This window comes from Canis aureus, chromosome 2, assembly GCF_053574225.1.
Source record: "Canis aureus isolate CA01 chromosome 2, VMU_Caureus_v.1.0, whole genome shotgun sequence".
Lineage (NCBI taxonomy): Eukaryota > Metazoa > Chordata > Mammalia > Carnivora > Canidae > Canis > Canis aureus.
The window spans coordinates 91,777,793-92,265,379 of record NC_135612.1 but is presented as its reverse complement, the minus strand read 5'-3'; the positions used below and the strand labels follow the sequence as shown (position 1 = coordinate 92,265,379).

Genomic DNA, 487,587 nt, shown 5'->3' with positions numbered 1-487,587 from the left:
GTAAGTAAAGGTAAATAATTGGGATATAAATTGAAGTGAAAAAAAAAATCTCACTAAAATGTAAGCTCCATGAAAGTAGGAAGTTTTGCCTGTTTTGCTAAACGTTGACGTCCCAGTGCTTAGGCTAGCACTTGGCACTCCATGGGTGCTAAGTATTTGCCGAAGGACCAACTGAATGAATACGCCGTATGTGCTGGAATTACTGATAAGCCAAAATATTTATGGGAATGGATTTAAAAAGAGCTATAAATAATTAAATGTGAAAACTATTAATTTTACGTATAGAAGCAGGTCATGCCTGGGCAGCTCAGTTGGTTGAACGTCCGTCCAGCTCTTGGTTTCGGCCTAGGTTATGACCTAACCCTGAGGTCCTGGGGTTGAGCCCCGTGCTGGACTCCTCGCTCAGCATGAAGTCAGCTCGTCCCTCTCCCTCTGATCCCCTGCCTAGTCTCTACCTCTCTTGAAAATAAATAAGATCTTAAAAAAAAAAAAAAGACATTGAGAAATTTCTTAGAGTTGAATAATAGGAAAATCAATGGATAGTGGGAATATTAATTAGGCTAGATAATATCTAGGAGAATACCTTACATGCATAAAAACATTTAAAATAACAGTACACGGCAGAGTAACAAATACAATTTTTGTAACTCCAATGGTTATAGAATTGGTATATTAATATCCAAAATTTTAAACAAGTAACTGCATTAAATTTGTAGTTATTTTATGCCACTTAGATAATTGATTTTCAAGAAAAATTTTAATTTCGGAATTTTTCAGTCTTTTGAGGACAACTTACTTAAAAACCGAATGTCAACTTTCCTACCTCAAAGTTCATGAAAAGGACCAACTCCAAAGATGTATAAACCACATCTAGATAAATCACCTTTGACCCGGATAAAACTGAATAAAAGGAGAAAGTATTAGAGGAAACAGAGGTGCCTCTAATATTCTGTTCTCAGGGATCACATTTTAAAAATAGCTGCAGTAAGAATACTTTAATAAAGATAATTCCCCTTCTACCTTATATAGAGAATTAATCTGAGATGGATCATCGACTTAAAAGCTAAAACTATAAAGCTTCTAAAAAAAGAGAACCCCTTGGTAACATTCAGGATGGCAAAGATCTGTCAAAGCACTAACCGTACTGAAAAAAAAAGATAAACTGGATTTCATCAAAATGAAAAACTTCCACTCATTGGAATATACCATTAAAAGGCAAGGCCGGGGATCCCTGGGTGGCGCAGCGGTTTGGCGCCTGCCTTTGGCCCAGGGCGCGATCCTGGAGACCGGGGATCGAATCCCACGTCGGGCTCCCGGTGCATGGAGCCTGCTTCTCCCTCTGCTTGTGTCTCTGCCTCTTTCTCTCTCTCTGTGTGACTATCATAAATAAATAAAAATTAAAAAAAAAATCATTTAAAAGGCAAGGCCTAGGGATGTCTGGGTGGCTTAGCGGTTGAGCGTCTGCCTTTGGCTCAGGGTGTGAACCCGGGGTCCCGGGATCGAGTCCCACGTCGGGCTCCCTGCATGGAGCCTGCTTCTCCCTCTGCCTGGGTCTCTGCCTCTTTCTCTGTGTCTCTCATGAATAATAAAAAATAAAAAATAAAAATAAAAGGCAAGGCCTAGCCTGGCAGAGATATTCAAAACACACACGTGCAATTGACCTTCGAACTGCACGGCTCCACTTACACACGGATGTTTCCCGATAGAGGACAGTACTGTAAATGCATTTCTCTCTCCCTTATGATTTTCTTAATGACACTTTCTTTTCTCTGGCATACTTGATGGTAAGAATACTGTACATAAAACATGTAACATAAAATATATGTTAACCGACAACTTATGTTATCAGTAAGGCTTCTGGTCAACAGGAGGCTATTAGTACTGAAGACTTTGGGGGGTCAGGGGTCACATGTGGATTGTTGCCTACACAGGGACCGGGGACTCCGACACCCCTTCTCCTTCCATTTCTCAAGGGTCAACAGGATCTTTGGCAACTTGTATAAAAAGTGTATAAAGAACTTGTAGAAATCAATAATAAGACGATAATATCATTTACAAGTGGGCAAAAGACTTGAACAAATACTTTAATAAGTATATGAATAGGGGATCGCTGGGTGGCTCAGCGGTTTAGTGCCTGCCTTTGGCCCAGGGCGCGATTCTGGAGTCCTGGATCGAGTCCCACATTGGGCTCCCAGCATGGAGCCTGCTTCTCCCTCCTCCTGTGTCTCTGCCTCTCTCTCTCTATCATAAATAAATAAATAAATCTTAAAAAAAAAAAAGTATATGAATAGCTACGGGCATACCAAGAGGTACTGTTGCCGATCAATGTAAATTAAAGCCGCCAACAAGACACAATTACAGATCAGAATGGGTAAAATTAAAGAATGACAATAATGAGTGTTAGTAAGGATGTGTAGCAATGGAAACTTTTGTAGTTCGCCGGTGACAGTGTAAAATGATAAAATCGCTTCGGAAAGCGTTTGGAAACTGCCAGTTTTGCTAAAACAAACATACACCTATCTTATGACACAGCAGTTCGACTCTTGGGTATAAACCCAAGAAGAATGAGTGCACATACCCACCGGAAACAGCTGTATACTGCAGCTTTATTTGTAACAGCCTCCAACGGGAAAGAACTCGAAGGCCATGAATGGATCAATGAGTTACGGTATGTCCATACAGGGAATAGTCCACAGCAAGAGAAAACCCAACCGGTGATATGTGCACGCGTCTGTGAACCACAGCCGTTACTCCGACAAAGGAAGCCACGCATAAAACCGTACACACTGCACGATCCCATTCACAAGGGGCTGAGAACGGGCCTAAGTAACCGAATTTAGAAGAGAAGAGTGGTTCTTCCTCCAGGAGGTGTAGCTGGGAAAGGAAACTAGGGCTCAGAATTTTTTTTTTACTTTAAGCGTATACATCCCGATACAAGTGTAACATGTGGAAAGTTACACTTAACGATCAGTGTCCTTTTTGTATTTTACCGTAGGTATGTTATCCCTTACTTTAAAAAAAAAAAAAAGTCAGCTAGACGAATTGAGTTCACTCCATAGATTTGATGAAAGAGAAAACACACATCACCACACATAATCTTTGTGATTAAATAAGATTTTATTTGATTATATAGTGATAATACAAACAAATTATGGGAAAAATCCTCAATCACGACTCAGAAAAAACCCTAAAGCATTACATGGGCATATACCATGGAGCTGTCACTGGATTTAACTATATCTTGATAGCAAAAACACTACAGAAGGTGAAAAATAGTGTGAAATTTCAAAATATTATTTTTTCAAAATATTATTTTTAAAGGAGGTAATTCCTTGTGCTTTTAAATGAACAGAGGCTAAAATTTAAATGAAAATGCTGTTGACTCTACTGCTATAAACTATGCATCATTTCTGTAAATAAGAAAACTTAGAGATTTGCCTAAGAAAGGGACAAAATTCCTTTTACTAAAAAAAAGTTATATATATTTTTTTCTAAAAAAGCCTTCTGCAGTGCACATCTTACTGAGCATCCACTGCAGTTGTGGAGAATGACACCTGAAGAAGCAACCTAATCGCTGACATGACTACAATTTTACTATATTTTTAATGTCAAACTTCTAAAATCTGACTACTCTGGTTGTAGCAAAATAATAAAATTGAAGTAAAATTTGAGGTTTATATTCGTGACACTCCAGAATGTGTCCATAACCCCGAATCCAAAAATGTCTATTTGTTGTACTTCTAACTGCCTCGTTTTAACATTAACCCACTGTCCCCTGTACATCCCCCTCCCCCCGCCGGCCCCCTAGTGTTCGGGCATCTGTCTCCCGCCTTCCTGGTTTCCCAGGTACACACACTGTTCCCAGTTTCCAGAGACCCGCTTCCCCAGGCCCGCATCCTGCTTACTTGACATAGTAGCCATCCCAGGACTTATCCTCTTTGCATTCCTCTGTGAGATCTTATGTTTTCAGGACCCCAAGCCTTCTTGGGGACTCCCAAGAAGATGGACTCCTTTGTTTTGGTGAAGCACATTCTCCAGCGGCCTCCTAAAAAAAGGAACACGGTAAGATGCAATGTTGAGACCACAAAAGCCCAAATGTCATGTTAGCCCCGTACGTGGACGTTGGGGAGTGGAATTCTACGTTGGAATTTTTCCTCTTCTATTTGAAGGCCTTGTTTTCATAGTCTTCCTTTGACCAGTGTTGCTTCCAAGAAATCTAAACCAGATTGGAAAGATTTCTGTTTCTTTTGAGATTTATTGGGGGGGGGGGGGGACAAGAGCAAGCAGGGGGAGGGGCAGAGAGAGAGAATCTCAAGCAGACTCCCCACTGAGCACCGAGCCTGATGTGGGGCTTGATCCCAAGACCCTGAGATCATGGCCTGAGCCAAAATCCAGAGCTGGAGCTTAACTGCCTGGGCCACCCAGGCGCCTCATGAAAAATACCTTTCATGTGACTCTTGTTTCATCCCCTTCGGAAGCGATTAGGGTCTTTATTCTCGGCGTCCTGAAGTCTCAGGATATGCTTCTGTGTGTTTGATTCATTGTGCCGGGCACTTGGTGGATCCTCTTAATTTACGTGACCCGTATCCTACATTTTGGAGAAATGTTCTTTAATTTTGTTCTCTTTTCACCCCCCTTCTCTCGTCTCATTTTGGAGCTCTTACTAATCAGATGTTGTGTGCCGTTCTGATCTTCTGATTTTTTTTTTCCTTCTCTATTTTCCACCTCCATCTTTTTGTTCTACTTTCTGAAATTTCTTCACCTTATCTTCCAATACACCTACTGAATGCTTAATTCAAGCCGTATTTTTCCAATATTTGTATTTTCTGATTGTTCATTTTTTCCCCAGCATCCTGTTCTTACTTCACGGATGCAGTATATTCTCCTGTGTCTGAGAGTATTATAGCTTCTCTGGGGAGTTCTATGGCCCTTGCGTTATTTCCAGGTTTTGGGTTTGTTTGTTTTAGGTTATTTTAGTTGTTTTAGTCTCCATATCTCATTCTTGAAGTTACCCTCAAATATGTATTGACCCTTGGCTATCAGTTTATCATGATCACGAGAGACTCAGAGCCACATAGGAGTGGGCAGGCCTTGTAACTCCGGGTTTCATTGTAACAGATCATCAGGTGGCACGTTGTTCGTAGAATTGCTCCTCTCTCTGGGTGAGGTGGGCAGGGCTGGGCCTGAGCCCAGCTGCCAGATTCTGAGGCGGCCTGGAGGAGGCCGGAGGGCGCGTGATCACAATGCCGACATTCTCTCAATCCCCGGTTTTCAGCGGAGCACCTCACACCACCACTGCTCTCCCCGAGGCCGGGTTCTAATCTGCTCGGTTTGATCTGTCCAGAGGATAAGCCTCCCAGCTTCGGCTGCAAAGTGGGATGAGTGACCTGGTTACAAAAGGAGACAAAAATAAACGTTCAGATTCGTGTTTTCAACTTTGCTCCTCACCCCCCATCTCCCCGGGTGTCCTGTGCCTTCTGGGGGTTCTGGAAGGAAAAGATGAGGGTTCCAAGTGTGTGGACCGTTTCTGCAAATGCAGAACGGCTGCCACAACCGTGCTACCTACCAGGTGTTGTTTTGAGTAATACTGAAGCTTTTCTTCATAGTAAAGCGAAGTGAGAAGTTAACTGCTTAAAACACGGCTTAAGATTTAGCAGTTAACCCACACAGGACACAGACAGCAACAAACCCAAACTACCTATTATCGTGACAGCATTTTAAAAATGCGTCTGGAAAGGTTTTAATGGTTTTTTAACCTATAAAATGTGTCTCCTACAAAATTCTCATACCAGCAGTTGGGCTTCCCCTCCCACCTCACGCCTCTAATCCTGGCTCAAGTATGTGTTTGCCTCCCGCTCCCCTGCACCCCATCACGTATTTGGAGGCAGGTAAGCCACACATAATGGGAAGAGCCGGACTGCCTCCAGGAACAACTCCATGATTACAACCCAATTAATCAATGCTGCTAACATATTTATAGGGCTGCCAGATTAAAAAAAATTTAATGTGGATTTCAGATAAGTATTTTTTTCCTGATATAAGTATGTCCCATATTTCATTGTTTACCAGAAATTCATTTGGGCATCCTGTATTTTATATTTGCTAAATCAGTAACCCAACAGATTTAAGGAAACAGTGCATAGAAAAGTGACCAACATTAAAGAGGGAAGGTGGCATCTGGACCAAGGCATTCAGGGCCCTTGGAGTCCACATTACTCCCGGGCAGGTAGCTGGGGGCCGACACGACACAGCCCACTTCGTGATGAATTCCCGTGGCACACACTGGTTGTGGCCAGCATTAATGCTTTCAATTAATAAAGAATTTAGTTCTCTAGGTGTTGGCCCCGTGTCACCAGAGCTCTGCCACTGGTGCCGAATCAAGTCTTTCTGGTAGTTCGGGGTGCAATCATAAAGCCAGTCTATAGGGTTTTCTTTCACGAGGACTGGCCATACCCTTGGACTGTTCCAAAAGCTGGGGAGCCTCCCCAAGGAAGTTGTCCCTTCCAGACGCCTAACTAGAACACTGTAAAACACCAGGTGACACACGGGAGCCTCGGGTCCCCCACTGACACTATGGGCGGCACGTCAGTGTTCAGGGTTCGGCAGTTCACCCAAATGTGACTTTCCCTGAAGAAGGAGCTGCTGAGTTTACAAACTGCAACACTGACTCTGACACCGTTTCATCTGGTTTCTGCTGAAATCTAATCGGATACCACATCGGCTGGGTTTCTATGTATACTCGGAACCTAGTTTTAATCTTGTTGGGCCGACTGGGATCCCAGGTCTCCTGGGTGACCACAGATCATGTCCTACTCCTGGGACATCAATTCCTAATGGATCCAGGAATTTTCATATTATGTGTCAGGGTCACCCATGTCTTCCCAAATAAATCGCCCAAACTCCAGCCAACCTTTTCTTTTTTCTTTTTTTAAAAGGATCCAACCCTAACCCGTCACTAGCAATTTAAGCTAAGTCCATGCTGTTTGGAAGCAGTAACTCTGGGATTTTAGACTCAGGCCTTCCTTTCCCACATCTCCCTGAGAAGAGCCGGTCATAGTTCTCACAGCTAACAGCAGTTGGGTAGCCAGCAAGTGTCAGGTCATGGCGTTACCTTTATCCTTTCCATTTTCTTGGTCTCATGCCGAAACTGTTATTTAATCCCACTGTTGTCACCAATTGAAAAGAATTCAGAGGGTTGTATACAGTGATAGACTCAAACATGTAACTGTTAACTGAACTTTGTTTAAAATTGGCAAAGATATGCTAGAGATTTTCTTTTCGACAAGAGCAAGTTGACACCGGTGGGTGGTGTTGGCTGGTATGGCCCTCTCAATGTCCCAGTCCAGTGGGTACTGCTCACTGGGGACTCAGGCCAGGAGCTCTGCACAGGCTTGTATCATGCAGTCTGACAACTTATCCAGACTTTCTGGGCTTTTCCATATGCCCCAGCCATACAAGCAAAACACTCCTGGCCCTGATCTTTGGGTGCCATTGCCTCTTGAATTTATCAAATACAACTTTTATCTGTGTATAAAAGACCTCTTTATCTATTCCCTTAGCTGACTACCCCTTTTGGGGTTTAATTGTGCCCTCCATGTGAATTTCCACTACACTTGCACATTTACAAATATCTACGGGTCTGTATAAGGATCAGGCAGGCTTATTTAACGTGACCCCAGAGAGCAAGAATATCAATGGCCAAAAGCTTCAGGGCAATTCTATTGGTTCAATATATTTTATTTTTAAAATTATCTTTAAAAAAGATTTATTTGAGACAGAGAGCACAAGCAGGGGGAGGTGCAGATGGAGAGGAACAAGCAGACTCCCCACTGAGCAAGGAGCCAGATGCAGGGCTCAGCTGCATCCCAGGACCCTGAGATCATGACCTGAGCTGAAATCAGATGCTTAACCTGAGTCAATCACCCAGGTGCCCTGGTTCGATGTATTTTAAAATTAATTTCTGGGACGCCTGGGTGGCTCAGCGGTTGAGTGTCCACCTTCGGTTCAGGGCGTGGTCCCTGGATCCAGGATCGAGTCCCGCACTGGGCTCCTTGAGGGGGGCCTGCTTCTCCCTCTGCCTGTGTCTCCGTCCCTGTCTCTCATGAATAAATAAATAAATCTTAAAAAACAACAACAACTAATTTATGTGTAGTATCTAATTTTGCACTCCCAGTGTCTGGATTATAGTAGACAGACACACCATATGTTATTAGATGAATGGCTAAATTTCTAACAAGAGACATTTAAAAGTAATGGGATACTCCAAAAGGCATGAAGTTCTCTAATACTGAAGCCAAAAGTAGAAAATTATTTATTAGAGACAGGAGAGAGAATTTATGTATTGGTAAAAAAATAACCCAAGCGATCTCTAAATTCCCTAACAGCAGACATGTATCAATTTTCTTCCTTCTCTTGGGAACGCTGATGGGTTTAAAAGACATGATTACGGTCTTCTGTGCTCAAAGTATCTGGACTGCTTCAACAAAAAGAGGCTGCCGATCTGCACGGCAAGAGAGTAATACCTTTAATAACATTAATGTCTGTTGGTTTAGAAGTCCTGTTTCCTTTGATAAATATTCCTGTGAATACATAATAAATTTGTCATTTCTCCCAATCTCTTGTAGGGGAGAGTGGGAAAGTGGTAAATCCTCCCCTACAGCCCCGTGTCTGTGGCACACACAAAGAAGTAAAGGCTTAAGTCTTTTCCAGGAACCTATCACTCTGTGTAACCTGTAATTACTTAACACATACTAACAAATGGGTTCAAATACAGGTCTTGACTGAATAGCTGACATTTTCTTCTATGAGTATGTTTCATTTTCTAGAGCTGCCAAGTCACCTCCTATCAGACACTCTGTATAGATACTATTTATCTGTATCCGTATCAGTCAGTTGACTCTATTCAGCACTTAGTGAATGTTGGATAGGCCTTAAGCAAAGCAGGATCTATTTCATTTGTTGAGAACAAATGACCATACTCTGTTCAGCATGTATAAAGCTGTTGGTTTATTTAGCTGCGGAGCTGGGGAAAGGCTTCCTTTTGGAGTGAATAGCAAAAATGCTTCATGAGCAAGGCACTTTTATACACACATACAGAAAAAGGAACAAATTATGGTTACATAAACATCAATATATTTTAATTTTCAGATCTCCCTACCTCTTCCCACCTCCCGCTTAAAAAAAAAAAAAAAAAAAAAGGAAAACAGGTTCTTACAACATTTTAAAAACCCAGTTTCACAGAACATCTACATAGGAACAGTTTCTGATACATTCAGTTATACTAACAGTATGATATGGTTTCAGTTCAGCAATTTTCCACTAACAAATATTTTTTCCTATTACAGGTCCCTCTTTTTTCCTTAAGATACGACAACTAAGGCTTAGCGGAAAAACTCATCAGATTATAAACATTTCCCTCTCTCCTTAAAGTTGCTATACATGTATAGAATTTGTGATTCCACTGATGCTTCCCTTTCTTTGATGCCACATCATATGCAGTACTTAATTATGGAGAACAGGAAAAAGACTAAAATGAAAGGGTATGTGACATATTTTTTCACAATCCATTTTCTGATGGCTTTTTGATGCCCGGTCAGCCAGGATCACACACACAGGTTTCACTCTATTGTAGGTGTGTGAAAAGATTTAATGGTCGCATGCATCTTCTTTTATGTAGTACTTCTATGTTTTGACTTATTTAAATAAATACAGCAAGATTAATTCACAAGGGTACTCTTCCTTGTTGAGCTAGAAAAAAATCTAAAGCTAATCTATATCTAGAAAAACAATGATGCTACAAACCCCAACTTCAAATTGTACTAGGCTGAGATTTTTCTGTAGTAGTAATAAGGTCTTAAAAGTTAGAAGAGTTCCTGAAAAGTTTGCAATAGATGTAAACAGTGCATAAAGTACTGCTGAGATTATACAGATGAAATATTTTAATTCACTAGTAGTTAATACTGAAAGCATAAATGCTCTTAATCCTTTCCTACTGGTCTTTTATTATTTATTTTTTATTATTTATTTTTTTTAAAGATTTTATTTATTTATTCATAGAGACAGAGAGAGAGACAGGCAGAGGGAGAAGCAGGCTCCATGCAGAGAGCCTGACGTGGGACTCGATCCAGGGTCTCCAGGATCATGCCCGGGGCTGCAGGCGGCGCTAAACCGCGGCGCCACCGGGGCTGCCCTCCTTTCCTACTGGTCTTTTAAAATACAATCTGCTCTTGACTAACCTCTGAATGCCAAGATGCATGAAACACATTCCCTGCAGAACAGGTGTCTGTTTAACCCCCGGTTTCAATTTTTTTAGGCCAACGTAGCTAGAGACGGCCTGCTGGGAGCCTATGATATAAAGGTTTATACTGTAACTGCAGGTACTGTAACAGGTCTGAAGCAGTACAGTCTATGTTTGAAACTGCACTCCCTCCCCCCAAAATAAGAACCCTAAAGGGTGCCATCTATAGGCCTATCTGTATAAAAGGTGGGAGATAAATCCTCAGCCCCATCATTTTCTTTTGTCTAGGTAATTCAAATTAATTTAACTAGCATGTAGAAATTAACGTTAGAAAAGCATATGCTCAGAAAGGTGTTATTGGGAGTAGCTAAGTTCCCACTTTCCCCACTGGCTATTTTGAAGGTAAGGTAACAAAAGGGGTAGGGGCCCGTTACTTCTTCCTCTCCATTCAGAGAGGCACAATAAATTGGGGGGCGGGGGCTGAGTGTGAACAATAGTCAACTTCTGTAATATGGTCCGTTTTGTCTAATTTTCTACTGAAGTTTTCATTTTATCCACAGGGTCTGTCAAAGGGCAAGCTCATCATGCATTTTCTGTAGCGGAGTTACGGTGCTACTGTAGTGGCAGTACTTAAGGGCTTGTCAGGACAGGGCATCGTTCATTGAGAAGGCATGTGTTTCTTAACTGCGGTGTGTGTGTGACTTCCTTCTCAATCAGCAATAGGACAGGTACCAGAACAAATGGTAGCTCTTTATAGTGATGCAGTTAGGAGTCTATTAACTGCCTTTTGGAAGTCAGTGTATGAGTAAGTCGTGTTGATGGGTTCAGTGCGGGTTGTTTCCTTAACTGTTTTAGTTAACCAGCCACAGCAACAACCAGAAACACATGAATTAGGGATCTGTTTTAGGTATTCAGGTATGGGAGTGGCTCTACTCAACGTTCTGCTTAACTGTTTGGTGGCAAGCTGTAGTGCTCCATTTAGAGTGGCATGATCTCTAGACAGCCGGCTGGCAGTTTTAAGGGGCTTCTGAAAAGGGGGTACTCCACAAGAAGCCAGAGGAGGCCACTCAGGAATTGGTTCCAGTTTGGGTACACAATGGGAGCAATGGGAGAGTCTTAGGCCTATCTCTCGAAGTATATGGACTGGTGTGCTTGGATCCAAGAGTTTAGCGTGATATAACCAGGAATTAGGATTTAAAGGTTTCCAAGTTGTAGAATATTTTAAAAGGCACTTAACCTGCCAAGCAAGACTCTCAAGAGGTGTTAGGTTGGGCACCACAGGGTCTTCTTCTTCAGAGGAATCCCACTCTTGCCCAGAACTCTCATTTAGGTAGTTAGCATTTTCTTCTTCCTCACTTTCTGATTCTGATAAGGGGTCAGGAGAGGGATTTCTGGGACCCATTAGAACAGAAGAAGAAACCAGAAAAGGGTAACAATCTAAGCCAGCAAAAGACTGACTAAAACTAGCAAACAGAAACAAAAGATGAAAAATCCTTCAGCAAGCTTAATCTGTATGACAGTCCGTTATGCACACATGGTATGTCTCTGGCTCATACCACTGTGCAGTTCTTCGAGATTATGTTGTATATTCTTCACTTACAAAGAAGACATCTCAGTTCTCAGGACCAGTTCAGTGTGTAAAAGTGTTAAGTCACTTACCAGTTGTACAGGTCAGAGTCTCTCCTTCAAATCCTGGCTACCCAAGAAGAGAAGGGGTCCTCATCTAGGAAAGCTGATTTTCTTAGTGGTCTCAACTGGTCTTGATACTGGGAAGAGACACTTTGTGTATTGTTTTGTTGGTGGAGATATTATATCTACTTGGTAAAGAAAAGAAACAATGGTTGCCTTTGTTGTCCACTGGTGGTGCAAATTTTGTGCAGGGAGACGGCGGGATGAGTTGTCAAGGACATCTGGTGTACACAGATCCGATGCTTTCCATGGATGGTGCAAATGCCCTTGGAAACTGGTGACTTAGTTGTTGAACTATCTGGAAAGGTAGCTTTAACCTGTGAATGAGAAGACTAGAGAAATGATATTAAAGTCTGAAAGCAATGAGTAACATTACTGTCCATCTAACTTTATTGAGTATCTAAGAACACGGATGCTAAATAAGAACCCTTACTGGGCTTTCCCATCTCTATTTCATAGACTCAGGCAGAATTTTCTATTGGGAATGACTCCTGGGAAGCAGAGCCTGAGGTCATTTTCATCTCTTCTTGGTACATAGCTGGGTCAGTTTATTCTTTAGTATACTGTTCTAGCCCAGAAAATTACTTCTTCAAAAGCAGTTCCTTGATGACCCAAACTCCAGATAGAGAGCTATAAGAGGTAGTTCTTTCCCTTTAGATGTGCTTGTTGGGATTAGTTTAGGGGACCTGTCCTGGCTGTAGAGCTGCTAGACGTTAGGGCTCTTGCTGGGACCCAAAGGCTGTGGTCATTATAACCATAATCTATAGATACGAGAGAAAATGGCAGGTATAAATCTTTTTTTTTTCCAGGTGTAATTCTTAATATAGTAGAAACTACAATGAATGTCAACAGGTTAAACTCACAGTTAAAAAACAGACAGACTGGATTAAAAAAAACAAGATTCAATAATAATGCAACAGAAGATACTTCAAAAAAAAAAGAAAAAGGTAAAAAAAAATAAAAGAATGAAAAAAGATGTAATAGGCAACTGTGGACCAAGATAAAGCTGAGATAGCAATCTTAATACCCAACAAAAAAGATTTCAAGCCATAAAATATAAGGGACAAAGATGGACAATTACACCAGTGAAAGGAACAGAATAAAATTATAGTACTCATCATATACATGTATGACCCTGAAAGCACAATCTCAAAAATTTTCAGGTAACAACTGACAGAACTATATAAGCAGGGGATATAAGAAGCCTGAAAAACAGTCAAAATATTAATGTACTTTATGTATTACATCAGTTGTCAGGATTCTATGCCAAACAGGTTAGACATCTGAGAGTACACATACACGCACAAGAAATAGATCACGTATTAGGTTATAGATTCCAAAGGGTCTATTTCATTCAGACGAAATTCTCTGACCAAAATGCAATAAAAGTAGGTATTAAAGGTTATTTAAAAGCAACTCTATGTTGGGAAGCTAATTAACTCATGGGTTAAAATGGAAATTGAAAAGGATATTAAATACTAAAACCGAATAATATAAACTATACAAGGCAAAATTTGTGGGAGGCGGCCAAACTAGTACTTAAAGGAAGTTACAGCTCTGAATACACCGATGAGGAAATTTAAGTATCTACAAGTTAAGCATTCAATTCAAAATAACGGAAAAGAGGACGCCTGGGTGGCTCAGTGGTTGAGCATCTGCCTTTGGCTCAGGTCGTGACCCCGGAGTCCCGGGATCGAGTCCCTCATTGGGATCCCTGCAGGGAGCCTGCTTCTCCCTCTGTCTGTGTCTCTGCCTCTCTCTCTGTGTATCTCTCGTGAACAAATGAATAAAATCTTAAAAAAAATAATGGAAAAGAGCAATAGCAAAATAAGCAGAAAGGAAATAAAAGCAGAAATGAAATAGCATACATATGAGAATAACAGAAGACTGAAAATTTTTTTGAAGATATAAGAAAAAGTGACTAGTGAAACTCATCAAGTGACTTAAAAACACAAAAAGTGTTTAAAAATAAAAAATATGACAAATATATACTAAATGTGAAAACCTAAATGAAATGGCTGAATTCTGGAATAAAATACCAAAACTCACACAGGAGGAAATAGATAACTTGACTAGAACAAGCCAGTATGTGTTAAAGAAAATGAAAAGGCACCAACCTCCTTTTAAAAGCACCAGGCCCATATAATTTTATAAATGAGTTCCACTAAACTTCCAAGAAAATTAATACCTATTTAAGTTGTTCCAGAAAAAAAAAAAAATCATATAAGCTGACAAGCTCCTTTTATGATGATAATAAAATATTAATTACAAACCTAGAGAGGAACCAAATAAAAAAGTACAGGCTCATTTCACTTGCAAAATTTCCAATATTACGTAATAAAATCCAATAGCAGATCAAATAAAAGGTAAAGAATATGCTTATAGAGCTTATCCCCAGGATAAGGGAAGGGAAGAACACCTCAACCTCAAAGAAATTTATAGGGACGCCTGGGGGGGCTCAGCGGTTGGGCGCCCGCTGGGTGCCCGCCTTCGGCCCAGGTTGTGACCCCGGGATCTGGGATCGAGTCCTGCATCAGGTCCCCATTATTATTTACAAATAATACGGTAATCTAATTTAAGAAACCTGACATTGAAACAGTTAGGGGACCCCCGGGTGGCTCAGTGGTTTAGCGCCTGCCTTCGGCTCAGGGTGTGATCCTCGAGTCTTGGGATCGAGTCTCACATCAGGCTCCCCACATGGAGCCTGCCTCCCTCTCTCTCTGTCTCTCAGGAATAAATAAAATTAAAAAAAAAATAAAAGAAACAATTAGAGTTACTAAAAGAGCTCAACAAAGTTCTTGATTTGAGATTAATCTATGGATATTCATTAATTATCATTATAGTATATAGGAACTGCCAATGTTAATTTATTTAAAATTCTCCTAATAACCCTACAAGAGAGGTACTTTAACTGCCCTCATTTTACACATGAAATTTAAGCTACGTGCCCAAGGCCATATTTCTACTAAGTGACAGAGTGTGGATTTGAACACAGGTACTTTTAAGTTAAAAACTTCTATACAAACAATACTAACTAAAAAAAGCATGACATATAAATCTTTCACAATGAGGAAAAAAAATCCAACAACATCAAACCTATCAAGTATCTAGAAACTATTTAATAATATATAAGACCTCTATGAAGAATAAAAAATTCTAATAAAGGACATAGAAAATGATTTAAACATCTTGGATGGAACAAATGAATATTATAAAAAGTTTTTCCAAATTGATTTATACAATCTCAATATGGAGAGAATAAAATTCCCCATGCAGCGACCCCCATTATTTAAACTGAAGATTGAAGGGGATTCTTGGCCTACAAGATATTAACACATATTACAAAAGTCACAGAAATTAAAATATGGTAGAGTTAGTATATTGGACAAATAGTCCAATTGTACAGAACAAAACTCAGAAACGCAGCCACACAAAGTTGTGGAATGTAGTACAAAATAAAGTTAGCATGTAAATCAAGGGGGATCGAACGCAGTTAGTACAAAATATTGGCAAAGCTGGCTCCTCACAAGAAAAACCAAACTGTATACCTACATACTGCCACATACAAAGGAGGACTCATGTTCAATGAAAGATCTACGTGAGAATGTAAAACTATGCCGTTAATAGAATATAATACACGAGGGATCCCTGGGTGGCGCAGTGGTTTGGTGCCTGCCTTTGGCCCAGGGCGCGATCCTGGAGACTCGGGATCGAATCCCACGTCGGGCTCCCAGTGCATGGAGCCTGCTTCTCCCTCTGCCTGTGTCTCTGCCTCTCTCTCTCTCTGTGACTATCATAAATAAATAAAAAAAAAGAAGAAAGAAAGAATATAATACACGAATATAGAGTATCATTGTGACTTGGGGTCAGGGAGACTGTTATTATTATCATTATCTAAGATTTTTTTATTTAAGAGCGGGGAGCAGAGGTAGAGGGACAAGCACACCCCACACTGAGCACAGAGCCTGACAGGGGGCTTAATTCCATGATCCCAAGATCATGACTTGAGTTAAAAATCAAGAGTTGGATGCCCAACCGACTAGGCCACCCAAGGACCCCCCAGAGACTCTTAAATAAAAAAACATAAAGCATGAGACCAAAAAATGAATTCAATTACATCAAAATTCATTATTTCTGAACTGAACTAAAGATATCAAGAACTAAGTTAACTACAAATCCACAACAAAAAGACAGCAACCTCAATAAAGAAATGGCTAAGGACAAAAATATTCAACTTACAGGAGAGAAAATCAACAGGACATTAGCCATATGATGAGGAAAGAGTTATTTATTTATTTTTTTTAAATTTTCTTTATTTATGATAGTCACACACAGAGAGAGAGAGAGAGGCAGAGACATAGGCAGAGGGAGACGCAGGCTCCATTCCCCGGGAGCCCGACATGGGATTTGATCCCGGGTCTCCAGGATCGCGCCCTGGGCCAAAGGCAGGCACTAAACCACTGCGCCACCCAGGGATCCCGAGGAAAGAGTTATTATTCAAACTATTTGCACATCTCATGATCCAGCAATTCTACTCTTGTGTATATAAAGAAATTCTCCATAAGACCTGCACGTACTCTGACGCTTCCTCTTTGATGGTAAGGAATTAGAAGTGTTCTAGGTTTCCATCACGGGAGGAGTGGACAAGCAAAATGTGGGGAAAGCACACTAGAGGTATACATAGCAACACGGGTGTACTAAAGGCACAACTCTAAATGAAAAAGGCAAAAAACCAAAATAACATTTCATCTATGCTACTCTGTAGGAGTGATTTCCAAAATTAGTAAACATTTCTAGTTTCAAATATACACTGAGTTGTGCTAATAACGTCATATGCTATGGCTTCAGGTCAATATTCCTGTGAAAAGCATTTCTCTGGCTTCCACACATTCTGTTCCCCCAAAACGTCTGGCATACATTACGGCTTGTTAGGTTTTTTTGAAAGAAAATGAGAGAATTACAAAGGTCAGCTGTAAGTAACTCTACAAGCATGTTCTGTTTTTATTCTATGAAGACAAAAATTCTCAAATTATTTTCAAGTGATCTGGGACTATAGGGCACAAGAACAAATGAAAAGTTTTTAAAGCAGGACCAACATTGCTCCTAAAGCATTATGAAGAAACTATGTATAACTTCATCTTTAAGAAACATGAATGCAAATACTTTCAAGTTTATATTATTACCTAGTTCATCATGAAAACAAAAACAAAATTGTAAACATACCGTAAGTCTTCAGTTTATTGAGACAGGAGAAGCTGTTGGCTTTTAATTCTCCTGTCCTGTTGCATTTTTACTAGATTTTTATCTGCAAGATTATTATTGGGCTATACTTGTTATTGTGTTAAAGTATTCTTTAAAACGCCCACTCTTTTTTTTTTTTTTTTTTTTTGAAGATTGTATCTGGGGGATCCCTGGGTGGCTCAGTGGTTTAGTGCCTGCCTTTGGCCCAGGGCGTGATCCTGGAGTCCTGGGATCGAGTCCCGCATCAGGCTTCCTGCATGGAGCCTGCTTCTCCCTCTGCCTGTGTCTCTGTCTCTCTCTCTATTACGAATAAATAAATAAATAGAATCTTAAAAAAAAAATAAAGATTCTATCTATTTATTTGAGAGTGAGCAAAACAAGGAGCAGGGGGAGGGGCAGAGGGAGAGGGACCCTGACCTGGGGCTGGATCCTGATCCCGGAGTTCTGGGATCATGACCAGAGCTGAAGGCAGATGCCCAACCCACTGAGGTACCCTTCTACTTTTTTAGCAGAAATAAGACAAAGTCTCGTTGGGGGCATATGTAAATTCTAGAGTGAACTCATCACTGTTACTCCTTTACATTCCATGTGTACAATTTTCCCACATCAAAACTGAACTAACTGGATCTATTATTCCATTTACTTGTGTCTAATTTACCTTTAAAGAATGATTTTACCATAATTTCAGAACTAAATAGGCTTACCTTCCAAAATCTTTAGTTTTGTTATTTCTTCAACTAAACTAAGTTTACCAAGGACAGGAAGAAATTTATTCCCACAGTTGCTAACACTTGTTCTTTTTTCCCATAAAACTAAAAGCAAACTCAAGAAAAAGGTAAGTTTTAAGGCAGTGAGACTAGGATTTTTTACTACCATTTATTATTATTTTTTACCATTATCAACTTTATTGAGGTATGACTGACAATTTGTGTATATTTAACACGTACAATGTGATGTTTTGATACATGTATATACTGTGAAATGATTACAGCAAACAAGCTAATAATTAATACATTCATCACCCCAGTTACCATTTTCCTGTGTGTGGTGAGAACACTTGAGATTAACCCTCAGCATTCCAGGTATACATAATTACTAACTCTCACCAGGCTGTACGTTAGGTCTCCAGAATTTATCTAACGCAGTTTGTACTTGTCCAGCATCTCCCAATTTCCCCCAAGCCAGTGATAACTTCCATCCTACTCTGTTAATACGAGTTTGACTGTTTTAGATTCCACATAGAAGTAGGATTATACAGCAATTGCCTTTCTGTGCCTGGCTTATTTCCCTTCGCAAAATGTCTCCCGGGCTGACCGTGTTGTAGCAAATTGCAGGACCTCTTTCCTTTTTAAGACTGAAGAGTATTCAATTATATAAAAATCACATCTTTATCATTTATCCATGGATGGGAACTTACATGGGTTCCCTGTCTCGGCTCCTGGGACCACCACTGCAATCAACACGGGACTGCAGATGCATCTTGGAGGCTGTGCTTTCATTTCCCGTGGATATACGCCTAGAAATAGGATTGCTGGATCACACTGGTATTTTTTAATTTTTTGAGAAAACTCCAGATTGTTTTCTATATAATTGCTGTATCAATTTACATTCCCACCAACATGTCTAAGGGTTCTCTCTTCTCCACATCCTCACTAACACTGGTTATCTTTTAATTTTTTGATTATAGTCATCCTATCAGGTGTGAAGTGATATCTTACTGAGGTTTTTTTTTTTTTTTTTGAAGATTTTATTTATTCATGAGAGACAGAGAGAGAGGCAGAGACAAAGGCAGAGGGAGAAGCAGGCTCCATGCAGGGAGCCCAATGTGGGACTTGATTCCAGGACCCCGAGACCACACCCTGGGCTGAAGGCAGCGCTAAACCACTGAGCCACCTGGGCTTGCCCTCTTACTGAGGTTTTGATTGCATTTCTCTGATGATCAGTGATGTTGAACACATCTTCAAATATGTGCTGGCTGTATGTCTTCTGTGGAAAAATGTCTATTTAGCTCTTTTGCTCATTTTTAAAATTGGGTTATTTGCTTTTTTGCTATTGTAGGAGTTTCTTATATAGTTTGGGTATTAACCCCTTATGTGAAACATAGTTTGCAAATATTTTCTCCCATTCTAAAGGCTGTCTTTTCGTTTTGTAATCCATCTCTTTTTATCTTTCGGATTATAATGTTCAAAAAATACTAAATAAAAACATGTTATTAAATCCTTAAAAAAGCTAATCAAAATAGTTAGGCTGACCTCTGGTGGCCAGATGCCTCATCCTTCAGTAACTGACAAAATGATAGGAAGTCCTCTCTCATTTGCAGAGACCCCCAATTAAAATACAGTAAAGGGGGGATCCCTGGGTGGCTCAGCGCCACCTTCAGCCCAGGGCATGACCCTGGGGTCCTGGGATCGAGTTCTCCCATCGGGGTCCCTGCATGGAGCCTGCTTCTCCCTCTGCCTGTGTCTCTGCCTCTCTCTGTCTCTCTCATGAATAAATAAAATCTTTTTTTTTTTAAGATTTATTTATTCATGAGAGAGAGAGAGAGAGAGAGAGGCAGAGACACAGGAGGAGGGAGAAGCAGGCTCCATGCCGGGAGCCTGACACGGGACTCGATCCTGGGACTCCAGGATCGCGCCCTGAGCCAAAGGCAGGCGTCAAACCGCTGAGCCACCCAGGGATCCCCCTGAATAAATAAAACCTTAAAAAAAAATACAGTAAAGGAAATAATATTGTTAAAAACTTCATAGTAAAAGGAACCAAAGGTAGCATGCACTGAAAGCATAAAAAGAGCTCAGCAATTAAAGGCCACAAAATAAGAAAAATGTCTCCAAATATTAGTCTGTCCTAGTTTACCAATTTTACATGAAAAACACATGGGATATACAGTGGTTCTCACACTAAGAACAGTTTCACACTGTCCAATACTGTAGACACCAGCCCCAAGTGTCTACGGAGCACCCAAAATGCGGTTACTGTAAAATAACATCAAATTTCAAAAACGTGGTAGGGGAAAAAAAAAAAAAAAAAAGAGAGGGAATGCAGACCATTAGTAATTTGCTGGTTACACGCTGAAATAACATTTTGGATATACTTGGTTAAAACACTAATGCCCTTTCTGGGTTTCTTTCCCCACAGCCCTCCAGCCATCTACATTTCAGCCATAGTGAGACTATACTGGTTGTATATTCTAGGAATTCCTGGGCCTCTAGGCTCTTGCTCCAGCCGGTTGACCTAAAACACTCACCCCTTCTCCGCCTTCTCAGAACTAGACCTCTTGACGATTTTGCGATTCCAGGCAACCCAAAAGCTACCGCTGCCATTACTTTAACCGGCACTGGAATACTTCGTGTTGCGTGTGTAATAGGAAACAAGAGAACCGGATGAATAAACCATCGAACGTTCACACGACAGAATGCCGGGACAGCCTGTCTGTGCCTCAGTTTCCTCGTCTGGAGGTTACCTGGCCCGGGTGGTCTGCAAGGGCCAGATGAAGTCAAGCGCTCAGAACAGTGTCCGGCACACGCGGGTCCGAAGGGTGTAAGTCAGTACTATTAAAGGACCCACATGAATGAACCTCAAAGACCACACTGATTAAAAAAAAAAAAAAAAAAAAGAAAAGGAAAAAGCAAATTGCAAAGGATTATTATTGTCATTTCTGCAAACGATGACTTGTAGGTTGGAACGCGAGGGCAGCTCGGTGCATTTACTCGGAGGCTTCCCCCCAGCCGTTGACACGGAACCACAGCGGGGGCAGAGAAGCCGTCAGCCGTGGAGGGCAGGTGAGTCGGCGGGAGAGGTGCAGGGGCGGCCTCGGCGGCCCCGCCCGTGTTCGCAGCCCGGGCCGTGACCCCGCCCGCGGCAGGCCGGGCGCCCGCGTCTCGGGGAGGGGGGCGCGCAGCCTCCAGCGCCCGGCCTTTCCCTTCTCGCACCCCCCCTTGAGCCCGAGCGGCCGCGGCGCCCTCGGCAGACCCCCGCGCTCACCCTGCGGGATGCTTTCCTCCTCCTCGCCCCGCCGGGCCGCACCGAACCAGCGACTCCCGCACAGCGGCTCCGCCGTCCGCCTAGTCGCGCGGCTTACATCACTTCCGGGCGGCCCTACGCCACTTCCGGGCGGCCCGGCGCCCCGCCCCTCGCAACGCCACTTCCCGCTCGGAGCGCCGCAGCCCGTGCCCCAGGCGCATGCGCCCGCCCCTCCGTAAGCGGGGACGGGCCCGCCCCTCTGTTCCCGCCCTCGCGGTAGTCTCGCGGTACCTCCTCCTCCCGCGGGAGTTATTTGAACGCGGTGGCGGGAACGGCGCCCCGGACCGTCGGAGGCCGGCGCGCCCCTGCGTCCCCGAGCGGCGGGCTCGTCCCCCGGGTCGCGGCGCCATGGGGGCGGAGAAGAAGCTGCTGCCGGTGAAGGAGGCCTTCCAGCTGGCGCAGCAGCCGCACCAGAACCAGGCGAAGCTGGTGATGGCGCTGAGCCGCACCTACCGCGCGGTAAGCGGGCGCCAGCCTCCCGGGGCCGCGGCCTCCTCCTCCACCGGTCGGCGAGGTTCCCCCCGGCCCCCGCGGCGGCCTCGGGGGTACAGGGAGCCCCCGGGGATCCCATGGCTCCTCCCCCTCGCACGGTGTCGCGGCGGAGGCGGCGGGGGCGGCGGGGCCGCCTCCTCGCACCCTGCGCCTCCGCGTCCCTTTTCCTCCCCGAAGTCCTGGTCTCCGCAGAGACATTTGTGCAACAACAATAACAAAAACATTTATTTTCCCTCCCTTGGCCGGCTTGGCCCCCCCGCCCCGCCTCCCCGAGGGTCCGTCTGGGCTGCGCTAGGGGCCCGGCAGCCGTCGGGGGGCGCGGGGGTCGCGACGTGCCGCTCTGCCCTCCAGGTGGGCGACAAGGCCGGCTTCCACGAGGAGTTCGCTCGCCGCCTCCGGTACGCCATGGTGGTGTACAAGCGGGAGCCCGCCGTCGAGAGGGTCCTGGAATTCGCAGCCAAGTTTGTCACCTCGTTTCACCAGTCGGATGCGGACGAGGAGGCGGAGGAGGAGGAGGACGACGGGGGCATCTTGAATTACTTGTTTACCTTTCTTCTAAAGGTACGAAGCTGAGACTTTGGGGGGAGTGGGGGGAGTATCGTAGAAAGTCTTGCCGTATTAAAAGGGCCATGGGAGTTTGCCATCCAAATCCTAGAGGAGGACACAGGCAACACCCCTCTTTGAACTCGGCCGCAGTAACTTCTTGCAAGATACATCCACGAAGGCAAGAGAAACAAAAGCAAAAATGAACTATTGGGACTTCATCAAGGTAAGAAGCTTCTGCACAGCCAAAAGAGTTTGCATGCTTTAGAGGAGGAGATACTAGGGGATCCCTGGGTGGTGCAGCGGTTTGGCGCCTGCCTTTGGCCCAGGGCGCGATCCTGGAGACCCGGGATCAAATCCCACGTCGGGCTCCCGGTGCATGGAGCCTGCTTCTACCTCTGCCTGTGTCTCTGCGCCTCTCTCTCTCTCTGTGACTATCATAAATAAATAAATAAAAATTAAAAAAAAAAATTTATAGAGGAGGAGATACTTAGCAACGGAGGAGATGTCTGTGAATGAGCCTGCCTTTTGTAGGAAGTGTTAGGACTGTCCTTGAGATGAGAAAAACGGGCTTTAACTCCAGCGTTAAGCTTTGATGGTCTTAGCCAGTTCTCACCTGGCTTCAAACGAGTTGCCTGTTTTGTTTTATTATTTTATTTTATTATTTTATTACTTTTTTTTTTTAAAGATTTTATTTATTCATGAGAGAGAGAGAGAGAGAGGCAGAGACACAGGCAGAGGGAGAAGCAGGCTCCATGCAGGGAGTCCCACATGGTACTCGATCCCGGGTCTCCAGGATCACACCCTGGGCTGAAGGCAGGTGCTAACCTGCTGAGCCACCCGGGCTGCCCCAAGTTGCCTATTTTAGAAATAAAGTGAGGGGGATCCCTGGGTGGTGCAGTGGTTTAGCACCTGCCTTTGGCCCCAGGATCGAATCCCATGTCGGGCTCCCGGTGCATGGAGCCTGCTTCTCCCTCTGCCTGTGTCTCTGCCTCTCTCTCTCTCTCTCTCTCTGTGTGACTATCATAAAAAAAAAAAAAAGAAAGAAAGTGAGGATTTCTACAGAGGGGAGTGTGCCCTGGTAATTTGGTTCAGACTTCCTTTGGACTGTGTGTACGGGGAGCCTCACCGTGTGCAGGCGGATCAAGGCAGCAAGGCGCTTTCTCTGCAAGTAGCAAATGACTCTTGTAACTTCCCGAATTCCGAACAGGATTCCTGTGATTGTAAATAGATTTTAATTTGTTCCCATTACAGTCTCACGAAGCCAACAGCAATGCAGTGAGATTTAGAGCGTGCCAGCTCATAAGCAAGTTCTTGGGAAGCATGCCAGAAAATGCCCAGATTGATGATGATTTGTTTGATAAAATTAATGAAGCCATGCTTATTAGGTTGAAAGATAAAATTCCAAATGTGAGGATACAGGCAGTTCTGGCTCTTTCACGACTTCAGGATCCCAAAGATGATGACTGTCCCGTGGTTAATGGTATGTATAGCTTCCTAAACTCTTTTTCAGTTTCCTTGACTTTGTTAAACTCTTGGTAGACAGGGTTTCTAAAAGATTCTCTCTTTCTCTGTGTGGAAAGGTATAGGGTACATATATGACTTTAAAAAAAATACCCAAGTAGTCCCTACCCAACTTAAAAAGTAGGCCAAAGAGCATCATTCACCAGTGCCTTTGAAGTCTGCCCTACCTCCCATCCTACTCTCCGTCAGAGTTCACGATTATTCTGAATTTTAATTATTCTCTTGTCTTTAGACACATGTATGTATCTCCTGTCATTTATGCATTCTATGAGTTGTATTTGTTTGCACTTTCGGATCATTATTTCTAATTGTAACATTCATCCATGTTGATGATATTTACTGTCTTACAGCATTCTGTTGTATGAATATAGCACAGTTAATTATTTCTAATATTGACCGTCTGGTTTCTAGTTATTTTACTCTGAAAAAAATGGTGTTACTGCGAATTTCCTTATCATGACTTCTGGTACACAGGTTAAAGAGCTTTTCTAGGGTATATACCTAAGGGGGACTTGTTAGGATCATGTTAGGATATGTGTACATTTCAGCTTTATTAGGTAAGGTACAAGTGTTCTGCAAAACAGTTTACCAATTAATATTCCCAGGAACAGTGCAGAAAAGCATTCATCGGTCATATTCTTTCCAATGTTTGATATTGTCAGATTTTAAAATTGTTTATCTGGTTGTGCGTGTGATACATTTCCTTTTTATGCATCTTTTCATATATTTAACAGTCAATATTGTATTTCTTCTATATAATGCCTATTAATGTGTTCTCATTTTTCTGTTGGTTTGTCTTATTGATTTACTGAAGTTCTTTGTTCTGGAAAGAAATTTTGGATCTTGTGAATTGTAGGTATCTTTCAACTTTAGATAGATAGCTCTTTGTTTTACTTTTTTTTAGGATGTCTTCTGCTGGACAGAAATTCCTGATGTCAAAATTAATCTCTGCCTTTATGACCTCCTCCTCCTCCTCCTCCTCCTCCTCTTCTTCTTCTTCATGATCTGTGCTTTCTATCTTTAAGAAATTTTTCTCTATCTCTGGCCTCATAAAGATAGTTATATTCCACTTGTCCATATATGCCTAGCTATGTTTTGGCCACATTTTCATTTTTCTCTTTGTCCCTGCTACTAGCTTTATTATCAGTTTTGGTAACCGATGATAGTTAAAATATTTGGTGTTAAATGGTACACATAATACTGTATAAAACAGGGACGCCTGGGTGGCTCAGCAGTTGAGTGTCTCCCTTTGGCTCAGGGCATGATCCTGTAGTCCTGGGATCGAGTCCCGCATCGGGTTCCCTGCAGGGAGCCTGCTTCTCCCTCTGCCTGTGTCTCTGCCTCTCTCTCTCTCTCTCGTGAATAAATAAATTAAATCTTTATAAAATATATTGTATAAAACAAGTATTTAGTAGTCAACGTGTACTTAATTATAAAGCTGGGGAAAATTTGAGAAGCAGAGGTGAATAAATATTTAAATACAGGAAATGGATTTTGTTTCAGGGAGTAAAATGAGAAGTTACTTCCTTTTTCAGGACTCGTTAAAAGTCAAAATAATAAGCCCTTTACATTAAAATCATCTGCCTGCTTTACTAGATTTTCTTCTAGATCTTGAAGAGTAGCAAAGACATAATCTTAATGATGGATTTTCCACGATCTTTAGGGCTTTTTGTTTTTTAGGTTTAGCCTTTGTGCCTAGTCCATTGACAAATTTCTACTTATTAAGAGAACTTGATAGGAAAAAAATTTTTTCACTAAAATCAAATGTGTAAGACTAAATAACTTTATTGTTTAAAAATATTGTTAAATATCAAAATGTGAGTTATCTTATGACTGTGGTTAAGTAAATAATAGTTCCTTAATGTACTAAAACGTATTGCTTTATTTTTAGCATATGCTACTTTGATTGAAAACGATTCAAATTCAGAAGTTAGGCGGGCAGTGTTATCATGTATTGCGCCATCAGCAAAGACTTTGCCAAAAATCGTAGGGCGCACTAAGGATGTGAAAGAGGCTGTCAGAAAGCTGGCTTATCAGGTAAATAAGTCTAATAATTTGTGTAGACATATTCTTAAAATACTTTTGAAAAATATTTGGCATATAATAATGATTTCTTCAATTTTTGTGGATTTTTATGAGATTTTTATGGACAGGGAGTATAGATAATTGAGGTAGACTCTTGCTGCATTAAATGTGTTACCAGATATTAATTTGTTTTGGAAATTCTGGGTTATTTTCTTAGATGAAGGAGTTATTACTAGTTATGAAATATATAGACTATGTGGAGTTTAATGACCACCTTATTATTTTTACTTTCTCCTTAAGGTTTTAGCTGAGAAGGTTCATATGAGAGCTATGACCATTGCTCAGAGAGTAATGCTCCTTCAACAAGGTCTTAATGACAGATCAGGTAAGATAGACTTCTATATACAAAACATCAGTAGGGGACACCTGGGGGGCTCAGTGGTTGAGCCTCTGCCTTCAGCTCAGGGCATGACTCCAGGGTCCCGGGATCGAGTCCTGTATCGGGCTCCTTGCAGGGACCCTGCTTCTCCCTCTGTCCGTGTCTCTGCCTCTCTCTCTGTGTCTCTCAAGAATAAAATCTTTTTAAAAAATCAGTAGGTTTTGATTTAGTAGGCTTAGAAGATTTAGAAAACATGTGTCCTTAATTATGTCCAGGAAGTCTGTCACTGTCACAGCCTGTCAAAATTTAGCTTGGTACATCATGTAGAAACATTTCAAAGGGTTAAAAGTCCTGGTAGTTAAAGGAACAGTGTTTGTTTTAATTTTCCTGTGTTTTACAGTTGAAGGAACTGTGTGAAGGCTATCTAGCTAATTTATATCAGAGGTAGGGCAGGATCTTTTTCAACTCTCTCTCTTCCAAAGAAGTGCCATCTGTCCCCTTTGTGTATGTCTTGGTGGTGATGTGTGCTGTGCTACAGAAACAAATTAAGAATAATCAGGCTAGTATAGTTTTCCTACCTTTTTTTTTTTCTCTGTTAAAACTAGAGATTGCTTACAGGCATCATGAGGAATGATATATTTTATTTTTTTATTTTTTATTTTATTTTTAATTTTTTAAAATTTATTTATGATAGTCAGAGAGAGAGAGAGAGAGAGAGAGAGAGAGAGGCAGAGACATAGGCAGAGGGAGAAGCAGGCTCCATGCACTGGGAGCCTGACATGGGATTCGATCCCGGGTCTCCAGGATCGCGGCCTGGGCAAAAGGCAGGCGCTAAACTGCTGCGCCACCCAGGGATCCCAGGAATGATATATTTTAAATTTCCAGTCCCCATGAAAAGGCTAAGACAGCTTAGTTTTGCTGTAGCAACAAAACTTGAGATTCAAAACATTGTCAGAGGACTAATGACTAGGAGGATGAATTTAACAGCTAAAGTTTGTTCAGTTATACATGCTGGTATGATTCACTACTGCGAATATAGCAATCATGTAATAGATGAAGTCAGGCATCAGGTGAAATAATCGTTATAATGTCAGGACTAATGCTGAAGCCCAGTGAACCCAGGGGAAAAGGAGTGCAGATATTTTTGTAGGCTGCGAGAGTGGGTGGGTATTTGGTTTGGGCCTTTTCCATTTTTATTGGAAGTGAGCAGCATAGTGCCTCTTGCAATATTATTGTAGTTTTATTTTTTCTTCCATATTTTTCTTTGTTCTTCTTAGTCTCTTCTCATTGTTATTGTAAATGTCCGTTTCATGTTAGCATTGATCTGATGATATTTAATTAATACAGACAAAATATAGAAAATGGAAGCTAGAGGGAGCCCCTGTTCACTTAAATTTCAAATGACTTAACAGATGCAGTGAAACAGGCGGTGCAAAAGCATCTTCTCCAAAGCTGGTTACGTTTCACTGAAGGAAATATATTAGAGTTGCTCCATCGGTTAGATGTGGAAAATTCTTCTGAAGTGGCAGTCTCTGCTCTCAACGCCTTATTTTCAGCAACTCCTCTTAACGAACTGGCAGAAATCTGTAAAAGTGACGATGGCAGGTACATGTTCCTTACTTGAAATGTGATTCTCGTGAACTTCTACAATTAGAATCAGTCCCCTTCTGGTCCTTTTCTGATGACTTCAGATGGTTTTAATAGCTTTTATCTAACTCACCTGTGTTTTCTTTACTGTGGCATGGTGAGTGTCTTTTCTTTTTTATCCCCTTTGGGGAAGAACTCGCTACCTTATCACGGACTACTTTAGCTGCATTCTTTTTTTCCCCCCCATTTTGTTACTTTGATGTGTGCATTAGCTTACCATGGAAAGTCCTGCAACATGCTTCCCTATTGTATGACTCTTTTTTTCTCTTTTGCTCTAAATATTTTCGTTTGTGCACGTGTGTGGATAAATTAATGACTTTGCAATTAAAAGGATGCTGGTTATAAATCAGGCTTGCTTTTTATTCCTATTTTTTATACTTAGTTCAAATTTTTAACTTTAAGATTATGCTTTCTCTTATTCTCTCCCTTTTAATTGAAGGCAACTGATTCCATTGGAAACATTAACTCCTGAAAATGCTTTGTATTGGCGTGTCCTTTGTGAATATGTGAAATCAAAAGGAGATGAAGGTGAAGCAGTTTTGGAGCAGATTTTGCCGGAGCCTGTAGTATATGCAGAGTATTTACTAAGGTAAAATTTTTTCTTATTATTCGGATTGTACTTTTGTTGCTGTGTTAAGCCTCTAGCCCCTTCCCTCAAAGTCATGTTTGATGACTTTGTGAAAAACCATTTTTTTTGACTAGGCAGAGATAAATAGCAATGTATATTGAGTCTTTCTGAAGAATGTTCTGTGCTGGATGGATAAAGTGCAAAAAGTCAGTGTGTTTAGGGAGATTTCCTTAAAACTGTTAGGATGTGCTTATGAACATTTCTCCATAAAGTTGATAATGATGATGATGTGTTACTCTTTGAAATTGGTTGGCAAACCTTTTCTAAGGGTCAGAGCATAAATATTTTAGTTTGTAGACCTGTGTCACAGTGACAGTTCTGCTGTGTTGGTGCAAAAGCAGCCAAAGAAATATGGGATGAATGATTGTAACTATTTTCCAAGATTGTAACTTCTTTCAACTTTTATGGACTAAAATTTGAATTTCATATGATTTTCATCTGTATATGTTTTCAAATTATGTTTATATCCATGTATAAACAAACTTCCATTTAAAAGTGTATAACTCTCATCCTGCAAACTATGAAAACAAGCAGCAGGCTGTATCTGGTGCACGGGCCATACTTTTCCAACTGACAAGGTGAACCTTTGTGGCTACTTTAGTATTAATTAAACCTGCACTATTTGGCTTTTTGTTTTCTAAAAGGATTTTTCAATATACACTTTTATATTAGTTATTCTAATTTCACTTTAAAATTGTACAAGTAAAACATGAAAGCAATTCTGATCAAAATTCAAATACAGAAATATGTAGAAGAAAAACGTAGAATTTTTCTTTCATCTCCTAATTCTTTAATCCCATTTATCTTACAGTTAACAATTTGTGGAATGTACACTTTTGGCCCTCTTTCTCTACATATATATATTAAAATACACAAAAATTTTAAACATAGCACAATACATGTTTTTGTTTTTCTTTTTCCCCCCAACTACTTATATCTATCTGTGGTCATTATATGTTGGTGCGTATAAACTTATCACACTCTTAACATATTATTCCATGGTATGATGGCAATACTTAATTTACTTCTCTGTTAATGGACATTTAGCGTGATTCTGGTTTTTTACTGATAAGGTTGTATTAAACCATACATTTTTATATGTGTGTGGGATTTTGTGGGGTTGATTCCTAGAAGTGGAATTGCTGGGTCAAAGGTTATATGTATTTTCATAGATTTTGGTGGGTAGATTTTTAACTTTATGCTTTTTAAAAAAAATATTTTATTTATTTATTCATGAGAGAGACAGAGAGGGAGGGAGGAAGGGAGAGAGAGAGAGAGAGAGAGAGAGAGACAGAGACGCAGGCAGAGGGAGAAGCAGGCTCTATGCAGGGAGCCCGACGTGGGACTCGATCCCGGGTCTCCAGGATCATGACCTGGGCCGAAGGCAGGTGCTAAACCGCTGAGCCACACAGGGATCCCCTAGCTTTATACTTTTAATGCAGTTTTTAAAAAGCTTCTTCCATATAATATGAATTATAGGCCTGAGTTCTTTTTGTATAGAATGTAACATTTTGCTTTTGATGAATGATTCCATGTAAGTTAGGAAGCAAAACTATAAATGCATTTTAATTTGCATGCAAAATATTGAACCAAGGATAAATATCTAAAATTTGAGCCAAAATGGAAACTTACAGCCTGAATTCATAGTAACATCATAAAAAATATGAGTGAATCTACTGTTTCAATAGTAATTGTTTCAAGCTTCAATATAATTAGAGTATTCATTATATTGCTGTTTGGGCCATGTTGCAGTATTTCCAAAACCAATGAGTTTGATGTAGTGCTTAATAATATGAATTAATATAAGAGTAATAAATACTTATAGAAAATAAGGGAATGTTTCACAGATTAATTCTTAGTTACTGAAATCAACAGGTAAGGAGCTTGGTTCCCCTGGCTCTGAGAAGTTAGGGATTCTTATATTTCCATTGTCACTTAATCTGTGAGTTTTGAAATAGGTAACTTTAATCAACTTTTTATTTAAAAAGAAAACTTTAAAAATTGTATTTTTATTATTATTGAAAGAACAGTTTAGAAATAGAATAGTTTTCTTTTTGGAGCGACATCACTAGATAGGATTAGCTTATTCTGGTACTGAAACAAAATTAAGTGGAAAAATTGCTTCCTGAAAAATCTCAGAAATATATTTTCAGGCATTTGGTAGCAGAAAGAGGTAGTGACCCAGAATTCTGATATGAAACAAGGTTTCCTGTTAACCGAAGTATTCACATAAAGGAAGAAATCAGGGATATTAAATTTGGCTTGTCAAATTTGAGGAAGAAAAAGAGATGTGAACACAATTTTAGGAAACAACCTTAAATATAAATTCTTGGAGAGAGCTTTAGGAAAAGGCTTTCTTTCTTGAGTGTTCTCCTCATTGTAATGAATGTGTTTAAAAATGGTTAAAAAGAGATGATTTCATGGTAATTAAAATTGGTGGGTCCATTTTAGGTTGTATTTATGCAGTTTGAGATTCTTAATCTATGAATGAAGTTATTATTCTGAATTTATTTAAAAAAATACCCTCAGTCTTGATGCTATGCATTGTGCTAAAGCTGGAGTGGAAGAGTAGGGAAGGATTCAAAGAAGAGGGGATCCCTGGGTGGCTCAGTGGTTTAGTGCCTGCCTTCCACTCAGGGTGTGATCCTGGAGACCCGGGATCGAGTCCCACATCCGCCTCCCTGCATGGAGCCTGCTCCTCCCTCTGCCTGTGTCGCTGCCTCTCTCTGTCTCTCGTGAATAAATAAATTAAAAAAAAAAAAATCTTCAAAGATGAGTGAAGGTTTTTTTTAGCCTGTCAGAAACCAGCAACTCTACTAAGCTAATGATTTTGATAATTACTAGTTTCTTTCCTTTAGTTTTCTACTAGAACCCAAAGAGCGCTGATGCCCTTTGAAAGTCCTATCTCATGGCCAGAGATTTGTGAGCTTTTATTTACTCTTGGTTGTTATTTTAAAGACGAGTCAGTTTATTCATCATACATAATTCTGCAGTTCTTATAACTTGATTTTTGTTGACAATTTAAAAATGACATTTTCATCAGGATTGTTACTTTCAACCTAAAGGCACTTAGTTGTCTAAGCTTTAACTCTTAATTCTGCCTTTACCTAGGTTTTTTTTGTTCACACAAAAAAGAGAACTTTTGGTAGGCTGTTGAATTTTATCTAGATGAGGGTTGTAAAAGGCTTTAATTTGGGCGGAGGTAATAAGCATAAAAGGGTAGTTGATGATGCTTATTTAGGAATACCTACAATGAAATAAGAACAATACAGATATTAGTAGAGCCCCCAAGCAAGGATAATACAAATTCATGAAGCTCTATTTTTCTGATTTTTTAAAAGGTCATTGTATTCATGGCTTACTTGCATAATTAAAAATAATTATTCCTACTTTTCTTCTAAACAAAAGAATAATGATCAGTTAGGGATGATGAATGAAGACTAGCTCTTTTTGAAAAATTGGGTTTTTGTTAAGGGGGTCAGATACTGATGATACTGAAGTAATGTTACCAATTTGAGAGATATAATATTTGCCTTTTGAAAATTTCCCATAAGAAATTTGAATCCTTAGTCGAGTATATTTTCCAAATTCTTTTTGATTCAAGCCCATAAATTTGTTTGCAAAAGTTCCTAATAGCATAGAGTTTATTCTTTAGGCCAAATTAGTATAATGTGGTATAAACATCCATATATTTGAAGTGATAGAACTGAAAAAGACCCTTTTCTGACCACATGGGGAACTGTTTAATGTTTTTTAACAGATTGTACATTTTATTTATTCTGCTTGTTTTAGTTATATTCAGAGTATCCCAGTTGTCAGCGATGAAAATAAAAGTGATTTTTCCTATATTGGAAATTTGATGTCAAAAGAGTTTATAGGTCAACAGCTGATTCTAATTATCAAGTCTTTGGATACAAGCGAAGAAGGAGGAAGGTATGTCTAAATTTTGGCGCTTGTCCTAATTTGCTTTTCTAATATCCTGTATTCAAACACAGTCTTATTACAGTATGATTAAATATATTTAACCTAGCTCTCTTAAGTGCAATAAAGTTTTCTTTTTCCTCTTATGCATATAATATCTAGTAGGAGATATACTTGGTGTGGGTATGTGGGTGTATACATACATATATGTTTATATATGTACTATATGTACACACGTGTGCGTGTATATGTATATATACACATATATATATATAGTTGACTCTTGAGCAACACAGGGGTAGGGAGTAAGGGTGCTGATCCTCTGTCCCCCCTTCTTGGAGTCAGAAATCCATATATAACTTTTGACTCCTCAAAAAACAAATTATTAATAGCCTATTGACTAAGAGCCTTACCAATAAGCATAAACATAAAAATCGACATAAATAGTTAACATATTTTTTTATATTGTATGTGTTATATACTATATTCTTAAAGTAAGCTAGACAAAACCTGTTATTAAGAAAATCATAAGAAAATAAAGTACAATACTGTATTTATGGTATTGTATTGTACTGTATGGGCAAAAAGATGCATATAGGTGGACCTGTGCAGTCCATGTTGTTCATATATATGGAAACACAAGTTCCTTATTCAGTTTTTTCAGAATAAATCAATAAAATTACAGATTTTGCTTAAACACCTCTATTACAGAGAGTTAGTAAATACTGTTAAAGATTTGATTCACTTCTAATATTTTGTCATTTCATCATGTTGATTTATGAAAGATTGTAAGGTCATTCATAAAGTTTTTTTTTTTTTTTTCAGATAGGAAATTTTTACGTAGTCTGTACGTGTTTTTTTGTACCTATAGTGTTAAAAAAAAAGTGAGACTAATGTAATTAAATCTTCAGAATAAATGAAATGTTAGAGATAAGATAGGTTTCTACTGTCATGTTTAAATGAAAATAGTTCTTTTTGAATGCAGGAAACGACTACTGGCAATTTTACAGGAGATTCTTACTCTACCCACAACCCCAATATCCCTACTTTCTTTTCTTGTTGAGAGATTGCTTTGCATCATTGTAGATGATAATAAGAGAATACAAATTGTAAGTAATTTTCTTCATTGTTGATAAAGGTTAAAAGATTGTGGTCAGTGATATTGAGGATTGTCTTATTTTCTTTTCAGTATTTTTTTATTTATCTTTAATTGTTTTTTGTTTTAGTCATGTTTATTTTTTAAACTTCTTAAAACTAAATCTCTCCCACACACACATTTAAAAAGTTATCTCCTTCCTTCCTATCATTTTGTTGAATCAGGTTGAAATAAAAGAGGTTAGGGAAGAGGGGACACATTTGTCTTTGTCACTAAAGTGTTTGAGAGGTTACTCAAGTTATACATATTTAGGTTCAAATCCCTTCTGCTGCTTTGTGACTTTGAGCCAAGTTATTTAACTTATTAACCTTTTTACTTGTCTGCAAAATGAGAATACCAATAAAGCCTGCCTTGTTCAATGGTATAGTGTGCATCATGTGCTTGGTAAATACAGAAATAAATGCTATCTATTGCAATACTATTGCCAATATTATTTTTTCTGGGGTAGCCAAAAAAGACAGGCCTGTATCAGTGCTTTTCATAAATTGATACAATCTCTGAGTTACAGGTTAATTCAGGGGTTGTCTTTCCCAATGCCTCCTTATACATACTTACACATAAATCATTTCTACAGTGTACAAGTATTCCCAGTTAGTAGTTATCCCACGTCTGCTTAAGTACCTTCATTTAGGCTGTAGCCTTTTCCTAAATCAGCCAACTCCTGTGTCCCAGCGGCTCTGAAAGGAAGGTCTTTAGTTATGTATTGTATACGCAAAGGAAGAATAAAAGCGTATTCTGTTTTTCTATATTTTTTTTTTTAAATATTTTTTTTCAATTTTTATTTATTTATGATAGTCACAGAGAGAGAGAGAGAGAGGCAGAGACACAGGCAGAGGGAGAAGCAGGCTCCATGCACCGGGAGCCCGATGTGGGATTCGATCCCGGGTCTCCAGGATCGCGCCCTGGGCCAAAGGCAGGCGCCAAACCGCTGCGCCACCCAGGGATCCCTGTTTTTCTATATTTAACTCCCTCAGAGCTGAACAAGAGAGGGAGTTGATTGTAGACAGAGAATTTTAGTTTTTGGTGCTTAATATTAGATACTATATTTGTTTTAGAATACATGCCTGTTTACCATCTCATGATCTTAGAGTTTTTAGTCATATATTGTTTGGTCATTCCCCCCCCCCCCCAAAGTTGTCTGGCAAGCAGAATGTGTGCTGTTTTTACTTGTGTATTTTGCTCCATTTTTAAAGAGATTGTGGATACTATTTGAAGTTATGTGTAGCAATTTGATTTCATTTTATGACATAGAACATATATTAAAGCATGTACTCTGAATTATAACTTACCAGGTTACAGAAATCATCTCAGAGATTCGGGCACCCATTGTTACTGTTGGTGCTGCTGATCCAGCTGATGTAAGAAAGAAGGAACTCAAGGTAAATTTCCTCTAAATTGAATAAATGCTTGACTATAATGTAGCTGTGCAAGTCTTTTAATTCCTCTTCCTGTACTATTTCAAAATTGTTCTCACAGAGTCTTATTATTGGTTAACTGTTGAAGTGTAAGAGTATCTCAAATATTACCAGATGATGCAGTTTGAAAGGTTTGCCCTCTTTGGATCAGGAAGGCTGTGCCTTTTTTTTGTACATGCCTGACTCTGCTTAACTTCTGGTTGTCAAGATGTTAAATATTACTTTTTTTTTTTTTAAATATTACTCTTAAGTTTGCTACAGATGTTCATAGTATATATATATTTTTAAGATTTTATTTATTCATGAGAGACACAGAGAGAGAGAGAGAGAGAGAGAGAGAGAGAGAGAGGGACAGGCAGAGGGAGAAGCAGGCTCCATGCAGGGAGCCCGATGTGGGACTCCATCCAGGACCCCGGGGTCACACCTTGAGCTGAAGGGAGGGCCACCCTGGTGTCCCCATGATAGTTTTTGTTAAAGCAATTTATATCTTTCCTTAGATGGCTGAAATAAAAGTTAAACTTATTGAGACAAAAGAAGCTTTGGAAAATTGCATTAACTTACAGGATTTTAATCAAGCATCAGAATTAAAAGAAGAAATAAAAACATTAGAAGATGCCAAAATAAATCTATTGAAAGAGATAGAGCAACTTGAAATCAAAGAAGTCCACATAGAGAAGGTATAAATAACTTTTTCATACTAATTTTCAGCTGTTATTAATCATCTCAACTATATTTTCTTTCTTAACTCAATGCTGACAGATATTTTTACTTTGGAGTTGGAGTGCTTTTTAGCAGTATCATGAATTAACATGAAAATATTTTTTTTGTCTTGTTCCTTTTTATTTTAGACTTTGAAAGACCTAAATTAGCTTTATAAAATAATCTCTGTAATCTCTGTACTCTATCATCTTCCTTGCTAAGGAAACTTAACCCTCTAGTATTTTCCTTCTGTGTGTGTGTGTTAAAGCTTTATCCATCTTTCTCTTTTGTGGAAGACTCCAGACTTTTCTGAGCTAGAAAAAGAATTTCTGTGGTAACTATACCATTATACATGTAATTTTTAAAGCTTAACCACACTTTTGTTTTTAGAAAGAGCTAAGGAATTTTGTTATTTTAAATGAAACACTAAGCACTTTATTTAGTAACATTTAAAGCTGAGTTTCAGCAGTCGTATTTTTTTAAAACTTCATTGTGTTTGATAAAAAAAAATTTGTCATTTTTTAACATAAGATAGAATAATATCAATTACTGTGTTTGATATTAACTTTCAGGAGGTCTTTTAGAATTTTGCCTTTTGTAGTGAACATGATTATTTTACTTCAAGTTTAGGAAGTGCTGGTTGGAGTATGCTCATAAGAAGAATGCTGGGTGGGGAAGAATTTACTCTGTAGGAACATTTTGTAAGTTATGCTATGTCCTTGAGCTCTCTAGCTGTAGACATCTCTGCTCCAACACTCCATTTTTGAATTTTATTTTTCTAGCTAGTATCTTATTTTGTTTGATAAAGTATGGATCATTATAAGTTCTTAACTTTGAGGAGCATATTTAAAGTGACAAATGAAAATATAAACTTCAAGTCTGAATTGGGGAAATATGAATAAAAATGGTCTATCGTGATTTATATCATCTGTTTAACTGGACTTTCTTTGATCTTTTATGTGTTCATTTGTCCTATTTAAGAGTTATAAATCTATTATAAATAGTGCGGTTACAGGATAACATAATAAATTGTATAGGCAGGGAAGTTATAGGGGTTTTATGGAGAGGCATCTAACCCAGGTAGGGTGTTGTTGGATTCCCCAGGGGAAGAAATGTTTTCACTTGACATTTGAGTAAAAATAATACTGTAAGCCAACATTTATAGGATGCTTTTTCTCTGGTGGTTACTACTTCATGCACTTTGCAAGTGTTTGATTCTCACTACATAACTTTATGGGGTTGGTCCTATTTTCATCTTATAGAGGAAAAGTAACTTGCCCAAAGACACACAGATAGTAAGTTGTAGAGGCAGGATTAAAATCCAGGCAAGTCAGGCAAGTGGCTTTAGATTTGTACTTTTAATGTACTCTATTGTCTCTCCTTGATGAATTGTTAAAGGAATGCAGACAGAAGGAAGGCATGTGTGAAGACCCAGAGTAATGTGAAAACTTTAGGTCCACATAACTAGAGAATTGAGTAGGGAGAGGTAAATCAAGTGGAAAAATTAAGGGCCAGGTCTTATAAGTCGTTGTATAAGCAATATTTGAAACTTTCTGCCTTAGCCAAGGATCATGGTGAACCACTAAAAGTGTTAAGTGGTAGGATGAGATTTATTTAGGAATCAGTTAACAGGGAGAAGAGTCAAGAATATATCATAGGTCTTTTGGTTTGGACATTTGGGTAGATGGCAGTGTTAATTTATGGAGATAGCACAAGAAGAGGAGGAGGGCCTGGGGTAATAACGAGTTAGTTCTCTTTTGGACATTTTGAGTTTGAGAAGCCTGTGGAACATACAAGAGGAAACGTAGTAATTGTATATATGAATCTGAAACTTAAGAAATAGCTGGGTTAGCTCATCGATGGTAAATAGAGTTGGATGATTGGATAAGATTGCCCAGAGAGTGTACATACAGACGATATGCTTAGACAAAGCCCTGAAAAAGCCAACATTTAAGGGATGGGCAGAAGATATTCTTACTAATGGGGAATATTTTGTGTTTCATTTTAGAATGATGTTGAAACCCTACAGAAGTGTCTTATTTTGTGCTATGAATTGTTGAAGCAGGTGAATATTTCAGCAGGTATAGGTGCAACCATGAATGGCATCATTGAATCTTTGGTATGTTGGCGGCCTTTGAGGCTTTATTTTAGCCCACTCCTTCCTCATTTCATAAATTATATGTTCCTTGGAGTTCCAAAGAAGAAAAAGATAACCATCTTAAACACCTGATAAATAGAAGTGGTAAAAAAAAAAAATTATATAGTGGCTACTTCATGTTGTGAAGGTTAAATTAAGATAATGTATAATGTATATAAAATTAAGATGATATATATAAGTTAAGATAATGATACATAAGTTATACTTATTCCTTTAAAAAGTTTGAAAAAATTATGTTACAAAGAGATGTAGAATATCTTCATTCTTTGAATAGTAAGAGGAGGTATTGAAACACGTAAGGAAATATTTAAGTATTAGAATCTTGCTGTATAGAGGGACTATGAGACTGTTACATTGTGAGTCCCATGAAAGGAATTTGTTTTTTCCTATGAATTTAAAGGAATTTGTAATTAAGTAGCTCTTCAAAGGTAATTTCCACATTAGTGAGCATAGGGACATAAATACTACAAGACTCTAGTAAAATAACATTGTCTGATAGCAATAAAATGCAAACCACTTGTAACTTTACATTTTCTGTAGCCACATTTAAAAATTAAAAAGAAACAAGTGAAATTAATTTTAATATCTTTAACCCAGTATACCCAAAATGTTTTGATGGCATCATTTATTCAGTATTAAACTATTGAGATATTTTACATTCAGTTCTTCATACTGTCTTTTTTTATTTTTTTATTTTTTTAAGTAGGCTCCATGCTTATGGGGCTTACTTGAATTCTTGGCCTTGAGATCAAGACCTGAGCTGAAATCAGGAGTTGGATGCTTAACTGAGCCATCCAGGCATATCCATATTAAGTCCTTAACAGAAGCACATCTCAGTCTGGCATAGTCACATTTCAAGTGTTGAATGTGTCCGGGCTCTTCCAGGATTCCCCCCCAATTGTTTTTACTTAGGATTAATGAAAAATAGCCAATGGATATAATCTAAAATCAAGTTCCTTGGATTGTCATGAGTTTCTAAAGGCAGTAAAGAAGACCAATTAGCTTTTATGACCATGTAGAGCTTCTGATTAAAAGTAGGTTTTACTAAACCATTAGAATTTAGCTTCATTCTTAGTGAAGCAAATGTCTTTAGTGAAAAGTAGTTACTTTTAAAGTTTTATTTGCATACTTTATGCCTGGTCCTATTGCAAGAGAATGGTAAACTGGTACAATTACACAATGGAAGTAGTAAATATGAAGACTACACATACTGGAAAAGATATACAAGTTTGAGTGAAGAAAACACAAAATTGAATAGTCATAATTTAAGTATACAAAAACAATTTATGTCTAAAGATTGAAAGATATTAGACGTAAATGAGTATAGGGTATTTTTTTTTTAAATTTTTATTTATTTATTTATTTATGATAGTTACAGAGAGAGAGAGAGAGGCAGAGACACAGGCAGAGGGAGAAGCAGGCTCCATGCACCGGGAGCCCGACGTGGGATTCGATCCCGGGTCTCCAGGATCGCGCCCTGGGCCAAAGGCAGGCGCCAAACCGCTGCGCCACCCAGGGATCCCGAGTATAGGGTATTTTGATGGAAGAGTTACAGTATTTTAATGGAATTACCATTTTAAAATAAAAATCAGGGGATCCCTGGGTGGCGCAGCGGTTTGGCGCCTGCCTTTGGCCCAGGGCGCGATCCTGGAGACCCGGGATCGAATCCCACGTCGGGCTCCCGGTGCATGGAGCCTGCTTCTCCCTCTGCCTGTGTCTCTGCCTCTCTCTCTCTCTGTAGGACTATCATAAATAAATAAATAAATAAATAAATAAATAAATAAATAAATAAATAAATAAATATTAAAAAAAATAAAATGAAAATCATAAGTTACTGGGATCCCTGGGTGGCGCAGCGGTTTAGTGCCTGCCTTTGGCCCAGGGCGCGATCCTGGAGACCCGGGATCGAATCCCACGTCGGGCTCCCTGCATGGAGCCTGCTTCTCCCTCTGCCTATGTCTCTGCCTCTCTCTCTCTCTCTCTCTGTGACTATCATAAATAAATAAAAAAATTTAAAAAAAATCATAAGTTACTAATTGGACAAATACTTCTTGAACATCTACTGTATACTAAATGCCAGTGATAGAGTGTACATGGTATACAAAACATATAGACTATCCTTGTGGATCTTCTGGTCAGATGAGAGGGACACCAATCAAATAAACAAGTAGAAGAATATGCCATTTATAACTGTTATGAAGAAGAGTTATATGGTCATATGTGAACTTATAATAGTGGGAGTTGCTCTGTGCAGGGAAGATGACCTTGATCTGGTTTTTGACATTAGCTGTGTGAAAAAGGGAAGGAAGAATGTTCTGTATTTGCTCTCTCCGGTACTGTTGCCACATCCACATGTGGCTATTAAAAACTTGTGCCTATTAACAAGTAGAGCAGACTGAGATATACTTGAAGTGTCCAAATACATTGGGTTTTGAAGGCTTAGTACAAACAACACAGTGTAGATTATCTTAATTTTTTAATATTGATTACATGTTGTGATGTTAATATTTTGGTTATATTGGGTACAATAAAATGTATTAAAATTAGCTTTACATGTTTCTTTGAATGTGCCTACTAGAAAATTTAAAATGACCTATGACTTACATTATATTTCTGTTGAACAGTACTGAATGGAAGGGGTCAAAATCAGACGATTTTATGAGCAAAGAGAGCAGGGGATAGCATGGTATAAGATGATACGAGAAAGCCTACACAAATGAGAGATATGCCGTGTAAAGGTGTTTTATCTTTGTCCTGTGAGCATTGGGAGCCATTGAGTCACTTTAGCAGGTAGAAAGGGATGTCTCATGATCAGACTGTATTTCACTCTGCCTTTATTCCTCTGTTTTAGCAATTTAATACATACCTTTTTTTTTTTTTTTTTTGTAACTAAAAATTGAGTTAGACAATATGGATAAGAAGTAGATCTATAATATACAGAAGTTTTATTTTTAGCCATGTTTTTAATATGCTGTTATACATTTATTATCCTGATAAAAATTATTTTATTTAATTTAGATTCTTCCTGGAATAGTAAGTGTTCATCCCGTACTAAGAAACCTGGCTGTTTTATGCTTGGGATGCTGTGGACTACAGAATCTGGATTTTGCAAGTAAACACTTCGTATTATTGTTGCAGGTAGGATTTATCTTATGACAAAAATCTTGATTGTATTTTCTGAAATAAGTACATAGAATCTGTGATGATACAATGAGTGCTCTAAATTTAATTTATTCCAGGGTTTATTAATGATGGTGACTCTTATGGATGACTTTTAGGGACTCAATGATTTTTATCTTTTGATTTCTTTATTAAAGTAGAAAAAAAGATGAAATGTCAATTATTTAAGGTATTTTTAAAAATTAACCATATAGCATATTCTATGCCTAGCATTATTTTAGGCTTGGGGATAAAAATGATAAGTAATGAAAAAGAAAAGCAAGATAAAAGATGCTGTCCTAATGGAGCTTATATTTTAGAAGGGGAAACACAATGAAAAATAAACTATAGCATGTCCAATTGAATAGATAAAGCAAAGAAGAGGAGTAAGAAGTGGAAATATGGAGAAAGATCTGTTTTGTCAAAGGTCTCACTAATAAGTTGGTTTTGGTATTTGGGCCAATACCAGAGGAAAGTGGGGGAATGAACTATGTAGATATCTGGGTTAGATGTTTCTGAGGAGAGGGAAGAACATGGGAAGGGGCCCTGAAGTAGAACTTTGTCTCAAATGTTCAAGGAGCAGGGCAGCTATGGCTAGGGCAGACTGAGCACGAGGGAGAATAGTAGGAGAAAGGAATTGTAGGCAACAGGATGTCCATATCTTTAGGGACTTACAGACTTCACAGTGAAGGAAATGGGAAAAAATTGGAAGATTTTGAGTAGAGGATTATTATGATCTGACTGGGTATAGAGTTGATGTAGACCAGGGACTGGCAAACCTTTTCTGTAAGGTGCTAGAGAGGGGGCGGTGCCTGGGTGGCTAGTCTGTTGGGCGTCTGCCTTTGGCTGGGATTATGATCCCAGAGTCCCCGGGATTGAGCCCCATGTCAAGCCCCACGTTGTGCTCCCTGCTCAGCAGGGAGTCTGCTCCTCCCTTTCTCTCTGTCCCTCCCCTTCCCCCTGCCTATGCTCTCTCTCTCGCTCTCACTTTCTCTCAAATAAACAAATAAGTTTTTTTTTTTCAATTAAGGGCTAGAGAGTAAATATTTTTGACTTTGCAGACTGTATCATGTGTCTCAAGTACTACTCTTAGGTGCAAGTGTGAAAAGACCCACGACAATATATAAGTGAATTAGTGTGGTTGTAGTTTAATATTTATGGACACTAAAATTTGAATTTCATATAATTTTCACATGTAATGAAATTATTTTTCTTAACTATATAAAGATAATTCTTCTTAACTTGAAAGTTGTGCAAATAGGCAGCAGATTGGATTTGGCCCCTTAGCCATAGTTTACAGTCCCTAATGTTAACTGTAGGGGTATAAGAATGGAAGCAGATTTACTCATGAAGAAGGTATGCAGTAATCCAGGAAAGAGATGATGATGACTTGGACCAGTATTCAAGTGACTAATGGGGTTGCAAGAAGGGGCAGTAATCTAAGTTTGAAGATGACATCTATAGAATTTGATAGTCTGATGTGGCATCTGAGAGAAAGAAATTGAAGGTAATGAAGAATTATAGCCAAAGTAACTGGAAAGAGACTTGCCCTTTCCTGTGATGGGGAAAATAGAGGAACAGGTTTCATGGCGGGTGGATGAGATAAGGAGTTCAGTTTTGGGCATGGTAAGTTTGAAGTTTGTGTTCCAAGTAGATACATCGAGTAGGCATTTGTGAGTTTGGAGATAGGAGGGAAGTGCAAATTGGAGAGATGAACCTGTCTTTATGATAGTATCCAGTGCTTCGAGACTGGATGTTACCTGAGGGATGAGTGTAGACTGAGATCTCAACTTTGTAGTTCCCTAGGGCTTAGGCAACACTTAAAAAGAAGGGGAGAGGGCAGCTCCGATGGCGCAGCGGTTTAGCGCCGCCTGCAGCCCAGGGCGTGATCCTGGAGACCTGGGATCAAGTCCCATGTCAGGCTCTTTGCATGGTGCCTGCTTCTCTCTCTCTGCCTGTGTCTCTGCCTCTCTCTCTCTCTCTCTCTCTCTCTCTCTCTCTGTGTCTCTATGAATAAATAAAGTCTTTAAAAAAAAACATTAAAAAAATAAAAAGAAGGGGAGATGAAGAACTAGTAAAGACTAAGGTGGAGTAGACAGTAAGGGGAGTGTGATGTCCTAGAAGGCAATTGAAGATGATATTTTATAAGGGCTAGCATCATCTGACTGTCCAATGCTGGTGACAGGTTGATAAGGATTTATAATTGACCATTTGGGGCAAATAAGGAAGTGTTGTGGCTTTCATGAGAATGGGCTGGAGAGAGAATTATGAGAGAGGAATTGGAGACAGCCAGTACAGACTACTCTTAAGATTTTATTTTTGTTAGGAATAATAGAAATTGGGAGGTAGCAAGAGAAGGGCTTGGGATAAAGAGAAGAGCCTTTTGATTTTACTTTTTTTTTTTAATGATAGAGAATATTATACCATGTTTGTGATAAATACTAAAGACAGTGACTCATTGGCCCTGTTGAAAGGAAAAAAATTGATAATATAGGAAGAGAAGACACTTGGCTAGAGTGCTACTGAATAAAGAAGGATGAAATCTGGTGTAGCCAGTGGAATGTATTTGACCTTTTAACTCCTTTGGATATCTGTCTTTAACTTTTGGGCCTGGCTTAACTTCAAAAAAAAAAAAAAAAAAAAACAACTTCCCTCCAGTTCTCCGTATAAAAAGACAATGTGATTCATGTAGCATCTGGTGGTTGCCAAATGTAGTGGTATAAAAAAAGCTGCAAGGGATTTTTAGTGCAAATTGTTTGCCAGCAGGTAAATGGGAGTGCTTTGTGTGCTCAATTTGAAAATAACATATGACAACACAGACATCATTTTCATGAAAAAATTAAAAGACAACTCTGGGGTGCTGGGTGGCTTAGTCAGTTAAGCATCCAACTCTTGATTCAGGCTCAGGTCATGATCTTAGTCAGGGTCCTGAGATCTGTCAGTATCGGGCTCCATGGAAGTCTGTTGGAGATTCTCTCTCTCCCACTGGCCCACCCCACTTGCACATGCTCTTTCTCTCAAATTAATAAGTCTTAAAAGAAAAAGTTGAACTCAACCAATAATAAATAATAGAATATTCCCTCAGCATGAAACTTTTATCTTGGAGCACCCTTTAATGTTGCAAACACATTACCAAGAAAAAGAAAGCATATAATTAGAGGAAACCTTGGGGAAGTCACATGTTCTAGAAGTGGTCAAATTGCTTGTGGCTTATATCAGAGGAAGAAAATTAAACTCATACTTACATCAAAAGAATTTCATAAGGAATAAGGAATTTCAGGGTTTTGTTTTAGTTTCCTCTTTTGGAGCATTTGGCATCTAATCAACTCACTTTAATGTGTAGTGATGGAGTTCCTGTTGATGCTTTGTTCATATTTATCCTATGCTGCTGATGTCACAGAAAAATTTCTGTTACAATTATATTCTTTTGGAAACTTGAAATGTCAGAATTATCTTTAAAATAATGTGAAGTTCCTCTCTCAGAGAAACTGAAAGAAAAAATTTGGTACTTTGTCCAGGTGAATCATGTAGAGTGCTCGGCCATACATCGGTTTTGCTCCAAGATGTAGAGTGAATCTGCATGTGTTATAGAGAGTCCTTTTTAAGCCAGCACAGGTATTGGGACAAATGATTCTGTTAGTAATTCTAAAGAAAGTCTTGTTCACTATTATACAATTTTTTGGCTTAATATAGGTGTCCAGAGAATAAAATTCTGTATTTTCAAACAGGTTTTGCTAAGGAATTAGTGTACAGCAAGCTTTCTACTTCTATTTCCTGTCTTCCAAGAAGATGGGTCTTGAAGTGCTAGATTGATCTCTGGTCATTACTTTTTTTTTAAGTGGAAGAAGAATCTTATTAGAACATTCGATAGTGAAGGATTCATTTATGTCTAGCTTCAGTAGTATTTTTTTTTTCTCTAAAAATGGGATAAAACATTCATTAAGATGTTCTATATACCATTAAGAATGCTGCTGAAAAATTGTGAGTTACAGTCAGGTTGGAACTCTAATAGGAAGATTAAAGGTAGACAGTTACATAATATTTCTAGTATTGCAACGAAGGAAATACCATAGAATTTTCCCAAAAGATAATTAAGTTCACTTAACCTTTAAAGATGAAATATGGATTTTGATCCTTTTAATTCTTGGTGGCCATAACATCAATAATAAGTGCCGTGGGGACGCCCTGGTGGCTTAGTGGTTGAGCATCCGCTTTTGGCTCAGGGCGTGATCCCGGGGTCCTCCCTATGAGGAGCCTGCTTCTCTCTCTGCCTGTGTCTGGATCTCTGTCTGTCTTTTCATGCATAAATAAAATATTTTTAAAAAATGCTGTGGTCATTTTAGCCAAAAGAAAGGCAGAATGACTGTAGTGCTTAAAAGTGTCCTGAAGCATTTAGTGCTAACTCATGCTCCACTTGACAGAGCTTATAGGAGCCTTGATGTTGTTTGTTTATATTTTTATTTTTTCTATTTTTTTTGGTCTTGTTTGTTTTTATATATGTACTTTTCTGTTGTGGAAAGGAATTGTCAAATTCAAGCAGATGTGAAAGATAAATGATGTTTCTTATCACAACTATTCCACAATTTTACTCTCTTCCAAATCAAATGAATCAATGGAAAAGCAGCCTTGTCATGGAATTCAAGGTTTTTTTTATTTTTTTATTTTTTTAAAAATTTATTAATGATAGTCACACACAGAGAGAGAGAGAGGCAGAGACACAGGCAGAGGGAGAAGCAGGCTCCATGCACCGGGAGCCCGACGTGGGATTCGATCCCGGGTCTCCAGGATCGCGCCCTGGGCCAAAGGCAGGCGCTAAACCACTGCGCCACCCCAGGGGTCCCTGGAATTCAAGTTTTAAAGAATTGAAGTTTGTCCTCCCCCCTCCCTTTTTTGTAGTATAAACAACTGAGATCATTAAACTTTTTTCAGGGACTAGCTATTAATATTTGCCTGAAAAAAACAGCTAGATTTTTTTTTTTTTTTAAAGTAGGCTCCATGCTGAGCATGGAGCCCAGTGTGGGGCTCAAACTCCTGACCTGAGCTGAGATCAAGAGTCAGATGCTTAACTGAGCCACCCAGGTGCCCCTTGATAAAAATTGTTTTGTAAATTAAAAATGTTTGTGAATGATATCAGGTTCAAATGTGAAATATATGTAAAATTTGCTTGTGTTTTTTTTTTTTTTTTGTATGTTATTCTGCAGTGGGGTTTTAAGGTCTTTTCAGATCCTTGAAAGGTTCACGATCAAAAAAGTTAAGCACTGAACAACTTAAGTTGTTTATAAAGTTATTTTTAGGGCTATCAGAAGATTTTAGATTAAGGGAAAATAGCTATCTTTTGGGGGAAGTAAGATATTAGTTCTTTTGTAAATCAAGTTTTAGTAATAAAAATTGGTTCAAGACATGTATTCACAATAACTTGTTAGAAAGTCAAGAGAGGGAAATTCTTTTTTTTTTTTTTTAAGATTTTATTTATTCATAGACACAGAGAGAGAGAGAGAGGCAGAGACACAGGCTGAGGGAGAGGGAGAAGCAGGCTCTACACAGGGAGCCCGACGTGGGACTCGATCCCGGGTCTCCAGGATCACACCCCAGGCTGCAGGCGGTGCCAAACCGCTGCGCCACCAGGGCTGCCCTAATTGGTTAGAATGTAATGTTTTTGTCTTGATAAGATGGTGAGAAACAATTTGCATATAATTGAACAGTTTTTCTAGATCTTAAAAAGAATCATAGCCAATATATTCATTCTTTTTCAAATAAAAGGAACAAATAATATAATTCAGCCTGACTCTAGTTCTAGGAATTTTTTTGTACTAAAGGTGAACTTTTTCTGAATGAAATATAAGTGTGAATATAATGGTACAAATAAATAAAAATAATAACTTTAAAACAAATTTTAATTTCTGAAAAATGATGTTTCATGTGGACTTGACTGTTGGAAATGGAATAAGAAAATAAGATGTGTGTTGATTTTATGCCGCATACACAGAATGAAAAGTTTACTGAATTTACTTTTTTTTGGTGGGGGATGTTTGAATTTAGGTCTTACAAATTGATGATGTGACAATAAAAATAAGTGCTTTAAAGGCAGTCTTTGACCAACTAATGGCATTTGGGGTTGAGCCATTTAAAACTAAAAAAATCAAAGCCCTTCAAAGTGAAGATGCAGAAGTAAACAATGATGGAGACCAAGAGTTCAAAGAAGCTGAAGAAGAGACTGCCACAGTCAAGAATGTTCTGAAACTTCTTTCTGATTTCCTAGATAGTGAGGTAAGAAATAATCACAGCTCTGTTGTTACGAAATTTCTTTTTATTGTTTATTTTTATGCTCTATTCTTTTTTAGGCTGAAGTTTAAGTTTGACCAACATTTGAAGATTGTCTTTTAAATATAATTAAATTCCTCTTTCATCCTTAATATACTTTGTTTCTCACTGCCATATTGCATGTGCAGAAAATTGAAGTGTAAACAAAAATGACTATTGGAGGCTGTTCATTTTTTTTTTTAAAGATTTTATTTATTTATTCATGAGAGACACACAGAGAGAGAGAGAGGCAGAGACACAGGCAGAGGGAGAAGCAGGCTCCATGCAGGGAGCCCGACGTGGGACTCGATTCCAGGACTCCAGGATCATGCCCTGGGCCAAAGGCAGATGCCCAACCACTGAGCCACCCAGGGATCCCTGTTCATTTTTTTTTTTTTTAATTTTTATTTATTATTTATGATAGTCACAGAGAGAGAGAGAGGCAGAGACACAGGCAGAGGGAGAAGCAGGCTCCATGCACCGGGAGCCCAACGCGGGATTCGATCCCGGGTCTCCAGGATCACGCCCTGGGCCAAAGGCAGGCGCCAAACCGCTGCGCCACCCAGGGATCCCTCATTTTTTTTTTTTTTTCCATCTTTTCCCATGTCTTTGTGATTTATGATTTAAAAATTATCAACTTTTTTTTTTTTAAGATTTATTTATTCATGAGAGACCCAGAGAGAGAGGCAGAGACACAGGCAGAAGGAGAAGCAGGCTCCAGGCTCCGTGTGAGGAGTCTGATCTGGGACTCCATCTCAGGACCCTGGGGTCATGACCTGGGCCGAAGGCAGATGCTCAACCTCTGAGCCCCCCCATGCATTCCCTTCAGGAGTCTGAAGAAACAATTTAAAATAATTTTACATTGGGTTGGTGGAAGGTCTGAGATAGGATATGGGATTAGATTTTTTTTTCTTCAAGTACTCTTGAGCTACATTTTTATAGCATATGTAAACAATTAAAAAATCTTTATCTTGACTTTTTTTTTCTTGAGGTGAAATATTGATACAAACATTTTTGAAGTGGACAATTGGCATTTAGTACCCTCACCATGTAATGTAACTGCCACCTCTAATTTGAAAACATTTCCCTTATCCCCAAAGGAAGAACTGTGTCCATTGAGCAGTTGCTCCCTACTTCCCCTGCTGCCTGCTTCTGACAGTGACCAGTATGCCTTTTGTTTCTGTGGATTTAACTATTCTGGATGTTTCACACAAATACAGTCATATAGTATGTGACGTTGTGTCTGCTTTGTTTCACTTAGCGTATTTTCGAGGCTCATTCATGTTGTAGCTTTTATCAGTACTTTTTCCTTCTTATGGCAGCAGGATCTCTCATTTTGTGTATAGATCACAACTTGTTTAGCCATTGATCCATTGAGAGATATTTGGGCTGTTTCCGTCTTTTGTCTGTTGGGTATAGTGCTGTTAGGAACATGCATGGACGTGTAGTTGTCTGTTTTTTTGGGGGTATATACCTAGGAAGGGGTTACTGGGCCATATGGAAGTTTTTTTTTTTTTAATGATTCACCCCCAATCCAGTTAATTAACATATCCCAAAAATTCACCTATTTACTTATTTTAGTGAGAACATTTAGTTCTACTCTCCTAGCAAAGTTCAGTTATACAGTATACTGTTAACTAAATATAGTGTTAATTAAAATCACCGTGTTTTACATTATTAGGTCTCCAGAATTTATTTTTAAAGAATTTGTAACTGAAAGTTTGTATCCTTTTACCAATGTCTCTGTATTTCTCCCCACTCCCCAATCCTGGCAGCTACTTTTCTACTCCATTTCTATGAGTTTTGACTTTTTTTTTTTTTTTTTTTAAGATTCTACATGTAAAGTGATACCACGCAGTATTTGTTTTTGTCTGGTGATTTCACTTAGCACAGTGTCCATAAGGTTGCATTGTCCTACCATGTTGCAGATGATAGGATTTCTTTTTCTTACTTCCAAATATAGTGTGTGTGTGTGTGTGTGTGTGTGTGTGTGTGTGTACAAAGCATTTTCTTTATCCACTCATCAGTTGATGGACACTCGGACTGTTTCTAGAATTTGGCTACTATAGATAATGCTGCTCTAAGCATTGGGGAGCATGTATGCCTTTGAATTAGTAATTTTGTATTCTTTGGATAAATACCTAGTAGTGCAATTGCTGGATTGTAGGATAGTTCTATTTTTAACTTTTTGAGGAACCCCCTTACTGTTTTCCAGCATGGCTTGTACCAGTTTGCATTCCCACCAACAGTGCAAGAGGGTTTCCCTTTCTCCACATTCTTGCTGCCAACACCTATTATTTATTGGGTTATTTGGGGTTTTTTGCTATTGAGTTATTTGAGTTCCTTACATATTTGGAATATTAATTTGTTATTAAATACATAATTTGCAAATATTTTTTGCATATGTATGTTGCCTTTTCATTTTGTTGATGGTTTCCCTTGCTGTGCAGAGCTGTTCACTTTGATATAGTCCCGCTTATTTCTTTTTCCTAATGTTGACTTTGTTTTTGGTGTCAAATCCAAAAAATCAGTGAGACCTGTTTTCTTTAGGAGTTTTATGGTTTCATGTGATAATTCCTTTAACTTCTTTGAGTACCTGCCAAACTGTTTTTCACAGCAGTCAAACCATTTTACTTTTCTTGTTTTTTTAAAGATTTTATTTATTTATTCATGAGAATACGCAGAGAGGAGAGAGAGAGGCAGAGACACAGGCAGAGGGAGAAGCAGGCTCCATGCTGGGAGCTTTCCTTTGTCTTCTATTTTTTTGGACTAGTTTGAGATAAATAGGTAATAACTTTTCTTTAAATGTTTGGTAAAACTCACCTGTGGTAAATGGCCCTGAACTTGTTTGTTGGGAACTTTTTTTTTAATTGACTCAATTTCATTGCTGGTAATTGAGCCTTTCAAATTTTCTATTTATACCTGATTCAGTTTTGGGAGGTTACATATTTCTAGGAATTTATCTATTTTTTCTTAGTTGTCCAATTTTTTGGCATATAGTGTTTCATAATATTTTCTTACAGTCTTTCATATTTCTGTGATGTCAGTTATTATTCTTTCATTTCTGATTTTGAGTCCTCTTTTTTTGATGAGTCTGGCTAAACAATTTGTCAATTTGGTTGATTTTTTTCAGGAATCAGCTCCTGGCTTCATTGTTCTATTAGTTTTTTAGTTTTTATTTCACTTATTTTTACTCTAATCTTTATTTTCTACCTTCTACTGGTTTTGGATTATGTTTATTCTTCTTTTTCTAGCTCCTTTATGTGTAAGTTCAAGTTGTTTGAGATTTTTCTGCCTTCTTGAGATGAGCCTGTATCGTGATAAACTTCCCTCTTAGAATAGCTTTTGCTGCATCCTAAAGATTTTTCTCATTTTCATGTCTATCCATTTTACTTTTTGATTTTTTGATTTCTTGGTTGCCTCCTTAATCGTTTACTAGCATGTTATTTGACCTCCATGCATTTGTGTTCTTTCCAGATTTTTTCTTGTGGTTGATTTCTAGTTTCACAGTGTTGTGGTTGGAAAAGATGCATGGTATGATTTTAGTCCTTTTGTTGAGATTTGTTTTGTTGGCTAAGGTGGCCTATTCTTGAGAACGGTCCATGTGCATTTGATAATTATTTTTTTTTAAAAGATTTTATTTATTTATTCATGAGACACACAGAGGGGCAGAGACACAGGCAGAGGGAGAAGCAGGCACCATGCAGGGAGCCCAACGGTGGGAATCGATCCTGGGACCTCAGATCAGGCCCTGGGCCGGAGGCAGCGCTAACCAGCTGAGCCCCCGGGGCTAACAATGTATATTCTGCTGTTTTTTATTTTTTATTTTTTATTTATTTATGATAGTCACAGAGAGAGAGAGAGAGAGAGAGAGAGAGAGGCAGAGACATAGGCAGAGGGAGAAGCAGGCTCCATGCACCGGGAGCCCGATGTGGGATTCGATTCCGGGTCTCCGGGATCGCGCCCTGGGCCAAAGGCAGGCGCCAAACCGCTGCGCCACCCAGGGATCCCATATTCTGCTGTTTTACGACAGAATGTTCTGAATATATGTTAGATCCATTTCATTTAATGCGTCATTGAAATATTTACAGTTGTTATATCTTCTTGTTGGATTGTTCCCTTATGATTATGTATTGTTTTTGTCTCCACTTAATTCTTTGTTTTAAAGTCTGTTTTGTCTGATACCTGTTTCTACCTCAGCCTTCTTCCCACTTCCATTTACAGATGAACGTTTTTCTGTCCCTCACTGTCACTCTTCATGTTCTTTAGGTCTGAAGTGAGTCTCCTGTAGCCAGCAGTTTTTTTTTTTTTTTTTTAGAATTTATTTATGTATTTATTCATGAGAGAGAAGCAGAGACACAGGCAGAGGGAGAAGCAGGCTCCCTGCGGACTCTGGGGTCACGCCCTGAGCCTAAGGTAGACAGATGCTCCACTGCTGAGCCACCCAGGCTTCCCACCAGCATTTTTTTTTTCTTTTTAAATCCATTCTGTCACTATGTCTTTTGATTGGAGCATTTAGTCCACTTACATTCAAAGTAATTATTGATAGGTATGTACTTACTGCTCTTCTGTTACTTGTTTTGTGGTTGTTTCTGTAGTTCTCTGTTCCTTTCTTGGTCTTTTCATTCACAGTTTGCTGGCTTTCTTTAGTGATACACCTGGATTCCTTCCTCTTTACTTACTGCGTATCTGTTACCGATTTTTGTCTTGTAACCATCAGATTTACATATAACATGGACAAAGCAATTTATATTAAGTTGATTGTCACTTAAGTTTGAATAATTTTATTTTATTTTTTAGATTTATTTATTTATTTATTCATGATAGACACAGAGAGAGAGAGAGAGGCAGAGACACAGGCAGAGGGAGAAGCAGGCTCCATGCGGGGAGCGCGATGCGGGACTCGATCCCGGGCCTCCAGGATCACGCCCTGGGCCGAAGGCAGGCGCTAAACCGCTGAGCCACCCAGGGATCCCCCAATAATTTTAAAAGTACTAAATTTCCCCTCCTCTCCCTGTATATTTTAGGTATATGATGTTATACTTTTTATCTTTTACTTCTGTGAATTCCTTGACTGAGTTTTATAGGTATGCTTCATTTTACTTCTTTGTGTTCCCTAGTTTTCTTACTCCTGCTTACAGTGTTTCTTTTCCACTAAAAGAATCCCCTGTAACATTTCTCATATTTATTTATTTATTTATTTATTTCAGAAAGAGAGCACGAGAGGGAGGGGAAGGGCGTAGGGAAAGGCAGAGGATCTCAGGCAGACACCCATGCTAAGCGTGGAGCCAGATGCAGGGCTTGATTCCACAGCCCTGAGATCCTGACCTGAGCTGAAAACCAAGAGTCAGGCACTCAACTGACTGAGCCCCCCAGGTGCCCCACTACTTCTTGCCGATTTAATTACTCCGCGTCTTGGTGTGGACTTCCCTGGGTTGATTCTGCTAGGGGCTTTCTGTGACTCCTATCCAGATTTCTATTTCCTTTTCCAGTTTTGGGAAGTTTTCAGCTGCTATTTCTTCAAATGAGATTTCTTTCCTCTTTTCTCTCTCTTCTTTTGAGGTCCCTATAATGCAAATGGTATCATGTTGATGGCATCTCCTATGCGTGTTATGCACTTTCCTTTCGTGGCTGAGCTGTGTTTGCCTTTAGTCCAGTCATCTGCAGTGGCTCACTTTGCCTGTTGTTGGCAAGCTTTAGTCCCTATATTTTAGTGGGCCAGTCTAGGGAGGGCCACTTTAAGCTTGATTGGGTCAGACTGAGTGTCGGAGATGTGGTCACAACAAACTGAAAGGGCTCTTTTGGTGTTGCCCCCTGGGAAGCTTTCATTGGTAGGCAGGACTGGCTGTCAGATTAGGTGTCTTGCCTTCACCCCACTGCTTTGGCTGCTTTGGGGAATTCCTGCTGTGTCTGGGTTGGAGGGGGCAGCTCTGGAGAATTCAGGAGTGGGCTGTGCGGTTGGCAAGGTAGGTGGAAAGTGTTCATCCTGGGCTGATTCCCTGAAGTGTTGGGTATATAAGTTGGGGAGCCGGGGAGGGCAAGGGCACCTGCCAGGTCTTTTGTTCTTGGAGAAGTCTCCTAAAGATCCCCGTCCTTCTAGCACACATTCTCAGATTAGTAAATAAATCTTCCCGTATACCCCTGGCCTTTTTCAAAGGACCACCTCTGTGCTGTATCTTTGCAGGATTGTTTGTTAAGCTGTCTCCTTAAGGGCAGAGACCGAGAGTTTCCTATCTCCATGTGTCTTTCCCAGAGCCTCATTGGCTGATTTTCTTAAAGCTCTGGGTGTCAAGCCCCACTGATGATAAGAATTCACAGTGTTAAGCCTTCTGGTTTTCAAAACCGTATGTTCCAGGGATTCATCTTCGCAGTGCAGGTCTCTCCTGTGCCTGGCGGGGGGGGGGGTCTGCCCCCTCTCCTCTGTCCAGTGGCTGCAGTGCCCCTTCTTCCTGTGGACAGTCTCGTGTGTCTGTGGAGAGTCTGTCCTGGCTTATTTACACTGATGTGGGTGTTACCCTAGATACATCCACGGGAGGAGATGAGCTCAGGGTACTCCTCCTCCATCTTCCTGGAAGTCCCAAGTTTTTTTGTTTTGTTTTAATGTGGGCATTTACTGCTATAAATTTCCCTGTGAATGCCGCTTTTGTTGCACTTCGTAAGTTTTGGGGTTTTGTATTTTTCATTTTAGTTCATTTTCTAAGTGTTTTCTATATTTCCTTTTGTTTGATATTGTCTTTGGTTTGTTGGTGTATAACAAGTATATTGTTTACACATATTTATGAATTTTACAGTCTTGTATTGCTGTCTAGGTATAATCTCTTGTGGTTAGAGAAGATACTTTGATGTTTTCATTTTCAAAAAATTTATTTTGAGTTGTTTTTGGCCTAACATGAGTGTCAATCCATGAGGATATTCCACGTGCCCTGTAGAAGAAAGTGTATTCTATAGTGAGGTGGAGTGGACGGCATGTTTGGTGGGTCTGGTTGGTCTGCAGTGTTGGTCAAGTCCTCTCTTTCCTTACTGATCTGCCTGGGTGTTCTGTCCATTACACAGAGCTCTTCAGTTATTATTATTATTGAGCTATTTCTTCCTGCATTTCTGCCAAAGCTTGTTTTATGTATTTTGAGGCTCTGTTGTTTGTCTATACTTTTGTCTTTTTGATGAATTAACCTTTTTAATATAAGTATTTATTGTTCTTTGTCTCTTTTAACAGTTTTTTACTTAATCACATTTTGATTGCAAAATTATGGTGATCGGTCCTTATCAGTGATTTAGGAGTAAATAAATTAAACTCACCAGTCAAGGGACGCCTGGGTCGCTCAGTGGTTAAAGCGTCTGCCCTTGGCTCAGGGCGTGATCCTGGAGACCCTGGATGAGTCCCATATCAGGCTCCCTGCAGGGAGCCTGCTTTTCCCTCTTCCTGTGTCTCTGCTGCTCTCTCTCTCTCTGTGTCTCTCATGAATAAATAAATCTTAAAAAAAACAAAACAAAACAAAAACCTCACCAGTCAAAAGGCAGATGTTGACTTTTTAAATTTTAATATTCAAGCGATATACTAATCTCCTGTTGGGAATTACCCAGTGCTATGGGCTTGCTAACATGCCATTGGTAGAAAATGAGTGAATAGTAAAACTGTGTGACAAAGGAATGAAGGTTTCCAATAGTGCTGGTACCTTAATCTCTTTCTGGCTAAACTGGATTCTGTGATTTTGACTTCATTTTTGTTATCACTACTAAACAAAATCTGACTTACTTTACTGCCCTTTGGGCCATAATAAGAATTTTTTTTTATATGCTTTAAAGACTTGCAGTTCTCACTTCATATTCCTCACATTTAACTTCAGATGGATCACTATTGCTATCAGGAAAGTATGTCGTAAACATTTTAAAAAGATGGGGAGCATGCAACCTTGGGAGTTACTGACTTGTACATTTGTGTTCTGGTTGCATTTGTGTGAATTTTCAATAAGGTGTTTATGGTCTCTGGCTTTTTCCTCATCTGCCAAATGGGGATGTTGATGCCTATTCATTGGATGGTTCTTCAGTTAAGTGAACAAATACTTGAGGGCAAATTATGTGCCAGTCACTTTACGTTGAGGGTACAGCACTGAGTGGAACAAAGTTTCTGCCCTCATGGTTGTTGTGAGCTACAAATAGTTAGTGCCAGTGCCCAGCGCTTATTAATCTTGTTGACCTCTAAATCTTTGTTTTGAAAAAATTTTTGAAATAGTTCTTGTATTTTCTCATCCGTTGTTTTTACTTCTATTTAGACTTTTATTTTACATTCGTAGATTATAATCTGCAAAGATAATTTTCCTTAAATCTCATTTAAGTATTAATTTCTCTACCATTTCTAAAACCTTAAGTGGTTCCACATCCTGCTTCACTACAGTTGAATTTCTTTGCCGGATTTTCAGGATCTCTGTCATGTGATCATTGAACAAATTTACTGTTTATCAGTAATAATATAAATAATAACTGATATTTGCTTTGTTTTTTTTTTTTTTAAAGATTTATTTATTTATGATAGAGAGAGAGAGAGAGAGGCAGAGACACAGGAGGAGGGAGAAGCAGGCTCCATGCCGGGAGCAGGATGCGGGACTCGATCCCGGGACTCCAGGATCGCACCCTGGGCCAAAGGCAGGCGCTAAACCGTTGAGCCACCCAGGGATCCCCAATAACTGATATTTGTTGAGGATTTACTAAATGGATAGCACTTTAGAAAAAAAGATTTTATTTATTCAAGAGAGAGCAAGAGAGCAGGAGGAGAGAGAGGGATAAGCAGACTCCTGGTGAGCACCAAGGTGGATATGGGGCTTGATTTCAGGACCCTAAGATCATGACCTGAGCTGAAACCCAAGAGTCAGGTGCTTAACCGACTGAGCCACCCATGCGCCTCTACGTGGGTAGAACTTGTAAGAGTTTTATTTGTAGTTTTTCTTTATCCTTGTAACTGTAATTTTATCACCCCCTTTTTTTTTTTTTTAATAAAAAAGTGAGATACATGGGGCACCTGGGTGGCTCAGTCAGTTGAGCATCTGAGTTTTGATTTCGGCTCAGGTCATGGTCTCAGGATCATGGGATCGAGCCCCACGTTGGGACGCCAGTCAGCAGGGAGTCTGCTTGAGATTCCCTCCCTCTGCCCCTTACACCATTCACGCGTGCACTCTCTCTAAAATATGTAAATCTTCAAGAAAAAAATGGGGTACAAAGTTAATATGCACAGGATCATGCAGCCAGGAAGTGTTAGAGGCTTGACTTTAAAAATTCATTCGGTCACAATGACTAGTACTTTCAGTTACCTGCCTTTAGGCCTGTGCCTCCATTTGAATGTCACTGTATCTTCTCTCCATTTTCTTCTCTAAGGTTTGCTTTGATTAGTCTTTCTGGGAATAACCGTGCACGGGAACACCTATTCACAGTTCCCCTTTATTCACATACATTGTCCCTACCCCCTCCGGAGCTTCCCTTTACAGGCCACCTCCCTCTGACGGCAGGGGTTATTACTAGTGTTTTCTGGATCTTACATCATGAGAAGCATGTAATACAGGCTCTTTGACTTTTGTTTTCACGGTACTTAAAAGGTCGTTTGGTTCTTTTTTTTTTTTTTTTTTCCCGTTTTTCTTGTTTGTTTGTTTCTGTTTGGTTCTTCTAAAGAATTTTAAGGGAGTTATAGTTTTCTTAGCTAGACTAATAATTTATCACATAGCCTTAACCTAAAATCTTTTTATGTGTCTTTAACGAATTCACAGTATGAGTGATTTTTTGATAGTTCATAGAAAAATATTATACGACAGGCTGCCTTGTAAGGCTTAAAAAGGAAATACAAATTAAAATTTCTTTTAATGAAAGTCATTTTTAATAGGTGCCTGAACTCAGGACAGGAGCTGCAGAAGGACTAGCCAAGCTGATGTTCTCGGGGCTTTTGGTCAGCAGCAGGATTCTTTCTCGTCTTATCTTGTTATGGTACAATCCTGTGACTGAAGAGGACGTTCGGCTTCGACATTGCCTGGGCGTGTTCTTCCCCATGTTTGCTTATGCGAGCAGGTATTTGGTTATAGTGATCAATCAGAATCTGAGTTGAAGTTCAATTCAGGCTCCCCATGAGTCCTATCTATAAATACAAGTTTCTTTTTTTCAGTGGTTAGTGATAAAAATGAGAACTTAATTAGATTTTATTTACCTGAATTATTTGTCTCTTTCCTCGATGAAAATATACTGTTATCTTGATGGGGTGAATTTTATACTTTTTTGTTGTTTGTTCTTTTTTTGTTTGTTTTGTTTTTTTGAGAATCATATGCCTTTTCTTTGCTCACAAATTTTTCAAATTGTTTTTCAATAGGACTAATCAGGAATGTTTTGAAGAAGCCTTTCTTCCAACTCTGCAAACACTGGCCAGTGCTCCTGCATCTTCTCCTTTAGCTGAAGTAGATATCACTAATGTTGCTGAGTTATTTGTAGATTTGACAAGACCAAGTGGATTAAATCCTCAGGCCAAGAATTCACAAGATTACCAGGTGGGTGAGGAAGTTAGTCTATGGATAGTAAGGATAATGCCTGTCATGGAGGTAACTGTTTTTGATGAAATAATCCTTTTCATAGGTTCTTTGACACAGAGAGAAGCCACATTTTGATCTTGAGAGTTCTGGTGTATATGGTGGCATATAAACACAAAGTAAGAAAAAGACCTTTTGGGAAATGTGATAATCATATAAAGATAGAAGTAGTCAATGCTAGCGTTTTTGCTACTGAAATTCAGAACTTGCCAAAAATCACTTTTACTACCCCTTCCCGACCTAGCGCTGGCTGTTAAACAGTCTGAAAAATGTCCTGTATTTATTTAGGACTCATTGAGTCTTCCTTCAAATGTTGGGTTATACCTGCTATATTTCTGATACAAGGAAGGAGAATCGAAAGAATGAAGCTCACCTCAAGCTTATTTTTGTTTTTAATTCAAAGAAGATAAATTAGCTGCAAACTTTCCCATAAATTAAATTTAAGCTAGGTTTTTAATCCTTTAATATAATTAAATCAGATTTGTTACCATATTGAAAGTTAATGTGTTGTTAATGATTTCAGATGCTAGCTAATTAAGTTGAAAGTATTGCTTTTTAATTTTAATTGATATTTAGTGACTTCATATTCCTTTCACATCATTATGTTTTATGTTCTTGGAAAGAAGATTACAAAGGTTATTAAGGCAAAGTATAGTAAGGGTAGGTGATAGGGCGACTAAGTGCTTTAGGACTTTAGAAGAAGGCAGGTATCATGGGGTGGGTGGGGGTGAAGAGTACAGCATCAGTAGTAAAATTCAGTTCGGTCTTGTTGGGATTTGGACAGTGGTTTGGGTAGAGCGAGAAAGACTAGATAAAAGTGATTAAATGTAGCTGGTTGCCCAAGTCATGCTGGGAGTTGTGGAGGAATCATTCTGGCTGAGGAGCCAGGATGGCCCTGTTGAGGGACAGAGCATTAAGGTTAGTAGGGAACGGGGAGTTGGCCATATTTGCCATAACGATGTTGGGAATATATATTGAAAGGCTTAATGGGATGAAAGTTACCTATTAGGAAGATCAATTTGATCAGTATTGCTAGATGAGGTGAACTGGTGAGAGGAATAGAGAATATTAATAAAGAGAGGAATTGGAAATCTTTAAGATTTTTAAGAGATAAAAGCTTGTAGAAAAAGAATAATAGCAGCAATAGAAAGTAGAAAGAAAAGAATAGTAGGTATTGACATGGAAAAAAATCACGAGTATAAAAGACATGCAGAAAGAGCCTAGAGAGGCAAGAAGGATAGAGTACAACCAGGATAACCCTAAGGTCCTGAGTATGGGTCAGAGAAGACTCCGAAGAAGCTGTTGACATCGTTCAATTGCAGAGTTTTCTCACGATCGGCATCCTGCAGGAGCGAGGGAAGTAGGCTGAGGCAGGGGAGGAACCTGGGCCCCAGGTCATCCCCCAGGAAGTTCTTGAACCGGGATAGTGCTTTGAGTCGTCCAGAACCAAGAGAAGGCTGGGCTGTTAAACCTGCATCTTTTCCAGCCATTGAACATGGACTAGGAATATGACGGGGCCCCGCTGTCTTCAGCCTGGATCAGTTCTGCACCTGAGAACTTTTAGCCTCCAGAACTCTGTCATGAAGGGGGCGGGTCTGGACCTTGTACCACAGGAGCCTCTGTAAGAAGAGGGAGAGTTCAGTTTGGGAGGAATATGTTAAATTTGGTCCTAGACATCTTGCGTTTGAGATGATGGCAAGAAAGTTGGAAATGTTTGTTAGATGTGTAGGAACTATATTGTAATGGTGGATATTCCAATATTCCAATTTACAAAGACTTTTCTCTTGACTTTTCTAGGCCTTATCTGTTCATGACAATTTGGCTATAAAAATTTGCAATGAGATCTTAACATGTCCATGTTCACCAGAAATTCGAGTCTATACGAAAGCCTTGAGTTCTTTAGAACTCAGTAGCAATCTTGGTCAAGATCTTTTGGTTCTGTTGAATGAAATTCTGGAGGTAAAGTAGTTTCTAAATACTCTATAAATGCTGCATGAATTTTTTATCAAAGTAGAATTTATGTGGTTGTATTAAATTATTGTATTAAATACATTACATGGTTGTATTAAATTATACATATGTTGGCAAATTGCTTATTTGAAGTAAATAGGGACCCCCGGGTGCCTCAGCAGTTGAGCATCTGCCTTGGACTCAGGTTGTGACCCCGGGGTCCTGGGATCGAGTCCCACATCGGGCTCCCTGCATGGAGCCTGCTTCTACTTCTTCCTGTGTCTCTGCTTCTCTCAGAAATAAAATCATTGAAAAAAAAAAAAAAGTAAATATTTTACAAATTAAATAGAATTTTTTAAGAGTTTTAAAATAATGTGATATCCATATATATCATTTTTGAAAGAAGATTGGAAAATGCTACATTAAAAATGTTAATGATATTTTCTTTTATAGCAAGTAAAAGATAGGACATGTCTGAGAGCTCTGGAGAAAATCAAGATTCAGTTTGAAAAAGGAAATAAAGAGTTTGATGACCAGGCAGAAGCAGCACAGGATGACAACGTGACTATGACTCCTTTCCAAGTTGAAGATGGTAATTGCATACTAACCTGAGGATTTTAAGATTCTGTCCTTTTCATCTTAATGAGGCACATTATTTTCTCCTCTCACATGTGGTGGTTGGATTTCAGAAATGAAAGAAAAATGTTTCTAATTTAATTGCCTTGGAAAACATACTGCTGATAAGTGTTTATTCTACTTTCATAGGTCTTTTTTATGTGTACATTTTTCATCATATAACCACGCATACATACTGTCTTAGTTTCGTTTGCTTTCCAATATTCACATTTCTTGGAACACTGATCTGATAATTTTCAATAGCTGCTAATGATACTGGTTGTCCTTTCTGTTTTATGAAAAATCAACTTGGAAAGACCATTTAAAATATTTAATGCAGTTTTAAAAAATTTACATTGTTGCATTATTTCCTTTAATAGAAAAAAGTAAAGAAGCATGTAAAACTTCTCTCAGGGATGTAAAAGCAACCGGAGCATCAAAATCCACTCAGCAAAAGACTAACAGAGGTAGTGTATGGATCTTTATAATAAAACTTTTCAATTTTGTTTTCCAATGAAATACTGACTTTGCAAGTGTCCTTGTAGATAAAGAGTTTTAAATGTCTCAGTATCTTTAACTTTATTTTCAGTTCTTTAAGCTGATACTGCGTTTTGCTTTGTGTCTGAAAGATTCTAGTACCAGTGTTGCTCCAAGTGCTTTTGATTGAAAGTGATAACGACGCAGTGTATCATATTGCCAAGGACTGTTTGAGTTGAATTAAGATTTTCTTTTTTTAATCAGATGATCAGTGATGATTTTATATTATCGTTTGTATTCTGTCCTTTATATGATTAAGCATTTTTGAAAAACCTTTTATCCCTGTAATACTTGTCTGGGCTTCTGTTTTCCCTTTTCCCCATTTTCTTTCATAATTTCTCAACATCATCTATTTCCCAAGGGATATCCAACAATAGGGGATTTGTTGGAATAAAGTAAATGTTGACTATTAGGGGATCACTTGGAAAAAAATCTGAAATTCAACATCTTTTTATTGTTTTATTATTATTACAAAAGCAGTTCATGCTTATTACAGAAGAATCAGAAAATACATGCAAGCAAACTAATATAAAGAACGTTAATAATCCCACCCACAAGCCACTCATTATTTTAATTCTTAGAAAACAATTTTGAGGCCCTTTCCTGTGCAGATTTAATTTTTTTCTAAATGGAATCTGGCCATAATATTTTTGTAGCCAATCACTTATTTAAATGCTTATTGTCGGGTGTTGTTACAGATTAGTCCCATATTGTTGGATGTTTTCCTGGGGCTAGCTGCATTATAAGCAATTATGTAAGGTTTTGGAGAAAAACAGTAAGTTTCACATGAATCCATAGGTTATGTAAATTTCAACCAAATGTTCCTTCTGAGAAATTTGATCAGGTTCTTAACATAAATGAGGAGCATCACAGGCTAAATTTGTCTTAATTTTGGAAGTTTCTAGCAAGTAGAATTTTTATAACCTTCAGCATATTGTTAAAAGGTGTAGCTTTTATACAAATGATGTTTTACGACACATATTTGAATTGGCCACGTATATGTTTGAATATTTTACAAGAAGCCATTACCTTACTGATTACAGTTCTTTCTTCCGGGCCTATTGATGGGCTTTCCCCGCCTTTCTCACCTTAATTTTCATTAGTTTCTCCATACACCATGTGCTATAGCTGTAATAGAAGTACTTCTCTTTCCATACCATGTTTTTCACATTCTTCTTTCTCCCAAATATATTTAACTAAAATCTGCCTCCTTATAATTTTTTTCCATATTTTCCCTTGCCTGTTATCCAAGCTTACGAACGAAATGAATAGTTGGTTAGAAACTAGGAAAAAAAGAAAAGAAAAGAAAAGAAACTAGGGAGAAATGCGTTGCAGAGGGAAAAGAAAGGATTTGGGTAGCCCGGAACATAGATTAGAAACACTAAGCAATTGCGGATAAATTTTGATCATGAATTATACACTGTCTTGAAGGGCAGAGAAAAAGGACAGCCTCGACTAGGAACAGGAGACGCCGGGCTGCGGAGGTTGACTCTGAGAGGTATGCCGTGCACATCTAGAAAATGTAGAGGCTTTTTGTTGTTGTTGTTCTAGTAAATAGAGAAGAAATTGTAGTTTGCTTCCACTGTGAAAGAGCGAAACTCCTATGTAGTAAGATACTCAGTGAAAACTGTAAATAGCAAGGTCGTGGGTATACAGAGTCTAAAATTCCATTATCAAGAGCCTTTGACCTCCCATGTCTTGTGTGCTTTTCCAGGTGGGCAGCCCTTAGTCCTGGGTGGTCGTCTTGAATATGTCCTTTCAGTTTATATTTCCTGATCTAATCACGTGATTGTATGTGTATGGCTCCTCCCTTCTTGAATTAGCAAGCTCTTAGGATTTAGATCTGGGTTCTTGACCTTTATAAGCAGGATTATTCTATCATTGTAACTTGATTATATTTGTGGCATAGTGTTAGTTTTAGGTTCTGCCAAGTAAGCCACTGTTGTGAGCTGTAAGTTTATAGCTCTCTCATTCGTCTATTGGAAAAATCGTACTGTGTGTATTTTCCGTTATGTAACTTTAGGTTAAGTTTTGACTAAATTTAAAATGTTTGGGAAACTTGCTGTTTATAAACAGTGTTTTAAGAATATGTTGCTTAATAAGAGAACTTAAAATGTTTTTTCACTTGGAGTTGTCCTCCAAAATTCTTTTGGGCAGTTGTTCCTGTTTAAGCACACACCTCATTACAAAATTTTGTTGTTTTGCCTTATAACACCAGGTTCCATATAGAGAGACAAAGCAGTTAGCTAGGTTTTCCGTGATTTACTTGGCAGGATAGCAGGATAGTTAGTCTTTTTTTTTTTTGGTTTTCGTTTTAAACTTAGTAGAATCAGGATTCAATTACACGCTGATAAATGACAGAAACAAAAAGTTTTATTGATAAACTTGTTTTAAAGCTTGTATTTAAATTGGTGTATTTTCAACATCTATTTAGTGATCCTGAAATTCCAGAGCCAGAATCAGAAATGAAGATGAGATTGCCAAGACGAGCCAAAACAGCAGCACTAGAAAAAAGTAAACTGAACCTTGAACAGTTTCTCAATGAAGAAATAAGTTAGAGGAGATGATGGAGGTGAAGTCCTTTTAACCGTGTCCTTTCAAAGTACGTTCAGGTCTCTACTTAAGTTACCCTTGTATCAAAATTAGAAAATGTATTTCTGATGTCTTGTAAGATTTTGTGCGGTGTGAGTCCACATTACAGTGGCCTGTACTGAAGCAGGACAGCGCCTGGCCCTGAGCTCCCAGAAGCCTGCGTCAGTGCCGTGGGAGCAGCCACATGTGGGGTGGGCCTAGGAACCTGCTCCGGACCCGGCTGCTCAGGCCGTGCGTGCGCCCTCACGTTCTGGACCGCCTCTCGGTGTCGCTAGCTCTAGTAGCTGCATCTGAGAAGCTCGCGACTTCGATGGGGCGTGTGTACCCAGCATAGATGGACACGCTTCAGGGCACGTTTAGAAAGGGACATCTATCTCCAGGGCAAACGAAGTAGCACACACTGGCTCGAAGGGGCTGACTGTCAGGGAGGGGGGCTAGGACAGTGAACCCAGAGTCGCCAGCCATCTAGGTTGAATGGTTCTTTTGATGATTTTTGTGGTTAAGAACTAAGAACATTTTGGCTGTGCTACCTGAATGGGTAATTTCTCTTCTCACCATATCTGCATACAGGAGCCCTCGTTTGCTTAAGTTTCTGATGGTGTTTCTTGGGTTAGGGAGATGTTCACATATACATATACAATTACATATATATATATATATATATTAATTTTAGTAATCTCTACACCAGTGTGGGGCCTGAACTCATGACCCCAAGATCAAGAGTCTCAGGCGCTCCTGACTGAGCCAGCCGGGCGCCCCCACATAAATACATATTCATTAGGGGTTGCTTGCTTTGTTTCTGGCGTGACAATACTTGCTGTGGATAACAGGACAGTTCTAGCGGGACCGTGTGACAGGAAGTCCTTTATGAACTGGCTTAGGAGCGCGGTCTTCACTGTCAGTTTCATGTTTCTCCCCAAATTGGCACTCCCCTGACTTGTGGAAGTCCACCTACGAACTCCATCCTCTGTCCTTCTGCAACACTCAGCAAAACATGTTTTCTTACCCCTTTCATTACCTTTTCTCTTGGATTATCCAGAATAGAAATGTCCTAACATTGGATCTGTTTTCGTAGTAATTGTGCTTTTTACGATTTAGGCCATTTATTTGAGGTGATGTTCTAAGATAGAGCTAAATTAAGATCGTTTGTGCTTTTTAGAACCCAATTGCCGTATTATATACATATATGTGCTTTGTAAAACTCGGAAATACAAAAGGAGTCTGAACGATACCAAGTAAGAATGCTTGTTAAGCAAAGGAAAAGGCAGATGTGGTGGTGGCGTAAAACAATAAAACACAGGTGCCTGTCTTTCATTCTGTTGGCTCTGTGTCTTCCTGTGCTTCAGATTCCTCGCGTAAGTCTCCTTTTGTTAAATCCCTGTCACTTTAAAAATAGCTTGGGGGTGGGGGTGGGAGAACCAGGACCCAGAGTGTCCACAGAATGTGCTGTGACAACGGGTTTGGAAACCCCACCAACTACGTCCCTGACCCCGCAGCCGGCGGCGCCGAGGGACGGAGCCGCGCTCGTGCGCCCCGCGGGCCAACGTACCAAAGCTTTTGTTCTCGGCCTGGGAAGAATGAAGCTAAGCACCGAACCTTTAGTCTTCTCACTGCCCACGTTAGACACAGTCGCGTAGCCGTTGCTGAAGCTGTGCTTTTGCACTATTGTAGTTTAAGGTAAGGAGTAGTGTCCTGATGTAGAAGGACATTTTACACTTAAATGGCTAAAGTACAATAAAATCAACAGATGTAAATCCATTTACCATTTTTCATTCAAAACTGGTAACTTACACGGCCCAGTAACGTGTGTGGGGGCCCAGCCTTGCCGGGGAGCCAACCTGCAGCCGCGCCGCTGACCTCGCAGCCCGTGGGTCCCCTGGGTTGAAGGGCGCAGACGGCTGGTCAGCTCAGGCCCGCCTGCCAGTGGAAACCTGCTGCTGGACGGTAAGCTGTGGTGCGTTTCTCTGCACGTGTGGGACTTGCAAAGAGACTTCTGGGCGGTACCTTTGCCTTTTACCAGTTTGCTTCGAGGTAGTTGGTATCCACCTGTATACACTGTTCATGGGTCAGGTCATCATCACAAATCTTTACAATACTAGCTTTCTAAATCACATAATGCAGTATATATTAAAACTTTGTGCACAGAAATAAAACCAGGGACAATTATGTATTTAAACTGAGGGCATAAAAAATTCACAAAATACCATTAAAAAGAGAAACATCAAAATCCATTTGTACTGCAAAATTCCACAACGGTCTGATGTAAACGGTAAAAAAAAAAAAAGAAAAGAAATACAAGGAATATAATCAAAATGATTAATGCTAATGATTTAATATAAAGACATCACAGGACTAGAAATAGTTCAAGATCAATTGATAAATGCAGGGTATCGATGTACAAAATAAGGACAGTGCAAGAGGAGCTGAATCTACTTCTCTTCACTTTTGAGATTTTGGTTATGGGCCGTGCAGCTCGCTAGGGACGCTGCTGTCAGACTCAGATTCCATTCAATGGGACGAGTAAGGCACATCTTAATGGGGCTCAGGGGGCCACTTGCTGTATTCCCATCGGACAAATTCAATTGCTCATCAGTTTTCATTTGTAGCACGCTGGAAGAAAAAGTGTACAGCGTTTTAGTTTTACGACTTCAAAGGAATGATCAACCTTGTAAAAGAAAGTTCAGGTTACGGCCCGGCCTGCGGCGGCGTCCAACACCCGCGCTCCGCCCGCGCCGCGTCCCCTGGGGGCGCCCCTCCCCCCTCCCCCTCCCCCTCCCCGGGCCCCCTTCCCCGGGACGCTCGCAGCCCCTCGTCCCTCCGAGAGCCGGAGCTGGGAGCACGGGGAGCGCGTCGGCCTGAGCAGCGGCCCTGTTCGGAGCCGGACCCCCCGCGGGTTTGGCGCAGGTTCCCGCCGCTCAGTGCGCGCAGGCCGAGGCCCGACGGCCTCACGACGGCCCCTAGGTCCGCGGCGCCGGGGCCAGCGGGCGCCTCCTCCCGGCTGCGGGGCCTGCGCCTGCTCCCGCACCCACGGCCCGCGGGGCTCGCACCTCGACCCGCCCCCCTGGCGGCGGCCCGCGGCAGCCGGGCGGGCGTCCTTGCCCCGTGGACAGTCCCTGTCCCGCGGCTCTTCTCTTTGGGCTGCGCCGTGCGCGGCTCCCGGGCGCCATCTAGGGCGACGAGGCACGTGCCCGGCAGCCGGGCGCCCCTGAAATGTTGTGGATGCGCTTCGCGAACTTTTTATTTTGCAGGTTTTAAAGATGAAAGTCCGAGACTCCGGGATGTGCCTGTGTCGCCGACCGGCCGTGTAGGGCTGCCGTCTAGGAGCAGGGTAAACTGAGTCACGGGGCGCGCGGGGCACAAGGGCGCTCGCACCGCCACGCACCGACCCCCGCGCACTTCCGCGAACCCAGCAGCAGGTTCCAGCGCTGCCCCCTGGAGGCCGTGGCGACTCGCGGCCGCAGCAGCCGCAGCCCCGGCGGGACCCCGCCGCGACCAGTGGCCGCCTGCCCCTCCCCCTCCCGCCCTCCCCTCCCCTCCCCTCCCCTCCCCCCGTAAACGCACCCCGCCTGTGGGCGAGTAACGGCTCTCGCAGCGGACTCCCCGCCGCTCCCCTGACCCCGGCAAGGCCCCCCCACCCCCCACCCCCACCCACACCCAGGGCCCCCCGCGTCGGAGGCCGAGGCAGGCGGCGGGCGGGACGGCGCAGCCCTTCCCAGGGGCGCGGGGCTCTGCCCCTTGGGGCTCCCGAGCAGGGCGGCCGCCCCCGGCCCCGCCCCCGCCCGTCCCGCGTCCGGGTGACCCCGCGTCCAGGTGACGTCCACGAGCCCGGCAGGTGGAGGCAGGACCCTGGCGCTCCCGCTGCCCGCAGGTGGAGGTGCTGGGGCGCACCTGGCCCCGGGAGCCCCCGACCCCGGGACCGCCCTCGGCCCGTCCGGGTCCGCGCCCTCCTCCAAACGCCCTGGCTGTGCTCGGGAGACCGAAGGCCCCACCGCTTCCCTCCCCGCTCCTTGCCTGCCCGCCGGGTCCCCACGCTCCCGCACCCCCGACGGCAGGCCCCGCGCGCGCCTCGCCCCCTTCCTCGGGCAGGACGCCGTGGCGGGGCCGCCCCAGGTCCCGGACTGCATCACCCGGAGCCAGGTCGCCCCGCTTGCCCTCCTCCCGCTAAAGCACGAGCTGCCGGGGGCTCCTCCTGCACAGCTGCCAGGAGGCCAAATAGACCTCCTGCCCCCGGCCCTGAAGCAACGGGGACCAGACGCGGACCAGACGCGCCTCTCACTTTGAACGACTTAGAAAGTAGACAAAAATCCATGGGATGCACAGATGGATCCATAAACACTATACTGTGGAGCCCAATGCCGGGCTTGAACTCATGACCCTGAGCATCAAGACCTGAGCTGAAATGGAGTCAGATGCTTAACTGACCAAGCCCCCATGGGCCCCTGGAATATTAAGGCCACGGACAAAAGACCGTGCAGGATGATAAGGATCCCCGAAAGGAGGGAAGCCCTGAGAGTTGCTCTGCTTACTGCCGAAGAGTTTCTAGGCTGCAGTAGAGAGAGGGGCCCAAAGGGGCTTGCAAACCTTCCTGAGCTGACAGGACAGTTTGTGGGTGAGGGAGCCCAAGGCAACCAGAAGCCGTGGCTCGAGGCACAGGAGACAGAGCTGCGCAGAGAAGGCTCCACGGATCTGCACTGGTTTCCCCGAATCTGTAGATAAATCCTGATCAGTGCGTGAACGTTTCCAAGGCCGTGAAAACCCCCCCTGAACAGGATCAGGCGGACACTCGCTAGAAGCCGCGTGGGACGGGATAGGGTCTGTGTTCCCACCAGCAAGAATGGGAACACCCCGACACACCGCAGGAAGTAATTATCGGGAGGGCCTCACCTTGGGGCAAAATCAGCCCTACAGCAAGACCTCTCCTCCTCAGCACCACTGACGTCGGGGCCTAGTGATTATCATGGGGAGCCACAGACCGTAGAAGGTTTAGTGGGGTCCCCGACCTCTACCCGCCAAGTGTGACGGTCCAAGGTGTCTCTGCATCACCAAAAATTCTCCACTGGACATCACCAGTTGAGAACCACTGTCCTATGCTGAAGGCTGTTCCAACTCTGCCTACCAATGCCCGAAACAAGATTTGAAAGAATAAAATGTTTTCTTAATAAGCTAATGGTGTCTCAGAACAGAGCCACAAAACGCTGAAGGCCTTGCAAAAACAAACAAGCAACCACCCACCCCCAGCACAGAATGTAAAATCTACAATGTCTAGCATCCAATCTAAAATTACTGGGTCTGCAAAAAACAGGAAAACAAAAAATGAGAAAAACCAATCAATAGGAACTGGTAAATAACACAGATTGTAAAACTAGCACACCAGGATGTTTACCCAGGTGCTTTCAAAGAGCTGAGGAAAGCATGAGCATGAGGAGGAGAAAGACAATAGTTTCCAAGAGATTAAACTTAAATCTCAAGATGAAAATCTAATTTCTGAAATTAGATGCTAATGCTAAATATCATGGGTTTATTAACAGCATACTGGACAATCCAAAGAAAAGGTTATCAAGCTTAAAAGCAGAAATAGCATAATCCAAAATGAAACAGCAAAGTAAACAAAAATGAATAGGTACCAGTGATCCACGTGACAAAATACACGTGGTTGGAATCCCCTCGGGAGGGGAAAGAGGGACAGAAACATTTTAAGAAAATAGGGCTGAAAGATTTCCATATGTGATAAAAACAATCCCCTCATACCCAAGTAGTTAAAAAAAAAAAAAAAAAACTCCAAAGAGAAAAAAGATGAAGGCAACAATGCCAAACCCATTTATAATCAAAGTGCTGATAACCAGTGATAAAATCTTATAAGCAACTGGAGGAGGAAGCAAAACCCAGAACATACAGAGTAGCAAGTATAATAGTGCCCGCGGACTTCTCTGCACGACAGTGGAGCAACGGCTGCAAAGTCCTAGAAGAAACCTATGGTCAAATCTGAGTTTCATATCCAGCTAAAATAGCTTTCAAACACAAAAGTTGGGGGGAAAGTGAAATAAAGACTTTCACAAAAAAATGGCAGGGCTGGGTGGATTAAACAGCAAGCCCGCACCACAAGAGGTGCTAAAGGAAGTTACTCAGGCAGAAGTAGAACGGCATCGATAGAAACCTGGATTTGTACAAAACAGTGAAATGTGCCAGAAATGAAAAATTCATGCGGAAAATACTTTTCCTAGTTTATTTTTTTAAAGATTTATTTATTTATGATAGACATAGAGAGAGAGGCAGAGACAGGAGGAGGGAGGAGCAGGCTCCATGCAGGGAGCCCGACGGGGGACTTGATCCCGGGACCCCAGGATCGTGTTCTGGGCCAAAGGCAGGCGCTGAACTGCTGAGCCACCCAGGGATCCCCACTTTTCCTATTTTAAGAATCTCTTTGAACAACTATGAAAAGGAGAAACAGCAACAACATATTGGGAAGATTATACCATTTATAGAAGCAAAATATATGTCAATAAGAACAGCGCAGAGGCCTGCGGGGAGGCCGTGCAAATGTCCTGAAAGTTCTTGGACTGAAGGTGAGGTGGTGTAGCCACCGGAGCTCAGACGTGCAGGGCAAGCCCACGGCGAGAACTTCTTAAGAAACCGATTAAGGGATGAAATAGAATAAAAAAGTAGGAAGTAAATAATAGATGGGACGAATAGAAAGTAGAGAGTGGGGTGGCTGTCATCAAAAAGACAAGAAATAACAAGTGTCGGTGAAGATGTGGGGAAAGGGCAGCCTTGCTACTCTCGGTGGGTGGGTGTGCCCCCTGCGGAAAACAGTGCGACGTGGGGGGGCGGGGGTGTGACGTGGGGGGCGGGGGGTAGGGGGCCTGCAAGGCTGTGACACCTGAAGAGCCTGGGCCTGGCCGCGGTGGGCAAACCCCAGTCGTGCGGAGACCGGACTCGGGAAACGCCTTACAGATGTGCCCTCCCCCACATCGGAACAGCACCCACGGCGCCCACTGCGCCCCCAGCACCCCTGGTGCCCCCAGAGCCCCATGGTCCCCCCCACCCCCTGCTCCCCTGCACCCCCAGCTCCTCCAGCGCCCCAAGCCCCATGCTCCCCCCATACCCCCTGCTCCCCTGCACCCCCAGCTCCCCCAGCACCCCCGGCGCCCCCCGTGCCCCAGCATCCCCCTGCTCCCCCAGCACCCCGCCCCCCCGCACCCTCCACACCCCCACGCCCCCAGCATCCTGGCTCCCCCCACGCTGCCCCCCCTCCGCAGGTCCGGGTCCAGGGAGCTGGAACACCAGGAGCCAGGAGGACCCTGCACTGCGGCTGGGGGCTCCCGGGGCTCCCCCCCATTCTACCGACGGGGTCACGAACTTTCTTCACAAAGGCCACGGGGTACGCCCGCTCTGCCCAGGGAAGTGAGGGACGGGCGGCCGGGCCAGACGGCCCAGTTTAGAGAACTGGTTCTGTGTGCGAAACCAGCTCTGCAGCAGGCCCTTCCTCTAGGAGGGAGACGCGACCACTCTGCCGAGTGAGAGCGTGTTGCCAAAGCAAAACAAGAAGCCGCAGTAGTTTTACAGGTTCCCCGAGTTCCCGGCGACTCTAACGTGCAACACAAAGCCTCGGGGATCAAAACCAAGAGCGTCCCGCTTATTCGACCACAGTTTGTGGACTACATTGGATGCTTTTCCATGAAAGACGAGGGACAACTGGTGAAGTAGAAAATTGTGAAAAACGCGGTAACGGCTGACAAAGCAAGAGCACATCCACGAAAATTTCAAGAAAAAAGCACCGAACTTGGGATCGTGCAAGTAGCTGCTGCGTATTTTAATAAAGCACCGCAGGAAGGCGAGGACTGCTGCAGGGCCCAAGCCCTTCCCCTAACTCCGCTCCTGTGAAGGTCACGCTGGTGGGGATGGATTTTTATCAAAAATTCCTGATTTCATCAGAATGCTTCAAGTGACCCGAGGTTTCACAGGCCCACCGGGCACTGGCGGTCAGCGAGGCGGCGCCGCGAGGTCCGAGTGGAAAGGGCACCGAGGAGCCGAGTCCTTGCCCCGCGAGCGCCCGTGCGCAGCGGCGCGGGAACCCCGGGGGCGGGGGCTGCAGGAGCCCGGGCTCCGGGGGGTCGGCGTGCGCCGGGGCCTGCTCGGCTCCCCCGGTCCTGAGCCGCCCCCGCCCCCCCGACCCAAGGAGGAGCCGCGCAACCGCCGGGCGCCGTCACGGGCTGCAGGTGCGCGGCGCGGTCCTCCACGGCGACACCTGCCCGTCGGCCTCGGCCGCGGCGACCGGGTCCCAGGGCGCATCGGGTGCGCACACGAGCCTGTGCTTGGGGTCGCGGCCTTGTCTGCGGGGCTCGGGGCGTCGCGGGGGCTGCAGGGCAGGAAGCCGGCTGCGCGGGGCGGGGGTGCCGGGGCCTCGGCGGCCACGACGCGTCGTCCGGAGGGTTTCTGTCGCCGCGAAGCCTGGAGAATCGGCTGCTCTCCCCGCGGTCCGTCACCCGCTCACCCCGCGCCGGAGCCACGCGGCCTGCCCCGCCCGAGCGTCCCCTCCGGGGGGCGGCGGGGGCGGGGGCAGCCCCGCGCGTGGGCCCGAGTCCGGGGTGGAACCGGGTGTCTTCGGGCCTTCGGGGGGCAGGAGACAGCGGGCCCGACCCGCCGCCCGAACCCGGCTCGGAGCCGCAATCCGGGCCCTGCGCTGCCCCGGCGGCGCCCCCGTGGCGGCCGGACACGCGGGGACACGAGCCCCGGCCCGCTCTCGGCGCAGGCCGCCCTCCGGCCCCGACCCAGCCCGGCCTCGCGGGGAACCTCCCCGCGGCTGCCCCGGACTCGCGGCGCCGATGCCCCGAGGTCCCGCCGCTGCGTTTCCAACAGTCACCGGCCACCTCCCGAGCGCCCCTCCCCGAACCTGCGCCCGGCGCCGCCGCCACGGACGGGTCTCCCGCCCCTTGGCCCCCTCCCCCCCCCCCCCCGCCCGCGGTCCGGAAACGCCGCGACGCCCCTTTCGCTCCCGCCGCGGTGGTCCTCCTCCCCCCGCTCCTCCCCCTCCCCCCTCCTGCCGCCTCCCTCTTCCTCCCCTCCCCCCTCCTGCCCCCTCCCCCCTCTCCTTTCCCCCACCTCCTCCCTCTCCTTCCCCCTCCCTCCCTCTCCCCCCTCCCCCTTCCTGCCGCCTCCCTCTTCCTCCCCTCCCCCTCCCCCCTCCTGCCCCCTCCCCCCTCTCCTTTCCCCCACCTCCTCCCCCTCCTTCCCCCTCCCTCCCTCTCCCCCCTCCCCCTCCCCCCTCCCCCCTCCTGCCGCCTCCCTCTTCCTCCCCTCCCCCTCCCCTCTCCTTTCCCCCACCTCCTCCCCCTCCTTCCCCCTCCCTCCCTCTCCCTCCTCCCCCCTCCCCTCCCCCTCCCTCCTCTCCTCGCCCTCCCCCTCCCTCCTCCTCTCCCCTCCTCCTCCCCTCCCTCCTCCCCTCCCCCCTTCCTCCTCCCCTCCCTCCTCCCCTCCCCCTTCCTCCTCCCCTCCCTCCTCCCCTCCCCCCTTCCTCCTCCCCTCCCTCCTCTCCTCCCCCCTTCCTCCTCCCCTCCCTCCCCCCTCTCCTTTCCCCCTCTCCTCTCCCCTCCCCCACCTCCTCCCCCTCCACCCCCCTCCCCTCCCCCTCCACCCCCCTCCCCTCCCCCTCCCTCCTCCTCCCCTCCCTCCTCCCCTCCCCCTTCCTCCTCCCCTCCCTCCCCCCTCTCCTTTCCCCCCTCTCCTCTCCCCCCCCCACCTCCTCCCCCTCCTCCTCCGGCCCGCCCGCCCGCCCGCCCTCGGTTTCCGGCCCCACAGCCACCCTCCACATCACGACGATCACCTCTTAACCGTCTCCAGGCTTATCCGACCTGTCATCAACCGCCTTCACCGCTGTTCCATCCCTTCTTGGAACCGCTTCCTTGTCTCCACCCTCCCGCCTTCCTCCATCTGCCTCACTGCGCTTCTGTGCACATCCCCCGCCCCCCGTCTTTTTTTTTTTTTTTGAAGATTTCATCCATTTATTTTAGAGACGGCGCCCCTGAGCGCAGAGGCACAGACCTCAGGCCCCCGGGGCTTGAGCTCACGACGCGGAGACCAGGGCCTGAGCCCAGACCAACCAAGAGCTGCTGCTCAACCAACTAGACGACCCAGGCGCCCCTGTGCACCTCCCCCCGCCCCATATCCTCGGGGCCCTGCGATCCCAGGCTCTTCCCATTTTACACTAAGCCATCTACTCCACTCTCATGGGTTCAATTTGTGGACCCCAAAATCTCAGCCTCTTTCCCGAGCAACAAACCCGTATTACCTAAAGCTGATCTCTAACAAGACACGTTTAAAATGCATGCGTCCACTTACACGCAGATTTCCCCCCATAAACATTCGCACGATATTGTAAATGTATTTTTTCTTCCTCATGATTTTCTTATTAAAATTTTCTTTTCTCCAGCTTTATTGTAAGAATACTGCACAGGGTACAGACGACAGAAAATACCTGCTAACTGTCCACACTCTCAGCAAGGCTTCCCGTCAACAGGCTATTGGCACTGAAGTTTTTAGGGAGTCAGAGTCGTTTGCAGATTTTCTACTACACGGGGGTCGGCACCCCTAGACTGCACTGTCCAAGGGTCCACGGTGATTGCGTCATGAGCATCTGTTCTCGGACATCCCAAATTCCCTATGCCTGAATGTTCTCTCGTATCTCAGTGAACCTAGATGTTCAAGCCCAAACCTGGACATCACCCTTTATTGCTCCTCCTCTAACATATCGGATCCCACTTCCTGGGCCTCTGTCAAACGTGCCTGTTCTTCCCCCTCATTGCCACTGTCGGGTCCAGACTTTGTTTCACGACCGATGCCGGCCCCACCGCTGGGCTGGCCTTCCCCCAGCGGCCCTAACTCCGGCTGTGCCCCGCCCGCGGCCGCTCCTCAGGCCTCAGCCCCGCGATGACAGCTCCTGTCCTGCAGGCCTTCTCGGCCGCACCTCCCCCCCGATGCTGGCCTCACTGCCGGGCTCGGCCGGGGGTGGCCGGTGGGCATCCCTGCCCAATTCTCTAAACCCGGGTTCAGGTTCCGTCCTCCGTGCTCCCACAAGCCGCCCCCCGCCCCGGGCACAGCAGGCTGCTTTCTACGGGAATGGCCTATTCGCGGTCTCCGTGAAACACAAACTAGGACTTTGACCATCCGTCCCCTTAACTGATGTGATTAGTAATAGAATATCCCACTTAAAACATAAAATATACTCTATTTATTGAATAAATACGGGATACAGGCCTTGTTTTCTTAAGCTGGAAAGGGAACTTTCTCAACTTTCTACAGTGTCTAGGAGCATGCTGTAGGCATTAAGAGGATATTCGGAATAGAATTGCATTTCATCTTTCATGTCCACATTTGATATACAGCAGTACACATGTAGCGAAGAGTAAGTTTTAAGACTCCCATGGATTAAACTATACCTGGACAGTTAATCTTGAAATGTACAAAAATGAGACGTTTATGGTAGAAGCAAGACTTTTCAGCAAGAGAAATATTCCATGATTCACTATATACATTGCCCTATGAATTCTTCTATAAAAGCCCTTGTTAAAAATCTCTCAAATCTCCAGTCACTAATTATACTATGATGAAGAAAAACACATATAAAACTAATAATGAATTTTACTGTCATTTCCAAAGAGGCATTAAGAAGTATGGAATACCAGGAATAATGAGAAAAAATAACACTTTAAGAAACATTTTAAAATCAGATAAATATAACAAATACTGTTATAAATACAAATTTGTAAAAAATAATGTCCTTGATTAAAAAAAAAAGAATGTTAAATAAAGAAGGAAAGTTATCAGTAAAAGGTAAATAAAACTTCAAGCAGAACAGGAAATAGTACTAGTAATTTTAAAAATGAGAAAAGGTGAAAAACAACTCTTACTATGATACTAGATCTTTAAAAAATACCACAAAAGGATTTTGAGATTAACTTGAAAAAATAATACTAAGGCATCTTCCATTTTATTTTTCCAGGATATCTAGCGAGATAGAGAATCATACTAAAATAAATTTATATTTATACCTGAGGAAGATACAATGGCTAAGAAGCTAGAAGAACAAACAACGGTTCTGTTGTAAAGTGAGTTAATGCAAACTATGTTTGGTAAACTAACAGCACGAAATGAGAATGGCATAAAGAATTAAAAATGAAACGCTGCACTTTATACTCCATTCATGACAGTCTTTTAAAAATATGTGTGTATATTTTTACGTGAATTATACATTTTTTAAAAAATCAGGCTTCATCACTCTTTTTTCCTGACATATCTGTTACGCTATTTTTAGTTATCCTGAGGACAAGAAACAAAGGACATTACTTTTAGATTTGATTCATCTTTCATAATGGAGACTCTAATTTGATCAACATTAAAGCTTTAATCATCACATGTTACGAAGTTAAAGTTTTTAATGAATGCATGTTAAATATTACTTAAATAGGTATTTTTAAAGTCAATTAACTGAATTTTGGGGGCCATTGTAATCATCTAACCTATTCAAACTTGAGTTTAATTATTACTTTTAATAATTTAATAGAGGATTTAATCGTTTTTTAGCTTTTAAAGAAGTTTTACAAAAGGTAACACAAATAAATCCATCAGGACCGGTATAAGCCCCTAAAATACACAATGCAACAACGCAACCACACGATACAATACCCTTAAATTCACAAATGTAACCTGGCACTCTTTCGTGTCTGGGAAGTAATGAGACAAACACCCGGCACTTGTCACACGTCCTCAACTGTCTACGCTTCCAACAAGCAGAGGCGGAGCTGGCTTCGGCGGCAACAGCGCGTTCACACCCTGTCTTGCTAGTTCTCAGGCTAAGGGTCTCCCCGGGGTGGCTGTCAGGCCTGCACAACCCAGTCAGCGCACCGTTGCCAATTCCAGTTCGCATCCTAAATTTAGCGCTACCTGCCACTGACCTGTGCGTGACTTGGCCCCTCGCTCGGCTGTACAGATGGTCCCTGGAAAGAGCCTCCTCTTTGTATCTGTGCAATCTAGTTCAAGTCTCCCCTGAAAAAGCCTATTCAACAAGTTTGCTTATTTATTGAAGAAAATATCTTGTTCCTGGACGCTCTGTAAAGAGCAGAGTCTTAACGTGGTTCCCGAAGCAGCAGGGGTCGCAGCAATTCGACGGTGCTCGGGAGGCGGTAAGGCCGCAATTATTACGTGTGTGAACGGACCCCAGCAATTTAGCAACGAGACAGTCTTTACTTCTGCCCACGTGGTCTCAGAGCTATTAATTTATCAAGACAAGGAAAATGCATTATCCTGTAGCGCAGCAGTGGATTCTTAGATAGCTCCTTGGGCGTATTTACCAAACTATTTTCTATATCTTTTATTAGATAAAATGCAAACGCAGATAATATAACTTGTACACTAAGGATATATGTTTAGAAGCCTTCTATGTCTCTACTAAATGTATTTTAATTTGCTTAAAATCCTGGATACATTAAGGTGTAGGGACGCGCACTGCTACACTGAGCAGAACCTAATTTCAGGAGTTTCATACTAGGTGCCAAGAAATTAGGTTGTCCAAGTATTTTGGAAATAAACTGAAACTAAATCAGCTGTTCCTCTTCTCCCCATGATCTCATACTTTACTCAAGGCACCTACAATGAAACTTTAAAATTAAGCAGAGAAAAACTTACCTAGTTGGGATTTTGAATAATAGTTTGCCATTTGTCCACTGTTGCAAGACTGTCGTTTATGTCTTTTTGTTGACATTTCTGTGGTCTTCCAAGGTGGTCTTTTTCTTTTGTTCAATTTGCTAAGAACGTCAGAACTATCAGGATTCTTGTCATAGTTAACACATTTATTTAATTTACTATTGTCAAGTTGGCCAGGAAATTTATCGGTTGAAGGACTATTTGTTTTAGCATTTTCCATTTCTTTAGATTGCTTTTTAAAAGAGTTTTGCCTAGCAGAATGGGATCTTAGGGTAAAGCGCTTTGCTTCTTCTATGCGAGTCTGATGATTACTTCCACTGTCAACAGATTCGGGAGAGTAAATGATTGTATTTAGCTTAAAAGTATTTCTGTGTTCAAGATAGTTGATCTTCCTCAAAAATATTCTACAATCTTTTAGGGTTTTTGACTTCCAATTATTTGGACATACATTTCCTAGTCTTGGTCCCTTTTCAAAATCTTTTTGGCTGCAATTTGTTCCATTCTCCTTTGCCTCTGACTTAAAATTATTCTCTAGACTAGCATGTGTTTTCAAGTCAGACATTGCCACCTTCTGCTGCAAAGAGTCATCCCTGATCTCAGGTGGCAAAATAAACTGATTTTCTACGGTGTTTTTTCCTTGGAGTGGGGTGTCAGCATTTGTTCCCCCCTCAGTCTTATTTAAAAATTGGTTCTGGCAGAAAAATCTCAAGTTCCTCCTTTTAGAGATCCAATCAACTGTTCCATGGTTGTGCAACTTCCCCTTTCTTTTCCACCTTTCATGTTGTAACCTCTTAAACTCAGTTCTTTTTAATCTAGCTAATGTTAAATTACTTTTCACATTTAACAGTGGAGAGCTAACCATTTTATGCAGTATATGCAACTTCCCTGCTGATTTTGAAGGAGAAGATAGTGCAAATTTTTTAAAGTGCTTTCTGAAGGGGCTGGTATTAAAATTAGAATATTTGGTTCCTAGTTTAATTCCTCTGGTATTTATTACTTCCAAAGGGTTTCGAGCATTTGCCTTTCTAACTAGTGAAAGAGACTGTGTTTCTGTTGTTTGCATAAACCAGATACAGAGTTCGTTCAAATCATACTTTTTCCGAAAAAGCATTTTTACAGGTGAAACTTCAAGTTCTAAAAGACAGGTTTCCAAAGGGTTGGCTATTTTGAAATTATCATTTTCAACGCGTTCTCTTTTTTTATGAACACAGTTTTCGGCTTCATCTCCACTCACTTGCACCCAAGCATTTGTTATTTGCTCAAATCTATTGTTTAATTCTTCTAATAAGGAATCGTTTGAAGTAGAAGCAGCCCACCACCTGAGCAAGGGGTTTGATGAGATTATAGGGTCCAAAGATACTTCAGAAATGGGAATTAATTTGTTATCTTCCAAACGCATTTTTGCATTCCTCGAGTTCCTAGTTCCCGGGGCACCTTTCGAAGCTATTTTCATCCTTGACTGCCTATGTTTTTCCTTCTGACTTTTACCTTTCTGCAAACGGAGTTTATATGACTTACGGAGCAGAGCGTTTCTATAAATAAGTGAGCTGGAAGATGCGAATGGATGTAAGAAATGGAGAGATGGTTTTCTGTCCCTAACAGAATGTCTCAAAGGTATCGTGGCAACCATACTTTTTGGTCCATTCTCAAATACGCCAGCGCCAGCGTGCCTTGCACCCACCTTACCGCACCGGTGTTCACGCTTCTCTTCAGCTACGTGTTTTTCTAACATATTTTCTTGTTCTAAAGGAGGCAAGCAGCTGCTAATGCTTACTTCTCTCTCCTGAGGTGAAACTCTATGAATAGTCACAGATATGCCAGAGATCTTCACCTTCGCGGGCCGACCAGGCTTCCTAGTTACTGCAAAAGGCTTCTGATTCGGCCGAGCAACGTTCTTGGAAGGTTGAGGTATCACAGACTTGTTCTTGATGGGCCTAACGTGTTCAAAGCCAGACCCCAAGATCTCGCCTTCAGTAGTCGGACTTGAAGCAGCACTTCTTCTTTCACCTGGGTCAGTCTTGTGTTCTCTAGTATTTCGGAGGCCACCACACTCAGCTGGAAAATCCGCAACCTTACTGCTGCCAGACCTAACGTTGCTTATGTCTCCAGCTCCTTCAGAAACATGTCTTTTAGCTCTTCTTGACCTTCCATAAATAACAGTTACGGTAATACTCTTTTTATAAATACCTTCTTTTACTTCTGATAGGAGAGATTCGGGACTTTTCTTTCCAGCACTAGAGGACTCATTCTGGCAAACGGCGACATCTGTTTGCTCAGCCTTAGGTTTCGGGGGTCTTCCAATTGGCCGCTTAGTTTGCTTCACAACCTGGGGACCTATTTTTTTAGGTCTGCCTGGCTTTCGTTTGAAAGATGAATCAATACTACTGCTTGGATTTTCCTTCGGTTCGTCCTGTGGCTTATCACTATTAATATCATCTATAAACATTGCAGACGATTCTGTAGTTTCACTTGCACAATTCAACTTATTTAGTCCTCCCTGAAGAGTGTCACTGTCATTAAGATTAGAACTATGATTTTCCAAGTTAGCGTTTGGGACGTCCTCATTTGTTTCTGGTTTTTTTTCAGTTACGTGAGGAGTCGGACATTTTTCAGAAGGAAGATCAGTATTTGACTTGGAAGTACCAACTGAAGTTAAAGTATATTTGACTCCTTCACTGCTTTTAACCTCAGATAGAAACATGAGTTTGATGGGACTAGAATAGCTGGAAAAAGAAGAGCTTCCAAAGCCCTCATACTTTGTTGGCACACTTGTAACACTGGAAATCAAGCTACTTGTATCTAAAATTGATGACTTTTCCAGATTAACACGTTTTTTGCTATTCCAATCTATTGTAGGCATATGACTGTTTTTGATATTGCCGGCCGCTACCACAGATTTTGATAAACTCTGCTCTTTGCAGGTCATTCTGCTTACAGTAAGGGTCATATTTCTACCTGCATTTTGATCTTTACCATCAATTTCTATCAATTTCTTGGATGCCCTGCATCCTTCAGATGAGTGGTTATTCCAAGACTTTTTGGCCATATTTATCGTGTCTTCCAAACGCTCCACAACAACTTGTAAGTTAGAATTCATTGCAATTTTGTTTAGATCTATATTGTGTGAGCTTTCAATTTGAATATTTTTTACTGGATCTTTTCTTTTTGTAGATTCAGAAACTTTTTTGGCCTTAGGGGACTTTTTGAAAACATAATTATTTGTGACATATATAGAGTACCACCCTGGGGGCACAATATTTCGCTTAGTTCTGCTCAGAAGTCCAGGAACATCACTCTTCAGAGGCGTTTCAGTATTCTCCAGTTTTGGATTCTCCTTGTGATTTTGCAAAAGTTTTTTTCCAGCTGCAGATTTCTCCTGTGATTTTCTTATGCTCATTTTCCCAGGGGAAGTTGTTTTAAAGCTTTCTGAAAATGCATCAAAAGCCAAGTTAGTCTCTAAACTATGAAGAGGTAGTTGCAATGATTGTAATGCACAATCTGGTGAAAATGATGTTTCTACATGATTATTATCTTGCAAGCTTTTAGAATTTTGTAAAGACCCTTGGCAATGATAGAATTGTTTGTCTGTTGAAAATATCTCATCATTGCGTGTCAACTTCCTTGAATTTTTTTCAGTATATTTTTTTCTTACAAAATTTTCATCAAGACTAGCAAGTTCTCTTTTTATTTGTAAAGAGTGCCTTCTAAACATGGGTGAATCAGGAGAGTTGTGCATTGAAAATAAGGTTTCTTGACGCTTTCGAAATCTTGTCTGAATAATTTTATTTTCTACCTTTTTATCATGTTGGCTCAGCAATTCCATAAAACTGTAATCACTGGCCTTAGCGTTATGCAAGAGTGAGGCTATTAAATCTCTCAATTTTAAATCATTATCTGTAGTACAATCACTGCTAGATAATTTTGTAAGGTTTGTCATATCTGTAGTTTCTATTGATTTTAATTTTTCATTAATACGATCCATTAAATCTTGAAAAATTATAGTAGTTTCACCTTTTTCATGATTCGTAGTACAATTATCGCTGTCTTCCAGGAGCAAATAATCAGAGTTACCGCATTTCTTAGCTTTTTGTATTTTACCTTCGTGATCACCCTTGTCACTGTTTATTTCTGCTGGTATGAGAGATGGAGGCTGGTTAATGTTTATTTCAAGTCTGTTATTTTCTAAGGCTGAAAGCTCCGAGACGACATCTTTCAGTTTTTCAAATCCTTCAGTCTGTACAGGTGATAATGGTGGGGGTGACGGACTTCGTGATCTACAAACACCCTCGAGTCGGACTGAAACATCGCATACTTCCCTTGATGAAAGAGGAGCTTGAAAGGTCGATTTTGTAGAGTGAAGGTTTGCTAACGGTCCAGAACAGCACCTGTGAGAACTATAACTGTTGGCAATTCCTCTATTCACCACTGTCTTAATGTGCTCAATAGTTACAGTTTGGCAAGTTAAACAACGTAAATCTTTAATACAGACTGGCAGAGGCACAAAACCAGGGCTTTGCCTTTCACTTTGTAGACCCCCTCTTTCTGCCAGCCTATATTCACAACTACAGAATAGACCATGTAAATTATCTTCAGTTAGGGGCTTTTGAGATTCTGAAGACACAGTATATGATGTATTACAATAGCAAAGAGAAGCAGCATTCTGCTCTTGGACTAGAAATTTCAACATGGCCAAAACTTGTTGCTGGTGATGTGTGCACAAAGATTCCAAAACTTTGCTTAATGCTGATTTTCCTTTTTCCATTTTAGTAGCTTCCTCTGATTTTGCATCAACAGTTGAACTAAAAATAAAAATCAAACAAAAAATGAATTACAGCAAAAATACCAGTATTATACGGAGTTATAATTTTAACAGAGTTTGAGCAAAAGAAATTTTGGTATTGCTGGACTCCTAACTCCTATAGAGCCGCAACAGTGACATCTTGATTATTGTTCAGCCACAATATAATGAAGCACTGATGATAATTAATTTCCTATGGCAAGGATAATAGTCAAAGGAAAGCCCTAGTTTTGTAGAAAACCTGACTATAGATATGATTATATTTATAGATCGCTAATGTTTAGTGCTTTGGATGTATTAAGAATATTTAATGGAAAGTGCTTCATGAGTTACATTTTTGAAAGTATACATTTTATAAGTTATTTTGATAATTATCAACCCATATTAGTGCAAATAAGAAAAATAAGATGTAGGAGAAATTCTTTATTTAAAATAGATATTTTTTCAAGGTAGTGAAAATAAAAATTAATAAAAGACAGCTTTGCATACTCACAAGGAAAATTAAGGAATTTAGATTTCATGTAAATTACAGTATTTTTTTTTTCTAAGATTAAGCTGCAGGCATTTTAACCTAATAATAAAAAATTTAAGCTATTTAAAAATAAAATCTATTTTTAATTGATTTTAAATACTAAAGTAATTACATGAAGACTAAAGGCATTACTTACCTAATTATTTAATTTCAAATGCTGGAAAATGTCCCACTGAAGAAGCTAATATACATCTAAATTTAACTAATACCCAAGATTACTTAGCAACCAAGGCACAAGTGTACAAAATTTTTTTTTTAATCCAATACCAGCAGCAAGAATAAAATATATTAAAAGAATTCTGTTTCAGAAAAGTATCTATTTAAATTAAACATATCACCAAACTCTGTACATGAAAATAACCTCCCATTCATGATTTCTTATATTTGCTATTATTAGTAGTAGCTCTGCTTTATAGAAATTTTATTTAGGGTTGGAATTGGGATATATTGATTATGAATTGCTATAAAAGACTGTTATCTTGTTTAAAGGGTTATTATATTCATGTGTATTAAAAAATAAAGGATTTTTATTTTAAAATGAAAAGTGAAATTAATTTTATTTTGCTCTCTAAAATGGCTTAACCTGTTTCACAGATAAGTATGCAATATTTAACTACATTTTATAAATATTATGTTATTTGAGTAGCAAAAACACTGAAGCAAATTCTGAACATTAGATAAAAATTTTCTAGAAAAATGGTAACTTTACTAGATTCAACCAATATTTCACCAAGACTAACATGTGATTTGACAAAAGCAGTCATCAAAGTGATAAGATATGAAATTAACAATAAAACATTTCAAGTCCACAGACATGACCCCAATATCCCTTCCTTTCTGAAAAAAATTTTTTTTCTTTGGGTAAATTTTATCACAAGTAGAAGTCAATGATGGAATGGATTTCCAAGATTCACTATTAAATAATTCAAAAAATATATGGAGAACAAAGACATAAGGAAATGTTAATTATCAAATATGAAGATTTAAGTAATTTTTATACTCTTTTCCAGCAAATTAAAAATTATAGTTTTCACATAAGCACTAGAAAACCCAAAAGAGTTCTGAAAGATGCATTTCTTTAAAGTCATGTTACGGCCTAGTAAATATATCTGTGAATAAACAGAGATTTTGTTTCTTATAAAAATTCACTGCATCATATTTTAAAGATTATTTTCCTTTCATAAGTTTCAAGAATGCTTACATGTTTTTTGTTAGTAATGTCAAGTATAAAGTAGAAATAATTAAAACGAATGATTAGTGTTAACTATTCTGAGAACCACCCCAAGTTTTTTACAACTGTCTTCTGAGATTTCAAGGGAGTCTATACTTCTAAGAAGTTTCTTATTCAGTTTATTACTTTTTTTTTTTTTCAGTTTATTACTTTTAATAATGGAACTTCCATAATACCATAGTGGTAATTTCCATGAAATGGTATATGAAGAATAGCTTCATAAAGTGACTAGCTGGATATTCAGGTATTAGATTATATCTAATACACACATATCAAGATATTAGATAACGAAATTCTCAAATTACAAAATTCCATAATGTTTATTTGGCTCCAAAAATTTTCTTTTCTATATTTCTTGCATGTTAGAATCTCAAAGAAAAACCTAATATGAGTAAATAATAGTTGAATACATACAAGTCTCCAACCTAGAATTTATTCTCAAGTGATTATGTAAAGTTTCTAAATCTTTCATAGCTCCCTTGTTTTTAATGTTAAATTTTTTTCTAAGTTTTTCCAGGCTGATTTATAAATGAAAACATCCTATGTTTTTTTGTATGTCGCTATGGGGTTTGCTCATTACAGGTTTTGTTGTTGAAATAGTTCTTTGGAGAAGTCAGTTTTTCATATTAATATAAATAATTCCTATAGTGAATCAAAAAAGTCAGTGTAGTCAGTTTTTTTTTTTCTTTTCTTTTGTTTTTTTTTTTTTTACTGAATGAGTAAATCAATCACACACCAACAGTGTTGTAAATTTAAGTGCAAAAGCATTGAAGTGCTTTACTACAAATTACAACCTAGAAACACGTTAACTGAACAATTAAAATTCATACAATCAGATTTAGATATATAACAACACAAAGTAGGAACAGAATTACAGTACATTTACAACACAAGACAGATACATGAATTCATTAGAAAATATTGTAATAAATAATTCATGAATTATAGTGCAATTGATTTATGCATAAATATAACTAATTGCCTAACAATCAGTTTATATTAACAAAATCTGTCAAAATCAAGGCAGCCACAGAGTTTTACTAAATTACTGCGACAATGGAAATACTGCAATTAAAAAACAAATACAAGTATTTGTACTGTAAACAACTAAAAAAATCAGTCTCACTAAAGTTAGTATACAATTTAATATAAAATTGTCATTAGCTACCAGAAATGGTTTAAACAACTTTACTGAGCAGTAGTTTTCTAAAAACAGAGGCACTGTTTTTTCTTTTCCTTCTTTTTTTTTTTTTTTTTTAAATATAAAATACTTGAGGAACATTCAAATAAGTAGAAAGCATATAAGGGTTGCTTTCACCTTCATTAAAAGTCTGCTGAAACTGGATTTTTCAGAAAACTGTCAATTAATAAGTAGTAACTGGTAACTAAATTTATAAAGTACTTTGAAAGTTTAACATAAAGAACATCTTTATAGAATCACTGGGGAGAAGGGGAACCCATAAATTTCCCTGCCTTTCCTAGTTTGTATAATCAAAAGTTAACTCAATAATTAGAAACATTTTGTTTCTTTTAAAAGTTATGGGTTGATCATTACCTATAAACTATCAAAAAATATTTAATTTACTATTTCTGACCAAAAATAAATAATACAAATACTAAATGCTGCAAATTAACTATAATATTACCTATAAAACTACTGATCACTGTGAAGTCAATAGCAAAATGATCCCTGATTTTATGAATCCTGTAAAGTTTTTGGTCAGGTCATCTTCTAAATGATATAAAAGTGTTCTGTAAGTATCCCTTTACTATAAACTTCTCAATCAATTTACTAATGTAAATATAGTGTGAGGAATAAAAAAGCTCAATATAAATATTATGTAATGCATTCAGGCCCCCAAATTTTTGCAAGTAAAATTCTGTATAAAGAGGTCAATAAAATCGTGGTGAAACATTTACTTTGTTTTTTAAATTTGTTTTTCAATGGGGGAGGAGGGGAAATATATTAAATAATCCAAGTTCTGGCCCTCACAAAATATGGCTTAATTCTTTAAAAAGAAAGATGACCCTGACATCTGCTGTTTTGCAATCTATTATGTATATTTACTTGGGAAAAAAAAAAAAAAAAAGAGCAAGAGGATTCATACCCTAGTATGCAGGTAACGTTAAGCTGAAGAGGGTTCAGTATAGATCTAAGAGACCAAGTAACTACCTGGTTGTGTAGTTTCCCACTCTTCAGTTTCTTTAAACGTAATGTAAGCAGTTTTTAAATGTAATAGCTGAAAATCTCTTTAGTATTACATATATATGTGATTATTAGATACACACAAACACAAGTGTAAAAACACAAGTATTTGACAAGGTGCACTTATTTTTTAAATTCAGCTTTAAGTATTCCTTTTGGACTTAGGAAAATTGGCTTAGAAAAATGACCGGAACCTGAATTTTAACAGAGAAAAGGGGCACTCGGAGAATTCTGAATATATGAAGCAAATCCCCATTCTTTATATGGAGGCACATGCTTTATAACATTTTACCACTAAAACTGCATACTCCATAAATCCAACATGGATACTCTGAACCACATTTTAAAACTGCTATATAAAAATTATTGGTCTCTCTTATGAGTCTAGTAAAAGTTAAAATGCACTGCCCAGCTTCTAACTACCCAATTAGTAGAGAGTTTACATTACTGAAAGTTCAAAACAGCTTCAGTGTTAAACATCTGTAAATCTATTCAAGACCCTGAACAAACTGCAAATTTGGTTATTAGCAAAATGATAATGTATCGCCCACCAAAATGAAATCTGTAATTCATTTTGATAAACTGAAAATGTTTTGAAATGTCACAGCAGCAAATATATTAAAGTTACACTGAGGTTTTTCAATAGTAGGAGTGTGTCACAATCCTTAAAATTTAAAGTAGTCATAACATCAACTAACCAGCACATTTAAACCAAAATTATCATTCTCAAGCTTTTTCTGTGCACATTATAAACATGCTCTAAGTTGCATTCCAACTTTCTTTTCTAACCTTACACATTAGCTTATTTTTCAAATGAAAAACAAAATTAAATTATTTTAATAATTAAATTTAAATTACTTTTTGTTCTTAGTATTCCATCTTATATTAAAGGATTCTATGGCTGCTGGGGTTAACTATGTGTCAGTTTTTTTTTTTTTTAAAGTATATACCTTATAAACCCCAACTTCCTGTAAATCAACTATTAAATGATAAATATTAAATTTCATTATACATATCATTTAAGGTTTTCTTTTCTATTCCTGGTGGATGCACTTGAGTGCATTTCATATTTCATAGAATACACTGTAGTGTACTAATACTGTATATATTAATTTTTCTTAGTATGGAGATAGTGGTCTATTTAAACTTTGATTGGTTGTTTGATGTACTTACAATAGCTGTAAGTGTATTAGGTAAAAATGTTTACAAACTATTAATATCATATTTCCATTATAAGATGGTTCAACTGAATGGCTGGAGTGGTCTTTCACCAATAAAAATGTTTCACTTGACAATTACTTGTTTTTCCACAACGCTTTATGCTATTGACTACTAAAGAAAACCTGAATCTTTTTCACCTATTTATACAAGGATTAAATACAAACTATCAGAATTAAGTAAGCAACTATATAATTCTGTCCACAGTGAAAACCCTGAATAAAACTTTTTTCAAAAGGCATGTAAGTGGTTTTTGAACTGTAAAATTTCATGTCTCCTGTCAGAGTGAGCATCTGTAATTCCCACGTGTGTATATAGACACACAAACACACACCTGTGCACATACACACACACACACACGCCAACACACATACACACACGCACATACACACACACAAACATTTTCCTAACAAGTAATCTACACAGGCTTGCTGTTTTTGCAGCTGCCAGTCCCTGAATCTGTCATATTATATAACCCAGTGTCTGGTAATCGGAGTTTCTTCTTCGGAGGAGTCTTCAGTGTTCCAGATCTTTCTTTTACCTTGTATTCTAAAGTGCTGTGAGGTACCCCATAAATTCCTTGTGCTTTGGAAACACTCATTTTTCCGCTCATTACCATTGCAATAGCCTCTTCCATTATTTCATGATCGTATTGGCGATAACGGCCACGTTTTTTCCTGGGCTGCTTATTATCTTTTCGATCCAATCCATCTTCAGTATTTTCAGAGGTTCCATCAACTGTTCCATTTTTAGAATTAAGACACAAAGGAGAGAGGTCCCCATGTAGAAAATAAGAGTCAACACTTGAGTGAGTTACAGGCCCAGAACATTCTATTTTGTTCTGTTTAGGGAGTATATTTTTCAGTTTTTGGAGAGCTGATCCTTCTAGGACTGGAGAGGTTTTGGAAACTTGATACATAACATCCAGCAGACCAGGACCATCAGGTTGTGGTTTTGAAACAGAACTTACTCGGAGCTGAGGAATTTTTAACTGTACAGTAGGATGTGAAGTTTCATATTGTAGGCTTTCATTTTTTTCTTTAAATTGAGTAACCATTTTCTGTAGAGTTAACTGATGGAGGTAACTGGAAGCTGTTGGGAATTTTAATTCTGAGGTTTCAAGTAGATTGAGTTTACTTTTTTCTGTGCGCTCTGCTTGAGCTCTTGCCCACAAGGCTACTTTTTGCAGTACTGCACAAGTTTCTTTACTGTCTTTATATGAGTAACTATCATTGAAATCTCGAGTTTTGTTTTTAAAAGACGCAGGCTTCCCTGCTGGTAAGGCTTCTAAGTGGAGAAGTAAAGTTTTTTGAGGTATGCCATAAAGTATGCCTGCTTTATTTATGTCCAGTGCTCCAGACTGAATGTCTTTCAAAGCTTTTGAGAGCAAACCATCTGCAAACTCAGCACTTCTTTCCACATAGTCCTCTCTGTTTCTGTGTAGTCTCCTGGATGGATGGAATGAAACGATGGTAAACTGATGCATGAGAGACTCTCACACAGCTATGGAAGGGGAGGGTCCACTCCTTTATTATACTCCTTGCTTAGGTAACATCACTGCTTATGACTCTTTTTAAGTCTGTGAGATGTAGTAGTTACTCCTTATCAAAGCAAACGCTACAGTCCTGGTAGGACAATGTGTCAATCATACGGTGGCCTCAACGGGCAGACCTTCCAAGAACATAAAATCCTAACTCAGTATTTGTAAAAATATTCTCATGATGTTGCTATTCCTCTGACAGATGCTTGCAGAGCAACACTTATAATTTTTATTTGTACAATTAGAGTTCCATTATAAAAAATACCCAAATCCTAAAGGAGTTTTTGTTAGTAGAAACGTGACGTTACCGCTAAACAAGTAATAAAAGAGTCAACCCCTTTAAAGGAAAATTGTAGCAGCAAGAATATTTCCAAACACAAACACCCCATATTTCCACAGACTAATTTTTCTCTAGACAAAAACTTAAAATTTGAAACAAGTAGATAAGTTATATTTGGGTAAAATAATTTGATACTACTATGTTATTTCTGTTTCAAATATATCACTGTAATTTTCTCAAAGAGAAGCTAACTGTACCTTATGACTCAGAAGCTAGTACAGCCTTAGTTGAAACAAATCACACTCTCCAGCTAAGATTTAAATGTGACAAAAAAGCTTCCTATGCAGTTTGTTAATGGGAAGATGCAAAAGTCACTAAATAAAAATCCAAAAATCCAGCAGAATAGCATCTCACTGCTGATTTTTTAATTAATTTAAAGAGAGCCTTCAAAGTATGAAAGGACTTTTTGTGGTGTTTGCTAGATATATATCACTGTATATATTATATAAAGTTTGCCACCACACCTAAAGCACAGTGAAAAAAAATGTAAATACTCTAAGCTGTAAGAATTAGTAAGTATGGTACTTTTAGAATTTGCTGATTGTTTATAAAATTAAATAGTGAAATCACATATTTTCCTTAAAATTGCCTCCTGAATACTGAATTTTAAATTTTCTCGACTCGTCCTGCTTCTTAAGAGTTTGCAGCCTATGATTAAGTTGGTAGTTCATTTTAGTAACATGAACTAAAGTTTGGTGATTGTTCTGATAACTTTTCTTTAACAGAAAGAATAAAAAAGAAAGAGAAAGGACAAATGAAAGGTATGAGAGACACACATATGAGTGACAAAAATTCTGGAGGAAAGCTATATATGTCAATCTACTCAAAGTAGTATTAAGAGTTCTCTGTAGAGATAATTGTATATTAATATTAAATTATGTTTCCTAGATATTGCTTACCCAGCCATTGAATTTTCAGAAGAAGGATCACATATGGATGACTCTTCAGATTTTATGCTGGTTTTCTTTGTAGAGAGATCTAACACTCCATCCCCTATAATTTTTGCAAGAGAAAAAACTTTATATTTGTGACAGGTAGGTTTACATTTTAACATTTCATATTTTGCTGATCTACTAATTCATGACCTAAAAATTAACATTTGTATTTGACATGTGGCCGTTACCAACTCATCTTGTGGTTTTAGCAACAGGACATGACTGGGAAGGCACTACATAGGAAAAAAGAATCGAGAAGGAGCTGGCACTGCCAAATGATATGAAGAAACAAACAGGCTGTGATATAAAATCTGTTTAAAATCAACCTTTGGTCACTTTTCCCATTGTTCTGCTGTGAACAGCCATTAACTGCTTATTCATGACTTTTTTCTACTCAAGGCTGCTCAGAGGATGCTTCGAGAAAATAGGAATGATGTAAGTTGTACAAAACAGAGATCACAGAAAAAATGATGATGAATAAGAGAACAATTATTAGCATTTACTAGGACTAGCAATATGTGGAACATAGATTTAGGTAAACTGTGACTCCACATATGACCAATCTATTTTTTTTTAGAACTCACTGTAAAATTTTACTATTTTACATAGCTGAAATGCGTAACAATTGCATCATTGCCTTTGTAATATACTGTGTTTATATCTGTGATTGGATGAAGACATTACCTATAACAATATAACATTTTAGGAAAAATAGCTTGTTAGGAAACAACTGCCTAAGTATTTATTAAAATGTAGTTATTTTTATTACTATTATAACATTGAATTTACATAAATAAAACATGTTAATCTGACAAACTTAAGGATGGAAAAGAATAAAAATATACTATGAATTTAAAAGAGCACTAAATAATACTATTTCTTTACTGATAGCTAAAAATTTGGAAATTTAAGTTATAAAGAATCATTATAAGAAAACAGGTTTAAAAAATATAAAAATTCAAGTTGGCTTAAAAAAACTCAACTGGGTTTTATTGTTACCGTGCAAATTTACCCAACACTTAGGTGGCCTGGCAAGATACAAAGACAAAAATAAAACGCCTCACTCGTATCTTGCTATGTGTAATTCAATGATTTTGTTGAGTGCCTACTATGTGGAAAGCACTATTTTAGGAATTTGGAAGCAGCAGTAATGAAGGCATAAAAAGTACCTTTTGTCATGGTGCCAACCATGACCAATCAAGCATGTTATCTGGGGGAAAGCTTCTATCAGGAACAGTTTGTGCAAAGACTGTGATATGGAATCATTTTTGAAATGTCTGAGGAATAGCAACGAGGCCCAGGTGGCTGGAAGCCAGGCTGAGTGAAAAAGATCAGAAATGTAGGAAGGCAGATCACATTAGGCCTTGAAGGTCATGGTGAGAAATTTTAAATTTATTTATTTTAGTTTTTAAAAGATTTTATTTATTCATGACAGACAGACAGACAGACACACACACACACACACAAACACACACAGAGGCAGAGACACAGGCAGAGGGAGAAGCAGGCTCCACGCAGGGAGCCTGATGCAGGACTCAATCCAGGACCCCGGAGTCACGCCCTGAGCTGAAGGCAGATGCTCAACCGCTGAGCCACCCAGGCGTCCCTGAATTTTATTTTAAGAGACACAGGAAACCCTTGGAGGATTCTAAGCATTAGACTGACACAATTTTAATTTATGCTTTTAAAGGATCAATCTGTTTTCTGGCAAGGGGGTAAAGGTGGAGTGGAGAAACCTGTTGGGAAAGGACTAGGGTATTCTTAAACTCTGGGCTTTCATACTTTAAGTTTCCCCTGTTAGAAGACTCTTAATTCTTTCCTTCTATCCTCACACTCATCCTAATTCTCACCAAATCTTACTGGTCATTACTTACTTATTCAGTCATTCAGGCCACAACTTGGATTTGGGTGACTGTCACTATTCTAGGTTCTACAGTTGCAACACTTACTTATAATATTTGGCATTAAGCATGCTATATTCTAGTAGCTTATATATTTACCAGTGTTAGCCATGCAGACTATAAACTATGAGAAGGCAAAGACCGTGTCCATTTTATTCACCCGTGTATCCCCACCGCCTAGAAGAGTGCCTGGCATACAGTAAGTGTAGAGTAAATTTTGAAGAATTAAAAAAGGAGACTGGATAAGCATAAGGTACATAGTACCTTGAAAAATTGTTAAATGAAGCATCTTGCTCCAGGTTATCTGTTCAGCTCAATTTTTTATGTTTTGTCTCCAACTCAGCTCAGCCCCTCAGGTTTCCCATGGATCCAATCACTTGCAGTCCCTCAAACATGCCATGTGGTGTCAGGTCTCTCAAACTGCAGTACGTGGTTCCCTCTGCCTAGAATGCTCTACCTTTTCAACTTGTCAAACTCCTACTCATCCTTAAAGATCCATATGCCCCCAAGCAAAGCTGATTATTGTTTCCCTTGTGTTGACATTTATAACACTTAATGACACTTGTGACACTGTCTTGCAATTACTGATTTTTATATATACACAAATATATATATATATACATCTTTTTATCCCACAAGACTGAAGGATCTTATTTATTTGTATTTCATACGTAGTAGAGTGCTGTAACCTACTAAAAGAAATGAATGTTGTCTTCTCCTTTACTATCTCATTTCTCTCCTTCAACAATTAAAAACTTTATTATTTCAAGACTTTATAAGATCACCATTAAAAACCATTACTACCTAATCCATATTCAGATTTACCAGTTTTTTTTTTAAGATTTTATTTATTTATTCATGAGTCACAGAGAGAGGGGCAGAGACACAGGCAGAGGGAGAAGCAGGCTCCCTGTGGGGAGCCCGATGCGGGACTTGATCCCGGGACCCCGGGGATCACAACCCTGAGCCAAAGGCAGATGCTCAACTACTGAGCCACCGAGGCGCCCCAGATTTACCAGTTTTGATCCTGCTCATATTTTACATAGTATATAGGACATAAAACACACTGTTCATAAATCTTTTATTCCTAGTCAATGTTACAAAATGAATTAATGAAATTTCTCCAATTCTATACTCTTTTAGACTTTTGATATAATTTAAAGTTAATTAGTCCACAGACCAGAAATAAGAAAAGGAGGTACAGGGAACAACTCCTCTCTCTCCTTTACATTAACTATGCCTACTTGTCTATTGCTCTCTAGTTAGGGCAGTAAAGGCATTCTTGTCCTTTTGGGGCCATTCTTAGACACATGGCCCTGGTTAGGGATAATTTTAATCTTAAGGATGAACTAAACCTAAGTCTTATTCCATCCTTAAGAGAGCTACCCAAATCAGGTTTATACTCCTGATTTCTTTTCTTTCAGAACGCTAAACAGTGACCGAGGTGACAGATGCTTTCATTTTTTCCCCACAGCCTTGTCTCCATATCTAGGCTACCTATGTTAAAAGCTTTGCTCTAGAAGTATTTGCTAACTTAAATAACACACTATCGTTGCTATCTAGTGAAGACAGAAAATATACTCCTTCAACATATTTCTACCACACAGTAAAATTATGTAATCAATGAACATTTGTGTAGTGAATACAAGATACATAAATATATAAATAAAGAACTTTAAAAGAAATTTTAGTTGTCACAGAAAATCTCACTTTTCGTTAGCAGTGCTTTGGCCTATAGTAAAGTATTTTGCTGATATCCTTACTTCTTTATACACCATAAAAGCCTAAGCTCAAGAGTTATCTCTAGGACTGTCCAAATTAGAAAAGCAAAACCAGTAAGAGAAGGGGAGAGACAGCCTGGGAAGGCTTGAGAAAAAGAAAGACACTTGACATTAAAAGACATTTGGGCTTAATGGGCATTTTCTTGCTCCTGCTGATTTAGATCTAGCTGAAGTGATTACCTCTACGAGCATCACTCCTTCACATGGGAGACAGCACATCATAACTGGATTGTTTTGCGTGCATATATTTCCAAAGTACTAATGATTAACCTAATGGATAACTAAGCACATTTTTAAAAGATTTTATTCATTCATCTGAGAAAGAGAGGGAGAGAGAGCGAGTGAGTGAGCATGAGCTGGGGCCAGGGAGGGAGAGGGAGAGGGAGACGCAGGCTCCTGACCAAGCCGGGAAACCAACACAGGGCTCAGTCCCAGGACTGTGGAATCACGACCTGAGCCAAAGGCAATACTTAACCACTCTGGTGCCCCCTTTTTAAGGATTTTATTTACGAGAGAGAGAGAGAGAGAGAGAGAGAGAGAGAGAGAGATAATATATGTGAGCGGGGGTGGGGGGCAGAGAAAGAGAGACAAGCAGACTCCCCGACGAGGAGGGAGCCTAACTCAAGGCTTGATCCTAGGACTCTGAGATCATGACCTGAACCAAAGTCAGACGCTTAACCAACTGAGCCACCAAGGCGCCCCCAAAACTGAACACTTATTATGTTCCAGGGCAATATAAATTAAGTAGAAGAAAAAAAAAATTAAGTAGAAGACAAAGAGACTGAAATTTATTTACTATTCAACTACTGGTAGGTAACTTAGGTTATCTGTGTTTTACACTATTACAAACAATCCTGAAATGAAAGTCTATTTAAATGTCGTCTTGTGCTCATGTATAAGAATTTTTTTTTTTTTTAATATACACCTAGTAGTGTAAATGCTGGATTTACATTTTGGAATTTAGTAGATACTACCAAACTTCTTTATCATATCCTTGATGACATTTGGTATTGTTGAGATTTTAAATTTTTGCTAATCTGGTAAGAAAAGCAAATTATAGGAATAAATTAACAAGAGTGCACTTAGTATGCATTAATGCAAATTTTTAAAGCACACAAAATTATTTTACTTATAAATGCAAAATAGGTTTTATCAAAGGTTGCTTCTAAGATGTAAACAAAAGGATGTGATAGTTCCTTAAGAGAAAGCATATCAGAGGCAAACATGATCAAATAGTGACAGGAACATTACTATTTCTACATACTTGGAAATTACCTAATAATAAATACAAATTATTCCCATTTACTTGTTAATAGACTTGGTCTTAACACTACAATTTACTTATTTTTGATCAAACACTAATGCAAAATGTATACAATTATTATTATTATTTTTAATGATTTTATTTATTTATTCATGAGAGACACAAAGAGAGGGGCAGAGACACAGGCAGAGGGAGAAGCAGGCTCCATGCCAGGAGCCCGACGCGGAACTCGATCCCGGGACTCCAGGATCACGCCCTGGGCCGAAGGCAGGCGCTAAACCACTGAGCCACCCAGGGATCCCCCTAAAATGTATAGAATCAAAGAGAGGCCTTTCAACGAGGTCAGGCAATTGTATATATTACACTACCAGACAGAACTTAAAATGGACTGATCTTTGAAAAACCAAAACCATGCCTAATAAGCTGGGCAATTTCTTGATACCAAAGCTTTATTGGGTTAGTTTTATATTTAGAATTCACCTTCTGTTAAAATCAAGATTTGAATTTTCATTTACAGATTGTTTTCAGTTCCGTATTTTCATGTAAATTCCCGACCAAGTATCTATTCAAAGCAGACGAGTGCAATTGTCACAACATAGAGTTGTTTTTTCACCCCTCCAAGGACACCCTTCTTTCTCATCTCTCATCTTATGGCCTTTGTCCATTCTTTAAAGTACGCTCTCTGTTCTCTTGGCCTGACAAGTTAATTTCTACACATCTTTCAGGACCATGCATCCCATCAAATGTTTTCCTAATTTTCCCCACAATACCCTTTATATTCTTCTATACTGTATATTAAGATGTGTTATTAGTTTAGTACCTAAAGTCTAATGGGAGAGTTAGTAACTATTTTTAAAATCTATTTAAGATTTATATGTAATTAAGCATAACTACCTGGTCGATCTTCTCACCAGACTCCCTCCCTAAGCCAGGGCCTGGAAGGAACAGTACCTCAACACAGATTTATTCAGTGGCTCATCAATGACTTGCTCTGTTTGTCGCAACAGTCAGCATTGCATACAACAGACTCAAACAGTCATGCAATCAATGAACTTTGTTCCGCTAGTCAGAAATAACAACACAGTCAAAATGCTGATATCTATATGGGAGAGAGGGTTAGTTTCACACAGAAAAATTCTGCTCAAGAATGGTTTCTATATTTTTTAGGTTTTAATAATCATATAGATTTTTCTTCAGAAATTGTCAAGACTGATGATCACTAATCAATTATGAATATTAACTATATTACAAACATATTAACTCCTCACAATACTATTGGCCTTCAGTTGCTGTTCGAGATAAATAATGAAGCTCAGTCCATACAGCAGCATGAGTCTGAGATAAAAGGTCTTTGAAACTACATGATCTCTCATCAATATTAAATATGTAAATATTAGTAAGAGTCACTACATGAAAGCAAGTAAATTTTAATGAGGAGAAAATATCACATACATTTTGTTATCTAGAAGGGAAGAATATTCCAAATTAAATTTCATAGAAATGGCAATTACTAGCGATAAAGCTTTCATCAAAATCAACGGTGCTTAAAAGTTAGTAATTTTTGATGCAAACTGCAAACTTATGTTAACAGCCTTAATAAATACCTTAAAGCTATTTCTACCTTCTTAAATGGGTCTTGTCTTAAAAAAAAAAAGATTTATGAAAGAGAGAGTGCACACGTGTGTGAGTGTGCACAGGTGGGGAGGGGCAGAGGAAGAGGAAGAGTGAGAATCACAAGCAGACTCTGCTGAGTGTGGAGCCAGCCTCATGCGGGGCTTGATCCCATGACTAGAGACCACGACCCAAGGAAACCACAGGTCGGACGCTCGACAGACTGAGCCCCCCAGGCGCCGCAGGTCTTGTCTTTCTTTTATGCCCTCAATGTCCTAGTCAGCCTCTGTGGAGTCCGACTCTTTCTGGTCTTAACTGTACCCTTTAGGAGATTCCTATGCTGTAAATTTTAATTCATTTATATTTGGCTGATTTCTAGAAAATATTAGTAACTCACAAATAATCTAAATACATAAAAATAGTATTTTTCTATAGTACATAAAGTGTGAAGCACTACCTGAGAGTATTAGGTATCTTAACCCATTTAGTGCTTATACAACCCAATACATAAATAGGTTTCCCTAATTTGCAAACTTTAATGACACAATTGAAAGTGAAAGAGAGGTTAACTATCCTGCCCAGGGTCACACAGTTGTAAGTAGTAAAAATGCCATTCAAACTCAGACAGCCCTGTACCAGAAACTACATTTTAACTACAATTCTAATCTGCGATGTTTTGAAAAGAAAAATTACAACGTTGGTAATGGTGCGATAAACATAGCGTGGTCAAACATTACTAGTTCAGGAATACAACCCTTTTGGAAACATTACAGCAGTATGTCATCACAAATCTTAAGAATGTTCATAGTTTTCTTAAATGTTCACACTTTTTTTTTTTTTTTTTAAGATTTTATTTATTAAAGACACAGCGAATGAGAGAGAGAGAGAGAGAAGCAGAGACACAGGCAGAGGGAGAAGCAGGCTCCATGCAGGGAGCCCGATGCGGGACTCGATCCTGGGTCTCCAGGATCACACCCCGGGCTGAAGGCGGCGCTAAACCGCTGAGCCACCCGGGATGCCCAAATGTTCACACTTTTAAGAAAATATTTAACATGAAAATGTTGTCATGTACAAAGATATACCAAAGATTTTAATGTTACTGATCAATACAATTTTTACAACCCCATATAATTAAAAAATGGTTATATAAATCATAGTAGTTTCACTTGAGAATTAAGTCTAGGTATCAGTTAAGGTAATTAATAAAACACTGAACATTGTGCAACTGCTATTACAAAGTTTTTAAAAAGGAGGATATAAACTTGAATAAAAATATAGACAATGAACCATAAAAAAAGCCAAAAAATCAAATATAGAATAACACTTGGAAGTAAATATACCACATGACAACAATGCTGATCTTTGATGAGGATCTGATTAGTAAAATATGTGTGTGGGCACATACCTGCATACATATAACTTATTAACTCAAATTTACTATCAAAACTTATTAACACAGTAATACCAAAGTATAAAATTCCCTAGGATTACCCAAATTTTATTTTTAAATTGTTTTTGATGTTACTGATTTAACCACTGAGTTGAAGTTCCAGAGTCCTGGGGGAAATAACCAATAAAATATCAGAGTAGCATATCAATTAAGTTTTAACACTGGTTTTTCCTTCCCTTCTTTGCCTCCCTCTACAAGCAAGCATGTTTTTAAAAGGGAAAGTTATAGCCTTCCCAAAATGGTTTACTTAGTGCATATATAGCTGAAACCCATAGAATTCATTCATTTACTATTTATTAGTAATAAAAGGCAATATAAATTAAAGTGCTTATCGTGAATTTAGGATGCAAAAATTAACTAAGGTCTCAGTACTTCCACCAAATACTGAATTGAAACAAAATTTCACAAGGCTTCAAGTCCATACTTAAAAAACATTTTCAAAAACAAGTTCTCTTTTTTACCCCATGTATTGCACTACCTTATTCTATAAGTTTAAATTTTAACCAAACATTTTACTAAAATGTGCGATATTTACTTATTACAACAATATCACACTGGAAGACTTTACATTTGTTAACCATACATTTGATAGTCTCTATCATGTATATTCAAAAATGATTTATATTTTTAAAAACTTTTTATTGAAATATGACATTCGTAATAAAAGCACACACAAGTATACAGTTTAATGAATTTTCACAAACTATACAGTCCTATGTAAATAGCATCTAATTATGACCATCAACCAAGAGACACCCCCCCCACCCTATCTGCCTCTGATCACTGACTCACTATCCCCCCCCACTATCTTAACTTCTAACAGCTTTATGCATGCGCACCTTGTTGCAGCAACTTTACTTCTAGGAATACATGTGAAGTAAAAATTGAGTACAAGGTCTTAGCTCAAGCAGGCTTACTTACATATGTAAAGACAGAATGAAATATGTGATCGTTCCACAAAATATAATACTATTCAACTAAGTGATTCTGTATTAAAGTTATTTAGTAACAAGGATGTTTAAAAATATTATTTTGAAAAACACAAGTTGCAGAGGATTGTGAAGCGTATGATTTGTGGGAGTGAGCTCTGGGAAGACAAAGAGAGAGTGAGTGTATGTATTTCTTCCCAGAAGAAACTGGATTGAAAATTTAACAGGAGCAGTTACTGCTGGGTAGGTAAGAAAGGATAATTTTTATTTTCTTCATTTGCTTATTTATTTTCTAGTTTTCCTATAACACTTGGCTTTTATAATTCATTTATTCAATTAATACTTATTGAATGGATACAATATGCCAGTCATTTTTTAAGGCACACAGGAAACAGTAAGGGAATATGATAGAAAATGTTCTGCTTTCATGGAACTTACATTCTAGAGGGGAAGACAAAGAAAAGATAAACAAATCAATAAAAAAAATGTCACAAGGTAATAAGACTTATAACGAAAATAAAACACAGTAATAGGACACAGTAATAACAATGGCAAGTGGAAGTTACTATGCTGGAACAAATGATGGGGCAAAGCCTCTGAGAAGGTGATCCACTCTTTTTAAAAAGATAAATTCAAACATGTAAGAATATAGAATGATTCCCCCTTATATCCTCTCTTCAATTTGATCAATTACCTAGATTTTTGCTATACTTGCTCCATTTATCCCTATTAAGTATTTTATAGCTAATTCCAGATGTTACATCATTTCTGTGGCATGAAACTTTAAAACATAAACATTTCCATATATAACTATACCAATTCTTTGCTATGGTCTAAAACTTGGTTTGTACTGAAATTCGCTCCAGTGAGTCTTCAGGACACTGACTTTGTTTTTTAAGTTTATTACTTATTATTTACTTATTATTACTTAAGTAATCTCTACACCCAACGTGAGGCTCAAACTCAAAACCCTGACATTAGAAGTCACGTGGTCTTGCAACTGAGCCACCCAGGTGCCCCAACACTGACTTTTTGAAGAAGCTAGGTCATGGGTACTAATAGATAATATTTTACATTACGGTTTGTTCTGTTTCCTGTGGTGTCCTTTCCTTTGTTCTATGTCCCAATAACTCTGATAAACTTGGAATTAACTGTAAAGCAAATGGTTCTCAAACTTTTGGATTTCATTTCTTTTTACTCTTAAGAAATACTACGGACCACAAAAAGCTTTTGTTTAGATGAGTTACATCCATTGATATTACCATATTATATAGAAATTAAATGGATAAATTTAAAAAATATTCTTAATTGATAACAATAACTTTAATTGTTAATGTTTTTAAAAACATTTTATAGAATAACATTTTCAAAGTAAAATAGATTTTTAAATAATTTTGCATATCTCTATAATGTCTAGCTTAATATAAGATAGCCATATTGTCATATATGCTTCTCTATTCAATATATTTAGATATACTAGTAGTCTCTGGTGGACTTCATTATATACTTGTGAGAGAATGAGAGTGAAAAGGACAAATAATATTAGTATTAGTGTGACCCAGGGTATCTGAAAAAGTTTCAGGGGCTCCAAGAGCTTTCTGAACCATATTAGAGAACCACTGGCCTAAAGAACTGCTTGGATTCCTTTTCAATGTTTTTGGCAAGAGTACTTCAAAAGTGATACGACATATGATGTGGCACATAAAATCTAATCTCAATAATGTTCAAGTGATCAGTGTGTTCTGATGGTGATAATTTGACCCTGCCTCCATTGTACAGTTCCCGAAATAACCTCTCGTCTAATAGTTTTATTTTCTAATGATGATGTTTGATGCAATTCTCTTATTAGGAGCTGCAAGATATTAGTATTTTTAGTCTATCATGTCTTCCATATTTATTAGCTGGAATTCTTCTTTAAGAATCTTCCTTAAATGATGGCTATTTGGTCCTGAAATACGATTTGTTTAAAAAGAAAGAAAGAAAGATGAATGCTTAACTTTTTCCTTTAATTGCTCATTTGCACAGTAAGCAGTTGGTACACTGTGTACCTTCAGTGTGGACTAAAGACTTTGATTATTATAAACTAATGGATTTTAAAACATTCAGCTTGCTTCAGTTACAATTGTTCTTCGTTTTGATGCTCAAATGTTCTCTTATTGGCCAATGGGGAACCCTTAACATTGGCTTCTGTATTCTGTTGACAAATTAGTCTTTGGAGCTTCCTTGCTTGCTGGCACAAGATGTTCTAGGCTCATTTTGTACATTTTCTGATCCAGACTAGGATTGCAAGGAGGCCAGATTCCTTTTAAAGGAAAATAATGTTTAGAGATCATGATCCAGGTATAGGTTCAATTGAAATGTCACTGCTTTTAGGGTACTTCAGCAGACTAGGAAATACATATTTTTGAAGAGAAAAAAAATTTGTGAATTTGCATGGACATTTCCAAACCACATGTAATATTACAGGGTTTTTACTACTTTGATTTTATTCGTTTTTCTTTTCTTACCCTAGAAATCTTGTTTCCCTAACAATGTTATATGATTATATATTTATCATTTATTTTTTTTTATATTTATCATTTAAAGAACAAACTGGCAATATTATTACTAATATTACCAAAAGGATTTCTTTAAAGCACTCTGTCCTTAAAATATCCTCTACTAAGAATGCACAGTCAAAATACTGGCTTATAGACATATAAGAATTATAGACATAAATTCTTTCCTCAGTGCCAATATGTTACTAATATAATGCAGCCAGGATTTGTTTGCTACATTCTTTCTCAAATTTTAAGGATTGCTTTATTTTAAAAAATGTATATCCTTTGGAATATATAGAATATTTACATAAACTATATAATAAGGTCCATTCACAGTATTTTCATCCCGTCCCCTCTGCCTCATCCTACTTCATCCCTTTATAGGTAACCATGCTTTTAATTTTTATCCCTTACTGCTTTTTTTGCAAATGAGAATATATTTCCAACCCTTTGCTATTATAAAGAATGTGCTCAAGTGTATAATCTTGAATATAATACGTAAAACAGAGAGACAGAGAGGGGGGCAGGGACAAGATCTTAGAGAAGCCATACAAGTCATGGAAATAAATTTAAATTTTGTTTTTCATATATTAGAAAACTAAGAGGAAGATTTTAAATACAGAAGTAATGTAAGTTTTACTTTTATTTAATCTGAGAATGAGAACACAATTTTGTCAAACTGGTAACTTCAAAAGTTGTATTAAGGTATACATTATGAAAGATATCTCTTTAGAGGGAAAATAGAAGAAAATTACAGAGAAAACTAAAGTCCACTGTATTGCACTTAGAAACCATGTGGTGCTACAGTGGCCAATTTTATATCAAACTCTAACAAATATTCAGAAAAAATGTAACGGTTAAAAAGAAGTTAATCTTTTCTTTCTCTTGCTCCCCACTTTCTTCCTTTCCTTCTTTTTTAGGCTTCATACAGCTAATTACGTTAGTTAAGTGACGGTTTGTTTACATGGGAACATTAAGGAACATCTGACTGTAAAGTGCATGGCTATTTGTTTGTGATATTCCTTATAAGACAGAAAACCAAAAAAATCCAGTTCACACATTCTGTGACAATTATATTTCTTGACACTCTATAATCTGACTTTATAGAAAAAGCTTTGAATAGTCTCCTGATTTTTAAGTAACTGAGGCAATCTTCATACAATTCCTCAAACATAACTGATTTGTTCCTGCCTCTTTTGATTTCTGGTACTTTTGTCTTTGATATTTTTTCTGCCTGGAATGCCTTGCCCTCAGGTCTTCATATGCTCAAATTCATTTCCTCAGGGAGACCTTCCTGACCATCTTACCTAAAATAATCCTCCCAGTCACTCTTGATATCTTGCTTATCGATTCTTTTGTAAAATTAGGGGCAAACAGACAGGCATATTTCAAAAATGTTACAACTAATTCTGGAAATGCAAAATGTAATAACAAATTAGAAACTCAAGATACTTAAGCAGTAATTAGAATAGCTCAGGAGAGAATTAGTGAATTTGGAAATTGTTCTAAATACACTAATCAAGATGCAAGAAAAGGAGACAAAGAGGTGGAAAATATAAGAGAATATAGGTGATACAGAGGATAGAATGAGAGGATTCAAAATATGTCTTAGTAGATTCTGACAGGTGATAAAGTGGGAGGTATAGTAATTTGAAAAGATAATGGCTAAGAAAATCACAACTGATGAAAGGCATTTGTCCTAAGTCATAGAAATCATGATTACCCATCAGAATAAATAAATCTATACCCAAACATATTCAAGACAACCTGCAGAACACCATAAACAAAACACACAGAGAAAGAGAAAGAGAGCTGCTGAAAGTACACAGTATGCAGATCACCTATAAAGGAAAGCCTATTACTTGCAGTTATAGCAACAATGGAAGCCAAGACATTCTTGAGAGTAGTTCTGACAAAACAATAATTGTCAGCCTAAACTTGTGTACCCAGAAAAATGATCTTTTAAGAACATATGTTAAAAAAAAAGAACGAGAAACTGAAGAAAACCTGGGAATTTATTATCAATAAAATTAAGAGAATTCTGTTTATTAAAAGAATTTCTGTTCCCAGAGGAAAATCTGAGCTATAGGAAGGAATAGTGGGCAAAGGAAAAGGTCATCATATATGTAAATCTGAACAAAAATTGATGATATGAAATAAATAGTTACAATGCTTAAACTGTGGTGTCATAAAAAGAGAACTAAAGCACTGATAAAACAGTTCTATGTGTTGGGATAGATGGCAACTTAAAATGCTCTAAATTCTGTATATTAACTGTTCAGCTAATTACACACTTAAAAATTTCTAATGTAACCAACTAACAGAACAGCAGTAAAGTACATAACTTCAAAATCAGCAAAGAAAAAAATGAAGTAAAGGGAAAAACACAACCTAAAATAAAATAATGCAGGGGGAAAAGTTTTAACAAACAAGATGCACAAAATAAGATGATGGAAACAAATGATGCTATGAGAAAATATAAGAAGAGACCCAAACTAAATTTTGGTGGGAATTAATAGGAACGTGCTCACATGTGTACATGTACATGTATGTACATGCAATTTAGGAGGTATGGGGAGGTTTTCTTAGAGAAGTGATGTTTAAACCACCTGGAAAAAAAAGAGTTAAGTTTTATGTAGAATAAATTGGTGGAGGTAGAATGTGGCTTCTACAGAGAGGCACCTGCACGTGTGAATGTTCTAAGGCCAGGCTGTACAACATATTGAAGAAAATGAGGGATAGCGAGCATGAGGACCAAAACCAGAGCCACAGGATGTGGCTGGTAGACAGCAGCTGGATCTTGGCAAGTTCAGGATTTTAGATTTTGTCCTAAGGACAATGAGAAGCCATTAAAAGGTCTTATTTATTTATTAAATTTTAAAAAAAGATTTTACTTATTTATTCATGAGAGACAGAGAGAGGCAGAGACACAGGCAGAGGGAGAAGCAGGCTCCCAGCAGGGAGCCCGATGTGGGACTTGATCCCGGGACTCCAGGATCACAACCTGGGCTGAAGGCAGGTGCTAAACTGCTGAGCCACCCAGGGATCCCCCCATTAAAAGGTTTCAAAGCGGATGAGTGGTATGCCTTGATTTGGGATTTTTAAGTATCACCTGTTTCTTCTATCCCTATAGTCGGAGAATATTAGATTGAAAGGCACATGGAGTAATCTAGATATATTATGTTTTATTCTTCAGGTTTAATAAAATATGGTATTATATTAAGCATAGAACATAACATTTCTTCCATGTCTTTAGCTTTCAAAAACGAAAGCTTAGCACTAAAAAACAAGATAGATAATTTTATTGACTTCATTAGTGGATGCATAAAATACCTTCTGAACTGAACTATAGAAACTGTTCACTATTTTCCTAACAGAGTAACAACAGGCTCCATTTATAAATGGCATAAACATAACATCATAAAACTATAATTGGCTCTCTTAATTACAGTTTAACATCTCAGCTGACAACTTCACCTACTGTAATCTCAGCCAAGAAACCAGACTAGTAGTGACAGTAGCAGAGGCAAAGGATACTTAATAATACTAAACATATCACTGAAAGTCATAGAAGTTATTCAATGCATTCTCCCAAATGCTCACTTGAAGCCTATCCGATATTAGTTTCACACATAATTTTGATTTTTTAAAAATCTTACTCAAATTAGGAGATGTGATTTCCAAAAGTTAGCCTGCTGGTAGCAGTTGTAGTAGTAATTTCTGATTTTTTTTTTTTTTTTTTACTTATCTGTTGCCAATTAGCTTGAGGGGAAATGTGAAGATATTACAAGGCAGTGCAATAACTAATGTTCATCATGACACTTAATGTTTCATATGTTGTTTAAGAAAGTATTAACGTATTTTCCATTTAAAATGTTTAAAATAAAAAATTTCACTGCTAAAAAAATCATAAATCCAATGATCAAGTCTCAATTCTCATTTTAGTTATCAGTAATATTTGAAAACAATGAAGATTTTTAAGCCAATAAAACCAACATGTCAAAGGTATAGTATAGGGGAAAGAAAGATAAACATGGAAACAACTACAATGCAGTGAGAAATTTACTATAAAGAAAGCTCTAGGAGAATATTCACTGAACCTCATTACAGAAATCTACACCAACTGGGCCGATGACATGCTGTTTCATCTCTGCCCACATTTGATCTTTTGTATAGGACTGGTAAGATCTTCATGAGTATCACAATAATGATAAAGTCTATAGGTTGCGTATTTCTTCCTGTACTTTAGAATTTAGGAGAAGTTTTTAGTTTGGCCCCAGATTAAAACTGAAAAATTTTTAAAAAAGACACGTGAATGACATTTTTAACTCAGTGTGCCAGGGCAAAAAAGAATCCTTAGGACAAGCAATGCATGACTTACTTCCTCCCAGATTCTGAGGCTCAGAGTATTTATACAAATCTTTATAAATGAAAGTGCACCAAGAAATATTTCTACTCTTTGAAACACGTGGTTAGAAAGTACAATGGAGAGGTAAATGGGAATGTTCCCCCCTCTGGGTAACTACATTTTAAGCTTGTCTAGAGTTTGTAGAAGAGAAGGAAAGGAAAATGAGGAATATGGAAACTGACTTTGAAAAACAATTAAAGATGAAAAGATTTGCATGGAAAACAGAAGTTTAGAAAGACATAATAGTTTCAATAAATATTTACAGCACTAGTAGAAGGAGTAAATTTTCTCATATTGCTGCAGAGAGGAAAAATCCCCTAAAGATTAGATGGAAAAGAGAGGTCTTAGGGTTAATAATTTCTACACATTTTTATAGTACTGTTAAGTAAAATATTGTTGCAGACAGAAAAAATATAAAACAAAAGGCAGATGTTTCAGAGATATGAGCTTAATTATCAGAGCTCTCAAAGATTTTTGGCAAGTACTTATTATCAATCAGCGACTGACTTACCATCTCCTATATGATAGACCAAAAGAACTCTATATTGGGGCAGAGACTGGGTAGGATATTCTTTTGAGTATCTTTTTCTTGGTTTATATAGCTAATTCTGTTCTGACAAGTGTTTTTGCCTATTTTTCTACATGGTTGTATTTTTCTCATTCACTTTAGTTTTGTTCTGTTAGTTGAATGGTTGCCAGGTGTTATCAAATCATAAATACTGTCTTCATCTTAGCCTTGAATTTTCACTCTGTTCATAGTGATTTTCATAATACTTAAGCTTATCTCAATAGGGTCAAATTTACAAAATTGTTGTACAGATTGTTATTCTTGCATCTTAAGAAAGTCTTCCTTATTTTGAGTTTGTTAGGATTTAATCCTAGATCTTTTCTTTAAAAGTTTTTCCTTTCACATTTAGCTGCTCTTTAACCCACTGGAATTACTTTTGTGAGTGGTGTGACGTAGGAATCTTTTTTTTTTTTTTCCTTTGGTCCCACATGATTAACCAGTTGCCCCGGAACCATTTATTCAAGAGGCCATCCTTCCCAGTGATAGAGAATGACATCTCTTTCGTATACTAGATTCCACTAATGTCTGGAGAGCTTCCAGCTTGCTCATATGTTCTACTGATATGTATATGGCCAATAGCACCGTATTTTAATTGTACTGCATTAAGTCTTGATATGTCTAGAGTGACTCCCTCAAACACCTTGACTTAGTTATGCTTAGCTCTTTAAGTATTGCTCATAAATTTTAGGATTGGCAGGTCATTTTTCACAATAAACCCACTGAGAATTTGACTGGAGTGACACTGACTCTATAAGCATATTAAGGATGAAATGCTATCTTTTAGAGCCTGCCCGTTCATTTAAAATATAATTGCTTATTTTGAGAGTCTCATTTTGTAGCCTTCAAAAGTATCATGTTTTCCATAAGGTTTGAAATAGTTTATTAGTTTCATTTTTGGTGTTTTGGTGCATTTACTGCTTTTGTTGCTACTGTCGATGAGATTTTTAAAAAAACTGGATGGTCTAGCTGGGTGGTTGCTGATTTGCAGTGATATATACTGATCTTGTGAGCAGTACCTTTTCTGAACTTTTTACCAGTTCTAAAAGTTTACCTATTCTTTCATACTTTCTACATACACAACCACATTGTTTGTGAGCAACCACAATTTTATTCATTCTTTCCTTGTAAGATATTATTGCTTAATTGCATACTTCTATTTTTTTTCTCATCATGCTACTTAAGTCAGGCCCTCTTATGGTCTGGTGATATATAAATTGGTGATAGTGTGCACTGCTGTCTTGTTCATTACTTTAAATCATCAGGATGTGATATTTTTGGTAGTGGCAGTGCTCATTTACATTTGATAAACATTTTTTATTATAAATTTGTCAGCTTTTGTAGAATTTTTCTCTATCAAGATGATATGTTTCTTTTCTTTTTTGGCAATGTGGAAAATCATAGAGGTTTTTCAACTGTGGAATCATCCATGCCTCACTGTCATTATTTACTATGTTTTTATACTCACTATATTCAACTTGCTAATACATATTTAGGATTTTTTGCACCTATGTCTGTAAGTAAAACTGGTTTGTGACTTTTTTCTTTTGCTTTTTTGGTCTGGTTTTAATATAAAGATTATACCAATATTTCTCTTTTCAAAGACAGAAATTGTTGCTTTACGGTTATATGAAGCTTACCTATAAAACCATTTGTGATTAAGAATTTAAAGATTTATAAGTTAGACTACCCATAAGTTATTCACATTATTAATGGTTAGATTAACTATTAGATTTATGGATTACATCATCTAATTTGAATAAAGAAACTCACAAAATGAACAATGGTCTTAAGTGAGTACTGTTAAGATATTATAAGTGAGTATACTATGGAAGATATCAGCACTAACAAATAAACAAAGGCAGAACATTGCCACAGCTAGTATAAGCACTTTAATGATTATAGGTAAGAACAGTATAATCAGGGCAAAAATTTTAAATCTTTTTTTTAAAAAAGATTTTTATTTATTTGAGAGTGAGAGAGAGCATGTGCGCATAGATGAGGGAGGAGCAGACTCCTGACTTGGGAGCTCGATCCCAGGACCCCAAGATGACGACCTGAGGTGAAGGCAGATGTTTAACTGACTGAGCCCCCATGTGCCCCCCCCACTAAATTTTGATTCTTAAAAAAAAAACATTTGAGGGGCTCCTGGGTGGCTCAGTCAGTTAAGCATCTGCCTTCAGCTCAGATCATGATCCTAGGATCCTGGGATCCAACCCCACATCTGGCTCCCTGTTCAGTTGGGGAGCCTGCTTCTTCCTCTCGCTCTGCCCCTCCCTCCTGCTCATGCTGTCTCTCGCTTTATCTCAATAAAATCTTTAAAAAGAAAAAAAAAGAAATCTGAATCCATCTGAAATGTGGATTTATACCTTCTATCATTATTAATAAAATTCTCTCAAAGTTTATAGTGTGTAATAAGATACTAGCAGTGAAGTTGTGATTAGCAAGACACTTAAAAGTTGTTTATAACATCTTTATTTTAACCTTAAAAATTTTAATTTATGGAAACATTAGTACAGATATTGGCATGTATACATACACACACACATGCATCAAAGGATACATGCTCTATTTTTTTTTTTTTTTAAGATTTGGTGTACAAGTGTGCAAACTTAAAACCTACCAATTTATACCAGAGCAGTAGGCTTTATAGAAAAAAAACAAAAACAACCTAATTTTATTACTCTCTGCTTGAAGCAATCTAGGAGTTTTCTGTGGCCATAAGAAAGTCAAAATCTTCAATATTTCCTGTATAGTTTTCTCATAATCTGGTCTCTATTTTTTTTGGCTTACTCTATTAACATTCTCTCCCTTGCTCTCTACACTATAAGCCACACTAGACTAAATGATTCCTATAATCGTGTAAGATAAGAAGTAATCCCCCAAAATCAAGATTTAAGGTATAGATTTATATCTACTATTGTTACTCTTTTAATCTTCAGATGAAAAGTTTGTTCACAAAAAAAAAAACAACAAAAAGTTTGTTCACATACATATCTGTGCACTTTGCAGAGAATATCACAGTAATTTAAATAATTTACATTACTTGTTTTCCACATATACGTGGGGGTCTGCTGTATCACTTACATTCATAGAATCACAGAATTTAAGGACTGGAAATTTACTTCTAAAATGTCATTTATTCCAACCACTCGTCTGATGCTTTTGAATACCTCTAATGACAAGGCAACCATTTTCCACTTGGAGAAATGTGTGATGCTTAAAAAACATTCTTTTTCATATGACCTGAAATCTGTTTTCCTCTAATTTCTAGATCCTAATTCTAGTCACTGGGCTATTCAAAGAAAGTTCTGCCACATTTAGTGTAATGACCACACAGATACTTGATGGTCACTCTAATGTTACCGTAAGACTTTCTTCTGTGATAGTAAGGAAAAGGAGAAACACAGTATGGAGACTAGTGTTTGACTATCTTTTATGAGTTGGTTACTTCATATTTAATCTTCACATTGCTTTAATGAATTTGCTATTATTATTAATGCCAAATAATAAATGAGGAAACTTAAAGCTCCCACAGGTAAAGTTACTTGTTCGAGTAACTAAGTAGCAGAGCTGGTCAACCACAAGTCTGTCAGGTACTAAAGAAAGCCTATGTTTTAGTCTCATTAGGACACTGACCTGCCTTCGACAAAGAGCTCTAAGAGGGTATGAAACATGGAAAACAAAACAAAACAGCAACCAAGCAAAATTCTAAAAATTCTATGCTAACTTCCAAAATTCTAGGTGTTGATATATTTTTTCCTCAAGCCTTATATTGTAGTCATCTTTGACATTTCTGTCTTATAAACTGTCTAATTATTATCTTAATATTTCTCAGATCTTTCTACATAAGTAAACTCCCACAACCTAAAATTAGGGAAGCAAAAAGAGAAAATCACTTCCCTATTTCATCCCCTCTCAATTTTTATGTTATACAATGAAAAGACCATCTTCTTTAAACATTAACTAGGTACTCTTCTTTAGAGCCCAAACACACACTTCCTTCTATAATCAAACCTAATGCTGGTATTTTCCTGGCTTCAAGGACTGACAACACTATTCCGAACTTGTGTTAACAAAAGATACCTATTCTCTCTTCTCCAGGCAAACACTTACTTGGCATCCTCCACAAGCACTTAAAAGGCCCTTCCTTCCTTTCCCTGTGAATCATGGCTCTTCTTCAATTAACTATTAGATCAGTCCAACACAGACTTCATCATTTAGGCTTCTTATGAAAAATGTATCTCTATATTCTTAGTTGCATGATTATATTTATCACATATATTAACTTTTCTTTTTCTCCATTATTTCCCCATAAATAATTGAAGAAAAATCACCTATTTTTTTTTTATTTTTCATCTAAGTATAAAAAACTGAACAGCAAGTGCTTAATGTTCTCAGCTGTATGTTTTAAAAACAATTTCTCATTAAATACATCTCTTTATTTGTATTCTTTGTTTTTAAGTTGCTTGTTAGGATTTTCTCACCATATATTTAATTGTGAAAAGAGACCAAGAGCAACGCAAATTCTCTTTCAAAAACAAAGTAAAACACAATACAAAATTCAGCCCTTCTCTAGTTCATCCCATAGGCTAGCTAATTGCAAGTAATATTACTTCTAAAATAAATTTCTTTATGAATGTAAGGTTTTATGTATATTAAATACTAAAACATAAAATTATGAATGACACACACATGTACACAAAATCTTACCTTGCTGAGTATTTTGTTCTTGCGTTCGATTCACAGTGAGGTCTAAGGGGCCTTCCTGCTCTTCCTGAAGCGAGTTTTCTGCTTGATTCATTTGGATACTTTTACATATTAGACTTGGTCCAATTGAACCATTTCTATTTTCTTGAATTTTACCACTTTTTGAAATATACTCAATTGCAAACTGACGTATCATCTTTTTCATTAATTCCTGAGCAACTAAGGGAATGTTAGGATCACAGTTCTGAGGAAGATCTAGGGAAGAAATAAATATGACAGGCATTAAAAAAGAGAAATGCAAAATACCAATACTTACACTTATTTTTGTTAAAAATTAATGGATTCAGAAGTCTTCAGTTCAGTCCACATTGCTAATGGCTTCTAGGACTTAGCAGTAGAAACCTTGTAGATTTAATTAGTATTACATCAATCCAAACTTGGCATATTTAATCATTCCTTATAAACATTTTCCAGGGTGCTCGGGTGCTCAGTTGGTTGAGCGTCCGTCCCACTCTTGGTTTTGGCTCAGGTCATGATCTCAGGGTTGTGAGATGGACCCCCAAGAATTGCTCTGTGCTAAATGCATAGTCTGCTTGAAATTCTCCCTCTCCCTCCCACCACATGCACCTGTGTTCTCTTAAATAAATAAATAAATAAATAAATAAATAAATAAATAAAATCTCCAAATAACAACAAAAACCCAAACATCTTCAGTCCCAAACTAAAATACAAAGAATTAGACACAGAAGTGGAACAGCTTATTTTCAGAGTTTTAATTCAAATGCATTCTACTAGATATTGAAACACTTAGAATGCAAACAAATTATAACTAAGCAATTTCTAATATACAAGTAAATGTATACATTAACTATTTAACAAAACATCTAAACCATTAAATTTTATTATTTTATTACCATTTTATTACCATTAAATTCTTCAATTCTGTCAAATGTGTATTCCATAAATAACCTGAATGTCATCAAAAATTTTCCTTTCCTCAACTTATATGGAAAAATTTCAATCATAAAGAAAAAATAAAGAAATATACAGTGATATAGGCAGCCTCTACCAAGATTCAAGAATTGTTAGTATCCTTCCACATTCACTTTTTTTTTTTAATTTTATTTACTTATGATAGTCACACAGAGAGAGAGAGAGAGGCAAAGATATAGGCAGAGGGAGAAGCAGGCTCCATGCACCAGGAGCCCGACGTGGGATTCGATCCCGAGTCTCCAGGATCGCGCCCTGGGCCAAAGGAAGGCGCCAAACTGCCGCGCCACCCAGGGATCCCCCGCATTCACTTTTAAAACTTTTTTTGTTTGCAGAACCACTGAAAGTATATTGTAGAATTATGACATTTCACTACTAAATATTTCAGTATGCATCTACTAAGACCCTCCTATAAAAATGGCAATACAATTATTGAGGGTCTTAATCCTTGACCCCAAAACATGTAGATCAGCTACAACTACAATAAAGATCAGAAGTGATACACAATTTTGTTTGAAACTTGTACAGGAGATAAAATAACTGAATTATTTTATATAAGTATGGAATGAGGACAGACAACTTGTAAACACAGTATATAATAGTGATAAGAAGTTTTGGTATTAGGGAGGGTGGGTGGTGGTAATTTTTTCACCCATACTTCTGGCCTCACTCCAATCCTTTTATTTTGTTCCGTCAGAGGCAGAACTATTGATAACTTGGGAAAGATGACTATGCAAACATGACGAGGCTCCACAGTTTTTCCTCACAGAAGTTAACCTAGAGATACTACTTCTTTGCTCCTTAAAAACCTCAACTCTTACCAAGGCCGATCAGTGTTATATATATAGGCCTGCTGTGATCCAGGGCTGTCTGAGACTGGAGGATTGAGTCTCTTTTGTTTTGGGTTTAAATATTAGCTGGAGCACATGTCTTAGAAATCTGAGGGCAAGTTCCCCAACTAACATCTACAGTTATAGATACAAGACTCTAAAATGCAAGATAGTTTGAGAATATATGATATTTGGAAGTGAGGAGAGGCAACAAACTACTTCCACCTTGACCACTACCAAATTCGGTAACAAAACGTGATCTAGGCTGAGATGAATCTATTTATTTATGGTCTTGCAGAAGTATCAATATATTTGATTACAGGGTGTTGTTTTGGAGATGTCACATAGCAAACATAACATCTGAGGGAAGGAACTGTGGGCCAATATAAAAGTAACACTTTAGCCTTTACATTTACTCTTCATTTAGAGCCCAGTAGGGAAGAGAGGCACTACTGTCTTTAGGTACTGGAAAAAAAGGACTTAACTACAGGTTGGAATCTTAGCCATCTTTAAGAGCTTAGGGTAGTTACATATCCCCTCTAGGTTTTAGTTTTTCCGTTCAAAAAAATGGAAATGATAACCAAACTTCTGAAATCATAATAGGGCTTGATCACAGGATATTTTAAGGTTATGTAAGATTGTAGGTAAAATACTGCAATTCCTATACTTGGCATTTTAACAGTCTAGTAAACATTAGCCATTAAGATACAGACTGAATGAACACTTTTATTTAAGTCACAAAACGGCAAATAAGTAAAAATATTAACTAGGTTAATATTAAATTATTAGCTAACTGGGAAAATACAAAAGACCTAACCTCTAAGTACATGCGATACTTTTTGGTCCAGAATAGACAGTATTAGCACATGTACCCTAAATGACATAGCTTACCAAAACAAGAAATTTCCAAGTTGTACATAAACTCTCAATTTATATCATTTTTAAATTATTACCTCCAAGCATCTTTGAAGGCTTCTTTTGAATATTCTGCTCCAGCTTTCTCCAAGCCTGATTTTCCTTTGTATTATGTGTTAATAGGAGATATTAAATTTACTTCTTGGTATTTTGTTTAACTGTCTGAAAATTTATTGACAAATGTCACCTTATATATTAAAAAAATTAAATTTACCAAAAAAAGACTAGAAACATTTGGATTTATATCAACTGACTGGGGTTATAATTTTAGGGTTAGAGTTTAAAGCTAAGTTTAAAGCTGAATACATTGTGCTACTCTATTTTTTTTCATGTACTCAGTTTTTGGTCTTTTATACTGGGTAATACATGTGTATTTAAGAAAAGAGAAAGACAGTGACAAAGGAAATGCTGATTAGCTAGGGAGCCTTCTAGGTTATGTGTACAAGCTGTTATAACTATAAAAAAGCAAATGAGTTAACTAGAGATACGGACCAGGAATTGTAATGTTTCCAAAGGTCAGGGAAGCAATAAATATTTGGCTGGAAGAGAGAATGCTGCCACATAGAAATAGTGTCCATTGTCCCCAAGAAGACAAAAATAACTTGTTTTTTTGCCCTCTTAATCCTTTAAATTTAACTAATTCAAATGTTTAACAAGCTTTTGTAACAGCCAGTTTCAAGATAGTTCTCAATGACTCCAACCTCCTGGCTTCAGTCTGTTGTGTAGCCCCTTCCATGTTGCACTGGTTGGTGGTATGGGTGATTTAGAGCATTCTAAAGAAGCATGTCACTTCCAAGATAAGTTATAGAATTCAGTTTCTATCTTGGATACTCCTGAATGTTAGTGTTTGCTGTCATCCCCTCCCCCATCCTCTATCACTCACTCTGGAGGTCATACTGTTAAAAGCTCTTTGGGGAGGCTCACATGGAGAAGAACTGAAGTCCCCTGCAAACAACCAGTGAGTGAACTTGAAAGAAGATATTCCAGATCAATGAAATCCCAGATGATCATAATCCCAGCTGATCCCTTGACTGCAGCCAAACATCCAAGTGTGCTAGTATAAGATTCATAGCTCAGAGAAAAAGTGAGACAATAAATGTTTATTTTAAACTGCTAAATTTTGGGGATAATTTGCTAAATAATAATGATAATAAATTAAAAATTTTGGTACATGTTAGTGGGATGTTGCTGTAATAAAAATCTGAAATTGTGATTTGGCTTTAGAACCAGGCAGAGATGAGCACTGGGTATTATACATATTGGCAAACTGAATTTAAATAAATGAATAAATAAATATTCTAGGTCTAAAATAATTTTTTTGCTAATTAAAAATAAAGAGTTGTTATATTGAAAAAAACCCCAAAATAACCAAGCAGTGGGCTCTGGGGGTGAATTAACATTGTAAGACAAAAAGAACTTTGAAGAAGTTGTTAATAGGAACCTTGTGGTCTTTGATAAGATGTGTAGGGCGAAGATTTGTAGGACAGTAAGATAAATGTTATTGGAAAGTAGAGGAAAGAATATACTTATTTTATAGTGGTAGAAAGTTTTATAATAACCACTGTTTGCAATAATATGGAAAAAGTAGAAAATGTGCCTAATAAATTGGGTGATTTATCTAGAGAAATTTCTAAGCAAAGTATTGAGATGCCCTCCAGTTTCTTCTTGTAATTATAGTAAAATGTAGGAAGGGAGATATACTAAAGGAAGAGCTGTTAAATAAAAAGAAACCAGATCTTGATTATTTTGAAAAATTTCAGATATACAGATAGCAAATGAGGCTAAAATTAAGAAAGGCTGAGCTAAGACCAAATCAGGGGAACAACCAGGAAAACAGCTTCAAAATGGTGATGGTTTTTTCTCCAGAGTTATGGAGAATATGTTGTGGGACCTATGTGAATTTTAAATTTTAATTTTTTGTGTGTGGGGTGTCATTCCTTTAAACAAAAGAACACTGGAGTTAACCAAATCTTTACAGGGAGTATCCATTCAAGAACATTGGCTAAATTTCCTTAAGAATAGTAAGCTGTATAGTGTTTTAAATTGCTTTATTCCCATCCTCCCTCACTACTTTTGAGGAAGCCTTCCCAAGGCAAACCCCAACAATGTTAGGGTTCTAGATATTTAAGGAAATCTCTGTCCATTCAGTAGTTTACCACTAAGCTAACTAAGCAGAGATGTTAATAGCTACACAATACAAAGAATACTGACTTCATGGAATTACATCAGAAAAGTCATTAAACAAACAAACAAACATAGCAACAACAAATAGTAACACCAAAACCTGAGGTGGGGGGTAATTTGATTTCTACCAGTGTCACACTGTATTATTTAAAATATCCAGTCTTTTAAAACATCACAAGAAATGCAAAAAAATAAGAATGTATGGCACATATACAGGAAGAAAAAAGTCAACAGATAATGTCTCTGAAGAGGCTCAGATATTGAATTTCCCAGATAAAAACTTTAATCAGACATTTTAAATATGTTCAAAGAGCTAAAGGAAATCATGTATAAAGAACTAAAGGGAAGTATCAGGAGAATATTTCAGCAAATAAAAAATAAAGTTTTTTAAAAGAACCAACTAGAAATTCTAGAGTTGAAAAGTACACTAATTAAAATCCAAAATTCACCATGATGGATACAGCAAAAGATTTGTACTGGCAAAAATCAATCGATCAATCAGTGAATTTGAAGATGGGCCCATTGAGATTATCCATTCTGAGGAGAGAGAGAAAAGAAGGAAGGGAGAGTAGGAAGGAGGGAAGGAGGGACAGAAGGCAGGCAGGCAGGCAGGCAGGCAAGCAGGCACACATGTAGGTAAGGGGAGGGGACAAGAGGGGAGAAAGAAGGAAAAAAAGAAAAATAAGAGTCTCAGAGATCTATGGAATATCATCAAATGCACCAACATTCACAATGGTTGTCCTTGAAGAGAGGAGAGAAAGAGGCACAAAGGAAAGCTGAAGAAATGACAATGTCTCAAATTTGATGAAAAACCTTTACGTACATATCCAAGAAGGATAAAGTCAAAGAAAGCCACATTTAGATGCATCCTAATCAAATGATCAGAAGCCAAAGACAAAGAGCAAGTCCTGAAAGCAGCAAGGAAAACCCCTCAATTCACATACAAGATCCTCAATGAGATTAATAGCCAATATCACACGAGAACCTGTGAAGGCCAGAAGGCAGTGAGATGACATACATATTCAAGGAACTGAAAGAAAAAAGATTGTCACTTAAGAATTTTACATTCAGCAAAAGTATCCTTTAAAAACACACAAGAAATTTAGACATTCTCAAATAAATAAAAACAGAAAAGTTGCTGCAAGCAGACCTTACCTAATAAAAGGACACTGGAGAGTAACTCAAATCCACACAAAGAAATAATAAGCATCAGTACAGTAACTACATAGGTAAAATACAGTATAAATGTATTTTTTTAATAAATTACCAAATGTATTTTTTGTTTGTAACTTTTTTCCTATTTAATTTAGAAGACAGCTGATAAAGCAATAATTACAAATCTCTCAGTGGATAATGTAGTAGTATGGAGGACAAAACACAGCGAGGAGGGAAAGGAAATGGAGATATACAGGTTCAAAGTTTTTCTAAACTACTGAAATTAAATTGGTATTAATTTGAACTAGACTGTTGTCTATTAGGATGTTAATTGTAATCCCCAGGACAACCACTAGGAAAACATCTGAAGAATATAATAAAAGACAGAACAAAGGACTTAAAATGGTATACCAGAAAATATCTCCTTAACACAAAATAAATAATAGAAACGCAGAGAAAACAAAAAGAAATAAGACATATTGAAAATAGCAAAATGACAGATGTAAATCTTACCTTATCAGTAATTACATTAAATGTAAATGGAAAGGCAGAGATTGGCAAAATGTATTAAAAAGAACAAGCCAACTACACACTGTCAAAAGAGACATTTGAATTTTTTTTGAAAGATCTTATTTATTTGAGAGAGAGAGAGAGAGAGAGAGAGAGAGCGCAAGTATGAGTGGGGGAGGGGCACAGGGAGAGGGACAAGTAGACTCCCTACTGAGCAGGGAGCCCAACATGAGGCTCGATCCCAGGACCCCGAGATCATGACTTGAGCAGAACGTAGATACTTAACCAACCAAGTCACCCAGGTGTTCCAAAAGAGACATTTTAAATTTAAATATCCAAATATGTTGAAAGAAAGAGGATAGGGAAATAAAAGACATTATGTAAACAGTAACCAAAAGGAAGCTGGGGTGATTCTACTAATATCAGGCAAAATTGATTCTAAGATAAAAATTGTCAATAAAAACAGATAAGGTCACTTTATAACAATAAAGGTTCAATCTATTAAGAAGACATACTAATTATAAACATACATATACCTCACAACACAGCCCCAAAATACATGAAGAAATAACAGAATTAAAGAGAGAAATAAAACATTCAATACTAACAGTTGGAAATTACTCAATAAACCACTTTAAAAAATACGTTTATTTATTTATTCTTTCTTTCTTTCTTTCTTTCTTTCTTTCTTTCGCAAACATGTGAGTGGGGGGAGGGGCATTGGGAGAGGGAGAGAAAACCTCAGGGCTCAATCTCATAACCTGAGCCAAATCAAGAGTTGGGCACTAACTGACTGAGGCACCCGGGTGCCCCTAAACCATTTTCAATAATGTATAGAAAAACCAGAAAGAATATAAACTAATAGAAGACTTTAACAACACTAAATTAATTATATCTAACAAACATATGCAGCACTCCATCCCAAAACAGCACAATGCATATTTTTGTCAAATGTATATAGGGATTCTCTAAGACAGACCATACGTTAGGACACAAAACAAAAAGATTAAAAACATAAAAGGTATGTTCTCCAAAGTCAAAAGAATAAAAAAAGTAGAAAAAGGAAATATGGGAAATTTACAAATGTAAAAAAAAAAAAAAATTCCTAAAAATGTAAGGAGTAAAAGATTGAGTCACAAAGGACATCAGAGGGGATCCCTGGGTGGCTCAGCGGTTTAGAGCCTGCCTTTAGCCCAGGGCGTGGTCCTGGAGTCCTGGGATCGAGTCCAGGGTCAGGCTCCCGACATGGAGCCTGCTTCTCCCTCTGCCTTTCTCTATGTCTATCATGAATCAATCAATCAATCAATCAATCTTAACCCCCCCCCCAAAAAAAAACCAAAAAAACAAAGGACATAGAATATACCACAAGTCTACTGAAAAGGAAAATACAACACACCAAATGGTATGAGATGCTGCTAAAGCAGTACTTAGAGGACAATTTGTAGCTGTAAAAACATATTTTTTAAAAGCAATTCCAACCAACAACCCAAGGTTAGAGCAGAAAAATTAAAGAAAAGAAAAACAACAGAGAAGATCAATGAAATCAAAACTTGGTTCTCTGAAAAGATCAACAAAGTTACAAACCTTTAGCTAGACTAACCAAGAAAAGAAACTAGAGAAGATTTAAGTTGCTAAAATCAGGAACAAAAGAAGAGATGTTACTTCTAATCTTAAAGAAACACAAAAGAGAATCAGAAAATACTATAAAAAATTATACATCAAGTTAAATATTCTAACATATAATACTGTATGTTAACTACAATGTAATTAAAATAAAAATAATAAAATTTCAAAAAAAATTAGATATCCTATATGAAATGGCTAAATTCTAGAAAGATATAAATTATCAAACTGACTCGACGATGTAATAGAAAACATAAATAGACCTATAGTAAGTAAAAACATTGAATAACTAAAAAACTTGCCATGAAGAAGGCCCAGGGACTGATTTACCAGTGAATTCTATTAGACATTAAAAAAATTAACACCAAATCCTTCACAAATTCTAAGAAAGAGGAAGGAATATTTCCCAATTCATTTTATGTCAGCAATAGACAAAAGAAATCACATGAAAAGAAAACTATCATGCCAAGTGAAAACTATCAATTATGAAGAGATGCAAAAATCCTAAATGAAATACTATCAAACAGAATCCAGCAACACCTAAAAAGAACTATGCACCAAGAATTTATCGGGTGGACAATATAGTGATTCATAACGTATTATATTAAAAATGGTGAAACTTAAAGACAACCTAAATAAATAGAAATATATTTTGTGTTCATGAACTGGAAGATGTAATATTTTAAGATGGTAATACTCCCCAAAGAGATTCAACACAATCCCCATCAAAATCCCAGCTGGCATTTTCATAGAAATTGGCAGCTTGATCTAAAACTCATATGGAAATGCAAGGAATCCAAGATAGAAAAAAAAAAAAATCTTGAAAAGAAAACAACTAAATTGAAGGATCAGCACGTCCTGATTTTGAAAATTACTATCAAGTGCAATAATCAAGACAAAGATTAGACATATAGATTAATGGGGTAGAACTGAGCCTCAAAATAAACCCTTACATTTATAGTTAATTGATTTTTGGTAAGAGTACCTAGACAATTCTTTTTTTTTTTTTTTTTAACCTAGACAATTCAATGAGAGAAAGAACAGTCTTTTCAACGATGCTGGGACAACTAGATACTTACACAGAAAATGAAGCTGGATCTCTACCTCATACAATATATAATAATTAACTGAAAATGGATCAAAGGCCTCAACAGAGGCACTCAAACCTGAAAAATCTTAAAAGAAAACACATGCATAAATCTTTATAACCTTGGATTAAGGCAACAATTCCTTATATATGACACCAAAAACACAAGCAACAAAAGAAAAAAACAGATTAGACGACGAAAATTAAAAAGTACTTCAAAGGACACAAGAAGTGAAAGACAGTCCACACAATGGGTGTTAATATTTATAAATGTTTGATAAAAGTTCAGTGTACAAGAATTCTTTATAAGAACTTTTACAAATCAACAAAAAAACAAATGCCCCCCCCAAAATGGAAAATGATTTGAATAGATATTTCTCCAAAGAATATATTACTAATGGCCAATATGCACATGAAAAAGATTCTTAACATCATTGCTCATTAGGGAAATGCAAATCAAAACGACAATGAGATATTTCACACCCAAAAGGAGCATTATAATAAAAAAAAAATGCAGATAAAGTACTCATGAGGATGTGAAGAAATCTGAACCCTCAAACACTGCAGGTGAGAATGTGAAAATAGTGTAGCCACTTTGGAAAACACATTGGCAGTTCTTAAAAAAATGTAAACACGTGATCCAGGAAATTCCACTCCCAGGTATATACCCAAGAAAACTGAAAACACGTATCAATGAGTTTGAATATCCATGGTAGCATTATTGAGTAATGAGTGCATGAAAATTCATGGAGCATTATTCATAACAGCCAAAAAGTAGAAACAACCCAAATGAACATCAACTGGTGAATGTATAGATAAGAAGTCATATATCCATACAACAGAGTATTATTCAATCATAAAAAGGAATGAAGAACTGGTACACACTGTAAGGATGAACCTCGAAAACATTAGGCTCAATGAGGGCTGCACATTATACGATTCCATTACATGAAATGTCTAAAACAGGCAAATCTTTCTCCTTTTCCCTCTCCACACCCCCTCTTAGTGGTTGCCAGAGGCTGGGGGAGGATAGGTAAAGGAGGAGTGAGTGCTAATCTGCTAATGGGTTTCTTTTTTAGGATGATGAAAATGTTCCGGAATCAGATAGCAGTGAGGGTTGTAAAACTTGGTCAACGAGCATACTGAAACCCACTAAAAATCGTATACCTTTAAAAAAGGTAATTTCATAGTAAAAAAGGAAAGGAAGGATATAACTCCAAGGAGTGGAATATGACAGATCCAAGAGCCATAAAGAATTGTTCTTAGACCTTAAGATCTAATCAAAGAACTCCCAACTCTTGCCCAGCTGGATTTCAGATTTGCTATGAATGGTGACCTCTGTGTGCTCCCCTTTTCTCCAATGCGGAACAGAGTGTTTACAGTGGTTATTCACCACTCTGTTGGGTGTGTATGGGCAGGCAGCTTGTTTTTCTTACTTTTAAAGGTCAATAAATCAAGAGGAATTGTACCTGAAGTGCTGTAAAGAGCTGCACACAAAGAACCCAGTTTGCACCTGGACCTAAATTAGTATTGTGAGATAACAGTGTAATAACAATAAGACTTTTGAAAGTCTTGGGCAAAGATGAGTATATTTTGCAAATAAAGAGAGATGTGAATCACTGGGGACAGACCGATCCCAACTTCCTTGTATGCACACCTTTGTTTCGTATTCTCCCAACTGATGGCTGGCATATCATGCCACTGTTTACCTGAGAGGAACAGCTGCTCTTGAAATCATTCTAAAAATACTGATGGGTTATCTCAATTATGAGATCATCAATGAGGAATATTGAGTCCAATAAAATGTCTTAAAGGCCAGGATCATTTTTGTCATCACCTTCCCCCCATCCCCATTTCCCTTCTCTCCATATTTGATAGCTGTATTAATAATTAACACTGGTTTACACTTTACAGAACAAGGACTCTGATATCATTTAATGTCAAGGATCATATTAGCACAGATAGTAATGTAACGAAAAGTAAAAAGGGAAGCAAAGTCTTATGGAACCATTTACAGTACACAGTTTTTGCCCTTGCCTTTTATTTTTTCCCAAGTATTTTACTTCTAAACATTTCAATCTATGAAAAAGTTGAAAGAATAATACAATGTACTTCCACAAAATTTTGCCTCTATAGATTCAACAACTGTTGACATTCTGTATCATTTTCTGTACATACACACAAGTTATTTGGGGGGGAAGCATTCGCAGATGTCATGAATCCTTAACCTGAAATACTGGGTAATAAAGAACATCACCATATATAGCTATAATACCATTATTCCTTCCAAGAAATTTAGCACAAACAATAATGCCTTCAATTTTCCCAATTATGTCCTTTACAGTCTTTTTTCTCCCCAATCTCAGGATGCAATCAAGAATCACATGTTGTATTTGACTGTCATGTGTCTCCAGTCTTTTTTTCTTTCATGCCATTCATTTGATAGCATGTTCCACAATCTGGGTTACATTCCTCATCATTTGGGTTCAGACTGATTGATCATTTTTTTGCAGGAATAGCACCATAGATGATATGCCTCCTTGGAGTGTAACAGTTGGTCTGCTATCAGTGATGCCATATATCACTTGCTTTAAGGTGATTTTCAACAAATCTCTCCATTGTGAAGTTACATTTTCTCCTTTATAATTAGTAATCCGCGGAGTCATACTTGAATGGGATTATCCTGTTCCCTAGCATTCTTTACTCAATTGTTTTAGCATTGATTGATGATTCCTGCCTGAATCAATTATTACACTAGCGATTGCAAAATGGTAATTTTGTAATTCCATTATTCATTCTCTATTTTTATGTAGCGTTCCTAAAAAAAAGTGCCTTCTCTTCTGTGAAGAGAAGACCCTTATCTTTTGTTTTTACCACTATGGACTCATGGATTGTTTCTTGTTATCCAATGTTATCATCCATGCCATCATTATTCATTTTAATGCACAAGTTGTTTCAAATTTAGCCAGTGGAAACCTTCAAGTTGGTTCTTGTATTCTTTTGATATACCTCCTGTTTATGGGGATGTCTTTATTTTTTGGCAAATAAGGAGATACTACACGTCCCCTTTCTACTTTTCTTGTCCCTGACTTAGAATCAATCAATATTATAAATATCCTATTTTTCCTTTTTTTGTGGTAGAGAGTGCTACTGAGGCATCAAGATCTGGATGCTAAGTGTGGTTATTGCTACTGTGGTGTCACTGCTTCTAGAATCTTACAGTAGGCCAAACTAATAAATACTATATACATTAGATATATATATATACATACACATTTTATTATATATTGTTATTTTACATAAAATTTATATATGTTAAATTATATTTATAAAATATAAATATATTTAGATCTTGAATTCATACACCTCTAATAACATAGCTCTGTTTTTCTTCCCCCATTCTGTAATTTACTCCTTTCTCCAAATGAAAAAACTCTTAGAACTACTACACCCATACCACTGCTGAAAGATGTTAATCCTTAAAATATGTCCTAGGTTAATTATTTAATTTCTTCCTGTGTTCTGTATTATCAATATGACACAGATTTGTTTCTTTGTTGTTGTTTGTACTCAATCACAGGGTTCACTCCCCCATCCCTTCCGATTTAATTTTATTTTTTAAAAATGCTTAAGATACTTTCTCCCTTTCCCTCTCCACACCCCCACTTAAAAAAATGTAAAAAATTAATGTTTCAAAAGTCAAAACTATACAAGACTCAAATAAGTTTCACTTATTTTTCTTTCACTCCCAAAGTAACCAATTTCATTAGTTTCTAGTTTATACTTCTGTGTTTTTGTTTAAAAATAGACTCATATATTTTTCCCTCTTCTCTCTTAAAAGTGAACATACCACATATAACATGCAGTATACTTTTTTCCTTGCTTTTTCCACTTAAAAAATATACACCCAGGGGCACCTGAGTGGCTCAGTTGGTTAAGTGTCCAACTCTTGATATCAGCTCAGGTCATGGCCTCAGGGTGTTGAGATTAAGATCCACATCCTGCTCCCCTCAGTGATGTGTCTGCTTGAGATACTCTCCCTTTCCCTCTGCCCCTCGTCCTGCTGTGTCACTCTCTCAAAAAATAAATCTTAAAAAAAAAAAAATACACACACTCCCAGGGAATTAATCATTCTTATCAGTTCACAGAAAAGAGATGTTCTTTATTCTCTAGTTTCGTGTCTGTCTATTCTATGTTTTTTTTTTTTTTTAAGATTTTATTTATTCATGAGAGACAGACAGAGAGAGAGAGAGAGAGAGAGAGAGGGAGAGAGAGAGAGGCAGAGTCACAAGCAGAAGGAGAAGCAGGCTCCATGCAGGGAGCCCAACGCGGGACTTGATCCCAGGTCTCCAGGATCACAACCTGGGCTGAAAGCAGCGCTAAACCGGAGCCACCCAGGCTGCCCTATTCTACGTTTCTATCACAGAACAGTCACCATGTTAGGATCCTAAGGATAGGCATGTAAGTGATTTCTAATATTTTGCTATTAGAAATAACACTGAAATGAATAATTCTGTGCATGTTGTTAAACAAGTATTAGGTAAATTCTAAAAAGTGAGATTACTGGATCAAAGGGTAAATACATATGTAGTTTTTTTTTTTAAAGATTATTTATTTATTTATTTGTGAGAGACAGAGAGAGAGAGAGAGAGAGGCAGAGACACAGGCAGAGGGAGAAGCAGGCTCCATGCAGGGAGCCCGACGTGGGACTCGATCCCAGGACCCCAGGATCACGCTCTGGGCCGAAGGCGGCACTAAACCGCTGAGCCACCCAGGGGTCCCCCATATGTAGTTTTAATAGATACTGCCTTATACTCCTTGTAGGAAGTGTATCACTTTGTACTTTCCACAACGATGGATGAAAGTGTTTCATAGGCACCCTAATAGGGTTCTATAAGGCTTTTGAATTTTGGCCAAACTAATATATGAGAAATGGAAACTCACTATTGTTTTAATTTGCAGTTCAAGGGCCATTTGAATGTCTTATTTTTCTGTGTTTAATACTCTGTTCATGCTTTTTGTCAATTTTTCTATGAGTGTCTCACCTTTTTTCTCCCCTTAATTTAAAAAAACTTACATAACTTACATAATAGAGATTAACTTACATAATAGAGATCAACTCTTTCTGATGATATAAAGATTTCCTCCCAGTTTGTCTTTGTCTCTCAATTCTATGAAGTTTTATTCCTGGGAAAATTATTTTCTTTTTTTGATATAAATGACTCTTAAATGTCAATATTTCATTTTATTTCACCTTAAATAACAGAGAAAGCCTCTGCCCTATATCTGGGTTACTAGAGAATTCTACTGATACTTTCTTCCAGTTTATACATGGTTACATCATTTTGCATTTAAATCTCTTATTCAATTTGAAACTTATTCAAGTACACATGAGGTATGGATCTAATTTTATCTTTTTTCAATTAATTTTCTAGTTGTCCTAAGACCATTTATTAAATAGTCCATCATTTTCCTTACTATTTGTAATACCACCTGCATCATATGAGAATATCCCTGAGTATCTGGATCTATTTCTTAATGAGTTGTTTGTCCATTTGGGTGACAGTACTATAATTTTAATTATAGATGTTTTAATACCTGGAAGACCCAGTGTCAGCACTTTAAAAAAATCTATTCTAGGGACGTCTGGGTGGCTCAGTGGTTGAGCATCTGCCTTCAGCTCAGGGTGTGATCCCGGGGTTCCGGGATTGAGTCCCACATTGGGCTCTTTGCATGGAGCCTGCTTCTCCCTCTGCCTGTGTCTCTGCCTCTCTCTCTGGGTCTCTCATGAATAAATAAAAATCTTTAAAACAAACAAAAAAAATCTGTTCTATGTACTTGTATTCCATATATTAGCTCCAAGGAAAAGTGGGGGGTGGGGGAAAGGAGAACTTTAAGGGATCATATGAAATTTATGATTTCCTATTACTTTAGGAAAAACAAATTATTTGTATGTTTATTCCAAAAGTCTTTTTTGCTTTTGTAAATGGTATTGTGTTATCTGGTTATGTGTATATGAAAGTCATTGACTGTTCATTTTATGTATCTTGACACTGCACTGAATTCTTTTACTACTTGAGTTGATATTAGCATCAATGCTCTTGGTTTTCTATTTTCATATGCAAAGAGAACTAGTTGTATTTCTTCTTTTCCAATTTGTATGAATCTAAGGCAGTTCTCTCTTGTCTAATTGTCCAAACCTCTAACACAATGTTAAATAGTAGGGACTGAGAACAATCTTGCCTTGTTCCAACTTTAATGGGAATGTTGCCAGTGTTTCCACATTATGCTGTATTTAAAAATAGGGTATATGTGTTTTATTAAAGAAATATGCACCAATTCCTTTTTTATTGATTATTTTTATCATGAACACAGGTTGAATTCTGCCAAAGGTCTTTTCAGCAACAGTGGAGATGAACTTTATTTTTGTTTCTCCTTAGATTAACAGGTGAATTATATTAATGGGTATTCTAAAACACAACCATTCTTACATTATTGGAACAAATCTCATTTGACCATGGTGTATTATTTTCTTACTGTAGCACAGAATTCTGTTTGACATTTTTGCATTGAGAGGAGACTGTTCTGTAGTTGTATATATATGTTAATTATCTTTATGAGATTTTTATCTACATCAGTTTCATACTCAGGTTAAAATAATTAGGATACTTTCTTTTTTATGTTCTGGAAAAATTTATGGAGCATTAAAATTGGCTAATCTTAGTTTTGGTAAAATAGAACTTTAAAATCTTCTGAGCTGATGTTTTGTTGAGCTTTTTGATACTTTTTCCTACTAAAAAAAAGAAAGGCTTGCTTAACCTTTCTATTTCCTCTGATAGACAGAAATCTATCTTTTCTGAGATACGAATTCTGCTAAATGGGATTTTCCTAAGTAATGATCTATTTCATCTAAGTTGTGGAAAACAGATAAACAATTTTGTTTTCTTCCCTTTCACCTTAAGGTTGTTTCAAAGAACGTTTTACATTGCAGGTGAACAGGCCTTTAAATTTTGTTATTCATTTCTATCTTTATCGTATTATGGTTGAAATGTTTTTATGTCTTATTTCTACTTTACAGAACTTTTTAAGGATTCTTTTTGACTTAGTAATCAATTTTTTGGTGAATGTTCCCTGTATACTTGAAAGTGTATTTTACATTATCTGAGTAGAGACTTCAATATATACTCTTTAACTATCCCTTACTATTCTTTTAAGTCCTCTATATCTTCACTTAAATTCATTTCACCTATGTTGGACTCAAAGTGACATGTTAATAACCCTATTTGTTCGTTCTTTCCTCTAAATTTTCTGTAAGTCTTAATTTATGAAAGTAGTTGCTATGTTATTTGGTACACAGATATTAATAAATGTCCTGTTTACATTATGACTTAGGACCTTTAACAAAGTCTTTTGTCCTCAAGTCCGCAAGAGAACCAATGTAATTTGGTATGTAACAAATATTTTGAGTACTTCATATTTAATTGTACAGGATATTTTTTAAAAATGTCTAGCCCAAAGTTTAAAATTTCATAAATTAAAAAAAATACCCTTCGTCAAGGGTATTAAGTGTCACGGTCCTTTTTTACTACAATGTGAGTGGTGCTGAAGAACACAAGGACTACTAGGTATAATTTATTGCCACTGACTTGATTCATGCTAAGGTGCCAGCAATTTTAACCCATGTTGCTTTTGTGCCATCAGTGCAAATGTCAACATGGCACAAGTGGAAAATAACATTTTAGATTATTAAAAAAAATACTTTTGACCTTGCGGATTCCTTGAATGAGTCTCAGGGACCCCAGGGTTGCATGTATCATGCTTGGAGAACCACAATCCTATGAAAACCTGATATATTTTTATCCCATAATAAATAGTATACTGGGAAGGTAACATAGAAGAATGGTTGGAAATACATCTTTTATTTTTTTTTAAGATCTTATTTATTTATTCCTGAGAGACAGAGAGAGGCACAGACACAGGCAGAGGGAGAAGCAGGCTCCCTGCGGGGCGCCCAGTGCGGGACTGGATCCCAATCCCGGGATCATGACCTGAGCCAAAGGCAGACACTCAACCACTGAGCCACGCAGGGGTCCAGGAAATATATCCTTGTGGTCAGATACACCTGGAATCAAATTTCAGCTGTGTTGATTACAGGCTTTGTAACTTCAGGCAAGTAACTTTATAAGCCATAATTTGTTTATCTGTAAAGTGATTCTACTAATAGCATCTAAAGGAGTTACTGCAAGGACAAAATGAACTAATACATACAGAGCGTGTAGCCAGTGCCTACTACATTGCCCTCAGAAAGCACTAGCCTATAATTATTTAATTTTTATACAATACAGCTATTTTCTAACAATCCCTGTATCAAGAGAAGAAAAATCAAAGACAGTAATTTGGGTAGTTTCTCTAAATCAAAAGCTTAAAAAATGAGCAAAACCTTTGAAATACTAGATTACTAAAATTTTAGAATATAAAATTTCAATAATGGCATTTTTTAACATTTGAAAGCCTTTTTTTTAAAACACTGAACTTTTAACCTTGTCTATCTATTTTTTTTCTTTTAAAGATTTATTTATCTTAGAAAGAGAGAGAGAGTGCACAAGAGAGAGTGCAGAGGGGAAGAGAGAATCTGAAGCAGACTGCGCTGCATGAGGAGCCTGACACAGGGCTGGATCTCATGTCCCTGAGATCAGGACCTGAGCAGAAACCCAAGAATCAGATGCTCAATGAAATGTGCCACCCACGTTCCCCTATCTTCTCTATTTTATCTTCGCATTCTCTTTCACTAATTTTGTTCATATCTTCATTTGCTTTACTCCAACTTATTTAGGGTTACTTTTTTTTAACTCCTTCAGTTAGATGTATGGTTCACTCATTACATTTCTTTTTCTTTCTAAGAATTTAAGTTTATAAATTTCCTTTTACCAAATCAGCTTGTCCAATAATTTTTAAAATGTCTTTTTAATATCATCCAATGCTAGTATTCTAATAGCTATTAGTTCTTCTTTATTCCCTGAATTACTTAGAAATGTCTTAAAATTTCCATGTTTATTTATTTAAACTTATCTTATTACTGATCACCATCTTAACTGAACGGTATCAAGGCATATGGTCCATATGATATCACTTTTTACTTATAATGCACAGAATACAGTCAATTTTTATAAAATTTCAAGTACACTTGAAAAAATGTTTATATTGTTTACCAACTTGATGATGGTTGGGTTCAGGGCTCTATATATGTCCATTTGTTCAAACTTGATAATTGTGTTTTTCAAATATTCTTTCTTTTCATTAATTTTAAGTTTATTGACTTAATTAAGACAAACTCTCCTTCCGTGATGTTCTCCTAATACCTTTACTGACTTCTGCTTTGTATTTTTGAGCCATGTTATTCTGGTATGTGTAGTCAGAAATGTCATGGTTTCTTGGTGACCACCTTTTATCATGATATAAAAATCCCATTAATTTCTAATACTTCTCTTTGACTTTATAAAATATAATGATTTTATATGTTATATGTATCTGGTCAGGCTTTCACTAGCATATATTTTTTCTCAGGCTTTTACCTTTTCAAGGACTCTTAGGACAAACACGTAGGTGGATTTGAATTTTCATTCTATCTGGTCATCTGTTTTAATTGGAGAGCTCACACTCTAAGACTGATACTTCCATTTATTCTTATTTTTTGCTTTTATAAGTCCCACTTCATCTTTTGAAATTATTATTTTTTTCCATAAAATTTCCCCTTTTCTACTGGTTTGAAACTAGTATCTCTAGATCTATTACTTAGCTGAGAAATTTTCACATACATACGTTTCCTTGTAAAACCTAAAGTCAATTAATATATATGCCCTATTTAAAAGCACTGCTTACATGTTCTTATTGTCAAGTATTACAGGATCTTTAATCACACAAGTAAATATTATTTTTATTACTTTATGCAATCAGTTTTTCTTTAGATTTACCCCAATGATTGTCAATTTTTATTTTCACTCCTTGCATCTCAGACTTTCTTTCCAGGATTGTTTTGTTTCTTCCTCAAGTATAAACCTCAAAGTTTTTTTTGTTTCGTTTTGTTTTTTTTTTAAAGTAAATCTGTTGGAGTAAAGCCTCTATTTTTTTTTTTTACCTGCAAATAAATCTAATCCTTGAAAGATCTTTTACTATAATATAAAATCCTAAGTTGATAGTCATTTTCTCTTGTAGGGGTCCATTTTCGCTTAGAAGCCAGCGGTTAGTCTATTGTTTGACTGTAAGTAATCAGTCCTTTAGTTCTGGCTGTTTTCAACATTTTCTCTTTCCCTCGGTCTTTTTGTTTGTTTTGTTTCAGTTTTCAATAACTAAGTCTGATGTGAATTCATTTTCTTTCATCCTGTTAAGTAACACTAGCATCCCATAATATGATTCTTATCTTTCATGAATTCTAAGAAATTCATATATATATTCTAAGATGTATATATATGTGTGTGTGTATTATTACACACACACACACACACACACACACACACACCCCACTTCTTTATCCTTTCATCTGTTGATGGACATGGGCTCTTTCCATAGTTTGGCTATTGTGGTCACTGCTGCTATAAACATTAGGGTGCAGGTGCCCCTTAGGATCACTACATTTGTATCTTTGAGGTAAATACCCAGTAGTGCAATTGCTGGGTTGTAGGGTAGCTCTATTTTCAACTTTTTGAGCAACCTCCACAGTTTTCCAGTGGCTGCATCAGCTTGTGTTCCCACCAACACTGTAAGAGGGTTCTCCTTTCTCAGCATCCTCGCCAATATCTGTTGTTTCCTGACCTGTTAATTTAATTTTTTAAAAATATTTTACTTATATACTTGACAGAGAGTGAGTGAGTGAGAGCGAGAGAGCGAGAGCATGAGAAGGGTGAGGGGCAGAGGGAGAAGCAGACTCCGCAATGAGCAGGGAGCCTGATGTGGGACTCAATGCAGGACTCCAGGATCATGACCTGAAGCCAAAGGCAGATGCCTGCCTAACGGACTGAGACACTCAGGCACCCCATTACTTGTTAATTTTAGCCATTTTCACTGGTGTGTGGTGGTATCTCACTGTGGGTTTTTTTTTTTCTCAATGTGGTTTTGATTTGTATTACCCTGATGCTAAGTGATGCTGAACATTTTTTCATGGATCTGTTGGCCCTAAAATATACTCTTTATATTCTTATCTTTTAATTACAAAATCCAGTCTTTGAAGGCAGGGTCTTATTTTTATAATTTTTGCCAATAATTGTAAACAGTTCCTTGTTTGCTTGTGTATTTTATAATTTGTTTATTTTGGGGGGAGGGAAATGAGTTCATTTTTAAAGGATCTTTATATTTGAGACTGTTTTGAGATTTAAATTTTGGATATGTTTTCAGAAAGTCTGTGCCTTTGGTTCTTCTAGGTGCCTGGAGGAGCTACCAAACCAAGATGATTTAAAAAAAAAAAAATTTAGGGCAGCCCGCGTGGCTCAGTGGTTTAGTTTTAGTGCTGCCTTCAGCCAGGACGTGATCCTGGAGTCCTGGGATCGAGTCCCATGTTGGGCTCCCTGCATGGAGCCTGCTTCTCCCTCTGCCTCTCTCTCTCTCTCTCCTCTCTGTGTTTCTCATGAATGAATAAATATAATCTTAAAAAAAAATTTTTATCACAGTAAAATACGCCTAACATAAAATTTACCACTTTAAGTGTGATTCAGTGGTATTATATATATTCATAATGTTGTGATTATAATCCATCCCCAGACCTCTTTTCATCTTGTAAAATTGAAACTCCATACCCATTAAATAACCCCTCACTGTACCCCTTTCACCACTGGCAACCATAATTCTACTTTCTGTCTCTATGATTTTGACTACTCCAAGTACCTCATATAAGCAGAAGCATACAGTATACGTCTTTTTGTGACTGGCTTATTTTACTTAGGGTAATGTCCTTAAGCTTCCTCCATACTGTACCATATGTTAGAATTTCCTTCCTTTTGGGGCTGAATAAAATTCTATTCTATGGATACATCACATTCTACTTATCCATTCATCTGTCCAGGGACATTTGAGTTGTTTCCAACCCAAGATGATTTTTTTTTATTTATTTTTATTTTTTTTTTTATTGGTGTTCAATTTACTAACATACAGAATAACACCCAGTGCCCGTCACCCATTCACTCCCACCCCCCCGCCCTCCTCCCCTTCTACCACCAAGATGATTTTAAAATTATGAATTAGTATGATTTCAGATTCCTAACTTCTGTGTCAAATAGCTAAAAATTACTAGAGGAGATTTCTTCTTTTTGCATATAGATATAGGTTCTTATTTTCTATTTATATTAAATTTTGTTTTTCATTCTAGCATTTTTCATTGCTTAATGAGAGTTTTGAGTCTTTTCAATTTCTAGAAACAAGAGATCAGAGCTTCCATGCTTATAAATTTCCATTTATATCAATGGTCATTTGTAACTAATCACACAAATTTTCAAAATAAATACTTTTTTCAAAATAAATACTTTTTAAACTATTTATTTAAAAACCAAGTTATTCATATGCCTTATTTTTAAAAGACATAACTCATTTAAAGATTCAGAATTATCTCTTTAGACAATGTAAATATACTAAAGTGACTTATGAAATCTATCTTAAATAATTAAAGTTTAATAGTATAGTGAGACATTTAAACTTCCCTATGGGACCACTATGAGCAGTCCTAACCCTGTGGGAAAGTTTTAAAAGTCTAAATGTAGAATAATAAGTAAAAGAGCTAATAATTTTTAATGTTGTCATGATCTCATGACAATTCTTGCAGATTCAGTGTTGAATCTCATAGGAAAGGGTAAAAATGGCTAAATCCTTACAAGAAAGCTTTCCTTGGGGCAGTTACTCACCCTGATAAAAAGCAACTCTGCTACATTTCTGGCATGTCTCTATGTTCCAATGTTAAACACGGTCTAAGCAATTTATGGCAATAATTAAATGAAAAATCAGATTAAGGAAAAGATCCATGATATGCTTTCAGAATTTTTCCTTCCTTAAAAAAAGCCATTCAGTAGATGATACTAGAGATATTTCAGAATAAAAGAGTTCAGCTTGTATTCTATGCCTTTTTAAAAGTTCAAATCCACTGGTTCTTTGAAAAGATCAATAAAACTGATAACCCCTAGACAGGATACCAAGATAGAAAGGGAAGACACAAATTAAAAATGCAGAAATAAAAGATTTTTATCCCCTAGACATTAAAAGGGTAATGGAGGAATATCATGAACAACTTTGTACCTAAAAAGTTGATAACTTACCTGAAACAGAACAATTTCCTAAAAGACACAATATACCAAAACACTCACAACAAATGCTGGTGAGGATACGGTGAAACAGGAATTCTTATTCTTTGCTGCTGGTAGTGTAAAAATGATGCAGCCACACTGGAAGCCAGTCTGGCAGTTTCTTGCAAAGCTAAACAGTTTTACCATAAGCTCTCGGAAATGCAGCCCTGGGATTTACACAAATGAGTTGAAGACTTATATTCACATATAAACCTGTGAATGTTTAATAACACCTTTATTTATAATTGCTAAAAACTGGAAACAACCAAGATGTCCTTCAACAGGTGAAGAGATAAACAAACTGGTACATCACTAGCATGGAAATTACTCAATAATAAAAAGAAATGAGCTATCAAGCTACGAAAAGACACAGAGTAACCTTATACACATATTCCTAAGTAAAAAAAATGAATCTAAAGTGTGTATCTAAAAAGACTACATACTCTATGATTCCAACTAATGGCATTCTAGAAAAGGCAAAGCTATGGAGACAGTAAAAAGATCAGTGTTTTGACACAGGAGGGCATTTCTCGGGGTGGTGAAACTACGGAGTATGACACTGTAACGGTGGATACATAAAATTGTACACTTTGCAAGACCCACACAACTTTACAACATACACAGAGTAAACCTAATATAAACCAGGGGCTCTTTCTAAAAAAATATTTTATTTATTTATTCATGAGAGACACACAGAGAGAGGCAGAGACACAGGCAGAGGGAGAAGCAGGCTCCCTGCGGGGAGTCCGATGTGGGACTCCATCCCGAGTCTCCAGGATCAGGCCCTGGATTGAAGGCAGCGCTAAACCGCTGAGCCACCTGGGCTGCCCTAAACTAGGGGCTCTGTTTAATTATAATGTATCAATCAATATTGGTTATCAGTTATAATAAATGTACCACAACAAAAAAAGATAACAGGGGAAACTGCAGGGGAGTATGGGAACACCATTATTTCTGTTCAATTTTTCTGTAAAACCTAAAACTGCTCTAAAAAATAAAGTCTATTAATTAAAAAAACCCCAAAAAATCAGATTAACAGAAATATCCGCCTGATATCACACACTTTTCTTCCACTAACAAACTATGCAGTAGATGGCACCAGAGATCCTTTAGAATAAGGAATTGCAAGATGCACTATTCATAAGGCTTAGATTTGATGTTGTTGATACATGCTTTGCGATTGTATTTATTCATTGAATAATACAATTGACTTTTAAACAACAAAAAAAAAAGTATTACAGACAGCTACATTTAGATGTAAATTATATCATCCCATAAGTAAATAATCATGAAAATCTAGGAATGCGGATCTGAAAAATTATGGAGCAATAGTAATTCTACATTATGGGTAAATAAAAAAGGTGCTACATTAAGCTATTTAAAAACCAAATTCCAGTTCACATTTGACAACTATATAGCACATCCATTTGACACTTCTTGACTACTAGTGAGCAAGTATCTCATTAGTAAATTGTCTTTCTCCATAGACTAAAAGCATTCACTAATTGTAGCATCAAGGCATTTTAAAATTCATTTTCTCCTCAAACTGAGACAGAAAACAAGTATTATGTCTTTCTAAAAAGCAGAGGGTGAAAACATGTTAATTACCTACCAGGCAACTATCGTCTATCCACCCCCTGGCATTCAAGCTGAAATAATATGCAGTTTTGTAGAGAACAAATGAAGTAGCCATGAGTTGCAAAAAACAATCTCTTCTCCTATCTTAATTTATATCACTTTAAAGTGATATTATATAGGCATCTAGCTATTAAGTACATTACCTATTAATGGAGCCAAATATTATATACTTCTGCTTTGATGGAGGTAGGAGAGAAGAGATATAAGGTAAGAAGGAACCAAAGAATCATCCTGGAGAGAAGAGTAAAATGTATTCTCTTATTTCCAAATTTAGAATCCAATTTTCAGAACACAAATGATCAACAATGGCAGCATGTGACTACAATAGTAACATAAAGTAGTATATTATACCTCAATTACCATAATGGTAATATCATTCTTTGTACTTGAGAATTACTATTTAACATTTATTTCTAAGAAAAAAAATATTAGAGTTCCAACCAAACTGATCAATACATTTTTAGAAAATGGTTTAACTGCAGTGGTGGAACAACATGAGAGTAAGTCTAAGAACACAGTAATTGAAAACCAGTCTTGGAAGTAAATCCCCTGAAAGTGTACTATACATTACTAGTTAATACAAAATTATAGACACTGATGGATCTCTGATTTGTCCACAATAAATGTATTAATCTTAATCTGTAAGAGAAAACTGTAGTCACCTACACCTTGGGAAATATACCTTGGACAATATATAGCATGGTGATTCCCAATCTTTTATAACTCAATTCCCTATTGAGTTTAATTCAAAGCAATGCTAATAAGTTGTTCTGTCTGGCAAATTTTATGAAGAAACAGTAGTATGAATTTGAACCAAATATAAAGGAAACTTTTGTTTGGCTTACAGTCTTATTACAAGTAATTATATGACTTTTTACAAACTCTCAGGACCATTAGACTTTAGGCTCCACCAGGATGAGAGACAAAATCTAATCTAATCTCATAATTGTACAGAAAGGAAACAAAAATCCAGAAAGAGCAAGTGGTAGAGTTTAGAACATCAGTTTTCTAATCTCCAAACTGTACTCTTTACTTAACTATATGGTCTTCTTACAGTAATACAAGTATCACTCAAATTTATTTGGTTCTTGAATTCACAGTTTAAAGAGCAAGGTCAGGTAGCAAGGGATGTTTGCAGTCATTAGAACCTATTTGATTCCAAATTTTCAACAGAGAGAAATTTATTTGAAAATTTATCTAAATTTATTCAGTTTCTGAGTTCAGGTAATGAGAGTTCAAATAAAGAAGGAGACCTATTTTGTAAGAAGATGGGGAAGAAAGACTTGATCCATGTCTTTTCTCTTTGTGCATGTGTTTCTAACTCTACCCCACCACGTCTCAGGAGTCATTGCTACTGAAATGTCTCTATTTTTCTTAGGGTAATATTTGGTTTAATTAGAGAAGAGGACTGTAGTTTCTCCTCAACCCCAAAGTTCCTTTCACATACAGTAATTATAGAAGTTTCCCTATTACTACCAGCAGAAATGTAGACAGATTAAATAGATTAAACTGAACAAATATGGTACAGATCAACATGCTCGGTACGCATGGGTCAGTTTACATTATTTTGTAATAATCTCATAATTTATTATATACATTTTATAATCATACAATTTACATACAGGGTTAAAGAATTTCTAAATATGTGATGCCTTTTTAGTCCCCATAAACAATTCAGAGGTATTTATCCTCATTTTAAGTTGGGCCTCTATTCCTCCCATATTCCTTAATGTCAAACTAACATTGCTATAGGATAATATTCTAATCATTTTAAAGTTTTTCAGACACATTTTCCCAACACTATGTCACCATCATTTTCCTAGCATACCATAACACACTTCTATATATGGTTCAACAAATTCTAGCATCCATACGGTACCAAACTAGAAAAAAATATTTGAAAAGAAACATTTATAAATGTATAAATGTTAACATCTGGAATCACTGCACTATATTATGAGGAAACGATAATTCCACAATATAAAGAGTAGTTATTAATATATCTAATTTTTTTAAGGTGCCATCAAGGCTCCTTTTTATTTTTTTTAAAGATTTATTTATTTATTTATGAGAGACAGAGTGTGGGGAGGTGTGTAGAGACACAGGCAGAAGGAGAGGCAGGCTCCATGCAGGGAGCCCGACGTGGGACTTGAACCCAGGTCTGCAGGATCAGGCCCTGAGCTGAAGAGGACGCTAAACCGCTTAGCCACAGGGGCTGCCTTATATCTAACTTTTTAAAGCATTTGTAAGAAAATTTAAGAAGAACATGGCTAACTGAATCTCTCAATTAAAAAAAAAAAAAAACCACCTGATTTTCATTAATGATTTCATCCTTACTTTACCCAAAATCTCTTGTGACAGAAGCCATAAACGGGAAAATCTTACAGACTTAGATTTCCTCTCCCTTTCCTAGTTATTCTCCAGGAAAAGATGTTAACAAAACACCAGAGGACAAACAGCAGCACACACTCTTGCTCACACAATTAAAAGGCATAGCTAAGACATATATAAAAAATTTCTAAGTCGTTATATTATCAATTTACCCACTGATAAGCCTACCTACATATTTCTCAAATGAGAAAAAGAACTAGAGTGATAAAGTGAAACAAAGTCTGGTCTAGTCTTATATAAATCAAGGAAGTAGCCAGGAGAGTCATCTGACCTGGTTCTTACATTTACAAATTTGCTACACATGTAGAATTTTAATATCATCTTCGAATGAGGTTATGTATTTATATTTATATATGACAGGACTTAAAAAAAAAGCTTTAACCTTACAACTTCAAATTTCCATTCCTGGAAATTACGAATTAATACTGGATATTACAAATTAATGCATTTTATAACCCTAATAATGACCTTGTAAATACGATTTTATTTCATTTTATGTGTTTAAAGGCTTAATCTGTTACACAAAACATTTTAGATACACAATAATTTGCCCACCTCAAAAAGGTAAAGTCACTAAGCCTCTCTCAACTTTTCAGAGATCCCCTTTTTATTTTCTTAGTTTTCTTAGTCTCAGCTTAGTTTCATTTGTCTAGTTTCTTCAGCTCCCACAAGGAGTATATTGAAACTATGCCTTTAATCTCACAAGGTTGAACGAATTAGGAGATAAAAATGCACTTCAACAAGGTTTAAGCACTATTCAAACATCATGAATGACCTGTAAATTGACCGGTCTCTAGAATTTATAAAAAGTATGTACAAATCAACAAGAGAAAAAGGGGCAAATGACTTGGAAGAGATCCTTTAAAAGAGAAGATATGCAAACTGCCTGTAAGAACTTGGAAAGGCATTCAACATTACTAGTTATCAGGAAAATGCAATTTAAAGCAAAATGAGACACCATTTCACACCTACTAGATTAGCTAGTAACAAAGACTGATTAATAGTAGTTGTGTTCTAACCGGGACCTGGAGTAACTAGAATTCTCATGCATTTCTAATGAGCCTGTAAAATGATTAATTTTGGAGAATGGTATAACAGTTTCTAGTATATTTAGAAATATACGGGATCCCTGGGTGGCGCAGCGGTTTGGCGCCTGCCTTTGGCCCGGGGCGCGATCCTGGAGACCCGGGATCGAATCCCACATCGGGCTCCCGGTGCATGGAGCCTGCTTCTCCCTCTGCCTGTGTCTCTGCCTCTCTCTCTCTCTGTAACTATCATAAATAAATAAAAATTTAAAAAAAAAAAAAAAAAGAAATATACAACGACATTATGACCCAGCAATTCTACTCTTATAGATTCTCCCAAGAGAAATAAAACAGATGTCCAAAAATTATGAAAATGTTCATAGCAGCCTTATCAATAATCCCTAGCTACTTATTAATAACCCTTTTCAGAGGACAGTAAGAAAGAACAAAGAATACAAAATGATTCTTACATGTTAATCCTGAGTGAGAAGATGTCAATAGCACTAACTAATGGAGAGCACAGAAAGAAAAAGAGAAGGTTTAAAAAGGAAAATTAGTTTAGATTCGCTAACTTAAAATTCCTCCCATAATACATATGTGAAGAAGTCTAGAAAAGAGCATGGAACGTGGTGAGGTGCTGTGGCTCATCTAAATAGAAGTTAAATGTTGACGCTGGGAAAGGGGAGGAGATCTGGAAAGGGGAAAAATGAATACATATATTTTCATAAACATATATGTGTACATATAAATTATAATTATAAGGACATAATTATTATAAGGATGAGTTATTATCGTTAAGGTATAACATTCTGGGGGCAGCATGAAGATCAAACAGTAAAGGAGGAAGACAATTCTTACGCCTTTCTGTATGAGACATCTTCAGTAGTATGGTCAAAACTATGGAATCCTACTCAGTCATGTTTTAAAAGTACAAATATATAGGATTCGAAAAGAAACCAACTATACTGAAATACAACTGTCAAAAAAATTTTAAAGTGAGATACTGTTATATGTGTTTTCTTAATGCATTAAAATATAAGATTAAGTAGTAAGTCTAATATCTACAATTTTGAAATAGTGAAAATTATAAACAATAATTTAAGATATGTCAAGGAAACAGCTAGGACTTTTATTGCTGGAACGGGTATTACTACTACTGTTGTTTATTGTCAATATTTATATTTGAAGGAAAAATTAAATTTCAGTTAGAGGTCAGTGAAAATAAAGATGTCATTTTCTTTTTCTCCCATGAAATCCTATCCATGAATTTTTGGAGGAGTATCCCAGGTTAAGAACCACGGAGTTAGGACGTAAAATTAAACAGATATAAAACCTCAATGAAACAGTATCATGGAAATTACAGCAGCAAAATAGCAAATGCTGGTTTTAATCTGTAATGATAAAATCCTGTACCCACAGTTTCTGCTTCATTTCTTACAATTGTGAAGCAGAATGAGAAAGATCAGGGAACAGTATTGTTAAGCACAGTAATGTAGAAAAGGTGCAGAGGTTTTTGAGTTATTTACAGTAAAATAAATCACAACAGTATTTAAACTGATTTTAAAATATGTACCCTATTAGGAATCACCTGATAAACCACCATAACCACAGAGTGCCAATACAATAATCATTCTATGTACCAGACATTCCACTCCCATCCTCCTTCACCCAGCTTCCAAATCTTACCAAAATCTACTGATATGCTCTGCTCTGCAACCAGGGTCAAAACAGAGGAATAGTAACGGCCTGAGTCTTTTCAGCTGGCCCAACTGCTACCCTAGGCACAGGAAACCATTCATCATGGCACTGAACAGGAGGGGTAGACCATTTCCTTCTTTTAGGGATGCAGTCAGACACATTACTCCAGGTACTTTATCTTACCGCTCATATTTCTCTGCGTAGCAGTCTGTATTATAGAAAAATATGACTAGAATTATTTGGAATGCCAAGTCATTTCTCAGGATAGGCTCTTTTGTTCTGCCTCTCAGCAGCCATGGCACTTGCTATTAAGTCGTATCCATCTCTGACCCAACAAAGTCGTTGTTTACAGAATACCTCATTCCTCCCACAGGCACCTTCAACAGAGCTTCGGGGCGAAGTGTCCAGAGGCTAGGCTACCGTGGGGGAATTATGGCTGGGAATGGCACACGTGCTGCAGAAGACACCTGCTGGAGAACTCTCTGCTGTGGCACCCAGACAGATACCAGTATCTCCAGACAAGCTTTTATTGATTTGTTTTTTATTTTATTATTTTTAAAAAAGATTTTATTTACTTATTCATGAGAGACACAGAGACAGGGGCAGAGACACAGGCAGAGGGAGAAGCAGGCTCCCTGCAGGGAGCCCGACGCGGGACTCGATCCCGGGACACCAGGATCACGCCCTGGGCCGAAGGCAGGGGCTAAACCGCTGAGCCACCCAGGTGTCCCTGTTGTTTTTATTTTAATCTCTGTTCCTAACGTGAGGCTCCAACTCACAATCCCAAGGTCAAGAGTCGCCTGCTCTACTGGCTGAGTCTGCTGGGTGCCCCTCCAGATAAGCTTTTAGATCTGCTAAAGCTGGGGCGTGGGGCAATTCTCAGGAACAAACAAAACAAATAGAAACAACTAGAAAGGTAAAAGTACTATAAAGCACACTCCCTATCAAAGAAAACCTAATACTTTACAATAGAGTGAAGTCAAAACAAGGTTTTTAGTAGTTTCAAAAACTATTCTAAAACAGTAAAGTTGATAAGTACTACTGTATGTACTACATAGTACACGTGTCATCCTGTCTTTTAATCCTACAGTAGGATTTAAATGTATTGTACTCGACGTGACAAGAGCAGGTAAAGTATCTAATTTTCAGTAACAAGCAGAAACTTAAACTGAGGCGTGGGGTTTAATACTCAATTGGCAGAACTACTATTATTGCTCTTTTCTGTCTATTGAATATTAGTCATAAAAGACCTTCCCAAATGTTGTTTTACATTTTATTTTAAATGGAATGAGACTCTAAACAAAATGCAAATACGTTACTATTAAAAAGTATTTTAAAAACATTATCTAGAAAATAATGGGATAGCTACAGAGGCACAGAGGTGTATTTTAGCTGAAGATCATTTTACTTTGTTAGAAGCACAGTAATAAAAGAGACACTGAGAAAGAATACATATTTTCTGTTCTCTAGGTGTGAGCAATCTAGTATGGAAAGATACAACGTGGGATCCCTGGGTGGCTCAGCGGTTTAGTGCCGCCTTCCGCCCAGGGCATGATCCTGGAGACCCGGGATCGAGTCCCACGTCGGGCTCCCTGCATGGAGCCTGCTTCTCCCTCCACCTATGTCTCTGCCTCTCTCTTTCTGTGTCTCTCATGAATAAATAGATAATTTTTTTTTTTTAAAGATACAACATAAAGATCTTATATAGATCTTGGAGGGGCATCAAGGCTCATTTGGTCAATTTCCACATTGGTGAGTAGAGTACAGGAGGTTAAAGATGACATGCAAATCAAGAGCATGTGAACTCTTCTGTTTTACCTCCACTTACCCTACTATAACCTGCCAGTGTCCTCCTTGAGACTAAGCACTGAATCTTACTCACTTACCTATTCACAGTAATCTGCCATGGTACCACACACGTGGTAATTCAATAAATTTCATAAATGAATGACTCTTAACTCTTTAATAATTTTTTAAAGGATTTTATTTACTTACTTGAGAGACACAAAGATAGGGAAAGAGCACGAGTGGGAAGGAGAGGGAGAAGCAGGCTCCCCACTGAGCAGGGAGCCTGACTCGGGACTCGACCTCAGGACCCTGGGACCATGACCTGAGCCGAAGGCAGACACTTAGCCAATTGAGCCACCCAGGTGCCCCCAGACTCTTTATTCTTTAAAGGGAGTAAGGACTGCATAAACAATTCAGCAATAAGCTAACCTGTTCTGTTAATTTACAGGACATAGAAAAATAAGAATGTGGAATTTAAGAAACAGAACAGATAAACATAGGCAAGGGAAGGAAAAATAAAAGAAGACAAAACTGAGAGGGAGACAAACCACAAGAGACTCTTAACTCCTGGAGACAAACTGATGGTTGCTGGAGGGGACGTGGGTATGTCACTGTCAGCTTGTTTCCTGTGTCCCTACTAAACATGTACTACAAAAGATAAATACAAAGTCAAAGTCAAATGAATAGACATGGGCTTCCTGAAGCTTCTCTTCATTCCACAGATTTAATCGTCTTAACTGCCCATGTAGAACGAGGAATCCACCAGGTCAGAGGAACATAGAGAACACAGAACTATAAAATCTCTACATTTTTTAGGGGGATGTGGGGGGAGAAAGGAGAATAGAAAAATGTGATCATAAGAATTCACACCATTATTGTAAAAGGATATCCCTGCAGTCCTACTTCCAAGTACAACCACTTGAGGTCTTAGTAAAAGCCATGGCCCACCACAGCTTAATGTGGTTACTTACCTATACAGCTTTCCTTAAAAAAGGATATGGACATGGTATTATCTTTTAGTCCTAAATTATTTTGCTCCTTCTTATCCATCCTGCTCCCTGTGTTTTTGCCTCATTAATGCCATGAAGTAACAACTATATCTGTGAATCTCCTAACCTTGTTAAAGCAAAAGTCCAACTCTGCTATGACTACAAGTTTCCCTCTTAGATCTTTTAGTCATTAAGTCAGCTCACCAATTCCGGACTTAGAAATAATCCATCAATCTCTAAAATATACTTCAGAGCAAAGTTTTCAAATTTTGTTGACTATTTAACCTCACCAATTAACAAACTTGAGAATGTGCCTTTAAAATATGTGTATTATTTATAAATTACACAGTCACATTCTTATCATGAGCCAAACATCTCAAAGCACAGCATGTGCTTGGAGAAAGGTTCATCAATGATACAATCTTTTAAGGCCACTTACATATTTTTTGGATGTAATTCAGATAAAACTACATAGCAGTATATGTATGTCCATTTAACTAGACCATCTAAACTGCAATATATCATAATACTCAGAATGCAAACCAAAGAATAAGGCTCCATTATCAATCCCTTCTTATATGAGGAACCTTCTCAGGACCTTCAGATATAAGCCCCAAGTAAGGGTTCCATTGCTGGTCCATTTATCAAAGATAAGATATGTTACCTTATTTTTATCATGGTTTTAAAAAATACTTTAAATTTTGAAGTCATTTTAGACTACAGAACAGTTTCAAAAGCAGGGAAGAATTGATATATATTTTTCTCTCAACTTTTTCCTAATGTTAATCAACATCCTATATAACCAATGATCAATACTCAGAAGTTAACACTGGTATAATACTATTAACTAAACCACAGACTTTAGTTGAATTTATTAGTTTTCCCACTAACATTCTTTTTTTGTTCCAAAATCCAATCCAGGATCCCATAATGCACTTAGTTGTCATGTTTCCCTAGTCTCCTCTAATTAGTGAAAGCTCCTCAGTCTTTCCTTGTCTTTTATTATCCTGACATTTTGGAGGAGTTCTGTTCAGTTACTTGGAAGAATGTTCCTTAATATGTGTGAAACCTTTTCATGATTAACTTCAAGTAATGCATTTTGGCAATCTACTGCAGAAGCAATGTGCCTTTTCGAGTGCATCATATCAGTGTACCAATAAGATTTAATATGTTTTGTTAATGGTTATGTTAACCCTTCATCACTTGGTCAAGTTGCTGTTGATTTTATATGAATTATATTGTTACTTATTTTGTTCAAATAGTGGAACTATTTGGGCCATTGGGAGCTCTTTCACACTGGCTCCCATGTCTCACCCAACATATTCCTATCCTTGTCTGAGTACTTCCTTACTGCTGGCACCACAAAATGCTCTGAACTCTTTTTCTATTTTCCCAATCCCAGCAATAGAAGCAACCATTTCTCCAAGAATCTTGGTTCCCTTCACTGCAGAAGTTTTATTTTATTAAGGATGCATATTGATGTAAATAGAATTCCTGTACGCCAGTGGATCATCTTATTTAATCCCTGTCTTCATGCACAAATGATTTTGGAAAGCTCTGTTCTATAGCATTGCTCCATGATGATAAATAATTTTTTGCTCTAACAAAACACTCAGCATTAATGAAGGAACACTCTCTATTAACAGTCTAAAACATTTCCAGGGTTAGTAAGAATTAAGTCAAAGAAATGGATGCAATAGGAAGAACCCCAGACTTGTCAATGAGATCTACAGTTTTTTCTCTATATCTTATATACGTGTAAAGCCTATAACTCTGAGCTCCAATAACTACAAGAAATGATGATTTCAAGAGGTCCATAAACATACTTTAGTCTGGGTAGGCACTGAACATTATTCTACCAAAGACAGAGTGTTTCTTTTTACAAACACCTTCAATCAGTATTGTCAGAACAGTAAGTGTGCCTTTTAGAAAAACAAGTATGGATAAAGACTCACATGAAAAAAAAAAGCTAGCATTTAATATGGGCTCACAGATGGTTTTGTAGAACTCTAGAGTATTTTAAGTTGAAGGAATGAGGTATGTGCAAAGTAAATCAAGAGCCAGTATGGCATACCACACCCAAAAGCTTTGGAGCTCAAACAATATCAGATAATTAGAACATATGATCACACTCACTAGCATGTTTGGCTAGCACCACGGTTCCAGTTGCTCATCAGAAACACTGGCAGCCCAATTTAGTGTTTTCACAACAGAAGTAACTTTAGAGCAAATCACTTTAACATCTTGATGGCTTAAATAAAAAATAAATTTTTAAAAATATATACAAAAGCATTTAAACATTTCTTTTTTTAAAAGATTTTATTTATTGATTTGAGAGAGAGAGAGAGAGTATAAGCAGAAGGAGGGGCAGAGGGAGAGGGAGAACAGGCTCTCCACTGAGCATGTGGGGCTGGATCTGGGGACTCTGGGATCATGACCTGAACCAAAGGCAGATGCTTAGCCTACTGAGCCACCCAGGCACCCTGCATTTTAACATTTCTAGTTAAAGCAGACTCTCCATTACCCGTGCCTACAGTAAAAAGCAATCTGACATAATAAACAGCCCTCCAAAATTTTTGTTTTGGTTTAGAAAATGTGTCCTTTTGTTACAGAAACATATTCATATGAGATTTTTACTTTGTTATTAATATTTTAAAATTACTTTTGGTTCTCTGAGCATTCAGAATATGGAAAGAATTAGAAAAATAGCTACCAGAATTGGCCAGCTTTGCAAATTATTTATGCTGAAATTTTCCCTCAGAGTGCCTCACTCTTCAATGATTATTGAAGGCTAACTATATCAACACACTTTAGCAAAAAGTTTTCCATTTATCAACTAAGAAATTGAAGCACAAAAGTGACTTTTTATTTGTACAAAATACACACAAAGAACACTGTAATTTGTATCCTATTTTGCTGACAATTCTACTTCCTCAGAGCATCCAAAGAATATGACATTTACTGCTGACAGTTTTGAAGCATTATTTTGAGACTCTATGGTCTTGATGTTAGCTATTAATTCATGGAATCCTAAGGACGATATTCTAAACAATTAGAAGATTTAATGTGGCAGCTAAGCTCCAATGATCTCCCTTTGTTGATTTAGTGTCATTCTAAGTAATGACGATAATGACTAATAAATAACAGTAACAGCAGTTTTAGATTATTGTGTCCTTACATATATTATCTCTGCTTCTCCATCTTATTGAAGTATAACTGGTATACAAAAACTGCACATAATTAGGGATCCCTGGGTGGCGCAGCGGTTTGGCGCCTGCCTTTGGCCCAGGGCGCGATCCTGGAGACCCGGGATCAAATCCCACGTCGGGCTCCCGGTGCATGGAGCCTGCTTCTCCCTCTGCCTATGTCTCTGCCTCTCTCTCTCTCTCTGTGTGACTATCATGAATAAAAAAAAAAAAAAAAAAAAAAAAACTGCACATAATTAATATATACAATTTGGTGAGTTTGCATCAAGCTCTCTTAATCATCACAATAATCATTTTGAAAAAGCTAGAATTATTCCTGTTCTATAAAAAATGGAAACAAGTCTGAAGAATGTTAGAAAGTTTGTCTGAGGTCACACAAGGCTGAATAAGCAGTTCAGCCAGGACTAGACTCTAGGTCTAATCTAAAATCTGACCTTTTAACTACTATGCCCACAAATGATTAGAGCAGGTCATTTAGATGCCAGTGCTTAGTTGCTCACACAACAAAAGCAACAAAAATTAGTGCAATCCACCATGGAGTTATTCTCACTGGATGCCCATTACAATAAGGCATTAAGCTGAATGTTTCATTTACCTTGTATTAATCTTCACAATGATAGAGTATTATATAACTTGTCCAATATCACAGCTAATTTTTTTTTTATCACAGCTAATTTAATGGGGAAAAAAAACTATAAGCAACACATCTAGATTTGCCTCCATAGCCCACAGTCTTTCTACCAGAAGCTACTAATGAACACATAGTATACATATCAATGACTAAAACATTAAAATCTAAACTAATATCTTCTATTTTAGCAAAACTATATTTTTGGTAGGTGAGGACAGACAATAGAGTATAAACAGCTGTAATTATTGTGCCTTTTCTGCAGATGAGAAAGATAAATCACAAAAAGGGTATGACATTTGTCAGAATCACATAACACACGGTGGGGAAGATTTGAATCCATAGCTGTTCATTGTAAAGCTTATGCTTTGCTCCTTCTATCAAGGATAGAAACATTTTAGAAGACTTCACTCAAAACATCTGAAGGAGGAAAACTCACACATGCCCATAAAAATATGGATTTATATGGAAAAAAGGCAGGGGTAACTGCTAATTGTTACTAAAAAATCAATATTACTAACTAATAAGCCTTATAAAACAGTGTGAGCATGCTGTGGATATAATGCACAACTAGCCAAGAGCAAGTAGGAAACTGTAACGGACAGTTCAAATTATATATAAGCTAAAAATGGCAAGATGGCAATTTATAAACTAACATCACATTTCACAAGTATGGTATCTGATTCTCTGCTAGAATCCTATACTCCCTGTATGTTGATAAGAGAAATTCAGAAAAAATGAGGTTCCAAAGTACCACAGGGAATAGGTGATTCGTTAAAACAGAATTACATATCATATTAAATGAGACAGAAATGAAAGCTCATGTGTTAGAGCATGTTTAATAAATGCTATAAAATTACATTTAAAAATGATCTTTATGTGAGATTAAGAAGAATCTGAAAATATCAGACTCAAAATTATGAGAAGACAAAACTTCAACATTTTATAAAACAGCAAGAGATAGTAGATTGATTCAGTATCTGGCCTATAATTCAGGTAGTTTTTACACTAGATTTTCTCATTCATAAAGCTACAGTTTATGGAGAAAATTATCTGGAAAAAATTAGCTGAAAAGCAGCATACTCTTTCACCTTTTTATGCCAGTTCAGGACATATGAAATACTTCAGTCCTTGGCTAATTTCTCTGGCCATTAAAAGTTTACTTTTTCCCTTAGAAGGCTCTAATCCTGAGATTCTAATATCACGCAATTTAGTATGTTGGGCTGTCTTAAATTTCCAGGGAGACTGCAATCATGTTTAACCTTTAAGATATCAAGAGGAAATAGATAATTTAAGTATTATTGATTAAAGTTTCAGACATGTTACTTACAAGTGTAATGACATTTTTCTATATTTACACTTTAAAAATGACATCTCTTAAAAAAAATGGACAAAAAATTTGTCAGTAGTTTTTACTCTAAACTCACCTAACAACCTGCTATCTTTAGGTACGTAACACAGAGATAATCACTGTTTTAAAATTATACAAACTAGGGGTGCTTGGGTGGCTCAGTTGGTTAACTGTCTATCTTCGGCTCAGGTTATGATCCCAGGATCCTGGGATTGAGTCCCAGGTCAGGCTCCCTGCTCAGTGGGGAATCTGCTTCTTCTTTTTTTTTTTTTTTAAAGACTTTATTTATTCATGAGAGATGAGACAGACGAGAGAGACAGAGAGACAGAGAGAGAGAGAGGCGGAGACACAGGCAGAGGGAGAAGCAGGCTCCATGCAGGGAGCCCGATGTGGAACTCGATCCCGGGACTCCAGGATCAAGCCCTGGGCTGAAGGCGGCGCTAAACCGCTGAGCCACCCAGAGATCCCCATAGGGAGTCTGCTTCTCTGCTCCTTCCCCCTGCTGGTGCTTGCTTGCTCTCACTCAAATACATAAACGCTTTAAATAAATAAATCTTACTTATTTTATAAATGTTGTAGCTTAAAATACCATGAAGAACTTGAAAACTTAGAGACAAAATTTAAAAAGAAAAAAACCAGAGAAAAGCAGACCTCTAAGATACATAGATTCTTCCAAAAAGTTTTTAAAAACCAAACCTTTATTTTCACAGCATCTAACACAGACATAAAATTTGTGGCAGGAGAATTTATAAATAAATTTATACATATCAATTCTTATAAAAAATCTTAGAGACATATTATTTCATAGACTAAAATCTTAAGACACCTGAAATATAGCAACTGAGAAGGTGAAAGCTGACTAGGAAACCACTTTTGCATCATCTTTTGTGTAGGCTCCTCCTGTATTTGCCTAGACATGTGGCAATATGCCTGAACCAAACTGCCTTATGGTATCTTTTTTTTTTCCCTCTATGTAAATTTTATTTACTTATTTTTTACATATTTTTTTTAAATTGGAGTTCAATTTGCCAACATATAGCATAACAGCCAGTGCTCATCCCATCAAGTGCCCTGCTTTATGGTATCTTAAAAACTTAAAAACTCATAGACAGCTGAGCCATGTTATTCCATCATAACATAAAGGCAGTGTGCATGAACATGCATTCTTTAATAGATGCGTTTTAAAAGATACATTTTCATCATTTTTTAAAATGTATTTATTTATTTATTTATGATAGACATAGAGAGAGAGAGAGAGAGGCAGAGACACAGGAGGAGGGAGAATCAGGCTCCATGCCAGGAGCCCAACGTGGGACTCGATCCCGGGACTCCAGGATCACACCCTGGACCAAAGGCAGGTGCTAAACCACTGAGCCAGCCAGGGATCCCCTATTTTCATCATTTTCTAAATGTATAATCAGCTGTTCATAAATTGAATGGTACCACATGTTAAAGAGTGTCTTCTGTGTTTTTTATATCTTTAGCCAAAACAATTCAAAAAACAGTAAGTATTTATAAGGAATTGAAAAGGAAAAAAATAAAATCAAGATACTCCTTGCCTCCAGAGTTCAAATATATGAAAATCAAGTTTTAAGAGTACGTAGGGAATATGGTAGAGTTTTCAAAAATTGACAAAAAATCATTTTGCAGAATCAAAATTATCCTTTAAAATCTCTTAAATAGCCAATGGGTAAGGTCTACAGTCTCATACACTATGATGTATTATGAATCACACATCATCTTAAATACGAGAATAATGCTCTCACTGCAGAGATGTTTTTGAAGTACAGGAGGTATGTAGAAACTAGACGCTATTAAAACAATAGTAAATTCATTTATGTCCCATCTCATGGTTGTCCCCTATGGCGGGCTATATTCTGACAAAGTAGATCAGTGTAGCTATGCCCACATGATACAGATTTTTATTTTTCACATTTGAGTATGAGTATCTGCTGCGGGGTGCTAATACATTTGACATTTCTAGATACAGGATTTATAAAAGTTTTGGTAAAAAGATAGTCTTAGGTGAATGAGAATTCAGAAGAAGTATCACAACAAACAATATAAGATGCACGAAAGAAACCAGCATTTTTTTTTGTTAACTCTAGAAGTTAAAGGAAATGCTGAATATAAAACAAAAAGTCCTCCATCTTGTCAAGGAGGCTAGATTTAATGATCTAGACAGTGAAAATGTTAAAGAACTGCTAACACCACACAGTGAGGAGTTCATGATTGAGAAAATCTTTCAACTTGATGCTCATCATCAGTTTGAATCATAACAGATAAAATGTTTATGGCTACAAGTGAATTTGATTATGATAGAAGACTCCACATGTGAAAAAATGAAACTGCAAGGAAAATCTTAGGTGACCAGGAGATGAAACACTGGTAGTGAAAGGAACTTAAATAGTTCATCCATTGATAGTTTTTAATTTCTGTTTTTGTTTTTTTTTTTTTTAAATACTGTTGCTTTTTCCAGGGATTCAGACATTGATGAACTTCAGGCATTTGAATTTACCTGTTTACTACTTCACCGGCTCACTCTGGCTTACATTACTCACCACCCAAGCAGCAACAGGGACTAAAGCTTCTATCTCTTTCCATAAAACCTCACTCAGGCAACTCTATAATACATTAGTTGAACATTTTTTAAAATGCCTTTTTAGGGGCACCTGGGTGGCTCAGAGGTTGAGCATCTGCCTTTGACTCAGGTTGTGATACCGGGGTCCTGGGATCAATCAAGTCCCGTATCAAGCTCCATGGAGGGAGCCTGCTTCTCCCTCTGCCTTTGCCTCTGCCTCGCTCTCTCTCTCTGTGTCTTTCATGAAAAACAAACAAACAAACAAACAAACAATTGCCTTTTAAAAAATTTTACTAAGTGCTACTGGTAATAACTAATTATCTTACATTATTTCATTATTTACTTAGCACATGTTCCTTGGTCAACTTATATAACTGTGATTTCTTTGTATGTAAAGGAACAGAAACAATCTCTAAATCTTCTGCCTGCTTTAAAATGCTCTCATTTTAGATTGGTCTTTAAAAGCAAAATAATCGGGCAGCCCCAGTGGCTCAGCGGTTTAGTGCCACCTGCAGCCCAGGGCATGATCCTAGAGACCCTGGATGGAGTCCCACTCGAGCTCCCTGCATGGAGCCTGCTTTTCCCTCTGCCTGTGTCTCTGCCTCTCTCTCTCTCTGCATCTCTATGAATAAATAAAAAATCTTAAAAAAAGTTTAATAAAAAAAATAAATAAAAGCAAAATAATCTTTAAAACTGAGGAATGGGAGTGGCAATCACCACCACATGATTCATCTATAATTTTTCAAAACTGATATTATCTTTAACTTTTGAAATGCATTTCCCCTAGGATTTCAGTAGTTCGCTACCCTGTTCTGTTTTTACATCTTTGCTCAAATGTCATCTGACTGCCCTTTGTAAAACTGTGATCATCACTTCTCTCCTGGCATTTCCTAAGCTGCTCTACCTGCTTTGTCTCCAGAGCACTTATACACATATATATGTGTATATATATTCATATGTGTCCATGTATAGTAGAGATATGTGTGTATGTGTACACACACATGCACATTCAACCACAAATACAACTCACCTGTTTATTATCTGCTTTCCCTCACTAGAATATAAGAGCCCATGAGGACTGGGATAGTTTTTGGTCTTCTGTTAATTGGTATGGTACCCGCATGTAGAAAGAAGCTTACCAGATCTTTGCTGAATAGATGAATTTCTCTAAACATGCACAGAAATGTGTTTTATAAAGCCCAACATGCCAGTCTTGCTTTGGGAAAAGCCATACTCAAGGGAAAACAAGAACTAAAATGGTAGTATTCTATAAAAGAACACACAGGTGATATACAGTTGGTGAGTTTATGAGTCACTCAAGAAAACCATAAAAATATTACACAAAGATTTAAAAAATAATGTGTTAATCCTCAATAGTTAAAACAGCACATATTGGTTCTTCTGTTACTTCCACATAAAAGCGCTTTTTCTTGTTATACTCTGGTTAGTAGGACTCTGGTTATAAAGTGTTTTGAATAGCACACATAGATTACTACACATATTTGATATAAGCTGGTTTAATTATCTGACATATTAGAGACAGAGCATTGGGAAGAAATAATACCCAAGGACAGATGGTAATTAATAAAATTGGGCGCCAACTAGAATTATACCTCTGCTGAGAATTAGGTCTTCCTTTTCACCTAGTGAACTATATTTTCTCAATTGAAGGAGAATATGCAAAGAAATAATTTAGATAAATTCGCAAAGAATTATATAAAGATAAATGGAAGAACCGTTGCTTCTCCAAAATTTAAATAATTTCCTCAAAATGTTATTAGGATTGTGCAAACCACTTAAAGAATAATTCATTGACTAAATATTGCTGAGAGAAATTTAGAATCACTTATATTTTTAGTTTTTTAGGCTGATTCCTAGCACATCTTAGGATATTGGTACTTGCTTGTTACCTTCAAGGTCTCACTACAAATTTTGTAAAGGTCTACCTACTATTGCTGTGAATCACATTTTAAAACACTGTGGATAGAGAATCATGATTTTAAAGCATTGCTTTTGATCTTTAAAACATTCCTTTTCTAAATGACTTACATGCACTCCATTAAGTTACTGAGCATTAACTGTATTAGATACTATTTTAGGTGCTGGGGATATACCAAAACAGACAAAATCCCTGTCTTATTGGTCCTTACATTCTAGAAGTAGCAGGTAACAGACTTTAAAAGAAAGTCTTGGGAAACAAACAAACAAAAAAGCAGAATAATTGAAAAGAGAATGACTGAGATGAGTTATCATAAATAAATGAGTGGAGCATGGATGGTCAAAGCTAGGAGTCTGGTGATATGAAGGAGTGAGCAATGCTCACTGTGGAAACAGGATTCTAGATGGCAAGTATGAGACAAGTATGAAGACCCTGACATAGGAATAAGGTTAGCACATTTGAGGAAAAGCAAAAAGCCATCAGTCTGCAAAAGAATGAGCAATAAGAAATGTGATCAAAAAGGGCAGCCCCAGTGGTGCAGCAGTTTAGTGCTGCCTTTGGCCTGGGGTGTGGTCTTGGAGACCCGGGATTGAGTCCCACGTCAAGCTTCCTGCATGGAGAGCCTGCTTCTCTCTCTGCCTGTGTCTCTCCCTCTCCCTCTTTCTCTCTCTGTCATGAATAAATAAAATCTTAAAAGAAAAAAAAAAAAAAAAAAGGAGGCACAACTAGAGTCCTTGACATATTTTATCCTAAGTGACATTCAAAGTCACTGGAAGTTTTTGGGCAGAGAAATTAATGATCTGGTTTAGGCTTCTTTGTTCTTTTTAAGATTTACTTGAGAGAGAGAGAGAGAGAGAGAGAGAGAGAGAATCTTCAGCAGACTCTCCACTGAGCGCAGAGCCCTATGTGAGGCTCGATTTCACAACCCTGAGATGATGACCTGAGCTGAAATCAAGAGCTGGACACTTGGATGACTGACCACCCATGTGCCCCATGGTTTAGGCTTTAGATATATTAGCCTTCTCTGTATAAAAATGAATTGTTGGGAAGGGAAAAGTAGAAGCAGAGACATGAGTTATGAGGCTCTTTAATAGTATATACCAGAGAAGATGTATCTTGAATTAGGGTGGTAGCAACAGAAGTGGCAAAACATGGCCAGATTTAGGGTAAATTTTAAAGACAGAGCCAATGAGACTTGATGTTAGGTTATATGTGGGTATGAAAGACACTGAGGAATCAGGAAGGCTTGTAGCTTTTGAAGCTGACCAACTAGGCTAAGAATGATATAGTTTACTAAGATGGGAAAGTCTGGGGCGGAGGAAGATTTTAGGGGCATAAAACCAAGTGTTCTGTTTTAGATAGGTCATTCTGAGATGCCTTTATTTTTTTATTTTTTGAGATGCCTTTAGATAATCTTATGAAGAGTATATCAGTTAGGCAGCTACATATAAAAGGGTAAAACTAGAGAAAAGGTTAGTTTAAATATTTAGGTGTCATCAACACACACATAATGCTGTAAGATGAAATGAGGCCATGATGTAGTTAAGGTATATCCAGAACAGAATACAACTAAGGATTAACTTCTGGGACTATTCAACATTTAGAGGTCAAGAAGTTAAGAACCAGCAAGGAGCATGTGAAAGCAGCAATTTGTGGGAAAAATAGGAAAGAATAAAAAAAATAATTCTTTTAATTCTAATAATATTAAAAGAATAGAAATCAGAATAAGGAAGTGATCAACTCTGTCAAATGATGCTGAAAGGTTAAGTAAAATGAAAACTGGTAACTTCCCTTTAAACAGTACAAGATGGAACTGCCAATGAAATTGATAAAACAATTAGAGATGTGTTAAGAAAGAAACTCTAATTGGGACAGGTTGAAAAGAGTAGGAGAATTGAGAAGTAAAGACAGTAAAAGTATAGATGATAAGTATTTACTAAGCATCTGCTATGTGTCAGATGCTTGAGACACTGGTCAACAAAAATACAAAATCTAATTCCTCATGGTGCTTATATTCTAGCAGCAGAAGAAAGACAATGAACAATAAATAAAATAAGTAAATTATATATGTTAGAAGGTAATGATGCTATAAAAAGCAAGTGTGATTATTGGTTGTTGGAGAGATTAAAAAAAAGACATAAAATAACTACCTGAAAGAGAGGAAATGGACTAAATGAGACTGAGAAGGTCAGTATAATTGGGTTCTTTATTCCAGTCATGTTCAGCTGGTCCAGGGCAAGTGTGTAATAAATGAGGAATTGGACACAGAGAAAGTTCTAACAAGCAAATATGACAAAGGAAGGGAGAGGCAATAGAGTTAAGATTTTATATGAAAGATGATCACAGTGATCAAGCACAGTACCTAAGCTGAGTAAGGACAGAAGTGAAGTCTTACGTCATGTCCAGGAGACAATGAAGAGTGAAAATCCGTGTGGTCAATAGACTGGAAATTATAATGAGGTTAAGAAAAGGAGGAAGGAGTATTGGAATAAAATTGTAGACAGAGAAAGAGATGGTTGAAATAAGATTTGAGAGGTGGCAAGTCTAGGAATAAAAATGGGTAAAGATGGCTTGAGGGGAATGGAGGAAAAGATCATTGGAAATTAAGAGATCAAATAACTGAGAGGCCAGAGTTTTTAATGTAGCATCTAAATAAAATTTGAAGTCATTAAGAATTGTGATGGGAATAATATTTGGGAGGAAGAAAGTGAAAATGCTGGTGGAGGTCCACAACATGATAATGTAGATGAAATAGTTTTGGTGTTCTGTGCTTCCAAGGAGCTCAGGGTTTTAAGAAGAGCCAATAAACGATGGGAAAGCAGCTATAAAGATATTAGAGGTTGCCTGCCAATGGTATCACCCTATATTACATAAAGCAAAGAATTAAAAACAGCCAGAAAGGGAGAGGGCTACAAAAACATCTTTTATGAATATGTAGATGAGTTACAGAAATAAAATAAAGGGAACATTAAAAGACTGAGGACACAGGAGATTTTGTGGATGAAAGACAAGTTCCAGAAGACAAAACAGAAATTCAGGTGCTTGTAATAGATAGCTGACTCAAATTCAAGAATAAAAAAGATAAAAGGAGATAAAAATCTAGATAATAATGAGTGACCTAATAGTTGGCCTCTAATTCCTGTTATGGATGGTACTGCAGTAGAAAGGTGATTTTACTGGAATTGCAAAAAACCCAGTTATAATTTTAAATGTATTTTCTTAGGATTCCATTCATATCTTCCAGGTATATGACAAAACAAGAAAAATCTTTTCATAAACACCTTTGAATGTGGTAACAATATGTGAATTATTTTATGGCACTAATATACAATTTCCTGAGAGTTCCAAAAGGCAGCCCATATATGAGAAATTAATTCAATGTATGACCCACATGACCCCATAAAGGCACATGTCTATAAGAAACATTCAGGGCTTGAATGAATCAGGTCAAATCTACATAGTCACTCAAGGATGCCTGCATTTAAAGAAAAGCAATCTAAAAGATCAACACCCCTGTTTCTAAGAAATCAAATGCCTTATTATCAGTCATAACCAACTGATTAGTGAGCTATATTAATATTTATTTGATATAGTATAAAACTAGAAAATTAAGAGTTTAAAAGGAAAAGGATCTGTATTGAGAAAAGGTTGAAAGAGTTTAAATAAAACCTGGCTACCAATTAATTTAAGGGGAAAGGGTTGGTTAATAGCAGCTTTCAACTAACTGGATCAAATCCATCAGGAAAGCTCTCTGAAAACAAAAAAAACCCATAATAGCAGTTACATGAATGCTAAACGTGTGTGAGGATAAAAGATAAAGCAGGAGAAACATATATATTTTGATGAAGAAAGATTTCATTTCATCATATATTTAGCAATATGATTCATTCAACCACTATGTGTATACTATCTTTTCAACTTAGTCAAGTAGCTTTCTTTAATTTAAAAATAAAAGATGAGACATCTTCCTGAATCATAAGCCAGGAACTTACACTGTTTCAGGTAATCAGACAATGTGAAGCTATAAGTCAGGATAATTTAGCTTACATATCATGGGGATACTTTGAAAAAGGCATTTTATATCTCTGTGCCTATGTTTCTACACACTTCAAAACAAACTGACTGATATACACAGTAATAAACTTAAGTACAAAATTGGGAAAGGTAAATTATACGTGCATGCTAATTTAACTTCTTTCTCCAAATAAAACAAGTACTAATACCAGAGTATGTAGAGAAGCTGGAAGATACTGGGCAGTTTATTAGTATTCATATCTGTGTTCAAGAAATATTTACTGAGGATATGAAAAGTACTGTTCTAAATACTGAGGATACTGGAATTAATAAAACAAAGTGCCTAGTATCATGGAGCCTTCATTCTAATTTATTCTCTAGAGAATTTTAAGGTTACCCCCTAGAAGGAATTCAATTTTGAAAAATTTCTCAAAAATATTCAAAACTAGTTGAAGTTTGGCTCTGGACTAAATGCTAACCCCCACCTACCTCCCCATTCTATTTATTCCTGAAAACGTATTTTTGACTACCTTCTAATTACAAGGGATTGACCAAACTGTATTTAGTATTTCAGTTTCCTCAATCTATTATTAAACTTTATTAGGAAACTAATCATAAAAACTGTTTATAGTTCATTTAAAGGAAAAATGGAAATGTATGAGAAATATAGCATTTCTCATAGGTCTTCTGTAGTCTGCCTAATGCAATTAAGATAATTCTAATCCTAGGTGGCCAAGTAGTAGATAACAGAAAAGTTTTCCTATTTAGTACATAAAAAAATCTTGGTACTTCTCACACAGAACACTTTTTAACTCTTTTTAAACTTCTTGAGGACTCAAATGTTTATAACAGAACTAAAAGACATTAGTTAACTTCTCTGTGTTTCATTGTCTCTACCTGTTAAAATGATTACAGTACCTACCTCAACATTGTTTTTGGATTAAATGAGATCAAGGCATAAAAAGGTTTTAGTGCTCAATCAGAACTGATGACATCAATTATCATTATCCTGTGTAGTGGGTTCTTAATAACAGATTACATTATCATTATAATTGTCTCAAAACCATAGTTAGGAAAAATAATAAACAAGCTACAATAAAGCTATTAAAAGATTTCTTTGTGTTTTGGCAGGATAATTAACATACATGTTTCTCAAACTGAGCAAAAGATCAGTATATGTAAAGTATTAGTGACACTAATGTTAAGAGTATCCAGAATTCCTGAAAGTGGCTGTAATTTGGGAACTTTTCAGGAATCAAAACTTCACAAACAATATGCTTTATCAACAATATATTTGTTACACCAAAGACTCAGAAATGTTTCTTATCTTTAAAAACATGTTTATACCTTTTATTTCCATGTAAAGTTAACAGAAGGATTAACAAATGAAGGAGTTTGTTATCACTTAAAGATACTGCTATTATTATCTTCTGGCCTTTATCCTAATTGGACCATACTGGAAACCTCTAAAATTTTCAAAGAAAATTTAAAAATAAAGAACAAAATCAAAACCAAGTAAATGAGTAGAAAAATCCTTGTTTAATTAAATCTGGATAGTCATGCTGGACTACAAATAAAGGAATTAACAAAGGTAAGACCTGAAGTAAAGCAAAAAAAAAACTAGTAAGAATCTTCCACTTAAAAACTCTGCAATCCTTCAAAGACCTCAGACATCACCAAGATTATCCCCAAATGGAGAGGTCACTAAATATCCATGAACACTCACCCAACCTTTGGTAGGAGACCTCTTGAAGACCCAGATGCTTGAATCAGCTGAAATAGTACCAAGTGTTTTCTGATTACTCTTAATAGGGCAACGGAGCACAGGTTACTCCACACTATCAAAAATTATAGGTCATTATTATTACTGATAATTCTAGCTACTACCATTATAAATTACTCAAGAAAAAGGAGATTGTGTAATGAGTTCTAAGGTGAATGAAACTTACTGTGTGCATGTATGTTAATGTGTACATTTCTTCCCATTCTTAGTGATAGAAGTCTATTACATAACTCTTCTCGTGAGTATAAATACATTGGCAGAATAAAATCCTCTAAATTAATATGCTATAAAGTTCTTAAAGTATGTAAAAAAATATTTTTAAAGATTTATTTATTTATTTATTTATTTATTCATTTATGAGAGACACAGAGAGAGAGAGAGAGAGAGAGAGAGAGGCAGAGACATAGGCAGAGGGAGAAGCAGGCTCCATGCTGGGAGCCCGATGTGGGGCTCGATCCCGGGTCTCCAGGATCACACCCTGGGCCGAAGGCAGCGCTAAAACGCTGAGCCACCCAGGGATCCCTGTAAAAATATTTTTAATATTGGTTCAGATAAAAAATTTCTAGGGGTGTCTGGGTAGCTCAGTTGTTTAACCATCTGACTCTTGATTTTGGCTCAGGTCATGATGTCAGGGTTGTGAGATCAAGTTCCCCTACCAGGCTCTCTGCTGAGTGTGGAGCCCACGTAAGATTCTCCTTCTTCCTCTCCCTCTGCCCCTCCCCTGGCTTGCGTGCACACACTCTCTCTCTTTCAAATAAGTTAATATCTTTGAAAATTCTGAAAGAACTTTTTTTTTTTAAAGAGATTTATTTATTTGAGAGGGAGAAGGAGAGAGAGCAAGAGAGCATAAGAGGGAAAGATGAAGAAGCAGGCTCCCCACCGAGCAGGGAGCCTAATGTGGGGCTCCATCCGAGGACCCTAGGATCATGACCTAAACCGAAGGCAGACATTTAACCAACTGAGCCATCCAGGTGCCCCAGAAGAACGTGGTTTATTTTTATTTATTTATTTATTTTGTTTTTTAAATTTTATTTATTTATTCATGAGAGACAGGGAGAGAGAGAGATAGAGAGGCAGAGACACAGGCAGAGGGAGAAGCAGGCTCCATGCAGGGAGCCTGATGTGGGACTCGATCCCGGGACTCCAGGATTACGCCCTGGTCTGAAGGCAGCACTAAATCCCTGAGCCACCCAGGCTGCCCAAGAACATGTTTTTTAAAGACAAATGCCAATTTCTGAACATTTAGCACTTCAGTAACACACAGGAAAAGATTTTAAGTCCTCTGCACTTAAAAAAAAAGTTCTTAACTTTAGGTTTTTGTTGTTTTTGTTTTTTGATTCTTTGGTTTTAAGTTTTTTTATTAAGAGAGAGAAAGATAGAAGGAGAACACGTGTGTACGTGGAGAGGGGAAGAGAGAGAGGGTAGGAAAAAAATCTCAGACTCCCCACTCTGCACGGAGCCTGACAAGGGGTGCCGTCTCATAACCCTGAGATCATGACCTTAGTTGAAATCAAGAGTCAGATGCTTAACTGAGCCATCCAGGTGCCCCTTAGCTTTAAGCTTTTTAATGTACTAATGATTCTTCTAATCAGAGGAGTCTTATATTTCAACACACAAAAGAACTCGTAACACTGACGACTAAACAAAAGCCTCCTTGCTCAAAAGCGAAGACTATTTTCAACATTACTGATTAAAATCTAAAGGTTATCCATTTAATAGAAAAATATCCAATATTAACCTAATTTCAAAGAAGAATACAGCAGCAGGTTCAACACCTAGATGAAATAATGTTTTTCTTGATCTCTGGAAAGTGGGAGGTGGAATGATAACCCCTCCCACCCTGCATTCCCCCTACACCATGACTCATTCCAAGGATCTACATGGTAAAAATTAAGACACTCTATTACTGCAGAAATTACCAAGAACAAAAAATGGAAGGTTCTATATTTTTCTCAAGTAACTAAGATAAAAAAAAAAAAAAAAACTGCTTCTCTCTGATACATATGTATCAAGTGAACAAGTGAAACAAGCCTCATTTGGTTTAAATAGTTTAGACAGGAAGCAAAAAAGAACATTTGACATTTAATGTCAAGTAAGAATATTCAAGCTACCAAAGAAACAGTGAAGCCCCAAGCCAGCAAATAAACTCCAACCTGGCTGATAAATGATTTAACTGTTACGTTTCTAAAGACAGCTTTGTAGTAATCTACCACTTATTGAACATGAAAGAACTTTTGAAGTTTTGAGAACAGCAACAAAATAAGGAAGACCAGAAGCATAAAAAAAATTTCAGTAGGTGAGGAAAATGTCTGATAAAGTCAAGGAGAGAACTGAGAAAAGGGTGGTGAAAGGAAGACTAGCGCTACAGTAATTGAGAATCCTAATGTCCCCAAAAATATGAAGAAAAACTAAGGATAATAAAAAATGGAGTAAAGACTGGCACATAAAAAAATAATTTGTGTAAGAAAAATACAAACATTCTATATTTCTACTGCTAATTTTAGATGACAAGGTATACCAATATTACCTTTCTTTCGAAAGAGTGCATTTAGGTAATTTTCTGCTTGGCATTCAATCTTTTCAGTGTTGGACTGGCCCTGAGATGATAGTTCCTCCGTTGGTGTTGACTGTGAAGAATCAAGAGATGGTATACAATCCTAAAATTATAAGAAAGAAACATTAAAAAAATCATTTTTATTACACATGTGATTCCATTAAAAATAGCAAGAAAAAATTTTTCTAAATGCTCATTTATTCTATATATCAAATTACATAGGGAGAACATAAAATTTGGGACAGGAGTCAGGAGAAAAGAAATTTAGTTCTGATACCAAATTAATTTTATTTCTTTGCAAAACTAGTCAAAAGGGAGGTGGCGACTGTAGATAAAATACATTGCTGAATAAATTTACTATAATAAAGCATTCCAGTAATGAGAGTTTAACAACAAAGCAGGTATGTTTACCCACTAATCTGACCCAAATGGGTACAAGTTCTCAAGTTCTCATTTCTTCTTAGCCTTTCTCACAATAGTAAAGAATTAGGACTTCCCAACATACAAGAAGATGCTGCTTGCCTAGTTTATGCCCTGTTTATAGTAGACACTAAATATTTAATCATTTACACAGGAAATAACTCTGATATCCAAACGACTTCAAGAGAATAAAAGGCTAAATAGTAGTATCACATTATCCTCCAACTACAGATTCCTAAGAAATCAGATTATAGGGTGGTCTCAAACCAAACCAAGCCTCCAAGCTCACTGTCCTTTACCAAATACAAATCAGATCTAAACTGAACTTCATGAGTCAGGGAGCTATAAGGAAGAAATGTGAAATAAGCAAAAAAGATGAGTGTTTCGGTGATTTCACTTGCAAGTTAAGCTAAATGTTAGACTTCTAACAAAAGACTTTAAAAAAATTCTTCTCATTACCAAAATCAAATATTTAAATTTCCACTGTAAGTCACCACTTTTCAGAACAAATTAAGTTAAAAAAAATTGTGTTACAATTGTGCAATTAGTTTAGAAATAATTTCATAGCACTAAAACTTACACTGACTGCTTCTCTCTGTAGGTTACAAAATGAACATTTTTCATCCATAGACCAGTCAGTCAGCTCTTCTGGTTCACAGTCTTTAAAAGAGGGAAAAATATTCATTAAGTACACTAACTTTATTGATACAAATAAAATTACCACTCTCCACAGCAATGTCTCATATAAAAAGCTAACTACTGATAGTAAGGGGAAAAGGCGTAACTTTAAAATTAAAGTGATGACATCTAGAAAGAAATAAACAAAGAAGGCTGTAAGGAGAGTAATTTTGCACTATTATGGGACAAAGTAGCAAGAACAATGTACTGGTTATAAATTCATTTTCTAACAATAGGGTTTTAAGTATCATCTAACCTTCTAAAAGATTCAATTTATCATTACCTATTAATTTTTAATTTTCACTGTGAAAGAAATCAAAACAGGAAGGTGTGGGGAAAAATAAATTTTACACATCATGAAAGCAACATAAAACAGAGAAAGGGAGTAAAGCATCAGAAAAGTCCACAGATTTGAGAAAATGGAATGTTGTCCAAAAAAAAGTAGAAATCCATCGCTAAAAAGTCAGATCAGATTTTTATTACATTGTGTAATGGTGTTGTTGCAAGAGCTCAAGTAAAAGGCAGGTAAACAAGCTATATTATTCAATACAAAACATGAATTTTTTTCACAAGAATGTTTCATATAATCCAACTATTGTAATATATTAGAAAGTTTGTGCAAAACAAACATTTTATGATGAAGAAATTTTATGAAGATATAACAACACTGCCATCCTAACTATTTGGTACAGTGATTTTTCAAACTTATTTCTTACAGTAAAACTCCTTTCAATTTCCTTTCCCAAATAAATTCCTATATAGAACCTCCAATATATGAAACAATTATCATCTGAGGCAATTATACTGGTACTAATTTGAAAAGCACTGGGGTAACAGTAATTCTAGCTCATACTTTTGAAATACATAATGAAGTCGAATATAGGTTTCTGTTAAACTACATAGAAAATAAGCTTACCTTTTGGGAATGGTAATAAATAAATACCAGTTAGGATCAGCCCCCAAGAAATTCTTGTATCAATCGAGATATACAAGTCAGAATAGAAGATAATGTAATCTGTTGGAGTATCAAGAGTGTAGTGATAGTTCCCTTTGGCTTTAGCAGTGGTCCAGAAATATTCCTAATATTTATCTACACTTAGAAGTGGTAGGAAATGGGAGCATGAGACCCAGTATAGGGTAATGGAAAGATAATTAGATTTTAGGTTTCCTTCTGGAATGAACTTACTTGTAACCTTGTCAAGTTATAGAGTTTTTGTTTTAATTTCCATATCTATAAAATAAAGATCCCATCACCTAACTTACTTGTGGATCAAATGAAAAAATGTGAAAATATTTTATAAACTGCAAAACACGATGCAAAGGCTAGTTACTAACAAAGCAGGATTATCAGTCATTATTTTTTTAAATCCTGCACAATCACGAACATACTTAATAAGGCTAGTTCGTAAAACAGATAATTTTAATACATCAGTTTAAGAAAATGGATCACTTTCTGCAAACAACCCGATAAATCAAAAAGTTTAAACAATCTATACAATTAAAAACCTAGAATTGTAGTTATATAGGTTTATTATTTTCTTCAACCCTTTGAAGAAAGACCTGTCACTATAACAGAGGAATACATTCATACTCTTGAATGTGGAACTGTGCCATGTCTCTCACTAGGGAGGCAGAGCTTTCTGATCAGTGGGAACCAATGTGGGAAAAGTGATAGTATATATTCCAAGCTGAGGCTTTAAAAGGTATGGAAAGTTTCCCCAGTTCTCTTGAGTTTCCACCATCCAACATGAGAAGAACTTGCCCACACACACTCACTACTCCTTCGGATTGGGACTTGCAGTCACCAGAAGTGATCCCTGAAGGCCAGTGGTGAATCACATCATCCATAAGGATGCAACAGATTTAAGAGCTATTTGTTATGCAGTATTACTGTGTGAAAACTTGACTCATATGCTAAGCATAACAATTCTGATAGATTAAGGAAATTTTACTGTTTTTTATTATGGCTTCATGAATAAAAAATATGAAAGATATCTAGCATTAGAATTTTTTTTAAATAGCAGTATTCCTGGAGAAGAGGTATTTTTGAAAAATCACTGTAAGGTTTCATGAAGTTTTAGTGATAAATATGTTGAATTGAGGAACAACTTTGGAATAATTAAAACAATTATCAGTTATAAAATAAAATTGGGCATGGTGATCTTATCTCATTTATTTCAGTTATTTTAGAAGTTCTTCAAAGAAATGTTAATTAAAATAAATGTCTATGTAGTTAAGTAAATGGTATCAAATAATCAACAATTATATAAATGCCATTAAATTTTGCTGGGTAAAAAAAAAACAAACTACTGTACTTACAAATATTGAATAACTACTCTTTCTACAAAAACTTTTGGTTTTGAGTCCAAATAAATGATGAGATATATTTTTTTTATTTATTGGAAAACAAAATTTGAAAAATCAACTCTAGGCCAGATTTCTCCAAATTAATCTTTTCATGTCATAAGAGTTAACAAAGATTTCTCAAACAAAATATGACAATAAATCAGATATTCCTGAAATAAGATGTCTCTCATTTTGAATACATGAAGTTGTATAAACTCAAAAGGGTGAAATTATATATCTTGCAGAAATAGCCTTATTAATAAAAGGCAATGTCATAACAAAAACTAATAGTAAATGACTAACAAAAGAGCAACCTTTTCACCATGGATATATATTCACAAAGTCTGGTTCCAATCATTTTACCTTATCTACCTTAGAAAGTTAACAGACTTTGAAATTAAAGAGCCTTGGTACTGAGATAGCTTTCCAAATACTATATGTGGCCTTTGGCAAGTTACTTTCTTTGGGGTTCAATTTCCTTATCTGTTAAAATGAGGATAATGATTGCATCTTACGGCTGTAGTAAAAATTAAATAAGAACATATGCAGAACACCTAACAAGTTCAGTTGGTGTTACTTTCATTTTCTTTTAGATATTCACAAATCTTTTGAATGTTTTTATTCTCTTCAGTACCCTTTAACCGTAAGAAGTAAATTTTAAGTTTCCGAAGACAAAGCTCAATGAAAAGTAAAAAGGAGGCTATGAACTAGATTTCTCATGAAGGTCATGAAAAAGTGGTTATAACTATGTTGATCTTGAGGAAAGACAATGAACAATGTTATTAAAGAATAATTTTTCATTATGAAACTATATACTAACTATACTAAAAACTATGAAGAAGAAAATAAAAACTATCCATAATCCCAATTATTCCGAAGTAATGATTAACATATTCTATGCCTTTTTGAAAATTAGCATTATCCTAACTCTGGGAAACGAACTAGGGGTGGTGGAAGGGGAGGAGGGCGGGGGGTGGGAGTGAATGGGTGACGGGCACTGGGGGTTATTCTGTATGTTAGTAAATTGAACACCAATAAAAAATTTTTTAAAAAATTAGCATTATCCAATTCTTTGAAAATATCAATAAAATCAACAAACCTCTACCCATACTACCCAAGTAAAAAAAAAAAAATCATTCATTCAGAAATGAAAAATGGGCCATCATTACTGATTCTATGATTAATAAAAAGATAATAAAATTATGAATCATATTAGTTGCCCATGAATATGGTAACTTCAGATGAAATGGACAAACTCCTTGAAAGACACATCTACCAAATCTCACACAATAATAGATAATCTCAATAAGACTCTAGCTATTAAAGAAATTAAATCAATAATTAATAACCTTCCAAAACAGAATGCTCCAACTCAGATGGTTTCTCTACAATCTGTTCCAGAAAATAAACACAGATCAAGTATTTTCTGATTCTATCATTATCTACCATCATTACCCAAGTACCATAAACAGTCTGAAGAGACACCTCACCCAAGAAGATATACAGATAGCAAATAAGCTTATGATATCAGTATCATATCCCATTAGAGAATTAAGATGAGCTACCCCTCCACACCTACTAGAATGATTTAAGTCTGAAACATGGATGACATCAGATGCTGGTGTGGATGCAGAGCAAATACAATTAATCTTTCCATACTATCTAGCAACAGTGCTCCTAGGTATTTAGGCAAATGAGTTGAGAAGTTAGGTCTATACAAAACCTTGCACACAAATGCTTATAGCAGCTTTATTAATAATTACCAAAACTCGAAGGAACCAGATGTCTTTCAAGTAGGTCAATGGATAAGAAAACTATGGTACATCCACCCAAGGCAGTATTATTCAGTAATAAAAAGAAATGATCCATGATGAAAAGACATAGAGGAATCTTACATGCATATTATTCAGTGAAAAAAGTGAGTCTGAAAAAACAAAATACAGTATGATTTCAAATATATGGCATTATGAAGAAGAAAAAAGATAGCAAAAAAGAGTAGTGTTTGACATGGGTTGGAGACGAGGGAAGAACTTTAAAGGTGGAATACAGGTGATTTTTGGGGCAGTGAATTATCGTGTAGGATACTGTAACATGGACACATGACTGTGAATTTGCCAAAATGCACTACTGTACAACACACAAAGACTTAGTTAATGTAAACTATGGGGGCTTTAATTAATAAAATATATCAATATTGGCTCAACAATTTTAACAAATGTACAACACTAATGAAAGAGAAACCTTGGGGGTGAGAGGGTCTATGGGAAATCTTTGTATTTTCTATTTTTGCTGTAAATTTAATCTGTTCTGAAAAATGCTTTTTATTTGAAAAATTAGGATATTACACACATGCTTAATTGTCACAAATATTTTCTATGCTCAAATACCTCTAAATCATTTTTAATAAATAAGCATGGTCCATCAAACCGATGTTTCAGAACTTATTTAATCACTATCCTATTATTGGATATTTAGCCTGTTTCTCTAATCTTGGTATGCTAAATAGCATGATGAATACGATCAGATAAGTTTTTGTGTGCACACTGATAAGAGCTAATATAATTTATAAAACTATAAAATAGAGCAGTATTAGATTCTCTGGTTTCAAGATAAATAATCAATCGATATTGGAAAACTCCTGACAATACTAGGCCATGAATTTCTAGAAGAGATCCTACTTATTCAGTTTTCCTTCCTCACTGCTCATTATAGTTCCTGACACAAAATAAGCATTCAAAATATTTCATCTAACAAAAGAGGCAAGAATACACAATAGGGAAAAGACAGTCTCTTCAATAAATGCTGGGAAAACTGGGCAGCTACACGTAAAGGATGAAACTGGACCACTTTCTCACATCATACAAATGAATAAACTTAAAATGGGTTATAGACCTCAATGTAAGACCTTAAATGACAAAAATCCTAAAAGAGAATATAGGCAGCAATTTCTCTGATATTAGTGGTAGCAGTATTTTTCTAGATATGTCCCCTAGGGCAAAGGAAACAAAAGCAAAAATAAACGACTGGGACTACATCAAAATAAAAAGCTTCTGCAGAGCAAAGGAAACCTTCAACAAAGCAAAAACGCAACCTACTGAATGGGAAAAGATATTTGTAAATAATATATCTGATAGGAGGTTAACAATCAAAATATATAAAGAACTTATTCAACGCAATACAAAAAAACAAAACAAAAAACCCGCGCACACACACACACAAAAACCAACTAAAAAATGAGCAGAGGACCGAAATAGATATTTTTCCAAAGAAGAAATACAGATGGCCAACAGGCACATGAAAAGATGCTCAATATCACTCATCATCAGAGAAATGCAAATGAAAACCACAATTAGATATCACTTTATATCTATCAGCATGGCTAACATCAAAAAGACAAGTAAGTGATGGGTATTAAGGAGAGCACTTGTGATGAGCACTGGTTATTGTATGTAAGTGATAAATCACTAAATTCTATACCTGAAACTAATATTACACTCTATGTTAACTAACTAGAATCTAAATAAAAATTTGGAAAAAAAAAAGTTGGAGAGCATGTAGAGAAAAAGAAACCCTTGTATGCTTGCTGTTAGTGGGAAGACAAATTGGTACACCAGTGTGAAAAGTAGTATGGAGGTTCCTCAAAAAATTAAAAATAGAAATATCACATGATCCAACAAATCCACTACTGGGCATTTAACCAAAGAAAACAAAAACACTAATTCAAAAAGATACATGCACCTCTATGTGTGTTGCAGCTTTATTTACAATAACCAAGATACAGGAAGTGCCTCAGTATTCATCAACAGATGAATTAAGAAGATGCAAGATGATATACACACATGCACACACAATGGCATATCACAAAGCCTAAAAAAAAAAGAGAGCCTGTGACATTTGTGACAGTATAGATGGACAGTATAGTTTAATGTAGTGAAATAAGTCAGACTGAGAAAGACAAATATCAAATGATTTCATTTATGTGGAATCTAAAAAAAAAATCAAATGAGTAAACTAAAAGCTGACTTGGACCTATAAATACACAGAATAAACTGATGGTTGCCAGAGGGAAGGGGGAATGGGTGAGAGGATGGGCAAAATGGACAAAGAGAAATGGAAGATAATAGGCTTCCAGTTATGGAATGAGTAAGTCACAGGAATAAAAAAGGCACAGCACAGGGCATATAGTTAATGACATTGTAGTAGCATTGTATGGTGACAGATGACAGCTACACTTGTGGTGAGCACAGCATAATATGTACTGAAGTTGAATCACTATGCTGCACACCAGAAACCAATGGAACATTGTGTGTCAACCATACTCATAAAAAATTGTTTATAATGTTTTACCTAATAAATCTTATGTAAAAAGTAGTTTTGTTGTCTCCATCCATAGTGTTTACAGTTGAAAAAAGATACTAAGTTAAAAAATAGTAAATTTCAGTCAGTGGTACACTCAGGGGTCAGCAAATCTTTCTATTAACAGCCGGACAGTAGGTATTTTAGGTTTTGCTGGCCATACTATCTGCTACACCACTCAACTCTACTGCTGCAGTATGAAAGCAGCCATTGACAATGTCTCAACAAATGAGAGGGGCTGTCTTCAATAAAACCTTCTTAACTGGACAATTAAATTTGAACTTCACATAATTTTCATATGTCACAAAATATTAATCTTCTTTTCATTTTTTTCAACTATTTAAAAATGTAAAAATTATTTTTAGCTCACAGGCCATTCAGAAACAGTAAACAAGCTGGATCTGGCCCACATGCTAAAGCTTGCAGACTCTGATACAATCTTCCTTTGGATCTAACAGTTTACACAGGCCTACTGCACTCTTTTCCAATTTTTTTTTTGTTTTGTTTTTTGTTTTTTTTTTCTTTTCCAATTTTTATAAAAATCTACAGTCATGGCAAGTATCAGATGATCCTACAGGTGAAAGAAACCAGTCACAAATAAGATATGAAAAAGGACTGGCTAAAGCAGGGAAAAAAAAGAGGGAATATTTGCTTAAAAGTTCTGTAGCAGGAGGAAAAATAAATTTTGGAAAGACAGAGGAAGAGACGCAAAGAGTATGAGGAACTTTTCTGGGCATACATAAAAGTTTGAAATTTATGACATTCAAACCTTCTTTGGAGACCTCCCCCCTCCCAAAAATAATAGTTATATTTTTCCCAAAAGGAGAGAAAGTCATGAAACATATCAAAGAAGATAAAAAACTAGGGCTCTGTTTAGTTTCCAACAAAATAAAAATTAGCACCACTCAAAAGCTTCCTTCAAACTATTCAACCTGGAGGTGGTTCTGAATCAAATTCAGGAATTAAAATACCTCTCAAGACACTAATGTATATGATATAAAAGTCTTAAAAACATGCTCTGTGCCACACTTGATTTTTTAAGGTAGCAGTACGAAATTTAGAATATTAATTTCCACAAAAACAGTAATAGGTATGCAATGTAGTCTATTTAATGTATTATAAAATTAAAATACTATGCAAAATTAAGTATTATAAAATTAAAATACTATGCATTTAATTTTATAACAAAAAATAATTTAGAGTATTATACGGGGATCCTTTGCTATGCAATATACTAGTTTCTGAGTTTTGGAAAGTCAGTTAATGAGAGTTCAGACTTCCAATGATTTATCTAAAAATATACGGTAATCTATTTGATTCTTGCATACAGTCTTGTATAGTGAGAAACACCTATACTTAGAGTCCCAAGCATCTAAACATTAAACCATTTTTAACAATGACAACAACAAAGAAAGCACACTTATTTATAAGAGGATAAGAGAGAAGCTGGAGATAATGGGTAGTTTCTACATGCCTTTTCAAGAGGTTCTACACTTTGATAGCACTGATTTAATTTTCCTTCAAAATGTAGAGCTGTCTTCTTCCTTGCATAGCTATAGATTTATTGCTATAATTAATATCCTCATACTTAAGTCTACAATTTAATTAGAAGCTTTTCTTAAATTCAAAAAAAGGAACTAAAAGGAGGAAGAATTTACCTAAGAAATCTGGAGAAACAATTTACCTGAGAAACCTGGAGAAAGAATATTCGGGGTGAAAAAAGGGAACAGATATGTGTCTATATGCAAGTTTCAAAGCTTAGCTAATTTTGTTAGCTCTCTCCACCAAAAAAAAAAAAAAAAAGCACTTTTTCAAAAGGACATAAAGTACAAGACCTATCTGAACTTAAATAAATGGAATGACATATATGGCAATGGGTTGTTAAATTAGGTAAATTAATTATAAATAGATCTACAATGAAATACTGTGCAGCCATTAAGAAAGATGATCTAGACTTTATAAACCCAAATGATATACCAGTGAACAAGGCAAAGAAATTGTACATAGTGTGCATATACTATATACTACTATAATAAAAGAATACACACAAACATATACCTTACATCATAGAAAATTGTTTGAAAATTATTTATGGATCGTGTGAATAGGGATAATTTTTTCTTTCTGGTTTATCTCTATTTTTGAATTTCCTAAAATAAACATGTACAACTTGTATACTAAAGAAATGCTAGTCTAAAAACAAAATACAAAGCATTTATTTCCTTTGAACATTCTGCTGTTTGTATAATAAACAATTTTTGAAGGAACATAGGTATATACATATATATGCAACTATATAAATAAACAAAAGTGAGGGAACAACAGGCTGAGTCACAAGCTATAATTTGGGTTGTCAGAAGGCAAATATAATGCTGACTTCTGACATGAATGAGGGCAGCAGGTTAAGCAAGGGAAGTCTGAAGAAATGTCAGGCTTAGATTAAATTCTTGTTTTTTAAAAATATTTTTCCTCTGTTCATTTTTAAGCTCAGAAAAATAGGTGGAACTACAATTGATCAGTATTGCTAAAAATGTATCAGGTAAAAATACTTAATTCAGTGCTGAATTATGATAAGATGAGAAATGAATAAAGTTAAGAGAAATAAAAAAATGATCTTAGCTATACGAATGATAAAACCCTAGAACAAGCACATTTTGGAGTCTCCATTCTTAAAGTCATGTTCTACATGGATATCAATTCATCTCAGTGAAGAGAGGTGGTTGGGACAAATGATCTTGCATAGATACTTTCAGATCTGATTCATAACTCAATTATCCTGCTCAATATTAATAAAGAATGGCCAGAAAACTTTTGTCTACTCCACCATCACTCCCTTAACTCCCATCATCTTTCCCTCAACTCAAAGATGTATTTATGCAGAAGAATAAGGACCTTTAGAGACCTGGGGTCTTGGTAGAATGGAAGGTACACAGTCGAATAGAAGGTACTAGAGTTAGGACATAAAACTGACCAGATACAAGATTCAGAAATAATTCAATCAAAATCAAAGTAAAAATTTATACTACCATTACTTACTCTGTAAATAAACTGGAGTATAAAATTTTAGATGTCTACAAAAACGTTCTCCTACTATTGTATATTTCCAAGCAAGCAATAAAACAACTAAACTATGATATCATAGAAATTATATGACAAATCAAAATCTTCCACTAGGATTTATGCTATAGCATTTGAAAGAAGTGGCTAATAAGTAACAAATAGTATTATATATAAATATAAGACTCTGAGCACACATGGTAGGATTTCTCAGAGTGACAATCTGAGGTTTCCAGGCTGCCTGTCTCATGAACAACAGGAAATATTTACTTAATTGAACCCTTTTAAAACTTCTTTAAGAATAAATGAGGGTACGTTATAACAAAAATTAAATTTCACCATTAAGTCAAAAAGAAGTTTCACATTCCTTTTTGATCAATGTATTAAGTATTTTAAAAGGTTACGATAACATTATGTAATAACAAAAACAATATTTGGATCACTTTATTTAGTTAAAAAGTTACTAATTAAACAAGACCACAAATTCATGTTTAATATAAAGTTAGCACAGAACCACCACCTTTCATTTATTAAATGGGATGGGAAGTCAGAATTTTAAAATACAATTTAAAAAGCATTACCTTCAAATAAACTGAGGTCTCTTCGTAGCCGTGGTCCATAAAGCCCTTCTAAAATACTCTCAAAACCTGTGTTGTAAAAGAGAGAAAAGTATATAACCTACTGGAAAAGTTTAATTTTATAATAATCAAATTAAAACCATATATCCAAATGAATTAGAGAATTATAAATTTAACTATGAGGGGTCATTTTTCTTTTAGGTCATTTAAGCTGAACTAGGCAATACACAAAACAGTAAACAATCACACAATGACTATCAGAAATAATGTGATTGTGAAGAATTTAAAATATTCAAACATAAATATTCACTACTAAACAAGTAAATAGCTTTGTTATTTAGAATATTCCGAGGTTGAAATGTTATAGACTGATTTTTTGGGTAATAACTTTGTAGAGGAGAAGAATGAAAAAAGACACGTATTACATTCCAGTTTACATTTGTAACAAAAAACGTTAAAAGAAAGTAGCATCTTTAACTCTAATTATAAGAATGAGTAAATGAATATCAATGGGGAGAAAATCTTGCTGTGACCAGTATGACGTACAAATTTAAACCTACGTACTTATAAAAATTAAAACACAATTTGTTCATGGCTATGGACTACTTTGTGTTAAGGAAAAAAATACTGAAAATCTTGTCAAGTTAACAAGAATCATGAATTTGCAAAAGTGTTCTACCTTCTGGATATACAGATTTGAATATTTTACTGTCTTCTTTTTGAAGCCTGTATCTTACTCAGTTTTAAGCAGCTTACAGATAAAGTGAAAGGCATTCCAAGAAAAATGACCAGGATGGCAAAATAACTAGGAGACCAAAAAGAGGAACTAATTTAAGAATGCTTAAATGAGGGAAGAAAAAAAAGGTAGCACAACAGGTATGAAAAATTAAAGGTTAAGTAGTTTGTTTTTTAGTGGTGTTCCTAAATTGTAAAACTGTAGAAATACTTCTATAGAAATGTTTAATAAATCATAAAATGCTTTAAAAAAACATTTTAACATCTTTGAAATCAAGATGCATATTAAAATCAATGGTGGGGATCCCTGGGTGGCTCAGCGGTTTATCACCACCTTCGGCCCAGGGTGTGACCCCGGGGTCCCGGGATCGAGTCCCGCATCGGGCTCCCTGCATGGAGCCTGCTTCTCCCTCTGCCTGGGTCTCTGCCCCTCTCTCTTTGTGTCTCTCAGGAATAAATAAATAAAATCTTAAAAAATATGTATATAAAATAAAAAAAATAAAATCAATGGTGTGTTATAGCCGAAGAGTGGCAATATTTTTTCAGTTAGCAGAACATGAAATGATGCAACTTAAAATTAATGATGTCTTAGCTTTGGCAAAATAAGGTACTTACTATCATGGTACTTGGTAAATATGTATTTAATAAAAATCTTTGTGAAGTGAATCAGTACTAGTTCCTAGAGTGGAAATTTCAGGCAGAAAAGTGAATGAACCATCATCAGAGAGAGCTTTCAAGAACGCTATATTTTTTTACATAAGACTCATATTAGGTAAAGACAGACTGAAAGAGTCCCAAATCTCTATTACTAAGATATTCTATTTATCAATGTGCTCCAAAAATACTGTAAAAACTATTTTAAGATGTTATTCTGTTTTAGATTGGACAAAACATAAAGCCCCTCCCTATATAAGCCTACTGAATTTAAATGCTGCACATTTCCTAGATTTAAGTGTGAAAAGAGGCAGCAAACAAGGACTTACATGTTTGTTCTATTGGGCTTCTCAGCTCCTCCCTAGATATGATCAAGGTCTTAACATATATCCTGCTAAGATTTATTCATAGTATATAGTATTGGTGCTACTGTAAATGGTATCTTTAATTGTTTCTTGTAGGTTAACAGAAACATAACTAATTTGTATATTGACTCTGTATCTAGCAACATTGCTAAATTCTCTAATAATTTATCTTGATATTCTTTACATACACAAATATATCATCTATAGATATGGTGGTTCTGTTTTTCCCTTTCCAATCCTTACTGCTTTCTTTCTTTTTTTTCTGTTCTTGCCTTACTGCCTTGGCTAGGATCTCCATATTATGCTGAAAATTAGTGAGGACAGCAGATATCCTTGACTTTGTGAAAATAAAAGGAAATCTCTTTTTTGGAGTCGGGAGGCCGGCAGGGGGAGCTCTCACATCCTACCAAGAGTCGTCAGTTGTAGACCCAAAGGAAGACAGGGACCTTGCATGAGGATACTACCTGACTATCCCAGGAGGAGGAAAAAAGGCTTTCCTCCTAAGGGGCAGCAGTTCAGCCAATGAGAGGCTGTCACTCTGCCAATGAAAGACCACTATACTTTGAACTTCTAGTTTGTTCCAATGGACTTTTTTTTTCCATTTGTTTTTATTGAAGTTCGATTTGCCAACATATAGCATAACCAATGGACTTTTTGTTTACAAGAGCCCACCCAACTTCCCTCCTTTTATAAAGAAACTTGCTTAGGGGACTTGCCTATGGTTTTCCATAGCCTGCTTGTCCAGGATGGCAGTTTTCTACTACTCCTGAATAAATCTATCTTTTGCTGGTAAAATAACTGGCAGTTTTATTTTTAAGCTTTAACTATATATGCCCAAACTAAATGGGAAGGCATTCAAAATTTCATCATTAAATACAATGTTTGCTATATTCTTTTTAAAATAAACAGCACTTGGGTCGTCTGGATGGCTCAGTTGGTTAAGCTAGACTCTTGATTTCAGTTCAGGCAATAATCTCATCATGGTCATGGGATCCAGCCCCATGTTGGGCTCCATGATCAGTGGTGAGTCAGCTGGAGATTCTCTCTCTCTGCCCCTCCCCTACTTGCACATGCACACAAGTATATATGCATGCTCTCAAATAAATGAATAAGTCTTAAAAAATATAAACACCACTTATCACCTTACGGAAGTTCCTTCAACATCTAGCTTGCAAAAGATTTTTTATTACTATCAACAAATGATGAATTTTATCAAATTTATTTTGCATCTATTCCAATAATTGCATCATTTTTTCCTTTATCTAATATATGTTAAACCAAACTTTTCCCGTCTTTAGGAAAAGCCAACATTATCATGAGGTATTTTTGAGGTATCTTGTCCTGACAGTTTCTTTAAAATTACTGCATCTATGTAGTCACCAATGAAACTGGTCTATAAATTTCTTTTGTACTTATCAGGTTCTTATATTAATGTTGTGCTACCCTCATAAAATGAATGATAATGTTCTTTCTCTTTAACACCTGGGAAAAATGAAAAATATAGGATGTCTTGCTTGAATATTTGGTAGAAAATGCCAGGGATGCCACCTGGAAATAAAGTCTTTCTAAACAGGCTTACTGCCAATCAAATTTATTTAGCTGTCAAAGGATTTGTCTTTTCTAGAGCTGTGTCTAAATGGAATCACAAAACATATACTCTCTTGTATCTCGCTTCTTTTACCAGCAAACAGTCTGAGATTCATTCATGTTGTTACACGTATCGGTTAGTATTTTCATTTTAATTGTGGAGATGTATTCCCTTATATGGATACATGACAAACTGTTTATCAATTCTCATGTTGATGGACATGTGGGTTGTTTAGGATGTGTGGCTATTATAAGTAAAGCTGATATATACATGCATGTATAAGTTTTATTTTATAAATACGCTATCACTTCTCCTTAATAAGTATGTAAGAGTGTAATCGCTGGGTTTAGTGGTAGAGTTGTTTTGGCTTGTCGTTAAAATTTTAAGAAATGAAAGAGTTGTTTTGCAAAATGGCTGTAGTCTTTTACATTTTTTTTTTTAGATTTTTACATTTCCACTCGTAATATACAAGAAGTCCAGTTGCACCAGAGCCTTATCAACGCATGACGCTATCTTTTTTTTTTTAGCTTTAGCACTCTAATAAATGGGTATCTCATAGTTGTTGTAATTTTCAATTCTTTGATGATTAATGACTGTTAGCATCCTTTCTATTGAAATGTCTCTATTTTGTTTTTTTATGGTAACAGTAATGGTGGCCTCAAAAAGCAAAGTGAGAAGTGAGCTATTCTCTATTTTCTGAGTTTGCATATTTTACTATTTATTTATTAACTATAAACCAGGCCTGGAGTCTTCTTGATGGCAAGGTTTTAAATTATGAATTGGGTTTTTAAATCAATATAAAACATTCAGGTTATCTAATTCTTAACTAAGTCACTTTTGGCCATTCATATCTTTTAAATTATACTATTTGCATAAAGCTGTTCAAAAAATTTTCATATTTGCCTTTAATGTCTGTAGAATCTGTAGTGATATCCCCCTTTCATTCCCAATACTGGTTTAAGTATCTCCTCTCCTTTTTCATCAATCAGTCCAGCTAAAATGTTAGCAATTAGCAATTTTATTGATCTAATCAAGATACCACTTATGGTTTCAATGATTTTCTTAATTGTCCATCCATTTCTGTGATTTTGATTTCTGTCCTACCTTTATTATATTCCTCCTTCTAATTACTTTTTTTTTTCATTTGCACTTATTTTTCTCTAAGCTTTCCAGATGGAAGCTTATAGCATTGATTTTGCTCATTGCCTCTTTCTAATAAAAACATTAAACTGTAAGTTTCTCTATATTCACTACATTAGCTCCATCTCATAAATTGTGCTGTCTTTCCATTTTCATTCAGTTCAAAATGTTTGCAATTTCCCTTATGATGTCTTCACTTACACATAGGCCATAAATACATTGTTAAGTTTCCAAATGGTCACTTTCCAGAAATCTGTTACTAAATCTGACTGAATCCCTGTGATCATAAAACATATTCTGTAAGATTATAATCATTTTAAATTTACTGGGATTTTATTTACAAGTAACATATGATGTATGCTGGTGAACATTCCATGTACACTTGAAAATAATGTATCTGCATTTATTGAGTAGATTGTACCATAAATGTCAGTTAGGCCTAGTTAATTGATAGTGTTAAGTCTTGTATAATTTTTTTTATGTGTTCTACATTTCTATAGATCCTTCTTTTTTTAAGTTCAGTTTTTTCTTCATGTATTTTGAAGCTATGTTATTAGATGCATATATTTTTTATTAGGTCTCCTTTGTGAATTGATCTCATCATTAAAAAATGTTCCCCTTTGCCGTGTACTAAAGCCCTATTCCTTGAATAGGAATCTCATGTTGTATCAGCCACACCAACATTCTTATGATTAGCATTTTTTGTCCTATATCTCTTTCTTTTTCTTTTTTTTTTTTTTTTTTACATTTTGTATCTGTATATTTTTCAAAAATATGTACAGGAAAAAGGAGCCAGGTGTTACTTTCCTATAGGGGGAATATTCTCATGGAGATACTGTAAGGCCAAGTCAGTCCACTTCATTTCTTGTTCTTTAACAGATTCTGTGGTGCCACCGTTGTCCTGTTCAGGTTCAGGAAGCTCATTCAGTGGTATTGCAACATCCTCATATGGCAGCTTGTCTTCTCGCCAAGCATCGTCAATCAAATCCAAGATCCTTCCATCTCTCTGTACCTCACTGTCCATTCTCCTGCAGCTTTGATCTTGTCAGATCCGCACCGGACTCAGCGCCGCTCCCGCTTCCACTGGAACTTCCCCTATATCTCTTTCTAACCTCTTTTAATCTATGTCTTTATGCTTACATTGAGTTTCTTCTGGACAACACACAGTTAAATCTTCCATTTTTATCCAGACTCTAAGTCTCTACTTTTTAATTAAAGTGTTAGGACCATTAACATTTAATGTAATTATTGGGATAGCTGGATTTATATCTACCATCTTGTTACCTGTTTTCTGTCATATCTATTATATGTTCCTTCTTCCCATTCTCATCTCCCATACTATTCTTATGGGAGATAAACAAGAATTTTTAGTATTCTATTTTATTGCCACCATTATTAGTTTATCAGCTATCTCCCTTTAGATTTTTAGTGATGCTATAGGGCTGCAAACGTTTTTCTCTTAAAAGTTTTAGAGATTGAGTTTTACATTTAAGCCTACAGTCCATTTTGATTTGTGAATGAGGTGATAGGGTTAATGTTCTTTTGTTCTATATTGACATCTATTTGATCCAGCACCATTTGTTGAATGATTTGTTTCCTTTTAACATTCTCCATTTATCTCTTCATTATGTTTATGTTATCCCTTGGTCCTTGACTACACTGAGCAAATTTTAATGGCATTTTTAACATCCTTATCTGCTAATTTCATTATTATTAATCCACTAACTGATATTTCTCTTGATAATGAAATACATTTTCCTGCTTTTTTTGCACATTTAGTAATTTTTATGTGGATGTCAGACACTATGAGTGCTGGATTTGTTTTAAGAGTATCATACTTTATTCAAAAAGTTAAAAACACTTGAAGATCATTTTGAGGCTTTTTAAAAAAGGTTTTTAGAACAAAAGCACTAAAGTCTTCCCACCACTATGTTTAGGTTTCATGGATCTCCAATGAATAACTCTTGTATTCCATGACTGCTCTTACTCTGGCTGGTGGGAACCTGAATGACTCTCAGACCTGTGGGAGTTCTAGCCATTGTTCAGATTACAGCTCACTGGTATTCTTTCCTAAAAGTGTTATTTATCAGCCCTTATGGGATGTTCATCCTACATATGCATTAACTTTTTTTCAAAGATTCAAGGGTAACATGTGCTGGTTTCTTGAGCTCTTTTTCTGTGTAGCTACCTCTTTTCTGCCTCCACAAATTTTAGCCACTTAAAATACTCTGAATGCTGATTTCTGTCTTCTCAAGTCAGTGAGACCCCTGGGCTCTTTTTGGCTCATCCTGCCTGTGCTATAGTCTGGAAGTGACCTCCAAGCAAAATGGTGGAGTGATCGTAAGGCCTATATCATTAATTTCATTTTTCTCAGGGACTACAGTCCTATTTTCCAATGCTGAAACAAATTTCTTTTAAATATAGACTCCAGTTTCCTAGCTGTCTACACTTGAAGATAAATCCAAACCTTCTTACTTCTTCATGGTTAGAGATGGAAGTTTATCTGCTGGCTTGTTAGTTTAATAATTTTATTTGTACATGTTTTACTATGTTATTTTTCAAATATTTAACATCATTTTTTCCCTCCTCATTCCTTGTAGATATTGAAGTCTGTCCTTTTTAAAAATATGGTAAGCACAACCATTTATTTTTTTAAAGATTTTATTTGAGAGAGACAGAAAGCATGAGCAGGGGGAGATGCAGTGGGAGATGCAGTGGGAGAAGCAGGCTCCTCCTCACTGAGCAGGGAGTTCAATGTGGAGCTGGATCCCAGCACCCTGGGATCATGACCTGATCAGAAGGCAGACACTTAATGATGAGCCACCCAGGCGCCCTCAGCACAACCATTTTAAAAATCAGTATCTGATCATTCCAATATCTTCTAGTGTACGAGTAGTTTCTGCTGTCTCATGGTTCTTGCTCAGCTTGCCTATTTCTTTGTGCACTTAATTCAGTACTTACTGGCTTCTGCCCTCAAAAGATTAAAAATTCCAAGGCCTAGGATGGATGTAGCCTCCTCCGGAGATGCTTCCTGTCTGCTTCCAGAAGGCACCTAAAGGCACTATCAGTTGGAAACCATCTTGTGGTGGGTAGAATGAATGGCCTCACAGAAATGCTCATGTTCCAATACCCGCTAACCACAAATACATTATGTTACATGGTAAGAAGGCATTAAGGTTACAAATGGAATTAAGGTTGCTAATCAGCTGACCTTAAAGTAAGATCATACTGGTTGGCCCATTATAATCACAAAAATGTTTAAAATGGGAAAAGGGGCAGAAGAGTCAGAATGAGATGGTGTCATTAGAAAGACTCAACTGGTCATTGCTGGCTTTGAAGACAGAAAGGAGCCACATGCCATAGAATGCTGGCAACCTCTAAAAGTTGGAAAATGCAAAAAATGTACCCTGTCATGAAGCTTTCATAAAGGAATACAGTACTGCCAACAACTTGATTTTAGCCCACTGAGGCTCACTTCAGACTTCTGACCCTCAGAACTATAAGATAATAAATTGGTGTTATCTTAAGCCACTAAATCTGGGTTAATTTGTTACAGCAACAGTAGGAAACTAATATACATTTCTTAATCCATGCAGGTGGTTAAAACAAAAAAACAGAAACTCAAGTAGCTTATAAACAGCAAACATTTATTTCTCACAGTTCTGGAGAACACATATTCAAGATCAGAGTGCCAGCATGGTCTGACTCTGGTGAAGGCTCTCATCTGGGTTACAGAATGCCATCTTCACTATGTGTCCTTTACACAGTGGACGGAGTGAGTTAGCTCTTTTGGGTCACATTTAAAAGGGTACTAATCCCACTAATCCTAATCCCATGAGAGCTCCACCCTCATGACCTAATCACCCCCTGAAGGCCCCAACTCCTAATACCATTACTTTGGGCATTAAGTTTTCACCATACGAATTTTGGGGGAACACAAAAACTCAGACCATAGCAACACTTCAAATCAATATTACAGTCTGAGGTTCCTTGATTGTCAAGATACAGATCTGCTATAAGGCCAATCTGTGACAAATTCAATCTCAGATATTTTTCTCCTTTTACATTCCTTTTCCTGCTCTGCTTATCAGGCAATATTTTGGAACTACAGAGAGGAAGGATGATTTTAGATCTGGTTGCTTTTACCCTGAAGGCATGGCCTTTTGAGGTCTAGCTTAATTTGCAGAAGATCTCCTATAAGAATGTGTATCTTGAACAAACCCTGAGGCCATAATTTTGATCCTTTTGCCTAGTTAGTCAGGAAAATAAAATAAACAATATTAACAAAGGACTTCAAGCTAAAGCAGCTTTTGCCTCAAATCTTCTACTTACCTCTAACATTAGCCTGGGTATTCCCAACTGTCTTTCCAGCTCTCTTTAATCTTTTTAAAAAAATCTCACATTTTTTTTCATTGCTTTCAGCATAAAGATTTATCTACATAACTGAGATCAACCTTACCAAAAGACCAAAATTCCTTGTGCATTCAGTTTGACTATAATATAGAGTTAATTTATATAAATACATGCAGTTTATCCATTTCTCTACTGAGAGCTATGTGACTTTTCACTTTTTGTTATTATGTACAATGCTGCATTAAAAATCTTGATAAACGTGTCATCCTGTCCAAGTGCTATTTAGTTTCTTCTCGATAGAAATCTGTAAGTGGAATTATGTGGCCTTACCGTATGCACATTTTCAACTTTGCCAGATATTTATTGTATTATACAGTTACATTATTTTATAAAGTCTATCAGCAATGTTTAAGAGTTCCTGTTTTCCCCCAAATAACCAAAACTTGGTATTATCAGGCTTTATATTTGTCAAATACATTAAAATAAAATCATTTATCATTTTAATTTGCAGTTATTTAGTTATTACTGAGATTTGACATATTTTGAAATATCCTATGTTCCAATTGCCCTTTTGCCACTTTTCAATTGATTGTTGGCCTTTTAAAATTCAGTCATAGTTTTATGCATCCTGGATGCTAATTGTTAATTTCATGAACTGCATTCATCCCCCAACAATGGCTTTTCATTTTGTTCTTTCACACAGAAGTTTGTTTTGTTTTAATACAACACAGACATTTTTTTGTTGTATTTTGTTTACAGCTTGTACATTTTCTCTTGGGTAAAAAAAATTTTTGACAAAGACAACTATCTTACATGCATATGTGTATGTATAAAATTCTTAAGCTTTGCTTTATATATGTAGTTCTTAAATCCACCAGAATTCATTTTTTAGCAACATCTAATATAGAACCCCAACTGTATCCCAACTATTAAACTATCTCAAAATGAGGGTACCGGAGTGGCTCAATTGGTTGTCAGACTCAGGTCATGACCTAAGGGGTCCTGGGATCAGACCCCACCATCAAGCTCCACGCTCAGCCTAGAATCTGCTTAAGATTCTCTCTCTCTCTCTCTCTCTCTCTCTCTCTCTTCACTCAGGCTCTCTAAAGAAAATTTTTAAATTAAATTTAAGAACAAATAAAGATTTAAAAATACCATCTCTAATGATTAGTAAGGCTACCCTTATGCTCCTGAAGTTCCAAAACATGTCTATATTTTTTTAATTAATAGCTATATTGAAATATAATTTACCACCATAAAATTTATTCATTGTAAATACACAATCTGGTGATTTTCATATAGAGTTATATAATCATCACAGCAATCTAATTTTAGCACATTCTATCACTTCCAAAAGAAATATTGTGCCCGTTTAAGAGTCTCCTTTTGTGTCTATAGATTTGCCTTTTCTGGATATTTCACATAAATAAAGTCATGTGATGATGTGCTTTTTTTGTGTCTGCCTTCTTTTACTGAGCATAATGTCTTTCAGACCCATCCATATTGTAGCATATATTACTACTTCAATACAATTGTATAACCATTTATCAGTTGATAGAACTTTGGGTTGTTTCCACTTTTAGGCCACTGTCAGTAATGCTGCTATGAACATTTGTATCCAAAGTGTAGACATATATTTTCATTTCTATTGGGTTGGTACAGAGAAATAGAATTGGAATTGCTAGGTCAAATGATAATGTTGTTTTAACATTTTAAGAAATTACCAAAATGAAAAAAAAAAAAAAAAGAAAGAAATTACCAAACTCTTCCAAAGTAGCTGGGCCATTTTATATTCCTACCGTGATTTCTCTACATTCTTAACAACACTTGTCTTTTTGATTACAGCCACGCTGCTAAGTATGAACTGGTATCTCATTTACCTAGTAACTAATAATGTTGGACATCTTTTTATGTGCTTACTAATAATCTGTAGTGCTTCAGTAAAAAATATCTAGTCAAATCCTTTGCTTAAACTGCAACTGGGTTATTTGTCTTTTCATTATTGAGTTGTAAAAGTTCTTATGGATATAGGTCACTTATCAGGTACATTATCTGCAAATATTTTCTCCCCTCTATGGGCTCTTTTCACTTTCTTAATGATGTCTTTTGAAGCACAAAAATTGGTAACTTTGATTAAGTTCAGTTTATCAACTTTTCTTCGTGGATCTGTTTTTAGGCTCTCCATTAATCTGTTTGTCTACTAATAAGCAAATACCACAATGTGTTAGGCATTACCAGAGTTTTAAAAAAATATTCCTGATAACATTTAATTATTTTCTTAAAAAAGTGTAACATACAATTTGTTGAGGTTATGCTTGCTTACCTTTATGGACACCAAAAATTTTAACTTGAAATATTCTTTTGGTGTACCCAATGGATATGGCCAACTTATATCCAGTAAACTTGCTAAACTTTTACTACCCATTTTAATAATCTATTAACTCTCTTACAGTTTTCTATATAAATACCTGTAGAAAGCCACAAATGTATTTCCTCTTTCAAATCATTGTGCTTTTCTTCACCCCTAATTCTATTGCTTTGACTAAGGCTCCAGTTAACGTTCAACAAGATTGGTAATACCTTAATTACATACACAAGAACAAAGGTAAGAATTAAAAGCACATTTCCCATCTAAAATTGTGCAAGCCAGAAGACAATGGAGTGACCTTTTTAAGTACTAAAACAAACTATCAACCCAGAATTCTATACTCAGTAAAAATATCTTTCAAAAATAAAGGTGAAATAAAGACATTTCAGACTCCCCCCACCAAAAAACAACTCTGAGAAAATTATCAGGAGACCCACAATACAAGAAATATTAAAGGAAATTATTCAGCCAGAAGAATTATTTCTGGCAGAAGAAATATAAACCCTTGGATCTATACAAAAAAAGGAAGAAGATTCCTCAAAAATTGTTAAGATAAAGGTAAATATAAAAGACAATTGCCCATTTTCAGTAACTCTAAAAGATAATTAACTAAAGTAAAAATAGTAGTGATGCTGGTTAATAGCATATATAAAATTTTTGCAAATCATGTAACTGATAACAGACTTGTCTAGACTAAATACCCTCAAAACACAATAAGAAAACATTCAAATTTAAAGAAAATGGATAAAAGATTTAAATACAATCACCAAAAAGACAGATGGTTACAAATAAGCACATGAAAAGGTGTCTAACATCATTTATCATTGATATGCAAACCAAAATGCCAATAAAAGATCACCACACACCTATCAGAATGGCTGGTAAGTATGTGCAACTAGATTTCCCATTAATTGCTGATAGGAATGAAAATAATACAGTAACTTTAGAAAACAGTTTGACAATTTCTAGTAAGCTAAAAATACACTGCCACATGATCAACAATCCCCTAGACATTTACTCAAGAAAAACGAAAACTACATTCACACAAACTTGTAAGCAAAGTGTTCACAGGGTTTCGTTCACAATTACCCAACACTGGAAACAACCCAATGTTCTTCAGGTGTTAAATGGATAAACCATGCTACAAAAGAATACTACTCAGGAAAAAGAACAAACTACTGATACATGTGACAATATGGCTAGATCTCAAATGTATACTGTTAGGTAAAGGAAAAGGAAGCCAGACTCAAAAGTACATACTGTATGATTCCATTTATATAACACTCTGAAAAAAAGCAAAACTGTAAGGTCAAAAAGCAGATCAATGGTTGCCAGTGCCAGAGTATAGGTTAAGGAGAGGACTGCCAAGGAGCACAAAAGAAAAGGATGGGGTGCATGGGTGGCATAGTCAGTTGTGCCTCTGGCTCAGGTCATGATCTCAGGTTGGGGGGATGGAGCCCCACGTCCAGCTCTGCGCTCAGCCCAGGGCAGAGTCCACTTGAGATTTTCTCTCCCTTTTCCTCTGTCCCTCCTGTTCATGCATTCTCTCAAGTAAACAAATAAATCTTTTTTTTTTTTTTTGTAAACAAATAAATCTTGAAGGAAAAAAAAACCAACTTCTGGGGATGACAGAACTGCTCTATTATCTTGACTGTTGAAGAGTTGGTTATCCAACTGCTTGTGTGTTAGAATTCATAAAATGTTCTCTGTAAATTATATTTTAATCAACCTTGTTAAATTTTCTAAATATAACATGAGAAATTTAAAGCAGAGAAAGCTGAAGGTCATTACTGAGAATTAAAAGAATTGTGAGGCTAGATGGTTTAATGGGTTATCCTTAAGAACAATAAGGCCACCCACAAATGATGTTTAAAGTAAAGATGGAAGACTGAAAATAAGATGTCAAAGTCATTATGATGTGGAAAGGTAACTTAGCTTCCCACATGTACGCAGCATACCAAAAATCCCATGATCCTCAAAAATAAAGAGCCTTCTGTATGGAGTAGAATGATGATTTGAAAGCAAAAGCATGATACAGAGTATACAGAGAAAAACTACTTTAAAAAACCACCAACAACCTAAAATTACTGAAGTGAAATATACCAAGTGATGGTGGGATACAGGAAGTAGTGGGTAACTACAATAGAGCAGAAGTAAAACTTGCTGATAATAAGTAACCATATTATAAACTTGAGGGTAGGTACTATGCTGATGCTTTCTTCATTCCCCATTCTGCTTATCATAATGCTTATTAAAGTTGACCTAAGATTACAAATCTAATACTGTATTTTTGTAATGAAAACACACCTGATTACAATGCTTTCTATCTGTAAAGTTACCTTCAGACAGATTCTTGAGTTGCTAGATTCAATTCTATGTTTTAAAGTCTTATTAAATGTAGCAAGTCTAGTAACTTTGACCTCTATAACATAAACCATGATTATTTAATGAAAAGCTTCTTTAGTCAGTACTCAGATGCTAAATCCATTTAAGCGTATCTTTACTTCATGGTGGTAAATCCATGCACTACACTCAACATAAAACTATACTAAGTAAAACTATAGTTTACACAAAATTTCTTTTTTTTCCACAAAATTTCAATCTTATTTATCTTCTAAAATCTCGCTACTTACTAAACACTGACTCCTGGATTTAAATATAATAGACATTAACGCAAAAGGCAAGAATTTGGACTTCAGGGTTGGAGGAGACAGAAAAAGATGGTGTTGGGTAAGATCTTCCAGAAATGGATGACACTCAAACTGAGCATTTTTTAAAGATTTTTATTTATTTGAGAGAGTGTGCGACTGAGAGAGAGAGAGAGAGAGAGAGAGCACACACACATGAACAGAGGGAGGGGCAGAGGGAGGAGCAGACTCCCTACTGAGCAGGGAACCCAATGTGGGGCTTGATCCCAGGACTCCAGGATCATAACCTGAGCCGAAGGCAGATGCTTAACCGACTGAGCCACCCAGGGGCCCCCCAAACTGAGTCTCAATGGGAGAAGGGTATTAGGCAAAACAAGGAAGGGCACATTACACATACAGAAAAGGACAGTAGTATACATAAAGACATAGGGAAAGGAGAACTTAATATACTCAAGAATAGCATAATCCAACAGAGTTGTTATTTGATGATAGATATGTTCTATATCTCTGCTGTCCAATTCAGGAACAGATTTTAGTATTTTTATTTAGTTTTAATTGATTTAAATTAAAAAATAAATTCCTAGAATTGAAAAAGTATGGCAAAAAATAAAGAATGTGATGAAAGGGCAAATATAAAAGGCTGGTGAGATGAGCACAACGCAGATTCTGAAAGGCCTAGTGCATTTTGCCTAGTTAATTTTTATCTTGAAAGTCATAATGAGCCATGCTAGGCCTGTAGGTAGTCAAGAGGCAGGATTAGCTTTACATTCAGAAAAGATCACTCAAGCGGCAAGGGGCATATAGACTAAATGGGAAAAGAACAAAGACAGATGGCTAGAAAACTTGCAGAAATACAGCGAAGAAAAAACAAGAACCTAAGTTTAGGCAGCAGTTTACCTAAGAGAAAGAGGAAAGTTTTGAGTGATATAATACAATTAAGTAGAAATAATAATAATTAAATGGTGACACAGCTTCATTATCTTAAGGTGGAAATTAAGAGGAATAAAGGTTTCTAGCTTGAGAAATTGAGTGAATAAAACATTCACTGGGACAGAAAAGCCACGAAACGGTTCTGTTTTGTTTTTGTTTTACATAATTGGTAGATATGGAAAGAATTCACTTTTGGATATGTTTACTTGGATACGTGAGCATAAATCAAACAAAAACATCCAGAGGTAGAAACATAGATTTAGAGGTCATGAGTACATAGATGTAAGATAGGAGTCCCATTTTCTAATCAATTAAAATAGACTTTTCTCAAGTATCAGAATTTTTAAAAATTTAATTACCACTTAAAAGCTTTTCCCTATGTAATTGCTAATACAGTAATGTTATTATTGTTTTTTTACTACAAATGTTCGGTATTTCAGTACACAATAGACAAAAAATCAATATACCATCTGGTACCACGCTATCCCCCTGACCTCCCCCCATCCCTGCCAACTCTCAAGCTCTAAAAATGCCACATTATATCCCACCTGAGACATGCACACAAAGCTGTTCCTTCAACCTACAATACACTCCAACCCCCAGTCTTACTCCTAAAACAGGTCTCGGTACCTCCTACTAATTCTTAAAATCTTGGTATTAAGAATCACTAAAACCATAAAGCTCCTAGAAGAAAACATACAGAAAATATTCCTTGACATTAGTCTTGGCAATGATTTTTTTTCTTTTATATGATACCAAAAGCACTGGCCACAAAAGTATAAGTAGCCATTTGGAACTATATCAAACTAAAAAGCTTTTGCACAGGAAAGGAAATAACCAACAAAATAAAAAAGCAACCTACAAAAAAGTATTTACAAATCAAGTGGTCCAGTTTCATATGATAAGGAGTTAACATATAAAATATATAAAGAATTCACACAATTGAGCAGCAAAAAACAATCTAATTAAAAAGAGGCAGGGGAACTGAACAGACATTTTTCCAAAGACATACAAATGGCCAATAGGTACATGAAAAGGTACTGACCATCACAAACCGGGGAGATGCATATCAAAACTGCAATGAGCTATCATCTTACACCTGTTAGGATTGCTGTAATCAAAAAGATAAGAAATAAAAGATAAGAGATAACAAGTGCTGGTGAGGATGTGGAGAAAAGGAAACCCTTGTGCACTAGTGCTGGAAATGTAAAGTGGTGCAGCCACTATAGAAAACAGTATAGAAAAAAAAAAAAAGAAAACATTAAAAATGGAATGCCCATATACCCAGCAATTTCACTTATGAGTATACATCTGAAGGTAACAAAATCACCGTCTTGAAGAGGTATCTGCCCCTCCCTACTTCACTGCAGTATTATTTATAATAGCTAAGACATAGAAACAACTTAAATGTCCAACAACGAATGAATGGATAAAGAAGATATGGTATATACAGAAAACAGAATTATCATTCAGCCATGAGAAAGAAACCTTGCCATTTATAACAATATGGATGAAGCTAGAAGACCTCCTGCTAAATGAAATTAGCCAGACAGAGAAAGACAAATCTGTATGATCTGATCTCACTTTTATGTGGAATCTTAAAAAAAAAAAAAAAAAAAAAAAGAAAAAGAAAAGAAAAGAAAAAAAAAAAGAAAAGTCAAACTCCTAGAAACAGCAGAATGGTGGTTACCAGGGGCCGGGGGTGGGGAGATGGAGAGACGCTGGTCAAGGAGAACAAGCCTTCAGTTATAAGATGAATAAGCTCTGGGGATCTAATTAAGAGCACAGTAATACTGTGTTGTGTACTTGAAATTCGCTAAGAGCAGGTTTTAAGCTTTTACATCATATATACACGAAAAAGGTAACTATGTGAGGTAATGGTGTGTTAACTCTATTATGGTAATTACTGCACAAAGGGTACATATGTCAAATCATCACATTGTATGGTTTAAAATATACAATTTTATTTGCCAATTATACCTCAGTAAAGCTGGGAAAAACACTGCCTCAATTTAAAGCTTTGTCTAATCTAATCTAGCTTTAGACTACAGTAGACCCATTGTTTCATGTTTCATATTATATAATACCTGTATTATTCTCTTTGGAGCACTTATCACAATTCTAATTAATTGTGTGTAATTTTTAAAACGTCTCTTCCCAAGTAATCAATTATTCATTTGGCAAATATTTACACACCTACCAGGCGTTCTAGAAGCTGGGGTACATCAGTAAGAAGAGACAAGTATTCTCCCCTCAACTCAAACTGGGAGAAGGGGAGTAAGAGGAAGAAAAATTCACATAAATAAATATTTAATATTTTTATTTGATAGGGACACCCAGGTGGCTCAGTGGTTGAGCACCACCTTTGGCCCAGGGCCTGATTCTGGAGACCTGGGATTGAGTCCCACGTTGGGCTCCCTGCAAGGAGCCTGCTTCTCCCTCTCCCTTTGTCTCTGCCTCTCTCTCTCTCTGTGAGCGTGTCTCTCATGAATAAATAAATAAAATCTTAAAAAAAAATTTATTTGATAAATACCATGAAAATTTTATAAGCTCCAAGAAGTAAAGTATCATGTCATCTTGCTTGTTATGCTAGCCCTAGTGTCTAGCCCACACAGGGCACTCAAATATTGTTGAACAAATGTTTGAGGAAAAAATTTAACTCTGAGACCAAAGACATTAATCCTCAAAAGAACTTTTAGAACACAGCCCAATTATAAGTTAAAAACTACCTGTCCTTATTATCTTTACATTAAGTCTCTTTCTGAAATACACAGCCATTTATTTATTTATTTATATCCTATCTTGTTCTAAGAAGAAAGACCCATATTTAGTGCTTTTTCTACTTCTTAGAACCTAAGATACGAGTTTCAATGTAACCACTGCCTCTTTCTTAAGCTGTCTTATGATTCTGGTCTTTCTGTAAGCATATAACTTAAGAGTTGTGATCCCTCTATTAATAAACATGTCTCTATTACAAGGTCTTGAAGTCTCCCTAATTCCCAAACATGAGCATATGATTGGAACTACTGGTATCTACTAATATCAAGGATGCTGCCAAATATCCTACAATGCATAGGACAAAACTCCACACAAGGAATTTTCCAGCCCAAAATGTCAATAGTGCCAAGGTTGTTTCAAAACTCAGGGTTAGGCAAATTTGGTAAATATGTCTGAATACACACTAAAAGAGAAAACCTCAAAAAAAAAAAAAAAAAGAGAGAGAGAAAAACTCAAAGAATATCTTAACTATCCACTTCTTTCTGATTTACATTCATGCAGCAAGTGTAAATCAAAGTAGTCACGAAGAACTACAGAGGAATAAACATATATATACAAAATAAATGGTTACACTGTACAAGACTTAAACACAGTTGATTTGATACTACAATAAAAATTATTTCTCTGAATTTAAATGCTTGTTAGTTATTGCTGTAAAAACTGATCTCATCCTCTCATTAAAACTATTAGCATTCCCTGACTTTTTTATATCAGAGTCTGTTTTGCTCTCTCATAAGTATAGGATGATAATGGATATGGAGTTAAAATCCAGGCTGGAGCCCCATATTTCCCATCTTATCAGCTATATGGTCTTGGACAAACGACCTAACTTACCTAAATCATGAATCTTTCTTCTGTAAGACTGGAATGTTATCAATATTTCATATGTTGATTTACTTATTATAATCACTTAATAACTCATATATCCCAGATACAGAGTCCATTTCTATAGAATTTTTAGTGAAACGTAAAGCAATAAACAAAAGGTAAACACTATTCACAAACCAGAAATACACACAGGTATCTGAACTAGACTTTATTCCTACCAGAGTATATATGGACAAACTCAGGAAATACATTCTGATCACCCTGTGTCCATAGTTTTTCCTTTTATCTTTTACTGTTTGTAAATTATTTTTATAGAGGTATAATACTAGAATATTCATGATCTATAGCAGTGATGATGTCTGACTGTAAACAAGACTAATAAGGAAACTAGATTTATGCACAAATGAAAAGATAAAATATGGGGCAATAATATGCTCTAGGAAGAAATTTATATTAATTTAAATAAGGTTGGGGAGTATTTAAAATAATCCAGCACAGAAAAATTCAATGTGCAACTTTTACAAAAGACACCTTAGTACATAAAATACATCTGACTCTTACTTTGAAATCATTTGTAGAAAGTAGATTATCTTTAAAGAAGAGAAAAATATATACATCCAGGATGAAGGAAATGGAATGGAACACAGGCAAACAATAGATGGGAATTTCAATTTCATCTGTCACATTTTATTCCTTTAAGATGGAAGGCACGTGGATATACATAATATTATACTCTATAAATTTTCTGGAGGCCTGATACAGTTCATAACTGAAAAAAATTTTATAATTCCAAACAGTGAAACTTTGTTAAAGATTCACCTCTATTGAGCATTATTCAGCAATACAGAAAATGTGAAGTTTACTGGAGTATCTCTCTGATTACTAATGCTCTTATAATAGGTATCAGAATCGTTATCCTAATCAACTTTCATCATTTAAAAGAGCATAAGACTTTATTAATTCTACTTAAAACTCTCTAATTGATCCCTACTCCTTACAGGATGAATTACAGATGTCCTAAAAGAGCATATAGGGCCTCTCTGGTCTACTCTCTGCCTATGGTCCCACCTCATTTTATATAACTTCATCATAATTAAATTACAAATTTACACATCTGAGCTTTTTGCACATGTTGTATATCTGAAATCCTTTCCCCCTATCATCTTTGTTCATCTATCAAGTATCCTGTCTTCCAAACTAACCTAAAACATTTCCTTTCAGCTTTACAACTAGCTGAGTAACCATATTAAGCAGCAGTTTATGTGTAGAACAGAGCTGTATCCAAGGACTGTCTAAATGGTACCACACAGTCTTTTCCAATCTTATTTGTCAGAATTTATTTTCGTCAGCACCACATTCTCCAAGTATGTTCATAGCCTAATTTGAGACATTTCTGTCTTTTTCTTCTCGTCGTTGTTGTTGAGGAAGGGAGCTAGAATATTTATTAGTCCCTTGACAATAGGGACAACTTTACCGCCTTTGTTGTATTATCCCCAGGATCTGTCATAGTGATTCATCTAATAAAATGTAGTTGAGGGGAACCTGAGTGGCTCAGTTGGTTAAGTGTCCAGCTCTTGATCTCAGCTCAGGTCTTGATCTCAGGGTTGTGAGTTCAAGGCCCATTTAAAAAATAATAATAATATTCTAGTTTTAAATTTCATGGACTCTAGGATTTGGCTAGAGGGAGAGAGGGACCATCTATACTTAACACTTTTTCAGTAAAGAGGTAGAAGAGATTTAAAATAGTAAGGTGGGGATCCCTGGGTGGCACAGCAGTTTGGCGCCTGCCTTTGGCCCAGGGCGCGATCCTGGAGACCCAGGATCGAATCCCACATCGGGCTCCCGGTGCTTGGGGCCTGCTTCTCCCTCTGCCTGTGTCTCTGCCTCTCTCTCTCTCTCTGTGTGACTATCATAAATAAATAAAAATTAAAAAAAATAAAATAGTAAGGTTATTAATATAAAAACAAGCATTTGTAGCAAATGACAGCACTTTAGGGAAGATGAAAACAGGTGACAAAGTCTTCAATTTTTCAAAAAACATTTTTGTTAAACTCCTAATAAACACTTGCCTTAAGGTCACAGTTTACTGGGGAAGAAGGCAAAGCAGCAGACACAATCTATAAATATTACATAAAATGTGTGAGATGAGCAAGACTAGAGAGCTGAACTCTAAGAGAAAGTGGGAGAAATAAAATAGTGGAAGGTATACTATCATTGTTATTCAATTAGAGGAGGGGAGAAATGAGTGTAAGAACATGATGGTTAAAGTGAAGATGATAATTTTAATATCAGAGAAGATAAATTCAAGATGAAAAGCAAATACTCTTACAAATGAAAGAAATGATATTCAGGTATAACATAAGTAACTTACAAAGGAAACCAGTTTTTAAGGGCCAAGAAACTCAAAAGCAAAATATACTATTAACTCTGGCTTATCTCAGCGGCTTGACTCTATTCGAATATAGTGACTTAATTCTGTAAAAATAAATAGGTTTTTAAGCCCAGAAGGGGAAGGCGGCAGGAAAGGAGAGTCTATATTTCTTGAAATCTCAGCTTACTTTTAATATAGTTTATCATTCATAAAATTGTCTTGGCTCCAAATGTCTTTCGGCTATTTCCAAAATTCAATACCACCCTCAAAGGACAAATATTACTTGCCACAAATGGGGTTATTAGATATGCCACAAGTGATAAAAGCATTTTCCAAAAATATTTTACGTAAATAGCTGTATGGCAGAACAAAAGTACAAAAGGGACAACACAGATGCCTGATGAGTTACAAATTTTTACATAACTTTTTAAAGGAACTGTATATCTAAAGAGAATAAAACAAAGGTAGAGAGTATTAATTATATTGTTCAATTTCCATTAGATTTATGTTTATTTTCTTAGCAATGGAAGAGCAAGTGTACTGAAAAAACTCATTTACTCAACAATTACTTAAGTACTCAGTGAGTGCTAAGAAGACAGGGAAAGAGAAAACATGTTTTTTTCTTTGCATGCAACACACACACATACTTTGAATGTGATGGAATATATAAACATAAATGTTTATGGTAGAGGAAGGTGAGCATGGTTATCAGTGCACAGAAAAGGGCACCAAATCCAAACCTGGAGAGGCTAAGAAGGCTTCTTGGGAAAAGTGAAGTCTAGTCAGCTAAGACGAGGTAAAAAATAACCTAGGAGTTGAACCAAAATTAAAAATGTATAATGTGGTGCACCTGGGTTGGCTCAGTCGGTTAAGCATCTGCCTTCAGCAAGGTCGTGATCCTGGGGTTGCAGGATCAAGCCCCCATGTTGCTTCTGGTTCCCTGCTCAGCAGGGTCTGCTTCTCCCTCTCTGCCACCCCCCCACTTGTGTTCTATTGCGTGCATGTGTGCGCATATACTTACTCTCCTTCTCTTTCAAATAAATTATTTTAAAAATGTATAATGTATAAGAATGTTAACTATTGTTTGCAATAATGTAGACTGGAAACAACACAATTATCCTTCAAAGTGAGAAGAGATGTTATACATATTTATGTACCAGAATATTATAAAGCAGTGAAAATGAATAAACTGTATCTGAAGGCAACCGCATGAATGAATCTCACAGATACAAAGTTGAGTTTCAGAAGCTAGACACAAAAGAATAATGCTATATAATTCCATTGAAACAGAGTTTCCCAAAACAGGCAAAAATAATCCATGGTATTAAATTGTGTCAGAATACTATCTACTATTTGGAGAGGAGGGTGAGATTAGTGATTGGGAGAGGATACGAGGGGACTTTTTGGGAAGGGGTTCTATTTCTTGATCTGGTGGTAGTTGTATGAATACATTCATTTTGTTCACTGAAATTTATAGTTTATATGCTTTTTTTCTATGTAGTTATACTTTTTAAAAAAGTTTATAAGAAGAAGCACTGAATAGCAGCTATTGGTAATCCAAAGAAGAAAACAAATATGCAAAAGCCCAGAGGTACAGTGTCTAGGAAACCCAAAATTGTTCAATGTGATTCCTCTGTAAAATGCTAACTATAATATCTATACTCAAAGTTATTCTCAAGGTTAAGGGATAGAATATACATAAAGCACCCACAGTATTAATTGGGGTTCAATAAATATTAGCTGGTATTATTTCTATACTACTATTACTGAGCTACTGATACAGCTGATTGATGATAGTGCCCAAGGTAGAATGACAAAAAGGGTAAGGTAGTGTAGAGGCAGCAGATTACGCTGGGCTTTCCAAGCCATGTTATGAATTTAGACTTTATCCTAAGGTTGGTAGGAAACCAGTTAAGCTTTTTACACAGAAAATCATATAATTTGAGTTTAGGAAAATTATGCATAGAAAGATATAAACCTTTAAAAGAAAAAAAGACATCAAGAAGAGACTGTCAACAAATATTGCAGAGAGGTCCACTATAGAGAAAGGAACAATGAAAAAAAAATAACTGATTTGAAAACCAATATGCGGGGCAGCCTGGGTGGCTCAGCAGTTTAGCGCTGCCTTCAGCCCAGGGTGTGATCCTGGAGTTCTGAGATTGAGTCCCACGTTGGGCTCCCTGCATGGAGCCTGCTTCTCTGCCTGTGTCTCTGCCTCTCTCTGTGTCTCTCATGAATAAATAAAATCTTAAAAAAAATAAAAAAAAAAGAAATCAATATGCAACAATCTGTACCACATACAGTTGACACCTTGAATAAAAGGTACCCTAAACTTACAATTTACTACAAAAATCTTAGTTTAATATTTTTTTATAATTGTATAATTGTATAATTTTTATATAATTGTAACTTTAAGCACACATATGACAACAGGATCTCCTGTTCAATTGTTCATTAAAATTAAACTAAAAATACTTATTTTTTTAAGTCTCCTGGAATTATCACCATTATTATCACTAAAGACAAATTATACACATAGATGAATATCTATATATACCTAGTTATCTATATCTATATACATCTGTGTGTGTATATATATATCCCTATCCATCTATATCTAATAAAGTTCATATTTTCTGAGCTATAATTTGCTATGGTTCTTTTAATAAACATCCAAGACATAAGTAACAAATTAGCATGAGGGCTGACATAACACTAATGTGAAAAACTTTAATGTTATTATTATTTCAACAACAATCAAGTAAGATGAGTGCTCTGAGGGATTTTGACACATCAGCTATACCACTGTTAATTCAGTGGCTCTATAAGATTAAAAAAGATGAAATGCTCTTCAGCACATGTAATGAACCTATTAATAAGCAGTATTCTCTTTGGTTTGCTTGATGTATAGAAAATGTCAGACAGATCTAAGACATAAGCAGCAATGGTTTCTTACTGGTTTTAGAGGTATTCAAAAAACAGAGGACAAAGATGGAAGAGAAGGAGAAAGAAGATAGAGTATGTGAGAAAGAAAAAATAGAGAAAGAGTAAACTTCTGGGGTCTAAACCCATTTTTTTGGGGGGGCTCATAACCAAAGCATATACAACCAAAAACAAGCAGTAAGAGGTCATAAATGTCCTATTTTCCACAACTCTTACATAAATCCACAATTACTTGCAACAAAATGTGTGAGCTGGGTTTTTCACATTGGAAGAAATGGGTTACAGCCATTCAGACAACCAATATATAAAATGTTTTGTTCTGAATAAAATTTTAATATTAGGGATGCCTGGGGTGGCACGGTTGGTTAAGCATCTGACTCTTGATTTCAGCTTGGGTTATGATCTCATGGTAGTGAGAGGCTCCGCACTCAGCGTGGAGTCGGCTTGGGATTCTCTCGCCTTCTCCTTCTGCCCCTCCTGCTTGTTCTCTCTCTCAGGTAGATAAATAAATTTTTAAAGAAATTTTTCTTTAATATTAAAAATCAGGCCAGAATTTGTAATACCGCTAAAGCTGGGTCGCAGAAATATGGAAATTCATTATGCTTTCTTCTACTTTTGTACATAGTTAAAACTTCCCATAATGATTTTTATAAATTATGCCCAAGTTTTCAAATATTCTCTTAGGAAGGCTCCTTTTGATTTCCCCCAAAGAATGAGTAATCATGGTTTGCATAGGGTTAGTCTAAAACAAAGAATTTTAACAGTGAATTCATTGAATGGAATGTGGAAAGTGGCATTCCTGTAACCCTCCAAACTTAAAAGAAAGTTAACAATAATGTCAGTTAAATTTTAATTAAATATCAAGATAAGGGCTAATTTCTTAGGACAATATTTTAAAAACCAATATAACTATTCACATTCTGGCCTCAAACCAATTTTTATACTCTATGGTTTCTGCCACATTGCAAGCCTCAGGGATGCTATAATAATTTTTGGGAAAACAAAAACAAAACAGAGGGAAATCAAGAATTCAGTTTTAAGGGCACCCAGGTGGCTCAACTGGTTGAGCATCTGACTCTTGATTTCAGCTCAGGTCATAATCTCAGAGTTGAGGGATCAAGCCCTGCATTGGATTCTAAGCTAGGCTGGGAGTCTGCTTGAGAGTCTCTCTCCCTCTTCCTCTGCCCCTCCCCCCCGTTGGCACATGTTGGCTCTCATTCTCTCTCTCTAGAATAAATCTTAAAAAAAAAAGTTCAGGGGTGCCTGGGTGGCTCAGTCAGTTAAACGTCTGCCTTCAGCTGAGGTCATGATCTCAGGGTCCTAGGATCAAGCCCTCCCTGAGCAGGGAGTCTGTTTCTCCCTCTCCCTCTCCTGCTGCCCCTGCTGTTTGTTCTTCCTCCGTTAAATAAATAAATAGTTTTTAAAAGTTCAGTTTTAGATATGTTACATTTAGGTTATCTGAAAGATACACAAGTAAGTGAAGAAAGATCAAGTAAATCAAATATTAAGATAGATCAGTAACTGGGAGGACACAGAGAAGATGAAGGTAAAAGAAGTGTTTGGGATTTTGTTTAAAGATGGAATCATTAGGGACACCTGGGTGGCTCAGTGGTTGAGCCTTTGCCTCAGGGAGTGATCCTGGAGTCTGGGGATCGCATCCCGCCTCAGGCTCTTTGCATGGAGCCTGCTTCTCCCTCTGCCTGTGTCTCCGTCCCCATGGCTCCCTCTCTCCTGTCATGAATAAATCAATAAAATCTTTTAAAAAAAGACGGAATCATTATATATCACAGCTATGCGGTCTAAAACCTACAGTGAACCACATTACACTCTAGCAACTTTGACACAATTAGGGAAAACTGATTTGAGACAGTCTTTCCAAATTACTTCTTGTTGATTATAAAATTATTCACAAACAACATACAATTACAAAATAAAGTTAGTCTATCTAGGCTAAATTTTCCTGACAGATAATAAGGAATCAAATTTGGGAGGGAAAAAAGCAAAATACTACACACACAATAGTCAAGGTCTAAAGCCACCCCTGGACCTTCAAATGTTAAGAAAACAAGAATGCAGGGGGGCACCACACCATCCCTGCAGCCGATGCAGGAGCCTTTGAACTGTGAAATATGAAAAATATGCTGTTCTATATCCTCTCTTGTATAACTGTTTCACAATCCAAGTAGGCCTCCTAAAAGAAGCTCAAAAATGATTTTTTCTATTCTTCCTTTTTCTGTATGCTCATAGCTCATCAATATGTAAAATCTGTTGATTGCAATGCATTATATTTTTGAGTTTTTCCTTCTCTTCCATTGACTACTACTACTCTTATTTCAGATCCTTATAATTTCTTGGTTGGGCTATCTTGACATCCTCCTGGTTGATCTGCCTGTCCTGTTCCTGTATTACTCTACTGGTAATCTTATAAAACCACAAAGGAAACTATGTCACTTCCATGCTTAAAACCCATCAATGGTTTTCCACTACCTGTCAGTTATTTAATGGGGATGATAAAAATATTTCCTACTTATATAACTCATGAAAATCAAATGAGCTTGAGTGTAAACATTCAATGCCTAACCCAAAGTAAATAATTAAAAATAACAATAATTACTATTATATTCCACTTACAAGTTTCTTCATGGTTCATCTTCTCTTTCTCTTTTCTCATGTCCCACAATCATCCTGTGGCCATTCTTGGACCCATATAAGGAAACCTGATCACTCTCTTGCTTTGTATCACAATGTTAATATTGTATATGCTTTAATTACAGCATTTACCATAGTAAAACCTCGTGTAACCTACAGGACTGTGCTTCATGAAAACAATCTAATGCATGAGTCCCCTAACACAATGCCTGACCCCATAAACACTTACTTAAAAAAAAATTATGAGATGCACAAAAGAACATAGCAGATGACCATGCTTCCTTCAATATTGAAAATCCTATTATATTTTATATAAAATAAAGGGGCAATTTTTGAATGGGTCTAAAGAATGAAAGGGTCAGCAAAAACTCATTCTGTGACAGAAGATAAAAGGATCTGTGGGGTCAGACTGATGAGAAGAGTGAAGATAAATAAGATGACTTAGTAAGATAAGTTACATAAGTAAGCTAATACATACTCATAGGGATATTCTATCCCATTTATAAGTTGTACCAATGCCAGAATGGAAATATTAAAAGGTCAAATAATAAAGCAAAGGAGAAAAAAAAATAGGTAATGATTAGACTGATGCCATAATGTTAGTGTGTTTAAAAAAAAAAATTTTGCCAGGGTACTACTTTCCTATACTCTAAATGGGTATAGGGAAGAAACAAAGGGGAATTAAAATGATATATTGTCATTAGCTCTTCCTTCTACTTGATAATTTGCCATTCTTTGGAAAAGTTAAAAAGAGATGGAAAGGAAATGGCCATCATTCTTGGAATTGGGGTAGACAGAAATTTTATATCCAGACTAAAAACACTGACAATCTTTGGGAAATAATATCCTTGCCCATAATTCCATGTTCTTACCACCCGCCATTCCCAACAGATGACCAAGAAAGAAATCTAGATGTATTACTTCTGGTTAATCCGCCTTAACAGAACCCTTAACTCAGATATGTGTGTTTAAATAATAGAAGACCCTATTTTCTTTAATTTCTCACCAAGAACAAAGGGCTGAAGTAGTTTAAATCCAGAATAATTTTCCCTACCATTGAAACACAGGGTTCTGAAATGCAACAGAGAACAGCACCATTTTACTAAAGCTTTAGACACAACTATCTGATTAAGGGGGATCAGACTTGTTAATTTCTTCACCAGGATTGACTAAGAGAGTCATATAGACCGGGATGTGAATGCCACCCGCGGATTTCCTCCACGGAAAGTCTTAGGCAGCCTCTCTCAGACTCGGTTTTCTACCCTGTAAAATGAAGATAAAAATTGTACTGTCTGTCACATGTGAAAATTAAATGTGATTAATACACATAGTGTATGAAACATGGGAGGCACTCAATTGATATTAGCTACCATGATTTCAAAGGGCAATTCTTGGGATCCCTGGGTGGCGCAGCGGTTTGGCGCCTGCCTTTGGCCCAGGGCGCGATCCCGGAGACCCGGGATCGAATCCCACATCGGGCTCCCGGTGCATGGAGCCTGCTTCTCCCTCTGCCTGTGTCTCTGCCTCTCTCTCTCTCTCACTGTGTGCCTATCATAAATAAATTTAAAAAAATTATTTAAAAAACAAAAAAAAACAAAAAAAAACAAAGGGCAATTCTTAGTGCTGAAAGACCTGTAAGACAATCTATACATTACTAACTACGTGGTTTTAAGAGCTGAGGGTGATTAATCCAAGAGAATGTAATATTTCAGTTCATAACACTGCTTTTAAATACTTTTACTTTGTAATAATTTTATGTATTTATTTATTTTGAATATTTATTTGTATGAGAGAGAAACAGCATGAGCAGGGGGAAGCACAGAGGAATAAGCAGGGAACCTGACACAGGGCTGGATCCCAGGACCCTGAGATCATGATCTGAGCCAAAGTCAGATGTTTAACCAACTGAGCCACCCAGGGGCTCCTGTAACAATTTTGGATTTATAGACAATGTTTTAAGTACAGTAAAAACTTTTATTTTCCCTATTTGAGAGTAAATGACCTATATCATGTCCCATCACCCTTAAATTCTTTAACAGGTAATTCCTACAAAAGCATTCTCTTAGGATACAACCATTAAAATCAGTAAATTAAAAATAATATATTACGTATTATATTTCTAATCTATATATAATGAAAGCCATGAGTTCACACCCGTATTTCATTTCCAGTCCAACACTACAAAGAGCATTCTAGTTTTCTCCTACTCCATTCCTGTAACTCTCCTTTCAGACCATGAGAGGCCTGGCTCCCATTATCTTTAATATTTATTTTTTTGACCAGTCTCCCTCTATGTAACCAATCTCCCATTGTGGCTCTCTCCCCCTCCCTACAGAGACACTTCCCTCACCTTTCTCTGCCCCAATGCCTCCTCCATGTATATAATTTCCTCATTTTATTCAAGTCCCTATTCCTCATGCCTGGCACGCCTCCTACAAGAATATCTTCCTCCACCTGCTCAGGCGCAAACATCCTACCTATACTGAGATGACCCTCTATTGGGATGCCTTCCTCTCCCCACCCTCGGGCTCTGACGTCTTATACTGGGATGCCTCTGCGCATCAACTCCCTCCTCACTCAGCCTGACTCAATACACCCACACCAGACTACCTTCCTACACGGATGTCTTTCTTTCCCATCCCACCTCCAAGTAGATGCCCTCTTTATCCTCTTACCCTGTTAAAGCCTGGACACCTCTTACTAGGAACAACCAACCTCCCTCACTAGGTCTACTATCCTTCACAGACCGCCTGCTCAGGCGCTGACAATTCGCACCAGTGTGCCCTTCTAGGCAGATTACTCCTCACCTCTTGAAAACCTATCAACCCACATGGAAACCCTCCTCACATATACCATCCACATATACCATCCAGTGTAGATATGTACCCTTGCTTGGTCCCACCTGATGGTTTTAGTACTGAACTGTTCAGAAAGGGGAAGACAGAGAGAATAAGGAAGAATTGATAACATTTTAAGGAAAGAGATACCAGTGAATAAACTGCCTAAGCACCCATAATCAGAGCTGATTAAAAGCATAATTTATCAAAGTATCTGCTTTTTCCACTTAAATAGTGCTCTATTCTTTCTAAATTTAAAAAGTTACTAGATGAAGAAGTTAGTGTTGTCCTTCTTTTCTCACCAAACATGAATTTTGTTTAAGTATCTTACACAGGTCTATAGAAAAACTAGTTCATTAAAAAAGAGAAAGTTTGGGACGCCCGGGTGGCCCAGCGGTTTGGCGCCTGCCTTTGGCTCAGGGGGTGACCCCGGGATCAAGTCCTGCGTCGGGTTCCCCGCAGGGAGCCTGCTTCTCCCCCTGCCTGTGTCTCTGCCTCTCTCTCTCTCTGTGTCTCTCATGAGTAAATAAATAAAATCTTAAAAAAAAAAAAAGTTTAAGAAATATGGTTGTTTCAAACACAAGAATTAAATATTTTAAAAAATATCCAGAATATGTAAATTTGACTTGTTTTCAGTACAATAACAGTTGAACTGTTTCCAGTACACTTATCTCCAGGTGTAACTTGGCAAAAAAAGTAACCTGGATTGTCGGAGGAATAACACCTTTTCCTTGCCCCTTGTTTGTTTCTATGAGCAAGGATGCTTTGCAAGCACAATACGAGCCTCTCTTCACCCCTAGGGAAGTGAACTAACTGCCTGATCTGATTGGTGATTTTGTAAAGAAGAAATGAGTAGACAGGGCTCAGTTCTGCTTCTATTCCCCCTGGGAATGAGCTACTGGGAAAACATACCTGCAGAGACCTCCTGTTTTGCTCTGCTTCCCTAGTATGCCTAGGCCTGGGTGGATAAGTTGGCCTATGCCAGGCCATGTGACTCCCACCACCCTACTCTTCTAACCTGGCCTCAACAGCAGTAGAGGTGGTATTTTGGCTTCCATCTCTCTCCTTATTTTTTGAAGTTGTTCAAGGCCCAGGCAGAAAAGAAGGATGCCATTTCCGAGTACTTCAGCAATCCAACATCTTAATTAATATATTGAAGTGGAGATTGCTCATTTTCCCAGTTTGGACTTAAAAGGGCTGCTTCAATTTGAGTTTCTCAAAACTATTACAAACAAAAACCCTCAAACCTGAAACCAGCAGATGTTCAAAATGAACACAAGCCAATTTATCTGATCATGCTTATTACCCGTTTAAAAAAAAAAAAACAACAAACTTCAAGACTTCAAGACTCTGTTTCTTCCTTATAGAGGCCATAATTTATACTTCCCATCCTACTCCCTACTCCCACCCTATATTCCAATTGACACAAGAGTGCTGAATATTTTCAGAATATATCATTATTTAGGCTTCTATGCTTTTGCTTACATGATCCCTCTGCCTCTTCCCTCCACCCTACTCTCCCACTGGATCATTTAACTTAGGAATAAGTGAACTATGGTCTGTAGGCCACATCTGGCTATTTTTGTAAATAATTTTTTATTGGAATACAGCCATGCTCATTCATTTATATATTGTTTTTGCACTGTAACAGTAAAGTTAAGTAGCTGCAACAGAGACCATATAATCCACAAAGCCTAGGATATTTATTACCCAGCCCTTTACAAAAAAGCTTCTGTACAGCACAAGGAAACTCATCAACAAAACAAAAATGCAACCTACTGAATGCGAGAAGATATTTTCAAATGATTTATCTGATAAGAGGTTAATATCCAAAATATATAAAGAACATATATAACTCAACACCAAATAAAATCCAATTAAAAATAGGCAGATTACCTGAATAAAGATTTTTCCAAAGTAGATCTACAGATGGCCAACAGACACATGAAAAGATGTTCAACATCATTAATCATCAAGGGAATGCAAATCAAACCACAATGAGATATTACTTCACACCAGTCAGAATGGCTAGTATCAAAAAGACAAGAAATAAGTATTGGAGAGGATGTAAAGTAAAAGGAATGCTTGTGCACGACTGGTGGGAACGTAAAGTAGTACAGCCACTGTGGAAAACAGTATGGAGGTTTCTCAAAAAACCAAAAACAGAAACATCATATGATCCAGTAATTCCACTACTGGGTATTTAGCCAAAGGAAACAAAAAAACTAATTCAAAAAGTTATATGCACCCCTATGTTTACCGCAGCATTATTTACAACACCCAGCCCAAGGATCCATTTATAGATGAATGAATAAAGATGTGAGATACACACACACACACAAGTATTACTCAGCCATAAAACAAAAATGAGATCTTGCCATTTGCAACAACACCGATAGGCATAGCGGGTATTACGCTATGTGAAATAAGTCAAGCAAAGAAAGACAAGTACCACATTATTTCACTTATGTGAGGAATGCAAAAAACAAAACAAATAAATAAAATAACAAAAACCTTCAAACTCTTAAATACAGAGAACAAATTGGTTATTGCCAGAGAAGAGGTGGTGTAAGGATGGGCAAGACAGGTAAAGGGGATTCAGAAGTATAAACTTCCAATTACAAAATGAATAAAATGGGGGCGGGGGGGAGGGAGGGAGGTTTGCACCTGGATGGCTCAGTTGGTTAAGTGTCTGCCTTTGACTCGGCTCTGGTCAGGATCCCAGGGTCCTGGGATTAAGCCCCATGAAGGGTTCTCTCCTCAGTGAGGGGCTTGCTTCTCCCTCTCCTTCCCGCTCCCCCTGCTTGTGTGCATGCAGCTCTCTTTCTCTGTCAAATAAATAAATAAAATCTTCTAAAAAAATTAAAAAATAAGTCAGGGGATGAAAAGTACAGCATAAGGAATAATAATAATAATAAAAAGCTTGCCAACTCCTGTTTTCAGTCAATCTTTTGAAGCCTCATCATTTCAGGTCCTTCAAATCAAAATTAATTGCTCCCTCTTCTGTCTTTCCATTATACCAACTCTAATACTCAACATCCCTGATAACTGTGAGTACTTTAAAAAAAGCAAAGTCTAAGCCCTATTCCTAGTGTATACAATAAGCTTTTCACCTACCTACAGTCCCCACCTCTCCCAACAATTTTCATTCTTAGGGGAAGTATTTTGAAAGAAGCTTCTGCCCTGTTCTCTACCCCTTATTCAGTTCTCCCAAGGGAAAGTGGAATGACTAATACTGGCAACATCCTGATAGCTGCTCCTAGTGGGATGAATTAATGTTTTAAAGGTCATTTTTCATGCATGGCCAAGCCTCCTCTCCCTCTGCCTAAATGGTCATACCTACCAATAAGCAAATCGCATGGTAAACTTAGAAGAGGTCTGCAGTGCCAGCTGCTCTATCTTTGACAGGTTGCTAAACTCAATTCAGGGGCACAGGGAGTAAAGAAGTCTGATTTGGTCTCAATTCCATGCCAAGTTCTCCCATGCAACCTTACCATTTTAAAAGGTAATATTTTAATCTCTGATTCTGAAGTCTACTTCCAATTCAGAACCCAGTAAGGAAAAAACAGAATTATACCCCATCAACTAGCACACAGTAGGACTCACGATATTTCATGATTAACTGACAACAGTAAAATAACTGGAAAAAAAAAAGCATTCCTTTAAATTGTGTAACACACTAATTCTGCACATATCTTAGTGAGGAACTTAATTAGGAAAATATTTTTTAAAGAAAAAGGGATGCTTTTAGAGTACACAGTGAGTGGAAACCAAGCCCTTTCTATGTATCTGCCTCAATATCTTGTTGTATTCAACAATTAATTAACATACAAAGTATGTTTAAATATGATTAAATATGATTTAAATAACAAAGTATGATTAAATAACATACAAAGTAATCATTAATTTCCCTGTCTTAATGGTATCTCCCACCTAAGTAACAAACATCCCTAGACCCCAGGTTCTTCCAATTGCTATTCCATTTATCCGTTTTTCCTCAAAATGTAGCTTCTCAAATGAGTAGTCTACTAAAAGACTAAAAGTCTACTAAATGTTACCTTCTCTTATTTACATCTTATTTTCTAGCCTATGTTAATACAACCTGCCCTACCACACTGCTGAAATTTACCAGTTAATGTCACCTAGAACCCCCATGTTGCCAAAAAACAATGTATACTTTCCTGTTTGAAGGTATTTAACATCTCAACAATGTAACAATCCTTTCTTCTTGTAACACTCCTCTCCCTCCATTAAGTAGTACTACTGTCTCCTGGTTTTCCTACTTAGAGCCAATTGCCTTACTTTTCAATGTAAAAGTTCAGAGGCTGTATTTGGGAGCTCCCCTTCATCTGTCCAAAGACTGTTAAGATTTCTTAAGGCATGGTATAGAGTACTCTCTACTCTTCTCTACTTTGATTATCCCCTACCCCTAGGTGATCTCATCTATTTCCATGGATTTAAATATCATCTTTATGCTGATAACACCTTAACTTATATCTTTAGCCTACAAACTACTACTACATAAATAATACAGAACCTTTCCCCCAAACAAAAAACAGTGAACATATGAGGACAGAAATTATCCTAGCTTACAGATAAATAATTTGTGCCAAAGGCTATAATGATTAAAGCTAAGAAAGAAATACTATTCTCTCAATTCTTAATCCTTTCTACTATTTGTTAAGACAGTCCATTGTCCCGAAATGGTCGACTACTTAAATACGAAGACTACTGGACAAGTTACTTCCTACATGCACACACCACACATGTCCATCAGAAAAGAACCGGCCAATCTGAATTAATTAAAAAAGGTCTCAAACTTGTTACTCAATAAATACTTTAGAAAATATTCTAGGTTGCAACTGACTTTTAAAAGTGACTGAGGATGCAGGGTAGAAGATATAACTAAAAAGACAGTCAAGGATTCGGGGCAATGTGTACAAAAGAGAAGCAAAAGCAGATGAAAATGTATGGGCTGTAAAGAAGTGGCTAGACAAATGAATGGGGGAAGAAGCAGTCTGGTAAACCATGATCAACTAATTGAGTAAGATTATGAGTTTTTACTTGATGAAGAAAGACAAATGGGAGATACTACTGCTTTGTAAACTACAAAACCAAAGCAGGTATTTCAAATAATGATTTATTATAGATTATAAACTAGACTGAAACACAATAAACAGCAATGCAGATAGTGACATAAACCAAAATATTATCTGAATCTGCTCAACATGTTTACTTTACTATAAAAACCGAATCCACGAGACAGTGTAAAGAAGGTAATAATAGCTTGGCAACAAATAAAGAAAAAAGAAAAACGAGAAGTGAATGAAGTAAACAGGATAGGTTTGCTGTCAACCATGAGAAAACTGCATAAAATGAGATGAGATACAGAATAGTGATTCTTCATGAAGTTTTACATTATCTTACTTTTTGTGGTGAATAAAAACTATTGAAAGAATTGCTTAATGATAGAGTCAGCATGGACTCTAAGCATGGACTCTAATAAAGTTAAACGGGTCCCTCAAATTTAGAATTTATGAATTTGGTGCTCTAACCAACTGTTATCTATCACCCATGAAAGCTGGCCATATTCATACACCAAAAAGAAGGAATACTACCGAAAAAGAAAAAGATAGTAAATCCACATACAAAAAATGTAGATTATACTTGAAAGACTGAATTTATTAATAAGGAAGAAAAAATTGCATATCCAAAAATCTACCTGCCTTTATTGCTCCTCCCAAGAGGTAGAATTAGAGACCAGGATTGAAAGTCTGACAAGTCAGGGGAATATGGAGGATACACAGTAACAACGTTGTATTAAGGTGCACAGCCAAGCTGAGAGGGGTGCACACATACAGCCAGCTGAGGGAAACAGCATGGGCATGAAGGGACAGCATGATGCAGGAAGGACGTTATGATATACACAGACCAGCAGGAAGGACGTTATGATATACACAGACCAGCTTGTAGCCTATATCTAACATCTACAAAAATACAAAATTCACACATTGCTTGGTTCTAAGGATGGCAGGATTTTACTCTTCCAATTATAAAATAATCCAGGAGTACAAAGAATTTCAAATTTTACAAGTAAAATCCATTGATATGCCTATTATAAACACAAATTTGGATACATGTCTTAACCACTCAACTATACATTATCATAGAGTACATCTGCCTGGTGTATGTTATTAGTGCCATAATTTACACCTTTTTAAATGGGTAAAAAAAATTGCTAGTTTGAAAAAATAGTTGTACAGCCTAGTGCCAAGGTTTCTGGATGGCTGATCCGTCCATACCAGTCCTCATCAAATTCAGATTTTTAATTAAATCTACTCTTCTGGAATTTATTTGACAATAATGACAAGATGAAGCAGAAGTTAGTGCAAAGACAAGAGTAGAGGGCAAGAAGCAGCCAGAAAGAAATGTCAAGTTGATTATCTAGAATTTTATTTATCTGGACTGTCCTATCTTTAAGACTCATAGTTCTATGAACTGGCCTATAACTTCTTCATAGGTTAAAAATAGAAGAAGAAACTATCCTCTGACACTGATACTATTATAAATGGCGCAGGTAGTTTGAAAGAAAGTCTACTCTACAAGCAGTTGCTGAGTGCAAAGCTCTAAGGCAGTGATGTGTTTAATAGAAAGAGTCAAATACAGAGTAGACAAAAGGTAGTTTCAAGATGATCTAGCACGATATAGATTTTTAAAATGAATTTAAACTAATTTCTTATATTCAGGTACTCTAAAGCCAAAAAATTGCTAAGAATGTAGGAAGCATCATTTCTTTTGATCTCCCCATATATGAAAAGACAGGATTATGCTAAGTGATATACTGTGATTCTAAAACCCTGACTCTGGAATATAGATCATGCAAGCCCTCACTATCTTTTCCTCTAATATGCCTCATGATCCTTTTACTGCTTATCAGCATTCCCACCAGAAAGAATCTATTGGCAAAAGCGTAAAGCTCAAAGCTGCTAAAAACCTGTGTAAATCACTAATAACAATACTTTATATTTATGGAATGCTTTCTATATGGCAGACACATATTAACATATATCAACATAATTAATTCTCAGAACCACTTCATTATCTCCAATTTACAGATAAGAAACTGAAGTATAGAAAGGTTAAGTAACTTGTCCACATTGGTAAGTGGTAACCCTAGGCTTCAAACACAGGTAATCTAGCTTCAGAGCCTATTTATTTGCTGTATTTTCTCCGAATAAAAGATCTGGAGAAAGATAAACTAAGCTGTGGATCTGGTTATTATCAACACATTTGAAATAAGGGGTGCCATGGTGTCAAGAGTTGTCCGGAGCTACTATACTACAGAACTGTGTTGTCCAAGAAGGTAGCTACTTGGACACGTGGGCTATTCTGTGTTGTCCAAGAAGGTAGCTACTTGGACACGTGGGCTATTAAATATTAATAAATATTAATAAATTAATAAATATATATATAAATATAAATATATAAATATTTCAGGTATTTACCTGAAATGTGTCTAGTTTAAATTAAGGTGTGCCAGATGTATAAAATACCTAACTTCAAAAATTTAGTATTAAGAATGTAAACTAAAAAAAAAAAAAAAATAGAATGTAAACTAACTCTAATAATTTTTGTATGAATTCTTAAAATATTTTGAACATATTGGCCTAAAAAAAGTGCCTTTCCAATGTGGAGATTAAAAAACTTTAAATATTTGGCTACCATTATATTTCTACTGGACAACACTGGTATGTAGGAAGGAAATTGGAGTTTACAGAATGATTCTAATCAAATCTTTCCATTTTGTTGTGTTGTTGCCCCCTTAGACATATCAGTTACACTAAGTATTAGCTTCTGTATCAGAAAAATGTTTTTTTGTTTTTGTTTTTTTTAAAGGTTCATTTATTCATGAGAGACACAGAGAGGAGAGAGACAGACATTCAGGCAGGCAGAGGGAGAAGCAGACTCCATGCAGGGAGCCCGACGCGGGACTCGATCCCGGGTCTCCAGGATCAGGCCTTGGGCTGAAGGCAGGCGCCAAACCGCTGAGCCACCTGGGCTGCCCAGAAAAATGGGGTTTAAAAACAGTCCTAAAAAACAAAACAAAACAAAAAAACAGTCCTAAAACCTAGTGTTCAGATTTTGGTATCTAAACCTATCCTCCACTAAAAAGAATGGAGGGCTCCTTGGAGAAATGTCTTATATGGGGGCTGGGATAGGGTAAACACAAGATGAACCTGGAATATCTTGGCAGGAAGTGTGTGCTCAAAAAGTCATTTGAGAGATGAGGGTGAAAGGGGTTGTGGAGAGGTGGACTTGTCAAAAAACACTGGAAGCAGCTTCATGAGGCTCCCAGAGACCAAACCTGAGGCAATCTGGGAATCAAAGTAATGACAGTAATGGATTGAACCATTAAATAAAAGTAGAACCCATGAGTTCATACTGATAAAAGTAACTGGATAAATAAACAGTGGAGGAGATGGGAAAGACTGCTTTATGACGGAATACCAAGTACTAATTACAGAAGGAACGATGAAGTTAGAGAATCACAAGTGGATGTTAAAACTTGTGGGTGAAATATTGGTGAGACTATGTAAATATTCTGTTCCTCAAAATATTTTCCCACAAATTACACATTAATTACAAAAGGATAAATAATAACTTCCAGGGAGAAATACAGAGAATACCACCGTAGCCAAATTTTCAAAGCTAACATCACCAACATTGGGACAAACCAACATCACGAACCTCAAGATATAATGTACTGATAAAGAACCTCTCTTTAGAGGTGTTCCTGCCAAATATGTGTAACCAATCTAGTCACGAGAAAACTCAAATTAGGGACATTCTACAAAATAACCATCCTGTACTTTTAAAAATGTCAAGGCCAAGAAATACAAGAAAGGCTGAGGAAGTGTTCCAGATTAAGAGAAACTACGGAGATAGTACTACTGAATGCAATACATGATCCAGGACTGGGAGGTAGGAGGGAGCTTGGAGATAAAAGAGATTAAAAATTGAGCATAGATTATGAAATAGATAACTGTATTATGTCATTTTTAAGTCTCCTGGTTTTAATAATTACACTGTAGTTAGGCAAGATAATGTCCTTGGTTTTAGGAAATATACACTGAAGAATTTAAGGGCAGAGAGGTATGATGTCACCAAATTATGCTCATACAGTTCAGAAGAAAAAATAGACATAAGACAAGAATGATAAATGCAGCAAAATATAATACAATTGGTGAATATGGTTAAGTGTATGCAGGAATTCCTTGTACTATTCTTCCAACTTTTCATGTAAATTTGAAATTTCATCAAAATTAAAAGTTAGCAAAAAGTAGAAAAACAAAAAACGTGGCCTATCTCCCAGACTGAATACCCTAATAGACTATACAATACGTGGTAACATTTAAAAATATGCTAATGCATTACTTTTATGCCTGACTTTACTTTGTTTTAAATTTAATGTATTGTCAGATACTAACTGTATTATAAATTCCATAAGACCCAAGACTGTTATCACTCAATGTCATATTGAGTACCAGGATACTATTTACTATACCCAATAAGCACTCAAACATTTGTTAGCTGAGTATACTCAACATTATAGCATTGCATAGGACGATTATAGAAAAACAATTAAATTATAAAAAGCACATTATAAATAGAGCTATTAACTAGGACATAGAGTCTGTAGAACTTTTCAATTATTTTTTTTTCTTTTTTTTTTTTTAGAACTTTTCAATTAAATTGTAAAAAAGAAAAACGAGGAATCAGAGTAGTCACAAATCTAACCTAAAGACATGAGTTCCACAAATAGAGGAAAGCAGACATAACCTTCCATATTGAGTTAAACATCTTAGCTCACTACCAGCAGTCATGACAACCAAAATGAACTTTTTCCCCTTTGAAATTAGAATTTATATAGGAGTCATTAAAAAAAAAAAATCAGATTACTTTAAAAACTTAGGCTAAGGGAATCCCTGGGTGGCTCAGCGGTTTAGCGCCTGCCTTTGGCCCAGGGCGTGATCCTGGAGTCCCCGGATCGAGTCCCATGTCGGGCTCCCGGCATGGAAGCCTGCTTCTCCCTCTGCCTGTCTCTGCCTCTCTATCATGAATAAATAAATAAAATCTTAAAAAAAAAAAAAAAACTTAGATTAAGAACTGAGACTTAAAATTTCACTACTGGCTCAATACTAATTTGCTGTATAAGCCTAGGGACCACTGCTTACAATTTCAGTCTCATATAAAAATAAGACTTTTGGAAGATTTTCTTTTCCAAAGGTAGAAAGTATAATTCATAAAAATGATTTCAAGCAATAAGAGCACTAAATATATTAAATATAGAAATATACACATATAAATATTCACACACACCCAAAAGGAAAGAGAATATGGCTTTTTTGTAAATATGCTTACCAACTTAATTATTAAATATAACCACGCCTATAGCAAAAGATAATTTAAAATAGTCACACAAAATACATTTAATCCTAACTCACACTATAAGTAAGGTCTTCACATATACGATACTGAAAAAACCCAATCAACAAGTGTATATCCCGTTTAAAAGAGTTTTATTGTTTATTTAAAAACAACAGTGACAAAAACAAAGTATGAGATGGGTTTTACTAGGTCTCCTGACTGGCACTATGGGAAATAATTCTCAAATATAGTTAGAGACCAGGAAAACATTTCCTTTCAAATACAGTACAGTTCTGCATTACATTAAAAATATAATATAGAGCTTGCATGTTAGACACAGCACGTAGCTCAGTTTTCAAGGTCTTTCAATCCGACTTGTATGTCTGAATAGACAGGGCAGAAAGATATTCAAAATCCCTTTTTCCATCAAATCCAACGTCCTGTTTAAAATTTGCCTATTTTTCAAAACTACTTTTTTTTTTTTTTTTTTTGATATAGAGCCATGCTTAATGTGTCTAAACAAGGAGATAAGGGAAAAATCCCGAAGTATTCCCAAACAGAAGCCCTGAGGAAGACGGTGCTCGTCCCCGCCTCGGTTAGACCCGCAGGGCCACGTCCTGAGCCCGGGTCCCCATGCGGTCATCCCGCCGGATCTCGGGGAGCGAGCGCCACGATTTCTAAACAGGTTGTCAGCCGTAGGGGTCTTGAAGCAATCCTAAAAATGGGTCCGTTTTGTATTCAGGAAGCACTGGCAACACTTAGCATTTTTATAAAAGAATACCGTGAGGATTTAAAATCTTTTCTTTCTTTTTTTTTTTTTTACTTTCCCTAAGGAACTACAACCGCTTAGAGATACTTGACTACACCTATTTCCCAGAATATTTCCTTAAATGAGACCAAACTGTGTCTTATAAGGGCTGCACAGTTCGTTGGGTAAAGTGAACCCCACGGCCCCCGCGGGGCGCCCTTCCTTCCCGTGCGAATCCCCGCAGCCCTGCACCCGCCGAGCTCCCAGCGCGGGGCCCCAGGCCGGCGCCGGACCAGTGGATCCCAGCGCGGTCCCCCTGCCCCGGGGGGCGAGGCAGATCCTCGGGCGCTGAGCTGGTCCAGTGGATCCCAGGATCCCAGCACGGTCCTCCCTGCGCCGGAGGGGGGGGGGGCGAGGAAGATACTCAGGCGCGGAGCTGGACCAATCGATCCCAGCATGGTCCCTCCGGGCGGGACCAGTGGATCCCAGCGCGATCCCCCGAGAGGGACCAGTGGATCCCAGGATCCCAGCGCGATCCCCCGAGCGGGACCAGTCGATCCCAGAGCGATCCCCCTGCACCGAGGGGCGAGGCAGATCCTCGGGCGCTGAGCGGGGCCAGTGGATCCCAGGATCCCAGCACGGCCCCCCCTGCGCCGGGGGACGAGGCAGATCTCCGGGCAGAGCACACAAGTCCGGGGGGCCGGGCGGCGCGCGAGCCGAGGGCAGCGGGCGCAGGGGCCCGAGCGCGGGGTGCTGCCCACCTGCAGGCGCCCGGGTCTCGGCCCCCGCCCCCCGGGCCCGCACGCCGACCCGCCGGGCCGCAGCTCCTCGCACTCGGCTCACCCCGACCGACGGGCGGCCTCCGCAGCGGGGGAACCCAGCGCCGCGTGCCCCCGGGGCGGCCCCGAGCCCCGAAGTTTCTGGCCGGGGGACCCGGGCCGCTCCGAGGGAGGCGGGCGCAGGGGGGCGGCGGCGGCGGGGACGGGGACGGGGACGGGGACGGGGACGGCCCATCGCCCGCAGCAGCCCAGGGCCGGTCGCCCCGGCGTCCGCGAGCGCAGAGGGAGGGGGCGCGGCGGGGGGGCGCGGCGGGGGGGCGCGGGCGCCGTCGCCATGGCGACGCCCCCCGTCCGTCCGGACTTCCAAACTGGGAGGCAGAACTTCAAATCCCAACCGTCAGCGCCCGAGCGGCTCCGTCTTAAAGGGGCACACACCGCGCCGCGCCGCCCCCGCCCCGCCGCCGCCCCCGCCGCCGCCCCCGCCCCCGCCCCTCGGGCGACGCCCCCGCCGGCCCGCCCGCGCCCCCCGCCCCGCGCCCCGCGAGCGCCCCGGAGGCCCCCGGTGCCGGCCCCGGGGACGGGGACGGGGACGGGGACGGGGACGCGGCCGCGGCGGGGCGGGGGGCGTGAGCGCCCGGCGGGGGCGCGGACCGGCCGGCCTGCCTCCCGCCCGCCCCGGGCCGCCCGCCGCCGACAGCGCGCGCCGCGGAGTTCCGGCCAACAGCTCCGGGCCGCCGGCGGCCGAGCTCCCGGGGCCGCAGACAAAAGGCGAGCGCCGGGGCCGCCGCCGCCGCGCTCCCGCCGCGCTCCCGGACGGCCCCGAGCGGGACCCCGGCGAGCCCGAGCCGCGGGCCGGGGCCGGGGCCGGGGCCGGGGCCGGGGCCGGGGCCGCGGCGGGCAGGGCGGGGGCGCGGGCGGGCCGCGGGTGTCTTACCTACACAGTGCATGAGGCGGTGGCGCCACGAGTCGAGCTCCCGCCGGAAGCCTCTCCTCTCCGCCGCGCACCGCGGGCTCCGGCACTGAGCGGCGGCGGCGGCAGCAGCGGCGGCAGCGGCCATTCTCTCTCTCCCCTTGTCCATCTGCGTCCCGCGTCACGCGCCCTCATTTACATACGAGCGGCGCAGGCACGAGGCAGGGGCGCGAGCCCTCGGCGCGAGCCCCGGAGCGCGCGCCCCCCGCGGGGGGGTTGATTGACACGTGTCACTAGCCTCCCTCGGCCCTGCCCGCCCCCTCCCTGCGCTCCCGGCGGGGCGGGCGCGAGGCGGCGCGGGGGGAGGGAGCAACCTGCCGCTTCCGCCGGCCCCGCCCCCGCCCCCGCCCCCGCCCGCGCCCCGCCCCGCCCCGCCCCGCCCCCGCCCGCGGGCTGTGCTCCGGCTCGCCATCCTGCTCCCGCCGCCGCCGCCGCCCGCGAAAATCCTGAGCGCGGAGCCCGGCCAGGGACCCGCGCGCCGATGGAGCGCACGAGCAACGCCTCCCCCGCCGACTCGGCGACGCGACTCGGGGCCGCCCGGGGACTTCACTTCCCAGGCTCCCTTGCGCCGCGGTCCCGGAGCGGAGCCGGCCGCCGCGCCGCGGTGCATGCCGGTCCTTGTAGTCCCGCGCGGGGAGGGGGCGGGCACTCCCTGGCTCTCACGGGGGGCTCGCCGCGGCGCGGCGCGCGGGCTCGCGGGGCAGCCGCCTTCGCGCCCCGGGGCTCCCCGTGGGAGGGCGCCCCCTCCCCGCCGAGGGCTCGGGCTCTGGCTCGGGCTGCGCTGCGCGCTCCCAGCGCCGGGAACTTCGGGGGCGTGGGGGTCCCCGGGGGCCCCGCCGCGCGGGGAAGCTCGAGCCGGTCCTGGGGCCGCATCACAGGTGCCCCCGCGGCTTCAGCGGCCCGGCCGCAGGGCTCTCGGGAACAGCATTTGCGAGCACCGCGGGAAAAGGTGGGGGGCCCTCCATGCAAAATTGCCTGCGACGGGATTGGGCGTGTCCGGGTGAACCCCCCACCCCCAGACCGCAGACTGCGCCCCGCAAGATGCAGACGCCTGCAGGGCGCGCCCCGTTAGCGCGTGGGCCCGCAGTTACAAACCTGGGATCAGCCTCACGCTCTGCTGCAGAGACTGCTCCTCCTCGACAGAGAAGGAAAACTTTTGCACTTTCTTTTTTTCTTTTGCTTCCCTCCCTCCCCCCTTTTTGGGGAAACTTTTGATTGGACGTAAACTCCTATGGCATTTCTTGCTCTTGCAACAGCGCGGTTGTGCAGGGCTTTCCGGCCCTGCGCAGGGGTGCACCCAAAGCTAAGACACCCAAGGTCTGCTGAGAGGTGCCGTGCATGCCTGGGAATCCATGCACATGTTTTTGGGGAAATAGGCTTTATTCTTCTTGGAAACTCGTATGCGTTCAGCTCTACCCTTCCTGGTTTGTGGCTTGTCCCTTTGGCCTGCTCGCTTGTTTATTTGCTTTTTTTTTTTTTTTTTCCTACCAGAAAGCACTTCCTTGCTCATCACTACCTCGCAATAGTGAAGATACATTTTCACAAAGAAAGAAGGATGACATTTGAATTTCACGGTCACCTCTTCCAGAATGGTCACAATCGGAGAAGCAAGTGAAATCGCTAGCGAAGGTGCTTTCTGGAATCGTGAGTGGATGGTTTCCCGAGACAGGTTCCACTCATAGTTGCCAGGGTGACCAGCCTTTGGAGTTCCCCTGATGACTTTTACCGCGGCCTACGTTAGTTAGGATGGGCTGGGTTATAGCGCAGTAACAAAAAAAATCTAAAAATTGTAGGGGCTTAAAAGAACAACAACAACAACAACAAAAAGGTATTTCCTGCTTCCCTGCCTGGACATGGGGAGCTGTGGGGGAGTGGCAGGGGAGTTTCACTACAGATGGTTCTCACCAAGCAACCAGAAGGCTCCAGTCTCTAGAACTTCCCCACTTGAGTGATGTGCAAAGGACCCGTGGATGGCAAACTGGTTCTTCCTGAAAGTTATACGAGTCAATTCCACTCGCATTTCTTTGACGAAAGCAAATCACATGGGCATGCTACCTTCAAAGGAGCAGGGAAGCGTCATTCTATTTGCCCAGAAGGAAGCTAACCCAAATTTACCGGTGAGCTGCACCAAAGAGCATTGCAATCCATTCTTCTAGTCACCAATTTACAGTTCACTCAACTAACACTATAAAATCCCTTCATCCCTTTCACAAATGAGGCAATCTAAACATTTTATTCAGTAATTATGGCATTAATTGCAAAGTTCAGCATCTCTGGGCGATGCTTGGTAGTCCCTGTATTAGACCACGATAAAGCTTCTCTTATTGAAGAGAAAGTACCTATCCTCCCTGTTTAAACCCACACCCACACTCAACATAGGGCGCTGCCGCAGGGACAGAGCAACGTGGTAAACATTCCTATTTAGAAAGGGGAAGAATGGGAGATACACATGAATAGTTTTAGCAAATATTTTACCACAGCCAGCATGGATTGCCAACTTTCCAGCCTCTAACAATAGTTTCCTTGCTACCACCCACGGAGTTTCTAAGTCACAGCTACATATTTTAGGTTTTCTGTCATAACTGTACTCCTGGGTACCAGTTTCTACATTAGTCAGAATGGACTGGGCTATGCTTGAGTAATAGTAACCCCAAGTCTCGGAGGTTTATTTTCTTTATTTTTATTTTTTTAAGATTTTATTTATTTATTCATAGAGACACAGAGAGAGAGGCAGAGACCCAGGCAGAGGGAGAAGCAGGCTCCATGCAGGGAGCCCGACGTGGGACTCGATCCCGGGTCTCCAGGATCACACCCTGGGCTGAAGGCGGCGCTAAACCGCTGAGCCACCCGGGCTGCCCGTCTCAGAGGTTTAATACAAAGATTTCTTTTTTTTTTTTTTAATTTCAAGTTTTTATTTAAGTTCTAGTTAGTTAACATACATGGTAAATTTGGTTTCAGGTGTAGAATTTAGTGATTCATCACTAAACAGGGCTCAACAGCCAGGGCTCATCTTAACAAAGAGTATTTCTTACTTACACTACATGTTCTCCAAAAGTCAGTATCGGGGAGATGGAGAGAACTCCCCCGAGTCCACCAGGGACCCAGGTTTATGAAGCCCCACCATCTGGAAGCACCCGAGTCACCATGACAAGAAAAATAAGATGCTGAATCACAGTCCAGCTCTAAAGGCTTCCATCAGGAGTGACAAGGTGCAGTGGGTGAAGCGCATCACGCGGCCATGCCTACCTTCAAGGGAGTGAAGGAGCAGCTTTCAGGGCGTCACAAACCACTCAGAACTTCCTAGCTTAGACACCAGCTATTCCTTCAGCTCATAATTCTATGGGATGGCAGTTTGTATCAGGCTCAGCCTTGCATCAGGCTCTGCCAGGACACTTCTGCTGGCCTGGGCTGGCTCACCCAGGTGCCTGTGATCAGCCGGAGCCACGGAGCCATCAGGCCAGGTGTCCCTCGTCGTCACAGGCTAGCCCGGGCTTGTCCAATGGTTGCATCCGCAGAGTTCGAAGAGCAGCGACAGCCCCACTGTGTACAGGAGCACTTTTTAAGTTTCAGCGAGAGTCACGTTTGCTACAGTTCCAATGGCTGAGGCATTGTTGGGCTTGACCATTGGATGGTAAAATAGATTCTATCTCCTAACTAAAAGAGCTGAAAGACACATTGCCAGGGGGAAAGAAATAGTCTGTGGCCACTTTTGCACATGGGAAAGTGCAATGCCACCCCGTTCCCCCAAGGAATGAGAAATAGAGATATCAATGAACAGAAGTAATGAATATAACTGGGGAAGAATTTCTGGGAGAGGGGAAAGAGCATGGCCATATGGGATGAAATACATAAATGGAGCCAACTTCGGAACTCAGCTTGACTTAGAAGAGCAAAGAATTTTCCATGGCAAGTACCCCAAGGTGTGTTATAATAATCCAATAACTTGATCTTAGCGTACGCTCAATAAACATAGAGATGGAGTCTAGCTGATTCACTCGTGTATTGTCAGCACCTAGTGCTGTTTGAGGCACTTAATTGGCACTTAATGTTTCTTTTATTGATTTGACAAATATATGGGATATCTATAAAGCCAAGGGTAGGAAAAGGGTCATATCCAAGACGTTCCTCTACACCGAAAATCTAGTTAGCAACAAAGGAATTTCCCTCTAACAACAGATCCATGACAAGGAAATGTTAATGTTCTTTGGAAAGATGTTTTTGTTCTGTCATTTCCTACATGTATTATATCATTTATTTATTGCTTTGTAACAACCAGTCCATAACTCAGTGGCATAAAAGAGCTGTCACGTGTTACTGTTCAAAAGTCTACGAGTCAGACGGCTGGTTCTGCTGATCTGGATCGGATCTGCTGATCTTGGCTGGGATTGCTGATCCTGGAAGCTGCATGATCTGGGTGGCCTCACTCTGGTCTAGAATTTGGCTCCTTATTTGTTGGGGTGATGGGAATGCGGAGCCAAGTGTCCCATCTTTCAGAGGCCAGCTAGAGCTTATTTACATAGTGGCAGCCAGTGAAGCAGCAGACGGTGAGGACTAATGTGCAGCTGCTTTTCAAGACTCTGCTTGCATTGCTTGCTTGCCACTGTTCTGTTGGCCAAGGCACATCTCATGCTCAAGGACCAAATCTGAATAAGTGGACACTAACAAATAGCATGGGTATAGAAAGGTGTGAATAAATTGGGGTCATTACTAATAATTAACCACCATGAATATCCAAGTTCACTTTTTATCTACCTAAAACTGATATAGTTTGTTTGTTGTTGTTGTTTTTACAGAGAGAAGCACATAGAGGGAAGGCACAGAGGGGGAGAGAGGATCTTTTTTTTTTTTTTTTTTAAAGCATCTTTCTTTTGTTTTTTAATTTAAATTCAACTTGCCAACCTGTGGTATAACACCCAGTGCTCATCACATCACGTGCCCTCCTTAATGTCGGTCACCCAGTTACTCCATCCCCCAAGCCACCTCTCCTCCAGCAATCCTCAGTTTGTTTTCCAGAGTTAATTGTCTCTCATAGTTTGTCTTCCTCTCTAATTTTTCCCCATTTGAGAGAGAGAGAGAATCTTTTTTTTTAAAGATTTATTTATTTATTCATGATAGACACACACACACAGAGAGAGAGAGAGAGAGAGAGAGAGAGGCAGAGACACAGGCAGACTCCAGGCCAGGAGCCCGACGTGGGACTCGATCCCGGGTCTCCAGATCACGCCCTGGGCCAAAGGCAAGTGCCAAACTGCTGAGCCACCCAGGGATCCCGAGAGAGAGAGAGAGAGAGAGAGAGAGAGAGAGAATCTTAAGCAGTCTTCACACTCAGCAGAGCTGAGCCAGATGTGGACCTCAATCTCCTGACCCCATGATCATGACCTGAACCGAAATCAAAAGTTGGTGGCCTACCTAACCGAGCCACCCAGGCCTCCCAGCACGTCAACAGTTTTTATATAGTACCAAGTATTGATATAAACTGCCGGAGGGGCACCTGGGTGCCTCAGCGGTTGATCGTCTACCTTCGGCTCAGGCCATGACCCCGGGGTCCTGGGATCGAGTCCCGCATCGGGCTCCCTGCACGGAGCCTGCTTCTCCCTCTGCCTGTGTCTCTTATGAATAGATAAATAAAATCTGAAAAAAAAGTATAATCTGCTGGCAAAATTAATAGTTTCTTGACTTATGTGACCATTGGGCAGGCGATTCTTAATCAGGGTACATTTTCATAGAATATGATGTAAACATACAAATAAATTGGAGTAGTTAGAAATATTCATGTTTCCATAGCAGAGAAATATAAGATTTACAGAGGGGTATGACTAGAGTCATGTTGAGATACTAACCAAAAATGAAAGCTGTTCTTTTACTTAGCAGCAAAAAACCCCTGATATACTAGTAGGATTGTAAAATACCTACTCAATTATGGATTATCAACCTGTAAATACAAACATAATATACACTTTCTAATTTAATAAACTCTAAACACTTTTGTATGAATTCAATATCTATAATTATAAAGCATGAATATTCAATGCCTTAATTATAAAATGTTTCATAATTCTGAAAAGTCATTTTTTTAGTGAACTTTATTAGCTGCTTTAAAAATATCACAATTTACTATATTTCCTTTAGTTCTGAACTATAATGCAGTGCACTCATCAGAGATCTAAAAATCAAAGACAAATTTGATCAACCAGTTATTTAAGGCATGGAACATAGCCCCTTTCCAGAAAATTTCTAATCAGCCACATAATCATATTATGCTAAATTTTATGCAAGCATCTTAGACTCATCCGAGTTTATGAGCCAAACATTTCTCAGCATTCTTTTTCATATGAGAGTATGGACTCCAAGGACACCATCATCTCAGATATACATGTTGTGCATTTAATTTTAATATTTCAGGTAAATAATTAGAGATATCTAAAAATAGATGAATGATTTTGTCTTCTTGATGCATTTCCAGATGTGATCAACATCTCTTTTGCACATTTATAACTGTCAGGATAACCAATATGAAATTAGAATAGGCACATTTTCTAATTTTTTCAAACAAAGTCATACACCTTTGAGCTTGGCATCTCAATTTAATAGTATTTACCATCTACTTTCTCCTGTATCCAGGCAGATGATAATAGGAGCTATTTATCACTACTCTTTTTGTGTCTACTTGAAACCACTCCCCTAGCCTAACTCATTATTATCACTTTCATTTTCAGCCTTTTAATAATTTCAACGTATTATATGCTTAATATAATGGCAATTTGATCCAATTTAATCCAATTGCATAGTTTAGTATCAAAATCAAATGAAAAATGTCATCCATATCACCTAGACTATTATAGTTTTGAAAAAGTACAGGTCATATAGGTCAATTCCCTATTTTTGCAGATAGGGAAATTGAGGACCAGAAGCAATTTGTGTAGGTCACGCAGTTTATAAGTAGCAATACTCTACCTAAGGATCAGATTTCCTGCTTCCTAATCTTGACTCTTTTTACTATAATGATAGCCACCATTTTTTGAGCATTTATCTGCATTATTAATTCATTTAACCTTTACAATAACCCTGTGAAATAAGTACTGTTATTATTATTCCCATATCTCAGAGAAGGAATTATAAACAGGCTCAGTGAAGTTAACTTGTCCAATGTCACTTAGTTGGTTAGTGGTGGAACTGCAATTTCCAGCTCTGTCTTTCCAAATTTAACCACTGCTTTACATTGGCAAAGCAGAAAAGAAGGTTAATAAAGCTGCCTTGTAAGGAATCAGAAATTGAGAAACATAGGCTTTATCTGATTTTCATGAGGGACTACTATTGATTTGGAGGAAGGTAGTAACACAAACACAAAAGTATGGTCCCTCCGTATTTAATAGATCATTCAGGCAAACTAGGCTTTCTACGGGCCCCCATCTCACACTTCCATGCTGATCTGCTCTCATGAAGCTTGTTCAATACCTCCAAGCAAAATCATGATAACTCCTTTTTATGTTCTTGAAATATTTTATTTATACTTTTTCCCGTTGGTGTTAGTTCTTTCTTCCATGTATTATAATTACTTGTGCATGCATCTTATTGTTCTACTCTATCACCTTGTAGATTATGATGTCAAGGCCTAGTATTCATCATTTCTGTAAACCTGTTTTCTACACTTAGTTGGTACCAAAGAGACTTCTGTTGACTTGAAATGAAATGGTAACAAATTGGGATTTTTAGAAGAAAAAATGAGAGATATAAGACTTCTTTCACCCCCACACCACCACCATTCTCAAGCCCTACTCATAAATCCAAATTTATTTTTCATCCTTAATGTCAAGGCAGTAACAAAAGGAGATGGCATGATTGCATTTTACAGGGGTTATATTTGAAACCAAGAAGTTAACATTGTTTGGCATTTCTGCATGTTGGAAACTCCTGGTACAGAATAAACCATAATGTTTTATATGAATAAATCTCATTACTTTACTTACTGGAATGACATAATGAACAGAAATATGAACAATTTATGAATTTGGAATTGTTTTTCCATGCTGTTGACAATAGATGAGATTTAGTTCTCAGTTTCAACATATGGAATATATTTATTTTGATATGAAAATAGTATAGAATACCAATATTTCATGAAGAGGCTAGGGCAGCCCAGGTGACTCGGCAGTTTAGTGCTGCCTTCAGCCCAGGGCCTGCCTGATCCTGGAGACCCCGGATCGAGTCCCACATTGGGCTCCCTGCATGGAGCCTGCTTCTCCCTCTGCCTGTGTCTCTGCCTCTCTCTTTCTCTCTCATGAATAAGTAAAAATCTTAAAAAAAAAAAAAAAAAGAGGCCAGCAGTACACCTCCAAAGTGATTCTAGTAGATTGAGGAAGTTTATTTTTAAATATTATCAGAAAAATATATTTAAACAGTGAATATGATAGTGGCCCATATTAATATCCACCTAGAGAATAGATGTGAAATAAGGGTAGAAAAGAAAGAAGCAGTTAAATTATACTATGATTTACCTTCATAAGGAAGAGATGGAATTAAAAATGTGTAGTTGGTATAGCTTTAGCACCTTTTAGCTTAGTACGTATGTCAAAATTATATCATATTTGAAAATTTAAATTATAATATAAAATTTAAATTATAATTAATGATTACTTATGCAACTATGGAAGGTAAAGAATAGTCTAATATTATCCTGTTATAAGCTTTCAAATTGAATAGGCCAAATTGCCTGATCTTATTCTTATACACTAAAGTCATTAAGCCTTACATCAGAAACGTGAAAGAAAAAGAAATCTAAATACAAAACTCAGCAACTATTTTGAGTATCATTAGTTTCCATGATTTCCTTCTCCATTGTTCCCAGGAAATAGACTAACAAGGCAGAAGGTTGAGGTGGGAAATAGGGCTGAAAGCCCGGTATTAGTTGAAAGGTTGTGTGAAGAGCTGTGAGAACTACCTCCTCCTCTAGATTCCCTCGCCTCCAGGTGCAGTCAGGCTTTATTCCAACGCCTGCAAGAAATAGGAAATTTGTTCTTTGGAGAAATTGGACTGGAGAGATTATGGATTTGAGGAGACCAAGTATAGTAGAAGAGGGGTTAAAATTGCAAACTGAGCACAGATTACTAAGTAAAAGTTTGCTAAATTGCCCCCAACTTGCTCCTACAATACCCATAACCAGACTTGTACTTTTTCACAGGAAACTAAAGATCCTTCTCAAGAGAAATTCAAAAGTATAGGAAAGACTTACAGATGGAACATTTGAAAAATCTCCCCAATGAAAAACTGGCCTCCTGCCTTATCACATTTCAGTAAAGTCCACCAGTCATACAGCCCACCCATGTACACAGAGCATCCAATGAATGATTAAGGGTTTCGTTCATAAATATGCATTGGCTGCCAAGAGCCCTTAGACGTTTGAGGAAAATATCCAACTTGAAAGAGACCAAAACAAGCAGATAAAAGTAATTCAGGAAAAACAGAAAATTCAGGGAGTAGAAAAAAACTTTTTTTAAAAAAGATTTATTTATTTATTCATTCAGAGAGCTTTTTTTAAAGATTTATTTATTAGAAAAAAGCTTCAGATTACCAAACACCTCTTGTTAATTATAATTAACATCCTCAAAGAGATAAAAGAAGATATCGCATCAGTAAAACAAGAATTACTTTGAAACAAGATGCTATGGAAACAGAGAAATCAAGAAAAATCTCTTGGAAATTAAAAATATGTCAGAGGAAATTAGATGAAATTCAATGGAAGTGTTGAGATAGAATATTTCTTCAATGTTGCATTAAAACAGACAATAAGGGATGCCTGGGTGGCTCGGCCGGTTAGCGTCTGCCTTCGGCCCAGGGCATGATCCTGGGGTCCCTGCGTGGAGCCTGCTTCTCCCTCTGCCTGTGTCTCTGCCTCTCTCTGTGTCTATCATGAATAAATAAGTAAAATCTTAAAAAAAAATAAAACAGACAATAAGAGATAAGAAAATTTCAAGATCAATCCAGGAAGTTCAAGATCTGACCAACATGAGTTCCAGGAAGAGAGAATAGAGCAAACTGAGGGAAGGGTGTTATTAGAGAAATAATAAAAGAGAAGTTGAGCCTGTATATTGAGAGGTTTTACTCCAAGGCATATAATCATGAAATTTTAGGATCCCAGGAATAATGAGGAAATTAAGAAAACTTCTAGAGAGCAAAAGTAGACCATGTACAATGGATAAGAAACAGAATACTGTTGGACTTCTCAATAGAAGACAATGAAACCATATCTTTAAAATTAAAAATAACCTCCAACTTAGAATCCTAAAATCATCAGACTATCAGTCAATTATGGGATAGATTGGAGATTTTTCAGGTTTGCAAGGTCTCATAGCATTTATCTCTCATATGCTTCTGTTCAGGATGCTACTTGCATATGCTTCTTCATGACAAGGAAACAGGGACTCCAACAGAAGAGAGCAGTCAAGGGAATTCCTAAGATGAAGAAGGGCAGTCACAGAGGACAGCTGGCAGCCGAGCCTGAAAGCAAGTCCAGATGGAGGAATCTAAGGAAGAATTTCCTGGGAAAAAAATGGAGCAGAAATCATATAACAGGTTTGATTTATGAAAAATTGGAAATTGGAGTGCTGTTGGAGAGAGCAAAAAGAGCTAGTAGTAGGCCCATAGATGACTTGGGAAATAGAAAAGATGCTCAATGTCTGTCACTTTGCATTTTTATTTCTGTTTCTCCAATGTCTAAAATAGTGGCTGGCATGGAAGAGGATCTCAGTGAGTGCTTCCTCGGTAGATGGATAGGTGGATGGATGGGTGCTAAGAGTAAACAACTTTGTGCCTTCCTCTATCAGCACCCAACACAGTTGCTTGGACATAGACAAACCTCTGTGAGTGTTCACTGAATTTATGAATGCAGTTTGTTTACTCATTTGATAATCCCTTCACAATAGATTACTTTGTTTTGAATTCAGAAATTAAATTTAAATAGGTTTGATCAAGGAAGGGAATTTATTAAAATTCTAGAAAAATTCAAGATGGTAGCTTTAGTCAGTGGATCCAGGTACTCAAAAATAATCTGGGGCAGCCTGGGTGGCTCAGCAGTTTAGTGCCGCCTTCAGCCCAGAGCCTGATTCTGGAGACCCGGGATCGAGTCCCACGTCAGGCTCCCTGCATGGAGCCTGCTTCTCCCTCTGCCTGTGTCTCTGCCCCACTCTCTCTCTCTCATCTTTCATGAATAATTAAATAAAATCTTAAAAAATTAAAAAAATAAAAAATAATCTGCTTCTGCCCCTTCCCACTGCTTTCCTCGTGGTTGTCTTCATATTTAGATCAGCTCTCCCCAGATGCTGGCTAAGATGGCCATGAGTAGTTGTAGACTTAATCCACCAGATTACCAAACACCTCTTTTTTAGTAGTTCCCCCAAAATCTAGAGGTGATTCACAGTTGACCAACTGTTATCAATTTCCTGAGCCGATTATTATGGCCAAAGTAGTAAGATGTTCTGATTGGTTAGGCCTGGGTTACATGATGAATTCCAGCATTATGAGTCAACTTCACCCAAACCACATCCACTCAAAATCAGGGAGAGATGGTTCCTCGAAGGGATACCAGGGCCCTATTACCAGAAAAAGGGAATATAGATATCCAGACAGGCAACAACAAGTAGCTCCTTTACTGAAAAGAGATTTACCTGCTTTTACCCTGACCTCTATTAGACAAATATTCCTCAAATAAGCCTTTTGGAACAGAAATAGCATTTGAGAATGCTTGTTAAATGTGACTTTATTTTTCCTTCTATCTCATCTGACCATTCTCATTTCTTGGCATGTAAATTGGGGACCAGCTCTGTTCAATAGAGATAGGATGTGAGACATAGTGCAAGCCACACGCACACTTTTAAATTTTCTGGTAGCCACATTTAATAAGTATAGGTGAAATGAATTTTAAGAGTATATTTTATTTAGTTCATTACATCTAAACAACATTGTTTCAACAGATAATCAACATACAGGGCATTAATGAGGTGTTTTATGTTCTTTTTCTGTCCTAAATTTTTGAAAAATCTATATGTATTTCACACTTGCAGCATGTTGCCATTCAGATTAGCCACAGTTCATAGTTACATGTGGATAGATGCTACCATACTGGGCAGGACATTTCTGGCCTGTGAAAGCTTTTATATTCTATTAAGTAGAGTCTTTATTCTCTCCCTCCCCCAGCGAATTTCCTCCCTCCTCTTTCCATTCTAGACATCTTTTTTTTTTTTTTTTTGAATCTAATCAAATAGTACAATGCCTCAAATAGGACAATGTTAATTTATTCACAGTCTTATGATTTGGAAAAGGGAATACAAAGAAGTGTTCACATATTTTCTACTTTTCAAGAAAAAGAGCTGAAATGACACAGCAAATCATACTGGTGCTTTCATTCAGCATGAGTCAAAGCAATATGAAACAGATGATCACGTCTTGATGACAATTATGGTTCTATTTGGCAGGAAGAAGTGCAGAAGGAATTTGGCCTGGTAGCTTTAAACAGCCGCCCCGATAGGTTCTACAAGGAATGGGGAGGGAGAGGAATCAAGCTGCCCACATGCAGCTAATGAAGCAGTTGCGTCACGCTGTTGGGGGAAACTCAGTTGCTAAGACAGGATGCCCCTTAGCACACCTCTGTTCCTCCAAGGGGTCTGTTTGCATTTACTCACTTTCAAGAATAAATCTTCAGATGTGCTCTTTATCCATTTAAAAAGCAGACTCTTCTATTACGAATCTCTTTTTATTTTATTTTATTTTATTTTATTTTATTTTATTTTATTTTATTTTATTTTTTATTATTACGAATCTCTTGATCTGTCTGAGGGGTTTCTTCAGGGGCATGTTAAAGCTTATGTAAAACTTAATGCCGAGAAAAAATAAATTTATATATAAAAAAAACCCAACTTAATGCTAAAGCAGCATTTTCTTCTAAAGCATTGTCGTAAAGTGCTCGAAGTTAAGATAGATTTAAAAAAATGAAATAAAATTAAAAGCCCTCCAAAATGTCAGCTACTTTGAAATGGGTTTCTCATGATTTTGTCCAAACAAAACTGCAAGATAGTTGACTCTTGAACAAGGCAGGTGTCCGGGGTGCTGATCCCTTTGCACAGTTGAAGATCTAAGCGTAACTTCTGGCTACCCAAAAACTTAATGAATAGCCTACTATTGACCTTACAAGTAGTAAGTTAAGTTTTGATGAACACGTAGTTTGTATATCTCATATACTGTATTTTTACAATAAAGAAAGCTAGAGAAAAGAATGTGTTAGAAAAGCCATAAGGAAGAGAACCTGGATCTATAATACTGTAGTGCATTTTTTTTGTACTGTATTTTAAAAATTCATGTTTAAGGAGACCCATGCATTCAGACCCATGTTGTTCAAGGGTCAACTGTGTATATAAAAATGTGACAGGGGCACGTGGGGGGCTCAGTCAGTTAAGCATCTGACTCTTGATTTTGGCTCAGGTCATGACCTTAGGGTCATGAGACCGGCCCTACTTTGGGTCGGAGCTGGGAATAGAGCCTGCTTGGGATTCTCTCCTTCTCCTTCTGTCCATCATCCCCAGCCCTCCTCTGGGGGATTCCACTTTGCTCATTCAGTAGGATCGGAACTTATATACAGCTACAGAAATACTGCTTATTATTTACAGAAATGTCTTCAACAACTTGCATTTGGATAAACTGGGTGATTTGATTTTAAAATGTCAATATTTGAGATATGCACCTAATCATAAAATATCTTTTAGTCAGAAAGCAATAGCTCACACATAAGAATTCTATAAGCATTTTGGGCACCTAACATTTGTCAAGTGGTACTACACTAGGTGCTGGGTCTTCAGTGTGATAAGTCCAGGAATCTGCCCCTGTGATTAGGGCATATGCGTATAGTATGTATGTGCCGTATTTGTATACTTCCTTGTTCAAGATTTTATTTTTATAGAAAGAGAGAGAGAGAAATAACAAGAGAGAGAGGGAGCACAAGCAGAGAAGGAGGGAGGAACAAGCTCCCCACTGAGCCAGGAGCCCTATGCGGGGCTCAATCCCAGGACCCTGGGATCACGACTGAGCTAAAGGCAGACAGACGCTCAACTGACTGGGCCACCCAGGTGTCCACATACACTTCCCTTTTAGAGGTTACACCTTGATTTCCCCATGAAGACCGTTCTCCCTCCTATTTTCAGTTTATGTGCTTCCTATGGCGTTGAGTTCATCTCCTGTGAACAGGGACCCAGAACTGGCCACTCAGAACAGGGTGTTCCCCTGGCACAGTGATTGGCTCAGATACAGGCGACTACCTGCCCAAGGCCAATGGGACACAATGAGGTTTGGGAAGGCCCTTGCTCTCTGCACTGACTGTACTACAAGCACCGTGCAGTTCACTATTTTGGATTCAAGAGTGAAGCCAACACCAAGAAACAGAGCTCACCAAAGGAGAGAGGGAAGCCAAGCCCTGTAGTGAGCTCCATCTAAAGCCAATCGCCTGGGACCATAGGATGAGAAGAGAGTAAACCAAATGGAGGCAATGAGTTGGAGAAGGGTGGGGGGCGTGTTGGAATTGAGAAAAGGAAAGAGGATTTCAGCCAGATAACGTAAGACTAAAAGCAGATAGAGCATGATGAATGGGGAAAATCTCAAACAATTAGTCTGGGGAAAAAAAATAAAGTGACGATAAGAGAGTTTATCCGAGAAGACACTGGAGAGAGTCAGCCTAGCTCCCCTGTCAAGGAACATCGCACCGGGGTTCAAGGATCATTGACATGGTCGTATTTTTATTTGAGACAGAACACTCTAGAGGCATTGCAGGCTGTGTTGGAGGGTACGAGAGGCAAGGAAAACATTTCGAAGACTTTACCACAATCTATTCAGGAGCTAATAAGATTTGGAAATAGACGGTGGGGAGAAGGAAAAGGGGAAATGAAATTCTTATTTTTTTATTTTATTCAGTTGGAGTTTAATTTTTTTTGTCCAAGTAACATATATATATATGTGTGTGTGTGTGATTTCAGGGTAAACTAGTACTGAGTGGTTTTTGCTCTTCCTCAATCCTATTCCTATTCCCCAGAGCAAACTACTTTTAATTTTTAATTGTTAATATTAATATTTATTTTTGTGGTCAGTCAGGGCTGCCATGTTCAGTCGTACCCTGTAGAATTTGCTCGACTCTACGTGGCAGCCCTCAATCACCTCTACGTCTCTAAGTAATATGTATCCACCACTATTTCTTGATTTCAGTTTTAGATACTATCAAACTACCCATTTCCCCCTCCTCCTACCTTTCATTACAGTTACACCACTATTTTAATTTATGTTTTTAAATACATTTGAGGGACGCCTGGGTGGCTCAGCGGTTGAGCATCTCCATTTGGCCCAGGGCATGACGCTGGGGTCCTGGGATCGAGTCCCACATCGGGCTCCCCGCAGGGAGCCTGCTTCTCCCTCTGCCTGTGTCTCTGCCTCATTCTGTGTCTCTTGTGAATAAATAAATAAAATCTTAAAAAAACATTTTGATTATTATGGGCTGAAATATATTCTCTCCAAATTCATATGTTGAAGTCCTAACCCCCCTGTACACAATGTGACTGTATTTGGAGACAGGGTCCTTCAAGAGGTGATTAAGTCAAAATGACCAGCCCTGGTGTGCTTATAAGAGGAGGAAATTTAGGGGCGTCTGGGTGACTCAGTTGGTTAGGCATCTGCCTTTGGCTCAGGACATGATCTCCGGGTTCTGGGATCCAGCCCAGCATCCAGCCCTGGTTCTCCCTCTCCTGCTCCCCCTGCTTGTGCTCTCTCTCTCTCTCTCTCTCTCTCTCTTTCTCTCCATCAAATAAATAAAATATTAAAAAAAAAGAAGAGGAAATTTGGACACAAAGAGCCGTTGGTAATATGCGCAAAGAGAAAAGACCGTGTGAGGACAGAGTGAGAAGGTGGCCGTGTGCAAGCCGCGGAGACAGGAGTCAGAGTGCCATCAGCTCTGCCCGCCTCTTGATCTGGGGCTGCCAGCGCTGGAGCTAGGAGAAGGTATCTGTCGTTTAGACTACTCAGGCTGTGCTATTTGGCTATGGTAGCCCTAGCAGATTAATACAATGATTAAACTTTAAAATATATAACGTATAATGTCTGTCCTTCTCCGATTGACTTACTTCACTCAGCATCATACCCTCCAGTTCCATCCACGTTGAAGCAAATGGTGGGTATTTGTCATTTCTAATAGCTGAGGAATATTCCATTGTATACATAGACCACATCTTCTTTATCCATTCATCTTTCGATGGACACCGAGGCTCCTTCCACAGTTTGGCTATTGTGGACATTGCTGCTATAAACATCGGGGTGCAGGTGTCCCAGCATTTCATTGCATCTGTATCTTTGGGGTAAATCCCCAGCAGTGCAATTGCTGGGTCGTAGGGCAGATCTATTTTTAACTCTTTGAGGAACCTCCACTCAGTTTTCCAGAGTGGCTGCACCAGTTCCCATTCCCACCAACAGCATAAGAGGGTTCCCTTTTCTCCGCATCCTCTCCAACATTTGTGGTTTCCTGCCTTGTTAATTTTCCCCATTCTCACTGGTGTGAGATGGTATCTCATTGTGGTTTTGATTTGTATTTCCCTGATGGCAAGTGATGCAGAGCATTTTCTCATGTGCATGTTGGCCATGTCTATGTCTTCCTCTGTGAGATTTCTCTTCATGTCTTTTGCCCATTTCATGACTGGATTGTTTGTTTCTTTACTGTTGAGTTTAATAAGCTCTATAGATCTTGGAAACTAGCCCTTTATCTGATCTGTCATTTGCACATATCTTCTCCCATCTGTAGGTTGTCTTGTAGTTTTGTTGACTGTTTCTTTGGCTGTGCAGAAGCTTCTTATCTTGATGAAGTCCCAGTAATTCATTTTTGCTTTGTTTCTCTTGCCTTCATGGATGTATCTTGCAATAAGTTGCTGTGGATATAAAAATTAGTGAAATGGAATAAAGGGAAAGGAGAGAAAATGAGTGAAATATCAGTGAGGGTGACAAAACATGAGAGACCCCTAACTCTGGGAAATGAACAAGGGGTAGTGGAAGGGGAGGTGGGAGGGGGGTTGGGATGACTGGGTGACGGGCACTGAGGGGGACACTTGGCGGGATGAGCACTGGGTGTTATGCTATATGTTGGCAAATTGAACTCCAATAAAAAAATTAAAAAAATAAACTATATAACGTACAGCTATTGCTTGTTTCATCATCATAGACAGTGGGCTTGATTCTCTATTTCTCAATATGGAGCCTCTTTGCTCCCTTCCCTTTGTATTTGCTCTTTCTGTCCCTTTCAGTTTCTACTTTCTTTCATTTGTATTTTTACATCAAGTTTGATGACATTTATAATCTATGTTGTGACCATATTGAAATCTTCTGTGCTTTACAGGTTGATCCTAAAAATCGATAATCAAAGTAAGTTGTCTACATGTTGTGACGATGTTCACTTAATAGCTTAGAAGTTTATTTTTTGTTTTCCCTAAGTTTACTTCTCTCTTCCTCTCCTTCCCTCCCTGCTTCCACCTGTCTGTCTCTTGAACTGGACAGGTGTGTGGGTTTTCTGGGATGGAGTAGGCTTGGCTAGAGTTGTGGGTCAGGTTTACATGCACCCGCCTGTCTCACTCTGGGTCTGGGGCTGCTTGGGGGCCAGCTCATCACGAAGGTGGCAGAAGGGCGTGAGAGTGAGCAGGAAAGCACGTGACTCCTCTCCTATGTCACACTGGCTAACATGCCATCAGTCAAATCAAGTCACACAGTCAAGTCCGAAGTCAACGGGATGGGACATACAGTCCACCCCTTATGACCCTCGACAAAATTGCAGGAGGGAAAGAAGCCTTTGGAGCCCATCGTACAATCTACCACAGGAGTCATGGCTGTGGCCAACTGCCAGAGCTTCCCCTGAATCATTGGCTTAATTCCTTCAGAGAGGAACACTACTGTTTTTGTTTTTCCGTGCAAATACCTGGTTTTGTTAAAGATCATATACATTAAAAAAAAGCTCACATATGTTGAATTATAAAACATCTAATGGTGCCTTACATACAGCAGGCCCTCAGTGAATCTTTGAATGAATAAATGAATGAATGAGTGAATAAGAAGTAACTAGTTGTTTTTTTCTTAAAGGAACACTTGGAAGGATAGGGAAGTTTAAAAACTATCTTTTTCTCTCACACATAATTGAGACAGTTTCAGAGTTATACATGAAAATGTACCTTCAGTGTAGTCACTCTTCTAATAACTGAAGCTGTTCAGTGAATATGTTTCATTTTCATCTTTAAAATACATGGAAAACTGGGATCCCTGGGTGGCGCAGCGGTTTGGCGCCTGCCTTTGGCCCAGGGCGCGATCCTGGAGACCCGGAATCGAATCCCACGTCGGGCTCCGGGTGCATGGAGCCTGCCTCTCTCTCTGCCTGTGTCTCTGCCTCTCTCTCTCTCACTGCGTGCCTATCATAAATAAATAAAAAAAAATTAAAAAATAAAATAAAATAAAATAAAATACATGGAAAACTAGCTTAAATTTGTCTGCTTCTCTAAAAGAAACTACGACGATGTGGTATACTTTGCTTGAAAAATTTAGGATTTCCTGGGATAGCTACATTCAAATTCAAATGGAAAATATTTCATATTGTCAAAGTCCCAGAAAATAAATTTTTATCAACCATCTCACTTTAATAGAAAAAGGACAGGCCTGAAATATATATATATATATATATATATATATATATATATACCCAGACTTTTCTTAATCTTCCTTTTAAAGGTTTATTTATTTGAGAGAGAGACAGAGAGAGGGAGAGCAAGTGTGCACGTTCAAGCAGGGGGAGGGGTGGGAGGAGAGGGAGAGAATCTTCAGCAGACCTTGCTGAGCTTGGAGCCCCACCACGGGGTTCGATCACATGACCCTCAGATCATGACCTGAGCCCAGAGTTAATCGCTTAACCGACTGAGCCACCCAGGTGCTCTCCTCATTTTTGTAGGATCACATCTACAGCTTCAATCTAATCTAATCTTCAAGCCTGGATTTGAAAACATTCTAGAATTAGAATGTACTCACATATGGTTTTCTTTTCAAAAAAGTTAAGAACCAATTACCAACTAGTAAATTTTATTAAAAGTAACTTAACTTGATTCAGCTTTTTAGCAAAGATGGAAAACAGAAGAGTCATTTGGGCCAGCACCATGGATTCCATTCACAGAACGAATGAGGTCAACTGAATGGCTGCTTTAATAACCTTGGTGTGATTTCTTTCTGAATGTGTTCTTAGGATAAAATGATGAATTTGGTATTTCAGTAATCTCCGTAATAATGTTAATGGAATGGAAGTTTATACGGCAGTGGTTGAGTACCCACTCTAAGGTGTGGGGTTTGACTTCATCGTCTTGCTCTATCTAAATATTCTGTTTATCTGCAGATGGGAGACTAGTGTTATAGGACCCATAATTTCTATATTCATATCTTGTTCTGAATATCTCATTGCTCCTTTGGCCATTAATATCTTTGAATTTCAACCAATTATTATTTTTTCTCCCAGAGTGCCTATGACAGAGAAGGGGAAAGATCACACAGTTGGGTAAAGGAAATTCTAATTTTTTAGTTTGCAGAATTTTGGGGGGTGAATTTTTGTTTTGTTTTGTTCTGTTTTTGTCGTGGAATGTTTTGGGTGAAGAAGCATCTACTCTTGAGAGTTGAGATCGCAGGGTCAAGCTTGCTAAGGCTGTCTGGCAAAACACACGAGTCACAGTCGCACCTGACGGCTGTGTTTATTCTGCGCAGGGAGTTCTACGCGGTAGGGAGCAGGGACACTGCATAAAGTCCAACTTTTTTTTTTTTTCTTAAAGATTTATTTATTTTTTCATGAGAGAGAGAGAGAGAGAGAGAGAGGCAGGGACCCAGGCAGAGGGAGGAGCAGGCTCCACGCAGAGAGCCCGACGCGGGACTCGACCCCGGGTCTCCAGGATCAGGCCCTGGGCTGCAGGCGGCGCTTAAACCGCTGGGCCCCCCGGGCCGCCCTAAAGTCCAATTTCTAAGCGTAAAGACACGGTTCCTCGGTAGCTTTCGTGCGACCCGGTCAGCTCCACGACTGCGGTGTCCGCAGGGCTCCCTGAAGCCCCTGCAGCGCCCGCCCCAGAGCCGCGTCCCCCGACGGGCCCTGGGGAAACCGAGGCATCGCGTCCGCCCGGCCCACCACGGCGGCGGGGCCCGCTTCCTCGCTCCGTCGGGGTCTGGGTCTCGGCGTCGGCGGCACCTGCCAGGCCGGGAGCTGCGGGCTGGACGGCGCCGCCACCTGCAGGCCCCCCCGCGCCCAGCGACCCTTCCTGGAGGTGCGGCGTCCGGGGGGGCTCAGAGCCCGGGGGGGCGCGGGGGCGACTGGGGCGCGGGGGACTCTGTTGGCGAGGGTGGGGGGGGCGGGCACAGGTGGGCGCAGAGGACGGGCTGGGGCGCGGGGGGCATCGGGGGCCTCGTCGGTGGGGGGCGCTGGGGATGGACTGGGGCGCTGGGGGGCCCGTCGGGGGCCTCTGTCCGCGGGGGGCGCCGGGCGGGCGGGCACAGGTGGGCGCAGACGCCCCCGGCGGGGCCTCCTGCAGCGCCCGGGCCCCGACCCCCCGGCTGCAGGTGAAGAGGGCCGCGGCCGGCAGGCACAGGCGGGCACGGGGTGCGGGGCGCTGAGGTCGCGAGGTGGGCTCCTGGGCCCCCGCCCGCCACCGAGGGCCCCGCGGCGAGGCTCTGAGGACGGACGGACCGACGGCCGTCCTGGAGAGCCCTGGTGATGGCTCAGCCGCATGCAAACGGGGACCTGAAGGCGAGGACTTGGCGGTGACGCTGGTTAAGGTGGAATCCGGGGGATCCCTGGGGGGCGCAGCGGTTTTGCACCTGCCTTTGGCCCAGGGCGCGATCCTGGAGACCCGGGATCGAACCCCACATCGGGCTCCCGGTGCATGGAGGCTGCTTCTCCCTCTGCCTGTGTCTCTGCCTCTCTCTCTCTCTATCATAAATAAATAAAATAATAATAATAATAATGTGGAATCCGCTGCGGGGGACGCCAAAGATCCCCAACCTAAAAGTTCCTGGGCTCACTGATTTTCTATTTCGTTGTGTCTTTTTCAGTGTAGCCTTTTCATATTGCTTCTAATTTCCTAGGACTTCTAGAATTCATTATTTTGCTGAGGTTCTCGTAGACTTACTGGGAATAAGCTCATAACTACGGCTCAACTTAGCATTATCGGCCGCTGAAAATTTACAGCAATTGTCACGTAGACACCTCATCACATAAGGACTTCATTTCCTCAGAAACCCGGTGTCCTAGGAGGCCCGATGATTCTCCCAGGACTGGAACCAGTCGCCAAAGTCTCTGATGCAAACCTGAAGGTGTATACACTGCGGTATTACCCAGCCATGAAAAAAGAAGGAAGCTTCTCATTCGGGCAACATGGATGGGCCTTGAGGGCATCATGCAAAGTGAGATGAATCAGCTGGGGAAAGACTAAGGCTGCCCCATCTCATATGTGGAATCTAAAAACAAATAAAAGTCCCATGCTCAGACATACAGAAAACAGACTGGTGGTCGCTAGAGGTGGGGATAAGGGGGGGTGAAGGGAGTCTAAAGGTAGAAACTCCCAGTTATAAAATAAGTCATTGGGGTGTAAGGTACAGCACGGTGGCTATAGTTAATAATACTGGACTGCATACTTAACAGTTGCCAAGAAAGTAGATCTTAAAAGTTCTCGTCATGAGAAATAATTCTCCAGCCACATGTGGTGATGGATGTTAACCAGGCTCACTGTGGGGATCAGTCCACAGCGCATGCCCGTGTGCGACCATTATGTTGTACACCTGAAACTAATACAATATGTCAATTATTAGTTTAATTTTTTTTTTATTTATGATAGTCACAGAGAGAGAGAGAGAGAGAGAGAGAGAGAGGCAGAGGGAGAAGTAGGCCCCATGCACCGGGAGCCCAACATGGGATTCGATCCTGGGTCTCCAGGATTGCGCCCTGGGCCAAAGGCAGGCACCAAACCACTGCGCCACCCAGGGATCCCTAAAATTTTTTGAATTAAAAAAACTTTTTTTAAAAGTTTAAAACACTTCAATTTTAAAAAACGAGGATGGATTTGTGCTTGATATGTTCACACAAAGTTCCCCATCCCTCAGACTCCAGGGCTGGTTCAGTCATTCCAGGCAGGATATTGGGTACCAATGGAATTTGTGTTTACTGCACCCCCTTCTAGTTTTGTATCATCACACTCAGTCTAAGATGCAGCAAGAAAAATGGACTTTAAAAAAGATAGTATAAACTGCCTATAAGCTTTAAATTCAGATTTTTTTCTGTGCTCTGATACTAGTAGGAAAAAAATGGATTTGAAGCATTAGCAATTAAATAATAAGGATAAGGGGAGCCTAAGTGGTGCAGTTGATTAAGTGTCCAGCTTTTGGTTTTGGCTCAGGTCATGATCTCAGTGTCCTGTGATCAAGCCCCAGGTGGGGCTCTATGGTCAGCAGGGGGTCCCTTGAGTTTTTCTCTCCTCCCTCTGCCCCTCCCACCTGGGCGCTCTCTCTCTAAGATAAATAGATCTTAAAAAAAAAAATAAAAAGGAGGGGATCCCTGGGGGGCTCAGCAGTTTGGTGCCTGCCTTTGGCCCAAGGAGCGATCCTGGAGTCCTGGGGTAGGGTCCCACATCGGGCTCCCTGCAGGGAGCCTGCTTCTCCCTCTGCCTGTGTCTCTGCCTCTCTCTCTCTCCCTCTCTATGTCTATCATAAATAAATAAATAAATAAATAAATAAATAAATAAATAAATAAATCTTAAAAAAAAGGAATTAAACATAAACTTTGGTCAAGTTTATGGCCACAACAGATTTTACAGTGAGACACACATACAGGACTCGAGGCTGGTCCCTATCACCATTTAGACCTCACTCAGTTTCACTTTCTCCAGAGACCTGGGAATCACTGAGTCATCCTGCCATCTCCATCATTCTCCTGTTGCTCTGTTTGCTTTTCTTCATAGCACTTCTCAGTGTTCGAAATTATTACATTATTTATTTGCTTATTGCTTGATTCCATATAGTAAAACTCAAGCTACATGCAGACAGGACCTTGTTTGTCTTCATAGCTGTATTCGCAGCACTTAGAACGTGGCATACAGTAACTGCTCAATAAATGCTAGAGAATGACCAGAATTCATGAATAAAACACTTCTACTGGCAGGAGCACTAAAAGGGTATTTACTCAAAGGTGGCCAAATGTTTTCTACATTACATGATGCTTCTGAGAAAATTATTGTGTTATATAAGCCACTTACATTTAATCCATTTAAAACATTACTATGTATAATTTCACATAATTATACCGTGAAGGAGAGCATGATTTTCTATTCCTTTCAAGTCCCAGCGATCATTTGTAGATTGTGCATCCATGAAGGCAGAAATTCCTTGTGATATACAGTAGGTATTGCTTGTAGCGTATCACATTTGCACATTGCACATAGTAAAGAACAGTAATTGTGTTATTAGTAGTAATTGTGATAATAGTTAATATTTATTAAGCACTTACTACATGAAAGACACTGTTTTAAGTCTTTTTATAGATTATCTTATGTATATCTCACAAGGACTTTATAAGTTGTTCACAGTTACTCTATTTAGAGCCAGGATTGGAACCTAGAAAATCTAACTCCTGAATTTATCTTCATAACTTCATTTATACTCTACTCCAGGAATTTATGCTCAAGAAACAAGTCATTACTATGAAACAATTAAGCCAATTATTTGACATACAATGAATATTCAGTGACTGTTCTTCAAATCTCAAGTGCGTAAGTTATGCATCTCTGAAAGATTTTCGTTGTTAGAATTTTTTGAGGATTAAGATATGCCATTACATGTAAGATGATGACCAAGTCTTGGAAGACAATTCTAGAGTAATTTTCTCAAAAATGTCTTGCACAATGGAAAAAAATGACTAGAATGGGATATAGTTTCTTTTCTTAGAGTTTCTTTATTTGCAAGTAGCAGAAACCCACACAAAAATAGCTTAACATAAGGGGCAATTTATTTGAAATAAGCAAAAATATCTTGAAGAAATCCACATACACAAAGCAGAACCATGTTTTATATACCTAAAAGAGGGATTTGACAAATGATTAAAATTCACTCTTTCTTTTTCCTCCTCTGGAGCCACAAAGTCGATTGTAATTTGCATACCTGCATCATTAATTCTCATTCCTGCTCCCTTTTTATTTTTTCTACTCTTCTGTGCACACGGTGATAGGGAGGAGGGGAAAAGATGGCTGATCAAAACCCAGAGAACTGCCGTCAGTACAGAAGCTCAGTACCTGCAGATAACTGAGGTGTGCTTCTTACTTATCTCAGGTCGTCAGTCACAAATTCTAAACAGGGAGAGCTCAGTAGTCCCCTCGTCTCAGTGCCAACCCTGGTCTAATTGACTGTGATTGGGTAACCGAGTTGACCCAGTGCAAAGGCCCAATACTTTAGCTGAAGTTGTATGGACTTGGAAGAGGTCCTCAGGGAACAGGAGCAGGAACTGAGCATATGTTTTAGAATTACACAACTTTCAAGGTGACAACTCTGGGGGAGATAGCCACTATGTAAAAGTATAAGGTCTTGAATGAAGAGTCATTATTTTGTAATATTAAAAACGGGAGAATTGTTATGATGGCATTCCAAATAAGAAAGTTCAACAAGGTAAACAATTAAAAAATTACAAATTAATCAATGCATTTTCCATATTACCAGGAATAATTATTGAGAAAAAGAAAAGAACTACAATTCACAAAGTTTATGAAAATAAACATAACAGTTATGTTAACAAGAAAGTGTAAGGAGCATCTGTGTGGCTTGGTGGGTTAAGCATCTGCCTTCAGCTCAGATCATGATGTCAGGGTCCTGAGTTTGAGCCCTGCATCCACCTGTCTGCTCAGCAGCAAGCCTGCTCTTCCCTCTCCCTCTGTGATCTCTCTCTCTCTCTCTCAATCTTTTGCAAAAAAAAATAATAAAAATAATAAAATCTTTTAAAAGGTATAACATCTAGAGAACTACAAAACTCTGTTGAGAGATGATAAAAGAAATACATAGAGAGATATACCATATTCATAGATGAGATGGCTGTAGTAGACACGATTTGGTGAGGCACGCAGGTGAGCGATTAATTAAGCCTGGGCCAAATGTAGTATTTCATTTCCCATGTTAGGGTAGCTGATCCAACAGTTGAGTGCTTACGCCAAACTGGGATGGTCAGAAATCATCTCAGCATTAAAGAAGTTGAGCCTGGGAGAGTTACTCCACTGGTTTTCATGTCTTGAAGCTGAAAGAATAAATTTCAGACTGCTGACGGCCGTGTTTTCCACCACTTGGAGAAAACTCATGTGTAGTAGCAGAAAATGAAGTCCTGAGAGACAAGCAGTGACAACCCTTAAGGTCAGCGATGTCCTGAAGGTGTCAAGTTCCCAGTTCTAGTGGCTGAGCTCTACAGAGCTATTTTACTCCTTATTTTATTGCCTTTTTTTTTCATACTGTGTTACTTCAGTATCCTTGCAGTAAATCCACATCTTTGTTTTTATTTTTTTGTAACATTTATTGAATATCTAGCACATACAGAACAAGTCTCCTTATGCTCATAGACTTACATTCATTCTAATGGGTGGGAACAAGACGATAAATAAATAAATAAGAAAATACTAGGTAGAGATAAGGCTGTGATTAATATTAAAGGAGGTGGTGGAATTGGAAGTGTGGAATGTCAGCAGAGGCCTCTCTGATGAGAAAATATTTAAGCCAAGGCCAAAAATGTTAGTTTATATATGTATTAGACACTTTGACCATATATCAGATACTGTTTAATATGATCTACAAATATGAACAACTACTTTGCACTGGATTTCTTTCACCAGCAATGGAGAGAGTTCAGATTAATACAAATGTCAATTTTTCCCAATTCGGTTCCAACCAAATTTCCAGTTTTGTCAAATTTAATTTTCAAGTTCTGAAAAAATATCTAACTGTAATAAAAATTCCAAAGAGGTTAGTTTTTAAAAATTTTGTGGGAACATAAAATATAAAAACAGCCAAAGTATGGAAAAAATAAAGTACAGGGACACCTGTCAATCACATACTAAATATAAATATAGTTAAAAATTATGGCATGGAGATGCTACAAGAATACATAAGCTGATCGGTATTAAAGTATAAGTAGACTAGAAACAAAATCTAATTATACAAAGAAATAGATGCAATATGATGAGGCATGAAGAAACTACGTATCAGTGAGAGGAATTATTAAATAAATTAAGCTTGATGATTAGGAATAGCGGGAAGTAGAATTTGAAGATGACCCTCAAGATTCGTAGCTCCTGGTATGGACACACCTTCTCCCAGGTATTCAATCAAGTATGAATCTAGGTGCTGCTGTGAAGGGATTTGGCAGATGTAAATAAGTTCGCATATCAACTGGCTTTAAAAATAGGGAAATGATACGGGCGGGCCTGAACTAATTAGACAAGCTCTTTCTGGATAAGGGGTAAGGTCTTTCTGGAAAGAGGTTTGAAGTGTGAGAGGGATTACACATGAGGGAGGTTCTCCTTTGCTGACTCCACATATGGGAAGGCTTCTGGAGCTAAGAGTGGCCCCCAGCAGACAGTAATTGGGGATTTCAGTCCTACAACCACAAAGACCAGAATTTGGCCAACAATGTGAAAAAATTTGGAAGCGGGTTGCAGCCAACACCTTGATTTTAGGTCTTTGGGACCCCGAACGAAGAGCTTTGTTAGGTTGTGATTAGACTTTGGACCTACAGACCTGTGAGCTAATAGGTGGATGTCGTTTCCGGCGGCTACGCTGTGGTAATGTGTCACGCAGCAATAGAAAACAGATATATTCTTGGAAAAATGAACATAGAGACTCAGCTCTTCGTAATCCCTGAAGATAAGCGCCACAGGTGTTCCTGCTTTCAAAGCAAAGAATGTAACCATAGAACTAACCTATCTCATCTCAGAATTTGAAGACATTTTACTTAATTTTTTAAATTATGTACTATTAGGTACAAAAAAAGGATTCATGCATTACTGGTGTAAGATTTGATACGTAGCCGTAGAATGAACGCTACTGCGCCCACCGCTAAATTTAAGAAATAGGATGTTACCAATACTGCTGAAACTATCCTTCTTTTAGGATGATTTCCTCCTTATTCTGGGCCTTTCCTTCTCTATCCCAACCAGGTAAATTCTACCGTCAGGCTTATGTCTATCCTTCTTTTGGTATATTAGTGATAAAGTCCATACATGTATATTTGCTAGATGACATCCTGTTCACTTTTGCTTGTTTATGAGCTTTATAAAATATCATACTCAATGTAGCCTTCTGTGGTCTGCCTTTTTCCCACTCAAGGTTGTTTTTAACATTTTATTCCTATTGTACATAGCTGTGATTCATTCTATTTTATGGGTACATAATAATCCAATGTGTCAACATATTATAATTTATCCAGCCTTCTGTTATTGGACATTTTTGTTAGATCCACTCTTTTTGCTCTCAGAAACAACACTTCCATGAATATTTTTAAACATGTTTCCTGGTTTCTCTAGGATATATACCTCGGAGTTAAATTGTTGGATTGTGGAGATGCGAATGATCAATTTTACAAGAGAATACCAAATTCTTTTCTAAAGTAATTGCACCAAATCGTAACCTCACTTAGCAGCATTCTTGTCAATGTTTATTATTATCTTTCCTAATTTGTGTTAATCTAGCAGGCATATCATACGCTTCATCGTGGCCTCAGTTCATATTTCTCTGTTATTAGTGCAGTTGAGGGCATTTTCGTGTTTATTGGACTATTAGCTTTCCTTTGTAGGGCAATGATTGTCCCATATGTTTTGGAAATTTTTATATTGAGTTGTTTTGGCTTTTTTCTTATTGATTCAGAGAAGTTCTTGATGTATCCTGGTAACTAATCCTTTTGTCAGTTATTTATGTTGCAGTTGTCCTCAATAGTTTGTGGGATTTTTTTGTCACTTTTTTTTATGGTGTCTTTTGATGAAAAGAAGTTCTTCATCTTATAGTAGAATTTATAAGTCTTTTCCTTAATAGTTTGCATCCCATTTAAGAAATCATTTGCTATCCCAAGGTCATAAGGCATTCTCCTATATTTTCCTTTAAAAGTTTTTAAATTTTTACCATCACATACGTGTTTTTAACCCATTAGAATTTGTTTTTTATATATGGCATAAGGTATGGATTTGATTTTACATTTATTTTTTTCCATGTGGACTACCAGCTGTCCCAGCATCATTTTTTGAAGATGTATTTATTTTCGAGAAAAAGCAGGGGGAGGAGCAGAAAGGGAGGCAGAGAATCTCCAGCAGACCCCAGTGAGCAAGGAGCCAACGTGGGGCTTGATCTCCCCACCCTGAGATCCTGAGCTGAGCCAAAACCAAGAGTTGGAGGCTTAACTGACCAAACTACCCAGGTGCCCCCGTATCATTTTTTGAAAAGCTGTTCTTCTAGTTACCTGTAGAGTTGTCTCTGCCAGATATTGAGATTCTATACGTGTGTGGCTCTGGTTTTGGGGCTCTAATTCTGTTCCACTGATCACTTTGTTAATCTTTGTGTTCATAAGACACTGTCTTAATTAAAATAACTTCATCATAAATCTTGATATTTGATAGGGCCATTCCCCACACGTTGTTTTTCTTCTCCAGATTGCTTGGGCCTTTGGCCATACAAAATTTAGAATCCAGGTGACGGGCACTGTGGAGGGCACTTGATGGGATGAGCCCTGGGTGTTCTACTGTATGTTGGCAAATCAAACTTCAATAGAAAAAATTAAAACCCCACAAAATTTAGAATCTGCTTTTTAAGTTCCTAGATTTAAGAAATCTGTTGGGATTGAGAAAAATTTCTTATTATAAAAATTTCAAGTGTGCATAAAGATAATGTATAATTAATCATTTCTATTGGAGAAGATTATTTTTGTAAGGGAGTGTGGAGTTTAAATCTAGGAAGATAGTTTGCTAGGGCTGCAGAAACAAAGTACCACAAACCTGAGTGGCTTAAACTAATTGTCCAGCGTGGAGTCCAGGTGTCTAAGATCAAGGCGCTGGCAAGGCTGGTTTCTTCCAAAGGCTGTTCTATGCTTCTCTCCTAGCTGCAGGTGCTTTGCCGTCGATCTTGGGCATCCCTTGCGAACGGCGTCCTCCCCAGGTCTTCACAGGGTCTTCCTTCTGAATGTGTGTCTCTTTATGTAAGGTTCTTTCATGAGGACAATAGTCAAATTAGATCGTGGGCTGACCCCACTCTAGTATTATCTCATCTTAACTCATTATGTCACAGTGACCCTATTGCCAAGTAAGGTCACGTTATGAGGGATTGAGAATTTAACAGATGAGTTTGGGGGGATGTTTTTCAACCCGTAACAGGTAGTTTGAGACCTTGATGTAAAAGGCCTTGGAAAACATTGGAAAAGATTTTGCGTTATTCTGTGGGAAGCTGTTGAAAGCTTTTTTTTTTTTTTTTTTTTTAACGCAGAAGTCATATGATTAAAGAGATACTTCAGGGAAAGAAAAGGATTTTATAGCAGTGTTTTATCAGAGAGTTGTGGTTGAAAGCTAACTTAAACTCAAAGGTCATTTGTTTTTTTGGTGGTGGTGGGGGGGAGCGCACAGGTGGGAAGTCTGGAGAATCCGACTTGGAAAACAGGGGCCAAGTATACTGCAGGAGTCTAGACAGAAGGAATTCCCACCCAGAACTGCTACAATGTCTCACCTGGAATAATTAGATATGACCCTATTAGCGTCTTACGTGGCTACTATCTACAGCCCGAGAGGACGCATGTGCGGCTCTGTGTTGGGTCTTGGCGCTGCTCCTGGGTTGAAGGTCAGGTCGCCTTGAGTAAGAGTCTCATGATGAAGGAGAAGTAATTACCTAAAGAAACCCGGGGCGCTGCTGCCCAGGGAGCACGGGCCAGCAGAGATGCCGGAGCCTAGAGGCCGGGCTCAGAGAGACCTTGGAGATGCACCGCTCGGGGCGGCGGGAATCGGGCGCGGGCAGACTCCACGAGGAGGGTTTTCCAGCACCCAGACAGGTCCGGGCTGGGCTGGGCGTACCGGGCCGGGAGGAGAACAGCAGCCACGTGCTCAGGTAGGACAGCTGGTTTGTAGGAAGTTGATGAGATCTATGTGATCCTTGGCTGCGCGGTGCCGAACACTCCTGATACTTTGGGAGGATCATGAGACAGGAAGGCAGGGCCCCAGCGGCACCGTGGGCGCGCGAGGGAGTGTTGGGGAGCAGGGCCGTCTGTGGGTGCGCGTCTACAGGGACCGGCTGCGGGGTAACTTGTCATCTGGGGTGGGCGCCTCGGCCGCTCCGGGGAGCTCCGGTTCTTGAGGCCGCGGGTTCGGCCGGTGGATCATTCTGGGGGCAGCGGCGGCCCAGTGGCAGGTGGCTGCTGGGTGGTCCCGCGGGAGGCCGGCCTCCTGGGCGCCTTGTCTCGGGGGACCGGGCTGTCGCCGCCCCTAGTCCGAGGCCGGTCTCCAGGCGCCGTGGTCCTGGGCGCCCGCTCCGGAGCCTCCCGGTCCAGCCGTTCTCCACCTGTCGGGCTTTGTTCCCTTTCTGGGGAGACACGCATGATGCCACGCAGAGGCCACCGGAGCCCGCCGTGACCCGCCTTTCAGTCACGACCAGAGGAAGCGAGGAGCCAGATGGTCGCACGGATGCCCCGGGTCAGCCGGGTGCTGGGGCTGGGTGCTGGGGCTGGGTGCTGGGTGCTGGGTGCTGGGGCTGGGTGCTGGGGGCTGGGTGCTAAGTGCTGGGGCTGGGTTCTGGGTGCTGGGGCAGGGTGCTGGGTTCTGGGTGCGAGCAAGGGGTCTGCTGAGGCAGAGCTGCTGCTCTAAGGGACCAGGCGAAGGCAGGAGTGAAAGGGCAGCCGCGGGGGCAGAGGCCCATGTCGTTGCGGAGCATGAAGAGGGTGAGGAGGTCGAGGGGTCAGGCCGGGTCAGGGGAGGGTAAGGCGGGGGCAGGGCTGCGCGGCCTCGCGGCACCTGCACCCTTGGTGCTGCTGATGGCGACCCGGGGACCCGAATGCACCGGGCGGCCCCTGGGACAGGCGCCCCCCGTGTCACCCGGGACAGGCGCCCTGGCCTGAGCCCCCACACGTGCTCCGTGGTCGTGGACGATGGTCCTGGCCCACACGAGGAGGCAGCCTGACCGCTCCCGCTGCTCCAGGGTTGCGGCCCATGGGCCACCGAGGCCACACCTGGGCCATGCACTGGCCCCCCAATGGCCGCACCTGGGCCACGTGCTGACCCCTCCCAGGGCTGCACCTGGGCCGTGCTGCCCCCGGCGGCCGGGGCGCGCTCCCTCGTGCCGCCCCCTGCCCTTGCCCACCGCCCGCTCCTCGCCGCCGCCCGCGGCCCCACTGCCGGGTGTTGGAGACCAGCTGTGATTATTTGCGATCTTCGGATCCACATGACTCCTTGTACCAGGAAGTTGATTGAGCTTTTGTAAAACGCGGAAACCTCTCGTCTCGCACATGATTTGGTTGTTTTGACAAAAAAAAAAAGATGTTATGCGCTACTTTCAACACTTTCCCTAAAATATACCAGAAAATTGATAAAAATTGTTTATGCAATGATTTACATGGGTGTATATTTTTACATCTCTGAAAAATCTCTCTCATCTTTAATAACACATTTAAATTTTAAGCCTCCAAAGGGGGAAAGAAACCGTGGAGCGATCCCCCCACTCCCTGCATTGCGGCCTAGCGGGGCCTGGGCCGCGAACCGCCACAGTCTCAGCTCTACCTCTGCTCTCTCGCCTGCGAGTGGGAGTCACACCAGTCCCTGTGTCCTCAGGGCCTGCATGTGGGGTGGCGGTGACAGCGGCCCCTGGTCGGAGTCCAGTCCCTGCCCCGCAGGTGGCCCTGGCCTCGGTGTAGACGGGGAACCATGCCTGCTGGTCCTGGAGCATCGCTGGTTCTCGGCCTTCAAAGCCTGGTGGCTTTGTCCCCCTTGCACCAGCTGCTCCATCTTTGCATGGTGCCCACTTTCATCTTGGAAGGTTTTTTATTTACTTGAGAGAGAGAGAGAGAGAGAGAGAAGAAGGAAAACAGCTGCAGGCCGCGATCCCAGGACCCCAGGTCATGACCTGGGCTGAAGGCAGGTGCTCCACCGCCGAGCCCCCCAGGCGACCCCAGGGCTAATACTCTTGATACAACGACTCCAAAACTAAAAGCACCCAGGTCTCCTTTGAGGAATTGGAGCTAACCAAACTTTGGGTAAATTAAAAAAAACCCTCCTCTGTATGCATAAGATCACTGTGGACATTTTTGAAAGGACGCAATTCATGTCTTTTAACATTTGGTTTCAAAAAGCTTTTAAAAATAGAAAACTCAGATTTTTTAAAAGAGATTTTATTTATTTATTCATGAGAGACACAGAGAGAGAGAGCGAGGCAGAGACACAGGCAGAGGGAGAAGCAGGGTCCATGCAGGGAGCCTGATGTGGGACTTGATCAGGGGACTCCTAGGTCACGCCCTGGACCAGAGGCAGGTGCTAAACCACTGAGCCACCCAGGGATCCCGAAAACTCAGATTTTTGAATTCTAAAATTCTTTGGGGATTCTTAGTTCCTCCTATGCTTGCAGAACTAGGTCACTGAGTAATGTTCAAGACTTTTGTTGTTGTGGTTCTTAAACTTTAAGAAATTATGTTGGCCTTGGGATGAGACTTGTATTTTTATGTAAAGAATCTGATAAAGATGGTAAATCGGTATTCACACAGTCTGAGGCAAGCAGGCCGTTGGAGAGCTTGGAGCTGGACTATCTCCTACAACTGAGCTGGTTAATTTTCCCAGAATGTCAGGAACCTGAGCAAATTTTAAAAGATTTTAAAGTTTCTACTTCCTTCTTGAACATCCCTCTCTAGTGGGAATTACTCAGACCATTGAATACAAGTAGGAGCGCCTGCAGGGCTAGTCAAGATTCTAGAGAATTGAAACCAAATATTTCCTAACCTTTACAGCAAAATAGGTTTTCTTTTGTTTCATTTACCGTGCCTATCAACATTTCTCAGAATGTGATCCACAAGACACGATTTCCTCGAAAAAAGGATTCTGTGTTCCGATATATTTGGGTGACTCTTGAGTGAAGCAAAACTGAAAAAATAATGTTTCAAACTGTAGCTCTTCTCTGAGTATTTAGGATAAAAAATGTATGTATGTATGTATGTATGTATTTATTTATTTATTTATTTTCAACAAAGAAATATTTGTTAAGAACTCTCCGTGGGCCAGACACAGCACTAGCCTTTGGGGCATAACAGGGCCTCATTCCTGCCCTTTGGGGAGTAAGGGCTGTGAAAATCTCCTGTCAATCTGCAGGCAAATGTCAGGTATGTGGTTTCTCTTATTTTTTTTGACTCTAAGAATCTTTTCTTCTTTCGTTCTTTTTTCCTCCCTCCCTCTCTCTTTTCTGCTCTCCCTCCTTTCTTCTTCCTCTCCTTCCTTCCACCCCCGCCCGGCGCATCTCTGGGGACCATTTTTCTGATGAACTTGCTCTGGAAAACATATGACAATTTTTATTAATAGATTCTCTGGATATTACTTTTTTCCGTGTTTACCCTAAGAAGTCCAGATGCTAGAAACAAGGCCAGGATGACCCGATCGATGACCTCGCACGCACGTGTTCTCTGAGTGCACCTGGCCGTGGGGAGGTCAGCACCAGGACGACAGGGACGAGATGCCACACGAGTACTTTGAAGTAGTGAAGCCTTTCAATGGTGTCCTATCACCAGGGATACTGATGGAAAACATTTGTATTTCGAGCTTTTAAAATATTGATCATCAATTTGAGTTCTAATCCGAGAGATCCTGTGGGTGCCGTGTCTCTCTTCCGGGAGGTGGGGAGGTACCACCGGGAGACTACTTGGCACTCACACGATTAAAGGGCGCCGCGTACTTTTTCTTTGCGGAGAAGAAAGAACCGAGAAGGCAAAGGTTTGAGATGGTGAAGGTGAGGGATGGCGGAGGGGGGGGGGGCTGAGTCAGGAACACGACTGGGGCAGCTGAGCTATTTCCCACCTGAAGCCCAGTGTGCAGACTGACTTCAATCTGACACGTGTGAGACCTGCTGCCCATGGGGCCCCCAACACTGTCAAGTGGGGGACGAGTTTAGGGGACTCCGATGCCATCAGAAGAGGACGCAGCCTTTGGTATTGTCGATCTAGAGCTGGTTTGAAACAAAGCCGCTTCATTTCCGCTGGGGGCCCATGACTTACGGCTACCGTCCTCTCAACTATGTACAAAGGCTCTGAAAGTTATGAAGGTGAATCGAACGGGATTTTGTCCTCAAAGAGCTAATGATTTGAATGGGATACAAGCGATGTACTTCTACCCAAGATAGGAAGTGGAAAATGGGGGGTGCCTGGCTGGCTTAGTGCAAAGAGCATGCGACTCTGATCACAGGGTCATGCGTTCGAGTCTCACATGGGGTGTGGCAATCACTTAAATGAATAGAACTTAAAGAAAAAAAAAGTAGAAAATGAATAAGGATCATGAGAGTGTTATGGAGTGCTATTTAACCCTATACTTTCAGTTTACAATTTCATTTGTTTGAAATAATGACGGCTCCTCATGAGCATCTGAAGACCATAGTGCAGCGAATCTAATTTCTTAGGAAAAACTATTTTATTGCCAAACACATCAAAGGTATATACATCTCCACTCTGGATGTATTTCTAGCAAGTTTTACATTTATTTGTTAAAATTAGGCATTAAACAGTTAATGCTATTTCTACTGATAACAACTTGAATAATTTGTATAGCACTTTTTAACTTTCAATCTGATTTTACACCGATTTTCTCATTTGTTTCTTGTAACAATTAGATGTGGCAAGATAGGCAGTAGCATTTCTATTTGGCATTTCTATTTGAGAAAACTAAGGCTCAGGGTCATTGGGTGATTTACCCAAGTTCAGCCAATGAGGTGGATTTGAAAATAAAGTCACAGTTTATTGGTTCCTACTTCTGTGCTGTTTTTTTTTATAGAGTGCGGTTTCCCAGCTCTTGGGCTTCACTGTCTTAGAAGCTACCTACCCATTGATTGCAAGAGATTAGTGAATCCAAATAGAACACAAATATTAGCTGCATACTAAAGAAATATATTCTCACACATATATTCGCTATTATTTCTCCAGCAGTTAAGATATTATGGTGACAAATATAATGTAATCTCATTTAAGAATGTAATTCATGGGACGCCCGGGTGGCCCAGTGGTTGAGCATCTGCCTTTGGCTCAGGGCGTGATCCTAGGGTCCTGGGATCGAGTCCCTGTGGGGAGCCTGCTTCTCCCTCTGCCTGTGGCTCTGCCTCTCTCTGGGTCTCTCATGAATGATTAATTACAATCTTAAAAAAGAAAAAGAAAAAGAAGAAAAAGAACGTGATTCACATCTCTCTGTTTTATGAATTTTCTTCAACTATCATACGGAGTATCTTATTATTAATATTATTATTAACATGGAAAAGGAATACTTGCTGCCCTTTCCTCTAAAAGGAAAATAACCAACTATTTAAATAAAATGCAAATAGCCTGAAAACAACACTGCAGAGAAACCTTTTTTTTTTTTTTTTCTTCAAACTTCCTGCTGGTCAATGCTTTGGAAGCCTGTGGTTTCTTTGTAGCCCAAAGTGCTTGTTTTTTAGTTTGCACCCAAAGGCCTGGAATTCTCATATCAACACAGATGACCAAATTTTCCTTTTGATCAAGTAGTTGATGAGATAGGATACAGAAGTCTGTTTCTACCTTTATCTTTGCAATTGTTCTCATGAGGTATTACGATATTTGTGACTGGGTGATCCAGAAAACAAAAAAATGTATCTTATAATTTTACATCAGATTAAACAAAAAAGTGGTTCTGTTACTGTTATACGAAATGATAAAAATCTTTCCATTTAACTCCCCAGTAAAAAGAAGCAGCTTCTGAATTGGGTTTTTAAAAATCTGTGTTATCTCCAAAACAATGGTAGACCGCTGGGAAGGAAACCAAGCCGGAGAACGGTGAAATAGAAAAGGGGGCACATGGGGGGCTCAGCTGGTTAAGCGTCTGCCTCTTGATTTCAGGTCAGGTCATGACCTCAGGGGCGTGAGACGGGGCCTCGTGGTGGGCTCCGCACAGCAGGGAGTCTGCTTCAGATTCTCTCTCGCTCTCCTGCTGCCCCTTCTCCTCCCCCCGGGAAAGAGAGAGAGTCACATCCACCCCGTTGGTTCCATCTTCTGCTCCACGTGTCTCTCGTTGCCTGGAAAGGAAGGGGCAGTAAGAGCCCTGGTGTACCCTGGACAGGCGCCCCCAGCAAACTGGCAACCGCGGCCTCTTATTCTCGCAGCCGTCAGGTACATCTAGAGACAGGTGAAGTGGGTCAGGGGTCCTTTTCCACCGCCTCACACTTGACTTTGACTCCCTGTATCAGCAATGGCACACAGCGTGGTAGTCTGTCCAAAGACTGGAGAGATAGCAGTATCTTCAAAATGTGTTAGATCGTATTCTCATTAATCTCTGTGTTTAGCCCTCTTATAAATCTTAGTGTTACAGGTAAGTGGTTGAAGCGAGTCTCGTCAAATATGCAAATGAGGGAGAATAATGATAAGAAAAAGTTATTTCTTGATGAATGTGTTCTATTTCTTAAGGGAGTAAAAAACAAATTTAATTAAAATGTTTTTTTTTGTAAAAATTAACATGAGATAAATTTTCCCAGTTTGTGTTCATTAGATCCATTTCTTTCACTCCATTTTTTGTTCTATCAATTTTATTTGTTTGTATGTTGCCATTTCATACCTGTTAATCATTGGCTAATTTATTTAAAAAGATGAAAACGGTTGACTATATTAAATATTAAAAATTAGAGACGTCTCTCCTCATAAAATGGATGATGTACCGAGACTTCCACAGAAATTCTAAAAACATGCAAAACAATAGTTTATAATGATATTTATTTATTTCATTATTTTTAAATAAAGAAGAAATACAATGGGCTTTAAAAGATGATTAATGCGATCACATACATATACCCTAGCATCTTTTTAGGAATTTAAGAAGGCCAGAACTGGTTGATTATGTTTAGAACATTTTTGATATTGAAAGAAGAGATAAAGCAGCTGGGATAGTTTCAAGAATATAGTTGGAGTTTTTTTTTCAGGCTTTTAGATGACTTAAGTTGTTTTATATTTATGCAAAACTATGTACATTTTTAAATGTTTGTGCTGTGGTTGAGGGCAAACAACATTCAGTGTACTCTCGTAGTTCATGGCGGTTACTTCTACGAGGTCATGTGAATGCCGAAGCTTTGCTCCTAAGGGAAATACAGGATCCTGTGCCTGCGAGCCTCTGGTCACAATATTTTCATCAACTGATCAATACATAACCTTGCTTTTACTGTGTGTTTCCGCTTAAATTCACTTTATTTAATGTGTATTCATGATTTATTAGCCAACTCATAGCCAACAGCCCTGTCCGTCATGCCTGAAGCTCGTCTAACGTCCATATTTTCTCCATAAGGGACATCGCAGCCTTCCTGCGCTCTGGAACACTACATGGCACTGCAGCAAGCACTGCCCCCTAAGATGGCACAAAAATGAAAAAAATATGGTACTAAATAAACCATGAAACAGATGCTTGTTTAGGGCATGAAAGATGAAATAAGAAGGCAGTGTCTCGGGGACATGGGGTAGCTGAGTCGGATTAGTGTCCGACTTTGGCTCAGGTCTTGATCCCAGTGTCCTGGGATCCAGCCCCACGTCAGGCACCCTTTTTAGTGGGGAGTCTGCTTCTCGCTCTCCCTCTGACCCTCCCCCCTGCTTGTGCTCTTGCTCATGCTCTTGCTCATGCTGTCTCTCTCAAATGAATAAATAAAAAATTCTTAAAAAAAAAAAGGGGGGAGTGTTCTCTCATTTGCCCTCACTGGAAATATGCATATCAGACGACTCAAAATTTTCAAATCTGTGCCTGCCTGCAAATAACCATGAGCATCGATTTTAGGGTTACAAACAAATTTTAGCAGGGTGTCAAATTCGCAAATACAGAACCCAAGAATGATAAGAATGAACTATATCTAGCTCACTTTTGCTTCGCTGGTAGCTACGATGCTGCCTCTGCCATATGGTAGGAACTCAAGGTGTACGTGTCGAATAAATGGAAGAGTGGCCTTTGGGTTTCCAATGACTCCCAATTGTATTGTCTTATACTGTGTATGCCCTAAGAAGTCTGTGTTATATTAAGTTCTTACGAGTGAACATTTTAGAATAATCAGAGTACTTGTTCGTTTAATCTCTTCCTCTTAGAATTTTGAAGATACTGTTCTCTAGAATCTAAAATTAGTGACAATTCTGATGCCAATCTAATTCTCAGCCCTGTGTGGCGAGTCTTTTAATATGATCTGAGCCAAAGGCAGATGCTTGACTGACTGAGCCACCCGGACGCCCTCTTTTGTGAATTTTAGAATTGACTTGTCAATTTCTGCAAAGATGGCTGCTGAGGTTTTTATAGGGATTGCGCCGAACGTGTGGATCAATGTGAGGAACATTACAATGGTAATAATATCAAGACTTCCAAATCCATAGAAATGTGTCTTTCTACTTGGTTAGACTCTTGTTTATTTGCTTTGAACAATGTTTTGCAGTTTTCAGTGTGTAAGTCTTGCACTTCTTTTGTTAAACATTTTTTTCCAGGTATTTTATTTATTCAGATGCTACTATACATGGAGTTATTTCTTTAACTTCATATTTGTATTGTTCAGGGCTAGTATATAGAAATAGAAGTGATTTTCGTAAACTGAGCTTGTGTTCTGCAACCTTGTTGAATGCATTTGTTAGATCTAGTAATGTGTGTGTGAGTGTGTGTGTGTGTGTGTGAGAGAGAGAGGACTTTCTGTATTCATGGCCATGTCATCTGTGAGTCAGATAATTTTACTTCTTTCTTTCCAATATGATACCTTTTATTTGTTTTTCTCGCCTAATGTCCTTGACTCAAACCTCCAGTACAATGTTGAATCTAAATGATGAGAATGCACATCTTTATCTTATTTCTGATCATAAGGGGAAAGACATTCAGTCTTTTACTATTAAGTATGATATTATTTCTCTTTGGGTTTTTTTTTTTTTTCAGAGTTCCACGGTCAGATTGCGGAGTTCCTCTCTATTCCTAGTTTGTTGAGTGTTTTATCCTAACTGGAGATCCAATTCTGTCAAATGCTTCTTCTACATCTGTCTAGATGACATGACTGACTCCCAATAAAAGCCTTGGATTCCAAAATCTGGATAAGCTTCTCTGATGGGCAATACTCAGTACACTTGTTGGGAAAGTTAAGCATGGTTCATGCGATCCCACTGGGGAAGACAACTGGAAGCTTGTCTCTCCTGGACTCTGCCCCATGTTTTTTTTTTTTTTTTCATTCCAGATTTTAACCTGCATTTCTTTCCATAATAAGATGTAATCATGAGTATATAACAGCTTTTCTGCGTTCTCCGGAGTCCCTCTAGTGAATCATGACTCAGAGAGTGGTCTTGAGGACCCTCCATGTAGCTGCTTTAAAATCTAAGTCTAATGTTCAGATTTGCTCAGAAACAGTTTCTACTAACTCGAGTGTGTGTGGGTGTGTGTGTGGCCGTACTTTCCTGTTTCTTTTAATGTCACAATTTCTTGCTGACAATTAGACATTTGAAATCATCAATGTGGTAATTCCGGAAACCAGATTTCCCCTTCCCCATGGCTTGCGTTGTTTATGTTTGTTGCAGAATTTTGTTGTTGTAGTGATTTTTCTGAACCAATTCTGTAAAGTCACTGTTTTGTTGCCGTGTGTGGCCACTGAAGTCTCCGCTCGGTTAGCTCACCAGCCCACTGAAGATTAGACAGGCATTTCCTCGATCGCTTTGAACCAATAATTCTCCCTGCCTTTGCCAAGGCGTTCTGTGTGCACACTTGGCACCGTTTCCACATTCGGGTGGTTGCAGCTCTGCCTCAACCTTCACTTCCTACTTCGCAGAGTCTCAAGCTTAGTCAAAGGTCAGAGATGAGGGCGTGCTCAGGTCTTTCCCGGCCATGCACGCAGCACTGCGTGTGCACTTTGCCTCTAGGTTTCCAGGAAACTCTGGGAGCTTTCAAAGCCTTCTATGGATGGCTCATCACTTAGTTTCAAAAAATTGTTTTTTTGAAGTTTTTTAGTTAGCTCCTTTTTTGCTGCAGCTGTTGGTCCTAACTCAGGAAGCTATAATATTAAATAATTGCCACAGATTTTTTTTCCAATAAGTTCCCCTTAGAAAAGGCTGTTTGCATTGATTGAACTTGAGTTAGGTCAAGTAAAGATAAGTCCTATGAGTGGGGGTTTCTAGGTGTTTTAAAATTATACCTGGGATTTAATTCATACAATTAACTGAACGATGACAGGTAGAGGCCAATGCCACCGAAACAAGTTTTTACTTACATTTCTTTTTTTTTTTTACATTTGTTTTTATTTAAGTTCAGTTTGCCAACACATAACACCCAGTGCTCATCCCGTCACATGCCCTCCTCAGTGCCCATCCCCCGCTTACATTTCTTGGTAGAAGGGGACCCACCGCAGGGCGCAGAGCCACAGAGGAAACACCGGGTTTGGTCAGGTGGGAGCAGGGATTGGCCCAAGTACTGCAGTTGCAGGTCTGTTGGTTTTCAAGCCTGCTATGGGGCTCGGGAGGTTGGGCGGGCGTAGGGGAAGTTAGAGCCCCATGAAGCTAGCTGTTCCCACTGAACACCACGCAATTTTCTTTATTTTTATTTTTTTAAAAAAGATTTTATTTATTTATTCATGAGAGACAAAGAGAGGCACAGACACAGGCAGAGGGAGAAGCAGCTCCCTGCGGGGAGCCTGACGTGGGACTCGATCCTGGGACCCCGGGGTCATGCCCTGAGCCAAAGGCAGATGCTCAACCCCTGAGTCACCCAGGCATCCCAAATGTAGATTTTTAAACTCAGTTTTTCTTTCTTTCTTTCTTTCTTTCTTTCTTTCTTTCTTTCTTTCTTTCTTTCTTTCTTTCTTTTCTTTTCTTTTCTTTTCTTTCTTTTCTTTTCTTCTTTTAGAGAGAAAGGGGAAAGTCAGAAGGAAAGGGAGAGAGAGAATCTCAAGCAGACCATGCCCAGCACGGTGCCTGATATGGGGCTCGCTCTCACAACCTTGAGATCATGACCTGAGCCAAAGTCAAGAGTCAGACACTTAACTGACTGACCACCCAGGTGCCCCTAAACTCAGTTTTTACAAAACATACTTTTTCTAAGAACTGCTAACAATGGGTGAAGCTCTATTTTATGACAGGTTTGGCTTTTTGATTTGTTGGAAAAAATAAATTAAGTGAGTATATAATCATTTGTTGAGTGCCTACTATATTGTTTTTATATATAATATTAATATTTGCTACATACACATGAAACAGAGATGAGGAACTCGAGGCCAAGAGGATAAATCATTTGACAAAAGTAGAAAAAATAAGTCAGAGAGTCTAGATTCAAACCTATGTCTTCAAGCTCTAAATCCATTGCTTTCTCCCTAGACTGATTCACTGATGTAGAAACTATCTATTAACGTCCTCTGTGCCAGGCTCGGTTTTATACAGCAGGGACACAGCAGTGAACAAAGCCAAAAAAAATCTTTATGTGCTGTTACATTCTAGTGTTGGCAGCACAAGAGACAAAAAAGAACAATAAATTAATAAGAGAAAGTGTATGAGATGCCCAATTACATGGTGACTAGTGCCTGGAGAAAATGAAGCAGAGGAGATGGGGGTGCCGGAAGGGGTGTTGATGGTGGTGGAGTTAGCATTTTATTTTATCTATTTATATTTTAATCTATTTTTATACTTTATCTATTTATATTTATATTTTTTAGAGAGGGGGGAGAGAGAGAATCCCAAGTAGGCTCCACGCCCAGCACGGAGTCTGATGCGAGGCTCGGTCTCACGGCCTTGAGATCATGACCTGAGCTGAAATCAAGAGTTGGATGCGTAGCTGAGGCCCTCAGGGGCTCTGAGTTATTGTAAATAATGTGGTTAGGAAAGACTTCACTGAGAAAATGACACCTGATCTTCGATCATCTGGGGAGTATCTTGAGCAGAGGGGGCGCAAGTGTAAAGGCTCTGAGGCTACCGTAGATTTAATGTATTTGAGAAAAAGTGAGGATGCCAGTGTCATTGGAGTGGAAGAATCAAGGTGCAGGGTCGTGGATCGACATCAGGCAGGTAAAGGAGAGGGAATTCAATAGTCCAGGCTTTGCAGGAGAAGTTAAGGACTTCGGCATTTACGAATGAACAGAGGAGCTTTTGGACCAGTTTGAGCAGAAGAATGAGGTGCTAAGATTTATATGTTAAGAGGATTCATGTGATTTATGTTTACTGAACCGATGTAGCTTGGAAGACCAAAAATTTAGTTTTTATCCGTCTTACGTTTGAGACGCCTGACATCTCCAGCAGAAATATTGAGCTGGCCCTTAAACAATCCAAGGGAGAGGTCGGAGCTGGAGATATAAATTTGGGAATTGTCAGCATATTGATGGTTTTTAAAGTAATATGTTTGCAGGAGAGGACCTCGGGGTGAGTGAAGATGGGAAAGAGGTCCAAGGATGGAAACCTGGGGCACCAAGAACCAGCAACGGAGACTGAGAAGGAGCATCCCACGAGGCAGGAAGACAACCAGGAGAATGAGGTGTCCTAGAAGCTGAGAGAAGCCAGTGCTGAGCAGAGGAGCAAAATGGTCCAGAACTGGTGTATGTGGAAGGGAGAGGAGAGACAGAAATATCCGCACATGTGTCCCTTTGTTTCAGCTAAAGAGAGTTTTCTTCCTCCCCAAACCTCTGTAAGTCCAGCCATGTGGTGACGTAAGGTGGTGGGCTGGGTTGGGTGCCATGGTTGACTTGTTTTTGGAATGTGCAATCCCCCTGTCCCTGCTCTGCCCCGATGACTGAAGATCCTGGCGAGGAAGATATCCGTGGGGATCTGTGCATTTGCTATGTCTGGCTTGTAGACGAGTAAACACAAATGCTGCTTTATCAATTTACAGTACAGTCGCTCTGTGGCCAAGAGCAGAGTTGGAGGTCTGCCTCTAATTGCCTTCAGGATAGAGGCCAGACTCTTCCGCTCACTGTATCAGTCTCCATCAGATGGCTTCCTTTGTTGCCATCCTCCCGCTTCTCTACCTGCCCCTATTTCTCCCCCCCCCACCCCCCCAATGCCCCAGTCATCCTGGACTTCTTGCTCTTTTCTAGGCACATTCTGCTTTCCCATCGCTCTGCCATCACACGCGTGCTGTTCCTTATTCTTGCAATGCCCTTCCCTGCTTTTCTGCTCAGGAAGACAAGACTGGTCCTTGGAAGCTCAGCACATTTGGAATTTCTACTGTGAAGTCTTTCTGATCCCCAGGCTGGGATATTTCTTTCTTTCTCTGCTTACTCATCTATGGAGTTTTCAAAATACATTGAATTATTTATATGCCTGACATTTCTCATGGGATTTTATGGTCTCCATAGTCAGGGATCTTACTAAGCTCAGTATTCCCTACTCTGTCTGGCACATAGTAGGCGTTTAATGATGAGAATAGGCAACCTAAACACTTTACGTTTGTCTTCGTGCTTAGTGCTTTTGTATTTTTTTTTTCCATTTTATCCTCAGAACAACTCTCTGAGGTAAGATCTATTATTTTTCCATGCTTTAGGTGAAGAGGCTGAGACTCACAGTGGTTATGAGATTGCCAAAGGTTACACAGCCTAGATTTCAAATCTACTTGACTGTAGGAACTGAGCACTTAATTTCTGTTCTATACATGTTAACAATGGAGAAAGGAAGGAAGGGTTAGGAATGGAAGTTCTTTTTTTGGGGGGGAGTCCAAGGCTCCCGTATTTTCATCTTTCTTTAATTTCTAACCTAATGTACCTTGTATCTGCCATCTTTCTAGATGATTTTGTGACATCATTTCCCCTTTCACATGTAATATAATAGTTTGTTCATCCAGGAAATGTTCAGTAGGAGTCTGTGCACTAGGCATGCCTAGACAGGCAACCGCGGCCAGACCTGTGTCCAGGCAAAGCCTCCATGTCGTGAGGGCTGGTGCGGCAGCAGAGACGGGGAACCGTTGCAGAGGCGGGCCTGCCGTGCTGTGGAGGTCCCGGGGAATCCACCTCATTGTGCTCTCCTGTGAGTGATGCCCTCAGGGCGGATGGTAGGAAGAGCTAGGTCAGTAGATGGTCAGTTGTACGTATGTCAACTTGGCTGGGCTATGATCCCCACTTAGACGATCAGATACTCACCTGGGTGTTGCTGTGAAGATATTTCGTAGATGGTTAACATCTATAACCATTTGACTCTAAGTAAGACATTATCTTGAAAAATCTGGGTGGGCCTGACCCAACTCCTGAAAGTCCCCACAAGCAGAACTGGGGTTTACCGGAGGAAGAAGAGATTCCGTCTGTGGGCTGCAGTGTCAGCTCCCGGAGTGTCCAGCGAGCCCTTGCTCACAGCCCATCCGAAGGGCTTTGGACTTGCCTAGCCAGCCCCACCACGGTGTAAGCCAATTCCCCACAAGAAATCTCTTTCTCTCTGTATCTCTATATATTCTTTTCTCGTTATATATCCTATTGGTTCTTTTTTCTGGCGGAACCCTGACTAATATAGTGAGCAGAGCAGAAGAGTGTCGATAAGAAAAGTTAAACAGGAAAAAGAACCGAGTAAAGGGAAGAGAAGAATATGATAATATTCAAATAGATAATATGAAGAAAGGAGAAGGACTGGAATTAGAGGATTAGTTGTCATCCCTTAAGGCTCTGCTTAGGTTCCTCCCTATCCACACTGCCTTCCTTTGCCTCCGAGCCTGGGCAATTATTCTTCTTTTGTCTTGTCTGTCATCATCTATCAGGGCGAAGGTACTGTAATTACATCCTGGTATGTTGTGATCGCCCACCCTGCCTTCCCATGCCCTGGTGTGTAAGTGTTGGAACCTCAGAGTGTAGTTCATGGCTGTGTCCCTGGTACCTAGCTCAGTGCTTGACTCATATTAGGAGCTGAGTAAACATTTGTGGATAAGGGAATGAGAGTACACAGCCTTAGGTGCTTAGAGAGGCCCAGCCCAGGGCAGCCCAGGGCAGCCCAGGGACCAAAGAGAGTTTCTGGAAGAGGCAGCCTCTGAGAACCATCAGAGGGGAAACTCCAGCCAGTTGTCTTGGTTCTCTTTCCTTTATCCATTTACTGATGCCTTCAGGAGCACACAATTGGCTGGGTCCCCTTCTCTGCAGGACAGGCCCACCAACATACTGTTAGCTCCTCCAGGAAAGGCAGTCAGTGCTTCCTACTGGATGCTTCTTCACTGAAAGACCCATTAGCCACTTTGCCTCACAACTGGCACCTGCAGACGTTCTGACTTTGGCGCTGATTGCACAGACTTGGGTCATGTGAACAACCCTGAACCAATCAGTGACCAGGAGGGTAGACTATGCTGATGGAGCAGGGCTGGGCCATAAGTTCATGCTTTAGTAACCAGGGGATGTTTTAGGTCAACCCCATTGGTTTCACGTAGGGTGGGGTGCATACTCCCAAAGGAATATGAGAAGGAGAGGAAATATTTGCTGAGCAGACAAAATAAAAACCTGATACTTGCATCAATAGGATATAAAGGCTTTCATCTGGAAACTTCTGAAGGCCACGCCTGTCCCTAAAGGTGGCTTTATCTCTTAAAGAACAAAACCTGCCTATTCCTGCCAGTATATGGAGTATTAATACTTGGTGTTTATTAAATATTTCTTTTCTTCACCTAAAAAAAGGGTATCTAGATATCTTGAGGGGCTTGTGGATATTTCCATCCTTACCAGACATTTTTCCCTGGGCTCCTTTCATCCTTCTCTTTTTTGGCACCAGAGTTTGAACCATCTCTGGGGCACACAGATGTGCTCCATGGTGTTCTCTCTTTGCAAGGCGAGAGGCAAAGTCTTCTCCCTGCAGGAAGCAGAGCAGAGTTTCTTTTAGAGGGAAAGCGTCCACTCTAGGGATGCTCTGAGAGGGTCCAGGCAGTGACTGCCTCCCGCAGACGGACTTTCCCCTCTGACAGGCTGAAATTATGACTCACTTCCCGGGAACTACATGGAATGGAGGATGCGAAACCCCTTCTTCCTTCTATTCCTTGGTGATCTGCGTCTTTTGAACTTACTTTATTGTGTCTGCTTCTTATCTCTTTGTTGGAAGCAAGAGGAAACAGGCACCTCATGCTTCTTTATTGAACAAAGAATACCTGCCCTTTGGCCCAGGACATTTCCAGCTCTTTTCATATAGCAATGCCACCACATATCCCATTTCTGATGGGCCTGTACATTTATATGGCACTCAGATATTCATTCCTACCACAAATACTCAGCTTCAGCTGGGAGGCTGGGAGCCTGTAAGACCACTCCGTGTCCTGTGCCAGGCTCTGGCCATATGGGAGCCCCTGACGGGTCAGCTTCCCGGCCAGGCTGCTTGTGGGCTGAAGGCTATTTCTTCACTGCTAGTCCTGAAGCAGTTGTCCAGGGCTCTGCTCTATGGCAAGGGATGAGGATGGGGACAGGATTGCTTCTCATCGTTCCTTCCACTGCCCGTGCTGCTTTGGGCTTGCCTGCCAGGGCTGCTGATTGTTGTTAGAAACCATTTCTCTCAATTGCGTGTATGTGTGTTTAAAGATTTTATTTATTTATTTGGGGGGGAGAGAGAGAGAGAGAGAGAGAGAGAGAGAGCGAACAAGCAGGGAGAGCAGCAGAGGAAGAGGATGAGGCTCCCGCTGAGCAGGGAGCCCGATGCGGGGCTCAATCCCAGGACGCCGAGATCACGACCTGAGCTGAAGGCAGATGCTTAACCGGCTGAGCCACCCAGGTGCCCCTCTCTCAGTTGTTGAAAGAACTAAAGTTGGTAGTAAAACATGAAAATATAATGGGAGAAATCTCTGATTCTAGGGCTGGGGCAAGAAATAATACAAGATGAGCCTGGTGCATCCTATTATAGCACCCAAAAGTAAGCAAGAGCCAACCCACACCCCCAAATACCCACATTGAAAGGTGCATGTCAAGAGGGACAAAGGAGGCCATGGATGGAGATGCCAGTGACCAAAGCTGGGCCACTTTATATCAAACTCATTTAGCTTTAATAATTTTAAGTAGTTTAATTAAAAAATAAAAAGTAGTATTTGATTATAACCCTAGGCATACAATAATGTCCACGAGTCTACACTGACATAGCTAAATGTCAAATAAATCAACAAGTGAGGAAGAAGAGACAAATCACCAACGCAGAAGACATCCAACTACGTCGTGCAGGTCCTCCACCCGAAAGAAGGGAAACATGACTCCTCAGTCTTTAGGTGTGGGCTGCAGACACTGGCTTCCTTGCAAAATACAGATAGCACAGAAAGGTGGAAGAGGAGTAACTTTATGGTGGGTAAAGCTGGCAAACTCTATTTCAGGCACTGATCAAGGTTGACATCCACAATAATTAGTCGCGTCGATGGTGTGCACCCTTGATAGGAGGTTGTGAAATCTCTGTAATCTTCCTCCCTCACACCCACAAGCCCAGCCTACACATGAGAAAAACATCAAACAAATGTTTGGGGCATCCTGTCCCCATCCTGGCCAGTACTACTCAAAACTGTCCAGGTCATCAAAAACGAGGAAAGTCTGAGAAGCTGTCACAGCCAAGACGAGGCTCAAGGGACATGACAGGTACGTGTATTGAGTGCGGTATCCTGGATGGGCTCCTGTAACAGCAGGAGTCCACTAGGTAAAAACTAGGGAAATCTTAATGAACTATTATTTAATAATAATTTACCAATATTGTCTTCGCAATTGTAACACACGAGTGGAAGATGTTAGTCATAGGGTACCCTGTGGGGTAGGGATGGTCTGTGGGAATACGGGAGTGTCGTACCATTTGCTCCATTTCTCTCTACATCTGAAATTGTTCCAAAAAATCTATTAAAAAAACGGAGGAGAAAAAGAAGAAGAAAGCGTAAGGGCCAGCTGTGGTGGGATAGGCGTGTAGTATTAAGTGTGTGTACACACGCACGCACACACACACACAGAGATCGGCGCCTTAGGACAATCTGGTAAAATGAAGGGTAAGATATTGTAAAATAATTATCATGTGTCACCTGCCTTTTACCTCCCACATCTTCCTAGTGGGTCTTTGGCCACACTGATTCTCGTGGCCATGATCTCGTGGGGAGAGAGGCAGAGGGAGAGAAACAGGAGAGGAGGTGCCGGGTGCTGTGCCTGCTTGGAATACTTTCCATCTTCTTGAAACCCACCTATTGTTTGGGATTCTGTTTATCATGGTTAAGGTAGTATGGAGAGAAGTGAGGGAGGGAGGAAGGAGCTCAGAGGCCAACCTCTTAGGATCTCCTAATCCTCACTCTTCAAATCCATAATTGCCTTAAATGGGGAAGAGAGCCTATACTTTGTTGAAGAAAAGCATCGTTCCATATGATACGTGTACCATGCCCTCTCGATGTATCAGTATGGTCCCGCAATGGTCCCCGGCCCTCAAGAATGTTAAACTGAATTACTGAAAAGAACAAAAGCTTGGCAAAATGGTAAAAAAATAAAATAAAATAAAATAAAATAAATAAATAAATAAATAAATAAATAAATAAATAAATAAATAAATAAAAAAGAAAGACAGACTTTCTGGAGTTTCAGTTCAGGGTCATCTGTGCCTAAAATGAGAGATAAGAGGAACTGAAGGGTTGTTAAAGAATGTGCCAACATCGCTCTGCATCAAGGAATCGCAAATCCGAACCACAGTGAGAGGCCACCTCTATCCATCAGAAGGGCCCAGACTAACGACTCATGAAGCAACAAGTGTTGGCCAGGATGCGAGAAAGGGGAGCCCTCTCCCACTGTGGGTGGGCCCGTGGGCTGGTGCAGCCGCCCTGGAAAACCGTGCGGAGGCTCCTCAGGAAGCTACCGATAGAGCTGCCCTGCGACCGGCAGGTGCACTGCGGTGTATTTATCCAAAGGACACAAAAATACTGATTTTTAAAAAATACTGTATTTATTCATTCATGAGGGACACACAGAGAGAGGCAGAGACACAGGCAGAGGGAGAAGCAGGCTCCCTGTGGGGAGCCCGATGTGGGACGCGATCCTGAGACCCCGGGGTCAGCCCTGAGCTGAAGGCTGACGCTCCACCCCTGAGCCACCCAGGGATCCCCACGGATCCTGATTTGAAGGGGCATCTGCACCCCAATGGCCACAGCAGCAGTGTCCACAGTAACTGGTGCAACTGGAGGGTGCTAGGCTCAAGGAGGCAGGCAGGGAAAGGGCGTAGGGTCTCACTCCTGTGTGTAATTTAAGAAATAAAAGAGATGAGCATGGGGGGAGGGAAGGAAAAATAAACAAAAGCAGGGAGGCAAAGCAGCAGGGGCTCTTCACTCTGGGGACCAAACTGAGGGCGGCTGGCGGGGAGGTGGGCTGGGGCTGGGTGCCTGGGGGGCGGCGCGAGCACAGCTGGGTGTCCCACGCAGCGGATGAACCGCTAGGTTCCACCCCCGAGACCAGGAATACACTACAGGTTAACTGAGTTGAACAAAAAAAAGAAAAAAGAAAGAAAGAAGGAAAAAATACATAACAGAAAAGAGTGAGTCGTTTGTAGTGACACATTTTCCGACCCAGGTCAGGACCCAGGGCTGGCGGGAGGGGCTCCACGGGGCGCAGGGAGCAGCGCGGGGTCAGGCTGCCTTGGGAGATCCGGCCGCGCGGTCCGCGGAGAGGCGGAGGCCGCCCCAGGTACACAGAGGCCACCTCAGGTACGTGAGACCCGGCCCAGGTACGCGGGGACACGGCCCAGGTACGCGGAGACCCGCCTAGGTATGCGGGTACCCGCCCAGGTACGCGGAGACCCGCCCAAGTACGCGGAGACCCGCCCAGGTACGCAGGGACCCGGCCCAGGTACGCGGAGACCCGCCCAGGTACGCGGAGGCCGCCCCAGGTACGCGGGGACCCGGCCCAGGTACGCGGGGACCCGCCCAGGTGCGCAGAGACCCGCCCAGGTACACGGAGACCCGCCCAGGTACGCGGAGACCCGGCCCAGGTACGCGGGGACCCGGCCCAGGTACGCGGGGACCCGCCCAGGTACGCGGAGACCCGGCCCAGGTACGCGGGGACCCGCCCAGGTGCGCAGAGACCCGCCCAGGTACACGGAGACCCGCCCAGGTACGCGGAGACCCGGCCCAGGTACGCGGGGACCCGGCCCAGGTACGCGGGGACCCGCCCAGGTACGCGGAGACCCGGCCCAGGTACGCGGAGACCCGCCCAGGTACGCGGGGACCCGCCCAGGTACGCGGAGACCCGCCCAGGTACGCAGAGACCCGGCCCAGGTACGCGGAGACCCGCCCAGGTACGCGGAGACCCGCCCAGGTACGCAGGGACCTGGCCCAGGTACGCGGAGACCCGCCCAGGTACGCAGGGACCCGGCCCAGGTACGCGGAGACCCGCCCAGGTACGCAGGGACCCGGCCCAGGTACGCGGAGACCCGCCCAGGTACGCGGAGACCCGCCCAGGTACACGGAGACCCGCCCAGGTACGCGGAGACCCGCCCAGGTACGCGGAGGCCGCCCCAGGTACGCGGAGGCCGCCCCAGGTACATGGAGGCCGCCCCAGGTACGCGGGGACCCGGCCCAGGTACGCGGGGACCCGCCCAGGTACGCGGAGACCCGCCCAGGTACGCAGGGACCCGGCCCAGGTACGCGGAGACCCGCCCAGGTACGCGGAGGCCGCCCCAGGTACGCGGAGGCCGCCCCAGGTACGCGGGGACCCGGCCCAGGTACGCGGGCACCCGGCCCAGGTACGCGGAGACCCGGCCCAGGTACGCGGAGACCCGCCCAGGTACGCGGAGACCCGGCCCAGGTACGCGGGGACCCGGCCCAGGTACGCGGAGACCCGCCCAGGTACGCGGAGACCCGCCCAGGTACACGGAGGCCGCCTCCTGTGCGGGGCCTGGGGGTGTCCCGGGGGCCGGGCTGGTTCGGGGCGCGGCCGCACGTCGGGGACAGGCTGGGGGGCGGCCCGCAGGTGCCCCCGGGGCTCCCCTGGGTGACCTTCCTCCTCTTTTTCTTTCTCCTGAGGTTTTATTTGTTTACTCGTGAGACGCGCAGAGAAGCGCAGCCGCGGCAGGGGCCTGGGTGGGACGGGGACGGGGACGGGGACGGGGACGGGGACGGGGCGCGGCCTGGGCCCGGGGTCGCTGCACCTGCCGGGCCCCTGCGCAGCGCAGCCCACGGGGCCGGTGGGTCCCGAGTGTCCTGCGTCCGGCCGCCGCCCGAGGCCCCGCGCCCCGCGGCCGCCTGGAGCCGGGCGCACCCCCGGCGCCCACTGCTCTTGCGCCTCGACTTACCCGGGAGGGGCCTGACCCGCCGCGAGGGTGCCGGGTGCTCTCCGCGTCCCGGGTGGGCCGGGCGGGAACCTCGAGCCCCGCGCCCCCCGGGCTGTTGTTCCGACAAGTCTGTTTGGTGGGAAGCGCCTGGCCCTGTCGGGGCGCGGGGGCCGCGGCTCGGGGCGCCGTCCTGCGTGTCTGCGGGGACACTGGCGGCTGGAAGAAACCCCAGAAGGATCCCAGAGGGGTCAGATGCTGTCCCAGCCCCGGCGGGTTCCTGGGTCGCAGGCCCCGACACACTCCCCCGTGGAGGAAGCCCCGGGGGCGCCGGCGCCAGCGCTGCTGAGGCTTCTCTCCGCAGGTGGGCCTTGTCCCCGCTGGCGCACCCGGCACCCGCCGCCCTCCTGCGCGCCCCCTCCATGGCCGTGTGCCCCCTCCAGGCTCCAGGCCCCCCCATGGGTCCCCCTCATGGGCGCCCCCCCTCCAAGCTCCCCCCATGGGTGCCCCCTCTCCAGGCTCCAGGTCCCCCTCCTGGGTGCCCCCTCCAGGCTCCAAGCTCCCCCCATGGGTGCCCCCTCCAGTCTCCAGGCCCTCTCCATGGCTATGTACTCCCCTTCCAGGCTCCAGGCCCGCCTCCTGGGCACCCCCTCCAGGTTCCAGGCCCCTCTCCATGGCCATGTGCCCCCCTCCAGGCTCCAGGCCCCCACAATGGGTGCCCCCCTCCATGGCTGGGTGCCCCCCTACAGGCTCCAGGCCCCCCTCCATGGCTGTGTGCCCCCTTCCAGGCTCCAGGCCCCCCCAATGGGCACCCCCCTCCATGGCCATGTGTCCCCCTCCAGGCTCCAGGCCCCCACAAGGGCAGCCCCTTCAGGCTCCAGGCCCCCTTCCTGGGTGCCCCCTCCAGGCTCCAGGCCCCCTCATGGGTCCCCCTCATGGGCGCCACCCCTCCAGGCACCCCCATGGCTGCCCCCTCTCCAGGCCCCCCTCCATGGCCGTGTGCCCCCCTCCAGGCCCCCCCATGGGCGCTCCCCCTCCTGGCCGCCCCCTCCAGGCTCCAGGCCCCGGTGCCAGGGGCATGAGCTGGCGCCTGGCGGGGAACCTGCTGCTCTCCGCAGCTGATCCTGCTCATCGGGTCTGCGAGGCGCCGCGGGGTTCTGCTCCGCAAAGGGACTCCGCTATCTAACGCGATCATCAAAATAACTTGTAAGAACAAGCGGACTTTTCACTCGGATCCTGTGTGTCAAGAGGCCGCCCGTCCAGTGCCGCTCCTCACGGGCCATCTGTTTGCCTTGACGATCATCTGCACCCCCAATAGGCGGGTTGCCTGGAGCAGTGGTTTTGCAGCCACTTCTAAATTTAGTGCTTTTCAAAGAAGTCAGCAAGGCTGGCCTCCAGGAAGTCCTGGCTTTGATGTGACATCTGGTTTTCAGGGAGTCTCTGTGTCGTGCCCAACTGGGGGGGGGGGACCAGAGGGTGAGGGGCGTCTAGCGACTGGCCCAGGGTCGTGTCATTGGTTGATGACCTAACCTGCGTCACCTGCGGTTTCTGTCGGGGCTGAAAGTTCTAGCCCGTTTATTTCTATTCTGTGTGTCGTAGAGATACTGTAGGTGGGGACGGAGCCCCCCCCCCCCCCAGAGGCCACAGACAGATAAACGTGAGCCTCCGTAAGACTAATTATTAATTTACTGATTTGCATCTATCTCTTTTTGCTGTTTCCGCTCTCTATTTTGAGAGGAAAAGACATTTCCCTGCATTATCTTCCCCTTAACTAGAAATCACTGAGCTGTGATTGTCTGCAAAAACCTCTCTACGAGTAAACGGATTTTTTTTTTTTTCCTTTCAAGGGAAATGGCGGGTTAAATTGAATGGCTAACTCCCTGGATTTGAGGGTGACTGGAAGGCATCATTAACAGCCAACCTTTTTCCCTTCTCAATTGTTTTCTCCATTTTTCCCTCCTTTCTCCTCCCCTGGGCTGGAGATAACAGAGCTGTCAACACCTAATAGGCACGATTATATGGAAAGTTCAAGGTTATGATGCTTTTATTATAAAGGAAATTCTTTTTTGTTACTTTACCGGGTCAATAATCAATATGTGATTTTCATACCCTAATACTAATTATAACATAATATATTCAGTCTAATTGGTGCTTTTAGCTTTAAAGCTATTTTCACATTTATGGTTTAATTTAATCTCCTCAGGCTTTTATTATAAAATAATTTGCATATTATGTATGCTCAGGATTGTTTTCCCGTCACCTAAAAGACCACTCGAATTTTTTTGTACAGCCGAGCAGATCTTAATATCTTATAAATTAAGGAAATTAAAATTCTGATCTGGCAAACCGGGGTTTAAGTGTCAGTGCTGCTGGCTGCGCGACGCTGGCCCCACGGTCGCACCTTGGAGCTTCGCGTCCCCCCGGGCGATGCCCCGGCCCTGACCGCGAGGGGACTGAGGCTCCTGTGGAGCTGTTCGCAGGTGCACCTGCTGCGTGGGAAAGGTCAGGAATCAGGCCTCAGTTTCTTTCTTATTGGTTGTGTTTCTTCCACGAAGGAGACCAGCGTCCTGAGCTCGTTTGTCCTGTGCCCATTCCTGCCTGACTCTCGGAGGTTTTGTGAAAATCAGCCCCATGGGGGTGGGGGGCGGTGACGGGGTCTTGGAAATCTTAGAAGCCCGAATTACAGAATTCAATGAAATGCTGTGCGAGAGGCTTTTGCATCTGGCTGCACGAGGTCCACTCCTGCAGGTGGTGGCCCCCGAGTTCCCTTAAAGACGGTCCCTCTCTCCTCTCTTCTGCCTTGTCAGGAGTAGATCGTGGAACCCACGCGCCCCTTAGCCAAGGGCGGGGGGGGGGGACCCAAGCCGTTTCAGTCCTGCTCCCGCCCCTGGGATTTGCATCCCCGTGAAATAGCACAAGGGCAGGAAAATAGGTGAAGTGACCCGAGGCCCAGAGGTGACGCCTTCAGCGGGGTCGTGGACCAAGCCGAGGAGCCCAGAGCAGGCTCCGGAGCCTGGGGGCCTGGGTGCAAATGAAAAATTAAATGGGTTAGACCATGAAGCCGGTGTAAGATGTGAATGTTCCGAGCTGCTCACGGGGCAGTGCCCCCCCCACCCCGTCCCCCTGGAGACCCGGCGCCGCCTTAGCTGCTGCCCTTCCCCGGCGCCGGGCCTCGGACACCCGCCCTCGAAGGCTCGGGTCCTGCTGCCGCCACGTGGCCTCCAGCACGAACAGGGCTCGGAGGAACCTACCATGGCCCCCCCCACCCCTTTCTTTCTTTAATAGATTTTTTTAGACCTAGATTAGCAAGCTCGGAGAAATCCCCTGGCTGAGCTCCCTCAGCACGCAAGTGGCGGTGCTTGGATCAGTGCCGGGCTGTCCCGACCACGCTCGTGGACCCTCTTCACTAGATCAGGGTCACGCTTAATTTGTCCTTATTCTTTTCTCTCTTTAAAACAACTCTGGGGCACGTCTGCCTTGGGCTCAGGCTGTGACCCCGGGGTCCGGGATCGAGTCCCGCGTCGGGTCCCCGCACGGAGCCTGCTTCTCCCTCTGCCTGGGTCTCGGCCTCTCTCTGCGTCTCTCACGGATAAATAAAATCTTCAGAAAAAAAAAAAAAATAAAACAACTCTACTTCCAGCTCCTTGTAACTGAAACTTGCCTATTCTCTTCAGCACATTATTTTTGCATTCAGTCTTCACTTCTGTCATTTGTTTTTCCTCCCACTGGGGAGACCAAGGCGGCTATAACTTGGGTCCCACTGCCATTCGGGGACTCCATCAGGACCCTGCTTGTCCTTGCCCCATCCTCCTTTCTGCTAGTCATACTTGTGTATTTTTATTTTGAGAAATCTTATTAGTTGGTTCATTCATCGGTTGCTTCCTTCCTTCATAAATTCGATGAACCGTCACTCAGCGAGCACGTGCAATGCTCTAGGAGATCCTCTAGATGCTGGGGATGTGGCAGTGAGCAAGGCAAGGGCCTTTGCTGCAAGGGGCTACATCCCCAGCGGATTTATAGGCAGATAAATACAGTTTTAGCAGAATGTTGCTCAGTGTTAAAACTATCCAGGGGGGAGGGTTGGGAGGAGGAAGGGCCCTAATTCATTGAGTGTGTGGGGGAAACGACATTTCAGCAGAGACTTGAAGGATGCGAGTCGGCGGCGCTGTGGTTATCTGTGGGAGGGACAGTCACTGAGACGGGCATATGCTTGGAATGTTTGAGGAATAACAAAGAGGCCAGCAGGGCTGCAGGACAGTGAACAAGAACAGTGGGATCTGAGGGGCGGCAGGGACAGACCCCGTAGGGCTTTGACGTCATAGTAAGGATTCTGGACGGGGTGGCGGGAAGCACGAAATGCAGGAGCCCGTTTAGAACTGCTGCAGCTCAGACTGTTAATGTCTCCTCCCCACCTGGTGCTCGGTGACTTCACACAGGTCCTTGAACCTTGACCAGCTACCGCTGGGTGAGAGGCAACTCTCGGGGGTCGGGAGGAGGAGGGGGGCACGGTCCCATTTATCTTTGGGAAGAGTCACTGGCTGTTCTGTGGGGAGCATTTGCAGGAGATCAAGACTGGAAGCAGGGAGACCGGCGCGGAGGACCTGCCGCTTTGGTCCTGGGAGCGAGGGCGCTGAAGGGGGGGAGGCTCCGGGTGAAAAGCGAGGCGTGGAACGCATTTTGGAGATGGAGCGACCGCACACGCCGAAGAGCTCCCTGAAGAATGTGAGCAAAAGAAAGAGGTCAAGGGTGTCTCCAGATTCGGGCTCCGAGCAACTGGCTTACTGGAGGCACCGATCGCCATCACGGGGAAGACCCGGGAGTCGCAGATCGGGGTCGATCCCACGGTCAGTAGTTCGGATCTCTGTGTCCCGGGTAGAAAAGCAGACACAAAGAGGAGTTAATGACTGGGGAAAGGAACCATTGCTGGAAGGTCCTCCGAAGGGGAGGGCTGAACCGAGAAGTTGTCAGCTGCGGCTTTTGTTGGGCGTGAAGAGCTGGAGTTGGAACCCGAGGGTAGGTGTCAGCCTGGTAGACAGGACCCCGTCGCGTCTTTCTTCAAGTGTATACGGGGTTCGACCTAACAGCGAAACACACCCCTTCGTATAAGGAGCGGAAACAAACCTACAGACGACAAATAAGAACACTTGTCAGTACCTTTCTAAGCCTCGGCCCCACGGGGTAAGGCCTGGACCTCATCTTTAGCATCTAATGACGTATGACCTTAAAGCTCTGGTTCCGTATTTATTATTACGGACAGTATCACGATTCTCTCCAAAAATGAAGAATTCTCATTAACACCCAGAAGGAACAGATCCGACGATTACAGTCCTGGCAGCTCATTAGAAGCGAGCCCCTTTCCAACCTTAGGACTGTAGAGCGGGCCTCGCAGTGAACTTCTTCCGGGAGCCCCAGCTTCTGCGCGCAGTGTCTGGGTTTTCGAGTTACCAGCGTCTCTTGAATTTCTTCCCGGGCTGCCCCGCAGGCGCGGCGCAGAGACTCTGCCACACATTCCATCCCCGGGGTCTCATCATTTTTCTGTGAAACGAGGTAGACCAGTTGCCAGCCGCTTGACTCACAGTCCTGTTGTGAGGATTAATGAGTTAAAGTTCGTAAAATGTCTCCAGCTACTGAAAGGTGATAAACAGAAGGCATAATTATTGGTATTCTCCCATCTTTATTTAGACTTGAAAGGCTTTTCTAGTCACCTTTGAGATTTTGACATAAGCCGGCTCCTGTGGTGCATTTCATTGGTTTTACCTCCCTTCTGTTTGACATTTCTCTACCCTCATCCTATCACTGTGACTTTAAAGAGGGAATGTCAGCCTTAACCTTTCATGTCTCCGTCTGTTGAGATTTTGGGCTTGTCTCATTGTTATTTAGGACACTTTATTCTCTCATTTACAAGATTGTGCTCGCAGACCTATGCTATTAGCTACGTAACAGGGGAGCATAAAGGACAGCCTGTAGTCACATGTTTATTCTATATGGTGCCCGGTGAGTTCATAGGGCGGTTCAGTGATTAATCAACATTATTCATAAACGCAGGCTTCCCGTGAGCTCTCCGTCTAAAAGTCTCATTACTAATTTAAAATAGAGTTCAAAACAAGCGTTTATTATTAATCTATTCAGCGCATTAACATATAGGTACTCTCCACCCCGGCTTTGACCGGAGAGCATCTAAAGAGAAGAGGGTTGAGAGGGGAAAAGTCTACCTAGCACTAGTGTGTCCACTATGATTTTGCCTTTGGGGTGCCGAAGTAGACGGTAACGCCTCTCCAGCCAGGCAAGTGCGGTTGCTCTCAGGAACATGCAAACAGACGGCTCTCACGTTTACCTTTTCACTTACTGCCGCTGTAAGGCAGATCTTTCCGCAGATTCGTGTTTCTCTTTTAAAACTTGCCTCTGCTGTAAAAGTGACTCACATTAGACCCGCCTGACTCTAACCATAAGTTATCTGGCTTCCCTTGAGCACTCATGGAGGCGGTGGAAAAATACCGTTAAAGAGCTAGTTTATGGGCCGCCCAGGTGGCTCGGTGGCTCCTTCAGCCCAGGGCGTGACCCCGGGGTCCCGGGATCGAGTCCCACGTCGGGCTCCCTGCAGGGAGCCTACTTCTCCCTCTGCCTGTGTCTCTGCCTCTCTCTCTCTCCTCTCTATGTATTTAAATAAATAATAAAAAATCTTAAAAAAAAGAGCTAGTTTATGTAAAGCTTTCTCTATAGTGAGGCTCAAGAGTTACATGTAAAATATGAAGCAGACAATTAGGGGCTCAAGTTGGCTCATTCCTGCATCTAATCAACAAACACAGTGTTTATTAGGATGCTTGGTGCTTAGGTGCATCTGACCCCTCAACTGAGATTCTTAGAGCAAATCACTTGAGCTTTCAAGCCCCCATTTCCTATCTGTAAAATGGGAATAATACACCTTATCTTGTTATGAGGACCTATCCTCGTTTTCTTTTGGTTGTAGGTTCCGGGGTCCCCTTATTCCTGTGCCTTTAACCCAGTCATTCGCTAATTCAGGACTAATAGGAATGGAGTCTCGAAGTTAAATTCTTAGAATCTTTTGCTTTTTACCCACTTTGATTCTCGACTTAATCTGTTTTCCTTCACTTACTGAGTTCCTGATCTTACTGTATCATCTACTGTTGTGGCTATAAGTAAAATCCTCAGCCTACGTTTAAGTTGTGGCTTCTATGATTTGACACTTGGCTTTTCTCTCTGTTGCCTCTGATGACATTGGTGTCGACAGAGCCTTGGTCAAGCCTTGTCTGGCCCTGACATCAATTTCTGCAGTTGACCTACTGGATTGGTGACTTGATTGGGCCTACTCTGCTCTGACGTGGGGGAAATTTCACAGATATGGTCTCAGCCTCATTGGCAATGGAGCAGCAAGTGTTAGTGTGATCATCAAGGCTTTATTTAGATGGGGTTCAGGGCAAGACCTCGGGTCTAGGGAAAGAACTGGAATCCTATTGAGGACTTGTGGAGGAACCAGTCATATGGATTTCTTCCAAAGTGTTAAGAGAATATCATGGTTTGGGGGGTTTCTGAGAGACCAGGGCTTATTACAGCGCACTGAATACTAAACTCATAGACTAATTTACTGTCTCTGTGTTGGTTGTTGGGTCTTAGAGGGCTTGGAACGATGGCAAGTGGCTGTTAGACCACAGGTGGTAGTGTTAGAGCTCACTGCTGAGAGGGACCAGGAAAGGTAAGTATTAAGGTTTTGTAAACCCTAGATAATTACACAGATGAGGCTGTCATTATTCTTGACACAATGTGGCACATAGCAGGTACTCAGTTGTATTGGTTGAATAATATCCATTGCTTTTCTTGCTTAGATTTACTGGTTTGTCAGTTGTTTTATTAGAAAAGGTGCTTGTGTCTGTTGTACATTCAAACCTTATTTCCAAAAGTGTTGCCTTTTCTCTCCAGAGAGTTCTGACAATGTGCCTGGTACTGATGGTGTAGTACCCCCCGCCTTTTTATTTTTCTTTAAAAAAAATTTTTTTTTTAAGAAAGCATATGTGGTTTTAAGAAACAAATCATAGAGGAAGGGAGGGAAAAATAAAATAAGATGAAATCAGAGAGGAGGTAAACCGTAAGAGACTCTTCACTATAGGTACTGTCGTACCATTAAGGGCCAGTTCACATAAAGCCCCAGATACAGGGAGGCTCAAGAAATTATATGAATGTTTTTTTCTTGATTGAGGTATAAGTTACATGTAAAATTTGAATTAGAAAGTTGGGGGTTCAAGCTTTGGCTCACTCCTATGTCCAATCCAACACTTACAAAGTGCTTATTAATAGGTGTGGAACGGTCTACCACGCTGCCCAGTACTACCTAGCACCCAGTGAGTCCTTGGTTCATAGCAGTTTATTTAGTGTGTGGTGATTGAGTATAGAAGTGGGAGAAGCTGTGAATTCCTTTTGTCAGTAATCTTCATATGGTGTGTGCAAATAATAGCCTGGCCGTGGGTTAGGCCTTCCTGGGGAGGGGGGGGGGCAGTGATTTAATATATGTTAATTTCTAACTCACAAGCATTTTTTTTTTTTTTTGAGAGTTAGAAATTAGAAACATAGCTGTAACTCTGTTTCCTAAGGCTGACTAGCTCCTTTGTTCCTTGACTGGGACATTTGTTTAAAAGTTGAACAATATCAATGAAAATGAGTATCATTAATCATTACTCAGATTTGATTAAGCAAGTATTGTGAATTGCTCAATGCCTTACTCTATTTATGCTTCTAAAATCCTTCGTGATTGTTGTTGGGCAAGTTACCTACCTTCTCTGAATCCCAGTGTCTTTTCCAACACAGGGCAAATGGTCCTGGTTACCCTTCAGGGTTCCAGGGAGAACTGCATGAAACCACGCAGTCTTTGGGTAAGTATTTCCTGGGTGCCTCCTGTGTGTCAGGCATCAAGCCATCTCCTGAGGGTACAGCCATGAAGCAGGTCTCACATGGTCCCTGCCTTCATGGAGATTACAGGCTAGGGAGGGGAACAGACATTAAATAATACAGATCGCTATTGACTTACAGTCGTGATGACTGCTACAGAGTAAAAAAAAAAAAAAAAACGGGGTGGGGGCTATAAGGGAGTATGTAGTTCAGGGAACCCGACCAGCAATGTGGAGTCAGGAAGGAAGTTTTCCTTGGGAAGGAGACATAGAAGCTAAGGCCTGAGAAGCTAAGACGAGAGAGGCAGGGAAGACCATTGTAGGGAGAGGAAATAACCTTCCGTGAGGGGAGTTATTGTCCTAACTCGGTGGTGGAATTTCAGTGAGCGAGACTCAGAGGGATGCATGTGAGCCTGGGGGATCACTAGGGACCCGATGATGCGGGGCTTTGTGGGCTAGGGTAAAGGATTTTTACTGACTTCATTTGGCATACTGCCCTCAAGGTTCATCTATGTGATGGCAAATGGCAGGATTTCCTTCCTTTTTGGGGGGCTGAAAAATATTCCATCTTATTATATACCACATTTTCTTTATTCATCAGTGGACACTTAGGTTGGACTTCAATAAAACTGGAAAACCAAAAGAACTTTGAGTCTGCCTTAAGGGATATAGAGACTGTTGAGACATCTTACATAGATTTGAAGGATAGGAAATTATTTATTTATTTATTTATTTATTTATTTATTTAATAGGAGATTTTTAATTGGCTGTGAAGGCAGTGTGGGAGAAAAGTGTAGAAAATGTGCAGAGTGGATGCAGGGAAATAATCAGGAGGCTACAGTAGTTGTTTGTCCAGGTGGGAAATGTTGGTGTTTGGGGCTGGGTAGGTGTGGAGTTGGAGGGCAGAGATGCGCTGGATGTGGTAGGCTAGGGAGGGGTTAAGAATAATGCCTAGAGGGGATCCCTAGATGGCGCAGCGGTTTGGCGCCTGCCTTTGGCCCAGGGCGCGATCCTGGAGACCCGGGATCGAATCCCACGTCGGGCTCCCGGTGCATGGAGCCTGCTTCTCCCTCTGCCTATGTCTCTGCCTCTCTCTCTCTCTCTCTCTGTGACTATCATAAATAAATAAAATTAAAAAAAAAACTTTAAAAAAAAAAAAAAGAAAGAATAATGCCTAGATTTTCTGGTATGAGCCACTAAGTGAAAAGTGTTTAGTGGCATCTTCATTGAGAGGTGAGACCCTGGAGGAGGAAAAGGTTCGGGGTAGACTGAGAATACTAAATTCATGTTCAGGGATGTTCGGTTGGAGATGCCCATGAGACACCCCCATGGGAGCAGCAGGTGCTCAGGTGAGCACACAAAGGCTGAGAGCTCAGGAAAGAAGTCTGGATGGAGAAGAGATTTTGAGGTAGAAGGGATGCGGTTAAAGTCATGGAAAGGATGGGTGGCCTAGGGGAACGGTGCAGGGCAGGAAGAGGAGAGGACCTAGGACGAGGCTATGAGGAATACCAATATTTAAAGGTTAAATAGAGTAGGAGGGACAGGCCAAGCAACATAGCAAAGAACGGGTAGGGGGAAAAACCAAGATGGAAATTAAGCATGTGCTGTCACGAGACCAGGCAAAGGCGATTTTTAAAGACAAGAAGGCCTGAATGGGCGTGAGGGATATTTTCGGAGTGATGGAAATGTTCTAAAATTGGACTACAGTAGTGATTGCCTGATTCTGTAAAGTCACTAAAAAGAATTGAATTTTACACTTAAAATGGATGAATTTTGTGGGAAGGAAGTCGTACCTCACTAAGCCGCGGGGGAACCAACGAAGGCACAGTAACCATCGTGACAGTTGTAGAGGGATTGAGGCGACGAAGACTGAGGAGTATCTGTTTTGTTTTGTTTTGTTGGTGTTTTTTCATCAAAAGGAAGCCTTTGTTAGAAGGGCGAGGGGTGTTCGGAAGGTGTCCCCGCCGTGGCTGGGGGACCAGGCGAGGGCTGACAGCTCTGCGGGCTCTGAGGACTACAGGTCACACGTACCGCATCGTGATTCCATCTTCCTAAAGCACGACACGCTCTCTCTTAGGACAGTGACTTCCGAAGCGGGTACGAGGAGGCCAATGAGCACTTAGAGACGCTAATTCTGTCTGGTAACAAGAAAAATGACCTTTGCCAGTTTTTAATATGTGCATCGACAGAGGTGCTGTCCCGCGTCCCCGGGGGCTCCTCCTAAGCGCTCTGCGTCCGGGGAGGCGCAGTGGTTCCCGGGGCAGGGGCAGCCGTGTTGCCCTCGGCCTCGCTGACTTTCCAGTTCCTGCTGGTAAGCACTGCCCCGCTTATGGCATCAGGCTTCCAGGAAATGCACTTAGGAAGAGCAGACGCGTTTCTTTCAAATGTTCCTGTGGGGATCCCCGGGTGGCTCAGGGGTTCAGCGCCTGCCTTCCCCCAGGGCGCGATCCTGGAGACCCGGGATCGAGTCCCGTGTCGGGCTCCCGGCACAGAGCCTGCTTCTCCCTCCTCCTGTGTCTCTGCCTCTCTCTCTCTTTCTCCCTATGTCTATCATAAATAAATACATCTTTAAAAGATAAAAAAAATAAAATCTTCCTGTGCTTAAACTGCATTATCAAAGAGAATATTAATAATTTAACTACAAAGAAGAAGAAAATATCCTGTCCCTTTCCAGGACAAGTCCTTTGTCAGTCCCATAACGGTATCACACAGGGATTCAACGTGACCCGAAGTTGGCCAAAGCGTTTGAAACAATTACAGTGACTTGGAATATGAGCCTCATCCAGTGTTGTTACTAAATTTTGTCTCATTTTTCTTTCCTTTCCTTTTTTTTTTTTAAGATTTTATTTATTTATTCCTGAGAGACACAGAGAGAGGCAGAGACACAGGCAGAGGGAGAAGCAGGCTCCATGCGGGGAGCCTGATATTTGAGACTTGATCCCGGGACCCTGGGGTCACGCCCTGGGCTGAAGGCGGCGCTAAACCGCGGAGCCCCCCGGGGATCCCCTTGTCCCATTTTTCTACTGTGAACGTGGTGCCTTTTGCAAACTGTATTTTCCAATTATAAAAATAGCTGCAAATCCATTAAAACCATGTAATGAAACACATCGAACTCCAATGCAACCTTTGAATGGCCACAGTGTCACAGAGTGTTGAGCCAAGGTTTTTAGGAAAACTAAGCATAATCAATACACTGTTTACATCAAAATTCATATCATTATTTTGTTGAGGGCACAGCAATGTAGTGAAGGATGCCGTCGCTTCCCGCCCGAGCTCCTGCCCTGGCCCGGGAGACACAGGTGCACCGTGAAGCCTGCTGTGCTGCCCTGTCCCTGGGTCCCACCCTCGCCTTGCCCTGCTGATCCCCCCGCTCCTGCCCCCCCCCCCCCCATCCAGCCGGGGACCGAATCCTGAGGTCACTCCTGCTTAGGACACAGCAACGGTGGCCGTTGTAGCGACAGTTATCAGGCGCCCAGCCCTGACCGGAGGACTCGGAACTCACGGTGCGTAGAGAAATCTTGAAGATTGTGCGGAGGCACCAGCCCCAGAATCCCACTTTTAGGAATTAACCAAAAGGACATTTTAAGAGGAGCCCGCAAGATTTAGATTTAAAGATGCCGCGTTGCTGGGGTGCCGGGTGCTGCAGTCGGTTAAGCGTCGGACTCTTGTTTTCAGCTCAGGTGCTGATGTCAGTCGTGAGGTCGAGCCCCGCGTCAGGCTGCACACTCGGTGTGGACTCTGCTGGAGACTCTCTCTCCCTTGCCCTCTACCCCCCCAATACATAAATAAGTCTTAAAAAAAAAGATGCCACATTGCTGATAATCTACAGAAAATGGGAAACTATTTAATGCCCGGTAAACAGGGTTAAATCATGGTGCTTCTCACAATAGATGCTACCCAGCCATCGGGAGTAGTTGTCAGAGAACATTTCACCAGCAAGCTGTTTTTGATACATCACATTTAGTGAAAAAGACAAGATAAAAACATATGCTTGGATTCCATTATTAGGAAAAATGAATATGAATAGAAAAAAAAGACTGGAAGGATATGCATGGAAGCATTAGGAGTCTTTTGGTTGGCACATTGTGGATTTTTAATTTCTTTTCTGTGTTTACTTAGATTCCCTACATTTTCTAGAAGGAACATAGCACATGTGGCTTTTGTAATGAGGACAAATAAGTTATTGAAAAAAAAAAATTGACCCTCCCCCTTGACTTCCCCATCACTCCCATAGAAAAAGAGTTGAGGTGACTAGGAAGATAGGAGTTTCCAGTGAGACCATTACCGGCTGCAGATGGCCCGTCGCCCTGATGCTCAGGACCCTTCAGCTTCACCCAGGACCTCTTCCCGGAGCGGGAGGAAGGGCAGTGAGCACCTGTCTGTGCCGAGTATCCATCTAGGCTCTTTCTTGGGACACAGCAATAAACAATATGATGCCTGTGGCATTTGGGAATTTTATATTCTAGTGAGCGAAGACAGTCAATTAATAAATAAACCAAGAAATAAATGATGTGTCAGATGATAGAAGGTCTATGGAAAAAAGATAGCAGGATAAGTAGATAGAGAATGATTAGGGCACGTGTGTGTGTGGACGCGTACGTGTGTGTAGTCCGGGGCTACATTAGCGGAGACAGAAGGCAGCTCTGGTAAAGTTTGATCTGGGCCGAGACCTTGAAGTCTGGGCTGAGGAAGTCGTCCATGCAAAGGTCCTGAGGCACAAGTGTGCCTGCCAGGTTTGAGCACAGGAGGGAGGTTGGTGGACTGGGGGCCGAGCAAAGGTGAAGAGCAACAGGACTAGGCCAGAGAGGGACGCGGAGGGCAGATCCCCGAGGGTCCTGCAGGTCATAGGCTGGCGGTGTCCGCAGAAGCTGGCGGGGGAGCACTTGGAGCAGAGCAGGGACACGATGCTTTACGTCGTAAAAGGATCACCCTAGCGACTGTGGGGATAATGGGCTATGGGGTCACCAGGTGGATAGAGAGAGCCCGGTGTGGACCGTAGGGTCCCATCAAGAGATGGCAGTGAACCACCGTATGGCTCAGCGGTCCCACTTGTGGATGGACACGCGAGGGAAGCAAAGGCAGATCCCAGGTGCTTGTCCACCAGGGTTCACGGCGGCCTCGGCCACGGGAGCCCCAAGGTGGAAACAACCCAAACGTCTGTCAGCAGATGAATGGGAGACTCGACTCTAGGAGACACACCGAGGGTCGTGGGGGGGACGGGGTGACCGGGCGACGGGCACGAAGGAGGCCACGCGACGGGGTGATGGGGGGTGCTGGGTGCTCTACGCAGCCGATGAATCCTTGAAAACTCCACCTGGAACTAATGACGTGCTACGTGCTGACCAATTGAATGTAAATAATAAAACCAGATGAATAGATAACGTGCAGCACCTAGGAGAATCGGATTCCCGGGGAAAGTGGAGCAGAGGTTGCCGGGGCCTGGGTGGGGATGAGGCGCCGCAAGCCACAGTGTAATGGGTGCAGAATTTCCGTTTGCGACAACGAAAAGGTTCTGGAAAAGGATAATAGTGATAGTTGCCCAGCACTGAGAAGGCCCCTTCGTCTGCAGAAATACCCACTTAAAAATCGTGACCATGGCAAATTTTATGAATATTTTACTTCAATTGGACCAAAAAAAAAAAAAAAAGATGCTAGTGGCTTGAACCAAGAGGCAGAGGAGGAGGTGGTGGAAGTGTTGGGTTTTGCACGTACTACGACTGTGGGCCAGGGGGATTTTCTGCTGGTTTGGGTTTACAGGTGGGGGCAGGAAGGGAGTCGGTGGTGCCGCCGCGGCCGTGGGCGGACGAGGTGAGGGGCTCGAGCTGCCCCGAGCCTGTCGGTGGCCGGTCCGGCAGGTCTTCCCTTTGGAGATCTGTAGGGTCTCGGCACAAAATGACAGGGTGGAGCGCGTTGTTTCAAATGCTTCGGTTACCTGGGCTGTGCGTCACGTGGTATTTGACCATATAGGACACAGGGACATAAACAAATACATGAATGAAATAGAGCGAGCCAGCTTCCAGGCGATGGAGCAGGAGACGTGGTGTGGGTGACGAGCCTCGAGGGGGACCTGCGGCCGTGTCGTCCGGGGCTGATCGCACCTGGAAATCAGGGCATTTTGTCCATTTGCTTTGATCGTGAGCTGGCCCTCGTTCATTTGCTGCTTCAGAGAAGGTTTAATGGGAGAGTCTCAGTCACCCTGATCCTCTTTACCTGACAAATTAGGGTAATACAGAACTCCAATCTGACCCAAGCTCCAAGTTGTTAAATACTTTAATTTTCATCTGTGTTTTGTGTCAGAAAATAATTTTAATATTAAAGGACAGCTGTAGACTGCTAATGACTTGAATACAGTTTGACTGTTTTCATGAAGTGCTCTGTGGGATGTCAGAATATTTAATTCAGGATGTTAAAAACATCCCAAAATGTCACAATAATTATATCACAGCAGGCAATTAAAACACTGGAAAATGCCAACTGACTAAGAGTGTTCCTTGTTATTTAGGAAACTATTAAGAACCTGACATATAAAGTAAAAAATGCTGGTTCTAACTTTCGATTTAAAGAGAGAATCTCGTCACCAGACACGAAACTGACACTTGATGGAGTCGGGGGTCATGTTCAAAATGCAGCTCAAGGAGGGGCTAAGGAAGAGATCGCCACTTGATCTTCAACTTCATAATATCTATATTCACACATTATAAAAAACATTGTTTGGTTTTTCATATCATACCATATGTGCTGCAATATCCTCCATACAATGGCTGTGTTAATTATATCATATGTTGGCAGCCTTCGCGGATCTGGTTTTGCCATCCTAAATTATGGGCAGTGGAATTATTCCCTGGTTCTTTGCAAATTGTACTTCTGTTAATCCTAATGGATTAACAATGTAATGCCCAAGACCAGGGGCGGTGTTTGCTTAATCCCTGAGGATTAGAGCCTCATTCTCAGTGGGGACGTTTGGGCCTGACTACGATTAGCCAGAGGGGAATATATTTAGGCAGAGGAAGGTACAGAAAACAGCGTGTCCCAACGCACCTACAGACACGCGGTCATCTTGGGCGCGGGGGACGCGGAAGCCCTCGGAAGGACTGTGGGAGGGACGGAGAACCCACGGTTCACCTGAGGCTGCATTTTGGGAAACTGTGTCCAAGTGTGAAACGGGTGACCCCAAGGGTCGACATGCTGAGGGAAGACCAGTCAACATACATCATTAACGTAATAGCTTTCGGAGAGAGCAGGAATTATTACCACCAGCATTTGTTTTTTATTTTGGGAAATATGAAAAACAATTACCTCGCCTTCGAGAAGCCTCTGTGATTAAGTGAGGTAACGTCATAAAACCCCTGCCATGATTTGCCCAGAAGAGCAGTTGCTTGAGACGTTTTGATTTCTTCTTTCCTTTGTGAAAACAGGCATCAGCACAAAGAGCTGTGGTGTAGAGATGGCATTTGGGCTGAGGATTAAAGGATAAATTGGACAAGACAGAAGAAGGAGAAAATGCCTTGGAGTAATGTCCAAAGTCAGCGGTGGAGTTTAGTGTTTATGCCACTTTGGGGCCCTTTTTAAGGAAAATCATTGCAACATTATCAATACAGAAGAACAAAAGTAAATAAGAATGAAAAAAACCCACAACAAATTACACATTAAAAAAAAAATCTGAGAAACACCACAAATATTCTAAAATTGTGAAAAATAAAGTGTTATTTTTTATTAACTGTCCACCTGGCATACTGCTAGAGTGCCCTTTCTTCACTTGTTAGCTGCAGAGGTTTTGATCGTTTTTTTTTTTTTTTTTTCACGACAGTGATTTTATAATCTCTTTTTCAGAGAGAATAGGTTAATATTCAGCTGTTTCTTTTTGCATAGCAATCGAAATTTGAATTTTTAACATTGGAAATATTTTTTAGAAAAGTTTCCTTTTTAGAAAAGCTTCATGGCTCATTATTTATATGCTCTGTAACTGTTTAAGACTCTTGCCAAATTCAGGGAGACTTCGATTAAATTCCTTCCAAATATGAGCTGTAAGATTTCAGGGAATTTCACATTTTCTTGTTCAGGACTAATCGTCAGCAGCAGTAGAGTCAATGACACAGGTTAAACAGTTTGCCCTTGATGCCTGCTCTGCAGTGGAGTATTAAGAGTTAATAGGTAAGTATTACCTTGACTTAAGTATTTCATGTCGACTTAGCAAGAAATTTTCGTCTTTTCCCAGTTCGTGAATCAGTCCTCTTCACGAGTTGGATTATCATAATATTCAAGAGCTTATTCATTACTTCTCTTCACAATTTATTTCTTCCTCTTGATTAATCATTTCATTTGGTATGATCTGAAAGCTTTTTGTTACAATTTGTTCTTCAAGTTCAGAATCATTTCTATTGATTTCATTCCTTTACTGCTTCTGTTTCATATTTCATTATTTTAATATGAAATTTATCAGTTATTTAAAACATTGTTTAAAATTGATAAATCAAGATACCTGTTATATGCGTCTGAGTTAGGAGTCTGTCATTCCTTACGTGGTTTTTTTTTTTTTTTTTTTTTGGAAATGTCTTTCCAAATGGCAATAAAATTTGTGCATTTAAGCTTAATCAAATATTCCCATTCTCATAAAAAAGAAAAAGAAAGAAAAAAGCCTTTCGTATGCTGAGATGGTTTGCAATAGGTTTCCCATATTTGGGAATAAAGGTCCACACCAAACCCAAACTAAATATCTAGTCAACTTGCTAGATCCCCAAATACTCTAGTCATTCCAGTCGTGAGGTTTGATGGCAGGAAAGAGTAGAATAGAGAGCTGTCTTTAAAAATGAGAGTGCAAGTATCTTTTGCAAAATTTTTGAAAATACATGACTGTAGGAATCCCTTGCTAGTGCCCCTCCCAGGGCCCTGGAAGGGTTTTGTGGAAGTGGGGACCTTGAAGCTGAAGCTTCATTAGCTTGAGTGTTGTGGTGCCTTCACCCAAACGTCTTAATTTAGCTGTTTATGGTTGGGCTCTGCTCACCCCTCCAGCTGGGTCGCTCATCCCTTCCTCTCCTTCGCTGTCTCGGCCTGAGCCTCATTCAGGGTCTTCAGTTCCTTGGTTCCGCCATCCTCTCTCCTCCTGCAGGGCATCCACTCGTGATGTCCTTCATCTGGCTGGATATTCATCCTCCACATGACCCTTAGAGTCTCTTAGATTTCTGACTCCCCACGTCTAAGGTAAAGATCTTCCATATTTCCTCTCGCAGGATAATAGATTAAAAACAGTAACAAAAACCCAGTCGTTGCTAATTCCATGGTATAGCGTAAGAAGAACGGTAATTAAAAATCTACATTATAACCAATTAATCTGTCATGTGCTTCCTCACCTGTATCTGCCACCAGAGAGGTGAGCGCCGTGAGGGGAGGGACTCTTGTCTTTCTTCTCCACTCTAACTCCGTTTCTAGGCACAGTTCCGGGGATAGTCAGTAAATACTGGTTTAAATGTAGAAATGAGGGAGGTTGAGTATTCCGGGTTGAGGGAATAGTAGCAACAGAAAAGGGAGCTTAAAAGTCAGTATAAAATAGTATTTGGGAGTGTGAGCTCTGGACCCCCATGTCTGGCACTTGGATCCCAGTCCCATCAGCTGCTTGACCAGGGACAAGTTACCTCATGCCTCTGTGCCTCCATCCTATGAAACGAGGATGACCGTAGTACCGACCTCGTACAGACTCTGAAAACTAAGTAGATAAAGACACATGAAGTATTTAGAAAAGTGCCTAATACCTAATAGGCACCCAATAAATATTAGTTATTATGAACATTCATAGCTTAATCCAAGTCAGAAAGTTCATTTTATTTATTTATTTTATTTTATTTTATTTTAATTTATTTATTTTATTTATTTATTTAATTTATTTATTTAGGAAAGTTCATTTTAAACTCCTCACCATTCAATGTTCACATCAGCCTGACGTTTAGGAGACATGAGGTCACTTTAGGCTGGTAATCCTCAGAGATCATCGGTTCATCCCCTCATTTTACAGAGGAGGTGCTTTAGTGCCCAGAACCTGGGACTAGAATCCAGAATCTTCCAGATCAAATGACAGCAGGGAGTTAAAAGCCAGAGGCTTTTAACCAGGCTCGGTGGTCCGTGGCTTACAGTGCTGTGGGACGTGGAGGCGGTAGTTGTGGTTTGCGGGGGCGGGGATGGTGTGCCCAGGCCTTTACCAGCCTGGCCCCCAAGGCCCTCCGAGAGCAGCAGAAAGGGTTACCGCAGATTCCTGATTTGGAGCTCAGTCCGCATTGGCTTTATTTGAACGTCTGCGTGGCTGATACAGTGAATGGAAAGCCAGCAATAGGCTTCGGGATTCTGGCTCTTACCCTCCAAGTCAAAGGGCTGCATTAACGAGCCCCCCTGAAGTGCCGAGAGCCACCAACCAGAGGAGGAAGTCTCTCTGGAGTTTGGCACAGGGGCCTATGGGGTCCTAGGAGACTGCGTATCTTGGATTTTAGAGCTCATGTGCTTGGAAGGATACCACACATACATAGTTAGAAAGAAGCATCCCTCCCTCCCCCCCCCCCAGAATATTTGACTCCCGTGTCTGGCTTTAAAATTTATCCTAATTTACTGTAACTGTTTTGAATAGGGTTTGTCCAGTTTGATGTTGCTCAACCAAATAACAAGAGTCACTATTCATATGTCATTCTGTTAGGAAGACTACTTACCATTTCTGCTCAGAGCAATAGGACCTGATTTAAAAATACGGATTTGGTCCACTGGCTTCTGCGATTCTAACAATAATTGCGAAGGGCCCCATTTAACTCAGGGCTTTGAAAGATAAACAACTGGTTGAGAAACAGAATGGACAGTCAAGAATGAACTATGCCGTTTTGCTAAGCCCGTGTTAATATGCCGAGAACACTGCAAATACTATAAAGATAAATAGATTGGATCAGGACGGATCTGGGTCTGGATTTAACCTATCAAAGTGCTTGTTGGCAGGCGATGCTTTTTGTCAGAACGGGTAGCAGACTGTCTCTTATTTCATTTCAGCTCTGTGCATTTAAGTAAAATATACTCAAAAATATATACCGGGGCACCTGGGTGGCTCAGTAGGTTAAGCATCTGACTCTTGATTTTTGGCTCAGGTCATGATCTCAGGGTCTTGAGATCGAGCCCCAAGTCCAGCTCCATGCTCAGTGGGGAGTCGGCTGGAGATTCTCTCTCCCCGTCCCCTTCCCCCTTCTCTGGCCCATGCACATGCTCTTTCTCTCTCTAAAATAAATAAATCTTTAAAAAGTATATGTATTAAATACCTACTAGGCGATGGAAGCTGTGGTGTGCTCATTGGAGTGGATGTAAGGGTCACTAGGGTGTGGTTCTTATCTTCAAGCATCTTGCTTCTGAAGGGGGCTGGTGGAGGTCGCAGGATCTCAGCCACATAGGGATTATTTCTTTGGAGTTTTGGTTTTGTTTTGTTTTCAAATTTCCCTTTTATTTCCACATTGATTCATCCACGGATATCCTCCACTGGAGTAATTGCTTCTTGGTATTGGAATGTTTTTTCTCAGTATAGAGCAACCGTAATTGGTTAGAGTTCAGTCTTTGACCATCCAGTGGAATCGAGCTACTTTTTATCTATCGCATTAGCTATTTCCATTCTGACTTGCTATTGCACAAACCTCAGCAATGCAGGAAATGACAAGTGCCAAAGAGAAAAGACCTTTTGACTAATTTTTTTTGTGTGTGTGTGTGTGTGTATGGGGGCGGGGAGGGTGCATCTTACGATTGCTGAAGTGGGAAGAGGTGTATAGTCCACCCTGGTTTGGAGCAGTAAAGAAAACACACACTCTCAAGGCTGGGTATTACCTCTGCGCATGTGTACCGTAGGGCTACGTGTGCATACCATGTGCACATTTAAATCTTGTGTTTTTCTTTTATGTCAGTTTTTTTTTTTTTTTTTTTTTTTTTTTACCATGTAGACAGAGCTTTTATATCATTCTTTTCTGGTCTACCTGAAATAAGCAGCAGAAATAGGGCTGATTAGGTGTGTGTCTCCTTAGAATCTCTTGCCCTTTCTTTCAGCAATAACTTCTAAGTTTTGCGTGGGGCACCATGCCTTTCCCCGGATGGGACTGTGTGGACCGGATGGGACTCCACCCATCACTTTATGGCTGTGTCTTGTCAAAAGCCTAAGACAATCCCATCTCCAGTGATTGTTCAGAGTAGGCAAGGGACTGACATGGACCCATTGGAAGGAATCCTAGATTTTGAGGGAGAGACATGGGAAACAGATCCTCTTTTCTTGTAGACTGGGTGTTTGGGGGAGGTGGGGCTGGAGCTGCTTATCGCCTCCTGGAGTTTCAAACGAAAGCCAAGAGAGCAGAAGGCAATGCCAGATAAGGATTAAAAAAAAGAAACTCTGTGCTGGCAACGCCACTCAGGTAGGTGAGCACCTCCACGAAGCCACACCCCAAAGTCAGCCTTACCTTTGGACTTAGTCAAGTAAAAACATTTCTCTGCTCAAGCCTGTTTGGTTTGGGTTTTCAGTCCTGCCTGGTAAAACTCTGTAGGTGAATAAGCTATGGTTTCGGTTTTCAAGGCCCACGATTTCCTAATCTAGAAAATGAAGGGACTTTTCAAGTCTGTTATGGCTCTAGTCGTGATTCCTTCTTGAAATTCTTAAGGGTCTTCTCAAAGCACGCTGAGGGGTGATGCATGTTCTGTGGTGTCAATTTGAGTTTACTCTTGGGTGTGGTGTTTCTTTCCGTTTGGCAAATGGTTGATATTCCCAAGGCTAATAAAATCTAGGAAAGATTTATTGAAACCCAAGATTTTGATTTAGAAATAGCTATGATGTCATCCTTTGAAACATTAATAAAAACGTAGAAGAACTCAGAAGTCCGCATGAGCAAGGTTCTATCCGTCTGATGGGCATCTGTGCACTAAGTCCATGTGTTACGTTGGTACGAAATAATTTGTACTTTAGCATTTAAACGTAGCTCCGTCCACGATGACCAAGGTGGCTTCAAAAATTCAGCCGTGAAGATTATGGTGCTTTATTGTAGTGTTAAGCAGAAATAATATATATTTTTGAAAGTATTATTCTAGACATTGTGCAGAGAAAAACATGTTCTTCCCTGGTTGGATGTATAGGAAATAGACCGGTTGTTACAAGTGTGACATTAGATGCTGAACTGAAAAAGGGCTGAATGATGGGGCAAGGGACACTGTAACACCATACCTCTCCTCACAGAAGAGAGCTGACCCTTCACGATTGCCAGGTGGGGATGCTGAACGGAGAGGGGCAAACTGCCATTTGCTTTATGGCCATCCTTGGTGAGTGTGAGATTTTATTATATTTGATAAAATGGCCTGAATATCCTATTTAAACTCTCATGACAAACATTTGGGAGTGGTTTCGAGAAAGCAGGTTTTTTTTACAGTGCCCTGAACACACCAGGGTGTTCCCTATTTCCACGCTTTTGCAGACGTGGCTCTGAAATGTCCAAATGTCATTTTCAGACCTGTTCTGAAATGTCATTCTTTGCATTCTTTGCCCAGTGGGTCCCTCATAACTTGCAAGAAACAGTGCGTGCGTTTGTTTCTCCTGGCTCCTCCTGCAGGCCTTGGGCTGCCGTGTCCGTGGCCCGGCCACTGCTGGCCCGTCCGTGTGTTTATGGTGGAGGCCGTCAGGGCTCCCCGGCACCCTCCGGCACCCTCCGGCACCCTCCGCCGTCTCTGCCGCGGGCCTGGAGGAGCGCACACCCTGGGGCCCCTGAGCGGGCCTCCCCTGTGCCCACGGCGGCTCCCATTCCCAACGCCTGCTGATGACCGGGCGGTGCATAGGGTTGTCACCCAACCCTTGGCTCTGCTGGTGCGTGTCACCCTCTCGACCCGTGGGTGCGGAAACCGAGGCCCCGCGCGGCCACCGAGCTGCCCAGGGTGGGATGCCCCAGTGAGCGGCAGCGCGGGGGTTCAGTGGGTGCGCGTCCCTCTAAATAATCCCCCAACTTTCCTTTAAGAGTCATTTAAAATTTTTCTAAAATGCTTCCTTTTAAACATTCCCTGACCATTCCCTTGAGGGCTCTGTTTCCTGCTAGATTTGTGCTACCTGCTTCCGTCTGCAAAATCAAATAAGCCACTTTGTGCAGCTCCTTCCTCAGGAAATCTGGAAAACGGAGCTGTTCTTTCTAGGAACGCTGGCCATTCATCTCTGGCCGCGGCGCTCCACTTCCCGTTTAACCCCTGCGGCCCCCCTTGGGCTGCGGACCCCGGCACACGCAGCCCCAAAGCACGGCGGCCTTGCAAGGGGGGGCTCGACAAAGAAGCTTTTTTCAGTAATTGAAGCCAAACGTTTTGAGGAAAACGGTCTAATTCTCGCTCGGCTCTGCCAGCGGAGGTCCGGCCCACACCTGCTCGCTCGCCCCGCGCGCCCCAGCCCGCCGGCTGCCTGCACCTGCGAATTCGGGGGGCTGCACCGGGCCTCGGCAGCAGAGGAGCGAGCCAATCCGGGGGGTGCGCCTGGGGGTACACGGACCTGTGCCCCAACCCCCCCCCCGTAACCGTTGGTTCCCTTTTTGGTGAGAATTGTTATTTATTTATTTATTTATTTTTGGTTTTCTGATTTTTTTTTTCAGGGGAGAGAGCATGTCAAGCAGTCTCCCTGCCGAGCGCAGATCCCAGCACAGGGCTCGACCTCACAACCCCGGGATCACGACCTGAGCGGAAATCAAGGGTCGGGTGCTTACCTGATGGAGCCACCCAGGCCCTGCCTTTTATTCTGCCAAAAAATATATTTCTTAAAAGTGATTGTAGCATGGGTACAGGGCAGATCATTTTCTTAATGCCTCAGCTTGGCAAAAGGAAAATGTCTTAGAAATCCCGATTTCATTCACCTTGATTTTTTTTTTAAGATTTTATTTATTTATTACTGAGAGACCCACAGAGACACAGAGAGAGGCAGAGACCCAGGCCGAGGGAGAAGCAGGCTCCCTGCGGGGAGCCCGACGTGGGACTCGATCCTGGGACCCCGGGGTCACGGCCTGGGCCGAAGGCAGGTGCTAACCCTCTGGGCCCCCTGGGTTGCCCCCACCTTGATTTTTAAACAGATCGTAGGAGGCCGTGAAATTCCAGGGCCCCGGCACAGTCCCCCGCCCCTTTGCCCGGGCTCTGGGCCATCCATAAGGAACCCGCCAGGAGGAGGAGGAGGGAAGGCTGCTGCGCTCACGGCGCTCTCCTGGGCGCAGCCTGTGTCACCTGTGGGCTTTTCCCTCCCTCGGGGTCAGGACAGGGGAGGGCGTCGCTAGCGGCTCTGAAGTCCGGGCCAGGGCCTGGGTCACCGGGGGCCGAGGACGGTGGGGACACCCTTGTCCTTCAGCAGGACGGACGGGGCCAGCCTGGGGGCTCAGCTGCCTGAAAGCAGACTCAGGGCGTGGAGCCCGGGCAGGCGCTGGAGGCTAAGAAGCGCGTCGGGAGATCGAACCTCATACTTCCTGAGAGCTTTGCATGCCCTGGGCGCAGTTTTAAGTGTCCTGCACGTGTGACCCGACGGCCCGTCCAGTTCCAGAGGCGCTCAAGGTCTGTCAGCACCGCCTTCACTCCCGGCGGAGGATGGGCCGCGGCGTCGGGGCTCGGAGCATCTGGGGGGCTCCCTGCCCTCCTCGGCCTTGCCTGTCCCGCAACAGGTGCCTGGGGGAGGCTCCCCGCCCTCCTCGGCCTTGCCTGTCCCGCAGCAGGTGCCTGGGGGGTGGACTCACCGCCCTCCTCGGCCTTACCTGTCCCGCAGCAGGTGCCTGGGGGGGGCTCCCCGCCCTCCTCGGCCTTGCCTGTCCCGCAGCAGGTGCCTGGGGGGGCGCGGCGCCCGGTGACCCCAGGACACGCACTGCGAGTGGCCCATCACCTGTGGCCGGAGGGACATCAAGGCCGACGAGCAGGGTGCTCAGGCAGCAGGCGCTCAGTTTTCTCCGACCACAGAGATATTAGGAAAAGATATTTATAGCTGACCTTTCAAGATTAATAACACTTGTGGAAGAGAAACCGTGGTAGTCAACATGATTAAAAAAAATCCTGAGCACTGAAGGAAAGAATTATTTTACTGTTTGTAGTACAGTTTGTTACATTTATTAAAAATTTAATAAAATGCATGTGCCCATCTATCACACTTAAAGGACTGCTAATAATGCAAATCATTCCACTTTGCTTCTTTAAAATTGAATGACTCCCAGTTATTTTGATGTTTTCTTAAAAATATGTGGATTTATCCCATAATTTGAGAAAGTAAAATTCTGTAACAATCAGTTAATTGGAAACTCAAAAACGAATCTTTTAGGCACATTAAAATGAACTGCTAAGGCATTCATGATTTTAAATGTTAGGAAATAAAAATAGAAAAAACATAAGAAATTTACATGTTCCTTTTTCTTAACTTTTGATCTTCCCCGTCCTTCCTTTTGACTCTGTGTTCGATTGACAGTCTCATGTTTACATATCACATGTCTCGTGAAGATCTTCCTGGCTTATCTTTTTGTACGAAAAAGGCAAGGATTGGGAGGATCCATTTTGTCATCAAATAAATGCATTCTCGTGGAGGCGGCTTCAGTTCAAAATCTTTACACTGTAAGTAATGAAATGTTCTGTGCTTTTGCTGTACAGTGAACCCCGCCGCCCCCCCCCCCCGCCTTTCTAAATGGGGGTAACGTGAGTTTTGGAGACAGGTGAGGGTGAGGGCAGAGGCGGACAGGACACAGTGTGAGTTAACACTGTGGGAATATTTGTTCAAGTATGTGATGCTCCTGGTGGAAATAAAAAGGTCATTATAAATTAAGCTGGAAAACAATTTAAAATAGTTTTGTGAATATAAAAGCATTTACTTAATAGAAACACCCCAACCTTTTTATTTTATTTTATTTTATTTTTAACCTTTTGATTTTTAATTTAATTTTAATATTTAAAATTTTATCTGAATTCAATTGATTAGCATATAATGTAATATTGGTTTCAGAGGTAGAGGTCAGTGATTCATCAGTCTTATATAATACCTGGTGCTCGTCCCATCACCCGGGAGCCCCATCCTCCCACCCCTGCCCCTCCAGTGACCCTCAGAGGGAGGGTATGATTCTTAGTGCAATAAGTCAGTCGGAGAAGGACAATAATCATATGGTCTCAGCCACATGGGGAATATAAGAAATCGTGAAAGGGACCATAAGGGAAGGAGGGGAAGTGAGCGGGAAAAATCAGAGACGGAGATAAACCACGAGAGACTCCTAACTCTGGGAAACAAAGAAAGGGCTGCAGAAGGGAAGGTGGGTGGGGGTACGGGGTGACTGGGTGACGGGCACTGAGGAGGGAGCTTGATGGGACGAGAACTGGCTGTTACACTGTATGCTGGCAAATTGAATTTAAATTATATATACATACACACATAAAAGAGTCTCTCATGGTTTGTCTCCCTCAACCTTTCTTTTTAAAACTGTAAATTATTATAAAAGGATTTTTTAAATTTTTTTTATTTTTTAAATTTATGATAGTCACACACACACACAGAGAGAGAGAGAGAGAGGGGCAGAGACACAGGCAGAGGGAGAAGCAGGCTCCATGCAGGGAGCCCGACGTGGGACTCGATTCCGGGACCCTGGGGTCACGCCCTGAGCCGGAGGCGGACGCTCAACTGCTGAGCCACCTGGGTGCCCCTTATAAAAGGATTTCAAAAAGATTTATATAAAATAATCACCATTAACACACCAAATAGCCATCTTATTTATGCATATTCCTTTAAAGTCTGTTCATGTAGTATAATAAAAGTTTTCAATTTTATATTATTTTAAAACTTTGAAATGACATTACATTTACTCCATTATTATCATTACTAAAGTCTGCATAGCTCCTTAATTTGGTTAGTCACTACTTATTTAACCATTTCCTTGTTCTTTTGATAATTAGGTTTTTGTTCATTTGTTTTGCTTTTCTAGAAATGGCAACTACACATTCTTAGTTTCTTATTTTGTTCAACTGTCCTCATAGTTTTCTTCGTATTTGTGTATCCTACTCTTACCTTAGAAAGTATGGTCTCAATAATCATAATTAATAATATAAGTCTAATATGCCTACATAAGTTTTTGCTGTGGGGAGATTGTTTTCTGTTTTTTTTTTTTTTTTTTTTTTTTGACAAATTTTCTTTCCTCCCTATTCTCATGACACAGTTCTATGAATTATTAATGCCCAACTTAAATATCTTTTTGCTGAGGTTTTCATTGATATTTTCTAGCCTGGGTTGTTACTCCGTCCTTTATACATTAATTCTTTGTAGCAGAGAGTACATTGTAATGCAGTTATGTTTAATTTCAAAAATATACTGTTCTTATGACCCTGTGTTGTAAGGTGTGTTGAGGACAAGCCCCGAGTGTATTTTGTACATATATCCTAACTTCACAGAACAATTTTGGGCAAATTCAGTGTTGATTAAATAATTGAATGAATTAAATAAAAAAGTTTACCAGGACGTAGATGGGTGGAAGAAGAAATAAAGCATTGTTTTAGAGGAGCTCAGGGCAAGGAGAGCCCCATTAGGGGCTAGCAGAGAAGGGGAAGGGCAGGAAACCTGTTTCTATTGAGCTTTGTTATGTACCCGGCGCTGTGCCAGGTACTTTACATACCTGGTATCATTTAACCCAGAGAACAACCCTTGAAGCAGGTTGTCACTCTCATCCTGCATACTGCAGATAAAAAAAAAATATAATGTTCAGAGAGACTGAGTAATTACAAAAGTTAAGAAGTGCCCGAGCTGGAGGAGAAAGCGGAGAAGGGGCTTTTCACCAGAATTCAGAAGAGGGCTGGATGGGTCGATACCACCAGGCACATGCACAAACAGATAGGAATGATCAGCTTGTGTTTACAGGTGACTGAGGCCAACCTGGCCATCCGGGAGAGTTTGAAAGGGGGTGGGAGGATGATAATCTGTGTTCACAGTGTCATATACTTTGAGAATCATTAAGTCATTAAGGCCTCTGACAGAGTAGAAGGGATTAAGGTTCTGCTGAGGGGTGTGCCTCGATCAGTAATGGTTACAACTCGGTTGGCCTGGGCGACCCCTGATACCCGAGGCAGGTCATGTTTTCACTACGGTTCTGCTACCAGATGGTTATGCTTGAGCCTATAGGAATTACCTTACATTGCCAAGAGCCTTTGGGAATGCCCAGGTGAGAGTTGTCTTAGGAAACAAAAGTGGGAGTTCATCTAAGGAGAATAGTTCAGGATAGAAAGAAGGTTCTGCTACTTGAAGGGTTACATTAGAAATAAAAATGCAACTTATCTAACTCGACACCCAAGAAACTAACAATCCAATCATGAAATGGGCAGAAGACATGAACAGACATTTCTCCACAGAAGACCTAGACACGGCCACCGAGCACACGAGAAAAGGCTCCGCATCACCTGCCACCAGGGAAAAACAGATCAAACCCACACTGAGATCCCACCTCACTCCAGGGAGAATGGGGAAAATTAACAGGGCAGGAAACCACAAATGTTGGCGAGGATGTGGACAAAGGGGAGCCCTCCTGCACTGTTGGTGGGAATGTGACTTGGTGCAGCCACTCTGGGAAAGTGTGTGGAGGTTCCTCAAAGAGTTAAAACTAGACCTGCCCTACGACCCAGCAATTGCACTGCTGGGGATTTACCCCAAAGATACAGATGCAGTGAAACGCCGGGACACCTGCACCCCGATGTTTCTAGCAGCAATGGCCACGATAGTCAAACTGTGGAAGGAGCCTCGGTGTCCATCGAAAGATGAATGGATAGAGAAGATGTGGTTTATGTACACAATGGAATATTCCTCAGCCATTAGAAACGACAAATACCCACCATTTGCTTCGATGTGGATGGAACTGGAGGGTATGATGCTGAGTGAAGTAAGTCAATTAGAGAAGGACAAACATCATATGGTCTCACTCATACATGGAATATAAGAAATAGTGAAAGGGATTAAAGGGGAAAGGAGAGAAAATGAGGAAAAATTAGAGAGGGAGACAAAACACGAGAGACTCCTGATTGGGAAACGAACAAGGGGTGGTGGAAGGGGAGGTGGGCGGGGGTGGGGGTGACTGGGTGACGGGCACTGAGGGGGGCACTTGACGGGATGAGCACTGGGAGTTACACTATATGTTGGCAAATTGAATTTAAATAAAAAATATAAAAAATAAAAATGCATTATTTAAAAGGGACAAGGGAATTAACAAAAGTTAATGCAGTTCCGATTTTCTTCTCCCTAGGAACACTTGTAAAATGAAATACAACTTTTAGGGACGGAGATAACTTTGTCCATTTAGCTATTTATAACAAAAATACCATAGATCAAGTGACTTAACAACAACAGAGGTCTATTTCTCACAGTTCTTGAGGCCGGAAGTCCCTGACCATTGTGCCGTGAGACGTGGTGTCTGGTAGGACCTGCGTCCTGGTTCATAGACAACCATCGTCCTGCTGTGTCCTCCCGGACAGGAGGGGCAGGGGAATTCTGTGGGGCATCTTTTATAAATGCCCTGTCCTCGCGACGACTCGCCTCCCAAGGGCCCTACCTCGTTATTCCATCACAGTGAACGTTGTGGGGAACACAAACAGCCTATAGTAGGTGGTTATGGGCGCCCTTTACCTTTGTGCTTTTGGATCCTCACCAGCACTACCAACAACACGGCCCTGCTCATACACAGCAGTGCTCACCGGTGGTTACGTGGAGCAGCATAAGGCCCAGTTCCTGTTCTTGAAGAGGTAATAGGATGTATAGGGGAAGCAGTAAGGAGACTAACATTTGCTCAGCGCTTCCTGAGTGCCGTCCACTTAGAGCAAGTATATCACCCGAGTAAGGACTTAAAAATACTGTCTTGAGCCCTTACAATGGCACAGGAGTTGTTTTAGGAAAAGGAGAGTCTTTGTCTAGAAAGTGGGGCTTGGGGGACTGGTCTGGAAGAAGGCTGTGTTTACGGAGATGGCAAAAGTGAAAGTTAAAAATATGGGGATGTGAGAGTCAGTAGTGCCTCACACAGATCCCCCGAAATGACATATACAGGTGAACCCCAGATCCCTTGCTCATATGTGCTTACACGCAAATATCTAGGCAGGTAGGGCCAGGGAATGGGGTTCTGCTCTAACTCGGAGAGGTGAAAGTCATAGTTTAGGGCATCCCTTAAATATATAAAAGCTGTTCAGAAAGTGCTGGGAGAGCCAGAACATCATAGGCCTACTACACATAGAAATCTTTTTTGAATCTATTTCTATCTTTTTTTTTTTTTTCATTATGAAGACTCATGAAAAATAGTGCCCGGAGGCCGCTTTGCACAGAAGTATTGGCTGTGCACTGCACAACTTGTCAGCCTGTGCCATTCATATAGACTCTGAGATGAATGGTTCCCCTGGAGTTGTGCAAATTGGGAGCCCTCAGGGCACTCCTTGCATTTAAATATTAATAAGAAAAAGCATTATTGAGTGCCTGGCACGATTCAGGCACTGTCCTACTGAGGGATGTGGGACAGTCCAGAGCATGGAGTTTGAAGTCTGATCATCCTGGGTTTGAATTCCATGTCTGCTACGTATGTCGTGTGGCACGAACAGGTTATTTGAACTCTTAGAATCTTACTTTCTTCGTCTGTACAATGGAGGTGCCTATATTTAACTCATGAAGTTGTTCTACGTGCCCAGCCCAGGGTGTGCATGTGTGAAATGACAGCTGTAATTATGATTCACCAACATTATCTGATTTAATCCTCATTACAATCTTCTACTTTAGCTCTTACTCATGGAGAAACTGGTTCAGAGAACACAGCACTGATCCAAGACAGCTGTGGGGTGGCCGAGCGGGGATTTACCCTCATGCTTGGGAGCATGGACTCATTCTACACAGACATGTTGATTTTTTACCTTTTTCCAAGGATGAATCTTCAATCTAAAGTCCTTTTCCTGAGCCTCTCTTGCCATGTCCAACATAAATATTAATGCAGTTACCATCTGCCGCTGTGTAAAAACACTTGGTCAAATCTATTTTAGCAAATGAAGCAAAATTGCCTTTTGTTTGGTTCAGTGTGTGTGTGTGTGTGTGTATTGCTTTCTTTTGATTATCCAGTCCATTTTTGAAGTGGAGTCTTGGTTACCTAGGGAACTGGCATACAGCACCAGCAAATCTTTTCTTTTTTTTTTTTTTTTAATGAGAGTTCAGAGTTGTTAAAATTGTTGGCTGAATTTCAACTGGTGACCTCTTTATTGACTGGCAAGTAATATAGTTTTGCTTTTTTTTATATAAAAATGAAAGCAAGGGTGGGAGAAAATTAAAGGGGTTGATGGGAGTTAGTGAACAATAAGAATTTTTAAGTTGCAGACATTCTGCTTGTAGTTGGAAGCTTCCTAATCAATAGCTTTATTTCAGGTTGTATAATTGACACATAATTCTTACCACTTTGGGACATGTTTTATATATTTTTAAATGAGAATAAATTTCACATGCCATGTTCTGGAAGATATGTAGCCATTAATGGTTTTAAGTTCCTCTCTGGAATGGTGCTATAATAAAGTCTGAAATTACTTTTTTTTTTCAGAAAAGGGTGGAGAAGGGATGGGGTGGGGAGGGAAGGGGCAGAGAGAGAGAGAGAGAGAGAGAGAGAGAGACTTAAGCAGGCTCCATGCCCAGGGTGGAGCCCAAGGGGGTTCCATCTCACAGCCCTGAGATCATGACCTGAGCCAAAATCAAGAGTCAGATGCCACCCAGGTGCCCCTCTCTTTCTTTTTAAAGAAGCCTGGGCTTAGTTCAAGGATTCAAAATTCTTACAATGTACGAACTATAATTACTAAAGTACTTGAAATTAAAAATGAGATAATTGCCCAGACACCCCTCTTCCGCCTCCAGGACTGCTTTTAAAGACAAGGCCAGAGCAGAGATACCCAACCTGAAGTGACGCAGGGTTTGAGGAACTAACGGCATGAGTCAAAGCAACGTGTGTGAAGAATCTGAGGCTCTTTGGCCAAGGAGTGTACCGTGAGTGCCGGTCTGGACTGTAGGGTTTGGAAATATAGGAATGAAGAATGAAAAGTCTGGAGCCAGGTGGAGATTCAAAGTTTATGAACCCGAATTGCAAATGAATGAGGGGAAGTTGGATAATGTTTGTGTTTTACTTTCATGGTGGCGGGTTGGTGAGTCTGCGTTGGGAGGCCAGTGTTGGGGCAAACGTCCTCGCAGAGCATGTGTTTTTATTTTTCTTTGTTTTCTTATCTTGTATATCAATCGGAATTAAGCTTGGCCACGAGGGAATTATTAGTCTGGTTTCCTAAAAGAGCCTGAGAATGTGGGGTCAACACCAGGTGTGTTAAATAGTCTAGGGTTGAGGTTGGAATTGAGAGCCAAGCGGATAATTACCAAAGTGTTGCCCTGGCAGAGAATCAGTTATGTATTGGGAATCAGAGACCCCGAAACAGAGGAAGCAAATGGGAATAAAAGGCAGGCGGTGCCCTGAAGTGTTGGATGTAGCCACAGGGGCATTTCCTAAAGTGCCTGTGGCTTGGTCTATTAGAGCCAGACAGGAAGTCCTTAGGGGCACTCAACCAGGTCAGACTACTTTGGATCTTGAAGGGTGGCTAGGACCTAAGGGGGTAACATAAGGGAGAGAGCTTCCTCTGGAAATGTGCCCAGGGTGGGCCAACGTGGGAAGAGTAGTTGACATGTTTCATAGATCTTTTGAACCTATTCCCCTCAGCTGTGTGACACCAACGTTATGCCACGTAAGATTCACTTTTGGAGTTCATCAGGCCCCATTACCTTAGCAAATATTGGGAAAATAAAGCCAGCAGTTGGCTAGCTCATGAGTTAGGGGGTTAGCCATGAACGTTGTCCTGACGAGTCTCCCTCACGCTCACAATTCTGTTACACTCTGATTGGTGGTAAAGGATCAGAACCATGTGGCCTTGGCCTGTCCCGTATAGACATTCAGGCTGAAAGATGAAGGGCCTTCCAGCAACTTCACTGGAGGACAGAATATTTTCAACCCGAAAGAGGCAGTGGCAGTCAGGTATGGCGTCTAGACCGAGCAATGCAGAAGAGAGAAGGAGTGCAAGGACCAGTGGTTAGAAGAGAAGGGCAGGATGAGCTTCTGGGAACCAGGTACCAGAACAGGGAGGCCTGGGGGGCGCGTAGAGAAGCGCGGGATGAGCACGTTGGGAGCGTGTGAGTGGGCGGCAGTCCACACACGGGAAGGAAGAGAACCGTCTCAGAGGTGCCAGGTGGACCCTGGCCAGTTGGGCCCAGGGCAGGTGGGTGGACCGGCTTTTGGTGGGAGAGGGGCTGGCGGGCAAAACTAAAGACCCGGGTGGTTCATGTTGATATAATACCTACCCTGTTTCGTGTTGAGCAGAACCTCTTTTTTTTTTTTTAATTTTATTTTATTTATGATAGGCACACAGTGAGAGAGAGAGAGAGAGAGGCAGAGACACAGGCAGAGGGAGAAGCAGGCTCCATGCACCAGGAACCCGATGTGGGATTCGATCCCGGGTCTCCAGGATCGCGCCCTGGGCCAAAGGCAGACGCTAAACCGCTGCGCCACCCAGGGATCCCAGCAGAACCTCTTATAAGTAGAACATGTTATTCTCAAGCATGTGCCTTTTAAAAATTCCCGGCTCCGGCTGAGAATTCCAGTAGGCTAGTGAAAGACTTCAGTGTCGTCGGGCTCTGCCACGCTCCTGTCCCCCGGCTTAATGCCCAGAGGGCGCAGTCTCCTAAGTTGGGCCTACCTCTATCCTTCTTTTCCTGATACCAGTGAAAGGGCTTTGGGTGCTAACTTGTGTTTAGAAATGAAGGATCTTTGATGTAATGGAGTTGCGTGTGTAAGTGTAGACAAGCTGCTTACTCTTCAGAACACTTCACTTTCCAAGTGGAGAAAGGTATACATTTATTTTTTATTTTTTTTAAGGTATATGTTTAATGACAAATTTATACAAATAAGTCACTCCATATACACTTGCTGGTATGTGAATATACAATGCTTTTAGAAACAAATAACAATGGACTAAAATGTTTATATGGACGTGTAAATTTTTCACACTTGAAAAATAGGACCAAGGACATTAAATTATTCTTAGAGGCCCCTTTTCAAAAGAATTGACTTTAGACTATTTTTTTTTTCCCTTCAACAGACTGTAATTCATTGTTATGGAAAAGACTAGGAAAATCTACATCTTTGTCCCCATAACACCATAACAGGTGCGAAGGCTAATGGTCTGTGTTGGAGGACAGTTTTAAAGCTGTTCAGAGTGAATTGTTGGTGCATTATAAAACTTTTGGGACCACTGAGTATTAGATTTAAAAGAGCAGGCATGTACAGTCTTCAAGTAAATGGTTTATAATCTAGTCATAATTGCGTATGGTATTATTTGATAATCTAAGAAGTAATGGCACGGGGGGGGGGGCATAAAAATGCATCTTTGAATAAGATGCCAAGGAGAGAAAGCCTTGGCATTATTGGCTCTAATTTTTGTGTTTTTTACTGTTTCTGAGTGACACTGGAAATCCCTGAAACGTAATCCTTTGCCATTTTGCTGAGGCACATATAGCATATTTTAGTCATAGAATTTATGTTAATAACTTTGTAAATAATTTCATTTATGTCCCTATGGAATCCTTATACATTGGAAAACAGTTGAAATTTTCCAATTACACTTCATTTTTATGGGAGAAATTATATGTTGTCACATTTTAAAACATTTCTCATGAATGTTAAGGGTCTATCATATGAATAAAGGTAATGTGAAACATGTTTCCGTGTGTAATGGGAATTCGAAGAGGAAATGGAACCTGAAAATTACGAATTGTTGGAGTACATGCCTAAGTGGCCAGGGAGTGGGGATAAAGAAGTTATATGACTTCTCAGCTATTGCTTTTGTGTTTAATTCCTAAGGAACAAAAACTATTCCAGGGAGATAGGAAGGCCAAAACCACAGGTCAGGTTCAAAGACCAAGACATAGATTAAGGGCAGTTGGCAGCCAAGAGCGTGGAGGACACAGTGTGGAGGACAGGGGTCAAAGAATGGGCAGAGGTTCATAGTAGCAAATGGAAGCAATGTAAAAAAAAGTGGGGGGGGGGGGAGAAGATTGCATGTTGGCCAAATTGCTTGGAACAGAGATATCCAGCTTTTGTAGGAGGTTGTTGTCTAACTCTTTCTGAATACTGCCTTAGAAATGCGACCTTCTGTTTTGGAGTAGTTCTTGTTTTTGAAAAGTTCCCTTACGTATTGAACACCAATCTGTATTTTAATTTTATCTGTTGGTATTAGGTAATTTCCAGATACCTCACAATTCCTCTTTTTAATAAATATTTAGTTGAGGACCTGCCACGTTCTAGGCACTTCTGCTGTTGCCGGGCATACAGTGTTAACACGGCAGACAAGATCTAAAGACTTGGAACTTCTATTTTAGTCAGGACAACACAAAGTATGCAAGTAAAGAGTGAACACAAACAAAAAATAAGAGAGAGTAACAAGCAGCACGGAGAGAATGAAATAAGGTGACTTGAGGTGGAGCGACGGGGGGCGGGGGGGGTGGTCAAGGGAAGATTTCCCTGCGATGGTAATTTGCAAACTGCAGACTGGAGGGAGCAGGAGGGAGAGGTGATCTAACTTTAGGGAACAGCTGTGCAAAGACTGAAGGTTCTCCAGAGCGTCTGTGTAGTAGAAGAGCGTACGCAAGGCTTTCACGGCTAGAGTGTAGTATATGAGGGAGACAGTCGCCCAAGATGGGGATGGAACGAAAAGCAAGGGGAAGGTTATCTAGGGCTTTGTGAGCGAGGAAAGAAGTTGGTTTTGATTTTAATTGTGTGTCAAGTCATTAGAAGTTTTAAACAGGGTCAAGAGGCTGTGTTATGGGCATTAGAAAAGGGCCACGGTGGTTGTGGTGTAGCAATGGATGGTGGGGAGGCAAGAATGGGAGTGAGGTGACATCCAGGGCGGCTATAGCAATACTTCTGGTGGAGGATGATGGTAGGTTTAATTGGGAGGGTGGTGATGGAGAGGAAGAGAAGTAAACCTATTAAAGATAGTGTTGGAGGACTTGGTGGATAGATTAGGTATTAAATACAAGGAAAGCGGCGCCTGGGTGGCTTAGTTAAGCACCTGACTCGATCTCAGCTCAGGTCTTGATCCTCAGGGTTGTGAGTTCAGGCCTCCAGTTGGGCTCCATGCTGAGTGTGGAACCTACTTCAAAAAAACAAAACAAAACAAAACAACATTAAATACAGAGAAAGAGAGGAATCAAGTACAGCACTTTGATCTTTGCCTTGCACAGCAGACGCACGGTGCTTTTGTTCCTGAGAAAGGAATCCATGTTGTTATTTTCCCTCTGTGTTAAAATATTAAAAGTAATAAGGGTTACAAATGTATTTGATCTATGAGATAAAGGGCAATTAGAAAGGAATAATTTTGCCATTATAGAGTTTATTCTATTTTTGTTAGAGTCTAAAACATACATCTATCCTCAATTTAATCATCTAAAAATTTAGATTCGTTTTAGAATTCTAAAGTGATTGTTTGAGACAAGACGTTTATAGAATGCATTGGTATTTTTTTTTTCATAGTTAAGCTCTCATAGGTGGTATTTCACCAGGAAAAATTTACATATTTTAGAATGTTTTAAAATACAGTAAAAATTTATGAAAAAATAAGGTAACAAAAGAAAAATATCCTGGGCAAATATTTCAATAGATAATACCGATGAAGGGCTAAAATCCTTAATTTCTAAGGATTCTTACAAATAGGAAAAATGTAAAAACCCTGACAAGCGCCCTATTAGGAAAATGAGCATAGAACCCGAACAGGCAATTCACAAGAGATCAGTAGCTTCAGAGAAAGCTCAGCCAGTCTAACAGACAAGTCCTATAATATTTACAATAACAACGAGAAATAATATTGTAGTGGAGAAGAACATCAACTCTGGAGCTAGAATGCTTGAGCTTGAAGACGTAATTCTGAAACTTAACTGAGTAATTCTCCTGAATTTTCTTCTTGGGAAAGTAACTTAATCTTTCTTTGCTTCAGTTCCGACCCCTAAAATGGGGGACACAGTAATACCTGTGTCATTGGTTGATATATGTACCGTGTGTTTCAGTGGTTGATAACATGGGGAAATTGCTTAGAACAGTTCCTGGGATATAATAATTACTCTGTGAGTTTTATAAATTCCTCCTTCCTTCTTTCTTACTGTTTAGTGTCTCATTATTGTTAAATGTTTATAAAATGATGATACCTCCTATTGGCTAGTGGAGGAAATGGATATTTTCATATATCGTAGATGAGAGTATAAGCTGGTCCATTATTTATGGAAAGAAGTTTTTCAATATGTCTCAAAACTTTTAAATAAATTTATTAAGGCAATTTTGCTTCTGAGACTTCAGCTAATGATTTATGTTCACAGCAGAGTGACTTGCATTGGTCAAGAGTTAGCAACAACTTAATTTCTGCGGACAGAGGTGGTTTGAAATATACATTTAATTTCACTTGGTCTCATTAAAACTGCAGTAAAAATATTATTTTTTTATTAAGGTAAAATTTGTATACATAGAAATACACAGATGTTACGTGTCCAGTTTGATGAGTTTTGAGAACGGTATATACGTGTGTTACCAAGCTCCCAATTGGGAACATTGCCATCCCCTGAGAATTCTCCTGTTCCGTTCTACAGTATTTCAGACTTTTCTATTACCAGAGATTAGTTTTGCTGGTTCTTGGACTTCATATAAATAGAATCATACAGCATGCATTCTTCTGTGTCTGGCTTCTTTCATTCACTGTAATTCCGAAAAGCCTTCCATGCTGTCATTATATTAACACTTACTCTTCTCTATTCCTATATTTTCTACCCCTTTATTGCTGAGTAGTGTTTCGTTTTTTGAATGTACTACACTTATTTTCCTTATGATGTATTTTGGTTGTTTTTGACTACCGTGAATAAAGCTGTTATGAACATTTTTGTGCGAGACTTGTCATATGTTTCCATTTCTCTCGGGTAAATATGCAGTGAAATTGCTGGGTCATAGGGTAAGCGTATGTTTAATGTTGTAATGCTCTGCTAAATACTTTTATAAAGTGATAACACCATTTTATACTTTCACCAGCCTGTATGTTGTCTACTGTATGTTGCTCCATTTCTCTTCTAACATTTGGTTGTCAGAATTTAAAATTTAAGCTATTCTCCTAGGTGTGAGGTGATATCTAACTGTAGTTTTAATCTATATCTCTTTGCTGTCTGGCGATGTTGAGCACCTTTTAATGTGCTTATTGGCCATTTGCACATCTCCATTAGTGAAACATCTATTCAGAACTTTTGCCTAAGGTTGTAAAGATACTCTGAATTTTCTTCTGGATGCCTTATGGTTTAGTGCGTACACGTAGGCCCGTGATCCATCTCAAATTAATTTTTGTGTATGATGTGAGGTAAAGGTACAGGTTCATATTTTCCAAAATTCTTTCTAGTTGTTCCAGCTCAACTTACTGAAAAGGCTTTTTCTCCATTGATATCTTGGTGTCTTTCTTGAAAATCAGTCAACTGTACACATGCAGGTTTTTTTTTTCTGAATTCTCTAGTATGATACAATGATGTATTTACCCTTTCCCATGCTAGAGCTACCCCGTTTCAATGACTATAACTTTACACTACGTCCTGAAATCAGATAATTTGATTGGTTCACTCTTGCTTTTTAAAATTGTCTTGACTTTTCTAGATCCTTTGAATTTCATGTAAATTTTAGAATCAGCTTTTCATTTGCTCCCTAAAAACCCAGAGATATACTTGCACAAACACATACATCCAAAGGCGTTCATTGTTGTTCAGTTCGATGCAGAAATTGTAAACAATCTATATGTTGACCAAAAAGAAACTGGCACTGTATAGCACGTTACATCCACACAGTGGGATTTTATGCAGCTATTAAGGAATAAGTGCTAATGTGGGCATTCTACAAAATGAGTTATTAAGTGAAAAATCAAAATGCAGAACAGGGAATAGTGCATGTTCCTATTTATTTTAAAAATAAGGATATAGGCATAATATATGCTTTCTATATATATGTATGAAATTTATTGGTTCATGGAACTGAAAAGTTAGAGTTGAGTTGATCTCAAACAATACTAGGTCCAGGGGCTCACAGGATGTATTAGATGTTGCCCCTCGCTCTGTAGCTGGGCGCCACTTTTTTCTTTTTGGCTTTATTGTCAGATGTCTTCTATGCCATTGGAGCTCCAGGCTCCCATGGTTATCATAGTGCATAGAAGACGTTGTCTATCTCAGTGTTCCTTCATCAAGTCTGGTTTGAGGTGCCTGTCCATCCTCTGGATCCGTCACTGTGAATGGGGGGATGAAGTGCCTTACCTGGCCGAGTGGGTCACACACTCAGTCCTGTAACTAAAGGAGGGAAGGGCACCATGGGGAAGGAGCTGTTTGATGAAAGACATGATATGCAAATTAAAGCCCACGTGCCCATGTAGGGAGTGACCTTAATGGCACCTTTCCTGTTCATGCGTAAGAATGATGCTTTTTCTATAAAAATTCCCTAAAATTGTGTCCCTGCATCTCAAGAAATTCTTTTATGTTTTACCTCTCACTTCCTAGTTGGGCACTGTCAGCCGTTTTCAGTTTCCTTGGTTTCCAGCTTTGAGCCCTTTTCTGTTTCTCCCATTTAGCCTCTTCCATTTGGACTGATGACCTGCTTGTGCTGTCTGCCAGGGACTGCTTTTGGTGTCCGTCTTTGACCTTGACCATCAGATTATATGGTTTGGTTTAATGCACTACAGCCTTTGGGAAAATACGTTCTGTTCCCCATGATTAATGTTGAGTTCAGCCTCTGGGCTTCCCTGTGCCTAGAGGGGGATCAGACAAAATTATCTGAAATTTTGTTCCGGTCACTTTTATTAGTCCTTAATGGATTGGCTGGAAGGACTGCTTTCATGCCTGTATTCTCCTGCCAGGTACTATCGATTCATAAAAAGTTGCAAGGGTGGACACTAAACTGGATACAGCACCTGATTTTCTCCTTGTTTCCAGTTAAGAATTAGGTGATATTGCTGTGCGATCATAGATTATAAAGAATTATTCTGTAAGTTCTAACTGTTTTATATTTAAAATCAATCTGGTCGTTAGCACTCTGTTTCTGAATAGACAGTTTCTTTGTTGTTGAATAATATATACATTTGGAATAGGTTTGGATTAAAACTGTTCTAATGTGCTTATCACTATCTATCTAGAGGGAAGGGCAAGATGGTGAGATAAGGATGTATTAAGATGAAAATTAGTTGAGAGGTGATAATAATAATAGTGAAATAAAAGGATAAAATTGTATATTTGAACGAGTTTTAAAAACATGTTAAATAAGATGAGCCACTATCCAGATTACGACAGCCAGGTAGGTATAAGCGGCTCAGAGAGCAAAAGCTTCTAATTATAGAAATATATCTACTCAAATAATGCATTGCTAATTTTGAAATAAATTAGGATGCAGAGAAAGAGACTGCTTTGGTTTTGACTTCACAGATAAATTACCAGATATAATAACTGAATTGTTTGGCACTTACTCATTGTTAATCAGTCAGGGCAATATATTCTTTAGTTATATTTATGTTTAGCTTTTTTTTTTTTTTAATTTTTATTTATTCATGATAGGCACACAGTGAGAGAGAGAGAGGCAGAGACACAGGCAGAGGGAGAAGCAGGCTCCATGCACCGGGAGCCTGACGTGGGATTCGATCCCGGATCTCCAGGATCGCGCCCTGGGCCAAAGGCAGGCGCCAAACCGCTGCGCCACCCAGGGATCCCTATGTTTAGCTTTTATATGAAGACAATCCATTCATCATACAACTGAGACCAGCCCCTGCAGGTATCCCCCAATCCCATCTTTAGGACTCAGGCAGGCCACACTCAAATATGCAAGCCTGGCCCACTAATAATTGGACTGATCATGTACTCAGGCCATCCTTTTTTCAGTTTGTGATTTAGGCTTCCTAGCACACTGGGATATCCCACTGGCCTACTTAAAATTTATATTATTTGTCTGATTTTGTTTATTGCAAAAAAAAAAAAAAACAAAATAGGTAGAAATGTAAAGAATGATATAAAGACCAATTGTAATCCTATCTATGCAAAAAAATGTCAAATAATTCCTAACATTTTACTGTATTTAATCAAATCTAAGACAGCATTGACTTAAACTGTTTTTTTTAATCACTTATTTAATCACCAAGAAAGAAGAAATGCTGTCAACTTACCTATGACATATAATAGTCCCCCATTATCTTGAGAGATACATTTCAAGACTCCCAGTGGATGCCTAAAACCATGGCTAATACCAAACCCTCTATATACTATGTTTTTTTTCTTATACATTCAAACATGTGACAAAGTTAAATTTATACATTGGGCACAGTAAGGGATCAACAACAGTAACTGCTAATAAAATAGAACAATTATAAAAATATAGTGTATACTGTAAGAAAACTTAGGTGAATGTGGTCTTTCTGTCTCTCCAAAAATGTTATTGTCCGGATCCCACCCTTATTCTTATGATGATGTGATGATAGAATGCCTGTGTGATGAGATGAAGGGAGGTGCATGAAGTGGGCAGGCTCTGTAACGTAGAGTCAGGCTACTGTTGACCCGATGACACGTCAGATGGAGGATCTTCCGCTTTCTGACTGCGTTTGACTGTGGCTAACTCAAACTACAGAAAGCAAAGCCACAATAAGGAGGGACTACTATGCTCCTATTTATTTTGTATGAAAAATCCTATGCTCATTGGGAAAGTTCTTTTTAGACTTGTTATGATATAGACTATTCATCATGGATGGATTTAGAACATATCAAAAAAGGAAGATACGGGAAAAACAAAATGGTTAAAGTATTTCCAAAACCTCTTTATATTCAGAGTCCAACCTGCCGTGTTACTTTTTTTTTTTTAAAAGATTTTATTTATTTATTCATAGAGACACAGAGAGAGAATGAGAGGCAGAGACACAGGCAGAGGGAGAAGCAGGCTCCATGCAGCGAGCCCGACGCGGGACTCAATCCAGGGTCCCCAGGATCACGCCCTGGGCTGCAGGCAGCGCTAAACCGCTGCACCACCGGGGCTGCCCCTGTGTTACTTTTTGATTTCAGAGTTGTCAGTATCTGTGTTTTTCCTAGTGCTTTCAACCTCTGTGCTGTCAAAAACATTGATGATGCAGCATCGCTTAAATGAGTGCTCTCGTATTGTCTCCCAGATTTTCATCCAAGCTCATCCAGAAGTCCTCCCTTCTTTCTTCCTTAGTGTTGGAAGTGTCCTCTCTCCAGTGTTAGGTGGGCACATAGTCAGCGGCCCAGTTAGAGGTGTTTCTGAGCCTCTCTGGTAGTAGCGTGGGGCTGTGGTCTAAGTGTCTCCGTCCTCGCAAAATTCATGTTGCAGTTCTAACCCCCCCAACTGATGCCAGTTGTTGTCAGTAGGTAGGGCCTTTGGGAGGAAAAATGAGGTCTTGAGGGTGGAGCTCTCATGAATGTGATTAGTGCCCTTCTCGAAGAGATCCCGCATTGTTCCTTAACCCTCTGCCACATGAGGATCCAAGGAGAATTCTGCAGCCCGGGAGAGGGCTCTCGCTCAGCCATGCAGGCACCATGATCCCGTACTGCCAGCCTCCAGCACGGTGAGAAATGATCTCCTCCTCCTCCTCCTCCTCCTCCTCCTCCTCCTCCTCCTCCTCCTCCTCCTTCTTCTTCTTCTCTTTTTTTTTGCTGTTTTTAAGCCACCCAGCCTGTAGTATTTCGTTATACAGCCCAGAGCTGATTAAGACCCCTGGTATGACTGTGTTCTGACCGGTGGGACAGGAGAAGCAGTGTGTGCAGCTTACAGGTCACATCCTTAAAAGGAAGCTGCATTCCTTTCAGGTTCTCTTTCCACCCCTTCTGTGGGATGGGATGCAGACATGGGCTAGTGAGCCACCTTTAACGACGTAGAGGTGATAGTCCAGGCTTGGCGGGACAACTGGATAGTAAGATCTGGATCTTTGGATTACTTTGTAGAGCTGAAGTGCTGCTGTTTTCAGAAGGAAAAATAAGCCTATCTGGTTTAAACCACTGCTACTGTCAGAGCAGCCAAATTAATATCCATATCATATATACTGTTTATTGAAATTCCTTTTCAAATTTAATATCTTATTGAAACATGCTTTTATATATCATTAAATATTTCATTTGCCATTAAATATCTTACTGGCTACAGAATGTGCAGGGTAGAGCATCATTATTTATTTAACTAAGCTATCATTGGGCATTTAGGTTCCAATTTTTCTAAGTTATAAATAATACTGGAATAAAAAAATCTATTGCTTTATATATATGTATATACACATTTTAAAATTTATCTGTATTATATATATTTATGTACATACAAGTATGCATGCACACTGAAAACACATCTATGTATGTGTACGTATATAAGTCTTTGCCTTGTTTCCCTAAATAAATTCCCGTAAGTGGAATTACTTGGTCTAAGGCCTTTCACATTTTTAAGCTTTTAAGATTAATTATCAAGTTGATTGCCAATATGTCTGCACTAATTTACCATACCACTAGGAATACGTGTAGGTCTTAAGAGTTCAGTTGTGTAAGTTTTACCGATTGTGTACACACACACAGAGTATAAAATATTTCCTTTATGCAGAAAGGTATATTTGATCCCTTCCCTTAATCTCTGCCTTACAGAAGCAACTATTGTTTTGATTTCGGATCGTGCCTATTGTTGGACTTCATATAGATGGAATCGTACCATAGATATTCTTTTGTTTCTAGCTTCTTTGCTTTCATTTTTGAGACGCACCCATGTTGCAAATATCAGTAGTGGTCAGTTGTGTGAAGTTACTTCATTTAAAATAAATGCTCTTCAGTTGATAAATAATTGTGTTATTTCCAGTTTGGAGCTACTATGAATATGACTTTTTTGTGGACATACATTTTTCATTTAGTTCTTCTTGGGTAAATACCTAAGAGGGGAGTTGCTGGGTCATAGGGAAGAGCCTATTTAACTTTTAAAGAAACTGACAAGTAATTCTCAAAAATGGCTGTATAGCTTTGTGTTCCCATCAGCAACACATGAGAGTTCTGGATGCTTCTCATTGTGGCAAATATTTGGTATTGTCAGCCTTGGAGATTTTAGTTATTCTATCATTCTGGAATGGAAATGTTCATTTGTGGAAATGTTCATTTGTTTTTCTTTTGACTAATGATGTTGAACTTTGTATATGTTTATTGGTGACTCGTGGATCTTCTGTAAAGGATTTAAGTCTTTTGTCCATTTTTAAAAATTGAGTTTTCTTTTTATTGTTGATTTTTAGAAATCTTTATATATTCTTTATACAAGTCCATCAGATGCGTGTGTTGTGGATTTTTCTTCCAAGTTTGGCTTTCTAATCTGAAACTTTCACTAGGATGAAGTACAATATATCAGTTTTTTTTGTTTTATGCGTAGTTTTTTTTTTTGTGTGTGTGTGTGTGTATTGTAAGAAATTTTTGCCTACCACAAGGTTACAAAGACATTTTCCTATGTTTACTTTTAGAAACTTTATAGTTCTAGTTTTTCTAATACAGTTTATGATTCATCTCAAAATAACTCCATTATTGAAGTGAGGTAGGGTTCAAATTCATTTATTTTACATTTTTTATATCAAGTTTTCCAACACATTGGTTAAAATAACTCTTTTAGTTTTTTTTTTTTGCCAATATGATAAGAACAAATGGTATTTTATATTGTTTTATACCCTGATGAAATCTTGACAGTGAATTTTTTCCTGAGTTTGCATGTTTCCTACAACTTTGAGTCAGAGCTTTTCTAATAGCCAACCCCAAAGGACTAACTTTTTGAATTCAGAAAAGAATCTCATTTTCTCTCTTTCTTGTTAAGAGAAGTGAAATTACCATAGCAGGAGTAATAGAGTGACATCCATGTCAATCATGATTTGAAAATACCTAGGAGAATTATTGGCAACTATCAATCTGTTTTAAATTAGTAAGGATTTAGACTGACTCATGAAACATTAAGATGGCCATATTTGTTTGATGTTCCTCAATTGGAAGAGATTGAATTGTTCAGCATAGGTTGACACATAGGAAAAGATTAATTATACCAAATATTTAGAATAGTATCTGTAAAGCATGAGCTGTGCTTCCCAGGGAAATAAATGATACCTGTTTTAAATATATTTCATATAAAGAACAGAGGATACATTTCAAGGAAGAAGGTTATGCTGACAAGTTAAAACCAAGTTACTTTGGTGATTTTGCCCTTAGATTTCTGTGACCTGCAAAAAAGAGGAGCCATATACCTGATGTCAAAATCTGAGTTTCTAAGAAAAGGGTCTTATCTCCACTGAACTTTCGGGGATTATGCTGTACATAGATGGGCTAGAGCTCAAGCCCATTCACATTCACATTCATTTTGGAGGGCTAATGTCTGAGAAAAGTGACTAGCTAGGCAGCGATAATAATTCCGAGAGAGAGTGCATTTACATTTTTCTAATAATACAATTCATGTAATTCTTTATGCCACATAAATCTTTTCTGCACACTTTTGGATATATGGCTTCCATATGCTCTAAAAAAGCTATAAAATGAGCTCAATATTCTTTTCTTTGGTATTTTTCTTTTTTTTTTTTTTTTTTCCTTTGGTATTTTTCTATCAGTGAACTTCTTCTCGTGACCTCTGGTAATGATGTTGTGTTGTTTAGAGTTAGAACTCTCAACGATTTTTCCTCCATTCGCCTCTTCTTTGCTGACAAATGATAAGGATTTCTATTTAACTGTCTAAAAATATTTCTCACGTATATTTTATTGTAAATTTACATTTTCTAACTCACCACATCTTAATTTCTCATTTTCTGTTTGGTAACTAAAAAATAAGGCAAGGCTTCAACACAAAGGCCCGTAATTGATGCTAGACAAGCATTGTCATAATTTCCCCCAAGGAGCTCCGTTTTCTTAACTCTTTAAAATTGCTGAGCACGTTTTTCCTCAGGGATTTAGCATTTAATTTTTCCCCAGTACTTTTATGCTGCTAAAAACTATTTTATGTATTGAATAGAGTCCTAGTAATATCTGTGACAGCAGTCCTGTCAAAACACTTTTAAAGAAGTATGCTCACTCATTATGGAAAATATGAAAGCCTCTGTCCCTTCAAAAATACATGTTTTGCTTTGGAAGCTAAGCAAAACAACTTAAATTTTGGAACACTACTGGGAGCAATCTTCAGAGAAACCATGTTAGTTTTCTAATTAGAGAATCCAAGGCAGTGTTACAGGAACCAGTCTAGACAACACCGCTTTATCTAAGACAGTTCTAATAACACCTTCTAAAAGGTTCTTTGTAAGAGTGAAATTTTTATTTTTCAGCATTGCCCTAACCTTGTATCGGCAGCTTAAAGAATTGCAGTGCCTTAAATGGAAGCCATTGAAGATCCAAATGCTCTGAGTTGATCCTTTCTGACAGAGGAGAAAGGCCAATAAGCCAACCCCAAATGGTGTAATCAGGAGCAGTGCATAATTAAAAGCCATCTGCATGTCTTGTGTGTCCCTCTCTGTATATAAAATAGGGCCAGCACTATGTGAGTACTTAAAAGCTCCTTTGAAAAATTTCAAATCCTTATTGAGACATTTACCCTACAGTGTGGAGGATAAGACAGACCAAAGTATTCATGACCAGTCCCCTCCTTCTTATTTTCTCATGTGTGAGTGATTTATAACCGAGTCAACATAATGCCATACTACCACACTAGAAATGTTTATTGTAGGTTTAAAAATATTCTATAGTTCATGAGAAGTTAAGTGGTAAGGCTAAGAAAATAACGTTGTTGTGTGTCTTCATCAAGATTATAGCCCAGAATTTTTTCTGAATTCTAATGGAGGTTGTGCTCTCCTCCCACAAACAAATGCTCGTTGCTAAGTCCTCAGATTCAGAACCTTTATTTTTTCTTTTTTAGGATGAACTTGACTTCTAAGCAGATACTTAATATGTTTTCTTTAGTGGAAGTAAGTAACTGGTAACTGGTATGTTTTCTTTAGTGGAGCCTATTCATGAGTCCTTGCAGTAGGTTTGTCATAAGTAAGTGAGGCTCCATGTAGTCCCATAGTGATATCCTGGTTTAAGAGAACATATGTGTTTAGCCAGTAATTTTAGAAGACTGGTTCATCCTACACAGATTGTCAGTACCATCCAAGAACATATTTTCTTGTTTCGTTCCTCTGGTATGGGGTGTTATAGAAGGGAATCTGAATTGTTAGAGGGAAAATTGGTCCTGATGCCTTCAGAAGTCACTTCCAACTCTTAGAGTCTATGATTTTATGAGTTTTAGTTTCAGAATATTGTATTTCAATGGTCAGTGAAAGTGTGTAGAGTTATTATATAGATTGATATGAGTGTTCAAAGATCTGGAATTTTATTTTTTTCAAGATTTTATTTATTTATTCATGAGAGACACAGGCAGAGGGAGAAGCAGGCTCCCTGCAGGGACCCCAATGTGGGATTCAATCCCAGAATCCCAGGATCATGATCTGAGCCGAAAGCAGATGCTCAAGCACTGATCCACCCAGGCGCCCAAAGATCTGGAATTTTAAAAAAAAGTTTGCATTTAAATTTTAAGAAAAAATGATTTTGTTTCCTACATGTCATATCTGTAGGATTTATACCACTATTCTGTACTATTTCCCATGACACATATTCCTTTGTTTTGAGATTTCAAGCCTACCTTCTCAAAGATTCAATTTAAAACTTTCTAAATGTAATTAGTATGTTCAGGTTGGGATTCAATGGTTGATATTTCCAAAAACAACAATTCCAAATTCGTACAAGTCCTTATATTAGTCAAGTGTCTGTCCAATCTTTCCTTAGAGCCTCTCTATTGATAAACCCCATAATCCAGAGGGATTAATTGGTGTCTAACTTGTCATATCTGTTCTTACCACCTGCAGCCAGAACTTAGTCCTCCCCACTCTTTTGAGGTCAGAGGACTTGTGTGGCTCTTCCTGTTGTTGCAATAAAAACCCAAGACTTCACAGAGCCGCCTGGTCTCTGTGTGGTTTTCTGTGGCCAAGAGACTGTACCCAAAGTGTTCAGGCCTCTCTGGACCTCAGAGTCTTTGGCCAGTTGCTTTTATCTCTAAAGAAAGGAAGAAGTTTTTCTGTCTTCTTGTCTTTAGATTCTGTTTTCTGGCTCAGGATTAATCCTGATGCATCCTTGGCAAGGAATTCCTCATCTCCCACCTTGGGAGTATGGTCTAGCTTCAACAGACCTGACAAAATAATTAGTAACTAACCTGATACGAATATCAGGATTATGTGGTCATTTTTATTGTCAACTTCTTGTGCATGGACAGGTAATGAAGGGACTTACTGAATTGGTATTTACATGGAACTTATGAGGAAGAAAATGCAAATGTATTAATTTCTCTTTTATCTTTTTATTTAAGATTATATTTTCTAAATATTTAAAGTTCTAATTTCCCCAATTTTTATGATGGCCAGTAATAACTACCAATCCTAGAGCACTCTCTATTTAACACGGATTATCTTAAATTGCACTCAGGAGAGAACAAGCACAGGCTTGGAGCTTATTCAGCAATAGTTTTGTGATTCTGTTTATTGAAATGATATAAATGTGGTATCACATTTTATTAATTCCACAAATGTTTATTTCATGTCTACAATGTGTCATCACAGTTTTAGATTCTCTGGAGACCATGAAGCGTATGAGACAAATCTGAGTTAAATTGTTTACATTTGAAAACCAGGGAATAAAGTAGTCATAAAATTTAATCACCATCAAGAATCAAGAAATTAATAATAATTAATAACATAATTGGTTTATTAACAACATTATTTTCAAGGATAAAATCCTATGAAAACATGAATGAAATTCACAGTTGTTTCAAAACTATAAAATTAATATGACAAGGAACACTTACTGCTTTTCAGAAGAAAAAAAAGTAAATTTTTCAGAGAATTTCCACTTTTTGCTTTTCTCCTTGCTATGGAAAAAGGTTGCTGCCTTGCATTATTATTATTATTATTATTATTATTATTATTATTATTATTTTAATTTTTACCAAGCTGTAGTCTGAAAACAAGCCTCTCATCAAAAGAGCTAAAATGTCTAATTGCAGTAGTTGAAACCAAGTAGGCAAAGTCTATGGATTTATTTAAGTGGTGTTGTACATACTTGGAAGGTGTGGTTTCAAGGATGTTGATATTGAAATAAAATTTAATTGCTGATTTCACTTACATCCACGACTGCTGATTCTGAGGGATTAACTCTCATTTCAAAAGTGGATGTCTGTTGCTTTTTAAATCATGTCTTAAAATGTGTTAGAGATTTCATTTGACTTGTCATTACCACTAGAAATGACAGAGAACTAACTTTTTATTTTTTTTTTAAGTCACATGGTACTTTGTGCTAGACAGTTGCCTTGCAATCTTTCATCTGATTTTCAAACTCTAGGGGAAGTTTGAAACTTCTACCCATTCGTCCACATACCCAACAATCGTTTATGAGATGCTTACTATGTTACTAAACATAATGATGGTGATAATAGCAGTGAGGCATACTTTGTGAATACAGAGAGAAGTCTTTGCCAATGATTCAAGTGATTGGAAAGGGAAGGCTGTTCTGGATTTAACATATCACCGATTCTAGAATCCTTCTTGATCCTAACCTCTAGGGAAATGTTGGAAAAGGCAGGGGTAGAGGCAATTATTGGGAGTTTGGTTGCCATTTCCCAGGATGCTTGGGGTAAGTGTCTATGCCAGGTGGTAATCAGCATCAGGGAACAGGTCCCTTTGCATGGGCTGATGATATTGTTTGGTAGTGGTAAATGGGATTGTTGCTGGGGACAGAGAAAGCAGCACTTGTCACCAAGGGACTACTTAGAAGGAATACTGAGATTCACAGGGTAGGACTCGAAATGTGCTAATTTGGATATTAAAAGATTGACATCACTGTGTACCTCAGGGTAATAAGGCTGGACAAATGGTTTACATAAATATGAAGAAAGTGAGGCCTTGAAAAATCATACAGGTGATAAGCAAAGACACTGGAATTCAAACTCAGGTTTGTACTACTTCCTTGCAAAACTTTTAATCATTTGTAGACACTTACCTAAAATGCTTTCCTGGAATTTGCCTTTACTACTGCATGAAAAAAAATCTATATAAAGTAGAGCATTTTTTATAACAGCAAAATGCTTTGGTAAATAATGAGAAAGCCATTTGAAGTTGTACTCTGACTCTATGTCCTTTGTTCAAATTGTATTATTCACATATTCGGAGACAGAGTGTCTCTGTGACTTAATTATGATGAGTATAATAATTGTAAGTAGGTGGTTATATTATGCCAGAGGAGATAATTAAATGGGGAATTGCATGATTAGCTGAGCTTTTAGTACATGCATTATCCTTATGAAATATGATATTATGATTCTACTATACAGGGCTCAGATAAAAAATATTTACAGAGTCAACACTTCAGATGTGCAGAGGGCATTAGAAATACATTAGATATAGATGGGATCCCCGAGATATCATTAAAATACTTTGGAAATTTTACAAGCATAAATCCAGGGCATTGACTTCCTTTTTGACCAGTAGTTTTATTGTCAGGAGGATTGGCAATTCTTCCTGCACCTATAATTTCAGCAGAAATAAATTAATCATTGAAGTGGGTGTGACGGGAGCATGGTGGCAGCTTAGTTGTAAATCTTTGCACTTTTCTTGGAAATCACATATAAGGAGAATAGAAAAAACCCTCAATTAGATTCTCAGCAAAGCTAGAAATCAGAAAGTGCTCGCAAGCTCTCAGTTACATGAAACTGTGGCCCAAGCAAATGAAGTCAGCATTAACTGCATAGCAATGATGGGGCTTTGGGGGCTGAAGATGGGATGAAGAATGAGGGAAAGTGGAAAGGGCCAAGTAGTCACACATCTTGGAAATAAGAAGCAGATGTTCACTCCCAGGAGGAGCAGATCCCTCTCTGAATGGGAAGTGCTGTACGCCGGACTGAGGTACAACAGGTGCAATTGCCAAGGAAGGTGGAAAAAGACGTTGCAGAAAGTATCTGGGGAAATCAAGAGGTGATTGAATTGTCTTAGAAAATTCCATGTCCCAAAAGGGAGCGAACAATTGGGAAGGCAGGAGGTATGACTCTTGGTATCAGAGACAAGTAGAGGAACTGAGGGAAATCGCAGTTAGGAGTGGGAGTGCTTCGGAACCAGGGTGGGACCAAGAGACAAAGCGTGTGTGGCTTACACTGTAAGTGTCCACTACGGTAGCAGTACCAGAGGGAGCTCTGACCGAGAAATATGGAAAACTGCCCCCTGACTCTCTTGCTAATAACTGGTCTGGGGAAATCCAACTTATTTAAATATGAATGACAAAAATGAGTTGAAGACAGCATTCAGACAAAAATGTTATAAGAAAAACGTGCAACAGAACACCCAAACTCCCCTATATAGAGAGTTCGTAAGGAAATGCTGCATGAAGCGAATGAAAATTATAATCCGACATTGCAATCTGGATAAAAAACATCACTCTAGCAATTGCAGCTGCGGATTAACACCATGAAGCAGAAACACAAGAGATCAGGGAAGAAGTGAGCAGTCAACAGAAGGCGTCGGCAAGACTGTTGGAGCATTTGAAGTGGGAAGGGGTAGAAACCGGGAAAGAGAAGAAAAAGAAAAATGGTAATTTAGAAGTGAAGACTAAATTACAAGGAATACAACAGGGAACAGACATCTTGGGAAGGGACATAGAATAAAGAAATGAGAAAAACAAGCAGATGAGACTTAAAGAGATACAATGATGAGAGAAAAGACGGAGACAGAAGAGACAAAGGAAACACGATGTGTGCGTAATTGCAGCTTATGAAGGGAAAGCCCCCAAATGGTATAATCGAACAATTATATAAGAATATATTTTATGAACACTCTCCTGAAAAAAAATAAGGAAGTTTGAAAAGCCATCTTAGTTTGGGCTTCTGTAAGAAATTATCACAGACTGAGTGGCTTAAACAACAAACCTTTATTTCCCATAGTTGCAGCGGCTGGGAAGTCCGGGCCCGGGTGCTGGCAGATGTGGTGTCTGGTGAGGGCTCCCTTCCTCCTCCGCAGGTGGCCGTCTCCTCCTTGTACCCTTACGTGGTGGACAGCAGATAGGCCTCGCTGGGGCCCCTTTCACAAAGGCGCTAAACCCAACCACCAGGGCGCTACTCTGTTGACCCTAATTACGTCCCGAAGGCCCGACTTCCTTAAATTACCACACTAAAGCTCAAGAATTCAACTTACTAATTTTGTGGGGACACAAACATGTAGTCCATGAAGGGGTGCATCATGTTCCATGGAAAAATGACCTGGAGTGGCCAGTGCCAAGATAGCGGGGTGGCCTGTCAATACGAGAGAAGGACTATTGGATAGACGGTTTAAAAGATTGTCATTGACCAGAAGAAAGCCAGGCAGGTATCAGCTTCTCCAGGGTAGCACCGAATTTCAGATGACAGTGGAACAGCACCTGCAAGTTACTCAGGGAAAAATGTGCAATCAAGACTGTCTCTCGGGGACACCTTGGAGGCTCATTCACTTAGTCATCTGCCTTCGGCTCAGGTCATGATCCTGGGGTCCCGGGATGGAGCCCTGCATTGGGCTCCCTGCTCAGTGGGGAACCTGCTTCCCCCTCTCCCCCTGCTAGTGCTATCTCTATTGCTATCTTTGTGTGTCTCTCTCATAAATAAATAAATAAATAAATAAATAAATAAATAAACAAATAAATAAAAACTTTAAAAAAGGCTGTCTTCCAAGTATATAGTTCTGAGTATGCCAAAGTTTAGGGTATATTGTTCATACAGCTCTTCTTAAGAGAACTTACTATAGAGCAAACTCTACTAAGAGGTGATAGAGCAAGCTTCAGCAAAAATAAATAGTGAACATTGGATATATTTAATTACAGTTTTGAGATAAAATCATGGGTAGGATAAGGGTGTCAGTGTAGCATGTTCATATTATATGCTCTGGCTATATAAAAATGTAGTCCCAGAAATGTTTGAGAAGAGACTTGAAACTACTATCTTTTTTTTTTCTTTTCCTCTTGAGAGAGACAGAATGAGATGACAGGGAGGGGCAGAGGCAGAGGGAGAGGGAGAATCTGAAGCAGGCTCCACACCCAGCTCAGAGTCTGATGTGGGGTTTGATCTCAGGACCCTGAGGTCCTGACCTGAGACAAAATGAAAAGTTGGATGCTCAACCAACTAAGCTACGTGGGTGCCCCCTGAGACTACTATCTTTCAAAAGGCTCACTTGGAAGGTTGATTAATGGCTGGCATTTAGGATTTTCACGAGTGTTTCCACCATTCAGAAGTGATAAAGAGTGGCTTTTGGTGTCTAAATTGTTCATGCAAACATGGTTTATGCTAAACATCTGCTTTCCTTCTGGAATTTTGGTAGGTGCTGGCCAGAGGCACCTGTATGACTAGCTCCGCGTAAAAATCTCGGGCACTGAGTCCGTAGTGAGCTCTCCTGGTGGACAGTATTTTACATGTGACGTTGCAACTTGTGGCTGAAGAAATTCTGCACCTCCTGTGTGACTCCTCTGGGAGAGGACTCGTGTAAGCTTGTGCCTGGTGTTCTCCACGCCTCACTCCCTGTGCCGTTTCCCTTTGCTGATTTTGTTTGTATCTTTCACTGTAATAAATCATAGTTTAAGGACAATTGTATGCTGTGTCCTAGGAGTTTGCCTAGTGAATCATTGAACCTGGGGTGGCACTGAAGATTTCCAACATTGACTAAGGGTAACCATTGTAACAAAATACAAATCTTCCAAAAGTATCTGAAGTATTTAAAGAAAAGAGACCACTTAGTGAGAACTTCTTTTTATCCATCCTTCTACCCTATAACATGACAGTACTAAAACCAAAATTATTGTAAATAAAGTAATTGTTATAGAGCTTAACTTACCTATTAAAAGAAAAAAAGGTCTTGGATCATTAAACAAAACACTTAAAGAAATTCAGAGATGTTAAAAGTATGAACAAACTTATACAGACAAATGAAAACAACAACAAAAAAAGAAGCAAGTGAGGTTTGGAGCCTAAAATATAGGACCTCAAAATATCTAGTCCCAAAGTCATTACATGAAATTAGAAAAATCAGTTAGCGATGAAACTAGAACAGTTACATCATGTTGAAGGATAAAATTCACAATGAAGATGCAGTTGTCATTATTTTTGCAGGAAATTATACAACTTTGTGAAGGAGAAAATAGAGGCAGTTAATAAAAAGTAGACAAAGACACAGCAGTAGTAGAAAGCTTTCAGTCATCTCTCTAGTGTAGGATCAAGAGGACAAAAATAAGTAGGCAGATGACTATACAATATGATCGTAAAGTAGTATAGTATGGTAGATATCAAACTCTGATACAGTGAAAATAGAGAACATATTCTTTTGAAATGTTTTTGAAACTGTCATAAAATTGCCTCCGTATATATTAGGCCATGATTCCAAAAAGAAGGAAAAAATGAAACAGCATTATTACAACATTGTAAAACTAGAAATTAATGGCAAAAGCACAAATGCACCTTGAAAAAGGTGAAATGTTTTTTTACAGTTGTAATAAAGGACTTGAAGAAAAAGGCAAGGTGAGCAGAGCATGCAGACTATCTTGACAAAGTATGAAAATACTGTATACGTGGATCCTAGGGATTAACCATGCTTGAAGGAAAATGTGGAGCCTTAAATATTTATAACAGTAAGAAGAAACAATAAAAATATGACATTAGAGATAGAAAAAGAAGAACAAGGTAAACCAAAGGAAAGCCCAAGGAAAGGATTAATGAAGATAAAAACAGAGTGGAAGGAGTTAGGAATAGAACTAAAAAATAAAATAAAAATTTGGTGATTTGAAAAAAAAAATTGATTAAGAATAAAAGGGAAGGGGACGCCTGGGTGGCTCAGCGGTTGAGCGCCTGCCTTCAGCCCAGGGCCTGATCCTGGGGTCTCGGGATCGAGTCCCACATCGGGCTCCCTGCATGGAGCCTGCTTCTCCCCCTGCCTGTGTCTCTGCCTCTCTCTCTCTCTGTGACTCTCATGAATAAATAAATAAAATTTCTAAAAGAAAAAAAAAGAAAAGGGAAGAAAGTACATATATACAAGAGAAATGACAAGAAGGAAAAAACAAAGCAAAAAAGAGGAAACTAAAACATTATAGAAAGTTATTTTGTGCAACATTGCCTATGGAAATAAACTTTAAAGCTTGAATGAAATAATTTTCTAAGAAAATATGATGTAGACACATAACATACGTCAAATATGACAAAACTGACCTGGAAGAGAAAGAAAATCCCACAGACCAATTTCCATAGGGAAAGAAGGAGAGAAATAGAGAAGGCCCGGCTCCCCGAGTCCGCGCTCCTGGCCCTTCTCAAGTGTTCTCTGCTCCGGGGGTGGGGTGGGGGTGGAGGGCCCCGTGGCCTCGTTTGCCTGCTGTCCTCTGCTGCTGGGAGCACTGGGGGGGGGCAGGGCAGTAGACGCCCCGCTTGCTTCTGGGTGCTGCTGTGCCTGTGTGTACCCCAGGAGGGGCGGGGAGCCCCACCCGTCTGCTTCCAGTGGGATCATCTCCTGGGGTCGAGGAGTTCCCTCGACCTCATTATTGTTATTGTTCCCTCGAGGCCTGAGCCTCCATGGCCAAGCCCTGCTCCCAGCTCCCATCCTAAGTCCCCGTCCTCCCCTTTGTTGCTCTGTCCCTAAGAGTAGGATCTGTGCCTCTGTGTGCTCTTCTAGCTCCTTCAGCTTTTTGAAACCTGTGCGATCCATTCCTTACAGTAAATTCCATCTGTTGAAATACACTGTGTGTTTCCTGCCTCCTGGCTTAACCTCTCGGTGCCTCAGTTTCCTTAGATGTAAAACGGAGATGACAATGATATAATCATGATGATAACGATAAAAGCACTTAACCTCATTAGGTTGTTGTGAAGAGTAAGCGAGTTTAATATATGTAACAACGGGTCTGCTGAAGAGTGAACCCTATGAAGACCCTCACTGCTCTCAGAAAGGTTCACTCGCCCGCCCTCCGCAAAAATAAAGCACTTGGTTCAGACAGAGTTATTGGAAACTTTTACGAAAACCTTCAAGTTCTTCGTTACTTTATCTATTCTAGAGCACAGAGAAGAAGGAAGCTTCCAAATCAGTTCTTGTGATTCAAGTGTAACGCTGGTAACAAAGAGTCATCTAAAAAAATTTATAAAAAAGAATAAAACGGTCTCACTTTACAAAGAAAAGCAGAAAAATCCTAAGTGAGGCATCAGCAAAGAAAACTTGGTAGAACATTGAAGAATGGTACATCATGAATATATGTACTTATCAGACATGAAAAAGCCTTCCTAGGAAATCCAGTGACATGAATCTTCATATTAATAGCTTGAGTAGGTGTTTACTGTCGGAGGCCCCAGGGCTCAGTGTGTGGCCTCTCCCCTCGGGTTGGTCACTCCCTTGGTCGGCCCACCTTCTCTTGACTTTGTGTGCTACCCATCAGCGATTTTTGTGTGGCCCTCAAGGTAAGAATGATTTTTTCACTTTTAAAAGTTTGTACAAAACCACCCAACCATACAAAGAACCCCCCAAAAGAGAGAAATAGTGACTCACAACGCCTACACTGTGTACTTACAGGGTATTTTTCTTTAAAAGAAAAGATCGTACTGTCCCTTAGATACAATATATCGGCATTTGTTACGGTCTGACTTTTAGAAACATTCTCATTTACGTACAAAGAACACAAGCCCTAAGTGTACTACCCCACGAATGCCATACACCAACCGCACCCGTTTAACCAGCACCAGCTCAAGAGACAGCGTGTCCCTCGGGTCCCGGGCACCACCTGGCAAGGAATGGCCTGGCCTTGATATTTCGAATGCTCCCCTCCTGGTCACCCCACGGCCGTCTTGAGAGAACAGGTTTTAAACTTGCCTCTCAGTCTTTGCTGCTCCTTCCACTCTAATTAATCCCCAGCCCGCCAGACGAGAAAATAGTTTAACCTTATCATTAGCTTGTCCTATTTCTTCTTAACAACCTGAAGATGGTAACAGAGCAGAGAATCGAAAACTCTCAAGCCGAGCGACGTGAACCTCGCCCAACAGCATCGTGTAGGACGCAGTGTAGTTTTTCCCTAAACGGGCAGGACATGACGCCGAGCGATGACAGGGTACTTCACTCTAAATAGATCAGAGGGAGGATGCTGTGGGTCTTCAAGGTAGCGGATACACAGCCTGATGCCAAAGTTGCTATGGAAACTATTGGATGGTAGAAGAAAACAGTCGCATAAAATTTGTATAATTCATGGATTTCTGAGAATTTTCAGCCTTAAGTTCATAATACACGTAACTTCTTACCCAGCGGGGCAGGTATCTGTTTGGTAAACATCTTTTTCATCTCCACGTGCTAAAATTCTTCTATTGATTGAATTAGTCTGAAAAGCCTACCAGAATTATCACAACTCTATTTCGAAGGCCTAAAATTGTCGACTGTACCTGTTTTTTGACAAAGTGGACTCATGTACATATTCTTATTTAAAGAATCAGTAAAATCACATGAATAATTTAATCATATGAAGATGTTGTTTAGCCCTTTAGAATTTTTTTTTTTATATTTACTTATTCATGAGAGACACACAGAGAGAGGCAGAGACCCAGGCAGAGGGAGAAGCAGGCTCCATGCAGGGAGCCCGACATGGGACTTGATCCCAGGACCCCAGGATCAGGCCCTGGGCTGAAGGCACTCAAATGCTGAGCCTCCCAGGTGTCCCAGCCCTTTAGAAATTTAACAGGGGTAAGTGATCTGTGGGAAAACAAGAAGACCAATCACTTAGAAATCAATACATTATTACAATATGAAGTTTGGATTCCAGGGTGGATCTGAACCCAATTTGGAAGAGATGCTGGGAGTCGTCGTCATAGGCCACAGATATTTTCACCATCCTCTTCAAAAGGAAAAGAAACGCTGACTTCATTAATGAAGCAATCATGCCTTCGAAGCCTTGTTTCCAGCGTGCTCTCAGGTACTGAGGAGTCAGAGCATAGGAGCAGAATCGCCGCTCTGGTGAGGCTTACATTGCAGCGGCGGTGGACGGATGCTGCCGGCGGAATGAGCTGGAGTGACCAACGCTGCCATCAGAACCAGTAGAGGGGCCGCTTGTTTCACTAGGGGGTGGTCAGGGAACTAGGGTCTCTTCAGGATGTTAGGTTTGATCTGAATCGTAGGTGGCAAGAAGGAGGCAGGTGGGTGAAGAATTGGGAAACAGCACCCAAGCAGAGGAAAAGCTGAAGGGAAGTCTCTAGAACGTGGATGGGTTTATTTCTCTCCCCCAAGAACTGGAAGCTGCTTTTAGGACCTAGTACCCACCCCATATCTGAGTGAAGTGCAGAGATCGCTGTGTGGTTTGGCATTTGGAGTGTGGCACGAAGAGGAGAGAATTTTGCCTCTTTGTCGACTCCCTTGTCTATAGCCCAGGCCTCGATGCTTCCCGGTGGCCTCCCCCGCCATCAGGCGACTCAGGAGCTCGGAGCCCTGCTCAGCAGGTGCTGGGCTTTTCCTTACCTGTTGTTTCTTTTCTGTTCCCTCCTCCTTCTTGCCTGCTTGCCTTCCCTTCTTTCTGTCCTCCCTTCCTCCCCAAACCCTCCCCCTCTCCCTCCCTCCCTCCCTCCCTCCCTCCCTCCCTCCCTCCCTTCCTTCCTTCCTTCCTTCCTTCCTTCCTTCCTTCCTTCCTTCCTTCCTTCCACGAACATCTATGAAACACCCAGGGTGTGTGTACACGACAAAGGCACAATAAAAGAAGTTTCACGGGAACAGATTCATCAGTTGGAGTTCACCAAGAACAGGTGGTCCCTGTCCAAGAAATTCAGACGCACAGCTTGCTTCAGCCTTGGCTGATTTTCTGAGGCAGAATTTAAAAGTTCCAGATTCCCAAATTTCAAAACACAATAACCTCTTCTGTTTGTTGCACTTATTATAGCAAATGTCTCTCATTTGTGAGATCAACATTTTTGGCATGTGCGTTTTGAGGTGGGAGTGTGGGGGAAAGTGTTATGCCAACAGTCAGGGGGAAAGGAAACTTTGTTCTCTATGCTTGAAAATAATGACTAATTCCTTTGCATCAGGGTTGGCCTTTGGGATATTGATTTTGAAAACCTAACTCGTTTGTGGGGGGGGGGAAGCAGACAGACATGCAAATGAAGCCATAAAAAAGTGCAAAGTAGACAATGTGCTAAGGATGAACATTAAGACCTGTCATCGCGTGCAGCTCATCTACAGAGGACAGTATTTTGGAGCATCTTAATGAGTGGGCTGGGAAGAATTACTTTTCCATTTTTGCCTCCTCCGGACTTCAGAATCTTACAGTTGTTCATGGAGTCAACATCATTTGGATATTATTATTGTTGCTCCTATTGTTTGAGCAGGGTCTGAGGACGTCCTTTACCGAGAACCCTTATGAAGGTAATTAAAAGGTTACGAGTGAATCCACACTAGCAAGTGAGAACCATGTGCAGCTTATTTTCTATGTATGAGACTTAACCGTAATTACATTTCAGTTCATTATAGGTAATGACTAGAAATGATGCTCCTGTCTCTTCTGCAACCCTTGGCCCTCTGCATTGTCAAAGGAAAGGTCCCTGTTCTGGGCTGACTAGGATTCTCTCTTCCTTTAGATTCTGTGGATCCACATCCTGCACCAGTTGGTCATGGAAAGGCTGTTTCATGGTATGGGTTGGGTACGGGTGTGGGTGTGGGTATGGGTATGGGTGTGAGTATGGGAATGGGTGATGTTACGTGTCCGCTGGACGGGGCTACGTGGTGCTGAGGTAGCTGGCAAAACATTATTCCTGAGTGTGTCTGGGCGATTAGCATTTGGTTCAGAAGACAGTAAAGAAGATTCACCTTCATGAATGTTGGTAGGTATTACCCAACCTGTTGCGGGTCCAAATAGAACAGACGGGTGGGGGGAGGGTAAACTGGAGCGGGGGGCCCATGTTCTCCCCTCAGACGCGAGAACTCCCAGTTCCTGGTCGTTGGGACTCGGGGATCTACCCGGATTCTCTTTGGACTTGGACTGAATCATGCCGCTGGCTTTGCTAGTTGCCCGGCTTGCCGACAGCAGCCTGCGTCAGCCGTGGGAGCCGGTTCCCGTAATAAATCCGCACACCTCACGCCCCCCTGGTTCCGTCCGTCTGAAGAACCCTGACCGAGGGCAGCGGCTGGGTTAGGACCAACCTGGGGACTTCTCAGTCTTCGCTTTCTCAGCCGTTGGCTGTGAAGCTCTGCTGCGGTCTGAGCCTGCGTGTCCCCCAAATCTGTATTTTGAAATTCTAAGGTCCGAGGTGATTGTTCGGAGGCCTGGTGGCCTTTGGGAGGCAATTAGGTCGGGGGGGCCCTCAGGAGGGGGATCAGTGCCTTCGCACGAGGGACCTCAGCCCTTCACCGTCCGCCTGCCACGGGGGGATGTGAGGAGAGGGCTGCAGGCGGGGAAGAGGGGTCTCCCCGGGACCGGCCGAGCGGGCACCTTGGTTCTGGACTCGCAGCCCCCCTTACTGTGGGAAGGGCGCAGCTGCTGTTGCTCCTGAGCACCCGGGGCGTGGCGCTTTGCTCCCGCGGCCTGGCCTGATGGGCTAAGACGTCTGTCTGTAGTGTCCCCCGTCCAGGTTATTGTTCCCAGCCCAGCTCCCCCGCCCCGAAGTCCGGGTACCAGCTCCCCCAGACATCTACCAGGTCTGCAGGGTTTCGAGTCCGAAGCGGAGTGGTGGCCGTGCCCCCTGCCTTGTGTATCTGGGGCCTGTCCCTCCAGCTGCGCGGGCGGCAGCACCGGCGTCCTGCTCGGCTCGTCCCCTCCTCGGAACTCGGGGTGCCGGCTGCGGGCTGACCTTCAGGCCCTCGGCGTGGAGGAGGCGCCCAGGGACCCCGGCCTTCTGCGGGGCGACGGGCCAGGGCGCCATGGACGAGGGACTGGCCTTGTGTCCTGGGCTCCCTGGCCTCCCGGCCTTCGGGAAGTGGCCTGACCCTCGTTAGGTGGCCAGCCGCCTGCCTGGGCCGCGACAGTGGCCACCGCGCTCTTGCTCTTCCTCGGGGTTCTCAGAGCTGCCGCGTGGGGCTGTGTCCTTGCCCCCAGCTCCCCCACACTCGGCACCGGGGGAGGATTAATCATCCCGACCCTGTGTGTGTGTGTGCGTGTGTGCATGTGTGCACGCATGTTGGCGCATGTGTGCGTGCGTTCATGTGTGTGCTGTGCATGTGTCATATGAGTACGCACATGTGCATATGTGTGTACGCATGCGCATGTGTGTGCGTGTATGTGCGTGCACGTGTGTGTGAACCGAGAAGCAAGTCCCCCTGGTAATCTTCCTGGACCCTGCTGTCCTTCCCAGTCCTACTGCCTCTGGCCATGGGAGCCTACAGGCTCTGGCCTGCGCGTGCCCCCTGCCCCCCCTCCGTCCCTGCTGTTCCCCATGCTCGGGCCGCAGCAGACTTTTCTTAGTTCCTGGATCCGACGTACCCCTCCTGTCCCAGGCCGTCGTCCGCGCTGTCCCTGAGAAGCTCCTCTGCTGCGATGGACCCTCTCCCCTGCCAGAGCAGCCCCCCTCGTGCTAGCGGATTCCGACTGTTTCTAAGGTCCCTGTCAACGCCTCCACCGCGGACCTGATGGCCTTGACCCGCCGTCCACACCGGACCTGCTTACACAGATTCTCTGCACTTGGTAGGATGTTTACTAATTCAACTCCCAGATTTCAGTGGTTTGACTCAACGTTTTCCTATGTGGTTTCCTAGGGCTGATGTGGCGAAGTACCAAAGCTGGGTGGCTTAAAACAACAGACATTTATAGTCTCAAAGCTCTGGAGGCTCAAAACCTTAAATCGAGGTGTCAGGTACTCTCCCTGGAGGAGGAATCCTTCTTTGTGCTTTCCAGTCTCCGGCATTTGCCCGTAATCCGTGGTGTTCCTTGACTCGTGCATGCATCACTCCATTCCGGATCCGCTTACCTCCCAAGTGTGTCTTCACATTGTCTTTTCTGGGTGTGTCTCTGTGTCCAAACTCCTCCTTCTTTAGAAGGACACCAGTCATCCTGGATTGGGGCTCGGTCTACTGACCTCGTTTTAAAACTGATTACTTTTCTAAAGACCTATTTCCAAATGAGGCCACAGTCCTGGGAGTTGTGACCTCAACGTGATTCAACCCATGATACTTACACAGTGTAGATGTTTTTGGCCATTGGGCACCCTCCCTACCCATGGTGATTAGGCACCAGACTCCTCCCACTTTATGGCTTCACTGTCCCTCACAATTTGGTATCATCCGCATCCAGCTGATGGTGAAAGAAGGAAGAGATGATGCTTGGGTGGCTCAGTTGGTTAAGCCTCTGCCTTCAGCTCCAGTTGTGATCCCAGGGTCCTGCAATCGAGCCCCACATCAGGCTCTCTGCTCAGTGGGGAGCCTGCTTCTCCCTCTGCCTCCTTCTCTCTGTCTTTCATAAATAAATAATTTTTTTTTTTTTTTTAAGGAAGGAAGAGAGAGTGTGGAGAAGGACAGTACCTCACTCCCACCTTGGCCCAGCGGTGGCACATGTTCCTTCTCCTCACACACGAATGGGGAAGACTTGTTCGAAGGCCCCACCTTGATGCAAGGGGAGATGGAAAATGTAGTCCGCTGGGTATGGCTGCTTAAGCCACCTGTGATGAAGAGCTGGAATTTCTATTTACAACCCATCACAGACCAACGACTTTTTTAAAAAAATAATTAAAATGTATTTAAAAATGAATTTGAAAACATACAAAACACGGGATCTATTTTCTATTCTTAAAACAAAGCAGACATAAAAGTATTTTACCAAAAGTTCGAAGTTGATGATTTGTAGGTGGTCACTAACGGGGTTTGCAGGCGAGTAGCCACAGTCTGCGTGGCGGTGCCTTACGCTGTGGGAGGGAGCCGTGCGGTTGGCTGGGGCTGCCACGACCAGAGCAACCGCGACTGGGTGGCTTAAACAACTTTTATTTCTTAAAATTCTGGAGGCTAAGAAGTCCAAGACCAAGGTGCTGGCAGGTTTGACTTGGTGAGGGCCCTCTTCCTGGCCTGCAGACAGCCGCTCCTCCCTGTGTCCTCATATAGGGAAGACAAAGTGAGTTCTGGTCTCTACCTCTTCTTGAGGATGCTAAGCCCATCGTGGGGCTCTACGCTCATGGCCTCATCGGAACCTCATTGCCTCCCAAAGGCCCAGACTCCTGATACCATAACACTGGGGGTTAGAGCCTCAATGTGAATTTTGTTTTGAGGAGGGACACAGGACTGTAACATGTGTTACGTAGTTAACCGTCTCTGGCCTCACGGTGACAGCCTCACCTTCGCCTTCATACTTCAAGTCTTCGCTTAGCGTTTGTCTTTCCAGTGTGTTCCCCGAGTCTAAGCTCGGTGAGGGCAGAGACCACGCTTGTCTTGTTTGCGGCTGTGCCCTCGGCAGTCGACTGAGTGCTTGGCATAAAGTTGGAGATTAACAAATACTTGTCAAAATTCTATTTCTGGTCCGCACCTGGAATAATCTCGAAGAAAATATGTTCACAACCGAAAATTTGTGACATTAATTCATTTAACAGAAGCTCTGTTATTTTCTTCTGCCTTTTTAATATTTTGCTTACGTCTTGTTTATCAAACACTTATGTTCTAAATTTGTATGGTGCAGAAAAGAATGATTTCCTTGGAACAGTGGGCAGAACGAAACGACGAGCAGCGGTCAGGCTGGGTCGCTGGCTTGGGTTGGGCAGGAAGGGTGGCGGCGTCATCGGAACGCTGCACGTGAGAGGAGTAATTTTATAAGCAACATAAGAATATTTTGCTCAAGAAATAAATGTTGAGAAATAAAGAGAAGGCCCAGCTAGTGGCCATAGCCAGTAAGAAGTCTTGTAGAAAGAGAAAGAAAAATTATAGGTAATAGATGCTGGAAACATGTAGCCGTGGAGAACGGAATGTCGCTGAATCCTGTAAGGGATGTATTTAGGGAGGATTCTGAATGCCAAATTCAGAAGTGGCCCCATTAGTCAAGCAAGAATCTAATAAAAGACTTGAGCAGGATTATTTGCAACATATTTCTCCAGCGGCTGGAAATATTATTGTTCTTTGGCAGGGAGCTTGGGAGGGCTTTCTCCTAATTTTGTATCTCAGAGTCTTCAGGAGTCCGGGTGCTCCAGGCAGAAAGGCGTGTGTGCTTAACACGCGCGTGTCGCACGAGCAGCGAGCGCTTATTGGGAGGGTACTTCTCTCAGGTGCTGAGCCATGTGCTCCCTACACCTTGCCCACTTTCCCCCTACAACAGCTCTGCCAGGTAGATTCCGTGGTTTTCTCCATTCCACAGGTGAGAGAACTGACTTGGTAATAGGTAAAGTGATTTACCCAAACCCCCGAGCTTGTAAGTGAGGGATATATACCCAATTATTAATAACTTCTTATATTAATACCAAATTCAGTCATCCAAAAGTCAGTCTTTTCCCCAAGGACGAATCACCATAAATCTCTTTTAGTTTTAGGAAAAAAAAAAAGTCATTTTCTGCGAGCCTATCTTTTTCTTACTGAAATTCTATGTTACGCTACGTGATGTGATGCTGTGTTGTCTTATACCATATTGTGTTATCAATTTGGGGCGACAAAGATTTTTTCTTAACCGAGAGCTGTACGGATGCGGCATCACACCGAATCTTCAAAGCTGATATAATTCAGAGTCAGAGGAACAAGAGAACGTGTGGGGATTTAGATTAACATTACCCAGGATTTCGCAGGCAACCCACTGCTTTCATATATTTCCCTCAGGAGAAGCTCTTGAGCTACAGAGAAAAATGTTAAACTCCAGTGACAATAAGCCAGCAAAATAGTGTGTTAAAAGCATGTTTATTGAGGGTGCCATTCTGATGAAGCAGAAGTTATTGCTGCAAGAAAGGACTTGCCAGCATCTGCCAGTGACTCAATTTCTTCTAGGAGTTAATGTGTTTTAAGCTGGTGTGTTTCTGTTGTGTATTATTTGAGTTTCCTGTTTAGCCGTCTCAGTGATTTAGAATGGTGTGGCCTTCCTTTCCTCCTTTAAAGTGACAATCAACTGAGGCTGTGTGTTCCTTCCCTTCCTTTCTTCTGTATCCTCTGATTTGTGACAGATGCGTGCCCCATTAGCTTGGCAGGCGTCCTAGGAAGGGAGCCTGGAAGGTACCTTGTGTGGCCCATTGTCTGGGATACAGTAAACCACGATACAATGCTGTGTGCCCTCCAAGTACTAAGTATAACATGCTCTGGACTCACAGATGAGGAAATTAGCTTTATTCACACGGGTGAGGAGGAGGAAAACGTTACCCTGGGTTTTCTTGAACGCACCATCCTAGTGGCTCTACGAAGGCAAAGCTTACATGTACTTGTTTACTGTATTGCCCAGAGCTTATGACCACTATTGAAATACAACAAGCGCCAAATAATATGTTTGTTGAATGAATGAATAAAAGGACGAGTGGTTGAGAAACCATTGTGGCAGAGTGGAAAAACGAAAGACTTTGGAGTTGAAAATTCTAGGTTTGTTTCCTTCCCGCCTGTGAGCACCAGCTGTGTAGTCTTGGTGAAGTCCCTTAACCTGAAAAAATGGAGAAAGTAAAACAAATGCTCAAATACCATTGCGAATATTAAATGAAGTAAAATACGTCCAAATACAAAAAAACGTTAGGCCATTAGTACATTTTAGGGATTTCTTTTGACACGGAATTTATAAAATAAATAATTTATTTTATTTAATAACGTGCCTTTAAACATCCTCCATTTTTACAATGGTTCTTTGAAATATGTCTTAGGGTTAATTTCTAATTACCATTAGAAGAAATCTTTGAAGCAGAAATAAACCTAGTTGCCACCCATTGTTATATAGTAATATATAGATATATATAGAATATATATATGTATGAATAGAATACAATATATATGTAGAATATAAAAAATATAAAATATTTTATAAATATAAAAATATATAAAAATATTTCCTCTCCTAAGGACAAGATAGTCTTCCTTTTTTGCTTTACATAGGCAATTTAAATTCATCTAGAAATCTGTAGTTCTTTTTTCTCTTTTCTTATTTTTTAAGTAGGCTCCACACCCAGCATGGAGCTCAGTGTGGGGCCCAAACTGACAGTGCTGAGGTCATGACCTGGACTGACATCAAGAGTTGGACACCCAACCAACTGAGCCACCCAGGTGCCCCTGAAAATGTTTAGTATTTTCTAAATCCAGATATTGATACTTTCCCCTGTAGTTTACTGTGTTTATTTGAAAGCACATGTTCAGTGAATCTAACGTTATAATATCTGAAATTAGACTTTCAGAGACCCAGGGAGCTGTCACAAGTTATTTGGTCTTTTCCATGGTTCAAGACCTAGTGTTCATGAACACTTTCTCTTTTATAAACCCTAAGACCAAGCATTGGGTTTTCTGGCAGTTAACAAAACGCAATTTGACAAGCAAATTTAAGGAAAAAGAATTCCATTTTTTACTGTCATTCCTAAAACACATTAAGACGTTTCAGACATACAGTGCGGTAGGCATTAAGGTGGCCTCGAGGTTTCCACTCTTGTTTTATGTGATCTCTTTTCCCTTTGAGTGTGAAGGAGACCTGTGAATATGATGGGATATCATTCCCATGAGTAGGAGACTAATCAGTTGACTTTGAATTAATCAAAGAGGAGTTGTCCTGGCTGGGCCTGGCGTAATCAGATGAACCTTTAGAAGAATAGAAGTGGTGGCCTGGAAGAAAGCAAATTTACCCATGTTGTGAACTGACTATAGGATACGAGGCAAGGGACTGTGACCCCCAGCCACTGACGGCTAGCAAGAAAGGGAGGACTTTTTCAGCCCTACAACCACAAGCCGTTGGATTCAGTCAACACTGAATGAGTGAGGGAGCTTGGGAAAGGCACGCATGCTCCATGAGAACTGTAGCACAGCTAACAACTCTTTTGTAGCTTTGTGAGATACTGAACCACAGGATCCAGGTTACTTGTGACTCTTGATGCAAGAAAACTGTGAGATAACAAATTTGTGTTGTTTCCAAGTTTGTCGTAGTAGAAAAACTAATAATACACTTGTGTTTTTTTTATACTGATTAGAATTCCTTCCCTCCTCTCTGCTCTTCTCTCATCTCTACAAGCTCACTCAACTCATTCTTCAATTCTCTAAAAATGTATTCCTATGAGTCAGGTCCAGCCCGATCAGCTTAATTAGGCTTTCTCTCCTTCCAACACCCATTCAGCATTTTATCAGGAAGATCAACTTAGCTTTCCTTTCAGTAGGAAAGACTCTTCTCTCAAGAAGTGAGGAGGAGGGCTAGGCAGGCACTCTCTGGAAACTCTCGCACCTGAAGAGAGAGTGGGGCAGTCTGTGAATCTGCCTTTGTTACAGTTTTTGTGCTGACACATGCACACTTAATCAGAAATACGCATGCGTGATGAGGCTTAACCATTTCCCTTAGACTCGGGAGAGAAAACAGAACCTATTTAGCCCATCAGATTTTTCCTTCCACACTTAAGATTAGCTTGAGTGGGTAGAGAGAGAGAGAGAGAGAGAGAGAGAGAGACAGTGGACCTAGGGTTCTGCCTTTATTGGGGTTGAGGGTGAAGGGCCTATGGTTTCATGGGTTTGCTCCTTATTGGTGAATTTAAAACATAAGAGTGGGAATTAAGGCCCAGGAAGGGAAACACAGGATCATTTAAGGCGCTAGTTGTCTAAGTCACTCAGGGCTCCCTAAAGCGGGAACTTCATGGGTGGGGTGGCCTGGCTCTGTATCTAGTTGTGTAGCTGGCAACTTATTATTAGAGATGGTTGCCTTTGAAATGGATGCCTCGACAGTGAAAAACTTAACATCAGGCACTTGCGTCACAACTTATCATTGGTTTAGTTGTCTGTTTTATCTACTGGATTGTGGTTCCTGCAACGTGAGGATTTGGCTTGATATTTCTCTGAATCCCTAGTTTCTGGAAAGAGCCTAATACATAACAGGCACCCAGTTGAACTTTGCTGAACAAATAAATGTGGGTAATGTCTGATGGTTGTGGGAGGATGGAAGGGAATGGTGGGAAGGTAAAACTAAACAGAACTGGGAATTAGGACTTGGAAAGAAACTTGAGATGGTTTCCACAGCTCTCATTGGTTACATAGTTGGTTAGTGACATTTCCAGAATATGAATATGTTGGCTGACTCAGTCTCTGCTTTTACCGTACCAATGTAGCTACAACTATATTTGAATCAGGACGTATTTAGGAGGGACAGCTCAAGGGGAGGTGACAAATAGGAGCAGGAGACAAGGCAGAATGTGTGTATATATGTAAGAGCCTGTGTGTGTGTGTACCTGGGATACTGTGATTTATAATACTATACATTTGGTTTTCCTCTTGGTTCCTGGCACAGAGCTTCTAGAACCCTTGGAATTTCCTAAATGCTAAGAGCAAGGAAAGTGTCTATTTAAATCCATAACAAGCCCCTTACAGCTACACCTGTTTATGTTAATGAGGTGATTTTTGGAAAGCCCTTAAGGATGGCGGCTCATTGTTAGGGGAACCAACCACATAATATTAGAGGGTTGGAACTTCCAAACCCAACCCTTGACCTCTGGGGAGTGGTGTGGGGCTGGAGGTTGAATTAATCACCAATAGCCAATGGTTTAATCAGCCATGACTATAAAACTGAAGCCTCCATAAAATCCCTGAAGAATGGGGCTCAGAGAGATTTCATGTGGGTGCTGGGAGGTTGGTGCTCTTGGACAGGACATGGAAACTCTGTCATGTCCCCCATATTTGGTCCTATATATCTTTTTTCCTATCTGGCTGTTTCTGAATTGTATCCTTTTATAATAAATTGGTGATCTAATGAGTAAGCTGTTTCCCTGAGTTCTGTGAGCTGCTCTTGCAAATTACTGAACCTAAGGAGGGGGATAGGTCATGAGAACCTCTGATTTATAGTCCATGAGTGGTAACCCCAGGTAGCAACCTGGATTCTCAACCAGCCTGAAGAGAGGGGGCAGCCTTGTAGGAATGAGCCCTTGTGGGATCTGACACTATTTCCAGGTTGTGTCAGGATTGAAATGACAGGACATTCAGCTGGTATTGGAGAAATGGTTGGGATGGGGGGACCCCCCACCCCCCGCCTCAGGGTGATGTCAGAAGTATTGGGAGGAGAGCATGGAAAAAGAGTTTTCCCTTTCAGTGTCCATACAGTGGGTTTTGGTAGGATACTTTAATGAACCTAATTCTTCACTGGTTGCATATACCCATGCCCACTGTCATATGGCCTCACAGTTTATCCCATTAAAGAAACAGAGTGTATTTCCTTACTCTTTATTTTGGGCTCAAACACGTGTTTTTGCCAGCAGAATAGCAGGCATGATGTGACCAAAAAGCCTGCATGATTGAGCTTGCTCCTTATTACCAGGAACGGGATGATAGATCAGTGGAGCAGAGACTAGTTGCTATGGTTGAGCCCAGTCTCGGATCTGCTGACCCCTTGACCCTTCAGATGGGTGAGTGAGCCGAGGTGGGAGCAGTAAAATGGCTCACCTGAGCTAAATCCTTATTATTTCTACATTGCTGATAGGGGATTATTGCTAGAAATAGGTAGTATAGATGATAGGGAGTGATGTCAGCAGTATTTTCTTGAAAAGGAGTTGTGGGAGTTCAGGGTTACATTTCAGTGGTAGAGCAAAGCCAGCGAAATGCCACATTTGCATGTTAGACTTGAGTGGTGTCCTCATGACACACATTTTAGCTTCAGATGGCAATATTTTATTCCAAAAGTGATTATTTTTATTTTAAAAAGACCAGGAGTCTTGAAATGGCACATTTCTTACCTATGTTATGAAGGCTAGATACGGATAAGTGGGAAATAAGAGAAATAGGCGGCTAATTATTAATTACTGCTGTGTAGTTGAAAAGTTAGAGGAAAATCTACTTTCTCAAAAGATGAACTCAATGTTATTTTTAATATTTGTACAATACAGGGCATTTGCTTTTTGGGGAGAGATACCACTTCACTTCACGAACACATTTGCCTGTATAATTAGAGAGAGAACTCACCACCGCCAACAATACATTGACTTTCAATCATGGCAGGAAAGTGAAATGCTCTTGGCTGGAAGTTTTTCAAATTCATTTTGATTTAAATCCAGAGGCTCAGTGCTACGCCGCCGACTCTCCTCTCACCCTTCTTTCCATCAGCCAGGTCCTCTGCCTCTATCATCCTTAGAGCTCTTCTTTTTCTGTGATTTCTTTGCCTCTGGCTAGGAATTTCCTTCTATCACCTTCAGTCCTTCAGTATCGTCACTTTTTTTTTAGGGAGAGAGAGGCAGGGGAGAAGGAGAGGGAGAATCTTGAGCAGGCTTCTTGCCCAGTGCTAAACCTGATGTGGGGCTTGAGCTCACGACCCTGAGATCATGACCTGAGCCAAAATCAAAAGTCAGACGCCAACCAGGAGCCCCAGTATTATCACATTCTTATGTCTCTTACTCATGACTCTTCCCGCATCTTTTTTATTCTATGAAATATACCAAGTCTGGGGAGCAAGGGCAAGGATCCCCAACCATCGGGGGAGATATCATACTCTTTAGCAAGGAGACCCCAAACCACAGAGGCCCAAGCAAGAGTAAGTTTTTTTCTCTGTCACTTAATGTTCCAGAGGGAGGGATTAGTCCAAGACAGGAAGATGACTCTGCCTCACAAGGTCGGTCAGTTTAGTCACGCTGCCCCACTGTTGAGGGGGGTGTTGGCCACATCTGCAGTTTTAAAGCTGGTATTTTATGGCCACGTTTATGTTCCAGTTTCTGGGAAGAGGAAAAGAGAGACGCAAAGGGCAGATGATTCCCATTTAACGAAGTGATATAAAAGCTGCACACATCACTCCTGTTTATATTCCATTGGTGGGAACTTTGCCATTTTTAGCTGCAAAGGAATCTGGGAAATATAATCGCTGGTTAGTTGGTTACACACCATGCCAAACCTTGTTGTGAGGATGGAATATTACAGGGAAGAAAGAGAGGCTGGATATTAGGGTCACCTAGCAGGTTCCGTCACAAGCAGTCACTCTTGATTTCCCTAGACGTACACGTGTTTATTGCACGCATGTTTTTTTGTAACAGTAAGACTCCTTGGGGGATCCGAGGAGTAAGCCCTACACAGGTGCTACTGGTATCCTACAAGGGACTACGGGGGAGGGATAGGAAATGCCGTAGAGATCTTCCCGTGTGGGCTGTAAGGTCTGGTGCTGGACCCATGAGCTATGCAGTGAACTGTCCTGCCGACTTCTTCAACTGAACCTGCCAACCAACTACTTACAATGAAAAAAATGAACACATTGTCAAGCTAATATATAGGAAAAATTAGAGAATGTATTTTTCTTCCTTCAGATATTTGTCAAATATTGCTTTGACAAAAAAAGTTTACAGATTTATCAGAGCATATTAATACATGTATTCTTATCTCTAATCCTGTGCCACTAAATACTAAAGCATCCTTAATGTGTTTTCTCCTTAAATAGTTGCAATGATAAGGTCCCGAATAATTTTCTAATTTATATGGAAATGGTTTTTTGGGCAGAAGGATTTTAAAGGGGTGGACTCTTCCTATTTCATTCCATTTCATCTGTTTCTTTCCTTTTCCATTCCATTTAATTCCATGCTACAGTTTCTTCTCCTTCCTTCCTTCCTTCCTTCCTTCCTTCCTTCCTTCCTTCCTTCCTTCCTTCCTTCCTATTATAATAATCAAGGTTCAGTTAGGAAGCAGAAAACATTCCATTATTTATTATTAAAAGATTTATTGAAGTATAATTGATTTACGGTAAACTGTGCATATTTAATGTGTAAAATGTGATGTTTTGACATATGCATCCACCTGCAAAACCATCCCTCTAATCAAGATAATGAACACCTTCGTCACCTCCAACAGCGTCGTTGCGTACCTTCCTAAAGCTCCCTCTCTCCTCACACCTACTCAGTGCCTCCTTCTCAGGCAACTGCGGATCTGGTTCTTGTCGTTGTGGATCAGTTTGCATTTCCTAAAATTTTGTATAAATGAAATAGTGCAATATGAGTTACTTTTTTCCATCTTATTCTTTTTGAAATTTGTTTATGAAAAAAAAAAGAAATTTGTTTATGAGAGAGAGTGGGAATCCACGAGCAGGGGAGGGGCACAAGGAGAGGGGAAGGGAGAGGGAGAGGAGGAGAACCTCAGGCAGACACCCCTCTGATCGCGGAGCCCAGCACGGGGCTCAACTTCACAACGGAAGGTCACGCCCTGAGCCAAAACGAGGAGTTGGGCCCTCACCCGATGGAGCCCCCCGGGCACCCCTTCTCTGTCTTCTCATACGTCATATGTATTTCGAGAGTCAGCTGTGCTGGGGCGTGTATCAGCAGGTAATTCCTTTCTGCTGAATACTAGTTCTTGTGTAGATGTACCACAGTTTATTCCATCACTGGTTCAGGGACATTTGGGTTGTTTCCTGTTTCGGGCTGTTATAAAGAGAGCTTCTGGGCGCCTTCATGCGTAAGGTCCTTGAATGGATATACGCTTTCGTGTCTTTTGAGTAAATACCCAGGCCGGAGTGACTGGGTTATATGGCAGGCACCCATTCCGATTTTTAAGAAACTGCAAAACCTGTTTCCAAAGTGATTGTGCCATTTTCCATTTCCAGCAGCCGCGAGTGAGAGCTCTGGCTCCTTTACCCTCTCACCAGTGCTTGCCACTGCCAGTCGTTCTTACCTTACACTTTTCTAACAGGCATCGAGTGGTATCTCATCGTGGATACGGGGACTAATGTGGTTAGACTCGCACTGGCTTCTTGGTCACTCGTATATGTTCTTTGGTAAAGGGTCTGTTGTTTTGGTCCATTTTTTAAACTGGGTTTTTGTTTTCTTATTATTGGGCTTTTAGATTTCTTTATATATTCTAGATAACTTCCTTTATCAGATACATGACTTGCAAACATTTCCTCTCATTTTGTTATTTGTCTTACCATTCTTTTAACAGGGCCTTTCAAGGAGCAGAAGTTTTAAGTTCTGTCGGGGTCCAACTTAACGGTTCTTTCTTTTATCAACTGTGATTCTGATACTATATCTGAGAAACCTTTGCCCAACCAAAGTTTCCAAAGATTTTCTCCTGGAAGTTTTATAGTTTTAGGTTTACAAATGTGATCCATTTTTTTTTCATTTTGAATTAATGTTTAGATACGGATATTTAATTATTCCAGCAGCGTTTGTTGAACAGAATATCCTTTCTCTACTGACTTGAATTTGTATCTGTGTTGCAATGGGTCTATTTCTTTATTCTTTCCATTGTTCTCTTTGTCTTTATGTCAATAGCCTACTCTCTTGATTACTGTGGCTTTATAATATGTTATGGAATCAAACAATGTTGGCTTTCCAACTTTGTGCTTCTTTTTCAAAGTTGTTTTGACTGTTTTGAGTCATTTGCATTTTTACTTGAATTTTAGAATCAGCTTGTTAAATTTCTACAAAAAAAGTCTGTTTGGATTTTGATTGTGATTGCATTGAATCTATAGACTAGCTTAGGGAGAATTAAAATGTTAACAAAATCTGTTTGTCTCCATGTTTTCTTATTTCATTGATTTCTACTCTGATCTTTGATATTTTTTCTTTTCTGCAAATTACTTCGGATTTGATTTGTTCTTTTCTGGTTTCTTAATGTGCAAAGTTTATTTATTTGAGTACCTTCCTTTTTTTTTTTTAAGATAGGCATTTAGTACTATAAATGTCTCCTTAATTACTACTTTCGTGGCATTCCCTAAACTTTGATATATTATGTTATCATTTTCATTCAGTTCAGTTCAAAATACTTTCTAATTTCCCTTTTGAGGTCTTTGATCCATGGGTTATTAGAAGTGTGTTATTTATATTTTAAATATTTAGACATTCTTGAGAAATGTTTTTGTTCTTGAGTTTTAATGAAATTCCACTGTAGTCAGAGAAGAGATTCTTATATTTGTTGAAAAATTTTAATGAACCCAAAATAAGACATATCTATATGCATTTGAAAAAAAAGTTGTGTGGAGTGCTCTACAAATGTCAATTAATGTCGCATTAGTTGAAAGTGCTGCCTAAATCTGCATCCGTACTGATTTTCTGTTCAGTCATTCTATCCATTATTGCTATGGACTGAATTTTGTTCCCCACAAATTCGTATGTTGAAGCCCTAAACTTCTTGTGTATTTGGAAATGGGCCTTTGGAGGTAATTAGGTTTGGATGACATGAGGGTGGGGCTCACATGATGAGATTAGTGACCTTATAACAAGAGACAATAGAGAGCTCTCTGTCTCTCTACCATGTGAGGACACAGCTAGAAGGTCGTATCTGCAAATAGGAAGGGAGCTCTCACCAGGATCCAACTACACTGATGCGTGGATCTTGTGCTTCCAGCCTCCAGAACTATGAAAAAATAATTTCTGTTGTTTAAACTACCTAGTCTATGGTATTTTGTTATAGCAGCCCACGCTGACAAAGACAGTTACTGAGAGAGGGATACTGAAATGTCTGATCAAAGTTAGCCTTTTTTTCTTTCTTTCTTTCTTTTTCTCTTTCTTTCTTTCTTTCTTTCTTTCTTTCTTTCTTTCTTTCTTTCTTTCTTTCTTTCTTTTTCTTTCTTCTTTCTTTCTCAGTTTCTTATGTTTTGGTGTTCTATTGGTGGGTGAATATAGCTAAATTTAAAAGCTAGCTTGTAGAGCAAAACAGAAACAATTCTTTGTGACTTTGGGCAGGCAGAGTAACAATTACTTAGGATACAAAAATCATGAATCAGAAAAGGAAAAAAAAGCTGATAATTTGGAATTTATCAATATTAAAATCTATTCTTTGAAAGACACAGAAAAATGAAAGGGGAAGCCATATACTGGGAGAAAATATTCCAATACATAAATTTGATAAAGAACTTGCATCCAGAATATATAAAGAACCCTATAACTCAACAATAGAGGATATATCACACAAGTAATAGGAGGACAAAACAGGCACTTTACAAAAGAAGATAAACGACCAGCCAATTAACATAACAAGGTACTAAAAATTGTTAGTCATTAGGAAGTACAAATGAAACCATAATGAAATACCCCTACACACCAAGTGGAATAACTAAAATTGAAAGACTGATCACACCAGTACCGGCAAGGATGTGGAGGATCTAGAAATCAAAAACATTGCTGATGAGCATATAAAATGGTACGACCCCTTTCAAAAACAGTTTGACTTTTTTTTTTTATATAAATCTAAACATTACATCTGCTTTATGACTCACCAAGCGCACTATGAGGTATTTACCCACGAGAAAGGAAAACATATGTGCATTCAATTACTTGTACATAAATGTCAAAGCAATGTCACTCATAATATCCCCAAACCAGCAGCAACTCTATAGGTGAGTAGATAGAAACTATGTTACATCTATACAAAAAAAAGTTTACCAGCAATACAAAAAATTACTGATTCTTACAATCACATGAATGAATCCTAAAGATACTATGTTGAAAAAATGAAGCCAGACACAAAAAAGTATATCCTGCATGGTTTCAACTTAAAATCCTTGTAAAGGCAAAACTAGAGAACACATCATTTCTTTTGTGGGACCTTGCACGTGGAGAGGTATTGATGGCAGAGGAGCACTACGGTGCATTTTGGGATGATGAAGATTATTTGTATTTTAATTAGAATGATGATTACATTAGTACATGTTAAAACTATACAATTAAAATAGCAACTTTTTTTGTGTAAATTAAACCTCAATGAAGTTGATTAGAAAGAAAAATTAGAGTAGGCTTTTAAAATTAATTTGAAACTCTGACCTCAGTACGGGGGTGCGAGTTGCCTGGTCCTGGTGTCCCTGGGGCGGCAGGACGAGGCTGCTTCTCCCGGTGGGGGAGACACCCGCTGCTCTTCCCGGAGGGCCCGGCCAGAGGCGAGGAGGCCTGGCTACAGTGCAGTTCCCCTAGGGCTCGGGAACAGGCCGGCGGCTACAGGAAGCACTCAAGGACCAACAGTTGCTCTCGCCCTCCTCTAGCCTCCCGTTCTCCTCCCGCTCGCGGACTCCAAAGCAGAAGTTTGGTTTCTCGGTTCCAGCCTCACACAGTAAGTGAGCAGAGTGGGTTTGGAGCTGAGAAACGATGGCTTCATAACTGGCACGCTGGTCGGCGAAATAATTTCTATGATCCTAAAGAATTCACTATATATGGCACCTACTATATTTAAAACATTACATTTTTGTTCATCATTAACTGATACTCGAATAATAAGTATTTACTGAATAGCTAGCAAAAACCACCGATCAGGACAAGGCAGATTTATGCCCGTTATAAGTTACTTCACTGAGTATAAATAAGGACTCTTTCACTGAGGTTTATGATTTGCAGTGGGTTACTGAGATATATTGTAAAATCGATGTCAGTGAATATCATTATAAATAGTGTTCTCAAGAGATACATCACGTGTATCAAGATACATCAAGATACGTGATGTATCTCTTGAGAAGGGGGCACGCGTGTTATTTTCCAAGTTCATGTCTTCTATGAATGGCAGGCACGTTTGTGATATACTAATGACCCTAAAAATGCCGCATCAAGGTTTTACCAGGTCACAATCTCGTCGCCCAAAGATAATGGCTTCTTCTAAAGATTTGCAACTACAGCAGAGACATTGGAATTTGTTAGAAACGAAACAAAACGTAATTATAGAGGACACACTGATGGTTACCAGAGGGGAGATGGGTAGAGGATGGGTTAAGTAGGTGATGGGGGTGAAGAAGTCCACTTGTCACGATGAGCGCTGGGTGATGTGTGGACTTATTGAATCCCTGTATGGAACACCTGAAACTGGTATAACTAGTATAACTAACATAACTCTCTGTGTTAATTAACTGGAATCAAAATAAAAATCCAAAAACCAAACCAAACCAAACCTGGTACACCTACTTATATGCCAAGCAGCGTGATAAGCTTTCCAGGATGGATAAGGGGTAAGGACAGCATTTGTCTTCAAGGAGCTTACGGTTTTGTAGGGAAGATAGAAGCTGCTGTAACAAAAAATTAAGATGAGATTTTGCTGTTCTAGGGGTATGGAAACAACATGCTGAGGGTGGTCAGAAGGAGGATAAGTCATTTTCAGACGGTGTTTGGAGAAAGTTCTTTGGGGAAGTGGTATTTCAATTGGTGACCTCTAACTCTTATTTCAAGGGTCCTCTGAAGGGCCTCATTTTGGGAAGGCATCTTTGATCCCCAAAGCAAATGGGTGTTTCTTCTATTGTGTTTCCATAAAAGTCATGCCTAATGCGTGTTGAACACTTAGCATGGGCCAGAGGGGCACTGCCTAAAGCTCCAGTGTAGGTATGGTTGGAATCCTATGAAGTTGATCCAATTACCCCCCATTGTACCCAGGAGGCCAGGAGGATAAATAACTTGCTTTATTGGTAGTCAAAGTGCCCCAGAATCCTATCCAGATGATCTGACTCTAGAGCCTGCGAACCGACCTCGCACATCTGACTGCATTTTCAATAAAGTCTACTTATATCTTCATTAAAGAACTTCACTATGTGGTTATTATTGGTGTGTAGACCTGTCTCCTTTGGGTCAACTTTGTAAGATATTATTCAACTTTGTAGCTACAGTCTCGAGCTCAGGGTTTAGGCCTAATAGTCCCTCAAGGAGTGTTTTCTGAGTGGATGAATATGGTTGCTTCCATTGTGCCTAGTGCTGTAGAAGTGAATACAAAGTGATTCCACCCAGGACGCTCAAGAGACCCGGGGAGCATACACTGCGCTCAGTGTTCAACCAGACAACGGAAATCATTAAATATTTAGAACAGAGGAAATTTAATGCAGAGAATTGGTTTCACGGGTTTTGGAGGGGCTAGGAAATCAAAGGATGATGTGGGAACCTTGAGATTAGTGATGGCAGGAAGCCATGACTGCCCCTGGGCGGAAGAGACACTGGAAGAGGTGGAGACTGAAACCTGCCAGACCTGTGCAGAGGGGCCTGTGCTGCTAGAGATGCAGCCTGAGGCAGAGAGGGGGTGAGGTCTACCCTGCTTCTGTCTTCTAATCTCTTTCCATCCCTTTGCACCGGCTTTCACAGGTGCCTGCAAACTCAGCCCACAGGAGTCAGTGTCCATGTGATGCAGAGCAGGTGGGAGCAGGGTGGTGGTAAGGAGATCCGGGGCCTAACAAGTCCAGGAATGGCACGAGGCAGTGCATTTTGGCATCACCATGTGTGTTGAAACTTGTGATATGCTAAAAAAATGGTCTCTCAAGAGGTGGAGTCCTTCTCTGGACTTGAATCTGGGCTACTTAGGGCCTGGATTTGGCCAATGGGAGAGAAAAAAATACAACCCAAGCAGAGGAACAAAAAGTGTATATGCATTGGGAATTGTCCTCTCTCTGTGCACGGAAGCCCGAGGCTACCATGCGAAGGAGCCTGAGCTAACCTGGATAATGGGAAGCCACCGTAGGTAAGAACGCTGGCACTCCAGCCTGCCCCCACGGAGCCGGTAGCTGACTGCGGTCACATCCGGGAGGCCTAGCGGAGATCTGTTGAGCTCCGCCCAAATCTCTGACCTGCGGTTTGATCAACTCCATACATGGTTCTTATTTGAAGCCATCAAGTTTTGGGGTAGTTTTTTTTTTAAGTTTATTTATTTATTTGAGAGAGAGAGTGTGAGAGCAAGAGAGATCACAGAGGGAGACAAAGAAGCAGACGTGACGCTGAGCTGGGAACCCGAAGTGGGGCTCGATCCCAGGACCCCGAGATCATGACCTGAGCGGAAGGCAGACACTTAACCAACTGAGCCCCCCCAGCGCCCCTTGGGGTAGCTTGTTATGCAGCCATGATAACTGATAATCTACCTCCGCTGCTTAAAAGCTGTGTGACTTTGTGCAAATCTTTTAATTTCTAAGCATTTTCTTTCTTTGTGACACGGGGATGATGATAACACATCATAGAACAGTTGAGAAGATTTAATGAAGTGATGCTTGTAAACGGAGCCGCAGTGCCAGGCCCAGGTAAGAGCTCAGCAAACTGTAGCCATTAGGATGACATTTTCAGGTCTTTCTTTTTCTTTTTCTTTTTTTTTTTTTTTTTTTTTTTTTTGCCTGTCTGCTTTGTCCCATTGTTGACTCTCTCTGTGTGGAAAAATGATGAGGAGGTTATTGCTTAGCAGGGCAGATTGACACAAATGTTTTATTAAGAAGCTGCCTTAATTTTCTTGCTGGCATGAGGCAAATGAAGAAGGCAGATAATTTGTTAATTAGGATTTAAAAGGTGCATACTGCTCTCTTTGGCACTGGTCTCCGTGTAACCCGCCAAGCTGAAGCTCTGGAGTAGAGGACGGTCACCGGGGGCGGCTCGACACAGTGGTCACCCGGCGTGCGCGTTCGGGGCAGAGGCGTTGTGGGGGGGACTGGGTCCAAAAGCACAGGATGATAAATTGCTGAAACCCGCCCTTTCACACAAACTCCACGTGCGCTGCCGTGTTCCAGCTGCTCGATGGCTGTTCTGTGACTTCACGAGTTGCCAGTTTCTCTCTAGAGGAGGGTTGACGGACTGTGATGCAACCCGTTGGTGTGACCTGACGGGGGGTCTCGGTTGTTGCCACCACTGCTGAGGCGCCTTTGCTGGGGATGTGGGGGGGCGGCCGCTGCTCTTAGGGCAGGTGAACTGTCAGCTCAGAGCGAGACTCAGGGAGCTTCACAAAAGAAGCAGGAACTGGCCCAGAATGTCACACGGAGGAGCCAACAATTAAACTGCAGCGTGTGTTTGACAGGACAAGGTGTCTTCGCCGGAGACAAAGGGAAGCGGATGGAAGCGAATTGCAGGGAGATGACCCGACCTTAAAGCCTCCCGTTGGTTGAAGCTCGTGTCTTTGAATCTCTGGGCGAGAGGAGGCTGGGAGAGGAGCTCGGGAGGCCGGGAAGGTGGGAGAGCCCGGAAACGCGGAGGTCGGGTCCCAAGTCATCGCGCCGCTGACCTGGGGCTAGTGGGTACAGGTGCTCCCGGTCGATATTCAGGCCTTATTTACTCAAATGGCACAAGCGGTCGGTACGTGTTCTCAGGCAGCGTGGTGTGGCTCGGCCCGGTCAGCTCCCCGGCTGGCTGTGGGGCTGGCTGTGGGGCTGGCTGTGGGGCTGGCTGTGGGGCTGGCTGTGGGGCTCCAGGAAAGCGCTGCGCCTCTCCCCCCGCCTGTGCGCCGCAGGGCAACTGCTCGTGCTTCTCAGGCTCGGTTTCTGGATAAAAGGAGATAAAGCATGGAAAGCGCTTAGAACAGGGCGTGGGAAGTACTAAGCACCCCGCAAATGGTAACCATTTGAGAAAATTTGGAAAAGACAGCGCTAATGATAAGAGAAAAATGCCACCTGTCACTCAGAAAGCGATCACCTCTAATCCTTTTTTTTTTTTTTAATTTTTTTTTATTTACTTATGATAGTCACAGAGAGAGAGAGAGAGAGAGAGAGAGAGAGAGAGGCAGAGACATAGGCAGAGGGAGAAGCAGGCTCCATGCACTGGGAGCCCGACGTGGGATTCGATCCCAGGTCTCCAGGATCCCGCCCTGGGCCAAAGGCAGGCGCTAAACCGCTGCACCACCCAGGGATCCCACCTCTAATCTTTTGATGTATCTCCGTTTGGAGTTCATGTGTCTGATTTACTTATTTTTTAAGTTTTAAAGATTAAGTTCAGAATTTTAATTCCGGCATAGTCACCCTACAGTGCTGGATTTGTCCCAGTTGGACAATACCGGGGTTCAGCGATTCCGTGCCCATCCTGGGAAGTGGCCCTCTGATCCCCATCCCCTGTCACCCCCCCCCCCCCCACCTCCCCTCAGTGAGCAGCAGCACTGTGTTCTCTGTGGCTAAGAGTCTGTCCTTCGGCTCGGCTCTCCCTCTCTTTTCCTTTGTGCATTTGTTTCGAGTCTTGAATTCCGCCCGTGAGTGAGGTCCCGCGGTATTCGTGTTCCTGTGGCTTATGTCACTCAGCGTCCGTCCTACCTGTACCTCCAGTCCCATCATTGCAAAGGGCACGATTTCATTCTTCTTTGTGGCTGAGTGACACTCCGCTGTGCACACGCGCCACACCTCCCTTGTCCCTTCACCTCTCGTGGCCGCTTGGGCCGCTTCCCGGCTTGGCTCTTGCGCATACTGCTGCGGTAAACAGGGGCGCACTGTCCCTTGGAATTGCATTTTTTGGGGGGTGGTAAATACTGTGATTTTTTGGGGGGTAAATACCCAGTAATGTGATTACTGGATCTTAGTAGGGTATTTTTGTGGGGCTCATGTCTTTTAAAAAGGACGCTGGTGAACTCAGGGAAGCCCAGAGAAGGCTGGTGTCTCTATTGCTTAGGAAATTTCTTTAGGGAGAAGATGGAAAATAAGATCAGTTAATTAAAATGACAACTATATATAGAGAGAGGGAAGGAGGGAGGAGGGAGGGAGGGAGAGCGAGCAAGCGAGGGAGCAGGTAGGGTTTTAAAAGAAGAGTAAAAATTCCAAAGATGCACTGGTTTTGGAGAATACTGTCCACGAGCTCCCAGGAAAGCTGCTCTCGAGCATCTGGCGTATCGCAGAATTTGGAGAGTTCGATACTGTCCAGCGCGGGTGAGAGCGTGGGAAAGGATGTGTCGGGACACTCAGGAGAGTGTGGCCTGGTGTGGCCTCTCGGGAGGCTGTTGCGCAGTGTGTGTCACACGCGGCCGTGCACAGGTCCTTACGCGCGGCGGCCTCACGCTTGAGGCTTTGCAACAGGCCTGCCCCCGAGTGCCCGCGGCCGCTCCGCCACGGAAGGCGCCCCAGCAGCCCGACCCTGCTCAAGACCGGGCCGCAGCGCCGGGCAATGGTGCTGCCCTGCCCTCTGGTCCTACAGGGAAGGGAGAGCAGCGGGAACACCAGAAGCCATTAAAGGACAAAAGCCAGTAGCAGGAAAATATGCATTTTGTCATAATGTGTGTGTTAGAAATAAAAAACGAAATTGTAAATTTCTGTCAATAGCCTGTGAAATTGTGTAGGAAAACAATGACTGAAGAGGTGCACCCCACGTTGCCCCCCTTCCTTCCCAGCCGGGCGGGGCGGAGTTGGACATGCCTTCCCAGGGAGGGTTCCCTGGGTCTCTATGGTTTGAATTATTTATGAGGAGAAGGCAGTCATGTATTTTTTTGTATCATTATTAATAAATTGAAAAGATAAACAGCTTACACAAACTTTGGTGTAAATTCGTAGGATTTTTAAAGAGGAGAATGGCACTTTTGACTGCTAGGACATGTTTCCAGGCACGTGCCTAATTATTAAAGCATCGTAAAACATCAGTACAATTTGGCAAGTTCGCTTATGAATGCAAAGAAAAACACCCAAATGTAAAATCGATTTTTCAGTTCTGATTCAGACATTCTACTCTATTTTCATTAAAAAGTCAAAAAAAATTTTTTTTTTGGTTTAAAGGATTAGAATCCCTGGCTTGCTTAAGTTTTCTCAGGGGGAATGTTTTCCAGACTTTAATGACGGTTCTTTAGAGGTGAGCAGGTGGTGAGTTCTTCCCTGAGGAGTGAGCAGTAGGGTCGTGGGTCCTTTCTGGTCGGGCTCTTGCCTTTGCTCATCTGGTTTGTCAGTTTCTCCCAGGAATTCCTAGGAATCCACTCTCCCAGTGATTCTTCCCCCCCATCTTTATTGAGATATGATTGGCACCTGACAGTGTGTAAGCTTAAGGTGTACAACATGTTGATCCGATACACTTACACACTGCAAAACGATTACCGCCACAGCATTCACTAACATCTGGGCACGTAATTACCATTTCTTCTTTGTGGTGAGGATCTTAAGATCTGCCCTTAGCCGATTATAACACGGCTTTATTATACCATTAGATAGCAGGGAATAACAATACGGTGTTATTAGCCATAATGACGATGGTAAACCCTAGATTCCTTTAATTTATTCATCTTAGAACTTTTACTTTTACATCGACATCTCCCCCTTTCCCTTACCCAACAGCCCTCAGTAACCACCATTCTGATCTATGTTTCTATGAGTTTGCCTTTTTTTAGATTCCACATATGATTGAGATCACATAGTATTTGTTTTTCTCTCCCTGGCTTACTTCACTTGGCATGATGCCCTCAAGTTCCATCCATGTTGTAGCAAATGATAGGATATCGTTTTTGCTTGTGGCTGAGTCGTATTCCATTACACACACACACACACACACACACACACACAGACACCATGTCTTTATCCACTCATCCACCAATGGACCCTTCGATGGTTTCCATATCTTGGCTACTGTTAATAATGCTACAAAGCACATGGGGGTGCAGGTATCTCTTTGCAATATGTACCAAAAGTGGGATTTCTGGATCATATAGCACTTCTATCTTTTAATTTTTTGAGGAAACTTAGACCAGAGGTTCTCAAAGTGTGGCCGCATAGTACAGGATCTGCTTCACCTGGGCCTGTATGAGAAATGCAAATTCTCTGTCTTTTCCTCAGAAGGGACTTAAATGCACGGTGAAATGTGGGAGCCACTGTCCTACATAGTAAGTCCTTTGAAAGCAGGAGCCTCTGCATTGCCAGGACCCTTGCCCAGGCCTTAGGATATGATAAGTGCTGTGTTTCTCCAGTGAATGAGCAAATCTGGGAGATATGGATGTAGCAAGAGAGGTGTTTGTAAGCTACACAGGTCAATATGATGAATAATCAACCAGAGGGTACTGATGAGTACCTACTATATTGGGAGATAAAAATCGGGCAGTAAGATCTCTGCTTTCATGAACTGTACCATCTACCTGGAAGAGAGAAATGAATAGGGGTAGATATTTAGAGGCCAGTGCAAGTGCTAATTTTCTTGTCTCTGATACTAAGTTTAGAAAAGTAGGATTTTTTTTTTTTTGATGGGCTGAATCTGAATAGTTAATTCTTTGGCCAACTTAATGATTTATAGATTTTTAGAGTGTTACATATTGCCTTTAGGAAGCCAATGAAGGTTAGATAAAAGCAATACATTTTTATTTATTTAAAGTCAATTTGCCAACATGTACTATAACACCCAGTGGTCATCCCATCAAGTGCCTCCCTCAGTACCCATCCCCCAGTTACCCCATCCCTCCTCCTACCTCCCCTTCTACTACTGCTTGTTTGTTTCCCAGAATTAGGAATCCCTCATATTTTGTCTCCCTCTATTTTTTCCCCACTCAGTTTCCCTCCTTCCTTTATAGTCTCTTTCACTATTTCTTATATTCTCCATAGGAATGAGACCATATAATGTTTGTCCTTCTCCGACTGACTTACTTCACTCAGCATCATACCCTCCAGTTCCATCCACGCCGAAGCAAATGGTGGGGATCTGTCGTTTCTAATGGCTGAGGAATATTCCATTGTATACATAAACCACATCTTCTTTATCCATCATCTGTCGATGGACACCAAGGCTCCTTCCACAGTTTGGCTATTGTGGCCATGGCTGCTCTAAACATCGGGGTGCAGGTGTCCCGGCATTTCATTGCATCTGTATCTTTGGGGTAAATCCCCAACAGTGCAATTGCTGGGTCGTAGGGCAGGTCTAGTTTTAACTCTTTGAGGAACCTCCACACAGTTTTCCAGAGTGGCTGCACCAGTTCACATTCCCACCAACAGTGCAGGAGGGCTCCCCTTTGTCCACATCCTCTCCAACATTTGTGGTTTCCTGCCCTGTTAATTTTCCCCATTCTCCCTGGTGTGAGGTGGGATCTCATTGTGGTTTTGATTTGTATTTCCCTGATGATGAGTGCAACATTTTTTCATGTGCTTAAAGAAACACATTTTAAACACTAATTTGACCATGTCATTCTCCTGCTTCAAGCGTTTTGGAAGTTACAGACCTACTTAAATAGCAATTCAGAGCATTAGAATTTAAAGATATAAACTTCCCCTCAATTATTCATTTCTTTATATAATATATATGCATATATATATACACACATATATAAATTTACCTTGTATGAGGCAAATCATAATTTTCCAAATGTGAATAATAGTTCTCAAAGTGCTGAACTTAAAAAATGTAAATGCTTTGTAATAAAATCCTTCTTTGCCTCAAGTGAAATTGCTCACCCATATAATCAGCCCCATTATGTACTGAAGATTTGGTGGTTAATTAATAGATTTCAATCATAAGGTCAAATGGGATAGCTGATGCTGCAGAGTTGGTTTCCTGGATCAAAGGATCTAGTTTTGCTATCTGTCGAGATCAAAGAAATGGAAAATTGCCAGATATCTAGTTCATTTTGTGTTGGGTGGACAGGGCTAGGGATGGGCAAAAGAGCTGAGCTTTAAAGGGCAGGATGATTTCAAAGACCGAAATAACACGGGGGGATGAACTCCATGTCCCGAGGAAGAGCCCTGATTAATCAAGGCCAGATGGAGCTGGAGTGGCAGACGAAGAGGACCAATTCTCTGAGGCCGTGGGACAGCCCAGGGTCCTGCTGGGAGGTGGCCTGGAGGACATTTACCAAATCATTATACTTTGGAAAGCAGTTCTTTATCAGAAAAAGTCTTTAGTGTGCTGCTGAAACATACAGACCCAGTGTAAGATGGGGTGAGTGGATCAGGGGAATCTTCCTAATCTCAGATTGGGCCCTTTTAACTGTCATTTAGTGTTAGTGTCTAGAAAACCTAGGTTTAGATGTGACTAGAGATGGAGAATCCAGGACTATCTTTAGGTGGAGCAGTGGGTCAGAAATCCCAGACTGTTCAGGATTCCAGGCTGTGATCTCCTCTAGTGCAGGGTCTGTGTCCACCTTATATTTCCATCCAGGGGTCTACCCTGCACCCAACTAGTGAGGGTCCCTGAAAGCTGTTGAGTGGCTGCATCTCTTGTTTTTCTCTTGCTCATCAGATGAGGCCCCTCCTGAGTGAACTCTCCCCACAGCTGGAAGGAGCAACAAGACGGACTGAGAAAAGGCACTTGTTTCTGTGGAGATACTTACATCCTGGAGTCACATCTTTAAAATTTAATAACAAACACCTGACCATCAGGGCAACAGGTTGTAAAGACCTTTAAAGGGTTCTTTTGTTTTTTTACAAATATGGCTTCTTGTGATGTGCACATTGATTTCTTTAACATCTATTAAGGTTATTAGAAACTATTTGTAAAAAATGTTAAGAAAAGTTGGGAAAAAATCCTGACCAGATCATGTAAGTTTTCCCCCTACCCCCCCAAAATATTCAGATAGTAACTTGGAGTGTGGGAGTGGGGGCGAATGGGAGGAGTGTGGGGGAGAAAGAATCATCCACGAAGACACTAAGATATTCAAAGAAAATGTCAAACACAAAGTTGTCTCTGTCTCTCATTCACGCGCACACACCATCCTTGAATGATATAGGGTGGGGGGAATCTGAACAGGCTTGAATCGGGTAGGACATTTGCCCTTGCCTCTTCTAGCCTTAACTCCTCATTTTTCTCTCTGTCCTTCTCTCCATCAGAAAGACCAGACTGATGAGGCCTGAGGCTACAGAAAAAGCTTAAACTTCCTATAATAGACTATATTTCTTGTGCCATCTCAGTACAGGTCAGCTTAAAGAACTGCCTTCTCCTCCAATCTGTCCTCTACGTGTCCTTCTTCAGGACCCAACTCATATGTCACCTCCCCTGGAAGCCTTCACTTTTTTTTTTGGCAGGGTCTCCCTTCTGGGCACATTGTATTGAAATGATATGTCTTCATGTTTATCTCCAGGATTAGGCTGTGAGTCTGTAAAGACAGCACTCTCTGATTTACTGTCTCCTCTCCAGTGACAAGTAAGGATCTGACCTATAGAAAGTGCTCAGTAAACAGAATGACTAAACTACTCATACCTTGAAGTATCTGCATTGGGAACCATGAATTTTCAAACTTTGGCTTTGGAAGGGGCTCCCCAAGGACAGAATGAAAGATCCATGAAATTTTAAGATCTTGTCATTATTTCTGAGCTATGTTTTGAGCCTAACAATTGAGTGGAGATCAGACTAGTTTAAAGAGCTCTGTGAAAGGGTTGAACAACTCCAAAAGAATACTAAAGAAGCGATTCTAATACTGCATGCAGAGAAGGCTTCACCACTGGCTGGTGCCCCATTATCTTGGGTTAGTTCAGTAAGTAAGAAATTGAATGACTTAGATTCATACCATCCTTTATTGCTTATGAGCCCTTTCCCTAGGTGATTTCACCTGATACTCCTAAAACACTGCAGTAGGTATGGATTTGTATTCCTATTTTAGAGTAAAAAGTGAGAGTTAGAGACGGTAAATGACTTCCCATAGTCCGGTGCTTTTTTCATTCCTTTCTGGCTCTGAAGAGATGCCATCTTGTTATCCACCTGAGCAGGGCCACCGAATAGCTTCTATGTTGAATAAGAATTGACATTTATCAGGTTGCCATAGTTGTGCCAGATGCTGGGTTAAGCACTGTGCATTGATTCATTTAATGCTCATGAAATGCACTATTATATCTATTTCATAGGTATGGAAACCAAGGGATAGAGAAGTTAATTAACTCCACAATCACATAGCTCCTAAATGGCAGTGCTTGATTTAGAATTCAGGTGGTCCGACTTTAGAGAACAGATTCTTAACCACTCTAATACATCGCTCTGCAAGAATACAGATCCTGAAATTAGACCACCGAGGCTAGAATACTGGCTGCTACTCTTGCTAACCGGGTAAACTTGGCCAAGAAATGTAATCTCTCAAAGCCTCAATTTTCTGATTTATAAAATGAGATTAAAAATAAAGCTAGGAATAAAAGAATGAAGTATGCCACAGTGCCTGGCACATAGTAAATGTTCCACACATGTTAGCTGTTATTTTGGCAATAGATATTCTGTTATCCATCCCTAGATGACTTGATTGTAGGCAGTGATAGGAAGTCAGTCCTGGAACTTTGAGAGTTTGACTAATGAAATCACAGTATAACAGATGAAAACAGAGCCGTGTAATGCACTCTAAAGAAACAGTGATTCCCAGCCCACCAAAACCTGGACATAATTTAATTGGTAGGATGCCAACGAGTATGAAGATGGTAGAGCAAAGATGAGCATGGAAAAAACAGACAAACAAACAAAAAACCCAACCAAAACCCCCAACAGTTTAGAGATGCAGCATTTGTGTGGAGGCATTCAAGCACTGTCCAGAGGAGAAGAGGACTTAACCTGGCTATCTGCTCCTGTCTGAGTGCTTGGGGTTTATCAATTCAAGAGTAAGTATGACTGCATAAAACAGGAATCTGACTCCCGTAATTAACCTGATAGAATATTTAATTTTCTCTTGGATTAAGTCTGATGATAGATCATCTGGACTGCTACCACCGGATATCCTGTCTCCTTCCACGTTTCCACTCTGCTGTCCTTGGCTGTCATCCTCATGCCTTCCTCTTAGTAATAGGATGGCTGCTCATCTTCTTCTATCCCCTGTCTGTATTCAGGTAAGAAGGCGGCAGAGGGCATAAGAAAGAAGGAGTGGCATCTATATTTAGAAAGGAAAAATTTTCCAAAACTTCCAAACAGACTTTGGCTTATATGTCATTGACCAAAATGGCGCCATGGGGAGCTGTTAAAAAGGAAGAAGCCTGGGAAGTAGATATCGAGTATGCGGTTGTGCAGCGGTATTCTCTCCCTAGATCCACTCTCCAACCTTTGCCATCCTTTCTGCCCTGGAAGCTGATCTGTATGGATTGCATCATTGAGTTCCTGGGGCTTTGGCTTCCAGTTTGGTTTGGCCCATGGGAGCACAGACAGGAGGCTGGAGGGAATGAAGAAGGGAGGTCATGGTGTATGGTGTATTTCCTCAGCTCTCTCCTTGAAGGATAAACTAGAGGTAGCTATGTTCTTGACCGAACATCACAACTCTTCAAAGATGGTCCTCTATATAAACTTTTTTTCTGGGTCCCAGTCGTTGTTCCTTTCCCAATCTCTTAGGCTTATGGAGTTGTAACAGCCTCAGGATCGTGCACTTTCTCTAGGCCATACCCACAATTTTGTAAATAGTTCTTTTATTAAATCCTCTTTAAATCATCCTAATTTGTATGTATGCCATGAACTTCCTGATAGAGACTGACTGAGAATAACCATCAGTGTCTGCTACCCAAGCCATATTTCTATGGTAGAAATGCATTAAAGTCTTATGGTGAGGCCCATCATTTATGTCGGCAGTAGTTGCTGAGCTTCAATCTACCAGAGCACAGTGCTGATAAAAACCCAATTCCTTTTCCTCAAGGAGCTCACAGTTATTTAAACATTTACTTCCCCCAACTCACTTCCCTTGCTCAGTTTTCAAGCCTATCAAGTCAATTCTGAATTAGTTTGGCTTTCTGTGTAGCTTTCTTACACGGATCAAATTCACTATCCTTGTTATCCCAAGATCCAATCGATTACTAATTATATTCTTATTGAAAATGAAGACACATAGAATGGAGACATATAGACTGGAATAGTGGCTGAGAGATGGATTTCAGAGTCCGATGGATGAGCATTCAAAACTTACCAGATGTATAACCTTGGGAAAGTTATCTTGTGTAAACTTGGGCAAGGTCCCTGTGGACCCGAGGAGCCTTCCCTGTTGATGGGGCTAAATTGCATTTCCTTTCTCTGCTGTGAAGACTGAAGGTGTTCATGTCCACACAGCTCTTAGCTCACTGACTGGTTCAATAAATAAATGGCAGGTATTCTAGTTTATCTATTGCTTTCTTCTAGTACGGTACAAGCTGTCCTAAAATGACTGGTCATCTCTTGAGAGATGAACCGTTGAGTTTCTTGATCTATAAAACTTATGAACAGACCCCGGTGTATGATGACTTCGCCTAGTAAATGTTACAGAGGAAGACTCTCCCTGCACAGCCTGCAAGTTAGTTTCAATGCCCTGCTTTGCTTGAGAGAATATATAGTGAGACTCTGGTCAAGGCAGGGAGAGGATTTAGGAGTTGCAGAGTCTGTCCTGCTAAGACCTTGATTAGTTACGGCTGTTTTGAAAGAATCTAGAAAGATCCTAGATTCTTAATCACATAATTAAAAAGCAGGAAATAATTCCCCAAATCTCTTATCATTCAATAAAGGGTTAGAGTCCAAAATATATAAAGAACTTATAAAACTCAGCACTCCCCAAACAAATAATCCAATTAAAAAGTAGGCAGAAGAGGGGCTCCTGGATGACTCAGGCAGTTAAGCATTGCTTTTGGCTCAGGTTATGATCTCGAGTTGGGGTCCTGGGATGGAGCCCCAGGCTGGCTCTCTACCTAGTGGGGAGTCTGCTTCTCACTCTCCCTCTGCCCTTCCCCTGCTTATTCTTTCTCTCTCTCTCAAATAAATAAAATCTTTTAAAAAATGGGTAGAAGACATGAATAGAAGCTTTTCCAAAGATGACAAATAGATGGCCAACACACACGTGAAAAGATGCTCAATATCACTGTTCATCAGGGAAATACAAATCAAAACTACAATGAGATATTACTTCACATCTGTCATAATGGCTAAAATCAGCAATGCAAGAAACAGGTGTTGGAGAGGATGTGGAGAAAGGGGGACCCTCTTGCACTGCTGGTGGGAATGCACACTGATGCAGCCACTCTGGGAAACAGTGTGGAGGTTCTTCATACCCTAGGACCCAGCAATTGCACTACTAGGTATTTATCCAAAGAATATAAGATTACTAATTCAAAGCTTTGTTTTCAAAGCTCAATGCTTATAGAAGCATTCTCTACAGAAGCTGAATTATGGAACCAGCCCAAGTGTTCATCAACTGATGAACAGAGAAAGAAGAGGTGGTATGCATATACCAGCAATGGAATATTACTCAGCCATCAAAAAAGAATGAAATCCTGCCATTTGCAATGATATGGATGGAGCTGGAGGGTATCATGCTAAGCAGAATAAGTCAGAGAAAGACAAATACCATATGATTTTGCTCATATGTGGAATTTAAGAAATAAAACAAATGAGCAAAGGGGAAAAAATGAGGGAGGCTAACCAAGGAACTGACTCTTAACTATAGAGAACAAACTGTTGGTTACCAGAGGGGAGGTGGGTGGGGGGATGGGTTAAATAGGTGATAGGGCTGAAGGAGGGCACATGTGATGGGCACCGGGTGTTAAACGGAAGTACTGAATCCCTATATTGTACACCTGAAACTAATATTACACTGTGTTAACTAACTGGAATAGAAATAAAAATTAAAAAAAAGAAACCCCAGAATAAACAACATTATACTACTACTCTCCAATGTGGTTTTGATGATATATTGTTTTTAACTTAATAAGACCTTAAGATTCCAGAGCCCATTACAATTTTCAGAATGTTTTTTACTTGGATGATCTATTTGATCCTTATAGTAACACTGTGAGGTGGTTATGATTATATTTATTGCTCTATTGTAGATTCAGCTTAGCTCAATGCCACTGAACATTTATTGAGCACCTACTGTGTGCCTGATATTCTTCTAGGTTCTGGGGTTTAACTCCCTTCACATGTAAATGAAGAGCATCCAAATGAGAACAACCAAAGTTTTTTTTTTTTTTTTTTTTCTTGTTGTTGTTGTTGTAATCCAGAGCTCGCTATAGCGAAGGGTCAGCACCATCACTTGTGTTTGGTAGAACTCAGTGGCAGGCAGGGGAGTGGGAAGGCCTTACAGTGAGGAAAGCAGGTTTTAGCTATGCCCTGATCAGAGACTGTTGTCTTGGGGAAGCTGGAGGTGGACCATCTAGATGCAACGCAAGCTATGTTATTGGTTGATAGAGCATCATTGGCTTTTTCTGGTTGGTCCCAACTTGGAAGTGGGGCAAAAATTGGGGAAGCTGTCAGTTGTTGACCAAGTCTTGGCTGTTGCGGGCAGATTGCTGCAGAGGTTGTGGTTTGATTTCTTGGGCTGGTTGCTGCTGAAGTTGTGGGTCAGAATTCTGTCTGGCTGTTGTCTGTATAGTCAGCAACTCGGTAGGGTGGGTGACAAAATGGTAACAATATGGAGCATGGATTTTAGAGTCAGACAGATGAACATTCACATGAACTCCCCAGATGTGTAACCTCAGGCAAATTGCATAATCTGTGGACCTGAGTAGCCTTACTTGAGGCTACTTACGTGTCTGAGGGGATGAAAAAACTTCTTTAACCAACTTCTCTGGAATCATGAAACAAGTGAAGAGCTGAAGTTGAATCTGGGTTTTCCAGCTCTGTCCAGTGCTCTTCCTGTTGATGGCTTTGGAGTTTATAACTCACTTTGGGGAAGAAGTGGGCACAGATCTTTCTTTTGGTAAAATCGTAGGACACTTCTGAGCACGAGTAATTTCCTCTTGCATCTTCTGTGTTGCTGCAGATGGTGATCCTGAAACATCTTCCTTATTTGCCCTTAGAGTTTGACAAGAGAAACTTGGTCCAATAGCAGAGATGCTACAGAGCCCAGAATCATGTCTCCAACTTAGTAGCTGTGGCCTCCTTTTAGAGGCTATGTGACTATTTTTTGTGTTCCTTGAGATTTCCACCATTATTTGGTAACTCCCCAGACAGACACTCATTTCCTTTGTGGTTTTAACAGGTGCTTCACGTTTTACTCTACACCTCAGCTCCCTCGGCCATCTTTGGAAAGTTTGACAACTGTTCTGAGCACTCTTCCAATATTATGGCTTCACATATTCTCTCTTCATTTGTTATTTCACTAAGCAAAATTAACTAGGCAATGACTGGGTGGCAGGGAGTGTTGTAGGTGCGGGGAATACAGAAGGGAAAAGATTGTACATGTGAAAGTATATACAGCTCGCCAGGGAACCTTGTGAAAATGTGGATTCTGACTCAGTACGTCAGAGTATATCTACGGAGTCTGTTTCCAGTGAGTTCCCAGGAGATGCTACAGCTTTCAAGACCACAAATTGAGAAGGGTGGAGCTAGACAGCGTATGTGAAGCATCTAGCACACAGGGCTGCTGGTCACAGATGTCAGCTGTTAAATATATACCTAGTGAGCTGAGGGGAACCTTTCAGATTCTCATCGGATTATTGAGGTTGGATAATTAAATGATGCTGTCAATAGGGAGAACAGTTTAATAAAAGGCATTATGAGGTTTACTCACAGGTAAACATACTGCTCCTTTTTTTTTTTTTTTAAGATTTTAAAATGTAAATAACGCACTGAAAAAGCCCTTTGACAAAATGAGACCAATCTTTTAGAGAGATTGGATGGTACAGTAGAGAGAATGATCATTGCTGGAGCCACACAGCTTGGGGCTAGAAATGTGCTCTGTTCCTTTCCAACTGTGTGTACTAAGAAAATCCTAGTTCTTCCATCCGCATGTAGTGGATAATTTTATGGTCAAATGTGCAAATATGAAACTAGCTTTGTTCCCCTAATAACTGAACTAAGCTTATCTTTTAAGCTTCTCTGTTTCCTTAAGAGCAGAAAATGTAGTCATACCAAAACTTGGTAGACTCAAGCACATTTCCCTCAGTCCCTTTTATTTTATTTATTTATTAAAAGATTTTATTTATTTATTCACAGGAGACAGAGAGAGAGAGAGAGAGAGAGAGGCAGAGACACAGGCAGAGGGAGAAGCAGGCTCTATGCAGGGAGCCTGACGTGGGATTCGATCCCGGGGCCCCAGGATCAGGCCCTGGGCTAAAGGCAGTGCTAAACCAATGGGCCACCCAGGCTGCCCTCCCTCAGTCCCTTTTAGATAAAATTTACTCGATTCAAGATTGCTCCCCTGCTCCTTCTTTTTCCATTCTTTTCCGAGATGTCTCAGCTCTGGAGAGTTCATGTGTGGTCCACTTGTTGATGGGAGGAAGCCTTTACTTCTCATTCCTGAGCTTTCTCATTTCTGTGTTGCTGCCTGGTGCTCTTCAACCTTGTCTATTTGCTCCTTGTCAATCTCTTTCTAGGCCTTATCTGCTGCTAAATTATCTACAGCAACAGTGTTTCTGGTCTCTGCGTCCTTGCAGACCATTTTGCATTCTTTTTTTTTTTTTTTTTTTTTTATTTTTTATTGGTGTTCAATTTACTAACATACAGAATAACACCCAGTGCCCGTCACCCATTCACTCCCACCCCCCGCCCTCCTCCCCTTCTACCACCCCTAGTTCGTTTCCCAGAGTTAGCAGTCTTTACGCCATTTTGCATTCTTGTCTGCTGATCAGTCTCCCTATAGCCCACCTGACCAATCCTCAGGTACTTCTGGATTTTTCTTGGGGGCATGGAAAACATTTAAAAACTCATGTTTCTCAAGGATGTTTCTTACCTATATTTTATGTAATTATTCAATTAATATCAAGTGTCTCCTATGTAACAAGCATGGTGCTAGACACTGGCACCAAATTCTTAACCCTAACATAGTGCTTAGTTTACAATAGGTGCTTGAAAAAAGTTTACTGAACAAACGGATATCTCTTGACTTGAAAAACTTGTTAATGAGAGACTCCTAACTCTGGGAAACGAACTGGGGGTGGTGGAAGGGGAGGTGGGCAGGGGGTGGGGGTGACTGGGTGACGGACACTGAGGGGGGCACTTGATGGGATGAGCACTGGGTGTTATGCTATATGTTGGCAAATTGAACTCCAATAAAAAAAGAAATAAAAAAAAAAGAAGAAATGGAAATATTTGGATAGATCAATGTTTCCCACTATAACAGTCATTCATGAAAATAAGTAGAAATGTTCCAGAATACTTTATTGAATACAATCTAATCTCCCCAGGGGTGAATGAAAATGACCTTTAATATCACAGGGCATGGAAGATACACCTTTAGAATGTACGTGATGTTGTAGAGATGTCAGACTACTGGCAGCATGTTCCGTAGCGCTCATGGGTGGTATCATTGATTTACTTATAGATTCCTGATTTACTTAAACCTTCACTGTGTCATTAATCCTAATACCTGATTATTCATTACTGGGGCAGTCCCTTACTACAGCTCATTTCCTGTTGTATCTTCCCTTCCTGGGCTGCAGGAGTTCTTGTGTGTGCACTTTATGATTTAATAGCGTTACTGACGGCATTAGACACATTTATAAATATGGAACGTGTGTAATTGTGCTGTTCTGACATCTCTGTCCTTTGTTATTCTTAAGTCTTGGAGGCTTTTTGGGGTAGGGGTTGAAGCTACTTTAGTTTTCTTTGCCTAAACGTGGCCTTTTGACTACTATGACTTGATCGTAGATACTTGATATTGGAGGATGTGATGATTTAGGAAGAGGGCTTCACTTGGCAGGGACTTACACGTTGCCTCTGCTCAGGAAACACCTAAACCGACATGGGGCTGATAAAAATCAGCTGTGTCTAGCCCTTAGCTGGAGGTAAGCAAAAGGATCCCTGAGATAGCCACTACCAACAATCAGTCCTTATTCCTTCTTATTTTTATTATTTTTTAAAAGGGAGAGCATGTGCGCCACCCTGAGATCATGACCGGAGCCAAAAACGAGAGTCAGGTGCACCCAGGTGCCCCAAGTCTTATTCCTTCTAATTTTCTTCCCTCTACTAGCTTTTTGAAATTTGGTGTCTTTTTGTTGAGGAAAATAAAGGGCTCGCACAATAGGATTTATTTGTTTCTATTCTGTAGCTGATGTCATAAACTTTCTCCTCTTAAGTCTTCCAAGCCATTAGCTTTTTAGAGTTCAAATCCCCTTTTCTTTCTCTAAAGTCTAGCTTGAATAGACAACTTCAGCTTTCAAACTATTTTCCCAGCTCTGAATTATATTTTTTAAAGATTATTTATTTATTTATTTATTTATTTATTTATTTATTTATGATAGACATAGAGAGAGAGAGGGAGGCAGAGACACAGGAGGAGGGAGAAGCAGGCTCCATGCCTGGAGCCCTACGATCTCGGGACTCCAGGATCGCGCCCTGGGCCAAAGGCAGGCGCTAAACCACTGAGCCACCCAGGGATCCCCTTCAGCTCTGAATTAAAGCAAAACAAATCAAAACCAACAATCCATCCAGAGACTCCTTTGCCTTCCTGGCTGTTCTCTGTATTTGCCCTCCCTGCAAAGTGATGAAATTCCTCTTGCAAAAGCTGATGGATCACAGGGTAATAGGAAGACTGAAGCAAAGAGCAACCTGTCACTTTCCCAGAATTTTATCACCCCCTGTGTAAAAGGGGAAAGCATCATGACATAGCTGGACGTGGAACAGAGATGATCTTCTCCATCAGGAGCATTGGCTCTTCTTGTGCCCCCAGAAATGTACCACAAAGTGTGGAGACAAAAAGGGATAAAGATGGCAGATATAGAAATACAAGTGGGCCATCAATTTTACTGACTGTTTTAAAACATCAACTGTTTAAAACATTATGTTTTTATATTAAAATGAGTATTTCATATGAATATATGTACGCAGAACTCAAAATTTTCTTTGGATTTCAATGTAGCACCCATAATTAAAGCATCCAGCTCGTCGAGGACAACTTAAGCCTCTCTGCGTGGCCCTTGAGGGTACCTGTTGGTGCTTTTCTGTCATTAGGTATAGGCAGTAGGTGCCGTCCAGAAATGCTTGCTTAGGGGAAGTATTCTAAGCTGCTTGGCTGCGTATTAAGACTTAATTCTCCCCTTCGTCTCAAATGAAATCTTCAATCTTTATCAAATGGCTAAAGCCCAATCTTTCTAAGAGAGGGAGCTGGCTGTGCTACAAGAATTCATGTTTCCATCCTCCCAAGTCCCATCTGTGCCCCTGATGTCACCTGGAGAGATGGCTTTTATAAGAGCAAAGCAGGGACAGGCCAAGGACAAAACATGGATGAGTCAGTCCGAAGCCATCAGTAGGGGGCAAGGCCTCTTCCCTGCCTTCTCACATTGTTCCCGTTAATGGGGGTTGTTTATTTTAATGTTCCTTTCCTGTGCTTTTAAACGCTGCTTTCTGAAATGGCAAAAGCTTCCAAGACCTTTAGAAATTCTGCATGGTTACCTATCTCTGAGCGCTTTTGAGGTTGAACCCTGAGGCATTTGCTTCTCTCTCCAGGATTATATGGATAATTTTAAGGTTATTTCTAATGGGCCATGGCTGAGAAGAAACAGGAAAAAAATAATTTGTCATGTAGTTCCCTTCCCCCTACTCAACATACACACACACATGCATACATGCTGCAAATGGAAAACATGTTCGAAATAGAGGCAGACTCATTATCCAGGTTGGACTGGGGCCAAGATATTGGTCATTGGATTCTCTCTCTTCCCTCCCCAGTTTCTTTTCCTCTCCCTTCTGTCATCTTTCCCCAACCATCAGGTGGGTGGGTGGGTTGCTGGCTGGCTGCTGGTTGGCAAACAGAAATAGTTTAGGAGCAAGTGTTCTTGGGGTATGTTCACTGAAGGATGAACCAGAGCAACAAAATCATTTTTCTCTCGATGTTCAGCCAATTTACATCCAAGGAGAGCAGGTGGGGAGATGTAATTCGTAAAGGACTGCAGAAATTTAAATCTGAGTAGGTGATAGTAAGCTTTTCCAAAGTGAAATGATAGAATGTAGATATTAAATAATCTTGAAGAAATAGGAGTGGGATGGGAAGGGTTTTACTCAAAGAGGAGTCTATAAGGGATGTACATATCCATCTCCGCAGACAAGTCACTTTATTCTGAGGGGTCTAAGAATGAATGTGAGTGCCTTATAAGAGAGCGGATTCTGTCGTGAAGTAGGAAAGTGGGCAACTAAAATCGGTAGGGTTGAAGACATCAGAAGTTGAGCAACTCCGGTGAGCCAGGTGTGTTTAATGACCTAGCCTTTTCCTGGCTGGCGAGGTGTCCTACATGAGCCCCAGCGCATTGTTGGTACGAGGAAACCGCTCGCGCATTAATTCAGTCATCAGAGATACGCCCAGTGAGTGCTACAATTTGTAATCTGGGTTTCAGAGCTGCAGTCTGTTGATGTGCAGACAGTTTAAGAGGATTTGTTCAATAAGCAGAGATTTGTCTTGCAACAAAACTGTCTGGGCCACCTACAGAAGAAAGCAAGCTAAACTCTGGCAGAGTCTCCTCTGAAGCACTGTGGTGACGGGCTGCCCCGGACGAAGCATTCCACACACGTTGCTGGCTCCTTTTGGACCACTGGGTCCCTTTGCTCTAGCCAGACTGGTCTCACCACCAAAAGCACCTGTCTGCCTGATTTCAGGCAGTGTGTCTTGGCTGATGCTCTTCCTTTCATCTAAAAAGGCTTTTTCTTCTCCTTGGCCTATCCGGGTACATAATTATTCTCTGGGAGTCTTCCTCTGGATGCACATCATCCAAAACTCCTTCATCCCGTGATGACAACCTCCCGGCTGGGAGGAAAGGATCTTAAAGATTATCTACTGGAATCAGTAGTCATTGCAGTGTCGTAGGAAAGGCACATCTTTTGGAGCATGAGCTCCACTTGGTAACAGTTGCTATATATTTTAGGCCGTGCATTTAGTAATTATAGCCACTATTTCATTTCTTTCTCATAGCAATCCGATAGGAGAAGAGCGAGGCACAGAAAGATTCAATAACTTGCCAGGGCTGAACATTGAGTAAGTAGTTGATTTGGAATTATATCCCACATCTCTCTGACTCCCATGCCCAATGCATACTGTTGCTACGATCGCTCTGGCCTGGGCAAGTTTTTTGCATTTCTGGGGCCTTCCAGGCCATACCTATCAGTCATGCATAGGGATTAGAGATGATGCATATTAAACACCCCATACAACGCCTGACAATATTGCTTCCTAAATGGTAATTAGGTTGTTATTAGTAATCACGTGGTTGTTTCATTCCTTGCTATTCAGAGTTTGGTCTGTGGACCAGAACATCACCTGGGAGCTTATTAGAAATGTAGAATCTCGGCCTGGCCTCAGACCTCCCGGATCAGAGTCTTCGTTTTAACAAGATTCCCAAGTGAGCTGTCTGCATTTTAAAGTCTGAGAAACACCGGCCTTACCTTACGCTTGCATACCCACTGAGAATGAAACCTGTTACCTTTTTATTTTTGTTTACTCTATAAATATTTTCACACTTACAGAAATATGACAAAAATAGTACAAAGAACTCTGGTTCCTTTTAGTGAAGAATTAGGTATGTAGAAATTAAGATCCACGTGCCAGGTATGCTCAAAACCACAGGACTCCTTCCAACATATTTGTGACTCACTTCTCTGATGGTGAAAAACCTGGCTCCATTATCCTCAATATGTTTATGGGTTTGCTCGTTCCCTTTGTATGTCATCAATTGCCTGATCTGCCCGTCTTCCCATTTGACGGTCTTCCTGGTGTGGGTCCCAACCCCCACCTGCTCACCACTCAGCCTGGTCGCCTATTTTTTTATTTCCTTTGGTGGCTCCTTCTAACCTAGAACAGCTCTTACTGGGAAGGCTTTTTTCCTTCTACTGAACTAGAGCCATACTCTTACAGCTTCTTCGCCTCTCTCTTCCTATGTAGGGCTATGAAGTCTAAGTGTGCGTAGGTGGCGTGTAATATGGTTGGAAAGAGCATGGCCTGGAGACATTGTTCTATGCTTGCTCCCTGTGAGAACTGTTCCCGTTGTATCATCTCTCCTTGCCTCAGTTTTTACATTTGCAAAGCCAGGGACAACATATATGCCTGTAGGTAATTGGGGAGCAAACGAGACAGGAATATAATGACTTAGCACAGTGCCCCATCCTTACAGAAGGCAAAATAAAACGAGTTTCTCCCATCCCTTCTTCCCTCCCTCCCTTCCTTTCCTTCTTTCCTTATTTTATTTAATAGAACATTGGCTAAATGCCTAATCTGTGTTGCATAGCAATAAACACAATGGACATGGCTCCTTCTCTTACAGGGATTATAGGATGGAGGATGAATAGATGCATTTTTAAAATTACCTAAATATATAATTAGAGGTTGTGGTGAGTTATATGCTGTAAGTGCTGGGACACAGGAGTGAGCTAGACAGAGATGGCCCGGTTCTCATGGAGCTTATATGTTAGGGGTTGTGAGAAACAGGAAACAAGAAACAAATAAATAAATGCATAAGGTGATGTCAGATAATGACGAGGGCCGTGAAGAAGCACACACAGAATGATGTAACTATGAGAGGGCCGGGGAGACTCTTTGGACGGAGCGGTTGCGGGAGGCCTCTCTGATGAGGTGGCCCTTCGATGAGCCCCGAGAGGCAAGGAGTCTACTACGTGAAGAAACGAGGAAGCATGTCCCAGGGGAAGGGAACAGCTGGACGAATGGATTTGTGTGCTCGAGGAGCAGAAAGAAGGCCTATGTGACCAGACCTCAGTGAGCAAGGGGTGGACGGTGCGAGATGGAGCTGGAGGGGAGGTGCAGCCAGGTCACGCAGAGCCTTGGAGCTCACCTAGGCTGTCGTGTGCCATGCCTCTAGAGAGAAGGGCTTAGTTTCCATGTGCGTAAAAGGGGGAGAAGGCTGATATTCTCCACGCTGACTTCACGGGGTTTGTTACGAATGTAAATCAAGATAAAATATAAAAATTTTGTACAGCACAAAGTGATTGCTTTTGTCACGTCTACTAGACGTTTGCTAAGACTCTTGGTGAGTGAAGAGACAAAAGAAAAAGATAACAAAGGTATGAGAGTTGGCCAGCTATGCAATCTGCTTTTCTCATCCCCAAAAGCAAAGAACAAGAGGCACTTAAAAAAAGGACAACAAATTTGAGATCACGAGGGAAGAAGCTTTTTTAGCAGAGACATGATGAATCTTTAGACCACATTTTCAGGGAGGCAGGTAGATAGCATTTAAATGGCTTGGCAAAAACACTTTTCTTTAAAATGTACAAGTAAAAAGGTTAACAATTTGAATGCATCTTGACATTTTCGAGTGTCAGCCCAGGGCTATTTTCTTCCTCGCTCTGGAGCATCATCTTTCACATACGCTTGAGATCGCGATTTCCTGGGCTGGACCACGCACCGCGGAGTGGAGGCTGAGCAGGAACGCTGGGGAGAGCAGCGACTGGGCCATATCTACCCCCCTGCCCCCGCTCTCTCTCCTTCCTCTTACACCCGCACCCCATGTTGCCGTGGCCTGGTTACCCTGCGGATCCTGGTGGTCGCGGACTGGAGCCTGTCTACACAGGCTGCAAAAGCACGGGCTGCGCTGAAGAGGTTCTGCGTTCCGCAGGCGACTCCATAGGTGTGTAAGGAGCTTGGAAAGCGGCACATCCAGTGATCGTGGCGAGTCTGTGGTTTTAGGGAAAACTGGGAGGAAGGAAGGCATATCTTTCCTGATTTGATTCCCTTATTATCGTGTTTTTCAACAGTGCAATGCTAGGTGTCTTCGATTTAGTCTTCCATCCCCCGTTCCTCTGCCTTTCCCTCCTCTGTGCCTGGGAGACCCAGTCACAAGGGCCAGCTCCAGCTCCACAACAAAAACACATTTTTGTCTTGCGTGAGGATTAGTATTCATATGTGTCATACACGCCGACAGGCGCACATGGATTCATCATTTGCATTTAACAAATGCACTTTGAGAGCCTAGTAGTGTGTGTCAGGTTTGGGGGGAATATGGCAGTCAATAAAGCAGGTGAGGGCCTTGCCCTTTAGGAGCTTCTATCTCAGCTATTACCTCTTCCCTCCCAGGGAGCAATAAAACAAAGTGAAGCAAAACAAAGCAAGAACACAGAGATATTAGGGTTTTAAAGAAATTTTATTTATGATAAGGGAAGGGACCCCAATAGTTGCAAGTGGTGGCTAAAGTGTAAAGATTAAATGCTCACGTCCTGGAGGCCAGACTGCCTGGGCTCATGTCCAGGATCCATCACTTACAAGCCGCGTGACCTTGGACAATTTACTTAACCCTTTTGTGCTTCTGTTTCCTTGGGAAGATGGTGGCATCAGGGCCCCAGCAGGGAACTGTGAGGATTGATGGCGCCTGCCATCTGGAAGCCGTCCATAGCACTTGTGTTTTAAGCTCACGAACAATGATTACGTGGCTGATGGCCACGCCGCCTTCCCGCAGAGTTGTAAACACCTCACTCCAAGCCCTCCCAACATTATGGGTAGGCCCTGTTGTCGCCCTGCTTATATCAGTGATGAAGACATGAGGACGCAAGAAGGTGAGGTGACTTGCCCAAACTCGCACAGCTTCCGTGTGTCCAAATTGGGCTTTGAGCCAGGGCCGTGTCGGTTCAGTCTGTTCTCTTCATCGCTCTGCGCTCTCGAGACGCTGGGCCTTAGCTCAGTGCATACAGGCTTTGCATTATTTGTGCCGTTCCCTTTGCAGGAAATGTCAGAAAGCTTAAAACAAAATTAGTAGCATGGCCTTGGTGTTTTCAGTGGTGACCTCCCTATGACCTTCCCCCTTTCTTCCCAGAGCAGACATGCCGGGACCCCCACTGAGGGTTTCAGAAGCTCCGGGATCCATGTTTGGCAAAGAAAGGATTTGTTGGTTTTTCTCCCTCTCCCCGTGGGATGGTTTCATGTCTCTGCGATGGTGTCTTCTGATCATTGAGTGTGAATTCGTGAATTCTGGGCCTCTCACCTCCTTGGATGAAATGGACAAAGTAATTTTCATCTTGTACTGTGTGGACGGTCTCCTTGCTCCTGCCACACGCACAGGCCTTTCGTGACCTTATTGCCCTTCATCGGACCTTTGCATTTCCTATTACCTCCAAGGGTGTTTGTCTTTGGAGGTAAAGTGACGCGAGCTGAATGCATTATACATAAAAGTGAAGATGCCCCACTGGCTTATGTTGCAGCTTTATGGCATTTTTCACGTTATCTATTCAATTCTTAGTATAGTCTCATTTATACACTTTTTGACCGCTGCCGTGCATTCAGCAAATACCGCTATTGGGTTGTCTGTATCTGTCACAATGCCCAGATCTGCTTCCTGTGAGGTGGCAATTAGCTTAGATTTTTCCGTATATGAGAGCATTCTACAGTCTCGTCTCCAAAGTTGTCCTATCAACACAGTAATGTGAAAGATGAACACATTTAATTAATAGAAAGCTATTCATTTGTTCCCCAGGCTGTCTATTCAAAAGGGAGATAAGCTTTTTGCAGGATATAACTCTAATCACGGGATGAGAATTTTAGTGGCATTTCTTTATAGTGTATACAATAAGTGTGGCATTGCAATTCGAGATGGTGTTATTCCATAAAGCAGCTCCATAATGATACACTACGACGGGATCACATAGTCTCTCAGTCCTATGCATGCGATGGATTACACAAGGTCAGACGTACTCCAAGTCACAGTACGCAAGAATGCCCACACGCCTGTACGTGCACCTGTGCAGTGCCGCTGACCCCAACTCAGGAGAACGGGGGATTTTTTCTTTTCCTCCTGCTTGTGGATCTTTACTGATTACCCATATCATTGTTTCTCAGTGGCTGTGACCCTCTTTGGACTGTCCTTCCTTCTCTCTCCTGGTAGAGATCCTTTCCCTCCTGGAGCCCAGGCCGGTTTCTGTGACCTCCACAAAGCCTCCCCTGATTACTCTAGGCCACCCTGTTCTCTTCCTTGTTTCTATTCACGTGGGATTCGTGGTCAGTAACACACCCTTGGACATTACGGTTAGTATCTAACTGCTCTAGGTGAACTGTGTTGCCCCGTTAAGGTTAGGGATCCGAGAGGAACTCTGATGAGATGCATCTAACCGTGCCTGGAGGAGTGTAGGTCTTCAAAAGTTTTAGTTGCTTCCAATGTGGAATGCCAAAATCTTTTATATTCTTCCTAGACATCTAATACAATACCGGGGCCGGACTCGATTTCAATGACGATTTCCTGGTGGGACGCGGAGATAAGTAAGGACAATAGCTTGTGGACAAGAGCAGGCTTAACAACATTGTTACACGTTTAGCACGACATAATTGGTTTTTCTTAGAAAAGAAACTTTTTTTTTTTCCATCAATGTAGTTTCCGTGAAGCAACATGCGCACGAGTAGCCTTTGCGGGTGTTTAGAAAACATTTGGCTCTGAGGAGCTCTCAGAAAGTTGGCTTGAAGTCGGCATTGCTTCTGGGTTATCCTCGGCAGGGGAATCTGATGAATGCAAAGGGCCGGCCAACTCAAGGGCTGGGAAGCCCAGTGTAGAGGGGAGTGTGTGGATTTCTGCCCTGGTGTAAGCTCGGTCCCCCCCGGGGGTCAGAGTAGCGCCTGGCCCTAGAAGGGACTCAACGAGTTATTTACTGGATTAGTGTAGATCTAGCTCGCGAACACTGATGTCGAGCAAGTTTTGTGATTCCTTAGTCTGTTGATCACAAATATTCGTGCCAGACAACATTTCTGGAAGGAATTACATCAGCATAATGCAAAGCCCAAGACGGTCTTTGAATAACCAGCTGGCCGCAGTTTTGGTGTTAAGCACTGACATGCCCTACAGATTACTTTAGGTGGCCAAATAATTCACTTTCCCAGTTTCAGTACCAGTTAGAAACTTGATTAAAATGTGTCAGAACCGAGACCTGTCTCTCCCTATCTGCTGCTGATTGCTGTTTATTGCTCACATAATTTACCATTTTGCCTAGAGAGAAGGCTTAGAATGTGGGGAAGCTTGTAACAGGTGTAGTGTATGTTCTTGTTTTTCCTAGTAGCAGATGGTGCTGAAAGAAGATCATCTCTGTGGGGCCATTACAGGATAATGCACAGAAATAAATAAGCACAATGATAGGTCTCAGCAAAGACAGCCGGGTTTCAGGATCGGTCCCACATTTGGAAATGATACATAGACCACGAGCAGATTTATCTATAAGCTCAGAAGGGCCTGTTTAAAACTCCAGCTCCTCCTTTTTTATTTTTATTTTATTTTCCTCCATATAAAAATTTCCTCCACATATCAAACCAACTGGCGTCTCACTTGAATTATAGGTAGTGTATTGAAAAGGATCTAAAGAGAGTGAAGTTCTTTGCAATAATGCTTTGTACTAACAGGATAAAAGGAAAGGGATAATTTTCCTGGGCGTCCTACCCCAGCCCCCACCAATTTCTGTTTTTAGTTTAATGGGTTTGATGGGACCTGGTCTTTGATCTTGGCCTCTTAAAAACCAAGGGAGCAAAGGAAGGTTAATTCCACCAATTCCGCCCTAATGCACCTGTGCTCTTTGCCTGACGGACACCGTGTGAATATAACGTGACCTGGTGTTGGGCTGAGGATGTCATTATATTTTCCTCTGTGCAAAGGCACTTTTCATCTTTCCTGAAAAAAGTGAGCCCCTGCGGGTATCGTAATACACGTGTATGTATTCATCTGTACGTGCTTCCAGACATACATGTGCGCACGTGTGCATCCATGTGTTTTCCCAGCAGATATACTCTTACTCGTATCCGAATACGTGTCTAGATGTGGCAATGCCCGGGCATGGTTTCGGCAGGACGTAGGCTCATCTTTTGCCCTCTCTTTGTCTAGATTTTATTTTCTAATATCCCAGCCTCAGCGGTATTTGAAGAATACTGTTCCCTTGGCCTAATGCAATTTTTTCCACATGATGTATTCTTAGTCTGTCCCTCATCCTCCCTTCGCCTGCTGACACTACCGTTTAGTCCATTTGGGGCTAAAATGCACTGAAAGCAAATACGCACGATTTTAACATTCTGGCCGATTCTTGTTCATTAGCAAGAGATTCCATCGAGCAGGTTGGTTAAACGGCCTTCACCCCTTTTAAGGAAAAAGGGCAAAGAGCTCTGTTGTGTCTTTGACAAAGGAGGTGGTGCACGGGTACGGGCTCATAGACCTCGCCCGGAGCGTCGAGTGCATAGTGCGTGTGCCTCTGCGTGTGTTTGTGCGTGTAACTGCGCATCCACAGCTAGATTCATTTTTCTTCTTTTTTCTCAGCACTGTAATTATTGTTGCTTCCTGAAATCCCGTTATACGTCTAGATCTGAGACCTGAAAAGCGTGTCCTTTACTCTATTAAATAAGAAATCACATTTAACGTTGAGTATTTGAAATGTGGCTTCTGTGTGGCTGGCTGACCCCTGCAGGACGTGGGCACTGGAGCCGGGGCTCAGCCCTGCTGTGCCTGGTCCGCGGGCCCCTGTGGGGGGACTCTCGATTGCCTGCTCTACCTGCACCCCTGGAGCTGAGAGAGGTGCGCGTGACAAAGAAGAAAAACAGGCCGTCTTTGTGACGTCATGGGCATCTGCCCCTAGATTTCTGCATGTGACATAGATGGCAACAAGAATTGAAAGAGCAAGTAGAAGAGAGATCGCTCTTGGACTGGGATTGTTCAGCCTACATGATCCCTTCAGTTGCAGCTCACCCTGGCACACTAGGGTGTGCATGTGCACACCAGGTGCGTGTGCGGGTGGTGCGGGGCGAGGGGGGCTCCGAAATCGGCTAAATCTGAAGAGATCTTGCCATCGCCCTGTAGCCCCAGTGCGGCTAAATATCCTCAGAGCAGCCACGACGGTATAAACAAAGTGAACGCAGTTATTATTATTGCTATTATTATTTTGTCAAGCCCTTGTGTCTAATAGTCATGAACACCTAGGGAGAGTTATTGTCATGCTGATCCTATAGATTCAACTTCTTAAACGAAAACATTACTTCCACGACTGAGAATCCCACGAAAGAAATCAACACTTTGGTTGGACAACTCAATATGAATTCCTTTTATTGTTTACCATGTCTAATTAGCCTTAGCCTCATTTCATGGGCAATATTTAATTATTGGTATTTTAAATTTATCTTTTTTTAATATTACCATCTTACCTCGAGTGCAATTATCCATTCCTGTCTAGTAGGAATAAATCTGTTGAGAAGTTACTGCAAGACAAACATTGCTTAGAAACCATAATTTTTCTATTGTATTTGTCTAGTTAATAAACGGAGGCATTTTATTTTCCCCTGGTGACCACTTGTACTTTGTTCAGTAATTAAGGAAGTGGGCTGCCGCTCCTATGTTTTAGCCTTTCTGTAACCTCTGCAGGTTTGGCGGGGACGCCAGAGCCAGCCGTGCGACGGTGCTGGGTCCTTACAGGAGGGCCTGCGACGAAAGCAGAGAGGATTCTCGTAGTAACACCTTGAATCGGTACCAGTAGTTTGACCAGCGGCCAGTCCGTCGAGTATATTCCATCTGACAGTAATCGGTGGGCCTCACTCCACGTGTGTGCTTCAGAGTTTTCAGAAACAGCTCTTGAGCTACAGTAAAATAAAGAATGCGTGTCATCTCTGTATAGATATTTTTCAAGATTTTCTTTATTTGAGAGAGGGAGAGAGAACACGAGCTGGGGGGAGGGCCCGCGGGAGAGGGAGCGCAGGCTCCCCAGGAGCAGGGGCCCTGCACTGCGCCCCGTCCTGGGACTCCGGGGTCATAGCCTGAGCGGGAGGCATATGCTTAGGGACCTGAGCCCCCAGGTGCCCCTCCGTGTGTCTGTGTGTGCACTCGCTCACAGGAGCAGCTGCATCTCTGCTGTCAGATGAGGGTTTGAATCCTCTCCTTTTAATTAGCTGCATGATGGTGAGCAGGTCCCTTGACCTCCTGAAACCTGTTCCCTCACCTGTGGGGTGGCAGTGACTGTAGTGCTTGCTCCTTTGTCTGCGAGGCACCGCGTGCAAGGCGCTTGTTTGGGGCTAACCACAGACCCAGGAGTTCGCTAACTGCTGGAATGATCACCTGCGCTAAAGTGTATTTACATCTAGGCTATTTCAGACCAGGAGGTTATAACGCTGAGTTTTAGATGAAATCAGTGAAATCATTTCACTTCCTCTCTTTCCACTTTACCAACACAAAGAGCAGCTACAAGCAGTCCTTGTGAGGTGCACTTACTTGCCTTGTTCCCTTCATGCTTCCAGTCTCCACCCACGTTTCCTCTTTCTGGAGGCTTCTCCTCACTCCCCTTTCTCCTGCTGGGACCCCTTATTCTGTGTGGCACATGCGCTCTGAACCCATCTCCGCGAAGGCACCGTCGTTATAGTGTATTATAATCATTGGTTTCCATGTCTTCCTCTCCAGAAAGTCAACTTCATGTCTCGCTTGTCATCCTCATTGTTTTAGGCATATGTGGTCGTGGCAAGAGGCCAAAAAAGGTTTCTTAAATAAGTGAAACATAAAGTACTATTCTTTATGAATGCAAATATTGATCTTCTTTCAGTGGTGGTGTCCTTTCTTATATTGTTTTTACCCTTATGTTATCTTTAACCATGGTTTATTTTTTTATTTTGTATTTTTAAAGACTTTATTTATTCATGAGAGACAGAGAGAGAGAGGCAGAGACACAGGCAGAGGGAGAAGCAGGCTCCATGCAGGGAGCCCGACGTGGGACTCGATCCCAGGACCCCAGGATCATGCCCTGGGCTGCAGGCAGACGCTCAGCTGCTGAGCCACCCGGGGATCCCATGTTTCTGTTTTTTATTCAAGTAGCCTTCAGAACTTCTCACATGTTCCTTTAAAATGTTGTGTCTTGTGGCCTTCAGGAGGATTACGTGTCGTGTCATTGGCTCCCCAGGATCCCACACAGGGTAGCAGTGTTTTTGGAAACCACTACATTTTTAACTGTTTCAGTGAGTATGTTGATGTTCCAGTTGTTGTCTTTTTAAAGGGAAAGAGACTAGAGGAAATGACAGGGAAGTGAGGTGTCATCCAGGACAGATTGATTGGCCACTTCCCCAGGGCAGGGGAGCCATAACTGCCCCCCAACCTCCAGCTGCACCCCTCCCTGGGCCCACTCCAGCGGAGGCACAGGCACCCGTGAAGCCAGAGGGGCCCGAGGGGTGCTGTGCAGGCTCGGGGTGGCACCCACAGCACAGGACGCCCCTCAGGGCGCACCTGCTTCTGTGGCTCCTGACAGAACCTCGGATTTCTCTGCGCGGTGGTGTCGAGTTGGGGTCCCGGGGCAACTTGCTGGAGCCTCGCCCAGGCCGGCCGAGAACAGCCTCCCGGAGCCTCTGCTGTCGGGGGGAGGCCAGGGGCTGGAACAGGCCGCGTGGGGTCAGCAGGTGGGGCCGGGGTGCTGCCGGACCGAGGACCAGCGTGTTCGGAGTAAATCAGCAAAATGGAATATTCTCTCTCCTGCCACAATGGGCACTAAGCCTGCAGCGTGTCCGTGTCTGTGTGTGTGTGTGTGTGTGTGTGTGTCTACATCTGAGTGCGTGTGTCATGACCTGTCGTCTCAGGCGTGGATACATGCAGGCACTTAGTCTACGGGCTCGGCACACATCCGTGCACAGTTAATGCCACTTACCAGGAATCAGGGGTCTGTGCTCTTATCGGCGTTTCAGCCTCTTACACGTAAGCCCTTAGAAGTTTTCCGATTTTCACCCTTCAAACAAACTAAAAAAAGAAACCAGAGGGAGATATCAAGTATTACACGAGAGTGGGAAATGTTTGATCTCGGCCACCCCCCCAATTTTTTCCTGGCTGTTTGGCTGCTTTGCCTGTGGTAGTAAATAAGTAGATAAATCTTTTCTTTAAAAAAAATTTTTATAGGGGCGCCGGGGTGGCTCAGTGGTTGAATGTCCGCCTTGGGCTCAGGTCATGATCCCAAGTCCCGGGATCGAGTCCTGCGTCGTACTCCCCGCAGGGAGCCTGCTTCTCCCTCTGCCTGTGTCTCTGCCTCTCTCTGTGTCTCTCATCAATCAATCAATAAAATCTTAAAAAATAATAATTTCATGTTATGTTTCTTTATATACTTATATTAATAAAAATCAATTTCTACTCTTTTCACTAAATAACTACTGAATGAATATTTAAAGAATATTGGTTGGAAGGGGCACCAAACCATTAGCCAGCGTGCGGAGTCTAATTGTGTGGCTGTTGGATGCAGTCAGGAAGCGTCTTGGGCCCCTTGGGCATCTGGGCCTCTCAAAAGTTTCTTACCTTTTTCATAAAGAGCCTCTCCACCCACACACAGTGGCCCAAGCCCTAAAGTTGAGCGTAGATTTTGATTACTTCCCTTCAACTCACCATGTGTAATGAGCAATTGTCAAGCGCTTCCAAATCCACTTCCCGCAGATGTCTGAGTTCCATCCCTGTTCCCCCTTTCCCTTTCTTATTTACTAGCCTAGCTCGAGACCTCCTCATCCTTCCCCTGATTCACTGTATACACACCCGGCCTTGTCTCTCTGCGGCTGATTTTGTTCCCGGTTCATTCTCGGTGATGAGTCAGCATGCGATCTACTAATTCTACCCCAAAGTATTTAACGAAAAAGAAATAAAGCATAGGAACCATTGTACAAGACTGTTTCTAGCATCTTTATTCCCGGTAGTCTGGACTTAAGGAAGGCCAGGGGTACACCAGCAGGTGCGTAAACACGTTAGCACAGCAATGCAGTGGAGTACTTTACAGCAACTACGATGTGCACGATCACATACAGTGACCCCAAAACTAATATGCTGACTGATTCAATTTACAGAAAGTTCTAGAACAGGCAAAACTGACCTACAGTGTTAGAAATCATCTGGAGGGAGCTGTTGGCCAGAAAGGGGCACGAGGGAGATTTTCCGGGGTGCCGGGAGTGCTTCACATCTTGATTGGAGCGGTGGTTACGTGGATGCATACGTTGATCGAAAATCACAGAAATGAATACGAAAATCCCAAGCATTTTATCTTATGGAAATTATGTGTAGACACACCCAGGAGCTGTTGATGAGCTAAGCCTACCTCGTCTGGGGCACAGGCGCTGTCCCACACCCTCACCTCTTTACGTTTAATTTAGCTCCACGTAAAAGTGTGACCAGAGAAGATGGCATTTCAGTTCATATCTTACAATATGTTGGTATCACTATATGTTAATTAACTAGAATTGAAATAAAAATTTGGAGAAAAAAAGGAATATGTTGGTATAACATTTGTAAAATACAATCTGACCCCATGACTGCCACTTACTGTCCCTGCCCCTCCAGCCTCCCGACCCTCTTATTTCTCTTACAGGGTCCCTCCCCCACACCCAGGAGCAGAGCTGGCACTTGTGAAAGAATTAACGTCAGGACACGTGAGTGTGCAAATGACCCGCATACATGAGCCTCGGGGTGGGGACGGCGCAAAGGTCCGCGGCTTTGCTGGGGGTGCCTGCTGCCTGGCCCCTTCTCCCCAGCATGTGGATGCTGTCCATCGTGGGGGGATCGGCTGGAGTGGAGGCTTCGGGCCAGGCGGGTAGCATTTCATGCTCAACACTGGGGCATGCTCTTTTTCCTGCTCACACTCTCGCCCCCCGCCCATGCTCTGATATCTGCTACCCCTTTTCCTGATTCTTAATTTCTTTATTTTTTATTTTTATTTATTTTTATTTTATTTCATTTTTTATTTTTTATTTAATTAGTTTATTTTTTGATTCTTAATTTCTTATGACCAACTCTGCCCTCGTTCGATTTGGATGGCTGCTTCGTGGGCACGGTGGGTCTTCGCTTCAAAGACATCGGAACGCTCTGTGTCCGTATAATGTCTTCATATACACTTAAGTTTCTTTTATTTCGTGTTTCACCAAATTCTGCACATACCTGTAAACTTGTATTATTATAGGTATTTTCCTGTCCTGAATTTTCAAGCTAATTCCTTACTTAAAAAAACATCATACATGATGCTTCTTGGTTATTCAGTATAGAACGTTTTTCCTTCACAAAGGGCCTGCAGGGTCTTTTTTCTTTTTCTTTTTTTCTTCCTTCCTTCCTTCCTTCCTTCCTTCCTTCCTTCCTTCCTTTCTTTTTTTTTTTTTTTTTTTTAGTGTATGTGTTAGCGTGCTGTGGATGCCCAAGCGTCCGGAAGGGCCTAGAGTCTTACTTACACAATGTGGTCCTAACTAGGCAATTAGTAGGTCTCTGTTCCTACTAACATATGGAACTAAGACAAGAGAGCTATTTTTTTAACCATAGGTGGGCCCCTAATGAATGTGCACATTGACCTATCTGAAAGTTCAAAAGGAAAACTAATGCTAACTGATGAGCTATCTCAACTGCGGGGAGAAAGAGACACGGTTGAGGTGAGTTTTATGTAATTTGTGTAACTTTGATTATTTGCACTTTAGATTTCTGAAATAACCCACCACGAACAGTAGTTAAAAACAGCCAATCTGGGATCCCTGGGTGGTGCAGCAGTTTGGCTCCTGCCTTTGGCCCAGGGCGCGATCCTGGAGACCCGGGATCGAATCCCATGTCGGGCTCCCGGTGCATGGAGCCTGCTTCTCCCTCTGCCTGTGTCTCTGCCTCTCTCTCTCTCTCTCTCTCTCTCTGTGTGACTATCATAAAAAAAAAAAAAACAAAAAACAGCCAATCTTTCCCAGAGAAAATGTATTTCCTAGTTGGTGAAAAGCCCCGCTACATTCCTAACACATTATGGGTGACAGCTGTGTGGCAGCCAAACCTGTGAAATGTTTACTAGGTAACGCGTACTCTGGAAATTAGCCGCGGGTAACGATGACGGCCCCGCTGCTATTTTACTTTCATACAGGTGGCATCGGTGACTATTGAATTAAGAGCTGAAAGGGCAATGCCCTGTGCTTAGCGATGAGGTTGCTGTCGTGCCTGTACTTGGCATGTCCTCAGGTAATGTTCATTCACCTCCGTCCTGAACGAAGCACAGGAAGCATAAAGGTGAGTGGGGCATGGCCCATACGCTCCGAGAGCTTACGACTCGGGTGTCGGAAAGAAGAAAAAGGTGCAGGTAATTACAAGACGGGGAGAGCGCGGAAGCACCCTGGGAGCCGTTGAGTTGTGGGCAAGCTCCGAACCCTGCGAGACCCGTGCGTTTGGGAGGAGTGGGGAGGCTTCCTAGGCGGCGGCCTTACCTGGAGGTCTAGCAAAACCGGGGCAGGTCTTTGCCGGGGGCAGAAGGGCGCCAAGAGATGGGAGGGCATTTCAGGCACGGGGAATCGTCAGAATCAGGTGTGAAAAAGGACACTTTGAGGGGTAGAGTTGGCAGCTCGGGGCATGTGCACTTGGCTGGAGTAAGAGACACGTGGGGGAGAAATGGGAGAAACACCTGAAATTATAGGTTTGTTCCCTGATGGTGAAGGAGCTTGGCCATGTCGTTAGGGATTTAGGGCTTGTCCTGTGGATGTCATCGCTGGATGTGCCTACACGAAGCGGTGACAGGATCCATCATGCTTCAGGAAGTTCCCTCGGGTTGTGTGTGCAGGTCTCCTATTGATGTTGGGGTCAAGTCCCAAATCCTTAATGGGACCCATAAGTTCTGGCGTGATGGTGACGTCTCCCTTAACTGTCCTCCCAGTGTCTACTGTCGCCAGGGCCCCCCTCCCTTCGGGTCCACTTGGGCTCACTTGGCCTGGGGGAGGGTGTCAAACTGCTGGCTGCGTCGCCCCCTGCCCCCATAGCCACTTGATCCCCACTGCTGCTTTCACAGCTCAGCTAACTGCCCCCCCTCAGGGAGGACATCTCGGCCACCAACCCTCTCTTCCTTTGCTTTGTATTTATCACTTATCCCAACGGTGGAATTATTTGGGAGAAAACTGAGGCTCAAAGAAGTACTCGTCCCAGAGTAAATAGAAACATTTCCTGCGTTGGGTTGATGTTGTGCAGTGATTTCCTGGGTGCGCTGCTTGGGGAGGACGACACCAGTACATCCCTGGTATAGTAACCGGCTGCCCTATGACGATGCGTCGTTTTCACGGTCGCATGAATGTGATCTTCATATCCCGCTTGACCTCATGACACTCCTGGGAAATGTGTAGAGCAGGTGCTCCCCAGTTTTGCAGATAGTGCCCCTGGGGGCAGAGAGGCGGCTGACCCGGGGCATGGCTACGTAAGTGACAAACGGGGACGTTAGTTTATAGGTCCTGACTTTGAATCCTGTTCCTTGGGATTGCGTGATTTTTTTTTTTCCTCTCAAAGAGCATATCACGAAGAGAAATTAATAGAAGTGCAAAAACTGCTGTGTAATGTGTAGCTTGAACATCCAATATTCCATTAACGTGTGGGGGAAATGGCAGGAGAACAGACAACCTACCTGGGGGAGAGAATGGAGTCAGGTTAGGGCATTGACTCACTTCCAACTTGTTAGAGAGCGACATTTCTTTAAGTCAATTTGAAAAATTGGCCAGGAAAAAGTATTTAAATCCTGCCTAAATGACCTCAATTTCTATTCCAATAAATTACTGGTCTTCGTTGCAATTAGTCATCCAGCTTGTCAACCATATGAGCAGAGGATTTATTTTCTGTTTCAGGCAGTTCTGTCGAGCAGATGGGCGGGCTGCCGTGTTAGAACCTGGCTGGGCTTCCAGGTAGAGTGTGAGTGGGTGTGTGTGAGTGTGAGTGTGTGTGTGGAGGGAAGGAAGGCAGAGGCTGGGTTTACCATTTTGAGCAATTTTCTTCTGGATCGGCCAGCTCCAGGTTGATGTGCCCGCTTTGTTCTCAAAGTTAGTGTTGGGTGCACGGCTGGGGGTTGGGAGGCTTCGTCCCGCTGGAGGCCAGGGAGCGTTGGCGGCAGGCCCAGGAAGCCCAGGCGGTGATGCTCAGCTCAGCGGCAAGGAGGGCTCGGGAGCGGGGGCCGCTGGCAGGTGCTGTGGCCTGAGCGGGGCGGGGGGCTGCAGGTCAGGGCCTGGGGACAGAGGAAGAGGACCGGGGGCCGCGCTGCTTGCCCACGGGGTCTCCAGGGGCTCGCAGGCCTCCTGCTTGCGGGTTGCTGCCAACACCTCAAGTCCAGCTCCTCCAGCTCGTCCCACGACCCTGCTGGTGCCTGCGCGTCGGCAGCTGGGTTTCCGTGGGGAGCACACCAGGCCAAGTTCCTAGGACGCAGGACCTGTCGGCTTTGTGTTTCTTGTATGTCAAGCATCGAGGCCAAAGCCTGGAGCATTTTGTTTTTTAAACATCTCATTTATTCATTTGAGAGAGAGAGAGAGCGAGAGAGAGCAGGAGCCGGGGGCAGGAGGGCAGGGGCAGAGGGAGAGGGAGCAGCAGACTTCCTGCAGAGCGGGGAGCCCCGTGCGGGACTCAATCCCAGGGCCCGGAGATCCTGACCTGGGCCCAAGGCAGACGCTTCACCCACTGAGCCCCCCAGACATCCTGAGCCTGGAGCATGTTTGACGCATAATAAATATCTGTTGGTTATGTTATTAGGATTATGTTTCCTGGAGTTAAACTATCTATGTTGAAACCCGCTCCCCCATTGACTGTCCTTGTGACTTGGGGGACAGTTTTCGACTTCTGTGTGCCCGTTTCTTGTGAGTGCCACAATAGGGACTCTTTCCTGTGATCGTTGTAGGGATTAGTGATGATAATAACAAAAATAGCTGCCAGGATTGAGCAGTGACTGTATACCCAGGCACTATTTTAAACTTTCCTTATATTAAATTATTTAATCCTCAGCAAAACCCTGTGAAGTGGACACTATTTTAATTGTCATATTTCAGATGACTCCATTAATTTTTGGAAAGACAATTACTAAGAGGTGGAAAAGGGATCGAAGCCCAGGCAATTTGGCTCCGAACCTGTGCTTTTACATGTGCTTAGGATATAGTAATCACTGAATAAATGTCAGCCATTATTATTATTGTTAACCGTGTAACATTACGAATGGATATACTGTAAATCCTGTTATTTTCCCAAAGATGTCAACTGTGAAGCAGGCAGCTTCATACTGGATTCCAGAAAAAGCAAGAGAAAATTCACGCTCGTGTAGAAGATACAGTTGACCCTTGAACAGCCCAAGGGTTAGGGGCACTGAGCCCGCCTCACTCCCAGGCTCAAAGTGGCATATGACTTTGAACTCCCCAAAACTTAATTACCAATAGCCTCCTGTTGACCAGAAGCCTTACTGATAGCAAATCGTTGATTGACATGTATTTTGCATGCTGTCTGTATTGGATGGTGTAGTCTTACAATAAACTATAGAAAAGAAAATGTTATTAAGAAAATCATAAGGAAGAGAAAATACATCTACGGTACTATATTATTGAAAAAAAAAGCATGTATTGGCGAACCCACGCAGTTCAAGCCTGCGTTGTTCAAGGGTCAGTTGTAATTTGAACACGCAGTCCTTTTGTTGCAGAGGGAGCAATTAAAATACATACAAATAAATGTATTTTATTTAATTTGATCATTAAATTTTATTGAAGATGTAGCATGTGCTACATTATACTGGCAACCGACATCTGTTAAAACAAGCTTCCAGAACGCCAGTTTGGCTTAGGTAATTCTGTGAAAGAGGTTCAATATCTGTGTTCTGGATAATTCCCCAATAAAAATATCTTGGCAAATTACAACACACAGGCTTTCAAATTTGCTTTTGAATAGTTAAAACCGAACTGCAATTTTCAAATGTCAAGGGAATACAGTGTTTTTTTTTGTTCTATTCTTTGCAATGTGCATTATGCACATGTATATACTTATCAATATTTACCAAGCTGCAATATTTTTTGAGAACAGGTAATATATTTTCTTAATTTTTTTCTCACTACCCTTATGCCAAAACCTTGCATTTTGGAGGGAATAAAAAATTTATACCACTCATAGATAATCTTGGTTATCTCATGCATATATGGGTTTTATATTTCATGCCCAGGGAAATTGTTTTTCCTGGAATTAGATCATGATGTTGAGTAAGTGTGTATACCTGTCAGCTATGGTTTATAAGAGAATACAGCTCTGTTCAAATGGAAGATTTGTGTTTAGACTTTCTATAAGGGCAGTGGGTATACCAAGTGGAGGCACTTGGAGAACAATAGGACTTTAGGGCTTAAAAGAACATTGGGACCCTGTAGTCCAGTTTCTTCCTTTTATAGTTGAAGAAACCGAAGACCAGGGAGTGTAAATGGTTTGTCTAAACTCACACCACTGATTTTAAAATCATTCTTCTTCTTTTTTTTACAAAAAAGATTTATCTATTTGAGAGACAAAGAGAATGAGAGGGAGAGAAAGAGAGAAAGAGAGACAGAGAGACAGAGAGACAGAGAATGCATGTGCAGGGGGAGGGACAGAGAGGATGAATCCCAAGCAGACTCCCCACTGAGCACAGAGCCCACATGTGGGAGTGGGCTGGACCTCATGACCCTGAGACCATGACCTGAGCCAAAATCAGAATCAGATGCTTAAAAGACTCATGGGCTGCCCAGGTGCCCCCAAATAATTCTTCTTCTTTTTTTTAATTTATTATTTATGATAGTCACAGAGAGAGAGAGAGAGAGAGAGAGAGAGAGAGACAGGCAGAGACATAGGCAGAGGGAGAAGCAGGCTCCATGCACTGGGAGCCCAACATGGGATTCGATCCGGGGTCTCCAGGATCGCGCCCTGGGCCAAAGGCAGGAGCCAAACCGCTGCGCCACCCAGGGATCCCTCATTCTTCTTTTAATGCTTTGTCAGAGGGAAGAGGTAATATGCTCTAGGAGTTTTGCCTTCCTGTATAAAAGGTAGAACTTGGAAAATCTAAATGAATGGATAGTGAAAGTGTCCACTTTGAGACTGTCTCAAAAACAAATGCATTTAGCAAAATCTTCATGAGTCTTTTAACTGAATTTGTTAATAAGAGTCTATGGTGAGTAGAGTTATATATCTTTTAGTTTTACTTAAAATAATAAATTTCCCTGGTTAATATAGCACATTAATTATAGAAATTGGTAACATTCAAAACCATGAAAATAAAATAAGTTACTATTTTATCACTCTTAGACAACTGTTGTTAACTTATGGATTTTTGGTTTCTATCTTTTATGTAATATATATATGAGAATATATGTATAAAATAGTTATATATTGAATAGGTTACATATACATATATATGTTACATATTAATATATATCCATACAAACCAATATTGTATATTTTTGTGTATATAGTTAACATTTGCTTAATTGGGGTCATATGAAACATTATTTTTTTTCATATGAAACATTATTTTAGAATTAAAAAATGTCTTGGGGAATGTTCTATCTTTCCTTCATCTTTGTCTGAGTTTGTTTAACTTTAGAATTATTTCACCATTTGGTAAAACTCACTTTGGGCATAATAGTTTTTGAGAGGTGGATTTCTAACTACTAACTCACTTTCCTAAAAGTAGACACTTATTCAGTATTTCTATTTTGTTGAGTCATATTTGATGTGTGATAGTTTTCAAATATATTGGTATAAATTTGTTCATGATACTCTATTTTTGTCTCTAGTGTTGTCCCATTTTCATTCCTAATGTCTTTTTTTTTTTGCCCCATTCATCTTATTTATTTTTGGAACAAACTTGTCAGATAAAGGTCAGTTTTATTAGATCTTTTGGAGAACCAGCGCTGGTGGACATGGACATATGCCACCCAGATCCTTCTTTTAGGAAGTCCTTTTTTGCTCCATCTTCCTGGAGCACAGTGTTCAGCCTCCAGCTGTCAGTGCTTTCAGGTGTGCCTCCGCTGCAGAGAACCCCTGGGTCCCTTATCCCCGGGCAGCTCATGTATACTGACTGAGGCTGGGGTATGAAGACCAGCTATTTTGGTTCAGTGTGGGGCAATTTTAAGGGCTCTGTTCAGATTCTAAGCTCCTTGTAGGTTCGGCTGAGGTTCCTGGGTTTGTGTTGCCCATGAACGTTCCCCCTCTGCTTCCTTTCCCTCTTTTCCACAGGTGTCAGCCCCAAGAACACTTCTTAATAAGCATCCTGAACCCTAACCTCTGTCTCAGGATCAGCTTTTTGAAGAACCCAAACTTCAGCAGTTCATGCCAGGAACAGGCCAAGAAAGCCAGCAATAAGATGGGGTTTGGGAGTTGTATCGTGTACTGCTCAGTGGGCCGTGAGGATCCCATCACTTGGTGGCGGGAGGAACACAGTCTCTGGTTATCCAGTTGTGAACACTTCCACTGGTGGGGATTTGGGGTATTTTGCTAGAAGCCAGTGTACTAGCTAGTGTGAAGGATTAGGTATTTGTAAAACATGGTGGAAATTATAAGTGAAAAGACAAAGGGATTGCATAGCTATTACTATGCTCTGTTGAAGCTCTAGGAAAAGATGATGAAAGATCGAAGATGAATAATAGGCAGTTGAAAGCCAAATGTAAAAGCCTTAGGGCCTCTTTGAGAGCCAGTAAAGAGGATTGCCTCTGTTGTGAGAGGAGGTGAGAGAAAGCTGAGGACCAGGTTTATGACTTAATTAAAGAGTATTTGAGCTCTGGAAAGTAGTTAAACTTCCAGTGAAGGCATGTGTGCTTCACCAAGGTCAAGACCCCAATTAGGAAAGAATGAGACCCTGACACTTGGAATGGGGATCTTTGGGTTAATTCCCTGAAACATCTGAGTGTGCATAAGTAGGATATCCTCCTCATTAGGCTCTGCCTCACCGCTTCCTCTTGGCCATATAACAAGGCTAAAGTTGCCATATAATTCAAATGGAAATATACCAAACCCAATAAAGAAAGGGACCATACTCCAAGGAACTCTACGACCTAACCAGATACATACTAGTAGAAACCAGGGAAGAATATGTGAGACTGTGTTCCAAGGGTGCTTGATCAAGAGAGTCAGAAATTAAAATTGGATAAGGGAGAGTTTATTGATTTTAGAACCCTCTCCTGGGACACAAGATCAAACACTCTGGCAAGGACCCCAGGAGATGGTCTAATGTTCCTACTATGTATGGTTTCTTCTGAAAGTATGGACAAAAGTAATGGTTCTCACTAAATGAGGCCAGAACACCACTAAATAAATATTGACAACCTTATAAAAAGGTGTTTTGTGGACACAGAAGCTGACGTGCATAGAGGAAAGACAATGAGGTGGAGATTGGAGTTATATTACCGCAAAGCAAAGAGTGGGACTTATCAGAAGCTGGAAGAGGCAGGGAAAGATCCTTTCCCTACAGGTTTCAGAGGGAGCTTGGCTCTGCTGATCCCTTATTTTGGACTTCTAGCTGCTAGAAAGTGAGACAATACATTTCTATTGTTGTAAGTCACATAGTTTGTGGTACTTCTTTATGGCAGCCTAAGAAACTAAAATAGGCAGTGTCAACAAGAGGTTGTATGAATAGAGCTTCTGGAGTAAGAATATCTGTATTTGAATCCTGGCCCTATAACCTATTAGTTTCTTTTACATAAACAATCTGTACAACGTCTCTCTGGGTCTTGGTTTCCTCATCTGTAGTATCTGCATTACAAGGTAGTACTCAGTAATAAATGAGTTAGTGCCTGTAAGGCACTTAAAACAGTGCTTCACATACAGTAAACAATATATAAAATAAATTTTAACATTATTTTTTTCTGAATTACTCTAAAATTTGGTGGAATTTCAATCAAAATCTCCAGCAGATTTTTTTTTTAGTAATAAAATTGACAAGCTTACTTCATTTTTAAATTTTTCTTTTCTTTCTTTCTTTTTTTTTGTTTTTGTTTTGAGAGTGCGTGTGGGTGGTTGTGGAGAGAGAGCAGAAGGGGAGAGACAGAGAATCCCTAGCAGGTTCCACACCAGAGCAGTGCCCAATGCAGAGCTTGACCTCATGACCCTGAGATCATGACCTGAACCAAAATCAAGAGTCGGACGCTTAGCAGACTGAGCCACCCAGGTGCCCTGACAAACATATTTTAATGAATTTAGAAATAGGTAAGACAAGAGAAAAGATGGTTTTGGAAATGCAGAGGGGTATTTTCCCTACCTGATACCCATAATTATTGCAAAGCTTTAGTATACCAGGGGGCATTATATTGGTATTTAGAGCAATAGCACAATGAAAGATAAGAACAAATTTTGGTACAGATTCACATATATGGTGAACTTTATATATGAAAACATATTAGTCTATCCTGGGATGAGGATAGACTGCTCCATAAATGCTTCTGGGACAAAGGGATCTCATATGGAAAAACAATTGATGATTTCTTTACATCACAAAAAGTTACAAGTGGGTTAAGATATAAATGTGTAGGAAGACATTTTTAGAAATTGTTTGTAATCTCTCTGTCTTTCTCTCAAATAAATAAGTAAAATCTTAAAAAAAAAAAAAAAAAAAGAGTGGCTCAGTCAGTTGAGCATCTGAGTCTTGATTTCTGGCTCAGGTCATGATCTCAGGCTCCTGAGATGGAGCCCTGCATCAGGCTCCAAGCTGAGCATGGAGTCAGCTTGAGATTTTCTCTGTCTCTCTCCAATAAATAAATAAAATCTTTTTTTAAGAAGAACTTATTTGTAAGAAATGATAGCATAATATCTTTATGGCTTCAGGATCTTGCATAATATTCCAAACACAAAAAATTAAGTAAAAGGTTGATAAATTCAGACATAAAAAGTAAGATTAAAGTATTATGAAACCATAAAAAAGCAAAACTAGAAGCCACAAATTGGGAAAGGATATTTTAACATATAAAATAGGCAAGGTATTAAAAATCCATATTCACAAATAACAAAAGAACTTGTAAAAAGCAATGAGTAAAACCAGACAATAGAAAAAAGAGCAAAAGACTGCAAGTGTAATTTCACAGAATAGGAAACAAGAATGACTCTTAAATCTGTGAAAAGATGTTAAGCCTCATTAGTAATCAAAGAAATGAAAGTTAAAAGCATAACTAGATGACATATTTTATAGCTAACAGTTGGCAATAAAAAATGTGTGACAATAAGGATTATTGATGAGGATGTAAAAGACTAAGCATTTTTAGTTCTTGTAGGTGGGAATATAAATTTATACAACCGCTTTGGAAAACAATTTGGGATTATGTCATGTGGTTTAAGACAAGGGCAGTAGACAGACTCTGGTGGCTCCCAACGATCCCTGCCTCGTGGTATTTGCATTTCCGTGTAACCTCCGCCCCCTGAGTGTGGGCAGGAGCTGTGACGTGTTTCAGTGGAATATGGCAAAAGTGAAGCGGTGTCCCTCCTGTAAGTAGACTACGCACAATTCAGACCCCGGCTTGCTGGAAGATGCCCTCGCTCGTTGGCTTCAACGATGCAGCTGCCACGTGGTGAGTCACCCCGTGCTGGCACCCACCTGAATAAGCAGCTAAGGGTGAGGCTAGTGAGGAACTGAGGCCATCGGTTCAATAGCCCACAACTACTTGGACCTCAAAAAGCACATGAGCTTGGAAACATATTCTTCCCCCTTTGAACAGTTCAAGGAGACCTCAACCCTGGCTCAACCCTAGCTCATAGCTTAGCTGCAGCCTGTGAAAGGCCCTCCAAGGCCAGGGTCAAGCTCAGCTGCATTGGGACTCCTGCTGCAGAAACTCTGGGAGATGGTATGTGTGCATCTTTTTACGTTGCTGAGTTTGTGGTAACGTTGCTACACAGTGATGGATAAGATAGATAACTAATGTAACAGATCTCCCGTGACTGGCCCAGTCCACTCAGAATTACAAACCCCCAAGAAACTCTTATGCGTCCCTAGTAGGCAGGTACAGGAAGTTTGTGTGAGGGTATCATTAGTAAAAATAAAGCTGTAAACATTTATGTAAGAGTCCATGCATAGGATGACAAGTAAATACGTTTTAATGCACGTATGCACGGGAACAGTGAAAAGCAGCAAAGTAAATGAATGACAACTGCGTACACGAACCTGATGAAATGCTCACAGTGTTGAGCAAGACACACAAATACTGGAGAATACAGACAGAAGGGTTCCATTTACAGCCCAAACCGTGTGATGCTACGCCATGTAGCATTTTGTAATGTACGTGTTTGTGAAAGGGAATTATAAATGTAAAATTGAGTAGTTACTTTGGTAGAAATATTGTGGGAATTTGTATTTTTAGGAATTAGAGTAGGGTAGTGCACATAGTTGGCTAATAAGCTATTGGTAGCATTCTGTTTCTTTTTTTTTAAATAAGATTGTAGTTGACAATCTTATTTAAAGATGGTTTAAAGATGGTTTGTATATTTATATTTTGTACATTAATGTATATTTCATTTGTGTTTTTTTGGTCTCTGTGAAATACTGCACAATAAAAATTGATCCAAGATGGTTTCTATCCCCCCAAAAAAATTGTATAGAGAGCTGCATTACGGTGGGCCCTTCATTTGACTTAACTGAAAAATGTAGCCCTAAAGACTTAAAAAATTCACAAATTTTTGGCTGACCTATCGAGTATTTCACTGGTAGTAGATATCTTTATGTTTTGGTCTAGAGATTGGGCTTGGGAACATATAATCTCTGACTTCTGTGGGTTTGTTTTTTGGTTTTGTTTTTGAGTTACTCATAGTTTTCTGAAATCAAAGGACAAAATGAGGGAATACGATATATGTCTAGTAGGAATTCAAGGTAGACAGAACTGGAAAGAGGTCATACTGAAGAGATAGTGGTTGAGGATTTTCCAGACTTGGAAGACATGAATCCTCAGATTCAGTAAATACCAAAAAAAAAAAAAAAAAAGAAAAAAAAAATCCCAATCGGGTTAAATAAGACTCAGTCTTGCATAATGAAACGGTAGATTAAATACCAGAGGAAAAAATTATCTGAAAAGCAACCAGAGAGAAAAATCAGATTCCTCATAAAGGAAATATTAGAATGAGAGTTGTTTCTTGGTAGCAGCAACAGAAATTGGAAGGCTGCAGAGTATCTTCTCCCAGGAGAGCCTTCCAGATTCCTGGGGAAGAGGACATTTCATATTATCAGTTTAATAATGAATGGAAGTCCATGTTTCTACCACAAGAAGAAACTTCTGGTAGAAAACTCTGGGATGAATTAAGACCCAGAAAGTGCTTGTATGACATTTATGACCTATTATTTAAAATTATTAGAGCAGTATATTAGTTTCCTATTGCTGTTATAACAAGTTACCACAAATGTAGTGGCTTTAGACAACACGCATTTATTACCTCGTAGTTCTGGGGGACAGAGGTCTGCAATAGGTTTTACTGGGTTAAATTCAAGGTGTTGGCAGGCTCGTGTCCGTGCGGAGCCTCTGAGGCAATGTTTCCTGCTCTCTCCACTTCTAGAGGCTGCCTGCACTTCTAGGGCCATGGCCTCTTCCTCTGTCTTAAAAGCTGGCAGTGGCTGCTTCAGAGTTTCTCATGCCCTATTGCTCTGAACTCCTTTTCTGTCGTCAAATCTCAGGCTGTCTCCCTTTTATAGGGACACGGTTTTCTTTTTTTTTTTTTTCCTGGATCTACCTGGATAATCTAGGATTATGTCATATGTCAAAATCCTTAATCACATCTGCAAAGACTCTTTTACCATTTAAAGTAGCGTGTTTGCAGGTCCCAGGATTCAGACACCGACCTCCCTGGAGGACCATTATTCAGCCTATAAGTAGAAAGGAACATTCAAGATCATTCCTGTCTAACACTGTTATAATGTGAAGAGTGCTAGATCAGCAGGGAACCTGGGCGCCCTTGTTTAGCTTTGTCACTAACAACCAGGGTGACCTAAAGCAGGTCCCTTTACTTCTCTGGGCCTCCCATTCTTCTTTCTTTCCTTCATACATTAATTCAAGAAACATTTCCTGAGTATTCCCTACAAGCCAGGTGCTACTGTAGGTTCTCCAAAATGGCCTATTTTTGTAAAGAATAAACACTATGCTTACAGCATCTAGTAAGATTCCTGGCCTTAGAGTGAGAACTTAATAAATGGAAACCATTTTTATCAATAATATTATAGGTAGAATAGAAAACCAAGATACTTAATTGCAACTACGTCTTTAGAAGCTGAGTTCGGGAGAGTATCAGCACAATTCGGTTACCAAGTATTTGTGCGCTGCCTACCATGTGTGTTGTGCTGTGCATCCACGATACAAAGATGAGTAAGCCCTTGCCCCTGCTCCTGAACGTGATGTCTGGACATGAGTAACTCTGTGCAGGGGACACTGCCCTGGACTCGGTGGTAGAAGCACAGAGGGAGGGCTCTAGGAGTGCAGAGATGAAACTATAGAAACAGCATCCTAGCCTGACCCCAAAGGTAGGATTCTTACCCTTACAAAATGAATAGTCTCAAAAAAGGCCAGTCAGGCGGGGGGATGTGGGGGGACTCCACGTTCTCCTTGTCTTTTTGCTCTTCCTACCCATCTCCTTCGGCTCTCTCATTACTCCTGTGTTGGGGAATTATTCTTGTGCTGTTCCCCTCCTGCAGGGAGGTCATGCTGCCCTTTGAGATTTAGATTCAAGTGACTTGCTGCCCTGTTTTTGTTCCCTAGGAAGTCCTGTTCTCTCCCACAGGGTTTTTCTAGTACCTTTGGCTCTGACCTCTTTCTTCCGCTGAACTCTGTGTTACTTTTGTCTCACATTCCATGGTGGTCTTTCTCTTCTCCTCTGTGACACGCTGCGTATGAACTTGTTTTTGTTCTTTTTCAATGGATTTTCTCTAAACTTCAAGACATTTGTGCTTGAAATTGATGGCAGTTTGGGGAAGGGAAGAGACTTTAGTCTGTAGCATTACAAAAAAAAAAAAATCAAAATGGGCTATTTTGAGTACTTTGGCAAGTTTAGATATAGGGACTTCTCATTGGTTTATTCAATGACCAGTTGCTATTCATGTTGTCCTGCTCTCCCTTCTCTGATTTTTACTACCAGTTAAATTTCTATTTCCAAGGCAGAAAAGATTAGCATTCCCTTAGTGTCCCTTTCCAACTCTTTCTCTCAAAGTCTCCCCTCCTCTAGGTAAGCTTTATCAGAACACTTTCCTAATCAGATAGTTCTCTCCCTAAGAGAAACCTGGAAGCAGCCACTCATTCATCAACATTAACTCAAACGTCACCTCTTCTGGTAAATCTTCTTTTATCTTCCTAGACAATTACCACCCCCTTCCTTTGTGTGCCCATAGCCCAGAGCACTTGTAATACCATGATTATTTGCTTTTGTTTCTGTTTTTCTTACTTGTGAGCAACATGAGGGAGAGACCAAATCATCATCATCGTCGTCGTCGTCGTCTTCTTCTTCTTCTTCTTCTTCTTCTTCTTCTTCTTCTTCTTCTTCTTCTTATTATTATTATTATTATTATTATTTTTGTAAAACCAAAGTTCTTTATGCCTAGTCCAGAGTGAAATCCAGCTAATGATTGTTGAATGAGTGCATGCCTGTGGATCAAGGGAGTACCTTAACACTAAATTAGGGCCTGCAGAATCGTCCTGATTCCTTTTCTCAAAACTCAGAGTTCGGCAAATTTATGGCTGACCTATTAGGAAGTCTTGCCTATTCCTATTACCCTTTAGGTCCGTTTGTATTTTCTTTTTCTTTTTCTTTTTTTTTTAAAGGTTATTTATTTATTTATTATTTATTCATGAGAGACAGAGGGAGAGAGAGAGAGGCAGAGACACAGGCAGAGGGAGAAGCAGGCTCCATGCAGGGAGCCCAACGTGGGACCCGATCTCGGGTCTCCAGGACCATGCGTCGGGCTGAAGGCAGGTGCTAAACCACTGAGCCACCCAGAGATCCCTGTATTTCTTTAATAAACTGATGTGTCGGTATTGTTATATGTGTTACCTCCCACCATCCTTAAAACAACCCAGTTATGAGGATGTTTCTATCCCTGTTTTAAAGACATCAGAGTTGAGGCTAAGTAACTTCCTCACCATCATGTAAGTACAGAATGGTAGATGAGGATTCAAACTCAAGCTTGTGTCTAAAGCTCAGGTTCATTCCCCAGCATCACATTCTCTACCCGCCTGGACTCTGCAACTTCAGTGTGATCACTTGACTTCCTTTGGGGAGTAGTCTGGGGAATGAAGAGGCTCAGTTATACCACCAGAGGGTTGGCGCCATGAGGTTCAAGAATTCTTTATGACTACTGCTGTCAGGATGGTTGGTGACCACTTTGAACGAAGGCCAGGCTGCCGGCCACTTCTTGAGTTAGCAGGACATGGTTTTTTCCTAACATAACACAGCAAGCCTGGTCGTTTGAAGTGGTCCTGGGGTCTATCTTTATAGCCTTCCTTCTGTCTGCCTTGCCTATAACTTCCTACTCTCACTTGCCATTAAAATATTTTAGACATCCCATAGTGGCTGGTGCCATACTGGGTCTTACCTATCTGGAGGGTATTGGCAGCCTTTTTCACTGGCAGTGCTCCTGCGGTATAGATTGTACTGGAGTGGGTCTTAACTAATATTTCTTGGTGTTAGTGAAATTATTTGATTGAATAATTAGAAATGCACTATTGGAAGATTAACCTGGCAGCCTTGAAAGGATGGATAGGAATGGGGAGAGATAGGAGGTAGACAACCAATTAGAACATTAAAGCTGTGGGGAGGGAAGGGACCGGAGCCTGAACTGTAGTGGGGACATGAAGTAAAAGGCAAATGCAAGAGCCACTGGGGACATAACTGGGGTGGTAGTTGAGGCAGTTCCAGTCCCTAAGCATACACAAGTCAGGGTATTGGTACTTCCTTATAACTCTTTGCCTTGGTCTTGAGCTTGATGGAGCATAACTCTAATTTAAACAAGTATTTGTTGAGTGTATGCTATTATGCCAGGCTTTCTGTTAGAGGTTAAGAGAGTTGCCCTCAAACACCTTACAGGGTAGTAAGTGGTATAGGTAGAGTGGTGAACTGCGGCTCACTTGAGCTGTGGGAATTGGGTGAAAGTTTTATGTAATTCTTGGTAGTTGAGATGGATTGAACAGATGGATGTGGCTTTTAACAAGTGGTGATATGAGAGGAGAGAGAAGGTATTCCAGAAGGAAAGAGATCATATGGGGGCAAAAGAGGTACCAAATTTGAAGAAACAGTGTCTGTAGGAGATAAAACTGGAATGTAGGCTTCCCCCATATTTGTAGAGTGAGGAATTTTATTCCACTTAAAGAGAGCCATTGAAGGGTTTCATGCTAAGTGACATAGTATGAGCTGTATTTTGGGAAGACTGGACTCTGGCAACCATCAAGTGATGTGCTATTAGTAAAGGGATATTAAACTTGGGAGGCAGTACATGGGGTGGGGTGGGGGGCTGGGCCTAACTATTTTATTCAATAGTTGAACAACCTTAGGTCATTTAGTCTTTCTGAATTAAGATTTCTTCACCTGGTGCCTGGGTGGCTCAGTCGGTTAAGTGTCTGACTCTTGATTTAGGCTCAGGTCACGATCTCAGGGTTGTGAGATCGAGCCCCATGCCAGGCTCTGCACTGGGCGTGCAGCGTACTTAAGATTCCCTCTCTCCCTCTGCCTCTCTCTGACCCCACCCCCCACCCCCCGAAAAAAAGATTTCCTCATCAACAAGAGCAGATAATGCTGAGTTCCTCAGAGGTTATCGTGAGTCCCTAATGAGAAGTGGGTGAAAAGATTTAATATCCAAATAAGACCAAATCATGTTATTGTTAAAGATGGCAATGGATTCAAAAAGGAACAGGTATGAGCTTTAGAGAATATAATCACTGAGGTGATAAATAAGGAGAGCTGAAGTAGCAGTGAAGGAAATGGAAGAAAACAGTTTAAAAATAATCATTAACATCTCCGGACTACTAACTAAAAGCTGTTCTTCCAGGTATTTTGTATACATTAACCCAACAACCCCATGAGGTGGGAACTATTACTATCTTTAAAGAAAGGTTAAAAATCTTGCCCAAGTTCAATCTGTTGCAGAGGCTCGGATGTGAACCTGGACAGATTGACTTGAACCGAGGTGGGCGGACTCTAGAGCTTTTGTTTTCACTGCAATGTTGTAGAGGAAGGTCTTGTTAGCACGGAATTTCTGTGTTAGTTTTGTAGCTAACGCTCTTACAGGTAAGGAAATATTGTAAATGCTTCAGAGTATGGATCTATGAGCAGAGCGTTTGGATTTACATTCCAGTTCAACTAGTTTGCTTAGGATCAAAGGTGCTTGGTTTTTCCACCTACAAAGTGGGGATTCATTAAGTACTTAGCCCCTAGAATTGTTGTGACAGTGACTGGAGGTAATCTGGTAAAGCTCTGGACATAAAATTGCCCCGTCAATTTTAGCCGTAATTATTTCTGTAGTCTGAACCTCTTGTTCCAAGTGTCAAGCCATTCAAGGTCATGCATCCTTGACTGACCTTTACGTTGTCGTGATGTGCACCGGTTCCGCAGTATCCGTAGGAGCCGAGTTTCACGGAGAGCTGCGTTTTCCAACACAAGCCCCACACTGCTTTAGAAGCACTGTTGCCTTCGATTTATTGTGTGACTTTCTGTCATGCACTTAACCTTTGTGGGTTTCAGGTAGCTCCTCTAGGAAATGTTGCTTACTCTTCTGCAGAAAACTCAGTTTGCTGGAATGGAGTCAATGTGGCTTAACCCTAGAGGAGAACAGTGTCAAAAGGGTTATGAAAGTGGTTGGAGACTTTGATTCCAACCAAGAGGGAAATGACAGATGGCTTGGTCTCTTTCACTTAGGGCTTCAGGCCTACGGGGGAAAACGATACTGGTTACGAGAAAAGACAGACTTGAATAGGGAAAAGAGGCTTTGGAATCATGCTAGCTTAGCACTTACTTGGTAAGCCTGTGACTTGATCCCTTTGGGCCTCAGTTTCCCTTTTTCTTAACATCATAAGAGTAATGATAACCTCATAAAGTTACCGTGAGGAATAAAGGAGATAAGGGGGAATGGGTCTGAAAGAGAGTAGATATTTAGTAAGTTCTATAATGGATCTCCTATTTAGGCTTTTAAATGAGGAAGGAAAATACCTGGTGATTATCACTGTGTTTCCTCACAGTTCCTGAATGACTCCAAATGCTACAAGTTTGTCCACTGAAATGGGAGACAAGCATGAAAGACAAGTTGGAGAGTCATTCCTGTTCAGTGGTACCTGGAACCAATGAGGCCATTCATCTTAATTTTGATGGAGAAAAAGTAATTTTGCAGAGATAGAGCAATTACCTTGTTAGTCAAGTGGCCAGACCTGGGACCACTACACGGGGGCACGCTGGCAGCACCGGTCTTCTGATGTGATACGATAGGAGTTCATAGCATCACCTGGGAAGTGTTGTTACTGAAAATGTTTGTCGAATTGAATGTAATGAAATTTCCAATTTGCAAGGAATGTAGAGGATAGAAGGTCGAGATAAGTGAGCCTATAAGGAAACAATCCAGACTGTGCAACATTCTGTAAGACAGTTGGTCTGGTCTCTTTAAAAAGTCAATGTCATGAGAAAAGGCAGAGAGAGTGTTCTAGAGTAAGAGATCACAGAGATATAATGAGTAAATGCAAGGTATAGATCGAGACAGGGTCCTCCACTGGAAAATGAGAGAAAACAAGCCTAAAATACATTTTGGACAATTGGTAGGTGAAATTCGAATATTTACAAATTATATGTTGGGGGAAAAAAGGCTTGGCATTCCACCTTCTTGCTCCCCTCCCACCCCTCTCTTCTCTTACCTCCCCACCTCCACCCCTGTGATTTGAATCAGTCATTTATTTGGTCTGTGACGGGGCCCAGGCCTCAATGTCCTGTAAGAATTCCTCAGGTGGACTTTAATGACAACCACAGCCCTAAAATAACTTGGACCCGTGCACCAGGAGGTCCGTACAAGACAGTTCATGGCAGCACCGCTTATAATACGCAAAATGGAAACCGCCCACGTGCCCATCAACAGGAGAACAGATGAATTGTCCTTTTTATAACAAAAGAAAATGATTGCTTTAATGCCTGTGAATGCCTGGTAGTTAACTTTTTGGTCTCCTTAGGTTGAATTCCCAGTTTCCATTAAATGTGTGCTCTTCCAACCCCAGCATTGGTTGTATATTATAATAAGGACATTCCCAGACATTGCTGTAAGAGTTGACCTCCACCCTTCATTTCCGTAGGTTTCACTCACTGATGATCAGCTCCTCCAGAGTGAATTTTGCCATTCTGCTCATGTATGTGACTCCCATCTTCCAGTTTGTGGTTACTGGAGAATAGGAACTAGCTTGCTTCTTTAAAAGCCATGTGCAGTAGCCTGACTAGAATTTAAGATTTTATGACTTATTCTATTAGTCCATGTGATATTATCCCATCTGAATTTAGCTAACTGAGCTAATGCATAATTAGCATTTCTTTCCACTCATACCTTTGCTTCCCTAATGAGTTGAGAATTATGTTTTCACAGTGTGTGCTGGAAAGGGAGACATGTCTGGGATGACTTTCTGAGCGTCTGTTTCCTCTCTCTTCCCTGTAAGCTCCCACGTTGCGATTTTTGATATCATTTTAAAAATGTTCTTGTGGCCAGTGGAAATATAATTATTTAAAAAACCTATCAGGTTTGCAGTTCCTCATAAACCCAAGTTCCAGCATTCTGACCTTTGCTAGCGACTTAATTAACTGGGCCTCTCCCTGTGAAAGTAACAGTGTTGTTTTATTTCTTACTGTTGAGATGTGTTAATGATTCATCAGCAGGGTATTAATGTTCATTTTCATCCAACAAGGACTGAAGATACACCTTTCACAGTTTATTAATTTTAAGGTTCCCTGGATCAGAATAATCTTTGAGGGTTAGAAGCCTCTTAAAAATTGTAATGTGCTTACTTGGTTTATGATAATTGGAGCCCATGTTTGTTTTGACAAAGGGAGGTATATTAGTCCACAAAAGGATGATGCTGTGTGATCAAGGTGAACTCCTTTCTGAGCCTCCAAGGTAGCTCCTGATTATGTCACTAATTAGACATTTAAGATTCAGGTGCGTTTACCTCTATTTGAAAAGAATAGGTGGTGAGAACCTTTGGATTTCATTTTTAAAATAGATTTTAAAACAAAAAATCTCATTATTTCAGGTGATAATATTCTGGCCCAAAAGAGAAGTAAATATAGAAACCAAGAGGTCTTCATTTTCCAGAGCTTTTTCATTTTCTAGGATTTTTCAGAGCACAGTGCCAACACTGTTCAGCTAGTGGGTGTGTCACTTAGCTTTAGCTTTATAATAAATCATCTCAACATTTAGTGGTTTATTTACTTATTTGTTTTTTAAAAAAGATTTTATTTATTCATGAGAGATACACACAGAGAGGCAGAGACACAGGCAGAGGGAGAAGCAGGCTCCCTGCAGGGAGCCCGATGTGGGACTCGATCTTGGGGCTCCAGAATCATGCCCTGAGCTGAAGGCAGACACTCAGCCGCTGAGCCACCCAGGTGCCCTACATTTAGTGGTTTAAAATGGCAATTGTTTCTTCAATTCACAATTGTGTCAGTCAGCAATTTGGACTGGGCTCAGCTGGGCGATTCAACTTGGAGTTCACTCATGTGTCATTGGTCAGTTAATAGGTTAGCTGGGAGCTGGTTGGTGCAGGAGAGACCTCAGGTATGATGCTCTCTGCTGTCTGTGTTTTCCACATATCCCGGGAGTCTAGCTTGGGCTTCCTCACATGATGGTGACAGTGGGCCCAAGGGCATCCAGAGAGGGCAGGCTCCAGGACACACGTGGTTTTCAGGTCTCTTCCTTTATCATGTGTTTGGTTGTCCTAATGGCCAAAGTAAGTCCCATGGTCAAGCTCCGAATGAGTGTGTGTGTGGAGGGAGCTACCAAGAACAGAGATACAGTGAGATGTGAACAGGTCAGAGCTACTATTGTTAGTAAGGCACCAGAGTGATCTTGGAGAGAGATTATTTGTCTACCTTATTGTAGACTAACATTTTACCCAGTGGATTGTAAGGAATAGGTTCAAGGGAATGTGTCTACATGATTTTGAAAGAGGAGTTCTGGGGTTCAATACATTGGGGCGATGTTGGGTTAAGCAAAGTGAAAGAAAGAGGTTTCTTTATTGTAGGACTTGATAGTTATTAATATGTGAAGTGTCACTGTGACTCTTCCAGAGTAGATGCAGAATTTCCATAGCTTGACTATTTCCTCCCATCTGCCACAGATCTTCTTTAGAGATGCGTGCTCTTTAAAACACATTAAAAATGCTGTGTAGACAAATTACGAGCTCCGTGATTAACCTTTTGTTTTTCAGTTCTTGCTTTTGACAAAGGCCCTAAGCTATATAATCTTAGTGTGCTCACTACATTTTCCTTCTTTCTTTTTAAAGTCTTTGTTTAAATTCCAGTGAGTTAACATGCAGTGTAGTATTAGTTTCAGGTGATAATATAGTGATTCAACACCTCCATGTAACACCTGGCACTCATCCTAAGGGTGCTCCTTCATCCCCATCAATATTTAACCCATCCCCCACCCACCTTCCTTCTGGTAACCATCAGTTGGTTCTCTATATTATTTCTTGGTTTTCCTCTCTCTCTCTCTCTTTCCCTTTGCTCATTTGTTTTGAGTGAAATCAGATGGTATTTGTCTTTCTCTGACTGACTTATTTTGCTTAGCATGATAGCCGTTAGTTCTCTCCATGATGTTACAAAGGGCAAGATCTCATTCTTTTTTTTTTTTTGATCTCATTCTTTTTGATGGCTGAGTAATATTCCAATATATACTGGAATATATATATATATATATATATATACACACATACATTATATATTACATATATACACATACATCCAATATATATTGGAATATTACATATATACACACACTATATATATTATATATATTATATAGGAATATTATATATAGGAATTATATATATAATAAATTATATATATATATTTCAGGTTTTATAGGAAAAAAAATCCCTCCCCCTTCTTTATCCATTCATCAGTTGGTGGACACTTAGGCTGGTTCCATAATTTGGCTGCTGTAGATGATGCTGCTATAAACATTGGGGTGCATGTATCCCTTTGAATCAGCGTTTTTGTATTCTTTGGATAAATACTGAGTAATGCAATTGCTAGATTTTAGAGTAGTTCCGTATTTAACTTCTTGAGGAACCTCCACACTGTTCTCCAGAGTGGCTGCTCCAGTTTGCATTCCCACGAACAGTGCAAGAGGGTCCCCCTCTCTCCACATTCTTGCCAACATCTGTTGTTCCTTGTGTTGTTGATTTCAGCCATTCTGACAGGTGGGAGGTGGTATCTCATTGTGGTTTTGATTTGTTTTTCCCTAATAATCAGTGACATTGAGCATCTGTTCGTGTGTATTGACTATCTGTATGTCTTCTTTGGAAAAAATATTTATTCATGCCCATTTTAAAATTGGATTATTTGTTTTTTTGGGTGTTGAGTTTGATAAGTTCTTTATAGATCTTGGATGCTAGCCCTTCATCTGATACGTCATTTGCAAATACCTTAAATACCATTCCATAGGTTGCCTTTTGGTTTTGTTGATTGTTTCCCTCACTGTGCAGAAGCTTTTTATTTTGATGTGGTCTCAATAGTTTGTTTTTGCTTTTGTTTCCTCTTGCCTCAGGAGACGTGTCTAGAAAGAAGTTGTTGTGGCCAATGTGAGAGAGGTTGCTGCTTGTGTTCTCCTCTAAGCTTTTGATGGTTTTAGGTCTCACATTTAGGTCTTGAATCTATTTAAAATTTATTTTCCTGTTTGGCCTAAGAAAGCGGCCCAGTTTCAATCTTTTGCCTGTTGCTGTCCAGTTTTCCCAACACCATTTGTTGAAGAGACTCCCCCCACCACTGACTGGATATTTTTTCTAGCTTTGTTGAAGACTAATTGACCATGTAGTTATGAGTTCATTTCTGGGTTTTCCATTCTGTTCCATTGATCTCTGTGTCTGTTTTTGTGTCAGTACCATACCGTAGTGATCACTACAGCTCTGTAATATAACTTGAAGTCCAGAATTGTGATGCCCCAGCTTTGGTTTTCTTTTTCAAGGTTGTTTTTGGCTATTTGGGGTCATTTGTGGTTCCATTCAAATTTTAGATTCTATCTCTGTGAAAAATGCTGTTAGTATTTTTATAGGGATTGCATTAAATGTATATATTGCTTTGCCCAGTATAGATATTTTAACAATATTTGTTCCTCCAATCTATGAGCATAGAATGTTTTTCCATTTCTTTGTGTCCTCTTCAGTTTCTTTCATCGGTGTGTTATAGGTTTCAGAGTATAGGCCTATTACCTTTTTAGTTAGGTTTATTCCTGGGTATCTTATTGTTTTTGGTGCAATTGTAAGTGGGACAATTCCTTAATTTCTGTTTCTGCTGCTTCATTATTGGTAGATAGAAATGTAATAGATTTTTGTATGTTGATTTTGTAGCTAGCAGTTTTTTGCTGGAATCTTTCAGGTTTTCTCTATAGAGTATCATGCTATCTGGAAATAATTGAAGTTTTCTTCATTGCCTGTTTGGCTGCCCTTTATTTCTTTTCATTGTCTGACCGCTGTGACTAGGACTTCCAGCACTATGTCGAATAACGATGCGAGAGTGGTCGTCTGTGTCGTGTTCCTCACCATAGAGGAAAAGCTCTCGGTTTTTCCCCATCGAGGGTGATGATAGCTGTGTGTTTTTCATATATGACCTTTATTATGTTGAGGTATGTTCCCTATAAACCTACTTTATTGAGGGTTTTTATCATGAATGGATGTTGTGTTTTGTCAAATGCTCTTTCTCCATTGACTGCAATGATCATAGGGTTCTTATCCTTTCTTTTATTAATGTGGTGTGCTGTGTATATTCTAACACTTTTCTCCTGATTTCAACTAGCTGGAGTCAAGATTCAGGAGAAAATGATCTCCACATTTAACCTTTGGGAAGAATTAGCAGTATATTTTCCATCACTTAATCCCGCATAGAGATAGTTTATTCCAACAGAGATGAAACAGGGAGAAAGATCTAGATTTTTGAGATCTCTCTTTATATCTTGAGCTAGTCCCCTCTCCACCGTGTGACTCTAAGTTTTTGAACTGCTCTGAGATTCGGTTGACTGTGATGGTATTTAACTTTCAGGGTTCAGGGGATTTGGCAAGCAATGTGAGTAAATTTTTCTGTTGTGGTCCTTGGAATATAGTAGATGCTTAAAATATGATACAGTTGCTTTTGAGGAAGAGATGGAAAAAGCTTGGAGCCTTAGTAAGGTTGGGGTTCAGCCTTGAACTCCGGTTTTGCAGGATTATAGAGAGATTCCCTTTCTAGCCCTCAAACAGACCAAAGCTTGCCTTTGAACTTGGCGTACCTTCTGCTATTTCCAAGGTTTGTGCACGGCCTCATGGCACTTAAGTCATTGCTCAAGTTGGCTTCTCACCTCATCCCGGATCACACTAACTAAAGAAGCCCTTGCCTTCATTTAATTGCTGCCTCCCTAGTTCACATTCTGTTACCCAACTTACAACACCAGCACTTTCTCATATGACTATATGTGTTTATTTGTTTGTGGTGTTTATCGTCTGCCCCTGTTTAGCTAGAAATTAACCTCTGTAAGAGGAGCGACCTTCTATGCCCATGGCCTAGAGCACGGTCTGGCCCATAGCAGCAGCTCAGCAGATATTTGGGATTGGACATGGGATACGCAGAGACCAAGCAGGAAGTTCACCCTGTGGACTTGGCTTTGCAAGCCAAGGAGCAGGAATCACAAAGGGCAGCCCTGGAGTTTGGTCTCCTCTGTGTGGCTCTCGATTTGACTGCTGGGAATCTGATGGCTTAGCCTCCCTGGCCGGTGGAGAGGAGGCCTTTGGGTACACCTGATGTTCCTCTGAGTCCCAGCTCAGGACCTACAGCAGGCGGAACCCCGAGGTGGAGGCGGGTGTACCTGTGCCGGTGTGGGGACAGGAGAGCTGGGGAGGAGGAGAAGTAGGGGATTCCCTACATTTCCCCCAGCAGCCCCTCGGTTTCACGGCTCTGGGCTTTTGCGCAGGAAAGCAACTTCCTTTACTCTTCGAGGTGGAGCGAGCACCTACTTACCTTTTAGTATTCCGTTCAAGCACAACAGGTCTGTCCTGATCTCCCCGCTCATGGATGAATTAGCCCTTCTCCTCCTCCGTGTCCTCCCATGTTTTACACGCGTCCCTAACCTGAAACACCTGCTAGCTGTGGAGGGCATCTGCAGTTTTTGTCTGGCCCGCATCCAGTTCTCTTTGGTTTGGTAAGTGCTCCTTGAGGTTTGGTTCATGTTCTCAGCTCATGTGGTTTAAGTGGTGCCGACCACCCTTCCTTGCTTGGCAAGGAGCGGGGCTACTTGGCCCATTGACAGTGCTGTCTCCTTGACCCCAGTCATGGCTTGAGAAAAAGATGCAGTCTGGTGAGTCAAGCCCGGTACTTTTGCTGGCGTGATTGGAAAAGACACTCTTCCTTTCCACTGGTTTTTCCCAACGAGTAGACTGTAAGCCTGCAGTGGCTAGAGGTGATTTTGTCACCAAAAGTGTAGAAACCAAGTAACAGAAACCAATATGGAAGAAAACAGAATTTTTGAGGAAGAGGGACATAATTCTGTTGGATATTTGAATATCTGAATCCAGAAGTGCCTGAAACAACTGGGTTTTGCCATGACACGACCATCTCTTTTGTTGGGTAGGTCACTTTGGGTGGAAATCAGCCTGTTTTGCAATCAGCGCCTTGGCAAATGAAGTGCTTTTTTCCCCCACCAGCGGAATGGGAGCTCCTTGACAGCTGGAACTAACTCCTGACTCAGCTCGAGTGATTTGCTGTATTAGTGGATGTGATAGGCAGGAAACTGGTTACATCTTTACCGGCAAACTCAGGATTTGGGATTTTTGTCTTTCCCGGTTTTCTTACCCAATTCACTGTGTCCTGGCCTCATGCCAGCAACTGGAAGTGTTTATTTAAAATGTTTCTTTAAAATGTCCATTAACTTGTTTTACTGTCATTTGATTCTTTCTCTTTGTGCTGAGGTGCAGGGGAAACAAATTCCCTTTAATTGAGGGTTTCTGTTATGAGGATTTGCATTATTGCTTGGTTTTAACAAATAGGATATTACAGAAACTGGTGATTAATGTGATGGGAAGGAGCGAACATGCTACATGAGTCATTACATTAGACCCAACATGCTTAATGGCCTGTTATGCTGAGCAGAGAGCAACAAGGAGCCTGCTGGGGGAAAGACAGGGCAAAAAGCTCAGAGTCTAATTGTTTTCCACACTGTCTAACTTCTAAGCAGAACGCTGTCTCCATTCTCCAAACTGTAAATGAAGCACCAACCCTGAGGAATTTCTTTTCTTTCTTCAGCCAATGAATGTTGGACGTAAGTTGACTCATGCTTTTGAGGAATGATCTCAAGTGACTTGGTGAAGGTAGTGATGGTCAACTCTTGTGACCACATCAACCAGTAATGCATTACTGTCTGCTTTCATGGCTAGAAAATAGGCTGGTAAGAGATCCAGTTTATAAAGTCATAATGAAAACATATTGGGCTCGTTAAAATGTTTGGGTTTTTTGGGGGGGAAGATATTAATCCAAGTACAAAAGCATTGGTCTGGGGACCCCTGGGTGGCTCAGCAGTTGAGTGTCTGCCTTTGGCAGGGCGTGATCCTGGAGACCTAGGATCGAGTCCCACATCGGGCTCCCTGTATGGAGCCTGCTTCTCCCTCTGCCTGTCTCTGCCTCACACTCTGTGTCTCTCAGGAATAAATAAATCTTAAAAAAAAAAAAAGCATTGGTCTGGGAGTCAGGAGTCTTGCTTGGTTCCTGTGTTGGCTCAGCTTCTGTTTGGAAGAACCACCTGTGCAAGATAACATTTTGAGCCTTCATCTTCTCATCTCCTAAAGGCTTAGTAATCTCTACCGCAGAGTGCTTGCGAATATTGAGAAGGGATTTACACAAACAATGGCAAATGTCGGGAAATTTGGTTATCAATGGTGATATTGTTGATAATAGTATTGCAGGTCACACGAGGTGCAGAGAGTCATGAAAGCATGTTCTAAGATGTTTTCCAGGAATGTATTGAAATTTCTCTCCACTTCCATCCTTGGCACCTCCAATCCATTCTTGACACTAAGGCCAGAGTGACCTTCTAAAAAGGTATAAATCTAATGATACCCTCTCAATGCTTGATGGCCTCTGGTGGGTTCCCATTGCTATTAGAACCAGAGTCCGTGTTCCCAGTATGACTAACACGCATCTGTACCATCTGCCCATCTTTACATCTCCCTTCTCATCTCACATCTCTCGTTTCCTCTCTGTGTTCTACCCCCATTGCCTGTCTTTGGGAGCTGAGTGCACCGTGTTCCTTCTTGTATCAGAGTCTTTGCACCTACTGTTCCTTTAGCCTAGAATGCTCTTCACCCTCTGGTTCTTAACTCTCACGTTATGTGGCAGACTGAATAATGACCTCTTTCCTGTCCCCCAAGTTGTCCATGTCCTAAACTCCAGCGGCTGAGAACATGTTATCTTATATGGAGTAAAAGGGACTTTACAGATGTAACTAAAGATCATGAGATGGAGAGACCATTCTGGATTATCCAGATGCATTTGGTGTAACCACAGGGGTCCTTATAAGAGTGAAGGAGGTGAACCATAGTCGTAGGAGATGTGACTAAGGAGAAAGAAGCTGGAGTGAGTGTGAACAGTTATCATAGCATGAGGTGGATCTGCCAGGGGAGCACGTGGGTAGGGCATCTGCACTTTTCTTGAGAGCACAGTCAATGGAAGCTGCCTACAGAAGAAGACTTGCGTGAAACTCTGGTATTTGTTGGAAGAGGTGGGGGTAGAGGGTTTCCAAAGTATCAGAGACAGCAGGGCATACGTTCCTGAGGTAAAAGCTGGGAAGAACACACAATTCTGATGTGTGCAAATGGTGGTGACTGAGGTTGGAGGAGAAATCTAGGGCCTATGAGCACATTAGTGACTTTGGTCAGTATGGGGCCATGAAAGGATCTTACACCGGGGAGAGAACGGATGAGATTTGAACTGTAGTGGGCACGTGGGAGGAAGGGGGAAAGTGGCTGTTTCAGTATTTGGCAATGGGAAGTCTTTGGTCTGAAAAGGGGAGTGGCAGTGAGACTGAAGCCAAATTGGTAGATCTTAGTGATCTTTGGGGGTAGCTTCCATAGGACCTGGACTGACGGGATGTAGGGAGAGAGGGGGCCGAAGATTCCTCCTAGATTACTAACTTGTAAAACTGAAGAGATAGGTGGTGATGCCATTCAGTGAGACCAGGAGCAGAGGAGGAGGAATATCCTAAAGAGAAAACCTGTCTACTCAATGTCTGGAGCAACAGGTACTTTGTTAAGAGGGTTATTAATTGAGCTTTGAGATTGAATCTGAAAGGCACTTTGTAGAAGGGATTTTTGGGAATGATCTGGAGGGGTTAGAGTCAGAGGCACCTAAGACAGCCCACACCTAGGATGATTAAATAGGATCAAGACAAGTATAGGGTCACTCCTTCAAGTTCCCAAATTTATCTGCACAGTGTAGGCTCAAGGAACTATAATTTCTTGAGTTTTCTTCATAAACCACAAACCCTGTGATGTTACGTAGTTTCTACAAAGCGAATGTGACCTTTGGTAGCAACATTGGAGGCATAACACTTATAAACGAGATGTTTCTACTCTACACTGAGCTGCCCAGTCCACTTTGGTAATAGGGCGCTCAGTTTTGGGTGTCGCAGATGCACAGTAACACGGATAATCTTGAGAATATTCACAGGAGAGTGTCAGGAATGATGAAGCCCTTTAAAGCCATTGAGAAAGAAGACTTTCCAAGGAACGGGCATGTTTGCTGAGAGGAGTCCCTTTGTATGTGCCTGTGGGGGTGCATTGTATTGCACAGAATACTTGTACATGTTACATGATATTGTAGTTACGGAGTATTATGCAAAGGCCGCCTGCGGAAGAAGGGTTGGTTGGACTCTCTACTACCACAAGGGGTAGGAGAAGTGGAATTAATGGAGGTAGGTGAGGAGGTCAAAGGATTGAGAGGCTTTGCTTTGAGTGGATTTATGTGGAGGTTTTGCAATAAGCGTTGAATAGAGTGGTGGCGGTCCACTGCTCACAGGGAGACCATTGACGTAACGAGTTTGGCCAAAGGCGAAGCAGGCTACCTCAACTCAGTCCTTCTGGGAAGTTCCTAAGCGTAAGCTTTATGTTTAGTATCCAGAGGCTTCCTGGACTAAATGAGTTGACCCCTCTTTCGTCCCTGAAGGCCGCTAGTTACCTTAAGGATGAGGGTCTGGGTGTACCGTCCGCTCAGATGGGGGTTCTCAGGCTGGGGCCCAGGGGTGAGGGGATAGCAGTGACCACCCACTCCGTGTCCCCACAACTGGTGTCGGTCTTGCCTTGGAGCCAAGGGGAGTGAGGGGATCCAGAGGCCACGCGTCCTCTTTGCCATCTGCCGTAGGGCTAGTGAGCTATGGCCATGGGCCGAGTCGTCGGGTGGGAGGAAGGAAGCTTGAGCTGTATGGCCTGGAGTAACCTGGTCCCGGGATGACCTTGATTGATCTCTGTCGTCATTTAGAAAAAGGTAATATCCTTGACTCTCAGTGACTGAAAGGACCTCAGAGGTCAGCCTCCCCGGCAGCTTCTGATTAGACTCTGCTGGGAGCACCGGTGGCTTCTCAGAGGTAGAAGTTCCTGAAATGACTGGGTATGAATGGATAGTCTCAAATTTAAAAAAAAAAAAAATAATAATAATAGAATTTGGGTAACATTCAAGCATGTCCAGGACTGTCTTCAAGTCAGCCGGAAATGGTCGTAGCCCTCCTGCTGTGTGAGGTACACGGCAGCTTACGTGGACACAGTCCCTTGATGCCCAGTAATACAAAACATTTGCAAGTTCAAGTGTGTTTACTTGATTTGTGTGAACTTTCCTTAGTTTCTGACAACTCTCTCCAACAATAATTTACCAAGAGGGATAGGGGAGGGGGTCTAGAGACTCTTCTCCTCCCTGCGCCCTGGAAACCACACACTGTCCCACAAAGGCCAGAGCTGAGTTCATCGTCTGTTGCTAAAGGGATCCGCGTCTCCTTGGGCGAGCTGTCATGGTGACATAGTTCCCCTCAGTTATCCTGGAAAGTGGGGCATTTGCTTGTAAGACAGGTTGACGACAATCTCTCTGGCATTTCAAAAAAGGTGGAGAATGAACCAGCCCCCCTGCCTCCTTCCCTCCCTCTCTCGCCCTCCTATTTTCCTGCTTTTTGACAGTTTACACGCAGATAAAGAACACTGCAGCGGGGAGCGGGGGCGGGGGAGGCTAATTAAACCCAATTACAGCCCGACTGACCTGTCACCACAGTCAAATCACCAAAAGAACAGCGTAGCCTGTTTGGAAACCACTTTCTCCTGGAGCGCACATGCCTGATTTGGTCACACGTGACTTTAGGGAACCTCAGTACGATAATCACTTGGCTGTGACACCAGGTGTCCTTCATGTCTTACGTGTTTGTTTTCCCACCGTGGGATCCTGTCCTTAGAGAATCTCGAAGAGAAGGGAAGAAGGCACAAGGAGGGAATGGGGCGGCAGAGAGGGAAAGCAGGGCCCTGGGACCCGGGAGCGAGCCTGGGGACCCTGCGCTGCCGCCTGAGCATGTTTCCCAGCTTGTGTCTGTCCCTCGACCCGCAGCAGCCGTTCCCTCCACATCGGTGTGCGGGTCCCCCCCCCCGCCCCCAGGCTGGGCCGCTCTCCTTCTTCCCGGCTGCGTACTAGGCCGTGGACAGCCGATCCGGGCTCGGGGGTTTGATTTCTACGTTTGTCCCGCCAAGCAGAGCCGCAGGAGGCAGCCTCCCGCACCTGCCAGCCCGCGTCTGTGGATCTGAGACGGTTCCAGGGGTGGCGTTTCTGGGCAAAGGCCGTGTGAATGTTTGATTTTGACAGATGTGATCACTTGCTTTCCAAAAAATGGGAACTTTTCCTGTAGCAGCAGCAGCAGCAGCAGCAGCAGCAGCAGCAGCAGCAGCAGGTGTCCTTAGAGGGGTTCCCTCACATGGTCACCAAAAAGAAGCACTGCGGCAGTTTTTAGGTTTTGTTAGTTTGACGAGGGTGTAGAAAGTATTCGATGTATATTTTTCCTAGGTAGTAGAAAATTTGAGTAATTTTATAATTCTTTTCCCATTTGGATTTACTTTTCATTGAAGTATCTATTCAGGCCCTTGACCTATTTTTGTACTGGAATCTTCTTTTTTCTTGTCCGTTTATGAGCTCTTTGTATAAATATTACTTCTTCATTAGAAAATTTCCCAGTCATTTGTCAAGTGGATGTTTCTTTTATCTTTTGCCATACACAGATTTTTAAAAACATCTTTATAAAGACAAATACCTTTGTCCTCTTTTCCTTTAAAAATATCTTCTGGCTGTCCAATTTTGATTAAAATGCTTCTTTTGTTTTTAACTTGATTGTGTAGTTTCCTAGATATTCTTGAAATTTTTTTGTATATCATTTTAGCCAGTTTTCCCAGTTTAGTTTGTTAGACAAGCTACATTATCTCTACTGAATTAAACTGTATTTGTCATATGTTAAGTTTTTCTACTCCTGGGATTATTCTGTATTCCTATGCCATTATCATTCTAATGTGATTAAAGTGGCTTTATGATATGTTCTGATAGCTGCTCGGGTCAATCTTCTCTCAATGTGAATTGCTGCATTACATTTATATATTAATTTTAAGGTACTTAATGACTTACATTAACTCTTCTCATCCAAAAGTGATGGTGTTTAAAATATATTCAGATCTTCTTTTAAGTACTTCAGTAGTGTTTTATTATTTTCTGATATATATTCTGTGCTTTTCTTATTAAGTATATTCCTATGAATTCTAGAGTGAATGGGATGCTTTTGTTTCTATTTCCACTTACTGGCGCTCATTACTTTAGTAAGACTATTTCAAAATATATATTTATCTTATATCCACCCATAGGATTAAAAACGTTAACTGTTAGGGGCTTTGTCTTAAACTGAAATATCTTATTTTTGCCTTTATCCTCTACCCTTAGTTTGACCTGTTTTAGAAATCTAGATTGAAATTACTTTTCTTCGTAACTTGGAAGGAGTTCTTTTGTCTTCGAGTACTCAGTGTTGCTGATCAGCCTGGTTCCAGTTCGATTCTCATTCTTCACAGGTGATTTTTTTTCTTTGAGATTCCTTTTAGCATATTTCTCTCCATCTGCAGTTGTTCTAGAGTTTTCTAGGTTTTGATCTGAAGGAGGTGATTTTGACCAGGTGACTGGTCATTTATTCTGCTGGATATCCAATGGGCCATCTCAACTTAGAAGTTTCTCTCTTTCTTCAGCTCTACAAAATTTCTTTTTTAAAGCATGTATTTTGTCATTTCCTCCATCTTTTTTCTTGTCCTTATTTTCTTGAAGTCTTCTTAGTCTGACCTTAAGTCCCCTGAATTGATTTTCTATGGCTCTAATTTTTCTTTCCCATTTTCTAGAAACTTGCATCTGGGCATAGCTCTCCTGAACCAAAGACTTTTGTAGCCATCCTGCATCCCTCATCTAACATAAACGAGAAATACATGTTTGTTGGAAACCACTGGGACTTAGGGTTGTTCATTGCATGGAAAAAATGGACAAGATAATCTATATATGTCTTTGTTATTTTGTAATATATACTTCTAGATTCATTGTCTTTTAGATTATTCAATATATCTTTCTATTTTTCAAATTGCTCTTTTTTCCATAGTGATCTTTGTTTCAAGTTTTTTTAGGTTTCTTGAATTTCTCTGAGGACACTAATTAGATTTTAATTTCATCTCTTTTTGGGGATTATATCCATTTGTCTTGTGGTCATTACTTCTGTCTGTTTATAAATACACAAGCAGAATTGAAAGAGGATTAAAAAAAGGTAGAGCATGACAACTATAAGCGTAAGAAAGCAAATGTGGCCATATCGACACCAGACAAAGTAGATTTCAACCCCAAAGTATTGCCGGGGATAAAAGGGACATTTCATCATGATAAAAGGGTCCACCTGAAGCTACAATAGAGAGAGACAGATTTTTCTTCCCTCGCTCTTTGGCAGGAGATGGATATTTTATTTTCGTAATTTGACCTTTCACTAGGGACGGAGCCCTTGCACAGCCAACATAGGTCTTTCTTTTTGTAAGAGTCTTAGGTTTATTTACGGGCCTGAGGGTCCCTTGTGTAATCTCCAGTTTTTATTTTTCTAGGTTCCTGCCATTATTATTTGCCAGCAGGAAGTCCCAACTTTTGCATTTATTTATCCACTTTATGGGGCCAATTTTTTTGGTGTTTGGTGGAGAATTCCCTTGCTTTCTTTTGAGATCAGAAATGGTCTTTTAAACTATATTTGCTGTGATTCATCTAGCAGTGATAGTTCTCAGTGGGAAGGATTTTTCCACAATATCTCGTCTAGCGTACTGCCGAAAGGGGAAGTTCTAGCTTGCCTTTTAAACTCTGGTTTGACCATTTACCAGTGACCTTGGATAAATTAATCTCTGTTGTCTTCAACTTCTTCACCTATAAAGAAGATAGTAGTATATACCTCATAATCTTGTGTCAAGTGAAGTATAATAGTACGTATTAAAAATATGTAGCGAAGTGTCTGACACACCATAAGCACCCTGTAAGGGATAGCTATTCTTTTTTTTCTAAGGCTTACGTTATTAGTAAAAATGAGGTGTTCAATAAATCTGTATTTAAAATGGCATCGTAAAACATTCTGCAGCAGGGGTTGGCAAATGGCTGCTTGCTGGCTGGACACCTGTGTTTTTAAAGAAAGCTTTATTGGAACGTGGCCCTGCCCATTTGTTTGCGTGTTGTTTGCTGTTGCATTGCGATGGCGGGTTGCATAGTTGCAACAGAGACCAATGCAAGCTTAAAATACTCTCTGGCCTATGAAGGAGGAGTTTGCGCGTCTCTGATCTAGCATACTAGATTGTACGAATAATAAATTTTCAAGACTGAGCTCAGTTCAGAGTCTCCTAAAGACTTGGGTTTATCTGCATTAGATCTTCTATTACATTGTCTAGATTCTGCTTTTTTTTTTTTATAAATTTTTATTTATTTATGATAGTCACAGAAAGAGAGAGAGAGAGAGAGAGAGAGAGAGAGAGAGAGAGGCAGAGACACAGGCAGAGGGAGAAGCAGGCTCCATGCACCGGGAGCCTGACGTGGGATTCGATCCCGGGTCTCCAGGATCGCGCCCTGGGCCAAAGGCAGGCGCTAAACCGCTGCGCCACCCAGGGATCCCTAGATTCTGTTTTTTAAAGAAATTCTCTTAATTACTTCCCCTTCATTTCCTCATTAGCATTTAAGCTTTCCACTGTCCTAAACCCTGGGTGTCCCACTGACTCCTCAAATGGAACACTTCCAACTGTCCTTTTATGTCTTCTAAGATTGCACCCCTCTTTTTGCTGTCTCCTTTCTTTTTGATCACCTCATTATTTTCATATCTTTTATTTCTACTGTATTTCACCTTTCTACTTCAAACCGAAACAAAGGCCCCCAAATAAAAACGACCCTTATCCAATCAGTTTTCTAACTGTAACAAACATTTTCTAAGTTAGTTGTCATTCTTGAATCTGTTAACCTCTTGCTGCTGCCCTAGCTTACACTTCTGTTTCTCCGTGTCTGGATGTGTTCCCTGATGCGGGTTCATCCTTCCCTTCCATCCTCAGCTCTCACTCCCATCTTTATATACCCTAAGCTCTGTATTCTTGAAGCTATTCAAACACCACACCTCCAGCCTTTGTGTGATTGGATGTGGAGATCTGTCAGCCTCTTCATTTCTCATCATTCAAGGCTTAACTCACTCTCTCTCCTCCTAGATTTATCTCACTGTCTCTGCCAGCAGAATTTCCTTCCTGCTTTGAGTAACCATTGCTCCTCCAGGACATTGAAGTGCTGAACCCATTCTTCCTAAATTTTATTATTATTCTTTCTTCAAACATATGTCTCTGCTACTAGATTATACTCCACTTGAGGGTATGTGTAGTGTCTCACTTATCTTAGTGCTCCTGGCACAGAAGCATGTCCAATAAAAGTTTGATAAAGAAAGGAGAAAATTTAAATAGATTCTAAATAATCTTAATCAAATTATGAATGATTAATTGCCCAGGCATACTTTTTTGGGGGTTTGATGACCTATAAACAGCCACAGCCACCCCCACAGACACTCAGGACTTTTGGACAGAGCTGTTACTGACCTTGGATAGCAAATTTTTACATCTATAAATAATCCTGAGCAAGCTGCTCTGTGAAAATTTCTTTCTCCTTTATGGAGTAAGACAGAGATGTTAATTATGAAAATGCAGAGAAAACTAATGATCTGAGTGACAGTGGTTTAAAAATCTTGAACTTTGGCTAAAAATAACGTTGTTTATTCAGACAATTCTCTACTCATCTTGAAGCGTATACAAGTCGCATTGTCAAAGATCCAGCTAGTCATTATCCCTGAAGAGTATATGGTATCTGGATACATATCACATATCATCTCTACAAGGTAAGTATCTACAAACACCGTGTCACAGACGGGTCGATCTAATGCTCATAAACATTGAACAAAAGTCTAGATTTTGTAGGAAGTCTATAAGAATCAAGGTTACACAAAATTCATTTGCTTTATCAGCTACTCTAGCTCTAAAAATAACTTCATGGGCTCTCACTAGAGGGTTGGAGAACAAATTGGGGGAAGCTATCTGGGCATGGGAAAACAAGAGTAATTATGCTCTTGGCCACCTGACTCCTTAGAGCCCCCACCATGACTCCTTGCCCAGAGGAGGCTGTGCCTTCGGGCAAGTGTCCTGGGGACAATGAATCTAGTCTAGGGCCAGTTCATAGAGGCTGCCATGAGGCATAGATGTTTCAGAATGTGTGGATGACCCTTTGGCTGGTATTTGGTTTGATCTATTGGACTGCACATTCAATGAGTACAATAAAATATGATTAAACAGGAAAGTAGAATTATTTGTAAGATGCAATGAGAATGCCAGCCTCATTTTTCAGTCAAGGGAATCAAGGCTGAGTATCTTTCCAAGGTCATTGAGCTAATAAGTGACAGATGCAGGGTTTGAACATGTTCTATTTTACTCATGCATGTGTCTTCAATCAGTATATGATTCAAGAATTTGGATATTTATATAATCTAAATATTTACATTAACAAAATATATTATATAAATACTTTTTTATATACATGTATGTATGTGTATATAAACACACATGTTTTGTATACACACAAACACACATGTACGTTATTTTCAATATGTGGTAAAGATGTAAGTGGCTCACACATGGAAAATTCAGGGATGTTTGACCTCTATATATGATTAATGAGTCTGTATTATTTGATTATTTCTGTGTAACAAATTCTCCTAAAACGTAATGTCTTGAAACAACAACTATTTATTCTTTCATAGTTTCTATGGGTCAGAAATCTGGGAAGGGCTTATTTGGATGCTCCTAATTCAGCATTTCTCATGAGGTTGCAGTCAAGCTATTGACTGGGGTTGTGGTCTCCTCTAGAGTCTAGACTATGAGAGGGTTCTGCTTCTAGCTCACTTGTGTGGTTGTTGGCAAGCCCCGGTCCCTTCTACGTGGCTGTCTTCACAGGACTGTTGACAGCATGACAGGTGATGGTCTTCCACACAGCAGGCCATCTAAGAGGAAGCAAGGAAGAGCCCTGAGACAGAAGTCATAGTATTTCATAACCTAATCTTTGGAAGTGATGTACTGTTACTTCTGCCATGGTCTGATCGTTAGAAGTGATTCATTAAGTCCAACCCTCAGGACTCAATGAGGGGAAGAGAATTACTTAAGGGCACGATACCAAGAGATGCGGCTCACTGGGCCATCTTGGGTGGTTACCCAAGGTGATGCTTTTTAGTCTTTTTCTCCTCAGCCTTTTCCAAGACCATGTTCAGTTTCCTGGGCTCAGCAGTACTCGTTTAGAGGATTGCAGGATCACTACTGCAGGCATCAGACAGAAATCAATGCAATATGGCATCACGTCTTATCATTCTGGGCAATCCTCACAGCTAGTATGTCTTCTGATGACAGATCTGTAGGTGGTAAAGCATTCCATTAGGATCAGTAAATAGTCATCATTATTACAATTGTCTTTGGCAAGAGCAGAGGCACGATAATATTTACCTATTTATTACAGTCAATGAGGTGTTAAATGGTACGTATCCATATGTCCAATAGATATCGTTAAGGGCAAAAAAAAAAAAAACAAACAAACTGTGGTGTGGGTTAGCAGATTGGGACCTAGACTGGGACCTTTTCCTTGTGGGGACATGTTATTTAATCTCCCTGATTCTCAGTTTGCTTATCTATAAAATGAGGTAGTTGAACAAGAACAGAGGATGACAATCCCAAAGCCTCTAGGGATCAGGCAAGTAATGCAAAAGGGTGAAAAGTCGAGGTTTAAGGCCAAATGAGGCATGGCACTGTGACAACAGGAGATGCATCTCCAGGAGGGGTGTTCACTGCCCAGGGGAGGTGTGGGTGCAGCATTGCCAGGTGTTTTGATTTTTCAAAAGAAGTTAGGAATCAAGGATTTTTTTAAAAAAAGATTTTATTCATTTATTAGAGAGAGAGAGAAAGAGAGAGAGAGAGAGAGAGCGAGCGCACTGGCAGGGAGAGGAGGGGCAGAATCCCCTCTGAGCAGGGAGCCCGACTTGAGGCTCAGTCCCAGGACCCTGAGGTCATGAGCTGAGCCGAAAGGCAGACTGAGCCACCCAGGTGCCCCTGGAATCAAGGATTTTTATGACATTTTCCTATTTTTAAAACTCTGGATAGGCCAGACATTATTTATCCTACGGATGGTCAGATTGAAATCCTTGAATGAGCATATTTTTAAGACCTCTCCAGTTTAAAAAAATAATGATTCTATTTTTTCATCTGAAACTGTAAACTGAGGAATACTGTGACGCAGAACATATTTATTATGCACACTGGAAAAATACATTTTATAGTATGATTGTTATAGGTACACATAAAAATATTCTTTGTCCTCTTTTACATGGTTTGTTTTTCCAACACTCCAATTGCTTTAGAGATATCTACATTTCTGCTCCAAGGAATCAATAAAGAACAGTTAATGTGAAAGATACTTCTCATTTCATTTATATTTGACCCTTAGTGCTGCTGGGAAAATAGAAAAGGAATCGCAAAATGAGAAATTTAAATGAATCTTGATGCTATGTGATAGGAATCTTCACTACCTCAGGTCATGGACTCAGTGATAACATCTATCTAATACTTGTTAAAATTAAGTCATAAATTATATTCATAAAGATTTTTATAAATAACCTCACACAGGGTCAGTGTCAACAGAAGAAATTAAAAAAGCAATTGAAGAGTCCTGATGAATGAGCTCATGGGCTCTGGAATTGACTGCATGATTGTCAGGACCCAATTTTTACCTAATAAACACGCAAATGCCACCGTTAATATTGACACAGGGAAGTTAAATGGAGATACTCTCCATGATAAAATGTCATTTTGGAAGAATTAATATGAAGATTATGAGTTTAAATACACAGAACAGACATGAAATGGAAAATTCTGGGCCCTGCGAGTTATGAAAGTGATAATTGGGAGAGGGCTATTTCTAGAAGGTTCTATGCAATTTTTCTTATAATTGGTTAGGTGAAAGGGACGGCTACTGTACTAACTTCGGGGAAACCATTGTCTTCCCTGACTTTAGGCTTCAGGAAGCACAGGGAGGCCCGGTGAGATGTGTTGCTGTCTCTGCCTTGCTCTCGGCGTGGGCCTGTGGCCGCTGGGCCCATCGGGGCCACGTGCTCAGCACAGACCCAGTGACTAGTGTCCCGGGGTCAGAGCTTGCTGGCCGTGGCCCCGGGCTCGGGCTCCTGCCAACGGGATGAGTCGGCGTCGAGGAGTTTGGAGGCCACTTGGCAGAGGTCCTGGGGGGGGGGGGGGGGCTCTGCACCGAGACTGCCGTAGTCTTCCTCCTGCTTACATCACCTGCTTGTCAGCTCCGGGACTCTGGGCAAGTAGCCTAACATCTGGGCCCTTGGCTTCCTCACCGGCAAGCGGCAAGAGAGGCTGATTGTGTTAGGTGGGGTTGAGGATTAACTGATGCGCGTAAGAAGCAGTGAATTAGCTCAGCCAAAGCCGCCACGGCCCCTCCCGATGCCCGGTGCCCGGCGCCCGGCCGCCTCCTGGGGCTTCTCCCCTTCCTGCCACCCGCCGCAGCTGCCCCCCCGCTGGCTGCAAGTTTTCTGTTGGGGATGAGGAGCCGTGCTCGCTAGTCGCCGTCTTCAGAAAGTCCTCGGGGGGCCTCGAGGCGAAAGGGCTCCTGGATGTGTTTCAGGGGCCCGAGCCCCCGCAGAGCTGCGTCCGTGGCGTCCGGCCTCGGTCCCAGGCCTCCTGCGGTGGGCACCTCGCTGCTAAACAGGCTGCAGCAGGGCCCGGGCTGAGCTGGCTGAGCATCTGCCTTCGTGTAGGCCGTGGGCCCTGGCTCAGCGCCGTCTGCCTCTGCCTCTGCTCCCCATGCGGTGCGCGCTCTCCTCTCGGGATCTCTCTCTCTCTCTCTCTCTCTCGGGATCTCTCTCTCTCTCTCTCTCGGGATCTCTCTCACACCTACCCTCTCTCAGATGAAAAAGTAAAATAAAAACCTGCAGTAAGAGTCCTCCTTTCTCCCCTTGCCCCTCTCTCCCTCTCGGTCCCTCTGACAAGGACAGAAGGGCGCTCTCTTCCCTTTCTAGCTGTAGCCTGTGCTCCCAGCTTCCCAAATGTTGTGAGAGCCCCCGTCGCCCACGGAGAATCGATCTTCCTCATCGGTGTTGCCACGTGTCCTGCGCCAGCTTCGTGCTGGGAGCCACACCAGCTTAGTGCGGCTTCTGTGTCCGTGTCTCATCTCTGCTTGGGGTTCCCCGAAGGGGTCTCCAGTGCTTTGCACAGGCCTGGCATGGGATGGATCCCTAGAAAAGTGCTTCTTGAGTCAGGATGAGGGGCTGCCAGGAACCTGGCTGTGCTTGACGAGCACCTTTGACGGAGGAACAATCGTTTGTTCATTCAAACTGGAGCAGCTCTGTTCCCACATCATTCCCTAAGGAAGACCGGAGCCTCGAGCACTAGGTCTGAACACAGAGAGTGGCTCTTAGGAAGGTCACCATAACCTGGACTTGGTACAGCTACCTTTAACAGTATTTGAATTAGGATTATCTAACTGAAGACTTTGTAGAGGCGACTAAAGGATTTTTCTTTTTGAGAACAGAGCCCAAATTGTGGAATGAACTTGTGCTGATGTTAATATTCAGTGTAAACATAAAACCACACGCACATACACACACGTGCTACTGCACAGATATAGCTTATGTGGGAGGCATTAGGGTACGGTATTAAATTACCAAACTCCTTTTCTATAGAACTCCTTAACCTGGAAGATAGTACTTGTCGTCGGAGCCCTTGGTTTTGGGTCCCCAACTCATCTGTTCCTCCTCTGCATTTCGTCCTCTGGTCTAGGATCTCTCTTGTGTCTGAACTAATATTTTCAGTGAGGACAGGTCTCAGCCGCTTGATCAAGAATGCTTGGATGTGCATTCTTCTGTGTTTTCTGATCTGATTATGCTGAGTACAGCGATGACATTTCAATGGCCATTGCTATTTCTATATCCAGTTGTTATTATACAATGAAGTTAAGTTAGTTAAGAAATGGCGACTGTTTCTAAAATCTGTAAATAATCTAAAGTGTCAGCCCAAAATACACCTTCCAAAGTGGTTGTGATTTCAGTTGAGAATAAAGAATATTTTCCACATTGACCGATGACTGGAAGATTGTTTCCATTATTCATACACCCTTCTCTCCACTCTGTTTTCTCCCTATCACCACGAATGCCTCCTGATGACCGTTGCTGAGGTCACAGCCATCTGCTAAGGTGTCTATTACAATATCCTGGCTGAAGATGACATGGTTGGACCTTTGTGAATTAACAGTTTCATGCCAGCCACATGGGACTAGACTTGGCATCTGAGCAGGCCACTGTCTAATGAAAGCTGTTGCTATTTGGGTGGAGCAAGGAGTCTAAGAGATGAAAGTGGAAAGGTCGCATGGTGCCATCTTAGAGAGAGTGTTCTGGAGTCAGGCAGACCGGGCTTTGAATTCCAGGCCCACCGTTTACAAGCCGTGCTCTATGGGGCAGGTGATTGAACTTCTGAGAGTGTGAGGGTTCTCATCAAAGATGACTCATTCATAAGTAGTGTGTATCTCATAGGGTTGTTGTGAATATTAAATAGGAGTTTATGAAATCTCAGTGAATGTCAGCTTCAGAAAGAAAACCCAGTCCGTCACTGAGGCCTTTGTCTGAATTAGATGATGAAATCCTTCTGTTCGGAGAGCAAACTTGAAGTGGACTTGAAGGAGGAGGAGGTGGGAGAAAGGTCTGGAGAATACAGTGATATTGAGGGCAGAGAGGACGTTAGGACCTGGAGTGCCGCGAAAGAAAGACAACAGAACATTGGTGCTCTGTCACAGACCCAGAGCCGGGCCACCTACCCACATGATCTCACCTGTGGAGGGATACATTTGGGCCATTGCAAAAATGAGAAAATCAGGGCTGCCTCCGAAAGGGACTTGGGACGGTGTACAGGGAAGTGACAAAGCTTGAATGACTGAATAGGTTGACCTGAAGTTCATGGGCTGGGCCACAGTCCTTCCCCGGGGAAAGAAATGAGGGGGGGAGCGGTGGTGGGGATAGGGGCTGGTCCATACCTGCCTAATTCTCATCATTTCAGAGGTAGCAGCCTGCATGTAGTGACGTGATAGTCTTTGTTCCCAGGAAAAAGGGTCCAGAGAAAGATTCTCACAATTTTAACAGGTATTTTACAAAACACACGATTTCTTAGATGATTTAGGAGACAATGTTCTATTGGTTGTTAGGTTTTGTTTTGTTTTTTTTTTTTTAATTGGCTAAAAGGGAAATGTCATGCTAAGATGTATTCAGGCACTCGGTCCTTTAGAAATAGCTTGACGGCAGCCCCGCCACTCACCAGAGTTCTGAGTCTGCCCTGTGTGTCAGGCGCTGTGCTGGGCCCTGAGAGTATACACGTGGGCAAGGCAGCATGGGCTTTGCCCCCTTGAGCTGTCACTCTGGATGGGAAGATGGACCCTAAATAATTATAAGGATGACTCTGTAATATAATTATTAGAATGGTGGAAGGAGAATAAAGGTTATTAAGACCCTTATAAGAGGAGGAGTAACTATATGAAGGTGAGGAGGCAGTTGTCATCAGAATCTGTCCCAAAGCAGTGATATTTCAGCTCAGCCCTGAGAGATGAGTAGAATTTGTGCAGCGGGAGAGGAAGGAGCTCCAGGTAGAGCACGGACTTATCTGTCACCTGGTAATGTCAATTCCTGATTTTTTTTTTTTTAAATACTTGCTCATGCTTCGATTTTGGTACCAGCCGCAGTCCCCTCTGGGCATATTCCATTTCAGATAGGAGGTGACTGGCTTGGGCTTCAACCAGTCACTACCCATCGCCCCTCTCACTGGCTTTGGAACTGGTTTCCAGCTGCTTCTATATTGCCTTCTCTGTGCCTCTTGGGTTTTGCTTTCTTCCGCGTGCTCTGTGCTTGCACGTTAAAATGGAAAAGGAAGAGATTTTAGAAAAAATACATTTTTTAAAAAAATCTTAGAGAATGCTAGTTGTACTGCAGAGTGGGTTACCTGAAATGCAGAGCAAATTTAAATTGCATCTCTTATTTGATACGACTGTTCGTGAACACAAGCAAATAGCATCCATTTATTAAGGAAGCCATGTGCAAATGCAGGGCATGTTTGCAAAGGCTTATTATCGTACAAGAAGCAATTGCTGCTTTGTTTATTTGGTTTGTGGCTAGGTTATTACAATGCTCCTCTTCTAGAAAAGAAAATGTACATAGACTGAGATGTCTCTGGCAGCATAATCGCTCCCATTTTATTTAAAGATAACTCAAATTTTAAAAACCATTGTTGCAGTGGACATTGCTTATTTGGGGCTGTCCAACATCCATTTGCCCTACTTTTGGAAATTCCACTCCAGTACTTCTTGTAGTATTATATTAGTTTAAGTATGATTACTGTCGCAATAAGTGGTAAATTTTCAATGCTCAAGCATTGTAAAAAAATGTATTTCTTGCTAATGTGGACATTCCTGACAAAGTGACTTCTACTTTTTCATTCAGAGATCTCTGCTCCTTCCACCTTCTTGGTTCTGCCCTCCTCTAAATTTTTAGAGTCCTCTCTTTAGCTGACAGGTGGAAAAAAGAGAGAGAGGATCACGTGTGGAAGGTTGTCATGGCAGGGCTTTCACGCTGTTGGCCGCAGCCCAGTTGCCTGGGTGGGAGGAGGAGGAACGGGCAGTCTGTGCTGTAGATATCTGTCCCTTCCCCATGTTTTAGAGGTTGCTGACTTCACTCTCCCACCCACCACCCCCAGAATAGAGCATGTAGCTTAGGGCCTCCCCTGTTCGGCTCAGAAGTGGACATATGACCCAAGCTAGTGCAGTCAAACTGGAACTCCAAGCTTTTGTTGAGTGTTTGAGTGGATGCTCCGTTGTGATGAAGTCAGACGAATGCACACGTAATTGTGTGGCAGCCGTCCTGGGATGGGAGGTGTGGTGGGGGGAGGTGCCTGAGAGGGTGAGGCCAGCACCTGAACGTGGACTGGGAAAGGAGACAGACAGACCACGGTCTGGCCATTGTTTAGCTGTTGGATCAAGCTGTACCTGAAGCCTCACCTAGTTTTTCACTTAGAAGAACCAGTCAGTTCATTTTGTTTAATTCAGCATGATTCACGGTTTCTGTTCTTGAAGATGTACAGTCTTGCAGATGGTATCATAAATGATACAATTCCTCAAAGACTTTGGGAAAATGTACTATTTATGTGGCTTTATTTGGAGAATGATTTAGTTGAAGAAATGGGGTGTTTCTTAACATAAGGCCTTGTAATTACATCTGATTACACACTCCCTAGTTCAACAAAGACTTTACGTCACGTACCTTTGTGCTTTTTACCCTCACCAGCTATTTGACTTCCCCCTTATTGGCAATATTGGTCATTTCAGTTGTTTCACTGTTTAAACTCACATCTCTAAATACATTGGATTTTAAACAAAAGCCAGGGTAGAGTAGGGATCGAACTTCTCCCTGTGGCTACATACATGTGGATGAGCATTTGGCATTTTTATTTAACACTTTCTGAGAACTAACGATTAGTGCAGTGGTGTGTCCACATCTGTTTACCAGTGCCCTGGTCAAACACAAAACTCCAAAATGTGCAATGTTATGGTGACAACAGGGCTTCCAGGATTTTTTTGAGACTGAAGAGGAAGCAACCAGCCAGAGAAGGCGTGCCCTTCTTTATTAGCCAGGATATGCGTTCAGCTACAACAAAATAAAACACTTTAAACAAAATGGGAAGTTCATTTCTCCTTTACAGAGAAATTTGAGCTGATGTTAAGTCTCTGCTCCGAGAATTCTTCAGAGACCCAGGTTCCTTCTATTTTGTTGGTCTCGCATCACTAGGATGTTGTTCACGTGACCCAAGGTAGCTCACTAGTGTGTCTGAGTTTCAGCTGGAGAGAGGATGGAAGGGGGAAGGGGCAGGGGATGAGTCGGAAGAACTTAGCTTGTGCCGTGGTAATAATAATGTGAAAGATATTAGTGGTTTATTCTTTTGCTTGTGTGGTATGTTTGCCATGGGTCACTAGGGCTCTGCCGTAGGTTCCTTTCACTCAGGGGCACCAGAGGTTGGACCCGCATCATCAGGAGCATTGCTAAGGCCTGTGGCGGGAAGAGGGCAAGCTGGATAGTTTGCATCAGCAGTTACGTGACTTTGCCTTTCACCCGTTGGCCAGAACCGATCGTGTGGCCATACCTAGCATCAGAGTCAGGAGTGACAATCCTACACTGGTCTGTGAGCGAACGATCCTAATGACTCCTACTCAGGGCCTGTCCCTTCAAAGCGTGACCAGAAAGATGCACATATCAATTCTTCTCATCTCCTGTCAGTCGGAATCCAGGCAGACGGTTACACCAGCCGAAGGGCAAGCTGGCAATTGTGTGTTCAGTTCTGTTACAGTGGCTGTGCCTGGAGCATTTCCTTTTGAATCTTTCAGAGATCCCCCCCGGACAGCTTACCTTGCGCTTCTTCTTCCACATTGTCTACTTTTTCCATCAGAGTCTTAGGATATAAATGGTGGTTATTTTTGCCTCATCTAACAATTCTAAACTATCAGTCATATCCGAGTCTCATTCTGTTGCTTGCTTTGTATCTTAAGATTGTGTGTTTTCTTGCCTTTTGGCACGTGTTGTCATTTTTTGCTGAAAGCCAGACGTGGTGTATTGGGTAATAGGAACTGACCTAAATACACACTCCGTGTGAAGTTTTATGTTTATCTCACTAGGAGTTACGTCCTGTTTACTGTTTGCACTACTGTAGGTGTCGGAGGTGCCGGTGTCTCTCCCTGTGTCCTTGTTCCTGTCTTCTGGGTTGTCCATAGGTTTTCCTAGGAAGCCCTCAGATACAGTCAGGGTCTTGCCGTTCTTTCAAAGATAATATTCTTTCATTATCCAGGATCCTTGTGTCATGGTAAGGTGTGGGAGGAGGAGGGAAAGCATTGCATCCTCTTAGGATTCACTCCGCCTTTTAGTGAGTGTGTCATGGGCTGTGACCTCCACAAGTGCTCCTCAGGTTTTCACTTGAATCATTTTACTTCTTTTTACATTTTTATTTTTTGGTGAGACAGGCAGGTTAGAGGGGAGTTTGGTATTTCCTTTCTCTTACATGAGTTAGGCTTTAATAAAGTAGTTTCTCTTAAGGGAAGATGAAGAAGAGGACACTCTGGACGTATTTCAAGCTGGTTGGTTACTTTCTCCCTCCTTCTCTGCAGGAAGCACAAAGAAACCTCTTCCGGTCTTCACCACCAGAACTTGACGGGCTCCTGGAGGTAACAGGACAGTTCCACATGAAAGTGGGGGGCTCCTCCCTCAGGCTGGGGCCTGGGCATTTCAAACTCTCTCAGTATCCACTCAGCCTCCAGCAGTTCATCGATTGATTACAGCTTGAGCTCTCCTGCCCATTCCTGGCTCCAGCAACTTCTTCTCCTGGGAAGCTGTGAATCTCTGTATTTGCCATCCGTCTCTCTAGTTTCCAGGGCTTCGGTTTGCCCTACGATCTCAATTCTCTGACAGATTTAAGTAGAGTTGTTGACTTTCAGTTTGTTTAGTTTTTTTTCTTGTGAGGAAGGGAGTGACAACTTCCGGGTGCTTAATATGTCTGAGCAGAAGCCAATCATTGATAGTGGTTTCATCCTTAAAATAATGTCAACTGGTAACGGTTGTATTCAGGGCTAGAGGTCATGTGTCCAGTTAATAATTGGGATTCCATAGTGGGGGAATGGTGGTCTCTAACATACCCTCATTAATGACACTGTTGGTGAGAACGTTACAGGGCTTCGGTGTCTCTGAAGAACCCACAGAAGCACCCATAAGGGCACAACTCAGCATTTGGATTCTTTTCTTTTTTTTAATATTTTATTTATTTATTCATGATAGAGACAGAGAGAGAGAGAGGCAGAGACACAGGCAGAGAGAGAAGCAGGCTCCATGCTGGGAGCCCGACACGGGACTCGATCCTGGGACTCCAGGATCACGCCCTGGGCCAAAGGCAGGCGCCAAACCGCTGAGCCACCCAGGGATCCCCAGCATTCGGATTCTGCTGAGCACAGGGAATCCCAGTACTAGATTACAACTGTGCTAGTAAAGTTGGGACTCTCTGTCTTCTGTCTCTGTCCTCCAGCTGCAACACTGGACAGTCATTGGAGTCCAGTCAACGGGGCAAAAGGATAGAGCCACTGGGGTCCCATCCATGGTCAATGTATAAGTGGGGGAGGCTGTAGTTGAATGAGGGTTTGGAGTCTTATTATAATGGACAAAGTCGTTTATTATCTGACTGTGACCAGAGGTCAACTGAGTTCCTGGAAAAGCTGTGGACGCTGAGCAGAGACTGCCGGTTGCCTATCCGTTGTCACCTCCTAACGAACCCGGGTTGTTAACTAGGCACGTGCTACCCTCCTAAACCTACTTTATACAGCCCTAGACAATAAACTGCAAACAGAAGTGTTATGTAATACGTAGAGTGAGTCTCCTTAGGCACATCTTTCCTTTTTTTTTATTCCTTTCTTCTATTCCTTGGAAGGGCGTGCGGTAGCCAGATCGCAGCAGCCGTTTTGGTTTATGACGACGGGGATAGGGTGACACATTTTAGGTTTGGGGGAGCAGAGAGCTAGAAAGAACCCGAGTCCCTGAGGAATATGAAGCTGGAAAACCAGCTGTGGACATTTCACCCCAAGGCTTGTTTTATATGGGTTATAAATAAGCTTCTACCTTATTTAAGCCGCTCCTTTTCGGGGTTTCTACCTCGCCTAATAAAACCTGATTCTAACTGATCTAAACCTACCCACGATTATATGCAGGAGGGGGAAGATGGCTCCCAGGGGGCAGGTTGGCAGAACTGTGGTGGTGAGAAAGGATAACCTTGATTTCTCTGGAGTCCAGCTCATTTAACAAGCCAGTTACAGAAGAAGCAACTCAGAGCCGCGCGAGGTCTGCTACCCAAACCAAGAGAGAGGGGAGGCGTGTACATTCAGGTTCTTCCAGAAGCAAGCATCCACGTGGGATTCAAGACGCAAGGATTTTAGGAAAACACCTGAATGAGAGGATTGCAAGGGCCCAGACCAGCCTAGGAGAGCCACGAACCGTCTCGGGTGCAACCCCCGCACGGGGAGCGGGGGGCAGAGAGTCGCATGGAAGCTTGGCCGCCTGTCATGCAGTTGAGGGAAGCTTGGGCACAGCCACCAGGGAGCCCCTGAGCCCACCCTGACCCTTGGGGAACTCCCGGGTCTTTCAGGGATGTACGTGCCTTAATACCTCTGCCACGCTCAGGCCCTGGCTGGGGGCACCCCGGTGGGGCACGGCATGGGAACTCCAGAGCTCAGCAGTGAGGGCCTGCGCCGGCTGCACCCCCCAGCCGGGCGCCGGGCCAAGCGGGCAGTAGGCAGCTCCCGCCAGCGGGCACCTGGATGCGCGGAGCCGGCCGTGCCAGGGCCGTGGGCTCACGGGGGACCGGCAGGATCGTCCTGCGTCCCTCAGGCTCAGGGGCCACTCGCTGGGTGTCCTGGGGGGGAGCACGCCCGCCCTCGTGCCACCTGGAAGATGCGAGGGGCCCTGGCGTCGGTAGAGACGCGGGCTCCCAGGCTCGGGCGGGCGGCGCAGCAAGGCCGCTGCGGGCTCACCTCCTGGAGCGCGTTCTCACCTTCACCGACGTTTGCCAAGACTTTCCACGCGCAAGGGGGCATTTTATCAGCACGAAGGCAATGCGGCTGAGAGGCCCGCGGTATTGCACCAGGAGCTGCGCAGGGAGGATGAACAGTCACGACTTTCCTTTGAGGGGCCCCGGATCCTGATCCATTTCTAATGACCTGTTGATTCAAGGCTTTGAATTCGAGTTCTAGTTTATTAGAATTTTATTTGCCTCTAAAGAAAAACACGAACTCCCGGCGGAAGGCTTGTGGCCGTGGCCGAGGCGGCCGTGGAGGTTGCTGGGGGTGCCCAGCCGGGCAGTGACGGCCGTCGGGGAGCAGGGCCTTTCCACTCGCCCTCCCACATTCTGCTGGTTCTCCTGACGGTGCCGGCAGGGAGGGCGCGGGCTGCAGGGCCCGGGCCGCCTTCCGGGGTCAGGCCTACTCGCCAGGGCCGGACCCGCTATAGCGGAGGCTGGACGTGTCCCCGCTGGCGTCCTGGGCACCTGGTCAGGGCTGAGCGAGCGGAGGGAGGTGCCCGCCTGGGGGGGGACCCTGGGGAGGAGCCGGGGCTGAGGACCTGGAAGAGGAGGGAGCCGGGTTGCAGGGGTCACAGGCCTTTCCGTCGTGACCTTTACTGTGGCAGTGGCTGGATGGGCAGCTCTCGCGGTGCAGGCCGCTTGTGATGGGGACAATTGCGTGGATGGGGAGACGGAGGCACAAGGGAGGCCACGGAGGGGAGGGTGGGGGTAGGGGGGAGCCGAGGCCACTGGACTCAGGTGGACCCGAGACCCTGGCCTGAGCCCAGGCCCCAGCGGGGATGCTCTGAGGCTGCGCAGGGACCAGGTCAGCCGTGGTGCAAGCTCGGCCTGCCCGCGGAGCACAGTGGGTGTGCGGGGACCGGCCACGGGAGGAATGACCCGGGTGGGTGCCCGCCTCCCCTCCTGCCCCGCCCGGCGCTGGGGCCCTGAGCTGCAGCCCCCCTGCCGAGCACCCGCCCCAGGTGGCGCCCTGGGAGGACGGAGTGCACCGTGCACCTGTTTAGGACCGACCCACCCAGGCTGTGTCCTGCCCCCAGGCCTGTGGCCACCATCTGCCACCTGCCGCCTGTGCCGCCTGCCATGCCGCCCGCAGACCTGGGCCGGGATGCTCAGCAGGTGCAGGGCCACATGCTCTGGTTCTGCAGGGCCTGGGACAGGGGGACTTGCTTTCAGGGAAATGGGGGACCGACGACAGCCGTCCACGGGTCCCAGCACCCCCTGGGGCAGGACCTGCCGTGTCTGTCCCCCAGGACCTCGGGTGACCACTGTGGAGCTCGGCTGTGCCTCAAGTCCCCTTGAATCCAAACCACAGTAGAAGCCAAGGGTCAACGATGGTCGCTGGGAGGCATCCTGGATGGTGACTTCCGTCCCCCCTGTCCTGAGCAGGTGATGTAACCGGTGTTCCCCGCAGGCCCTGTACCCAGGGCACCTGCCTGCACCACCTCCATCTCGGGGTTGGGCTGTGGGAGGTGCGGGGGACCCGCTTTCCAGCAGGTATCGGTGTGGTGCTCCCCGCTCCCTCCTCAGTGCCTCCAGCAGGACCCAGTGAGGTGCTCCGGCCGGGTGGGGGGTGAGGGGAGGCCCAGCGCTCCTGGCTCCCCTGTGCTCTGGGGGCCAAGGCACAATCATAATTCCAAGATAAGATTGTTTTGATTTTTTATTTTGAATAAAAACATCTCAAGGCAGCCGGTTGTGGGAGACTGAAAGTAGAATAGGAGGACGAAAGCCTTTCGTTGACCTTTGGGGGACACGGAGGGGGCTCCACTAGTGAGCCGTCTGCCTTGGGCTCAGGGCATGACCCCCCCTGTGGGCGGGCCTCCCTGACGCTGCTCAGCAGCCCGGGCGCTGCACGCAAGGGGCACCCCAGCTCCCTGCAGGCCGGCGCCGGCTGAGAGTCGAGGGGTTCCTGCAGGCCTCAGCGGTTCGGGGGCTCAGGCCGTGACCCCGGGTCCCAGATCGAGTCCCCCTCAGCTCCCCGCAGGGAGCCTGCTCCTGCCTCCACCTGTGTCTCCGCCTCTGTCTCTCCGTCTGGGTCTCTCACGGATAAATAACTAAAACCCTTTGCTTTTAAAGCCTTGGTCGTCCCCGAGCCTTTCCTTTATGGCTCAGAGCAGCTGCTCTTGGCTGCCCCTGGTCACAGGGAGAGCCGAGGAAGGTTGGTCAGGGCCTTCGGGGTGGGGAGAGGCCCTGGCGGGGGGCGCTTGTCTCCACGAGGAGGGGGGAGGTCTGGGCCCCGGAGCCAGGCGGGAGCACACCCGGCACCCCTCTTCCACGGAGGTGCAGGCCCAGACTGCTCTACTGCAGGGGCAAGCGAGCAACCACACTGCATGCTAAGGACGGAGACCAGGTGTCCCTAGCTGGCCTCTCTGTGCCTTCGGTGGTGGGGGCACAGGTGCGGTGGGCCCGGGTCGCAGGAGTAAGTGTCACAGTCTAGGACGTATCGGGGGGCCGTATTCCAGCCTTTTGCCTTTTCCTGTCCCCAGGCGCTTCCAAATTCTCGGTGTCATCCCCCCCTTCCCTGCCGGTCCTCTGACTCCACCGCCTTGCTGTGCAGACGGGCTCTCCGCTCCGTCCGTCCTTCTGTCCTGCGAATGCGCCCGCCTAGGTTCCACCTGATGATTATTGAAGATACTTTTCCGTCGTTCGGTCCTTTATTGCCTCCGAAGTGGCAACGGGGTGATTGGTCCTCGTGGTGGGTGGCAGGGAGGACTGGTGGCTGCAGCTGCAGTTCCACCATGTCCAGCAAAGCGGCTGTGTCTGCACTGGACTGAATTACCTCAAGCGGCAAATAAAACCGACCCCTCCACGGAGGAGCGTCCAGGAGCCCGGCCGTCGCCAAGGAAGGCCCGTCAGATCTGCAAATGCAACGTGTGCCTGACAAAACCTGGATGGCATCATGAGGACAAAAACACTAAGTCGCTGGATGCAGATGCATTCGGATGCAGCACACACACGTGCCTTGTCGCGGAACGCCACCGCCACCGCCACCAAAAAGCATTCAGTGCCGAAACCATTGCATTCCCGTGATTTTCTGTGTAAATGATCAGTCTAAGAGTTGAAGGAGGGATCGTCACCACTGATTTCAAATTTGGGAGCGCAAGAACGATTTCAAAGGACAAAATAGGTTTTTTAAAGATTGATTGATTTATTTGAGAGAAAGAGAGTGAGGGGTGGGCGGGGGCCGAGGAGGAGGATCTCAAGCAGACTCCCCGCCGAGTGCGGAGCCCAGTGCAGGGCTCGATCCCATGACCCTGACGTGATGGCTTCCGCCAAAATCCAGAGTTGGATGCTCAGCTGATGAAGCCACCCAGGCAGCCCTCAAAGTAAAAAAAAAAAAAAAAAAAAAAAGGGCAGATAAAAGGGAAAAAGGAAAATAGTAAGAGACTTAGTTAGGGATAGGTGTTTAAGACTTGGATAGACGTTTCAGAAGAGGAGCAATGAAACCAATAAATACCTGAAGGGGGTCACTGGGTTCTAGGGAGAATTGACGAGAAAATAATCAGTACTTGCAGGTGCAGGAAGGCGGGTACAGGATCCGTCTCAATGACTCTTTCTCTCCAAAATTTAGATCAAAGACGATAAGGACCCATTGGGAGTATGTAATCCAGGTGCCGCACAAGGGGTCGTAGGAGGTACATACAGCTCTACTGTAGGAAAAAAGTCACATAATCATCTAGACCTAAAAGCAATACTCCGCTTTAGCAAAACTAGGCCCTTCTTACTGGGGTGGAACAAGGGGAAGGGATGAAATGTCTTGAGGGAGGAAATAGTTGGTATCCTGTTTTCTCATAAAAAGTAGAGGATTTCGTGACTATGAGAACAGGGAAATAAGGTGGTCCCGGTGAAATTCAAAATAATAGAGCTTCCAGATTAACAAGGGAGAAAATAGAAGAGCAATGGGATCATATCAGCAGACAAAGGAAAATGAAATAATAATGTAAAATAATCAAACTGAGGTATCATAAAAGGATGGAATCAATTCATACAGAATGAGCAGACCGGGTTTTCTCCTTTAAAATATGAACATTTTCAATTGGGTTAAAACACAGAACTGAACTATATGCCATACAGATGCCTGTACCTGTGTCTATACTTGTACCTCTATCTGTATATCCATCTACATCTTTATGCTTAAAAAAGCATAGAGAAAACTAAGGGAGGTCAAAGAGATGTAAGAGCAAAGGGTAAATGCAAACAAAAAGAAACCGGTGTGGTCATGCTAGTAGGAGGAGTTCAAGGTTAAATGCATTGAATAAAATAACAAGGGACGTTATGTAGATGCGACAATTTATGAGGGCAATATATTAATTTTCCCATCAAGTAGTTATAAAAATCAATTATTTCCTTGGCCATAAACATTCAAAATTTTAAAAAAAATCATAAGGCATATTCTCTGATCATAATTCAGTAAAAAATAATAAAAGGGTGACAAATCTTACCTTTTTGGAATTTATGAGAAATTCTGCTAGGTAGGCTTGGCACTGAAAGCAATTGAAAAAGAGAAATTGTAAACTACCAAAGAAATACTTAGTTCCAAAACCTACGGGACATAGAACTATACACAGAGAAGATTTTAATCTTAAGTACTTGTATTTTATTTATTTATTTATTTATTTATTTATTTATTCATTTATTTATTATTTTCATCTTTAAAGAAGAAAGGAAAAAAAATGAATGCTTATTTTGTTTTTTTTATGAATCCTTATTTTAAAAAATTAATAAAATAACAAAATAAAATCAAAGAAACTAGGAAGCAGGAATTAAGATAAAATGTGAAATCAAATAAAAATTACCATAGAAATCATGAATCAGGGCAGCCTGGGTGGCTCAGCGGTTTAGCACAGCCTTCGGCCCAGGGCCTGATCTTGGAGACCCAGGATCGAGTCCCACGTGGGGCTCCCTGCATGGAGCCTGCTTCTCCCTCTGCCTGTGTCTCTGCCTCTCTCTCTCTCTCTCTCTCTCTCTCTGTGTCTCATGAATAAATAAATAAAATCTTAAAAAAAAAAAAAGATATCATGAATCAACTAAAGAGCTAGCTGGTTGCTAAGAAGGCCACTGCATATAGGTACACGCACTGTAAATCTGATCAACAACAACAACAAAAGACCAAACATTCAAGAAAAAGACATAAAGATGCAAAGAGATGAGAAGAACCATCAAAGGGTGCCCTGCACACCCCCGACAGGCGCCGCGCTCTGCTGCCCAGGTCCCGGCACCACTGGCGTCTCCGTTCTCGGGGGAGCACCGGTGGCCGGTGGCCCGCAGCCTTGTCCCTCGCCAGCGATCGCCTTGGCCAAGCGGGTACCTCGTCCAAGGTTGCATCAGCGGCACGTGTGCACGGATCGGGGACAGCTTACATCCCAGAGCCAGCTGAGTCTCGGGGCCCTGCTGTCTCTTTCTGGGGCGGCCCTGCAGGGCGGTGGCTGGGTGGGATTGCTCCTGCCCCGCTGGCTTCGCCCTCCGCTCGCTGCCCCGCCGGTTCAGTCACCCCACCCAACCTTCCCCACGGATGCTTTCCCCATGGGCACGTCCCGGTAAGCCTCATCGGAGCAGCCCCCCACTTCAGGCTATTTCAGGGAAACCAGATTTAAGATGTGGCCCAGGGCACGTGATGAGATGAGCACTGGGTGTCACGAGCGCTGGGTGTCACGCTATATGTTGGCAAATTGAATCTAAAAAACAAGGAAGTAAGTCAATCGGAGAAGGACAAACATGTTCTCATTCATTTGGGGAACATAAATAATAGTGAAAGGGAATATAAGGGATGGGAGAAGGAATGTGTGGGAAATATCAGAAAGGGAGACAGAACATGAAGACTCCTGACTCTGGGAAATGAACTAGGGGTGGTGGAAGGGGAGGATGGCAGGGGGTGGGGGTGACTGGGTGACAGGCACTGAGGGGGGCACTTGACGGGATGCACCCTGGCTGTTATTCTATATGTTGGTAAATTGAACACCAATAAAAAATAAATTTATTAAAAAAAAATAAAATAAAATAAAAATAAAAAAAATAAAAAACAAGGAAAAAAAAGAGATCTAACCCAGTGAAAAGAAAATGAAAACCCAAAGAACATGGACAATTTACTATGAAAAAGTAAATTGCTGTCAAGGGAGGCTGATTTTCGTCATTCTGATGTTTCCAAATGTACTTTACTAAGGTGTAATTCACGTTAAAAAATGCCCCCAGTTTAAGTGCACACCTTGGTGACCTTGGACAGGTGTGCACCTCTAGGTAACACCGCCCCAGTCAAGACCGGAAGTTCCCATCACCCCAGAAAGGTCCCTTGTGTTTCTGTCCAGGCAGCTCTCACCTTCCCGCCTCAAGTATCCCGTGACCTGCTCCTCGTGTCATGGGTGCGGTGGCAGCGCCCATATGGTGCGTGGTCCTCGGGGTGTGCCCTGGCCACTGGGCACAGCGGGTTTGAGATTTGACTCATTACCCCTCCTCTTTCCCTTTCTCCGGGGCGCCTTAGTCCTGCACCGCTTACTACTTACTGAAAGCACTTGCTTCATGTATTTTGCCTAGTTTTGTAGTTGCTTTTTATTTTTATCTTTTATTTTTTATTTTTTTTTGTAGTTACTTTTTAAGAAGATTTTATTTATTTATTAATGAGACACAGAGAGAGGCAGAGTCCCAGGCAGAGGGAGAAGCAGGCTCCCTGCAGGGAGCCCGACGTGGGACTCGATCCCGGGACCCCGGGGTCATGACCTGAGCCAAAGGCAGATGCTCAACCGCTGAGCCCCCCAGGCGTCCCAGTTTTGCAGTTCTTTAAAACATGGTGTTGACTGGGCTCCTCATGGTTGGAGGTGGAAGCCCTCGTCATTCTTAGTTAATATTTTCTTATATGCTGAGAATGCACTATGAAAAGGAGCAGGAATTAAGTCATTAAAATAGGTAAAAAAGAGATAAGACTATTTTTAGTTGCTGATTTTTAGTTTAAAAAATTCTAGGACCCTATTAACAATATTTTATACAGTGAGAGTATTTGGTAATTTGCCTGAATATAAGATGAAAACAACATTAATTGGTATTCGTTGGCCTAGTGATAAGCAACTAGACAGAGACATGGGGAAAATATACTGTTTTTAGTATCAACAAAGTCTATAAAAATGTTTAAGAGTAAACTTTGTAAGTAAAGCCTGGATTTATATGGAAAAAAAAAACACCCAAAATTCTTATCGGTAGATTTTTCAAAAATGGCTAAGCACTTTCTTTTCTCATTATTCTAAGTGCTTTCCATGTATTATCTCATTTAACCTTCCCAGAAACTCTGGAAGGTTATTATTATTGTTCTCATTTCATGGATGAGATAACTAAGATATAGAGAAATTAAATAACTTGCCCAAGTTTATCCAGCCTGCAAACAATAGAACCAGTATTTGAAATTGAGGCTACACCAATGGAAAGACATTCTCTATCCTTCCATGAGGTTACTTAATGTAAAAATACCTTTCTAATTATAAAGCTCTTTATTCATTATCTGCTGCTGTTAGGATGCTCCCCAAATATGTCTAAACTTCCAAAATATTTCCCCAAGACACCCCTGCTATCCATCACTACGGTTTGCATCTAGTATTTACAGTGGCAGCTCCTTTTATTCCTTATTTTGATATTCAGTAATTACTATACTGTCCTAGTTCAGATCCTCATTATCCACCCACCCATCCATCCGCCCACCCACCCATCCACCCACCCATCCACCCATCCATCCATCCATCCATCCATCCACCCGACAAACAGATGATCTTGGTGGCATAGTGGAGGGTAGGTTTGAGGGGTCCAGAGGTGACAGGAGTGGGCTCACTTGTGAGACTATCATAGAACAAGCAGGAAATGAGCAGAGATCTAAGAGTACATGGGGGGAGGCATATCAGAAATATATTTAAAAGGGAAAAAAACGGCAACGCTAAAATGTACCCAGATGTGTACATTTGACAAATGTGCACATCCATGTAGTCATACAGAGTATTCCCATCACCCCAAAAGTTTCCCTTGTGTTTCTTTCCAACCAGCACCCACTTTTCCATCTCCAGCCTCAAATGATCATTGATCGTCTCCGTATCATCAAAGACCGGGTTTCTAGTTTACGTACGGTAGGTCCTTCGTAGTGTCACGCGTAAGTGGGTGTGAACACTGAGGGTGTGACTCTACTGCACTACGGCATCTGACTTAGATGATTGGGAAATACTTCCAAGGCCTCCGCCATGTTGGGGAGGATAAGCTGGATGATTGAGCTCGATCATAGAATTCCTCATCCCGGCTGATGGTTTATTGCTAAGTAGTCTTTGGTTTGACATCAACAGTAGCTTTCGCTTCATCAAAAGTACGGTGCATCTTTATGAGCTTCAGAAATCATACTTTTAAAGTCTAAGCAGTAGAATAAGAACAGTTGGGAGATTTACAGATGCAAGGAAGTGGTTTGATGTAATGGTTAGAATCTGGGCCTCTGTCAAATCTCAGTTTACCACGTCCTAGTTCTACTTAACCTCTCTGGAACTCAGCTTCCTTATCATCAAAGTGAGGATAAAGGCAGTTAATTAATTAATAATTAATTAAAATTTTATTTAACAGATTTGATGAGGTTATGGAAAGCCCTTTAACAACATACGTGGCCTATAGTTGAAGATCCCACAAAGTTAGTTGCTATCACTTACAGTGTTTGAAGTCTTTTTTTTTTTTATATTTACCGAAACAAAGCCGTAAGTCAGACACCATATAAAGAGACTGTTGATGTGATTTTTAAGCTGACAAACATGGACACAGGGCAGCTGATCCTTGTGTTATTTCTCTTTTGGTCCAGAACTTGGTATAGGGCCTACGTTGGATGAGGAGAAGGAAGCAGAGGTCTACTAAGGGGCTTCTAGGAAAGTCGTTTTTATTTCTGGGAATCCTTTTGGAAGTAATCTCTCTCCCTTCCGCTGAAAGTTGCTGCATGTCAAAGTCCAGAACTTCCGTTGCTCTGGCCTCCAGCGTGACGATAAGGCTGACGTATGGATTTGGGTGCCTTGTAAGCAACTTTCATTTGGGCCAGTGCATTTTTTGAATGTTCAAGTTAGTCTGAGTTGGATTCTCTTCTATTCATTGTTTAAGTTATCCTAACTAATATGCAAGTCAAGGGGTTAAATTTTAAAAAGGTATGTTTTCTCCCATTCACTAGGTTGCCTTTTGGCTTTGTTAATGGGTTGCCTCATTGTGCAAAAGCATTTTATTTTGATGTGGTCCCAATAGTTTAATTTTGCCTTCGTTTCCCTTGCTTTACAAGATATGTATAGAAAAATGTTGCTATGGCCCATGTCAAAGAAATTATTTCCTCTTCTGGGAGTTTTATGGTTTTAGGTCTCACATTTAGGTTTTTAATCCATTTTGAGTTTATTTATGTGTATGATATAAGACATTGGTCCAGTTTTATCCAATAAGGGGCTACTATTTGGAAAATACATAAAGAACCTATGTAACATGGGGTGCCTGGGTGGCACAGTCGGTTGGGTGACCAACTCTTGGTTTCAGTTCAGGTCTTGACCTCAAGGTCCTGAGATTGAGGCCTTTGTCAGGCTCTGTGCTCAGTGTGGAGTCTGCTTTCGATTCTCTCTCCCTCACCCTCTCTCCCTCCCGCTCATGCTCTCTCTCTTCTCTTTAAAATAAATATGTCTTTAAAAAACGAACTTATATTGCTTAACATCCAAAAACCATAATCTGATTTTAAAAAACGGGTAGAGTACCTGAATAGACATTTTTCCAAAGAAGACATCCAGATGGCCAACAGACACATGAAAATATGCTCAGCATCACTCATCATCAGGGAGATGCAAATGAAAACCACAACGAGAGACCACCTTACACCTATAAAAATGGCTAGTATCAAAAAGATGAGAAATAACAAGTGTTGGTAAGAACGTGGAGAAAAGGGACCCCTTGTGCACTGTTGGTGGGAATGTACATCGGTGCAGCCACTGCGGAAAACAGGATGGAGTTTCCTCGAAAAATCAAAAATAGAAACGCCATATGATCTAATAACTCCACTACTGGGTATTTAAGCAGAGAAAAGAAAAAAAACTAATTTGAAAAGACCTCTGCACCCCTGTGCTTGTTGCAGCATAATTTACAATAGCTGAGATATGGAAGCAATCCACGGGTCCGTCGACAGATGAGTAAAGAAGCTGTGGTACACACACAACCACACACACGCAGGAGTATTACTCAGCCGTAAAAAGGGACGAGATCCTGACGTCTGAGACAAAATGGATGGACCTCGAGGGTATTACACTAAGTGAAGTGTCAGAAAGGCAAATGGTATATGATTTCACTTCTGTGTGGAATCCAAAGAACAAAACAACTGGGTAAACCGACAAAAAGCAGAGTCAGACCCATAGACACGGAGAACAAACGGATGGTTTTTTCCTCTAGAGAGGGCGGGGTGGGGGATGGGCAAGGTGGGGGAAGGGGAATGAAATATACAGGCTTCCAGTTATGGGTGAAAAGGTCCTGGAATAAAAGGGACAGCCTAGAGAATATGGTCATTGGTGTTGTCCAGGCATTGTCTGGTGGCGACGGTAACTACCCTTTTGTGAGCGTAACATACGCAGAAGTTGAATCACCCTGTTGTCCACCTGGAACTAATGCACCATTTTGTGTTAACTGTATTCTCATAAAATAAATAAATAATATGTCCCCGAAGGGGGTGAATTTTTGGTGCGTTGAAAAATTCACTTAGGGCAGGCTACATGCTATTTTCTGGGATTGTTTTTTTCCCCTTAGGACTTTTGAATTACCCTAAATCAAGAGTGGATAACCTCATTTACATTGATTCGAGGACATCGTCTCTTTCCCTTCTTCATGAAGTTCTTAGACTGAGAGTTAGAGAATGAATTATTTAGTCTCATATCTCGAGCATTCTAGCACCGACAATAGATTTTTCTGAGGTTTTGATGCGTGCTGGTCAGGGAAATTTAGTTGTGACTCATGTAACTCCTCATGGCTTAGCTTTGTGAACCCTGTGCCCATTTCCCCCCCGAGAGTGGTGTATCTGCCTCTCTCACCTTACAACTGCCCTTCGTCCTGGGGGAGACGAGCTATGGGAACTATATTGTCTAATCTAGGTGATTCATTTTTATTTTTTTTAAAGATTTTATTTACTTATTTGACAGAAAGAGCACAAGCAAGGGGGGAAGTGGCAGACAGAGGGGGAGGGAGAAGCAGCTCCTACTGAGCAACGTGGGGCTGGATCCCAGGGCCCCGGGATCGTGACCTGAGCCAAAGGTGGATGCTTACCCCGCTGAGCCACCCAGGGGCCCCTGGGTTATTCCCTAGTAGAGAAAGTGGACTTGGACCTTAGGGATCAATTCAGAAAAATTCTCAGCCACGATCTTTCAAAAATTTTCTTCTCTCCCATTCTGTCTCCTTTTTGTCTAGAGCTCCACTTAGGGTGTTTTTATATTTTGTCACTCTCTTCTCAGTATCTGCTTTTCTTCCTTTCTTCCCACCTCCTTTTTCTGTGCTGCGTCTTGGTAACTCCTTCTGATTTTCCAGCTCATTCTGTCTTCTGTCGTATCCAAACTGTTTACCGTGTCCACGGAATTTCTGTTTTAAATGACCGTGGCTTTCATTTCTAGCGGTTCTATTCTCCTTTTTCAGACCAACCTGATACCTTTAAATAATCTTCCGATCTTTTTCATGCCTCTGAAACTCTATTTTATTACTTTAAATATTTATTCTATGATCTGGTTTTAGAATTCCAGTGTCTTTGCTGTTGCGGGCCCGATTCTCCCATCTGTTGCTTCTGCTGGTTATTCACACTCACAATGGCTCATTTCCTCCTGGTTTGCCACTTCTAATGTGAATTCATCTTCCTTGGAACTTTGTCAGTAGGAATTATGTGAATCTCCAGTTTAGAGTATGTTCGTCGGAGAAGATTCGAGTCTGTTTCTGCGTGACTCCTGGTAAGGCATAAGACCAGGTACTTTGTTTTGGTTTGGGTTCCATTTATTGTATATATTTATATATATATGTCCTGTTGGTTCGGTTTCTCCAGAGAAGCCTAATACAGTATTTAGGAACAGAAGATTTGTCTGTGTCCAGAAGCACTGGCATTTTGGTCACCTCTATTTAAGATTCCAGACTCTTGGCTTTCTTTCCACCACACGTGTTATCTTTTTCCGTTCACCTACGCCAGCCTTACTTTCTCCACCTACCTTGTCGATGTTGGGTCTTTTTTAAGGACACTGTCCTGGCTGGTCTCCTAGTTTCCCTCTACTCCCCATCCTGGGAGATCTCATTTAACCCATGGCTGCATGTTGAGGATGCTCTCATCTGTATCTCGGACTTCCATCCTTCCTCTGAATTCCGGATACACAGATCCAGTTCCTTACTGGGCGACTCCACGTGGGCATCTCACAGACATCTCACACTTAACTTTGCCACACGGATTTTTTCCCCGTCCTGGATCCATCAAGTGGTACTTTATTAACCATTCTCTGGGCAAATTATATAGTTTTTCTTGCTCTATGGACCCAAACCTCAGGATACAGGTCTATAAAATGAGGATAATGATAGTATTAAATAGCCAGTATATGTAAAAACAGTTAAAGGGCTTAGCACATGTCAGATATTAGCTGCTGTTCTTTTTGCTTTATTTTTTCTTCCGTGTTCTACAAGAAGGATATACACTCCATGGGGTCAGAGAGGTTCGCTGCAGATCCCAGAACAATGCCTTTCCCGTGATCGGTCCTCAGTAAGTATTTGATAAATCGAGTGTAGGAGGAAATGTACTTACTGAAACCGAGAATTTATCTTTGACTTTGCTCTTCCTTTCACGGCCCTGCCAAGTCCGTCCATCAGTGAGGACTGTTCTACAGTCTGTCTCACTAGTAGTCTCTAGTCCAGAAAACCATCACCTCTTTGCTTCGTTGTGTCTGTTGTTTCCTGTTTATTAAACATGCTGTAGTTTGGGACATATTAGGGAAAGGAGCAAGTGCAGGAAGAAGGTAAAAAATGAAGGGTCCTTCTTTTTTTTTTTTTTTCAAGATTTTATTTATTTATTCATGAGACACACAGAGGGAGGCAGAGGGAGAAGTAGGCTCCCTGTAGGAAGCCCGACTGGATCCCGGGACCCCAGGCTCACGCCCTGAGCCAAAGGCAGACGCTCAACGGCTGAGCCCCCAGGTGTGCCTGAAGGGCCCTTCGGATGGAGGAGGAGAACGTGGTGCTCAGAGGAGTCCGTAACGACTGGGCATTTCTAATTCGTGGCTGTGGCTGGCTTCCTGCTGGCTAGAACCAGGGTGCGGCCAGAACCGCCACGTCCCCTTAGAGCGGAGGTCATGCTTGGCGGCACTGCTGGGAGAAGGTCTCCCTAGGGAGCTGCTCAGCTCCTCCAAGGGCTGCATCGTGGCTGCCTCTGGTCACAACCATGTCCCGGTTCCTTCAATACCCCCCAGGTGAGCTCTGGTTGTCCGCCCTGTGGAACCAGAGCTGAAAGCCACAGCTCTTGTTCTGACCACTGGGGCTTTGCTGAGACGCTGCCAATGCAGAGGAGCCCGAGGCAGGGATAGAGCTACAGGCGCCAGAGCACGTCCCGGAGCAAGAAGAGCTGGGCTCTGGTTATGAGGCAGGGTTCTGTGGTTTTGCGTCTTCTTCTCTGGACCTTTCTGTTCCTTTTATTTTTTTTTTTAAGATTTTATTTATTTATTCATGAGAGACAGAGAGAGAGAGGCAGAGACACAGGCAGAGGGAGAAGCAGCTCCCTGCGGGGAGCCCGACGTGGGACTCGATCCCGGGACCCCGGGGTCACGCCCTGGGCCAAAGGCAGGCGCTCAACCGCGGAGCCCCCCAGGCGTCCCCGCACCTTTCTGTTCCATCTTCAGAGTGGAAGCCCCTCCCGAGCAGGTGATGCTGCAAGCCCCACCGAGCTCTTCCGTAGGGGGTCTCCTCGATGCAGCTTCCCGGTGGGGAGAAGGAGGAGGGCAAGGAAGAGGAGAGCATCTCTGACATAGTCTCTCTTCCTCCTTCTGGAATTATCATCTCCTAATCCTGGAATCCCGGCGAGGGAAGAGGCAAAAGGAGGAAGCCTTCCATCCGGTGCCAAATAACTTCCTGGACAGAATTAGAATGAGGAGCGTGTTGTCCTGTCCGACCTTCTGGGGACCTCATGACTTTAAACCTTCCGCTTCTGGGTCTGATGTGAGCTTGCTCGAGCGGCTTGCAAACCCTCACCCAGGAGGACGCGGGCAGCCGTGAGTCCCAAGAGAGCTGGCTTGGAGCTGACGACTGGGCGTGTTTGCCTCGGTGGAAGGTCGCTGAAGCCAGTGGTAGCTGAGTTTAATAAAATTAGTATTTGCTTTAAACTTATTACACGCTCAGTATGGTACCAGATATCTCTGCTGCTGCTGGAGAGAGAAGCGGTATAGACGGAAAAGTCCGAATGATGCAAAATAATACGGTTGTGTGATCTGTTAAGACATTAGGCTGCGTCCTTCTCTTCCCCCCCTACATCGCCGTGTGTGTGTGTGTGTGTGTGTGTGTGTGTGTGCACACTCTGTCTATATACACGTACATATATAATGGTTTTATCTTTCCAAGAGTCGCTGACTGAGGAACAAATGTTGAAATGACTCTACGCTTAGGGGGCGACGTTAGGTGACCAGGTGTAGAATCCCGGTGTTGGATGAGCCAGGTTTCCTTCTGGCCGGCTAGGTTAATTGTGCTACAGGGGCGGGAGGGGAATATGATAAGAAAAGACCCTCGGGGCTTAGCAGCTCTGAGGGGGAAGGCGGGAAGTGCCAGAGGCTGTTCCGTCCTTTGTCCTTTGCCAGCACCTGGAGCTGGGGGCGGGCCGAGCCAGGGAAGGAGCCTGCTCAGGACCAGCCACCAGCCACCAGCCCCAGAGGCTCAGGCTGCAGCCGGCCTCCGTCCCCTGAGACCTGAGACCCCCTGAGCCCGTCTGGGCCACGGTGTGGACACGCCCTGCCTTCCCCCGGCACCCTGGAGACCTTTACTAGATGGGCAGGTAGGGAGTTTGGACACTTTATGAGGTGGTAGTAGCCTGAGATCTCTGCTCCTGGCCCACAGGGGGCCTGTTCACAACACATTTGAAATCTCTCCTCTGAGCCGGGAAAGTGGTTCTTGTGGGGTGAGTGTTCGGTGGGGTGGAAACATGGGAAACCGTACGTGAGCTTCTAGCGGTGATGCTGACCGGCCCTCGGTGGGTCGAGCGACACAGATCCCAACAACCACCCGCGTGTTAGAAAAGACGGGTTTTTTGAAAATAAATTTATTTTTTATTGGTGTTCAATTTGCCAACATACAGAATAACACCCAGTGCTCATCCCGTCAAGTGCCCCCCTCAGTGCCCGTCACCCAGTCACCCCCACCCCCTGCCCTCCTCCCCTTCCACCACCCCTAGTTCGTTTCCCAGAGTTAGGAGTCTCTCATGTTCTGTCTCCCTCTCTGATATTTCCCACCCATTCTTTCTCCTTTCCCCTTTATTCCCTTTCACTGTTTTTTATATTCCCCAAATGAATGAGACCATACAGTTTTTGAAAAGACGGGTTTAAATCCGGGATACGAAACATATGAAGCATGAGAACTTTGGCAAGTCATTCAACTTTCTGGGATTAGTTTTCTTCTCTACTAAACATTTAAAAAATTAAACTGTATTTGTGAAATCACGTTGGAAACTGGAAAGTTTCCATATAAATATGAGTTTTTAGTAATTCTTCTATAAAATGAGAATAAGAATAAGGACTATGCCTAAGGATTGTTGTAAAGGTTAAGTAAGACAACAAGAAATATTTTTGAAGACTCGTTGTATCTAGAAGAGCTTTATAATTTCTCAGTGCATACGTGGATTTAATTATTTTGTTGCTTTCACACAGCAAGGTAGTTTTTGGCTTACCTTCCTCTTTCCTACCTTTCACCTTCCACTACTAAGATTCAGTAATGTTTGTCTGTTCCATTGGGATAATAATAGAGACTGTTTTGTCCATGTAAATATAGTTACAGGAGATAAATCCTTTCTCTTGGTGACTGAGTCTTACCTAAATACAAATTAATATATCTTCATGGATCTTTCCCCTGCTGCCACGATTACATTCATCAGAAAAAGCTATTATCATCGCCATATCCCTGCTATTTCACTGAAATGTGCAGTGAACATTCCTAATGCAACTCCTTACTTAAGTTGTGGTAAAATTGTATAAAACACTCCTTTAAGCCAAAATAACCCTACTACTTCATTTATATACTAAATGGCAGAGTCCTAACACAAGTCTTACATTTTATTTAAAAATTTTTAATAGTTGGGACATCTGGGTGGCTCAGGGGTTGAGCATCTGCCTTCAGCCCAGGGCATGACCCCGGGGTCCTGGGATCGAGTCCCACGTTGGGCTCCCTGCGTGGAGCCTGCTTCTCCCTCTGCTTGTGTCTCTGCCTCTGTCTCTTATGAATATATACATAAAATCTTAAAGAAAATATTTTATAGTTAAAATCTTAATTGTAGACTTTATAACTTTGTAGACCTTATATTCTCCTTGGATTCATATCAATGCATTTTATTTTTTACATAGTTATTGTTAATAGAGTCTCCAGGTCTCTTTTTTCACTTATATAAATTTTCATGAAATTTTCATACTTCTTGTTGTTTGATACTGCTTTTTTTTCCCCATAATTTGCTTTACCATTCTATTTTATGTCAGTTGAATTTACATCATCTGGATGTAAAAGTTAGCTTCTCTTTATTCATTGCTGATCTCTCCATTTTCGAGTTGTTTAAATAAGTGGTTCTCCCCATTTGATGGACACCTAAATCACTTTTGGAAAATTTTAAGATAAGGAGGTTATTTCGTGGGTGCGTGTGTGACTCAGTTGGTGAAGTGTCTGCCTTCGGCTCAGGTCATGATCCCAGAGTCCTGGGATGAGTCCCTCCTTGGGCTCCCTGCTCATCGGGGGGCCTGGTTCTCCCTCTACCTCTGTACTCCCCCCCCACTGTTGTATGCTCTCTCTCTCAAATAAAATAAATAAAATCTTTTAATAAAAGAGGTTATTTTGTTCTATGACTGGTTTACTGAATAGACTCTCTAGTGATGCCAGGTTATGAATTTGGAGAAAGCTCTTTAGCTGAATTTGATGGAGGAAGAAGTGTATACCGTGTGGATGCAGCTAAGATCAGCTCCAGAACAACCATCATCTTCTCTAGCTAATGTTTACACACACACACAACTTAATTTAATTTTTGTGTAATCCTAACTGCAGTGGACACGGTCAGCTGTACCATGATGTCACACTGCGGTGATGCGCTGCTTTCCACTCCTGGCCCTTTAAATGGAGCTAACTCACCCACTCATATTAGGAAGCAGGTGGTAAAAGCAGTTCCAGTGTCACGGGATCACCTGGCCACACCCTGACGTGTCCATTTGACACTTTCTTTAGTCAACCGAGCTTGTTCCCTGGGTCTCAGGGTTTCTAGAGACGCATTCGTTCATTTAACCACTTATTGAGTCCCCGTGTGTCTGCGCCTGACACCCAGGACATAAAGGCTGGTGGCCTGTCCAATCTGCCGGCGGGAATCTTGTCATTTGGTGGTAGGTCTGGGTGAGAGGCGTTCCGTCCTCAGGGACAACTGGGGGGCTCAGTCAGTTAGCGTCTGACTCTTGATTTCCACTCAGCTCATGATCTCAGGGTGGTGAGATGGAGCCCAGCATTGAGCCCCGTGTCGGGCTCGGTGCTTAGCAGGAAATCTGTTGGAGATTCTTTTTTCTCCTTCTCCCTCAGCTCCTACTCTCTCTTTCTCTAAGATAAATAAATCTTTTTTTTTTTTTTTTTTTTAAAGAGTTCCTTTCTCAGTGGAAGAAGTCAGGCAGCCACCTCTGGCTCTGTCAGGTAGGGGGATAGGCGAGCCAGGGGAATAATTATTATTTGAAATATAGTTATTTGTGTGTGTGTGACATACATTGATTTATGCATTAATCTTGTTTCACCAGCTAGGCTGTAAGCTCCTTGAGGGGGAGAAAAAAGTGTTATTTGTGTTCTCTGAAACACACTTGAGAAACATACACTGTGTTGATTTATTGATTTCTGTAAATAAGTGATGAATTGGCTTTGAGACTTGGCTCGTGTTCCTAGATGATTTGACTTGTCCTGTGTTGCGTGCACATCTCACTCCGTCTCCACTTAGCCTACCTCCCAGGACCCGTGGGTTTGGCCACTCTCTGCTCCTTTGGCTCCTTGACTTACAAGGCCCACGTCCAGTCTTGGATGTAGTCAACCACCAGGTTTTTCTGGCTCTTCCACCCTGGCGGCTGAGCACGTTGGAGAAAAATCGCAGAATGGCCGAGACGAGGGCGCCTCCAGACTCCTGACCTCTCTCTTCAGCGGCGCTCTGACTCCGCTTGGACACACTTCTCTTCGGAGAATTCATCAGTGTTTCTTCTATTCATAGGGAAGCTCTTCCAACTCTACAGCTCCTTCCCCAGGGCCTCTTCCTCGCCACCTCACCCCCTGCTCTCTGGTGATTAGCTGCCCAGAGAGAATGGAGGCCTTACGACAGCTTCCTCACCTCCCTGCCTCCTTTACCTCTAGCAACTCTCATCCTCAGGCTTTGAAAGGAAGTGACTCTTTGCCTCTTCCCCTCTTTCCTGTGAAGGCTACTTCCTCTCCTATGCCCTGATCCTCTCCCTTCTTGCTTTTTCAGGCCCTTGCTCTGTCAACTACTCAGTTTCTTTCCTGACTCATTAACTGCCCCCTCTCTATTGGCTGTTTCCCTTCGGCATAGAATAAGATACAGATACCTTCTACCCTGAAAAACCAATTCTGTGTGTCTTGCCACAGGATGATGGAAGCAACCCAAGACACGTGAAATACTAGAGTTAGCTGTGAGACGGGCCTGGATCTGATTAGGTATGAAGGTGGTACCAGCCACAAAGGGTAGAGCTCCCACGGGGCTCCCGGGAATGCCAGAGCCACACACCGAGCTGAGCCAATAGTGTGGAGAGCACCCGACTCCAGCCCTCAGACTGGAGCCTGCATCCCCTGAGTTGAGCTTGGCCCAGCCAGTGTGCAGCTGGACTCAGGTCTGTGAACAAGAAATCAAGCTCATTAAGTTTGGGGATGGTTGTCACACAGCATAACTGCAGCCATAGCTGACGAATACTAGCTGGCACCTAAAAAGTGACATGAAGGAGATACAGGAGACGAAAGGCAGAGAGGACATCGACTCCTCCTCCTCGTGCACCCAGGACGCCATATTGTGTCACCTTCTGGTTGCCGAGGGAGGAGGTTAATCCACCACAATAAGGATTATTTTAAGGTCTTGGAGTTTTTCTTTCTATTTTTTCTTTGCCTTTATCTTCTGTTCTTTGTTCCTTCATTCTTGTCCTCTAACTTCTTTCACTGTTGAGGCCTTACATTCTGCTCGGCTTGAGGAATACGAAACAAAAGCCACCTTTTGGTTTAAACGGGGAAATGAACTGTAAACAAGTAATTGACCCACATGCAAGCTGCCCTGTCAGGAAGCTGTATACAGAGGGAGGAGCAAACGGGGTCACTGAGCTCTTTGTATCGCTGCTGATGCTCACCGAACAGCTGGGAGAGGCCCTGTGTGAGGAGCAGAGTCGGACAAGGACGCAGTCCCTGCCCTTGTCCCTCCTTTCCAGACTTCTGACTTTAATCTGTGATGGCACATGAGGCTCTACTCTGCGTCCCTCACACACATTATTTCCTCTGCTGGAAATCTCCTCCTCTTCTTTACCAAGGCACCAACTTTGGGTCCTTCCCAAGGAGGCTAGATTCCCTTCCTGGCTGCATTTATAGCACTTGATGTGTCTCTTACGGTGACACGTGTCCTACTTGAATTACTAGTTAAGTGTCTGTTTTCTCTGCTAACCAACTAGTCCAAACCAAAGCTGTCTGGTTTACTGCCTTACCTCCAGTGACTGAGTTGGTTTAGTGAATGGGATAGAGTTGAATCTCCAAAGACCGGTTACGTGTATGAGGCAGTAGGCACGGAGGCAGGAAGAGGGTTTGCAGAAAGCTCATCAGTTCACTTCCAACGTCCTCGAACAGAATACCCGAGTTGCTACCCCAAGTTGATCTCTGACGTTGGAAACAAAAGAAAACAAGAGAAATCCAATTTGGGTCTCCAAGGAGCTTAGCAGTACTTTGCGTTGTCGAGAACTCTCTGATAGCTAGAAAATTCCACTCATGAGCAGCTGGCCTTGCTCATGGCTCATGACGCAGGCAGCATTTGGCGATAACATTTCCTGGCACTGATGTGTATCTGCTGCGTGTACAGCTCAGGGACCTTGTCTTGTTCCAGGGATGCAACCCCAGTGGCGCAACGTGGCCTGTGGTTCCCGCTAACCCTGGCAGGCGAGGTGGTGGGCGGCCTGGCAGGAGGCTGTGTGCTCCTCCCAAGTGCCTGCCTGGGGCCCTGCCTCCTCTGCCACTGTCCTTTGTCTTGTTGTTGAGAGGAGGCTGCGGTGCTCTGCTCTTGGTGGAGGAAGACACTCGGTTCCTTCTCCTCTTACTTTGCTGCAAACAATAGAAATGTGAACATTTTCTACCTGCTGGAACCAGACTCCTTGCAATATCTATCCAACAATTTAAAAAGATTGCTCAGAATAGAAGGGGATATTTTGTACATGCAAGTTCATCTCCATATCCTCAATGAGTTTTCAGTCATCACGGCCATTGGCTCTGTGTGGACTCGTGTCTGACTCACACGATGGCAGGGTTTTCTTAAAACCAGCTCGCCACCATGTGATGGAGAGCAGTGGCTTTACTAATACACCAGGGTGGGCAAATGCTGCCTGCTTTCCTATGAGCCCTCAAGTTAAGAGTTTTTACATTTTCAAATGGTTATATATATATATATATATATATATATATATATATATATATAAAAGCCAAAGAAGAATGGTATTTCTAGAAAGGGGGAAATGAGCTGAAAGTGAAATTATAGTGTCCTAAATTAGTAAAGTTTTATTGCAACACAACCACGCTCATTTGTTGAGGGCTTGGTTAGGGCCACCTTCCTGCCGCAAGAGCAGAGTTGATGAGTTGTGGCAAAGACTAGGCGCGGTTGGCAAGGCCTGAGGTATTTGGATCTTGCCTTTACGGAAAAAGTTTGCCGAGCCCTGTACTGGAGGGCTATGGAGTTCTTTGATCGACCCACCCCGAGTGTACCAGAGGCTTACTCCAGGGCCTATTTTGTGCTTCCAGTAGACTTCTAGACTGACTACGGGCCCACACCGCCGCCTGCAGACCCCGACGAAAGATGGGCCGCGTCTCCAAGTAGGGCCAGAGCGGCCGCGTCCTTCCGCGGCCCGTCCCCGCCTCTCCCCTGCCCCCCCGCCCTTCGTGTGCCAGCGGGGGCCCGGCCAGCGCAGTCGTGGGGAGCGTCGCTCTTGGTCTTAGGCTGTGGCTCAAGCCCCATGTTGGGCGTGCAGATTACTTAGCGATAAAATATTTTTAAAAATAAGAATGCCCACCTTCAGGACCGGCGGAAACAGTACTTCAGTCCTTCCCTGACAATCTCACCCCAAAGGCTTCTAACTACAGGACAAAATGAATTTATCCCTGATGCCTCTCCCTCACTGCAGGGACCTGGGGCAGACCCCAGTGACCACCAGAAGCGGGTCAAGTTCTTTGAAATCTGTGCTCCATCTTGAAGCGTTCTGAGTTTTTACTCTATAATCTAGTCGTGCTTGTGTAAAGGTAAAAATCATAGGGCACCTGGGCATTGGTACCATAAAGTAGACTCCAGGGATGCCTGGGGGCTCAGTGGTTGAGCTTCTGCCTTCAGCTCAGGGCGTGGTCCTGGGGTCCCGGGATCGAGTCCCACGTCGGGCTCCCTGCATGGAGCCTGCTTCTCCCTCTGCCTGTGTCTCTGCCTCTGTCTCACTCTCTCTCTATCTGTGTCTCATGAATAAATGAAAAAATAAACAAAATCTTTAAAATCAATCAATCAATCATGATTTCTATCATAGATCTTCAAGTACTATCAATACCCAGAAAGCTAGGCCATGCTAACCTGCGGTGCAGGTACTGGCTTCGCCCCACCATGGACTCTCCAGACTTGCACTCTGTGAGGAGCGTGACCGATTGTGCTGATTCCCTGGCTATTCTGCGTGCCTCTACCACGATCCCAGCCCTTTCCAGATGACATAACAGAGTGTGGTTGTGTTGCAAGCCGTCTCAGTCCTGGCCTGTCTTCTCCGTGTCTACGCTGATCCTTCGTTCCTCTGGGCGGGGGGACCAGGCCGGGCGGGGATTTCCCCTGCTCAGAGCCTGGGTCCCCTGCTTCCGTCTCAGCCTCACGTCCTGCGACTCGGGCCACGCCGCTTCCCACGGGCTTTCGCTGTTTGGTCCCCGCAACTGTGCCCGCCCGTGTCTTGGCCCTTCCCGTCCCCCAGGGGCCGATTGTCACCAGGCGTCTGGGTGTGGCCCCGGACCAGGGCTGCCGTGACAGGTCCGCGGTGCTGTCAAACATGCAGCCCCCTGGCCTCAGGCAGCTTTTGACACGTGTAAGGTGGCTGATAGGGCCGCGAACAGAGTGCTTAGTTTTAGTTCATTTAAATTGAAGGAGCCACTTGTAGCTTTCTAAAAATATTTTATTTATTTATTCATGAGAGACCCAGAGAGAGGCAGGGACATGACACAGGTGGAGGGAGAAGCAGGCTCCACGCAGGGACCTGATGCGGCACTCGATCCCGGGACCCCGGGGTCACGCCCTGGGCTGAAGGCAGGTGCTCAACCGCTAAGCCCCCCAGGGGCCCCCATATGTAGCTTGCTTTCTCCTTTCCTTTCCCTTTCCTTTCCTTCCCTTCCTTCTAGAAGCTGTTTATTGTCCATCACTCTCATCCCCATTTTGTTTGCCTCTGAGGAAGAGCAGCCCGAGGGCCCCGGGGGTGTCCCTTCCCATCCAGCGCCCTGAGCAGCGCGGCCCGGCGGGTGGGGGCCGCTGACCGGGCACAGAGGCACCCGCCGCCTTCAGGCCCGCCTGGGCCTCCAGGCCTCGCAGCAGGGAGTTCAGGGGCGGGAGCGGGCCCCTCAGCCTGACCCCGTCCTGGGCACAGGCTGTCCGGCGGCTGCTCTTCCCCTCTAGCCTCTTCTGGGTGCCCCTGGGCATTCACGAGCAGGGCTGCAGCCCCCTCTGTCCAGCAGCCCCCTCCGTCCAGCAGCCCCCGGGTGACCCGCTTGTCGTGAGGGGTGGTGTGCGCGTTGCCCAGGGCAAGGGTGGTGGGCTAACGGGTCCCCGCGAGGGGCTGGTGGGCAGCCCCGGGATCCACAACCACCAGAGGTCTCGGCCGTCGGAGGCCCGGATCCGGTGAGGGAAGGCTCCAGGGGCAGCGAACTGGAGCACACCCGGGCTGGATTCCTGGGCGACGACACATCAGCTGGGTTTCCCGTGGCAGCAACGGCCCGAATCCCGCAGAAGCTTCTCCACGGGTCTTTTCAGATTTATGGTGTAGGTAGTGTCCGGTCCTTCTGCAGACGCCCTGGTCCATTTGGAAGTCGAGGTTGGTGCCGCCTAAGTGGATGGCTGCTGCCAGGAGCTTGAGGACATCTCCTCCTTCGTCTGCAGGACTTCAAGAGCTCTAGACTCCGAAGCGTTCCCTCTTAGTTACAAGGGGAACACAAAACACCGGTGGACGCCCCGGGCCGGTGGCGTGGAAGGGCCACGGGCCGCCCTTTGCATCCCCCGGGCGGGCGGTGTCAGACCCCACAGCACTGCCAGCGTGAACCTGCGGCAGCCACGGCCCCGGCGCTGGAGGCTGTCAGAAATGCAGCATCTTCCTCCTCACCCTCGACCTATGGAACCAGAGCCCGCACTTTAACCATATCTCCGGGTATTAGAGCGCAGTAAAGTCTGAGAAGCAGTGCTGCGAATGAGCAAATCTCCAGAAAAGATGTGCTATCAGTCAGAGCAAGCCGGGTTACGCTGCGGTAACAAGCACGCCCCGAATCCATCGGCTTAAAATAAGCAAGTTTTGCTTCTCACGGACGCCGCTTGTCCACGGCGGGCCGGAGGGGGCTCTGTTCCACATCGTTCTTCCTCCAGGTTCCAGGCTGTCGGGCCAGAGCCGTCTGGATCCTTGGTCATTGCTGCGACATGAGGGGCCACAGGCAGCGTGGTGAAGCCTCTCATTTCTCCTCACAGTCCCCTGGCCAAAGCATGCCACGTGACTGTTCCTAACCCTACGGGGACGAGGAAGTGCAATCTTGTCAAACACCCTGAAGGGGCAGAAGCAGAATATTTGGTGAACATATGCGGTGAAGGGCACTAATGACCACCATGCTCAAGCATAATTACAGCTTTGGTTTTTTGTTTTTTGTTTTTTTAAAAACAGCCAGGTCTGAAGATCATCATTTCAAGCCTGGACTTGCCATAGCTTTCTAATTGGTCTCTCTGTTGTCCTTTCTTTTTTTCTTTCTTTCTTTTTTTTTTTTTTGTTTTTTTTGGTTTTTTTTTGTTTTTTTACATCACTATCACATTAATCCTCTTAAGGCATTGCTCTGAGTATTTTATTTCTCTGCTCAAAAGCCTTCAACAACACCTCATTGTCTACCAAGTTAAGTAAACTCCTTTTCGCATGATGTAGTGGAAAGAATGCTACTAATTTATGTGTGACCTTGGACAGGGTTGCTTAAATTCTCTGAATCACAGTTTTCTCATCATTTAATTTGGAGATAAAAATATCCACCTTCAAGGGCTGCTATGAATCTTAAGTAAAATAATGTGTATGAAGTGCATCGTGTATTAGACATCTAGAAAATAAGAGCAGAATCCCTGGCATGAGCTTGCAGAGCACACTGTGCGTATCTATATTATAATATTTACCCAAAACATATCTAGATGACCTATTACATGTCTGTTTCTCCTAGTGGACTTGAATTCCTTGAGGGTGGAGGTTATGTCTTTGACTTTACAATTACTGAACCAAGCATAAGGCTCTGCATGTGGAAGATTCTTGCTAAGTGTTGTTTTAGCTGCACATCATTTGTGAAGGATTTTGAGCTCTCCCTAGGAAGGTTGCCTCATGTGTCTACCCAGAGTTATAGCCAAGCCATACCACTTGCTGTGCCCTAAACTAATGGCATGTTCCTCACCTCTGGACCTTTGTTCATGACGTTTCTGTTTCTGATATATACCTTTTCCTTCCTGTACCTTAGCCTTTCTTTTTTTTTTTTTTTAAGATTTTATTTATTCATGAGAGACAGAGAGAGAGAGAGACAGAGGCAGAGACACAGGCTCCACGCAGGGAGCCCGATGCAGGACTCGATTCTGGGACTCCAGGATCACACCCTGGGCCAAAGGCAGGTGCTCAACCGCTGAGCCACCCAGGTGGCACCCTCTTAGCCTCTCAAAAGTTTGCTCATCACTCAAGCCCCACCTGAAGTGGCACCTCTACAACTATTATTTTTCTAATTCCTGGCCTGAAAGCAACATCTCCATTCTTTGAACATTCATAGTATTCAGAGAAGACTTCACACAGAAGGCTGGATTTGGGATTCCTCTGGGAAAGTAGTGACCAGGGGGTTTATACTGGGACGGCAAAGTGGAGAGCAGGAGACAGAGAGGACTTTCCAGATGGATCAGGATGGGCCTCCACGTCTGCAGATGGCTGAGGTGCAGGGAGGATAGAAAAAGAAGGCAGAGGCAAGGCTGGAGCGATAGGCAGGTACGAGAAGTTACTAGCTTGCGGGCCATGGTTAAGAAGGTTGAATTTTATCCTAAGCCAGTGAAGAAGGGTGGAGATATGTGTTTTTGCGACCTAGAAACCAGTTTATTGAGGATGAGAGTCTGATATTTAATGATTGATATTTAATAAAGATATTATAATATTTAATAATTGATCTCCAATGTTCTGTGTTAGGCCAGCTAGCGTTATCTGCTTTCTGACTGTGATTTGGTCTTCCCGATGCCTTTCCTTTTACGTCAGTTATGATTCCAGTTACCTGCCTAGCCCCTGAAGGTGGAAGATGTTGCATTTTCAGTGTCTTAGGTCTGCACTCCAAGCATCATCGGACAACTTCAATCCACTATCAATTAGGAATTGCATTTGGCTGTTTATAACAAGGACCCTTCTCTCAATAGTGGCTTCAATAAGACAGAGGCTTATTTCTCTCTCATGTAGAAGAAGACTGCAGGTAGCTTGCACAGTTTTATCGGGGACAAAGACTTCTACTTGTTTCCGCTTCCATCCTTGTCCCTATGGCTTCCATTCTCAAGATTACCTGGTGTGCATGGCTGTTGGAGCTCCTACCATCACATCCCCATTTCAGGCAGTCGGAAGGAAGAAGTGGGTAAGAATGCATTATTTCTCAGAGTTCTATATAATGCGTTTGCTTATAATCATTGGCAAACATTTGGTCACAAGGCTACCAAGGGGTGGGGACTATAGACTTTTATTCTAAGAGGCTAAAAAAAATGTGTGTGGGGATTGTTTCTATTTTTGTTTTTGTTTTGTTTTGTTTTGCTTTAAAGCAGAGACTTGTGAGAGTAGGAAAACAGCAGCCTCTGCTATGGTATGTGACTCCAGCCTTCACTGTAATACATCTGTGTTTTGGAAGACTTTGCTTCCATTAGTTCATATTTGCCAAAAGTTCCATCCTACCAAGTCCTACTAGTGTCTCTTTGTCCTCTGGTATTTAAATGTCACTTTCAGTTTATGCATAACCTACACTCTGTGCCTTGATGCACACCTGCTTGTCCTGAATTGGACAATTCTTGCTTGAATTTCATCCTTAACCGTCAGTCCTCCGTCTCAACAAGGGAGAGGAGAACTAGGAGGTACTGCCCAGGCTGAAGGCAGAAGCCTCAGATGTGTTTGAACAGATACACCTCAGTTGATATCCGTCTAGAAGAGGAATATATAATTTCCATCGCCCACATTTACTTGTTTCCAAAGGGTTTGGATTATTTGTTGTAAAACTTTGCATCCCTGTGGCCCGTCTCTAAGATTTTTCTCATTACAGAAGAGAAGTCAGGAGATACACTTTTCCGTGTTCTCATCCCTATGTTGCGCCACTCTTAAATTTGCTAATGAGAGGAATTTGCCTATGATTTGCAAGGCAAAGAGTGGAAGAAACCAGTGTTCTCTGAAGCCCATTGCAGACAGGGAGTTGCTTCCTAGAGAGTTTTGTGCCTTAAACTCTTTGATGTTTCAAGCGGAGCTCAAGCTGCTGACCAAGCCGCCTCTGATTTCACAGGCAGCTCCACTTCCCCTTAGATCTTCCAGTGGCTGTGTATGATCCTAATTCCTATATTAAATGCTTCCTAATGAAATAATAGAATGGCTGAATGGCTTCTCTTTTCCTTTTTTTTTTTTTTCCTTTTTAGGCTACTATTGACCAGAAGTCTTTTTTTTTTTTTTGAAGATGTATTTATTTATTTTTATTTATGATAGACAGAGAGAGAGAAAGAGGCAGAGACACAAGAGGAGGGAGAAGCAGGCTCCATTCCGGGAGCCCGACGTGGAACTCGATCCCGGGACTCCAGGATCACGCCCTGGGCCAAAGGCAGGCGCCAAACAGCTGAGCCACCCAGGGAACCCCTGGCTTCTCTTTTCCTGAGTGAACCGGTTGACTGATCTATTCCCTCTTACCTGAATTATTTGGCTATAAAAATTTTGGAGGTTCTTTTGATAGAATACTGTTTATATGGCCAAGCAGGTACGCTATTTTACATTGCAAATACCCTTTGAAATTACATATGTGAATATTAAAATATATGGTATAATTACATTTATATAATTATATATTACAATTTATATTATGTTTTAAAGACTATTCTACATGTATTTCTTTTGCCCCTCTGAAGCATTGATTTCCCAGAGTACTAGAGAATACACCTCTCACTTTAATTACATTATGACAAAATCAATGCACAGATATCAGTTGCATTTCTATATACTAACAAAGAGAAGAAAAAGAAATTAAGGAATCGATCCCATTTATGATTGGAACAAAAACTGTAAGATACCTAGGAATAAACCTAACCAAACAGGTAAAGGCTTTATATTCTAAAAACTACAGAACATTTATGAAAGAAATTGTGGAGGACACAAAGAGATGGAAAAACATTCCATGATCATGGATTAGAAGAATAAATATTGTAAAAATGTCTATACTACCCAGAGCAATTTATACATTCAATGCAATCCCTATCAGTTACCATTGATCTTTTTCACAGAGTTGGAACAAATAATCCTAAGATGTGTATGGAACCAGAAAAGACCCCAAATAGCCAGAGGAATGTTGGAAAAAACATCAAAGCTGAGGGCATCACAATGCCTAACTTCAAGCTATATTACAAAGCTGTGATATTCAAGACAGCATGGTACTGGCACATAGATCAATGGAACAGAACAGAGAACCCAGAAATGGACTCCCAACTCTATGGTCAACTAATCTTCGACAAAGCAGGAAAGAATATCCACTGGAAAAAAGACAGTCTCTTTAATAAATGGTGCTGGGAAAATTGGGCAACCATGTGCAGAAGAATGAAACTAGACCATCCTCTTACCCCATACACAACGATAAACTTAAAATGGGTGAAAGACGTAAATATGAGACAGGAATCCATCAAAATCCTAGAGGAGAACACAGGCAGCAACCTCTTTAATGTCAGCCACAGCAACTTCTTGCTAGACACGTCTCCAAAGGCAAGGGAAACAAAAGCAAAAATGAACTATTGGGACTTCATCAAGATAAAAAGTTTCTGCACAACAAAGGAAACAATCAACAAAACTAAAAGAACCCAAAGAATGGGAGAAGACATATTTCCAAATGACATATCAGATAAAGGGCTAGTATACAAGATCTATAAAGAACTTTTCAAAGTCAACACCCAAGAAACAAACAATCCAGTCAAGAAATGGGCAGAAAACATGAACAGACATTTCTCCAAAGAAGACATACACTTGACCAACAGACACGTTAAAAAATGCTGCACATCACTTGCCATCAGGGAAATACAAATCAAAACCACCTTGAGATCCCACCTCACACCAGTGAGAATGGGGAAAATGAACAAGACAGGAAACAACAAATGTTGGAGAGGATGTGGAGAAAGGGGAACCCTCCTGCACTGTTGGTGGGAATGTGACGTGGTGCAGCCACTCTGGAAAACTGTGTGGAGGTTCCTTAAGAAGTTAAAAATAGGGATGCCTGGGTGGCTCAGAGGTTGGGTGGCTGCCTTTGGCTCAGGGCATGATCCCAGGGTCCTGGGATCGAGTCCCACATTGGGCTCCCTGCATGGAGCCTGTTTCTCCCTCTGCTATGTCTCTGCCTCTCCCTCTCTCTGCATCTCTCATGAATAAATAAATGTTAAAAAAAAAAAAGAAATTAAAAATAGAACTGCCCTACGACCCAGCAATTGCACTACTGGACATTTACCACCAAAATACAGATCTAGTGGAACAAAAGGGCACCCGCACCCAGTGTTCACAGCAGCAAGTCCACAATAGCCAAACTGTAGAAGGAACTAAGATGTTTTTCAACAGATGAATGAATAAAGAAGATGTGGTCTACACACACACACACACACACACACACACACACACACACACACTGGAATATTACTGAGCCATCAGAAAGGATGGATAGTTACCATTTACATCAATGTGGATGGTACTGGAGGGTATTATGCTGAGTGAAATAAGTCAGTCGTAGAAAGACAATTATTGTATGGTTTCACTCATATGTGGAATATAGGAAATAGTACAAGGGACCATAAAGGAAGGAGGGGAAGCTGAATGGGGTAAAATCAGAGAGGAAGATGAGTCACAGGAGACTCTTAACTCTGGGTAACAAACTGAAGGTCGCTGAAGGAGAGGTGGGTGGGGGGGATGTGGTAACTGGGTGAACAGGCATTAAGGAGGGCACGTGATGGGATGAGCACTGGGTGTTATATGCAACTGATGAATTATTGAAAACTACATCTGAAACTCATGAGGTAGTATATGTTGGCAAACTGAATTTAAATTAAAAAAAAAAATAAAGCAAATTGCTCAGTGATTGGAGCTGCCAGGAAAAAAATTACATTATGACAAGAAGGTCTATCACTATGTTCTGTAAAAATGCCTTAGGAGCCCGTGCAGGGTAGGGTGGGAGTAGGAATGGTGATAGAGTCCAAGTGAGGTAGCGGAGCTCCCAGCCTGGTGGGACTCCAATCTGAGTTCCCAGCCCTGTACTCTCACTTCATCTATAGAGCTCAGCTTCCATTAATTGATATATGAGTGATCCACTCAAGATTTCATTTGACAGGAAGTGCTTAAAAATAAAGTCAAAAGCTGCACCTTTAAAACCCTAAATTTGAGATGTGCATTTTAAGTGTTAGGTCCTCCACTTATTAGCCATGTGACCTTGGGCATGTCATGAAAACTCTGAATTCAGCTTCTTCAAGGGTACAATAATACCAATGGCAAAGCTTTGCTGAGAAGATGGAAAGAAATAATGGCTATAAATTTGAAAGGGTGTATCAGCCAAGGGTCATACTCTCAAGTGCCTCTAGGGCCAGGTGAGTGACAGAAATGAATGCAATAGGCCATTGTGAATGGGAAAGGACATGTCCCAATGAAGAGGGGCATCCTCAACTTACTGCACTTGTTAACGTTTGGGGGATGTGATCAGACCTCTTGATTTTTCAAGAAAACTTGGAAATAAGGATTTTTGGAGAGGAATCTCAGGATTTTAAAAAGATTGATACTAATTTCACTTTTAAAAGCTAATCAAAACACATATGTTCATTTGTGGGCCTCCTTGTATGACCTTTAATTACACAGACACCATTTATTGTTATTTGTAATGGACGTTGAAAGCTGTTGTTCTTTTAGCCTTTCCTGTGAGCTTGCCCACCTCCTTGCTTCCTGTAACATACCTTTCTCCTTGGCCCAGGTCTGACTGATCATAGTTTTCCATCCAGGTGGCCGGTATTGGACCTACGTAGGCCTAATTAGGCTCCTTCTAGGGATTGATATTTGGATGCTGGGGAAATTAGTCTATTCTTCTTTACTTGTCTTGCTCAACTGCTGTGCTGTAAGCAGAGATGCCAAGGACCATATTCCTTAGTCACTTGGTAGAAATCCAGTTGTGGGAGAGAATGAGGCCAAAAAGCAGAGACAAGTGCAGAGAAAAGAGACCAAGAGAGTCCTGGCAGCATTGACTTAGTGAGGCCTTCCTTTTTATAGCTCTTTCCTTAACCCTATGAGTTACTGAAAAATATTCCTCTTAGTCATAGAAGTCAGTAAATTTTCTTTCAATTTGCTTATGGTAACTTGAACTGGGTTTGTTTCAAAAACATCGAATGAAAAGGACTACTACTACTACTAGTAATAGTGTCACTAATAGACATAACATTCATTAGCCATCAATTACTTTAGGAATAAGGCAAAAGTAAATTTTTTGGACTTTGAAGAACTGTCCTTGAACTAAAATTATTTTTGAAGAGTTTAAGAATTATATTAAGAGAGTTGGTATTTGGAATAGTACAAAATGAGACTTTGTATAGGTTGCGGTGTGTAATGGTCCTTCATGGATTCTGTTCTGACCATCACTTGTTCATAGAATTTTCTTAGAGAAGTTTCCTGGTACCATTGTGTGAATAGTTCAATAGATTTTTATTCTCCCAGAGAACAGATCTAGAAGAAAAGATTCAGTAGGCACTGACATTATCTGTCTGGGATAAGTACTGAATTGATGAGAAAATGAAAAATAATGCCCGAGAGCACTTTCTTAGGTGTTATGTGTGATGTGCGTAACTAAATAGGTATGTTTGTCTTTTGCTAAGTATAACTAAATAGCACTTGAAACAGGTCTATGAAGGAAAGAAATTTAAGAATGTAGAGTAATATGTAGGATTCATGTGTAGATAATACAAAGGCAAAACATAATAAAAAATTGGAAATGCCTCTCGTTTTACTGTAATAGGAATTCGTCTAGGCCTGGGAGGTTGAAGTGCTGATACTGGTAGTAGGAAAAGTCCCGTATCTACCTTTATGACACCCCACAAGGATAGTGATTTCTGAATGTGTGCAGTCAGTTTTACTTTAAATTCTATCAGAGTGATCAGAGATTCTACAGAAAAAACATCTTCCCCAGAGATAGGTAAGCATCCCGTTGGGAGCACAGTTAGAAATGTTCCTCAGAGTTGGCAGGAAGCTTGGCAATGTGCTATTTAAGCATCCCTTAAAGTGCCTCAAGCTCTTTCTTCATTCAGGCCCGTAGGTTTTTTGAAACCTCGAGCATTTAACTGGAGAGGAAAGCTTGGAAATCACAACAGAGCTGAGACAGTAAATCCTGTGGGTGCTTGGGTTAAAGACAAAAACAAAAACAAAACTCACCTCTCAAGACACAGCTCCCTTATTGAGATTGTTTTTGTGAATTTAGTCGCATTAATCCATGTCTCAGTTAATTATGCAATAACATCTACATGCCTGGAGGCAAATTCATAATTTTGCTCAGATTTTTTTTTTTCTGAAAATGTGTCATTATGCTCTGAAAACAGTGCCAAGACATTAACTGTAAATTGGGTTGGAGGGGCACAGCTCGAATTCTTGACCCGGCCCTTGGACATGTTAGACTGCGAGGGACGGTTGCAGTCCTTCTACCCTCCCGGGATACCAGATCAAGTTTTCTACTAAAGGTTCAAGTTTTTTCCACTGAGTTCACCTCTGAAAAGTTCCTTTACTGTTGCTTGTAAGATAAAAATGTGAACATTTCAGTCTAGCATTAAATATTCTAGCCTCACCACCAAAAGTGTTCCTCATACGGGGCCGGAGTGACCCTCCCAGGGCTGTCCTAGAGGGAGTCTGATCAATGCTCATGGAAGTGTGAAGTCTGAGCTACGCCTGCCATGTGGGATCTTCGCCTCCCCAGCCACAGTGTGGCCAGATGCAGAGTTCAGTTGAGGTAGTTTTCAGGTGCACGTCTTCCCTTCAGAATCTTGAGATTATGGAAGACTTCTGTCGCAGAGGGTTAGATATGAACTATGCCTGAACATTCCCAAGACGTTGCTGGCCACGTTATTAATTTTGTTTATTATGAATGAAAACTCCACAAGTTTCTATGGTGATATATTTTGACTTGTCATAACTTTGAGAATCAGAGAATTATGGAATCTGGGAGGAGAAAAATTGTACTTCACTCATTCAGTTTCCAAGTCAAGGCACAAATCCCTTCTGTTGTGTCTTTAATGCATTAAGTCAGCAGGGAAACACCTATTAAATGCCTACACTGAGCCAGTGATTGTGCCAGGTTTTGTGAAAGACTCAGAGATTAGTAAACTATGCTCTGTCCTCAGGGGATTACAGTCTCACAGCAATTATGCTTCATGTTTCTACATATAGTAGCTGATGGGCAGGAGGGACAGGTGGCTTAATAAAGGTGGAGATAGAATGCTAGAGGAATTTCAGGACAGAGGAGACTAATTTTGGCTGAAGGAATAAAAAGTATTGGAGGAAGTGGCTTTTCAGCTGAGGCATAAAGAAGGGTAAAGGTTTGAACTCACAGGGATGGGAGAGGAAGAAATCCCAGTTAGAAGGATAATATGAGACAATGAAAGAATTTTATAAAGCGGACATGGAGAGTTAGGTGTGTCATAGCTTAGCAGGGTAACTGGTTGGAAGCATAGTTAGAGGGACACATAAGGGGAAACAGGCTTCTGTAGGTCACTGAGACTTTTTTCTTTTAAAAGATTTATTTATGAGAGAATCTCAGGCAGACCCCTTGCTGAAGGGGGAGCCAGATGAAGGGTTCAGTCTCTGATCCTGAGATCATGACCTGAGTCAAAACCAAGAGTTGGACATTCAACCAACTGAGCCACCCAGGTGCCCCCAGGTCACTAGGTCTTTAGAAAGGCAGCCACAGTATGTAGTGTGCTTCTCTGCAGGGCCTGAGGGAAGCACTGGCCGTTTTGAAGCAGGGAGGTGATGCAATCAAACTGTACTATTGGAAGATGACTGTCAGGGCCAAATGTCAGGGGGAACAAAGAGACTAGAGTCAATGAAATGAGCTGGAAACTAGTCATGGTTCAGTTAAGACGTAATTAGAGCTCTAACTAGAGAAGTAGCTAGAGTAACCATGAGAAGGGGAAAAGGGTTTAACCTGTGGGATTGAAAGAAAGACACGGCAAAAGAAAGAAAGACACAGAAGTTACCTTAGCAGTTTTTATCCAAGTACCTGGGGAAGTGGTGACGCTGAGGAGGACAAGCAGATGTGGTGGCGGTAACAGTGGGAGCTGAGATGAGTGTACATCAGAAGCCACAGCTTATCACACTGGAGATGTCCAGAAAACAATGGGAAACATGGGGAAAAGCACCAGTAGAATAAGCAGAGATTTGGAAATAGAAATGATATTTGATGCCATAAAAGTACAGGAAAGTAAAGGAAAGAGTGTAGAGAGGAGGGAGAGAGGGACAAAGCCAAAGATTTATTTGGGGAAATTCATACATTAAGGAGAGTGAGAGTTCAAAGAGTGAGCATAAACTAGAGAAGAAACAGTTACAGAGGACGATGATCAGGAAAATACAAGGTTAAGAGACAAGAAAGGAGATGGGAGCATCTCAGCCTGGGAATGTGCTAGTATGACATGTGCCAAGAAGATGAACAAGGGTAGGGGTTGAGGAAAGCCAGTGTCTCTTAGGTGAAGTAGCTAGATGATCATTTAAGGGAACCCTTTCTGTAGAGCATGGTTGTCATCAGCTGGTAAGGGCTTCAGAAAAGGGTTGAGACATGTGCTCAAGATGGGGCAGTGCGTTCATGCTGTGTAAATATCTTTTTCGTCTTCGTCCCAACTGTACAATAATAGATTTTAACAAGTGAAAAAGGTAATAAAAGACTTCGTGGAAGGTTCTAAGTTCACGGCCAATAAAAACCACAATGTTGGTGACAGCTGCAGTACAGACCTTCTGGGGTTCCGTGTTGAAGCAGGGAGCTTGCTTTCTGCAGACGTGCTCCTCATGAGGTTGGGGAGCAAGCATGTCATTGATTAAAACTACACAGTTTCTACCACTTAAGGAAAGAGACTGCTATAAGAAAAAATGCTTCATGATGTGTAATTGGTGACTGCCTTTAAAAAGCCGTGAGCTGTGGAGTGAGGAAGAGTTTAGGGGGTGGGAACAGGGATTCAGGAGGGATGAAACACAGCATCCTGAGTAGGAACTGGCTTCCATTGCCCCCTGGCTTTGTGCCTGGATCTGTGACAGTCACACTTTGAGGGTACAGACCTGCATTTGGACTTAGGATACCAGGCTGTTGGGTGGAGGTAATTACAAAACTTCTACACAAGAAGGATGTGAGTGTGATATACTAAGAAATCACACACAAAGATAGCATGAAAACCGATGAATTTAAAAAGTACATCAAACAAGCTTATAAACAGAATTTAAAACACATGAAAAAGTAATGCTTTTGAAAAGGACAGTGAAAAAAATTTAAAAATCAGAACACGAATTCACTCCAGATGAAATTATTTTAGGAAGCAGTCTGACAAAGATTTTTGTGTAAATGTGTTTAAGACATCAAAGCGATAAAAAAAACAGAGATACATTCTATTAAAAATGGAAATACTACAGGCAAGTATTATAGTCAACACAACACACACAAAATACTATACCATATGATTTCTATCTCATAAAATTTAAAAACTGGTAAAGCCCATGTGGTTTTAGAAGTTAGGATAAGGATAGTGTTATTTTGTATTATAAAGAAGGAGAAGAAAAAGATTATAAGGGAGCATGAAGGACTTCTGGGATGACTATTTGTTTACTAGGTTGTAATAATTCATTAAGTTATATATGCTTATTTATACTTTTTTCTGTATCTGTGTAATTAAATACAGAGTTTATTTTAAAAAGGGAAAATAGGGGCACCTGGGTGGCTCAGTTGGTTGAGCATCCAACTCTTGATTTTGGCTCAGTTCATGATCTCAGGTTGTGAGATGAAGCTCCGTGTTAGGCTCCATGATCAGCAGAGTCTGCTTGAGATTCTCTCCCTCTGCGCCTCCCCACCGTGCTCTCTTTCTCTCTCAAATACATAAATAAATAAATAAACCTTTTTTTTGAAAAAAATGGGAAAATAAAATAGACAGAAATAAAAATAAATGGCTTTATAAATAACTCTTGGGAATTAAAACTATAGTTACTGAAACTAAGAAGTCAAAAGTTATGAGGTTTTCTGAAGACACAGAGAATGTACAAATGAGCTTTATTAAATGGAAGAATCCAGACCAAAAAGCCATATATTATACATTCCATTTATATGAAATGACCAGAATAGACAAATCCACAGAGATAGAAAGTAGATTAGTGGTTTCCAGGGGCTGGGAGTGGGGTAGGGTTGGGTGTGACTGCTAATGGATACAATGTTTGTTTCTGGCATGATGAACATGTTCTGGAATTAGATAGTATGGTTGTACAAATTTGTGGATATACAAAAATATGAATGAACAGTAAGTTTAAAGGAGTGACTGTTACAGCATGTGAATTATATGCCAATTAAAAAAAAGTAAAAGTCAAAAAGTGAGTTTTACCACTGATACAACAGCTATGTTGGAGGACAAGACCAAACTATGCAACCAAGTGCCAGATAAGTTTGCTGATGCTTCTTGTTTTCTCTAGCTTATCCCCATCTCCAGTTGGATCACACCTATGGATATTTTTGGGTAGTACACACACACCCAGAATTGCTGTCTCATACCAGTTCAGAATGCAGAAAGAGGAAATGTGTGAACTTCCAGGGCTTATAGGCTTTATGATGGATTAACTCAATCCATCAATTCCAATCAAGGAATGTGAAGTAATGCATGTCACCCAGCAATCAGGTGAAGGACTGTATAAGGGGCAGAGCAAGAATAAGGAATGTCACTTTCTAGAGGACATCCCTTCATGTAGATAGCTAAGGGGTGAGGAATAAGTCTTTTTTTTTTTTTAAGTTTTTATTCATTTAACTAATCTCTACACCCAACATAGGGCTTGAACTCACAAACCCAAGATCAAGAGTTGCATGTCCTTCTGACTCAGCCAGCCAGGTACCCTATAAGTCTTAGTTTTTAACAAAATCAGCTATAGGTTCACTGGACACAAAGTCAGAGTTTGTGCATTAAAGATAGTAGTGACAAATTCACTCTGTGTTCCACACTGTCTTGTCATTGTACGGAAGCTGCAAAATATCAGAGAGAAAGGGAAACTTTAAAGCCATGACAGAGAAAAGGCTGACAACTTACAAAGAAACAGCAGTTAGACTTACAATGGACTTTTCAATCAGCAAAACAGATGCCAGAAGACTCTTAACTACTTGTAAAATGTCAACCAAGAATAATAACTCAGGTGAATTATTACTCAAGAATGAAGACAAATAAATATATTTTTTGATATATAAAGGTATAAGAGTTTACTAGACAAATACTATGAATGTAAGAATCATTAAAGATATGGAGTGTAGAAAAGTGAATGCAGAGGTAACCCCTGGGATACAAGATACAATAGAGGACACACTGTGTTGTAAAATGTCTCTAAGAGTTGATGTAAAAGAAACAAAATACCCCAATATCATGTTTTTCAAACTAAAGAGGGGACATTTGACGGATATAGAGTGCTAAAATCCTTGTTGTGTCTAAGAAGGAGATAAAATACCGTAATCTTTAGAGTATTAGAATAATGTGTAGCTAATTAGGTATGCTAAAAAGTTAACTGAAACCATGGTAATAAAATCTACAGGTGGATAAAAAAGTCATGTTAAAAACATTACCTAATGGGGACAAGAAAAGGGAAAAAAAGATAAAGAAGCAAAGAAAATATTGGTAAACTCCAAATACAAAATAAGATGGAGAGATAATTCAAAATAAATCAGGTATTACAGTATATATAAGTAGATTAAGTCTTCATAAGACAGAGATTTTTAGATGGATATAAAAACAAAATCCAGCCATATGCTGCTGATAGGTTCACCACAAAAACAAAATTACATGGAGAGGGTAAAAACAAAGAGATGGGAAAATAAACTAATTAGTGTAGCAATATTAATATCATACAATGTAGATTTAAAGTATTAGTAGAAAAAGAGGACAATTGTGTAAAGAACAGTCTTCTGAAAAGATTTAAGAGTCACAATCCATTTGTGCCTAAAGGAATATCCTTAGAAAACATGAAATAAAAATGGAACAAAATATAAGGAAAGACGGTCAACTCAACAAGTTTAGTGGGATATTTAACCCCTCAGATATTTTCAGAACAAGCTGAAGGGATGTTAGTAAGAATAGAGAATATTTAAGCAACACAATTAAGAAGCTGATTCTAACAGACAAGGTAAAACTCTTGAGTTGAACAAAGAGGGAATATGGCATATCTTTGAAGTAGATGTGAAGTATTTACACAATGATCACATTCGGATACAGAAGTCTTAATAAATTTCAAAGAATCAGTAAATTCCATGTTCTCTAACCAAATTAAATTAGAAATCAATAAGGAAATATTTAAAATGCCCAATATGTTTCAAAAATGAAATTATTCTTAAAAATGGTTAATGAATTAAAGAGTAAAAGCCCAATGAAATTACAAAATGTTGAAAGAATGCATCATTAGTAAGTGCATTTCTTAATGAGTAGATGATTAAACATAAATTATCTGGTTAAGAAGGCTAAAAAACAGAACAAACAACCTGAAGGTTGTAGGGGAGAAAGAAATCATAAAATGCCTCTCCTCCCCAAATTAAACAGAAAATAAAGGAACTATACAAAGAACCAAGAAAATCTAAATATTATTTTTTGATAGAAAACTAATAAGAGATTACCCTTTAGCAAAACTGGTAAGAACAAGAAGGTGCATGAGAGTAAAAAAGTAACTTGTATCTAGTAGGGCTATAAACACATCAGAAAGAATACTACAAATATCTTCATACTGCAAAAGAAAATGATTTCAATACTTAGATAAAACAATTTTCTAGAAAAAATATGTTTAAAATACCAATTTGAGTCAGGAAGATGTAGAGAATGTAAATGAAAGAATAATCAACAAAGAAGTTGTGATAATAATTAAAACTCTCCCTCTCTCTACCTATTAACTCCAGCCCACAGAAGCCTTAAAGTCATCTGTCTTACAGCGCAGATAATTTTAACAAGTAAGTTTTGCCAGACCTCAGAGGTTCAGGCCTTCATTTTATAAAACTGTTTCAAAGAATTAAAATAGAGGGAAAGCTGCTTAGCTGGTTTTGTGACAATATCATAATCTTGATATTCAAACTAAATCAGGAAAGGAAAATAAAATTATAGGTCAGTTTCAGGAATACAGATGAGTACAGATGCAGAAAGTCTAAATAAAATATAAAGAAATTGAAGTCGGCTTATGTGTGGGATACATATATATTCTCAGGTATATAAATGTCAAGTAGTTATTTCAGCAATAACTCTATAGGAGAAAGTCTAATCGTGTAATTCATCATATCAACAGATTAAAAGGGCATACCATACATGATCAACTCAACAGATGGAGGAAGAAACCTAGTAAAATTCAATAATCGGTCACAGTTTATATTAAATAATATTATAATATTTGCATGTATAAATAGTATATATTTTAAGAAGTCAGTGAATTGGAAATGCAGGGAAACTTTCTTAAGTTTTTTAAAACTTCAAAGTAAACATAATACTTTATAAACATTCTTACTAATGCCAGGAAGTACTAAAGAAGGAAAATTGAGTCATTTATATTATCATTACATTAGAAACCATTACGTTAGAAACCATATATTATCATTATATTAGAAACCAAATCATTTATATTGTCATTACATTAGAAACCATGTAGAAAACCTACATATCGGGATCCCTGGGTGGCGCAGCGGTTTAGCGCCTGCCTTTGGCCCAGGGCGCGATCCTGGAGACCCGGGATCAAATCCCACGTCAGGCTCCCGGTGCATGGAGCCTGCTTCTCCCTTTGCCTGTGTCTCTGCCTCTCTCTCTTTCTCACTGCGTGCCTATCATAAATAAATAAAAATTAAAAAAAAAAAAACCTACATATCTCTTTCAAAGATAGAGAAAGATTGGGGTTTAAAAGGAGTAGAACAAAAATTTTTAACTGCAGTGTGATTGCTTCCATAGAAAAGTTTAATCGAATCTATAAACCTCTAGAAATACAAGAGTTCAGTATGTTTATTAGTTGTGAGATCAATGTAAAAAACATTAATAGCCATCTTGAACACCACAAATAGAACAGTGGAATATGTAATAACTTAGCACATTATAAGGTACCAAGGGATAAATTTAACAAAAATAATATGTTTATGGAGAAAATTACAAAATATTTTTGAAGGTCACAAAATGGATATGAGGAAGTTAAGAGATATACTATATTCATGGTTAAAAATATTAATGACGATATTAATCTTCCAAAGTCATTCTAAACATTGAATTAAATTTTAATCAAAACCCTATTTTCTCATTGACAAGCTCATCCTAAAAGTAATATGGAAGAAGAAAGGGACAGAATAGTTAAAATTTTAGAAAAAAAGATGATAGAGATGCCTGAGTGGTGCAGTTGGTTGCATGTCTGATTCTTGGTTTCCACTGAGGTCATGATCTCAGGGTCATGAGATCCAGCCTGGCGTTACCATCCATGCTCAGTGGGGAGTCTCCTTGAGGGTCTCACTCCCTCTTCCTCTCCTCCTCCTGTTTGTGCTCTCTCTCTTGCTCTCAGAATCAATGCATTTATCTTAAAAAAAAAAGAAAAAAAAGAAAAAAAAGGATGGTAAATTGCCTTATGGATAGTAAGAATTTCTTAATTTTTAAAACTTTTGTAATAAGACATGAGGCACTGTTAAGGGATAAATAAATGGATCAATACCATAAAAAAGGTCCATGCATATGTGGAAACTTAGCATATGACACAAGTGGCATTAAAGAAAAAGTGCAAAAGAGTTATTTTCCAAACAATTTGGAAAAAATATTTAAAATCACACTCTTGCCACACACCATACACAAAATGGCTAGAGACAGTATGTGATAAGCAGATATTCAAACATTTAGAAGAAAATACCGGAGAAAAACTTTTTGGCCTTGGGGCCGAAAAAGATTTTATAAAAAAAAAAAAAAGAAACAAAAACCATGAACTGTAAAGGGAGAAAATAAATTTGAGTATATTAAAATGAAAATGTTTTTAATGTGAGATGACATAAATTTAAAATAAATCAGACTTATTAAAGAAGTCATAGGCCAGGTGAGGATATTTACAACACCTGTACATTACAGATGTTTAGCTTCTAGGATTTAAAAAGAACTCCTCCATATCAATGTGAAATGCAAACATTTTGTTAAAACAACGGATAAAGACAATGAATAGGCAATCTGCAGAAGAGGAAATGTGAGTGGCTGACAGGCTTAAGAAAATGAGGCTAACCTCACGAATAATCAAAGAACTAGAAAATAAAACAATGAGATACATCTCCTTGTCACAGTTATCAAATTGAAAAATAACACAAAAATAAAGTTGGCTAACGTCGAAGTTTGAGGGCGATAATGGAGACTTAGCAACTCACCCCTGCCACTAGAGTATCACTAGTTCAACCAGTTTGGAGAATAATTTGGCAATATTTGGTCAATTTGAAATGGGCCTTAATTTTGGGGTGGGGAAGCGAATGCTTGATGGCTTAGGGTCAGTTTCACATGCTGGGTGTTAGATTTCACGTCTGGCACGTGGAGTGGGGAGGGGGCACAATACGTGGGGGAAAAGATTTGGGTTGAACATCAGCAGGGGCTGCCCCACAGACCAGCAGATCCCCCTTCTCCTTGCTCATTGGCCCGGGAGACACATATAGGAACATTCATAGCAGTGTTGTTGATAATAGCAAAACACCAGAAGTAATTAGAATGAATAGGGTAATACTTAAATAAATTGTGATTTTTAAGTACGAGAGATACTTTATAGCACTTAGATGAATGCCAGCGTACACTGCTTCGTGGATGTAGCTCAGAAACAAAGCAGTGCAGTTTAAGAAAGCAACCTGCAAAATGAAAAATACCGTATGACAGGCATCATTCATATGAAGTTGGAAAACCTACAAAATTCTGCTTTTAATGGATGCATGCACGTATGACAATAGTGTGAGATGTGCAGAGGAAAGATCAATAGGAAGTCAAGATAGTGATTCCCCCTGGGGAGGGCAGGAGGTAATGTGGCTGGGCAGGTCTGTAAAGGGGGTGTTAAACTTTATCTGTAGTGTTTTGTTCTCTCTAAAAAAAAAATACCAAAAGTATGACATAATTTGATTTTGCTTGCGTGATGGGTAGTACATGGTAATCACTTGGTGATATGGTGAGAAGGAGTGTATTGCTTTTCAGGAGGCTAGAGCGATGGTAGGTCAAGAAAGTGATTGGATCGAATAAAGATGATGATTATTCTTATTTTAGAGTAGGGGGGACAATCTCTTGCAGAATGAGACATTAAAGATGTATTAGAAAAGGGATCAATGATGAGTTTGTTCTAAATTGTTGCATATCCTTTATGTCTTTACTTGGATGCTTTCTACACATTCTTTAAGATTTGGGTCAGCTGTTGACTTCTCCGGAAAGACTCCAGAGTGAGGTGTTCCCTCATATGTGCTCCTATTGAACGTGTGTCCTTACTACTTCATTGTTGCCTTATTTTATAACTGTAGGCTGCATTCATGACTTTCACTAGAAGATGTTGACTATTTTATTTACCTTTGAATTTCCAGTACCAGCCATGGTGCCTTATTCCATGGCATGGAATAAACCTTTTTTTTTTTTTTTTTTGAATAAGCATTTAATTTGATAAACTAGTCTTATATTAGTGTCTGCCATTTGTGAGGTTGGAACTCAGTAAATCTTGATTGACCTTGAGATAAGTAGGTATGTAAGAAATAAGACATCACAAAAGAAATCTTTGTCAGGCTTTTTGAGATGTTCAGTTTGGGAAGTGTAAGAGACGGTGAAGGGATAGAAGACTTGGAGGGCAAGGAGGCACGAACCAGAATTTCAACAGGAAGAGAAATAATTAATCAATATTAATATTTAAATAATTTGCTCATGGTCACACGGTTAGGAAATGAGAAGGCCTAAATGTAACTTCAGAGCTTTTCACGCCCACCTCTGTGCTACCAACCACAATACTGGTTTTTGAGTAAATGACCATGAATGTTTTGAGCTTCATTCCTTTATGAAGGTCAGTTACTCACTTTAGAAATACAAGCTTAAAGAGTCAGTACTAAAAATATATATATATATAAAATTAAAAAAATAATTAAAAAAGAAGAGTCAGTACTAGAAGCACCTGGGTGGCTCAGTGGTTTAGCGCCTGCCTTCGGCCCAGGGCGTGACCCCAGAGTCCCAGGATAGAGTCCCGCGTCAGGCTCCCTGCATGGAGCCTGCTTCTCCTTCCTCCTGTGTCTCTGCCTCTCTCTCTGTGTCTCTCGTGAATAAATAAATAAAATCTCAAAAAAAAAAAAAAAAGAAAAGAAAAAGAAAAAATGTCCATGCCACATGCTGCGTGAACTGTACCATGTAGTTGGAAGGAAGGAGGGATGGAGGGGGATGGACAGGTCTCTTTCTGTTTGCAGCTTCTTCCCGTTAGCGTTGCTCCCCAAAGGCACTTGGGCTCCAGTGCCTTCCTCAGGGATGGCAGAAGCAGCCTCAGCCACGTGTCTCCAGGGCCCGGGGCCGGGGCGCCTCCCCCTGGTCGGAAGCAGCCCAGCTCTCCCTGCTCCTCCCCTGCGCTCCCGCAGGCATCCCTCCCGGGGGTCCAAGTCTGGCCTGGCGGGCTCCTGCTCAGCCTTGGGGTGCTCAGCACCCTCACTGCTCTGCTCTTCGCCCAGCCCCGTGGGCGGTACCCGTGGGCCCCACCTGGGCGCTTCCCTCTTGCACCTTCAGTCCCGCCAGCTGTTGGACCAATTCCCTAGATTAAATTCTCACTGTTGAAGGAGCCAGGGTGCTGCTGCCTACTTTCCTGGCTGCACCCTTGCCAGTGCGGGCCGCTTGGCTTTCCTCTAAGATGCGAAGTGAGCGTAGAGCTCACTGCGCGGGTAACTGATCGGAGACCCAACTTTTACATTTGGAGAAACTGAGGCTCCAGGAAATTAAGCAAAAACTGACCAAAGTAGAATTATAGAGAAAGGCTTTTCACTTGCATCCGTATCATTCCACATTCCATCCGCTCCTTGTTGTCCTCCACTGTCTTTCTGAAGTAGGTGCTGCTCTTCCTTTTCAATCTTGTTTTCCTTTTCACTGCAAAACTCCGTTATTCTGTCTACTAATTTGGTTCTGAAAACCTTTTCTTAAACGTTGGAGACTCGTCGTGCAGGCCCGCGTGAATCTCCAGGCTTTCGGCAGGGCGGGAAGGAAGGTTTTACAGTAACGAAGCCCTGGGAGGAAGCCGCGGTGGAAGGAACCCAGGTCTCGGAATTACATTTGTCGCTTTTGCTGGGGAGGAAGCGGAGCTCAGTGTGAGCGGGGGCAGAGCCATGCCTTGGTCGTGAGCACCTGCCGCTATCACCAGGCGTGGAAGTACCTGCTTTCCGCCGCGGTCCGCTCCGCTCGCTTCCAGTGGAGGCGGTGGGTGCAGGTCAGCTTGCAGGGGAGCAGGACTGCAACGAGCAGAAGCAGCCGGAGAGGAGAGGACAGAGGAGGAGGAAAGTGGGGGGCAGGTAAGGGGGCAAGGGAGGGATCAAGGGGTCGGCATGGGATGTATTCCATAGGGCCTTCCGTCGTGGTTAGCCTTCCACCGAGCAGCTTGGCTTAGAGCCCGGAGATGGGCTCCTGGAACCATTAGCCTCCGAAATGGCCTGTGTCTGTGCGTCTTCGGGGATGGGCAGCTGCGGTGAGCAGGTGTAGTGTTTAAGCGGCTCCCGTCCAACACCCCCACGTGCAGGCCGCGGGCTTCAGCTGGTCATCAAATGAGGAAGTGGCCATCTCGTGCAACACTGGCTCTGTGGGTCTCCATGAAATATAGAGGATGGACTCCAAGGGAGCAGCCTTCTAGAGATTAAAACAAAAAATCGACATGACTCCTTCCTTCCAGTCTCACTAGTCAGCCTGCGGAATTGCCCATTCGTCTAGTTTTCCTTAATCCTAAAGTGCGGGAACTGATGCCTGGAGAGGGAACGGAAGCCACACAGGGAGTACAGGGCCGAGCTGGGATTTGAGCCCCACCTCTCCCTTCCTCCAAAGCCCAGCTGTGGTTGAATCTGCCACCTTCTGCAGGTCAGAGAATCAAGGTTGACAGGCGTGCCTCGGCCGCCAGGGAACCGAGAAGAGGTGCGTGGGTCTCCCCAGGGTCTGACTGCTGCCTGGTGCCAGAATGACAGGACAAGGCTGGATTCAAAACCAGCATCGTTTGCGTAACACTGTGAATTTTAATCTGCAAAACCAATCAATTTCTTTAGATAATGCTATTCCCTTGAGGGACTCACTTCTGAGGGCATGTTTCTCTTCCCTTTAGGGAGGATACTGAATCCCCCAGAAAGAAAATGGGCATATTTGTCACTTGAAATGACCCGGTGACTTAGAATAGCAGTGCTTATTTCTGCAATTTGTCTTTCCCTTGCCTTCACCATGGTCATCTGGGTTTAATATCCCGGGTGGCGGGGAATGAAAGGCAGTGTGTATTTTTCCTTGATATTTTCAAATTTGAATTTCCTGCTGCGAGTGCTCTTGCTGCTCAGTTGAAATTAGAGCAGGATGAACTTCTTGAACTGTCACCAACTTGGCCAGGGGCTGACTCCAGGACCTCCTGCAGGGAAAGTTCCCTGAAGGGACAGCATGAAATGTCTCTGCAGGAGAGATTAAATGGTTTAATAATGTCCTATTAAACCCACAGCTTTCGAACAAAACCCAGCCTTTCAATACCACTTGTCACTCCAAAGCTCCTATTTAAGTGATTTTAATCTCAGATAAGGTTTTTTTTTTTTTTTTTCTATTAGAAAAGAAGGCACTGGCAATATCATCACTTTTTAGCCTTTTTGGGGGTATGCGGTGGTGAGCTTTTGTCAGATTCTCATAAAGCTTGTTACCATGGTTGCCTATGTGGGTAGGAGGGGATAGGAGTGGTTTTGTGAACAAACAGGTGTAAAACTAAGGGATGAATCAAGCACCAATGATGACAGATGCCATGGACTGAGAGGTTGGATTGCTTCGATTCTGTTCATAAATGAAAGAAAGAAACAGGCAGGATGAAAGAACACAAAACAAGGAGGCAAACCAGATGCCGCAGAATGGAGCGTATCTGTGCTGTTTCCATTCCCAATGAACAAGCGAAGTGTCAAAATTAAATGCATAATTCTATCGAGGGAATCAACAGAGGCTCCAAGTGGCTTTTTGATGCTCCTCATTCCTACTCTCTTAGAATGACTGGATATCGAGTCTTCTTGAAACTACCATTTTTATTCTTACTGTAGCCAGATGATTTTTTTTTGAAAACAGACTTTTAATTTTAGAACAGTTTTAGAGTCACAGAAGAATTTCAAGGATCGTGTAGAGACTTCCCATCTATCCCGTACCCCAGCTCTTCTACTGTTAATGGCTTAGGTTACCATGGCATGTTTCTTAAGACTGACGTCCACACTTAGCTCACATTTCCGAAGATTTTACCTCCTGTCTTCCTCTATTCTAGTATCTCATCCAGGATCCCACGTTACGTTTACTTGTCGCGTCTCCCCAGGCTCCTCTTAGCTGTGACAGTTTCCCAATCGTTTTTGTTTTTGATGACCTTGACAGTTTTGAGGGACACCGGTTGGGTATTTTGTATAACATCCCTCAATTGGAATTTGTCTGATGTTTTTCTCATGATTAGATTGGAGGTATGTGACTTCTGAAGTAAGATCACAGAAGTAAGGACCATTTTTACTACCTTTTAAAATCTCTCTATCTCAAAAAAGATAAAATAAAATAAAATCTCTCTATCTCTATATGTTGACCTCTGTCTATATATGTACGTGTGGCTTGTTGTGTGTTTCGGGGGGGGGCATACCTTGTTTTACTGCACTTTACTTCATTGTGTTTTATAGATGTTGTGGTTTTTGTTTTTGTGCTTTCGAATTAAGGCCATGGCAACTCTGTGTTGAGCAAGTCTGTTGGCACCATGTTTTTCTGATAGCATTTGCTCACTTTGTGTTTCTGTGTCACATTCTGGTAATTCTTGAAATATTTCAAACTTTTTCATTATTATTACATCTGTTATAGTGATCTTTGATCAATGATTAGTATTCACTAAAGGCTGAAATGGTGGTTAGCATTTTTTAGCAATAAAGTATACTTTAATTAAGGTATATACATTTTTTTTAGACAAAATGCTATTGCACACATAATAGACTGTAGTGTAAACACAACTTTTATATGCATTGGGAAACCGAAAACATTATTTGGCTCACTTTACTGAGATTATTGAGATATTGACTTTATTGCAGTGGTGTCTGAAACCAAATCTGTAATATGTCTGAAGTAAGCACATAAATATGGTCACATGTATTTCTATTTTTCAAAAAAAATTTTAAAGATTTTAGTCATTTATTCATGAGAGACACAGAGATAAAGAGGCAGAAACACAGGCAGAGGGAGAAGCAGGCTCCATGCAGGGAGCCCGACGTGGGACTTGATCCCGGGTCTCCAGGATCACGCCCTGGGCTGAAGGTGGTGCTAAACCGCTGAGGCACCGGGGCTGCCCAGTCACACGTATTTCTATCTCTCTGTCTATCTACCTACCGATTGACCTAGAGAAGAGACAGATTCTTAAGGAATTGGCTCATATTGTTGAGGAGGTCTACATCCAAGATATGCAGGGCAGGTTGACAAGCTGGAGAACCATGGCCGAGCTGTAATCTGCACCCAGAGGCAGTCTACTGATAGAATTCCTTCCTGCTTAAAGGAAGTCAGTCTTTGTTCTATGAAGGCATTCACCTGACTGGACGAGGCCCACCACAGTGTGGAGGGTAATCTGTTTTACTCAGTCTGCTGATTTAAATGTTGATTTCATCCAAAATAACCTTCACAGAAATGTCCAGAATAATGTTGACATCTGCGCACTGAGGTCCCACCAAATTGAAACATGCAATTAACTATCAGGAGCAGACTCATGAAACGATGATAATAATTTCCTCTTCTACCCTTCCTGCAACCCTAGACTTGTGTTCTAAGGGCCCAAGGAAGAATTCATAGGACTCTGTTTCCATCAAGAAATGGAGATTGATTTTTTTTGATGAGGAGCAGAGGGGGTCTAAAGTTACCTGAATTTAGTAGCAGAGCATCGGGTTCCCCAAGACTGAGAATTTGAAGACATTTTCTTTTCTTTTCTTTTCTTTTCTTTTTTTCTTTTCTTTTCTTTTCTTCTTCTCTTTTCTTTTTTCTTTCTTTTCTTTCTTTTCTTTTTTCTTTTTTCTTTTCTTTTCTTTCTTTTCTTTTTTCCTTTCTTTTTTTTCTTTCTTTTCTTTTTAAAAAGATTTTATTTATTTATTCATGAGAGAGACACACACACACACACACACAGAGGCAGAGACACAGGCAGAGGGAGAAGCAGGCTCCATGCGGAGAGCCCAATACGGGATTCGATCCCCGGACCCAGGGATCACGGCCTGAGCTGGAGGCAGACGCTCAACTGCTGAGTGACCCAGGTGCACCAGATGTGGCAGCTTCTTAATGTGGCCAGAGTCTCTGCCCCATGAAGCTCCTGGAGGTGGTCAGATGGGGCACTGGAGCAGAAAGTTGTACGGGTTAGAAACAGGGTGTCAGGGCTTAGACGCCTCTGGTAAACACTGAGAGGGTAGACAATCGCCCTCCTAATGGAGTGCAGGAACGTGGACACTGAGCATCTCAACTACAATCAGGATGGGTTGAAAACCAGAGGCTTAGTTTTGTTTTCTAGATGCCATTTAAATCCTATGATTTTTGTTGGACCTCAGGAGGGAAGAAAGCAGTGAAGTAGGAAAAATGATTGCGATTGGTTTACTTGTTACCCTGGTGAATAAACCTAAATAAAATACAGCGAGATAGATGTAACTGAGAATAAGTAATGAGCTGTGCTTTGTATCTCAGTGTATGGAGCAAACCATCCCATTATAATAACTTTAATCTTTATAATTTTTCTCAGTGATTTTTGATAACCAATTTCTTTTGAAATAACTATAATTTTGAAACATATGGAATTTGAGAAATTCTCATATGTGAAGACCTTTCTTCAGTGATAGAGACACATGACTAGCTCAAGGTCGCACAGTGAAGAGCCAAGGCTCTTCACCTTTCACACTTTCCCTCTATTGCACCCTCATAGAATACTGATACTTTACACTCTAGGGCTCAATTATTTCATTATTTAATATAAACTAGTTTTTCACTTTAGAAACTGTATGGACTGAACTGTGCTTCTTTAGGATTCGTATGTTGAAGCTCTAACCCCCAGTGTGACTGTATTTGAAGACAAGGCTTTTAAAAAAGGTAATTAAGGTCAAATGCTGTCATAATGGTGGGGCCCTAATCCAATAAGACTTATGTTCTTATAAGAGAGAAGGAGACATTAGGGACATGCACACCCAGAAAAGGCCAAGTGAGACATAGCAAGAAGGCAAGAAGTTTGCAAGCCAAGAGGAGAGCCCTCAGGAGAAACCAAACCTGCCAACACCCTGATCTTGGACTTCCAGCCTCCAGAACTGTGAGAAATGAATTTCTGTTGATCAGACTACCCATTATGTGGGGTTTTTATGGCAGTCCTAGCAAACTAATATAGAAAACATTTTCTTAAAAAAAGAAAACATTTTCTTTATCACACTTATTTTAATGAAAGTTTGATTGAAGAGAAAAAAATCACTTGTAAACCCATCACCAATGGCATGGTGTTTCCTCTTTTGTCCATTCCCTTCTGGTGATGTGAAATGTTGGGGTCTAGGAGCAAATGGTCAAGAAAGAATTCTTGAGATGTCTTTGGTGCAAAAAGGGTGGTTTTATTAACACACAGGGACCTGTGAGCAGAAAGAGCTGCACTGGGATTGTATGCATTGACTGTATGTATTTCCAAGTTGGGGGAGGCGTTATGGGGTAATGTAAGTCTCTAAGGAATTTGGAAGCAAGGTTTCTGGGACCTTGAGGGGTCGTTTACTACTATCTAGTTAAACCTGCTCACTAGACCCTTCAGTGAGCTGTGTGTTTAGAGGATGATTGCTGACATATATGTTGGTTTGGGGGGTAGGTAGAGGTAAAGGAAATTTCCAAAGGGATTTTCATATGTTAATGAAGACTTACAGGATCCTGGATGTCAGACTTTTTTTTCTATATTTCTTTAGCCTTTGTTCCCATGTCACTAGTAATCTCTATGAATACATATTTTACTCCTAAAACTATTTACTTGTGCTAGACAATGATCTCCTCAAGTGCACCCTTACAATATTTTTGTTCTTCGAGCTGTTATATTTTGCTAGTTTCTGCTCATGTTCTGTGTTCTGTTCATTCTTCTCTGGATTCTGGGGGAGTGTCATTTCCCCCCCATCTGCTATTTGGGCCTGAAGTCTGGCCGTTGGGTGTGTTAAGTGGCACAGTGGGCTTAGACCAAGTGTCAGTCTGGGACTCCTGTCAATCATAAGGAAGCTTTTCTCTTCCCTGGTTCTTCATGTGCAAAAGCTACAAATCTCACTCGCTCAGTTGCATAGCCAGAGAGAACCCAGTGTCCCAGTGGTTGGGCTCCCCTGTGACTATGGCAGGTCAAAGGAATCAGAGGGATCAGCTGGTTCCCAAGGTCAACTCATCTGGTTGTGCCTAGCCTCGTTGCCTGTGGATCCATAGATCTCCAGGCCAGGCTCTTTCCAGAGTTTACACCTTAGGTTCTTCACCTCAAAACTGATACCCAGCCTGTCATCTGACCCAGCACGTAAAAATTCCCCTTATAGTTCCATCTCTTTTCTTGTGGACTCCCAGAGCTGAGATATTGCTTCCTTAAGAACCGCCAGCTCTGGTAGCTGGTGGGCTCAGGAATAGTAGAGGCAGTACTTGGATTTTGCACCTAGGTGATCATGTGGAGCTTTGCAGGGCAGGACAGATACTTGTTTGAAAGGGGTGTAGATAATGTGATTTATAATAAGAAAGTAGATTTGGTCTCTGTCTCCATTTAAGGCACAGAGTTCCTCACATCCTTAGAATTTCCTAAGTAGAGCATGAGACTGATAACAGTATCCTTTACTGTGTTAATGAGGTGGCTTTTGGACCCAGAAAGGACCGGCTGCCGGGAGAGCCAAGCTTGTGATTGGAGGGTATAGGTTCTCGAGTTTGGGAGCTTATCTGGGTGAAATCTGAAATTGACGCCTGTATGTGGAGGGCAGGGAGAGAGGAAGGAGGAGGTGGGCCACTGGGAGGAGTGGGTGGCGGGTGTAATGAGCAAGGGAACTTACATAGGAGGCCTGGCTGAGTGGGCTAGAGCTAGATCTCCACACCTTGTCCATCTTAAAGGAGTTTATAAAGAGGCCTTCACTGGATTCAGCCACTTGCAACATGTAGGTGTTCTCAACCCCACATCACTGTCTCAGTGTCTTGTCCTTGAAAACAGGGAACGGGAGGCTGCCCATACATTCCAAGGACAGGCGTGGGGGTGAGGAGCCTCTAATTGCCCAGTTCCAGCTCTTGAGCCAACCGGCAGTCACATCCTCTCGATGACCTCCAGCAGAGGAGGACTGGCACTTTCATTCTCACCCCCTGACCTCCAGGGAGGGAAGAAGGGCTGGAGGTTGAATCAATTACCAGTGGCCAATGATTTATTCACTCAGGACCATGTAATGAAGCCTCTATAAAAACTCAAAAGGACAGGGTTCAGAGCTTCCAGGTTGCTGAACACGCAGCGGGGCTGGGAGAATGGTGTACCCCGAGGGAGCGTGCAAGCCCTGGGCCCCGCCCCGCGTGCCCTGCTATACGCGGCTCTTCCATTTGGCTGTTCCTGAGTTATATCCCTTGACAGAAAAACCTGCTGATCTAGTAAGCAAAATGTTTCTCTGAGTTCTGTGAACTGCTCTAGCAGGTTAATCACACCCAAGGAGCATATCTGGGAACCTTTGGTTTAGAGCCGGTTGGTGAGGGGTCCAGGTGACAACCCGGACCTGTGACTGACATCTGTATCCAAGGAGGGGGCTGTTGGAACCTCCACTGTATAGCTGGCTTGTCAGAAGCACAGATGACAATCTGGGCTGGTGACTGGCATCTGAGGTTGGCGGGGGGGGCAAGACTGGGAGAGATCTTGTAGGACGGAGCCCATTAACTGTGGGATCTGACGCCGCCTCTGGATATTCAGTGTCAGAATTGAGTTGAATTGTTGGACACCCAGCTGGTGTCCAGAGAATCGTTCGTTGGTGTGGAGGGACCCCCTTCCCACATTGGAATAGGGTCCAGGAACCTATGAAGAGAGTGGGAAGGACCGTTCAGGCTGGGAAAATACATGCGCAAAGGTAGAGAAAATCAAAGATGTCCTGGGAATATGGAATAAATTAGTCTGGCTACAACCAAGGCCCCTGTACTCATGAAGTCACAACCCATCTGTCCCACAAAGTACATCATGAGGAACAGCTACTTTGAAAAATCCACATATATAACCTAATTATAAATCTATAGATGCACATACATTTATATTATATATGAAAGTGTCCATAAAATTCTTTCGCAATTTGAATTTGTAATAAATTTGCTTCTACGTAGGATGTGACCAATGTGCAAAATGTGACAGAGGGTTATTTAGATTTAAAGTATTGAATGTTAATGTTCAACAAGTCCGCCATCATATTGGATACATTTGGATGTAGCCATCATCGCACACAGGGCTTATTGCCTAGAAAATGGAATAAAGGTATTAAAACAAATAAAGGGTTTATTTAAATCCTGAATAGTTATCTTCTGTTGTATTCTACAAATTGCTTTATATGTTACAGAGACATGATTTATTTACTGTTTGAACTGAACCAGGACTTTATGTACACCTTGTACTTTAAGATTCACACACATACACACACACACCATTGGTTCTGAAACTTGAGTGTGCATCAGAATTACCCAGGTAGCTTATTAGGACGCAGATTGCTGGGTCCCATCCAAGAGACTGAATTATTTGACCTGGGGTGTGACCCAAGAATTTGGAACCTCCATTTTCTAACAAGCTTCCGGTGATGCTTATGCTGCTAGTAGGGAACCACACTGAGAGATCCATTGGTTTATAAAATCCATGGAGCAAAAGACACGGGGGGTGGTAGGAAAAATAGGGGATCCTTCCTTCCTGCCTGGTCCTTCCTTTCATTTCCTTCCTTCCTTCCTTCCTTCCTTCCTTCCTTCCTTCCTTCCTTCCTTCCTTCCTTCCTTCCTTCCCTCCCTCCCTCCCTTCCCTCCCTTTCTTCTCTCATCCCTCCACTTGCTTTTGCACTTTTCTCTCCTATGATTGTATGTGAGTATTTCAGCCTTCCTCAGGATTGACTCGGCATGGTGGTTGTTGCCAGTTTGTGGTGATTCTAGATAAGGGAATGACACGACCACTTACCACCTTGGTTGCCACGGTCCCTTCGCCTGTTTCCTTGCCTCCCATGTCTGTCTGTCTGGCTCCTTCCTTACACAGTTGCCAGCTGCTGTCTACAAACAGGTCACTCCTCAAAACTTCTAGTGACTTCATTGGTGCTCACGATGGAGCGGGAAATCAGGCTCAGTTCTACGTAACCTTGAAGCAAGTAGAACTTTTAACTATTATATCTTGTCTTCCTCACACGTGTGAAAGAAATGGGTCATTGAAACATAAGCCTTCCTATTTTAGGAAATAGTTTTGACTTTATTACTCATTAAGCTCTTAAATGCTGACCACTAAAGATATGGTTTATCTTATATGTTATTATATATGTTGTATGTTTGTGGTTGAAGGCCACAAGCAATAAATCCTTATGATGGACTCAGCATTGTGTGGATAGAGATAGCTTTACTATTTTCTGAACCTGCCTTTGGGTTTGAATAGTGCTATGGCCAAACAAACAAAAAATCCAAGGTGAGGGGGGAAGAAATCTCTCTAAAACACAAAAGTCAGCGCACAAAAGGGTGATGGAATAATCATTTCCTGGGGTTGTAAAGAGTAAATTGCCTTAAAAAGAAATTCATGGGTTCTGTCTCTTAACAATTCAGGCATACCTATTCAAAACTCTGGAAAACTAGAAATTCTACTATTACAGAAATAACTGGTCTCTAGAACTGGATCTTCCTGAAATAGCCTGTGTATCTTTGATTAATTCACTTTATTTCTCTGTTCTTTCATCTGTAAAATGAAAGGCCGGACCCAGGTGATGTTGAGAGTTCCTTGCAGCACCAATATTCTAGGTTTGCAATGTCTAGTGGGCAAACACACAAAGCAGTCTTTAATTATAAGTTTGCAAAGGCATCTAGGGGGCCAGCTCCATCTGCTTCTGAAGTCTTATTAATTACTTGTTCCTCAAGGCCACCTCCATTGGTGGGAGGGACAGAGAAGCAGAGAAACCCCCTGGACCACAAGCCTCCCACTTCTGGTCTCACACAGCAAAATATTCCCCAGGACTTGAGGGCCAGATGGCAATATTTTTGAAGATGCACTAAGGATTTGAATTCTGGTTCATATTAAATATCACATGTAAATTATTAATCTGTAGCAGATGTAAATGTATATTATTACACTACATTAAACCTTAATGTTGCAAAGACCAGCCTGTGGACCACGTGGAGCTACTGGGGGACCATCAGTGGTCCTCCAACTAAAATCCAGATTTATAATCCAGGTAAATTAGGCACAAGTTTTTAGAGCGAATATTTATTCCCAACGTAATATACAAAGAATATGAGCATTTTTCCAAAGTAAATCACAATAGTTAGCATTTATGGAAGTCCTTCCTATGATGTGCCAAATAATCTTCTAAATGCTTAACACATACTGACAGATTCAGTCTTACTAACAACTTTATAAGGGAACATTATTACTTACTGCTCTTAGGGAACAACCTTTATTAGGCACCAACTGTGTACCAGGAACTGTTCTAGATGGTGGGGATACAGAGGTGGGATAAGCCATTTTATGGAATTTACTTTCTGGGGGAGATGAGACAGACAGTATAACCCCAAATTAATAAAGTGAATAAAAGGGATCCCTGGGTGGCGCAGCGGTTTGGCGCCTGCCTTTGGCCCAGGGCGTGATTCTGGAGACCCGGGATCGAATCCCACATCAGGCTCCCGGTGCATGGAGCCTGCTTCTCCCTCTGCCTGTGTCTCTGCCTCTCTCTCTCTCTCTCTGTGACTATCATAAAAAATAAATAAATAAATATTTAAAAAAAAAAAAAAAGAAAAATTCAGGAAGAACTTTCTTAAAAATAAAATAAAGTGAATAAAATAATTTCAGAGAAGAATAAGGGTCATGAATCAAATGCAACAGCTATGCGATTGCAAAGGGTTGACATTTGGGCTAATGGTTCTCAGTTAATTGGCTAAAAACAACTGGACACATATCACTTCTTTAAATGACCAATGTGTTGAAATATCAGTTTGCCAAAAACTTGCTTTAATCAATTACCTATCAATTTGGGATCATTTCATGTTTCTCCAAGGTCACTTAATGCACAGTGTGTTTTTAGAATGACAGTTTCCTGAGTATTATGTATTTCAGCTGTCGTGTGTGCCACTGATGTCAAGAACATTATAAAGAGTGTGTGGCTTTCTGTTTTCCAAAGCATTTTTCTATCCAGGATACAGCTTTTTTTGCTTCTCTCAGTTTCATCTCTGCTTGGATTATTCCATTTTCTTGTCATGCCCCACTTTGTCTGTGAATGGCTTGAAGTAGTTTGTGGAGAGACAAGCTGGGCAGCTCCAGTGTAAAAATGAATATGAATTAATAGGAATAGATATAACTGTCTAGAAATGGCTTCTGTCACTGTAGCCTCTCTTCAAATCTCTATTTCCCCTCCTCTCCCAGGATTCCACCAAGGAGAATGACCTTGATATTATCCCTTGAGTATTTACCATCTTTGGAGCCTCTGTCCTATTTTTTGAGGACCCCTTTCCCTGCCTTAGAAGACAGTCAAGGGGTGCCAGGGTGGCCTAGCAGTTGAGCATCTGCCTTCGGCTCAGGGCGTGACCCCGGGGTCCTGGGATCGAGTCCCGCATTGGGCTCCCTGCATGGAGCCTACTTCTCCCTCTGCCTGTGTCTCTGCCTCTTTCTCTCTCTCTCTCTCTGAGTCTCTCTCTCATGAATAAATAAATAAAATCTTAAAAAAAAAAAGTCAAGCCCCTCCCCCATAACTCCTCAATTTTTATCTGTTTACTTGGTAACTATTAAAGATCAAAAGCTGTTTGTTGCCCCAAAACTCATTCCAACCCACTTGGAAATTGATTTCTTCTATTATAAAGCCCGCAGAGCCAAAACCAACATTGCTCTAACTACTCTGTAGCTGGGTGTAGGCACGTGACCTAGGATCTGCCAATCAAAAGACCCCCAGATTTGGAGGTGAAAATAAGCAAAGGAAAGGAGTAATATGCCATGAAGAGACCAATGCTTCTATAAGTTTGGTGGGTAGGTCTAGGGCAGCTGGTATGGTATTTCTAACACTCAATCCAGGGTATTACACATGCAATTGGAGCAGTGATGGTTCCTCTAGGATCATCTCATGGTGGGCTTAAGTGGTTTTCGTAGATGCCTTTTATCTAGCTGCATCTATGCTGGCTTATGTAGCATGTGTGTGGTAATTTGGATTTTATAGAGGTTCTATGAACCCCAGTATCTTTTACTAAATTACTTTGTGCTTAAACTAACTGGATTGTGGATCCACTCTAAGTGGATTGTGTTGTCTGTAAGAATTCTGATCATCATATCTGATGTATTTATATTTTATTGAATACTGGATGATGATGATGCCTCAGTCCATTTGGGCGGCAATAGCACAGTACCACAGACTGGGCAGCCTATAGACAATAACAATTTATTTCTCACAGCTCTGGAGGTTGTCCAAGATCATGACACTGGCAGATTCCATGTCTGGTTAGGGCCCTCTTCTTAGACTGCTGCCTTCTTGCTGTGTCCTTGCATGGTGGAGGTGGCAAGAAGTTTTCTTGGTCCTTTTTGGTGGGCATTAGTCTCATTCATGAGGGCTCTGTCCTAATTATCTAATTACCTCCCAAAGGCCCCACTTCCAATATCATGACCTTGGGGATTAGAATTCATCATATGAGTGATGAATTGGGGGATACAACCATTCAGACTACAGCAGATGGAGAAACATCAAAGGGAGGATGCTGTAATGGTGGAGTGACTAGTACTGAAATCACTTGGAGGCTCTAATTCATAGATCATGTTGGGGTCACTCATTCTTTCTCCCTATTAATTTGGTTGCCTTTTCCTTCTTTCTTACAGTTCCCTTCTTAAACATATGCCAGTTTCCTCATTTATAAATTGAGAATCATAACCATGACTATCTCACAGGTGTGTTTTTTTGAGTTAAATAAAATGCCTAGAATAGTACTTACTTGTTCCATAGATGTGTCTAATAATAGACATTGGTTAGCATTTTTGTTAGGATTACGAGGGACTGATTAGTTCTGTCTAGGATAGCATGAGACTCGATGTCTTCAAACAAGAAATAGCAGGTCTGGGAGAAAGGAAGAAGGAGAGGGAGAGAGAGCAACGTCCCCAGAATCAGAGGCATAAAGGAGCATAGCATGTTCAGGGAGCCAGGGGGCCTTCTGTATGACTAAATCCCCAAGGGTGGGGTGGGGACCGTTGGATGGATATTGCCGGAGTAAGTGGTGGGACTGAGAGAGTCGGGTGGGGGCTGGATCATGTAACAAGTTACAGGCCCTTTTCATAATGAGGCAGCCCTGATCTCAGCCCCTTCCTCCCAGTTCCGTTGGAAGGACTTCCTCCTTTCACAACATGAACTCACCTGGTCACCTCCAATTTCATGCCAGGTGGATAACCCCCAGTTAGCTACCTAGGGGGCACGGTCCTAATCTAATGATCAACTTTCTCTCTCTGAAACGTTGAGGAGATGGGGCTAAATGTGTGCTTAGGCTATAGCAGGGTTAGGAAGAATTATTTTTTAAAACTCTTAGATAAGTATATGCTTGACAAACTCTGGTAACTGAGAGTTTGGATCACTTGGGTAATACCCTCATGCATTTATTTCTTAGGAAAAAAAAATGCCACCCCCCTCAAAAATAAATGAAAAAAAAAAAACAACAACCTCAAAACCAACTCACTTTGGAAAAAACTGCAAATTCAGTAACAAAACAGAAACTGTCTGATGCCAGAGTCCAGAGAGCCAGTTTTGGACTCATTAATTCATTGATTTGGTATAACAGTTCTAAAATTTATTCTTTCCTTTCTACCTTCCTCTTCCTTCTCCTGCTCCTCCTCTTCCTCCTCCACATCCTTCTTGTTAAACCCAGATTCTCTGTTGAGATTTAGAATCAACATCTTGGAGCTAATCCGGAATTACCTTTGTCAGTTTCTGGAAATAGTCTTTATTCCAGATGATTTACAAGGAATTGTTTATTTTATTGAGGCTTGCCTTGCCTTGTAAAATCAGCCCAATTTCCTGCAACTGATCAAGTACAATTAGCCACAAAGAATGATTATTTCATGTAAAATAATAAGAAAAACTTTTATAGTCATCAGTGACAGGAAAAATGGTCATTATTATGGGCCAGGGCAAATCTAGCCATGATTTTTGTTTTATTTTGTGTTTTGTTTTTGTTTTTTGTTTTTTTTTTAGTGTGTTAAAACTGAAAACATATTTTGCCAGCCACCTCCTCCCTTGTCTATTTGAAAGTCCATATGTTCTTCAAGAGAAAATTGAATTCAGCTTTATTTGAGTCTTTGCTAAATTTTAAGAGTCATTTGATGTACAGGATTTCCAGGTCTTCAGAAATCAGATCTAAAGTAAATTGCTTGGAAAAAATTCAAATTGCATTTTTTTTCTAGCACTCCAAAAAAAATATTTGGGTCATATTCAAAAGCCCAATCCTCTGCTACTTGGAAGTAGATGCACATACTGGCAGGGCACATTTACACATTGCTTATTTTGCAGTAGACTTTAGGAGGCCATAAATTTGTTCACATTCAGTATTCAGTTCACATTCGCATTCAATAAGCATATTTTTTTTTTGAACTAGCATCTGGGTGTAGTAATTTTGGGATTCCCCTCTCTTACTGGTGGAGAGGGTTCTTTTCCTTAGTAGAAGAATGCATTGCTCTATGTGAGTCAAGCAACTTTGAGAGTAAATACCCAATTGAGGATTGTCAAAAGGATCTGAGTGTCCCCAAATCAATTTACACTTGCTTTGGATTGGGCAGGGATCTGCTGATCACAATGTTTGAGTCCAGGCAACGATTCCATTCAGCAGGATGAGGCTAGTGTGCTGAACTGCAGGTTCAGAAGTTGAGTTCTAATCCTTGGCTTTCTTACCACCTGGCCGTATAACCCCAGGAAGGCATTTTTTCTTTTTTTTCTTTTTTCACCTTGGGGGATTTCCTTATTCTAGAACAGAAGGGGATAGACCACAGCACTATTTTCAAATTGGGCTCTTAAAGCCCTATGGTTAAAAAAAAAAAAAAGGCAACTGTCACCAGAGCTCCCTGCCTTTTACAGGTTTTATATATGAAGATTTTGCAGAAAAGAGCTTTAGATTAAAGGGATTATGCTGCGATAGAACAAAGAGCTAACAAATATCAACTCTAGTGTTTTAAATTGTAAAATCTGTTTTATCTTCAGTTATTTAACTTAGTGAGGAATTATTATATGTTGTTATGGATCCTAAATGACCTAGAGGAAATGATACCTGGATTTTAACTGAGGAAATGGAAATTTGGTTTTACTTGTTGCCACTGATCTCTTACATCCAAGGGAACATGAGCCTAGGGTTGCTTCTCTGGTGTTCGAAACAGACTGCTGGGTTTTAAAAGTGACCTGCATTACAAGCACCTTGGAGAATCTGGGTGGAAGCATTTAGTATGGCTAAATACACACACACACACACACACACACACACACATATATATATCTAGTATATATATGTATATATATACACACACACATATATATATATCCTCTGAACAGAAATATCATTCCTAGGTAAATACTCTTAGAAATGTGTATGTGTGTCCCCAACAGATGTTCACAAGAATGTCTATAGCAGCAATATTTGCAATCCCTCTAAATTAGAGACTCAAATGTTCATCAACGGTGGAAAGGAAAATAAATTTGTGTTGCTCTGTTGTAATGGAAAATTATTTAGCAATGAACAGATCTACAACTATATACAACATAGATGAATCTCACAAGCACAAAGGAGTACATAAGTATAAGTTCATGTGTAAGACACAAAAACAGGCAAAACCAGTCTATGTTGTTAGAAGTCAGGATTATGGATACCATTGTGGGAGGGGGAGGAAGTGGGAAGGGATCATGAGTGGGGACTTCTGGGAAGCTGCTAATGGACTTTCTTAACCTGGGTGCTGGTGTTCCGTTTGTGAAAAATGTACTAAGCTGTATAGCTAGGGCATGTACTTTTTTGTATGCACATTATCATTGTTAAAATTTTTAAAAATTCCTCTAGGTTATCTTCTCAAATCTGCTTCCTAGGATTAGTGCAAAAGAAAATAGCATCAATTCTGTTAGTACTTTATATCACGGGCAAAAGGGCATGTTTTCTACTTCAGAGTATTAAGGTGAAATAATACTGGGATAAAAAGGATTTACCTAATCATGCAAATGACTACCTGCCACCCTTGCACCAGTGGATGCTGGTCGTAGTGCTCTGCCAGTTGTAAGGTTGGAAGGTGCTGGTTTAAACCTTTTATGTCATGCAACAAGCCTTTCTTTTTCTTATTGGTTGTTAAAGGCCCAATTCCTACAGTCTTCTGTTTCCTCTCCTGAAAGATTAACTGCAACAGGAATTTCTCTCCTGCCATAAACAACTATAATTGGCAAATTATATGAACTAATGATTTCCAGACATTGGGTGACAGGCAGTGCAGGACTGTAATGCGTAAAAGAAGGGAAATAGACTTGCAAGGCCCAATGACTGTCCCAGTTTATTCTTTGAAAGGAGAATGGAAACAGGATCAGTGGTCTCCCTGAGTTGAAGAGACAGAGACTGAAGTTCAGAGTAGTTGGGGCAGCTAAAATTTGAGGAACAGAGATGAGGAAGAAGCAAGTGAGAGAGACAGAAAGAGAAGGACAGAGAGAGACACAGAGAGCCTGAGATCTACAAAGGGGTACCTCTAAGTTTTTACTAAGTACCCACAGGTGCGTGTATGAGAGGAAAATACTTGGGGCTTGGAAAGAAGCACCAGAAAGCAATAGGCTGAAAAATATCTGATGGTCACACAGGACTGAGAATAGTTTGTATTCCCACAAGCCTTAGCATGTTTTTCTAGGGCATTTGGTAGAGTCCTTAGAAGGGTTGTACCTTAGTAGTGGGGTTAAATTAGCTCCAGGTGACACTCGGCCTGCCATAAAAAGCTTAAAGGCAAGGACTGTAGGGATTAAATTTGCTCTTTAAGTACTTGGGCACTGTGGTAGGCTTAATAATAGTGGGAATATATACCCCAAAGATATAATGGGCCTTGATCCTTGGAAACTGTAAATGTTACCTTCTATGAAAAAAGGGACTTTGAAGATGTAAAATTATACTAGGGCTCTTGACATGGGAACATTATCCTGGATTATTTGGATGATGCCTAAGAGGGAGATTCACTTTGCAAGAGGAGAAGGCAAAGCACTGATGGAAGCAGATATTGGAGTGTTGA

At 41.2% G+C, this 487,587-nt stretch overlaps 3 protein-coding genes, 3 long non-coding RNA genes and 1 pseudogene across 32 annotated transcripts; 4 read left to right on the top strand and 3 right to left on the bottom strand.

Moving 5' to 3' along the window:
* Nucleotides 1–3,096: 3,096 nt before the first annotated feature.
* On the bottom strand, nucleotides 3,097–21,272 carry DCAF16 (DDB1 and CUL4 associated factor 16). 8 transcript variants are annotated; one of them, XR_013370479.1, is made up of 4 exons: nucleotides 21,149–21,272; nucleotides 11,897–15,710; nucleotides 4,444–5,387; nucleotides 3,097–4,045 (listed from the first exon to the last, which is right to left on the bottom strand). XR_013370479.1 is itself a non-coding variant. In XM_077881547.1 (3 exons), exon 3 carries the CDS (start codon nucleotides 11,637–11,639, stop codon nucleotides 10,989–10,991), a length of 651 nt encoding a protein of 216 aa, XP_077737673.1. In that variant the 5' UTR covers nucleotides 11,640–12,258; nucleotides 18,585–18,683; nucleotides 21,149–21,272; the 3' UTR covers nucleotides 8,983–10,988. The 8 variants fall into 8 exon arrangements, 7 of the variants coding, with proteins under 7 accessions (XP_077737673.1, XP_077737690.1, XP_077737680.1 ...); XM_077881547.1 differs by lacking the exons at nucleotides 3,097–4,045; nucleotides 4,444–5,387 and adding an exon at nucleotides 18,585–18,683 and having other exon boundaries at nucleotides 8,983–12,258; XM_077881564.1 differs by lacking the exons at nucleotides 3,097–4,045; nucleotides 4,444–5,387 and adding an exon at nucleotides 18,585–18,683 and having other exon boundaries at nucleotides 8,983–12,243.
* A 177-nt stretch (nucleotides 21,273–21,449) lies between these two features.
* On the top strand, nucleotides 21,450–64,797 carry NCAPG (non-SMC condensin I complex subunit G). The gene is made up of 21 exons (XM_077881495.1): nucleotides 21,450–21,646; nucleotides 22,031–22,240; nucleotides 23,477–23,705; nucleotides 25,638–25,783; nucleotides 26,072–26,156; nucleotides 27,563–27,755; nucleotides 28,237–28,386; nucleotides 32,218–32,358; nucleotides 33,332–33,455; nucleotides 34,795–34,881; nucleotides 35,415–35,594; nucleotides 37,625–37,735; nucleotides 40,793–40,912; nucleotides 46,973–47,200; nucleotides 57,099–57,280; nucleotides 57,576–57,750; nucleotides 59,587–59,748; nucleotides 60,193–60,331; nucleotides 60,735–60,821; nucleotides 62,323–62,389; nucleotides 63,326–64,797. Exons 1-21 carry the CDS (start codon nucleotides 21,536–21,538, stop codon nucleotides 63,447–63,449), a joined length of 3,051 nt encoding a protein of 1,016 aa, XP_077737621.1. The 5' UTR covers nucleotides 21,450–21,535; the 3' UTR covers nucleotides 63,450–64,797.
* Nucleotides 61,340–216,035, bottom strand: LCORL (ligand dependent nuclear receptor corepressor like). Of its 20 annotated transcripts, XM_077881363.1 has the most exons (9): nucleotides 214,847–214,984; nucleotides 204,625–204,785; nucleotides 172,774–172,839; nucleotides 162,336–162,415; nucleotides 161,309–161,438; nucleotides 111,141–111,392; nucleotides 89,943–90,036; nucleotides 77,161–81,977; nucleotides 74,685–76,744 (listed from the first exon to the last, which is right to left on the bottom strand). In XM_077881363.1, exons 4-9 carry the CDS (start codon nucleotides 162,381–162,383, stop codon nucleotides 76,719–76,721), a joined length of 5,367 nt encoding a protein of 1,788 aa, XP_077737489.1. In that variant the 5' UTR covers nucleotides 162,384–162,415; nucleotides 172,774–172,839; nucleotides 204,625–204,785; nucleotides 214,847–214,984; the 3' UTR covers nucleotides 74,685–76,718. The 20 variants fall into 20 exon arrangements, 19 of the variants coding, with proteins under 19 accessions (XP_077737566.1, XP_077737464.1, XP_077737597.1 ...); XM_077881338.1 differs by lacking the exons at nucleotides 74,685–76,744; nucleotides 204,625–204,785 and adding an exon at nucleotides 65,846–66,093 and having other exon boundaries at nucleotides 214,847–215,168; XM_077881373.1 differs by lacking the exons at nucleotides 204,625–204,785; nucleotides 214,847–214,984 and adding an exon at nucleotides 215,978–216,035.
* Nucleotides 73,292–80,835, top strand: LOC144303393 (uncharacterized). The gene is made up of 2 exons (XR_013370462.1): nucleotides 73,292–74,491; nucleotides 75,479–80,835. It is a non-coding gene; the product is annotated as an uncharacterized LOC144303393 (long non-coding RNA).
* Nucleotides 177,969–178,361, bottom strand: LOC144291417 (anaphase-promoting complex subunit 13 pseudogene; annotated as a pseudogene).
* Nucleotides 215,703–248,917, top strand: LOC144303391 (uncharacterized). Its single transcript, XR_013370453.1, has 5 exons — nucleotides 215,703–215,831; nucleotides 216,374–216,999; nucleotides 225,259–225,451; nucleotides 248,169–248,297; nucleotides 248,532–248,917. It is a non-coding gene; the product is annotated as an uncharacterized LOC144303391 (long non-coding RNA).
* Nucleotides 248,918–287,375: 38,458 nt separating this feature from the next.
* On the top strand, nucleotides 287,376–290,949 carry LOC144291411 (uncharacterized). The gene is made up of 3 exons (XR_013358670.1): nucleotides 287,376–287,595; nucleotides 288,408–288,490; nucleotides 289,792–290,949. It is a non-coding gene; the product is annotated as an uncharacterized LOC144291411 (long non-coding RNA).
* Nucleotides 290,950–487,587: the final 196,638 nt, after the last annotated feature.

Coding starts and splice junctions, on each gene's coding strand:
- LCORL (XM_077881331.1), bottom strand. CDS start 214,991: ATGGACAAGGGGAGAGAGAGAATGGCCGCTGCCGCCGCTGCTGCCGCC. Junction 162,416..172,773: donor AGACCTCAGTTTATTTGAAG/GTAATGCTTTTT, acceptor CCTCTTTTAAAG/ACTGTGAACCAGAAGAGCTG. Junction 161,439..162,335: donor TACAGAGAGAAGCAGTCAGT/GTAAGTTTTAGT, acceptor TTATAATTTTAG/GATTGTATACCATCTCTTGA.
- DCAF16 (XM_077881547.1), bottom strand. CDS start 11,639: ATGGGTCCCAGAAATCCCTCTCCTGACCCCTTATCAGAATCAGAAAGT.
- NCAPG (XM_077881495.1), top strand. CDS start 21,536: ATGGGGGCGGAGAAGAAGCTGCTGCCGGTGAAGGAGGCCTTCCAGCTG. Junction 35,595..37,624: donor AAGAAGTCCACATAGAGAAG/GTATAAATAACT, acceptor GTTTCATTTTAG/AATGATGTTGAAACCCTACA. Junction 62,390..63,325: donor GCGGAGGTTGACTCTGAGAG/GTATGCCGTGCA, acceptor ACATCTATTTAG/TGATCCTGAAATTCCAGAGC.